General features: G+C 43.7%; 3 protein-coding genes and 6 non-coding genes across 10 annotated transcripts; 5 read left to right on the top strand and 4 right to left on the bottom strand.

The window, feature by feature from the left end:
- Positions 1 to 19,631: 19,631 nt before the first annotated feature.
- On the bottom strand, positions 19,632 to 73,814 carry MLF1 (myeloid leukemia factor 1). Of its 2 annotated transcripts, none has more exons than XM_029070586.2 (7): positions 73,692 to 73,814; positions 38,983 to 39,142; positions 29,825 to 29,911; positions 26,651 to 26,779; positions 23,042 to 23,201; positions 21,389 to 21,530; positions 19,632 to 19,759 (listed from the first exon to the last, which is right to left on the bottom strand). In XM_029070586.2, exons 1-7 carry the CDS (start codon positions 73,736 to 73,738, stop codon positions 19,654 to 19,656), a joined length of 831 nt encoding a protein of 276 aa, XP_028926419.1. In that variant the 5' UTR covers positions 73,739 to 73,814; the 3' UTR covers positions 19,632 to 19,653. The 2 variants fall into 2 exon arrangements, with proteins under 2 accessions (XP_028926419.1, XP_007658568.1); XM_007660378.4 differs by lacking the exon at positions 73,692 to 73,814 and adding an exon at positions 39,587 to 39,686.
- A 7,850-nt stretch (positions 73,815 to 81,664) lies between these two features.
- On the top strand, positions 81,665 to 81,802 carry LOC114816474. The gene has a single exon (XR_003764254.1). It is a non-coding gene; the product is annotated as a small nucleolar RNA SNORA7 (small nucleolar RNA).
- Positions 81,803 to 106,273: 24,471 nt separating this feature from the next.
- Positions 106,274 to 488,630, bottom strand: RSRC1 (arginine and serine rich coiled-coil 1). The gene is made up of 10 exons (XM_029072604.2): positions 488,499 to 488,630; positions 452,031 to 452,233; positions 450,957 to 451,082; positions 385,237 to 385,398; positions 308,624 to 308,660; positions 277,029 to 277,080; positions 173,032 to 173,100; positions 115,312 to 115,418; positions 111,378 to 111,524; positions 106,274 to 107,301 (listed from the first exon to the last, which is right to left on the bottom strand). The coding sequence occupies exons 2-10, from the start codon at positions 452,222 to 452,224 to the stop codon at positions 107,209 to 107,211; spliced, it is 987 nt and encodes a 328-aa protein (XP_028928437.1). The 5' UTR covers positions 452,225 to 452,233; positions 488,499 to 488,630; the 3' UTR covers positions 106,274 to 107,208.
- Positions 186,160 to 186,297, top strand: LOC114817828. The gene has a single exon (XR_003765684.1). It is a non-coding gene; the product is annotated as a small nucleolar RNA SNORA7 (small nucleolar RNA).
- On the top strand, positions 236,648 to 236,785 carry LOC114815899. The gene has a single exon (XR_003763697.1). It is a non-coding gene; the product is annotated as a small nucleolar RNA SNORA7 (small nucleolar RNA).
- On the bottom strand, positions 250,164 to 250,301 carry LOC114816267. Its single transcript, XR_003764031.1, has one exon. It is a non-coding gene; the product is annotated as a small nucleolar RNA SNORA7 (small nucleolar RNA).
- LOC114815680 lies at positions 374,663 to 374,800 on the bottom strand. The gene has a single exon (XR_003763483.1). It is a non-coding gene; the product is annotated as a small nucleolar RNA SNORA7 (small nucleolar RNA).
- Positions 429,357 to 429,494, top strand: LOC114816476. The gene has a single exon (XR_003764257.1). It is a non-coding gene; the product is annotated as a small nucleolar RNA SNORA7 (small nucleolar RNA).
- A 4,121-nt stretch (positions 488,631 to 492,751) lies between the features above and the next one.
- On the top strand, positions 492,752 to 503,906 carry SHOX2 (short stature homeobox 2). Its single transcript, XM_029070946.1, has 5 exons — positions 492,752 to 493,271; positions 496,359 to 496,567; positions 498,957 to 499,014; positions 499,332 to 499,420; positions 503,610 to 503,906. Exons 1-5 carry the CDS (start codon positions 492,755 to 492,757, stop codon positions 503,901 to 503,903), a joined length of 1,167 nt encoding a protein of 388 aa, XP_028926779.1. The 5' UTR covers positions 492,752 to 492,754; the 3' UTR covers positions 503,904 to 503,906.
- Positions 503,907 to 507,718: the final 3,812 nt, after the last annotated feature.

The following is a 507,718-nucleotide window of genomic DNA, read 5'->3' as shown; positions in this document are numbered from 1 at the left end:
TCATTCATTCATTCCATCGTCTTTATCGGTTCATTCATTCATTCAGGGTCGCATTTAGCCATTCATTCCTCCATGGAGGATCATTCATTCATTCATTCCATCGTCTTTATCCGTTCATTCATTCATTCATTCAGGGTCGCATTTAGCCATTCATTCCTCCATGGAGGATCATTCATTCATTCATTCCATCGTCTTTATCGGTTCATTCATTCATTCAGGGTCGCATTTAGCCATTCATTCCTCCATGGAGGATCATTCATTCATTCAGTCATTCCATCGTCTTTATCGGTTCATTCATTCGTTCAGGGTCGTATTTAGCCATTCATTCATTCCTCCATGGAAGATCATTCATTCATTCAATCGTCTTTATCGGTTCATTCCTTCATTCCTTCAGGGTCGCATTTAGCCATTCATTCATTCCTTCATGGAGGATGATTCATTCGTTCAATCGTATTTATTGGCTCGTTCATTCGTTCATTCGTGGTCGTATTTAGTCATTCATTCATTCATGGATGGTGATTCATTCATTTGTTCAATCGTATTTATTGGTCATTCATTTATTCATTCATTCATGGTCATATTTAGTCATTCATTCATTCGTTCAATCATATTTATTGGTTCGTTCATTTATTCATTCATTCACGGTCGTATTTAGGCATTCATTCATTCATGGATGATCATTCATTCATTCGTTCAATCGTATTTATTGGTTCATTCATTTATTCATTCATTCATGGTCGTATTTAGTCATTCACTTATTCCTTCATGGATGATCATTCATTCATTCATTCATTCAATCGTATTTATTGGTTCATTCATTCAATCGTATTTATCGGTTCATTCATTCATCCATTCATTGTCGTATTTAGTCATTCATTCACTCATTCATTCAGTCATTCATTCATTCGTTCGTTCAGTCATATTTATTGGTTCGTTCATTCATTCATGGTCTTATTGATTGATTCATTTATGCATGGATGATGATTCATTCATTCAATTGTATTTATTTCTCTTGATTCTATTTATTTCTCTTGATTCTATTTATTTCTATTTATTGCCATTGTTCTTGTCTGCCCATCTCCCCCGATTAGACTGTAAGCCCGTCAAAGGGCAGGGACTGTCTCTATCTGGTACCGATTTGTCCACTCCAAGCGCTTAGTACAGTGCTCTGCACATAGTAGGCGCTCAATAAATACTATTGAATGAAGGAATGAATTTATTGCTTCATTCATTCATTCACGGTTGTATTTGTTCATTCATGGATGATGATTCATTCATTCAATTGTATTTATTGATTCATTCATTTATGGATGATGATGATGATTCATTCATGCATTCAATCACATTTATTGGTTCATTCATTCACGGTCATTGAATTGATTGAATTGAATCACATTTATTGATTCATTCATTCAATCGTATTTATCGAATGCTTACGATGCACAGAGCACTGGATCAGGTGCTTGGAATGTACCATTGATGATGATGACAATGGTTCATTCATTCATTCAATAGTATTTATTGAGTGCTTACTATGTGCAGAGCACTGGACTAAGCGCTTGAAATGGACAAATAGGTACCAGATAGAGACAGTCCCTGCCGTTTGACAGGCTTACAGTCTAATCGGGGGAGACGGACAGATGAGAACAATGGCAATAAATAGAGTCGAGGGGAAGAACATCTCGTAAAAACAATGGCAACTAAATAGAATCGAGGCAATGTACAATTCATTAACAAAATGAATAGGGTAATGAAAATATATACAGTCGAGCGGACGAGTACAGTGCTGAGGGGATGGGAAGGGAGAGGTGGAGGAGCAGAGGGAAAAGGGGAAAAAGAGGGTTTAGCTGCGGAGAGGTAAAGGGGAGGTGGCAGAAGGAGTAGAGGGAGAAGAGGAGCTCAGTCTGGGAAGGCCTCTTGGAGGAGGTGAGTTTTAAGTAGGGTTTTGAAGAGGGGAAGAGAATCAGTTTGGCGGAGGTGAGGAGGGAGGGCGTTCCGGGACCGCGGGAGGACGTGGCCCGGGGGTCGACGGCGGGATAGGCGAGACCGAGGGACGGTGAGGAGGTGGGCGGCAGAGGAGCGGAGCGTGCGGGGTGGGCGGTAGAAAGAGAGAAGGGAGGAGAGGTAGGAAGGGGCAAGGTGATGGAGAGCCTCGAAGCCTAGAGTGAGGAGTTTTTGTTTGGAGCGGAGGTCGATAGGCAACCACTGGAGGTGTTTAAGAAGGGGAGTGACATGCCCAGATCATTTCTGCAGGAAGATGAGCCGGGCAGCGGAGTGAAGAATAGACCGGAGCGGGGCGAGAGAGGAGGAAGGGAGGTCAGAGAGAAGGCTGACACAGTAGTCTAGCCGGGATATAACGAGAGCCCGTAACAGTAAGGTAGCCGTTTGGGTGGAGAGGAAAGGGCGGATCTTGGCGATATTGTAGAGGTGAAACCGGCAGGTCTCGGTAACGGATAGGATGCGTGGGGTGAACGAGAGAGACGAGTCAAGGATGACACCAAGATCGCGGGCCCGAGAGACGGGAAGGATGGTCGTGCCATCCACGGTGATAGAGAAGTCGGGGAGAGGACCGGGTTTGGGGGGGAAGATGAGGAGCTCAGTCTTGCTCATGTTGAGTTTTAGGTGGCGGGCCGACATCCAGGTGGAGACGTCCCGGAGGCGGGAGGAGATGCGAGCCTGAAGGGAGGGGGAGAGGACGGGGCGGAGATGTAGATCCGCGTGTCATCTGCGTAGAGATGGTAGTCAAAGCCGTGAGAGCGGATGAGTTCACCGAGGGAGTGAGTGTAAATGGAGAACAGAAGAGGGCCAAGAACTGACCCTTGAGGAACTCCAACAGTTAAAGGATGGGATGGGGAGGAGGCTCCAGCAAAGGAGACCGAGAATGACCGGCCAGAGAGGTAAGAGGAGAACCGGGAGAGGACAGAGTCCGTGAAGCCAAGGTGAGATAAGGTATGGAGGAGGAGGGGATGGTCGACAGTGTCAAAGGCAGCAGAGAGGTCAAGGAGGATCAGAATGGAGTAGGAGCCATTGGATTTGGCAAGAAGGAGGTCACGGGTGACCTTAGAGAGAGCAGTCTCGGTAGAGTGGAGGGGACGGAAGCCAGATTGGAGGGGGTCTAGGAGAGAATGGGAGTTAAGGAATTCTAGGCATCGATTGTAGACGACTCGTTCTAGGATTTTGGAAAGGAAGGGTAGTAGGGAGATAGGACGATAACTGGAGGGGGAAGTGGGGTCAAGAGCGGGTTTTTTTAGGATGGGGGAGACGTGGGCATGTTTGAAGGCAGAGGGGAAGGAGCCCTTGGAGACTGAGTGGTTAATAAGCGCTTCCTCTGAGCTGACTGGGGGAGATACAGGGTCATCAGGTTGTCCCCCCCGTGGAGCTCACAGTCGTGGCTTAGTGGAAAGAGTCCAGGCTTGGGGGGTCATGGGTTCTAATCCCAGCTCCGCCAATTGTCCGCTGTGTGACTTTGGGCAAGTCACTTCACTTCTCTGTGCCTCAGTTACCCCATCTGTAAAATGAGGATGAAGACCGTGAGCCCCACGTGGGACAACCTGATCACCTTGTATCTCCCCCAGTGCTTTGAACGGTGCTCAGCACATAGTAAGCGCTTAACAAATACCATCGTTATTATTATTATTCGTCCCCATTTTATATATGAAGTAACCGAGGCGCGGAGAAGTGGCTTGCCCAAAGTCAGACAGCTGACAAGAGGTGGAGTTGGGATTAGAACCCATGACCTGTGTGACTCCCAAGCTACGCTGCTCCCCTTCATCCATTCATTCATCCAATTTATCCATTCATTCATTCAATCGATCATATTTATCAAGTGCCTGCTGAGTGCACAGCGCTTGGGAGAGTACAGTACTAAGCCCACAAATTCCCTGCCCACAATGAGCTGACAGTCTAGAGGTGGGGAGACAGGCATCGATACAAATAAATAAATTACAGATAGGGACGTGAGTACTGTGGGGTTGGGAGGGGGACAAGAGAGACAAGAAAGGGCTGGGCGGTGAAGAAGAGGAGGCAGCAGGCGGACACAGACCATCTGAGGAGTTTGGAGAGGAGTGGGTTGAGGGAGATGGGGCGATGGCTGGGTGGTGCACCGGGCCCCACGGAGAGGTTTTGGGTGCGATGAGTAGGTTTGAAGAGGAAGGAGCCCTCAGAGGGTGAAAATGTCCTTCCTCCCTTGAGAACGGGCACCTCACAAAACTCTACATGAATATCAGTCGGTCAATCGTATTTCATAATAATAATGATGGCATTTGTTAAACGCTTACTATGCTCAAAGCATTGTTCTAAGCTCTGGCGGGGGATACGAGGTGATCAGCTTGTCTCCCCTGGGGCTCACAGTCTTCATCTCCAATTTACAGATGGAGAAAAGTGAAGCGAGTTGCCCAAAGTCACCCAGCTGCCAAGCGGTGGAGCCGGGATGAGAACGAACCCTTTCTAATTTGTCTAATTTTTGTCGATAACACCTTGTATCTACCCCAGCGCTTAGAACAGTGCTTAGCACATAGTAAATGCTTAACAAATACCAACATTATTATTATTAGTATGCGCTTAACAAATACCAACATTATTATTATTACCCCCCACCTCTAATTACTCCCCGATTAGACTGTAAGCCCGTCAGTGGGGAGAGACTGTATCTGTTGCCGATTTGTACGTTCCAAGCGCTTAGTACAGTGCTCTGCACATAGTAAGCGCTCAATAAATACTATTAAATGAATGAATAAATGAATGAACCCATTACCTCCAACTCCCAAGCCCGGGCTTTTCCCACTGAGTCACACTGCTTCTACTGACTGCTCAGAGAAGCAGCATGGCTCAGTGGGAAGAGCCCGGGCTTGGGAGTCAGAAGTCATGGGTTCGTATCCCAGCTCTGCCACTTGTCAGCTGTATGACTGTGGGCAAGTCACTTAACTTCTCTGTGCCTCAGTGACCTCATCTGTAAAATGGGGATGAAGACTGTGAGCCTCTTGTGGGACAACCTGATTACCCCGTATCTACCCCAGCGCTTAGAACAGCGCTCTGCACATAGTAAGCGCTTAACAAATACCAACATTATTATTATCCTTCCTTCCTTCCTTCCTTCCTTCCTTCCTTCCTTCCTTCCTTCCTTCCTTCCTTCCTTCCTTCCTTCCTTCCTTCCTTCCTTCCTTCCTTCCTTCCTTCCTTCCTTCCTTCCTTCCTTCCTTCCTTCCTTCCTTCCTTCCTTCCTTCCTTCCTCTTTATTGAGCAGTTACTGTGTGCAGAGCACTGTTCTAAATGCTTGGGAAAGTACCCTATTACAATAAGCAGAGAGATTCCCTGCCCACCATGAGCTCACAGTCTAGAATTGGGGAGACAGACATCGATACAAATAAAGAAATTGCAGAGAGGGACATAGGTACTGTGGACTTGGGAGGGGGGAAGAATAAAGGGAGCAAGTCAGGATGACATAGAAGGGAGTGGGAGAAGAGGAAAAGAGGGCTCAATCAGGGAAGGCCTCCCGGAGGAGATGGGCCTTCAATAAGGCTTTGAAAAGGGCGAAAACAATTGTCTGTCGTATTTGAGAAGGGAGGGCGCACCAGGCCAGAGGCAGGACATGGCCGAGGGTTCGGCAGCGGGGTCGAGGCACGGTGAGAAGTTTAAGATCAGAGGAGCGAAGTGTGTGGTCCCTGTCCCACTTGGGACTCATGGTATTAATCCTCATTTTACAGATGAAGTAACCGAGGCACAGAGAAGTGAAGTGATTTGCCCAAGGTCACACAGCAGGTGGAAAAGCAGGAAGAGAACCCAGGCCCCCTATGCAGAGCACTGTAATAGGCATTCGAGCGCTGTACTGAGTACTTGGGAGAGTACAAGACAACGGAATGGGTAGACCCATTCCCTGCCCACGAGTTTACACTTCAGAGGGGAAGATGGACATTAATATAAATTAATAAATTGCGGATATATACTTAAGGGCTGTAGGGCTGAGGCTGGGGTGAATAAAGGGTGCAAATCCAAGAGCATGGGCGAGGCAGAAGAGAGTGGGAGAAGAGGAAATGAGAATTTGGGAAGGCCTCATGGAGGAGATGAATCAATCAATCAATGGTATCTATTAAGCCCTTACTACGTGCGGAGCGCTGTTGTAAGTGCTTGGGAGAGTATAATACCACAGAATTAGCCTAAATGTTCCCTGCCCGTAATGAGTTTACAGGAAATGTGCTTTTAATAAGGCTTTGAAGGTGAGGAGTGGTTGTCTATTATCACACTGTGTGTTCAGCACAGTATGTGAACCTGTACCTACTTTTTTCCAGTATTCATTCTTTCATTCAGTAGTATTTACTGAGCGCTTCCTATGTGCAGAGCACTGCACTAAGTGCTTGGAATGGACAATTCGGCAACAGATAGAGACAATCCCTGCCCAATGACGGGCTCACGGTCTAATCGGGGGAGACAGACGGACAGAAACAAGACAACTTAATCACGATAAATAGAATCAAGGGGATGGACACCTCATTAACAAAATAAATAGGGTATTCAAATATATATCCAAATGAGCACAGTGCTGAGGGGAGGAGGAGGGAGAGGGGGAGAAGCAGCAGAGGGAAAGGGGGCTTAGCTGAGGGGAGGGGAAGGGGGGAAGGGCGAGGGAGGAGAGGGAGCAGAGGGGAAAGGGGAAGCTCAGTCTGGGAAGGCCTCTTGGAGGAGGTGAGCTCTTCACGAGAGGCATTCAGCAGCCACCCTACCAACAACTAAGTGCTGTAGAAAGATTTCTTTATTTTAATGCCTGTCTCCCCCTCTAGACTTTAAGGTCACTGTGGGCAGGGAATGTGTCTTTTTCTTGTTCTACTGTACTCTCCTAAGTGCTGAGAGACGTGCTTGGCCTCTCAGCTGCCTCCGACGCTATGGACTCCCCGCATCTCCTGGAGACGTTATCCGACCTTGGCTTCGCTGACTGTCCCCTCCGGGTTCTCCTCTTATCTCTCCGGCCGTTCGTTCCCCGTCTCCTTGGCGGACTTCTCCTCTGTCTCCCAGCCCCTAACTGTGTGGGGCCCTCAAGGGTCTCCTTCTGTTCTCCATCTACACCCACTCCCTTGGAGAACTCATTCACTCCCACGGCTTCAACTCCCACCTCTATGCAGGTGATCCCCAAATCCACATCTCCAGTCCTGATCTCTCACCCTCTCTCCAGTCTCCTATCTCCTCCTGCCTTCGAGACCTCTACTTAGATGTCCTACTGAGAGCTCACCTCCTCCAAGAGGCCTTCCCTGACTGAGCTTCCCCTTTTCCCTCTGCTCCCTCTGCTGCCTCTCTGCCCCCCCTTCACCTCCCCTCAGCTAAGCCCCCTTTCCCCCCCTTTCCCTCTGCTCCTCCCCCTCCCCTCAGCACTGTGCTCGTGTGTATATGTTTTTATCACCCTATTTATTTTGGTAATGAGGTGTCCATCCCCTTGATTCTATTTATCGGGATGATGTTGTCCTGTTTCTGTCCGTCTGTCTCCCCCGATTAGACTGTAAACCCGTCATCGGGCAGGGACGGTCTCTATCTGTTGCCGAATTGTACATTCCAAGCACCTAGTACAGTGCTCTGCACATAGTAAGCGCTCAGTAAATACTATTGAATGAATGAACGAATGTCCTCCTGTCATTTCAACCTCGAGACGTCTAAACCAGAACTCCTCATCTCCCACCCGATCCACGTCCTCTCCCTGACTTTCCCATCGCCGTAGACAGCACCACCATCCTTCCTGTCCCACAAGCCCGTAACCCCGGCTTTATCCTTGACCCCTCTCTCCTTCAGCCCATCGCTGAATCTCGTCGGTCCCACCTTCACAACATCGCTAAAATCCGCCCTTTCCGCTCCATCCAAACTGCTATCGCGTTCATAGGATCCCTCATGCTATCCCGCCTGGATTACTGCATCAGCCTCCTGGTTGACCTCCCAGCCTCCTGTCTCTCCCCACTCCGGTTCATACTTGGTTCGGCTGCCCGGGTCATTTTTCCACAGAAACGTTCCGAACACGGCACCTCACGCCTCAGAAAACTCCAGTGGCTGCCCATCCACCTCCGCAGCAGATAAAACCTCCTTACCGTTGGCTTTAGAGCACTCCGCCGCCTTGCCCCCTCCTACCTCACCTCGTTTTGCTCCTTCTATAACCCAAGCCACACGCTTCACTCCTCTTGTGCTAACCTTCTCGCCGTGCCTCCTTCTCGCCTCTCTCACCGCCGACCCCTAGCCTCCATCCCGCCTCTGGCCTGAAACGCCCTCCCTCTTAAAATCCACAATTACTCTCCCTCCCTTCGAAGCCTTAATAATAATAATGTTGGTATTTGTTAAGCGCTTACTATGTGCAGAGCACTGTCCTAAGCGCTGGGGTGGATACAGGGTCATCGGGTTGTGCCACGTGAGGCTCACAGTCTTCATCCCCATTTTCCAGATGAGGGAACTGAGGCCCAGAGAAGTGAAGCGACGTGACTTGCCCACAGTCACCCAGCTGACAGGTGGCGGAGCCGGGATTCGAACTCATGACCTCTGACTCCCAGGCCCGGGCTCTTTCCACTGAGCCACGCTGCTTCTTATTGAAGGCCCACCTCCTCCAAGAAGCCTTCCCAGACTAAGCCCGCCCTTTCCACTTTTCCCACTCCCTTCTGCATCACCCTGACCTGCTCCCTTTGTTCTGGAGAAGCAGCCTGGTTCAGTGGAAAGAGCCCGGGCTTGGGAGTCAGAAGTCATGGGTTCGAATGCCGGCTCCGCCACCTGGCAGCTGTGTGACTGTGGGCAAGCCACTTCACTTCTCTGTGCCTCAGTTACCTCATCTGTAAAATGGGGATTACGACTGTGAGCCCCACGTGGGACTTCCTGATGACCCTGTATGTACCCCGGTGCTTAGAACAGTGCTCTGCATATAGTAAGCGCATAACAAATACCAACATTATTAGAGAAGCAGCGTGACTCAGTGGAAAGAGCCCGGGCTTGGGAGTCAGAGGTCACGGGTTCGAATCCAGGCTCTGCCATTTGTCAGCTGTGTGACTGTGGGCAAGCCACTTAACCTCTCTGGGCCTCAGTTCCCTCATCTGTAAAATGGGGATGAAGACTGTGAGCCCCACGTGGGACAACCTGATGACCCTGTATCTACCCCGGCGCTTAGAACAGTGCTCTGCACATAGTAAGCACTTAACAAATACCAACAGTATTATTATTTGAGTGATTTGTACATTCCAAGCGCTTAGTCCAGTGCTCTGCTCATAGTAAGCGCTCAATAAATACTATTGAATGAGTTGTTATTATTCTTCCCCTCTCCCAGCTCCACAGTACCTATGTCCCTCTCTGGAATTTCTCTATTTTTAACGATGTCTGTCTCCCCACCTCTAGACTGTGAGCTCACGGTGGGCAGGGAATCTGTCTGCTTACTGTTATAGGGTGCTCCCCCAAGCATTTAGAACAGTGCTCTGCACGCAGTATCTGCTCAATAAATACAATTGGATGAATGACTGAATGAATAAATGAATGAGGAGTAAGCGCTCAGTAAACACGATTGACTGACTGATATAATAGTAAACACGATTGACTGACTGAACTCATGACCTCTGACTGCCAAGCCCGGGCTCTTTTCCACTGAGCCATGTACACTCCCAATACCCTGATATACGTACTCGGAGTACAATACGTACGCTGATATACAGGTAGAGTTTTGTGGGGTGCCCGTTCTCAAGGGAGGAAGGACATTTTCACCCTCTGAGGGCTCCTTCCTCTTCAAACCTACTCATCGCACCCAAAACCTCTCCGTGGGGCCCGGTGCACCACCCAGCCATCGCCCCATCTCCCTCAACCCACTCCTCTCCAAACTCCTCAGATGGTCTGTGTCCGCCTGCTGCCTCCTCTTCTTCACCGCCCAGCCCTTTCTTGTCTCTCTGCCGTCCGGCCGGTCTGGCTCTCTTCACGCTGGCCTGGCTCTCCCTCTCCCTTCAAAATCGACAGACCACAAGCTTGAGTGCTTGAGAAGCAGCGTGGCTCGGTGGAAAGAGTCCGGGCTTCGGAATCAGAGGTCATGGGTTCGACTCCCGGCTCTGCCATTTGTCGGCTGTGGGACTTCGGGCGAGTCCCTGAACTTCTCTGTGCGTCAGTTGCCTCATCTGTAAAATGGGGATTAGGAAGAGCCCCACGTGGGACAACCTGATAACCCTGTATCTATCCCAGTGTTTAGAACAGTGCTCGACACATTGTAAGCGCTTAATAAATATCACTATTAGTATCGCAATCTTGGCACTAGCTCGCTGTGGGTAGGGAACGTGTCTACCAACTGTTATATAATATTCTCCCAGACGCTTAGTCCAGTGCTTTACACACATTAAGCTCCTCACGGTCCCCCGATCTCGCCTGTCCCGCCGTCGATCCCTGGCCCACGTCCTCCCGCTGTCCAGGAATGCCCTCCCTCCTCACCTCCGCCAAACTAACTCTCTTCCCCTCTTCAAAACCCTACTGAGAGCTCACCTCCTCCGGGAGGCCTTCCCAGACTGAGCCCTCCCGTTCCCTCTGCCCCTCATCGCCCCTTCTCCCTCCCTCTGCTCTACCCCCTTCCCCTCCCCACAGCACTGTGCCTATTTTTATAGATTATTTATTACTCTATTTTGGTAATGATATGTATAAATCTCTGATTCTATTTATCTTGATGATATTGACATCAGACTAGCCGTTTTGTTTTGTTTTGTTGTCTGTCTCCCCCGTTTAGACCGTGAGCCCGTTGTTGGGCAGGGATCGTCTCTCTCTGTTGCCAAATTGTACATTCTAAGCGCTTAGCACAGTGCTCTGTACATAGTAAGCACTCAATAAATACAATTGAATGAATTTATTTATTTTGATGGTATTGATGACTACTCGTTTTGTTTTCTGTCTCCCCCTTTTAGACCGTGAGCTCGTTGTTGGGCAGGGATCGTCTCTATCTGTTGCCAAATTGTACATTCTAAGCACTTAGTACAGTGCTCTGCACCCAGTAAGCACTCAATAAATACGATTGAATGAAGGAATGAATGAATAATAATAATAATAATGTTGGTATTTGTTAAGCACTTACTATGTGCAGAGCACTATTCTAAGCGCTGGGGTAGATACAGGGTAATCAGGTTGTCCCACGAGAGGCTCACAGTCTTAATCCCCATTTTACAGATGAGGTCACTGAGGCACAGAGAAGTGCAGTGACTTGCCCACAGTCACCCAGCTGCCAAGTGGCAGAGCTGGGATTCGAACCCATGACCTCTGACTCCCAAGCCCGGGCTCTTGAATAAATAGGATCGACTGACTCCTTTCAACCTGTCAATTCAGCCTTTCAATTCCGTCTGGCCCCAAATTCTGTCGGTGGTTCCTCCTCAACATTTCCAGCACCAGCCCCTTCTCGGCACCCAAATGGGCTCCCTGCCGGTGCGGGTACCGAGCGTATCCCGACGCCTGCTGCATCAGCCTCTTCGCTTCCCTCCCTGGTTTTGGGTTGCTATTCCCCGTCACCTGAATCGTTTTTTCTATCACATCCTTCTCCGTGACTCTCCACTCTTCAGAAACCTCAAATAATTACCCAGTCCTCCTCAGGTACAGTAACAATAACAACAGTGGGGTTTGTTAAGCGCTTACTTTGTGTCAAACACTCTGCTAAGCGCCGGGGGTGAGTTGAAGAGAAGCAGCGTGGCTCAGTGGAAAGAGCCCGGGCTTGGGAGTCAGAAGTCATGAGTTCGAATCCCTGCTCTGCCACTTGGCAGCTGGGTGACTGTGGGCAAGTCACTTCACTTCTCTGGGCCTCAGTTACCTCATCTGGAAAATGGGGATTAACTGTGAGCCTCACGTGGGACGACCTGATGACCTTGTATCTACCCGGGGCTTAGAACAGTGCTCGGCACATAGTAAGCGCTTAACAGATACCAACATTAGTATTATTATTACAGATCAATTCGGTCGGATACAGTCCCTGTATTGCACGGGACTCGCAGTCTAAGTAGGAGAGAGAACGACCTAAATCCCTATTTTCCGATTGAAGAAGAGAGGAAGTGAAGTGACCTGCCAAGGTCACATAGCAAGCAATGAGCAGAGTGGGATTAGAACCCAGGTCCGCCTGACTCCCAGACCTGAGCTCTTTCCACCGGGCCGCTCCGCACCCAGTAAGCGCTCAATAAATACGATTGAACGAATGGCCACCCTGCTTCTCCAATCGGAAGGCCAGTGGGGCTGGCAGTCCTGCCCCCATCTCCTCTCCGGGCTTCCTCCGACCCCCAAGCCGTGCCCACCTGCCCCAGAGACAAGCAGCCTTCCGGGGAAAGAGAAGGGGTGGCCAGCTGGTGGCCCGGGTCCCCCGAGGGGACTAACGTCCGAGCGGCGGAGCCGTGCCTGCAGATAAGAGGCGGCAGGGGCTGGGGGAAGGTGCCACCTTGACCCAACCCAGCCCAACGTGGGCACTGCCCCCCCGCCGCTGACTGACCCCGCCACCGTGGAACACCAGCGGGGGACTTTTCTTATACTGGCGGCTGTTCCCGGTCATTTCTGGCTTAGACTCATTCGTTTATTCGATTGCATTTATTAAGAGTTTACTGTGTGCAGAGCACCGTACTGAGCGCTCGGGAAAGCCCAAGCCAACTCTAAACAGTGACAATCTCTGCCCACAACGAGTGACCGACCCTCTTTATTTCGCCCAAGTGGACTTGTCCACTGAGAACGCTTAGTCCCAACCAGGCATCCGAGTGAGAGCTCAGACTAAACTCACGGTGGCTCCACTAGGGAAGTGAACCCTCCCTGCCAAAGACATTCGTCCATTCACTGATTCATTCAATCGTATTCGTCGAGCGCTTACTGTGTGCAGAGCACTGGACCGAGCACTTGGAATGTACAATTTGGCAACAGAGAGAGACCGTCCCTGCCCCACGGTGGGCTCACGGTCTAAAAGGGGGAGACAGGCAGCAAAACAAAACATGCGGCAATACCATCAAAATAGATACATACAATCTATTATCTATACAATCTATTCAACTAGACCGGAAGCCCGTCAAAGGGCAGAGACTGTCTCTATCTGTTACCGATTTGTACATTCCAAGCGCTTAGTACAGTGCTCTGCACATAGGAAGCGCTCAATCAATACTACTGAATGAATACAATCATAGATATATATATATACATCATTAAATAGAGTAATAAATAATATATACAAATATACACAAGTGCTGTGGGGAGGGGAAGGGGGTAAAGCAGTGGGGAGGCAGTAGGGGTGATGAGGAGGAGGGGCAGAGGGAAAGGGAAGGATCAGCCTGGGAAGGCCTCCTGGAGGAGGTGAGCTCTCAGTAGGGCTTTGAAGAGGGGAAGAGAGTTGGTTTGGCGGAGGTGAGGAGGGAGGGCGTTCCGGGACAGCGGGAGGACGTGGGCCAGGGCTCGGTGGCGGGACGGGTGAGAACGAGGGACCGTGAGGAAGTGAGTGGCAGAGAAGCGGAGTGTACGGGGTGGGCTGGAGAAGGAGAGAAGGGAGGTGAGGTAGGAGGGGGCAAGGGGATGGAGAGCTTTGAAGCCAAGAGTGAGGAGTTTTTGCTTCAGGCGAAGGTTGATGGGCAACCACTGGAGATTTTTGAGGAGAGGAGTGACATGCCCAGAGCGTTTCTGTAGAAAGATAATCCGGGCAGCAGAGTGAAGTGTAGACTGAAGCGGGGAGGGAGAGATGGGAGGTTGGAAGATCAGAAAGGAGGCTGATGCAGTAATCCAGTCAGGATAGGATGAGAGCTTGTACCAGCAAGATAGCAGTTTGGGTGCAGAGGAAGGGGCGGATCTCGGCGATACTGTACAGGTGAGACCGGTAGGCGTTGGTGACGGAACGGACGTGTGGGGTGAAGGAGAGAGCCGAGGCAAGGATGACACCGAGGTTGCGGGCTTGAGAGACGGGAAGGCTGGTAGTGCCTTCCTCAGGGACAGGATGGTAGTTCCCTCCACAGTGACGGGGAAGTCAGGGAAAGGACGGGGTTTGGGAGGAAAGATAAGGAGCTCAGTCTTGGACATGTTGAGTTTTAGGCGGTGGGCGGACATCCAGGTAGAGACGTCCCGGAGGCAGGAGGAGATACGAGCCTGAAGGGAGGGAGAGAGGACAGGGGAGGAGATGTAGATCTGTGTGTCATCTGCGTAGAGATGATAGTCGAAGCCGCGGGAGAGAATGAGTTCACCGAGGGAGTGAGTGTAGATGGACAACAGAAGTGGGCCAAGAACTGACCCTTGAGGAACCCCAACAGTTAGAGGATGGGAGGGGGAGGAGGAGCCCGCGGAGGAGACCGAGAATGACCGGCCAGAGAGATGAGAGGAGAACCGGGAGAGGACGGAGCCCGTGAAGCCGAGGTTGGATAATGTGTTGAGGAGGAGGGGACGGTCGACAGTGTCATAGTGTCACAGCTGAGAGGTCGAGGAAGATGAGGATAGAGTAGGAGCCGTTGGATTTGGCAAGAAGGAGGTCGTGGGTGACCTTCGAGAGGGTAGTTTCGGTGGAGTGGAGGGGACAGAGGGTCCAGGAGAGGGTTGGAGTTGAGGAATTCAAGGCAGCGAGTGTAGACAGCTACTCCACCACAGCTCTAGAGACCCCCTAAACAATAACAATAATAATAATAATGATGGTATTTGTTAAGCGCTTTCTATGTGCCAAGCACTATTCAAAACCCTGGGGTAGATACAAGGTAATCAGGTTGTCTCACGTGGGGCTCACGGTCTTCATCCCCATTTTACAGATGAGGGAACCGAGGCAGAGAGAAGTTAAGCGGCTTGCCCACAGTCACACAGCAGAGGCGGCATTAGAATCCACGACCTCTGCCTCCCAAGCCTGCGCTCTTTCCACTAAGCCACGCTGCTCTTACTCACCTCTGCCTCCTCGAGTCTTCGGGTCCCAGCGAGTTCAAGTGGCTGCCTTGAAGAAAAGTGGCTGGCAGAGTGATTTTGATCGATTACTGACACTTCCTCACCGACAGAAACGGGAATTTGACTGCGGTGAAGAGAATGGCGATAACAGAGACATGCAAACATTCCTGTAGTGCGACGCTAAGCTGGACGTGGGAGGTCTGAGAAGATACGATTGTAAGGCCAGGATCTCATACTTGGGTACTGCTGTGTGACCTTGGGCAAGTCACTTCACTTCTCTGGGCCTCAGTTCCCTCATCTGTAAAATGGGGATTAAGACTGAGCCCCATGTGGGACAGGGACTGTGTCCACCCCAATCATCTTCTATCTACCCCACTGCTTTGAACAGGGCCTGACACACAGTAGGGCTTAATAAATACCATTGCCCAATTGTCCATTCCAAGCGCTTAGTACAGTGCTCTGCACATAGTAAGCACTCAATAAATATTACTGAATGAATGAGACAGATAAATGTTCTCCCCATTTTCAAAGTCTCGTTAAAATAACCTCTTCCAAGAAGCCTTCCCTGACTCACCTCTCATTTGTCCTTCCTTCTGCATCATCGCCCTTACTATAATTATAATTATGGTATTTGTTAAGCAGCATGGCTTAGTGGAAAGAGCACGGGCTTGGGAGTCAGAGGATGTGGGTTCCAATCCTGACTCTGCCATTTGTCTGCTGGGTGTCCTTGGGCGAGTTACCTAACTTCTCTGTGCCCCAGTTACCTCATCTCTAAAATCTAAAATCAGAGAAGCAGCACGGCTCAGTGGAAAGAGCCCGGGCTTGGGAGTCAGAGGTCATGGGTTCGTATCCCGGATCTGCCACTTGGCAGCTGGGTGACTGTGGGCGAGTCACTTCACTTCTCTGTGCCTCAGTTCCCTCATCTGCCTAATGGGGATGAAGACTGTGAGCCTCACGTGGGACAACCTGATTACCCTGTATCTACCCCAGCGCTTAGAACAGTGCTCTGCACATAGTAAGCGCTTAACAAATACCAACATTATTATTATTATTAAAATGGGGATGAAGACTGTGAGCCCCACGTGGGACAACCTAATTACCTTGTATCTACCCCAGTGCTTCCAACAGTGCTTGGCACATATTAAGCATTTAACAAATATCATTATCATTATTAAGGACCTACAGTGTTTTGGGCACTATTTGAAGCGGTGGGGTAGATACAAGACAATTGGGGTGGACACAGTCCCTGTCCCACATGGGGCTCAGTCTTATTCCCCATTTTACAGATGAGGGAACTGAGGCCCAGAGAAGTGAAGTGACTTGCCCAAGGTCACCCAGCAGACAAGTGGCAGAACCGGGATTAGAACCCATGACCTTCTGACTCCCAGGCCCGGGCTCTAGTCACTAGGCCATGTTTGCATTTGGGTACATACCCCTATAAGTATTTGATACCCCAAAACTTATCCGGCAGCATCTGTGCACACATCTTTGTATTCTGCCGCTTCCCACTTGTCTCCCCCACTCAAATGTAAGTTTTTTGATTTAAGGGATTGTGCCTACTAATGCCCGAGTGCTTACTACAGTGCTGCGTGCAATGGAGATGCTCAGTAAATATCTTTAATGGAAAGATTACTAATAATGTTGGTATTTGTTAAGCGCTTACTACGTGCAGAGCCCTGTTCTAAGCACTGGGGAAGATACAGGGTGATCAGGTTGTCCCACGTGAGGCTCACGGTCTTAACCCCCATTTTACAGATGAGGGAAATGAGGCACAGAGAAGTTAAGGGACTTGCCCACAGTCACACAGCTGACAGGTGGCAGAGCCGGGATTCAAACCCATGACATCCGACTCCCAAGCCCGGGCTCTTTCCACTGAGCCGCGCTGCTTCTCTAAAATAGATTATTTTCCTCTAAAGGGAGACGGAGCCAGTTTTAAAGGTCAGGCAAGATGGGAACCTCCCCAGTAGAACCTGCATTGACAGTCAAATATGAAGCTTTTGCCTCTAAGCTCCCCTTAATACGGCAGCACTTTGAAATACACGTTTTAAGTATATATTTTGATGCGCAACAACGGGTTCCCAGCAGCACATACGCAAGACAGGCAAAATATGGGAAAGGATGGGAAGGAAGGACTGACAACGGGAGAGTTTTCAGCAGGAGAGACTTGCCTTTCAGACTGTCCAGTCGGCAAGAGGCTTGAGCAAAGCCAGATCGTTAAGCAACGAAGCACGTTTCGATGACTGAGTTGTACAAAGGTGTTCTCTGTAACTGAGCGCTATTAAAGAACTTTTAGACTCCCAGCATGGAAGTATTTCAACAAGACATAACCTCTGCAGTGACATTAAAATAGCTGTCGTTTCTGTTTTCTGACATCACTTTAAAGTGGCAAATAATGTCAAAAGTGAAATAAGATGTTTTAATAGAAACATGCAATTTTACAAAACAGTATGTCGTTTTCTAGTTCTTACGCTTCGGATTTTAATTACGGTTAAATGGGGAAATATTTAATTACCAAAGTTTAGGAATATTCAGTACTCCCAATATATGAACTCTGATGAAAGATGATATAGGAATGATGAAAGATGTCTAGAGAATAGATCATATTTATTACCAAAGACACGGTTACAGAGGTCTAACGCGTACGTGTAACAGGTCTACGTCATGTCACAGAGAACTTTTCTCTATTTACTTTGTTTCATTTAAAGGATGACAGCACAGAATCAGAAGTCAGCAATTATGAATGCAACAGGAGACCTAATATATTGGAAAAAAAAAAAGTCCTGCAGTACCTGCTGGATGATTTTCATTTTGGCGAAATAAGCGCGATGAACATCTGCTTAGCTATAGACTAAGATGTGTTAAACCAAGGCCAAGGGACACTGCAGATGTAAACTTTAATAACTACTAATACAGAGCTTTCGATTACGGTGGCATTTCTGGCAATTATACAAGATGATAGATTTTATTTACTTCCTGTAAAAAATGCTTCAGTATGTTGAGTTGGTCAAGAAGATGTATTAGCTAAGTTGCTGCCTTCTCAAATTAGTTCAAGAGAACCTGCACAAATTATAGTATATAACATCTGTTCTCTGCAGGCCGTTCCAAGTATATTCCTTTCAAGAATGTTAATATTTGAAACGATGAACACACGCTTCTGTGGAAATACGGTGTGAGATATAATCATCCGCAAATACTTGGCTTAATAATTGAAAGCCCGACTATATCTGAGAAGCCAGGCATGGAAGTTAATCAGTTTTAGTAGCAACCTGCAGTTCCTGCAAAAAAATGCCAGCTGTGTGACTTTGGGCAAGTCACTTAACTTCTCAGTGCCTCAGTTACCTCATCTGTAAAATGGGGATTGATTGTGAGCCCCACGTGGGACAACCTGATCACCTTGTATCCCCCAGCGCTTAGAACAGGGCTCTGCACATAGTAAGCGCTTAACAAATACCAAGATCATTATTATTATTATTCTAGTATGTTGAGTCGGTCGAGAAGAAGTACTAGCAGAGCTGTTTTCTCAAATCAGTTCAAGATCCCCGCACAAATTATTATATCCTCTGCCCTACATTATTCCTTTCGAGTAGTTTGACATTTGAAATTATGAACATACACTTATCATGTGAAAATACAGTATAAGATACTATCATCTGCAAATACCTGGCATCATAGAAAGCCAGAATATATGTAAGGAGCCGGGTACGAAAGTTAATTGATTTTAGCAACAAATCTGCAGACAGTTTTTCCTAACCTGAAAACCAACGCCGGCCTTAACTTTACGAACTTGAACTAGGTTCTGTCACGTGTCTTTATCTTTTGGAAGGCAGAAACATTTTCTACGTTAATAAATAAGGCTTAGTGATCCAAAACATATGAAATGCCCCGGATCTTTTCAAGAATAAAACGAATGTATGTGTAGGCTCTGCTCGAAGTTCGAGATGGCAGAATTACCGAGGCATAGAAGAGAATAACAATTCAGTGCTTTGCAGAGTAAACGTGTACCTCCTGCCCGCTACCTAACAGCCAACTCAACACATTTAGTTTTCCAGCATCACCAGGGGAAATGAGACACCTAATTGAAGGCCTGATGTTGGGGCTAGGGAAGCTTGCTGTTGGACATCTGATGTAGGAAGATAAAATGAATGGATTTCCAACAGAAACTGTCTAGAAATACACTCAGTTAAATGGATCGTGTTCCCGAGATGGATTGGTGTTGCTCAAAAATCAACATCTTGACTATTACCTCTACCTTCTTCCCCCAATTTATCGTTTCAAAACAACCACAAATTTCAGATGCATGCTGTAATATTAAAGTGTAGTCTCAGATACAAACACGCTGGGTGCCTAACACACTCTCTTCTCCGACAAACGAGAGCTTCATTAATACCACTCCAATAACTATATGTCGGCTACCAAAATGTTAATCGTGTTATTTATTCTTTTAAATGAACGGATAATTGAATTTCAAGCCTTATAAACGGCTACTAATCACGCTGAATCTGTTCTGCTTTTTCTGAATAACATACTAAGAAAGAACTTGGAAAGCAGATGTCATACTTCAGCTTCAAATCTGTCTGGGGTCTTCAGTAATCTGTGATGAGTAAAAGTGCTTTTTGGCTGTTTGACAATTTTCTCTCAATCCTGAAACCCAGATAATCCATTCTTAAAGTGACTACCGAGAAGTCTGAGTTACCAGAAAACATTCAGACGTCCAACTTGAGAAGGCGCAACAGCGAAAATAAAGATTGGTCTTATACACAAAATCCAGCACCATGACTTTTTCCGTTACAGCAGCCAAACAGAAATTCAGATCACACTTGAGGAAGTTTATTTTTTGCTGGACTTTACAGGTGACCCTTTTATGTTGAGCTGCTCCACAAAAACCTTAGGTCTTCTAGGGCCTTCGATAGATGATTTCTGGCCGAGCTTCGCCCTGAAGGAAGAGATAAGTCATCTTAATTTCTTAAAATATATAAGGCACAATGTCTGTCTCCCCCTCTAGACTGTAAGCTCACTGTGAGCGGGGAATGTGTCCACCAACTCTGGAGTATTGTATTACCCCCAGCACTCAGTACCGTGCTATGATGATGATGATTATGGCACTGGTTAAGCACTTACCATGTGCTACGCACTGTTCTAAGCGCTGAGGTAGATATAAGGTAATCAGGGCGTTCCACGTGGGGCTCACGGTCTTCATCCCCATTTTACAGATGAGGTAACTGAGGCACCGAGAAGCTCAATGGCTTGCTCGAGGTCACACAGCAGACAGGTGGAGGAGCCGGGGCTAGAAAACTGACTACCAAAACTACGTTCTTGCCACTAGGCCATGCTGCTTCTCTTTACACAGTAGACACTCAATAAATACCACTGATGATAACGATTCCCCCAGACCACATTTAAAATCGAACGACTCTTTAAATACTTTATGAATGTGTTGGGAGACTGTGATTAATGAGAGCTCTATGCGAGACAGGGACCGTGTCCAACCTGATTAATCTGTATCTACCCCAGTGCCCGGTACAAAGTAAGCGCTAGCAAGTACCATTAAAAAAACAAAGTAGCCGAAGCAGATTCCTTGTCCACAAGACGCTAACAATCGAGAGGAGACAGACATTACGATAAATTACAGAAAGGGGAGGTAACAGTACATAGGTGCTGGAGCAAGTGTGGGCGCCTTTCACTCGTTCATTCATGTTTATGGAGCGCTTAATGTGTGCAAAGTACTGTACTAAACTCTTGGGAAAGTGCCCTTCAACAATAAACACAGACATTCCCTGCCCACAACAAGCTCACAGTCCAGTGGGGGAGATAGACATTAATATAAATACCTACAGTTTAGGAGGTTCAGACAGTGTGTAGATAACACAGGAGGGAGGGAAAATAAGGCAGAGGTCAGGGAAGATTTGCTGGAGGATTTGTGATTTTAGAGGGGCTCTGGAGGTGGGGAGAGTGGTGGTCTATTGGATGTGAAGGGGGAGGATGTGGGCAAGCGGTCCGCAGAGATAGACGGGAATGAGGCACAGGTGACACCCGTTCCACAGTTACCCAGGTTTTGGACCCCTTCCCCACAACAAAAGGGCAGCTGCCGCTGAGGAGGAGAAAACACGCTTTCTGATTCAAATAACAATAATACTGGTATTTGTTAAGCGTTTACTATGTGCAGAGCACCGTTCTAAGCGCTGGGGTAGATACAGGGTCATCAGGTTGTCCTACGTGAGGCTCACAGTCTTCATCCCCATTTGACAGACGAGGTAACCGAGGCCCAGAGAGGTTAAGTGACTTGCCCACAGTCCCACAGCTGACAAGTGGTGGAGGTGGGATTCGAACCCATGACTTCTGACTCCCAAGCCCGGGCTCTTTCCATTGAGCCACGCTGCTTCTCATGCAAAACCACCTGAACGTCAGAATCCACTTTCCAATTGAGACACATTCACCAACTCGCTAAAAAACAGGATGAAATCGATCTGGACAGTCACCCAAGTCAAAGTGGTACGCAGACCAACTATGCATTTTTACCAGGAAAAAAAAGAAACCACCAAACTACTGCAGAAATCATGTTCACCTTCTATCTGAATCGTCTTTTCTTCCTGCAGAACCATGATGTACGCTTTTGTGCTTTGGAGTGACTAGATTGTTTCTGATTCCAGCTGGCTTAAATTTAAGGATCTCCTTTTGCCATTCTTCATCGAAAGTGTGAGCATCAGCTGCAAAATAAAGGGGAAAACATATGCTGAAAAATTACCACTCTAATCTAGAGAAGCTGCGTGGCTCAGTGGAAAGAGCCCGGGCTTGGGAGTCAGAGGTCATGGGTTTGATTCCCGGCTCTGCCACTTGTCAGCTGTGTGACTGTGGGCAAGTCACTTCACTTCTCTGTGCTTCAGTTACCTCATCTGTAAAATGGGTTTTAAGACTGTGAGCCTCACGTGGAAAACCTGATTACCCTATAAATCTACCCCAGCGCTTAGAACAGTGCTCTGCACAAAGTAAGCACTTTACAAATACCAACATTATTATTATTATTGCTATTAATCTCTACAACAGTTCTAAAAATAAAATATATCGATGTGGGAATTTTTGACACTGGACCTATGCTATATTTTTCTTCGATAAAGTTTCTTTTAACATTCAATTTTCTGATAATCTGCAGAAACCTAAATATGCTATCCAAATGAACAGCAAATGGTGCCTCCATTTTACTTTGTATTTTATTTACTAAGATGTCTATTAGAAGCTTACTTTGTAATCGAGGCATCTTAAACTCCCAACTATTTTAATTCATTCTTATGCATTTCCAAAGAAGGTTCAGGAACTTAACTCTATCTTGACTGACATTTGAAAGGTTTCCAAGTTCGTTATGGCATTTTTTTTTTTTGGTAAGCTCTAATGTCAGTTATAGCATACTCAGTGTTGTTTTTAATGGTATTTATTAAACACTTATTATGTCAGGCCCTGTACTAAGCACAAGGATAGATGCAAGATCAGTAGGTTGGCAACAGTCCCTGTTTCGTCTTTTTTAAAGTATATTATTAAGTATATTTTCAGTCTTAAACCCCATTTTACAGATAAGGTAACTGAGGATCAGAGAAGTGAAGTGACTTACCCAAGGTCACACAGCAGACAAGTGACCGAGCCAGAATTAGAACCCAGAACCTTCTGACTCCCAGGCTTGAGCTCTAGCCACTAAACCACGTCGCTTCTCTCGTCCATTTCCCTTGGAAAAAAAAGCGCAGAAGTATCTTGTATCTATCCCAATGCTTACTACAGTGCTTGGCACACAGCGCTTAAATACTACATTATTATTATTTCTGGAAATGAGTCATGGAGTTTAAAGCTCTCATCATTAATCTCAAAAAACCCCACCCAACGGTATATTAAATGTCCCAGTCTCCGAAGGAAAGCTGAATAATTTGGGGAGAAACCTATGTTTCAACTCGCCCAAAATATAACTCCCTTTATAGAGAAAACTTTTGCCAAAAGCCTAAAGGATTTTCATTCCACAGGGCAGAGTCAGCAAGGATAGAGTGCTAAAAGTGTGACGATAGTCAGATGCATCACAAAAGTTCAAACTCAAAATTTTTTATCTTGGCCCAGTACTCCAACTCAACATAGCAACGAACACGTGAAGATAAAAAGCCGCTGGCGTCAAACGGATTTCTCCGTAAAGAACTTTCAGAGCTCTAGCACGAGAAGCAGAATACTACTGCTTCCAACTTACATTCATCCAAATTGATGAATTCTTGATTTACTTCTTGCTCTCCCGTTTTGTTGTTCTTCGATTTTTTAATGACGTGAGCGCGATCGTGTATATGATGACCAACGGCCATTTTCTCCAATCCACTGTCAGAATCCTTCATCGCCTTCCTCGTCTCTTTAATCTGCGTTATTAAGAAAGTGATCACTGTATTCCAACTGAAGATAAATTTCCCCCTTCCCTCAGCATTGTGCTCGTCTGCTCAATCGTATATATTTTTTATTACCTTATTTATTTTGTTAATGAGATGTACATCACCTTGATTCTAATTATTGCTATTGTTTAAATGAGATGTACATCCCCTTGAATCTATTTATTGCAATTGTTTTTGTCTGTCCGTCCCCCCCGATTAGACTGTAAGCCCGTCAATAGGCAGGGACTGTATCTGTTGCCGATTTGTACGTTCCAAATGCTTAGTACAGTGCTCCTGCACATAGTAAGCGCTTAATAAATACTACTGAATGAATGAATAGATGAATTTCAAAAAAGAAAACCCAGGATAGATGTCTAAGTCACTTCTCTCCAATCCCCACCCTTCTGTTTAAATGGTAAGCTCACTGTGGGTAGGGAACGCATCTATCTGTTACATTATACTCTCCCAAATGCTCAGTACAGTGCTCTGAGCACAGTAAGTGCTCAATAAATTTGACTGACCTGTCAGTAGTACCGCATTCTCCCCGGGCTAATGCTCATGATTATCTCTAACTTCCCCTCTCTCTCATTTTCTAGCTCCATCTATCACACCGAGATTGGCCATTTTTTCCTCCAATAGTGTACATGGCAAAGTTTTTCTCAGGCCCAATTTCCTAAAGCAATTAAACGGGAACAGCGTGGCTCAGCGGAAAGAGCCCGGGCTTGGGAGTCGGTCATGGGTTCGAATCCCGGCTCCGTCGCGTGCCAGCTGTGTGACTTTGGGCAAGTCACTTACTTCTCTGGGCCTCAGTTACCTCATCTGTAAAATGGGGATTAAAAACCGTGAGCCCCAAGTGGGACAACCTGTTCACCTTGTATCCCCCCAGCGCTTAGAACAGTGCTTTGCACATAGTAAGCACTTAACAAATTCCACCATTATTACTGTTATTATTAGCTCGGCGATGCCACCGGCCCGCTGCGTGATCGTAGGCAAGCCATGAAGCTCTTTGTGCTTCGGCTTCCTAATCTGTAAATTACAGATAATAATTCCATTTTTCCCTCGTTCACAGGATGCTGGGAGGATAATGATATCAATGGGTGAGAATAATAATAATAATAATTGTGGTATTTGTTAAGCACTTACTATGTGCCAGGCACTGTACTAAGCGCTGGGGTGGATACAAGCAAATTGGGAACGTTTTAGGGGAAAAAGGCTACACGAGTCTAAGATCTTGTTACTGCAACAACTATCAGTTCCAGTCTTCCAGTTCCCATTCAATGCACTGACGAGCTAAGCCAAGGTCAGCAAAGTCATTCAATAGTATTGATTGAGCGCTTAGTATGTGCAGAACACTGTACTAAGCGTTTGGAATGTACAAATCGGTAACAGATAGAGACAGTCCCTGCCTTTTGACGGGCTTACGGTCTAATTGGGGGAGACAGGCAGACAAGAACAATAGCAATAAATAGAATCAAGGGGATAAACATATCATTAAAACAACTGCAATAAACAGAATCAAGGGGATGTACATCTCATCCTCGAAGGTCTAAGGTAACGTCGAATCGCTCTTCAAATCCTGACCGGCAGAGCTTTCCAAGCTCTCTACCAGTTGGCGCCTCTAAATCTGACTGATGTTGTCTCCCAATCTACCCCAACTCTGCCCAAGCTAATTTCCAACTGCCCTTGACAGTGATTTCTCTCATCATTCATTTCATTCAATAGTATTTATTGAGCGCTTACTATGTGCAGAGCACTGGAATAAGCGCTTGGAATGGACAATTCGGCAACAGATAGAGACAATCCCTGCCCAATGACGGGCTCACAGTCTAAACGACTGCATCATCATGCTTTCCACCCTCCCAATTTGGAATGGCCACCTTATTCTGTTTGCCAAATCACCACCTCTTATTGCCTCTCTACCATTTATGGATGCTCCTCTGAGTGAATTTTTCATTTCTTTGGTCTATTCCAGTGGACTGCAAATAACTTGGGGAAGGGAATCGATCTTAAATTTTCCCTAGAATTCTCATCAGCATTTAGTATAGTTAAAAAAAAAATTAGGAGCGTGGTTTAGTGGAAAGAGCCTGGGCTTGGGAGTCAGAGGACGCGGGTTCTAATCCCGGCTCCGTCACTTGTCTGCTGTGTGACCTTGGGCAAGTCACAACTTCTCTGTGCCTCAGTTACCTCATCTGCAAATATGGGGATTAAAAAAAATGTGAGTCCCACGTGGGACAATCTGACTATCCTGTAATAATAAATAATAATAATAATGTTGGTATTTGTTAAGTGCTTACTATGTGCAGAGCACTGTTCTAAGCGTTGGGGTAGATACAGGGTAATCAGCTTGTCCCACATGGGGCTCACAATCTTAAGCCCCATTTTACAGATGAGGTAACTGAGGCACAGAGGAGTTAAGTGACTTGCCCAGAGTCACACAGCTGACAAGTGGTAGAGCCGGGATTCGAACTCCAGCGCTTAGAACAGTGCTCTGCACAAGGTAAGCGCTTAACAAATACCATAATTATTATTATTATGACGATGATTACTAAACACATGTGCTTACTGCACTTCCTGTTGACTACACTGCCTGAAAGAAACATTCTACAACTAGCACAGAAGCATACGGAAGTACAATTTGGCTCTAAGGAGGCGTGGAAATACAAAACTTCTCAAATGCAGAGAATATATTTTGTCAAGTTGCATCCAGAGAAGTCAAAGACCAATCTAATTATACCTCATACAACTTTCAACACTCTCCTTGACAAAGGACCAGATAAGTTCGGTTGGCATTCGCTTCATGAAAGGGCTACTAATTATTTGGCTGTCATGTTGACTGGCTTGAAACCCTCAACTGCCACCTATCTCTGTGTTCAGAGGTATATTATTAGAATCTTTTAGATAACCAAGCGCCGGCTTCAGCTCTGATGCGATAATGCCTTACACCGCTTGCGTATAAGCTTTCATGAACCTTCTGGAGAGTTCAAATTCAAATTTCAGGGCTGAATTAGCTCTAACAGCTGCAAGGAAGCCAATGAAAGGGCATCTTTAGCTGTAGCATTATGTAAGCACTTAAGTCAAGTACTTTGAGCATGAAACTCAAAATAGATATTTTACAACCTGAAACCGGCTTTCAGATAGGTCACAGTATCATCTTACCTGTGTCGATAAGGTGAGACGGGATCACGTTAACGCAATTTCACGTGGGGGGGGGGGGGATCTTTCGATTCAAAGTTCTATCGCGAGCTACGCTTTTGTGGTTTGAAGAAGTGTTTAGATGATAAGCATGGCCAAAATATAAAGTGTCATAATATATATATATAACCACATATATACAATATAAATGTATATATGCACATACAAAGATATACATATATATATAAAAGCAGCATTGAAAGCTAACATCTTTCTTAAAATACCGATAATATTTGGAAAATACTTACTCCTCCTGGAGCTCTGCGAGTCTGAGTCGAAGCTTGGAAAACCTTAGGCGGTTCATCTCCCACTTTGGAATAGGTCATTATCGAGGAAGAACTAAACGAATGCCCGTCTGAATTGAACGACAGCTGACCCTAGAGACAATTACACTCGAGGTGAGGAGGTTACGTACACTTTGAAGACGACCAGGATATAACGGAGGGAGGAATCCGGTGGACTGCCTGATGAGAAACTATGCTGCATGGCTCAAGAGAAGCAGCGTGGCTCAGTGGAAAGAGGGCAGGCTTGGGAGTCAGAGGTCATGGGTTTGAATCCCGGCTCTGCCACTTGGCAGCTGTGTGACCTTAGGCAAGTCACTTAACTTCTCTGGACCTCAGTTTGCTCATCTGTAAAATGGGGATGAAGACTGTGAGCCCCACGTGGGATGACCTGATGACCTCTGGGATGACCTCTGCACATAGTAAGCGCTTAACAAATACCGATATTATTATCAATATACCAGGCCACTAAGATTATCAATAAATTCCTGGAACACAGCTCACCGGCAGAACCAACGCTCACAGCCGCGCAACTTTGCTGTGCTGGAGAGGGGAGCAGAGAGGAAGATGGCAGCACGATCCCGGGGGTTTCTGTATGGTGAACTCAAAGGGGGCCCTGTGCCGTCACGGAGGGCAAAATAAACAATCGAAGATATAGGAGCAGCAGCGTGGCTTAGGGGACCTCAGTTACCTCATTTATAAAATGGGGGTGAAGAGCGTGAGCCCCATTTGGGACAGGGACTGTGTCCAACCTGATTAACTTGAAGCTAGAGCGCTCAGAACAGTGCTTGCTACATAGTAGGTGTTTGACAAGATTAATAATAATGTTGGTATATGTTAAGCGCTATGTGCAGAGCACTGTTCTAAGCGCTGGGGTAGACATAGGGGAATCAGGTTGTCCCACGTGAGGCTCACAGTCTTAATCCCCATTTTACAGATGAGGTCACTGAGGTACAGAGAAGTGGAGTGACTTGCCCACAGTCACACAGCTGTCAAGTGGCAGAGCCACTTTCGAACCCATGACCTCGGACTCCCAAGCCCGGGCTCTTTCCACTGAGCCACGTTGCTTCTCTGCAAAAGATTACAGCTATTGCCTGATTTCTCTAACACCCCGAGGGACAGGGACCTAAGGCCGGGCTGCCTCTCCGACTCGATCGACGGCTCGATATCGGAGCCATTCCAATCATCCAATCAATAAGTGGTATTTAGTGAGAGATCGCTGCGTGCGGAGCACTGGATACAAGCACTGCAGCTTGTATCTACCCCAGCACTTAGAACAGTGCTTGGCATATAGTAAGCGCTTAACAAGTACCATAGGGTGAAGCCAGTGTCAGACAACGTGACGTGACAGTGACCTCCTGAGACTGTAAATGGACAGAACTGGCCGCTGGGCATTGCATTCATTCATTAATCGTATTTACTGAGCGCTTACTGTGTGCAGAGCACGGTTCTAAGCCCTTGGAAAATACAATTCACCAATAAATAGTGACAATCCCTAGCCGACAACGGGCTCACGGTCTAGAAGGGGGGAGACAGACATCAAAACAAATAAACGGGCATCAATAGCATCAATATAAATAAATAGAAGTGTAGATATATACACATCCTTAATAAAATAAATCGAATAATCAATATACGTATACATAAGTGCTGGGGGGCGGGGAAGGAGGTAGAGCAGAGGGAGGGAGTCGGGGCGATGGGGAGGGGAGGAGGAGCAGAGGAAAAGGGGGGCTTAGTATGGGAAGGCCTCCTGGAGGAGGTGAGCTTTCAGGAGGGGATAGCATGGGCTTCGTGAAGACAGGCAGGCTCAGAATCAAACACAGGGACTGAAGGGAAGAAATGGAACTAGCAGAGCGAGGAACAGTCGATGTCATTCGCACAACGTGAGAGGGAGTTTTCTTTTCAGCCCAGAGCTCACGGGTACTTATGAGCTGACCTTTTTGTAGAATCTCTTTCAAAAACTTGAGGACAGTTGTGGTAAGACTATTTACTATTTATCTACTGTACTAAGCGCTAAGAGAAAACACACAGACGGGAATTAAACATGGTCCCTGTCCCTTGTGGGGCTCACAATCTAAACGGACAGATTTTATATTTGCTGATATTTATGTGCAAGCATACATTAAGCATTTAGTACAGTGCTTTGCGCTCAGTAAGCACTCAATAAATTTGTCAATGAATAATGTGCACATAAATACATGCATATATATAGCATTCACCCAATTGGGAACTTTATACAAAAACAACATGCAATCAAGCACACTGTTTTCAAGGATAATACAATTACACAACTTAAGCTGAAGGGTTGCACCATCATGCTTTCAGGAAAAAAAATTTTTTGAGTTCTTGACTGGATAAATCTAGTTCTTTCACTGAAGGAACAAAGTGATTCCTATACTGATATGTTTATATTTTTAAAAATATACAATTATTGCTCTAAATTATTCATTTACCTATAATTTTAAATCTGAACATTAAAAAAACACTAAATTTGATTCAAAATTATTAGTGTCTGGAGGCCAGGTGAATAATTTAGCTCTGGGTTTTCTTCCTTTCCTTCCTCTCCTCTCTCTCCTTCTACAGCATCTTTGAGCTTGGATTTTACTTTCAGGGAGCTGAACAATTCATTCTCCTTTAAAATATCCAAAATTGACTACTGAAAGCTTTCAAGGGTAGGAGTTTTTTCTTTGCCCAATCTATCACTGGTAATATGGAGCCCTTCCTGTGTGCAGAGCACTGTAATAAGCACTTGGGAGAGTACAATACAGAGCTGCTTGACGAGGTTCCTGCCCAAATAGAGCAGTCAGGAGGAGCTTGCATGTCTTGTTGAAATGTAAAGTGGCAAAGACCTCTGGCTCGTTATGGCCGGGGAATACGTCTGCTTATTCTCGGACTGTACTCTCCCAAGTACTTAAAACAGTGCTCTGCACATAGTAAACGCTCAGTAAATACATACCACTGATTGATTGATCCATATTATGGGTCCCAACGTCAGGATTCGAACCCATGACCTCTGACTCCCAAGCCCGGGCTCTTTCCACTGAGCCACACTGCTTCTCGTGGCTGTACCGACTGCCGACTGAGGCTGTTCGATTATTCTTTTCACTGAAGTACTTTAGAAAGATTTTGGAAAATACTTACAAAATTTCTTTGCAATTCCTGCATACTGTTCCGCATATTTGACATCATTCTGCCCACTGCTTGAAAAGGATCCTGAATGTCTGTACTCTATGGGATAGTAAGGAAATTATGAACTAATAAGCAGACATACATAGATCGATTTTAGGCAAAACTGAAAGACATTCCAAATTTATAAAAAAAGGATCACATGCACATTTTTCAACCATGCAGGTATAGCATATACCTGAAGACCACTGGCACACACAAAGTACAATCTGCTCATCTTTTCTGACTAAAAAAGGAAACACATGACATTTGAGAATATCTATTGGCAAAACTTCACCTTTATTTTTTTGGTTTTGTTTGAAAAAATTTTTTAAACATGGGGTGATTCATAGATTATTAAACCTTATTCTGTTTTGAGTGGCTCCAGTGGCCAAAATACTGTTACTTTCTCTAATATTTGTAGAGGTATTTGGAGGACCAAACCCAAGAACGATGCCCAGCAACTACAGTCTCACCACAGTGAACCAATAACCAATCAATAAATCATATTTATGAGCACATAGTAATGCTCTGCTCATTCATTCAATAGTATTTATTGAGCATTTACCATGTGCACAGCACTGTACTAAGCCCTTGGAATGTATGTATCAGTAACAGATAGAGACCATCCCTGCCCAATTACGGGCTCACAGTCTAATCGGGGAAGAGAGATGGACAAAAACAAGACAACATGATCACGATAAATAGAATCAAGGGGATGGACACCTCATTAACAAAATAAATAGAGTAATAAAGCTATATACAAATGAGCACAGTGCTGAGGGGATGGGAAGAGAGAGGGTAGGAGCAGAGGGAAAGGGGGCTTAGCTGAGGGGAGGTGAAGGGGAAGAAGGGGAGGGAGCAGAGGGCAGAGGGGGAGCAGAGGGAGCAGAGGGAAAGGGGGAAGCTCAGTCTGGGAAGGCCTCTTGGAGGAGGTGAGCTCTCAGTAGGGCTTTGAAGAGGGGAAGGGAGTTTGTTTGGCAGAGAGGAGGAGGGAGGGCATTCCAGGACAATACGATAGAGTTGGCAGACATAATCCCTGCCCACAGAGAATTTACTGTCTAGAGGGGGAGACGGATAATTCAAAGGGGAAATGGCAGAAAAGAGGAAAAATTATGTAAGTGCTGTGGGGCTGGGAGTGAGGCGAGTATTTCAAGTGCCTAAGGGGTACAGATCCAACCAGGCCCAGAGGCGGTGCGGGGGGGAAATGAGGGCTTAGGAAGGGAAGGCCTCTGGGAGGCGATACAATTTTTGAAGGGCTCCGAAAGGAAGGGAGAGGAGAGATCTGTCGGATATGAAGGGGGAGGGCGTTCCAGGCCAGAGGTAGGACATGGGCAAGAGGTTGGCAGCGAGAGTAACCTTACTATGTGCAGAGCATCGTTCTAAGCGCTGGGGTAGATACAGGGTCATCAGATTGTCCCACGTGGGGCTCACAATTTTTTTTATCCCCATTTTTCCAGATGAGGTAACTGAGGCACAGAGAAGTTAAGTGACTTGCCCAGGGTCACAAAGCAGACAAGTGGCGGAGCCGGGATTAGAACCCATGACTTCTGACTCTAAAGCCCGGACTCTCTCCACTGAGTCACGCTGCTTATCTTAAGTGTACTAAGTAGATGAGACTGAGGGCTAAGCATAATGTGTGAGCTGCCTGACAGGGCTCCTGGAAATTTGTGACAATTGATTTAGATGGGAATTGGGTTAACTGGCTAAAAGGAACTACTCCTTTACGTCCCAAGGATTAAGAGTTCCGTGAATCGATCATGCCAGTGGTTCTACATCGATTAATGGACATCCTATTTCAACTTCTACCACTTAAGAAGACGACGCACTTCAGTTGAAAGTGAACAGTATTTTTAGTACGGCAGAAATACATGGAAGCCCTGAATCTTGCAGGGTGACAATATAGTAAGATCTTCCAATCAGATTCTCCTTTTGGAAGTTCAAGCAAGATTATTTACCCGGGAAAAGTTTACTTTCAAACTTAAACTTTGAAATTAAGGAATAGAAATATAAGAGTTAAAAATTGACATGCCAACAGCATAATGCAGTTCTTCTGGGTATATTTTAGTTGAGCTATAAAAACATGTATTTGTGGAAAGAAAGAAAATTCTACCTGCCGGTCACGGTAAATACTTTATAAAAAACGCATTCATACTAATATCTCTCTGCCCCTCTAGACTGTAAATTTGATATGCGCAAGGAACGTGTAGGCTAATTCTGTGTACTCTCCCAAGCGCTTAGTAGAGTGCTCTGCAGAGTAAGTGCTCAATAAATACAATTTATTGATTACAAAAAAACTGCAAAATATCATAATTCTTAGCCTAAAATACAGACTGCCTGCACTGGATTCATATATCTCCCCCTATCCCGTGCTTAGTATGTTTTCCATACATATACAGTTCAGAATCTTGTTCAAATTTTTCACATAATACATCTTGTATGAAAAGTTACAATATTTTATCAATCTAATCTAAAAAAAAAAAGTTGGGAAGGTACCCAATTTGTGGAAAAGAGCTGGGGAAGAAAGAAGCTATTCGTATTCCTCTTTCTCTCTTCACTGTCCCACTACTCTTCCAAAAAACAAACAAAAAAACCACCTTTTAATTAGAAAATTGGCAAAATCCCAAACCACGCTATTAGAGATACCTGAGCCCTGCCACTAAACAAACTAATACAATTATTATTAAGTGGAGAAGCCAAGATTAGAACCCAGGTGCTTCTGACTCCCAGGTCCGTGTTCTAACCACTAATCCAAGTTGCTTCTGTGCTGTATTATTGACGCTCTTGCCCTGGCAGTCACGTTCCCACTGGATTACGGAGTGCAGCGAGTGTGTGAGCGGGCAGCGCCGCAGTGGATTGTGAATGCCCACCACCACCACCATTATCGATATTTACTGAGCCCTCACTGTGTGCACAGCACCGTACTAAGCACTTGGGAGAGTACAATACAACATACCACTCACTCATTCTCTGCTTCTTTACTGGAAACAATGGATTCTCTAAAACCAGACACGGTGTTTCTGTCTAGGCTTTAACTTTAAATATAGCACAGCAGAGCAGAGCTGTATGACAAAGGACAGGAATATATTTGGTGCTGATTCCGAATTCCTGAATTAGTAACTTCCAACAGAGATGCTTCATCCACCTTACAATCGGCAAAAGGTATCGTTTTTTGGCTCTAGGTGCCTCACATTTCACTTAAAAAAATTGCCTCAAGTGGTGAGAAAACTTTACGAGACCCCTTCACGTTAACAGTGCTTCCGACGTGTCAGTGATGCAGGTTTAAAATAAATAATTGTGAATTTCCCAGTAGCTAAGTTAGGAGAAGCAGCGTGGCTCAGTGGAAAGAGCCTGGGCTTGGGAGTCAGAGGTCATGGGTTCGAATCCCAGCTGTGTGACTTTGGGCAAGTCACTTCACTTCTCTGGGCCTCAGTTACCTCATCTGTAAAATGGGGATTAAGACTGAGAGCCCCATGTGGGACAACCTGATCACCTTGTAACCTCCTGCGCTTAGAACAGTGCTTTGCACATAGTAAGCGCTTAACAAATACCATCATCATTATTATTATTATTATACCTCAGTTCTACCCCAGTAGCTAAGTTATACCTGGTTCAAATCCTGGTTCAGCCACTTGTCAGCTCTGTGAGGCAAAATGGGTATTAAGACTGTGAGCCCCACGTGGGACAACCTGGGCACCTTGTATCCTCCCCAGTGCTTAGAACAGTGCTTTGCACATAGGAAGCGCTTAACAAATGCCATAACTATTATACCTTCCTCAGGAACTGCACGCGTAGTCTTCATTCCTCTAAGTCAAACTGAAGGCAGAACTGCAGCTGGAATCCCACTGGCCCATCGGTGGGGCTGGACCAAATAACTCCAAACTCCAGAGGAAACTCTGCACGGCCTCATTAGTGGCCAACCAAGAGAGCAACTAGAGCTTTTCAACCTCTTGTACTACGTGAAAATGTTTTCCCCCCCCTCTTTTTTTACATCAGATGTTATTTAGGACCCGTAGGTCCCGACTTTACATTTTGAGTGTGGGACTAGGGATTTTAGGAAGAATGGAGATTAGCAGAGGACAGGCAAGGGCTAGCGGGTAATAAAGTCACGTCCTCCCGCTGTCCGGGAACGCCCTCCCTCCTCACTTCCGCCAAACAAATTCTCTTCCCCTCTTCAAAGCCCTACTGAGAGCTCACCTCCTCCAAGAGGCCTTCCCAGACTGAGCTTCCCCTTTTCCCTCTGCTCCCTCTGCTGCCCCTCTACCCCCCACCTTCACCTCCCCTCAGATATACCCCTTTTCCCCCCTCTTTCCCTCTGCTCCTTCCCCTCTCCCTTCCTCTCGCCCCAGCACTGTGCTCATCCACTCATTTGTATATATTTTTATTACCCTATTTATTTTGTTAATGAGATGTCCATCCCCTTGATTCTATTTATTGCTATCGTTTTTGTCTGTCCGTCTCCCCCGATTAGACTGTAAGCCCATCAATGGGCAGGGACTGTCTCTATCTGTTGCCGACTTGTACATTCCAAGCGCTTAGTACAGTGCTCTGCACATAGTAAGTGTTCAGTGAATACTGTTGAATGAATGAATTTTGGTTCTCTCCAGTCCTAAGTGGAACATCTCAGGTCTTGTCGGAGGCCTGAGGTGAGCGAGGCCGAGAGCCTAGCTCAAAAAGAAAACTGTGGGCCGATCTCCTTCGTCACCCCCAAGTGTTGACCTCGAGCACTGGAGAGAAGATGCTGTGTATTTTTCATTTTGAATCAAATGAGAAATTATGAGTCTTCAAAGAATTATAATGATAATAATAATGTTGGTATTTGTTAAGTGCTTACTATGCGCAGAGCACTGTTCTAAGCGCTGGGGTAGATACAGGGTAATCAGGTTGTCCCATGTGAGGCTCAGTCTTAATCCCCATTTTACAGATGAGGTAACTGAGGCACAGAGAAGTTAAGTGACTTGCCCGCAGTCACACAGATGACAAGTGGCAGAGCCAGGATTCGAACCCATGACCTCTGACTCCCAAGCCGGGGCTCTTTCCACTGAGCCACGCTGCTTCTCATCCTTTTAAGATGCCATTCTTGAATTCATCTAAATATCTAAGGGTTAGTACCATGTAGCCTGAACGTATCTTACACTTAATTTTTTATTTATTCTTTCCATCTTCGATCATTTGCATTTTAAGTTACAGAATTACAATTTTACTGAACACCGAACCATCTTTTTCCGTTGATTACATATACACGGGATGGAATGGAGAACTGTTAAGTCTAGAAGCTGTGTGGCCTAGCAGAAAGAGCATGGGTCTAGGAGTTGGAAGGACCTGGGTTCTAATTCCAGTTCTGCCACTCACCTGCTGTGTGACCTTGGGCCAGTCACTTATCCTCGCTGTGCCTCAGTTGTCTCATCTGCAAAACGGGGACTCAGTACCCATTCTCCTACTTAGACTGTGAACCCCATGTGGAACCTGATAATCTTGTTTCTACTTCAGTGCTTACTATGACTCTTGGCATTTACAGCTTAAAAAATATCACAATTATTACGATTCTTGTTCTCAGAATCAACAAAATCTACAAGCCCAAAGCAGACATTTAACTGTAGTAAAACAAGGGTAACTATTTCCATAAAATAGACAATCCAGTAGCATTCTTAATCTTTTTCTTCTGGGACCTGAGTCTTTTCTAATTCTATGCACGTCGCTATTATAATTTCTTGATGTCTTTACACCAAAAGATTTAAGTGTGTGGCTGGAGAAGGTCCCAGATTTAGAACTTCAACTATGGCATAACATTTCCCTTGATGAAATACATTATTGAAAGTTGACAGGAGTACAAAGGGAACCTACACAATGTGTAATGAACTTGATTCTTCCATATAATGCAGGGTTGTTCAGATTCAGGTAGACTACGTTGTGTGAAGGCAAACGGTTTCAAATTTAAATGCATTTATAACACCTGTGCCCCAAGCAATCTCACACACAGCTGAACGTAAAAACCCTTCAAAATACAAGTTCAATACTTCCCTAACATATTCTCCAGTTGAAATTTTAAAGCAAACAGGGTCTTTCTGCATCCAATTAGATTAGTGACAAAGAAACCAAATCCAGTTTACAGTAAAAGGACAAAATGCATTATATAAAGAGTGCTCATGTCATGATACTAACCACACCACGAAAAGTCCCGAAAGGTAAAAGGGAATGACTCATTGCCTGGAAAAAAATATTCATTATTTTAATCAATTAACCAATATCATTTTTCGAGCATCTCCTGGGTGCAAAGTAAGAGTGGTTATAATATCCATTTAATTATAATTGGGAGGTTACACTTCATTCATTCAATCATATTTATTGAGCACTTACTATGGGAGAGTACGATACAACAATAAATAGACATTCCCTGCCCACACGAGCTTATAGTATTGAAAGGGGGAGGGGGAGAGTGACAGACATCAATACAAATAAATAAATTACAGATATGTGCCTAAGTGGTTTGGGGCTGGGCGGGGAGAAGAACCAAAGGAGCAAGTCAGGGTGACGCAGAAGGGAGTGGAAGAAAAGGAAAGGAGGGGTTTTAGTCTGGAAAGTCTTCTTGGGGGAGATGGGCCTTCAATAAGGCTTTGTAGCATGGCACAGAGGGAAAGAGCATTGGACAGGAATCCATAAGACTTGGATTCGGGTCCTGGCTCTATCGCTGCCCGCCATGGCCTTGGGAGAGCAGGGTGCCCCTTTTTTCCTCATCTGTAAAATCAGGATAAAACATCAGCTCTTCTTCATTCTTGGATTATGAGCCTTACAGAGGGGGAGGGGCAGAGTCTGATCTGGTCATTTTAAGACTACCCCAGTATTAGCACATTTTAAGTGCTTGATGGAAGGACAATAACAATAATAATGCCCTAGAAAGCCTTAATATTAATCATAGTAAGAAATGCATCACACTACAACAGAACAGGGTGAAATTACTTGAATCAAAACGAAATATGTACCTATACATGCATTTTCTGCAAAGAGGAAAGCTACCCAATTAATTTGCTCTAATTGAGGTCTATAACTGTGGCATTTGTTAAGCGCTTACTATGTGCCGGGCCCTGTACTAAGCACTGAGGTGGATACAAGCAAATCGGGTTGGACACAGTCCCTGTCCCGCATGGGGTTTACAGTCTTAATCCCCATTTTACAGATAAGGTAATTGAGGCACAGAGAAGTGAAGTGACATGCCCAAGGCCACGCGGCAGACAAGCAGAGGAGCCGGGATTAGAACCCATAACCTTCTGATTCCCAGGCCCGTGCTCCATCCACCACGCCAGGCTGCTCCCAGTTTTATTTCAAAGTGAGATGCAAATTCCACATCAAAATTAATTAACACACAAGATACACGATTTCAATGCCATCCTCTTCCCTCCTACTTTTAGATGTTCCTTATCTGGTATAAATCAGTCAAAAATATTTAATTTTTTTTAGAATGCTTATTCTCAGAGTGTAAACTGAAACTTCTAAATTTCAAAGAGTCGTGAAATTTTAGGGTAAGAGAATGAAAACAAACTTAGCACCTGGCAGAAGTGTCAACGCATCATTTTGACCAGAGGACAGAAGCGGGGTAGGATTTTTAAAGTGGGAGGAGGGGAGAGGGCTGGTGGGGAACAGGCTGCGAATGTAATAGTAATAAGAATAAAAGTAATAATAATAATTGTGGTATTTCTTAAGCGCTTACTGTACTTGGGTTGGACATAGTCCCTGTCCCATAGAGGGCTCAAAGTCTTAACCCCGATTTGACAGATGAGGCAACTGAGGCCCAGAGAAGTGAAGTGACTCGCCCAGGGTCACCGAGCTGGGATTAGAACCTAAATCCTTCTGACTGCCTGGGCCATGCTCTATCCAGTAGGCCACACTCCTTCATTTCAGTCCTGATTGGAAACTTTTCAGCCATCGTATTTACTGAGCATTTACGGTGTGCAGAGTACTGAATTAAGTGCTTGGGAGAGTACAATATAGCAGAGCAGACCGCAGATGAGCAAGTCTAGGAGTCCAGCTCCAACAGCTTAAGCGGGGGGGCCCTCGGGGTGGTAATAATAATAATTACGGTATTTGTTAAGCGCTTACTAGGTGCCAACCACCATCCTTGGCATCTGACATGTTTTATGTTACCTAACCCAAGCATTTTGTAAACTTCGGTCTTTACACCTATATTCTATAATTATAAGAATATTAAACATCTGCTAATTTGAACTGATTAGTCTCAGCTTCAGATATTTCACTGCGGTTTCCAAAGTTTGAAATACATCTGAATTTCCCATGAAGAGGAAAACGTTTTATTCCACAGATTACTGACTGACCACACTACCCAGAATATTATTTCTCTATCCATCCAAGACGACCGGCTTTCTCCCTCCTGAAATTTGGGTTCTCTCCTAACGCTACCTTTCCGGTTTTTATTTTTATGTGGTGTATTTGTCCATGAACTGACCACTAGATAACTGTGTGACTGTGGGCAAGTCACTTCATTCATTCATTCATTCAATAGTATTTATTGAGCGCTTACTATGTGCAGAGCACTGTACTAAGCGCTTGGAATGTACAAATCGGTAACAGATAGAGACAGTCCCTGCCCTTTGACGGGCTTATGGTCTAATCGGGGGAGACGGACAGACAAGAACAATAGCAATAAATAGAATCAAGGGGATGAACATCTCATTAACTTCTCTGTGCCTCAGTTCCCTCATCTGTAAAATGGGGATTAAGACTGTGAGCCTCATGTGGGACAAACTGATTACCCTGTATCTACCTCAGCGCTTAGAACAGTGCTCTGCACATAGTAAGCACTTAAATACCAGACAAAAATACCAACATTATTATTATTATTGTCTTAGTCTTTTGTTTCATCTCTCTTTACGCGTGCATTTCCAGTCCTTCCTCCCCACCTTATATCGTTCGACTGTCAGCTCATAATCGAGAGGAGGAGACAGCTAGATATAAACTATCTCACGCATAAATAGGAGGATTTTTATCATGAAGTCGTTCAAGTATATCGCTGTGAAGCAGTCATAAGCGAAGACGTAAAACATCTCTGCAGTTTTAGGTAATGTCGGAGTCACACATCATAAAAACCGTACCGTTAATAACGTTTAAGATTAAGAACCTACCCTTTGATTTCCATGCAAGGCAACCTCAGAATTATCACGTCCTTTCTGATTTCGAGTTCTTCCTCTATCGGCAAGACTGAGCAGTGAGTCACGTCCAAAAGGGTCGGAAAAACTTCTCATCATCTGGCGCATGTGTTCGTGATGAGTAGAGAAAGGTTCCCTGACAAAACAAAATATTAATTAGCACCGTTAAGGACTCCAAAAAGGAAATTGGATTTTAAACAACATAGATAGATTTTGTGCTCTTTACAGGGAAGTTTATACAAAGAATGTACAAAGTATGGTGTGAAAGTGGTTCTTCTTTCTTGGCAAATCCTTTCAACTTAAAAATTCCTCATCTACAAACCATCTGAGGAGAGTCGGTGACGTTCCTCTTCACCATCCAAAAGGCAGGGAATTTTTTCCCGTACCAGGGGTCCCCCAAAAAGCCACGTTCCACAAGAACCAACAAGCATTTTGAGAACGATATAAGGTATAGGCGGATATATATATTTAGTGGGCAGATTGAACTTTCTGCAAACTGGCTACGCACCCGTCCAGGGGAAGAGGAAAGGCAAGAGCGGGTTTCCCCTCAGACCACCCTGCTGCCTCCCCGGAAACCCACCCTGGCTTCCAGAGCGGCATCCCGGAGCCTCCGTCCCACGTTCCGTGCACCCCTCACGCCCGGTGGCAGGCTGTGCTCTCCACAAAACCTCGGGGAGACTGACGGCGATGACTGCCGAAACCGTTACTGGGGCTGGGGCTCGAAGCTGGGAGGAGCCTGAAATTCTGTTCCTCTAGTCTAGCCTCTGTACCTTCCTCATTCTTGTTTGTATCCTTGTCATTTTGGGCTTTTATTACTGCATCGCTCTTTATGTGTCTGTTGCCAGTCCTTCATTCATTCAATCGTACTTATTGAGCACTTACTGTGTGCAGAGCACTCTACTAAGCGCTTGGAAAGATAGAGACAATCCCTATCCAATGACGGGCTCACAGTCTAAAAGGGGGAAGATGGACAACAAAACAAGTAGATAGGCATCACTATCATCAAAATAGATAAATTTTGAGAAGCGGCGTGGCTCAGTGGAAAGAGCATGGGCTTGGGAGTCAGAGGTCGTGGGTTCTAATTCCGGCTCCGCCGCTTGCCAGCTGTGTGACTTTGGGCAAGTCACTTCACTTCTCTGTGCCTCAGTTATTCATTCATTCATTCAATAGTATTGAGCGCTTACTATGTGCAGAGCACTGTACTAAGTGCTTGGAATGTACAAATCAGCAGCAGATAGAGACAATCCCTGTCCACTGACGGGCTTACAGTCTAATCGGGGGAGACAGACAAAAACAACAGCAATAAACAGAATCAAGGGGATGGACATCTCATTAAAACAACAGCAATAAATAGAATCAAGGTGATGTGCATCTCATTAACAAAATAAATAGGGTAATAAAAAATATATACAATCTCATCTGGAAAATGGGGATTAAGATTGTGAGCCCCACGTGGGACAACCTGATTACCTTGTATCTACCCAGCGCTTAGAACAGTGCTTGGCACATAGTAAGCACTTAAATACCAAAATTATTATAAATAGAATTATATATATACACATCGTTAATAAAATACTGTAAAAAATATACACAAGTGCTGTGGGGCAGGGAAGTGGGTCGAGCGGGGGGGGCGGGGAGGAGTGATGGGGAGGGGAGGAGGAGCCTTCAGTCTGGGAAGGCCTGCTGGAGGAGGTGAGCTCTCAGTAGGGCTTTGAAGAGGGGAAGAGAGTTAGTTTGGCGGAGGTGAGGAGGGAGGGCGTTCTGCGACCGCGGGAGGACGTGGGCCAAGGGTCGTCGGCGGGATAGGCGGGAAAGGGGGACCGTGAGGAGGTGAGCGGCAGAGGAGCGGAGCGTGCAGGGTGGGCTGGAGGAGAAAAGGGTGGTGAGGTAGGAGAGGACGAGGTGATGGAGAACCCCGAAGCCAACAGCGAGGAGCTTTTGCTTGATAATGAGGTTGACAGGCAACCACTGGAGATTTTTGAGGAGAGGGGGGTGACATGCCCAAGCGTTTCTGCAGGAAGATGATCTGGGCAGCAGAGCGAAGTATAGACTGAAGCGGGGAGAGACAGGAGGATGGGAGATCCGAGAGGAGGCTGATGCAGTAATCTAGTCCCTTCAGCCCATTATATTCTTAGCTTGTGAGAACCCCTTAAGAGCCGTGAACCGTTCCTAATTTCCACCTGCAACAGTCTTATTGTCGTATTGTACTCTCCCAAGCGCTTAACACGGTGCTCGGCATACAGTAAGTGCTCAATAAATATGATTGAATAAATGAATAAGTTCTGTACACGGCAGGCATTCAATAAATACTATTACCACTACAATCGAGGCTCAAAACAACCACTAGGAAAGTGGTTACGGCAAATGGCGTGATACGGAAAATATTTCTGCCAGCCAGCAGGTTCTAGATGCCCATAAAATCGAATAGGCACAAAACAGAGGTTAAAAATGGCACTAGATCACTTAGCTATCACGGATGTGACATTCAGAGTAAAAAAAAATGCGGCCCCTTCCTCGTTTCATTGATTCGGGGGAAATCTGTCCTTTCTTTCTTTCCCCGACCATGACGACCTCCCACGAGAGCTTTCTCTCCAATGAGGAGAAACCCTCTAGAAAATTCCGTGGATCCAGCATCGATCTCCATGACGAGTCATCCTTCATCAGGCTGAGCACTGGCGTTTGTAACTTTTATTTACCCCACCCTCAGTCCCACAGCGATTATGTATATTTCCACAGTTTTTTTAAAAAAATATCGCTATCTACCTTCCCCTCTAGACTGTAAACTCACTGTGGGCAGGGAACGTGTCTACCAAGTCTGTTATACTGCACTCTGCCAAACGCTCAGAACAGTGCGCTGCACACAGTAAGCGCTCAATAAGTGACTGACTGATTGAGCAGCCTTGCCCAGTGCCGTGAGACTGACCCCACAGCAGTCAGCAGAGCTGCTACAGGGGATACCCTTCTTCTTGGGCAGTGACTGTCCAAAATAATAATAACGAAAAATAACAATAATAATAAGCGCTTATGTGCCAGGTACTGTCCTGAGTGCTGGACTGGATACAATCGGAGCGAGTTGGACACAGTCCCCGTCCCACGGTGGGGCTCAATTTCAATCCCCATTTTACAGATGAGGTAACCGTGGCACATAGAAGTGTAATGATTTGCCCAAGCTCACAGAGCAGACAAGTGGCAGAGCCGGGATTAGAACCCATGACCTTCTGACTCCCAAGCCCGTGTTCTATTAGGAGTCAGAGGTCATGGGTTCTAATTCCGGTTCTGCCGCTTGCCAGCTGTGTGACTTTGGGCAAGTCACACAACTTCTCTGGGCCTCAGTTCCCTCATCTGGAAAATGGGGATGAAGACTGTGAGCCCCACGTGGGACAACCTGATCATCTTGTATACCCCAGCGATTAAAACGGTGCTTTGCACATAGTAAGTGCTTAACAAAAGCCATCATCATCATTATCATTATTCGCTGCGCCCTGCTTGCCCCAGTCGCAAGAACTGCAAGAGACAGGAGGGATAAAAGGTGACAAAGACTCTCTGAGGTCATATTCAACCGTGGCTTAGGACATGGGGGAGGGTAATAATAATAATGATGTAGGTATCTGTTAAGCGCTTACTATGTGCAGAGCACTGTTCTAAGCGCTGGGGTAGATACAGGATAATCAGGTTGTCCCACGCGAGGCTCACAGTCTTAATCCCCATTTTACAGATGAGGTAACTAAGGCCCCGAGAAGTGAAGTGAGCTGCCCACGGTCACACAGCTGACAAGTGGCGGAGCCGGGATTTGAACCCATGACCTCCGACTCCCAAGCCTGGGCTCTTTCCACTGAGCCGCGCTGCTTCCCATTGCTGTACCTACCGTCGACTGAGGCGGTACTGGCTGCTGACGACCACAGACTGCGCCTTCAGGCTCAGCGGAAAGAGCCCAGGCTTGGGAGCCGATGGTCATGGGTTCGAATCCCAGCTCCACTTGTCAGCTGTGTGACTGTGGGCAAGTCACTTAACTTCTCTGGGCCTCAGTTCCCTCATCTGTCAAATGGGGATGAAGACTGTGAGCTTCACGTGGAACAACCTGATTATCCTGTATCTCCCCCAGCGCTTAGAACAGTGCTCTGCACATAGTAAGCGCTTAACAAATACCAACATTATAACTATTTCACAGGACGGGCCGCTCACCTGAGCACGGGTGGGCCAGGCGCGAGAGTGGGGATGATTCAACATAAGCCATCACTCCGGCAAGAAGAACGCAAGCGTGTGCTGGTGATGGCTCTATCTTTCCCTTCTCCTTCCAACCCCGGACTAACATCTTGGGAAACCTGGGCAGTCCCCATCTGACCTCTCCCGGAGGAAAACGCCATCGTTCACCCGCACGTTAGGTGTCCGGCAAGGTTCACCCTACCACGGCGAGGGGCCAGAAACCCCGTTCTTTCATCGGCACGCTGTAAAAGACATTCCCTCTCCAGGCCAAACACGCTCATCTTTACCATCGCTCCACTTACTGCGAGCGGAGCCCGGCGGTCGGCATTTGGGAGGGTGAAATACGAGAGTCGGTAGACGCAATCCCTGCCCTCCAGGAGTCAGCGGGAGAGACCAACGATAAAATGAGTTCCGGGTAAGGGAAGAGGTAGAGTACGGGGACACGCACCCAAGTGCGGTGGGGAGGGGGAGGAGCCAACAGGAGATGGAGAAGGGAAAATGGGTGGGGGGAGATGCGAGGTTGAAGAGGGGCCAGGGACCTGCCTCAACCACTCAATGGTACTTACGGAGCACTGACCACGTGCAGAGCTCTGCGCTAAGCATCTGGGAGAGCACAGTACAGCAGAATTAGCAGAGACCTTCCTTGCCCGTAACGAGCTTCCCAGCCTTTATAGGAGGCTGGGAAGACGGCGGCATTTGTAACCGTGTTACTGCCCCTGGCCTAGAGCGGTGAAGTCCATTTCTACCGTCGATATTTTTACCGTTGACTTTCAACCGCTTCCTTGCGCTTGCCTCATATCCTTTCGTTTGACGCATCTCTTCTCCCCGACTTGAGATGGTAGGGCCCTCGTGGGCGGTGGATCATGTCCTAATTTGATTTTTTTTAGATTTGTTATCCCACTTAGTTCTCTGTCAAATCAATGTTTGTAATAAATAAATTGTTTTTTAAATGTGGACCATTTGAGATCTCCCAGCTGTTCGCCGTACCATTAGGTACTAAAAGAAGCACAGGCCGCTAAAGGACCGTCATCCTCCCTTGGGATCAATGGCCTTAACAGCAATTTGGAACTCCTCTAAGATATGGCAGAACAAATTTCCTCATTCGACTCGTAAACGCGGAAGTCAGTTTTAACACGAGGTAATAACGGCGATCCAGGATAGATGTGTATTTTCTACCTACAGAATTGGATTGAATTACATCGAGAACTAATGGGATGATTTAAATTAGATTTCTTTGAGACTCAGAAACACGATAACATCTCAGCCATGGAACTGCACAAAATGTATTTTTAGCAGTACTGTCTCGGAGTTCCAGGAACCACGCTCGATTCACCTACCCCGAATTCCGTGTGGTGGTCTGATTTTTAAAAACATATATTAGGCACTCTAATTTGCAGTCTCTATCAGATTTGTTACATTTTGATCGAATTTTCAATTGCAACATACAATAATCAAAAACTAAAAAAGGGCATTTTTAGAACGAAATAAGGGATAACTGGCAAAAACGATACACGACCAAAGTTCTCGTAATTTTTTTTAAATCTTGCACAAGAAACCCTAATTCTTCACAAAAATAAAAATCAAGACAATAGACAGAGCGATTTTATTGTGCTGAGAACAGAGTTGAAGATTTATCCTCACCACTCCGAGTATCTCTGACATAATTCCCCTGTGAGGCATGTTTTCGCTTTGCTTTTGTATCGAACACAATGGCAGAATTGGGGGAGTGCTTTTTGATAATGTGCAGCTGCCTGGAGAGAACACAGTGTGATGTTGTTAGAATGACCGTGTACCAGGATTCATTCATTCATATTTATTGAACGCTTACTATGTGCAGAACACTGTACTAAGCGCTTGGAATGTACAATTCGGCAAAAGAGACAATCCCTGTCCAACAAAGGGCTCACAGTCTAAACGGGGGAGACAGAAAACAAAACTAGTAGTCTGGTGTCAATATCATCAAGATAAATAGAATCATATATATATATATATACACACATCATTAACAAAATAAATAGAGTAATACATAATATATACAAATAAGCACAAGTGCTGTGGGGAGGGGAAGGGGGAAGAGCAGAGGGAGGGAGTAGGGGAAATGGGGAGGGGAGGAGGAGCGGAGGAAAAGGGAGGGCTCAGTCTGGGAAGGCCTCTTGGAGGTGAGCTCTCAGTAGGGCTTTGAAGAGGGGAAGAGAGTGAGTTTGGCGGAGGTGAGGAGGGAGGGCGTTCCGGGACAGCGGGAGGACGTGGGCCGGGGGTCGACGGCGGGACAGGCGAGAACGGGGGACGGTGAGGAGGTGGGCGGCAGAGGAGCGGAGCCTGCGGGGTGGGCAGTGGAAAGAAAAAAGGGAGTTGAGGTAGGTGGGGGCAAGGGGATGGAGAGCTCTGAAGCTAAGAGTGAGGAGTCTTTGTTTCGTCCGAAGGTTGATAGGCAACCACTGGAGGTTTCTGAGGAGGGGAGTAACATGCCCAGAGGATGCGGGGGTCAGTGAAGATATGAGTACTAGAGAGTTTTCCTTAATGCAGGGTTCTCGAAGAAAGCAACCTCCATACCGTAGCTCCAGCAATCAATCGACGGCATTTACTGAGCGCTTACTATGCGCAGAGGACCGTGTACATGCTTGGGAGGAATACCACAGAATTATCAGACACGATCCCTGCCCATAACGAGTTTAGCGTCTAGAGGGGTAGACAGACGTTAATACGAATAAGAAATTTGGAATATATAATGTAAAGGGAAGTAAATTAGTGCTGTGGGGTTGGGGGTGGGGCAAATGTCGAATGTCTAAAGGTCACAGATCCAGGTGCGAGCCAGGGAAAAGAGGGCTTAATCGGGGAAGGCCTTTTGGATAAGATGTGACCTTCCTGAGGCTTTGAAGGTGGAGAGAGTGGTGGGCTGGTGGATATGGAAGGGACGGAGTTCCAGGCTACGGGAAGGATGTGGGAAGGGGATCGGCGGCAAGCTAGACGAGATCGAGGCACAGCGCGTAAGCTGGCGCTAGAGGAGTGGACTGTGCAGGCCGCAGTCGACTGGCGAGGCGAGGTGGGACGGGGCGAACCGACCGAGTGTTTTCAAGCCAACGGTGAGGAGTTGGTTTGACACGGAGGTGGACGGGCGGCCTCTGGAAGTTCTTGAAGAGTGGGGAGATATGGAGCGAACGTTTTTGTTGATGAAAGGCTGAACTACTGCAAATTCTCTTTTTCAAGTCCCAGATTTTCCAGGACTATTTCCAGAGTTGCAATCATCGTTCTTCCAAGTAAAAATTGGGAAGTATTCCTTCATACAGGGGCTCCGCTGATAATAATAATGTTGGTATTTGTAGAGAAGCAGCGTGGCTCAGTGGAAAGAGCACGGGCTTTGGAGTCAGAGGTCATGGGTTCGAATCCCAGCTCTGCCACTTGTCAGCTGTGTGACTCTGGGAAAGTCACTTCACTTCTCTGTGCCTCAGTTACCTCATCTGTAAAATGGGGATGAAGACGGTGAGCCCCACGTGGGACAACCTGATTCCCCTGTGTCTACCCCAGTGCTTAGAACAGTGCTCTGCACATAGTAAATGCTCAACAAATACCAACATTATTATTATTATTATTGTTAAGCGCTTACTATGTGCAGAGCACTGTTCTAAGCGCTGGGGTAGATACAGGATAATTAGGTTGTCCCACGTGAGGCTCACAGTCTTAATCCCCATTTTACAGATGAGGTAATTGAGGCACAGAGAAGTCAAGTGACTTGCCCGCAGTCACACAGCTGACAAGTGGCAGAGCCGGGATCAGAACCCATGACCTCTGACTCCCAAGCCCAGGCTCTTTCCACTGAGCCACACTGCTTCTCTGCCTCGTTCGCAAGTAAGCAGTATTACGTATCATCTGGTGAGCTCCACGTGGGACAGGAACTTTGGATGATCTGCTTATGCTTAGTGATAATTACGGTACTCATTAAGTGCTTACTATGTGCCAAGCACTGTTCTAAGCACTGGGGTAGAAACAAGGTAATCAGGTTGTCCCACGCGGGGATCACAGTCTTAATCCCCATTTTACAGATGAGGTCAATGAGGCACAGAGAAGTTAAACGGCTTGCCCAAGTTCACACAGCAGAAAGGGGTGGAGCCAGGATTAGAACCCACATCCTCTGACTCCCAAGCCCGTGCTCCTTCCACTGAGCCACAATGCTTCTCATACATCCTTGGTTCATAGTAACACTTAATAAATGTCACAATCATCATCACTATGTATTTTTTTTTCCAAAGGTTAAGCACAGTAACAGTAATAATAACAATTGTAGTATTTGTTAAGTGCTTACTGCGTGCCAAGCACTGAATTAAGTGCTGGACTATTCATTCATTCACTCATTCAATCGTATTTAATTGAGATCTTACTGTGTGTGAAACACTGTACTAAGAGCTTGGGAAAGTACAATACAACAACAACCAGACACAGTCCCTACCCTTAACAAGCTCACAAGACAGTCAAATCACATGCAGTCCCCGTCCCCCATGGGGCTCACAGTCCATCTAGGAGGGAGAACAAGTATTGAATCCCTACTTTACAGATGAAGAAACTGAGGCACAGGAAAGAGAAGTGACCTGTCAAGGTCACACAGCAGGCAGGAGGCAGAGTTGGGATGAGAACCCAGGTCCTCTGACTCCCAGGCCCGGGCTCTTTCCACTAGACTACGCAATTTCCCAAATTATGATAACGAATCCCTTTCTAATGCCTCCCCAGAGACAGAGGGCTGGACTAGATGATCTCGTAAAGTCCCTTCCAGTTCTGGCATTCTACACGGGACCTAGTATCAGATTTCCGAGGACTACTCATTACCAACAAGGTTACTTTAAGAATTACTGAGTTTTGAACATTTCTAAGCTTGTCTCTAAATGCCGGTCCTCTTCCCACCATGTCTGAGAATTCCTTACTCCGTATTCACCCGGCACTTAGGGGAGCGATCCAGGATAAATATCTGTCTCTATCTGTTGCCGAATTGTCCATTCCAAGCGCTTAATACAGTGCTCTGCACATAGTAAGCGCTCAATAAATACTATTGAATGAATAAATAAATATGGATCCGTCGATCAAGCAATCAATCGAGCGCTTACTGTGTGCGAAGGACTGAACTAAGTGTTTGGGGAAAGTACGATAGAGTTGGCAGACACAATCACAACCCACAAGAGGCTTACGGTCTATAGGGCGAAAGCGATATTAAAATAATAATAATAATGTTGGTATTTGTTAAGCGATTACTATGTGCAGAGCACTGTTCTAAGCGCTGGGGTAGATACAGGGTAATCAGGTTGTCCCACATGAGGCTCACAGTCTTAACCCCCATTTTACAGAAAAGGGAACTGAGGCACAGAGAAGTTAAGGGACTTGCCCGCAGTCACACAGCTGACAGGTGGCAGATCCGGGATTCGAACCCATGACCTCTGACTCCCAAGCCCGGGCTCTTCCACTGAGCCGCGCTGCTTCTCTAAAATAGATTAGGGATGGGGGAAATGGTAGACTATATCTATCTGTAGTGATGCCTGTCTCCCCCCATCTAGACTGTAGACTCATTGTAGGCAGGGAAAGTCACTGTTTATTGTTGTACTGCACTCTCCCAAGCGCTTAGTACAGTGCTCTGCACACAGTAAGTGCTCAGTAAATACGACCGAATGAATAAATGTAGTGCTATGTGAACAGGTAATGCAGAGGGGAAGGTCGACAGGGGAAATGAGGGCTAAGAGAGGGAAGACCTCTTAGAAGAAATGCAATTTTAGGAGAGTTTTGAAGGTGGAGAGAGTGGTGGACTCTTATATATGAAGAGGGAGTGAGTGGGCAAAGATTTAATGCGAGATAGAGGGGAGAGCTAATGGAGGGCCTTAGAGTTGTGATGGCAAAGAGTTCTTGCTTGATGTGGAGGTTTTGCGAACTGAGAGTGCTCAATAAATCCCATTGTTATTATTACATTATTATTATATTATTATTATATTATTATAATATTATTATAATATTATATTATATATATTATATAGAAATAAATTTAGGCAGTTAGTGTCCAAGTCTGAAGAGGCAAAACAGAGAATCTCTACTTTCGCTCAGTCAAGTATTTATTAATATGCAATATAAAAGCAGAAAGCACATTGGACTCAAGTTGGGGAAATGGGCACCGGTTTTAATTATACTGTTAAATTTTACCGAGGCAGTGAATTCTGATTTAACCAATGAAATACCTACGTAGCTGGTTTAATTCACGCCAGCGTGCTTTGAAATAATTTTCCATCATCAAGAACAGTTCCCAATCTGTCCCGCTCACATGACACCAGATTTGGCCTGAGCCCAAAAGAGATAAACACCCTTAAGGCAAGTGTTTTGGCAAACACTTGTACACAGAGTGGAGTAGAAAGGATACGCACACCAACTGGAGCAGATTTCCAGAGCTTTAATCTATCACTTATTCAACTACAGGACTTTTCCCATAGCACTTCCAAATATTTACTTTATATTCACATTCTCTTTTTTTCAAAAAAGCCATCTCCCAGGCAAGAATAGCCTTAAGAAAACAGCAGGCCCACACGAACACCTGTGCTGAGGCCACATGTATTCGGTGAAAATGTTTAAGATGTTATTTCCCCTGTCGCTAATAATAATGACGATGGCATCTGTTAAGCGCTTACTAAGTGCGAAGCACTGTTCTAAGCGCTGGGGTAGATACAGGGGAATCAGGTTGTCCCACGTGGGGCTCACAGTCTTCATCACCATTTTACAGATGAGGGAACTGAAGCCCAGAGAAGTTAAGTGAGTTGCCCGCAGTCACACAGCTGACAAGCGGCAGAGCCGGGATTCGAACCCATGACCTCCGACTCCCAAGCCCGGGCTCTCTCCACTGAGCCACCCTGCTTCTCTATCACGCTAGGTGATGAATCTTCGGAATCTGCTGTTAGAAGGGTCACTATTAAAGTTGACGACTTTCGGGACAATTAAACACAGCACTTGGAAGTGAGAAAGCCTGTCTTAAGGGACCAGTTCCTTAACTGGAACATCTTACGGTGAAATTGCTAGTAAATATAGGCATGTAATCTGAAGAAAGTCACAAAGTCCAAAAACAATTGGTAATACCTCAATATAAGGCTTTTCTGTGCTATTAATTATTATTTGTTAACCACTTACTCTGTGTCAAGCACCGTTCTAAGCACTGACGAAGAGACAAGCTAATCAGGTCAGGCACAGTTCCCGTCCTCACAATCTAAGTAGGAGGGGAAACGGTTGTTGAATCCCCCTGAGGGAACTGAGGCCCAGAAGAGTGAAGTGACTTGCCCAAGGTCACACAGCAGCCACGTGGCAGAGCTGGGATTAGAACCCGGCTCCTCTGACTCCTAGGCCCCATGTAATTTAATTTTTTATGCCAGGATTCATTAGCGGGAGAGGATTTTGCAACGGGGCTTTGGGCAAGGTGTTCGCTGTTCGGATGATAGAGGAAGCCGGGCTCCACCAACTCACCCAGCTGCGGTTCAAAGAGATTCAGTGCTGTAATCCATTCGGTCGCACTGACTGCGCGCTTACGGTGTGCAGGGCACATCGTGACCTCCGAGCAAATCTCAAATAATGCAGCCCGGGGAGATCTGCCGGGAAGCAGCAGGGATATATAGCTTGGCAGGCAGCAATCAGGCGTCTCTCTGAGAGAGTCAGGTGCTGCGAGCGGCCAACACGGAAAGAACTTCAGTCTGGCGGTTAAATTAGGTGTGCTGAAGTGTCTGAATTCCGGAGAGTATCTCATCAACACTTGCACAGATCATTCGTGGGGTACATTTGCTTAAATTCATCATCTTTCGTTAGTAGCACGTAAGCCGCATTGCTATTTGTTCATATAAGTTTACTATATTGCTTTTTATAAAACAATATTATTCTTTATGCATATGACGCTATCAACTACATCTATATCATCACCAGTGATATTTACCGAGTGCTTACTGCATGCAGAACACTGTACTGAGCTCTCGGGAGTGTACGATACAACAGAGTCGGTAGACACGTTCCCCGATTCTATTTATTGCTATTGTTTTTGTCTGTCTGTCTCTCCCGATCAGATTGTAAGCCCGTCAAAGGGCAGGGACTGTCTCTATCTGTTACCGATTTGTTCATTCCAAGCACTTAGTACAGTGCTCTGCACATAGTAAGCGCTCAATAAATACTATTGAATGAATGAATACCGTGTCGACTTTTTGGCTCCCCAAAATACATTGAGGCACTTTATAATACTTCCTCTAGGAATTTATAGTTTGTTTAGCATTCTAAACACTGTTTTCATGGAACCAATTAAGGGCACTGACCGGAGCTTTTCAGTAGTTTGAAATATTTCAACACAATTCTCGCTGTACTTTCTCCTTCAAAAGATAAAACAAAAAGACAACCCCCAAAACCAAGGTCTTCACCATTTCAAAACAGTACTGGAAATGTGCTTAGAATGCCTCTGCTTTAGAAGCAGCGTGGCTCAGTGGAAAGAGCCCGGGCTTGGGAGTCAGAGGTTCGAATCCCAGCTCTGTCACTTTGCCATCTGTGTGACCGTGGGCAAGTCACTTATCTTCTCTGGGCCTCAGTTACCTCATCTGTAAAATGGGGATGAAGACTGTGAGCCTCACGTGGGACAACCTGATGACCCTGTATCTACCCCAGCACTTAGAACAGTGCTCTGCACATTGTAAGCTCTTAACAAATACCAACATTATTATTATTATTTTTCACATAACATAAAGTTTTATTAAACTTGAGACCAACGAGGAGACATTTTGCAAACACTGACCCCCTCCAGGGCAAGCCTCTCTGAAAGACACTCAATGTGAATGCCTGAAATTTGACTGTTGGAACCAAATACATTTCTAAATGTTACTGGGAAATGTTTGGTTTTTCTAAAATCCAGAAGATATCACCTCTTCAAGTTGGGGTCACTAGCATAAAAGCCTAGGGAGATGTGGCCTCAAAAAAACATGACAGGTAGGCTGCTGACCGGCTCCACAAATTCCACATCAAATAGTAAAACATTAAAAATTATTCTTTTGGCTCCCGCAATGATCCAGTAAGTTACTGCCTTTGTGAAGACTGATTGGGTCACTTCCTTCTATCTAAGTTGGGGGCTGTAAGCAAATCAACCAAATATATTCACTGACACAGTTCATTCATTCATTCCATCGTATTTATTGAGCACAGCTCTGTACTAAGCGCTTGGGAGAGTACAATATAACAGACACATTCCTTCATTCATCATTCAATAGTATTAAGCGCTTACTATGTGCAGAGCACTGTACTAAGTGCTTGGAATGTACAGTTCGGCAACAGATAGAGACAATCCCTGCCCATTGACGGGCTCACAATCTAACCGTGGGAGAGTCCCAACATTCCCTGCCCACAACGAGCTTACAATCTAGACGGCGGAGGCGGATATTAATGCAAGAAAATCATTTACAGATCAGTATATAAGTGCTGGGGGGTTGGGAGGCGGGAAGAACACAGGGAGCGTCTGAGCGATGCAGAAGGGAGTGAGAGAAGAGGAAAGGAGAAGGGGGCTTAGTCAGGAAAGGCCTCCTGGAGGAGACATGGTAAGGGAGAGTAACTATATGTCAGATTTGAGGAGGGAGGGCGTTCCGAGCCAGAGGCAGGATGTGTGTGTGTTTTTGTGCGGTTGGGGGGCAAAGGGAGGGATCGGGGGCGGCAAGATAGGTGAGACTGAGGCACAGTGAGCAGGTTGGTATTAGACGAGCGAAGTGCGCGGGCTGGGTTGCAACAGGACAGTAGCGAGGTGAGGCAGGAGGGGGCAAGGAGATGGAGTGCTCTAAAACCAATGCGGAGGAGTTTTTGTTTGATGCAGAGGCAGATGGGCAACCAATGGAATTTTTTTGGGGAGAAGTGACGTGACACGTCCCTAACGTTTCTGTAGCAAAATGATCCAGGCAGCACAGTGAAGTACGGTTCGGGCACCCAGTACGGAGCAAAACAGAATTAGCAGATATGACCTCTGCCCTTAAGGAGCTTACAGAATCTTACAGGGAAGACAGACACAAAAATAAATTACAGAAGACTAAAGAACTGCTGTAGAGGGATGCGAGCACGTAGGTGACAACGAAGCACCGACGGAAAGTAGTGGGGGAAACAGGGCGGGGAGATGAGACAGGGAAGACTTCCTGGAGGAGATGTAATTTCAGAAGGGCCTTGAGGGTGGGGAGTGCAGTGACCTGTTGGAGGTGGAGGAGGAGGGAATTCCAGGCAGAAGGGTGGGCACGAGAAGGAGTCGACAGCAAGAATAACGAGGATGGGGCACAGTGAGTAAATTGGCTTTAGAGGAGAAGAGCACGTGATCTGGGATGTAGTGGGAGAGGAACAAGGGGCTAAGTGTCTTAATCAATCATTGGTACTTATTAAGTGCTCACCGTGTGTGGAGCACTGTAGTGATCACCTGGGAAAGTACAACGTAATAGAGTTGGCCCAGGAGAAGACAGACTTTAAATTACAGATAGGGGAAATTGTAGGATATAAGGATATGTACATTAGCGCTGTAGGGCCGGGGGGGTTTAAGGGTTACATAGCCAACTGCGGAGTTCATGGTGTTGTTGGGCAGGGATTGTCTCTCTCCGTCGCCGAATTGTACTTTCCGAGCGCTTAATACAGTGCTCTGCACACAGTAAGCGCTCAATAAATACGGTCGAAGTGAATGAATGAATGAGGAGGGCAGATAGGCCCTCCTATCCTATTGTTTAGACAGACAATCCTCCTATTCTTTAGACTGTGAGCCCGTCATTGGGCAGGGATTGTCTCTATCTGTTGCCGAACTGAACATTCCAAGCGCTTAGTACAGTGCTCTGCACATAGTAAGCGCTCAATAAATACTATTGAATGAATGAATAGGCGAAATGAGGGTTCAGTCAGGGAAAGCCTCTTGGAAGAGAGATGATTGATTGATAACTCTATTATCCCGTACTCTCCCAAGCGTTTAGTTTGGTGGTATGCACTCGAAAGATACCACTGATTAATTGATGATTTTAGGACGGCACTGAAGGTGGGGAGTGTGGTAGCCTGTCCCTTGGGAAGGAGTTCCAGGACTGAAGAAAGATTTAAGCAAGGGGTCGGCAGGGGACAGATGAGAGAGAGGGCAGGTTCGCATTAGAGGAGCAGAGTGTGCTGGTGGGGTGGTAGAAATGATAACAATAATTATGGCATTTGTTAAGCGCTTACTATGTGCCAAGCACTGTTCTAAGAGCTGGGGTAGAGACAAGGTATTCAGGTTGCCCCACGTGGGGCTCACGGTCTTAATCCCCATTTTTACAAATGAGGGCACCGAGGTCCAGAGCGGTTAAGTGATTCACCCAAGGTCACCCAGCAGACGAGTGGCGGAGGTGAGAATAGAACCCACGTCCCGTGACTCCCAAACCCAGGCTCTTTCCACTAAGCCACGCCGCTCCTGTTTTCGGTAGAGAGCAAGGGAGGAGGAGTCAGAGGAAGGAGCCACAGTCCCTTTCACGACTCCGGTTGTTTTTTTGCTGTACCTTCAGACCTTTGGTGGTTAAGCACCAACACCGTCCTCAAACCAGAACCCGTCTGCTCTGGGAAGGAGGGAGGGTATGAGTAAGAAATCGGTGGAAGGAAAGATAAAAATGGGACACGGTAAATAGGTCGGCCTGGAAGGAATCAAGTACGTGAGCTGGGATGTGGTGGGAGAGGAGAGTTGATTCAGTGCTGAAAAGATGGTAGAGTCTTTGCCTGACTAAGCCCTCACTTCCTCTCCTCTCAACTCCTTTCTGCGTTACCCTTTCACTTGGATTTGCTCCCTTTATTCACCCCCCTCGTGGCCCCACAGCACTTATGCGTATATCCATAATTTATTTATAGTAACGTCTGTCTCCCCCTGGAGACTGTAAGCTCACTGGGGGCAAGTCTACCAGCAGTTTTACAGTGTACTCTCCCAAACCTTCAGTACAGTGTTCTGCACACGGTAATCAATAAATACAATTGATTGATTCGGTAGACACAGAGCGTACTGGTTTTGAGTGAAGGTGTTTGTACATAGAGGGTGAATTTTAAGACTTTAAGTACCTAGTTTCCCCCCCAAAAATTATAAAAATTAAAAAAAAAAAGGAAAACTCCTGACCTAACAAAAATTTCACCTCTGCATATCCAGAGAGCACAAAGCAAAACTGACTTCACACTATTTTTAAATATGTGTCTTTTGATCAGAGAGCTGTATGGATGCTTTTCCACATAACTTTATTTTAAGCTTTTCAAGGGACTCTGTCTCCCCACTCCAAAAAATCTTCCCGATTAATCTCTAATATTGCCACTTGATATTTCTCCAACTGGCATGTCAGCCCTTCCTTGCTATTTAAGCCAATCAAAGCACTTGTAAATACCCCTCGGCATAAGCAGCATAGTTTAGTGGAAAGAGCCCGGGCTTGGGAGTCAGAGGACTTGGATTCTAATCCCGGCTCTGCCACTCGTCTGCTGGGTGACCTCGGGCAAGTCACTTAACTTCTCTGAGCCTCAGTTACCTCATCTGTAAAATGGGGATTGAGACTGTGAACCCTATGTGGGACAACCTGATTACCTTGTATCTACCCCAGTGCCTAGAACAGTGCTTGGCACATAGTAAACGCTTAAACAGATACCATAAGAATAATAATGATCTTATATACTCTATTACTTATCCATTCACTCTTCCTACTACACCCCAGCTCTCACTCGTTCCTCTCCAGCCTACCTGCTCACTGTGCCTCGTTCTTTACCCCTGAGACAATTTTCTCGACCCCTCTCCCGTGGTTGGAATTCCCCTTCAAATCTGCCAGGCCAAACGCTTCCCATCTTCAAGGATCTCCTGAAGTCATGTCTCCCTACGCAACCCTTTCTCTTCTATCTGTAAATTATTTTCTGTTTAACTCCCTTGACAAACTGTATGCTCCTTAGGGGCAGGGATCATAATAATAATAATAATGTTGGTATTTGTTAAGCGCTTACTACATGCAGCTGGGGTAGATACAGGGTCATCAGGTTGTCCCATGTGAGGCTCGCAGTCTTCATCCCCATTTTACAGATGGGGTAACTGAGGCACAGAGAAGTGACTTGCCCACAGTCACACAGCTGCCAAGTGGCAGAGCCGGGATTCAAACCCATGACCTCTTGACTCCCAAGCCAGGGCTCTTTCCACTGAGCCATGCTGCTTCTCTAATCATGTCTAGCAACTGTACTGTTCTCTCCCAAATGCCTCCGCTTACGGTCAGCGCTCAGCGCACACCATTGATCGAAGAATTTTAACGCTATTGTACACTCGTATTTGCCTAAGATAGTGTTCTGCATCCCACATATGTTCAACGAATAACAATGTTTGTATTTGTTAAGAGCTTACTATGTGCAGAGCACCGTTCTAAACGTTGGGGTAGATACAGGATCATCAGGTTGTCCCACGTGAGGCTCACAATCTAAATGCCCATTTAACAGATGAGGGAACTGAGGCACAGAGAAGTTAAGTGACTTGCCCACGGTCACCAGCTGACAAGTGGCTGAGGTGGGATTCGAACCCATGACCTCTGACTCCCAAGCATGTGCTCTTTCCACTGAGCCACGCTGCTTCTCCACATGCTACTGAGGCAATCATTTTCAGCGCTCAGCGCACACCATTGATCGAAGAATTTTAACGCTATTGTACACTCGTATTTGCCTAAGATAGTGTTCTGCATCCCACATATGTTCAACGAATAACAATGTTTGTATTTGTTAAGAGCTTACTATGTGCAGAGCACCGTTCTAAACGTTGGGGTAGATACAGGATCATCAGGTTGTCCCACGTGAGGCTCACAGTCTTAATCCCCATTTTACAGATGAGGAAACTGAGGCACAGAGAAGTGAAGTGACTTGCCCACAGTCACACAGCTGACAAGTGGCAGAGCTGGGATTCGAACCCATGACTTCTGTCTCCCAAGCCCGGGCTCTTTCCACTGAGCCACACGAAAGCCTTCCCCTATTCCAAAAGGTAAACGATTTTCCCACTGCTCTGGCTCGGTAAGAAAGTTCCTTCCAATTCCGGGAGCTAACACTGGAATTTTAAAACACTATTTGGAAATTGCTTATACCTAGAAGATATCAATCTGGGAAATTCAAATAGTTCTTCCGAAACTATTTTACGTTCACTAAATTAGGCTGGAAAAAAAAAAAAAGCACCTGGCATGTTATGAATAAGGCCCCACTCGCCGTTATCCTCTTTTTAATTACATTTAACATTGTCCAATGTGAACATACCAAACCTAGTAAGAAGTGATACTTTTGAGTGGCATTAACATTGGCCGCTTATAGGGAAGCAAACTAAGACCGAGTACTGACTAGAAAAACTTTGGCTCGGACACCTGTCTAAACTGTTCAGGAGGTTATTCAGCTGGGTACTGGAAAGAGTTCAATTAGAGCCATCCCAGAACAGCTGCTTAGAGAGGAGACTTTTCTGATACTTTTGTTCCAAGCGCTAATCCCGTTTCACCGGAGCCAAAAACGCCCGACTGAAGCTATTTTTACTCTAAATATTTTGGAAATTAAATCTAATCCTTGGCTCAGACAGTGAGACACTACTTTGTGTAAGAAGCAATTAAATGACTTCTTAGCTTTCTCTCCTTATATTTTCCCCCTCGTTATATAGATACTCCTCCATCTGTTAACTGTGGCATACTGCCCATTCTAAAAGTGATGGAGTGCTGACTCTTGAAAGTTGGGCCTGCACAAGGAAAGTGTATCGGGGTCGGGGGGCGGTTCATATTCATTAGAGAAGCAGCGTGGCTCAGTGGAAAGAGCCCGGGCTTGGGAGTCAGAGGTCATGGGTTTGAATTCCCGCTCTGACACTTGTCAGCTGTGTGACTGTGGGCAACTCACTTCACTTCTCTGGGCCTCAGTGACCTCATCTGTAAAAGGGGGATTAAGACTGTGAGCCTCACATGGGACAACCTGATTACCCTGTATCTATCCCAGCGCTTAGAACAGTGCTCTGCACATAAATCCTTTAACTGTTGGAGTTCCTCAAGGGTCAGTTCTTGGCCCTCTTCTGTTCTCCATTTACACTCACTCCCTCGGTGAACTCATCCGCTCTCACGGCTTTGACTACCATCTCTACGCAGATGACACGCAGATCTACATCTCCGCCCCTGTCCTCTCCCCCTCCCTTCAGGCTCGCATCTCCTCCTGCCTCCGGGACGTCTCCACCTGGATGTCGGCCCGCCACCTAAAACTCAACATGAGCGAGACTGAGCTCCTCATCTTCCCTCCCAAGCCCGGTCCGCTCCCAGACTTCTCCATCACCGTGGATGGCACGACCATCCTTCCCGTCCCGCAGGCCCGCAATCTCGGTGTCATCCTTGACTCGTCCCTCTCGTTCACCCCACGCATCCTATCCGTTACCGAGACCTGCCGGTTTCACCTCTACAATATCGCCAAGATCCGCCCTTTCCTCTCCACCCAAACGGCTACCTTACTATTACGGGCTCTCGTTATATCCCGGCTAGACTACTGTGTCAGCCTTCTCTCTGACCTCCCTTCCTCCTCTCTCGCCCCGCTCCGGTCTATTCTTCACTCCGCCGCCCGGCTCATCTTCCTGCAGAAACGATCTGGGCATGTCACTCCCCTTCTTAAACAACTCCAGTGGTTGCCTATCGACCTCCGCTCCAAACAAAAACTCCTCACTCTAGGCTTCAAGGCTCTCCATCACCTCGCCCCTTCCTACCTCTCCTCCCTTCTCTCTTTCTACCGCCCACCCCGCACGCTCCGCTCCTCTGCCGCCCACCTCCTCGCCGTCCCTCGGTCTCGCCTATCCCACCGTCGACCCCTGGGTCACATCCTCCCGCGGTCCTGGAACGCCCTCCCTCCTCACCTCCGCCAAACTGATTCTCTTTCCCTCTTCAAAACCTTACTTAAAAATCACCTCCTCCAAGAGGCCTTCCCAGACTGAGCTCCTCTTCCCCCTCTACTCCCTCTGCCATCCCCCCTTTACCTCTCCGCAGCTAAAGCCTCATTTTCCCCTTTTCCCTCTGCTCCTCCACCTCTCCCTTCCCATCCCCACAGCACTGTACCCGTCCGCTCAACTGTATATATTTTCGTTACCCTATTTATTTTGTTAATGAATTGTACATCGCCTTGATTCTATTTAGTTGCCATTGTTTTTACGAGATGTTCTTCCCCTTGACGCTGTTTAGTGCCATCGTTCTTGTCTGTCCGTCTCCCCCGATTAGACTGTAAGCCCGTCAAACGGCAGGGACTGTCTCTATCTGTTGCCGACCTGTTCATCCCAAGCGCTTAGTCCAGTGCTCTGCACATAGTAAGCGCTCAATAAATACTATTGAATGAATGAAAATACCAACATTATTATTTTGACAACCTTTCTCCTGTCTGAAACAGGGCAGAACGTGCGATATACCAGCTGGCCGCCGGCTAACGGAGGTCCCCCACCTGTCAGATTGCCTGGAAGACCTCGGGACTGCCCCTAATAGCAATAATAATTATTATTCTGGTACTTAAGTGCTTACTCTGTGCCATGCACTGTTCTAAGCACTGGGGTAGATCCAAGTTAATCAGGTTGGACAGAGTCCCGGTCCCACAGGGGGCTCACAGTCTCTGAGGTATCTGAGGTCCAGAGAAGTGAGGTGACTTGTCCAAGCGGCAGAAAAGTGGCAGAGCTGGGATTAGGACCCATGACCTTCTGATTCCGAGGCCCGTGATTTATCCACTATGTCACGCTGGAAACGCTATCAAAGATTCTGCTCAGGATGCCAGTGGTCTAGAGAGTTCTGGTCAAAGCCCCAGATCGGAGGTCCCACTGAATGGCTGGGGTAGTCTGAGGGACCCAGAAGAGTGAGCCCCCTGCCCATTTTTTTACTTGCTTTACAAGACACCCCCACCACATTAAATGCAATGAAATGTGAAGGAAATCACCTGCTTGCCATCACTACCCTTGTTTTAATGGCATTTGTTAAGTGCTTACTATGTGCCAGGCCCTGTACTAAGCGCTGGGGTAGATACAAGTTAATAAGGTTGGACAGAGTCCATATCCTATATGAGGCTCACAGTCTCAATCCCCGTTTTAGCAGCAGCGTGCCTTGGCGGAAAGAGCATGGGCTTGGAAGTCGGAGGTCATGGGTTCTATGCCCGCCTCTGTCGCTTGTCAGCTGTGTGACTCTGGGCAAGCCACTTAACTTCTCTGTGCCCCAATGACTTCATCTGTGAAATGGGGATGAAGACTGTGAGCCCCATGGGGGACAACCTCATTACCTTGTATGCACTCCTGTGCTTAGAATAGTGCTTGGCACATAGTTAGCGTTTAGCAAATACCATCATTATCACTTATTTTTATTTTACAGATGAGTTAACTGACGCCCAGAGAAGTGAAGTGACTTGCCCAAGATCACACAGCAGACAAGTGGCAGAATTGGGATTAGACATTTTCACCTTCCAACTCCCAGGCCCGTGCTCTATCATTCATTCATTCATTCAATAGTATTTATTGAGCACTTACTATGTGCAGAGCACTGTACTAAGCGCTTGGGATGAACAAGTCGGCAACAGATAGAGACAGTCCCTGCCGTTTGACGGGCTTACAGTCTAATCGGGGGAGACGGACAGACAAGAACAATGGCACTAAACCACTATGCCATGCTCCTCTGTTCCCCCCACCCCCCGGATTAGGATTAATAGCCTCATTTATAGTAATAATACTTTGAGTTACCTGCTCACCACCATTCGAGGTCGGATTGAAAACATGCTACATGCCCCTACAAACCTAAGACTTGTTTTCAAGCAGGCTATTGAGGTGGTAGGGCAGAAAGGGAAAGAGGGTCTTTTGCATGTGTTTATTAATTATAAAAGTCTGATTTTTCAAAAATCTATATTGTGGCTCTATGCAGAAAAAAGGGGCATATACATATAGCCCTATCAAAGAAAAATCATTGAATTTCCACATCTCGGCTCGTGTGTTAAATACAGGGTTTAGATATGAAGAAGGGGTACAGGGAAGCAGCATTGCCTAGTGGATAGAGCCGGGCCCGGGAGTCAGAAGGACCGTGGTTCTAATCCCAGCTCTGCTACTTGTCTGCTATATGAACTTTAGGCAAAGTCATTCAACTTGTCTGCACCACAGTTACCTCATCTGTGAGCCCAATGTGGAACTTGGACTGTGTCCAATCTGATTAGCTTGTATCTACCCCAGTGCTTAGTACAGTGTCTGGTGCACAGTAAGCGCTTAACAAATAACCCAATAAAGGAATATTGTTTTTTTTAAATAAAATTTCTAGGAAGGTGCTGGACAGTCGGTGGAATTTAGGGCTTTTCAGCCTGAGGCAGGTAATACTTCCTAAGGAAAGTCCAGCTGTACAGAAGTGTTTTGAGAAACATGATCTAAAAGAGCACTAGGACAACCAGGCTTTTTTTTCCCCCATAAACCCTATTTAAAAAAATAAATCACACTTGTTAGCACCTTTTGGTAAAGGGGCTCTGTCTGCTTCTGAGCAGCCTATAGTCCACACATGACACACTATTTTTGTCTTGTCCAGAGAGTTTGGCTCGCGCTCCTCACCAATCACGAAGCTCACATAAAGGACGGAGTAAGAGCCCAAGCAAACAGCTTTCCACAGATGGTTTGGTGAATTACTAATGAATTCTTCGAGCCAAAAACCTCCTCTTGGGTGATTTATGAACCATTCCAAACTACAATCTTCTGAAACATCTTGCTTGAAAAAACCCTTGAATACTTTCCTCACACGCTGTCTGCTTTTTCCCCCAAAAAACATTGTTCCCCTCTTCTAGGTATTTGTATATATTCTAATCTATGTTCCCTGCTTGTTTCATTTTTGTTTCACCGTCTCTCTCCTTGGAAGCTATGAACCATTCCAAACATAATCTTCTGAAACACCTTGCTCAAAAAAACTTGAAAACTATTCTCACACGCTGTCTGCTTTCCCCCCCCAAAAACAGTGTTCCCCTCTTCTAAGTATTTGCATATATTCTAACCTATTTATGTTGTTCCCTGTTTATTTCGTTTTTGTTTCACCTTCTCTGTGTCTGTCACCAACCCTAATGCTTACCTTTGATTGTGAACCCCTTTGAAAGCCAAGGATCTTGTCTACTTCTAATCAATCAGTATTTATTGAATGCTTAATGTGTGCAGGGCACTGTGCTAAGTGCTTGGAAGAGTTCAATAGAACAGAGTTGGAAGACACGTAACCTGAGCACAACGAGCTTAGGGTCCAGAGGGGGAGACAGACGTTAATATAATGAATTACAGATACATAAATTACAGATATATAAAAAAATGATAGATATAATCTGATTGTTTTTTAACCAGCATTCAGTACAGTGTTTTGCACATAGTAAATACTCTTCTACTACCACTACAGGTTAGAAGTATGGTGGACCCACAGTTCATCATACTGGGGAGAGGTGGGGGAGGGGGAGAATTACTGTCCATATGCAAATACATATTTAGAAAAGACTTAACTGCAGTCACTGAGAAGTAACACAGCCTAGTGGAAAGAGCATGAGAGTTAGAGGAGTAGGGTTTTAATCCTGGCACTGCCACTTTTCTGTGTGACCTTGGGCAAGTCACCAATTCTAGGTCTCAGCTGCCTCATCTGTAAATGGGATTAAATCCTACTCCCTCCTGCTTAAACTGTGAGCCCATGTGGCACGGGGACCGTATCCAACCTGCCTTGTATCTACTCCAGTCAACTGCATTTATTGAGCACTTTCTATGTGCAGAGTACTGTACTAAGCACTGGGGAGACACTATAACAATATAACAGACACATCCCCTGCCCACGATGAGTTTACAATCTAGAGCGGGAGACGTGCACTAATAAAAATAAAATTACAGATACGTTCATAAGTACTGTAAGCCCATCAAAGGGCAGGGACTGTCTCTATCTGTTACCGATTTGTACATTCCAAGCGCTTAGTACAATGCTCTGCACATAGTAAGCGCACAATAAATACTATTGAATGAATACTGTGGGGCTGGGAAGGGGGATGAATAAAGGGAGCAAGTCAAGGCGGTACATAAGAGAATGGGAGTGCTTCAATGCTTTGTACAGTGCTTAGCACATAGTAAGTGCTTAACAAGTACCATAATTATTGTAAGTCACTCCTGCAATATGGAACTCAAACTCCTGTGTGGTCATACAAAAAAAAGGCAAGAGTGCACAATGTGAGATCATATCTGCCCTGTTTAATTTGCCTTGACGACGATAGTATTTGTTCATTCATTCAATAGTATTTATTGAGCGCTTTCTATGTGCAGAGCACTGTACTAAGCGCTTGGAATGTACAAATTGGCAACAGATAGAGACAGTCCCTGCCCCCTGAGGGGCTTACAGTCTAATCGGGGGAAATGGACAGACAAAAACAATACCAGTAAATAGAATCAAGGGGATGTACATCTCATTAAAACAATAGCAATAAATAGAATCAAGGGGATGTACATCTCATTAAAACAATAGCAATAAATAGAATCAAGGTGATGTACAGCTCATTAACAAAATAAATAGGGTAACAGAAAATATATACAATTGAGTGGGAGAGCACAGTGCTGAGGGGAGGGGAAGGGAGAGGGGGAGGAGCAGAGGGAAAGTGGGGAAAGGAGGTTTAGCTGAGGGGCGGTGGGCGGAGCGTAGAGGGAGAGCAGAGGGAAAAGGAAGCTTTAAGTTAATGACTTACTCTGTTTCAAGCGCTGTCCTAAGCACTGGGGTAGTTACAAGTTAATCAGTTTGGACACAGTCCCTGTCTCACACGGGATTCACAGTCTAAGTAGGAGGGAGAAAATGTGGAGATGGTAACGCAAAACCCTAGCTGGCCTCATAAACCCTTAAGTTAACTTGAAAAACGCCGTCCACCAGGCTTCTTCCTAGGCATTTCTATCCCCATTTTGAAGCCCTAGGATGAATGGAAGTCCTCTCCGTCTTCACCCTCCACCTCCATGGAGATTAATAATAATTCATTCAATAGTATTTATTGAGCGCTTACTATGTGCAGAGCACTGTACTAAGCGCTTGGGATGAACAAGTCAGCAACAGATAATAATAATAATGTTGGTATTTGTTAAGCGCTTACTATGTGCAGAGCACTGTTCTAAGCGCTGGGGCAGATACAGGGTAATCAGTCTGTCCCACGTGAGGCTCACAGATAATCCCCATTTTACAGATGAGGTAACTGAGGCACAGAGAAGTTAAGTGACTTGCCCACAGTCACACAGCTGACAAGTGGCAGAGCCGGGAGTCGAACCCATCACCTCTGATTCCGAAGCCCACGCTCTTTTCACTGAGCCACACTGCTTCTCCAACAGTGGGCATAAGAAGAGGAAGAGGTAGTTATATTTATTGAGCGCTTTCTGTGTGCAGATCACTGTACTGAGAGCTGGGGAGAGCACAACAGAATAGACACATTCCCTGCCCACAAGGCAGTGGCCCACAACGAGGAGTTTGTGTAGTGCACGTGATAACGAGAAAGAATTTTGGCTCTTGAAAATCTTGGCATCCAAGTTAGTGCTTTAAAATACAAACTTCAGAGCCCCTTATGTCGCCTGACTTCTCAAAAATACAAACTTCAGAGCCCCTTATGTCGCCTGACTTCTCAAACAAGAGTATTTCTGGGACAATTTCAAGGGGAGCAGAAGTCAATACTTCTTGGGGTAGACAATCTTGAGGGCCCATTCATTCAAAAGTATTTATTGAGCACTTACTATGTGCAGAGCACTGTACTAAGCACTTGGAATGTACAAATCAGCAACAGATAGAGACAGTCCCTGTCCACAACTCTTTTCTCCATCATAAGAGCCTTGCTTACTTTGGTCTAGCTAAATCTACTGATGGTAATAATAATAATGTTTGTATTTGTTAAGCGCTTACTATGTGCAGAGCATTGTTCTAAGCGCTGGGGTAGATACAGGGTAATCAGGTTGTCCCATGTGAGGCTCACAGTCTTCATCCCCATTTTAGAGATGAGGGAACTGAGGCCCAGTGAAATGACCCATAGTCATACAGCTGACAAGTGGCAGAGCCGGCATTCGAACCCATGACCCCTGACTCCCAAGCCCGTGTTCTTTCCACTGAGCCATGCCGCAGCTGCCTCACAGCAGCAGGGTCTGCTGAAAAGTGACATTTACTAAAACGTGATCCCAGATTAGGAATTCTAGTGTAAGAGCATCAACACTTTGTTAAGTGGGGGTAGAGAAGGGTTTTTTTTTCCCTCTATGCAGCAGGAGAGATTTTGCTTGACTAGAAGGAAGGGCTTCTTCAGTGAGTTTGATAAAATCAATCAATCAATGGCAGTTATTGAGCACTTACTATGTGCCAAGTACTGCACAAAAAACTTGGGAGAGTCATGATACAAGAGAATCCCTGCCCAGAATGAGCTTGCAACACTGAAATAGGCTGATTCATTCATTCAATAGTATTTACTGAGCACTTACTATGTGCAGAGCACTGTACTAAGCGCTTGGAATGTACAAATCAGCAACAGATAAAGGTTGTGGAGCCTCCATCCCTGTAGATCTTTGTGAAAAGATCTGACCTCACCATTCAAAACAGATGGCTGTCTTTCACCTGCTTGGACTAAGTGGGGCCGGGATCAGATGAGATCTCAAAGCCTCTTTTATTATAATAATCGCCAACATTTATTGAGCCCCTGCTTTGAAAAAAAAACAACTCCCCTAAATGCCTAGAGCCCGGGCTTGGGAGTCAGAGATCATGGGTTCTAATCCCGACTCCGCCACTTGTCAGCTGTGTGACTTTGGGCAAATCACTTCATTTCTCTGGGCCTCAGTTACCTCATCTGTAAAATGAGGATTGAGACTCTAAGTCCCATGTGGGACAGGGTGCAACCTGATTGTTTGTATCCACCCCAGCGCTTAGTACAGTGCCTGGCACATAGTTAAGCGCTTAACAAATACCATTATTATTATTATATTTACTAATAATAATGGTATTTAAGCACCTACTCTATGTCAAGCACTGTAATAGGCCCTAGGGTCGATGCAAAATAATCAGGTCGGACAAAGTCCCTGTCTCTCATGGGGCTCCAAAGACTACTGAACCCCCACTTTACAGATGAGGAAACTGAGGCACAAGAGCAATCAGTTTTTTGTCCAAAGCCACAGAGCAGGCAACTTGACTGGCAGACCTGGGATTACAACTCTGGCCCTCTACCTCCCAGGCCCATGCTCTTTCTTCTAGGCCACGCTGCTTTCCTGTAGTATTTTTTGAGCGGCTGTGCCCAGAGGACTGTACTATGCGCTGGAAAAAAAATACATGAATGAGAAGATAGTTCCTAACCTCCAAGGAGTTCGCGATCTAAGAAAAAGATGGGAAGGTCAGCGATGGACACATAAATTAAAATGAAATTAGAAAATCCTATAAGATAACATAAAAACCATAATTAAGAGCTGCATATTATATTATGGCTACGGGGACAATTTCAGTTAAATCTGTACCCTTGCCAGTCATCCCAACCTCAGCATTTATGGTACACATCTGTAATTTATTTCTATTAATGTTGGTCTCCCCCTCTAGACTGTAAGCTCTTTGCGGGCAGGGGATGTGTCTACCGACTCTGTTGTACTCTCCCCAAGTGCTTAATACAGTGCTCTACATAGAGTAAGCGCTCAGTAAATACCACTGACATTGATTTCATGTGCCTTGCCGCTCATATAAGATTGCTTAGAGTCCAGCATCCACACCAGCCTTAGGCAAGTCACTTAACTTCTCTGTGCCTCAGTTACCTCTTCTGTAAAATGGGGATGACGACTAGGAGCCTTCTGTGGGCCATGAACTATGTCCAATCTGACCAGCTTGTATCTACCCCAGCGCTCAGTCCGGCACATAGAAAGCACTTCAGGAACGAAAAAAAAACCCAAAAAACCAGTCATAGCCTCACAAAAGTCTTAATAGTTAGGAAGGCATTTTTTTATCCTCACTCTGCCCTCTGGTAAGAAGGCAGGATGGGAGAGTCGGTGGCAAAAGTAGATGGTAACTGGGTCATGTCTTCTGGACCATGGGCTCTGAGGTTGGGAAAGCAGCTGGGCTCTAGCTGTCACTTCATCCTCACCTAACACATATGAAAGAAAAGACACAATACCTGCTCTGGAGTAGTTTACAATGTAATGGGCTTCATCATCCTCTAATTCTCCTACAGTAACCATTACCAACAAACCTCTTTTGAATGACCAAGATGAGAAATGTGTAAGAAAAAGACCCTCAGAAGATGTTCTGTCAGAGAAGTTCCTCAGAGGAAAACAGTTTAGTTATACCGCATGGAAGATTTGAAAGTTCAAAAGGCCAGAGCGTAAACACTGTGCATAGTACTTTAATGGGGCAATTTGTGTTCCTTTGCTGCTCTGAGTGGGCTATTCAGTCACAGAGGACAAGGCAGCCTGTCCAGCAATTTCAAAAAACCTAACTCAAGTTTGTAAAATCAGTGCTTGTCTTCTCCTAGCCGGGAGCTCATTTTCAACTCGGGCAGATTGCTGAGACGCCCAAGTAGGATTCCAATATGGTTAAAGAATGGAGACGGCACACACGTCAAACTTGGCTCTCACTGAGCGTGAGGAGATGGAAGTGACACCCTGTGAGTATTATCAGCAGGGGCACCGTGACCGAAGACCAGCCACCGAACACATACGGTGGCCAAACGAGAGAGCAGTTGCCCGGTTACAAAGGCAGCTAGGAAAAGATTTACGAGTGCAAACAGGAGCCGACAAGACTTTTGCCACCCTGCTACGAGTTCTTTAATCTCCTATATACTGATAAAAGACAATATCTATCCCCCAATGACTTGCCTGATTAGGATCCCACATCTGAAGCTCAGAAGAGCTTCCCTATCACACACAATTCTACACGGCAGCGGAGACATCTTCACTGAGGTACAAAGTAAGACTAGGATTCCTGCTACTGAAAGTGACTTCAAACCACTGAAACCCCGAGAGCCTGAACAAGCCATTCTTTAATACAATAAAGGTCAGCTGACATAAGAGATTTTACCTGATGGTGACCGTAATTCTTTTCCGACCTCTCCCTGCTGTACCAATAAATACCACGTGTATTTATGGAGCGCTTGCAGAGTATTGTACTGCGAAAGTACAGTGTAATAGAGTCTAGAGAGGAGCTTTCTTCTGAAATGAAGGCATTCCTGAGGAAAAGGAATTTGCTTTCAAAAAAGAGATGACACTATATAAGAACAAGAACAAACTTTGTGGTCATTGTTTTCCTGACTTTCCCTAATCCAAGGTCTCAAAGCATAGCCAAAGAAGCAGCTCTAAAGTGTTCATATAATACAATGAGATTAGATCGTTGTGCTTTTTTGCTACTTAGAGGTGAGTTTATTAGCTATTCCTGCTAAACCAGTGAGGACAAGTAATAACTTCCCAAACTCGGTTTTATGACAAACTTTTCTGGGGTTATCACAGTAAATGACTAAGTAGCTACCTATCTATTTTTGGTTTCATACTCAGGCAAATTATGCAAGTTGTAAATGATCATTATATCCTTCCTACTTAATAACCTACTAAAGCGTCATAGACAAATGCTAATTCTTTTTACTTATCCAAGTAACTCGTGTGTTCTGGCTCTCTTCAGCACTGCCCACCAAAAGTGATCAAATAAAGAGAGGTGAAAATTATTTGTGAAAACAGTTGAGGTACTTCAAAAGAAAATCTCATTAAAAGTCATGAATGATATCTAAAATATTTTAATTGAGAAAACTCCATAACAGCCCTAAGAACTCCAACAGCTTTTCTGCTCCTTGTGGGTAAGGGAATGTGTCTTTTGTTTCGTTCCTATCGAACTTTCCCAAGCACTTAGTTTAGTGTATTCTAATCAATGGGCACTCAGTTATTACCACAGTTAACACAAGTTATAACGTTAAAACAATCTGATAATACGCCATCCTAGCTCAGTAAATTCCTCCAAGGCAAGAGTCCATAGAACTATAATCTACATTTACTGAAGCTGTGCAAATTTTGAAATAAATGGTTTGTCTTTTTTCATTAGAACACCACCAAATGCATAAGCTTAGTTCAGTGCTCTGCAGACAGTAAGCGCTCAATAAATACTATTGAAGCACTTAATAATTACTAATGAATGAATGTATACACACAAGGAAGTCACACAGGTGAAGATAGACTCTAGACCATAAGCTCGTTGTGGCCAGGGAACACGGCTACCAACTCTGCTGTACTGTCCTCTCCCGAGCGCTCAGTACAGTGCTCGGCCCACAGTAAGCGCTCAATAAATGCCATTGATGATGGCGATGGGAAAGGCAGGCAGAGGAAGCCAGTGCAGAGAATGAGAGGATCAACACAAGAATTAGTATTTACTGAGCATTTACTGGGTGCAGAGATGGCCCTAAGCCTTTGACGCAGGTCCAGAATATGCACACACAGACATTCACAAACACAAAAGAAAATTTAGGAAGGGAGATGAAAGTGTCAACAAATCAAGTCAACCCATACAGTACAACAGCATAAAGGAATGAGGAAATCAAGACATTAAATGCCAAACTTTAACTATGCCAATAATCTATTCATTTTCCAAAGGTCATTAATTAAATCATATTTACTGAGCACTTACTGTGTGCAGAGCACTGTATTAAGCGCTTGAAAAGTACAATTCAGTAACAATGAGAGACAATCCCTGCCCACAACGGGCTTTCGGTCTCTGATGCACTACAAAGCTTAAAAAGCCTGTATTCTTGACAAGTTTGATTACCTTAAACTCTCTTCATTTTACAAATTTTACACACTGCAGCCCAAGAAAGTTTTTATAAAAGATTTAGAGAGAAGTGACATGTAGTAGTAGTGACAGTATTTATTAAGTCTCTGCTCAGAGCACTGTACTAAGGAGTTGCTCCGGCCCCCAGACTGTAAGCCTGATGTGGGCAGGGATTGTCTCTATAGCTGAATAGTACTTTCCAAGCGCTTAGTACAGTGCTCTGCACACAGTAAGCACTCAATAAATACAATCAATGAATCAGTACCCAGTGGGAATTTGACCTGGCCTTTGTCCCTCAGGGGGCTCACAATCTCCAGGTCTCCCATTTCCTACTCTGTTAGTAGACTAAAATGGTCAGGAATCATAGAGAGAAAAAAAAATGAGAAAATTTCACAACTCTAGGACAGATCAGAATAATTTGATTTCTGAGGTGCAGAAATGTTTTTCGGCAGCCATGTTTCTAAAGATACCAACTGCAGAGTTATTCCATTAAGACAGTGCTAGGTCCAGAGGGGCAGGGAAGGGAAACTACAAAATGACTTTTTCCTCACCTCAGTAACCACTTATAAAATAGGCTCACTGTGACTAGACTGGCTTTCTTTCAAAGCGAGCAACCAAAAGAAAGGAAACGAACGCTGAGTATTGCAGCACGTAGGCATTTGAAGGAGGGGGTCAATTAAGAGAGGGCACAAGAACTCTTAAAAGCTTCTGTAAACTTAACAACGTGCTTCCTAATTTAAAGGCACCTCTACTACCCAAGCTGTCTGAGAGAGGAATAAAATGACGTTGCTCTATATGGGCTTCCATCCCAAAAATCATCTTTTCCTGAGTTGCCCACGGCTGGGCTACGCTAAAATGTGCATCAAGGGGACGGGGCTAAGGCGCTTGATTCCCAGACTTCCCCAACAAGCGGCGTGACCTGATGGATAGTGCATGGCCTGGGGGTCTAAAGGACCTGGGTTCTAATCCCGACTCCGCCGCTTGTCTGCTGTGTGACCTTGGGCAGGTCACTCCACTTCTCGGCACCTCATTACCTCATCTGCAGGTGGGGATTACAAGTGTGAGTCCCATGTGGGACATGCACTGTATCCAACTTGATTATCTTTTATCTACCCTGAAGTTGATTCACCTTCCCTGGAAAGCAGCGGCACGGGAAAGAATCAATGGCAAGTGATCAAATGTTGACCGAAGGTGACCAGCAGAGACATAAGCTTTTACTGCGTGGAAGAATGGTAAACCACTTCTATATTTTTTTATCAAGTAAACTCTATGGGAAAAGAACCATAAAGTCGCTTTGAACTGGAGGCGACTTGATGGCATGGAAGACTCCAGCGTTTAGCACAGTGCCTGGCACATAGTAAGCGTGTAAACAAATGCCATCAAAAAAGCCCCCCCAAAACGCCTTCCGCAGTGGCTACCCTAGTCCAGGATCGTGTAAACTCGTTAGGGGGAGGGAAGGTGACTGCTCATTCTGTTGGACGCTACTCTCCCAAGTGCTTAGTAATAATAATAATAATAATAATGATGGTATTTGTGAAGTGCTTACTATGTGCCAGGCACTGTACTAAGCGCTGAGGTGGTGTGGGTAAGGATTGTCTCTCTCTGTTGCTGAATTGTCAGTCTCCCCCTCTCCAGACTGTGAACTCGTTGGGGGCAGGGAATGTCACCGTTTATTGTTGTAGGGTACTTTCCCAAGCGCTTAGAACAGTGTTCTGCACCCGGTGCTTAATAAACGCCACTGAGCTGGGAAGGGATAGTCTCTACTGCTGTATTGTACTTTCCAAGAGCTTAGTCCAGTGCTCTGCACACAATAAGCACCTAATAAATACGACTGAGTTGGGCAGGGATGGTCTCTATTGCTGCACTGTACTTTCCAAGAGCTTAGTCCAGTGCTCTGCACAGAGTAAGCGCCTAATAAAGATGACTGAGTTGGGCAGGGAGGTCTCTGTTGCTGTACTATACTGTCCAAGCACTCAGTACAGTGTTCTGCACACAGTAAGCGCTTAATAAATACGACCAAGTTCATTCATTCATTCAATGGTATTTATTGAGCGCTTACTATGTGCAGAGCACTGGACCAAGCGCTTGGAATGGACAATTGGGCAACAGATAGAGACAATCCCTGCCCAACGACGGGCTCACTGTCTCAACGGGGGAGACAGACGGACACAAACAAGACATCATACTCACGATCAATAGAATCAAGGGGATGTACAACTCATTAACAAAATAAATAAGGCAATAAAAATAAATACGACGTAGGGCAGGGATGGTGTCTGTTGCTGTTTTATCCTTTCCAAGTGCTCAGTACAGTGCTCTGCACACAGTAAGCACCTAATAAATATGAATGAGTTGGGCAGAGATGATCTCTGTTGCTGTACTATACTTTCCAAGCGCTCGGTCCAGTGCTCTGCACACAGTAAGCGCTCAATAAATAGTATTGAAGCAGCGTGGCTCAGTGGAAAGAGCCCGGGTTGGGGAGGCAGAAGTCATGGGTTCGAATGACTTGTCACTTGTCAGCTGTGGGACTGTGGGCAAGACACTTCACTTTTCTGTGCCTCAATTCCCTCATCTGTAAAACGGGGATGAAGGCTGTGCGCCTCACGTGGGACAACCTGATAATAATAATAATAACGTTGGTATTTGTTAAGCACTTATTACGTGCAGGGCACTGTTCTAAGGCCTGGAGGAGATAGAGTTGCATGATGACCCTGATGACCCTGTATCTCCCCCAGCGCTTGGAAGAGTGCTCTGCACCTAGTAAGCGCTTAACAAATACCAACATTATTATTATTAAATACGATTGAATGGATGAATGGATGGAGTGAATGAATGAATGAATGGAGTGAGTTTTGTTAATGAGATGTACATCACCTTGATTCTATTTATCGCTATTGTTTAAATGAGGTGTTTCATCCCCTCGATTCCTTTTATTGCTATTGTTTTTGTCAGTCCGTCTCCCCCGATTAGACCGTAAGCCCGTCAAAGGGCAGGGACTATCTCTATCTGTTGCCGATTTGTCCATTCCAAGCACTTGGTCCAGTGCTCTGCACATAGTAAGCGCTCAATAAACACTATTGAATGAATGAATTGAATGAATGGATGAATGGAGTGAATGAACAGATGAATGGCGTGAATGAATGAATGAATGGAGTGAGTTTTGCTAATGAGATGTACATCCCCTTGATTCTATTTATTTGCTATTGTTTTAATGAGATGTTCCTCCCCTTGATTCTATTTATTGCTACTGTTCTTGTCTGCCTGTCTCCCCCGATTAGACTGTAAGCCCGTCAAAGGGCAGGGACTGCCTCTATCTGGTGCTGATTTGTACAGTCCAAGCGCTTAGCCCAGTGCTCTGCACATAGTAAGCGCTCAGTAAATACTATTGAATGAAAGAATTGAATGAATGAATGAATGAATGGAGTGAGTTTTGCTAATGAGATGTACATCCCCTTGATTCTATTTATTTGCTATTGCTTTAATGGGCTGTTCTTCCCCTTGACTCTATTTATGGCCATTGTTCTTGTCTGTCTTCCCCGGTTAGACTGCAAGCCCGTCAAAGGGCAGGGACTGTGTCTATCTGTGGCCGACTTGTTCACTCCAAGCGCTTAGTCCAGTGCTCTGCACATAGTAAGCGCTCAATCAATACTATTGAATGAATGGATGAATGCATGGAGTGGACGAATGAATGAATTTTCGGGCTGTCGCGTCCCGCGTCCCTCCCGCCCTGGCGGGCGTCGCCCCGGCACTCACGAGAAGAAGGGGTCATCGTCAAAGCCGCTGCCGAGGGCCTGGAACATGGTGTCCGTCCTCCGCGGGGCCGGGGCCGGGGCCGCCGCCGCCCACACCAACCGCCGCCCACACCAACCGCCGCGCGCGAGGCCGGCAGGGAGGGCGGGAGGGCGGGCGCGCGGGCGGGCCACGTGCCGCGCCGGCGCCTTCCCATTGGCCGGCGGCGGCGCGCGGGGGCCCCGCCCCTCCGCGCGCGGGGCGGTCGCCAGGCAACGGGCCGCGCGCCCGCCGCCGCCGCCATGGCGACCGCGGTCGACGCTCCTTCGGCCCTCCCCCGCGGGCGCTGCACTGGCCTAAGCGCTGGGGACCTAAGCGCTCGGGAGGGGGCTCCACCCCTTCCCCGCACCACTGTGCTCATTTCATTTGCATAGAGTTGAGAAGCCGCGTGGCGCAGGGGAAAGAGCACGGGCTGGGGAGGCAGGGCTCATGAGTTCGAATCCCAGCTCTGCCACTTGGCAGTCACGTCACTTCGCTGGGCCTCAGTTCCCTCATCTGGAAAATGGGGATGAAGACTGGGAGCCCCACCTGGGACAACCTGGTTCCCCTGTGCTTACCCCAGCGCTTAGAACAGTGCTCGGCACAGAGTAAGCGCTTAACAAATACCAACATTATTATTAGAGTTTATTACCCTATATTTGCTCATTTGTATATTTTTTATCACCCTATTTTTGTCCATTTGCATCTATTTTTATTACCCTATTTTGCCCATTGGTATATAATAATTATAATGTTGGTATTTGTTAAGCGCTTACTATGTGCCGAGCACTGTTCTAAGCGCTGGGGGAGATAGAGAAGCAGCGTGGCTCAGTGGAAAGAGCCCGGGCTTGGGAGTCAGAGGTCATGGGTTTGAATCCCGGCTCTGCCACTTGTCAGCTGGGTGACTGGGGGCAAGTCACTTCACTTCTCTGGGCCTCAGTTCCCTCATCTGTAAAATGGGGATGAAGACTGGGAGCCCCACGTGGGACAACCTGATTCCCCTGTGTCTACCCCAGCGCTTAGAACAGTGCTCGGCACAGAGTAAGCGCTTAACAAATACCAACATTATTATTATAATTATTACAGTGACCGGCCCCCCCCCCCCCCCCGCTGTCAAATGGGGATGGAGACTGTGAGCCCCACGTGGGACAACCTGATGACCTTGTATCCCCCCCCAGCGCTTAGAACAGTGCTTTGCACATAGTAAGCGCTTAACCAATGCTATAATAATAATATCGTTGGTATTTGTTAAGCGCTTACTATGCGCCGAGCACCGTTCTAAGCGTTGGGGGAGATACAGGGTCCTCGAGTTGTCCCACGTGAGGCTCACAGTCTTCATCCCCATTTGACAGATGAGGTAACTGAGATGCGGAGAAGCAAGTGACTTGCCCAAAGTCACACAGCTGACAGGTGGTGGAGTTGCGATTAGAACCCATGACCTCTGACTCCTAAACCCATGCTCTTTCGCATCATTGTTATTAGTATTAGAACAATAAATACATTCCCTGCCCACAACGAGTTCACAATCTAGAGGGGGAGACAGGCATTAAAATTAAAAAAGCCCTCCTCAGATCAGGCAGACAATTGCTCTCCCCCACCTCAAAGCAATTATAATTATGGAAGGCGCACCTCCTCCAAGAAGGCTTCCCTGACTAAGCCCTCCTCTTCTCCCCCTCCTTCTGCGTCACCCTGACTTGCTCCCTTCGTGCATCCCCCTTACTAGCCCCACCGCACTTTTGTATATGTCTGCAGTTTTAATCATTTATGAATATTAATATCTGTCCTCTAGACTGTGAGCTCATTGTGGGCAGGGAATGTGTCTGTTTATTGTTAAACTGTACATTGTTACATTGAGAAGCAGCATAATAATAATATTGGCATTTGTTAAGCGCTTACTCTGTGCAGAGCACTGTTCTAAGCGTTGGGGGAGATACAGGGGAATCAGGTCGTCCCACGAGAGACTCACAGTTAATCCCCATTTTACAGATGAGGTCACTGAGGCCCAGAGAAGTAAAGTGACTTGCCCACAGCCACACAGCTGACAAGTGGCAGAGCCGGGAGTCGAACCCATCACCTCTGACTCCCAAGCCCGGGCTCTTTCCACTGAGCCACGCTGCTTCCCTGCAGTGTGACGGAGCATGGCGGAGTGACTAGAGCGCAGGCCTGGGAGTCGGAAGGTCATGGGTTCTAATCCAGGCTCTGCCACTTGTCTGCTGTGTGACCTCGGGCAAGTCGCTTCTCTGGGCCTCAGTTCACCTCATCTGGAAAATGGGGATTATTATTTTGGTATCTGTTAAGTGCTATTTGCCAAGCACTGTTCTTAGCTCTGAGGTAGATATAAGGTAATCGGACTGTCCCTCACGGGGCTCACAGTCTTAATCCCCATTTTTCCGATGAGGTGACTGAGGCACAGAGAAGTTAAGTGGCTTGCCCCAACTGCGAGCCCCATGCGGGACAGGGACTGTGTCCAATTCTATTTCCTTGTATCCACCCCAGCGCTGAGTATAGTGCCTGGCAGAGAGAAAGTGCTTAACAAATACCCTAATTATTATTATTGTACCCTCCCAAGTGCTTAGTACAGTGCTTTGCCCACAGTAAGTGCTCAATAATTATGACTGAATGAATGAATAAAGAAAGAAATTACTGGGTACAAGATGTGCAACTGTAAACCCAAGGCAGATAGAGAAGCCACGCACTCTAAGCTGTCACGGTCGAAGGTTAAGAGGAGGACCGAGTCCACCCTTCTCCTTCCTTCACCTTTGCCCGATTTCCTGCCAAATCCCGTTTACTGCCCTGTCTCTCGGGATTGGCACTGCATTAGCATGGCAGGGGGCAAGCCACTCTGTATTCCTCACGAAAATCCCTGGGGATCTTGCCGGAGGAATGATACTCCGCTAATGTAAAATATGCAGGATCAGATTTGGAGGGACTGGTTATATTTAGGGCCTGTAATTTAATCTCCAGCATTTCTTCTCCTAAACCTTTGCCGCATCCCTCAACCTGCTTTTCCTATTTAAGATTGACACAGTTTAACCTATGGCACAGCTCCCCTAAAAGATCCACTCACGTTATATTCATTCATTCGATCCCATTTATTAAGCGCTCACCGTGTGCCGAGCACTGCGCTAAAAGCTTGGAAAGAACAATCGGAAAACAGATAGAGACAATCCCTACCCAACAACGGGCTCGCATTCTATAGCCCTAATTTATGTTTGTGCCTAACTCCCTTCTGGGAGGGACGTTTCATGGGTGAAGCCTTAGCTAGAGGTTTCCTGGCCTTGGGTAAGGGGGGATGGTTCAAAGCAGTTTGATTTTCTCTTGCCAGGAGACCCAAAGATTAATTATTAGAAGAAGATAGGGTCCTATACTTCAAAAAAACTGCCCGTAAAATCAACATAAAATTTAAAATCTCCTAGTCAGCAAGTCTAAACAAAATTTCTACCCAATTAAAACTCCTTACAAGCATCCCCACTTTTTAGCAGTTTGCTTCCGCCGTCTTAGATTAGGCTAAAATCCCTCCTAGGGAAATAAAACAAATGTGACTCCTCTTTATAAAAAGGGGGAATTCTTTCTCAGATCCCACTTCTCTTCACGTGAACGTTTTGACTATTCTAGTATTGACATAATCTCTGTCTTCTTGTCCGAATGTATATTTCAAACCACAATTTGTAGCATAGTAAGAATGCTGGAAGAAGCAGCCGTGTTAGTAATGATAGTAGACGAATAATAGTAATAATAATAATGGGGGTATTTGTTAAGCACTTACTGTGTGCAAAGCACTGTTCTAAGCGCTGGGGGGATACTAGGTGATCAGGTGGTCCCACGTGGGGCTCACAGTTTTAATCCCCATTTTCCAGATGAGGTAACCGAGGACCAGAGAAGTGAAGTGATTTGCCCAAAGTCATACAGCTGGTGAGCGGCGGAGCCGATATTAGAACCCACAACCTCGGACTCTCAAGGCCGGGCTCTTTCCACTGAGCCACGCTGCTTCTCTTCAGTACTTACAGAGCACTGTGCTAAAAGCTGGGAAAGAAATACATGGATGAGGCAGACAAGATTTCTGGCCCCCAAAGGGCTTACAATCTCAGAATAAGGCAGTAGGGGACACTTTGATGACAGACTTGTATGGAAAGCAACGGGCAGGGACTGTCTCTATCTGTTGCCGAGTTGTACGTTCCAAGCGCTTAGTACAGTGCTCTGCACATAGTAAGCAGCGTGGCTCAGTGGAAAGAGCCTGGGCTTCGGAGTCAGAGGTCATGAGTTCGACTCCCGGCTCTGCCACTTGTCAGCTGTGTGACTGTGGGCGAGTCACTTCACTTCTCTGGGCCTCAGTTACCTCATCTGTAAAATGGTTATTAACTGTGAGCCTCACTGGGATGACCTGATCACCCTGTATCTACCCCAGCGTTTAAAACAGTGCTCTGCACATAGTAAGCGCTTACAGATACCAACATTATTATTAAGCGCTCAATAAATACTATTGAATGAATGAAAGGCCATACTAATAATAATAAAAAAGAAAACAACAAACAAGAAAGGCGCATGAGATTGTAACTCTCCACTCAACTGTAATCTCCTTGCGGACAAGGATCGTGTCTAATATTACCGTTGCAGTCTTCCCAACTCCTTGGAACAGTGCTCTGCACAATAAGTACTCAATGAATGCCACTGATTGATAGGAGCAGCAGGATTTCAGACCGCTCACAGCTCCGACCAAGAGCCGCAGAAGTCACAGCTGCGGTTACGGTGGTGACCTTCTCATTATTCCGAAATTTGACAAGGCCTCACACTGCCTCTGGACCAGTCCTTCCCCAACAAACCAGACATTTACAGCACTGGGGACGTTTACAGCAAAAGTGGAATCAGGAAACCAGAGGGTTAGAAACTGAAGACTACGAAACAGAGGATGATCTGGATGTCCACGGAATGTAGACGTGTTTGCCTGTGTGGCTGGGATCTCCCATTCAGTGGCTGTCATCTTCAGATACGAAGGAAAAGTTATAATACCTGGCGTGGTTCAAATATAGAGAATCATTGCTACACAAAATTTTGTTCTACCTACATCTTTTTCAACTGTATTAAAAATAATCAATGTTTCTGGATTGATGGTATCTTAAGGGAAGCGGCATTGCCTAATGGGTAGCGCACGATCCTGGGAGTCAGAAGGACCTGGGATCTAATCCCAGCTCCAACACTTGTCAGCTGTGTGACCTTAGGCAAGTCACTTAACTTCACTGAGCCTCAATCACCTCATCTCTAAAATGGGGATAAGAGTGTGAGTCCCTTGTGGGGCAGGGCAGTCCCGATTAGCTTGTATCTACCCCACTGCTTAGAACAGTGCTTGATGTATAATAAGCACTTAACAAATTCCATCATCGTCATCATATTATTACTAGCAAATAAGTTATGTGAAAAATAGAAGTTCCAATGCAAGTAAAGCTCACCATCTTGGCTTCAAAGCTGTCCATCACTTTGCCCCCTCCTACCTCACCTCCCTTCTCTCCTTCTACAGTCCACCTCGTATGCTCCGCTCCTCTACCGCTCACCTCCTCACGGTCCCCCGTTCCTGCCTATCCCGCCGTCGAGCCCTGGCCCACGTCCTACCTCTGGCCTGAAATGCCCTCTGTCCTCACATCCTCCAAACTAGCACTTCAAAGCCCTACTGAGAGCTCACCTCCTCCAAGAGGCCTTCCCAGACTGAGCCCCCCCTTTTCCTCTGCTCCTCCTCCTCCTCTCCCCATCGCCCCGACTCCCTCCCTCTGCTCTATTCCCTTCCCTGGCCCAGAGCACTTGTGTATATATGTACGCATTTATTATTCTGTTTATTTTGTTAATGATGTGATATATTTATAACTCCATTTATACTGATGCTATGAAGCCTGTCTACTTGTTTTCTTTTGTTTTGTGGTCTGTCTCCCCCCTTGTAGACTGTGAGCCCATTGTTGGGTAGGGTTTATCTCTATTTGTTACCAAATTGTACTTTCCAAGCGCTTAGTACAGTGCTCTGCACACAGTAAGCACTCAATAAAGATGATTGAATGAATGAAGTATGATTTTGATTATTTGGTTATTTGACTGAAGGCCATACCAAATTTACTATGTGGCTGCATGTGAGAACCTCTGTAATATAATGTCCTCTTCTCTTCATTACACATTTAAAATATATACTTTAATTTTTTTCAAGGAGAACAAAGAAAACTGGATGAGCAAGAGACCATAAGTAATTATCTAAATTTAAAATGTAATAACTGCAAATTTGGGTTTTACCCTTTCTATGTGAGTGTCCACAGAATCAAGGTTCTGTAATAATAATGATGAGTGATGCCTATCTACTTGTTTTGTTTAGTTTTCTGTCTTCCCCTTCTAGACTGTGAGCCCGTTGTTGGGTAGAGATTGTCTCTATCTGTTGCCACATTGTCCTTTCCAAGCGCTTAGTACAGTGCTCTGTACACAGTAAGCGACCAATAAATAACTGACTGAATGAATGATAACGAGCTTATTTTTTAAAATTCTTAGCAATGCGCACAGTGTGCAAGTTGAGTTTGGGTGTTTTGGCTATGAAGATAATCAGTCAACAAGATGAGGAAGACTGGCAAAACAACTGTTTTGGAAAACATTAAGAAAGAAAATTTTTCATCCTCCTTTAAAAACAAACTTCTGTTTTTTATGTTTGAGGTCGATAGCATTTTCTTTCAACCTAGAAGAATGTTTTTTATTTGTAAAAGTGAGAAAGGGCAGTGGCAGTGATGAAGACTGCCTTAGTATTTTTCCTAATCCTATTGATGCTGGAACTTTGAAGGAACAAGGCGGAGAGGAGAAAATCTGGGCTCTCTTGGAGCTTGAGTCCCTCAAACTGGCAGTCGGGAAAGGAAACTCTGCCCTCCCGGACCACACACTGACTTTTAAACTAGTGATTTAGGAGGGTGGGATTACAGAGATGATTTACTTGGCACTGGTTTCCCTCCCCTTGGCTTTGACTCTCTTCACAGAAGTCTGGAAGTTTGAGAGAGAGAGAGCCAGGGACCTGCAGGAAAGAGAAGGCAGCAGTGAAATTCTGGAAGGCAGAGCGAAGACTTCATTTGCATCCGTCCTATTATTCCTGGACCCAGGGACATAATTGATTGAGGTATGGAATTTAGAAGCAGATTAGAGTCAAAGGCTTATTCATGTAGATATAATTAACCCGAGAAGCTTACTGCCACAGAGGATACGACCGAGGTGACCCGTACAATCGAGAGCCGAATTGGGTGGAGGCCGTAGAACTTCAGAGAAGCAGCGTGGCGTAGTGGATCGAGCACAGACCTGGCAGTCAGAAGGTCATGAGTTCTAATTCCTGCTCCACCACTTGTCGGCTCTGTGGCGTAGGGCAAGTCCCTTCACTTCTCCGTGCCTCAGTTACCTGATCTGTAAAACGGGGATCGAGACTGTGAGCCTCATCCAGGATATGGACCGTGTCCAGCCTTATCATCTTGTATCTACCCCAGTGCTTAGTACAGTGCCTGGCACATAGTAAACACTTAAGAAATACCATTAAAACAAGGGTAGTGATGTCAAGCAGTCGATTTCCTTCTCATTTAATTGCATTTAACGTGGTGGGGGTGTCTTATGAAGCAACTAAAAGAATGGGCAGGGGGCTCACTCTTCTGGGTCCCTCAGAGTATCCCTGCCATTCAGTGGGACCTCCGATCTGGGGCTTTGACCAGAACTCTCTAGACCACTGGCATCCCGAGCAGAATCTTTGATAGCGTTTCCAGCGTGGCTAGTGGATAAATCACAGGCCGGGGAGTCAGTAGGTCTTGGGTCCTAATCCCAGCTCTGCCACTTTTCTGCCGCTTGGGCAAGTCACCTCACTTCTCTGGGCCTCAGATACCTCATCTGGAAAATGGGGATTGAGACTGTGAGCCCCACGTGGGACAGGGACTATGTCCAACCTGATTAGCTTGGATCTACCCCAGCGCTACCTCTCAGGGTCAAACCTAGAGAGTTTCCAGTACTCTACCGGTCTCGACTATGGGAGGGAAAGTCAAGCAGAGGCCTATCCATTCCAATCCTAGCTCGGTCAGTGGCCAGCGAGTGGAAGGCTATCTGCTACGAGTCAATGTTGCCCTGTGCTGGGCAGCAGAGGCATGGGAGAGAGTCGAGGGAGGAGACTCAGGTTTACCGTGTGGAAGGAGGCGACGGTGAACCGCTGCTGTATTTTTACCAAGGAAACCCTCTGGATCCGCTACCGGAACGACTGCAGTTGGAGGTGGGACGTCCTGGGAGAGACGCGTCAATGGCGTCGCTAGGGGTGGGACACGACTCGACCGCATAAGACAATAACGACCCCAGTGCTTAGGACAGTGCCTGGCACATAGTAAGTGCTTAACAAGTACCGCAATTATTATTATTGTTGAGAAATCAGTTCAGATCCCAAGCACCAGGAGCGCAATTGAGGTCACACAGAATGATCCCCAAGAACGGCCCCACTTCCATCTCCGCGGGACTGGAAATAGGCCATTTTCCAGGAAGGGATCTCTGCTCTAGCTCTCCCTCCTATCCTGTTCCAACAGAGCTTAGGTCTGCTGATCATTAGGGAATCGTCCAACAATCCTCTTTTTTTAAACTGTGCTTTTCTGATGAGGACATCACCTCACGGTGAACATTAAATATAGATCCGGGTTGTTTTAATTGGCACTTTCTTCCGTGTTTTTAAGTTCTGTGCTTGTACCCTGGGGTGATTTAAGAGCACATGTTATTGACACTGCAGCAGCCACTTGTTTGGTTTCCAAAGGAAATTCAAGAAAACTAAACTTAAATCCAAGATCGTCGGCCTGAACTGTAAGAGATATTACTTGTGTTCTTAGCAGACCTCTGACAGCTGAGAAGTTACGGGAAGTTGCTGACAGTCCTTAGCTTTGAACCCTGGAGACCAGGACAAGTCTTCATCTCTGTAGTAGGAAGCACGAGGAGTTTGTAACCCCGGCACATCGTGCGGGACGAAAACATCCGTAGGTTCAAGAGGGGTGTGGATAAAGTCACGGACTAGAGGACTCTGATGGGTTGTCTCGTCTTACCTTACACTGTCGAGCCATCTCTGACCCATAGCGACACCATGGACCCATCTCTCCCAGAACTCCCCACCTCCACCTGCAATCGTTCTGGTAATGTATCCATAGAGTTTTCTTGGTAAAAATGCAGAAGTGGTTTACCATCGCCTCCTTCCATGCAGTGAACGTGGATCTCCGCACTCAACTCTCTCCCATACCGCTGCTGCCCGGCACAGATTCATTCATTCATTCAATAGTATTTATTGAGCGCTTACTATGTGCAGAGCACTGTACTAAGCACTTGGGATGAACAAGTCGGCAACAGATAGAGACAGTCCCTGCCGTTTGACGGGCTTACAGTCTAATCGGGGGAGACGGACAGACAAGAACAATGGCAATAAACAGAGTCAAGGGGAAGAACATCTCGAAAAACAATGGCAACTAAATAGAATCGAGGCGATGTACAATTCATTAACAAAATAAATAGTGTAACGAAAATATATACAGTTGAGCGGACGAGTACAGTGCTGTGGGGATGGGAAGGGAGAGGTGGAGGAGCAGAGGGAAAAGGGGAAAAAGAGGGTTAAGCTGCGGAGAGGTAAAGGGGGGATGGCAGAGGGAGTAGAGGGAGAAGAGGAGCTCAGTCTGGGAACGCCTCTTGGAGGAGGTGAGTTTTAAGTAGGGTTTTGAAGAGGGAAAGAGAATCAGTTTGGCGGAGGTGAGGAGGGAGGGCGTTCCGGGACCGCGGGAGGACGTGACCCGGGGGTCGACGGCGGGATGGGCGAGACCGAGGGACGGTGAGGAGGTGGGCGGCGGAGGAGCGGAGCGTGCGGGGTGGGCGGTAGAAAGAGAGAAGGGAGGAGAGGTAGGAAGGGGCAAGGTGATGGAGAGCCTTGAAGCCTAGAGTGAGGAGTTTTTGTTTGGAGCGGAGGTTGATAGGCAACCACTGGAGTTGTTTAAGAAGGGGAGTGACATGCCCAGATCGTTTCTGCAGGAAGATGAGCCGGGCGGCAGAGTGAAGAATAGACTGGAGTGGGGTGAGAGAGGAGGAAGGGAGGTCAGAGAGAAGGCTGACACAGTAGTCTAGCCGGGATATAACAAGAGCCCGTAACAGTAAGGTAGCCGTTTGGGTGGAGAGGAAAGGGCGGATCTTGGCGATACTGTAGAGGTGAAACCGGCAGGTCTCGGTAACGGATAGGATGCGTGGGGTGAACGAGAGAGACGAGTCAAGGATGACACCGAGATCGCGGGCCCGAGAGACGGGAAGGATGGTCGTGCCATCCACGGTGATAGAGAAGTCTGGGAGAGGACCGGGTTTGGGAGGGAAGATGAGGAGCTCAGTTTCGCTCATGTTGAGTTTTAGGTGGCGGGCCGACATCCAGGTGGAGACGTCCCGGAGGCGGGAAGAGATGAGAGCCTGAAGGGAGGGGGAGAGGACAGGGGAGGAGATGTAGATCTGCGTGTCATCTGTGTAGAGATGGTAGTCAAAGCCGTGAGACCGAATGAGTTCACCGAGGGAGTGAGTGTAAATGGAGAACAGAAGAGGGCCAAGAACTGACCCTTGAGGAACTCCAACAGTTAAAGGATGGGAGGGGGAGGAGGCTCCAGCGAAGGAGACCGAGAATGACCGGCCAGAGAGGTGAGAGGAGAACCGGGAGAGGACGGAGTCCGAGAAGCCAAGGTGAGATAAGGTATGGAGGAAGAGGGGACGGTCGACAGTGTCAAAGGCAGCAGAGAGGTCAAGGAGGATCAGAATGGAGTAGGAGCCATTGGATTTGGCAAGAAGGAGGTCACGGGTGACCTTAGAGAGAGCAGTCTCGGTAGAGTGGAGGGGACGGAAGCCAGATTGGAGGGGGTCTAGGAGAGAATGGGAGTTAAGGAATTCTAAGCATCGATTGTAGACGACTCGTTCTAGGATTTTGGAAAGGAAGGGTAGTAGGGAGATAGGGCGATAACTGAAGGGGGAAGTGGGGTCAAGAGCGGGTTTTTTTAGGATGGGGGAGACGTGGGCATGTTTGAAGGCAGAGTGGAAGGAGCCCTTGGAGATTGAGTGGTTAAAAATAGAAGTTAAGGAAGGTAGGAGGGCAGGGGCGATGGTTTTAAGAAGGTGAGAGGGAATGGGGTCCGAGGCGCAGGTGGAGGGGGTGGCACTTGCGAGGAGGGAGGAGATCTCCTCTGAGGATACTGCAGGGAAGGATGGGAAAGTAGGGGAGGGGGTTGGTGGGGGGGAGGGGAGAGGCGGAGGGGTGACTTTGGGGAGCTCAGACCTGATCGTGTTGATTTTCGTGAGGAAATAGGTGGCCAGATCATGGGGGGGTGAGAGATGGGGGAGGGGGAGGAACAGGGGGCCTAAGGAGAGAGTTAAAGGTCCGGAACGATCGGCGGGGGTGACGGGCATGGGTGTCGATGAGGGAGGAGAAGTTTTGACTTGTAGCAGAGATTGTCTTCCACTGGCTAGCCACTGCCCAAGCTAGGAATGGAAAGGACAGGCCTCTGCTTGACTCTCCCTCCCCTAGTCGAGACCGGTAGAGGACTGGAAACTCTTCGGGTGAGACCCTGAGATGGGGTCTTTTGGGTTACTTATAGGGAAATTAGAGATATAGAGGGAAGAGTTAGGAATGTTAAGCATTAGCCAGTAGGCTGGATATCAAGGAAGGAAGCCAATACCTTCTATCTCATTTATCTCATCGCTGCCCCTTTGCCCATATCCTTCCTTTGGCCTGGAACTCCCCCCGTCCCTACTTCATATATGACAGACCACCTTCAAAGTCTTACTAAAATCGCATACTCGAAGCAGTCGTCCATGACTAAGCCCTGCTTTCTCCTACTCTCAAAACACTCTTCAAGCACATGATATTCATGCCACCCTCAGTCCCACAGCATTTATGTACATATCTGTAATTTATTTTCATGTCTGTCTCCCTTTGTAGACTGTAAGTTCCTAGTGCGTAGGCAAAGTATCTACCAACTCTGTTGTATTCTTCCAAGTGCCTAGTACAGTCATTGTAATTATTGAGCGCTTATTTTATGCAGAGTTCTGTACTAGTACAAGAGAACAGTATAACAGAGTTGATAGACATGTTCCCTTCCCTCAAGAAGCTTTCGGTCTCTGCCCATAGCAAGCATTCGCTAAATTCCATCGATTGATCGACTGATTGATGACACTGTACACTTTCTTCAAGGACCTGGGAGAGCGAAGACATAACTCAGGTTAGAACCATCCCACGCTACCCCAATCCGGGGATACCCCCCTTTTCCTCATCTCCCACTCCCTTCTGGGTCATCCTGACTGGCTCTCTTTGCACTTTCTCCCTTTCCCCCACACCCACAGCACTTATATATATATATCTGTAATTTTATTTATTTATATTGATGTCTATTTGTATCGTTGTCTGTCTCTCCCCCCTTCAGAGTGTACGCTTGTTGTAGGCAGGGATCGTCACCCTTTATTGCTGTATTGTACTTTCCCAAGCACTGAGTACAGTGTTCTGCACATAGTAAGCACTCAATAAATATAATCGAGTGAATGAATAGATTGGATACCTTGTTCTAGATTAAAAACATGTCACAATACAATTTGCGTTGTTTGATGCTTTTACGGGACTCACTGTTCTGGCAGAGAAGTGCCTGTAAATAAATCCCTCCTTGTCCTCATCTGGGCTACAATTAAATAATCAATAATCAATGAATCTTGGAGGAAGCTTGGCCCAGGGTTTGTGTCATATTCCCAAAGCCCTGAATAACAATAATAATAATAATTACAGTGTTTGTTAATTGCTCACTATCTGCCAAGCACTGTACTAAGTGCTGGGGTAGGTACAATCAAATGGGGTTGGACACAGTCCCTATCCCATATGGGGCTCACAGTCTCACTCCCCATTTTCCAGATGAGGTAACTGAGGCATGGAGAAGTAAAATGACTTGCCTAAGGTCACAGAACAGAAAAGTGGTGGAGCAGGGATTAGAACCCATGACCTTCTGCCTCCCAGTCCCATGCTCTGTCCACTGCACCTGTCCCCTGAGCAGATACCAAAGAAGTTGTTGAACTGATGAGGCAAGGATTTAAGAATAGAAAGTTTTCGAACTTCAAGTATCACTAGAAAACACCAAAATAGTTGAAGTTACAGAGTCTCCACCACTGTAAGGGGAATACCATGAAAGAATAGCGAGGCGGGCTCTTAATGTGAGCCTGTCATTGAGCAGGGATTGTCTCTATCTGTTGCCGAATTGTAATAATAATAATGTTTGTATTTGTTAAGCGCTTACTATGTGCAGAGCACTGTTCTAAGCGCTTGGATAGATACAGGGGAATCAGGTTGTCCCACGTGAGGCTCACAGTCTTAATCCCTATTTTACAGATGAGGTAACTGAGGCACAGAGAAGTGAAGTGACTTGCCCACAGTCACACAACTGACAAGTGGCGAAGCCGGGACTCGAACCCATGACCTCTGACTCCCAAGCCTGTGCTCTTTCCACTGAGCCATGATAATTATGATTCTGGTATGGATCCTAATTTATAATATGCAAGTCTAGGAGAAAACATACCCCATGATACAACCATAGTTTCAAGGAAAATAGCCCTGATACATTGTGGGTATTCCTGTCTTGGACTGAAAGGACTCCCGGTCTGATCATAGATGGCACTGCTTGCTCGTTCCAGGTCTCTGCAGTGCTTGGCACAGAGTAAGCGCTTAACAAATACCATTATTATTATTATTATTAATGTAACTGATTGCCCTGCACACAGTAAGCACTCAATAAACACAATTGAATGAATGATTGAACTAAGAGACTTGGTGACTTGGTGAATTTCCGGACTAGTAGCTCAGAAAACTGTCTTCTCCTAGTTCTCAAGCCTCCTGAAATGTCTCGTTCCTCTTCATCCTTGAATGTCAAATGAAAAATTGCTACTCTGGGTCTGATTCATTAATAGCGTTATTAGTTTTATCTTCTCCTGGACTGAGAGAGTACTAGTTCAACCAGAAGCAGTGTGGCCTAGTGGAATGCACAAAGGCCCAGGAGTCAGAGGACCCGCGTTCTAATGTCTCTCTGTCACTTTTTGATGGTTTTTTAATGGTTTCTGTTAAGCACTCTGAGCTCTAATCTCAGCTCTGCCACTTTTTGTTGGTTTTTTGTAATAATAATAATACTAATAATGTTGGTAGTTGTTGAGCGCTTACTATGTGCAGAGAACTGTTCTAAGGGCTGGGTAGATACAGGGTAATCAGGTTGTCCCACGTGGGGCTCACAGTCTTCATCCCCATTTTACAGATGAGGTAACTAAGGCACAGAGAAGTGAAGTGACTTGCTCACAGTCACACAGCTGACAAGTGGCAGGGGCGGTATTCAAACTCGTGACCCCCAACTCCCAAGCCCGGGCTCTTTCCACTGAGCCACGCTATGAGCACTCTGCATTCTAATCTAAGCTTTGCCAATTTTTGTTGTTTTTTTATGGTTTTTGCTGAGCACTCTGAATTCTAATCTCAGCTCTGCCACTTTTTATTATTCTTTTTTTATGGTTTTTGTTAGGCACTTACTATGTGCCAGGCACTATAGATAAAAGCTAATCAAGTTGAACACAGTCCACATCCCACGTGGGGCTCACGGTCTTAATCCCCATTTTACAGATGAGATAACAGAGGCACAGAGAAGTGAAGTGACTTTCCCAAGATCACTCAGCAGACAAGTGGTGGAGTCAGAATCTTCTGACTCCCAGGCCCGTGCTCTATCCATTATGCCATGCTGCTTTTTACTTGCCTGTTATGTGGCTTTGGGCAAATCATTTAACTTCTCTGTTCCTCAGTTTCCTCCTATGGAAAATGGAGATTCGATACCTGTTCTTCTTCCCTCTTGTACTCTGCGCCCCATGTTGGGTGGGGACTGTGTACAACCTCATTAGCTTGTATCTGCCCCAGTACTTAGTACAGTGCTTGGTACATGGTAAACTCTTCATAAATATCACAGTTTTTTTATCCCATTCCCGATATTGAATAATAATAACGTTGGTATTTGTTAAGCGCTTACTATGTGCCGAGCACTGTTCTAAGCGCTGGGGTAGATACAGGGTAATCAGGTTGTCCCACGTGAGACTCCCTATTTTACAGATGAGGCAACTGAGGCTTGGAGAAGTCAAGTGACTTGCCCAAAGTCACACAGCTGACAGGTGGCGAAGCTGGGATTCGAACCCATGACTTCTGAATCCTAAGCCCGTGCTCTTTCCACTGAGCCACGCTGCTTCTCTAAATCCTTCATTCCTTTCCTTGTCCCTTTTATTCAATTGCACGGAGGTTAGCCTGGCCTTGTGGAAAGAGCTCGGGCCTGGGAGTCAGAGGCCATGAGTTCTAATTCCGGTTCTGTCACATGTCTGCTATGTGACCTTGGGCAAGTCACTCAACTTCTCTGTTACTCAGTTACCTCATCTGTAAAATGGGGATCAAGACCGTGAGCTCCATGTGGTCTATGGATTGAGTCCAACCTGATTACCTTGTAACTGCCCCAGTTTTTAGAACAGTCCGTGGCATATAGAAAGCATTTAACCAATATCACAATTATTACTATTATTATTATTGTTATAAAGTAGCAGCATGGCTTAGTGGAAAGAACCTTGGGAGTCAGAGGTCATGGGTTCTAATCCCGGCTCTGCCACTTGTCTGCTGTGTGACTTAGGGTAAGTTACTTAACTTCTCTGTGCCTCAGCTACCTCATCTGTAAAATGGGGATTAAAAGACTATGAGCCCCATGTGGGACAACCTGATTGCCTTGTATCTACCCCAGTGCTTAGAACAGTGCTTGGCACATAGTAAGCGCTTAACAAATACCATCATTATTAAACTATGAGCAATGGAGGGTTAGTGCTCTATAAGGGCAAAATGTTATCATTGTACAAAGGAAGTAGAATCTAACCTGGAGAAGAAAGAGTTTAATCTTAGTACTGGAGATTCATTCATTCATTCAATAGTATTTATTGAGTGCTTACTATGTGCAGAGCACTGTATTAAGCGTTTGGAATGTACAAATCGGTAACAGATAGAGACAGTCCCTGCCCTTTGATGGGCTTACAGTCTAATTGGGGGAGACAGACAGACAAAAACAATAGCAATAAATAGAATCGAGACAATAGCAATAAACCCGGAAATCAAGACAACGGGTCCACTCCGTGGCGCAAATGTCATCTATTGTCAAGTACAGTCAATCCAAGTTTCTTTTCTTATTTTTTAATGGTATTTGTTAAGCACTTAGTATGTGTCAGGCACTGTGTTAAGCACTGGAGCATATATAAGCTAATCGGGTTATACACGGTCCATGTCCCACCTGGGGGCTCACAGCCTTAATCCCCAATTCACAGTTGATATAACTGAGACATAGAGAAGTGACTTGCCCAAGGTCACACAGCACGCAAGTGGCGGAGTCAGAATTAGAACACAGGTCCTTCTGACTCCCAGGCCCGTGCTCTATATTTTGAAGAATCTGAAGATGCTATTCAAAGTTCTGAGTAACCAATAAGGATCTGGTGATCTGCTTTTTTAATGGTATTTGTGAAGCACTTACTGTGTGCCAGGCACCAGAGTAAGGTCTGGGATAGACACAAGCTAATCAGGTTGGACACAGTCCCTGTCCCACATTCCCTGTCCCACATGGGGCTCACGGTCATTCATTCATTCATTCATTCATTCAATAGTATTTATTGAGCGCTTACTATGTGCAGAGCACTGTACTAAGCGCTTGGAATGAACAAGTCGGCAACAGATAGAGACAGTCCCTGCCCTTTGACGGGCTTACGGCCTAATCGGGGGAGACGGACGGACGAGAACGATGGCAATGAATAGAGTCAAGGGGAAGAACATCTCGTAAAAACAACGGCAACTAAATAGAATCAAGGCGATGTACAATTCATTAACAAAATGAATAGGGTAATGAAAATATATACAGTTGAGCGGACGAGTACAGTGCTGAGGGGATGGGAAGGGAGAGGGGGAGGAGCAGAGGGAGATGGGGGGAAAAGAGGGTTAAGCTGCGGAGAGGTGAAGGGGGGGCGGTAGAGGGAGTAGAGGGAGAAGAGGAGCTCAGTCTGGGAAGGCCTCTTGGAGGAGGTGAGTTTTCAGTAGGGTTTTGAAGAGGGGAAGAGAATCAGTTTGGCGGAGGTGAAGAGGGAGGGCATTCCGGGACCGCGGGAGGACCTGGCCCAGGGGTCGACGGCGGGATAGGCGAGACCGAGGGACGGTGAGGAGGTGGGCGGCGGAGGAGCGGAGCCTGCGGGGTGGGCGGTAGAAAGAGAGAAGGGAGGAGAGGTAGGAAGGGGCAAGGTGATGGAGAGCCTAGAAGCCTAGAGTGAGGAGTTTTTGTTTGGAGCGGAGGTTGACAGGCAACCACTGGAGGTGTTTAAGAAGGGGAGTGACATGCCCAGATCGTTTCTGCAAGAAGATGAGCCAGGCAGCGGAGTGAAGAATAGACCGGAGCGGGGCGAGAGAGGAGGAAGGGAGGTCAGAGAGAAGGCTGACACAGTAGTCTAGCTGGGATATGACGAGAGCCCATAGCAGTAAGGTAGCCGTTTGGGTGGAGATGAAAGGGCGGATCTTGGCGATATTGTAAAGGTGAGACCGGCAGGTCTCGGTAACAGATAGGATGTGTGGGGTGAACGAGAGAGACGAGTCAAGGATGACACCGAGATCGCGGGCCCGAGAGACGGGAAGGATGGTCGTGCCATCCACGGTGATAGGGAAGTCTGGGAGAGGACCGGGTTTGGGAGGGAAGATGAGGAGCTCAGTCTTAATCTCCATATTACAGATGAGGTAACTAAGGCACAGAAAAGTAGTATGACTTGCCCAAGATCACACAGTAGTAAAGTGACAGAGTCCTAATTAGAACCCAGGTCTTCTGACTCCCAGGTCTGTGCTCTATCCATTAGGCCACACCCTGCTTCTTCCCGGAGGAAAACTTCCTAGGGCATCTACACAAAAACTTTCTAAAGTGAAATTTCTGAACCAGAGAGGACCAGAACCAACAGATGAGGTTAAGGTTAGACCTCAATTCTTAACTCTAGCGGTGTTATAACACAGTGAAGAGACCAGATAATTTCTCCAGACTGTAATTTTTACCCCTTTCATTTGGTCTCATCCAAACCATAGTATCTCACTGATGGTTTAAGAGCTACTCATAAACTAGTCTTCCCTAAGACTGTACAACTTTCTAAGACAGACTTATAAGAATACAAAACCTGTATATTACCAGTGGTTTTGAGTGATCAAGTGGGGCCCATTATTCAAAAGCAAGTAATTACTTGCTTCTCCCTACAAGATGGAACCTGAAGGTTTCTACCCGCTTATTTCCAGACCATCATGTACAGCTCCTTGAAACGATGAAGAATCTTAAACTTTAGAGGTAGTATTGTCAGAAAAATGATAAAGAAGGGGACTGATGTCATTTCGGTTTGGGTCGTAAGATAATACTAATAATAATTATGGCATTTGTTAAGAACTTACTACGTGCCAGGCACTGTAGCAAGCGCGAGGGTGGTTACAAGCAAATCGGATTGGACGCAGTCCCTGTCCCACGTGGGGCTCACAATCTCAATCTCCGTTTTACAGATGAGGTAACTGAGGCACAGATAAATGATGTAGCTTGCCCAAGGCCACACAGACAAGTGGCAGTCGGGATTAGAACCCATGACCTGACTCCCAAGCCCGTGCTCTATCCACTAAGCTATGCTGCTCCTCCTGGGGGGAAAGGGGTTTTATATGAGAAAACACTTATTATGAGAATCGTTCTAACATAAAATAGCAGCGCGTCGCTTCAGAGTGATGTCTCTAATTGCTCAGACCTTTTTATGTTATGTGTCTGCATGAGTTATAGCTTTATTGTGCAGATAAAAAGACTTCTACGAGAAATCACCCAATGCTATATAAGGACTGTCAGACTGGAGGGCATCTCAAATGAGATTAATGATATCTGCCTTAATATAAGAAAATTTAGCATAACTGAGATTATGGATTCGGCAGAACCCTGCCAACTCTCATTCATTTGGAGTAAATATTATTTTTAATTAAAGTTTTAAGGTAGGCTATTCCTGGACTAATGAGATCAACAGTGATTTCCCCAAGGAATTAATTTATCTTCTTAACTCTTAGTCATTTGGGTGAGACGACTATTTCAATCTTATTCAGAGTTAGTCGCTTGGGTGAAAAAATATTTGCTAAGAACTAAAAGAGGTGTTTTGGCATCTCATTGACACTTATCTTGATCTTTTCTCTTGATTTCTGCAGTATTGATTTCAAATTGCAGGTGAAACACTGGGTTTTTTTCCTTTTTGCTTTTCTTCACAACTAGGTGTGTTCGATTCATTTCTATGAGTCTTGATCATATAAGAGGTCATTTGCAATGGGTCAGAAGGCAGAAGATTTAAATTTTGTCAGGTTGAATTTGGAAACTGCCACAGTGATCTGATTCTCGGTTTAATTTTGGGTGGAAATCAGAACTTTATAACCGACTGTGAATACCGAATCACTTTTATGTCTCCCGCAAAACAAGTTTCAGAATTCAGACTGAAAATCAGAAACGGGAGCCTGGCTTTAAACTAGGTACTCGTGTTTTCCTTAAGCAATTTTCAGTAGAATGAATTTCCTTATTACCGGATTAAGAGGCACAGTAGGTAGTTATTAACACTTAATTCGGGGTGAGTTAAGCAGTGCAAACATCTATTATGGGAGGCCACCAACTGGTCTCAAGTGGAATACGTGACTAATAGACCGAAAAGCCCTCGTGGTTCGGTGTGTCCAGTGGCAGGGCAGTTTCGGGTGAGAGCGGTCTCAGAGGGCCGCCCCGGGGGTGGGGGAAGGTGCCCGTCTGAGTATGAGCGGGGACCGGGGATGGCAGTGCCTTGGACCCAGAACGAAGTGACTTGGCGATACAATAGAGTCGAAGGGGATGAGGTGGCCCACTTTCCTCCCTCAGCCAGCTGGATATTTGAAGCCACACTTCAGTGTCAGAGTCTGCACAAGCTAAACCTGATTTTGGTTTAAAAGTGTTTTTCAGAAAGCACATATGTCTTAATGATAATAATAATAATTATGGTACTTGTTAAGCGCTCACTATATGCTTAGCACTCTTCTAAAAGCTGGGGTAGATACAAGCTAATCGGGTTGGACACGGTCCCCGTCTCATATGGGGCTCACGCTGTTATCCCTATTTTCCAGATGAGGTCACTGAGGCCCAGTGAAGTGAAGTGACTTGCCCAAGGTCGCACAGCAGACACGTGGCAGAGCCGGGATTAGGACGCAGGTCCTTCCGACGCCCTGGCCTGTGCTCTATCCAGTTAGCCACACCGCTTCTCTAAGGTCTTAATTATCCCGATGCAGCCGTCCTTCTGATTAACCCAGGGGTTGGCCCGATCGCCAGTTCCCAAGCAGTGTGGTCTAGTGGATGGAACGTGGGTCTGGGCACCAGAAGGACGTAGGTTCTAATCCCAGCTCCGCCACTTGTCTACTGTGTGACCTTGGGTAAGTCCCTTCCTTTCTCTTGGGCCTCAGTTACCTCATCTGTAAAATGGGGAAGTTAGCCCCACGCGGGACAGGGACCGTGTCCATCCTGATTACCCGGGATCTATCCCAGCGCTTAGTACTGTGCCTGGCACATAGTAAGGGCTTGACAAATATCCCAGATCATAAAAATAAAAATATACCAACCAGGAGAGTTGATGTCCTTCCTTCCAAGGTGTCATGCCATCAGAACCCCTGAAAGGTTCCCACGGCAGGCACGGTAAAAGCCGTACAACGGCAGGAGCAGCAAGAGGCTGTAGAAGGAGGATGTGGAATTTCCTCTCCTGGGGCCTCACATACATCAAGCAAAGGTATTTTCCGTTAAGAGGTTACTCTGTGCCAGGCACTCAACTAAACTCGGGGTTAGACACGATTAATCAGGTTGGACACGGTCCCTGTCACACATGGGGCTCCCGCTCTTATCCCCATTTTCCAGATGAGGTAGTTGAGGTCCAGAGAATAATAATAATAATAATTGTGGTATTTGTTAAGAGCCTGTCAGGCTCTGTACTATGTGCTGGGTGGATACAATCAAATCAGGTTGGACACGGTCCCTGTCCCACGTGGGGCTCCCGTTCTTATCCCCGTTTTCCAGAAGAGGTAACTGAGGCCCAGAGAAGTGAAGCGATTTGCTCCAGGTCATACAGAAGACAGTGTGCAAAGCACTGTGCTAAGCACTTGGGAGAGTAGAGTACAACAGAGTTGGTAGACCCGTTCCCTGCCCATAAAGAGGACAAGGTATCTTCCTATGGGGGTTGGCTGGAAGAGGAGGAGGGGGGCAGAGTTAAATTCCACATGGAGGATTTGGGTTCTGACTGTTCAAGAGGTCCAGTCCCAGCTGGTTCTCCATTTATTATTCATTTGCATTCAATCTGGACTGCGAGGGAAAGGGATGAGCGCTTAATGTTTACAAGGGAAAGGGGGGAAGGTGTCCTCTCCTCAGCTGTCCTGGAGCAGGAGGTTTGAGGAGAGAATTCAAAAAGCAGAGTTGAACTTTTCCTTCCTTGCCCTTCTGCAGTTTCAAGGCCTGAATCGGTAGGTCAGAGCCCTGGGAACATAATAATAATAATAATAATAATGATGGTATTTGTTTACTATGTGCCAAGCACTGTCCTAAGTGCTAGGGTAGATACCGGTGTCCCACGGGGGGCTCACACTTTTAATCCCCATTTTACAGATGAGGAACCTGAGGCACAGAAAAGTTAAGTGCCTGGCCCAAGGTCACACAGCGGACAAGTGGTGGAGTTGGAATTAAAACCCACGACCTCTGACTCCCAAGTCCTTGCTCTTTCGACTAAACCACGTTGCTTCTCACCCCACCCCACCCTGTCCCACCCCTTGTCTGCCTGGCTGGGTCTTCCTCTCCTCCAAAGCAAACCCATGCAGCTCTCTGAGAATAACTCGATTCTCAGAAAGAACATTGGCCTGGGAGTCAGAGGAATTGGGTTCTAATCCTGACTTTGCCACATGTGCTGCTGTGTGACCTTGGGCAAGTCACTTCATTTCTCTGGGCCTCAGTTAACCTTATCTGTAAAATGGGGATTCAGGTGTTCTCCCTCCTACTTAGACTGTGAACCCCATATGGGAAAGGAATTGTGTTTAGCCTGATTAACTTTACCTACCCCAGCATTTGGAACTGTCCTTGGCACATAGTAAGTACTTATTATTATTAGTAGTAATGATAATAATAAGTATAATACAATACCACAGAGTTGGTAGAACTGTTCCCTGCCCACAAGGACCTCACAGTTTAGAAGGGAGGGACAGACATTAAAATAAATTGAGGATATGTGCAAAAGTGTTGTGGGGCTGAGGTTGGGATGTATATCAAGTGCTTAAAGGGTACAGATCCAAGTATATAATAATAATAATAATAATAATAACAATGTTGGAATTTGTTAAGCTCTTACTATGTGCAGAGCACTGTTCTAAGTGCTGGGGTAGATCCAGGGTAATCAGGTTGTCCCACGTGAGGCTCACAGTCTTAATCCCCATTTGACAGATGACGTAACTGAGGCACAGAGAAGTTTAGTGTCTTACCCACAGTCACACAGCTGACAAGTGGCAGAGCTGGGATGTGAACCTATGACTTCTGACTCCCAAGCCTATGCTCTTTCCACTGAGCCACTCTGCTTCTCATATGTGGGCGGGGAACGGGTCTACCAACCCTGTTATACTGTATTCTCCCAAATGCTTAGTACAGAGCTCTGCACGCAGTAAATGCTCAATAAATATGATGGATTGATTGTATAGGTGATGCAGAAGGGAGACAGAGTAGAGGAAATGAGGGCTAAGGCAGGGAAGGCCTCTTGGAGATGTGATTTTACTAAGGCTTTGGAGGAGGGGAGAGAGGCCGTTCGCCTTATATAATAATAATGATGGTATTTGTTGAGCGCTTACTATGTGCGAAGCACTGTTCTGATGAAGGGGGAGGGAGTTCCAGGGTAGAGGGAGGACAAGGGCAGGGCGTCAGGGACGAGATGGATGAGATCCTGACCCGACTCTCCAGAGACCCCAGGGATCTCGGTGGTAAGCCAGGGCTAGGGGAGCGAGTCCAAAGTGTCTAGAACTGTAATTGCTGACAGAAAACCATAGAAGGTTTTCAAGGTTACAGCCCCACGGGGTGGTGTTTTGCATATGGGACAATGATCTAGTGTGTGACTTCAGCGGCCCCTCAGGTGGGAGGGCTTGTCTGGTTGTCCCTTTCCTGTGGGAAGCCCAGATTGCATGCAGCCACACTTCTCCTAAGAGCCGCTCAGACTTCTAGCGGGGATGGATGGCTTCGCAAGATCATTCGGTTGAGCTTAGTAACTGTGAGACAGACTCTGTGCTCCCATATCCCACAGAGGCAGGATGCAGGGCACCACAATCAATCAATCTATAGTATTTATTGAGCACTTACTATGTGCAGGACCCTGGGAGGGAGAGTACGATACAGCAGAATTAACAGAAAGGTCCCTTGCCCTTAACAAGCCTACAGATAATAATGTTGGCATTTGTTAAGCGCTTACTATGTGCAGAGAACTGTTCTAAGCGCCGGGGTAGATACAGGGTTGTCCCATGTGAGGCTCACAGTCTTAATCCCCATTTTACAGATGAGGTAACTGAGACACAGAGAAGTTAAGTGACTTGCCCCCAGTCACACAGCTGACAAGTGGCAGAGCCGGGATTCAAATCCATGACCTCTGACTCCCAAGCCCGGGCTCTTTCCACTGAACCATGCTGTTGTAACTTCATGGATCCTTGCAGGTATTTCCTCATTTCCTTCCTAATTCCTCTCCAAACTCCTTTGAGCAAGTAGTGTACACCCACTGCCTCCAATTCCTTTCCAATTCTCACCTCGAACCTCTCTGGTTTCAACTCTCTTCGTTCCATGGAAAGTAATAATGTTGGTATTTGTTAAGCGCTTACTATGGGCAGAGCACTGTTCTAAGCGCTGGGGGGGGATACAGGGTAATCAGGTTGCCCCACGTGTGGCTCCCCATTTTAATCCCCATTTTACAGATGAGGGAACTGAGGCACTGAGAGGTTAAGTGACTTACCCACAGTCACACAGCTGACGCGTGGCAGAGTCGGAATTCGAACCCATGACTTAAATCTCTTGGGCGGAACAAGCCAAATTGTGTGTCTCAAGTTGCAGTTTAATTTGGTGATGTGCTAATTCTTTGATGTTTATTCTTTCCCTTTTTCTTCCCCTAAACTCTGCCTAGGTTTGATTTTACACATAAGAGACAATCTGGTGGCGCTGGCCAGTTTGGGAAAGTAATAGGGATGTTAGAACCTCTGGAACCTGAGAACTACACTCAGCTGGAGTTTGTGGACAAGACTTTTGGGACAAATATTCCAAAGCAGTTTGTGCCTGCAATAGAAAAGGTGAAGTATTTACTTGAATTTTGCTTTATTACAACAGTTGAGCAGTTGTCCTCTTCCTTTACCGTCACCGAAAGATCGCTTAATTCACGTGTGGCACTGTTCTAAGCGCTGGGGTAGACTCAAGGGAATCAGGTTGTCCCACGTAGGGCTCACAGTCTTAATCCCCATTTTACAGATGAGGTAACTGAGCCACAGAGAAGTTAAGTGACTTGTCCACAGTCACCTAGCTGACAAGTGGCAGAGCCGGGATTCAAACCCGTGACCTCTGACTCCCAAGGTTCTTTCCACTGAGCCACGCTGCTTCTCGGTCACTGGTGATCTTCCTTTTGCCGAACCCAATGGCCTCTATCCTAATCCCCCTCGACCTCTCAGCTGCCTTCAACATTGTGGACCAACCTCTTCTCCCGGAAACATTATCCAACCTTGGCTTCGCTGACACTCTCCTCTCCGGTCTCTCCTCCTGTATCTCTGGCTTTTCCTTCGCGGTCTCTTTCACGGGCTCCTCCTCTGTTTCCCACCCCCTACCTGTGGGAATTTCACAAGATGCAGTCTTGGATCTCCATCAATTCTCCATCTACACTCCCTCTCTTGAAGAACTCAGTCACTTCTGTGGCTTCAAATGCCATCTCTGTGCGGATGATTCCCAAGTCTTGTACATTCCAAGCGCTTAGTACAGTGCTCTTAGTACAGTGACTTATTCGGTCAGTAAGTGCTACCGAATGATTGAATGAATAAATACTATTGAATGAATGAATGAAGTCTACATAAGTGCTCTGAGGCTGAGGATGGGGAAAACACCAAGTTCTATATTCTCCCAACCACTTAGTACAGTGCTCTGCACATAGCAAGGGCTCAATAAATACCACTGATTGATTGATTGACCTAAGGGATGCCATGCAAAAGCATAGTGGATAGAGCACGGGCCTGGGAGTCAGAAGGTCGCGGGTTCTAATCCCAGCTCGGCCATGAGCAAATAATAATGATAATTATGGCATTTGTTAAGTGCTTAGTAAGTGCCAAGCACTATTCTAAATGCTGGGCTAGATACAAGGTAATCAGGTTGTCCCACGTGGCGCTCACACTTTTAATCCCTTTTACAGAGGAGGTAACCGAGGCACAGAGAAGTTACGTGACTTGCCCAAGGCCACACAGCAGACGTGGCGAAACCAGGATTAGAGCCCTCTGACTCCCAAGTCCGTGCTCTTTCCACTAAGCTACGCAGCTTCTCCGTGCCTCAGTTACTTCATCTGTAAAACGGAGATTGAGATGGTGAGCTTCACGTGGGACAGGGATTGTGTCCACCTCAATTTGCTTGTATCCACCCCAGTGCTTAGTACAGTGCCTGGCACATAGTAAGCACTTAAATACCATTATTATTATTATTATTTTTATTAAAAAGGAAGGTGAATAGGGGACATGAAGGTTTAGTCAGGGAAGGCCTTTTGGAAATGTGATTTTTAGGAGGACCTTGAAGATGGGGAGAATGAGGGGGGTCTTCCAGATAGGAAAAGGAGGGAGTTCTACGTTACAGGGTGGACATGGCAGAGGGTCAGTGTTGAGACAAGTTTGAGATGCAGAGGTCGGCGTTACAGGAGTGAGCTAAGCAGGCTGGACTGGAGAACAGATCAGTGAAGTCAGATAGGAGGGGGAAAGCTGATTGAGTGCTTTAAAGCCGATGGTAAGGAATTTCTTTTTGATTTGGTGGTGAATGGGCTATCAATTATTTAAAAACACTATAAAGTATTAGTCCTGGTACAAACTTTCAGAGCTTTCCTCTATTTTTCTTTTCAGATTGCATTTTGTAATTTTTTTTTAATTAGAAGAGGTTTTACAATCTTACTGTTTACCTTCTCAGTTCCTGCTCTGGCTGCCCTACCCTTAGTGAGCTATCTGTTCTCTGTCAGATAAGGTTTGGCTTTCATTCATTCATTCAATCATATTTACTGAGCGCTTACTGTGTGCAGAGCACTGTACTAAGCCCTCGGAAAGCTTCACCAGTGCTTTTCTGCCATCTGTAGCCATGAACCTATGGCCGTCTTGTTATAATATTAAGTGATCGAGGGTTGTTTAGTTTGGTGAAAAGAAGGATAAGAAGCGACTTAAACTGTCCTCAACTCTGATGAACTTTTATGTGGTCACTGACCAATTGTTCTCTGTCTCCACGGTATCAAAAAGAAAGGAAAAAAACCCAAGCAAGAAATGCATGGACCTAGGAGTCAGAAGGATCTGGGTTCTAGTCCTGACTCCACCATTTGTCTATGGTTTTATCTTGAGCAAGTCACTTAACTTCTCTGAGCCTTTTGTCTTGTTATATGCCAAGTTGTTTCCGACCCATAGTGACACCACGGACGCATCTCTCCCAGAACGCCCCGCTCTCCATCGGCAATCGTTCTGGTAGTGGATCCATAGGGTTTTCTTGGTAAAAATATGGAAGCGGTTTACCATTGCTGCCTTCCGCGCAGTAAACTCGAGTCTCCGCCCTCGACTCTCTCCGGTGCAGCTGCTGCCCAGCACGGGTGAGTTTTGCCTTACACTTGCTAGCCACTTCCCGAACTAGGAATGGAATGGACAGGCCTCTGCTTGACTCTCCCTTCTGTAGCCAAGACTGATAGAGCGCCACAAACTCTCCAGGTGCAACCCTGAGTGGGGTACGTGTCTGTTACCTCATTTATAAAATGGAGATTGATAAATATAAAATGGGAATTAAAACAATTATTCTCCCCCCTTCAAAGTCTTATTGAAGGCACATCTCCTCCAAGAGAAAGCCCCCTTTACTCTTCTCCCACTCCCTTCTGCGTCGCCCTGACTCGCTCCCTTTAATCATTCCCCCCAACTCAGCCTCACAGCACTTATGTATCTATCTGTAATTAATTTATTTATATTAATGTCTGTCTCCCCCTCTAGACTGCTAAGCTTACTGTGGGCAGGAGATAAACCCGTTCATTGCTATATTGAACTCTCCCAAGTACTTAGTACAGTCCTTTGCACAAACCCGATTGAATCAATGAATGAATGACTGTCAGCTCTATATGGGACATGGACTGTGTGCAATCTGATTAGATCGTACCTACCCCAGAGCTTATTTCAGTGCCTGGCACAGAGTAAGAATTTAACAAATGCTATAAAAAGAAAAAGTTGTAGCCATCAGGAAGATTTTCTTACTTTTTTTGCTAAGCACTTATTTTCTACCAAGCACTGTATGACGTGCTAGGGTAGATAGAAGATAATCACGTGAGACACAGTCCCTGTATCAAATGAGGCTCATAGTCTAAGGGGAAGGGAGAACAGGAATTTAATCTCCATTTTACAGATGAGAAAACCGAGGCACAGAGAAGTTCAGTGACTTATCCAAGGTCACACATCAGGCAGGCGAGTTACAGAATGAGAAAGAGTACCCTTCGAAGCGTGACTCAGTGGAAAGAGCACGGGTTTGGGAGTCAGAGGTCGTGGGTTCTAATCCCGGTTCCGCCACTTGTCAGTTGTGTGACTCCGGGCAAGTCGCTTTACTTCTCTGGGCCTCGGTTCCCTCGTCTGTAAAATGGGGACTAAGACTGTGAGCCCCACTGGAACAACCTGATCACTTTGTATCCCCCCCAGTGCTTAGAACAGTGCTTTGCACATAGTAAGCGCTTAACAAATACCGTTATAAGACTGTGAGCCTCACGTGGGACAACCTGATGACCCTGTACCTACCTCAGTGCTTAGAACAGTGCTCTGCACATAGTAAGCGCTTAACAAACACCAACATCATTATTAATATGTACCTTTGCTTGATTGATTAAGCAGAAGCAGCAGCATGGCCTAGTGGAAAGAGCAGGGGCGTAGAAGTAAGAAGGACCTGGGTTCCAATGCCGACTCCACCACCTGTCTGCTGTGTAGCCTTGGCAAGTCACTGAGTCCTCACTCTTGGCTTCAGAGCTGTCCATCACCTCGGCCCCTCCTACCTCACCTCGCTTCTCTCCTTCTACAGTCGAGTCCGCACCCTTCGGTCCTCTGGTGCCACTAACCTTCTCGCTGTGCCTTCATCTCGCCTGTCTTGCTGTCGGCCCCTCGCCCATGTGCTGCCTCTGGCCTGGAACCCCCTCCCTCCTCAGATCTGCCAGAAAATTACTCTCCCCCTATCAAAACCTTACTGAAGGCACATCTCCTCCATGAGGCCTTCCCAGACTAAGCCCTACTTTTCCTCATCTTCCACTCCCTTCCACGCCACCCTGATTTGCTCCCTTTAGTTCCCCCCCCCATCCCCACCCCACGGCGCTTACGTAGCTGTGTGACTGTGGGCAAGTCACTTAACTACTCTGTGCCTCAGTGACCTCATCTGTAAAATGGGGATTGACTGTGAGCCTCACGTGGGACAACCTGATTACCCTGTACCTACCTCAGCGCTTAGAACAGTGCTCGGCACATAGTATTCATTCAATAGTATTTATTGAGCGCTTCCTATGTGCAGAGCACTGTACTAAGCGCTTGGAATGTACAAATCGGTAACGGATAGAGACAGTCCCCGCCCTTTGGCGGGCTTACGGTCTAATCGGGGGAGACGGACAGACGAGAACAATAGCAATAAATAGAATCAAGGGGATGAACATGTCATTAAGACATAGTAAGCTCTTAACAAATACCAACATTATTATATCTGTAATTTTATTTATTTATATTGATGTCTGTCCCCTCCCTTCTAGACTGTGAGCTTGTTTGGGCAGGTATTATCTCCTTTGTTGCTATATTGTACTTTCCAAGCGCTTAGTACACTGCTCTGCACGCACTAAGCGCTCAATAAATACAATTGAATACATTGAACGAATAAATGAATGAATCTCTGTGCCTCAGTTACCTCATCTGTAAGATGGGAATTAATACCGTGGGGCATGAACTGAGTCCAACCTGATAGCTTGTATCTATCCCAGTGCTTAGTAATAATAATAATGATGTTGGTATTTGTTAAGCACTTACTATGTGCCGAGCACTGTTTTAAGCGCTGGGGGAGATACAGGGTCATCAGGTTGTCCCATGGGAGGCTCACAGTTAATCCCCATTTTCCAGATGAGGGAACTGAGGCACAGAGAAGTGAAGTGACTTGCCCACAGTCACACAGTACAAGAGTCTGGCACATAGTAAGCACTTAGATACCATTAAAAAAATAATAGCAGGACTCAGGCAACAGCAACAGATGCCACAGTGGAGAGGGGGCAGGAGGAATCCCGGGGGCCTCATGGTCACCGCCAACAATGTGACCACAGCGGGACTGCTACCATTTGGAGAAGCAGGGTGGCTCAGTGGAAAGAGCCCGGGCTTGGGAGTCAGAGGTCACGGGTTCGAATCCCGGCTCCTCCACTTGTCTGCTGTGTGACTTTGGGCATGTCGCTGAACTTCTCTGTGCCTCAGTTACCTCATCTGTAAAATGGGGATGTAGACCGTGAGCCCCACATGGGACAACCTGATTACTTTGTATCTACTTCAGCGCTTAGAACACGTGGCACAGAGTAAGCGCTTAACAAATACCCTCATTATTATTATTATTCTCTGTGCCTCAGTTCCCTCATCTGCAAAAATGGGGATTCAATACTAGCTTCTCTCTCCAACTTAGACTGTGAGCCCCATGAGGGATCTGAATAACTTGTATTTACCCCAGTGCTTTGTTCAGTGCTTGGCACATAGCAGGAGCTTAACAAATACCACTATGATTACTAGTAATATTAGTCTGGCTGGCTATTCCGAATGAATGGCTGCCACCTAACCCGCTCTCCGGCCCCGATCTGCGGATCCCGGGATGTAGAGGCTGCCCTCCCCGCCCCCACTCTGCCACCATAAAAACTTGCTTTTTCTGCCGTTAGAAGAACCTGCAAGGATGAAGTGTCTTCTATGAGAGGACGGGATGCCAGGCCAGAGGCCGCTATCGCTGGGGACTCTGGGATGGGTTGTGTAGGCCGTAGCTGTTTACCTTCTGGGGCTCCATTTCCTGCAGGCCCCCGGGGAGGGAGGGAGGCCTATCCCGACGAGCCGACGAGGCCCAAAGCCTACCTGGGAAGGTCGTCTGCCCTGGACAGTCTGTCCACTCACTGGCCTGAGGCGGGGGCCAGGTCAAGCGACTTTTCGTGACTTCTCCCATCTCTGATTTCTTGGTGTCTCAATATTAATTTGAACAATTACATAAGTGATGGGCTTAGAAGGGTCTTAAGCAACGCCCCCCCCCCCCCCATCCCCTTCTTGCTCTCTGAGGGAACCAGAGCTCGACAGGACTCTGAATTGTCCCTAGTGCCTGGATTCTCTGGACAGGGAAGGAGCAATTGAGCCTGAAATGGACCTTTTCCAAAGTGGATACTCTGGGAACACCTCAGCTGTTAACGAAACCTATAGCTGGGAGTCCCTGATGTCTTGGAAACAGTATGCCCTAATACTAATAATAACTGTGGTATTTGTTAAGCACTTACTATGTGCCAGACACTGTACTAAGCGCTGGTATGGGCACAGTCCCTGTCCCACATGGGGCTCACAGTCTTAATCCCCCCTTTTACAGATGAGGTAATTGAGGCACAGAAGAGTGAAGTGACCTACTCAAGGTCACCCGCAGACAAGGGGCAGAGCCAGGGTGAGAATCCAGGCCTTTCTGATCCCCAGCCCCGTCTTCTATGCACTAAGCCACGCTGCTTCGATGGAAAGAGCCCAGCCCTGCCATTTAGCAAATACCATTAAAAAAAAAATGGAAAAGATCCCGCCTCCCACCCCCAACGACGGCTTACCAAATTGGTTAGGAGACAGTGGCGTGAGTGGTCTTGAGGTTTCAGAAATATTGTCTTCTGGGGTCACAAATGGCATCTGTTCTCTCTTCTAGCCATCTGGCAGCGTGTGCTACTGGGCACACAGAGTCCAAGTGAGAGTGGATGCAGGGGGATAATGTAAACCTCTGTGGGGGAGACATACTTTTACTTCTTCCTAATCAGCGATGCCTCAGCCATGCTCACGTCAATGGCACGACTGTAATTTCACAGATGAAATATGCAAATAGGCCGGACTCTCACTCATGGGGGCAGTCTCACCGTCAGTGAATCAATGGATGGTATTTATTGAGCACTTATTATGTGCAGATCACTGAACTAGCGCTTGAAAAAAGTACAGTGCGATACCATGTAAATTAAGAATCGAAGCAATGAAAAGATAACCCTAAAACTCTAATAATATCTTCAAGTATCTACCGAATTCTCAGGGACCCCAAATTGTCTTTCAAAAGGACCCATGTTTCAGCTAGGAATTGCTTTTGTTAGGATGTGTTTGAGTAAACTACCTGAAATCTGAGCTCAGCGTGGCTTAGTGGAAAGACCCCGGGCTTGGGAGTCAGAGGTCATGGGTTCTAATCCTGGCCCTGCCACTTCTCAGCTGTGTGGCCTTGGGCAAGTCACTTAGCTTCTCTGTGCCTCGGTTACCTCATCTGTAAAATGGGGATTATGACCGTGAGCCCCATGGGGGACGAACTGATCACCTTGTGCTAGAACAGTGCTTGGCACACAGTAAGCGCTTAACAGATACCATAATTATTATTATCAGTCTAAGGATATCAGAGCTTTTAAACTCATTTTAGGAACCACATGAAGTCTTTTGAAAGTATGTCACTTTCATTAATTAAAGGAACAAGATCTCCTGTGAATGGAATCAGTTTTCCTCTAGACTTGAGGCTCTTTGTGGGCAGGAAAAGTGGTTGCTGTACTGTACTCTACAGAACGCTTAGTAGAGTGCTTTGCATGCACTTATAATAATAATAATAATGGTATCTGTTAAGCGCTTACTATGTGCAAGCACTGTTCTAAGTGCTGGGATAGATACAGAGTAATCAGGTTGTCCCATGTGGGGCTCACAGTCTTAATCTCCATTTTAGAGATGAGGGAACTGAGGCACAGAGAAATTAAGTGACTCACCTAAGGTCACACAGCAGACAAGCGGCAGAGTTGGGATTAGAACCCGTGTCCTTTGACTTCCAAGCCCGTGCTCTTTCCACTAAGCCACACTGCTTCTCTAGCCACTAACCACTCAATAAGTACCATCGATTGATTTTCAGAATCACCGCTTCCCATATCTCATTCAAAATGGAGAAAACATTCAAACCACTTACTTCCTGATGTAAGATAAAAATCAGCCATAGTTTGTATTTAGATAGAATTACAGGTTTATTCAAACCTTGGTACATGATTACAATAGCAACGGAATTTCATTAATTTTATGATTACATTTCCCAATAGCAAAGAATCTCGCTTTTAAACCTGGACCGTGCTACATGAAGCTCTACATTAACACACGGTAGTTTCTATTTCTTTTTCATGGACATTTTCCATCGAAATTGGCATGCTGTTTGTAGAGGAAATAGGGAGAGACTAGATAACAAGCTGAATGTCTAATGAGAAACAAAGATTTCACCTTCGTTGTTTAAAACTAGCTCAGGTTGGTAATGATAATGGTTGCTCTGCTCCAAAGATCCCCATCCAGCCTGTAACATTGGTCATTATTCAACTCCTAGGGATGAGAACATACCACGGTGACAGAAAATCTCATTGCTCTGACCACCGGAGAGAATGGGCAGAGAGAATGAATTGCCCTACCAGGGAGAAATGTCCTCTTTTATTCCTTCCAAGGGACGAACCCTCTGGTTCTTGGCAAAGAGGCAGTGATAGAGCTGTACGCAAATTGCTGCCCGTTGTGCAGTGACCTGTGTGATTTCTGAAAGAATTAGCTGGCATCCTCTGACGATTTTCTATAATGCTATTTAGCAGTGTCCAAATGCTTTCTGCCCATTTGATACCACATTATTTGGATTAAGCCTTTGCTCTTTTTATGACAGTTTCGCTATTTTACTACCATCTCAAAATTTCCTCTTAACTTGCCAACAATCCACAATATTCATGATTACGAGAATGGAAAGGTGACCCGGAACAGGTGAGAGTATATATTTATCGAGTCGCGTCCCTTTTTTAGATTCCCACCTTTCCAATAGGAATAGTTATCCCAGATATTCAAAAATGGTAAAAATCTGAACGCGTGGAATGCTCCACATCTTTGTCGATCAGGTCCGACGTGCGTTACTCAAGCCACGGGACTGCCCATCAGTCTTTCTTGCCGGAGAGCAATTAATCTCTTGAACCACTTTTCTTCTGCTTCGGCCTTTTCAATAAATAGCTGTGAGGAAAAAAGGAGATACATTGTTTTAATTGTCTGTCATTGCCTAGGATCTCAACTTAAATAATGTAGATCACGTTTTTACAGTTCACATTTCAACACAGCGGGCTGAAGCCACTTTACTCTTGGCGTGCGTTTCCTATTCACAAGATGTATTGGGCGGAAAGAGTTTTTAAATGGAGGGAGGCCGATACTATTCTCATTTTCAGGCAAGAGAGCTAAATTCAGAGAGCTTAAGTAACCAGATCCATCATCGAGTTGCGGGGGCAAAACCAAGAGTAGAACTCACCGCTCCTGATGTCTCACTAGCCCGTAACCTCGGCATTATTCTCTACTCACCTCTCTCACTCAATCCACATATTCAATCTGTCACCAAATTCTGTTGGTTTCACCTTCATGACATCACTAAAATCCACCCTTTCCTCTCCACCCAAACAGCTAATCGGATGACACAAGCACTTATCGTATCTCACCTTGACCTCTACATCAGCCTCCTCATTGACCTCCCTGCCTCTCTCCCCACTTTAGTCCCCACTCGATAATCTCAAGAGATCTCCCATCTCCTCTCAATATCTATTCCCTCCACCTGAGCCTCTAAACCCATACCTTTGCAAAAGACTTTTCAAAAAACTTGCCTTCTCCTTCCTTAATAATAATAATAATGTTGGTATTTGTTAAGCGCTTACTATGTGCAGAGCACTGTTCTAAGCACTGGGGTAGATACAGGGGAATCAGGTTGTCCCATGTGGGGTTCACAGTCTTAATCCCCATTTTACAGATGAGGTAACTGAGGCACCGAGAAGTTAAGTGACTTGCCCACAGTCACACAGCTGACAAGTGGCCGAGCCGGGATTCGAACCCATGAACTCTGACTCCAAAGCCCGTGCTCTTCCACTGAGCCACGCTGCTTCCTTCCCTTCCTGTCTGCCATCTTCAACCGTTCACTCTCCAAAGGTTAATTCCCCATTGCTTTCAAACATGCCCATGTCCCCACAATCCTACAGCTTCCTCGGCCCTACAGCTCCCTCCAATTATTGCCCCGTCTCCCTCCTACTCTTTCTCCCCAGACTCCTTGAGCAAGTTGTCTACGTTCATTACTTACATTTCCTCTCCTCCAATTCTCTCCCGCCTCCCGCCAATCCGTACTCTACCCTCTTTACTCGACCAAAACTGCCCTCTTCTAAGGTCAGCGATGGCTTCCCTCGTGCCAAATGCAACAGCTTTTACTCTATCCTAATCCTCCTCCCCCTTCTCCTTGAAATGTTATCTAACCTCATAACTTATATCTCAGTGGCTTCCTTGACACTGTGCTCTCCTGGTCTCTCTGGACACTCAGTCTCCTTCCCAGACTCCTCCTCTGCCTCTTGCCCTCTAAAAGTGGGAGTCCCTCAAGGGTCAATGCTGGGCCACCTATTTTCTATTTCCACCCACTCTCCTGGAGAACTCACTCCTTCGCTCACTCATTCACTCCTAGGACTTCAACTACCATCTCCATGAGGTTGATTCCCCAATCTTCCTCTCCAGACCTGACCTGTCTCCTTCTCTGCAGTCTCATATTTTCTCCTGCCTTCAGGGCCTCTCTACTTGGATATCCATCAACACCTCAAAATTAACATGTCCAAAACTGAACCCACCATCTCTTGGCCCAAGACAGGTCCTCGCCATGCCATTCCCATTGCTGTAGACAACACTGCTATCCTCCCTGGCTCACAAGCCCGTAACCTAGGTATTATCCTTGACTCATTTCTCTGTCTCTCCTTTTGGTAGGTGTTAATTCAACCTATATATTCACTCTGTCGCCAAACCCTTTGGCTTTCAGTTCTATCTTCACCATATTGCTAAAATCCACCCTTTCCTCTCCATCCAAACTGGTACCGCACCGATCCTAGCACTTATATCCTGCCTTGACTACTGCATCGGTCTCCTTGCTGACCTCCTTGCCTTCTGTCTATCCTCTGTCCAGTCCATACTTCACTCTCCTGCCTGGATCATTTTACTAAAAAAAATTCAGTCCATGTCTCCCCTGTCCTCAAGAGCCTTCAGCAGTTGCCTAACCATTCATTCATTCATTCATTCATTCATTCATTCATATTTATTGAGTGCTTACTTTGTGCATAGCACTGTACTAAGCGCTTGGAAACTACAATTTGGTAACAGATAGAGACAATCCCTACCCAACAACGGGCTCTGCATTACACAGGAACTCCTTACCATAGGCTTTAAAACACTCAATCAGCTTGCCCCTTTCTTCCTTAACTCATCGATTTCCTATTCATTCATTCATTCATTCAATTGCATTTGTTGAGTGCTTACTTTGTGCACAGCACTGCACTAAGCACTTGGAATGTACAATTCGGCAACAGACAGAGACAATCCCTGCCCAACAACAGGCTCACAGTCTAAAAGAGGGAGGCAGACAGCAAAACGAAACAAGTAGACCGGCATCAGTACCATTAAAATAGATAAATAGAATCTTAGATATACACATTATTAATAAAATAGAGTAATAAATAATATATACAAATATACACAAGTGCTGTGGGGCGGGGATGGGGGTAGAGCAGAGGGAGGGAGTAGGGGTGATGGGGAGGGGAGGAGGGACAGAGGGAAAGGGATGGCTCAGTCTGGGAATACCTCCTGGAGGAGATGAGCTCTCACGACTATCACCCAGGTTGTACACTTTGCTCCTCTAATGCCAATTTACTCACAGTACCTTGATCTCATCTATCTCACCACCACCGATGCTTGCCCACATCTTCATTCTGGCCTGGAACTCCTTCCCCCAAATTGTGCTAAAATCACATCTTCTCCAAGACACTTTCCCCAGATAAGCCTCCATTTCCTATACTCCCTCTCTTTTCTGCATCACCTATGCATTTGGAGGCACATTCCTTTAAGTACTTCATTCATTTATTCAATCGTATTTATTGAGCGCTTACTGTGTGCGGAGCACTGTACTAAGCGCTTGGAAAGTACAATTCGGCAACAAATAGAGACAATCCCTACCCAACAATGGGCACTTGATGTTCACCCCACCCTCAGCCCCTCAGGACTTATGTACAAAGCCATAATTTATTTTAATGTCTGTTTCCCCTTCTAGACTGTAAGCTCCCTGTGGACAAGCAATTTATTAACTAAACTAACCAAACCAAACTAACCAAACTAACTCTCTTCCCCTCTTCAAAGCCCTACTGAGAGCTCACCTCCTCCAGAAGGCCTTCCCAGACTGAGCCCTTCCTTTCCCTCCGGCCTCCCTCCCTTCACTTCCCCCGCACCCTCTGCTCTTCCCCCTTCCCCTCCCCTCAGCACTGTGCTCATTTGAATATATTATTTATTACCCTATTTATTTTGTTAATGAGGTGTATATCTCCTTGATTCTATTTATCTTGATAATGTTATCTTGTTTTTGTTTTGTTCTGTTTTGCTTTGGTGTCTGTCTCCCCCATTTAGAATGTGAGCCCTTCATGGGGCCGGGATTTTCTCTATCTGTTGCCGAATTGTACATTCCAAGTGCTTAGTACAGTGCTCTGCACATAGTAAGTGCTCAATAAATCCTACTGAATGAATGAATGAATGAATGAACCAATTCTCTCATATTGTTCTCTCCCAAGTGCTTCGTGCAGTTCTCTGCACACAGTAAGGGCTTAATAAATATCATTGATTATTGATTTATGGATTGACTTTGGTATGTCCTCAGCCTTGGGTGTGCCGCTATCTCCCAAGAAGTTAGGCTAAATATGGAAATACACACCTGGAAGGAAATCAATTAATCAATGCTATTTATTGACTGCTTACTCTGTGTCAAGCATTGAACTAAGTGTTCAGAAGAGTACGATATATTAGAGTTGGTAGATACAATCCTTGCCTACAAGGAGCTTATAGTCTAACAGGGGAGACAACATATTAAAATAAATTACAGATGGGGAAAATGTTATAGTGTATGAGTCTAGGCCTCAGTGGGTATTTTAGCAAGCAATTATTGCATCAGTTTGAAACATCAGACTTAAGCTAAAAGGACAATGATTTAAAACCATTTTAAATGATGCATCTGGACCGACTGGGAACGTTATTCTTACATTTGGATGTGCGAGAGAATTATCATCTTGATACTTGATTGAAGTAGGAATGGAGCTAACGTCTACTTCTTTCTCACTGCTGGACAGATCAGCAATCACCGCTCCCAAAGTCGGGGATTCCGTCTTTCCTTCTGCAGATTCGGCTGACTAAAAACCAATAGAACAACAAAAGTCAGGTGGGATGCAGGAACTCAGGTGGGACGCAGGCCTGTTGGAGTCGTGCTTAAACCAAACTCCTGATGGAGACAAACCACAGTGGGCCATCCATTTCTCTGTGCCATGATTCTCAGTCCTCTTGTAACAGGAAAACTGCATGCATTTTGGATCGTTCTTCAAATCACGTGCATGAAATTCTGAAGGCTCCAACTAAAATGTTTACTATTTTTGTGACATCAAGCCAGATTCCACCATACGGTAGAGTACAGTAAAATAAAACCTCCCTGAGTTGAAATCGGTCTGATTCAGTGAAGATTAATTCGAATCAGGCAAAGGATTAAATTGAGCAATAAGAAAAGATCAACACACTATTGGAGAAAAAGGTCAAAGGCAGAGCAGTGTGCTTTAAAAAGGCAGGCAGGAGGATTGGAGGGAATGGACAAAGATTACAAATCCCAAGAGGAAAAGGGGCTCTACCTCCTCAAATGTTACTGCAACACAGCGGTAAAGCCTCAACTGCCTTTTTTGTCCCCTCCCACCCCCCTTGTACCCTCCCCTTATTCTCCCAGACCAGGCTGAGTTCAGAAATTAGGAGAATGTCCTCAATTTTGTTTGTTTCTTGTTGTGGTGGGCTGGACCTCTGAGATCTACACAAAAGAGATCTGCGCGTGGTAAAGTCTTCCTCTTGGCTTAACTGCACTAGGGGTAAAAGTGAGGTTAGGACAAGACTACTTAGGGATAATATTAGAATAAGCTCTATTTCCAGCCATTTCCCTACACCAGCTCTGACAGCATGGCCAAAATACAAGGATTGCTGGCTTAATCCTGGCAGTCAATTAATCAATCAGCGGTATTTACTGAGTGCTTACTATGTGCAGTCTCGAAATTCAGTAGCTTTACATATTATCTACTAAACCTTGACTCTAGTATGCTGTGAATCCTTTCTAATCTGTGATACTGATTAAATCCCAATTTTGATCATTATCTTGTTTGAGAATCTGGTCCTGCCATAGAAGCTCTTCACAGAGCCCTAAAAGCTGGAGCTTTTATAATCCTGTTCTTAAACTGGAACATCCTAAATACCAAATGGCTGATTTGGACCCTAATTAGGGGTTATACAACTAAGTGGTCTCACTTTCAATCTCCTGAGGAAAAGGCCTTCGAGTACCATTTTATTAGGGTACGTTCTCCGCTTACTCTGATTATGTAGACCGTACAAATCTGGATTCCTATATTGACTGGTGGGGACCTACCTATATTTACCCTCCTCAGCCTCGGGAAAGGAAAAACCCAGCAGGTGGCCTGGCAGGGAAGCTGCCTGGGGAAATACAGCCAATCGATCAGCACCGAGGGGCTGTTTTTTTGCCACCCAGAGAAGCAGCATGGCTCAATGGTAAGAGCAGAGGCTTGGGAGACAGAGGTTGTGGGTTCTAATCCCGGCTCTGCCACTTGTCAGCTATGTGACCTTGGGCAAGTCCTTAACTTCTCTGAGTCTCAGTTACCTCATCTGTAAAATAGGGATGAAGACTGTGAGCCCCGCGTGGGACAATGTGATTACCTTGTGTCTACCCCGGTGCTTAGAACAGTGCTTGGCACATTGTAAGCGCTTAAAAAATACCATTATTATTATTACCTCTGGAATGGGGCCAGAAAAAGGGAAGCTTGACTGTGATAAAATAGGAGGAGATCCTGACCTCTTTCTTTTTCTGACTTTTCCCTTCTTCACCCCTCTTCTCTCAACCAGATGGATCTTTTCATGAAGCTTAAAACTACAATAATAATAAGAATTGTGGAATTTTTCAAGTGCTTACGATACACTAAGAACTGTACTAAGTGTTGAGATAAATTCAAGTCCCTGAGGCTCACAGTCTAAGTATAGGAGGGACAAAGGTATTTAATCCTTGTTTTATAGATGAGGAAACGGAGGCTCATGGAAGTTCAGTGACTTGCTGAAGGACACACAGCAGGCAAGTGGGAGAGCTAGAAACAGATGATGGAGCCACTTCTGACTCCACCCTCTTGGCCGCTTCCCTTTGTGTGCCTTGCCCAGGTATTAGAGATTCTACATTTATAATGGATGCCCTGACACCAGATGTCGGTTTGGTTTCGATGTAATATTCAGAGATCTTCAATACCTTGGATGGTGGATTAGACCCAAAAAGCGCAAACCCACTAGACTGTAAACTCCAGTGGGGAGGGAACATGTCTACCAACTCTGCTATATTCTACTCTCCAAAGTGCTCATTACAGAATTCTGCACATAATACCACTGACTGATTTACTGCTAAGAACTTGGAGGACTGAACAAAATTCAAACTGATTTAAAAGAAAATTACACGGACATACCTAGGATCAAAATGAATAGGGAGATTCTTAAGGAAGAAAAAAAAATCTACATAGAAAGGAAGTAACCACAGAGGTATAACAGCAGCAGAAAAAGAACTGGAAGGTTACTGGGGAACATGAGTCAATAAGGAAATGGTTATTATTTAAAACCGGCATAAATACTCAGTTTCTAATTGAACAGCTGATGAATGTCCTTGGGCTTGGTTGAATGGTGACAGTAGGGAGGCAACCACCAAACTACCAAACCCGCAAGCTGTAATTAATCAATCAAAGGAACTTAGCATGTACAATGTGCAGGATGTACTATTCATTCAATCGTATTTATTGAGCGCTTACTATGTGCAGAGCACATACTAAGCATTATATACTAGGCGTTATGCTTATGAATGCAAAATATTTGAAAGTGAAGGTACCCCGTTCCTAATTTTGCCAATCTGAATTCCTAAGGGCTGTAAAAATACACATTTTCTTGCTTTAAATTTGATGTAGAACACCTAAAGAACAAGTTAAACAATCTAAAATCTATACAGGATGGCTATCTACGATTCTGACAAAGGAACTGGAAACACAATCAGAACTGTGTATATTCCAAAGATTTATTTTTAATTTGAAGCATTTCTTTCACCTATAAAAAAACCGACCTGGGGGAAAATATTTCGATAGATGCTCAGAAGCTGCTCCAGTAATAAGAGAGAGTGACCTTCAAATTCAATATTTACTAAAGCATCTATCAATAGGACCTTTTACTGGAATTGAATGGGTGGAAACCACCCAGGTTAAAAGGTTAAACCACCTTTCTCAATGGTCAGAAAGGTTACTGTCCGGGCAATACCGCGGCTAAGAAATGACAGTGAGGAGCTACCACAAAAAGAACAATGTGAAAATATGCATTTTTCTTTCTAAATCACCAATTTGGTCGAAAAGTGTGCAAATATTTAAATTTAAATACCTGAAAAGACAAAACTGCACACTTTTAGGGCAATATATGAAAAAAATCTCTTGTCAGTGAAAAAGTGTTCTTGGCTTTGTGAATGAGGCCTTGAAGGCTAAGTAACAAATTTGGATTTTATTAAAAACTGTTCTTATACTGTGACCTTCTGGCATACTACAGTGTTCTCCTTTCTTTGTTCCTTTAACCTCAACATTTGGCCTCAAATTTCACTGGAAAACACTCAAGCTATCATAAAGTATGATTCTACTCACCTCACATTTTTACAGTCTTTTCTACCCACGCCCACCACCAAATTCTACTTATTATACACGAACCCTACTGCCGGCTTCCTGAAATGAACTGCTGATTCTCCTCTCTCTGTCCCTTAGAAGCACTTCTATCCAGCTCCAACACCACCGTCGGTTTCAACCACTTACACAAAATGTCTTAATACAGCATTTATTCAAGAGGATTACTCACAAAGACTTGTCAAAAACTTACCTTTTTGACTTCTTTACTCGATCTGAATGTCTGCTGAATAAAGGAGTCGCTTTCAATAGCTTCGATTTCTTTGACTCGTTTCACTTGTTCTACTAGGGTGGTTTGGTCTACAAAAGAAGGTTTAATGTCAATATATTTTAGTGTGAACTTATGATCGGCATTGTATCCGAGCGATGTTCTCTGAAAATTCTTTTCCACTTAAGGAATATGAAGTACAAAAAAAGAGAGATCCAAGCACACGACCACAAAGAAACATTCTTTTTGAGGAAACAAATGAGCAACTGCCTAATGTGAAATGGTATTCCTGATGTGCTAATTGCCTCACAGAAATCCTAAAATGATGTTGCGGTACCCACTTTCACAACAGTCCCTACTCTCTTGCATTAATCTTGTGGGAGGGTATTTTGTCTTTTAAAAGCCAGTCCTAGACCAGATGAAAAGATTTTATCTTTTATAGGTCAGGGGTAACATCATGGACTCTTCAACCCTTTTCTGTAAATGTATAATAATGACGGGGTGGTTTTTGTTTGTAGAGAGCTTTTATTTATCCAAAGGTCTTTCATATTCATTATCTCATCTCATCTGCACGGCACCCCTATGAAGCAAGGACAGACAGATTATTTTCCTCATTTTACAGATAAGAAAATTGAGGCCCAGAGAGGATAAGTGTCTTGCCCAGAGTCACGCAGCAGGACGAGGACAGAGCTGGAACTAGAACCTGAATAAGTGTCTTGCCCAGAGTCACGCAGAAGGTCGAGGACAGAGCTGGAACTAGAACCTGAAGCTTTTGACTCCCAGCCTTGGGTTCTTTCCACTAGACCATGCTGCCTCAACGGCTGAGCTAAATCACACCTCCCCCAAGAGGCCCTCCCTGATTAGGCTCTCTTTTTTTCCATTCACTCTCCCTTTCTTCTATATTATCTGATATGATCTATATCCTTAAGGACTTGATATTCACCTCACCTCACCTGCAGCCCCACCAGCACTCGTGTACATATCCCTGTTCTCTCACATTCCCCCATCAGTCATTTATTTTACTCTCGGTCTCCCCCTTTAAACTGTAAACTTTTTGAAGGCGGAAGAAATGATTACCAGGTCTACTGTACCGTTTTCTCCCAAATTCTCGACATATAGTAAGTGTTCAGTAAATACCACTGATTGCCTGACTGACTGATCATACCATTTGGAGAAGCTGGCGATTCTAGAATTCAAGGGACTGTGATGATAATACCTTGGATGGAGTTTTTTCTCAGGGAACCCATGGCAACACTTTGACGGTCAGATAAAGGCATCTGATCAGATTTAGAAGACACCCTTTATTCCCTCAGGAAAAACGGACTGACGTCTCCCTGTAAGACATGGCCTAAAGTTTATCCCATACACAGAGATAGCAGCTGATACACATAGTCTGCCCTCTCTACAAATAAGATCTTAAGAGAAGAGAGAAGCAATATGGCCTTGTGGATAGATCATGGGGTTGGGAGTCACAAAGACTTGGGTTCTAATCCCCACTCTGCCATTTGTCTGCTGTGTGACTTTGGGCAAGTCACTTCACCTTTCTGGCCCTCCTCTGTAAAATGGGGATTAAGATTGTGAGCCCCATGCAGGACTGGGACTGTGTCCACCTTAATTATCTTGTATTTACCCCAGCGCTTAGTTCACTGCGTGGCACATAGTAAACGCTTAACAAATATACCATAATAAAAAAAGTGCTCCATGACACCAATAATCTTTGGCTCCGTTTGCTTTTATTAAAAAGGCATTCTAATTTCTAATGAGAAGCAGCGTGCCCAGGTGGATAAAATGAGGATTAAGACTGTGAGTCCCATGTTGGATAGGGGCCGTGTCCAATCCAATTAACTTGTATCTACCCCAGCGCTTAGTACAATGCCTGGCACAGAGCAAACACTTAACAAATACCATAAAAAAAGTCTAGCAAGTGTCTGTAGGTTAGTACATTGACCGGTTAATTTCATCATTTCCTTGGCATGAGTTTCAAATACGGCCATAATAAAATAAATGGGTGAGTTTAAGAATTTTGTGGGGAGCGATTCTGTATAAAATACATTTCCAAAAAGTTTTTCTACACAGTAGCATACATTTAATTGGTCAAACAGAGCTAAAGATCATAATCCGGCTTTCAGAGTACTTCAATAGAGGGAGAAAAGGTAATATAAGCAATGAGTATCTTCAATTTTATACAATGATATTGAAAAGGGGCATCACGCCGGTTGTTGACAAAAGTAATAATAATGTAACTTCAAACATTCCAATTCAAAATACTGTTCTTTCTTCTCTCCAAGTAATGAAAAACTATCTAGACAATACAGTCGACTGGAACTAATCATCAACAGCATTAATAAACATTTATTATATGGCTTCTGTCCTAGATGCTACATAAGTATTAATAAAAAGGACAAAATGTTTGTCCATTAGGGGAATTATAGTGATAGTCATTTCACTGAACTCCCATTGGGTGTAATGTATTGTGCTCAGGGTTTGGGAAAACACAAGAGAAACATGAAATGCTATCTTTATCCACAAGAGTTTACATTCTAATAGGAGAGACAGTAAGAAAAATAATTACAAACAGCATAATCTCCCTTCTCTCTTTCTACTGCCCACCCCGTAGTCTCTGCTCCTCTGCCGCCCACCTCCTCACCGTCCCCCATTCTCGCCTATCCCGCCGTCGACCCCCGGGCCACGTCCTCCCGCTGTCCTGGAATGCCCTCCCTCCTCAACTTCACCAAACTAATTCTCTTCCCCTCTTCAAAGCCCTACTGAGAGCTCACCTCCTCCAAGAGGCCTTCCCAAACTGAGCTTCCCCTTTTCCCTCTGCTCCCTCTGCTGCCCCTCTGCCCCCCTTCACCTCCCGTCAGCTAAGTCCCCTTTTCCCCCCCTTCCCCTCTACTCCTCCCCCTCTCCCTTCCCCTCCCCTCAGCACTGTGCTCATCCGCTCATTTGTATATATTATTACCCTATTTATTTTGTTAATGAGATGTACATCCCCTTGATTCTATTTATTGCTATTGTTTTAATGAGATGTACATCTCCTTGATTCTATTTATTGCTATCATTTTTGTCTGTCTCCCCTATTAAATAAATAAATAAATTGTGGTATTTGTTAAGCGCTTACTATGTGCAAAGCACTGTTCTAAGCGCTGGGGGATACAAGGTGATCAGGTTGTCCCACGTGGGGCTCACAGTTTTTTTAATCCCCATTTGACAGATGAGGTAACTGAGGCACAGAGAAGTTGAGAGACTAGCCCAAGGTCACACAGCTGACTAGCGGCGGAGCCGGGATTAGAACCCATGACCTCTGACTCCCAAGCCCGCGCTCTTTCCACTGAGCCACGCTGCTTCTCTAGATTAGACTGTAAGCCTGTCAATCAGCAGGGACTGTATCTGTTGCCGATTTGTACATTCCAAGAGCTTAGTACAGTGCTCTGCACATAGTAAGTGCTCAATAAATACTATTGAATGAATGAATACTTGAAAATACACATGAATACTATTATTTATACATATGTGCGGATACATTAATACATAGATCCTGGATCTGTCTTGGTGTGATTGGTATTAATTGGAGAAAGAGCATGGCCTAGTGGAGAGAGCATGGATCTGGGAGTCAGAGGACTTGGGTTCTAATCCTGGCTCTGCCACTTGCCTTGGGCAAGTCACTCCATGCCTAGGTTTTCTCATTTCCTCATATTTTTCAAACGCTTACTGTGCTTGGAGCACTGTACCACGCGCTTGGGAGAGTACACTACAAATGAGTTGGTAGATAGGATTCCTGCCTTCAAGAAGCTTATAATCATTCTCTCCAGTTAGAGCTGATGATGCAGATAATAATAATAATAATGACGTTAGTATTTGTTAAGCGCTTACTATGTGCCGAGCACTGTTCTAAGTGCTGGGGTAGATACAGGGTAATCAGGTTGTCCCACGTGAGGCTCACAATCTTAACCCCCATTTTACATACGAGGCAACTGAGGCACAGAGAACTTAAGTGACTTGCCCACAGTCACACAGGTGACAAGATACTCCTCCTGGCTCCAGATGGTTGACTTTCACTCCTGGTGGGGTCTAACTGCTTCCAATTCTTACTTAGAACTGATTTTTTAATTCACTGTATTTATGGATTATCTGTGCTACACTCAACAGAAGCAGCGTGGCTCAGTGGAAAGAGCACGGGCTTTGGAGTCAGGGCTCATGAGTTCGAATCCCAGCTCTGCCACTTGTCGGCTGTGTGACTGTGGGCAAGTCACTTAACTTCTCTGTGCCTCAGTTCCCTCATCTGTAAAATGGGGATGAAAACTGTGAGCCCCATGTGGGACAACCTGATTCCCCTATGTCTACCCCAGCGCTTAGAACAGTGCTCGGCACATAGCGCTTAACAAATACCAACATTATTATTATTATTATCTCTCAATCTAACAGTCTCATTTATTGAGGTCCAGTGTGCGGAGCACTGAACTGAAGGCTTGGGAGAGTAGAAGAGAATTATTATGCACGGTCCTAGCCCCGAGGGAGTTTACAATTTAGCAGTGGAGACAAGCACTGAAATGAATTCCAGAAAGGCGGAAGTGATGGAGTATAAAGATATGCACCACGGGGTTTTGGTGGGGTGCGAGTATCCGAGAGATCACTTCAGAAGCACTGAAGTGGAAGTTGGGTGGGAAAGACGAAAGGTGGGGAGGAGGAGAGAGAAACCAGGGAGGGCCCCCTGGAGGAGATGCAGATTCAGAAGGACTTTGAGCGGGGAGGGATTTCTAGGAAGAAGAGAGTAACGTGAGCAAGAGGACGGTGGACAGCTAATGGGAATAATCAACTTTATTCTATGCAAATAACTGACAGGACAAAAGAACTGCCTGCAGTTTTCATTTTTACTTATTATCCAATTCTCATTAATTCCTAGCCTACCTAGTATCTCGCATTAATCGGATCCGGACCGCCTCCAGACAAGTAACAAAGTTACCGAGAGAATCCGAATCACAGAACGTTTCTAGAATTACATCAGTGACATTAACATGGTGAAAATGGACTGGAAGGAAGCATCATCCATTAGCGTAGGATACTTTTGACAAACACATTATTGGTAGATAAAATGACTTCCATATGCTGTTTGTCAGATGTCAATAGGAAGGATATGTATTTCATAGTAAAATAAAAAATAATGGAGTCAGAAAGCTAAGAGGCTACAGACAAAAAATCAATACTAACTCATTGCGCAGCAAATCCTTTTACTCTGTTCATACCGAAAACTCAAAATGAAGCAGTTTGTTTTATTAGTTATTATTGATGCTATTTTTGAAAAATATAGGCTATGCCTTTGCCTTGGGGTATTTCAGGTGATCCGAAATGAGGCCCGGGTAGCTTCTTCTGCATATTAAGGGGTGAAATACAAAACGACTAATATTGAATCGAAGTGGAGATGCTTCGTCTCGGCAGAATCTGGCCGTATTGTTCCACCGAGAGCAGCAGATGGCGATCTTCTACAACATGTCTCATCGGCAGAATCTCTACAAAAGTCCTCAACACACACTTAGAAAGCCTTATCTTCCTATCTTATCTTTGTTTGGAACATAAATATTTCATTATTTACCCCAAAATTTCAAACGCATCACACGCAGTGTAGAATTTAAGTCCTCTGACCCAGTGTTTAGCACTTTATTTCTACCCACCCCTGAAAAAGACCATTCTTTATGCTGTATATATTTTTATTACCCTATTTATTCACTCAATAGCATTTAAGAAATGCTTAAGAAATAACAACAGTATTATTATTATTATTCAGTATTCCATAGTATTTATTGAGCCCTTACTATGGGCAGAGCACTGTACTAAGCGCTTGGAATGGACAAATCGGCAACAGATAGAGACAGTCCTTGCCCATTGACGGGCTCACAGTCTAATTGGAATTAGAACTATTTGTAAATGGACAAGAGTTTACTCTGGCAGTGAACACGATATTTTGTTAATGAGGTGTACCTCCCCTTGATTCTATTTATTGCTACTGTTTTTGTCCGTCTCCCCCGATTAGACTGTAAGCCCATCAAAGGGCAGTGACTGTCTCTATCTGTTGCCGATTTGTACATTCCAAGCGCTTAGTACAGTGCTCTGCCCATAGTAAGCGCTCAATAAATACTATTGAATACTGAATAATAATAATAATAATGTTGGTATTTCTTAAGTGCTTATTATGGCCAGAGCCCTGTTCTAAGCACTGGGGTAGATACAGGGTAATCAGATTGTCCCACGTGAGGCTCACAGTCTTAATCCCCATTTTATCGATGAAGTCACTGAGGCACAGAGAAGTGAAGTGACTTGCCCACAGTCTCACCACTGACAGGTGGCAGAGCTGGGATTCGAACCCATGACCTCTGACTCCCAAGCCCAGGTTCTTTCCACTGAGCCAATAATGACGATGATGGTATTGGTTAAGCGTTTACTATTGGACCAGCACTGTACATCATTAATTTACATTTACACGAATACATGCAAAATATAAAAAAGAACATCTGATCTGTTGCCTAATTGAACTTTCCAAGTGCTTAGTACAGTGCTCTGCACACACTAAGAGTTCTATAAATACGACTGAATGAATGAATGAATGAAATCGTATTGACTAATGTCATATTGAAGAACATGGACTTGACATTTCTTTTTAAGGCACAGTTTAATAATGGACAGCTAGCAATATTTTTGTCTAAGGGATATATTTGTCTAAAAATCCTTGTGAAACATTTCAGGCTTCTTCAAGAATTGGAGAAAGTGATTAGGGACCAAAAAAATGGTTTGCTGATCTAGCTGTTTACCAGCATTTTTAAAATGCTAAATCTGTTCGTAAAGTTTATTTGGAATTTAAAAGCTATCAAAACTCTTCCTCACAACTACTAAAGTTTACTGTACAATACTCACAGCTGACTCCTTTGAAATTGCTTCTTTTACCCAAATTCTAATATGAAGACATGTTAGCATTCTTGAGAAAATTCTATATCCCAGAAATGAGTAGGGATTGTCCATTGGTGCCGAATTGTACTTTCCAAGCGCTCAGTACAGTGCTCTGCACACAGTAAGTGCTCAATAAATACAATTGAATGAATTCATCAATGGTTTAGAATAAAAATCTATACGGCTGGGTTCAGAAAGATAATCTCTTTTAATATTTTTGATGAGTTCATGCAAAAGAAAGACATATAAATTTTCTGTGATTCACTAAAGTGACTAAAAATAAAATAATGTAACTAAAAATAATTTAATTACTCAGGATTCCTAGAACAAAAACTTTATCAAAAAGAGTACAAAATGAGATGACTTTTAGACAATGGCTGGCTTATAAAGTACAGGATTTTGATTTCTGGAATCTTGAAGGATGTCTGTTTAAATTATTTAACTTAATTGTTTTGTCAGGATGATGACACTGCTATGATGATTTGTTATTGAATTGCAGCAACAGCAAACAAAGGATTTGGTGCTTATTGGTCTCAGAACTGGTTCCACCCTTTGATTTCCCATTATTGGTTATAGAGGAATATTTTCTTAACTAAAGCTTACTGATTGGCTATTAATGAGGTCAGATGGCTTTCTGACTTAACTTTAATATCGTCTTTTACTTCACTTAGATGAATTCTATAAAGGGGAGACCATGTTTTGCATTAGAAAATACTTGCCTTCTGTAGGTCCAGTTTTAATACAGCAGGTTCCATTAAATGGAAAAAAAACCTCAACAACACTTCTCTGTTGGCTCCCTCTCATGGTTTAGTGTAAAGAGCCCAAACTTGGAAGTCGGAGGACGTGGGTTCTAATCCCGCTCCGTCATTTATCAGCTGTGTGACTTTGGGCAAGTCACTTAACTTCTCTGTGCCTCAGTTACCTCATCTGTAAAATGAGGATAAAGACTGTGAGCCCCATGTGGGACAATCTGATTACCTTATATCTACCTCAGCACTTAGAAAAGTACTTAGCACATAGTAAGTGCTTAACAAATACCATTATTATTATTATCAGTTCTATTCTCCCACTACAGTCCCAATTTATGTTCTTCATTCTTCCTTAGCAAAACTCCTAATATCTCCTTTGCTCCCAATTCTTTCTTCTTCAGCAATGCTCATGCTTAAAACACGGTCAAACTTCAGGTCTGCCAAACCCACATCCCTCCCCTTCTTCAAAGCCTTCTTAAATGGTGCCCCCCCTTTTCCCCTCCCCCCGGAGACATTTCCTGATTAACCTGGTCTTCCCACGCATGCCATCCCTTGAGCCACCTAGGCATTAATGAATCTCTCTGACATATTATCCTATTTTCAGTCTAGTTTAATGTCTGCCTCCCCTTTTAGACTGAAAACCCCTTGTAGGCAGGGATTCTACTAACCCTGTTGTACCGTACTTTCCCAAGAGGTTAGGGCAGTGCTCTGCACACGATAAGAGATCAGTAAATACCACTGATTGACTGATTGATCGATACTGGTCAATTTATGGAACCGACTCCCACATTAGATTTTAAGCTCTAAAATCTTCTGAACCTTCCCCAGGCATCCACTACAGTGGTCTCTACACAGAGTAGGGACTCGACAAATACTGCCGACAGTGATTTGAATCCAATCGTAGTTGACCTTTAAATAGCTACTTGTTAGGGAAAAGGAAAATAATCTAAGAATGTAATGTAGTTTTTCTTCATGTTCCAAAACTTTTTGCATTCCATTTTGAGATGACCTATGGAGTCCAAAGGTGTACTGCCAGTTAATTATGCTGATACTACTACTACTACTAATAATGGTACCTATTAAGTGCTTATTAAGTGTCAAGCAGTATGCTAAATCACATCAGTTCGAGCCCTGGGTCCATTTGTTACGATGATCATGACTGAAGGGGAATCTTTGTGACTGTCTGGTTCTAGTTGGTTCACCAGAAGTCAGAGTAGCAACACTTTTCATTCATTTATTCATTCAATAATATTAATTGAGCGCTTACTATGTGCAGAGCACTGTACTAAGCGCTTGGAATGTACAATTAGGCAACATAAAGGAGAGTTTAATCTTAAAAAAAGGTAGATTCTGTCACATTCGTCCCACTTCCCAGATAATTTACCACTTCAACAATTTACTTTATGTAGTTTTTTGCAAGTGGGTTACTTTATCAAACAATAACTTGTATGTCAAAAACAGAAATTAATGGATGGATCGCACTATGTTGATTTTCAACATCACGAAGCCAAGGCGAATTTTTGCACATAAAAATTTTGTTTCATCCCAGTGAGGGTAGGGAAAGATTATATTTTTAATTGACACTTTCCTCAGAGAGCCATATTTATTTCATACTACAAATTAATTACCAATAATCATTACATTTTAAAAAATGAGTTTAGAACCAGAAAAGGAATGTTATATCTCTTAATTTTTGTGATACGATTCTGATTTTAACTCAGATTTCACGCATTATCTGACCTAATTTGGCCGTTTGAAATAAACAAAAAAAGTTTTCAATAAACAATGCAATATTATTTAAGTGTTGACATACAATTTCCAGCTGAACTATTTTTTTCACTTCCCCCTTCTATTAAATTCCCTTTCCCCCCAACGTCTTCCTCAAGGTAATATTCGTCCAGCTATTCAAAAAATATGGTTTCTACTTTATTCTTAGTGAGGCGATACTTACTTCACTTTTCGCCACACAAAATCTCCAGGCACCGAAACCAAAAGGCTGGAAATAATTAAAAAGAAAACACGTAGCGGCAGGTCCGTTTGAGAAGTTACGGTTGAGACACTTGGAGGGAAATGAGAGGGTTTCTTTTTGCCATTCCTGACCTGGATTTCTACTGCCCCGTAATCGTAGTCAACATTTGTAGTTTCCGAGTACTTCTCTCACCTGCCATTCCTTTTAAAGACACCGAAGAATAATGAATAGTTAAAATCTTGCGAATAAAGTGATAGGAAAAGCCCCGGTATGTTTTTTTCAGAGGCGGAGGAAAGAAATTCAGTTTGAGTTGCACCGGATTAAGAGGGCAGAATAGAGACTCCGCTGTTGCTGTTAGCTGTCCATTTTGATTCTGGAATTCTTATTGACTCTAATTAAAATTCTATAGATGGAAGAGTTGCATGTTTCTAAGGAACTAGCCAGTGAATGCTGTCTGCGAGCCATCTCCGAACACCCCATAACCACACACATCTAGCCTGTCAGGAGAGCTAATGCAGACTTTGCAGGGCACACCACATTTGTCACTGTGGCTAATATCGGAGCTACGCAGCTCTTTTTTTTCCCCAGCACACAAAAGCAAGATATGTAATTCAATGCTCAATTTACCCTTGTCTCACAGGAGATTTTTCCCCACTAATTGATAGAAATTAAGCCATTAATCAAGCCGCTAGCCATCATTCAAACCAGGGAAGATGAATACAAACTTTCATCATAACCACCTTCCCCATTTTAGTGTTCATTAGCATTAATTTTTAATGCAATTATGCTATTCTTTTACGCTGAGCTCATAAATTACTGCTCTTTTGTTGCTGGCTGGCCTTGTAAAATCCAAAGTAATGCTTTGTGCTCTGATCTTAAAGGCAATTACTGGGTCTGGGTTCTTCTAGCTTTTATATCTCCGCATCCCCAATAACCTTTATATACACTAGGCACACACATGATTATGAAGAATGTTTTATATATATATATTATATACAATACACACAACTAATATAAATGTACACATGGATTTAGATCTATGTTATAAACGGAATGAATGTAAGACATTCCATCTTAAGCATATATGATCAAAAATGTGTGCATAAAATCCCTCTCCCCTACAGTGGATACGATGGAACATCGACACGAAAAAAAATTAGTGACTAAGAAAGCATTATTTTGTGACATACGGTGGCTAAAATCTCCACTTACAATATTTCCAAGGGGTTAAGAAAAGTAAATCAATTATAATAAGCAGATAGGCTGGCTGTTCAACTTTGAAAGGCCTCAGTTCTTAATTAAATTTATGCATATTTTTCTGAAATATAGCTCCTCATAATTATACGCATATATAGTCTTACATAAATTCATACTTACATACTGCGTTGACACCCGAACAGCAATTCAGGAAAACTTTCCTTTTACGCTGCTACGTACATGGAGTGACATAGCAGCAAAAGAATAATTCCATCACGACATACTGGTTTGTGCATTTTAAGTATTCAACATTATTACATGTTAACACATATATGTATATGGCAAGTATAACTCCGGGCTTAAATATCGTGCAGCCCTTATAAAATCTACCTCGCTAACTAGCTAATGAAGGGAGAAATGTTACTATCATTTTTGGTGACAATTCCGCTAGGAAAGGACTCGAAAATATCACCCACAGGGTTCGGAAAATTAATGATGTTTGGTTTTCTATTTTTTTTTTTTTTAGAATTTACCCATGGAACAGACTGCATAAGGAGCAACGTTCGCCAATCTGGGGACTTTGCTCACGGACTGTACGTGATGGAGGGCGGATGGATTTCAGGATGGACAGATATTGGAGATGAGCATAGGGAAGGACAGCATGTAGAGCTAAAACCTGGCCTTTGTTTAAGCCTCTCATAAAATCAGGAAGATATTTTAGGTAGTGGACTCTACGCCTGATCTAGATTCGCTGATCAGTCAGTCACTTAATCAATAACATTGATTGAGTGCCTACATTAAGGAAATTATAACAGAATGAGGAGACTCGATCCCTGCCTTCGACGAACTTACAGACAGACGCAGGTCTCTCAGTTCGATTATATCCTCACGTGAAGGTATCAGGGAGCCCCTGACTGACAGCTGTTGCTTGGGGGTTGAGGCAATTCAGCATTGCTTTCCTTCCACCCACTGATCTCTGGTTCTGCTTCAGCTCCCCTGGGTTCCAGGTCTGGGGGAAACACGTTGGAACTGACGGGTCGACTTAAGGCATCTTGAAGTGAGTTCCAAGGCGAGATCGGGGATAAGTGACTATAACAAAAGTCAGTCTTGTCTACGCAGGCGGATCCCTTTTAACATGAGTTGGGCAACTCTTACAGGTAAACTGGATAGATTTCACAGACAATCCTATTCAAAAGATACATCCAGGCCCATTCAGAAGACCAAGATAAATGATTCAAACCTGCCCAGGGCTTAGCTTGTTTTGGGGTGTAGCCAAGGACCTGTAACCTTGAGGTGAGCTCCATGACCTTGAGATCAGCTCCGGCACCTCTTTCAGCAGAATTAAAAGGACAGTGGAGTGTGTGTTAGGTGGGGGTGGGCGGTGAAAGGGCAGTGAAAGGTGGGATGAGGGATAGTTCCTGACCACCTTGAGGAAATATGTCCGGAGATGGAAATCTTAGCAAGATTGGAGTTAGGAATAGTAGAGGACACCATTACAGGTGCTTCAGCTTATCAACCTTAATCATCTGCCATTGTTCCCACCTATGGGCAATACCAGTTTTCAACTCATTGCCTAGTTTCCCATTTCAAATAAGTTCTCTGGTCAAAGAATAGCCACCTAAATTGGATAAAGGATGAAGGTTCATTTGATTTTTGAAAGGTGAGTATGACATTCTCTTTATGACGATTCCTTTAACAAGAAAAAAGGGTACATATGTCTATGTCTGTTTCCTGCTAATGTGTAAGCACAATGTGGGCCAGAAACATGTCTTGGGTATCTCCCGTATTCTCCCAAGTGTTTATTACAGAGTAGCATACCACTGGGTGCCCAGTAAAAAAAGCTATTAGTAAAAACGGTAGGTTTAAGATAGGGGTTTGGAAAACTAATGAAGTTTCGTTTTCTATTCTTTTAGAATTTACTCATGGAATGAATGGATTGCACAAGAGGAAACATTTGCAAATCTGGGGACTTTGCTCAGACACTGAACATGAGGGAGGGCGGATGGATTTCAGAAAGGACGGACACTGGAAATGAGCAAAGGGAAAGAAAGCGTGTAGAGATAAAAGCTGGCCATTGTTTAAGGCTCTCATAAAATCTGAAAGTCATTTTAGGTGGTGGGTTCTATGCCCGGAATAGATTCTCTGATCAGTCAATCAAACAATCAGTAGTATTAATTGTGTACCTATGTTCATTCATTCATTCATTCATTCAATAGTATTTATTGAGCACTTACTATGTGCAGAGCACTGTACTAAGCGCTTGGAATGTACAAATCGGTAACAGATAGAGACAGTCCCTGCCCTTTGATGGGCTTACAGTCTAATCGGGGGAGACGGACAGACAAGAACAATAGCAATAAATTGAATCAAGGGGATGAACATCTCATTAAAACAATAGCAAATAAATAGAATCAAGGCGATGTACATTTCATTAACAGAATGAGTAGACCTGATCCCCACCTTCAGTGAATTTACAGTCTATTAGAGGAGATTCCAATCTAGTGGAAAAACTTAGAGTTTATCAAGTGGCTTCTTCTGGGAATAATGATGGAATATAGAACCTGGATTGGCAAACATACTGATAGAGGGAAATGGAGCTCCATAAATATTGTAAATGCTAAGTTATTTATGGCAGGTGATGGGCTTGATCAATCCAAACTAGCCAGCCTCAGATCCTATATGCTGAGCTTCCACTCTTTTAGTAATCTGGGTTGTCAAACACTTTGTCTGGCCTCAAAGATTCATGATATTTAAATTATATATTGTAAATTATTTATGAATATTAACACCTGTCTCCCTCTCTAGGCTGTAAGCTTGCTGTGGGCAGGGAACGTGTCTATCAACTCTGTTGTATTATACTCTCTCAAGGGCGTAGTACAGTGGACCCCACCTAGGCTGTGAGTTCACTGTGGGCAGGGATGTCCCTCTTTATTGCTGTATTGTACTTTCCTAAGTGCTTAGTACAGTGCTCTGCACACAGTAAGTGCTTAATACATATGACTGAATGAATGAATGGTCTGCACATTGTCAGCTGTGTGACTGTGGGCAAGTCACTTAACTTCTCCGTGTCTCAGTTCCCTCATCTGTAAAATGGGGATTAAGACTATGAGCCTCATGCGGGACAACCTGATTACCCTGTATCTACCCCAGTGCTTAGAACAGTGCTCTGCCCGTAGTAAGCGCTTAACAAATACCAACATTATTATATTATTAATAAATACCACTGATGATGATCAGCTGATATCCAATGGCTCTGCTAATTTTGTTGCATTGTACTCTCCCAAGCACTTAGTAACAGTGCTCTGCATATAGTAAGCGCTCAATAAATACAGTTGGTAATGATGATGATGATGATGATATCGCCAATGGACTGGGTATGAAGGGTAAGAACGAAACGTTCTGCACTTTATATTTTCCTAGCAAAGGGCAAGCAGCATCCTTAGGACTAGTTGCAACCAACACACGTGGTTATCTTTATAAACCAATTAGGTGTACCTTTCTAGTACTTCTCTGATAGAATGATATGTGCATAAACTCATTACTCTCCAGCTACTCACAGCATTTATTCTATTACGGGTCTACTTAATTTCCCTCTCTACGCCTTAGAATTTTTACATTATTTTTCTCTTTCAAAGCCTTCTACAAAGAAATTACCCACTAATTTCCAGCCATTATAGAAATACAAATTTATTTTTAAAACAACTGTTGGATTGAGATGTCATCAAAATTCCTCTCTGGAAAACAACCAAGATCAGGAGCCTGGGTAAAAGCGCAGATAGTTTTCATGCCTAAATATGTTTTGCACTTTCATTTCCCCCCCTTTCTCTTTTCCTCTTTTATGATTACTTTATCAGAGATACACACTATCCTGTCACTCACACCCCTCTCATTATATGTCCTTTCTATCACGTGATCTAACCCAGGGATCAGGAATCATTCTTTGCAGAAGAGCCAAAGAAACTGAGATGTGGGAACATGCCCTTCTCCCTGCCCCTCCATCCCCAACCATGATATGTGACATTAGAGAGCGCGCAGAGAAGGGAAAGAGGAAGGGAAGACAGGAAGGGAAGAGTTGGGGGAATGATGGAGTGCAAGGAGAGGAAGTCAGCAATAAGCAGCCCCCCTGACAGTCAGGGCTAAGGCCTCCAAGGGGTTGGGTATACCATCCCCCTCTTTGAGAGCAGGAAATGCTGCTCTGGGAGACCTCAGGGCCCGCACTTGCACCGCTCTGACCTGAAAATCCTCATCCAGATCCTCTCAGAGAAGGGGTTTCTGCTCCTTGTGTCATCAGTGAGAGAGAAGGGAACACCTTTAACCCGAACCCATCCCCTTCCCGGATGCTCCTTCAAGCTGAGGCAGCTTTCGGCCTTCTCGGGTCACTGCCCCATCTCCCATTTCTACCTGACAACTAACAATTTCCACCTCCCCCATCCCAGCTCTGAAAGGCTACCGAGTCAGGGACAGAGGAGGAGGAAGAAAGCCATGTTTTGGGAAAGTACATCATAATAGAATTGGTAGACGCGATCCCTATACATTTCAAGAGCCTAGTACAGTGCTCTGCCCACAGTAAGCACTCAATAAATACGATTGAATGAAAGGATGCCTACAGTCTACAGAGGCTGATCGAGCTCCTGCCCAGCCCACAGGACTGATAGGAACGTGCTTTAGCAGAAACTCCTGACCACTGGCTTTATGGATTTCAATCAGCTCTCGCCCCACTACTTTGCTCTGTTCCTCTCTCCAAATACACCCGATCACAACCTTTGTCCCTGTCATGACAATCTATTCACTGTGTCTCTTTCTCATCTCTCTCGCCATTGACATGTTGCCCCCTCTCTCCCTCCTGTCTGAACTCCCATTGCCATCACACCTGGCAGATGCTGCTCTTCACAGCTTCGAGAAGGAGCAGAGTGGCCTGGTGAACCTGGTAGTCAGAGGATCTGAGTTCTAATCCTGATTCCACCGCCTACCTGCTATGCTACCATAGGGAAGTCATTTTATTTCTCTGTGCCTCAGTTTCTTCATCGGTAAACTGGGGACTCAATATCTGTTTTCCCTTTTACTTAGACTGTGAGCCCCATATGGAACCTGATTATCTTGTATCTACCCCAGTGCATAGACCAGTGCTCGGAACACAGTGAGCCCTTAACGGATAGCACGATTATTAAGGCCCTTCTGAAATCATCTCTCTTCCAGGAGGCCTTCCCTGATTAATCTCTCATCTCCCCACCCTATTTCCCCAAAATGCACTTCAGCAACTCCATGTCACCTAAGCACTTGGGTATGTACAACCTTTGTACTGATCTTAAGCATACACATTTACTCTCTACTGCCTCCTCCTAAATGTAATTTCTTTTAGTGTTCCTCTGCACAACTAGATTATAAAATTCCTGAGGGCAGGAATCCTGTCTCTGTGAACTCTACTGTACTCTTCCCAAGCATTAGTACAGGACTCTGCTTACAGTATAAGAGCTCAGTAAATATTATTGATTGATTCAATCTGATTTACTTCCCATGGTATCTATTTCTCATCTCTAGATCTCCCTTGGACAAAATCTCATGGGATAATCTTCTGATATCACTATCTATAATTCCTTATTTGGGTAGACCAACCCATGTTTAAATTGATACCCACTCTGAAAGAGTGGGTGGTTTTTTTTACGTGTCCTGGATTAATGCTCAAAATGATGAGAATGTGAAAAAACAACTGGGGATTCAATAGAGACATTCATCTTGAGGGACGCTGTCATAGATGGTACAGTAGGAAAACATACTTAACTTTGAATTATTCTCTGATGGTTTGTAATTAGAAGTCTTTACTCTTTGGTCAATCATTCTGCCAATATTTTCCACAGAGCCCCATGCACACCCTGACAAGGTTCTTCTTTGAACAACTCACTTGGCTTTTATTAAGAATGGATTAAAGCCCTTTGAATGTTCATGCTATTTTTGAAGGCTGTGCTTTCCATATTTTTTTTTGGCATATTAGGTCAGATTGAATCATAGCTTTTCCGACTTGCACCGCTTGGATTCACCATCATGACACAAATGTACATTTGTACTGTATGTAATAGATCAACAAGGTCTCTTTCTGTAATGGGGTCACTAGGAAGTATTTTACTTCACTTTTCCTTTTTCCCTAATGTATATTTCCATTCCAATGGTTCTTGCATTTGTTTCTTACTTTTGGCAAGTTTAAAAGTAACGATATGAATAGAGATTGACCCAGGCCCAAAAGGAAACATGGGGAGTAAGGTGTGAAAGGGAACATGGCCAGTGGCAGAACAGGAAGGTTTCCTCATCCACTCTCTTCACATGTGGCACTTGCCCTCTTCATTGTTCTCAAACTAATTTCCTCACTGTACCTCATTCACATTTCCCCCTCACATCTAAATTTCCTGATTCCTTTCTAATGCCCTTCCTCATGCCTGGAATTCTCTTCCTTTACAAATATGCCTCCCCTCTCAGGGTCGCACCAGGAGAGTTTCCAGTACTCTCCCAGTCTCGGTTACGGGAGAGAGAGTCAAGCAGAGGCCTGTCCATTCCATTCCTAGCTTAGCCAGTGGCTAGCTAGTGAAAGGCAAACTCACCCTTGCTGGGCAGCAACGGCACGGGAGAGAGTCGAGGGCGGAGACACTAGTTTACAGCGTGGAAGGCGGCAATGGAAAACCGCTTCCAGATTTTTACCAAGAAAACCCTACGGGTCCACTACTGGAACGATTGCAGATGGAGAGCGGGGCGTTCTGGAGAGATGTGTCCGTGGTGTCGCTATGGGTCGGAAACGACTCGATGGCATAAGACAAGACAAATAGGGCAGACACCAGCCCTTACGATTTTTGTAGCCCTCCTCCACTGCCCCCACCTTCTAAGAGGCTTTCCCCAATTCATTTTTCTCACCCATTCAGAACTTCTGCATCAATCCTGGGCTTCTGCACTCACAACTATCCATAGCACTTCATAATAATAATGACGGTATTTGGAAAGCGCTTACTATGTGTCAAGCACTCTTCTAAGTGTTGGGGTAGATACAAGGCAAGCAGGTTGGACACAGTCCCTGCCCCACGTGGGGCTCGCAGTTTTAATCCCCATTTTACAGACGAGGTCACTGAGGCATAGAGAAGCTAAGTGACTGGCCCAAGGTCATACAGCATACAAGTGGCAAAGCACGGATTGGAACCCAGATCCTTCTGATGCCAAGGCCCATGCTCTATTTACTAGGCTATACTGCTTCCCTCTGAACTACATATTTTACTCCTATTAATGTTGGTATTTGTTAAGCGCTTACTATGTGCCGAGCACTGTTCTAAGCACTGGGGTAGACATAGGGGAATCAGGTTGTCCCACATGGGGCTCACAGTCTTAATCCCCATTTTACAGATGAGGGAACTGAGGCGCAGAGAAGTGAAGTGACTTGCCCACAGTCACACAGCCGACAAGTGGCAGAGCTGGGATTCGAACTCATGAGCCCTGACTCCAAAGCCCGTGCTCTTTCCACTGAGCCACGCTGCTTCTCAAGGCACTTTACAGTCACAGTGCTTTATTAAGGCACTTTACAGTCACATATTCATCTTCTTCCTCCTACCTGTGATTCATTTTGTGTCAGTCCCCCCACCTGATTGATCACTAGATCCTTGAGTGGGGAGACCATGGCTTCTAACTGTATCGTACTCTTCCAAGAGCTTAATAAAGAGCTCCGCACACTGCAGGTGCTCAACAAATACCATCGATCGAGTTACCTGTAGTGGGGCTTGTAACGACCTTTGCTCGATTCACTAACTGTAGTTATTTATGAAAAAAAAAATTCAAGTGACTGTATCCATTCTCCTGTCCTAACTCTGCACAGAAGGTATATAGGCTACTGCTTCTGTCCTCAAAGTTTCGAATGCAAAAAGTCTTGACTATGGATTCAAAGTTCTCGAACAGCTGCCTCAAGTAACTTTCCATTCTCTTCTCCCACCTCACCCCAACTCGTTGCTTCTTCCACTCGTCCTCTGTGGCATTACGTATGTGGACTTCAACTGTATATGGCGGGGATGCATGAGGAAGATACTTTCCCCACAGTGGAAACCTGTGATCAGCATGTTATCACTTATTTATGAAAGGTTGGTCTCCTCCCTAAAGGGACATAGAATTGTGCCTCAAATACTTATTTAAAAATTTGTCACATATATTGGGCTCTAGTTTCTCCTTTCACTGCAAGACTGTGAACAGTATATCCATTGGAACATTGGAAGTGAGAAGAGCCATGTTCCTTTCCATATTCTCCACTCAAATTTAATGGAATCCCACTTGATAATCCACAGCTAAATCCTCCTTTTCCCCCTTTCCCTCTGCTCCTCCCCCTCTCCCTTCCCATCCCCTCAGCACTGTACTCGTCCGTTCAACTGTATATATTTTAATTACCCTATTTATTTTGTTAATGAGATGTACATCGCCTTGATTCTATTTATTTGCTATTGTTTTAATGAGATGTTCATCCCCCTGATTCTATTTATTGCTATTGTTCTTGTCTTTCTGTCTCCCCCGATTAGACTGTAAGCCCGTCAAAGGGCAGGGACTGTATCTGTTACCGATTTGTACATTCCAAGTGCTTAGTCCAGTGCTCTGCACATAGTAAGCGCTCAATAAATACTACTGAATGAATGAATTAATAATAATAATAATGATGTTGATGATAGCGGTGTTTAAGTGTCTACCGTTTGCCAAACACTGTACTCGAAATACAATAAATACAATTGGCTGACTGAACGATCGATTGATTAATGCTGGGTAGAAGCAGTGTGGCTCAATGGAAAGAGCCTGGGCTTGGGAGTCAGAGGTCGTGGGTTCAAATCCCGGCTCCGCCACTTAACACCTGTGTGACTTTGGGAAAGTCGCTTCACTTCTCTGTGCCTCAGTTATCTCATCTGTAAAATGGGGATTAAGACTGTGAGCCCCATGTGGGACAACCTCATTACCTTGTATCTAACCCAGCGCTTCAGAAAGTGCTTGGCATATAGTAAGCGCTTAACAAATACCACCATTATTATTATTACCATTATTATACAGTTTGAACATAATCCCTGTCCCGCACTGGGCTCACATTCTAAGTGAAAAGGAGAGTAAGTATTGACTGCCCAATTTACAGAAGAGGAAACTGGGGCAAAGAGAAGTTAAGTGACTTGCCCAAAGTAAGAGAGCAGGCAAGTGGTGGAGTCAGAATTAGAATCCAGGTCCTCTGACTCCCAGGTCTATGCTCTTTTCATTCATTCATTCAATCAATCACATTTATTGAGCACTTACTGTGTGCAGAGCACTGTACTAAGCGCTTGGAAAGTACAATTCAGCAACAAACAGAGACAATCGCTACCCATGCTGCTTCTCAATCATTAATTCATTCATTCAATAGCATTTATTGAGCACTTACTATGAGCAGAGCACTGTATTAACCACTTGGAATGTACAATTCGGCAACAGAGACAATACTTGCCCAATAACGGGCTCACAGTCTAAAACGGGAGAGACAGACAGCAAAGCAAAACAGAACAAAACAAAATCATCAAGATAAATAGAACCATGGAGATATACACCTCATTAACAAAATAAATAGGGTAATAAATATTAGATACAAATATGCACAGTGCTGAGGGGAGGGGAAGGGGGAAAAGTCGGGGAGGAGGAGGGGAAGCAGAGGAAAAGGGGAAACTCAGTCTGGGAAGGCCTCTTGGAGGGGGTGAGCTCTCAGTAGGGCTTTGAAGAGGGGAAGAGAGTTAGTTTGGCGGAGGTGAGGAGGGAGGGCGTTCCAGGACCGCGGGAGGATATGGCCCAGGAGTCGAAGGAGGGATAGGTGAGAACAGGAGACGGTGAGGAGGTGAGCAGCAGAGGAGTGGAGCGTGCGGGGTGGGCAGTAGAAAGAGAGAAGGGAAGAGAGGTAGGAGGGGGCAAGGTGATGGAGAGCCTTGAAGCCTAGAGTGAGAAATTTTTGTTTCGTGCGGAGGTTGATAGGCAACCACTGGAGGTTTTTGAGGAGGGGAGTGACATGCTCAGAGCGCAATTACTCAGTCACTGGAATTTACTGAGAGATTACTGTGTGCAGAATGCTAAACTAAGGGCTTGAGAGAGTACCATACATCAAAGTTAATAATAATAATAACAATAATAATATAATAATAATGGTATTTGTTAAGCGCTTACTATGTGCCAAGCACTGTTTTAAGCTGCAGGGGAGCTACAAAGTAATCAGGTTGTCCCACATGGAGCTCACAGTCTTAATCCCCATTTTACAGATGAGGTCACTGACGGCACAGAGAAGTTAAGTGATTTGCCCAAGGTCAGACAGCAGACAAGTGGCAGAGCCAGGGTTAGAACGCATGTCCTCTGACTCCCAAGCCGGTAAGCCGCTGCTCTTGCCACTAGGCCATGACATGTTCCCTGCCCATAAAGAGCTTACAATCTAGAAGGGACATTGGGTAGTCTCTGTCCCATATGGGGCTCACAGATTCACGGGAGAAGGAAGGGTAGGCATTTAATTTCCATTTTCAGAAGAAGAAACTTAAGCAAAGGGAAGATAATAATACTGTAATAATAGATATGATATATATTTCTGCTTAGCATGAAAAAACAACAACAATGGAATAATAATAATTGTGGCATTTTTAAGCTCTTACTATATACCAGTTACTGAAGTAATTGCTGAGACAGAAATGATGAAAACAGGTTGGACATGGTTCCTGCCTCACACGGAGCTCACAGTGTATGAGAGAGGGAAACAGATATTTCACTGCCATTTAACAGTTAAGGAAATGGAGGCGCAGGGAGTTTAAATGACTTACCCAAGGTCACCCAGCACACAATCGGTGGAGCCAGGATTAGAACCCAGATCTCCTGACTCCCAGAACTGTGCCCTTTCCAGGAGGCCACACTGCTAGGGGATTTCTTATCAGTCAAAAACATTACTGCGCTCACTTGGTCATGATTCAATAATCACAAAACAGCTGTCCTGTAACTATATTAGCACTAAAAACAAACCTTTTAAAATAAAAGCATTGTACTATGATTCCACAATTAACTTCAAACAATTCATAAAAAAATTTTCACTGGCAGATCTGGGACTTATTCCTGGCAGATGAATGAATATATCAGATCAAAAATTACTCTTTATGGTGCTGGATATCTAATTTGCCAAGACAGACAAAAAATTGATTTCTCGGCTAAAATACGATGTCTCTCTCTTCTGTCTCATAGAACATAAATACTCACAAAATCAGTTGGTGCATTAAAACAAATGAATATTCCAGACTATCAAAAGCTTGTGGCACTAAAGCTATCACTGTAAATAAAAAAGAGCAATCTTTGGTAGAGTACAAATACCAATCCTATGATTGTTAAAAAGTCTATTAATGTAAGAAGGTAATAATAAGATTTTTACCCACTTGGATACTCGAGAGGGTACTCTAGACTGTAAGCTCATTGTGGGCAGAGACCGTGTCTACTAATAGTAATAATGTTGGTATTTGTTAAGCGCTTACTATGTGCAGAGCACTGTTCTAAGCACTGGGGTAGATACAGGGTAATCAGGTTGTCCCACATGAGGCTCAAAGTTAATCCCCATTTTACAGATGAGGTAACTGAGGCCCAGAGAAGTGAAGTGACATGTCCAAGATGACACAGCAGACATGCGGCAGAGCTGGGATTAGAACCCAGGTCCTTCTGATCCTCAGACCCATGCTCTATCCACCAGGCCACGCTGAGCCAATTGAGCTGAGCCATTTATTGACCACTTACTGTGTGCAGAGCACTGTACTAAGCAATGGGAGACTATGATATAACAGAGTTGGTACAAGTTCCTTGCCCATAATATCGCTGATTGGGTGAATGCATCCATTCTCTTTCCATGGAACAGCAGGCCAAGAAATTTTGCTTCAGAGGTCCTGAGGAAAACAAACCTCATTTTGGATATCTGGAGCAGTGGATAAATGATAAACAGTGCTTTCTCTCTGTTGCTTTAAATCTGGGGAGAAACTCTTCAGAGCCTAAGACACATAGTAAGCCCTTAAGAAATGCCATTATTATTATTATTATTATTGTTGTTATTATTATATGAGAGGCCACTCTCCAGTATCCATTTCTGTGATGAGCTTTTCCCACAGTCTTTACTACTGTTACTTTAGTAGTTTGGAAGGATCAGGTTATAACCAGCCCAAAGGATCACAAGACAGATCTCTGCACCATTAAAATAGGCTGCGGAGAGTATATAAGACCATAAATTATCTAAGAGATTATAAAACTTTTGCATAGCAATCAGATAATAGTTTTTGACTGAATTGATTATTCACTGAAAGTACTCAACGCAGCCCTGCAAATGCATCAACTGTGTAATGAGGCGCTATTAAGAGTATTGATTCCCTGATTTCAATTGATAGCTAACAGGCCAAAGTCGCACATCAATATTTGCGTAACAAATACCCAAGAGTTCATAATTTTGACAAATGAAAACCTCAAAGACTACACAGTACAAATTAATGGAAATTTGAAGACCAAACCTCAGACTTTAAATTAAACACTTAACAAGCGAATACAATAAACCTTATTACATCAATAAAGACTGTATTTTTACTTAGGGAGAGAAACAAATACCAAATATCAGTTAGCCTCTTATCCAGTTTCTTTTCCTATTACACTTCAGCTCCCATTCTTCACTCCTTCAAAGCTTATTTCCTCACTGTACCTCGTTCTCGACTCCCATCTCCGACATTGCTCTTCCTCTTGCCGGAAATATCCCTTTAAGTCTATCACACTACAGCTCTAACGATTTTCAAACCTTTGCTGAAATCCCCCCCTTTCACCAGGAGGCCCTCTTAAATTCATTTTTCCTCTTCCTAATCTCCCAACCACCACTTCAGGGTCCCAACTCCTCCACGAGGCCTTCCGCGACTAAGCCCTCTTTCTCCGACTCCCTCCTTCTGCTCTACTCCCTTCCTCGCCCCACAGCACTTGTGTGCATATGTACATATTTATTATTCTATTTATTTTATTAATGATGTATATATCGATAATTCTATTTATTTATAATGATGCTACTGATGCTTGTTTACTTGTCTTGAGGTCTGTCTCCCCCACCTTCTAGACTGTGAGCCCATTGTTGGGTAGGGTTTGCCTCTATTTGTAGCTCAGTTGTACTTTCCAAGCGCTTAGTACAGTACTCTGCACACAGTAAGTGCTCAAATAATATGACTGAATGAAGGAATGAGTAATCACCCCACCCTCAGCCCCACAGCACTTATGTACATATCCATAATTTATTTATGCACGTAAATATCTGCTTCCCCCTCTAGACTGTTAGCTCGCTGTGGGCAGGGAACATGTCTATGAACTCTGTTGTACTGTACTTTTCCAAGTACCTAGTACAGTGTTCTGCACATGATAAGCACTCAATAAATACCACTGACTGACTGATTGATTGATTAATACTATAGACCGTAACAGAGCATAACACTTCCGTATACATCAACATACTATTTTGGAATTACACATCTGCAAATCTATCTTTCCAGTCTCCTCTTCCATTTATCCATAGCTTATTTTGTCTTCCTAATAGACTGTAAGCTCTATTTTTTATGGTATCTGCTAAACACTTACTATGTGCCAGGAGTTATACTAAGCACTCAGCTAGAAGGAAGACAACCAAGTTGGGCACAGCCTCTCTCCTACAAGGGGCTCACAAGTCTTAATCTCCATTTTACAGATGGGGTATCTGAGGCACAGAGAAGTTAAGTGACTTGTCTGAGGTCACAGAGTTGACAAGTGGCAGAGCCGGAATTAGAATCCTGGTCCTTTGATGTCCAGGCCCATGCTCTTTCCACCAGGCCACGCTGCTTCTCCACGTACAGGAGAGCCCTACTGAAGATCCTCAATTCCTATTACTGCTTAATTAGTATAGAAATGTTTTTCTTCTCCCTTAATCCTTTAACTCTGGGGAACACTATTAATAACAGATGTCACAGCACAACTCTATGTGAGTCCTTCTCAGTTCCCTCTGCCTCATTTCACATATTCAGATCCCCATCAGTAGCCATCTTACAGGCAAGTCCTCCATGTAGAATCTCTAAAAGCAAGGCCAAGAGAATTCTGTTCAACACACATTCAAAATGACAAGAACTGCCGGTCTGGAAACCCTCCTAGGTATTTACCGACTGTTATCATTTGAGATGGTAATTATGGTTTATCGGTATCACCTTCTGAAACTCTGTGCTCACATGTCACGGGCAAAAATATTGCCGTTCACCAACAAGCCATAAAGCTTGCACAGGAGCAAGCAAAGTAAGTCCAAGAAGTAAACTCATTTTTCAATTATATAATTTTTCCAATTTACAAGTGAAATATGTGAGATCAGCTCTCTGTGTTTGGGCAGAGGAGTCCCTTGTGACACGAGCTTACAGCCCTACAACTAAAATAGATTCTGTTTAACTCTGAATTCAGCTCTCACCCTCATATTTATCTACCCTCTTCTCCCAGTACACCTCAGCTCTAGTGCTTTATTCCTCTCCAGCTAACCAGTTAGTAGGTTACTTTCCAAGCGCTTAGTACAGTGCTCCGCATGCAGTAAGCGCTCGATAAATACGATTAAATGAATGAATGAATTACTGTACGAATGACTGACTGCCCGTATCCCTCTGGTAACCGACTGTCTCACACCCTCCTCTTTGCCGGGATCTTCCTACACAAGCGAAAGACCACTGATCTCTCCATCTTCAAAGTCTTTCTGAATTCATACCTCAGGAGGCATTTCCTGATTAATTGCTATTCTCCTCCATCTTAGAGCTCCACTACAGCCTCTTCAATCAATTGATCAATCAATCAATCGTATTTATTGAACATTTATTATGTGCAGAGCACTGTAGTTAAGTGCTTGAAAGAGTATCATTTAACAGAGGTGGTAGACACGTTTCCTGCCCATAGCTAGCCTACAGTCTAGAAGAGAGCGTCAGAACTTTTCATTCATTCACTCAATAGTATTTATTGAGCGCTTACTATGTGCAGAGCACTGTCCTAAGCGCTTGGAATGTACAAATCGGTAAAAGATAGAGGCAGTCCCTGCCCTTTGACGGGCTTCCGGTCTAATCGGGGGAGACGGACAGACAAGAACAATGGCAATAAATAGAATCAAGGGGAACAACATCTCATTAAAACAATAGCAAATAAATAGAATCAGGGTGATGTACATCTCATTAACAAAATAAATAGGGCGATGATATATACAGTTGAGCGGACGAGTACAGTGCTGAGGGGATGGAACGGAAGAGGGGGAGGAGCAGAGGGAAAGGGGGGAGAAGAGGGTTTAGCTGCGGAGAGGTGAAGGGGGGGTAGAGGGAGCAGAGGGAAAAGGGGAGCTCAGTTTGGGAAGGCCTCTTGGAGGAGGTGAGCTTTAAGTAGGGTTTTGAAGAGGGGAAGAGAATTAGTTTGGCGGAGGTGAGGAGGGAGGGCATTCCAGGACCGCGGGAGGATGTGGCCCAGGGGTCGTCAGCAGGATAGGTGAGAACGGGGGACGGTACTACCTAAGCATGTTTGTATGCTTGGACTGTCCAAGCCTCATAGCATTTAAGTTCTTATTTTTATACTCTATTACTTGCCTTTATATATAATTTATTTAACTATCTCCCTTACTAAACTGTAAGCTTCTTGAGGTCAAGTATCATTTTTACTAACTCTATTTTACTCTCCCAAGTAAGTGCTTAGTCAAGTGCTCTGCATACAGCAAGTTATCAACATATACTTTTGAAGGAACTGTTGCCTAGTGGATACAGCAGGGGCCTGGGTGTGAGTAGGACCGGGGTTCTAATCCCAGCTCCACCACTTATCTGTTAAGTGACCTTGGGCAAGTCACTTCACTTCTGTGTGCCTCAGTTACTTCATCTGTAAAATGGGGATTAAGACTGTGAGCCCCATGTGAGACATGGACTGTGTCCAACCTGGTTAGCTTGCCCCAGTGCTTAGACAGTGCCTGGAATATAGGAAACAGTTAACAAATACTGTTAAAAAAAAAAGATGGAATTCAACTGCTTTGGGCCTGCATTCTTATTATCATTTCTGTCCTATTGTCTCTCTTCCAGGAGTGAAAAGATAGCATAAGAAATGCCTCCCACGCATCTTCCACTTTCATTCATTCATTCAATCGTATTTATTGAACACTTACTGTGTGCAGAGCACTGTACTAAATACTTGGAAAGTACAATTCAGCAATAGAGATAATCCCTGCCCACAACAGGCTTATAGTCTAGAAGGGGAGAGACAGACATCAAAACAAGTAAACAGGCATCAATAGCATCAATATAAATAAACAGAATTATAGATCTATACACATCAAAATAAGTAAACAGGCATTAACATAAATAGAATTATATATATAAACGATATATATAAATATATTTAAATAATATATACACATATGAATAATAGATATAAATATAATTATACATATATACACGCGTGTAGTGGGGTGGAGGGGTAGAGCAAAGGGAGTGAGTTGGGGTGAGGGGGACGGGAGGGGGAGCTGAGGAAAAGTGGGGCTTAGTCTGGGAAGGTCTCTTGGAAGAGGTGAGCCTTCAGTAGGGCTTTGAAGAGGAGCAGTGTGATTGTTCAGCAGATTTTAGGAGGGAGGGCATTCCAAGCCAGAGGTAGGACGCGGGCCAGGGGTCAATGGAGGGACAGGGACAGGCGAGAATGAGGCACAGTGAGAAGGTTCTTTTCAGAAGCCCAAATAGTCATTTTTTCTTTACCCCTTCTCTCTACTTCACCAGACTGCTCAAAAGCAGGAAAGGAATACTCAGAAGGCTAAAAATTTAGCAGCGTTTAAAGAAAAAAGACATTTCACAAAGAGTGTTAGCTGAGGTTTTTTGGTGAGTGTCTGGGGCCATTTGGACTGAAATGCACTTCCCTTTTGGGATGGCAATTGTGCAACTGGGTAAATCCAAGTACTTACATCCCTCCAGGAACATTGCATCAGCCCCCTCGCTGACCTCCCTGTTTCCTGTTTCTCCCCATTCCAGTTCTTACTTCATTCTGCTGCCAGACCATTTTTCTAAAATATCATTCAGTCCATATCTCCCTACTCCTCAAGAACCTCCAGCGGACGCCCATCCACCACCGTATCAGAGAAAATGCTTACCAACTGGCTTTAAAGCACTCAATCAGCTTGCCCCCTCCCACCTTACCTTGCTGATTTCCTGCCATAACCCAGCCCGCATGCTTCTCTCCCCTAATGCCAAAATACTCACTTTACCTTGATCTCATCTATCTCATCACCGACTCCTTGCCCAGGTCCGCCTCTCTGGCCCGGAACTCCCTCTGCCTTCTTATCCAACAGACCACCACTCTCCCCATCTTCAAAGTCCTATTAAAATCACATCTCCTCCAAGAGATCTTCCAGGTCTACGTCCTCATTTCTCCTACTCCCTCTTGTACACTTGGATCTGTACCCTTTATACACTTGATATTCACCTCACCCTCAGACTGTTAATAAAATGAAGCACATGACATATGTGCATTTGTGACCATCCACCCATATGATATTTTTATTTGGGATTGAGTTTTCCCAGAGATCAAATCCTTGCATATGTTAGAAGGAAGGCAGGAACATTCTTTACATACACATACATCACACTTGAATGGATCCAAGGGTCGAGACCGCATAACGTAACAGGAATCCACTTAGGAATGCCTCTACGGGGCTGAGAACGTGCGTCTGATAAGGACGACGCGTACTTGGTCCAAAATATAAAAACCAACAACTCCTAACAACTACCCCAGCTCAACTATCAGCGTAGACCCCCGATAACACTCCTTTAAAGACTTTAGATCCTAAGTTGTGGGAGTTCAATTTTACTGAATTTTCCAGTGCAAGATGCTCAAAGTTGTGAAGAGTGACCTACTGCTCAGCTGGTGATGAAGAAATTAGGGACTTAAGCCATTCTAAAAGAGGGATTTAACATGCCTCACTTCCCTTCGGTCTTTTTCCCTTAATATCCTAGCTGTGCTGAAGATAAAGGAAGGTGTGCAGTACTATAAAACTCCTGGAGTCAGGTCGAGGATATCCGAGTACAGTAAATTAACATAACATAATGCAGACTACCTTTCTGACTGTAGCTACAGACTGTCCACGATACCTACTAAGCAGGCAACATTGCGGGGGAGGTCGGGGAGAGGGCAGGATTTGGGAGCTGGAGGGAGCAGAAGCCTCTGTGATTCCTAACAGTTGTCCTAGTAATGCAGTTTCTGTTTCGAGAACCGCATGCCCCCGAAATACCGAAAGTGGAGGCGCTGAAGGCCACAGTGGCGGAGCACAGCAGCGCATCGCTGATAACCAAGCGGAGCCTCAAATTTCTGCCACAGGGACACAAGTATTCCGACAGCTGCCATGCCACATTCATTCATTCAGTAATTCAATCGTATTCATTGTGCGTTTTACTGTGTGCACTGTACTGTACTAACTGCTTGAGAGAGTGTAAGACAACAATAAACAGACACATTCCCTGCCCACAATGAGCTTACAGTCTAGGTCAGGGGAGAAAGACATCAATTCAAATAAATGAATTTCAGATATGGACACAAGTGTTGTGGGCCTGGGATGGGGGAAGAACAAAGGGAGCAAGCCAGGTTAACATTGACGGGAGTGGGAGAAGAGGAAAGGGGAGCTTAGTTTGGGAAGGCTTTTTGGAGGAGCTGTGCCTTCAATAAGACTTTGAAGGGGGGAGAGTAACTGCCTGTCGGATTTGAGGAGGGAGGGCGATCCAGGCCGGAGGCAGGACACGGGTTAGGGGGTCACAGCTGGGGAGATTGGCCACTGCTGGAGATTCTTACAATAATTCTGGTATTTGTTCAGCATTTACTACAAGCCAAGTACTTTACTACAAAATAAGCAAATCTGTCACAGTCCCTATCATACATCTTAGTCCCATTTTTATGGAGGAGTTAAGTGACCTGATCAAGGTCACACAGCAGGCAAGAGGTGGAACTGGGGAAAGACAGCTTTTATGAGACGAACCTGAATCATTTGTCCACTCTTTAAGTCCTGCCTATCAACCATCTACTGGTGAATTCACTCCTAAAAGGAAATTTCACTCCCTGGAGTTGCCAGTTTTTCTTACTTACATCACTCTATTAACTTTCTCCAATTCACTTATGGTAAATGAAAAATGTCACACATGCTTATTTCAAAGATATCTATGCACATATATAAATCCGTGCATAGATTTATATATCTATGTTGTTGCATAAATTTGCATCAGAGAAAGGGTCTTGAAATCCTATTAGTAATGTATTGACCTAGGGTAGTGGTTTTAAAAGTTATCATCAGGTTTCCTCCATTAGAATTACTCAAGTGACGTAGTCTCTAGTAGAGGAAATCCTTTAGGACACTGCTGGTCTTATCTATCTATCTTATTCATATATATGAATATAAATTCTGCTTTGGGTTCATTGGTGGATAATCAGAAAGAACTTCTAAGGGACTACTGGCACCAGAAATTCCCTCAGGTCTCATTTTCTCCAAATTAATTTTGTAGATAATACACGTTGGTGACATTGATTCTACCTTTGGTCAAAATCCACCAAAAATGTCAAGCTTTTTTCCAAAATAAATGATAGAACTGAGCTCAAAAATGTACTGGGAATTACTAGAATAATCTTTTCCCAGTACAAATGGGAACACAATATGCTTAGGATGAATATATTCTAATTCTTTTCCTTTTTTTTAAAGAATGGGATTGATATCCTCCCTGTAGTTCAAGCCTGTTATCTTGGTATTTTCATTGGCTCATCTCCCTCATTCAACTTGCATACTCCAATCTCTCACCAGATCCTGTCTGTTCTACCTCCACAACATCTCTAAAATCTGCCCCCTTCTCTCTATCCAAACTGCTACCAACCGGGTTTAAGTCCTTATTATACCCCAGATTGACCTCTAAATCAGTCTCCTCACTAACCTTCCTGTCTTTTCTCCTCACTCCAGTCCACATTTCATTCTGCTGCCTGGATCATTTTTTTTTTAAATGTTCAGTTCACATCTTCCCTCTCCTCAAAAATCTCCAATCGTTGCCCATCCATCTCTGCATCAAAAAGAAACTCCTTACTGTTGGCTTTAAGGCTCTAAATCAGCTCTTTCCCTCCTGTCTACCTGCTAATCACCCACTACAGCCCAGCTCACTTGCGTTGTTCCTCTCCGGCCAATCTCCTGACTTTATCTTGATCTCGTCTGTCTCGCCACCGACCCTTTGCTCACGTTCTCCCTCTGGGCTGGAGTTCTTCCCCCTTCATATCCAACAGACCACTGTTCTTCCTATCTTCAAAGCATTTCTAAAATCACATATCCTTCACGAAGAGTTTCCTGACTCTCCTCTCATTTTCTCTTCCTTCCTTCTTATTTAATATTAATTATTAATATTATTTAATAATAATAACTATGTGCAGAGCACTGTTCTAAGCGCTGGGGTAGATACAGGGTAATCAGATTGCCTCACGTGGAACTCACATTTTTAAATCCCCATTTTTACAGATGAGGTCACTGGGGCACAGAGAAGTTAACTGATTTGTTATTTGCATATGCATTTGGGTCTGTACTCCTTAAATACTTTGACACTCACCCCAGCCCAGCACTTATTTTCATATCCTTATATTCTGCCTCTTCCCCTATTTGTGACTTAATATTTGTCTCCCTGCACTAGACTTTAAGCTCCTTGAGGGCAGGGAGTCTGCAAACTCTTTTGTATTGTACTCTCCTCAGCACTTAGTACAGTGCTTTGCACACAGTAAGAATCAATAAATACCACCGATTAGCTCAAGAATTTTACAGTCCACTTTACGGAGATTTAAAATGTATGAATGCGCTTGCCATTTGACTAGACGTGTAGTGATAACCCAAGGAGAAAACAACCTCCTTTGGTTCTGGTATCCTCAAAAGATGCCTCAAACCTATGGATGGAAACTTCTGTAAAGGTAGTGGAGCTGTACACCCACGCACAGATAAAGCAAATGGAAAAGGCATTCTCTCTCCAGGCATAAAGTCAGGGTGGGATGTATTTAACTATCTATGGGTTGATTTATAAAATCCTATTCTCTCCCTCTGCAACATGGAGAGTTCTACAGATGAATTTCATTGTCGATGTACTGGAGATCAGTGCTATTATTTACTCAATTACAAAAAAGGATGAGCTAACAAGTTTGAGATGACAACCGGCGATGAAGCACAACCGGCGATGAAGCTTTTATGCCTTAAATTAAGTAATCCAAAATACTTTAATTAACTTTAACTAGGCATTTCATTTGAAATAATCCCCTTCCGGCATCAGGAGGCACTATTAAATCAATATAAACTTTACAAAGTATGGTAAAGAGTCTAGACTGCCTGCTAATTCTGTTGTATTCTCCCAAGTGCTTAGTACAATGTTCTGCACATACTTAAGTGCTCAATAAGTACCCCCGATCGATTGACTGAAGAGCTGAAAGTCTGATAGCTCTCAATCATGGCATAACAAAACCACTAAATAGGTGGGAAAATTTTAGCTTCCAGGATTGTTTTCAAATAGATTAGGTTACCTGAAAGTACAAGCTAGCCTGATTTTATATCCTTTCAAAGCAAGGGACATGTTATAGTATTACTAATCTAATATTCTTCCATTAAGGTGACTGCTCATTTTTATAACTATTAAATTGAAAAACAGCATTCACTGCGGAGTAGAGTTTTCTCGACAAAGTACAATTACAGCTATACTATTTGCATTTTTCCCAATCCACTCCAAGTAAATTTTTCTAAACATATGAACCCCCAACATCTGTAATGAAAGCCGAGAACCAGAAAACTGCAACTTATCTTTCCTTTGAAATCACCTTAAAACAGGAAACAAAAGTGGGAAGGCCAATTCCAACAGAGTGCACCTTTGATAAATTTAAGACATTGCAATAACTGGGTAGAATAATGAATGATCTCTAGAAAACATTATTAGAATGGTTTGCCTCAAACTGTTGAAATTACACTTGGAGAATCAGTTAGGTGCATTAAATTAGTGCATAATGCTGTTGTTAATCTTTGTCCCATTAAATTATGCAACGGTGTTTTTAATGGCTGCCAATTCTTTGCTGTATATGTTTAATCGAGATCACTCAGCAGGTCAGCAGGTCAGCGGATTAGATCACATCTCCTTCACCTCCTGAGTTCTTAGGAGAAAATTCTCTTCTCTCTCCTACATACCACAGCATCACCCCATTTCCCACATAAGGAAATAAATCTTCGACTCTGCGTGGCTGCCATATCAGTTCCCTACCATGAACTGATCAACAAGGCAGCTCTACCTTATTTGACAATCATTTATTCACTCTAAAATTTACTCCCAAATGTAACATATTACGAAACATGCCATAAAAGAATGATTCCTCGTTTCGTCTATTTTTGGTTATTTTAAATATACGTGTTTTTGTTGTCTGGGCTCAAAAAGTAATCTATTTCAATTCATCCCTAAGATTGACTTCTAGGCTCTGTCCCATGTGGCACTGAGTGATAAGGAAGAATCACCTTGATCCTTGATGTGCTAGTCAATCAATCAATCATATTTATTGAGCACTTACTGTGTGCAGAGCACTGTACTAAACCCCTGGGAGATTACGACACAACAATGTAACGGACACATTCCCTGCCCACAGTGATGTTAAGGGGGTGGTACTTCTCCTCCCTATTGAGGTTTTGTTTGTGGGTTGTCGTGGCTCAGTGGAAAGAGCCTGGGCTTGGGAGCCAGAGGTCATGGGTTCGAATTCTGGATCAGCCACTTGTCAGCAATGTGACTTGGGGAAAGTCACAACTTCTCTGTGCCTCATCTGTAAAATGTGGATTAAGACTATGAGTCTCATGTGGGACAACCTGATTACCCTGTAGCTACCCCAGCGCTTAGAACAGTGCTCTGCACACAGTAAGCACTTAACAAATACCAACATTATTATTATTATTACTATTATTATATTTGTTAAGTGTTTACTATGTGCCAGGCACTGTTCTAAGCGTTGGGGTATCTACAAGCTAATCAGGTTGGATAATGGGGCTCAGTCTTCATCTCCACCTTTCAGATGAAGTAGCGGAGGCACAGAGAAGTGATCTGCCCAGGGCCACAAAGCAGAGGAGCGGCGGAGTCGGGATTAGAACCCACGTACTCAAATGATGTGGCTTGTGGTTGGTCAGTGGCTCAAAGATGCCACCTTCGCAAAGGGTCAGAGATGAGCTTCTGGATTCAGTACTTGGAGGTATACTAGAAATGATTCCCAAGGCCAGCAGTGCCCGAGTCCCTGGTAATGTCGGCAGCAGTATGGCATAGTGGATAGAGCATGGCCCTGGGAGTCACAAGGTCAGGGGTTCCAATCCCGGCTCTGCCACACCGTCTGCTGTGTGACCTTGGGCAAAGTTGCTTCTCTTCTCTGGGCCTCAGTTACCTCATCTGTAAAAGGGGCATTGATACTGTGAGGCCTACGTGGGACGAAGACTGTGTCCAACCCAATTTCCTTAACAAGTACCACGATTATTCTTATTCTTATTATACAGCTGGCATCTCTGTTAAGCTATTTGGAGTTTAGAGCGGCTTCAAGGGCATCGCTAAGTGCTAAGCAACACTGTAAGGATCCATCCCAACCCACTCCTTTTCTTGCTCAGGCTTCCTGCTTAGGCTTCCAGAAACAGGGAAAGGCGCCCGTGACAGGATGCGCCCCTGCGTCTCTCCCGGGTCTTAGGCAGACGCGGAATACCCGCCCCAGCCCGGGACTCAATCATTCATGAAAAGGAAGCACTGTTCAACTGGCGGCTGATCAGCCGATTTAGGTTGGGCCGAGTTCAGGGCCTTCTCCGGTCCTGCCATTTAGTGACGGAGGAAGGTACGTGCTGGCTTTGTCCCTGAATTGGGAAGGTGGTGCGGCAAGCCTGAGCTGCTCCTTTTTTGTCTCTGCAGGGGGCACCTTCCTCGATTTCAGGAGAACTGTATTCATTATAACGCCTTATCAAGTTATCTATTTGATGAGTTATTTTAGCTGGGTAAAGAAATGGCTCATCGTTATTCACCCACATGTGGAGGTGAAAGAAAAACCCATCAGAATTTCAAAAGAATCTTAAATTCAGTTAAGGCTGAGGTGCCGTTTTTCTATGACAAGTTCAGCTGGAGTTACTCAGTCCTTTTCTTTCCGTTCATCCCAGATGTTATGGTTAATGTCCTCTAGTCAGTTCTGTGATAAGGAAACAGACTCACTTTCTTATATGCTATCTCCCTGCCCCCTAGAACTAAAATCCAGTTCCATTATCTATTAGGAGGTTAATGAGATAACCAATTCCTCTTCCTCTTTTACCGTCACTAATCATTCTAAAATCTGTAATGCTATATAACCAATATAGATATTCAGAAGCCACTCAACAGTCTGTTTAACATCACGGTGAAGTTGATCTTATTTCATTTGAAAGAAGACTCGAACTTGACCCTGGATCAATAGCCCAACCTATTGTATGCCACGATTTTCAGTACTGAATATTTGGCAGACTCTGCCTAAAGTAAGAAATTATGCTGAAGCAAATCCACTGAACTTACATCTCTCATTGTTATCTTTTACCTTACCCTTAATTTGTTCTGTGTTCTTTTTTCTTCTAAAACGTCAATGGAAAACATTAAACATATACACTCACAGAACACAGTTAAGAGCAGATGCTGAGATATTCTCTCTAGACTGGCAATTCAATACCAGGTGGTGGAAGCAGTCTAATGAAGCAGCACTCACTCACAAGGGACATAAAAGGTGGAGTTGGAGGGATAGGCAAACATTCTGCAAACATTTTTTATGAACATATGTTAAGAAAATATGAAAAAAATCACCATTTCTAGAAATATTTTTGGGTTAAAAATCTTGACACTTTCTGTTCAAAATTAAGGCAGGTTCAGTTCCTAGGACTTTGACCACCTGGAAAATATTCTGGAGGATCAATATTAAGACCGCTTTCCCATCTGTGGTAATAATTAAAATAATCAACTCTGCCACATATGGATTAAAATTTAAATTGAGTTTCTTTGAATATGTTGTATGCATACATTGAAACGTTCAATGATGCAAGCTAAGATTAGTGCCGTTAGACAGAACTTCAATACAATTAACTGTCCATAAAGCATGACCTGAGGCACTAACTAATGAACGAGGCAGCATTTAAATATATTTTCTTATCATTGGGTAAAGCACTCTAAGTTATTACAGCTATACAGCATGACCTCATGCAATCGAACGTTGTGGCAGCCAAGTTCACCTTTCATAACAGTTAGATCTAGGCAGGATGCTAAATTTTATTGTGAAAAGTGTTAAAACAAAATGGCATTTTCCCTTGCATAATCTAGACTCAAACTCCAGTTTACAAGTAGAGTTTAGGGTGAGACTTCTGTTACCTCGAGAGTAACCAGCAGCATTTATTGAGCGCTTACAATGAGAGAAGCAGCGTGGCACTGTTGATTAGAGCACGGGCCCGGAAATCAGAAGGTCATGGGTCCTAATCCTGGCTCCGCCACTTGTCTGCTGTGTGGCTTTGGGCAACTCACTTCACTTTTCTGGGCCTCAGTTACCTCATCTGGGAAATAGGGATCAGGACTGTGAGCCCCACGTGGGACAGGGACTGTGTCCAACCCGTTTGGCCTGTAGCTACCCCAGCGCCAAGTACAGAGCTTGGCACATAGTAAGCGCTAAATAAATACCACAATTATTATTATTAAGCACTTGGGAGAGTACAATGTGACAGAATTAGCATTTTAATTCTCTTTTTCCATAAAGTACTAAAGAATCTAGTAAGTAAAAAAAAATTGCTACTGGCACTTTGCCAGTTATGGCTTCGAGTGATAATTTGATGTACGATCAATTCTTTTATAGCATGTGTTTCCATTATAGTTCTTGGATTGAACACTATTAGGGAATTAAGTCATGTTCTTCTCTTAATGCACACTTGTTGGAGAATTACAACATGAAGTGGTGTTTTGGGCACATGGGTTAAGTCATTCAAGGTGTGAATATGATAGTGTGAGTCTTCTAAAATGTGAAGATCTTTAAAAACACAACTCCCACATCATACAAGTGATGACATTCTAACGCCAACATTTTTCTTCATAGAATTCTCTTCTATGCCTCTATTTTACACAATCCTCAGAAGATGTATCTTTCATTAGTTACTATCAGCTGAAAATATCTAAACTGTATATACTTTGTGATCCAGTAACACGTTAGATCCAAAATGATCACACGTGATAGATGAAACAGTGCAGAGAAACAGTGACAAAGTGAAACCCCCAGATTCTTCAGTCATGTTAAATGGGGATGCTGGACTTTGAATATATTAAAAATATGATTATATAAGAATGTCATTGGTAATTCAAGTAATACATAAATATGGTTAATGGGCTTACCTTACGTAAATCAACTGCATGACCAAATAAATCACTCATGAACATGTCAGATATTTCCATTTTTATTTAAGAGTTTCCTTGATCTATTTGAGAGATATGGCTAAATTATTATGTAACTTATAGTAAAAAACTGCCCAAGAATTCTGATCTTGAACAATGTCAACCCAATCAGGCTTAGGGTTGTATCCCAACAGACAAGTGTGGGAAAAACATATGTGAATTTGCTAGTAACATTTCCTCTTGCCTTCGGGACATTTCACTTGGATGTCCCATGACACCTCAAACCCAACCCATCCAAAACAGAACTCCTCATCTTCCCATCCAAACCCCATCTTCCCTGAGTCGTTCCTGTCGTTGTAGACAACGCTATCCTCCCTGCTCTACAAGCGCTGGCATTGACCTTGACTCATCTCTCTCATTCACTCCATAGATTCAATCTGTCACCAAATTCTTTGGGTTCTACCTTCACAAATCACTACGAGTAACCCTCCCTCTCCATCCAAACCGCTACTACGCTGATCACGTCCCGCCCTGACTACTGCATCAGCCTCCTCACTGACACCCTGCCCCTCTGTCTCTCCCCACTCCACTCTGTATGTTCACTTTTTTCTTTTTTAATGGCATCTGTTCTGCTCTTACTATGCATCAAGCACTGGGGTAGATAAAAAGCAGCATGGCTTAGTGGAAAGAGCATGGGCTTGGGAGTCAGAGGTTGTGGGTTCTAATCCCGGCCCCACCACTTAACAGCTGTGTGAGTTTGGGCAAGTCCCTCATCTGTAAAATGGGGATTAGGACTGTGAGCCCCATGTGGGCCAAACCTGCTTACTTTGTATCTACCCCAGAGTTTAGAACAGTGCTTGGCACATAGTAAGCGCTTAACAAATCCCATCACTATTATTATTATTATTACAAAAATAAGCAGGTTGGACATAGTCCATGTCCCACATGGGGATCACAATCTAAATCCCCATTTGACAAATGAGGTATCTGAGGCACAAAGAAGTTAACTGACTTGCCCAGGGTCACACAGCAGATTAGTGGAGGAACCACAATTAGAAGCTAGGTCCTTCTGACTCCCAGGCCCATGGTCTACCCATACTGCTGCCTAGATCACTTTTCTGCAAAAACGTTCAGTTCATGTCTCCCCACTCCTCGTGAACCTCCAGGGATCAGCCATCCACATCTATATCCAACAGAAACTAAGCATCATGGCTTAGTGGAAAGAGAGCAGGATTGGGAGTCGGAGGTCATGAGTTCTAATCCCGGCTCTGCCACTTGTCAGCCACTTGACTTTGGGCAAGTCGCTTAACTTCTCTGTGCCTCAGTTACTCTATCTGTAAAATGGGGATTAGGACTGTGAGCCCCACGTGGGACAACCTGATAACCTTGTATCTATCCCAGCACTTAGAACAGTGCTTGGCACATAGTAATCGCTTAACAAACACCATCATTAATGAATTAATTTAAAGCACTCATTCAGCTCGCCTTCTCCTACCTTGCCTCACTGATTTCCTATTACAACCCAGACCACGCACTTCACATCTCTAATGCCAACCTACTCACTGTACTTCCATCTCATCTATCTTGCTATCGTCCCCTTGACCATGCTCTCCCCACCTTCAAAGTTTTATTAAAATCACATGAGCCTGTTACTGGGCAGAGAGTGTCCCAATCTGTTGCCGAATTGTACATTCTAAGCGCTTAGTACAGTGCACATCGTAAATGCTCAATAAACACTATAGAATGAATCTACTCCAAAAATCTTTCCCTCACTAAGCCCTCACTTCCTCTACTCTCTCTCCCTTCTGCATCAATTATGAGCCTGGATCTGTACCCTTTAAGCACTTGATATTCACTTCACCCCCAGTACCACAGCACATATGTACATGTCTGTAATTTATTATATTATTCTCCTCCACTAGACTATACGTTTTTTGTGGGCAGGTAAGGATCTACCAACTCTGTTTCATTGTATTCTCCCAGGCGCTCAGCACAATATTCTGCATACCATGAGCTCAATAAATATCATTAATTGATTATTCACAAAATTCTATCCAAACCAAAAATGAAAATATGCTGTATAGAAGAACTGACTGAATATAAAATTATCACAGAAAGCCAGAGCAGGCATTTTTTTGATTTAGACATTTCACATGAGGGACTATCAGCAGCACTCTGGTACCAAAATGCTGACACATCTTAGGATATGGAAGTCATTGCAACATTTTTACCAACTCACAAGGTATGCCTGTTACATCTGGGTTTGGCCAAAGGAGTTCATCTGCAAGACTGAAACATTTACAATAGAATCAATAATCTTACTGTTGGGTTAATTTACAGACCATTTATCTTCTATAGAACTCAAGTTGTAGAGTCAAAAAGGTTAAGAATATTTCTTCAGAGGTTTTGTAGATAAGTCAATGAAGATTCAACCTACTATGATTATTTTAAACACTGAAATGCCCCCTCATTGTTCATTGTACACCTTTATACCATTTTCTTTAGGCACCACTAAATAGCTTAAATATTTCCTCAGAGACATACAGGTTTGGATGTTAAACCAAACTGGGTGTTTTAGAAAAGTCAATGAAGATTCAACCTACTGTGCTTATTTAAAACACTAAATTGTTCCCCCAGTGTTAAAAGTACACCTTTATACCATTCCCTTTCAGTGTCAATAAATAGCTCAAATGGTGGGTGATAGTCTTCAAAAGTTCTATTAAAAGAGTTCTCTAAATTTGTTTTAACTAATGGATAATATTTACAGATCAGTTCTATAAGAAAATTACGGACTCTAAGTTTTCCTTTTTCTAAATAGTAGAATATAGATTGCAAATCTAATCATTTAACAAAGTAAATGGGTTAAAAATCTTGTGGCTTCAGTTAAGAATTCTTTGGATGTTTATTACACATTTCAAACATTTAAATGATCATTTTTAGACATGATTATAATTTTGGTCTCAACTTTACATTTAGTAAGCAAGCAGCCTATTTAAGAGAATGGAAAGATTTCCCTCAGCTTCTTACTGCACAACTGACATTTTCATTTTATAATGGTATTTAATTTCTTCACCGGTAAGCACTGTAATAGCTTTCTTATTTATACTCTGCCATTCTTTCTGCTCACGTGGGATACACTCCTCAGCCTATTCAAAATGTTTTCCAAGCAGGGACCACATGACTTGTTCATATAAATGGAGCAAATTAAACTGTCTCCACATATATCCTATCACATTTGTAGCCCTGATTTCTCTCTTTAACACGTGGCCAAGACACCGTATTATCTGCCTGCAGAGGTTGACCTCAGGATATTAGATTCTGCCACATAGCTCTCTTGTACTAAACCGAGGGGAAACACTTAATCACCCTTGGCTTTTCAGGACAAAATCAACTTTAAATTTGCCATGATGAAAAATCAATAAACCAGTAATTGCTTGGCTTATCATTGCATGGAGGAACAAATTGGCAAGCGAAGCTTAGCGTCCACACAGATTTCAGTGAAACACGTGGAATTTCAGGATCACTAAGCTAGAAAAGGGAAAGGTCTCTGAGTGATAATTAAATCTACTCATGCTGATTTTCTGCCAAATTTATTTCCCTAGTGTATACAAAAATGTTTCGCGGCTCACTAGCCAGGCATAACTAATCAATTCAACACTGCACCAACACACACGAGACAAACAACCCAAATCCAAGAATGAAGGCACCAAAACAACATTCTTTAGTACAACTGTTACTGACAAGTTACTTTTAAAATTGATGGAACATGTCCATATTTCCCTTAATTTCTCAAACTAAGAAACTTTTTTCCCCTACAAATTTCTACAAACACCTTTTTAGCGTACAACAAATACAATCACTATTTCCAATTTGTTCATCTTTATCTCGCATAACTATCAGTTCAAAGAGCCCAGTGCATTAAAATAAAGCTGAAACTGATAAATCTACCATGGAGGACTTATTGTGACAAAGATTTTTTCTTTTAGAATAATCCCATCCAGCGCTGTCTGCATTAAATCAGGATTCTTTTCTACTCGTCTATCCGGCTTCTTCAAATGTGAATTGCTTAGGCCTAGAGTTGAAATTAGGCTATATTAAAAAATTCTCAAAGTATTCTAATGGCAGCTTGAGTTACCATCAAATGGAAATAACCACTATCTCCACAACTGTCCAAATCACTACCCAAACTCCGCATCATGGAAAATACTTGAAAGAAAAAAAATTACCAACCAAATTTGAAACAGTGCAAAATGCAGAGGTAAACAAATGAAGTAAATGAAAATATGGGTCTACCTTTTATAAGTTCTCTCCTTGCTTTTTTGTTACAAAAGTGATTTTGTGTGCTATTGGGACCGGGATAATTAAAACATTTAAAGCAGCACAAACCCCCTAGTCTCTAATCTGAAGCTCAGGTCAGCTGTCTGTAGATTCTAATTTGTCCTCCATTTGTATTCATGACAAGAAAACGCTGAATATTTAACAGCAAACCAGCAGGAGGGTGCATGGTGGGCTGAGAGGTCAAATAATTTGATTTCTTAGCAGATTACATGTAACATCCAACATCTAATCTCACACCTGATCTGGAAATGAAATTACAATAAAAGAAATGTTAGGACACTTCTACTAAAAAGTAGAGAAGAAATAACTTGTATTACTATGACTTGAGACACAACGATCCCATTTCTACAAATGAATGTGTGTTTTTTTTAATACCCACGAGACTATGCGTTTGACTAATAACGGTTTCGGCAACTCCCGGAAGCTAGAAATTGGTGTTGTGATGAGTCAGTATACAATTTCGGTCTTTTTTTAATGGAAATGATTATTACATTTATTTTCAGAGGCAATATTAATTATGCAATGGTTGAATCAGTTCCCTCTCCTTCCGCATCACCCTGAATCGCTCCCTTTGCTCTTCCCCCCCTCCCCGCCCCACAGCACTTAGGTATATATGTATATCTCTATAATTCTACTTATTTATATTGATGCCTGTTTACTTCTATTCATGTCTGTCTCCCTCCTTCTAGACTGTGAGCCCACTGTGGGCAGGGATTGTCTTTCTTTATTTGCCATATTTTACTTTCCAAGCGCTTAGTACAGTGCTCTGCACACAGTAGGTGCTCAGTAAATATGATTGAATGAATTTATGAATGAATAAACCTAAATACCTTATGATAGATATTGGAAAAGTCTTTGAGACTTCTTCTGGTCCATTCCCCTGCGCTCAGGCAAGACCAAATTTATATAAGTAGCTGCTGATATTGTTATTATCATTTCATAATCCAAGATTATAGTTTGGATAATTTAATGTTTACGAATATAAAAAGTACAGTAGTTATAGATTGGAAAATAATTTTCAAAGAGAAACTATAGATCCAAAGTACTGTTGAAGAATATTATGGGGATTGCTTTCAAGGCCTGGCACACAGTAAGTGCTTAACAAATACAACAATTATAAATTAAACGAGGATTAGAGACTTTTTTGCTATTTCAGTGAAAGAACACCTATCTCTTAAATTCACAAACTGCTCTATTTGCTATAAATTAATAAGCAAGAGTGGGGAAACTACAATACTTTCACGCTATTTTAATTCAACAATTTCTCCTGCTGATTCAGTTCTTTTCTACTACTACTAATGCACGACAAAGAAATTCATTCATTCAGTAGTATTTATTGAGCGCTTACTATGTGCAGAGCACTTTACTAAGCGCTTGGAATGTACAATCGGCAATAGATAGAGACAATCCCTGCCCAATAACAGGCTCACAACAAAGAAATGCAAATCCAAAGCAAACTATCCAGGTTTTACTCTGCTTCATCATTAGGAACTTAAGAATTTAAGTAACAATAGGTTGGGTCAGACCAATGCTATTTAGTCTCTTACAACAACACAAAAGACCGCCTAGAGTAGTCACACAATGGTTGCCTTCCTTGACATCCAAAAGCATGTGAAGTAAGGTAAGGTAAATAAGCTGTGAATTTATTCAATTCTTCCTTGACCCTTTTAAGACTGTAACCTCCACACACATGGATTAAAAAAGAATCAGTCTCTCAGAGAGTGAGGGTCAGGATAGGATTCTTAGGATTTTATCTAATTTAATATCATTTCTACCCTTCAAATAAATCATTTTGAAAAATTAGAGTGACCCCTGAAAAAAATCCCAATTGAAAATTTTTTTTTTAAGTTTTCTTAACATTTTCATTCCCAAGATGGACTTGCCAATTTACAAATTCATCACACTCTATCTATACTGTTGACTTCATTCTATTTAGATGGTTTGTAGGCGCATCACCGATATCTCCCCTTGCCAAGAGAATCGGCATGTAATCTGGATGGTAGACTGGAAGATTTGGTTATTTTAAAATATGCTAAAGATATTTTTTAATGGGAAGATTTTTCTGTCCCTTTCTGTTACGTAACCTATAGATGCTATAGTAATTGGCAACCAGACTATATGAAAAGCAGTTACATGCCAGTGGAGATTTTAGTGATTCATTCATTCATTCATTCAATCGCATTTATTGAGCGCTTACTGGGTGCAAAGCACTGTACTAGGAGCTTGGGAGAATACAATATATCCAAAAAACCCCCAACAGAAATAGTGATATGCTCTGAACAGTGGTTTAGAAAGATAATTTGGTCCACTGTGTACTGGACAGATGATAAGATCTTATTCAATTTTTTTGGAAAACCCACAGAGGATAGTAGCACTCTTTGCTTTAGTCTAGTTTGGTCTGCTAGACTCATTAATCACCTAAAGATTTGGTTAATAATTTTCCCGTGACTATCAATGAAATCATTCCTAATATGATTTTTAGGTGGGCTTCCAATGAAGGATTATTAGATGGGGTTGAGGCTTGCATTTTAAAGGATGATCGATATTATTATAATATTCGTTAAGCACTTATAATGTGGTAAGCACTGTTCTAAGGGATGATGATGATGATTATGGCATTTGTTAAGTGCTTGCTATGTGTCAAGCGCTGTTCTAAGCACTGGGGTAGATACATGTTAATCAAGTCAGGCACAATCCCTATACCACCTGGGACTGAGTCTAAGAAGAAGGGGGAACAGATATTGAATCCCCATTATACAGATAAAGAAACTGAGGCACATGGGGCTCACAATCTTAATTCCCATTTTACAGATGAGGTAAACTACCTTAAATCTGTTGCATGTATGCAAAAAAAGCAAACACATGAACTCAAAAAAAATTGGAAAGACTATTATTTCATTCATTCGATGGTATTTATTAAGCACTTGCTGTGTGCAGAGCATTGTGCTAAGCACTTGGGAAAGTTCAGTGCAACAATATAGAGTGACAATCCCTGCCCAAAAGAAGCTCATAGGGCTCTCAGGTTCATGTATCGAGAGTTTAGCCTGCTCCTCGGAGTTGTTTCATGGGCGCATTTGGAGCTGGATGTGCGATCGACCTCGCTTCACCCCGCCCCGATCGGGCTCTTGCGGTGCTGACATGCTTTTGAGGGGAGAGGGAGAGTCTCAGCTGCGGCGTCCATGTGGGTTATAGAGGAAACTTCAAATATTTTCATTAAAAAACCATGACATGTTTTATCCTTAACCAGTAAGAAAGGATTCTGAAGATGATCATTACTGAGAAAAAAGAAAATGCTCAATTCTAGCCTTGTGAATTTTAAAGCTTCACTTATGCACTGCAGAAATGTATTTAAATAAAAATGAAAATCATTAAAATCAAACTATACGTGGCTTGGTGGATAGAGCACAGTCCTGGGAGTCAGAAGGACCTGGGTTCTAATCCTGCTCCAACACTTGTCTGCCGGGTGACCGCGGGCAAGTCACTTTACTTCTCTGGACCTTAGTTACCTCATCTGGACAATGGGGATTAAGACTGTGAGCTCCATGTGGGATAGGCACTATGTCCAACTTGATTGATCTTGTAACTACTCTGGTGCTTAGAACAGTTTCTGGAGCATAGTAAGTGCTTAACAAATATTTTTTTTAAAAAAATTGTGGGTTGAATTTAGCAACAAATGAATGTAGAAATGTAGACTTCAGTCGTTCAACAATTTATAATGTACTTTACGAACACTGCGCTATTTCCCATTTCTTTTTCTGAAGTGATAAAGTTTCCAGAAAATCTGAAACTTAAGTTTCAGGGACCTCTGCCCTTCTAACTGCCAAGGAAGCTCCGTCAAGCAGATCCCTGTTCATATCCTTTTCAACAGGATCTTCCCAGTGTAAAAACTGTGATACTGCAATTTTTTTTTTTTTATTTACAAGAATACTGGAAGTCTTTCTTAGACTTTCAGACATTTTAAATTCAGCCCGAAAACGTTCACAAGCTGCTAAACAAGATTGTTACAAATAATTTGGCATTGTTTACAAAACCTGATCTGCAGAAGTGACATTCTCCAGGGGAAATGAATATTACATTTGAGATTATGTATTTGTTTTAAAGTTTAAAGCCTACAAAAGAGCAATTCTGCAAAAATTTCTGGACACTAAGCATTGTGAAATATTTTATGTAGGTTACATATGATCGCACTGTGTCATAAACTACCATTATTAGTTGCATATCCAATTTGTGCAAATAATGGTACAAAACACTTGGGACTTTAGAGAAATATGGTCCCCATCATTTAGAAGTTTTCAATCTACAGGGAAAAGACCATAGAAAACAATAACAGTTACATTTTAAATATTTAATGACCTATCGATAACTACAGGAACAAGAATGAGAAAAATTGCTGCTAGAGATTCTCCCTGTAGAACTGTGAACTCTACTCCACTGAAATTTTCTGTAATTTTTCCAAAGGTTCGGTTGCATTTTTGTCAATATTGCAAAGATCTTTGAAAAAATGCTTATAGTACAACTTGTTGTATTGGCATTTGTTTATAAATTAAGTGTTGTAGTTATTGCTGAGTATTTGTCTTTAGAGAGCAACATAACAAAAAGGTTAAGGTTTCGGTGTGCATTTATAGCTACGTACTAAGTGCTTAGTACAGTGCTAAGCACTTAATACAATGTTTTGCACACAGTAGGTGCTCAATAGCTATGATTGGATGAATAAACATGGAAATAGCAAGGTCTTGGGAGTCAATAGACATGGGTTCAGATCCCAGTTATGCCACTGGGAGGATTTTACAATCCTCGAGGATTTTACAATCTAAGCCAAAACACACAAAGACAGAAGTCAGAGGTCATGGGTTCTAATCCAGGCTCTACCACTTGTCAGCTGTGTGACTTTGGGCAACTCACTTAACTTCTCTGTGCCTCAGTTCCCTCTTTTGTAAAATGGGGATTAAGATTGTGAGTCCCATGTAAGACAACCTGATGATCTTGTATTTACCCCAGCTCTTAGAAGAGTGCTTGGCACATAGTAAGCGCTTAACAAATACCATCATTATTATTATAAATGGAATAATATGCAAACTTAGAAAGTGTAAGACTATAATACAAAGATAGATAAAGGAATTGCTAAAAAAGTGTGAAAACTATCATATTATAAAGGAATTGTCATCATTTCTTTGCTTCCCCAAAGAGTTTTCAATGTGTTGGCAACTTGGTCTCATCTGCGAAGGTGAAATTTGAAACTTCAAAAGCCGCAGACCATAAAAAGGAGCAAGAAAGTTGAAAGGTAAACATGAAACACTTTAGAAACAGCACACAATATTTTGAAAAACAAAGAAATAGGTTCATTTATACTCGGGGTATGTCTTACTAACCTCTTTTTGTCTTCCTGATATTAGGGACAGTGGGTATTGAAAAAATATGAAGTTGTCAATTAAGATGACATAATTCTAAATTCATAAATGCTGATCAGAACAGTTTTATATAGAAAAATATTTTTCCACTTTTTCACTATCTTCCATCTTTGGTTCTATTGGTTTAATTTTTCAGTCATGTCCAGCTATTCTGGAAAACAATCCTTTTTGAACCTCTAAAACCAAGACCTCTCTAGCTAAATACATTTTTTTCATGAAGCTTATTCCTGACTCTCCACCAGTGACAGTTTCTTCCTTAAAGTTAGACACTGAGAAAAGAGGGAAGTTTCTGGCCTACATGATAACATCGTTCTGCTTCATTACCTTCCTACTTCATATTTCTGCCCTGGATTCTTTGAGAGTTTAACCCAGTGCTGATCTCATTTTATGAGAAGCGATAATAATGTTGGTATCTGTTGAGTGCTTACTATGTGCAAAGCACTGTTCTAAGTGCTGGGGGGATACAAGGTGATCAGGTTGTCCCTCGTGGGGCTCACAGTTTTAATCCTCATTTTACAGTTGAGGTAACTGAGGCACAGAGAAATAAAGTGACTTGCCCAAGGTCACACAGCTGACAAGTGGCAGAGCCGGGTTTAGAACCCTTGACCTCTGACTCCCAAGCCCGGGCTCTTTCCACTGAGCCACTGTGGCCTAGAGCATAGAGCTTGGGTCTGGGAGTCAGTGGAGCTGAGTTTTAATCCCAGTTTCTCTTCTTGTCTGGTATTGGTATTAACAAATACTATTATTATTATTATCTGCTGTGTGACCTTGAGCAAGTCACTTAACTTCTCGAAGCCTCAATTACCTCATCTGTAAAATGGGGATTAAGACTGTGAGTCCCATTTGGGACACGAACTGTGTCCAGCTGGATTAGCTTGTATCTGCTCCAGCGTTTAGTACGGTGCCTGGCAGATAGTAAGCATTTAAAAAATGACTTTTTTTAAAAGAAGAAGAAGAAGAACAACAACAACAAAAAAACTAGAGCAAGAGCACCAAACTTTCATATTATACCAGATTAACACATGGGATTTCAATTCATAACAGCAGGTAATAATGGGGTGGGCAGAAGCAGAGTCAAGCAATCTTGCCATTCATTTATTCATTCATTCATTCAATAGTATTTACTGAACGCTTACTATGTGCAGAGCACTGTACTAAACGCTTGAAATGTACAAATCGGCATTCAACAAATCAAACAGTTGATCAGTGGTATTTATTGAGTATTAATTGTGTACTGAGCATTAAGTAGCATGGCCTACGGAAAAGGGCACAACCTCAGAGTCAGAGGGCCTTGGGTTCTAATCCTGGCTCTTCCACTTGCCTACTGTGTGACCCTGGGCAAGACACTTAACTTCCCTGTGCCTCAGTTACCTCCTTTGTAAAATGAGAATTTGTCTTTAGAGAGCAACAGAACAAAAAGGTTAAGGTTTTGGTGGGTATTTATAGCCATGACCTAAACGCTTAGTACAGTTCCGCCCCCTCCCCCCCCCCGATTTAGACTGTAAGCCCCATGTGAAGCCAGGACCGCATCCAACCTGATTACCTTGTATCTAACCCAATACTTAGAACAGTACCTGACATAGAGTAGCACTTAACAAATATTATTGTTATTATTATTGACAGACATGTTCCCTGCCCACTTTAAGTTCACATATAGTGGGGGGAGACAGACGTTAAAATAAATTATTGATAGGAGAAATGGGAGAATGGGCTGGATAAATAAAAAGTGCTTAAGGGGTATGGATCCAGGTGCATAGGTGACGCAGTAGGGAGGGGGAATAGAAGAAATAAGGTCCAACTCAGGGTCATTGAAGCTCAGTGACGGAGGGAGCCGCTGAAGAGTGTAGGTCGGTCCCTTTCATTTTTGCCCACCATTACTGGGGAAGACTGTGGAGGTAGAAAACAAAGGAGGAGAGCAGAAACCCTGGTCAGAATACAGGGGATGAGCAAGGGGATAGGGCCAAAAGAGGAGGGGTTGGGGAGGGAATTAATTTACTGGCAGCCATTGCACGTAAAAAGAAGATTAGAACCATTTTCCATTAAAGAGAGTGGATATTGTGGGAAGGAATTAAATAGTGCGCTTGGTTAGTTTATAGGTGGGAATTGCTTCTGCTTCCTGAAAATGTTTGTGATGATTGAGGAGTTTTCCACTAAAAATAAAATAAAATAAAAATAATCTAGATGAGTTGTCAATGAGCCACACTTGGTCAGATCTAATATGACAAAAAGTGCAAAAGATATATTAAAAAAAAAAAGAACTAAAATGTGAGGTCAAAAGATAGAGTGAAATTCATTGATGTTTATTTTGAGGATGTCCAGCCAACATCAGGGAAGCTCAAAGGCACTCTATTTTCAATCCAGTCTGTAGCATATTCCCAACCTCATATGCCTTTCAACTTCAACCTCAATAAATTCTTATGAATTTCACCCTCAAAATAAGGAGAAGGACCTGGGAATCAAGACGGACGCGGAATCTAATCCCAGGTCTATCACTTGTCTGCTATGTGACTTTGGGCAAGTCACTTAACCTCTCTGTACTCAGTTACCTCATCTGTAGAATGGAGATTAAGACTGAGCTCCATGTAGGACATGAACTGCATCCAGTCGGATTATCTTGCATCTACTCCAGTGCTTAGTACAGTGCCTGGAACATAGTAAGCTCTTAACAAATACCATAAACAAAAAAGCATCCTTTGAAATGAGGAAATTTAATGATTTTTGGACCCGGGTGGTACATTCAGTTGTCAAAGCACTTGTCAGGGAATTATTTTCCTATATCATTTGAACAAATAAGCCTGTTGGAATACGGTTCAGTGTGGTCAGAAGACGTTGTTGCGATCACACGTATGTGTGTGCATGTTTGTGTGTGTGTTGGGGGGGGCTGGCAGGGGGTGTCCATGTGTGTGAGATGTTAGAATGGGAAGCATTCTTTAGGGAAGCAGTGTGACTTAGTGGAAAGAGCAAGAGGACCTGGGTTCCAATCCCAGCTGTGCCACTTGTCTGCTGTGTGACCTTGGGCAAATCACCCAACTTCTCTGTGCCTCAGTTACCTCATCTGTAAAATGGGGATTAAATCTCTCTCCCTCAGACTGAGAGAATGATTCATTCATTCATTCAATAGTATTTATTGAGTGCTTACTATGTGCAGAGCACTGTACCAAGCGCTTGGAATGTACAAATTGGCAACAGATAGAGACAGTCCCTGCCCTTTGACGGGCTTACAGTCTAATCGGGGAATGATTATATACAACCTGATTAGCCTGTATCTACTCCAGTGCTTAGAACAGTGCTTGGCACATAGTAAGTGCTTAACAATTATTATTATTATTGTTCCAATTTTCCAAGAAGACAGTCCCTGAAAGACGGGAGAACTGCATATATTTTCTTATTTCTTCAATCATATTTAAAGGTAGGAAAAAGGATTAAGAATCTAGTTATGCATTTCACAGTAAAAACCAGATTAGATTGTTGTTGGGGTAACAATCTTGGGAGATCATAAATTGGAGACTTTATCGTCTGAGCTAGAAGATTGGCAATTTCACAGGAGCAAAATTACGGTGTATTTGAACATAAAAAAATTATGATATTAAAGTGGAAGAAGAGCTGAAATCTCAAAAACTCATCTTGAGATACTCAAAATTAGCTCAATTAGTCTACTAAAAATAATTTCTACATCATCTAAGACATTTTGTCCAGAGTACAACAGATTGATAAGTTATTTCGGAGCTTCCTGCTAGAGTCACCAATTTGGCATCGTTTATATCTTCAGGTGAATATATCAATTCATGTCTTGAAGCTGACTGTGTCCAAACCACTGACTAAGCATATTGGTCTTATATGAAACCACCTTAGAAGCTATTTTCTTTGAGGGAAAAGCTTTAACTCTCAGCAAGGGACTGCAATTTGACTCTGAAAGACGGGCAAGGAATGCCAAGAAATGAAAACTTTCCTCAGCTTTATCCTCCAAATAAGGTTAAGGAAGAGATAAACAGTTTTATATATAGTCTAGGGAAGTTTTCTAAATAAAGAACTAGGTTTTGACCATGTATCATCCCATAATATGTTAGATTCAAGAATTTTTATTGATAGAGATTATGGCTTACATAAAGAAGATGGAGCTCGCTTTCCACCCCCGCCATCTCTCCGCTAGATTCCCGCAGAGACAGACACTGTGGTAAGCACAGCTAGAGAACGGGCCTGAGAGTCAGAAGGACCTGGGTTCTAATCCCAGCTCCGCCACGTTTCCACTGTGTGACCTTGGGCAGCAAATCACTTCACTTCTCTGTCCCTCAGTTACCTCATCTGTAAAATGGGGTTTAAGACTGTAAGCCCCACGTGGGACAGGGACTGGGTGCAGCCTGATTAACTTGTATCTACACCTGTGCATAGAACAGTGATTGGCACATAGTAAGCGCTTAACAAGTTATCACAATTACTATTACAAGAGAAGCAGCGTGGATCAGTGGAAAGAGCACTGGGAGTCAGAGGTCATGGGTTCGAATCCCAGCGCTGCCACTTGTCAGCTGTGTGACTATGGACAAGTCACTTAACTTCTCGGTGCCTCAGTTTCCTCATCTGTAAAATGGGGATTAAGACTGTGCGCCTCACATGGGACAACCTGATGACCCCGTATCTCCCCCAGCGCTTAGAACAGTGCTCTGCACATAGTAAGCGCTTAACAAATACCAACATTATTATTATTATTATTATTACTATGTGTCAAGCACCATGCTAAGCGCTGGGGTGGGTACTAGCTAACCAGGTTGGACAGAGTTCATGTCCCACATGGGACTCACAGTCTTCATCTTCATCAGCATAATCTCTTCTACTTCAAGCCCATTTTCCCTGGTTCATTTTCCTGTGAGTAGAGGCAGCGTCATAAAAGCAGGTTATATAGCTAAAGCTAGGCCTCAGCCTTCTCTCATCCAAATGAAAGAATTATATTAATCTTTCATGGGAAGATTTATTTTCTAATTCTTTTATAAGTGATCTTCTGCCAGTCAAAATTTCCGCTCAAAATATACTCCTCTTGAAAGATCTTTAACTATATTTTATTATGGGCCCAAATAAATGCATTTCAACCATTTGAGAACTAGTGTAGCCTAGTGGATAGAGCACGGACCTGGGAGTCAGAAGGTCATGGGTTCTAATCCCCGTTCTGCCACTTGTCTGCTTTGTGACCTTGGGCAAGTCGCTTAACTTCTCTTTGCCTCGGTTCCCTCATCTGTAAAATGGGGATTAAGGCTCTGAGCCCTCTCTGGGCCAGGGATTGTGTCCGACCCGACTATCTTGTATCTACCCCAGAGTTTAGAACAGTGGCTGGCATATAGTAAGTGCTTAACAAATACCATTATCATTATTATTATTATGACTTAAACACACAAACTATGACATTAGATGGAAGCGACAAAAGGAGATGCTGTGAATCGGAGAAGATATCTGGCAATAACTTGTGAAAACCAATGGCCTTTTCGGTCAATAAAAGGCAATCAACCAAAATGAGAAGCAGCGTGGCTCAGTGGAAAGAGCCCAGGCTTAGGAGTCAGAGGTCATGGGTTCCAATACCATTCTCTTCCCCTCTTCAAATCCCTACTTAAAGCTCACCTCCTCCAAGAGGCCTTCCCAGACTGCGCTCCCCCCCTTTTCCCTCTGCTCCCTCTACCCCTCCCTTCACCTCTCCGCAGCTAAACCCTCTTCTCCCCCCTTTCCCTCTGCTCCTCCCCCTCTCCCGTCCCATCCCCTCAGCACTGTACTCGTCCGCTCGACTGTATATATCATCATCACCCTATTTATTTTGTTTAATGAGATGTACATCACCCTGATTCTATTTATGTGCTATTGTTTTAATGAGATGTTGTTCCCCTTGACTCTATTTATTGCCATTGTTCTTGTCTGTCCGTCTCCCCCCGATTAGACTGTAAGCCCATCAAAGGGCAGGGACCATCTCTATCTGTTGCTGATTTGTACATTCCAAGCGCTTAGTACAGTGCTCTGCACATAGTACGCTCTCAATAAATACTATTGAATGAATGAATAATACTGGCTCTGCCACCTGTCAGCTGTGTGACTTTGGGCAAGTCACTTAGCTTCTCGGTGCCTCAGTTACCTCATCTGTAAAATGGGGATAAGACTGTGAGCCTCACGTGGGACAACCTGATTACCCTGTATCTACCCCAGCGCTTAGAACAGTGCTCAGCACAAAGTAAGCGCCTAACAAATACCAACATTATTTATTTAAAATGGGTGAGAAATAACACCGGAAAGTAGTAATAATGGTAATTATTATAATGTTATTTGTTAAGCATTTATTATGTGCCAAGCACTGTACTAAGCACTGGGGGAGATACAAGATAATCAGGTCCCACAGGGGGTTCACATTCTAAGTAGGAGGGAGCACAGGTATTGAATTCTCATTGTTCAGATGAGGGAACTGAGGCACAGAGAAGTTAAGTGACCTGCCTAAAGGTTATCCAGCAGGTAAGTGTCAGAGTAGCAATTAGAACCCAGGTCCTCTGACTCCCAGGCCTGTGCTCTTTCCATTAGGCCATGCTGCTTCCCTAATCTAAAATGTCAATCGCTAATGTCCCATCAAGAGGCATAGGATCTGGCCCATGGATGATTTGATTATATTTTAGAGTATAGTAGGATCATGGGTCCCCTTTCTGGATGGCACCTGGAGAACTTCCAGTACTCTACCAGTCTCAGCTATGGGAGGAAGAGTCAAGCAGAAGCCTGTCCATTCCATTCCTAGCTTAGAGAAGCAGCGTGGCTCAGTAGAAAGAACCCGGGCTTGGGAGTCCGAGGTCAAGGGTTAGAATCCCAGCTCTGCCACTTGTCAACTGTGTGACTGTAGGCAAGTCACTTCACTTCTCTGTGCCTCAGTGACCTCATGTGTAAAATGGGGATTAACGGTGAGCCTCACGTGGGACAACCTGATTCCCCTGTATCTACCCCAGCGCTTAGAACAGTGCTCTGCACATAGTAAGCCCTTAACGAATACAAACATTATTATTATTATTGGGCAGTGGCTAGAGAGTGGAAGGCAATCTGCTACAAGTCAAAACTCCCTTGAGCTGGGCAGCAGCAGCGGCACGGGAGAGAGTCGAGGGCGGAGACTCAAGTTGACTATGTGGAAGAAGGCAATGGTAAACTACTTCCTTGTTTTTACCAGAACGATTGCAGATAGAGGTGGGGTGTTCTAGGAGAGATGTGTCCATGGAGTCGCTATGGGTCAGATACAACTCGACAGCATAAGACAAGACAAGGACCTTGGCTAGTTCATTTTGGGAGTAAAATCCTACAGTATTTTGGGAGATAGAGACATCTCTGGGGAGAGAATCATAGTTTCATCCCCTTCACCTCCAGGGCTGGGGAGCACGGCCCAGTGAGAAAAGCATAGGCCTGATAATTAGGACAATTGGATTCTATCAGTTAATTATTCAACAGGATTCATTTATTGAATGAGTGCAGAGCACCATACCAAGCATTTGGGAGAGTTCAAAAGATTAGCAGACAGAATCCCTGCTTTCAATGAGTTGGCAATTTAGTAGGGGAGAAAGACGCTAAATAACATACAGATAAAAAGACAAAGAAAATAGGACACATAAATTAGTGTTTAGATAAATAATTCTCATTGAACCCCTCAAAGCTCTCCATCACCTTGCCCCCTCCTACCTTATCTCCCTTCTAGCCGTCTACCTCCCTTCACTCCCTTCCTGACCCTCTACAGTCCAATTTCTTCCCATTTTGGGCCTCAGATGCTCTGTTGCGGGCAGGGAGCACGTCCACCAACTCTGTTATATCGTCCTCTGCCAAGCACTTAGTACAGTGCTCTGCATACGGCAAGCGCTCAATAAATACCACTGATTCACTGATTCATTCATCTGTAAAATCAGAAAAGATATCTGCTCTCATCTCATGCACCCTACACAGGAACTCCGCTTGACCTAATTATCACACAGTTACCCCAGCACTCAGCACAGAGCTTTGCGCTCCCTAACAAGGGCTTAAAAAATACTATAACCTTCTAGCTCTGCAGTCTAGCCAACCTTCCAGGGTGCCTTTTGGGATTTGAGAATGGAAATCTAAAGCAAGCGATCAATAGTATACAAGCAGCGTGACTCAGTGGAAAGAACACAGACATGGGAGCCAGAGATCGTGGGTTCTAATCCCGGCTCTGCCGCTTGTCAGCTGTGTGACTTTGGGCAAGTCACTTAACTTCTCTGTGCCTCAGTTACCTCATCTGTAAAATGGGGATTAAGACTGTGAGCCTCACGTGGGACAACCTGATTACCCTGTATCTATCCCAGTGCTTAGAACAGTGCTCTGCACATAGTAAGCGCTTAACTCTATGCCTCAGATACCTCATCTGTAAAATGGGGATTAAGACTGTGAATGCCATGTGGGACAACCTGATCACCTTGTATCGCCCCCTCAGTGCTTAGAACAGTGCTCTGCACATAGTAAGCGCTTAACAAATGCCATCATCATTATTATTATTACATAACGAGCACTATACTTAGGTATGTGGGTGAGTACACTAGAGTTAGAATAATAATAATAATAATGTTGGTAATTTGTTAAGCGCTTACTATGTGCAGAGCACTGTTTTAAGCGCTCAGATAGATACAGGGTAATCTGGTTGTCCCACGTGAGGCTCACAATCTTAATTCCCCATTTTCCAGATGAGGTAACTGAGGCACAGAAAAGTTAAGTGACTTGCCCACAGTCACACAGCCGACAAGTGGCAGAACAGGGATATAGAAGACATGTTTTCTGCCCTCAAGGAGCTTAAGAGCCCAGTGGGGGAAGCGAGAACCAAAATCATTTCCAAGGAAGAAGAGAAAGAACAAATGGAAATGTAGACGAATAAAGTGCTTACACAGTAGAGTAGGTAAGTCGATATGTACAGAAGTGCTATGGGTGCATAAGTTCGTAATTGACCCAGGAATGCTGAGGTGGCAGTTGGGGCATATGAGCTGGAGAGAAAAAGGACCAGGGAAGGCGTCCTGGAGGATTTCCAAAGGCTCACGTGAATGACCTTCTCTTTTACTACTGGAGGTGTTAAAGGTGACATCTTGGCTAGAGGCTTTAAACGCTATCTTACCCTATTGTCATTTACATAAACGAGGAGGTGATTTATATAAATGATATCTATCGTCTTTCACTAAAGCATCTGTTCTAACTTTCTTTTTCCTTCATTACTGTAACTGCCCATTGCTAATTATTGGAGAAGCAGCGTGGCTCAGTGGAGAGAGCCAGGCTTGGGAGTCAGAGGTCATAGGTTTGAATCCCCGCTCTGTCACTTGTTAGCTGTGTGACTGTGGGAAACTCATAGAAGCAGCGTGGCTCAGTGGAAAGAGCACAGGCTTTGGAGTCAGGGCTCATGAGTTCGAATCCCAGCTCTGCCACTTGTCGGCTGTGTGACTGTGGGCAAGTCACTTAACTTCTCTGTGCCTCAGTTCCCTCATCTGTAAAATGGGGATTAAGACTGTGAGCCCCACGTGGGACAACCTGATTCCCCTATGTCTACCCCAGCACTTAGAACAGTGCTTGGCACATAGTAAGCGCTTAACAAATACCAACATTATTATTATTAAATCAGGTTGGGTGCAGTCTCTGTCCCATATGGGACTCTCAGTCTCAATCCCCATTTTCCAGATGAGGTAACTGAGGCACAGAGAAGTTAAATGACTTGCCCCAGGTCACACAGCAGACAAGTGGCGGAGCCGGGATTAGAACCCACGACCTCTGAGGTCCAAGCCCGTGCTCTTGCCACTAGGCCATGCTAATAGGTAGCTTAACCAGAAAAGATTAATGAAGATCCTGCTCAATGTGCTACAACCTGCATGGAATAGCTAAGGGAGAAAAGCTGTGGACCTCTCATTCGCCGACAAGGACGGCTGGACCAAGAGCCGTCATGGATACTTTGGTGTATATACCGACTGAAATTCCTTGGGCTTCATGACACTCCAGTCGCATTTATTGAGAGGAATAAATGAAAACTCAAATTCTATAGGCTCAATTTTGTTGCTATTTTATGAATGCCGTACAGCGAAACTGAAGCTGAAAACAAGCTCAATCAAAAATTAAATATCTCCAATAGATCCTTAGAATTGAACTAATTCTATATTCTAAATCTGCAGCACTCTGGCGGTTGACGCTATGACCATAAGACATAGCTTGTTTTCACACTAATTTTCAAAAAAAAAAAAAAAAGGAGAAACTACATAATGACTGTAAGAAGAAAACCTATTTGAAAGTCTCTAGTTGACTACAGGCTGAATTTAAAAAACAAAACACTTACGGAATATCCTTAGCACTTCCAATTCCATCGTAAGTGTTCAATCTCAGTTCACATATGGATTGAATTCAGGAGAGAGAAAACTGTAGCCATCAAAATTTTATGTATTCAGGTCTTTGCAAATGAAGAACAATATGCTTACGGTCAGAATTAGAGACAGCAAAAAATTAATGAGTAAATCAATCAGTAACTCTTGACTTGTTTTACAGGTAAACATGACAAATAGCCCAGGCTATTTAAGAAAATGCTAGCTGGGATTCGTAATACATCTCTACGGGGGTGGGCGGCGGGGAGGATGTGGGAAACGAAAACAGATAGCATCACCGCATTAGAATTGTTAGCTACTTGGAATAAAATTAATATATCTCTATGTTACCTTCTTCCTTTTTTCTTTTCGCTTCTTCCTCACTTCTTTCTCTAGCTTTCAATGCTTCGTCTGCCTTTGCTGAAACAAAGAAAATGCACACGCATTCAATTTAAATTCATGACTCCAGTAAACTTATTGAAATAAGCAACAAGTCCATTAGATGCTTTTCTTGAGTAGCGGGCGACAGGAAATACACGAATCTAGCCAACAAACTGAAACGACATTTCAGTAACTTCTATTTTCTGGATTAGAATCGTTTAAATTATTTGAGCAAGTCTCAAAAGCCATTTCTTTCCAACAAATTAAACTGTTCCAAGACAAGCAGTGCCCAAACAACGGACATAAGGATCCAACCGTTGCTACTGTTGTTTAAGAGCTGAACCACAATGTCTAAACTTTAGAAAAAGTATTTGCATTTTAAATACGGGAAGCTGGCACTGTCTGTAATACAACATCAAATTAGGTAGGATATTATTTTTTCTTCATTGCAAATCACGGCAGCAGTACTTTATTCATGTTATGACAGCATTCTCTAAAAAGAATCATTTTCCCTCTAGAAACCTCTCCCCTTATTACTTAATTATCTACTAGTTGCTCAACTGCAGGGGTTTTCAAACACTTTACTACAGATGTTAAAGCAGATTAAAAATATACAGCACAGTAACAGGGGACTATCAATATACTCTGTAAATTAATTAAATTTCTGTTCTAGCACATCATTTATTCCAAAGCATTAATGTCTCAAAGGAGCTATTCTCCTTTATTGCCATCTCACTGCCTGATGAGTGAACTAAGTGAAAATAAGTCTCTAATAGCATTATAGTTGATGAAATATTAAGTTTTAAAAAGTAGAGCCTTGTCCAAAGAAAAAGAAAGAATTAAGTGCACAAGGCAGAAATCCTCAGTCTAGACCTGACTAAAATAATAATGAAATTGTAAATTATAGTTCGTTCCCTACACTTTTCTACTACGGCGAACAAAATCAACACATAATTTAGCAATATAAAAGATGGTTTGAGACCTGAGTTAAAGAAAATACATATCACATGATTTTACTTCAAAGCCTGATTTTATTACATCAGTGAATAAATGGTGTTATAAAGTGATAGAACCAATTACATAGACATATGTTTCCATTTACAATTTTTATCCATACTTAGACTGAATTTAAAGCAATGAAATATCAAAACTTTTCTGCCAGTCTGTATTACTGCAAGAATCTATCGAATTATATAATAAAAACAAACCACCGGCAACTCTAAAGACTTTTACTTCATTTACACTTTATTCTCCCTGGTATAAGGACAAGGATAATAGAAATTCCATTTAAATTCAATTTTGGTTATATGTGTAATTGTAGATATACCCCTTGAGTCATGTAAAATGCTCAGCTTATGTTTCTTTCAAATTATCCCGCTCAGATTCACATTCTACTCCTTACAACCGTCTTCAATATGTATTAGCAGAGCTCATTAGGTTGAAATTTAATAATGCAAACATCAGGTGGATTTCAAGAACCTCCATTAACAACACAAGATGGATTGCTTATGTATAGCTCTTGGGCCAACTGGGCACAATTTAGATTCAATAAACTACCCTGCCTAAATTTGATTTATCTATTTCACTATGCTAGTTTGTTCTTTCTTACTGATTTGTTGCTGTAAACAAGCAATTCATTGGAATACTGCTTTCTTTTTTTTAAGCAGCAAATGATTTTTAGGCTAAGTTAAATACCATTTCAAGACCTTGAACTATGGTTGCTAATAAAGATTTGCAACTTGAGGTAGATTTAAAAAAAAAAATCACTCAACCATACAGATAACAATTCCTTTCAAAAATATGAGGTCTATTTGGCTAATAAAGACTTGCAACAAGAGGTAGATTTTTTTTTAAAAAAGTCATTCAGATAACAATCCTTTTTAAAAATGTGAAGAATCTATTTTGCACAAAAGCACTTCTAACGGGTGTTAAATACACTTGCAAAAAATCCATATAAGGACACAGAATCATCGGACTGAAATTCCAAGATTATTCATTCATTTATTCAATCGTATTTATTAAGTGTTTACTGTGTGCAGAGCACGGTACTAAGCGCTTGGGTAAGTACAATACAACAAAAAAGAGTGATTATTAGGAAAGTAGTAAGAAAGACCCCTCTCAAGGGGCACCTGGAGAGTTTACGGTCCTCTATCAGTCTTGGCTACGGGAGGGAGAGTCAAGCAGAGGCCTGTCCATTCCATTCCTAGTTTGGGCAGTGGCTAGCGAGTGGAAGACCATCTGCTACAAGCCAAAACTTGCCCGTGCTGGGCAGCAGAGGCACAGGACGGAGTAGAGGGCGGAGACTCGGGTTTACTGCGTGGAAGGCGGCAATGGGTAAGCCACTTCCATACTCTTACCAAGAAAACTCCATGGATATACTACCAGAATGATTGCAGGTGGACAGCAAGGCGTTGTGGGAGAGATGCATCCGTGGTGTCGCTACGGATTGGAAACAACTCGACGGCAAAAGTCAAGAAAGAAGTCTGTGGTCAATGGTCTCCTTTCTTCGATTAGGTTGCAAAACAACGTCAGCCCCACGACCCCGTCAAACGATGGGAGACGGCATCGTTAAGGACTGCAGCGGGGAGTCAGGAATTGGTAGCCACCACGGCGGCGGAAGAGATGGCCACTGAGAGTTGAGTCTGAGTAGTCGGGGCGGAGGTGAGGAAAGAAGGGTAGGAGAGATGAAAGGTCATCTCCTTTTTGGTCTTAGCCAAAGTGACTGCTAGTTGGTTGTCTGACATTGCTCATGCAGATATAGAAGGTACATATTTCTACGGATGAAAGCCAGTCCTTTTATGATTTCATTTACCCAGTAGAACAGCCATGTAATGTAGCTTAGTGAAAGTAGTTCCTTGAGTAGAGAAAAGCATATTCTCCACAGTTATCTGTCCTATAAGGCATGCCTGTCATATTGTTATATTCAACTCTCTCAAGCGCTTAGTACAGTGTTCTTTACAGTGCAAGCCCTAAATAAGTACGATTGACTGACCGACTCGACGTTTACCAGAAGGAATAATAATATTAATAATAATAATGGCATTTGTTAAGCACTTACTATATGCAAAGCACTGTTCTAAGCTCTGGGGAGGATACAAGGTGATCAGGTTGTCCCACATGGGGCTCAAAGTCTTAATCTCCATTTTACAGATGGGGTAACTGAGGCACAGAGAAGTTAAGTGACTTGCCCAAAGTCACACAGCTGAACCCACAACCTCTGACTCCCCAAGCTTGGGCTCTTTCCTCTGAGCCACACTCCTGAAGCTGAAATGTGGACTAAATATGTATCTATTCAACCATCCTTATCTATGAAGAATGAGTTTGTATTTAATCTGTTTCTATAAAAGTGATTTAAGTTTTTACTCACTGGAACAAGGGACCCCCAGAGGCTATTTAGCAAATCCTTGTTCTTCGCAGAAATACCTTATTTAGAGACTCACAGTAATCAATGACTCTATCCCACACTGGGGTCTTGCGTCACCATAGTCTGATTTGATCTTTACATCTTTCTTTTGAAACTGAAGGGAAGCAACTGAATTTAAACTAAACAGTTGCAACTGTAAATATAAATATTTGTAGTGGAAACAATTTAATTGTACTGCATCTCATCAAAGTCATACGTAATAATAATAGCAATGATGGTATTTGTTAAGCGCTTACTATGTGCCAAGCACTGTTCTACGCACTGGAGTAGATACAAGATAATCAGGCCTACGTGGGGCTCACAGTACATACAGTGATAACTAAACATGGAGTTTGGAACTCTTTCTCATTTTCACAATTTGCACTTCAACTGGAGGGGCTAAAGTGTACTATTTTCAAAGTAAGGATGGGATTCATTCATTCAATGGTATTTATTGAGCGCTTCCTATGTGCAGAGCACTGTACTACATGCTTGGAATGTACAGTTTGGCAACAGATGGAGGCAATCCCTGCTCAACAACGGGCTCACAGTCTAAATGGGGGACATGGACAACAAACCAGAACAAAATAAAACAAGTAGTCTGGCGTCATTATTATCAAAATAAATAGAATCATAGATATGTACACGTCATTAACAAAATATACTCTTTTGACAGTATATCCCGAGTTCACCATATTACTACTGTATTTTACTCTCCCAAATGCTTAATACAGTGCTCTGCACACAGTAATCACTCAATAAATACCATCGATTGACTTCAGTAGCATAGGTAGGATTAAGGCATGCTTGTAAATTACTCTTTGGAGATGATATATTATCTCCAGTTGATTTTGAAACTGGATCTCTTGGCATGAAGAAAGTGGTGAGCATGACAATGGTCTGAGACTGACTGCTTAAAAATCCTTTAAAAATAAAGGAAATTCATTTCTTCATCATTTTATAATAATATTGGCATTTGTTAAGCACTTACTATGTGCAGAGCACTGTTCTAAGTGCTGGGGTAGATATAGGGTCATCAGGTTGTCCCACATGGGGCTCACAGTCTTAATCTCCATTTTACAGATGAGGGAACTGAGGCCCAGAGAAGTGAAGTAACTTGCCTAAGGTCACCAGCTGACAACTAGCAGAGCTGGGATTCAAACCCATGACCTCTGACTCCCAAGCCCAGGCTCTTTCCACCGAGCCATGCTGCTTCTCTATTTATACTAATTCAACCCTAAAAAAATTACAACTCTATCGACTGTGCTTTATTTTAGGAAGAATGTAAAGCTGTTTGGAAGATTTTTAGTTTTGTTTTCTGCATTTTATAATAAAAGTTTCAGAACACGGGAAGAAATTAAATTTAACTACAACTACTGCACCAATAGTTTACAAAATAGGCAGAATGCAGGGTTTTTTTATCTTACTGTGAATTTTTTGTGGTTTATATAACCACTGAAAAAAACACAGAAAATTATCTGTCCTAAGGTTTGAGAGAAACAGGAAAGCTATTTCTAAATTAGAGAAGCAGCGTGGTTCAGTGGAAAGAGCCCGGGCTTGGGAGTCAGAGGTCATGGGTTCAAATCCCGGTTCTGCCACTTTTCAGCTGTGTGACTGTGGGCAAGTCACTTCAATTCTCTGTACCTCAGTTACCGCATCTGTAAAATGGGGATTAAGACTGTGAGCCTCACGTGGAACATCCAGATTACCCTGTATCTGCCCCAGTGCTTATAACAGTGCCCTGCACATAGTAAGCGCTTAACAAATACCAACATTATTATTATTATAATTATTATTAAATTGGGATTTCTAGGCAAAGTCAATGACAGAAAAATAAAGACTAGACTCAATGATAATAATAATAATAATTGCGGTATTTGTTAAGTGCTTACTAAGTACCAAGCACAGTACTAAGTGCTAGGGTGGATTCAAGGAAATCAGGTTGGATGCAGTCCTTGTTCCATGAGGGCTTCACAGTCTTAATCCCCATTTTACAGATGAGGTAACTGAGGCACAGAGCAAGTGAAGTGACTTGCCCAAGGTCACACAGCAGACAAGTAGTGGAGCTGGGATTAAAACCCAGGTCCTTCTGACTCCCAGGCCTTGTGCTCTATCTATTAGGCCAAGCTGCTTCCCTAGATGTCTGGCTTGTCCTTGAAAGACTGGTAGAGAGAACATTACACCAATGTGAAGAAATTCCAGGTCAAATGGAAGATCAAGATCAAGGCTTTGGAACCTATAATAATAAAAATTATGGAACTTGTTAAGCACTTACTATGTGCCAGGAACTGTACTAAGCATTGGGGTGGATACAATCAATCATTCATTCATTCATTCAATAGTATTTATTGAGCGCTTATGAGGTGCAGAGCATTGTACTAAGAGCTTGGAATGTACAAATCGGCAACAGATAGAGAGAATCTCTGGCCATTGACGGGCTTACAGTCCAATCAGGGGAGACAGACGGACAAAAACAATAGCAATAAATAGAATCAAGGGGATGAACATCTCACTGAAACAATAGCAATAAATAGAATCAAGGTGATGTACATCTCTTTAACAAAATAAATAGGGTAATGAAAATATGTACAATTGAGCGAACGAGCACAGTGCTGAGGGGAGGGGAAGGGAGGGTAGAGGGGGAGCAGAGGGAGCAGAGGGAAAAGGGGAGCTCAGTCTGGAAAGGCTTCTTGGAGGAGGTGAGCTCTAAGTAGGGTTTTGAAGAGGGGAAGAGAATCAGTTTGGCGGAGGTGAGGAGGGAGGGCGTTCCAGGACAGCGGGAGGACGTGGCTCAGGGGTCGACGGCGGGATAGGCGAGAACGGGGGACGGTGAGGAGGTGGGCGGCAGAAGAGCGGAGCGTGTGGGGTGGGCAGTGGAAAGAGAGAAGGGAGGAGAGGTAGGAGGGGGCAAGGTGGCAAGGTCCAATCGGGTTGGACGCAATCCCTGTCCCACATGGGGCTCACATTCTCAATCCCCATTTTACAGATGAGGTAACTGAGGCACAGAGAAGTGAAGTGACTTGTCCAAGGTCATGCTGCAGACAAGTGGCCAAGCCAGGATTAGAGCTCATGAGCTTCTGACTCCCAGTCCCATGCTCTATCCACTGCACCATGCTGCTTCCCTGTGGCTTGTGAGGTCAATCTGGCTATTCATGATAGATGTGACCCTCCGGCCCGGGTGCCCAAAGAGTGGGCAGAGCTGGCACCCTAAGCGCAACACCATTTTCTTTTCCATCCCAGTTTTCTTCTAGACGGGCAGTAACTTGACTGCCCCACCCTTGGAAGTCAGAAGGTCAAGGGTTCTAATCCCGGCTCTGCACACTATCTGCAGTGTGACCTTGGACAATACAGCCAAGCACTGTTCTAAGTTGGGGTAGATACAAGGCAATCAGTTATCCCACGTGGGGCTCAGTCTTCATCCCCATTTAACAGATGAGGTAACTGAGGCACAGAGAGGTTAAGTGGCTTGCCCAAGGTCACACAGCACACAAGGGGCAGATCTGGGATTAGAACCCACATCCTCTGACTTTCAAGCCCAAGCTCTGTCCACTAAGCCATGCTGCTTCATTTCTCTGACTTCAGTTCCCTCATCTGTAAAATGGGGATTAAGACTGTGAGCCCTGTGTGGGACAGGGACTGTGTCCAATCCAATTATCCTCTGCACGGAAAATTTTCTATAAAAACATCCAGATCATGTCTCCCCGCTCAAGAACCTCCAGTGGTTGCCCATCCACAACTGCTTATCATATGCTTTAAAACACTCAGTCGGCTTGCCCTCTTCTATCTTACCTCTCTGAATTTTCATTTTCTGCTACAGCCTAGCCTGCACACTTTGCTCCTCTAAGTGCCAGCTTGCTCCTTGTACCTACATCTCACCTATCTTGCCACCGACCTCTTTCCCACGTCCTGACTTTGGCCTGGAACTCTTCCACCTCCATATATGAGAGACCACCGCTCTTCCCACCTTCAAAGCCTTATTGAGGTCACTTCATCTCCAAAAGACCTTTCCTGATAAAAACCCTCTTTTCCCCTACTCCCTTTCCTTTCTGCATCACCTGTGCACTTATATCTGTAACAGTAATGATAATAATAATGATGTTTATGCTATTTGTTAAGGGCTTACTACGTGCCAAGCACTAAGCGCTGGGGTAGATAGGAGGTAAACAGGTTGGACCCAGCCCCTGTCCCACGTGGGGCTCACAGTCTTAATCCCCATTTTCTAGATGGGGTAACTGAGGCACAGAGCAGTTAAGTGACTTGTCCAAGGTCACACAACAGAAAGTGGTGGAGCTGGCATTAGAACCCACATCCTCTGACTCCCAAGCCTGTGTTCTTGCCACTGGGTCATGCCGCTTCTTCTCTGTATCCTTTAAGCATTTGATACTGACCCCATCCCCAGCCCCACATAATATTGTTATTATTATTATTATTATTAGGAATGATAACAATAATAACAGTAATATTTCATTCATTCATTCAATCATATCGTTTGAGTGCTTATTGTGTGCAGAGCACTGTACTAAGTGCTTGGAAAGTACAATTCAGCAACAAAGAGACAATTCATTCATTCAATAGTATTTACTGAGCACTTACTATGTACAGAGCACTCTACTAAGTGCTTGGAATGTACAATTTGGCAACAGATAGAGACAATCCCTGCCCACAACGGGCTCACAGTCTTTTGTTAAGCGCTTACTAAGTGTCAAGTACTGTACTACGTGCTGGGGAAGATGCAAGACACTATGGTCCGACACAGAAGGAGAACAAGTATTCTATCCCCATTTTGTATATGAGGAAACTGAGGCACAGAGAAGTTAAATGACTTGCCCGTCATCACACGGCAGTAATGTCGTGGAACTGGAATTAGAAATGACTCCCAGGTCCATGTGCTTTCCACTAGGCCATACTGCTTCTCACTTGTGCATATCCACAATTTATGTATTTATATTAATATCTGTCTCTGCCTCTACACTGTAGGCTCCTTGTGAGCAGGGAATGTGTCTACCTATTCTGTTATATTGTACTCTCCCGAGCACTTACTACAGTGATCGATAATAATAATTCAGTATTTGTTAAGCACTTACTATGTGCCAAACACTGTTCTAAGCGCTGGGGTAGATACAGGGCTCACAGTCTTCGTCCCCATTTTCCAGATGAGGTAACTGAGACCCAGAGAAGTGAAGTGACTTGCCCAAAGTCACACAGCTGACAAGAGGCAGAGCCAGGATTAGAACCCACGACCTCTGACTCCCAAGCCCGGGCTCTTGCCACTGAGCCACGCTTGGAATGTACACAGTAGGCACTCGATTGAGCGCTAGTTTATTTATTACTCGGCTAAATGTAATAAAATTAGACAGGTTAGACAGGCAGCATTTTTCTCTTTTCTCCACCTCCCTTTTTTTGAAAGACAATTTTTATATGGCCCATGTAATGGCTCCAACCCTATTTTATTGTTACAAAAATTTGGCAAAAGTGGGGCAATGGTGGAAGCAGAAATGGTGTTTTCTTTTTGGACAAAAGTAGTCAATAGAATCTTTTATGCTTGTAACTTTCAATTGCGAATGATAAAACAGGGCTTGGAGTGGTTATCAATCAACTATATTTACTGAGTTCTTAATGTGTGCTCAATAAATACAAACTTACTACAGGCTTGGGAGAGAACAATACAACAGAGTTGGTAGACATGTTCCCTGACAACAAGCTTACAGTCTACAGGTTATGTGAAAACATCACAGAGATGAAATATCAGAGATGAAATAAAGGAATATTTTCACACAGTAAAGTTACGTAGTCTGTTGCGCTTTCAGGTATTTCAACGTTATGGAAGTGGTTCCAATGATTGCTTTGAAACCAAATTCCTTTTCATAAATTTTGAAATAGTTCTTCAACTGGAAGCTATTTTCCTCTCGACATCCTATTTTCTGGATTTTCTGTCAATCTACATATGCCCAAAGGACGTTTGAAATTTCTCCTTCCCTTCAAGAGTTTATAAAAAAATTAAACATTTTTAATTCCGTTAGAGGATTTTCTATGTCTTTGCTAGAAGAGCTTTGATACATCTCACTGATAAATGACGCACTTTGGATGTACAACAGATGCGCTCTTGATGTCTCTAGGTGTGAATATCTGTAGACTGTAAACTTACTGTAGGCAGGGAAGGTGCCTACCTACCTTCCCTGCCTACCTTTTGTCTTAGATCATACTCTCCCAAGCGCTTACTACAGTGCTCTACACACACAGAAAACACTTAATAAACATGACCAATTGATACCTTGTTATGGACTGATACCTTGAAGCAGCGTGGTTTAGTGGAAAGACCAGGAGTCAAAGGTCATGGGCTCTAATCCTGGCTTCACCACTCATCTGCTGTGTGACCTTGGGCAAGCCACTTCACTTCTCTGTGCCTCAGTTACCTCATCTGGAAAATGGGGATTAAGACTGTGAGCCCCACATTATTCCTTATATCTAGCCCAGTGCTTAGAACAGTGTTTGGCGCATAGTAAGCGCTTAACAAATACCTTAATTATTATTATTATTTCAGAAAGGGAGGGTGTCTGCTAATTCTGTTGCATCGTACTCTCCCAAGAGCTTAGTACAGCCCTCTGCACATAGAAAGTGCTCAATAAAAGCGCTGATTGAACGATTAAATATGATTGACTGAAAGTACGGATCCAGCACGGCTATACGTGGTATGTGACCTCTTGATTCCATTTGCTTGAAAGGACATTTCTTTCAAACCTCATGTTGGAACTTGTGAGTATTCCAAGCAGCAGTAAAGAACTTAAACAAGTCAAGTTACAATTTAAGATTAAAGAGTGAAATATATGATAACCTTTTGATGTCCAAAGTATCATGGTTTTCTGAGAATACTTCTCTCTTTTCATAAAGTCTGGCGCATAACCTGTCACTTCTATACGGACTTAAAGATTTCTTTAATGGAAATACATAAATGTTCATAAAATGAATAGAGGAAAATAAAAAGTGATTTTCAATTCAAAAATATTTCTGGAATATAATTCTGTGTTCGAGGCAGTTACATTGCCCAGTATCTGGATAGATAAATGATGTAGATTTCCTCTAACGTTCTTAAGATTATAGAAAATAAAAATGAGATCATTCCATTCTCATTCTTTGACTTACTCCAACTCTTTAAGCCCACAATTCCAAGGAAGTTGTTATTACGTACAACATGAGAAAGACCATATTTAATTATAAAAGTGCTAGGGCTACCCTCTTCAAAAGATATATTTACTCAAAACTCCACAGAAATATTTTGCATCACTCAATATTTTTCTTTTTTTGCAACAGACCTCAAATTTTGAAAACAGATCATACTATGCCTTACAGCAATGCAGTGCAGAAGGCTCAAAATCACCTTTCTTATTACACAGACCGAATGACTGTGACCCTGAAATTCAAGTCAAACAAAGCACGTCCAATAAATGTCAGAATATGGCAAAATGAACAACGGATTAACATCCGCTACCAGAGTTATTCCATAGTTCCAATCATCTGTGATTTTTTTATATATAACAGTAAAGCTATTCCAGTTATTCGGAGCCAAGATTGCTTTCCAACATCATGTTTCGTACAAGTTTATGAAAACCAAATAATGAAAACCCTTGATTCTTATTGACAACCAGGTGAATCACACCTGTTAACTTTTAAAAGAAGGAAAACACTGAATGAACATATAGAGAGAGAAAATTACATTATATCTGGGACTGAAAGCAAATGTCAATAGTAACTGTATTTTCTTACTCCAACCTTTCAACATACAGGCCAAGGTTAATTTACAATCAAATGTCACCCACACATCCCCAAGATTTGCACTTTGTTTGAAACTGCAATAATGGAAGAACACAAACTATGATGTAGATTTGGGTTTAATCAGAAAAATGGCTCCTGATCATTTCTTTCTAATACAATTATCATTCGAAATTACACTCAGCAAGCAAATAAATTTGGAAACAGGCTATAGTTACCGTGTTAATGACTACATTCTAATGGACTGTATTCATATCATAGTCTATTTAATGACTATTCGGCATCTCCACGCTAATTGATTACATTTTCTTTCAGAGATAAATGATCTTCAAATATTTAAATACTTGAGGCTTTTTTTGTAGCCTGAATTTGAGACAGTCACTTAAGTCAGAATCAAAAGCTTTTTAAAATCCACATAAAATATTTTCAAGTGGTTTCTTAAACAGTGCTAAAGACTTCAAGAACCTGCTTCCTCATACTGGTGAACGTCTGGTATACAATTAGAAAATAACTAGTTACTAAAGAGGGTTGCTACAAGATGTGTTAATTCAAGCCTGGGATCATGTGATAAAATGGGCCCTTTTCCAGACTCGACTATGATGAGTCGATCAATCGATGGCATTTAGTAAGCACTTCCTGTGTGTAGAGCACTGTGCTAAGTGCTTGGGAGAATATGGCAAAATAGAGTTGATAGATATGTTCTCTGCCCATGAGGAGCGAACAGTATGGAGGTGGAGATAGATATTAAAAGAAATTCAGGGTATATACAAAAGTACTGTTGGGCTGACCTGCTCAGGGTCACACATGGAGAGTTTCCAGTACTCTACCAGTCTCGACTATGGGAGGGAGAGTCAAGCAGAGGCCTGTCCATTCCATTCCTAGCTTGGCCAGCTTGAGGCATTATGCTACAAGTCAAAACCCACATGTGCTGGGCAGCAGCCAGGGGAGACAGTCGAGGGTGGATAATCAAGTTCACTGCACGGAAGGAGGCGATGGTAAACCACTTCTGCATATTTCCCAAGAAAACTCTTCGGATCCACTACCAGAAGGATTGCAGAGAGAGGCGGGGTGCTCCGGGAGAGATGTGTCCATGGCGTCGCTATGGGTCGTTTAGACTGTGAGCCCGTTATTGGGCTTGTCTCTATCTGTTGCCGAATTGCACATTCCAAGCGCTTAGTACAGTGCTCTGCACATAGTAAGCGCTTAATAAATATTATTGAATGAATGAATGAATGAATGGGTCAATGACTAGACAGGCTGTTGGGCTGAGGATGGGGTGGATATCAAGTGTTTAAAGGGGACAGATCCGAGTTCATAGATGACATAGAAAGGCGACTGGGCAGGGGAAATAAGGGTTTAGTGGAGGTAGGCTTCCAGGAGGGAATGTGATTTTTAAAAAGTTTTGAAGGTGAGGAAAGTGGCGGTCTGCCATATTTGAAAGAGGAAGGAGTTCAAGGACATAGGGAATGTGGGCAAGGGGTCGGCAGTGTGAGTTCATTGTGGGCAGGGAATGGTTCTGTTTATTATATTGTACTCTCTCAAGTACTTAGTACAAGGCTCTGCCCACAGAAAACACTCAATAATACGACTGAATGAATGAATGAATGAATGAGATAGATATGATCGAGGTTCATGGAAGCAGCGTGGCCTAGTGGATAGAGAATGGGCTTGGAAGTCAGAAGGATCTGGTTTCTAATCCTGGCTCTGCCACTTGTCTGCTGTGTGACCTTGGGCAAGTCACTTCACTTCTCTGTGCCTTGGTTACCTCATCTATAAAATGGGGATTAAGACTATGAACCCCATGTGGGACAGGGACTGTGTCCAACCTGATTAGCTTGGATTTACCACAGTGTGTTATTAAGTGCTTAACAAATACCATCGTCATTATTATTATTATTATTGTTATTATTGTTCAGTACGTTGGTGTTACCCTCTCAGGGTCACACCTAGAGAGTTGCCAGTACTCTATCAGTCTCGACTATGGGAGGGAGAGTCAAGCAGAGGCCTACCCATTCCATTCCTAGCTTGGCCAGTGGCTAGCCAGTGGAAGGCAATCTGCTACCGGTCAAAACGCCCCTATGCTGGGCAGCAGCGGCAGGGGAGAGAGTCAAGGGCAAAGACTCAAGTTTACTGCCAGAAGTGGGCAATGATAAACTGATTCCATATTTTTTCCAAGAATATTCTATGGGTACACTACCAGAACAATTGCAAATGGAGGTGGGGCATTCTGAGAGAGATGTGTCCATGGTGTCGCCGTGGGTCGGAGACGATTCGACAGCATAAGGCAAGACAAGACGAGGTTGCTGTTAGACGACCAAAGTGTATGGGCTTCTGGGTTGTAGAGAGAAATCAACGAGGTACACTAGGAGGGGAAGAACCGATTCAATGTGTTAAAACTAATGGTAAAGAATTTCTGCTTTGAAATGGAGTTGGATGGGCAAGCACTGGAGGCTCTTGAGGCGTGGGTCATATGGAGTGAACAGCTGTTTAGAAAAATGATCCAGGCAGGAGAGTCAAATAAGGACTGGAGTGAGGAAAGACGGGATGCGGGGAGGTCAGTGAGGAGGCTGATACAGCAGTCAAAGCGGGACACGTGCTTGGATCAGTGTGATAGCAGATTGGATGGACGGGAAAGGGCAGATTTTAGAGATGCTACGAAAGTAGAGCGGGCGGGATTTGGTGACAGATACGTGGGTTGAATTACACAGATGAGTCGAGGATGACGCCAAGGCTATGGGCTTGTGAAACAGGGAGGGTAGTGGTGTCATCTACAGTAACGGAAAGACATAGAGGACAAGGTTTGGATGGAAAGACGAGAAGTTCTGTTTTGGATGTGTTAAATTTCAGGTGTCGATAATAACGGGACATCCAAGAAGAGATGTCCTGAAGGCAAGAGGAAATGTGAGATGGCAGAGGGTTGAACGGTAGATTTGGAAATAGTGTAGAGGTGGTAGTTGAAGCCATGCAGGGAAATGAGTTCTCCAAGGGTATGGGTGTGGATGGAGAATAAAAAGGGAACCAGGACTGAGCCTTGAAGGACTCCCAGAGGAGGAGCCTGTGGGGGAAAGTGAGAAAGAGCGGTCAGAGACAGGAGAAGAACTAAGAGAGGACAGGGTCAGTGAAGCCAACTGTCAGTGTTTCCAAGAGAAGGCAGCTGAGAGGTTGAGGAGTTTGGGGATGGAGTAGAGGCTGTGGGATTTGGCAACAAGGAAGGCATCGGCGACCTTGCAGAGGGCAGTTTCCAGTCCTGCCTGGCCCCATTAATTCGACTGACATTATGGTAATTCACCCAATAGAATGCAAGCTGTAAATAATTTTTGAAATGAAATGCGGGTTTTGTTGGATGGCACATCTAATGCCACGGAAGTGTGGCCTGGTTCGGGATGACTTTTGAGACTTCCACTGTCTAGCCCAGAAAATCCGGTTCCAGAATGCAACTGTTAATTTTGTTCTTCTGGGCGAGCTGCAAACTGGACTGCTGGATGACCTTTTATCAGTCTATTAAGGAAGAGATATGTTCTGTTCTCTCCAATGATGGGAGAATTACACAATAGCACATACACAATGGCTTGAGGTAAAAGAGATAAGGAAAAGAAAAATCAGTGTCCCTTAGTAATCACAGCCATGATCTATGCCAACTGTCTGCAACTAAAGCAGTCCCCAATAGCAAGAACGGAATACTGAAGGGTTGAGGATCAAGGAAATTATGAAAGCTGAACTTATTTGGTCAGTAATTAATATGGCTATATAATGGTCTTTCTTTTCTAAACACTCCCAGCACAGTTTTTGAATTTCCTTTAGAAGTGTCTTTATTGAAAAGTGCACAATAACATTTCCATCTATTTTTATAGGGGAAAATGTGTGGAGGGAGGAAATTTATGCATTCAAAAACTGGTCTTTGACATATGAAAAATTCCACAAGCCCTCTTTTAGATGATAAAATGAAACCATAATATTCTTCTGAGGTTTTTTTCCCATTTCATAACCTTTGCAACAAATGCTGTAACCAGAATGCTGAAACAGAGTAACAAATCACTCAATACTTCCAATAATGATGACTCAGTATAGACAATGAAAAATATCTAAATTGCATATATCTTAATTTTACACATCCCATCAATAATTTTGCTTGGTATTAAATGACTTTTCTCTAAAATGCAATAATTTTCCAGCAAGAGAAGCAGCACGGCCTAGCGGACTGAGTGCGGGCCTGGGAGTCACAAGGACCTGGGTTCTAATTCTGGCTTCGCCGATTGTCTATTAATTCATTCATTCAATAGTATTTATTGAGCGCTTACTATGTGCAGAGCACTGTACTAAGCGCTTGGAATGAACAAGTCGGCAACAGATAGAGACAGTCCCTGCCCTTTGACGGGCTTACGGTCTAATCGGGGGAGACGGACAGACAAGAACGATGGCAATAAATAGAGTCGAGGGGAAGAACATCTCGTAAAAACAATGGCAACTAAATAGAATCGAGGCGATGTACATTTCATTAACAAAATAAATAGGGAAATTAAAATATATACAGTTGAGCAGATGAGTACAGTGCTGAGGAGATGGGAAGGGAGAGGGGGAGGAGCAGAGGGAGTTGGGGGGAAAAGAGGGTTAAGCTGCGGAGAGGTGAAGGGGGGGCGGTAGAGGGAGTAGAGGGAGAAGAGGAGCTCAGTCTGGGAAGGCCTCTTGGAGGAGGTGAGTTTTAAGTAGGGTTTTGAAGAGGGGAAGAGAATCAGTTTGGCGGAGGTGAGGAGGGAGGGCGTTCCGGGACCGTGGGAGGACGTGGCCCGGGGGTCGACGGCAGGATAGGCGAGACCGAGGGACGGTGAGGAGGTGGGCGGCGGAGGAGCGGAGCGTGCGGGGTGGGCGGTAGAAAGAGAGAAGGGAGGAGAGGTAGGAAGGGGCAAGGGGATGGAGAGCCTTGAAGCCTAGAGTGAGGAGTTTTTGTTTGGAGCGGAGGTCGATAGGCAACCACTGGAGGTGTTTAAGAAGGGGAGTGACATGCCCAGATCGTTTCTGCAGGAAGATGAGCCGGGCAGTGGAGTGAAGAATAGACTGGAGCTGGGCGAGAGAGGAGGAAGGGAGATCAGAGAGAAGGCTGACACAGTAGTCTAGCCAGGATATAACAAGAGCCTGTAGCAGTAAGGTAGCCGTGTCTACTGTGTGACCTTGGGCAAGCCACCTACCTTCTCTGTGTCTCAGGTACCTCATCTGTAAAATGAGGATTAAGTCTGTGACCCTCATGGGGGACATGGACTGTGTTCAATCTGACTGTCTTGTATCTACCCAAGTGCTCTCAGTACAGTGCCTGGCACTTATTTAGCATTTAATAAATACTACAAAAAAATTGGGAAGCAACTTGGACTAGTGGGAAGAGCACAGGTCTGGGAATCAGAGGCCCTGGGTTCTAATACCCTTGCCAGATGTGTGACCTTGGTCAAGTCATTTAATTTTCTGTGCCTCAGCTTCTTCATTCGCAAATTGGGATTAAATGTCCCTTCTCCTTTCTATTTTTTTTTGGTTGTTTTTTGTTGGTATTTGTTAAGCACTTACTATGTACAGAGCACTGTTCTAAGCACTGGGGTAGATACAGGGTTATCAGGTTGTCCCACATGAGGCTCACAGTCTGCATCCCCATTTTCCAGATGAGGTCACTGAGGCACAGAGAAGTGAAGTGACTTGCCCACAGTCACACAGCTGACAAGTGGCAGAGCTGGGATTCGAACCCATGACCTCTGACTCCCAAGCCTGGGCTCTTTCCACTCAGCCGCGCTGCTTCTCTATTTACTCTGTGAGTCCCATATGATTATCTTATATCTACCATAGTGCTCAGTTTAGTACTTGACACACAGTGAGCATTTAGTACCACAAATTCTAATAATAATAATTGCTTTGTATATTTTGATAAAACTTTATTTCAAAAATATGCTTTAAACATTAATTTAGTTGGCAGTATAGTCAGCCAACATACTTAGCTAAGGCATATTTTGAAAGAAGTGTTTCGAAAACCCTGCCTGCATATTTCATGAGAAATATTTCACAACCAACCAGTAAATGTTATAAACACTTTCTAAACAGTATCATTAACAAAAGTTCAGCATAGTAAGTTTAAGAATATATCAAATTATGATGTATTTTATTTTCCCAAGCTTAGTATGGTGCTCTGCACATAGTAAAGCGCTCCGTAACTACCAATGATTGAGTGATCAAGTTTAGTGATTAATAATGACCTCACAGAAACTTCTCCACTGATGTTCCTGGAGATCTCTTTCCAAAGACACACAAACCTCTGGAAAGGAATACTAATTTCAGAGTTGGGGGGGCAACCAATCAGTGGTATTTATTGAGCACATACCGTGTGCAGAGCACTGCACCGCACTGCTTGGGAATGTACAATATAATAAAGTGGACAGATGTGAATAAGCAGGTAAGAGGCAGAAGGAAATCATTACAACGGACACTTGGGCGAGCCGTTTAGTACGTGTGAATTAGATTTGTTGCATCCGATCAACCCTAGATCCTAACAGATCCCGTAACTCTCCCCCTCTACATTGTGACCTCATTATGGGCAGGGACTGTATTCGTTTTTTGTTACACTGTACTCTCCCAAATGCTTAGTACAGTGCTCCGCACACAGCAAGCACTCCATAAATAATAATGTTGGTATTTGTTAAGCACTTACTATGTGCCAAGCACTGTGCTAAGCGCTGGGATAGATACAAGGTTATCAGATTGTCCCATGTGGGGCTCACAGTCTTCATCCCCTTTTTACAGCTGAGGGAACTGAGGCCCAGAGAAGTAAAGTGACTTGCCCAAAGTCACACAGCTGACAAGTGGCGGAGTCAGGATTAGATACCACAACCTCTGACTCTCAAGCCCGGGCTCTTGTCACTGAGCCAATGTGACTGAATGAATGAATGAACGAATATTACAAGATGCCCAGATAATCTTTCATTTCACATCCTTCCCATGCCTGAAGAAAAAAAATCAAGCAATAATCAATAATATTTATTGGGCGCTTGCTTTACATGCAAGGCACAGTACTAACTGCTTGAAAGAAAAGAGTTGCCAGTTCAAAACACTCACCAAATAACATCTCCTAAGAAAAGCCTTCCCAGACTAAGCCATTTATTTTCCCTAACCACACTCTCCTCTTTTTTTTACTGGCACTTATGTGCTCACTATGCGCCAAGCACAGTATTGAGAAGGGTGGACACAATCCCTGTCTCACATGAGACTCTCAGTCTAAGCAGGAGGCAGTAGGATATACTCCCCATTTTACAGATGAGGTAACTGAGGCACAGAGAAGTTAAGTGACTTGTCCAAGGTCACACGGCAGGTAAGTGACGGACGCGGGATTAGAATTCAGGCCTTCTGATTATTGGGTCCCTACTCTTTCCACTAAGTCACGCTACTTCTCTGCCCTTCTCTACTGCACCACTGGCTTCACGCGGAGAATAAGTGAGCTTGATCAGGCCAAAATCAAGGAGAGGGAACCAAAATGGGGGCAGCAGAGCCCAGGTCGGTCTCTTTCAATCACATGGGTTCAGAAATGGCACATAATAATATTGGTATTTGTTAAGCGCTTACTATGTGCAGAGCACTGTTCTAAGCACTGGGGGAGATACAGGGTAATCAGGTCATCCCACGTGAGGCTCACAGTAAATCCCCATTTTACAGATGAGGGAACTGAGGCACAGAGAAGTTAAGTGACTTGCCCACAGTCACACAGCTGACAAGTGGCAGAGCCGGAATTCGAACCCATGACCGTCAAAGGGCAGGGACTGTCTCTATCAGTTACCGATTTGTACATTCCAAGCACTTAGTACAGTGCTCTGCACATAGTAAGTGTTCAATAAATACTATTGAATATTGTATCTCCATTTTGCAGATGAGAAAATGGAGGTGCAGAGGAGTGAAATGACTTTCTCAAGGTCACACAGAAGAGATATGGTGGAGCTGGGATCAGAAGTCCGATCCTCTCTTCTCATACCCATGCTCATAATAATAATAATAATAATGTGGGTATTTGTTAAGCGTTTACTATGTGCAGAGCACTGTTCTAAGCGGTGGGGCAGATACAAGGGAATCGGGTTGTCCCACGTGGGGCTCACAGTCTTAATCCCCATTCTACAGATGAGGTAACTGAGGCACAGAGAAGTTAAGTGACTTGCCCACAGTCACACAGCTGACAAGTGGCAGAGTCGGGATTTGAACCCATGACCTCTGACTCCAAAGCCCGTACCCTTTCCACTGAGCCACGCTGCTGCTCATGCGCCTGCTCTTTTCATTAGGCCATGCAGCTTCCCTAAACACGAATAATAATGGCCATAAACTTTAATATTGCCGATAGCGATGTAATAAAAATACACACTACTCCGAATCAACTAAGATACCTTTACTATCAGACGAATGAACTTTCCTGCTCTCTAAATTGCTCATTCACTTTTCCCAGAAGGTTATGCCAAAGGAAAGAAACACATGTACCACAGTGAAATCGGGAGAACATTCCTGAACATTGTGATTGAATCTCAGTGGTGGAGGGAGGCAGCAAGAAGGTGAGATACTCATTTCATACTCTCAGAGGGAATCAGAGGTCATGGGTTCAAATCCCAGCTCTGCTACTTGTCAGCTGTGTGACTTTGGGCAAGTCATTTCACTTCTCTGGGTCTCAGTGACCTCATCTGGAAAATGGGGGATGAAGACTGTGAGCCCTACATGGGACCCCCTGATTACCCTGTAACTACCCCAGCGCTTAGAACAGTGCTCTGCACATAGTAAGCGCTTAACAAATACCAACATTATTATTGTGTGTGGATGTAGCTCAGTGGAAAGAGCACTCATTTCCTACACTCTTTGCGACGGGAGCACTACAGGTGGTGCGTAAAGGGCGCAGCATGACGCGAGCGTCACCGCGGACAAGCAGAAGCTCACGTGATTTAAAGATCAATCGATCAATAAATCGTATTTTATCAAAAGCTTACTGGGTGCAGAGCGCTGTACCAAATGCTTGGGGGAGTATGGCAGATTGCAGTCTAGAAGGGGAGACAGGCATTACTCTAAATAAATAAATTGCAGATATATAGATGTGTTGAAGGACCGAGGGAGGGGGTGAATAAAGGGTGCAGATCCTAACGTAAGGGCGATGCAGAATGGAGCAGGGGAAGAAAAGGCAACATTCCGGCTGATTCACAGCCACAGAATATGTGGTCAAAACTCAAAATGGCACAATCTGGTAGACAAAATGGGTAATAATGTTGGTATCTGTTAAGCGCTTACTATGTGCTGAGCACTGTTCTAAGCGCTGGGGTAGACACAGGGGAATCAGGTTGTCCCACGTGGGGCTCCCAGTCTTAATCCCCATTTTACAGATGAGGTAACTGAGACACCGAGAAGTCAAGTGACTTGCCCAAAGTCACAGAGCTGACATGTGGCCGAGCAGGGATTCGAACCCATGACCTGACTCCAAAGCCCGTGCTCTTTCCACTGAGCCACGTTGCTTCTCACTGAGCAAGAGCCTGGGCTTGGGAGTCAGAGGTCATGGGTTCTAATCCCAGCTCCACCGCTTGTCAGCTGTGTTACCTTGGGCAAGTCACTTACCTTCTCTGTACCTCTGTTACCTCATCTGTAAAATGGGGAGGAAGACTATGAGCCCTGTGTGGGACAACCTGATTACCTTGTATCTACCCCAGTGCTTAGAACAGTGCTTACATAGTAAGCATTTAAAAAATACCAACATTATTATTATTATTATTAGAAAAATCCTGGTAGTACAAAGCTGCATGGGATTTAGTTGTTGTCGTAAAGAGAAGCAGTGTGGCTTAGTGGAAGAAGCACGGATTTGTGAGTCAGAGGTCGTGGATTCTAATCCCAGATCCACTACCTGTCTGCTGTGTGACCTTGGGCAAGCCACTTAACTTCTCTGTGCCTCCGTTACCTCATCTAGAAAATGGGGATTAAGATTGTGAGCCCCACGTGCGTCAACCTGATTACCTTGTATCCACTCCAGTGCTTAGAACACTGCTTGGCACATAGTAAGCACTTAACAAATACTATTATTATTACTATTATTATAAATGTCTTCGTGTGCCTTTTCTGAGAATTTCATATGAAGAAAATTACAAAAAACCAACAGGAAAGCAGTTATGATATCTGAGTTGGAAGGCAAGGCAATTATCATCCACCCCACCGATTTCAACTTTTTTCTTTTCTATCATCTTTATTATCACTAGAGTTGTAAAAATAAAAGCGACTGATAGAACTTAAAATTTATTTGGTAAAACTATGGTTTCATTGGAGGCTTATGTAGAGAAGCATTGTGGCTCAGTGGCAAGAGCCCGGGCTTGGGAGTCAGAGCTCATGGGTTCGAATCCCGGCTCTGCCACTTGGCAGCTGTGTGACTGTGGGCGAGTCACTTCACTTCTCTGTGCCTCGGTTCCCTCATCTGTAAAATGGGGATTAAAACTGTGAGCCTCCCGTGGGACAACCTGATTACCCTGTATCTACCCCAGCGCTTAGAACAGTGCTCTGCACGTAGTTCATTCATTCACTCAACAGTATTTATTGAGCTCTTACTATGTGCAGAGCACTGTACTATGCGCTTGGAAGGGACAAATTCGGCAACAGATAGAGACGATCCCTGCCCAGTGACGGGTAAGCGCTTAACACATACCAACATTATTATTAAGATGAAATGATCAAAAATGTATTAACACTGAAAAGCAGTCAGTAAAGTTAGAAGGCCTGTGGTTCATTTTGCTCCTTTCCATATTTTTAGGAATGCAACTACAGAGCATTGCAGACGAGAGGATGCCTGACCCCAAAATGTCATTCTCAGCAGCAGAATTTCACTAGGTGGCGCAACAAGAATAATTTATTTTCACCCTGCGGATGCCATTTCTGTCTCCTGGAATGTAACAACTGGAATTACATACGATCAGGAGACATAACTTAAATATTAAGATGAGCCAGGACTTGCCGATTCATCCTGAATGATTTCATCGAGAAAATTATTACTGAATTCTAACGACTCCTTTACTAGCACGGATGCCTTTATTAGCATTATAAGTGTATCATCAATCAATAAATGGAATTTACTGAGTGCTTTCTGTGTGCAGAGCACCGTACTGAACACTTGTGCATATATGTACATAGTTAGAATTCTATTTATTTATATTAAAGATGTGCCTATTTCTGTAATTCTATTTATTTATATTGATGCCGTCGATGCCTGTTTACTTGTTTTGATGCCTGTCCTCCTCCTTTTAACTGTTAGCCTGTTGTGGGCAGGGACTATCTCTATCTGTTGCTGAACTGTACTCTCCAAGCACGTAATACAGTGCTCTGCACACAGTAAGCGCTCAATAAATACGACTGAAAGAATGAATAAATACGACTGAATGAATGAATGAACGCTTGAGAGAGTAGAGAGTACAATACTTAAAGAATTGTGTTGTCCACTAAAACAGGGTCAATGTTGGGAACAACCCAAAATGATTCTTACTTGATTAAATGCACTGAATCCCAAAATATGGAAGGGATATTACTTTCAGAAGTGAACGTATATTTGCACGAGTTCTACAACAGGAAAGAAAATGCTATACAAGTACTCATCTCTGAAATACACTCAGACATCATTGAAATATTAACCTATCTCACTTACGGAATACCTACAATTTCTCTTTTAAGTTTGGTTTACATTTCTATCCCAGTTCTATTATAGCCAGACAACACATATTAACGACTGATGCACAGTCAAATTTCAACAGAGAAGCTAAATTAAGAGCAAAGGATGCTTTTTTTTCAAATGGTATTTAAGTGCCTGCTATATGTCCAGCACTGCTCTAAGCACTGGGTAGAAACAAGTCGATCAATTATTTCAGTCATTAGTATTTATTGAGCATGTATAGATGATTATTTTAAATACATTATAATTAATATCAATAGCCCCAAATCATCTCTATAAGAGGTGCGTCAATATGCCCTCAATACAAACTATAAAATAAACTATATGAAGAATATACGCTATCATATACTAGCTCTAGACTGTACGCCTGTTGTGGGCAGGGGCTGTCTCTCTTTATTGCCGAACTGTACTTTCCAAGTGCTTAGTACAGTGCTCTGCACAAACTAAGCACTCAGTAAATATGACTGACTGAATGAATATTCTATAATATATAAACAGTATAACATCAAATGTTCAAAATATACTACTGATTGATAAACTGGAAAGACAGCGTGGCTCAGTGGAAAGAGCCCGGGCTTGGGAGTCAGAGGTCATGGGTTCTCATCCCGGCTCTGCCACTTGTCAGCTGTGTGATTGTGGGCAAGTCACTGTGCTTCAGGTACCTCATCTGCAAAATGGGGATTAACTGTGAGCCTCACGTGGGGCAACCCGATTAACCTGTATCTACCCCAGCGCTTAGAACAGTGCTCCGCACATAGTAAGCACTTAACAAATACCAACATTATTATTATTATTATAACATTCCTCTACATGCATCTCATTTTCCTGTTTCTAAATGGATTTCAATAAATCACTAAGCAAAGACAAAGGAATTACGGTTCTGTTCCGATGGACTGGTGGCACTTAGACATGCTTCCTTTCAGCTATTATTACTGATTTCTTTATCACCCTGCCTTGGTTAATCAGTGCTTACTGTATGCAGGGCACTGTACAAAGCGCTTGGGAGAGTACAATATCACAGAGTTCACAGACATGTTCCCTGTCCACGATGAGCATACTTAGGGCCTAGAGGGTGCTACAAGTTCTCTTTCCCCCTCTCCAATCATTCGCTTTTGCCTCCTGGCCACCTACGACGGCCTGCTCTGGCTCCAAATTTTCAACCTAGCCTGTTCCGCACTGGGCCCAGCCTGCCCTGAAAGAATGGGAGCTCATTTCTCGGCACCGAGGGAGCTGGGTAGGTGTGAACATCCAGAGGGATTCTGGTCCTCTAAGCAATAGGTTTAAGCCATTCAGGCCTAGGCTGATTCTGATCCTTTCCTCTCCTTCCCAAATGCAACCAAGCACTTACCCTATCCCGCCTTAATTACCCTAATCAGCCTCCTTGCTGACCTCCCTGGCTCCCGTGTCTCCCCACTCCAATCCACCTTTCACTCTGTTGCCTGGATCTTTTTTCTAAAGAAACATTCGGTCCACATTTCCCCACTCCTCAAGAACCTCCAGTGGTTGCCCAGCCACCTCTGCATCAAACAGAAACTTTTTACCGATAGCTTTAAAGCACTCAGTCAGCACGCCTCCTCCTATCTGACCGTGCCTATTTCCTACTACAACCTCTCACGCTGTCTTCGCTCCTCTAACGCCAACCTCCTCGAGGTCGACTTGACCTGACTGACCAGAATAGGATCTAAGGAAACTTTTTCCAATACAAAAGTCAATATTTGTCCCACACCTGATATGAATATCGGGGAATCGTACGGGATGATACACAGCGCCCAGAATACAAATTTTTTCACGTCCAATTGCCAACGGGCTCACTCTAAAAGCTACAGAACGCGGGACCGATGCACACCACCGCAGTACAGCCTACGGTGTTTCACGAACAGCACCAAAACAGAATCTGTATTAATGAAAATCTATCTTCACCTCTAAAAACCTTCACAGAATCTTCCACTTTGCAAAACGCTACATCCGATCCTAAATAAAATCGGATTAAATATTAAACAAACTTCTCAGGAAACGGAAAGCGTGGATGCACTTGTCAGCGCTGGGTGAAAATTAACATTCCAAGCAGAGATCTATAAGGAAAACCAGTCCACTGAAAAGGGACAATGGATGTGGGGAAGCAAAGGTAAAAATTGACAGATAAAATCAGTAACGGCAATCGGGGAGAATCTCCCCAAAGACCATCTACGTCCCGGTTACTGCCTACTGTATTAAGACTGCCTTTCTCATCACTTAATGCTTATTTTCATCACTTTGCTTAAAATATTGATAATCAATTAGGGCTACGTCTGTTTTGCCACAGAATCTGTGTCACAGTCTATCAGACTGTCAGGGCCAATTCAATCCTCATTCAAAGTTAATTTTTTCTTCATAAATCTGCCTTTGGAGGAGTCATTAGGGGCAGAACATAGCCTGAGGTGCAATCACCTATTCTCTTTCATTAGTGGCAGGCAGAGAAGGTGAGGGAGATTATTAGAACTTTGGAATGATCACAAAGCAGCGTGCTGCCTGTCAGATCCCCCCAACATTTAATTCATCTAGCCAACTCACCAGCACTCTTTGCCAACAGTTTTAAATGGACATTATTCATGAACATCTGTGACATGCTGAATATTCTGAACTCGGGATGATGAAAAAGCAATGGCCCTTTTGACTTTAAAATTAATTCTATGGTCAAAACAATTAAGAATATAACAAACATGCTTTGTGATGTTATTTTTAGTCATCTAAGAAACAGATCAATTTACCAAAGCTAATAATTCACAAATGAACATCTATTGGAATCAACACATAGACACGAACGCGTTCGCTTTTATGCCATAAAAGAAAAACAATTCCTTGCATTGGGAAAAATGGGATTTTGGTGCCGGGGACATTTTTTAAGAAGGAAACGATCAGCTATCTGCAGGATGTAGTTTGTTGATATCATGCAAAATGAATGGTATTTAGAATTTAAAATGATGCCATATTGAATTATGGAGAACTCCAGCGAAGATGGACAGTCCACAATAAAGGACGGGAAGAGATTTCCCAAATCAAATATACTTTTACGATGTTTACTTTGGTTATAAATGGTTCGGGTTCTATTTTATTGGGCAATTCTGTTGCTCTGAACGGGGCATGGAAGGACAACTGGCAGGGAGAGCTTTCAAGAATGTCAATGAGATGTACGTTACATGTGAAACGATCCAAGAAAAAGCAAATTTTAAATAATGTTGAGATTTTATTTATTTATTTAACAGTCAAATTAATAACATTAAATTGGTGATGCTCATGTCAGAAAGTACCCCACTAAAACTCTATACAATTTCCACCGCTTTAGGGGCATACGACTCTGAATATACTGATTTTTCTCTTAGGAAATCAATATTCCTCAACTACAAACATTTATGGGTTAAAAAAAAAAAGAAAACGATTTTGTGGATGTAGCTGTATCACTCATTTTAACACTTGTTCAACACCCACAAAGTGTTGATATCAGGAATAAAATTCTAATTTCAAATAGCATAATGGTGATAGTCCTGGAAATCCTTAAACAAACTAGGGTTCAGTGCCACTACTGGTTTAGGAAAGACTTCTAGCTGACAAAAAGATGGTACGGTGGGTGGGTGAGGAAAAAACAAGTAAAGAGGGCAAAAATGATCACAATAGCATCTTTCATGATACAGCATTTTAACTTGAAAATTCCAAAAGAATGGGCTGTAAAGTCTTCCTGGGCATATGAAAATTATACTAAAATTCATCTTATTTTGTACTCCTAATTATGGTCTTTGGGGAAATCTTTCAAATGACCAGTGTTCTAAACTGTCTTACCCTATCACTTAAATAAGGAAAGGAATTGCTCCAACCTTAAATATTTGTTGCGTGTATTTCATCAAGTCAAATCTAAGTGTCTGCTGAAGCTCTCTGTTACAATCTGGATGGGAGAGGGGACAAAGACCATTTTAAAAGCACACTTTCTCAAATGTTTATTTTAATTTCTGGGAAAAAAAAGAAAAAAAAAAGAAACTCGAGGAGAAATACCACGTTGAAGCAAGCTGTACGAAGGCAGTAGGATATATAAACCTGACACGAACTTCACTACTTGGTGGTTTTCTCACCCAGGAAAGTTCTGGGCTTTTACGTATACATTTTGGAAAGCCTATTGGGATTTGCAAAGCAATCAATCAGTAAAATCAATGGTATTTATTGAGCGCTTACTATGTGTAGAGCACTGTTCTAAGCACTTGTATAATACAACGGAAGTAGCAGATACGTTCCCTGTCCACAGTGAGTTTACAGTTTAATAATAATGTTGGTATTTGCTAAGCGCTTACTATGTGCAGAGCACTGTTCTAAGCGCTGGGGTAGACACAGGGGAATCAGGTTGTCCCACGTGGGGCTCACAGTCTTAATCCCCATTTTACAGATGAGGGAACTGAGGCACAGAGAAGTTAAGTGACTTGCCCACAGTCACACAGCTGACAAGTGGCAGAGCTGGGATTCGAACTCATGAGCCCTGACTCCAAAGCCCGTGCTCTTTCCACTGCGCCACGCTGCTTCTAATTTACAGTCAATTTACAGTTTAATTTACAGTCACCACAACTTGTGATTTGTGAAGTTATGATACCCCCTGTCATTTTTCCAATAGTATTTGTTAAGCATTTACTATGTGCCAGGCACTGCACTAAACACTGGGTAGATTCAAGACAATCAGGCTGGGCCCAATTCATGTCAATCAATCATTCAACGGTGGTGAGTGCTTACGGAGCGTGGCTCACTGGAAAAAGCCCAGGCTTGGGAGACAGAGGTCAAGGGTTCGAATCCCGGCTCTGCCGCTTGTCAGCTGTGTGACTGTGGGCAAGTCACCTAACTTCTCTGTGCCCCAGTTACCTCAGCTGTAAAATGGGGATGAAGACTGTGAGCCTCATGTGGGACAACCTGGTTACCCTGTATCTACCCCAGCGCTTAGAACAGTGCTCTGCACATAGTAAGTGCTTTACAAATACCAACATTATTATTACTATGTGCAGAGAACTGTACTAAGTGCTTGGGAGAGAACAACGTTACAGAGATGGTAAACACATTCCCTGCCCACAGGCTTACAACCAAGAGTCGGGGGACAGATTGATATAAATAAATTATGGCTACGTACATAAGTGCTGTGGAGCTGAAGGAGGGGTGAATAATCCCACAAATCCAAGTGTTTGGATGATGTAGAAGGGAGAGGAATCAGGGGATATGAGGGACTAGTTAGGGAGAGCTTTTAATAATGCTTTGAAGGAGGGGAGAGTGATGGATATGTCAGATATGAAGGGGGAGGGAGTTCCAGGCCAGAGCAAGATGTGGGCGAAGGGTCCTTGGCGACACAGATGAGACTGAGGTACCGTGAGCAGGTTGGCATAAGACGAGGGAAGTGAACATGCTGGATTTTGGGAGGAAATCAGCAAGGTAAAATAGGAAGGGGCAAGGGATCGATTGCTTTAAAGTCAACGGCAAGGCGTGTCTCTTGGATGCGGAGGTGGATAGGCAGTCCCTGGAGGTCTTTGAGGAGTGAGATGTGCCTTCAATAAGGTTTTGAAGGGGGGGATGTCCCAGAGAAGTAGTACTGAATCCCCATCTCACGGATGAAACTAAGGCACAGAGAAGTTAAGTGACATTCAAGTCATACAGCAGACAAGGGGCAGAGCTGGGATTAGAAACCAGACAACTACTTTCTCTGGATGCACAAATCGCCTTCTCCACTAAACAAATTCCCTCTTTCCCCCGTCCCTCCAAAAATCTCAAAAAACAAACCTGGGCCTGTGGATCACCTTCTCAGTATACTTCTCTGGCTCCTGTTCATATTCCCTGTACAAGAGTCTCATAGTCTAAGGGAGAGGGAGATCAAGTATTTAATTTGTATGTTTATAAGGAGGAGACTGAGGCATGGAGAAATGAAGACATGCCCAAGGCCACCCAGCAGGCAGGTGGTAGAGCCACATTTAGAACCCAGGTCTCCTGACCCCCAGTCTTGCACTATTGCCAGATGCCACCATGGTCGTGATCAACGACTTGAACCACTACTTTTCTCCCGTCACTTTCTAGTCTATGATAACAATCCTTATGGTCTGTGGTTCTTTGACTTCCAGACCACAATGGCAGACCAAAGGACTGGTCTAAATTGATTGAGTTGCATAAAAGGAGTGAGATTTGGGAAAGCAAATTAGAGGTCACAGCAAGGATGACAACTTCTCATTTCAGAAATGAGGGGTGAAACTAGGGATGGAGATTTGAGGGGGCAGGGCAAGAAGGAAAAGAGGGACGAATTGAAGAAGAGGAAAGAGAAAAGGAAACGAGAGCTTTTTATGGTATTTCTTTAGTGCTCACCAGGTGTCAAGCACTGTTCAGTGTGCTGGGATTGACACAAGTTCATCAGATCAAATACATTATTCATCCACGCTGCTTCTCCTCCTTCACCACCGACATCCTGCTGGTCCTCCCTGGGCACTGGGACTGGGGAAGCCCTGTGAGGAGGAGTCCCCAGTCTTGCCCTCACCCGATCAGCTCAGGCAGCCTGGGGTACCCAGCGGGCCCGGGATGGAGGATAATAATAATAATATTGGTATTTGTTGAGTGCTTACAGTGTGCCAAGCACCGTTCTAAGTGCTGGGGTAGATGCAAGGTAATCAGGCTGTCCCATGTGGGGCTCACAGTCTTAATCCCCATTTTCCAGATGAGGGAACTGAGGCGGAGAGAAATGAAGTGACTTGTCCATGATGACAGAGCAGGTAGTGGCAGAGCCAGATTAGAACCCACGCCCTCTGACTCCCAAGCCCTGGCTCTTTCCACTAAGATGGAGGGCTACGATTCCAAAGCCACAAAGGTGGGCGGCGCTACCTCACGGGCTTCTTTGGGTGGGGATGGCGGCAGCCGTGGTGGAGGCCGGCAGATCCTTTCCCAGCAGAAGCACTTGTGGGGTCGGAGGGGTGTTGTTGCCCACCAACAACACCAGCAATTGTTGATGAATTGTACTTTCTAAGCGCTTAGTACAGTGCCCTGCACACAGTAAGCACTCAACAAATACGACTGAATGAATGACTGGGTGAGCACCGCCACTGCAGCGGGTCCGGACCTCAGAATCCGGCCCCGTCTCCGATGGATTCTCCAGGGCTGCCGGGGAGAATTAGATGAGGACAGGGCAGGCGGATGGAGGACTCTCCCTCATTGGGCTTCAGCAAGAGCACCTGCACGTGCCCAGCATTGGTGTTTGCTACGGGTCAGGAAAGGGGCAGCACGGTTTTCGTAGAGAAGCAGCGTGGCTCAGTGGATAGAGTCAGAAGGCCATGGGTTCTAATCCTGCCTCTGCCACATGTCGGCTCTGGGACCTTGGGCAAGTCACATTACTTCTCTGGGCCTCCGTCAGAGAATGTGGATTAAGAGTGTGAGCCCTATGTGGGACAGGGACTGACTATCTTGAATCTACTCAGCGCTTAGAACAGTGCTTAGCATGGCAAATAGTAAGCACTTAACAAATACTATTATTATTACCTTCTTCTTGCTGGCAGGGGCAAGAAGTGGAGCTATTGAAGACTCTCTGAGGACAGGGATTGAGTCTACCAACTTCACTGTAATAATAATTAATAATAATTATGGTATTTGTTAAGCGCTTACTATATGCAAAGCACCGTTCTAAGCGCTGGGATTGATACAAGGTGATCAGGTTGTCCCACGTGGGGCTCACGGCCTTAATCCCCATTTTACAGATGAGGTAACTGAGGCAGAGAGAAGTTAAGTGACTTGCCCAAACTCACACAGCTGATAAGTCCATCGCCCCTCAATTAAGTGCCCTTTCCTGCCCATTTCCCTCTGCTCCTCCCCCCTCCCTTCCTCTCCCCTCAGCACTGTGCTCATTGGCTCATTTGGATATATTTTTATTACCCTATTTATTTTGTTAATGAGATGTACTTCGCCTTGATTCTATTTATTGCTATTATTTTTGTCTGTCTGTCTCCCCCAATAAGACTGTAAGCCCGTCAATGGGCAGGGATTGTCTCTATCTATTGCCGAATTGTACATTCCAAGCGCTTAGTACAGTGTTCTGCACATAGTAACCGCTCAATAAATACTGTTGAATGAATAAGTGGCGGAGCCGGGATTAGAACCCATGACCTCTGATTCCCAAGCCCGGGCTCTCAGCCATGCTGTATTGTACTCTTTCAATGGACAGGGACTGTGTCCAACCTGATTTGCTTGAATTCATCCCAGAGTTTAGTATAGTCCCTGGCACATAGTAAGTACTCAACAAATACCATAATTACTACTGCAATGGTTTTCACACAGTAAGCGCTCAATAGCATGGCCTAGTGGATAGAGCACTGGAGTCAGAAGGACCCGAGTTCTATCCCCAGTTCTGCCCTGTGTCCGCTGTGTGATCTCGGGCAAGTCATTTCATTTTTATGGGGATTAAGACAGTGAGCCCCCCGGGGGAATTCTGAGAAGCAGCGTGGCTCAGGCGAAAGAGCACGGGCTTAGGAGTCAGAGGTCATGGGTTCTAATTCTGCCTCAACAGCTGTCAGCTGTGTGACCTTGGGCAAGTTACAACTCGGCACCTCCGTTACCTCATCTGTAAAATGGGGATTAAGACTGTGAGCCTCATGTGGGACAACCTGATTACCCTGTATCTACCCCAGGGCTTAGAACAGTGCTCAGCACATAGTAAGCGCTTAACAAATACCAACATTATTAAAATGGAGATTAAGACTATGAGCCTCACGTGGGACAACCTGATTACCCTGTATCTACCCCAGTGCTTAGAACAGTGCTTGGCACATAGTAAGCACTTAACAAATACCAACATTATTATTATTATACCTACCCCAGCACTTAGTACAGTGCCTGGCACATATGAGTGCTTAACAAATACCATTAAAAAATAAATGAATAAATACCATGGATTGATTGATCCTTTTCTATTCCTATCCTTGGTCCCTACCATTAATTTGTCACCCCATGGCAGGAAGCCCAGGGGCCAGCGAGGTGGTCCCAGGGTGACCAGTATTCCCGCTGCCGCCATAGACCACTGTGAGAGAAGTTTCCTCCCGTCAGTAGGGTGGGATGGACAGAAACTACAAAGATCCACGTGGCCTGGAGCCATTATAAACTTGGGGGTTCTGGGGACAGAGGAGTCACCCCATGTACAGAGAAGCCCCCCTGCAGCTGCTACAGATCACTAAAAAGTAGCTTAAGACCTTCTAGATCACCAGGGACGTCAGGACAGTGTAAACTGGACTCTCGTTGAGGCATTATGGGATACTCCCTTCAAGGTTAACATTTGTTTTTCACTGCTCTTTTTAATGGTATTTGTTCAGCGCTCACTACGTACCAGCGAAGCAGCGTGGCTCAATGGAAAGAACACGGGCTTGCTAGTCAGAGGTCATGGGTCCTAACCCTGGTTCTGCCACTTATCAGCTGTGTGACTTTGGGCAAGTCACCTAACTTCTCTCTGCCTCAGTCCCCTCCGTAAAATGGGCATTAAGACTGTGAGCCCCATGTGGGACAATCTGATTACCTTGTATCCCCCCAGTGCTTAGAACAGTGCTTGGCACATATGAAGTGTTAAACGAATACAAATATTATTATTGTTACCAGGCAGTGCACTAAATGCTGGGGTAGATGCAAGCTGATCAGTTTGGACATAGTCCAAGCCCCACATGGGGCTCACAATCTTAATCCCCATTGTACAGATGAGTTAACCGAGGCCCAGAGAAGTTAAGTGAATTGCCAAAATTGCACAGCAGACATGAGGAGGAGCCAGGACTAGAACCCAGGTCCTCTGATTCCCAGGCCCATACTCCTTCCAAGCAAACAATCAATCAGTAGCATTTGCTGAGTGCTTACTATGTGCAGCATACTAAGCACCTGGGAGAGCAAAATGCTGCTTCTCACTGTCACTCTCTCCCCACTTCAGATTGTGAGCCCTGCAATCAGTTAGGGTGCACACATTAAGCACTTTTCCTTGTTCTTAGCACATAGTAGGTGCTTAAAAAATTCTGTTACTACCTCTTCTAGTGATTCTGCAGATCCATTTTTTCACCGTGGAATTCAACTAAAGAAGTAAACTAGCCTGGGATAAACGTTTTGAATGTTTAGTGCTTGTTGAGAGATCAGGAGGAAGGGCTTGCCATTAATTATCATTTAATGTTCTTGCTAAACAAAATTTTTTATTTGCCAAGGCTCAGAAGAAAAGTCCATGCATCTTTATGATAGCTGGGAGACTTTAGTTAAATATGTTTCCTAACAAATAATATTTTAATCAAAGATACAATGTAAAAAGAATGCAAGAGAAGAAGCAATGGAGATTAATTCACCAGTTGAAACTGTCAACTGCAGACCCAAGTGTTTTGTTTTGTTTTGATGGTATTTAAGTGTTTCCTAAATTCATTCATTCAATAGTATTTATTGAGTGCTTACTATGTGCAGAGCACTGTACTAAGTGCTTGGAATATACAAATCGGCAACAGATATAGTCTCTGCCCTTTGATGGACTTACAGTCTAATCACGGGAGACAGGCAGACAAGAACAAACTACATGTCAGGCATGGTACTAAATGTTGGGGTAATCAGATTGGACACAGTGCAGGTCCCACATTAGGCTTACAGTCTTAACCTCCATTTTATAAATGAAAGAATTGAGGCACAGAGAAGTTAAGTGACTTGCCCAAAACACAGCAGACAAGTGGCAGAGCCTGGATTAGAACCCAGTTCTTCTCTTTCCAGAGAGCTACGCTGCTTCCCGTTTCCCTTGATGAAGACATAAAGAGGCTGAGAGGAAGATTTGAAATTGCACACCTTTCACCAAAGACTGACTGTGACTCAAGGGAAGCATACTGACATTGTGAACACAAATGAAATGTATTGCTTAGAATGTTTTTATTCTGTTGGACTATTTTTGCTTCCAAAGTAGTTATAACTGCTTCATCCAATTTGAAAAATAGCACGATCTTCCTTCTTTTTAAAGTCGGCTATTTGACCGCCGTTTGACAGCGTTGTCTTCCGAACAGTGACTCAAACCTCTGTTTGTTGAAGGGCTAAAGAGCTGATATTCCCTTCTGTGTTGTATGCACAGAAAAAGTTGTTCCTTACTGTGCTAAAGGGTTTCTCTAAATAGAACAGATGCTGAGGACTTCTCATACTATTTTTCATTAGACTGAATCCCGCCACTGACTGAGTAGTTCAGGATTTTTTCAGAGAGATGATATCTTACTTGAAAGATGAAGTCCCCACTGACTATTCCAGATTTTCAAATTTCCATTTTCATCATCATCATCAGCAGCATCATCATTAATAGAATTTACTGAACATCTACGGTGTGCAAAGTACTGTAATATATATCTGTAAGGAGCAGATTAAAAGAGTTACAAGACATGATTTCAGTCCTCAAGGGGCTTACAGTCTAGATGCCTAAATAAAGATGGGGGAGTTTTAAGGTGTATGAGGCATGAGCAAAAATGCTTAGGGGCAGAAGTGATTTAAGGATTAAGGTGGGAGAGGATATAGGGAAGATTAGAGATTACTGGGGAAGGCCTCTGGAGAAGATACGAACTCAAGAAGGCTTTAAGAATTGTGAGAGCTATGGCCTATTTGGTAAGAAGAGTGGGGAGAACAGGTAGACAGCGGGGCAGGGTGTGAGGAAGAGATCCAAACTACCCTCCCTTGATGGCCCTCCCATTCTCAATACCATCTTCTCTATCACCCTCACCCTCTCTCTCTCTCTCTCCTAATCTCAATTCACTCGCTCCCCTAGCCCTTGGTGGATCTCTTACCACTAACCCACAGCCCTGGATCACCAGCACGGTCCACCTGTTTCGCTCTCGTGCTCAAGCCGCAGAGCGCTGCTGGAGGAAATCTAAACATCAGTCCGACTTTGTCCACTTCAAGTTTATCCTTGCATGCTTTAACTCTGCCCTCTCCTCTGACTGGTAAAATGATTTCTCCACCCTTACTGACACCCATGGTCATCGCCCTCACCAGTTGTTCCAGACATTTAATTCCTTCCTGAAGCTCCCTGACCCCCAACCTGCCCCGTTCATTGCCCCCGATGACCTGGTCACCTACTTCATTAAGAAAATTGATACCATCAGGTGTGAGCTCCCTAAAATCACCCTTGCCCCTCCTCAGTCCCTCTCCCTCCCAGCCCCCTCAAGTCTCCCATCCTTCCCTGCAGTATCTCCAGAGGAGATCTCCTGCCTCCTCTCAAAAGCCACCCCCTCCACCTGCACATCCGACCCCATTCCTTCGTAGAACTCTTGCCCCCTTCCTTCTTCCCTCCCAGTAGCCATCTTCAACTGTTCGCTCTCCACTGGTTTCTTCCCCACTGCTTTCAAACATTCCCATGAAGAGACCAGTGGTGGGTTGAGAGAAGAACAAGGCACGGTGAATACGTTACCTTGAAAGGAATGAAAATAATGATAATGTTGGTATTTGCTAAGCGCTTACTATGTGCAGAGCACTGTTCTAAGCACTGGGGTAGATACAGGGTCATCAGGTTGTCCCAAGTGAGCCTCACAGTCTTAATCCCCATTTTACAGATGAGGGAACTGAGGCGCAGAGAAGTGACTTGCCCACAGTCACACAGCTGACAAGTGGCAGACCTGGGGCCAATTGGGAAAGAAGAGTGGATAAGTAGGAAGGCGACAGTTGATTAGGCAAGTTTCTACTTGATACAGAGAGGAATGGACAACTATTGGTGGTTTTGGCAGAGCGGGGAAATGTGTGCAGAACAGTGTTTTAGAAAATTGAATTGGGCAGCGGAGTGAAGTATGGACTGGATAGGGGAAAGTCTGGGGGCTGGGTTCAAGGAAGAGGCTGATATGGTGGTCAATCTGCTGCCTGATGATCATTTGGATAAAAAGACAGGGAACGGATTCTGAAAACATGTGGTGGAAAAATCGGCAATATTTAGCCACAGACTATCAATCAATCCATCGATCGATCAATGGCTTTATTCAGTGCTTACTATGTGCAGAGTGCTGTACTAAGTGCTTCAAAGTAATAATAATAATAATAATGTTGGTATTTGTTAAGTGCTTACTATGTGCCAAGCACTGTTCTAAGCGCTGGGGTAGATACAGGTTAATCAGGTTGTCCTACATGGGGCTCACAGTTTTAATCCCCATTTTACAGATGAGGGAACTGAGGCACTGAGAAGTTAAGTGACTTGCCCCAAGTCACACAGCTGACAGGTGGCGGAGCCGGGATTGGAACCCATGACCTCTGACTCCTTAGCCCGGGCTCGTTCCACAGAACTGATAGACACGTCTGCACTCCATAACAAGCTTATGGACTGTTAACCTCCATGGTTGTCCATTCCTCTCCGCATCAAGTAGAAACTCCTAATCATTGGTCTAATCAACTGTCTCCTTTCTACTTATCCACTCTTAGGCTCCAGTTTGCTACATTCATTCCTTTTCAAGGTAACGTATGTTCCCAGAACAGAACGAGCATACAGTCTACAGGAGGGCAGGCATTAATATAAATAAATAATTTATAATATAGAATTCAAAGATAATAATAATGATGGCATTTGTTAAGTGCTTACTATGTGCAAAGCACCGTTCTAAGCCCGGGGGGGGGGGGGGGGGGGCACAAGTTATTCAGGTTGTCCCACGTGGGACTCACAGTCTTCATCCCCCTTTTCCAGATGAGGTAACTGAGGCCCAGAGAAGTTAAGTGACTTGCCCAAAGTCACACAGCTGACAAGTGGCGGAGCTGGGATTAGAACCCATGACCTCTGACTCCCAAGCCTGTGGTCCTTCCATTGAACCACACTGCTTCCTCTATGTACATAAGTGCTTTGGGGTACTAGATGTACAGGTTTAAAGAGATAGGGGAGTCAAGGAGTCAAGTATGATGGCAAGCTTCTTAAGTCACTAACACTTAATGAATGCAAAAACTCTTTTTTTAGTAAGAGCTATGCCTTCACACCTGTGTTCCTTCAATAGTTATCTTTCCTAACACTTCACCCTCTTCGCAAAGAACATGGGCTTGGGAATCAGAAAGACGTGGGTTCTAATCCTGGCTCCGCCACTTGTCTGCTATGTGACCTTGGTAAGGCAATTCACTTCTCTGTGCCTTAGTTACTTCATCTGTAAAATGGGGATTAAGACTTTGAGCCCCATGTGGGACAATCTGAGTACTTTGAATGTACCCCCGGGCTTAGAACAGTGCTTGGCACGTATTAAGCGTTTAACAAATACCACAATTATCTCTGAAGCAGATCACGAACTCCTTTAAAAGGCTATCCTTTCTACCAGTGTTCTCCCCGTCTTCTACCTGGAAACACGCTCTGCTGCCATCCGCAGTTCTCAATGCTCTCTTACCTCTCCCCCTCTGTCTTTTAATGTCTTTATACTGGCCCATGTCTATTGTACACTGAAAAAAAAAGCTCTCACTAGCCCTTCATGACCTTGAGCTCCCTCCCTCTCTGGTCCAAAAGAAGTCATCTGTGTTTTCCAACTTGTACCTTCCAACTTTTCCTAACCCCACTAAGATCTGGATTTTGCCCACTAAATTACTCTCTGGAGTAGCTCCTAAACAGGCACCTATTAACCAACCACTAGAAATTCTAGGGACTTTTTTTTAATGGTATTTGTTAAGTGCTTATTATGTGCCAGACAGTATTCTAAGCGCTGGGGCAGATACAAGCTAATTAGGTCAGAGACAGTTCCTATTCCATATGGGGTTCACAGTCTTAATCCCCATTTTACAGATGAGATAACTGAGGCAGAGGGAAGTGAAGTGACCTGCTCAAGGTCCGCCAGCAGACAAATGGTGGACCGGGATTAGAATCCAGGTTCTCCTGACTCCCGGGGCCGTGATCTATCCACAAGGCCAGGCTGCTTCTTGGTCTTCCCATCACTCTCCTCATCACTTTTCCCACTGTTCCTGGCCGTGGAAGATAGCAAAGACATGAGAGAATGCTGGGAAATATCCGGGATGGCTTTGGGATTCCCTGGGCCCCTTTTTTGCTTTTGCAATAATGTGCTGGAGGGTCTTTGTTCCCCAAACCTGCATAATAACTGAAATTAGTGAACCCTCAAGAATACTTTAGGAATTTAAATTGCTCATCCATGTGCATTTATTTATAATATGTATTGTTAGAGTTTTAAAGAAAACATGAGCGGGAAAGGAAGAAGACATGCTATGCATCCTTAAGTTCTGATCCGTAAAATGTGAGGCCAAATGGTAAAAATTACATTTTGCACCTGAATTTGAAGAAGCATAATTGTGTGTTTTAGTCATCCACAGGCAAATAACTGCCACACTGGTAAATTCATTCCAATCTTGATTTAATTTTTTCTATTATAGACCATTACCTGTTTGCTTTTTATACCCCCAATCCTTGATTTGACTAGATCACTGTTTTTCTGACAATACAAACCTCTATGGGCTTTCCACGGAGTCAAAAGAAAGACCCTGTGCCCAGGACTGTGTGCACGGCACCCGAACGGGTGACAACTGCAGCATGTTTTCCTCAATGCAAGGTTTGGCACCAACACAACCCTCGCGTTATAGGAGAAGTGGGTGTATTCTGCATTTGTGGCCATTTTGGGTGCTACTGGTTTCTCTACTGGAAAGGTTAAAGCATGCCCATTTTAGCAGAGTTGGATACAATTTAGGGTCTTTGCATTTCACATTAATGTCATTTTGTGGAAGGAATGCTTTTTTAAAATTTAAAGGGACTCCCAAGCAGCTTCAGTAATTTAATAATAATAATAATAATGTTGGTATTTGTTAAGCACTTACTAGGGGCAGAGCACTGTCCTAAGCGCTGGGGGACATACAGGGTAATCAGGTTGTTCCTCGTGAGGCTCACAGTCAATCTCCATTTTACAGATGAGGTCACTGAGGCAGGCACACAGAAATGAAGTGACTTGATCCAGTTCAAACTGCATACTGCAAATTATGGACACTAAATTGGTGGCATCATTGTTGAAAAATTAAAATATATTTGGAATCACAGCAGATGTACTAAAATAACAACTGAAGTTTCGATTAGCGGTTTCTGACAATTCAATCTGACAGCTTGTCAGCCAAGTAAAAATTCTGTGCTAAGAAAATATTTAAGATGTGTCTTTAAGAGGTGTCTTTCATGTACTCTTTAAAAAAAAAGTTCACCTGAATAGGTGACAGCTTTTATGTCACATAACCAAGCAGAAAATGACCAAATATTTAGAAATAGAAACAAAACAAGAAGATTTTTCAAAAATTTGAATCACTTAAAAACATCTAGGCTTTTCCACATTGCACGGTACCTGCCTAGCAGTGTTAGTTTACATTCCATCAGACATTTCATACCAGAAATTTAAAATACAACTACAAAACTTCAACGGGTATCAATCCTATCGAATACCTCAAACTATAGAGATGAGAATTCTATGTATTATCAGTTATACCAGCTTTGAAAGGCAAAGGAAAGAAATCAGAGATGGCTGTTTCTGGAAGAAATGGCCAAAACCTTTTCTTTCTTGCCATTTCAAGAACATCAACAACGGAGATTTCTCTCCTAAACTGTAGTATCGGCATCAAGCGCTTAGTACAGTGCTCTGCACATAGTAAGCACTCAGTAAATACTATTGAATGAATCACTTTTGAACCATATCCTAATCTTGAAGTGACAATAATGATTATTATTATCTCCAAGATCCACCCTTTACAAGTCTGGAAGCGGGGAAGAAGGGGAAATGGTCAAAGTCTGGGAAAATGATTATGTTTTCCACAGCCATTTCCTGTGCTTGACACCCTCCAATCTGGCTTCCATCTCCTTCATTCCATCGAAACTTCCCTCTTAAAGGTCACCAATGACCTCCTTATTGCCCAATTCTATCCTCTACTGCATCATAATCTTCCTCGACTATTCAGCTGCCTTCGACAGTATGGACAACCTCCTTCGCCTGGAAACATTATCCTTGGCTTCACTGATACTGTCTTCTCCTGGTTCTCCTCCTATCTCTCTGGCCTCTCATTCTTAGCCTCCTTTGCAGGCTCCTCCTCTGCCACCCACCTCCAGTGTGAGTCCCTCAAGGATCACTTCTGGGTCCCTTGGTATTCTCCATTTACACCCATTCCCTTGAAGAATTCATTTGTTTTTAGGGCTTCAACTATCCTCTCTATGCAGATGATTCCAAATCTACCTCTCCAGCCCTGACCTTTCTCCTTCTCTGCAGTTTCATATTTTCTCCTGACTTCAGGCCTTCTCTACTTGGATATCCCACCGACTCCTCAGACTTAATAGAACACCTCATTTTCCCACCGAAACCCTGTCTTTCCCCTGACTTTCCATCACTGTAGGCAGCAAGGCCATCCTGTCCCACAGGCCCTTAACTCATTCAATCGTATTTATTGCGTGCCTACTGCGTATTTATTGCGTATTTATTGCGTGGGAAGCACTGTATTACTGTATTAAGCGCTTGGGAGAGTACACTATAACAACACACAGACACATTCCTGCCCACAGAGAGCTCACAGTCGAGAGGGGGAGACAGACATTTATATAACTAAATAGATAAATTAATTAATTGATAAGCCCTTAACCATGGCACTATCCTCAACTCATCTCTCTCTTTCAATTCACATATTCAATTTGTCACCAAATCCTGTAGGTTCTACCTTCATAGTAGGTTCTACCTTCACAGCATCACTAAAATTTGCCTTTTCCTCTGCATCCAAACTGCTCATATGCTAATCCAAGCACCTATCCTATTCTGCCTTGACTACTCCATCAGCCTCCTTGCTGACCTCATCTCCTGTCTCTCCCCATTCCAGGTCATTTTTCATTCCGCTGAGCAGATCATTTTTCTACAAAATTGTTCAGTCCACGTTACCCCACTCTTCAAGACCTCCAACACTCTTCAAGAACCTGCAGTGGCTGCACATCTATTTGCACATTCATTCTTTCATTCGTTCAAACATATTTACTGAGCGCTTACTTTGCGCAGAGCACTGTACTAAGTGCTTGGAAAGTACAATTCGGCAACAAATAGAGACAATCCCTGCCCAACAGGCTCACAGTCTAGAAGGGGAGAGACAGACAAAAAAAACAAAACAAAGCAAGTGGACAGGCATCAATTGCATCAATGTAAATAAATAGCATTATAGGTATAGATGCTTCATTAATAAAATAAATAGAATAATAAATATGTACAAATATACACAAGTGCTGTGGGGCGGGGAGGGCTGTAGAGCAGAGGGAGGGAGTAGAGGTGATGGGGAGTAGAGGAGGAGCAGAGGAAAAGGGATTCCCCGGTGGCATAAACCCTCTGGCAATTTCCAGCAGCTATGGATGTATTTATACCTACACAAGTGAAGTGACTTCCCTGAGGTCACACAGCAGATGTGTGGCAGAGCCGGGATTAGAACCCATGACCTTCTGACTCCCAGGTCTGTGCTAAATCCATTACGCCATGCTGCTTCTCAAAATCAAATTAAAATCACATATCGTCTATGAGGTCTTCCCCAATCAAGCCCTTATTTCCCTTCCCTCTCCCTTCCGCGTCACCTATGCGCTTGGATCTGTGACCTCTAAGCACTTGATATTCATCCCAGCCTCAGCCCCACAGCACTTATGTTCATATTGTAATTTATTTTTCTTAATGTCTGTCTCCCCCTCTAGACCGTAAGCTCCTTGAAGGCAGGGAATGTGTCTACCACCTGTTATACTGTACTCTCTCAAGGGCTTAACACGAGTCGAGGGCTCAGAAAGCACTCAATAAATGCCACTCTTCGATGGATTGACTTGTCCAAGGTCACCCAGAAGGCAAGTGGCGGAACTGGGGTTAGAATCCAGGTCTCCTTCCAATAGCACACCCTGCTGAGCAGACATTCAGTGGAACTTTCAAATCATAATAAAACAGTATCTAATCATGGTTCGGCATTAAGAATAGTGGAGCCCGATTTAACCAGTCCCCAATGCTTTCTTTAGTAATAAGTTAGGCTTTCAGGAGTACAATCAATTGTTTTAGATCACAAAGTGACCATTTAATTCATTGGTCACTAAATGGATCTCTAGACTTAATGCATCAAAGCCCAATTTATTATCAAGGAATAACTATAAAACCTGGGGGAAACTGGGTTCAAATCTATGCTATATTTGCATAATCTGAAGAATCTAGTAAAAATAACAGAGAAACAAACTAATTACAACAGTTTCAAAAGGCACTGAATACCAACCAAAACCTTGTCATTCCAGAAGCATAAATGAAAGTATTCTCTCTAGAGATGAGGAAGAATAAATATTCTCATCTCTAAAAATTTTATTACAGATGATGCCATTGAATTTAAAATTATGTGAATGAATTACATTACATAAAAAGCATCGGTAAACCAAAAGAGCAAAACATTCTTAGGAAACAGCTCTCTTCCACGCTCAGCATGAACAATACCTTCCGACTTAGCATTCCCATTTTAGAAATGGACCCTGCCAACAAAAACATTTTGTGTATTAGCAAGTCAGGAATTGTGGCTAAGAGTATTGGACAGGAGAGGAAGGAACAGAATTTCTGAAAGAATGAATTCAAAATGAAGAGGAAAAATTAAAATCAGGTTAGCTATTTGTAAGGAAGGCACTGAGCAAGGTGAAGGAATCTCTGGAAGCATTTAATGGAAGGCATCAATGAATCAATCGATCAATACTATTTATTGAGCTTGCTCTGTGCAGAGGACTTTAATATCTGCTTGGGATAGTACAACAGAGTTAGGTAAACATGATCCTGACTTTAAGATCTTTATAGTCTAGTGAGGGAGACAGACGCTAAAAAGAAATGACGGGAAGGAATTAATTCTAAGGATATGTTCCTAACCCCTGAGAGGAGTAGGGTGGCTGGAGGACTTAGGTCCTTAGGAGGTAAGAAAGAGCTCAAATGCAACAGGGAGGGAAATAAATTGAGGAGATTCATCGTATTTATCGAGCACTTACTGTGTGCAGAGCACTGTACTAAGTGATTGGGGAGATGGGCAACTAATCAGAGAAGGCTCTTTGGAGAAGATGTGGTTTAAGTAGGGTTTTGATGATGGGGAGAAAAGTGTTTCCTGGAGGTGAAGGGGAGGAAGTTCCTGACAGGAGGTAGGATACATTCATTCATTCATTCATTCATTCATTCATTCATTCAATCGTATTTATTGAGCCCTTACTGAGTGCAGAGCACCATACTAAGTGCTTGGGAGAGTACAATGTAACAATCAAAAGACACATTCCTTGCCCACATGAGCTTACAGTCTAGAGAGGGAGACAGACATTAAGATGAATACATAAATTATTCATTCATTCATTCAATAGTATTTATTGAGCAGCTTACTATGTGCAGAGCACTGTACTAAGGACTTGGAATGCACAAATCGGTAATAGATAGAGACAGTCCCTGCCCTTTGACGGGCTTACAGTCTAATCGGGGGAGATGGACAGACAAGAACAATGGCAATAAATAGAATCAAGGGGAAGAACATCTCATTAAAACAATAGCAAATTATAGATATGTACATAAGTGCCATGGGGCTGGGAGGGGGGGATGACTAAAGGGAGCAAGTCAGGACGACACTGAAGACGGTGGGAGAAGAGGAAAGGAGGGCTTAGTCAGGGAAGGCCTCTTGGAGGAGCCGTGCCTTCGATAAGGCTTTGAAGGGGGGGTGAGTAACTGCCTGCCAGGTTTGAGGAGGGAGGGCATTCCAGGGCAGAAGCAGGATGTGGCTGAGGGGTCGACAGTGAGATAGATAATAATAGTAATGATAATGGTATTTAAGCGCTTACTATGTGCCAAGCACCGTTCTAAGCGCTGGGGTAGATACAAGGTAATCAGGTTGTCCTGGGCTCACAGTCTTAATCCCCATTTTACAGACGAGGTCACTGAGGCACAGAGTAGATAAGTGACTTGCCCAAAGTCACACAGCTGACAAGTGGCGGAGCCGGGATTAGAACCCGCGATCTCTGACTCCCAAGGCGGTGCTCTTGCCACTAAGCCACGATCAAGGTACGACGAGAAGGTTAGCAGGAGAGGAACGAAGCGTGCAGCCTGGGTTGTAGCAGGAGAGTAGCGAGGTGAGGTAGGAGGGGGTGAGGATGTGAGCAAGAAGCAATCGGTTGGCATGAAGGGAGTGAAGGGTGTGGACTGAACTACAGTAGAGGAGGGAGGCTGAGGTGTGGAAAGAGCTGACTGAGCAAATGATGATGATTAAAGCAAATGATGATATGCATATTCATTCATTCATTCAATCGTATTTATTGAGCGCTTAGTGCATGCAGAGCACTGTACTAAGTGCTTGGGAGAGTACAATACAAGAGTGAACACATATATTCCCTACCCACGCTGAGCTTACTGTTTAGAGTGGGGGAGACAGATATTAATGTGAATAAATGACAGACATGCACATAAGTTCTGTGGGGCTGGGATGGGGGGAAGAGCAAAGGGAGTAAGTCAGGGCGACGCAGAAGGGAGTGGGGAAGAGGAAAGAAGGGTTTAGTCTGGGAAGGCCTCCTGGAGGAGATGTGCCTTCAAATGGCTTTGGGGAAGGGGGGTGAGTAACTGTCCGTTTGATTCGAGGAGGAAGGGAGTTCCAGGCCAGCGACAGGATGTGGGCTAGGTATTGGCGATGAGAGAGGTGAGATTGAGGCCCAGTGAGAAGGTTGGCACTGGAGGAAAGAAGCATGTGGGCTAGATTGCAGAAGGAGAGAAGTGAGGTGAGGTAGGAGGGGACAAGACGGTGAGGTGCTTTAAAGCCAATGGTGAGGAGTTCTTGTTTGATACGGAGGTGGATGGGCAATCACTGGAGTTTTTTGAGGAGCAGGGTGACATTCATTCAATAGTATTTATTGAGCGCTATGTGCAGAGCACTGTACTAAGTGCTTGGAATGTACAAATGTGATATGTCCCCAGACTGAGCCCCTCCGATGTTTGGCATGGTGAAAGCAGAGACAAGGCAGACTCACTCCTGCCTCACTTCTCCAGAGGGGCTGGACGCAGAGGGGACTTCTGGCTGCCCATGGGACCATTCACACCAATGGAAGACTGGGTTCGGCCACAAGCCTACTTTTGTTTTAAAGGGGTTTAATGATCGAGCCGAGTCTAACGGGAGGTGTCAAGAAGAATATCCCTTTCTTAAGTGGAACAGTCAGTCAGTCGTATTTACTGAGTGCTTACTGCCCTTGTTGAGCTGGTGACGTCTCTATTTGTTGCCGAATTATGCTTTCCAAGCACTTAGTACAGTGCTCTGCACACAGTAAGTGCTCAATAAATACGATTGAATGAAAGAAAGTGTGCAGAGCTTGGGAGAGTACAATATAAGAATAAAACAGTCTCTGCCCACAGCGAGCTTACAGTCTAGAGGACGAGTTTACAGTCTTAAACTATTCTTGAGATCTTCACAAACAAGTAAACAATATGAATAAACCTAGAATGAAAGGCAAATAATAATCGGAGTATGGAATGAAATACATTCTATGATTTACGGTCTGACAGACACTAGACCAATGATAAATTTTCAGTCTAGCTGGGTAACAGATATAGTTGGGAATCCCTGCAATAATTATCGATTTTTAACCATTACAAAGGCCAGAAAGGCATTCTATAGATTATTTAGAAAACAGAGTTTTCCTCAGGGAATGTACTACCTAATAAGCTCCATTTATTCCATCGCAGAAGAAATTTACTCTTTTTCTAGAGAATTATAGATATTAGAACATTTACAACTCATTTGGCTAACATTATCAAATACCAGATAATAATGACGATAATAATAACAACATGGTGTATGTGGTCAGTCAATCATAATTATTGAGCACTTACTCTGTGCAGAGAATACTGTATATTAAGCGCTTGGGAGAGTACAACACAACAATATAACATTCCCTGCCCACAAGTTTACAGTCTAAAGGACTGCTTACTGATTGACAAACTCTGTTTGTCAAGTGCTGAGGCAGATTCAAGATAATCAGGTTGGCCACAGTCCCTGTCCCATCCAGGGCTCACAGGCTAAGAGGGAGGGAGAACACATATTGAACCCCCCACAAATGAGAAAGCTAAGGCACAGAAGTTACTGCCTTATCCAAAGTCACAGGGCAGGCAAGTGGCAGGTCTGGGATTAGAACTCAGGTCCCCTGTCTCCCAGGCCCCTGCTCTTTCCACTAGATGTATGCTTCTGATGCATGTTTCTCAAATTTCTCACCTTCTCTCCCAAATTATTCTTGCTACTAACTTTTCTGTCTTGGCAATTAAACCCCATCCTTCCTGTTCCAGAAGCTTGCACTTTCGGTATTATACTGAACTTCCTGCTGGTTCTTCCAGTTCGTATCTCAGTGGAAAGAGCCCGGGCTTGGGAGTCAGAGGTCATAGGTTCGAATCCCAGCTCTGCTATTTGTCAGCTGTGTGACTGTGGGCAAGTCACTTCATTCATTCATTCATTCATTCAATAGTATTTATTGAGCGCTTACTATGTGCAGAGCACTGTACTAAGCGCTTGGGATGAACAAGTCGGCAACAGATAGAGACATTCCCTGCCGTTTGACGGGCTTACAGTCTAATCGGGGGAGACAGACAGACAAGAACAATGGCACTAAACAGCGTCAAGGGGAAGAACATCTCGTAAAAACAATGGCAACTAAATAGAATCAAGGCGATGTACAATTCATTAACAAAATAAATAGGGTAACGAAAATATATACAGTTGAGCGGACGAGTACAGTGCTGTGGGGATGGGAAGGGAGAGGTGGAGGAGCAGAGGGAAAAGGGGAAAATGAGGCTTTAGCTGCGGAGAGGTAAAGGGGGGATGGCAGAGGGAGTAGAGGGGGAAGAGGAGCTCAGTCTGGGAAGGCCTCTTGGAGGAGGTGATTTTTAAGTAAGGTTTTGAAGAGGGAAAGAGAATCAGTTTGGCGGAGGTGAGGAGGGAGGGCGTTCCAGGACCGCGGGAGGACGTGACCCGGGGGTCGACGGCGGGATAGGCGAGACCGAGGGACGGCGAGGAGGTGGGCGGCAGAGGAGCGGAGCGTGCGGGGTGGGCGGTAGAAAGAGAGAAGGGAGGAGAGGTAGGAAGGGGCAAGGTGATGGAGAGCCTTGAAGCCTAGAGTGAGGAGTTTTTGTTTGGAGCGGAGGTCGATAGGCAACCACTGGAGTTGTTTAAGAAGGGGAGTGACAGGCCCAGATCGTTTCTGCAGGAAGATGAGCCGGGCAGCGGAGTGAAGAATAGACCGGAGCGGGGCGAGAGAGGAGGAAGGGAGGTCAGAGAGAAGGCTGACACAGTAGTCTAGCCGGGATATAACGAGAGCCCGCAATAGTAAGGTAGCCGTTTGGGTGGAGAGGAAAGGGCGGATCTTGGCGATATTGTAGAGGTGAAACCGGCAGGTCTTGGTAACGGATAGGATGTGTGGGGTGAACGAGAGGGACGAGTCAAGGATGACACCGAGATTGCGGGCCTGCGGGACGGGAAGGATGGTCGTGCCATCCACGGTGATGGAGAAGTCTGGGAGCGGACCGGGCTTGGGAGGGAAGATGAGGAGCTCAGTCTTGCTCATGTTGAGTTTTAGGTGGCGGGCCGACATCCAGGTGGAGACGTCCCGGAGGCAGGAGGAGATGCGAGCCTGAAGGGAGGGGGAGAGGACAGGGGCGGAGATGTAGATCTGCGTGTCATCTGCGTAGAGATGGTAGTCAAAGCCGTGAGAGCGGATGAGTTCACCGAGGGAGTGAGTGTAAATGGAGAACAGAAGAGGGCCAAGAACTGACCCTTGAGGAACTCCAACAGTTAAAGGATGGGAGGGGGAGGAGGCTCCAGCGTAGGAAACCGAGAATGATCGGCCAGAGAGGTAAGAGGAGAACCAGGAGAGGACAGAGTCCGTGAAGCCAAGGTGAGATAAGGTATGGAGGAGGAGGGGATGGTCGACAGTGTCAAAGGCAGCAGAGAGGTCAAGGAGGATCAGAATGGAGTAGGAGCCATTGGATTTGGCAAGAAGGAGGTCATGGGTGACCTTAGAGAGAGCAGTCTCGGTAGAGTGGAGGGGACGGAAGCCAGATTGGAGGGGGTCTAGGAGAGAATGGGAGTTAAGGAATTCTAGGCATCGATTGTAGACGACTCGTTCTAAGATTTTGGAAAGGAAGGGTAGTAGGGAGATAGGACGATAACTGGAGGGGGAAGTGGGGTCAAGAGCGGGTTTTTTTAGGATGGGGGAGACGTGGGCATGTTTGAAGGCAGAGGGGAAGGAGCCCTTGGAGATCGAGTGGTTAAAAATAGAAGTTAAGGAAGGGAGGAGGGCAGGGGCGATGGTTTTAAGAAGGTGAGAGGGAATGGGGTCCGAGGCGCACTTCACTTTTCTGGGCCTCAGTTCCCTCGTCTGTAAAATGGGGATTAAGACTGTGAGCCCCATGGGGGGACAACCTGATGACCCTATATCTACCCCAGTGCTTAGAACAGTGCTCTGCACATAGTAAGCGCTTAACAAATACCAACATTATTATTATACTCATTCTCCTGTCAAGTCCTGTTGGTTCTTGCAACACAATCTCTCCCTCTATCTGCACCCAGTCAATCAATGGAATTGAGTGCTTACTATGTGTAGAGCATTGTACACCTTCACTGTACACTGTACACTTAATATACCTTCAGCTCTGGTCATAGCCTGACTAGACTATTGTATCGGCTCCCTCACTGATCTCTTTGCCTCCAGCTTCTCCTCTCTCCAATTTATACTTCATTTTGCTCCAAGGATCACCTTCCAAAAAGTATCACTTGGCACGCATCTCTCTGCTCCCCCAAACCCTCCATTGGCTCCCCGAGTCCCTCCGAATCAAGAAAAATCACATCACAGCTGGCTTCAAGGCTCTCCGCCGACTTACCCCGTGTTATATACCTACTCTTTCATCTACTACTCTCCAACCCAACTCTCTTTGTTCCTTTCAAACTAACCTGCTAACTATAACGCACTGTTATCCCTCCCGTCCCCCTGCCTTTGAACTCCCTCACCTCACTTCCGAATCTGTTAGACAAAAGCTCTCCCCAAATTTAAAACCTTTCTGAAACCTCACTTTCTCCAACGTGACTTCTCCAATTAATTTCTGGCGTCCCAAGTCATATGAACCCATGCATCATCTCTAGCACTTGTTTTATTCAAATATACATTCAATTATCTATTTTAATTACTTTGTAAATACTTTATGTCTGTCTCTCCCATTAGACTATAAGCTCCATGTGCTTAGTATAATGTGCACCGCAGCCTTAGTGGATACTTAGTAAATATAATTACTACCTACTACTTACTAATACTATCACATATATAGTATCAGGGAAAGAACCTATAATTAAGCCTGAGCATTCCAGGAATGCTTTTGAATATCTTTTTAGTTTTGGGAACTTAACAGTAGAGCTTTAAACTTCCCATCCTGTGATGCTCTTGGAAAATTTGCTATTTTCATTCTCAACTGAAAACTGTCAAAGACCTTTTGATTTGGCCTGATTTAAAAAATATCCCAGAACTATTTCACATTGCTAAAACATAATGTTATGGCTGATATTTGGATAGTCTTCAAAATAATGAAAAATCTGTTTTAGATCATCACTTACTTTTCGTATTTTTAGTGCAGAGTTGGAAGATGTAGTACCTGGCACACAGTAAGAGCTTACAAATACCACAATTATTATTACTGTTATACATATGGGATTTCCTTGGTTGTTTTTTTTCCCCAAACATCTCCTCTTATTTTTGGAAGTCTCTGTTAGGATGAGGGTGTAGAATTTTTGCCCTATATTTGAGAGGTACAGATTCCAGAAATGTACGGAAGGTGGAGCCTCAAAATTGAAATCTGGCAACTTCATTTTAGCATTTCATCCTAACTTGAAGAACGGCACTAATCAAAGCCAAAAAGCTGAATTAACAAGATCAAATTGAAATGATCTCTTGCAAAACTTCAAAATTTTACCTCCTAAAATTTAATTTTAATCTGTTGAATCTGATAATCCTTGCAAATGTAGGCATCCATTGGCAATCTCATTAAATATTGAAGCTTAATAATAATAATACTGATTATGGTATTTATTAAGCGCTTACTATGTGTGAGGCACTGTACTAAACATTTGGGACGACATGAGCAAATTGGGTTGGACATAATCCCTGTCCAACGTGGGGCTCACAATTTCAATCCCTATTTTACCAACGAGGTAACTGAGGCACAGAGAAGTAAAGTGACTTGCCCAAGGTCACACAGACTAGGCAGATAAGTATAATGCCATAACATCCTAACATATGGATGGACGAACAGAAATGTACAGACACACAAACATAGCAGGACAAAGAGACATATCCGTGTGCAGTCGAATGAAAATGGAGTCACCGCGAGGGTGACAAGGAGAACAATGGAGGGAAAGGGAATTGTGATTTCAAGAGGTAAGGAGATGGGAATTTATGAGCAAAGCGAGTGGGGAGAGGAAGTGAATTATGAAGGGGAGGGAAGGAATGGACACAGGAGGAAGGTGAGGGAGACTCATGAAGGGGTGGAAAGAAGAGTCCTTGGTATATCCATATTGCCCACTGGTGACCAAAGTGGGGTTTCCTGAAGATGGGGCCCCAGTGGGGTGTCACCAGAATTTAGTGCAAATGTAATACAGTGCTTTGCTCACAGTATGTGGTCAAATACGAATGAACTGTTCTTCCACCAATTAAATAATAATATAATGATAATGATGATAATAATATTAGTGTTTGTTAGGCTTAAGTAACTTCACCAACCTTTTACCTCAGTTTCTTCAACTGTCAAATGGGGATTAAATGCCCTTTCTCCTCCACCATTAGACTGTGAGTCCCATGTGGGACAGGGACTATGAACAACCTAATTATATTGGAACTACCCTAGCACTTAGTACAGTGCTTGGCACACAGTAAGTGCTCAATGAATTCCACAATTATTATGAAGCTGTTGTAACCTCATTGTGGGAAACTGGGGTATAGCATGTGCTATATAGGTGCCCATCTCCACCCCGGGCTGCAGATATCCCCACCTAATGCTTCCTGGAAGTTGTCATGAGCCAATGATAACAGTCAGGCATTGTAAGTGTGGCTCAGTGGAAAGAGCCCGGGCTTGGGAGTCAGAGGTCATGTGTTCGAATTCCAGCTCTGCCACTTGTCAGCTCTGTGACTGTGGGCACGTCACTTCACTTCTCTGTGCCTCAGGGACCTCATCTGTAAAATGGGGATTAACTGTCAATCACCTGTGGGACAACCTGATTTCCCTGTATCTACCCCAGCAAGTAGAACAGTGCTCGGCATATAGTAAGCACTTAATAAATACCAACCAACATTGTCGAGAAGCAGCGTGGCTTAGTGGATAGATCCCGGACCTGGGTCAGAAGGACTTGGATTCTAATTTTGGCTCTGCCATTTGTCTGCTGTGTGGTCTTGGCAAGTCACTTAACTTTTCTGTGTCTCAGTTAACACATCTGTAAAATGGGGATTAAGAGTGGGATCCCAAATTCGAAGATGGCTGTGACCAAACATTATTTTGTATCTACCTCAGCACTTAGAACAATGCCTGGCACATAGTAAGCACTTAGCAGATACCATAAAAAATGCCCCAGGCAATGGTTATAAATATGTATAGCCAAATGAACTTTCCACTTCTGTTCTGAAGCTTCCCTCTGTCCTTGAATTCCTGTTATCATTAGTAGTATTAACGATAAGCAACAGTGTTAATAATGACACTCATCAAGTACTTATTATGCACTATGTGTTGGGCTAGATACAATGTTATGAGATTGAACAGAATCCTTATTTCATCTCGGTCTCACAATCTAACACCCCCATTTACAGCTGAGGAAACTGAGGCCTAATTGGTTGAGACTTGCCTCGAGTCACCCAGTAGGCCAATAATGGTGCCGGAACTTAAACCTGGGTCTTCTGAGTCTCTGCCCTTTGCTCTTTCCATGAGGCCTGGCTACCGATTGTAATTTTAATAGGGACATTTTGAATGGTCCATATCTTTTCTCTCACCTCCTTCAACAAGAGGTGGTAGTGGGCAGGCAGATAATTCATAAGGGAGACAGAAAGCAGTCGGGCCAATACGTGATGTTTAAAAACATGTTATTTTATTTTCTTAGAGCATTCGGTCAGGAGTTATTAATCCATAACATCCTCATGGGATTGGAAATCTCAACTTCTAAGCTTCTTGCTATTTTCCTGGATAGAGCCTTGCAATCCCCTTAAAGATGTGCTATTATTTTTTTTTTAAAATCACTAAGGCTATTTCTTTTATAGATCTATTACCTATGGCAGTATGGTTTGTTCTGTTAAATATAGGACTTCACATCTAATGACAGAAGCAGCACGGTGTAGTGGCTAGAGCAGGGGCCTGGGAATCAGAAGGTCGTGGGTTCTAACCCCGGCTCTGCCACTTGCCTTCTGAGTGACCTTGGGCAAGTCATTTCACTTCTCTGGGCCTCAGTTACCTCATCAGTAAAATGGGATTTGAGACTGTGAGCCCCACTTGGGACAGGGACTATGTCCAACCCAATTTGCTGTATCCATCTCAGTGCTTAGTACATTCATTCATTCAATAGTATTTATTGAGTGCTTACTATGTGCAGAGCACTGTACTAAACACTTGGAATGTACAATTAGTACAGTGTCTGGCACATAGTAGCAAATACCACAATTATTATCACCTCTGTCCATCTGGTCTTTACACTGTAATAAAGATAAAACTAATAATCAGAGTCAAAATATATAACTTGTCTTAGTACTGCAATTTTTCAAATCTTAAGGAAAATAATAATAATAATAATGATGGCATTTGTTAAGCGCTTACTATGTGACAAGCACTGTTCTAAGCACTGGGGTAGATACAAGGTATTTTGTCCCACGTGGGACTCACAGTCTTAATCCCCATTTTACAGATGAGGTTACTGAGGCACAGAGAAATTAAGTGACTTGCCCAAAGTCACACAGCTGACAAGTGTTGGAGCCAGGATTAGAACCCACGACCTCTGACTCCCAAGCCTGTGCTCTTTTCACTATGCCACGCTGCTTCAAAAAAAATAGCAGGTGTAAAAGGACACTGAGACTTTAAAAATGCCTAAAATGCTGATCACAACCCTGGCTTTCCCCTTTTCCTTCTGTTTCCCTTTTCTAAGGCATTATTTCCTGACATGACAGTTATGCAAGTGGTTTATGTTACTTACTTCCCATTCCACTCACTCAATTTTGGGCTCGCTATGCGAATGATGAGGCAGCAACAGAATGGAAAGAGAAAAAAAAAAGGAAGACTGTATAGGGTGAAGCTGCAGATTGAGTAGGGACGGTCTCTTTTGGCGTATTGTACTTTTCAAGTGCTTAGCATAGTGCTCTGCACAGAGGAAGAGCTCAATAAATACGATTGAATAAATACAATTGAATAACTACCTGCCACTTCGATTTGACCAACCTAGTAACTTCTAAAGAAGCAGACACACGTCCGTAAACTTTTAAGGTTGTCTATCTCACCGGGGTGATGAAACATATTTTTTGGCTATTGCTTTATGAAGTTATATTTCTAGATTGTTCCTGAAAGTCTTGAGAGGTTCATTTCAAATTTCTATCGTTATTTCTATGAAAAGGGGTTTGATTTTAATCGCTCGCAAAAACGACAAATCAATAAGAAGCAGGACAGGATCAGTTTGAGGCTGCGATAAAGATAGGTGATAAAATGCTACTGGTTAAACAGGATCCACGGAGAACAGGTCAGCTCAAGGTCCCAGGTAAACATCTTGCTTGTGTCCTAAAGCCCTGTTTCTTGCACGCCTCAAAAGTCTCAGCTGGGTCCGCTTACTCTAGTCTAAACACCAGGCCGCTGCACCCTATCGATCTCCTTTAAATCTCCCGAATAATAAATTTCAAGACAACACAGCGCAAGCTGACTAAAGCCCTTTAATTACATCACTGCTGAAAGGAAATCATTGATCAATGGCATTATGGGAAAATAAACTGCCCCCCAAACCAGATCAAAGTCAATGAAATAGCTGACTAGCTGCCCCATTTGGGACTTTCGCTAGATTAGTGCTCATGGACGAGCCAAAGAAACTATACTAACACATGCTGCTTACTGTCTTTTTGAAGCTCTCCCTGGCAGGTGTCACGCTCTGAGCATGGTTTTTGATTGTTCTAATTAAATATAATATTATCAACAGATCTTCATATTGATCCTTGAAACCCCCTCTAAATGGAAAATTAAAAGTCTCAGGAGAGGGCATCAGAGGGGAACTGGGTAGTTTGAATGATTTCAATCTTCTATCAATTTTCTCAACATTATATCTTGCTCTAGAATTATCAATAGCGAAGTGCGAGCCGCTGCTGGGGTTTCTGAAAAATATCGAAACGACTTGATTTTTCACATTTTCTTTCATTTGAGTCAAGCTGAGTACTTTAAAGCTTCACTTCATATAGATCCATATGTATAAATATGGATCTATATGATATTATGCTAAATATATTTAAGATACCAGCATAATAAAATAAATAAGATATTTTAATACACATTTTTGGTCAGTTTTCCACACAGAACAGATTACAATGCACTTAAATTTGGATATAGTGACACATAAACATATGTATGAATTTCTTTATACTATGCCAATTAAAAATCATCAACGCCATCTGATTTTTGTATATTTGTCTGTGCATACGATCACGCCATATTTACATTATAGCAAGGCAGTTTTACTCTCAATAGTGAAAACGAGGGAAAAAAAAAAGAATCTTCAAATAAATTGTTTATACCCAAAGTTTGAGATTCACATTTAGTCCATCAGAGGAAAAAATATTATGATTTCTACCAGTTTCTCATTTTTCCTCTCAGTAAGTATAGCATGCTTAGTAAAAAGCTCTCCACATTGTTCGAATTGTAATTCCAAAATCTGATTTTAAAATGAATTTTTTATCATATTTACCAAAAGACAGCAGTTCATATATGCTTTGATTCCTAGTGAAGTATTTATCCATTTAACATAAACAACATCAAATATGCATACAGCCAATACATCCATTCAAAAAAAATAGCTTTTATAAGAAAATTAAATGAAGGGATGGTCAAAAAAACTTTGGAAACATTCTTCAAAATTAAAAGATTAAAAACCACTAAGATCTGAAATCTCAGACACAATGACTCATTCATGGGTATTACTTTATCTGGCAGAGGTATGAAATGTTCTAATAGCCATGTCTTCTCCCTATTCTACGTCTCTTCTTATTCATTCCCTATTCCCTCAGGTGGTTCTCATTGCTAATGCCCAAATGGCATCAACCTGTTGTTTAGCACATCTATGAAAAGGCTAGCCTGCTGGCTAATTTACCAAGGGATTAGAGCCCTGAAACCATTTCAATCTGCTACTTTGTTTCGATGTAAAAGCTCTTCTTGTGACAGTAAATCTCCCACGCAAAACTGAGAGTCTCCTTTAAAGACAAGGAAATTCAATTCGCGAAACATTTAAAATATAACTTAGGTGCCAAATCTGTTTGATGAAGTTGAATATTGATATGGAAATCATATTCTAGTCCACCATAAACTTCGTAAAATACAGAGAGGGGAAGGTATTTGCTCTTACATACTTATCAGTCTATAAAATCACAAACATTATAGCATCGCCTTAGTGTTTTAGACTAGTTATCATATTGGATGGTATAATTATTACTGTTCATTTACCATGCATTTTGTTAGCATATTTCATCCAAGAATCAAAAAATCCCCAATGAAAACGTAACAAAGATTTACAGTCCGGTGGCATGGATATTACTGGCATTTTAGAGAAGCGCCAAGACCCAAAAGGTGCAGGGTGACTTCTCAAGCCACATAAGCCCAGACGACAACTAATTTTTACAGGTATCATCTATTACTTTTATACAAGGAAGATTAGATCTATATTTTTAGGACCTTTAAGTCTACGGAAAGTATGCTTTGCAATTTCTTTGGCTACACTCAATATTTATGGCAAGGACACAACTAGGAGAGTTTTGGCTGTTAAAAGTCCCAAAGTCCGGATTTAGCCACAATACTGTTCAATTTGTTCCTCAAAAAGGAACCTAGTTATTATTCAAAGTATCCAGCTCATGGTAGACATTGTCATCCAGTTTGTGGTGAACAACAGAAGCAGATTTGAATGTATCAGAATTGGATAACAATTCTACAACTGGCATTGCTGAAAACCAGGCAGGAGAATATGTCCAACCACATCCAAACACATTTCAATTACACCAGCTCAGTAATTCAATATTATTTCTCATCCCTGAAATTAAATTACACTTCATAAACTGAGGTATTTCAATTTTGATTTTGCATTTTTCCCAGTGTGCTATTTTCTCTGCTCCTTATAAAATCAATTCCTAACTTGCGGTTTTTAAAATATTACCTATAATTGTTTGCCACAACCCAAAGAGAAAGAAAAATGCACAACTGCAAATTAATGGCTTAATATGAAACTGAAATTATACTTTATAGTCCATAACAGGTCCTTAGAGTAGATGATTCTTAATTTAGAAAAAGACAAAAGTACTATAATTTTCCTACTCCTTTAATAACCTTACTAGTGTCCCTCATACCTCTTCATACCTGATGCCTCTATGCCAACAGCACAGATTTCCTGGAATGAAAAACAATGCTAGTGATGGATATGTCACTGCCAAAAAGCTTGAGAAAATGAATGTGCTCTAAGTTAGTATCCGTGCGATATTCAAATTCAAAACACCTCACATAAGGACACGACATTCAAGGTCCCATTTCAATCACACTTTTATTATAGTGACAAATATGAAATTCTGATTGCCAATAAAAATTCTGAATCAGGTGTATTTTCGTGTAAAATTCATGGCCTTGAAAGATATTCTGACTGCTGTCACCCCCAAGGACTATTATGGATTTGACTTAAAAAGAAAATGTCTAGGGCTTGATTTAGCAATGCGTTTTATAATTTTTCCACATTTTAGACTAAGAAAACTTAATTATTTTTCTTAGCTGACACATACTGATACATTTATTGAAATTTGAGAAATCTTCAAATATTTGATCATGACATTTTTAAAAATACTCTGTAATATTTCCTCTCTGCCATAATTACTGTGAAATTATTTTTGCAAAGCCAATTGTGCTGTTAGGTGTACTCAGATTGGCTTTAATTAGCGGGTTTTTGAATAACCACTTAGATACTATAGTACGCACATCAAGCACTTCTACAGTGCTCTGTGTTTATAGTAGGCATTCAATAAATACCACTGATCGATTGATCTCTGGATGTGTAAATTTACGTGATCAAATTCTAATCTTCTATTTTTGAATAGCCCAATTTCCTCAAGTAACTAGTTTTCCTCTGTTGCATAGAGATTGACGCACACCGGGTAACTCTGCAGATGCTTTTCCCCTTCATTAGCTACATATTATTTCTAAAGAATTATTATTATTACATTAGTTAAGTCCTTACTTGGTGTCAAATACTCTTCTATGCATTTGGGTAGATACAAGTTGATCAGGTTGGACACAGTCCCTGTCCCACTTGGGGCTCATATTCCAAGTAGGAGGGAGAACGAGTACTTGAACCACATTTTACAGTTGAGGAAACTGAGGCAAGAGAAGTGAAACGACCTGTCCAAGGTCACACAGCAAGTAACTGGCAGAGCCGGTATAAGAGGGAAGTATGCCTTTAAGGTGTTAAAGTGTTTTAACACGAAATTGTAAGTATCCAACAAATCCTTTAATCTTCATTTTAAAATGTAATTAAGACTTTTTTATTCAATAAACCTTCATCATTCATTTTGGTTTTAATACTCCTCTCCCTTTCCCACATCCACTAGAAGCCGGTCTGCTTGTGTTGTCATTAAAAAAGGAAGGAAGACATTAGACACGAAGCTTCAACAAACTATTATTACACGCTTTTCCAGTCCATTAAAGAAAGTAATTTAATCAGTTTGTATTTTCTCAGGGAAATCTCATTCAGAGAAATTTTATTGCCAGCAATCTAAATAGTAAATACTTATTATCCTCTCAAAATGAGTTTTGGCTTGCCAAGGGCAAACCCATTTCTGTTATTGTATAGCTCTGTCAGAGAAACAAGAAGTTAAAAAGGTTATAAAGATACCATTAACGTCATGGCACTGTCTTGTCAAGGCTCAAAAGTGCTTAGTAATTGAGGGTTTTATTCAAATATATTAGCACCCACATAAATGGCCCAGTTAATATGCTGCTGTAGGCTTTATTTTGTTGCAACCTAGCATAATCACCTACAAACAGCTGAATACTGTAAATGTATCTGCTGGAGAACACAGTTCATTTTATCATCTGTTTCTAGCCCGCGTCTTTGAAGAAAATGTCAATAATACCCAGCTTAAGGCATATACTAGAACCAGCCAATAGGAAGACTAAAATAAGGAATAAATGGTAACTAATTGGCCAAGGCAGTACGTGCCTTTTATAAAACCACAAATAACAAAAGGCAGTTTTTTCTCAGTTTTCCTCTTGAAAACAAGGATCTAATGAAAACACTATAGATTAGTTTTAAAAAAAAAATCGGTACACTAACAAAATATACATGATTCTCATCAATGCAGAAAACAGCAGGTAGATTACAGTCCAAGGTGGTTGTGAAATACATGACAGAAATATAAGTTTCTACCGCCAAGGAGGTTACGGTCAAGCTTCATTCCAATACCCAGAAGACTGAACTGTACTTAGAGTTGAAGGAGCAAATTTTCTACATTTCTAGCCCAGTGGAAATAGGACAGGCCTGGGAGTCAGAGGACCTGGTAGAGAAGCAACATGGCTCAGTGGAAAGAGCCCTGGCTTGGGTGTCAGAGGTCATGAGTTCGAATCCCAGCTCAGCCACTCGTCAGCTGTTCGACTGTGGGCAAGTCACTTCACTTCTCTGTGCCTCAGTTACCTCATCTGTCAAATGGGGATTAACTGTGAGCCTCACGTGGGACAACCTGATGACCCTGTATCTACCCCAGTGCTTAGAACACTGCTCTGCACATAGTAAGCACTTAACAAATATCAAGATTATTATTATCATTATTAATCCCGGCTCTGCCACGTCTTTGTTGGGTGACCTTGGGCAAGTCATTTAACTTCTCTGGGCCTCAGTTTCCTCATCTGAAAATGGGGATGAAATCCTACTCCCTCTTACCTAGACTGTGAGCCCTATGTGGGACAGGGACTGTTTTCAACTTGATTATCTTGTATCTACCCCAATACTTAGTAGAATACTTAGAAACATAGCAAGCGCTTAAGAAATACCACAGTAATTATTATTATTACCACGGCAGTCTTTATTACCATTCAAAACATCTGTACCACATTGGCTATTGTGCAACATTTACATCATTTAGTAACTCCTCACTTAAAAGAACTTGGGCTCTCTCCTCTCTTCGCTCATAAAAGTCTCTCACCTCAAAAACCTCCAGTGATGACCCATTCACCTTCACATCAAATGGAAACTCCTGAGAATTGGTTCTCCCCTCCTCGTCCCTATCCACCCTCTTCTCCTCCTACATCCCAGTTCTTCCTTTCATCCCTCCCTAGCTGTCCTTCACACAACGCCTCACTTTCAACCCTCCGATCCAAGGGTCCAGGCTCATTCAGTCATTCGGTCAGTCGTATCTGAATCATATCCATTCAGTCGTTTTCGATCGTGCTCAGGACTGCTTTCCTCTTTAGACTCCCTCCCCTTTCAAATCTGCCAGACCATGGTTCTCTCCATCTCCAGACATCTTCTGAAATCCCGCCCATGGAGGAAATTTCCTCCAATTCATTTGTCTTCTCCCCAGCTTACACTCTCCCTACCACTCTATCGTTTGCAATGCTTAAGCACTTGTGTACTCACTCTATTTCCCGCTGTACTTTTGTCTATATGTGTTACTAAGTCCAATATTTGAGTACTTCTTCCTCCTAAATGGAAATTATTGTTACCGTTTTTTCCCCAGCTAGACCCTAAGCTCTTTCTTCTTCTTCCCATCTAGTCCATTGGCAGACTGTTGAACGGTGTGGCCGGACAATGGTAGGCTTCACAGCCTCAACTACGAGTCTACAGAGCTGTAGCGCTGAAAGCAGAGTGGAGTTGCCCAATCTTTTCTACAGCTGTGAGACTTGACCATCCACAGGTGCCATATCCGAATCATTGAGCGATTACACCAGCGTCCCTTACGGGCCCTACTCAATATCAAAATGGCAAGACAGGATAACATTACTACTACAGCATGGCCTAGTGGCAAGAGCACAGGCTTGGGAGTCAGAGGACGTGGGTTCTAATCCCGGCTCCTCCACTTGTCTGCTGTGTGACCTTGGGCAAGTCACTTCACTTCTCTGGGCCCCAGCTATCTCATCTGTAAAATGGGGATTTAGATTATGAGCCCCATTTGAGGCAGGGACGGTGTCCAAACCCATTTTCTTGTATCCACCTCTGTGCTTAGAACAGCGCTTGGCACATAGTAAGCACTTAACAAATACCATAATCATTATCATTATTATTATTATATGATAAAGTAATGGAACGTATTCAGGCTACTAGCCTCGAAGCTATGTTCACCTTCACACACTCAAATGATTCTCAAATGGCTGTTGTCTGGAGAGCTTAGATTGGGAAACAAAGCAGGGAGGGTAAAGGAAGTCTTTTAAGAACACCACGAAACAAAGCCTCAGACAATTGCTGCATTCCAGCTGTAAACCAGGAGACAACTGCTAAGAATAGAGTTGCATGGCACACTTTTCAGTCACATGCATTCACAGGTGAATTTCACCATCGGTTCAGGCCTGCCTCTCTGGACTCTCCCCGCTTCAAATCTGCCAGACCACGGTTCTCTCCCTCTTCAAAACTCTTCTGTAATCCTGAATATAACTGAATTATCTATCTATTTATCGATTGATTGATCGATCGATCGTTCGATCTATATCTAGATATATATCTAGATAGAGAGAGAGAGATATTGATAGATATCTATCGTTGTCCTTTGTATTTGATGTGTACATACACATATTTGTAAGTGTATGTGTATATGCTTACACACATTTATATAATACCTTCTGAAGGCTTTAGTAAAGTATTCTGCATTCATTCATTCATTCAATGCATTTATTGAGCGCTTACTGTGTGCAGAACACTGTACAAGTGTTTAGAAAGTACAATTCAGCAACAGAGACAATCTCTGCCCACAACGGGTTCACAGTCTAGAAGGCCAAACTGCTACTTCGCTGAGCCGAGCTGACTACTGCATCGGCCTTCCGGTTGACCTCCCTGCCTCCTGTCTCTCTCCTCTCCAGTACATGCTTCACTCTGCTGCCTGGATCATTATTCTAAAAAAAAAAACGCTCAGTCCACGTCTCCTCATGCCTCAAAAGTTTCCAATCATTGTCCATCTTAAAATTCAGTACAACTGTCATAACTGTAAGCTCAATGTGGGCAGGGATAGTAAGTACTCAACAAATACCACTGATTGACCTAATGGTAAACTTAAGAAATCCCATTACTGGCTCAGACCAATGATCTTTAATGTCCAATAATCTCTTCCTGGCAGTGGAAGGGCCCGGAACTAAGCCTTTAGGAGAGTACAGTACAAAAATGTGGTTAGGCCCAATGTCTGCCCACAGAGAGCTTTCAGTCTACAGGAGGACACTCATTAAAATGAATTGCAGATAGGGGAAATGGCAGAATATAAGGATATGTACATCCGTGCTGTGGGGCTGGGTGTTGGGGTGAATATCAAGAGCTTACAGGGTGCATTGGATGTTATCGGTTCTTCGTCTGTGAACTGATCTAAAGTCCTCAGAAACTACTATTTCTTGCCTGCCCAATGAATTCCATATGCTTACCGGTGCTGGGTGAAGAAGCGCTTCTTTTATTCTGTTTGAACCCTCAGTCGCAATTAGTCGTCTCAACCTTTTTCTTAAGGATTAACGACGAAGCACATGCTAAATCAATTAATGGGAAAGTTTGGCTATGAAATGTATTCAGTGAAAGCATGCTTTGCTTCGTGAAGTCCTTTCCTTGAAGAATAGGACATATAAGCCAATTATTTAGTCCAAGTTAAGAGTGCATATATCTAGTTAAAAACTGGGAGGCCAGAATTTGTGCAGGGAATACGTGTTAAGAGTCACTAAGTTGCGTACGGATTATAAATATCTTTTCTGTTTGTCTCCGTCCGTAGACGGAATGTATACTTCTTGTGGGCAGGCAACAAGTCACTCCATTTTTCTGTACATTCCACACACGTATGAGAGTGCAGAGGGGGTTCGATAAATGTTGTTCTATTATTACTACTCCTACTGAATGATATTAGTACTGTTGTGGTTAGGTTAAATTTACATTATCTGTATTGGCAAACAGTAATAATAATAATGTTGGTATTTGTTAAGCGCTTACTATGTGCCGAGCACTGTTCTAAGCGCTGGGGTAGACATAGGGGAATCAGGTTGTCCCACGTGGGGCTCACAGTCTTAATCCCCATTTTACAGATGAGGGAACTGAGGCACAGAGAAGTTAAGTGACTTGCCCACAGTCACACAGCCGACAAGTGGCACAGCTGGGATTCGAACTCATGAGCCCTGACTCCAAAGTCCGTGCTCTTTCCACTGAGCCACGCTGCTTCAGAGTGAGTACTAACTGCCAGTTGTACAGGGTGTACAAAGACTGTAACTTTCCAACAGTATTTTGTTTCTTTGGGATTTGCTAAGCGCTTATTATGTGCCAGAAACTGTAGGAAGCACTGGGGTGGACACAAGCTAATCAGGTTAGACACAGTTCATATCTCACATTCATTCATTCATATTTACTGAGCGCTTACTGTGTCCGGAGCACTGTACTAAGTGGTTGGGAAGTATAATTCAGCAAAAATAGAGACAATCCCTGCCCACAATGGGCTCACAGCCTAGAAAGGGGGAGACAGACATCAAAACAAGTAAACAGGCATCGGTAACATCATTATAAAGAAATAGTACTGTAGATAATAAATCATTAATAAAAATAGATAGAATTATAATGATAAATATGCACACATATACACAAGTCCTGGGGGGCTGGAGGGGCTTGGGCAAAGGGAACAAGTTGGGGCAAAGGGGAGGGGAGGGGGAGTAGAGGAAAAGGGGGGATTAGTTGGGGCTCACAGTCTCAAAACCCATTTTACAAATGCAGTAACAGGCACAGAGAAGTTAAGTGATTTGCTCAAGGTCAGACAGCAGACAAAAAGCAGAGCTGGAATTAAAACTCAGGTTCTTCTGACTCCCAGGCCACGCTGCTTCACTCTCTCCATCCTCAGAATTCACCAAACAAAAATTCTAACACTTTCCCCCTTCTGCCACACTCCTCATCTTACAAATTTGCTCTCTCATTCTGCTGCACCTCACTGCTTGTTTCTCATTCTGCCCAAGCAAACTGCTTGACTATTCCTCAATCCTCCATCCACTTGCTTATCATTCACGCTTTCCCATTTTTGGAAGATTTTCAAGATTTTCAACCATCCCTCCCCTTCCTCTGAGTCCACCTAAAAAGGCACTTCCTCCAGAATCCATTCCCTAATTCCACCCCCATTTTCCTATCATGCTATCCCAGTAGCCCATTCAGCATTCACATATTTACTGGTCTACGTATCTGCACAGATCGATTGCACTTGGGTTTATCATTTGTACTGTCTTTACACTCATTCAGCCACCATTCTTTTAGCAATTTATACCCTGCTCTCATCGTAAGTCTGAAAGGTTTTTGAGGGCAGGCATGACCTTTACCTTTTTTGGACATACTCATCCTACTTGTCCCTCTCAGGACCTCACCTGGAGAGTTCCCAGTACTCTACCAGTCTTGGCTATGGGAGGGAGAGTCAAGCAGAGGCCTACCCATTCCATTCCTAGCTTGGGCAGTGGCTAGCAAGTGGAAGGCAATCTGCTACAAGGCAAAACTCCCCTGTGCTGGGCAGCGGCACGGGAGAGAATCGAGGGCGGAGACTCAAGTTGACTGCGTGGAAGGCGGCAGTGGTAAACCCCTTCCAGATTTTTACCAAAAAAAAAACTGTATGGATCCACTACCAGAACGATTGCAGATGGAGGTGGGGTGGTCTGGGAGAGATGTGTTCATGGCGTCGCTATGGCTCCAAGACCATCTGACGGCTTAAGACATGTCAAGACATCCTATTTATCACTGAATGAATACAGCTGATGACGTTGAATTCAGCCAATGCTGTTCTTGCCAAGGGAAGCATTGTGACCTTGTGGAAAGAGCGAGAGCCTGGGAGTCAGAGGACATGGGTTCTAATCCCAGCTCTTGCCACTTGTCTGCTGTGTGATCTTGGGCAAGTCACTTCACTTCTTTGTGCCTCAGTTCCCTCATCTGCAAAATGGAGATTCCACACCTGTTCTTCCACCTACTTCGACTGTGATGTGGGAATTAATAATAATATTGGTATTTGTTAAGCGCTTACTATGTGCCGGGCACCGTTCTAAGCGCTGGGGTAGACACAGGGGAATCAGGTAGTCCCACGTGGGGCTCACAGTCTTAATCCCCATTTTACAGATGAAGTAACTGAGGCACCGAGAAGTAAAGTGACTTGCCCAAAGTCACACAGCTGTCAAGTGGCCGAGCTGGGATTCGAACCCATGACATCTGACTCCAAAGCCCGTGCTCTTTCCACTGAGCCACGATGATGATGTATCTATTGCAGCACGTAGTACAGTGTTTTGCACATAGTAAGCACTTAACAAATACCACAATTATTAACATTATTATTATTATTTTTTATTAATATTTTAAGGCCCCTCTCAGGATCATACCTGGAGAGTTTCTAGTACACTACCAGTCTTGGCTACCGGAGGGAGTGTCAAAGAGAGGCATAATCATTCCATTCCTAGCTTGGGTAGTGGCTAGCGAGTGGAAGACAACCTGCTAAAAGTCAAAACTCACCCATGCTGGGCAGCAGCAGCATGAGAGAGCGTCGAGGGCAGAGACCCAAGTTTACTGTGCAGAAGAAGGCAGTGGTAAACTTATTGTGCATTTTTACCAAGAAAATCTTTGGATCCACCACCAGAACGTCGCAGATGGAGGTGGGGCGTTCTAGGAGAGATATGTCCATGGAATTGCTATGAGTCGGAAATGACTCCGCAGCATGAGACAAGATTATTAAGGCTCCATCCAAGTCATGAAAATATCCAAGCTCTCCATATCCTAATCAGGGCCATATACTGTTATTAAACTTGGAAAAGAACACTGAATTACCGGAGAGTAGGTTATTTCTGTTTTAAAAAGTAAATCTCCTCATTTTATATGAAGCATAATGAGATTTATTTCATAACTGAAATATTAAATGTAGTACACAGAATGAATATTAAAATCTGCTAAGGAAAAGCAGATGTTAAGATTGATCAATGTAAGGCAGTCATGAAAAAGAGGAGAAACTACAATAAATTATGCTGCAGACATGAACTCTCTTTTACCATCCCCACCTGCCACCCTGGATATCTTATTTTCATACTAACTCTCTTGAGCTCCCACCACCAGCATATTGAGTATTTAACTACAAACATGATCAGAATATGTTCAGTCTGGGGCATGTGAATGTAATCCAGACATGGAAATAATTTTAGATTTTCACTTCCTCTTTCTCCTGACCATTTCTTCCCAAATTTCAGGCTATATCCTATTCTGCTTTGCTTAAACCTCCTCTGAGAAGTGAGTAAAGGGGAAGAAGTGCTCTAGTGGAAAGAGCAAGGGCTCAGGACTGAGAAGACTCGAGTTCTAATTCCAGCTCTGCTACTTGACCGCCGTGTGACCTTGGCCAGGTAATTCAACTTCTCTGTGCTTCAGTTTCTTTGTCTGTAAAATGGGAACTAAATAACTGGTCTCATTCCCCTTAGACTGTGAGTCCCATGGGGGACAGCATTATCATGTATCTAACCTAGGGTGCTTAACGAATATGCAATAATAAAAATAAAATAGTAATAGTAATAATAATAAAGACTAGGTAGCTTCACCATCAGAGGGTGGAGCTAATATCTCAGTGCTTGAAAGCTTGGTGTAGATGCTGTGTGATATAGGGAAGAGACTTGTCTATACCCTGTGTTAGAAGTGAGAGTATTTCTTGAGCATCTGTTGGATGCAGAGATATAGACAGACACTTGGTAAGTACCAAATAGAGAAGTGACATCTTTTCTGTCCATAGAATGACTTTCTAGCCTTCAAAAATCACTTGATACCATCTTTAAATCTGACTCTGGCAAATACCAAGTATATAGTTGGCCTGAGAAGTCCATCAAGATCTCAAAATGTCTCCACAGTGGCTCCACAAGTTAGAGGGGTCCAGTCTGATTCACTCTCCATAACCGATAGTAAAAAACCGGGATGTCGAACGGGACCAGTCCTATTGAATTTATTCTAGAGATCTACACACCCACAATTTACCTGATTCAACCTGAGGTTCTCCACAGCAAAGATTACAGGTTGGGCAACTGGAATTTCTAAAGGCTTACCAAAATAAAAAAAAACAGAATAAAGTAAGATGCAGATTAAGAGGTCCTGGGTAGAAACTTGAAAGGCTCAATTTGTTCAATCTTATCTGCATCACAAATGCAGATCTGGGTGGGAAGTAATCCTTTCTTGGAAGGCCTGGGTCAGGATGTCCTCAGAGCCTGCAAATCCCATCGGGAATGGGTGCGAAATACAGTATCTATGGAGGTATCTAATTTATTCTAGTCCGCATGCTGAAGAAAGCATCAAAAAATCCTGACCCTGTTATAATATGGTTTTGATGCTCTCAAAACTCTTCTGATTTAGCAGGGTCCTATAATTGATGCACAGCCTAGACATGGTCACTTGTTCACCCAACGGACTGTAAACATGGGGATTTCTGACTAGACAAAGTTGTGGCAGTCCCAAATATCAGCAGGTTCTAGGGCAGATGGGATAAAAGCATGGATAAGAGGTTCACAAAGGGTGACTAGAAGGAAAGTTTAGGATGTTGAGGGAGAAATTCAAGATGTTATCACACTCAAGAAAGGTTTTGCTGGAACAACAGCTATTTAAGTCTATGGTGTGGGTTATTGGAAGGAAAAATTGGGGATGTAAGATGCTTTACTCCTAAACATTTGATGAGTGCCAAAGAGGGCCACCATTACCCAATTTTCACCATGCATTGTTTTCGCTGCTGGAGACAGGTTGGTATGATCCCCTAATAGCATTCTTAGGTTCTTATGATAACTCACAGTTACTAGTTACCCTAGAAGTTACCCTAGAAGCAAACATGAAAACTTGCAGATGACTGGGAAATGCTTGGCAGGCTCACCCAAGAGATAAAGAATGATGCTGACCAGAAGAAAACAGTCAGTCAATTGTATTTACTGAGGGCTTACTGTGTGCAGGGCCCTGTACTGAGCACTCGGGAGAGTATAATATAACAATATAACAAACACATTCCCTGCCCACAATGAGATGACGTACTAGCCTGCACTGCTAAACCCTACGCACTAACAAAGATCTTCATCAGCAGCCAACAAAGCATTCTGACTTGAAATTTCTACTTAGGTCCTACACTGTCCACTAAGGGAAGATTTGTGTTGTCTTGTCTTATGCCGTCGAGCCTTCTCCGACCCATAGCGACACCATGGACCCATCTCTCCCAGAACACCCTATGTCCATCAACAATCACTCTGGTAGAGTTTTCTTGGCAAAAATATGGAAGCGGTTTACCACTGCCTCCTTCCGCGCAGTAAACTTGAGTCTCCGCCTTCAACTCTGTCCCGTCCCACTGCTGCCCAGCTTGGGTGAGTCTTGAGTTGTAGTAGATGACCTTCCACTTGCCAGCCACTGGCCAAGCTAGGAATGGAATGGGTATGCCATTCTAATTGAATCGAATGGGTCGATTAGACTGTAAGCCCGTCTAAGGGCAGGGACTGTCCCTATCTGTTGCCGATTTGTACATTCCGAGAGCTTAGTACAGTGCTCTGCACATAGTAAGCGCTCAATAAATACTATTGAATGAATGAATGCCTCTGCTTGACTCTCCCTCCTGTAATCGAGACTGGTAGAGTACTGGGAACTCTCCAGGTGTGACCCTGAGAGGGGAAGGGACGATAGACCGGAAAATAAAGAGATCACTATGAAGGCCAACATTCCTACTGGAGGGTGGAGGGAGTGATCAAAAAGAGGCTATCGGCAATATGTCATCATGTTTCTGTCCAAATGAACCATCCGTAGACTGTAATAATAATAATAATAATAATAATGATAATGGTAATAATGATGACATTTGTAAAGCACTTGCTATGTGTCAAGCACTGTTCTAAGGCTTGGGGCAGATACAAGGTAATCAGGTTGTCCCATATGGGGCTCAGTTTTAATCCCCATGTTATAGATGAGGTAACTGAGGCGCAGAGAAATTGAATGACTTGCCCAAAGTCACACAGCTGATAAGTGGTGGAGGCGGAATTAAAACCCATGACCCGGGTTCTTTCCATTAAACCATGCTGCTTCTGTAAGCTCCTCATGGGCAGGGATTGTGTCTATATAGACTGTACTTTCCCGAGTGCTTTATACAGAGCTCTGCACACAGTAAGCACTCAATATATACCAGCGATTGATTTGTAGAGCTGTAGCTCTGTCCTAAATTCTACAGGGCTGTGACAGTTGGACCATCTGTGAACATCACATCATTTTGTCAAAGTCTCCAATGTGTCCTTATCAATATCAAGTGACAAAATAGGATTGCAAACAAAAAAAACAATCCACAAACATCAAAGCTCTTCTTGCCTCATCATCAGCATCATTATCAATGGTATTTATTGAGCACTTATTATGTACAGAGCACTGTACTAAGCATTTGGGAGAGTACAAAACAACAGAGTTGGCAGACACATTCCCTGTCTTCACTGAACTTACAAGCCTAGAGGTCAAAACAGATTTGCTGGGTAAGCTCTGAGAGAGAGGATGAAGATGAAGAAAGGATTCTCAAACAGCAGCAATATGGTGAACCGCAAAAGAGTAGATGGGTGGTACTTCAGGCAAATATTGAAAATAATAATAATTCATAATTATGGTACTTGTTAGCGCTTACTATGTGCCAAGCACTTTTCTGGGTGCTGGGGTAGATTCAAGTTAATCAGGTGGGAAATAGTCCCTATCCCTTATGGGACACACAGATTTCACAGATGAAGTAACTGAGGTCCTAAGAGGTTAAGTGACTTGCCCAAGGTCGCACAGCAGACATGAGGAGGAGATGGGATTAGAACTCAGGTCCTTCTGACTCCCGGGGCCGTGCTCTATCCACTAAGCCACACTGCTTCTCTCGAGCGACATATGCATCAGATAGACCAGCTGGCATCTGTGATCAGTAAGCGGCAGGTTCTTTTTGAGAGGATTAGGGGGCCAAGAGAAAAACAAAGGGAATTAGCACTTGACACCGCAAACCAGAAACCGATCAGTACATGAACAGGGGATTGGTGAGCATAGGCAAATTTTACAATCAGTTGTACTGCCTTTGTCTTCAATATTCCAAGAAGGCAACAAAAGCAATATTTTTCTGGTGTATTTTCCCAAGGACTTGCAATAGTGATTCATATTCAGTAGTTGCTCAAATAATCCTATTGATCGATTGGTGACTGATTGATCAGAAAGACCACTGAAGCACTTACAACTCTGACCACATTCTGCATCCATGAAGACTGGATTTTTGGCACTGTTGTGTTCGTAGCTCTCGCGCTCTTTTCATTTTTGCTTCTGCCTCACACCTTTCGCAAAGCTTCTGCTCAAAAGGAAACACTCAATAATAATAATAATAATGATGATGATGGCATTTGTTAAGTGCTTACTATGAACAAAGCACTGTTCTAAGGGCTGGGGGGGGGGATACAAAGTGATCAGGTTGTCCCATGTGGGGATCACAGTCTTAATCCCCACTTTACAGATGAGGTAACTGAGGCACAGAGAAGTTAAGTGACTTGCCCGAAGTCACACAGTTGACAAGCGGCAGAGCCGGGATTAGAACCCCTGACCTCTGACTCCCAAGCCTGGGCTCTTTCCACTGAGCTACGCTGCTTCTCTTAATAACAGAATACCATAAAAATACCATAATAAACATCATGGTATTTGTTTAACGCTATGTGCCGAGCACTCTCCTGAGCATTGGGGTAGATACGAGGTAATCAGGTTGGACAACTCCATGTCCCACATGGGGCTCAAAGTCTTAATCCCCATTTTACAGATGAGGTAACTGAGGCACAGAGAAGTGAAGTGACTTGCTCAAGGTCACACAGCAGACAAGTGGTTGAGCCGGCATTAGAACCCCCGTCCTCTGACTCCCAAACCTGTGCTCTTGCCACTACGCCTCGCTGCTTCTCTTTTCTTGATTGCAGGATCCGAGTCTTTCCTGTACAAACAATGCAAAGCTTCCTACGTCTCCTTGCTTTTAGGTTAGCTATTTCAGCTTTAAATACACCATCCATTTGGGTATCCTACCATCACCCATTTTTCTCCCGGGCTCTCGGCGAAGCTATTCACTCAATAACATTTATTGAGCGCTTACTATGTGCAGAGCACTGTACTAAGCGCTTGGAATGTACAAATCGGCAACAGATAGAGACGGTCCCTGCCCTTTGACGGGCTTAGAGTCTAATCGGGGAGACAGACAGACAAGAACGATGGCAGTAAACAGAGTCAAGGGGAAGAACATCTCATTAAAACAACAGCAAATAAATAGAATCAGGGTGATGTGCATCTCATTAAACAAAATAAATAGGGTGATGAAGATATATACAGTTGAGAGGACGAGTACAGTGCTGAGGGGGTGGGACGGGAGAGGGGGAGGAGCAGAGGGAAAGGGGGGAGAAGAGGGTTTAGCTGTAGAGAGGTGAAGGGGGGGTAGAGGGAGCAGAGGGAAAAGGGGAGCTCAGTCTGGGAAGGCCTCTTGGAGGAGGCGAGCTTTAAGTGAAGACCGACAGTTTTAGGGCTTTCTCAGTGGCGATCTTGTTTCGTTACCTGAGGCTCCTCATGGGCCTTTAAGTGGCAATGATGGAACTGGTCAAGGATTCGGACTTGGCATCAGATCTATGACCTTGGAGAACTGCACTCTGGCCTGAAGCCTAAGAGTGAGTACACCGCAACCGTACGTTGTCGGACAATCCGTGCTAGTCACAGACCGAGGAGCAGAATGAGAAGCAGCATGGCCTCGTGGCAAGAGCACAGCCTTGGGAGTCGGAGGAGGAGGGTTCTAAACCTGGCTCTGCCATTTCTCTATTGTATGACCTTAGGTAAGTCACTTCACTTCCCTGGGCCTCAGTGACCTCATCTGTAAAATGGAGATTAAGACTGTGAGCCCCACGTGGGACAACCTGATTATCCTGTATCTACTGCAACACTTAGAACAGTGCTTCACATATAGTAAGCGCTTAACAAATATGGTAATTATTATTATTATTATTAGTTTCTTGATTGATTTTTCATTTTCTCATTCATGGTTTTATCATTGGCCAATCAATGCATCGATCTATTGTATTTATTGAGCACTGTGTGCAGAGTACTATGCTAACCGCTTGAGAGAGTACAGTGAACTGTAAGAGACTGCCATGATAGTGTTTAGCTCTCTGTTACCAATGAAGATGATAATAACAATAATAATGATAACTAGCACAATAATTGGGGTATTTGCTAAGTGCTTGCTATGTGCCAAGCACTGGGGAAGATACAAGATAACTGGGTCAAATCTAGGCCATGTCCCACATGGGGCTCACACTCTAAGGGAGCACAGGTATTCAATCGCCATCATTATTGTTAATAATAATGATAATAATATTATTTGTTTAGCACTTATTATGTGCCAGGTACTGTACTAACCGCTGGGGTGGATACAAGCAAATCAGGTTGGACACAGTCCCTGTCCCACATGGGTCTGACGATCTCCATCCCCATTTTACAGGAGAGGTAACTGAGGCACAGAGAAGTGAAGTGACTTGCCCAAGTTCACACATCGGACAGGTGGTGGAGCCGGGATTAGAACCTGTGGCCTTCTGACTCCCCGGCCCGTGCTCTGGCCCCTACGCCATGCTGCCTCTCCATTGTGCAGATGAGGAAAGTGCGGTACACAGAAGTCAAATGATTTGCCGAAGGTCACAGAGCAGTCAGGTGGCAGAGTTAGGATTCAAACCCTGATCCTCTTATTCCAGGACTGCACTCTTTCTACTAGGTCACGCTGAGATCTTCTCTGGAGACCTCTGGCTGAATGTAGTAGGGCTTCGTGGCCTAGGGGAAAGAGCCCGGGCTTGGGAGTCAGAGGTCACGGGTTCAAATCCCGGCTCAGCCACTTGTCAGCTGTGTGACTTTGGGCAAGTCACTTATCTTCTCGGTGCCTCAGTTACCTCATCTGTAAAATGGGGATTAAGACTGGGAGCCCCACGTGGGACAACCTGATTCCCCTGTGTCTACCCCAGCACTTAGAACAGTGCTCGGCACAAAGTAAGTGCTTAACAAATACCAACATTATTATTATTATTATTCCCTGCTGTAGGCTGGATCCATTACTTCGGCTTTCTACATCCTGTTAGTTCTCAGAACCTGGATTATTCAACAAAGTGGACGATAATCGTGGTTCAGAGGAAAGAGCCCGGGCTTGGGAGTCAGAGGTCACGGGTTCAAATCCTGACTCAGCCACCTGTCAGCTGTGTGACTTTGGGCAATTTATTTCACTTCTCCTGGCCTCATTTACCCCATCTGTAAAATGGGGATGAAGACTGGGAGCCCCACGTGGGACAACCTGATCATCTTGTATCCTCCCCAGAGCTTAGAACAGTGCTTTACACATAGTAAGCACTTAACAAATGCCATCATTATTATTATACTACTTCTTATGTATTTTTGGATATTCATTCATTCAATAGTATTTATTGAGCGCTTACTATGTGCAGAGCACTGTACTAAGCACTTGGAATGTACAAATCGGTATGGGCCTCTAGGGTAAAGTAATCCACAGAAGAGCAACTGTTGAGTCTCTAGGTCTCCGGATGAGACTTGTAGCCTGTTGAGTTGAAAGAAATTCCTGGAAGAGCAAAAGGTTGGCCTACCATCTGTGTCTTGATCCCTTGTCGAATTTGTTCCCTATTACTCTATCTAGGATGAATCTCACCGGACAAGGCACACTATGCCTTCCTACTTCACCGGTGATGGGAAATGGATTAGACAGAGCTGTGCCGGCTGTGACGCGAGCAGCCACGTTGTCGTGAGGCAGTCTTAAAATTTTAATGACCTTCTCAGGGCGGCCGGATCTCCTGAGCAATTTCCAAAGCCTGGCTCCGCTGCTGGTAATTAATGTCTCTGTACGATTTTTGAAAAGCATGGTGGTGGTGTTCCCTGCCCTTCTCCCACATCTGACGTAATAATAATAACGATAATAATAATAAAAATAATGGTATTTGTTAAGCGCTTACTAGCTGACAAGCACCGTTCTAAGCGCTGTATGACATCCACCAGGGCATGCTGCTTCTCTGATGATAATGGTGAATATTGATGATAAAAATTAGGTTTAGACCGTGAGTCCATCATTGGGCAGGGATTGGCTCTATCTGTTGCCGAATTGTACATTCCAAGCGCTTACTACAGTGCTCTGCACCTAGTAAGCGCTCAATAAATATTATTGAATGAATGAATGAATGAACAGGTCCACTGTGTCATTCTCTGTCACACTGTGACCAGTCATTTATTTATATTAATGTCTGCCTCTCTCTCTAGACCGTAAGCTCGCTGTGGGCAGGGAATATGTCTACCAACTCTTCTGTATTGTTCTAGCGTACACTCCCAATCGCTTAGACTGCAGGCTCCTTGATGGCCGGGTGTGACGATAAATTCCACCGGTCCCACACGTGGGAGAGGGAGGAGGTAGCCAAGAGAGTCACTCTTGGGTTCCCCTCCCTAAAGTGTCAAGTGAACCGATCAGTAGGGAAGAGCTAGAGGGACCAAGTTGAAGGGAAGAGAACCTTGTCCAGCTTGGAGAGGAAGAGAAAGCAGGACACGGGGAGACCTTGTGCTTCTTAAGAGAAGCAGCGTGACTCAGTGGAAAGAGCCCGGGCTTGGGAGTCAGAGGTCATGGGTTCAGATCCCGGCTCAGCTATGGGGATGGGAGGCAGGATGAATGAAGGGAGCGGGAGAAGAGGAAAAGAGGACTTAGTCAGGGAAGGCTTCTCAGAGGAGGTGCGCCTTCAATAAGAATAATAATAATGATGGCATTTGATAAGTGCTTACTATGTGCAAAGCACTGTTCTAAGTGTTGGGGAGGATACAAGGTGATCAGGTTGTCCCACGTGGGGCTTGCAGTCTTAATCCCCGTTTTACAAACGAGGTACCTGAGGCCCAGAGAAGTGAAGTGATTTGCCCAAGGCCACCCAGCAGACAAGTGGCTGAGCTGGGATTAGAATTCATGACCTTCTGACTCCCAAGCCCGTGCTCTATCCACTACACCATGCTGCTTCTGACTGAATATTGAAAAGACCCAAGATCTTAGTGTTTAACTGTGGTGGGAGCTGGGGTGCGGGAGACATGAGGAGACAGAGGAGACGCAACAAAAACTCCTCACTATTGGCTTCAAAGCTCTCCATCACCTTGCCCCTTCCTACCTCACCTTCCTTCTCTCCTACAAACCAGGCTGCACACTCTGCTCTTCTGGCGCTAACCATCTCGCTGGGCCTCGAACTCGACTGTCTCGCCGCCGACTCCTGGCCCATGCCCTACTTCTGGCCTGCAATGCCATCCCTCCTCAAATATCTCTGACAATCACTCTTCCACCCTTCAAAGCCCTACTGAAGGTGCATCTCCTCCAAGAGGCCTTCCCAGACTAAGCCCCACTTTTCCTCATCTCCTCCCTCTCCCACATCACTGTGACTCGCTCCCTTTGCTTTTCTCTCCTCTTCCCGCCCCACAGCACTTAGGTATATATCTGTAATTTTCTTCATTATTATTACTGATGCCTGTTTGCTTGTATTGATGACTGTCTTCCCTGCTCTAGACTGTGAGCTTGTTACAGGCAGGGATTGTCTCTCTTTATTGCTACATTGTACTTTTCAAGGGCTTAGTACAGTGCTCTGCACACAGTAAGCGCTCAATAAATACAATTGAATGAATGAATGAATGAACACGAGTCCTGGACAGCTGCAGACATGACCGCTTTGTTCGCAGGCTTTCGGCAGCTGGCCCTGGGACGGAGTCTACTCCCAAGTCGCCTCTATGCCTCAGAGAGACACCTTCAGCCAGGTGCAGGGACCCTCTTGGATGCCCCAAATCTGCAGAAGAATGAGAAATCTTGAGGGTTTTACGACCCAGCGGAAGCTGACTCGGGTTCGGGCCCTTCTGCGGTGATTCCAGGGGCTCTTTGGTCTACGATTTAGGGCTGAAAACTCCCATTAGTGTCATAGCTCCTAATTCTATTGAACTCTCTCAAGTATTTAGAATAGTGCTTTATACACAGGATGTGCTCCATAAATACTAATGACGGGTGGATAGACTGACTAGGAAAAGGGAGGAGTAAGGCGAGGAAAAGGGAGCAAAAAACAAGAGAGGGGAAAGAGAAAGGAGGGAAAAGGAAGGGAAAGTAGTAAAGCGAAAAAGGAGAGGGTAACGAAGTGAGAGAGACATAACAGAGGCAGATTATAAGGCAATAGAAAAGGGGAACACCATTAAACTTTCCTCTCACAACTCAAGGCTAAGAATTAGCAGTCAACACACCTAATAAACCAAAACATTTCTAGGCTGCAGGGCACCTGTCCAACTCAGAGAGAATGTCTTCTGCAGAAATCTTCCACAAGAGGGATGACTGTGACCAAACGGGAATCAGAGATTCCCGATAAAGTAATCCCATGGATTATTATTGAAATCTTCACCCAAATACACATGTGCACAAGTCAAACTCTCTCTAGGAAAGCCAGGGAAATGGCTATGTTAGATTGCCCATCTGGAAGATGAAATGAGTATGAGAGACTAGTAGAGAAACTACAAAAAAATGGAGACTAAAATTTAATAAATTAGTTTCTAATTTTAATTTTAATAAAATTTAATAAATTAGTAATCATAATATTACTACGACTAGTAGGTATGATTACTATAACTATTATTATTTATTGAGCACCCTCTGGGAGCATTGTATTCTACTGAGCCTAGTTTGGGATGTAGTGATCAAGCAAGTGGCATATTCCTGCCCACAGGGAACTTTCAATCGATTAAGGGAGGTATGTCAGCATTTATGAGGATTTTGCATGCATTCAAATCTTAAGCAATTAGGTTTTCAATATCTCCTTTCAGTAGGTGGTTCTTTTCAATGCTTGTTACTCCCATTCTAGACTTGTTTCTTTCCACTGGATCATGCTGTCTTCCTACTAGAAGGGTGAGAACCAGAAAAGTTGGTTTTTAACCCAGAGGACAGAACTAAAATCTATCCTGAGAAGCAGTGTTGCCTAGTGGATAGAGCACGGGCCTGGGAGTCAGAAGGACCTGGGTTCTAATCCCGGCTCTGTCAATTATCTCCTGTGTGACCTTGGGGGCAAATCACTTCACATCTTTGTGCCCCAGGTACCTCATCTGTAAAATGGGGATTAAGACTGTGAGCCTCACGTGGTACATGGATGATTAACTTGTACCAACCCCAGCACTTTACACAGTGCCTGAGACATAGCGATTAACAAATACCACAATTATTGCCTAAATACTTCTCAGGCTCTATAGAAGAGTAGCCCAAACTCTTTTAGTTCCACATCTTTAAAATTAAACCCCAAAGAGATCATTATTGTAATAATTATGACTTTTATTAAGTGCTTATAGTGTACCAAGCACTGTGTAAAGTGCTGGGGGAAACAACAGGTAGATTTGACTTAGTTCCCACACAAGTTTCTCAAACTAGAGGTAGGGAAAGCAGGTATCTTTTTCCCATTTTATGGAAGAGGACACTGAGGTTTAGTCAGGTTAAATGACTCGGTAAGGTGATAGAGTAGCCGGACAAGTACCTACCTAAAACAGGGCAAAATACATGTTACTTCAAATACATCTACTATTACTACAGAGCTAAGAATCCTTTTCAAGAAGGGTCACTGCCTCCTCGTCTCCACCATGTAACCCTATTTTTGTCTTCTGCTGAACCCATGGGCACATCTCTCCCACAACGCCCCAATTCCACCTGCAATCATTCCAGTAGTGGATCCGTAGAGTCTTCTTGGTAAAAATACAGAAGCGGTTTACCACTGCCTCTTTCCACGTAATAAACCTGAGTCTCAGCCCTCGACTCTCTCCCAGGCAGCTGCTGCCCAGCACGGGTGAGTTTTGACTTGTAGCAGATGGCCTTCCGCTCGCTAGCCACTGGCCAAGTTAGGAATGGAATGGGTAGGCCTCTGCTTGACTCTTCCTCCCATAGGCGAGACTGGTAGAGTACTGGAAACTCTCCAGGGGAGACCCTGAGAGGGGATGTGACCCTATACCTAATTTGAAAGAACCTAGGATTCCTGCTGCCCAACCCTATGCTCATTCCATAACTACTTTGTTGCTGTTCATATGTAATTAAGCTAGCAAGATGCAAATTATACGCATAATACTGAGTTCTGCATTTAATAACTTCCATTTTCCAACCATTACTGATTCCCATGACCATACTGTTTTAGGGTAGATTAGAAAGTGTGTGGAATTAGCGGATTTACTGCATGCCCTAGATAGAATCCAATAATTTGACCGAGACCCTGATATGCATGTCTCATCCTGCTAAACAAATGTAGACAATTTCAAATATTACTTAGTTCAATAATTTGTAACAGTTCAAAAAAGAGGTGGAAAGGTATGAGGGGTATAAATACTAGAAGGATTGGGTATAAAGACATACCAATCTTTCCCGCCAGAGTTTTTTTTTTAAATGCTTTTCAAAGCAGAGAATGCAATATCATAAAATTTATCCATTCTACACCTCATAATCATCTCTAAATCTAATGGGACACAAATGCATTTCATCAGAGATGAAATCTTCAGTGACTGCTAAAATGAAAATCAAAAAAATTATTACAGTCTAGTAGTTTGGCTTGCAGCGAGCATTAATCAGAAATCATAATAAATCCACATGCTTCTTTAGACAGCACATTAGTCAAACAGTTTTGTATGATAACGACGTTGACTAATGGGCTCTGAGTTAGAAGGGTCAATCATAAACTCATCAAATGCTTCATTTAATTTCTTAATTTGGACAAACACAATTTGTTTTGGGGAAAGATATCAGGTGTTTGTGAATGAATAATGGCTATGCAACCAAACTCCATTAATCAGCTCATGATTACAAATGACTCAGAGATTGTTTATTCTAATTTCATTCATTTGGGTCAACAAAGAAAACATGAGCAAATAAAACCATTCGGGGAAAAATGGCACACATTTCTCCACAGTTAATAAGGTAATGATAAATATTCTTTCAATAGCTGTAGCACAAGGATTTTAAAACTCGGGTGGGAACGATTTCATTTTTGAAAGAAATATAGTAAGAATGTATAAGCATAAAACAAATTCGGATACTCCTATTGTAAGGCATATCTGTGATACTTAAGAATTTACTATTCTGTATTAATCACTGGGGCAAATACAAGCTAATTAGGTTGACACAGTTCCTGTCTCATGTGGGGCTCACAGCCCGTTAAATTGTAAACTCCTCCAGGGCATGATCAATCATTCAATCAATCATATTTACTGAGCACTTACGGTGTCTACTAGGTGCTTGGGAAAGCAGCTCGTTGTGGGCAGGGAACATGTCTATAAATTCTGTTACACTCTACTCTCTCAAGTGCTTAGTACAGTAGTCTGCACACAGTAAATACTCAATAAGTATGATTTACTTATTGATTGATGGCAATACAACAGAGCTGGTAGACATATTCCCCATCCACAAATAAGTTTACGGTCTTGGGGGGGGACAGAGATTAACATAAACTGGGTTATATACATAAGTACTATGGGGTTGAGGATGGGTGAATATTAAATACTCCCCCTGTAATCTTTATCTGTGCTTTTGGGAATCATTCAGAATTCAGTACTACTAAAAGCAAGTGTTATTGCATTTGAGAGAGGGAATGAAAACAGGGGTTGGAAATGCAGGTTTAGGAAGCGAGATCTGGCTTATCTAGATACAAACATGGTTCTTGAGCAAAGCCAGTCTGTGGCAGCCATCACTCTGTAGACTCAGTACCACGAAGGCAGGGCCATCAGCTTCAATTTCCAAACATTCTGGGCAGGAAATAGCTGGGCTACCCTGAGCCACTGAGTCAGAGAGGAACTGAGGGGGAGCCTAGATGGTGGCCCCATTCCTTTTATTCTCTCAGTAGGACAGGTGGCCCTGCCTGGCCCGGGAACCAGTGAGACGACCTCTTCCCCGCTAGTAAGATGGCAGAGCAAGCTGGACCTGTCCTCACCCTGCCCCGAGCCCACATGGGGGTGCCCCCCGTGGGCCAGAACCCATCGCAGTAAGTGACCAATGGTGGCCCAAGACGGGGTAGCCTATAGGTGCTGGGCAGCGGGGAAGGGCAACCCTAAATTTGACACTGCACAAACTGATCGCCATTCCCACAGCCCCAAAGAAGCCGAAGATTCGGCTCCCATGCGTGCTGGGTTAAAATGGCTGAGGTGAGTGGTGGCGGAGATGCGGAGGGAATGAGGAGCACTTAATTATTTAATGTTGCACCTGCCACCGCTGCCAGATCCCAACAGGTGACTATGTCGGGGCGTGACAGGATGGGGGCTGGCAGTAGGAATGGTGTAATTCCTCCGTCTTCTCTGGCGAGGAGAAAGAGCCAGTTAATTCCAAGCCGTTCATTCTTTCAATCATATTTATTGACTGCTTACTGTGTGCAGAGCCCTATACTAAGCGCTTGGGTTGCTTTACTCCCTCCCCAACCTATATACAAGCAAAATAATTTCTGATTTGTTTGAGATTTTCAGGCCCTTTTCTGCCTACAAACCTATTCTGATTGCCCAATGTCCTCCCTCTCCCAGTCTTCAAAGATAACACTATTTCCACTCCAGCTTAAGGCAAACAATTGTGTACCTCTACATTCTGAATTATCCTCTCTGGGTCGCACCTGGAGAGTTTCCAGTATTCTACTGTCTGGGCTATGGGAGGAAGAGTCAAGCAGAGACATATCCATTCCATTCCTAGCTTGGGCAGGGGCTAGCGAGTGGAAGGCAATCCGCTACAAGTCAAGACTCCCCTGTGCTGGGCAGCTGCGGCATGGGAGAGAGTTGAGGGCAGAGACTTAAGTTTACCGTGTGGAAGGAGGCAACCGTCAACCACTTCCGTATCTTTACCAGGAAAACTCTCTGGATCCACTACCAGAATGACTGCAGATGAAAATGTGGCATGCTGGGAGAGATGCGCCCATGGTGTTGTTTATGGGTTGGAGACAACTCGACAGTATGACAAGACAGTATTCTGAATTAAGACTAACAACTAACACCTCTAATCATGGTGCTTTGCAATTATGCCATTCACCCTGCCCCCTTCCCAAATAATAATGTTGGTGTTTGTTAAGCGCTTACTATGTGCAGAGCACTGTTCTAAGCACTGGGGTAGATACAAGGTAGTCAGGTTGTCCCACGTGAGGCTCACAGTTAATCCCCATTTTACAGATGAGGGAACTGAGGCACCGAGAAGTGAAGTGACTTGCCCACAGTCACACAGCTGACAAGTGGCCGAGCTGGGATTCGAACCCATGACCTCTGACTCCAAAGCCCTTGCTCCTTCCACTGAGCCATGCTGCTTCTCAAGGAGCAGGGGGCAGGGTGATTGAGGGGCCCCTCTCAAGGTAGGAGGGGCCAGGGTGATTGAGGGCTTTAAAACCAATGGTGAGAAACTCCTCTTTGATGCGTAGATGGATGGGCAACCACTGGAGTTTCTTGAGGAGTCAGGAAACATGTCGAGCATTTTTATAGAAAAATGATCCGGGCAGCAGAGTAAAGAATGAACTGGAGAGGGGAGAGGCGGGAGGCAGAGAGGTCCGCAAGGAGGGTGATACAGAAATCAAGTCCGGTTAGGATAAGTGACTGGATTAACGTGGTAGTAGTTTGGATGGAGAGGAAAATGTGGATTTTAGTGATGGTGTCAGGGTTGAACTGACAAAATTTAATGATGGATGCAATATGTGGGTTAAATGAGAGAGAACAGTCACGGATAACTCCAAGTTTACTGGCTCGGGAAGCGGGAGGATGGTGGTGCCATCTACAGTGATGGAAATTAATAATAACAATAATGTTGGTATTTGTTAAGCGCTTACTATGTGCAGAGCACTGTTCTAAGCGCCGGGGTAGACACAGGGGAATCAGGTTGACCCACATGGGGCTCACGGTCTTAATCCCATTTTACAGATGAGGGAACTGAGGCACAGAGAAGTTAAGTGACTTGCCCACAGTCACATAGCTGACAAGTGGCAGAGCCAGAATTCGAACCCATGACCGTTGACTCCAAAGCCCAGGCTCTTTCCACTGAGCCATGCTGCTTCTCAGGGGAAGGGCAGGGTTTGGGTGGGACGATAAAATATTCTGTTTAAGACATATTAAATTTGAAGTGATGGGAGGATGTCCACGTAGACGTGTCCTGAAGACAGGAGGAAATGTGAGAAAGGGAAAATGGTACTGTTCTCTACGGTGATGGGAAAATCAAAAGGAGGAGAGGGTGTGGGTGGAAAGAAAAGGAGTTCTGTTTTGGACATGTACAGTCTGAGGTGTCGGTGGGATGTCCAAGTAGATATGTCCCGAAGGCAGAAGGAAATGCTAAGGTTCTCAGAAGACTAAAGATTTAACTAAGATATAAAGATTTAACTGAGATTAAAGACTTCCTTCAATCCCTAAAGGAAAATGCAGAAATTGCAAAATTGCATGGTTTTTTTGGTTCATACCTGGACTAAAATGTTTAATTGGGAATTTAGAAAATTGCGACAGGTACCAAATACAAACTCCAAATACCCCAGTAAAGTTTGCTAGATAAAGAAGATAGAAAACTATCTTCTTTATCTCGCAAAACTTAGGTAACTGTAAATTTGACATTAATATAAGATCACCTACAAGCCTGCAAGATACATCTGCACATAATTAGCTCTCATATTTGCATCAAAATCATTTACACCATATGCTGCAACATTAGTGAAATCTCATTAGTTAACACAAGCCTGAGCTACTTTCATGTGTCACTGGCATAGAAAACAAATCTTAAGAGTAAAATATTACAAGAAAATGAAAGATATGAACTATTTGGAAATAATTCTGGAAGTAATAAGCATTTACAAATACAAGGCTTCTATGGACATGGGAAATGGGAGTTTCCTGATGCAGTTTGGTCTGTGAAAGAGTGGCGAGAGGGATTTTTGGAAGGCTCTCCTCCCAGAAAAGGATTCCCCTTCAACTCTACAACAGGGTATTGGAGCTTCATGATAAACTTATTCTGAGCTTCCTTTCGCCTAATGACTAATATAAAGAAACAGGAAACCTAGTGGTTAAAGCATGGGCCTTGGAGCTAGAAGGATCTGGTTTCTAATTCCAGCTCTGCCACTTGTCTGCTGTGTGATCTTAGGCAAGTCACTTAACTTGCCTGTGCTTCAGTTCCTTCATCTGTAAAATAGAGATTAAGACTGAGCTCTATATGCAACAGGGACCGTGTCCAACCCGATTATATTCTATATATCTCCCAGTGATTAGAACAGTGCCTGGCACACAGTAACCGTTTAATCTATTATATATGACTCTGTACAAAAGTTTTCCAAAGAAATTCTAATGGCACTTCTTAGTAAAACATAAAGGAAGAATTTGGACACTAGACAATTTAAAGAAAATACATACATTTTCAATTGTGATCACTTTAATTACTGTAAAGCCATTTCTACAAAAGCTAGCAGAGTTTGATCCAAACCACAGTTCATAATGTACCGTATTTGTGGAAATGCTATTGTACCGGTAAACTACCTCTTCCGGTTTGCTAGTAATGCTCCAAAGGGTGATAAGTGTCTGGGGGTTATTTTAGGTCTTTAACTCGGGATTCGAGTTGTATCCTGACCTTGAAGACAAAGATTTTTTAAAAAACACTCCATCGTATTCACTTTTCGGATTTAAATGGCTGAAATGAAAGTAGCAGTGTTGTTACAAGATCAGACTATAATAGCGGTGATGGTATTTGTTAAACCCTTACTATGAGCCAAGCACCGCTCTAAGCGCAGGGGTAGATACAAGATGATCAGGTTGTCCCAAATCGCACTCACAGTCTTAACCCCCATTTTACAGATGAGGTAACTGAGGCACAGAGAAGTTAAGTGACTTGCCCAAGATCACACAGCAAACAAATCCACGAACTACCACTTCAGCACATCTGTAACCAGCTTCTCATTCTGATCCAATATAGCATGGTTCTATCAATGTTATTAATAAAACAAATGCTGGATTATGGAAACAAAGCATGTACTAATAAGTAGATGACTAACTTTTACCCTGAAATACATGATATTTACCATCAGTTCCACCACATAGCTTGGTTTCAATACCATTTTGGCTAGAACATGAGGAGGGAATTACAGAGCATTTTTCCAACATGATAGGCAATGTTGGGTTTGGCATGTCGCATTATCCAAGGATTGCGTGTGTGTTTGAAGTGCAGACAATGATGAGTTTTGCAATGTGAGTTTTCCTTACCATGAGGTTCACAACACATCCCAGGCATTAGAGGGAAATCGACTGTGCCCTTTATGCATTTCCCATTTGACCTTTACTTTTTATCTCTTTGTCAGTTGTCATGGGTAAACCCCTTCAAACAATGACTTTCTGGTTCCTGGGTTAGTCCTGATTTCCTAATTTCAATCTGGACTTCCTTTTTCATTCTTTTCCATTGTTTCTTATTTTGGGAGATACCCCTCCCAGCCTTGTTTACCAAAGGTTTCATTCAAATCTTGCTAGGACTCCTGTCTTTTGTATTTATTCCAGAAGTCCCGGGTAAGGGGTGTTCTTAATTTGGCTTCTTATTCTGGGGGTTTCAACAAGAAATACCTCGTCTCAGAATCAGTGTCTATCACCCTGTCAGATACCAATGTGATTTGCACTGCCAAGTAAATATTCAAGATACTGATAGTTCTCCTCCTGGTTTGCATCTCAAGCCAGCTGACAGCCCAACTAAAGCTAATAGGACAAATCTTTTGAATTTGCTGATGAAAAAGTCATCTGGAATTTGAATCAAAAACCTTTCGAATTCTAACAATCTAACTTCGTGAGGGTTTTTAAAAAATGGTACTTGCTAAGTGTTTATTATGTCTACCACCACCTTGCCCTTACCTCCACTTTCCAGAACTCTATGGATGTTTTTTGCACAGTTATCTCTTTATCTAGCCCTACATTGATCCTCAGAGACTTTGACATTCATATGGATGTTGCAGATGACCTCCCATCTCTACTCGCTGTTCAGTCTTTAACCTCACCAACTCTGAAATCCCACTCTGGACTCAAAGTTTTGTCACATGTCTTCTCTCCCACACACACCCTGCCCACCAAGCTGTCCTGTTCACCGCAGAGATTTCTAATTTCTTGACCCCCCTCCAAATATCCCAGGCCATCATGCTCATTTTGGTCTTCCTACCCAACCTCAAATTCACACCCTCAACTGCATCCTCTCAATTAAACTAAACTCTCTCATTCCCCTGCCTCTCTGTTGATCTCACGCCACCAACCCACAGCCCCGGATCACATCCACAATTTGCTTCCTCTGCTTACAGGATTGCATAGTGGAGAGATGCTAGCATAAATCCAGGCATGAGATGGCTCATCCATCTTGAATTCATCCTCTCCCTGTTATAACTCTATCTTTTTCTTTGCCCAGCAATGCTGTTTCTCACATACTGACTTATGTCCACTGTTTCTGACTTTCAATTCTCTCCTTAAACTCTCTGTACCCACTCCTCCACATCTTTTCCGATTGCCCCAGGCAGCTATTTCAACAGAAAAATGGAAATGATTGGGATTGAACTCTCTAAATTCTCCCCCTCACCTACTCATTTCCACCCTTTAATGCCCCCCATCCACTCTCTCATCCTTCTCTGCCATTTCTCAAGAGATATCCTGCTTCCTTTCAAAACTACCCCTTCCACCTGCAATTCTGACCCCGTCCCTCTGCAACTTATTAAAATACTTGCTTCCTCCCTTATTCCCTCCCTAAGCATCATCTTCAATTGCCCACTTTCCAATGACTTCTTCCCCTCTGCTTTCCAACATCAGCAAATATGCCCTATCTTAAAAAAACTCTCTTGACTCTAGAGCACCCTCCAGTTATCACCCATCTTCCTCCTACCAGGGCTCTGGAAAGTCCTAGAATTGTTTTTTTTTACAACTGCTTCCTTCCCGTCCTCTCCTCCAACTCTCAGTGGTATTCACTGAGAGCTTTCTATATGCACAATACTCTACCAAGTGCTTGGGAGAATACAAACAATTGACTAGGTAGACACAATCCTTGTTCTCAAAGAGCTTACATTTGTCAGAGGAGACAGATAACAAAATAAATTACAAGTAGGGTAAGCAACAAAATATAAGGATACATATATAACTGAGTGGGGTTTAGAGTGAGTACCTAAGTGCTTAGGGAGTATGGATTCAAATGCATAGGAAAAGTGAAGGACAATAAGATGGATAGATGAGTGGTTAGGCCGCGAGGGCCACCAGGAGGAGAGGAAGCCATAACAGAGTTTTGATGATGGGGAGGCTGTTGGACTATTTAAGGGGGTGGGAGTTATGTGTCAAGGACTGTACTGGGGTAGGTACAATCAAATCAGAAATAGTTTCTGCCCCACGTGGGGTAACCAGTATAACAGAGAGGGAGAACAATCGCTCCCTCACCCGCCACCACCCTATTTTAAAAGATGAGCAAACTGAATTAAGTGACTTGTTAAGGTCACTCAGCAGGCAAGTGGGTGGTGCTGGGATAGGAACCTTGGTCTTCTGACTTCCAGCCCTATGCTCTTTCCACTAGGCTGCATTGCTCAGCATAATCATAATCATAATGATAATGTTACTTGTTAAGCGCTTACCATGTGTCACTCATTGTACTAAGGGATGGGGTGGATACGAGCAAATCGGCTTGGACACAGTCCCTGTCCCACGTGGGGCTCACAGTCTCAATCCCCACTTACAGATGAGGTCCTTCTGACTCCCAGATCTGTGCTCTTTCCACTAGGCCACGCTGATTCATTCATTCAATCATATTTATTGAGTGCTTACTGTGTGCAGGGCACTGTACTAAGCACTTGGAAAGTACAATTCGGCAACAGATAGAGACAATCCCTACCCAACAACGGGCTCCCAGTCTAGAAAGGGGGAGACAGACAACAAAACAAAACAAATAGGCTTCAATAGCATCAAAATAAATAAATAGAATTATAGACATATGCACATCATTAATAAAATAAATAGAATTATAAATATGTACAAATACACACAAGTGCAGTGGGGTGGGGAGGGGGGTAGAGCAGAGGGAGGGAGTAGGGGCGATGGGGAGTGGAGGATGAGTAGAGGAAAAGGGATTCCCCGGTGGCATAAACCCTCTGGCAATTTCCAGCAGCTGTGGATGTATTTATACCCATCCTGGGCACATTTACGTATCTGCTCTTCAGTAGTACATTCAGTTCATACTCTGTTAGTAAATATTTACACGTCTGTTTAACCCCATTAGACTATAAGCTCCCTGTCGGCAGAGATCATGTCACTTTACCATTTAGTAATTTCTAAGCACTTAGTGCTGGGCAAAATGCCCAGAGGGCACTCAGCAAATAACAGTATTACTACCACTGCCTTATGGATCTGCTGAATGCAGAACACCTTTGCCCTGAAAGACAGTGAGGATATGGATCCCAGACTTCTCTATCACCGTGGATGGCATGACCATCCTTCCCGTCCCGCAGGCCCGCAATCTCGCTGTCATCCTTGACTCGTCCCTCTCGTTCACCCCACACATCCTATCCGTTACCAAGACCTGCCGGTTTCACCTCTACAATATCGCCAAGATCCGCCCTTTCCTCTCCACCCAAACGGCTACCTTACTATTACGGGCTCTCATTATATCCCGGCTAGACTACTGTGTCAGCCTTCTCTCTGACCTCCCTTCCTCCTCTCTCGCCCCGCTCCGGTCTATTCTTCACTCCGCTGCCCGGCTCATCTTCCTGCAGAAACGATCTGGGCATGTCACTCCCCTTCTTAAACAACTCCAGTGGTTGCCTATCGACCTCCGCTCCAAACAAAAACTCCTCACTCTAGGCTTCGAGGCTCTCCATCACCTTGCCCCTTCCTACCTCTCCTCCCTTCTCTCTTTCTACCGCCCACCCCGCACGCTCCGCTCCTCTGCCGCCCACCTCCTCACCTTCCCTCGGTCTCGCCTATCCCACCGTCGACCCCCGGGTCATGTCCTCCCGCAGTCCCGGAACGCCCTCCCTCCTCACCTCCGCCAAACTGATTCTCTTTCCCTCTTCAAAACCTTACTTAAAAATCACCTCCTCCAAGAGGCCTTCCCAGACTGAGCTCCTCTTCCCCCTCTACTCCCTCTGCCATCCCCCCTTTATCTCTCCGCAGCTAAAGCCTCATTTTCCCCTTTTCCCTCTGCTCCTCCACCTCTCCCTTCCCATCCCCACAGCACTGTACTTGTCCGCTCGACTGTATATATTTTCGTTACCCTATTTATTTTGTTAATGAATTGTACATCGCCTTGATTCTATTTAGTTGCCATTGTTTTTACGAGATGTTCTTCCCCTTGACGCTGTTTAGTGCCATTGTTCTTGTCTGTCCGTCTCCCCCGATTAGACTGTAAGCCTGTCAAACGGCAGGGACTGTCTCTATCTGTTGCCGACTTGTTCATCCCAAGCGCTTAGTACAGTGCTCTGCACATAGTAAGCGCTCAATAAATACTATTGAATGAATGAATGAATGAATGAATGGATGCTAGTGATTTTCACTTTTACCAACTAATAAAGACCTTTAAGCTCAGTACATTGTTTTTAGCATTGAGAAGCAGCACGGCATAGTGGATAGAACACAGGCCTGGGAGTCAGAAGGTCATGGGTTCTAATTCCGCTTCCACCATGCATCTGCTGTGTGACCTTAGGCAAATCACTTTACTTCTCTGCATTTCAGTTACCTTATCTTTAAAATGGGGAATTAGACTTTGAGCACCAAGTGGGACTGGGAGTGTGTCCAACCTGATTAGCTTGTAATAATACTAATAATAATATTAGTATTTGTTGAGTGCTTACTATGTGCAGAGCACTGTTCTAAGCGCTGGGGTAGATACAGGGTAATCATGTTGTCCCATTTGAGGCTTACAGTCTTAATCCCCATTTTACAGATGAGGGAACCGAGGCACAGAGAAGTTGAGTGACTTGCCCACAGTCACACAGCTGACAAACCCGGGCTCTTTCCACTGAGCCACGCTGCTTCTCTGTATCTACCCCACTGCTTAGAACAGTGCTTGACACAGAGTAATGGCTTAACATATAGCATCATCATCATCATCAGGGGACTGGACATTACTTGGGCAAAGCTAGGCAGAAGAGGTGGATTTTTGGAGATTTGAACCCATAATAATAATGATAATCATAGTATTCGTTAAGTGCTTACTATGTGCCAAGCACTGTTCTAAGTCCTGGGGAAGATGATGACCTAGTATAAGTTAATGACCTAGGTTAATGTCCTTTTACAAGTTAATCAAGTTAACCTATCCTCTGCCTCTATGCCCCCTCCATCAAACACTCCTTTATCATAGAATTTATTTCTTCAAAATGGCATCAGCTCAACACCAGAACTGTCAGAGAAGAGGCTTTCTTAATATTAATAATAATAATGATATTTGTTAAGCACTTACTACATGCCAAGCACTGTTCTAAGCACCGGGGTAGATACAAGGTAATCAGGTTGTCTCACATGGGGCTCACAGTCTAAATCCCCAATTTACTGATGAGGTAACTGAGGCACTGAGAAGTTAGGTGATTTGTCCAGTTCACCCAGCAGACAAGTGGCAGAGCTGGGATTAGAACCCACATCCTCTGACTCCCAAGCCCATCACTCTCTTCTCTGGATTCTTCACCATCCACTGGGGTTTACATGTCACCTCCAGGACTTGAATCGGGCTCTCAACTGCTCGAGTTTACACTGGGTCATTTTGATGGCTATGATTCTTTGCCACCTCCATGTTCAAAGCTGTCACCAGGATCATTTGGACCTACCATGTGGCTCTTTGCTACCATGGAATTTAGACCCTAAAATGGCAGAAAACAGCAGGAACCATAATACTCCCAGAAAAGACATTGCCCATCACAATGGAAGAGATTGTCACAGACCGAAATGGCATGAAAGAATGCTTTGATCGTCATGAGAGTAGACACATACAAGGACAACAATAGTCTTGAAACACTCTTGGAGTTTGGTTCTGTTTATATATATACATATATATATGTATAAATATATATATATATACACATATATTTATTTATCCATGACACTAGTTCTAAACCCAAAGTGAGCAGGGTGGTCAAGGTTCAAAACTGAAATTTATTTCTATCCCTGAAAGAGAGAAAAACAGTTATCCAACTTAAAAGTTATCTTTATAGAGGCCAAGAGGCTTTTCACATAAACTTCAATTCCACAGTAAAATTAAAATTCAAAATAAGATGTACTGAGACAAGAGATCCTTTACACAGTACACTGTTATCAGTTGCAGACTATTAACTGCCAATTTAAGCACTACACAATGGTTTGCGTTAACCTACTACATTAGAACAATTCTTTTAAGGCTCGTTTGAATTTATTTGCATCGTCACACTCTTATTCCCTTCTATCGTAATAGAAAGCACTAAAAAATTAGTCTTATAAAATAATTTTAATTGATTGATTGCCTCTTTCTTTCGCTCAACAGCCCCTAAGACAATGTTTGAAAAAGAAAGTTAAAGCATTAGGTTCTCTAGTGAAAGATTAGCCCATTTTAAAATGACTAAAAAAGTATTTTTACTTTATTTTGGGTGTTTCTGAACATCTGATGTACTTTTACATTTGTATACATCAGGGCAAGAGATAGGGAAGGAAATAAAGTTCACTACTAAAAAAGTTTTTAAAAATTATTTTAGAAAAAGAAAGGCAAGAGTTTGAATTGTAATGAATGATCCTATTAGTTCCACTAGACTAAAATCATACAGTCGTCGTATGTGGTCTTTTCAGCCACATCTGTCATGAGCTATTTTGGAAATAGAGAATGAAGAATATTGACCAATCGTTCAACAGCTAAGACTATGGAGCGCGCTTATGATTTGCTTTTCCTTAGAAGACAGCTAAATTCATAGGAAGATATATGATAGCTCTTTGCAAAACATATTGAAAATTTTGCATTTCTGCATTAATCTTAGTGTAAACCAAATGAACAGAAAAGCACAACGCGTGATAGTAAATGTTCTCAAAACAACTAGTAACACAGCGAGAATGAAAATGTTTTTAAGCTATGCTGCCAAACAAGAAGTTATTCCATTTGACAAAATATTTTAAATAATCGTACTCTAAAACTCCCAAATCCAATTGTCCTTTCTTAAATTCCTTTCGAACTTGGTTTTCAATGCAATTCTAGATAGAAACACAGACATGTGAAACGGTAACTTGGTCAACACAGTTCCTATGAAAACTCAGATTCCCCTCTAGTAATTTCCCTTACAGGAAGAGGAATTTTCATTGAAACGCTATAGAAAACTAAGGCTCCCAGAATAAATATTCAATCGAATCAAAATATCAATACTGGACTTAACTCTGGAGACAGGGCTGGGAGGCCACTCATTAACTTTTAATGGCACAAACATCTCACACTTGCAGAAATGTCATCAACCGCAAAAAGCGGCATTCGGAGGCACTACTTCATCAACTAAATGGCTGCAACTTTTCTAAGCGCTCCCGAAAAGGACGAGGCCCCATTTGATATACAGACGCGCCCCAAGTCCTCAAACCTCAGTCACTCGTCTTTATTTCGGTAATGAAGTCTGGGAAAGAAATCACAGACACCCAAGTGGTTTGGCAACTGTAAGTGACAGAAGCCCCACTAAATCCTCTGTTTACACTAGGGATTAGCTGAGTAGATTGTGAGTAGAAAACTGAGCTGTCCATGGTCAAGGGAACCTGCTTGCTGTCAGCCTCGGGGCACTGGGACAAAACATGGTCCTGGTAGGAAGTGACCCATAAACATATTCCTCCGAAAGATTTATACAAAGCCAGGCTGCCTCATAGAAACTCCATATGACCATTAACTGGGCCGCAAGGCCTGCCAGGAGGCCTAATTACAGGTCTACAGAGCCTAATAACAAAAGCTGAAGAGCTTTAGCCTAGGGATGATCTGCTTTATACTGACTTGAGAGAGTCCATATACAGCAACAAAAAGAAAGAGGTTTAGCTTTAAAATTCTCCCTAGAGACTCAGCATTGTAACTAAGTCTGGAAAGCCCACATGCAACATACTTCAGATAGGCTTAAACATAACACCCTCTCAAAATTAACATTCAACTACTGCCTGCTTAACATCTGCTCAAATGGGGCAAGTTGCTGGGATATTGTCCGACTAGAGTAAAAAGCCTCGAAGGGTAAGCAAGCGGGATTCAAATGCCGATTTATGGACCTTGTTTCCGTGAATGATTTGCAGATTTTATAAATATGAGATTTTCCTTTTAATAATATTGTCGAGTTCTTAAGCAGTTCAGTTATTTGCCCTGTTTGGTCAAGGACAAAGGCAGAGATCAATCATATTGTTCCAGACTGAATGAGAATTGTGCATTAACATTAATGGCATGATTTACCACTAAAATTATTCACTTTTTATTTGTCGCTCCCCAAAGGTCGAAAAGTTCAACCGCGGCACGGTAAGTTGAGCTTTACCTCGCTCAGGAAAATCAATTAAAATGGAAAACATTAAAGAAAAACTTTTATTTGTAGTTTGTAGACTCCTCATACCCCACCTTCTCCTTCTAGTGCATAAAAAGATCTGATTTCTAAATCTGAGCCTTGGTACATGATTAGGGTTGATTTCAGGGCAGAGGTAATTGTAAAGAAAGCACATGGACCTCTGAGGAATGGAAATTTCATATTTCTATGGATGTTTACTCCAATTTGCACTGCTGTTAATGGGTTTCTGAGATTGAGCATTATATACTGTTTTTATTTGATTGTTCCAAGAACAGTGGGGCTTGCATAAAATGACACACTCTATTTCTCTTTCCGGAATGATGGAACAACAATACTTTTATTTTCACCCAAGGTCTTGGCAAATACTAAGGCGAGATGTAATTATTTCTCTGTGAATAAGTTAAAATGCTTCAGTTTAATATTCACTTTTGTATTGTAGCTATCCCAACAGGCTCCAGGAGCACACAGGAGGAATTAAAAATAAATGGCTGAAAGTCTTCAAAACTCTTTCCCATTCTAAGAGTCTAAGAAAAAATAATATCCTACTGATATCTAAAGAGCTTTTTGTTCAGAATTCCTGAGCCGCTGATGAAGTAGCCTTCTAAAATGTAAGAGATTTAATGTTTTATTAAGATGGGTCCTCAACACTGCACATGGACTGGTGCGTAAAGAGAAATGGCTCCCCTGACCAGAAGCAGGAGCCATTTGAAACATGGAAGATCGGAGAGTTAACAATAGAGCTATGTCTACACTGAGGTGTCTAATGACAGCAGTAGTCAATACAAATTCAAGTTTAACGTACTGTCAGAAGAATGTGACTAGAAAGATAGAAACTGAAATTACCTTGAAATTACCTCAATACCTTGGGCATTAGCAGATCTCACAACACACCGAGAAAAGCGGGACTTGGAATGGATCCTGAAGATTTTAGTAATACTGAGTAGTAACAAGATGAAATGGAGGCAGGGAACTCTGCTGTATTCATTCATTCCAGAGTATTTATTAAGCACTTACTGTGTGCAGAGCGCTGTGCTAAGCGCTTGGGAAAGTACAATACAACAATAAACAGTGACGTTCCCTGCCTGCAACGAGCTCACAGGGTGGATGGGGGGAGACAGACATCAATAAAAATAAATAAAATTACAGATATAGTCATAAGTGCTGTAGGGCTGGTGCGGGGGCTGTGGGAGAGCAAAGGGAGCGACTCAGGGCAACGCGGAAGGGAGTGGGAGATGAGGAAAAGTGGGGCTTAGTCTGGGAAGTGCTTAGGACAGTGCTCTGCATAGAGTAAGTGCTCAGTAAAGGCCACTGATGATGAAGGAGCCAGATTTTATTATTCTTAAACATTTATGAAACAGTGAAGCAATTTACTACATATTTTTCACAAAAACTAGATGAAATAGGTCAATATTATTAACTTTTTTTAATTCATAAGGAAACCAAGAAGAACGGGGTAAAGGGATTTAAACATATGGAGCAAATCAGCAGCAGAGGTTGGAATTCAGAAGTTACTCTCTGTCGAACAATCCAAAAGCCTTCCCAGTCCCACAGCCTTTAAAGAGCAGATTTAGATATGATTTTGTTCAACAACCAAAAGGTTCTTATAATAAAATTCTGCTAGAGGAATAAAGATTGAGACTTCCAAGGCACAAACATTTAGGCCTATCAAAGTATGGTGATGACTAAGATTAAAAAGGTTCTAAGAATTCTGCTCCACATATTTGGAATAATCAATAAATTACTGCCGTTCCCCTCCATCCCCTGCAGAACATCATTTCCAATTGCTTATTTACGATCTACATTACATTTTGCCAGCTTCCTCCTGAGCTCCACGGAATGTTCTTACCCGAGCCCGATGCCGATAAATTATATTAAATCCTTCTCTTGCGACCCTAACAGCCTCGTGAAAATGGTACCGATATTTCCACCCCCCCTGCACCCATCCTTCGCTTGATCTCTTGGTACCCAAGGCTTTCTGTTTCCTTCTCTCCAGGCATGCATTCAGGGTCAAATGGCATTGGTTTAATGCTGCTCTGGGTCCCTTTATGGTTTCCACTGAACATTGCTTATGTGTGTTAACATGAACCACCTAAACAGGGTTGGCCCAAAGGACTTGCTGAAGGTCTTGTTTCCACTACACTGTTCTAAAACTGGCTTGAACACAGAAAGACTCCAGCACAGTGGGAGTATGGAAACTTCCTGACCTTCCCCGTTCTCGATTATCTTTTGGGGATTATCAATTCCATTCTAATGGATGACTAATCTGGCCCTGCTCTGGACTACCAACACCCTTAACCCAGTTCTGGGTATATTCGCTTCTGGAAAATGCTGGCTAATATCCTTCTAGCCGAATCCAATGGCCTTTACCCCACCCTAATCATCCTCGACCGCCTTTGATATTTTTGACGAACCCCTTCTCCTAGAAACATTATCTAACCTCGGCTTCGCTCATACTGTTCTCTCCTGGTTCTCCTCCTATCTCTCTGGCAGCTCATTCTCAGTCTCCTTCGTGGGGCCCTTCTCTGTCTGCTAATTATGCGAGTCCCTGATGCTCATTTCTAAGTCTACCTCTTCATCTGCTTTCTTGGAGAACTCATTGGCTCCCATGGCTTCAACCACCATCTCTATGCGGACGATCCCAAAACCATATCCCCAGCCCTAATCTCTCTCCTCTCTGCAGTCTCATATTTCCTCCTGTCTTCAGGACATCTCTACTTGGATGGTCCACTGATATGTCAAATTTAACTGTCCGAAACAGAAAACATCATCTTCCTACCCAAACCCTGACCTCCCCGTGATTTTCCCATCACTGTAGACTGTACCACCATCCTCCCATAACCTTGCATTATCCTTGACTCATATTGCTCAATCAACCCATATGTTCTATCTGTCACCAATTCCTGTCAGTTCTTCCTTCACAACATCTCTAAAATCTGCCCTTTCCTCTCCATCCATACTTCTAATTTACTAATCTAAACACTTTGCAATCTGGACTACTGAATCAGCCTCCTCTCTAACCTCTCTGTCTTCTGTCTCTTCCCGTTTCGATCTATACTTTACTCTGCTGCCCCAATCATTTGTTGTTTTCTTTTAAAAAAAAAACAACATTCAGTTCAAATCTCCCCACTCCTCAATAACATCCAGTATTTGCCCATCTGCATCAAACAGAAACTCCTGAGCATCGGCTTTAAAGCACTCAATCAGCTTGGCTCCTCCTACACGACCTCACCCATCTCTGACTACAGCCCAGCCCACACACTTTGCTCCTCTAGTGCCAGCTTGTTCAGTGTGCCCTGATTCATTTATCTTGCCGTAAACCCATTTCCCACATCTTCCCTTCCCCCTCCATATTCATTCATCCATTCGATCAAATTTATTGCGTACTTACTGTGAGCAAAGCACTTTATTATATATGCCAGACCACCACTATTCCCCCCTTCTAAGCCTATTAAAATCACGTCTCCTCCAAGAGATCTTCCCTAAGCCCTCTTTTTCCCGACCCCCTCTCCCTCCTGTGTCATCTACGCACTTGGATTTGGACCCTTTAGCCACTTGATATTCATACTATGCTCCGCCCCACAGTACTTATGTACATACTCATAGCTTATTTATTTATATTATTGTCTGCCTTCCCCTCTAGACTGGACATTCACTGAGGGCAGGAAATGGGCCTACAAACTCTGTTGTATTTTACTCTCCCAAGCACTTAGTACTCTGTACATAGAAAGTGCTCAATAAATACCATTTATCGATCAATTAACAGGCTCACTCAGATTCAGCTAACCGATCACTTTAGAACCCTTTCCAAAAGGGTAGTCAGAAGCCAGCAGTGTTCCATCTTGGGAAACTGCAGGGGAAAACACTGAAATAACCAATACACAGAATACTCTAGAAAATAAAAAAAAGAAAGAAAAAAAAACCAAGGCGGGTTCAGGATCATAATCAGATACTCATCAGCTCTCTCCATTTACTTATCTTCTCTTTTCTCCCACTGCAACCTAGCTCACAGTCTACACCTCTCAAGCCAATCTACTCGCTGTGGCTCGCTCTCACATCTATTTCCAGGATCTATCTCTCATACCCTCAAAGCTGCCTGAAACTGCCTCAGCCTTCACATCCACTGACCACTATTCTCAAAGCCTTTGGGAATCACATCTCCTCAATGAGGCCTCTCATATCCCCATCCAACATTCTGCCCAACTGCCACTTCAGCACTTCCTAGCTATCTCCCCCCATTCAAAGCCCTACTGAGAGAGCTCACCTCCTCCAGGAGACCTTCCCAGACCGAGCCCCCCTTTTCTTCTGCTCTTCCTCCCTTCCCCATCGCCCCGATTCCCTCCCTCTGCTCTACCTCCTCCCCCCGCCCCCTACAGCACTTGTGCATATTTGTACATATTTATTATTCTATTTATTTTATTGATGATGTGTATATATCTATAATTCTATTTCTCTATTTTGATGCCTGCCTACTTGTTTTATCTTGTTGTCTGTCTTCTCCCCCCTTCTAGAGTGTGAGCCCGTTGTTGGGTAGGGATTGTCTCTATCTGTTACCGAATTGTACTTTCCAAGTGTTTAGTACAATGCTCTACACATAGTAAGCTCTCAATAAATGCGACTGAACTTCCACCTCACCTAAGCATACTGAATTCACCCCCAACCCTGCATGGAAAACAACACTTATGTATATACCATTATAGTATTATTGTTATTGTTAATGATTTTGTTGAGCACTTACTATGTGTTAAGCACTGTTTTAAGTGATGGGGGTAAATATAAATTAATTAGGTCAGATACAATATGTACAACATGCAGTTCACAGTCTACAATGGGGGGAGAACAGGAACTGAATCCCCATTTTACAGGTGAAAAAACTGAGGCTCAGAGAAGTTAAGTGATTTACTCAAGGGCAGGCACTGGAGAACAGGATTAGAAACCAGATCCTCTGAATGTCAGGTCCATGTTTCTCCTCATGATGGTACCCTATTACTTCCTCCTACTTGTAATTTCTTTTAGTGTATGTCCCCCCTGCTAGATTTTAGCTCACTGAAGGCAGCAATTATGTCTAATAGTATTAGCATTACACCTACTTAATACCCATTTGGCACCCAGTAGTGTTGTAGGAATTAGGATAGTACAGAGTAACAAAATGACCCATTTCCTGTCCACAAGCATCTTACACTCTTAATAGGGGTGGGAACATAAAAATAATTACAACTAGAGAGGTAAAAAAAATCAATTAAGCACAGGATTTGGGGAATAATTCAGAGAAAGTTTGCTGGAGGAGATGGGATTTTCAACACTTCAGTGTTCATTGCTCACTCTCAAGTGTTCAGTACAGCACTCTGTACTGCATTGGTGCTCATTAAATACTACTGATCGATTGGCCTCTAGGAATCATCTATATCTCTAGCTCTGATCACTCTCTTTCTCTGCTGTCTCGCATTTTCTCCTGCCTTCAGGACATCTCTACTTGGGTGTCCTGCCTATACCTCAAACTTGATATGTCCAAAATGGAACTCCTTATTTTCCTAACCAAGCCCTGTCCTTCCCCTGACTTACCCATCACTGTAGATCGCACCACCATCCTCTCTGTCTCATAAACTCATAATCTTAGCATTATCCTCCACTCGTCTCTCTCATTCAACTCATATATTCAACTAGTCACCAAATCCTGTTGATTCTACCTTCGCAACGGCACTAAAATGTTGTGTCCTCTCCTTCCAAACTGCTACTATGCCGATCAAATCCTGTTGATTCTACCTTCACAATGGCACTAAAATGCTGTTTCCTCTCCATCCAAACTGCTACCATGCCGATCCAAGCACTTATCCTATTCCGCCTTGACTACTGCATCAGCCTCCTCGCTGATCCCTGTGCCTCCTGTCTCTCCACACTCCCGTCCATACTTCATTCTGCTGCCCAGATTATTTTTCTAGAACAAATTCAGGCTACATCTTCCCATTACTCAAGAACCTCCAATGGCTACCCATATTCCTCCATATCAAATAGAAATTCCTTACCATTTGCTTTAAAGTACTCAGTCACCTTGGCCCCTCCTATCCTACCTTGTTGACTTTCTACTATATCTCAGCATGCTTATTTCACTTCTCTAGTGCCAGCCTACTACACTTGGAATGTACAAATCGGTAACAGAGAAAGTCCCTGCCCTTTGATAGGCTTACAGTCTAATCGGGGGAGACGGACAGACAAGAACAATAGCAATAAATAGAATCAAGGGGATGAACATCTCATTAAAATAATAGCAAATAAATAGAATCAAGGCGATGTACATTTCATTAACAAAATCAATAGGGTAATGAAAACATATACAGTTGAGCAGACAAGTTCAGTGCTGAGGGGATGGGAAAGGAGAGGGGGAAGAGCAGAGGGAAATGGGGGGAAAAGAGGGTTTAGCTGCAGAGAGGTGAAGGGGGGTGGTAAAGGGAGTAGAGGGAGAAGGGGAGCTCAGTCTGGGAAAGCCTCTTGGAGGAGGTGAGCTGTAAGTAGGGTTTTGAAGAGTGGAAGAGAATTAGTTTGGCAGAGGTGAGGAGGGAGGGCATTCCCGGACCGCGGGAGGGCGTGGCCCAGGGGTCGACGGCGGGACAGGCGAGAACGGGGGATGCTGAGGAGGTGGACGGCAGAGGAGCGGAGGCTTTCCCAACTAAGCCTTCAGCCCCTCTACTCCCTCTCAGTTTTGCATCAGCCTTGCAATGGAATTTGCACCTTTTACTCACCCCACTTCTCAGCATTTATGTACATATCTGTAATTTATTTTAGTATTTGTCTCACCTCTAGACTATAAGCTCCTTGTGGGCGGGGAATGTGTCCATCAATTCTGTTATATTGAATTTTCCCAAGCACTCAGTACAGCGCTCTCAACACAGTAAGAGTATGATTGATTGATAGATGAATGTAACTGTAAAAGGGAGGGCTTGGTAACTTTGAAAGTTTTGTCAACTCTAGTCTCACAAATTGATACACATAGAACCAGTCACTTTAGAAAAGGTAGATGTGAAGGTCTTTCTTCAGCAAAAAGAAGCGAGGAAGACTGTAAGTTCCTCTCTTAGACTGTAAGCTCCTTGTGGGCAGAGACTATGTCTACTCACTCTATTATATAATACTCTCCAAAAGTATTCTGCACACAGTAAGCATTCAGTAAGTATGACTGATTGACTGATCGAGGAAGAGGTTTGTCAAGCCTGAGGAGAATCTAGTCAGCAATGAACTAGAAGTCCTATTGACCCCTTTCCAGTTTGATCTGACAGTTTTAGAATTCCATGGATTAAAAATACTTTCCCAAGCTTGAATAACAGAGATAGACTCAGTTGGAAATGGGAAGGGCACATCTCTAGTGATGTGAAGAATTATCCCCAAAGATGATTGAATAATAATTATAATTGATAATAATTATGGTGTTTATTCAGCATTTAGTACGTTCCAGGTACTGTACTAAGCATTAGGGTAGACACAAGACAATTGGGTTGGACACAGTCCTGTCCCACACGGCGTTCACAGTCTTAATCCCCATTTTACAGATGAGGGGACATAGGCACAGAGAAGTTAAGTGACTTGCCCAAGGTCACACAGCAGACAAGCGACAGAGCTAGAATTAGAACCCATTACCTTCCGACTCCCAGGCTCATGCTCTACCCACCGGGCTATGATGCTTCTCAAAGAGATTGAAAGAGGGCTTCATGGCTACTGAGCTCCTAAGCCTCTCTCATGAATTCCAAGGCCTAAGGACCTACTAGAGATAGCAACTTGAACAGCAGAGGGTGCTCTGGACATGCCTAAATTCAAACATTCAATGACTGACATCCCTGGAATCCCCGTCAGCTCATTCATATATTTGTTATGCTCTATTCTAGGCTAGAGCCATGGTAAAGCCATGAATATGTTCTAAAACATTTCGGCTTAATATATAGGAGAGTTCCATTAAGGTACTTTTGATGGATTCTGGAGTGTTTCTCTGAGGATTCTTAGAAAAGTACTGAAGGACTATATATTAGTCGAGACTGTACAATGAGAGCAGTGAAGAGTTTGCAGAAATGTACAAAAAAGGAGTGCGACTTTAATGCCTCATTGCTTTCCTTTTGCACAACTACAAATTAGTAAGGAATGCCAACACGTCACACAATACCAAAACATCCAGAGGATTTTCGTCATTTATGTACCACCGTTTCTATTGAGTTCTACCATTATCTTGAATGACACAAAGCTACCCCTTGGGAGAGGAGCAATTTATGTTTGCAAACGAGTATGACGGGTAATAAGATTTAGAAAGTTTTACAAGGTTAGAAGTTTTACTTCTCTACAGCGTGGGAAAAAGAGCAGAAAAACATGTACTTGTGCAGCTGTGAAAATACCATCACATCAGCCCTGAATTTTAATAAACTCCACTTGATTGGATAAAGGTAAGATTGTGGGAATGAATGTAATTTTGGTCTAGCTGGATTTCAGTTATTAGTGGTCCAAGGATGAAAAGCATAGTTCGCATCACGCCACGCACACCCCAACCCAATCCTTCTCAGCAGTATCTTGAGGAGCGATCTCCTAGCTTCTCTGAAAATCTACCTTTTACCCGGAACTACGATCCCATCCTTTTGTGCCTTATTAAAACACATGCCACTTCCTTTTTTCCCCTGACTGCCATCACTAGGTTCAAACATGCCCATGACAACCTTTTTCATCAACTACAATGGACTCTACTTCATCCTAACCCTCTCGACTGCTTTTGACACTGAGGACCATCACCTTCTGGAAACAATCCACCACCTTCTAGAAACAATATCTAACCGTGGCTTTATTGATTGTCCTCCCCTGCTTCTCCTCCTATCTCTTTGCCGCCCCTTCAATCAACTGATCAATCAAGGGTTTTATTAAGTGCTTGCTCAGGGAGGAGTAAAATGAGCTTGGGAGAGTACATTACAACAGAGTTGGTAGCTACATTCCCTGCCCAAAACAAGCGTACAGTCTAGAGCGGGAGACAGACATTAATATAAATAAATTGGTTACGGATATGTACGTAAGGGCTGTGGGGCTGGGGGTGGGGCGAATAAAAGGTGTAAATGCCAGGGTGACGCAGAAAGGAGAGGCAGAAGAGGAATGGCTCGAATGATTGCCCATCCATCTGTGCATCAAACAGAAACTCTTTCCCATTGCTTTAAGGTATCAGTCTGCTCTCCCCCTCCTACCTAACCTCCCTTATTCATCTTCCACTACAACCCAACCCACACACTTTTTTTAAATAAATGGTGTTTATTGAGCACTTACTCTGTGCAGGGCACTGTACTAAGCGCTTGGGAGAGTACAAAAATAACAGAGTTGGTAGGCACATTCCCTGTCCACAGTGATCTTACAGTCTAGTGGGGGCCTACAGTCTGTGCTATGTCACCGTGGGCAAGCCATTTAACTTTTCTGTGCCTCAGTATCTTCTGTACATTGGGGATTATATACCTATTCTCTCTCCTACTGAGACTGTTCAGCCTCTGAGGAATAGGGACAGGATGCGATCTGACTGTGTATCTACCCCAGCCCTTAATAGAATGCTTGGCACATGGTAAATGCTTTTAACAATTTTTTTTACAACATTCATTAAGCGATTACTCCGTGCTCCTTGTCAGCCACTGTATAAGTGCTGGGGTAAATGCAAGCTAATCAAACTGAACATTGTCCGTGTCCCATGTGGGGAACACAGTCTCAATCCCCATTTTGCAGATGAAATAACTGAGGCTCTGATTCTGTTTCTCTGATTCCATCTATGCCAATCCCCACTCTACAATAAGCATAAATCTATTCTCCTTATGCTACGTGAGGAGGATTTAGCACTCAATCTACGTCAGCAAAATTGACATTGAATACGAGGGGGTGGGGAGAAATATGGAAGGCAATTAGACACATTCCTGAAACATCAGAGGAAAAGGCAAACTATCTAACCTATGGCTAATACACCTTTCCTTATCCATGCTACCAGGTAAAATTCAAATGCTGAAAAACTCTACTTCATGCTTTTTCAAGTTCATAAATAATGCTCTGATAATGTAGTAATGAAAATTAGGTACGCTAAGGAATGATTGTCATAATAGACAAAACTTTTTGCCTATATCATGCATTTTAACTAATACCTAGGCCTAGGACCTGTATCTGGTAATTAACTTTCAGCATCCTGTGGAATTAACAGAGCCCACTATCCAAATGTAAAATCTGTTAAATTTAAAAATGTCACAAATGTATTGAGTGATTTGTATCTCTCAATATCCCCCCAAATAAAACCTAAAATAATACAAAACAGATAGAACTTTTAATATATTTTAAATGTTTGGAATGAAAAAATGAGGAATGATAGCCATAAGCAGTATAAACAAATTATAGCCTTTGAGATCCATGATGTCATGTCTGTTTTATAATTATATGCTTCAAAGGCATACTAAAAGATATGAAGAACTATGCAGATATTTGAAATAATGACGATTTAATGGATTTACTTGTGATACTACTCATTCATAGCTTAATATCAATATTTTCTTGATGTATATACACATTTTCCTTCAGAATCAGTATTCAAAACTCAAATGACTAAAACATTAATCTTATTTTCAAAAAGAAATGCTGAATGAAAACGTGAACTAAAGAAATTTATATGAATTACTCAAAATACAAGAAAATGGCTAACAGAATTAGATAAAACCACAGGATTAAAGAATACTATTTCATTTTGTATATAGTAAAGGTAATGAATGTGTTCTCTGGAGACGAGAAGGTTGGATTCTAACTTTGCCTTTATGTAAGTTTACAATATATTGGCATAATGTTACAATGTCAGAATTAGCTCTGACCCAATATTAAGTTTGGAATAAAATTCATGAGCTAAGTATATTCCTCAAGGAAAATACTGTAAGAAAGTCCAATGCCCCTCAAAGAGTTAAAATATATAATTTACTTGCTGCTTCCACCAACTTTTACCTTAGAGAAAATAGATACTTTTGTTATAATAATGAGTTCATTCATTCCATCATTCATTCATTTCAATAGTATTCAATAGCATTCAATCGTATTACTTGAGTGCTTACTATGTGCAGAGCACTGTAATAAGCGCTTGGAAGAGTACAACAGAAGAGTAAACAGTTTCATTCCTTGCCCACAACAACCTTAGAGTCTAGAGTAGGGGAGAAAGACAGCAATGCAAATAAATAAAATTACATATATGTGCATACGTGTTTTGGGTCTGGGAGGGGGAAGAGAAAAGGGAGTAAGTGAGGCTGAGACAGAAGGGAGTCGGAGATGAGGAAAAGGGGGGCTTTGTCTGGGAAGGTCTAATTAATAATAATGGTATTTATTATGCACTTACTATGTGCCAGGCACTGTACTGAGCTCTGGGATGGATACAAGCAAATCGGGTGGGACACAGTCCCTGTCCCATGTGGGGCTCACAGTCTCAATCTCCATTTTACAGATGAGGGAACTGAGGTCCAGAGATGTGAAGTGACCTGCCCAAGGTCACACAGCAAAAAAGTGGCAGAGCCGGGATTAGAACTCATGACCTTCTGACTTCAAGTCCTGTGGTCTATCCCCTGCGCCATGCTTAAATAGCATTTATTAGAGCACTATTTAAGAAAAAGCAATAGATTTCTGCAATGGTAAAACTGCACACTGGAAATTACTATGAACACACGGCAGAACCGTGGGGGATAAAGTCAGTCTGCTGGGGTGGGGAGGGGTGTGCGTGGTGGGGCAGGGGGTGCTGTTATTCTTGGGCTCTTAGGTTGCTTTGTCTTGTTGAATTTAATCTTTCCTTGTTGGCCCATCTCCAACCTTCCAAACCCCACTTTTAGACTGGGGTTCCCATGAAAGCCGGAGATTGAGCCTTATTTCTCTTTTATTCATCCCCAGTGCTTAGTGCAATGTTTTGCACAAAGTAGGCACTCAATACATCCAAAAGAATGAATAAATGACATCTAAGAGGAAGAGGTCCTAAACAAAATAATTTCATTTTCATAAGCAATTGGAGGGGATTTAAAGTCAATATTCTCAAAGAGGGGGGAAAAAAGATTTCATTTTCCTGCAATTACAGCCATCGGGGAACAAAAACAGAATTCCTCCCTAAACACCACCTTTTAAAAACATAAAAGCTAAAGGAAAATAATTATTGCATCAAATCTGTCCAGTAAGGGATGGTGGAGAACAGAAACTGTTTTTATTTTCTCATTTATTACATTGTTATTTTATAAAGACTTACCCGCAGCTTCAAGAACCATCTGAAACCTGGCTTTGGCCTGCTCAGCTGGGGTCTGCAAAGCAAACAAAAATAATGACAACATTATAGGAAATAACAAAGAGAACTGTGTGAAATACACAAAAAAGAATACTTCTGTGCACCATTACTTCCCTTTGCCTTTTTGCATTATCATTAATAACCATTTCTCTCATTTTAGAAATTTTCACATTAACACATATGTATATGTGCCTGTACGTATACACGCACACACATATAAATACATAAACACACTCACACACACACACATATATAGTGTTACTTAAGTCCCTACTATGTGCCGAATACTGTGCAAAGCGCTGGGGTCGATTCAACATAATCAGGGGAGATATAGTTCCTGTCCCAAACTGGGCTCACAGTCTAATAGGGAGAAAGACTAAGTATTTTAACTTGATTTTACAGATGAGGCAGACATAATTTATGTGGCTTGCCCAAGGTCACACAGCTGGCAAGTTGCGGAAGCAAGAGAAGAATCCTGGTCTTACTCCCAGCCCTGAGCTCTTTCCACTAGGCTATGCTGCATATGAGATTGAAGCACATTTCATTCTGTATTAATAACTTATGATTATTATCCAGGATTATAGATAGAAAAGGGTGAAAATTATTTTTTAAACGGATCTGCCTATAAAAAGAAGATCAGACATTTAAATCTTTGGCTGAAAAACTTAACACTCTTCTTTTTTCCAGCCTGCCCTTCAGATGGGATAGATGACAAGAATTGCAGTATTTTTTAAGCACTTCTCAGTGCCAGCTACCTCCTAAACACTGGAGTAGATACAAGATAATCGGGTTGGACACAATCCCTGTCCCACATAAAGCTCACCGTCTTAATCCCCATTTTACGGATGAGGTAACTGAAGAACAGAGAAGTTAAGTGACTTGCCCAAAGTCATATAGCAGACGATTAACAGGGCCGGTATTAGAACCCAGGTCCTCTGACTCCAAAGACCTGTGCTGTTTCCACTAGGTCATGGTGCTTCTCTGTGCTCATATTAAAACTCTTATATCTATTAATCAATGGTATTTATTGAGTGATTAGAATGGGCAGAGCACTGTACTAAGCACTTGGAAGAGTACAATACAACAGAACTGGAAGATTCATTCATTCATTCACTGAATCATACTTATTAAGTGTTTACTGTGTGCAGAGTTTACTTACTTTACTAAGTGCTTAGGAGAGTACAATATAACAACAAATGGGAACATTCCCTCCCCACAACAAGCTCACAGTCTGGAGGGGAATTCATTCATTCATTCAATAGTATTTATTGAGCGCTTACTATGTGCAGAGCACTGTACTAAGCGCTTGGGATGAACAAGTCGGCAACAGATAGAGACAGTCCCTGCCGTTTGACGGGCTTACAGTCTAATCGGGGGAGACGGACAGACAAGAACAATGGCAATAAACAGCGTCAAGGGGAAGAACATCTTGTAAAAACAATGGCAACTAAATAGAATCAAGGCGATGTACAATTCATTAACAAAATAAAATGGGTAACGAAAATATATACAGTTGAGTGGACGAGTACAGTGCTGTGGGGATGGGAAGGGAGAGGTGGAGGAGCAGAGGGAAAAGGGGAAAATGAGGCTTTAGCTGCGGAGAGGTAAAGGGGGGATGGCAGAGGGAGTAGAGGGGGAAGAGGAGCTCAGTCTGGGAACGCCTCTTGGAGGAGGTGATTTTTAAGTAGGGTTTTGAAGAGGGAAAGAGAATCAGTTTGGCGGAGGTGAGGAGGGAGGGCGTTCCAGGACCGCGGGAGGACGTGACCCAGGGGTCGACGGCGGGATAGGCGAGACCGAGGGACGGTGAGGAGGTGGGCGGCAGAGGAGCGGAGCGTGCGAGGTGGGCGGTAGAAAGAGAGAAGGGAGGAGAGGTAGGAAGGGGCAAGGTGATAGAAAGCCTTGAAGCCTAGAGTGAGGAGTTTTTGTTTGGAGCGGAGGTCGATAGGCAACCACTGGAGTTGTTTAAGAAGGGGAGTGACAGGCCCAGATCGTTTCTGCAGGAAGATGAGCCGGGCAGCAGAGTGAAGAATAGACCGGAGCGGGGCGAGAGAGGAGGAAGGGAGGTCAGAGAGAAGGCTGACACAGTAGTCTAGCCGGGATATAACGAGAGCCCGTAGCAGTAAGGTAGCCGTTTGGGTGGAGAGGAAAGGGCGGATCTTGGCGATATTGTAGAGGTGAAACCGGCAGGTCTCGGTAACGGATAGGATGTGTGGGGTGAACGAGAGGGACGAGTCAAGGATGACACCGAGATTGCAGGCCTGAGAGACGGGAAGGATGGTCGTGCCATCCACGGTGATAGAGAAGTCTGGGAGAGGACCGGGTTTGGGAGGGAAGATGAGGAGCTCAGTCTTGCTCACGTTGAGTTTTAGGTGGCGGGCCGACATCCAGGTGGAGACGTCCCGGAGGCGGGAGGAGATGCGAGCCTGAAGGGAGGGGGAGAGGACAGGGGCGGAGATGTAGATCTACGTGTCATCTGCGTAGAGATGGTAGTCAAAGCCGTAAGACGAACATTAATATACATAAATAAATACATAAAAAATTACAGAATTATACATATGCCCAGTGGGGCTGGGAAGGAGGATGAATGAAGGGAGCAAGTTAGGATGACGTAGAAAGGAGTGGGAGGAGAGGAGGGTTTAGACAAGGAAGGCTTCTTGGAGGAGATGTGCCTTCGATAAAGTTTTGAAATGGGGGAGAGCAATTATCTGTCTGATATGAGGAGGGAGGGCGATACAGGCCAGAGGCAGGATGTGGGCGAGAGGTAGGTGGAGAGACAGGAGACAACGACGTACAATGAGGAGGTTAGAATTAGAGGAACGAAGTGTGCGGGCTGCGATGAACTGGGAGAATAGCGAGATGAGGTAGGAGAGGACAAGGTGATTGAGTGCTTTAAAGCCAATGGCGAGGAGTTTTTGTTTGATGTGGAGGTGGATGGGCAACTATTGTAGCTTCTTGAGGAGTGGGGAAACATTGTCTGGACGTTTTTGAAGGAAATTGATCCGGGCAGCAGAGTGGAGTATTTAGTGCCTGGAGTGGGAAGAGATGGGAGGCGGGGAGGTCAGCAAGGAGGCAGATACAGTAATCAAGGCAGGATAGAACAAATGCTTGGATTAACGTGATAGCAGTTTGGATGGAGAGGAAGGGGTGGATTTTAGCGATGCCGTGACGGTAGAACCGACAGGATTTAGTGATGGTTTGAATGTGTGGGTTGAATGACAGAGAGAAGTCAAGGATAACCACAAGGTTATGGCTTGTGAGACAGGAACGATGGTGGTGCCATCAACAGTGATGGGAAACTCATGGGGAGTGGCGGGGCCGGGATTAGAACGCATGTCCCCTGACTCCTAAGCCTTCTTTCCACTGAACCATGTTGCTATTTGTTGCTGAACTGTACTTCCCAAGAGATCTGTACAATGCCCTGCACACAGTAAGCGCTCAATAAAGATGACTGAATGAACAATTGAATACTGTAATTATTTTTATTATTATTATTACACTGAAATAAGGATATAAGGTTTAGGACAGGGTGAGGGTATTTTATATGATCCCAAGATGCCACGGGCAGTGAGAATACACTAGAAGTGGGCTCCTTGGAAATGTTGTGGATAAAGTAATATGTAGGAATAACACCGTTAGCAGTGTTAAGAAACCATAAGAGCTTGGTAGCACTGGAGATGTACAGCCCAGAGAGGAGGAGATGGTCAGTCTTTACCTAAAATATTGCAAAGGCTTGAGATAAAACTCGATTACAGACTGACCGGAAAAGGAAGTTTCTAGAGATGTGAATGGAAAATACGTAGATTTTCTAACTGATTGGGTATGCGGAGTGAAAAAGAGCAATAAAAAGAGAATTTCTCCAAAGTGACTTTGGAAGTCAGTGATACTGCTGTACTGCCCCCTGTGACCGGGAAGCCAGGCAAAGGGGAGAGTGGTAGAGGTGGGGAAAGAGTTGTAGTTTGTTGAAAAAAAGGGGAAGCCAAAAAGAAATGTGAGTTTTTGGAAAAATAAAATTGAATTGAAAACAAGACCCAAAAAGGTAAAAATCCTTGGGTAGCATACTTTGTTGAGGTTGAAAAATTTTTGCATTACATGACAATACATTGATATTATATTCAGTAGCAAACAGTTTTAGGTATATGATCCCTCTGAAAATTGAGCAGAGAATATCAACGAGGTTCCTTCGACAAATCAATTTTGGTACTGTAGCACCAGAAGGACAAGGTGAATTGTCTGCATAATTTTAAGAAAAGGAAGCCCTTTACACTCTTCACAAGACTGGCAGAAGCTGACATTGTAGTTTATCCCTGTTGCCATTCCTTTCCAAACTCTTCTGGTGGGCTGTCGAGATCCGGTGCCTTCTCTCTAACTGATCCACAATGGTCAGACCCTGTCCTCTTCCACCTAGAAGCAGCATGGCTCAGTGGAAAGAGCCCAGGCTTGGGAGGCAGAGGTCATGCCCGTCAAAGGGCAGGTACTGTTTCTATCTGTTACCGATTTGTACATTCCAAGCACTTAGTACAGTGCTCTGCACATAGTAAGCGCTCAATAAATACTACGAATGAATGAATGAATCCCAGCTCTGCCACTTGTCAGCTGCGTGACTGTGGGCAAGTCACTTATCTTCTCTGTGCCTCAGTTACCTCATCTGTAAAATGGGGATTAAGACTGTGAGCCTCACATGGGACAACCTGATTACCCTGTACCTACCCCAGTGCTTTGAACAGTGCTCTGCACATAGTAAGCGCTTAACAAATACCAACATTATTATTCCCTCCTAGCTGAAATGCTTTACTCTTCCAAGCGCTTAGTCAGTAGCATTTACTGAGCACTTACTGTGTGCAGAACACTGTACCAAGCGCTTGGGAGAATGCAATATAACAATAAACGGACACATTCCCTGCCCACAAGGAGCTTACAGTCTAGAGGGGGAGACAGACTTTAGTATAAATGTATAGTATAAATGATTAGACTGTAAGCCCGTCAAACGGCAGGGACTGTCTCTATCTGTTGCCGACTTGTTCATTCCAAGCACTTAGTACCGTGCTCTGCACATAGTAAGCGCTCAATAAATACTATTGAATGAATATAAATGAAGAAATGACAGATATATACATAAGTGCTGTGGGGCTGGAATGGGGGATGAATAAAGGGAGCGAGTCAGGGTGACAGAGAAGGGAGTGGGAGAAGAGGAAAGTGGGCTTGGTTAGGGAAGACCTCTTGAAGATGTGCCTTAAAGACTGTCAGCTCGCTGTGAGCAGGAATTTGTCTGTTTGTTGTTATACTGTACTCTCCCAACTACTCAGTACAGTGTTTTGTGCACAGTAAGCACTCTATAAATACAATTTCATGAATGAATATGGCTTTGAAGCGGGGGAGATTAATTGTCTGCTGTGTGACCTTGGGCAAATCACTTAACTTCGCCATACCTCAGTTACCTCACCTGAAAAATAATAATGACAATTAATAACCATTATGGTACTTGCTAAGCGTTTACTATGTGCCAAGCAGTGGGGTAGATACAAAATAATCGGGTTGGACACAGTCCCTGTCCCACATGGGATTCACAGTCTTCAGCCCCGTTTTACAGATGAGGTAACTGAGGTTTAAAATGGGAATTAAGATTGTGAGGAACACCTGGGACACCTGATTACTTTAAATCTATCCTGGATCTTAGTACAGTACCTGGCACATAATAAGCACTTAACAAAAACACACACACACAAAAGAATTGGAGTTGGAAGAATCAGGAACAAAAACTGAGAAGCTGCAGCCAGCGAAATGGAGTTATTGTGAGGGTGAAATGGAGGTCTGAAAGTCAGTCAGTCAATCATACTTACTGAGTGCTCTCTGCTGCTCAATAAGTGCTCAATAAATTCATTCATTCAATAGTATTTATTGAGCGCTTACTATGTGCAGAGCACTGTACTAAGCGCTTGGAATGTACAAATCGGTAACAGATAGAGACAGTCCCTGCCCTTTGACGGGCTTACAGTCTAATCGGGGGAGACAGACAAGAACAATAGCAGTAAATTGAATCAAGGGGATGAACATCTCATTAAAACAATAGCAAATCACTGACTGATTGATTGTGTCTAAAAAGCAAAATGGACAACCAACTGCCTCTCAATTCTTTACCTATTTTAGGAAAGTGGTCTCCCCTCATTTTCCTGAATAAAGGGCCACGGAGAGGGCCTGCATTTTAGAAGGCTTTGGAAGCTCAACTTCCTGTCTAATCTATTTGCATCGTTTATGCAGTGTATTGAGAAGAAGCATGTCCAAAAGGATAGTGCAAGGATCTGAATCCTAATCCCGGCTCCACCATTTGCCTTCTGTGTGACCTTGGGCAAGTCACTTCACTTCACATCCTATCCGTTACCAAGACCTGCCGGTTTCACCTCTACAATATCGCCAAGATCCGCCCTTTCCTCTCCACCCAAACGGCTACCTTACTATTACGGGCTCTCGTTATATCCTGGCTAGACTACTGTGTCAGCCTTCTCTCTGACCTCCCTTCCTCCTCTCTCGCCCCGCTCCGGTCTATTCTTCACTCCGCTGCCCGGCTCATCTTCCTGCAGAAATGATCTGGGCATGTCACTCCCCTTCTTAAACAACTCCAGTGGTTGCCTATCGACCTCCGCTCCAAACAAAAACTCCTCACTCTAGGCTTCAAGGCTCTCCATCACCTTGCCCCTTCCTACCTCTCCTCCCTTCTCTCTTTCTACCGCCCACCCCGCACGCTCCGCTCCTCTGCCGCCCACCTCCTCACCGTCCCTCGGTCTCGCCTATCCCGCCGTCGACCCCTGGGTCACGTCCTCCCGCGGTCCTGGAACGCCCTCCCTCCTCACCTCCGCCATACTGATTCTCTTTCCCTCTTCAAAACCTTACTTAAAAATCACCTCCTCCAAGAGGCGTTCCCAGACTGAGCTCCTCTTCCCCCTCTACTCCCTCTGCCATCCCCCCTTTACCTCTCCGCAGCTAAAGCCTCATTTTCCCCTTTTCCCTCTGCTCCTCCACCTCTCCCTTCCCATCCCCACAGCACTGTACTTGTCCGCTCAACTGTATATATTTTCGTTACCCTATTTATTTTGTTAATGAATTGTACATCGCCTTGATTCTATTTAGTTGCCATTGTTTTTACGAGATGTTCTTCCCCTTGACGCTGTTTAGTGCCATTGTTCTTGTCTGTCCGTCTCCCCCCATTAGACTGTAAGCCCGTCAAACGGCAGGGACTGTCTCTATCTGTTGCCGACTTGTTCATCCCAAGCGCTTAGTACAGTGCTCTGCACATAGTAAGCGCTCAATAAATACTATTGAATGAATTCTCTGTACCTCAGTTACCTCATCTGTGCAATGGGGATTAGGACTTCGAGCCCCATGTGGGACATGGACAGTGTCCAATCTGATTACTTTGTATTCACCCAGCACTTAGAACAGCTCCTGGCACATAGTAAGTGCTTAACAAATATAAAAACAAAAATTGTGTTCATTTGCTTTTTGGCCTCTTGCAGAGGGCAAGCAAGCACCTTTCAGTTCCGCTAAATGCTTCACTCTCTAAGTCAAGGTTATAAAGAGAGAGACGTGGCACTAAATTACTTGTCCTTCCTGCTTGTGTGTAAACTCATTCTGTAATTTTGTTTGCTTCCCATCACTGTTTACCAACTCTTATGTGTATTGATTCAACTGATAAGGAACACAGGATATCATGGGGGATGGAAATGAACATATTTACAAATAGTCATCTTTGTTGGATGGCTAGTGGTAAGTTAGGCATAGTATTAAATTAAGGGCATTAACATATTTTGAAATAATCAGAAAAAAGTAAATATATAAACTCAAATCTTGGGGCAGGCCCAAGCAGTCAAGCTTCCATTTCAATCAATCAATTGTATTTAGTGAGTACTTACTGTGGGCAGAGCACTGTACTAAGCATTTGGGAGAGTACAATACGGTAGGGTTGGTAGACATAATTCCTGTCCCAGCTAAGGGACTGCTGAGAAGTAGCGAAAGGAAGAAGGAAAACCTCCCAGATGGGTAATATTTCCCAGACATAATAGGAAGTGTGAATCACTCAAACTCTGGGGTCCCAGAGTTAGAAAACTCTTTCTCTCACTGGATTCACTCTCTGTCTGCTTTGCTGTGCAACAGTAAGCTTGCTATGTGCTATTTTTGAGTATCCCCTTTTAGAATTTTGTATATATATTGAAGAAATGTTGTCGACTTCAGCAATTCATATGTAAATGTGAGAAAATGTTTACTTATAGAGGATTAGGTATTTCAACAAAGATGCTCTGGTTGTAATTTGGATTTGGTTTCAGTTTTTCCCTTATGTACTCTTTATGTACTTTGAAATTAAAATGGTTTTGTGCCTCAGTTTTGCATATTATTATTAATAATAGCAATAATATGACAATGGGCTCAAAGTCCCAAAAGTCACCACCTTCTCACAAACCATCGGACTCGAAAAGTCCTCTAAACTGTAAGCTTGCTGTGGGCAGGGAATGTTTCTGTTTACTGTTGTATTGTACTCTCCCAAGAGCTTAGAACAGTGCTCTGCTGATAGTAAGAGCTCAGGAACTATGTATGAATGATGAATGAGACAGTTAACATCCTCAGATTTCCTGCCCCACCAAAAATGTCTACTGCTGTAAACTGAAAGTTTCCAATCACCCATGTCTCTGAAGTGAATTCTAATGCAACATGTTTTTTTTTTTTCCAGTAATACCTTCCCGAGTTGAAAATTCTATGCTATTTAAGGTAACAATAAAATGCTGTATTAAAGGGAATCACAAACAAATGAGTAGATGAAAGGCAAGGTAAAATCATTTTAATCCCATTTCACAAATAAAGAAGCTGAGAGAGGGAATTGAAGAGGGCTGCCCAAGGTTACATGGCAAGCTGATGACCAAGACTAGAAACTGTATCACCTGATAGAGAAGCAGCGTGGCTTAGTGGAAAGAGCCTGGGCTTGGGAGCCAGAAGTCATGGGTTCTAATCCCGTCTCGGCCACTTGTCAGCTGTGTGACTTTGGGCAAGTCACTTAACTTCTCTGTGCCTCAGTTCCCTCATCTGTAAAATGGGGATGAGGACTGTGAGCCCCACGTGGGACAACCTGACGACCCTGTACCTATCCCAGTGCTCAGAACAGTGGTTGGCACATAGTAAGTGCTTAACAAATAGCATCATCAGCATCAGCTGACTCCCAGGCCCATGCTCTTTCCACCAAGGTTTGCTGCTCTCAGAACATTTCAATCAACAGTAGGATCTTTTCCCAATAAGAACATATATCTACTTACAACGATAATGCCCTACAGATCTGTGTGACTGTGGGAAACTCACTTAACTTCTCTGTGCCTCAGTTACCTCATTTGTAAAATGGGGATTAACTGTGAGCCTCATGTGGGACAACCTGATTACCCTGTATCTACCCCTGCACTTAGAACAATGCTCTGCACATAGTAAGCGCTTAACAAATACCATTATTATTATCTTCCTGCTTTCTGTCTCTACAAGCCAACATTCAAAACTTTCTGGAGAACATTATTTTCAAGACCCCAAAGTTCCCTATCTACTGGTTTCAAGTCTCCCCATCAATTGGCTCCTTCCCGACTTATCCCTCTCACCTCCCACTACGGGCAGCTGTGGGCTTATCCAGCCAACCAAGCCTTCACAATGAACTCTTCCTCTTTCAACCTGTTTAAAATGCCTTTCTTCTGACCGGAAATGCCCTCTTCGCTTTTCTAATGAACCCACCTAAAAACATTCCCCGAATACAACCACCAGATTAAGAAGAAACAATGGGGCCCTCACTCTCAATATGCCCTGTGTTTGCAGGGCCATGGGGAGTTTAAGCTAACAATTGTGATTGCAATATTTAAGTGCTTACTATGTGCTGAGCACTGGTAGATAGAAGATTCAAGAAAATCAGATCGGACCCAGGACCTGTCACACATGGGGCTCCCAGGGTAAGAAGGAGGCACTTATTTTACAGATGAGGAAACCAGGCCAGAGAAATTCAGACCTTGGACAAGTCAATTCACTTCTGTGTGCCTCAGTATCCTCAAGTGCAAAATGAGGATTCGGTACCTGATCTCCATACTATTTAGACTGTGAGCTCCACGTGACACAGGGGCTGTGGCCAACCCGATTAACTTTTATCTATCCTGGAGCTTAAAAAAGTGCATGATGCATAGTAAGTGCTCAACAAATATGAAAAGGAACAGAAGCACAGAAAATTTAAGTAACTTGCCCAATGTCACACAGCAGGCAAGTGGCAGAGCCGGAATTAGAACCCAGGATCTTCTGGCTCCAGGTCCGTGCTTTATCCACTAGACCGTGTTACTTCTCTAACCTAATCTGATCTAACCCAGTCATGTTTTTAGGGTTGTTTTCCACCACCTCCCTCCACCCACCCCTGAATAGGCCTAAGACATGACCAAAATTGAAATCTGGATAGAAATGGCAGAGTCATTTGGTTGTGAAGGTACAACTCCTCCAAGTGGCCTTCCCTGACTAAGCCCTCATTTCCTCCTCTCCCACTCTCTTCTGGTTGTCTTCTCAAGTGGATCTGCACCCTTTATCCACCCCCCTTCAGCCCCACGCACCTGCCTAGTCATATTTTATTTATGTTAATGTCTGTCTCCCCATTAGACTGTAAGCTCACTGTGGGCAGGGAGCATATATATCGACTTTGTTATATTGCACTTTCCCAAGCACTTAGTACAGTGCGCTGCATATAGTAAGTGCTCAATAAATATAACCGATTGATTCCCAGCTATTCAGCACAATGAAGAGAGCACAGAAATCAAGAAGGGAATTTGGGATCAGTAAGCCAGGCGGTGACTCGATGATATTTATTCAGTGTCTACTGGGTGGAAAGTGCTATTCTAGGAGCTAGGAAGGAGTACGAGAAAAAAAATCAGATGATAATAATAATTTTGGTATTTGTTAAGGGCTTACTATGTGCCAAGCACTGTTCTAAGTGCTGGGGTAGATACAGGGTAATCAGGTTGTCCCACGTGGGGCTCACAGTCTTAATCCCCATTTTACAGATTAGGTAACTGAGGCACAGAGAAGTGAAGTGACTTGCCCAGAGTTATACAGCAGACAGGTGGCGGAGCCGCGATTCGATCCCATGTCCTCTGACTTGGTTCACTCTGCCCAGTGAGTGACCTGACACAAGGAGCCAAGCAATCCTGAACAAATATTTTTAAAGGGAAAACAGCCTCTTTGAGAGTTTTGCCTTTTTTCATATATGAGCAAAATATGCCCAGTTCTGCTAAAAGGTGTGCGTTGAGAGGGCCAGGGGAGGTTGCAGTCTCACCTAGCTGGTATTAAGGAAAACACGGTACTCACAGTGTACAGCACATGTGCACAAGCAGTTTCTTCCAACATTACAGCATTGTAGGACTAATGTTACTTAACTTCCCAGTAACAAGACACATACTGAAACCATGCAATTTGGCAATAATGGGTGTACTCAGTTCTTCATTTGTACACTCGAAGGCATGAAATTTGTCCACTAGCTCTGTGATATTGTACTCTCCCAGGAACTTAGTTAAAGCCCTGCACACAGTAAGCACTCAATGAATACCATTTATTTACTCATCAGCGTATTCGAAAAACAATGAAAATGAAAATATGATACTATATATGACATATCATTTATGATATATCTCAAATATATTTATACGATAGATGGTATTATTTGAAAAATATCAATTATGAGTGAAATTTGGAATTAACTTTAGGGATACCTTACTTTCAAATGGGAAATGACTATCACGTTTCTTTTTACGTCTAACTGGCATTATTTTTTGCCTATTAAAATAGAACATATACTCGCTGAAGTTCTGGATTAAGTCTCCGCATCGAGTGATTCGTACAACTCTTCACTGTCTTGAACTAGAGCTTCAATCATAGTTACTTAAATAGAATTACACAGGTTTTCCCCACAAAAACACTTAGTACGCTAAGTAACGGTTTTGTAAAACACTATAAATACTTCCCCCGAATATGCATATGTTAAATAACTTGCTTTATCTTCACATTTGATAGATGACAGGATGACATTTCTTAAAACTGCTTCCTCCTCTCCTAACACATGAGTGACAACTCCTAAGTGCCATATCTTTCACATTCCTTGGATGGATAGCATACGTAATCTCAACATGTTCATTTGCAATGTCTTTCCCAAACCTGTTGCCCTACAAAACTTCACAACAAAACATTCATTGTCATAATGTAAGATCAGGGTAACTGGAGGGGCCCAGATGAATCACGCACATATTGATAAAGACCACTCCCAACCTTTACTCTCCTCTTCTCCCACTCCCTTCTGCCTCATCCTGACTTGCTCCCTTTATTCATCCCTCCTCCCATCCCTTCAGCACTTACGTACATAATCTGTAATGTATTTATTTATATTGATGTCCGCATCCCCCTCTAGACTGCAAGCTCGTTGTGGGCAGGGAATGTACCTGTTTGTTGTTGTTTATTGCTGTACTGTACTCTCCCCAGTGCTTAGTAGAGTGCTCAGGAGTGCTCAGCCAAGATGACTTCACTCTTGTTAACATGGCATCTCAATTTCAGTAGTCTACATAGGGTTATCTATAACTACATTATTAAAGGTTATTTTACAATTTTCTTTTCACTAACTGAAATCTACTTTATTCTTACAAACTGGACGTGTTGCATTTAACCTGTTTACTCAGTCGTCTTACTGTTTTCACATTGAACAAGCAAATACATTCCACAGAAAATGATTTTTCTGACTTTCTGGTCGTTATTACGATTGCAAATTTATTTTGTCTTTATCAAGACACTTAGAGGCTGCAAATAAAGTAAAACTAATTATTTCGTGTCTAAAAAATAAACATTAAAAAGTGTAAGCATGTCCTTAGCGTCATCTATTTCAGGTTATTTTAAAACTAAGCCTCTTATTGTTTCTCCTCAAAAATGAGGAATTGCAGTGCAATTCTAAAAATTTTCCAACAAGTTCTAGTAACCCTTGTTCCCACTGATACAGCGGTTTATGATCAAGTACTCGGTAATAATAAATCATCCGTGCAAACGTCGGTTAAGACATTCAGTACTGCATTTGTTGTTTACAATCCAGAGAATTTGATACCTATGTAACGAGAAAATATTTCTATATTTTCAGAATATAGCTGATTAAATTGAGGCAGCTCTTTTACTACAGATTAAACCTTTGTGTTTCCATTTAAGCAAATTGAAAATCTGAGTATTATGATGTGCAATTTTAAAACATGGAATTAGAGGAAAACAATTAGAGCTCTCCTAATTCATTAAAAGAAGATCTAAATTACTAATAAAAATAATGAGAAAATACATAGGAATAAAAAAAAGTATTAATAAATGCCAGTTTGTGGAGCATGGGTGATGTCTGTCTACTTCTTTTGTTGTCTGTCTCCCCTCTTCTAGACTGTGAGCCTGTTGTTGGGTAGGGATTCTCTCTGTTGCTGAAGTGTACTTTCCAAATGCTAGTACAGTGCTCTGCACAAGGTAAACACTCATTAAATGAGATTGAATGAATGAATGACTGGGACTCTGTCCAACTCAATTTGCTTGTACCCATCCCAGTGCTTAGTACAGTGCCTGGCACACAGTAAGCGCTTAACAAGTACCACGATTATTATTACTATTATTATCACTCGAGCTAGGACATGCTGCTGTTGCAAATCTGTGCCAGTAGATAGCGATGCCGGGGCTTCCACATCTTGGCAGATGGGATGTACCAGACCCGCTGACACCCCAATTTGCCCAAGCAGGATAAGGTGGGCAGAAAGACCTTCTCTGTAGGCTGGCTACAGGGAATTGAAGTGACTTGCCCAAGATCACATAACGGACAAGTGACAGAGCCGGGATTAGAACCCACGTCTTCTGACTCTCAAGCCCGTGTTCTTGCACTAAACCATGCTGCTTCCCAATGGGGTAGGTGGCTTTGGAAGTCACTGCCAGAGGTCACCATCAGGGATGTATCAGTCAGTCAATCATATTGGGCACTTACTGTGTGCAGAACACTGTCCTAAGCACTAAGGAGACCACAATTATAACAATATAACAAGACACATTCTTGTCCCCTTAGGGAGCTCACAGTCTAGAGGGGAGACATTAATATAAATAACTAAATTACAGATATGTACATAAGTGCTGTGGGGTTGGGAGGGGGGATGAATAAAGGGAACAAGTCAGGGTGATTCAGTAGGGAGCTGGTTTAGTCAGGGAAGGCCTCTTGGAGGAGATGTGCCTTTAATAAGGCTTTGAAGATGGGAAGATTCATTGTATGTCAGATATGAGGAGAGAGGGTGTTCCATGCCAGAGGCAGGATGTGGGCAAGACGTCAGTGGCGAGATAGACGAGATGGAAGCCAGCTATGGGTCCTGACAGGCCTGGCCCCTCACTTGAGGTGGCCCATGTGGGGTCGGGCGCTGAAGCCACCACTCACAGCTGGGAGCAGCGGCCCAAAGATGAGCTTCCTGGGATAGCAAGCACAAACCTTTACAATATCGCCAAGATCCGCCCTTTCCTCTCCATCCAAATGGCTATCTTACTGGTACAGGCTCTCATCATATCCCAACTGGATTATTGTGTCAGCCTTCTCTCTGATCTCCCTTCCTCCTGTCTCTCCCCGCTCCAATCTATTCTTCATTCCACTGTCTGGATCATTTTCCTGCAGAAACGCTTTGGGCATGTCACTCCCCTCCTTAAAATCCTCCAGTGGTTGTCTATCAACCTCCGCACGAAACAAAAACTTCTCACTCTGGGCTTCAAGGCTCTCCAGCACCTTGCCCCCTCCTCCCTCACCTCCCTTTTCTCTTTCTACTGCCCACCCCGCATGCTCCGCTCCTCTGTCGCTCACCTCACCTTCTCCCGTTCTCGCCTATCCCGCCGTCGACCCCTGGGTCACATCCTCCCGCTGTCCTGGAATGTCCTCCCTCCTCACCTCTGCCAACCTAACTCTCTTCCCCTCTTCAAAGCTCTACTGAGAGCTCATCTCCTCCAAGAGGTCTTCCCAGACTGACCTTCCCCTTTTCCCTCTGCTCCCTCTCTGCTCCCCCTTCACCTCCCTTCAGCTAAGCCCCCTTCCCCCCTTTCCCTCTGCTCCTCCCCCTCTTCCTTCCCCTCCCCTCAGCACTGTGCTCATTTGTATATATTTTTATTACCCTATTTATTTTGTTAATGAGGTGTACATCCCCTTGATTCTATTTATCGTGATTAAGTTGTCTTGTTTTTGTCCATCTGTCTTCCCTGATTAGACTGTAAGCCCATCAATGGGCAGGGATTGTCTCTATCTGTTGCTGCATTGTTCATTCACTCTGCACACAGTATAAGCGCTTAATAAATACTATTGAATTGAATTGAATTGAAAAGGTACCTTCCCTTCTTCCTTTCCACCTTTGCTTTTTGTTTCTTTCTCTCCCTTTCCTCATCTCTTCTCATCCCCTTTCTCTTTTGTTCCAGGAGAAGCCTGGGCCATTTGGTTCCCTCCTGGCAAAGTTGGTTACGGAGGTATTTTCCTTCTCCCATTAGTGTCCTAGGACAGCTCGCGGCTTTCGCTACGAAAGAGAATTGTCTCTGAAAGACAAAACTATTTGAGGCCATGTTCCAAATTAACCTGGGGCTCAAAATGACACAGCATCACTGGTCTGACATGGTAAAGTAGCAGTAATAGAGAAGCAGCATGGCTTAGTGGATGGAGCACGGGCCTGGAATTCGGAAAGTCAGGGGTTCTAATCCTCTATTTGACTCTATTTGACTCTATTTATTGCCATTGTTCTTGTCTGTCTGTCTCCCCCGATTAGACTGTAAGCCCGTCAAACGGCAGGGACTGTCTCTATCTGTTGCCGACTTGTTCATCCCAAGCGCTTAGTACAGTGCTCTGCACATAGTAAGCGCTCAATAAATACTATTGAATGAATGAATGAATCCTGGCTCCGCCATTGTCTACTCTGCCACCTTAGGCAAGTCACTTCACTTCTCTGTGCCTCAGTTACCACATCTGCAAAATGGAGATCGAGACTGTCAGCCCCACGTGGGAAAGGGACTGTGTCCAACCCAGTTTGCTTGTATCTAGCCCAGCGCATAGTATTGTGCCTGGAATATAGTAAGCGCTTAATAAATACCATAAATATTATTATTACAATAGAAACAGCAGTACTTAACTTAGACTGTAAACTTATATGGGATGGACTATGTCTAATCTGATTAACTTGCACATAGAACAGTGTTAGAACCATAATGCTTTAACAAATACTATTATTATCATTGCTATTATTACTGTTATTATTAGTAGTAGTAGAAGCAATAATAATAGCATTTATTGAGTGCCCACTAGATACTATGCCTGATACCCTGTGGATTTTGGGGAGTCTTTTAAATTTTTTCCAATTTGAACAGTTTCAGCTGTGCAGATCACTCATCTCCATAGTTTTGTTTAGCTTATTCTGCCATGGTTAAGAAGATTTATGATTTTAATGTGGACCACCTATGGGCACGACTGGGTCTTTTAGGGTTATGAGCACGCGGTGCTCATGAGCAGGTCAGGCATCCTAGGTTTCTGCACAAAACTCAAAAGACGACCCTGAGTAAAAGTGTTCTACGCATGGCTACACTGGTAAGAATGAAAACGCTCCTTTCATCCTTGGCTGAAGTTAAGAATAGCTGATCTATTTTTGACAAGCTTTCCACCGTAATATCCAGAGTAAAATGCCTTCTCATTCACACCTTCCTTAAGTAAAAAGTACTTGATGCCTGATTTATCAATAACCCTTAAGCTCTTGAGTGATCACATCAACAGCCACTTCCCTACGTTTATTCAGATCCTGAAAGTTTCCTGTACAAACAAGGAGAAAGAATGCATGAGCTGCAAAGAACAAGACAGTTCTCCCACCATTTTCAAATTTTAAATAGCATTCCTGGAACAATTTTGAAGCCCAAAAGGTCAAATATTTGATTGGGGGAAAGTACGCTAAGTAGACATCCATGGTTATAAACTGCGAGCGATAGAATGATTTCTCAAAGGTGACTTCGACCCCGTTAATTCATAGAGTTCAGATGACAGGTCATCTATGGGTAAAGATGAGAGCAGTGCACACTGTCAAGGAATGCAATGTGGTGTTTCTGAAAACACAAGGTTCTGGTGGAAAAAGGGGGGAAGGGGTAGACGTATCTGAGGAAAGCCGGTAACATAGAAAACCTGCAAGGGAGGGAAGAATCAATCTTATCTTGTCTTGTGCTGTCGAGTCTTTTCACGAATCACAGCGACTCCATGGACACATCGCTCCCAGAACGCCCCCCTCTCCAACTGCAATCCTTCTGGTAGCGTATCCGTAATTTTCTTGGTAAAAATACGGAAGAGGTTCACCATTGCCTTCTTCCGCACAGTCAACTTGAGTCTCCACCCTGGACTCTCTCCCGTGCCGCCGCCACTGCCCAGCACAGGAGAGTTTTGACTTGTAGCAGACTGCCTTCCACTGGCTAGCCACTTGCCTTCCACTTGGTAGCCACTGGCCAAGCTAGGAATGGAATGGGTATGCCTCTGCTTGACTCTCCCTCTCGTCGCTAAGACTGGTAGAGTGGTAGACACTCTCCAGGTGTGATCTTCCCCTTTCAGAATCAACCCTCCTTCTCACATCTCTCCCCAGGATATGTCGCTTTCACCACTTCTGTTCCTCCCTGTCTAATGTGCATCAAAGGTTTTACTGTTAGCCTGGCTGAGTTCAATCTTTAGTTTTCAGAAGGGTACTACTCGGGGCCACCTCCATCGATATGTGGGTTGTGACACCACAAGGGTATTTATGGCATTTTTTAAGCACTCATTAGATGTCAGGCCCTACACTAAGCACTGTGGCAAAATCAAGCTAATCAGGATGGACACAGACTGTGCCCACATGGGATTCACAGTCATAATCCTCACTTGAGAGATGAGGAAATGAGATACTGAGAAGTTAAGTGACTTACCTAAGGTCACACCAGAGTCAACCAATTCTACATGAAATGAATATGGGCAAGAAAGAGAAAAAAGATGTGAAAGGAACTAAAGTTATATATACTAAGCAATTATCACTTTTAAATTGAAAAGTTTGTACTAATCCCACTGCATTAACAACTGCTTTTAAGGTACAAAAATGAGATATAAATTGAATCAAGAAAGTAGAGGGACCAAAAAAAGCCCAAAACAACAGATATTTCCAGTAATGAGGCATTGCTTTCTGCTTTGGAAATAAAGATTTTCCAATAGGCGAACTGGTGAATAAGGGAAAGATCCTGATAGCAATAACAATAATAATAATGATGGCATTTGTTAAGCGTTTACTATGTGCCACGCACTGTTCTAAGCACTGGGATAGATACAAGGTTAGCAGGTTGTCCGACATGGGGCTCACGGTCTTAATCCCCATTTTATAGTTGAGGTAACTGAGGCACAAAGAAGTTAAGTGACTTGCCTAAAGTCACACAGCTGACAAGCAGAGGAACCGGGATTAAAACCCACCACCTGTGACTCCCAAGCCCAGGCTATTTCCACTAAGCCACGTAATAACGGCAAGGAGAGCCCATTTTGACAAGAAGCTAACTGAATCCTGCATACAGTGGACTCTTTGGACAAATACCTCTGTGTTTTCAAATCTTTTTCCACACAAGTTGGAAGAGTAAGAAGAATACTGTGAATACCAACGGAATACAGGCCCAATGCAAGTAAATGAAGTGTAGGAAAACTTGGTAAAAAAAACCCCCAAAATGATCTGGAGACTGGTCTAGTCGAAGAGCACGGAACCGAGAGATAGTTTAGAAGTCCCACGTTCAAGTTCTCATTTTTTCACTGGCCTACTGCATGACCATGCGCTTATTTAACGTCTCGGGGCCTCAGTGGTCCCTCATCTGTAAAATGGGGATAAAGCAGATTGGAAGCCTCACGTGAGAGAGGTACCCTGTCTGATCTTATGACCTTCTATCTGGTTAAGTGTTTATTAAGTGCTAACTACTGAATAAATGTCATAATTGACATTATTACTTATACTCTCATGCTCTGGAATATGCTACAAGAATTGTTAAATCCTTTTAACAATCCATTTATGTTGGTATCAAACGAGAATCCAAGGTAGGTGAATAAATACCATATTCATATTTTTGATCTTCTCTAAGTATTCCTAAATCAACTTTCCTCTGAATATGAACTTATGTAAATGACTAAAAACGTTGAGTATTTTAACAAATGCCTAATTTGTAGTCTTTAGATTGTAAAATGAAGTTTCTTGAAAAATATAGGAGAAATTTATTAGTCCGTTTTACAACCCTAACAATTCTATTGGAATGCAGTAGAAATAAAAGTGATATCTTCAGCATTCACAAGCTCCACAAATTGGGATTTATTAATACTGATTTTTATGCCTCTGTATTGTTGGCTCATTATTTTTATTAGTAATTTAGATCTTCTTTTAATGAATTGGGAGAGCTAACTGTTTTCCTCTAATTCCATGTTTTAAAATTGCACATCATAATATTCAGACTTTTAATTTGCTTAAAAGGAAACAAAAAGGTTTAATCTGTAGTAAAAAAGATGCCTCAATTTAATCAGCTATATTCTGAAAATATAGAAATATTTTCTCAATTCATAGATATCAAATTCTCTGGATTGTAAACAACAAATGCAGTACTGAATGTCTTAACTGATGTTTGCATGGATGATTTATTATTACCGAGTACTTGATCATAAACCACTGCATCAGTGGGAACAAGGGCTACTAGAACTTCTTGGAAAATTTTTAGAATTGCACTGCAATTCCTCATTTTTGAGGAGGAAACAATGAGAGGCTTAGTTTCAAAATAACCTAAAATAGGTGATGCTAAGGAAATGGTTAAACTTTTTAATGTTCATTTTTTAGACACTACATAATTAGTTTCACTTTATTTGCAGCCTCTAAGTGTCTTGATAAAGAACAAAATAAATTTGAAATCCTAATAATGTCCAGGAAGTCAAAAAATCCTTTTCTGTGGAACATATTTGCTTGTTCAATGTGAAAACAATAAGACGACTCAGTAAACAGGTTAATTACAATACCTCCAGCTTGTAAGAATAAAGTAGATTTCAATTACTGAAAACTAACTTGCAAAATAACTTTTAATAATTTAGTTATAGATAACCCAATCTGAAATGGAAATTGAGATGCCATGTTAGCAAGAGTGAAGTCATCTTTTGCTTTTTGAAGTTGGGAAGGTATTCAGGGTCTTCGACATTAAAAAGGAATATTTCTAAAGGTGAATCACACATTTAGCCAGGCAATGCAGTTTCAGCAAAATAAAACCCAACGTGGGGTGGAGGAGATGCATCATATAATTATTCGCTCAAATCTATCTGTGTACCCTTGCATGAAAATGCGATACTTCATAGGAACCCACAAGTGATATTTACTGATTACTTAGCGTTTTCCCAAATTTATGCTCAGTTCTGTTTTTATTATTGTTGTCTTTGTAATTTCCATCACTGAGATGCTATTCAAATAATTTATAAAATGCATTAAATACCTTCAGAAAAAATGATTACTTGTAAAACAGAAAAATGAGACAAGGCTCTCGATAATTAGAATTCCATCATCTTTATTTTTAAATGTTTCAAATATAATCTCTATGAACTTGAGCAAATGCGCTTGGAAAATATGTTTAAACTTCAAGGTTAGTAAAAGCAGTTACTTCATGAAGTCCCTTTATATATATTTTTTTCAAAATATGCACAAAACCAGAATATGAAATCAGAAATATTTTACACATCCTCATACTTCAGAGACCGCTAACAGCATTTTACTAGTCGAAAGCACTTTATCTTCATGTCTCTATAAGGCAGAGTTGGTGCATAATAATGTAATTTATATTGCCTAAATGTTATTTTGGGAGCATTGCATCATTTCTCAAACTTCATGACCTTTACAATTTTCTAAACTTTTATTTCCCTCATTATTCTGAACAGATTTCATTACATATTTTGAATGTAAACAACCCTGAATAATGATGGGTACCATTACGTATGTACAGCTCTGACAATTGTGCATGAAGCTGAGATGGAAACCCAGTGCATTAATTTACCTCTCATCTTCGGTAACTGCACTCCCATAAAAAGTTTTATACTCAACTCACATAAATCATGTAGAAGAAAAATGAGAAAATCTGGTGGCTAACTCATCTTCTACCATTCTGCGAAAATGAAATTCACTGAAATACCTATCAAAACTGCAATCATCAAGAGATAATGTCTTCTTAGGTCTATCTGCACTTTCCGATTTAATTTCCTCCATGCCCTTGACATCCAGAGATACCATTAAGATTAAGCGCATATAGTAACTGAGCAGTTTTCAGATTTTGATATATGGGGCCTAGGCACTAAATGTAATATCATCATTTGAAAATTAATGCAATATTTCTTTTGTTAGTTTTTTTTTTGGACTTGGAAAGCAGGAGGAATACTTTGGTTTCTCTCATGTAATTTCCCCATCAGAATGACATGCAATTATGAACAGATATGCACCTGGTCAGAGGTCAGTCAAATTACTACATCATTTAATGAGTAAAGAGATCACAAAATGGAGCTCACTGTTGGTGCCCAGAGACGCCTTGCAGCCTGCTACATCAAATATGATGGAATCATTAGAGTAATAAGCAGGAAAATCTGTTTGCAGATTAACCTGTGGTTTCATGCTGCTTTCATCTAATGGGGCGCTGTGGAAATCTTGTCAGCTTTTCATCAGCGACGATCAAATTACTGAAATGGCTTACGAACCACTAGCGCAATTGGAAACAACATCTATACGTGCGATGTGGGGGGGGGGTTTGTCTGATGCCAAAGAAAATAATACTTTCTATCTTACAATTTTATTTACCGTTCTTCAGCTGATCGTTCAGATCATCTCCACAACGTTGAAACATTTGTGTGCACGTTTGTCTTCTAAAAATTCCAACGTAGAATAACGGTCAACCAAAGTTAGGGATTAATACTAAAACTGTGGAAACAAAGCGGCCAAAGGTGAGAAAGGCCACCAGTCCCTGAATTCCATCCTGAAGACTCAGTTATTTAAAATGTGAATGTCTGCTCAGTGACTAGCATCTACACTGCTAGATGACAATGTATCCATTGAAAATTTAATTAATTCAAGGGGAAACTATCATATTTTAGTTGGCTAGCTTTAAAACACAAGTTTGCCAAGATGGAAAATAACAGTTTTTTTTCCCAAGAAGTGTTTATTTGCTATTATAAACCCATGGGCTATCTAGTTATAATCAAAATAAATTGGTAGAAGTCTTGTGTGGGCAAGTCCAGAACTGATCTGTGGTAAATCCACTTTATCTAGCCTTTAATCACGAGTTTGTATTATTCCCTCAGGTAGCAGTTAATGTTTACAATTTGGAACGCTTCAATAAAATCATATTCAATCTGCGAAAGATCTAGTTGTTACCAATATTACTCTAGTTACTATTCTATGGAAGTCAGAGTAAAATGTTTTAACTATTCTCATAAATTGCCCAGCAGTATTTACCTCTCCCAACAGCCAGCATCAGACCTTGGGCTAATTGCTTTAATTTTTCTGTGACTCAGTTTCCTCACTTGTAGATTGGGAATTATATAGCCGGCCTCTCCCTCCCTTGCAAGACTATGTGAGTCAGTTTTTGGGGTGGCAGTAAGGTAGAATGCTTCCTTCAGTATGATCAGGAAATGCAGTTTTACCACTGGAAAAATTATTTCCTTCTAAACCAGTTGACTTCATACTATACTGTATAATTCCCTCAAGAGTAAAAATGAAGATGAATAACCAGGAGTGTGAATGATGGGATCCTGCAACCTAAGTAATTAATTGTAGCTCCCAAAATTATTTCTCATGAGGGAACACAGCTAATCATTTGGCTATCGGAGGGCACAGAAGTCAGCACTGGAGCTCATTGTGGGCAGGGATTCTCTCTCTTCATTGCTGTATTGTACTTTCCCAAGTGCTTAGTACAGTGCTCTGCACACAGTAAATATGTCTGACTGAATGAAGGATCACAAGTCAACACACTATCCTCTCTGTTTTTTAAGCCCTTATCTTTGGCATTATCCTTGACTCCTCCCTCTCTTTCAATCCCCTCATTCAATCTGTCACCAAGATCCTGTTCTTCCTCAAGAACATTTCCAGGATCCACCCACTCTCCACTTAAAGGGCCACCATGGCGGTCCAGGCCCTCGGTCCCAATCTCTTCCCTCTCGGTCCATACTTCCTCACTGCTGCCAGGGTGATATTCCGAAATGTCTTCACGCACACTTTCTCCTCCCTACACAAAAACCTCCACTGGCTACTCATTCCTCTGCACACCAAGCTCAACTGGGGGCAGGTGGTAGACCACTACCCTCACCTCCAAAGCCCTTCTCAAATCACATTTCCTCCAGGATGCCCTCTTTTTTTTTAAAAAAAAAAGTGGTATTTGTTAAATGCTTAGCACCATCCTAAGCACTGAGGTCGACAGAGGTTAATCAGGTCAGTCAGAGTCCCTCTCTCTCAAGGGGCTCACATTCTAAATAGGTAGAAGTAAAGATACCAGGTGGGATGGGGAAGGAGAGATAAACACAATTTTACAGAGATTCAATAGATGAAAAGAGGTAGAAATGTTATACATTCAGCATGGCCTAGTGCCAAGAGCACTGGCATGGGAGTCAGAGGACATGGGTTTTAATCTCAGTTCTGCCACTTGATTCCTGTGTGACCTTGGGCAAGCCACTTAACCTCTCTGTGCCTCAGTTACATCATCTGTAAAATGGGGATTGAGACTTTGACCCCCACATGGGACAACCTGAGATACCTTGTATCTACCCCAGTGGCTAGAACAGTGCTTGGCACATAGTAAGCGCTTAACAAATACTATAATTATTATTATTACAAATGCTTGGGATACCCTTCATAATAATAGTAATAATGTTGGTATTTGTTAAGTGCTTACTATGTGCAGAGCACTGTTCTAAGCGCTGGGGGAGATACAGGGTAATCAGGTCATCCCACGTGAGGCTCACTGTTAATCCCCATTTTACAGATGAGGTAAGTGAGGCACAGAGAAGTTAAGTGACTTGCCCACAGTCACACAGCTGACAAGTGGCAGAGCCGGGAGTCGAACCCATGACCGCTGACTCCAAAGCATGCATCATATACATGGTTCTTCAGCTTGACCTGAACTCACACTTTATAGTCTCACCTACGAAAAATGGTGTCTGGAAGATTATTAAATTACTGATCAGTAAGGACTCTGCCCCAATATGACCACGACTGGAGTTCAGGTCAGAAAACAGTCTTGATGCTTCAAATGACTTATCTTCTATCCAGGAAGACAAGAAAAGCCAAAGTGGGGTAAAAGAGGTGTGCCTAGTCTTTACTGGAATTTTCATGTTGTTGGTATTTTCTCAATTTATTGAATGAATCTCTCCAAACACTCTTTGAAAAATTGACCTCTATAATTAAATAGACATGACGTGGCTTAATGGAAAGAACTCGGGTTTGGAAGTCAGAAATCATGGGTTCTAATCCCGCCTCCGCCACCTGTCTGCTGTGTGACTTTGGGCAAGGCACTTAACTTCTCTGTGCCTCAGTTACCTCATCTGTAAAATGGGGATTAAGACTGTGAGCCCCACCTGGGACAAACTGATAATCTTGTATCTCCCTCAATGCTTAGAACAATGCTTGGCACATAGTAAGCACTTAACAAATACCATTACTATTATTATTATTATTATTATTGTTGACTTAGTTAACACCACGACCATTTGGCTCTTGCCAGAATTATAGCGGTAGTTTTACTTGCAAAACTATGCACAAAGGTTTGGAAGCCAACTGGGAAGAGCTTTTATCAGCACCTGTTGGTGGTTATCGATTAGCATGTAAGAACAATGGAGCTGCCTACATTTCTGGCAGACAGCAACTGTATTCTTAAACCACTGATGGGCTAAACAAGCTATTAATGACAGGTTGCTTTTCAACACTTAAAATGGTCAGACTGTGTTGCTTGACCACAAGGACAAGCAGGTCATCACTCTGAAACGTTATACAATATGTGAAGTATAAATGGGACCTGTGGGGTGGCATGGCTCCACAGTTCTTTGCCATTCAATTATTAATAGAAAGTAAATTCTGGGTAAGTGTAAACACAAGTTCACCCATTTGCATTCAGCAGGATTTACATCATTCAGTTAACTCTGTGTCTCAAGGCAACACTGGTTCTGAGGATTTGCAAAAAAGATCAGTTTCCGGACTGATTAAAATCAGTTACTGACATGTTTATGTTTTCATTAAGTTGCTGAGTAAATAAGTTCTTTAGCAAATGATTTCTGAATAAAAATGACCATTTTCCATCTTGAATTTCCTTTGGCCACAAATGTGTTGAAGTTTCTCTTGTTACTACAGAGTACAAATTTGGCTGGGGAGAGCATAAAAGGATTATGGATTATGGATTCATGGATTCATGGACTAAAAAATGGACTGTAACACTACAGGCCTAATATAAGCTCTAAACAGGGCATTCACTTTCTCTCTGAGGAGATGAATTAATGCTTTTGGCTCACTAGGATGATAAATTCAAATGGTCACAAAAATTACTGTCTCAGAAAGATGAACAGTTTTTACCTTTCTAAGAGAAAGATAGGGTCCAACTGTTCACCAAGCACTCCTTGACCTCTGGATTTTTTAACGTTACTTTAGGGCTTTCCAGGAACTCTTCCCATCCTGCCTATCAGGCCTCCAGATTTCTCCCGAGCTCACCCAACTCGCCTGTCTCAGCTCTGTTCCCTTGTTCATGCTGTTTGCGTTCACACTGTTTGCCCTGCTTGGAACTCCATCTCTTCCCAAATGTAATAGATCACAGCTCGTCCCATTTCAAAGTCTTCCTGTAGCCCCACCTCTTCCACCAAGTCATCATCATTATTATTATTACTATTATTAATAAGCAGTACTACATGCCAAACACTCTTCTAAGTGCTAAACTGGGTATAACATAATCAGATTGGATGCCATCCCTGTCCCACATGGGGCTCAAAATCTACGTGGTAGTAGCCTTCACCAAATAATTTCCAGTACCTCAAGGGCATACTCTTGCAATATCCTGCCTTTTTTAAAAATGGCATTTGTCATGTGCTTACTATGCTCAGGCCACTGTACTAAGCACTGGGGTAGGTACAAGCCAATAGGATTGCATGCGTCCATGTCCCACTGGAGCTCACAGTTTTAATCCCCATTTTACAGATGAGGTAACTGAGGCATAGAGAAGTGAAGTGACTTCCCCATGGTCAGCGAGCAGACAGGTGGAGGAGCTGGGATCCAGTCTCTTCTGACTTCCAGGCCCATGCTCTAAACACTAGGTTGACTATTGCATCACTATCTTCCCTTTCCGGTCCATATTTGACATTGCCATCTGGATCATTTTCTCAAATGTCATTCTGCACTTCTCACCCCTCTTCTAATAATGTTGGTATTAGTTAAGTGCCTCCCATGTGCAGAGCACTGTTCTAAGCGCTGGGATGGATACAGATTAATCAAGTTGTCCCATGTGAGGCTCACAGTTAATCCCCATTTTATTGATGAGGTAACTGAGGCACAGAGAAGTTGTGACTTGCCCACAGTCACACAGCTGACAAGTGGCAGAGCTGGGATTCGAACCCATGAACTCCAACTCCCAAGCCCGGGCTCTTTCCACTGAGCCACGCTGCTTCTCTCAAAACCTTCTAATGGTTTCCCATTCCTTTCCAACTCAAGCAAAACCTCCTGACCATTAGCTTTAAAGCACTCAACCATCTCTTTGCCTTCTTCTAAATTTCCCTTATATGGCACTCTCCCAAGTGCTTAGTACAGTGCTGTGCACTGTAAATGCTCAATAAATATGACTGAATACTAATAATAATAATGGTATTTGTTAAGCACTTACTATGTGCCAAGAACCGTTCTAAGTGCTGGGGTAGAAACAAGGTAAGCAGGTTGTCCCACGTGGGGCTCACAGTCTTAATCCCCATTTTACAGATGAGGTCACTGAGGCACAGAAGTTAAGTGGCTTGCCCAAGGTCACACAGCAGACAGGTGTCGGAACCAGGATTAGAACCCATAACCTACAACTCCCAAGCCCGGGCTCTTTCCACTAAGCCACGCTGATTGAATGAATGAATAATATAATTACAGTATTTGTTAAGTGCTTACTATGTGCCAAGCACTGTTCTAAGCACTGGGGTAATAATAATAATAATGTTGGTATTTGTTAAGTTCCTACTATGCTCTAAGTGCTGGGGTAGATACAAGGTTATCAGGTTGTCCCACAGGGGGCTCACAGTCTTCATCCCCATTTTACAGATGAGGTAACTGAGGCACAAAGAAGTGAAGTGACTTGCCCGAAGTCACACAGCAGACAATCGGCGGAGCTGGGATTAGAACCCATCACCTCTGACTCCCAAGCCTGGGCTCTTCCCACTATGCCACGCTGCTTCACGGTAGATACACGATAATCAGTATGTCCCACGTGGGGTTCACAGATGAACACCATTCAACAGATCTTAACCCCCATTTAACAGATGAGGTAACTGAGGCACAGAGAAGTTAAGTGACTTGCCCAATGAATGAATGAGGTCTTCCCAGACTAATCTCTAGTCTAGTCTAGTCTCCCCAGATCACAGTCTGGAGGGAAAAGATAAGAAATAGTATATAAATCCATTTATTTATATTAATGCCTGTCTCCCCCTCTAGGCTGTAAGCTTGTTGTCGGCAAGAAACGAGTCTATTAACTCTGCTACAGCGTACTCTCTCGAGCGCTTAGAACAGTACTCTGCCCATAGTAAGTGCTCAATAAATTTGATCAATTGATTGACCGAAGGACTGTTATATTCCCAAATTCTACATCAGCATCCTTGTACCAGCTAAGTACCTAAGTGCTTACAATCGCTAATCCCACAGCATTTATATCCATATTTATACACTCTATTATTTTTCTCTTATCTGTAATAGACTTGAGTGTCTGCTCATCTGCTAAACTACACTTGCTAAACTATAAGTATCTTTTGAGGGCAGGGATAATGGTTACTCATTCTACTGTATTCTCCAAAGCACTCTGCACACCATAGACACTCATTAAATAAGCACTCAATAAATAGTACAGACTGATTTTTATCGGTGGATCATTGATTGACCGAACAGCCTCATCTAGAATTGACGTGGTTATTTATAACCTACCTCGGCCCTTGTATATAAATGTATATTCAACTGTACATTCAATTATTAATCCTGATTAGTCTACATATAAATAATTTTATACCATCTCCTCTGTTAAAAATATTGGCTTCTTGTGGACAAAGAACCCAGCTCTTGCTTCTGTTGCTTTTTCCCAAGTGATTAGTTCAGTCTATTGACCTCATCTGAAAAATGGGGATTAAATCCTACTCCCTCTTATTTTAGACCGTGAGCCCCATATGGGACTAGGAGTCCAACCTGATTAACTTGTATCTGCTCCAGCTTTAGAAAGTACTTGGTAAATAGTAAGTACTTTTCAAGTACCATATTATAATGAAAATTATTACTGACCCAGTGGGTACGTATAAATACCATAAATACTACTGCTGCTAGAAGAAAAACTTCAGAGTCAGGTCTTTAGGTGGAAAGTGAAGAATTCTTATAAAACCTCGATTCCTGGTCAGTGATTATTGGTGAGGATTAAGAGACCAGACAATTCCACAGATGGATTGACAAATACAGTAGTCTCCATAAAGCGGGACTGTCCACCAAAATTTCTAGTCTGGTATCTTGCTTTTTGGTAGGGTGACTTTTCGTCTACAATCTCGTTTGGCTGCATTAAGTTTACATTTTCTGCTACCTTCATTAGACAGGAGAATACATGCACTTTACCTTAAATTTAACTTTAATTGCCTTCTGTACATCTCACCAGTCAGGTTTTACTCTTTTGGACTGTGTTCTCTTTCAATCTGAATTCATTTTGCAAAGAAAACTCCAGTCCCCAAATCAATGCTTCATTAAACATTTATTGCACTCCCTTTATAATAACGGCTTTTATTAAGTGCCTCCTATTCGCCATAGCATTGAGCTAAATTCTGTGGTAGATTCAGGATAATCAGATTAGACACGTCCCACTCAGGTCTCCCAGTCTAAGAGGTAGGGAAAGCAGATATATTTACCCCTTTGTATAGATGAAGAAACTAGGGTTCAGAGAAGTTATGTGACTTACCTACGGTGACCCCAAATAAGCACTTAGTTCGGTGCTCCACAGATACTAAGTGCTTGATAAATACCATCGATTGATGGATTGATAAATGGTCCACTAAATTTATAAAGAATAAGGAGGTTGTAAGAAGGAAAAGACGGAGCCAGGATTAGACAGGTGCCCTTTTCATTTTAAAATTGTACCGTGTCATTTTTTGAAGTTCACCATTTATTTTATGGGTTTTTAGACTTAAACTGATATAAAAGAGTAGCGTCTCATCTACTGCCACAAAGAACTCAAGTTGGGCCAAGAAAATCAGTCCCTGTCCCTAAGCTTACGATCCTAGTGAGTTTCCGGGGAAAGTATCGGGCTCCAAATGAAACTACAGGTCGACAACTTACTTGATTGATGTGAGAAGCGAACTCCCAACGGAGCCGATATCCAACTTCTTGACCCAGTCATTTATCATTTAACTGTATTTACTGAGTGTTTAGTGGGTGCAGAACACTGTATTAAGCGTTTGAGAGAGTGCAATACAACAATAAGCAGATACATTCCCTGCCCGCAACGAGTTTACAGTCTGGGGAGGGGCACGGGGAGACAGACATCAATACAAAGACATTTCACGGACTATGTATAACATTAAATGGCAAGACGGAATCCCAGACAACTAAGTCCTGGAAAGAAGTTTGTTTCCTAGCACTGAAGAGATGTTCTAAGGAGCGTTACCACTGGTTTTAAAGCGCTAAATCAGCTCTGACACTCACTACTTTACCTTGCTGACCTCCTACTACCACCCAACCCGCACACTTCCCTCTCTAGTGCCAAACTACGCACAATATACCTCAATCTTAGCAGTCTTGCCATTTCCACTGCTGTAATTTAATAAGCGGCAAGATCGACGAGATGGAGGTACAGTGAGAAGCATGGTTTTAGAGGAGCAAAGTGTGCACGCTGGGTTGTAGTAGGAGGTAGGTAAGTGAGGATTAGTCCCGGAGGTGAGGTAGAAGGGGATGAGCTGATTGAGTGCTTTATTAAAGCTGATGGTGAGGAGTTTCTGTTTGATAAAACTTTTAAGGAGCACTCGGTGTTTCAGAGCAGTGGTCTTTACAGAACCTGCTATATTGATGTTTTCCACAGAAGATTTACAAGAGTTAATTAGGCTTAATTATTGCTCAGCATTGCCTTTCAGGGTTATGAAGATTACTATTCACATTACTAACTACTATCAGCACTGTATAAGAACCGAGTAAAATAGTCCTTGCCTAATGGATCTGTAGACAAGATAGATTTTACACATTCTGACAAAATGCGTTACAACTACAACCAAAACCATCTACTTAAATCTTAAAGGATTTCTTTTTTCCATATATGGATTCTTCAGTGTTTAAATTCTGCAAGACTCCCTCCATCCAAATTATTACATTCCCTTAAAAAAAAATTCTCTTTAAATGTTTAGCATGTTTTTCCACTCCTAGAAACCTCTGATTCAATATTACATGATTCTGTGGGAAGTAAACATCGGTACTTCCTAGTTAAAAGGGTTATAGTGCGCTGTACGAGAGAAGTCTTGCATTTCGAAACAGAACTTATATCATATTTACAAAGGAATCTACAACATCAATTATTCAACATTTGGATTTGACCAGAAACCAGGCCATGACTTTCTAATGATCAGTTTAGATGAACTGCTTAATGTTCTAATGAAGGATTCAATACTCTTAGCTCGATGAATTCAGGACCCAGGACGATATCATATTTTTCCTCAGTTTTGAACCAGAGACAGATTTTACTATTAACTCTGCCTCGGTTTCATTCGTGGTTTGTGTATGTTTACTTAAACCAAAATTATTTTGCATCTCAATTATTATTTTATATTCCAGAAATGAATGGAGTTTAAATCGATCCATTATTCATAGAGCAAAGGCAATAGGAAAAACAAAGCTGTGCACTTCACTCAAAGACTCCAAATTACCGAAATGTACCATATTTATGCATGCAACACTTGATTGTATTTTTATAAACAGTTTGTTATTTTTCAGATCAAGATATGCCAAAAACCCAACTCCAAATAATTTTTGTTTATAATTAAGGCAATCATCAATCCAAGGATTGTCGCCCACTTTATTTCATCTCTACATCAAAAAAAAGTAATTTGAAAAAATTAAAATTCCCTTGAAACGATAAGATAAATGAAAAATGTAAGTGCCTTCACATAATAACAGTTAGCTGACCCTCTGGGAAATGGTTGACTTTCTCAATTCAAGGTATTCAAAGCTCATTCAAAAGTGTTCATTTGGAATGCAGATATCAAAGATGATGCAAATGTTGAAGAGAAAATTAGAACTTACCAGATGTTCTAATCCAGCTTTGATGTTTCCAGAGTCCCTGTAAGAGAAGAACAAAAGTTCTAAATAGTTCCTAAACCCCTGTCTACAATGATTTGTTTGGCTTAAAAAAGTCAGGAGAATGTAATTTCTCAGATACTTTTCCTTCCGTTTGTACTTCATCTTTATTCATTTTTTAAACATAAATGAATGAGGGCTGTCTTCCATTTCCTAAATACCTTCCAAGCAGAACTTGCTCTAAAATTGATATTACAGTGATAACGTGAGCAGAGCACATTTTAAAGCCAAAATTGGCAGAAGAGTTTGGATACAAAATGGAATGAGAGAATTATTACAGTGGAGCAGACCTTCCCTGATTAATTCCCCACACCCTGAGGTCCTATCAGCCCATCAGCTGCTTAACATCTTTATTTATGCCCATCTTCAGCACTTGGTATATATATGTATATCCAACTGTAGACTCAGTAATTTATTCTGATTCTATTACCTATAAATAATCCTATGTCTACCTCCCGCGTTAAACTGTAAGCTTCTTCGGGGCAGGGAATATGAATCGAACAAGCTTATGCTGCACTTCTCCAGACACTTAGGACAATGTATTGTTCATTCACGCAATTGCGTTTATTGAGTGCTTACTGTGTGCAGAACACTGTACTAAGCGCTTGGGAGAGTACAACACCACAACGGACACATTCTCTGCCCACACTGAGTTTACAATCTAGGACTTAGGTTCGCAGTAGACGCCATGGCTGCTATGGCTATGATTACTACTTCAGTTACTGAAAGTACTGCATTTCTAGATTTTCAAAGTTTTCCCAACACCCATTTTGCCACTGTCACGCCCAAAGCAGAAAAAAATGAAGCTACTGTGATTCCTTGGGGGTAAAAATCATTATAAAACATCTGCCTTCTGTAGCATCTTTCTAAGCATTTCACTGGATTTCATCCTGTGATATAAAACAAAATACTATGTTGTGGGTAAGAAAAAGTAATATACTAAACTGAGGCAAGGAAAACTAAGGCATTTTAATCTACGGAGCTAAACTAGAGAAGGACCGACAATTGATAACTTCACCAATAATACAGAATACAACTTTATTCCTCTGCTATTTCCCCAAACTACAGTAGTGATCATTTAGAAATTACAGGCATATTTAGTTAAAACTATCCCACAATATTTCCATCCCAGAATAATAATAGTAATAATGATAACAGTGGTATTTAAGTGCTTACCATGTGTCAGGCACTGTTCTAAGTGTTGGGGTAGATACAAGATAATTGGGTTGGACACAGTCCCTGTCCCTCATGGGCTCACAATCTTAATCTCCACTGTAGAGATGAAGTCACTGAGGCCCAGGGAAGTCCAAAGTCACACTGCAGACAAATGGTGGAACCAGGATTATAACTCAAGTCCTTCTGACACCCTGGCCCGTGCTCTATCCACTAGGCCATGTTCTTCCCTAATGCCACCTAGAATACTGCAACTATCTTCATACCTCCAAATTGTCCCTCCTTCCCTCTCTCTGGTACTCCCTTCGTTCAGCAGTGCATATATTTTACCCTATTTGTGTTTCTATGGTATTTATTGAGCACTTGTTACTTGCAGAACATTCTTCTGAGCACTTGGGAGAGTACAGTACAAGAGAGCTAGCAGATTTATTCTTGCCCACAACAGACCAGAGGGGGAGATGAACACTAATATAAATAACTGGAGTAGTATTTTCATTCATTCATTCAATAGTATCTATTGAGCGCTTACTATGTGCAGAGCACTATACTAAGCGCTTGGAATGTACAAATCGGAAACAGATAGAGACAGTCCCTGCCCTTTGACGGGCTTACAGTCTAATCGGGGGAGACGGACAGACAAGAACAATGGCAATAAACAGAGTCAAAGGGAAGAACATCTCATTAAAACAATAGCAAATAAATAGAATCAAGGTGATGTACATCTCATTAACAAAATAAATAGGGTAATAAAGATATATACAGTTGAGCGGACGAGTACAGTGCTGAGGGGATGGAACGGGAGAGGGGGAGGAGTCAGACATATGTCTGCTGGGTGACCTTGGGCAAGTCACTTAACTTCTCTGTGCCTCAGTTGTGGGGCTGGGGTGAATAGCAGGTGCTTGGGAGGGTACAGATCAAAATGCACAGGCAAATAGGGGAAATGAGGAGGTAGGTAGGGAAGACCTTTAAGAGGAGGTGTGATTTTAGTTGGGCTTTGAAGGTGGGGAAACAAAGTGGTTTGTTGGATATAAAGGGAGGGGGGTTTCCAAGCCAGGGTTGGGAAAGGGAATGGTTGTGATAAAAATGAGATTGGGGTACACTGAGTAGGCTGGAGTTAGAGGAGAAAAGTGAACAGGTTGGGTTACAATAATAACAGTAATAATTCTGGTATTTGTTAAGTGCTTACTATGTGCCAGTCACTGTACTAAGAACTGGGGTGGATACAAGAAAATTGGATTGGACAGATCTGCAAGATAAGCAGACTGGCCTAGTGGATAGAGAATGGGCCTGGGATTCAGAAAGACCTGAGTTCTAATCCTCGCTCTGCCCCTTGTCTGCTGTGCGACCTTGGGCAAGTTCCTTACTTTCTCTGCGCCTCAGGTCCTTCATCTGTAAAATGGGTATTGAGACTGTGAGCCCCTTGTGGGACAGGGGCTGTGTCCAACCCAATATGCTGGTATGTACCCCAACCCCAACACCTGGCTCAAAGTAAGCGCTTAACAAATGCCATTATTATTATTATTACCATATTATTATTATTATTATTACCACAAAATAGGCAGGTGAGAGCTGATTGAGTTTCAAAGTCAATGGTAAGAAGTTTCTGTTGGATGCAGAGTTGGATAGCAACTTTTTGCTTGAAACCTATACAGTGCGGAGTGGGAAGATGTGGATTGAGGATTCTTTTAGAAAAACGATCGAGCGGCAGAATGAAATATGGAGAGGAGAAAGGAGAGGCAGGAGAAAGGGGAGTCGGTGAGGAAGGTGATGGAGTAGTCAAGGCAGTTGCAATCATCAAGGCAGGAGATGATAAGAGAAGCAGTGTGGCCTAGTGGAACGGGCTTGGAAGTCAGAGGTCGCGGCTTCTAATCCAGGCTCTGCCACTTGTCAGCTGTGTGACTTTGGGCAAGTCACTTCACTTCTCTGCGCTTCGGTTACCTCACCCATAAAATGGGCCTTAAGACTGTGAGCCCCACGTGGGACAACCCGATTACCTTGTACCTACCCCAGCGCTTAGTACAGTGCTTGGCACACAGTAAGCGCTTAACGAATACCATCATCATCATCATCATCATCATCATCATAAGTGCTTGCATCACGATGCAAAATGACCAGGTTTGTATCGCAAGGTACATATGTAGTAGAATGTCACATGCTAAGGAGACTGAGCACCCCCCTTCCCTCTGCTCCTCCTCCCCTCCCCTTCCCTCCACCCTCTGCTCTTCCCCCTTCCCCTTCCCTCAGCACTATGCTTATTTGGATATATTATTTATTACCCTATTTATTTTGTTAATGAGGTGCATATCTCCATGATTCTATTCATCTTGATGATATTGTCTTGTCTTGTTTTGTCCTGTTTTGCTTTGCTGTCCGTCTCCCCCGTTTCGACTGTGAGCCCATTATTGGGCAGGAATTGTCTCTAACTGTTGCCGAATTGTACATTCCAAGCGTTTAGTTCAGTGCTCTGCACATAGTAAGTGCTCAATAAATACTATTGAATGAATAAGCACTTAAAATTTGGGGGACACCATACTTTGTGCTTTCGGGATGCACAAGGATATTGATTTAGGCTTGATTTCGGGAAGCGGTTCCCAATCAAACACTGGACGAAAGAGGACCCATAAAAAGGGGAAATTGAAATGGGGAAATTCAGCCAACGACAAGAATATGGATAGCTGCAGAGTACTGCTGAGGTCCACAGGTTCCCGACTGATTATCGGATATTTTTGGTCCCAGTGACCACAGCCTCCCCGCAGTGAGAAGCAGCATGGCGTACTGGATAGAACACAGGCCTGGGATTCGGAAGATCACGGGTTCTAATCCTGGCTCCGACATATGTCTGCTGTGTGACCTTGGGCAACTCAGTTCGCATCTCTGTGCCTCACTTACCTCATCTGTATAATGGGGATTCAGACTGTGAGCCCCACATGAGACAGGGACTGTGACCAAGCCGATCTGCTTGTATCCACCCCAGTGCTTAGTACAGGGCTTGGCACATAGTAAGCATTTAAGAAATACCATCATTATTATTACTATTATTCCAAATGAAGGCAAGGAAGATGTATTCCTCGGCCCTACTGCCCCTGGCAATGGGCAATCAATCGATCCATCAAACATCTTTACTGCTCGCTTACCATGTGCTGAGCACTGTACTAAGCGCTTGGGAGAGTACAATATAACTGAGTTGGTAGATACGTTCCCTGTCTGCAACAACCTTAGAGTCTACAACCAATTGAAGCAGCGTGGCTTAGTGGGAAGAGCATGGGCTTGGCACTCAAGAGGTCATGGGTTCTAATCACAGCTCTGTCATTTATCAGCTGTGTGACTTTGGGCAAATCACTTTACTTCTCTGTGCCTCAGTTCCCTCATCTGTAAAATGGTGATTAAGACTGTGAGCCCTACGTAGGACAATGTGATAACCTTGTATACAGCCCAGAACACTGTACTTGGCATACAGTAAGCACTTAACAAATATCATTATTATTATTATTATTGAGCACTCGAAAGGGTACATTACAAAAGAGCTCACTGCTTAGCCTAGAGGGGGTGACAGTGCAAAAGAGGCCTTTCCAGACTGAGCCCCCCTTTCCCTCTGCCCCTCCTACCCTCCCCATTGCCCCAACTCCCTCCCTCTGCTCTACCTCCTTCCCCGCCCCACGGCACTGGTGTATATTTGTACACGTTTATTATTCTATTGATTTTATTAATTATATATCTATAATTCTATTTATCTACTTTGATGCCATTGATGCCGGTCTACTTGTTTTGTTATTGGTCTCCCCTCTTCTAGACTGTGAACATGTTGTTGGGTAGGGATTGTCTCTGTTGCCAAATTGTATTTTCCAAGTGCTTAGTACAGTGCTCTGCACACAGTAAGTGCTCAGTAAATATGACTGAATGAATGAATTACAGCTGTGTACATAAGTGCTGTGGAGATGAGGTCGGGGTGAAGACCAAGTAGTTACACGTGCTTTGACTGTAGTTGATGAATGGGAAGCGGGAGATGGGGGAATGACTGAGGGGGTTCCTCTGGCTTTGGCCGAAGGGAGCACAAACTCAAGGAGGAAGAGATCTCTGTCCCTTCCACTCCCACCTCAATGGTGCTGCCTCCCTCCCCAGCTGCTATCCAAGCAGAGAATGTAGCCTGCAACTAAGCCACTGATTTCAAAGCAGGGCACAGGAAGCTTAAAGAGGGAAGGGAGGGTAAGGAAGGAACTGGCTTCTCTGGAATGACTGTATGTATTAATAATTGTGGTACTTGTTAAGCACTTACTCTGTGTCAGGCACTGTACTAAGCACTGGGGTGGATACGAGAAAATCGGGTTGGACACAGTCCCTGGCCTGCCTGGGGCTCACAGTCTTAATCGCCGTTTTATAGAGGAGGTAACTGAGGCACCGAGAAGCGAAGTGACTGTGAGCCCGTCGTTGAGACTCTGAGCCCGTTATTGGGCAGGGATTGTCTCTATCTGTTGCCGAACTGTACATTCCAAGCATTAGTACAGTGCTCTGCATATAGTAAGTAATAATGTTGGTATTTGTTAAGCGCTTACTATGTGCAGAGCACTGTTCTAAGCGCTGGGGTAGACACAGGGGAATCTGGTTGTCCCACGTGCGGCTCACAGTCTTAATCCCCATTTTACAGATGAGGTCACTGAGGCACAGAGAAGTTAAGTGACTTGCCCACAGTCACAAAGCTGACAAGTGGCAGAGCTGGGATTCAAACTCAATCCCAGTAAGTGCTCAATAAATACTACTGAATGAATGAAGTGACTTCACCAAGGCCACAATTGTAACGAGTCGTCTACAATCGCTGCTTAGAATTCCTTAACTCCCATTCTCTCCTAGACCCCCTCCAATCTGGCTTCCGTCCCCTCCACTCTACCGAGACTGCTCTCTCTAAGGTCACCCGTGACCTCCTTCTTGCCAAATCCAATGGCTCCTACTCCATTCTGATCCTCCTTGACCTCTCTGCTGCCTTTGACACTGTCGACCATCCCCTCCTCCTCCATACCTTATCTCACCTTGGCTTCACGGACTCCGTCCTCTCCCGGTTCTCCTCTCACCTCTCTGGCCGGTCATTCTCGGTCTCCTTCGCTGGCGCCTCCTCCCCCTCCCATCCTTTAACTGTTGGAGTTCCTCAAGGGTCAGTTCTCGGCCCTCTTCTGTTCTCCATTTACACTCACTCCCTCGGTGAACTCATTCGCTCTCACGGCTTTGACTACCATCTCTACGCAGATGACACGCAGATCTAAATCTCCGCCCCTGTCCTCTCCCCCTCCCTTCAGGCTCGCATCTCCTCCTGCCTCCGGGACGTCTCCACCTGGATGTCGGCCCGCCACCTAAAACTCAACGTGAGCAAGACTGAGCTCCTCATCTTCCCTCCCAAACCCGGTCCTCTCCCCGACTTCTCTATCACCGTGGATGGCACGACCATCCTTCCCATCTCTCAGGCCCGCGATCTCGGTGTCATCCTTGACTCGTCTCTCTCGTTCACCCCACGCATCCTATCCATTACCGAGACCTGCCGGTCTCACATTTACAATATCGCCGAGATCCGCCCTTTCCTCTCCACCCAAACGGCTACCTTACTGCTACGGACTCTTGTTATATCCCGGCTAGACTACTGTATCGGCCTTCTCTCTGACCTCCCTTCCTCCTCTCTCGCCCCTCTCCAGTCTATTCTTCACTCCGCTGCCCGGCTCATCTTCCTGTAGAAACGATCTGGGCCTGTCACTCCCCTTCTTAAACAACTCCAGTGGTTGTCTATCGACCTCCGCTCCAAACAAAAACTCCTCACTCTAGGCTTCAAGGCTCTCCATCACCTTGCCCCTTCCTACCTCTCCTCCCTTCTCTCTTTCTACCACCCACCCCGCAAGCTCCGCTCCTCCGCCGCCCACCTCCTCACCGTCCCTCGGTCTCGCCCATCCCGCCGTCGACCCCCGGGCCACGTCCTCCCGCGGTCCCGGAACGCCCTCCCTCCTCACCTCTGCCAAACTGATTCTCTTCCCCTCTTTAAAACCCTACTTAAAACTCACCTCCTCCAAGAGGCCTTCCCAGACTGAGCTCCTCTTCTCCCTCTACTCCCTCTACCACCCCCACCCCACCTCTCCGCAGCTAAACCCTCTTTTCCCCCTTTCCCTCTGCTCCTCCCCCTCTCCCTTCCCATCCCCTCAGCACTGTACTCGTCCGCTCAACTGTATATATTTCCGTTACCCTATTTATTTTGTTAATGAATTGTACATCGCCTTGATTCTATTTAGTTGCCGTTGTTTTTACGAGATGTTCTTCCCCTTGACTCTATTTATTGCCATCGTTCTTGTCTGTCCGTCTCCCCCGATTAGACCGTAAGCCCGTCAAACGGCAGGGACCGTCTCTATCTGTTGCCGACTTGTTCATCCCAAGCGCTTAGTACAGTGCCCTGCACATAGTAAGCGCTCAATAAATACTATTGAATGAATGAATGAATGAATGAATGGAAACTCTCCAGGTGCAACCCTGAGAGCGGCTCTATCCACTACACCACACATTTAATATCAGAGGTGGCAGAAGGACCCTGACACATCCACAGTTAAGAGTACGACGTAGCTTCGGATTTTAGGTACCAAGTTGGTTCAGAACTGGGGTATGTCTGTATTTCTATCTTCGTCTCCCCACCAGATTGGCAGACCCTTGAGGGCAGACATGGCGTTATTTAACTCCACTGTACTCTCCCCACTGATCAGTACAGTGCTCTGCCCACAGGACACACTCAAATCTTACAGGCTGACTGATTGAGGAGCAGGGAGATGTATGTAGAATGACGTTTATAAAAACGATCTGGACTGCTGAATTAAGACAGAAGTACAAAGTGGAGAGCCTTGGAAGCTGAGAGATCAGTAAGGAGAGTGATGCAGTAATTTTAATCGATTAGAATCATTTTAATCTACTGTGATGAACACTGCGACCCAGCGTGCGCTGAATGGAGGGAGCAGATCTGGGAGATGTTGGGAAGGAAAACCAACAGGATTTAGTAACAGGGGTGAATGTGACAACTGAAAGAGAATGAGGAGTTATGGATAACACAAAAGATCCCCGGGTTGTCCGCTGTGATGGCAGAGTCAGGTGGAGTAGACTTGGGAGAGAATATAAGTTCATTTTTATGAAGAACGAGAAGCAGCATGGGCCTGGCAGTCAGAAGGATCTGGGTTCTAATCCCGGCTCTGCCTCGTGTCTGCTGTGCAACCTTGGACAAATCACTTCACTCCTCTGTATCTCAGTTAACTCATCTGTAAAGTGGAGATTAAAATTGTGAGTCCCTGATGGGACAGGGGCTGCATCCAACCCAATTTGGTTGTATCCCCCATCAAGCGCTTAGAACAGGGCCTGGCACATAGTAAGCGCTTAAAAGATCCCAAATTATTACTTTTATTATTATTAGACGTATTTAATTTTGAAAAATAGAATCTTTAAAATGGATGCAAACTACATAAAGAATATAATTCATAAGAAAGAGCGCCCTGTGCATGTTTATTCTACATTGCCGAAGATCCCGAAGAACTGAATTTACTGAGAAGCAGGATCCAAGACGGTGATACAGGGAGCTTCCAGCTAATGGCAGAAAATTGTCCTCTTTAGTGGACTGTCTCCTCTGCTGTCCCTGTCATGACTTCATCAATATTTGTGCAACTCCTTTTGCCCTGTGCTGAAAGCAGACTTAATTCAATTATAGGTCTCAAAACTGATAAAATGGTCCTGAAGTGGAAAATGGGAAGAGATTATTGGCAAATGAATAAAGATTTGTATCGAACTAACACACGGGAGTACAGCAGGTCTTTTTTTAATCATTCCCTGTCTTAAGTCTTCTGGGAACCATGAGTTTCCCTTCCCCTCATGCAGCACATCGATTTCTGAATTAGACTGCAATATTAAATAATTAATATACTTGCCATGATTGATGTTTTGCATTAGTTGAATATTAGGTTATCAATCAAAATCCACTTGGTTTAATGTAATAATATTGAAAAAGTGTCAGGGACTGTTCATCCAATTTGTAGTTGAGGCAGCACAGATAGTAATATTGGTGTAACACAAGGCTCTAAAGCAGGAAATGCAGTGGTTGAAACATGTAGAAGGCAGACATTATGCAACTAACTAGGGCAAGGCTGAGGCTGTCCTAAATAAACCTTGTGGCACCTTTCAGCTTCAATCTAAAGCCTTCTGCCAGCAGAATATGCCATGCATCAATCATGTCATGGCATCTGGGGAAGAAATGCCACCCAGAAATCATTTTATCTTCTTTATATTCCTTTGGTAATGAAAACACTATTATTAATGCTGTGTTCTAAATCCAGAAACTGCTGCATATAGAGCCACCGTCTCCTTTAATGAAACTTCTAAATACAAAAAACCCTTCAAGTTGGGTTTTTTTCTAGACTGTTTTTTAATGTTAGGTTTATACCTAAGGTATAAACGTATAAACCTTATACCTAAGGTTTTTACATTGCTGCAAACTATTAAAAAATGAACTGGGATTGATAACGATCCATCGGTGGAATTTATTGAGTGCTTACTGGTTGCAGAGCATTGTCCCGAGTGCTTCCCTTCGATCGTATTCATTGAGCACGTACCGTGTGCAAAGCACTGTGCTAAGTTTTTGGGAGAGTACAATTTAACGACAAGTCACTTAACTTCTCTGTGCCTCAGTTCCCTCATCTGTAAAATGGGGATTAACTGTGAACCTCACGAGGGACAACCTGATGACCCTGTATCTCCCCCAGCGCTTAGAACAGTGCTCTGCACATAGTAAGCAATTAACAAATACCAACATTATTAAACAGACACATTGCCTGCCCATGACGAGCTTACAATCTAGGGGGAGCATAAATATGAATAAATAAATACATTGGGCTTGGAAAAGTGCGATACGACAGAACTGATAGATGCAGTCCCTGCCCACAAGGCATCTACAGTCAACAGGGGGATAAAGACGTTGAAATAAATTACAGAAAGAGGAAACAGTAGAGGCTAAGGATAGGGATATAACCGCTGTGGAACTGGCGTAGGGATCCAAGTGCTTATGGAGTATAAAGTCAAGTGCACAGTTGAGGCAGAGGGGAGGACAGATAGGGGATACCAGTCTGGCTGAAGACAATCAATATGCTAAAGAGCAGTCAGCGGGTCCAAAAACACCGAAGAGTACCATTCAAGGAACATATTTCTAGAGCCAATTATGCTATTATACTGCCTAAAATAATGACATAGTTCTAGGCTCCTTTCCAGAAGTATTACCATTTGTAAAAATATTGGCCTTAAAAGTACAACATTTATTTATTTTATTCTTTTCCCATTTTTATCTCATGCTTATGGATTTTTGCAAAGCCAAAAAAAGGTTTTGGGTTCATTTTCGCCATTCTCCTTTTATGTCAATTCTGAAGTTGTGTTTTCCTTCTGCTACGATGAATTTCCCTACTACAAGATAAATTTAAAATTTTAAAGTAGACAGTAACAGAAGACATCCCAGGCACATATGTAACTGGGGCAAAAATGCAGAAGGAAAAGGGTGAACCAAATAAGAATTACTAGATTCCTGTGACTGCAATATGCACTTTTTTCTTACTTTCAGACCCACCACGTCTTTATATTCCTCTTCCCACTTTTCCCTTTCTCTCTGTTGCTTTCTCTTCCTTCCTCGGGACTGTTTTATTCCTTTTTCTTTCACCCTTCTGTCCTTTTCCTTCCTTATTTCACAACTCTCTTCATATTCCTCCCCTCCCTTTTTCACTTCTTTCCATCACTTTATCTTTTTCTTATTCATGTATTCTTGCTCACCTCATTTTCTCCATTGAATCCATTCATTTTTCTACAATCTCGACCTTTCAAGTTTCCTCAACCAGGCACTAGCTGCTTCTGCTCTTTTTCTTGTGCTTCTAAGGCAGTGGCTGTCTTTGCTAGCCATCACCTCTGAGGGTCTCCCAAATAGGGAAAGGTTTGTTAAGTAATCATAACAATAATATTGATAATAATAATTATTATTATAATGGAGCTTGGTACGTGCTTACTCTGTGCCGGGCACTCTACTGATCAAGATAATCAGGTCAGCCACAGTCCCTGTCCCATATGGGGCTCATAGTTTACATAGGAGGGAGAAAAGGCACTGGATTGCCATTTTACAGATGGGGAAATTGGGGCACTGAGAAGTTAAGAGATTTACCAGAGATCTCATTATATTAATAATAATAACAAAAAAATAGAAAATGATGGTATTTCTTAAGCGCTTACTATGTGCCAGGCACTGCTTTAAATCCCTGTCCCACAATGGGGCTCCCAATCTCAACCCCCACTTTACAGATGAGGTAACTGAGCCTCAGAGAAGTGAAGTGACTTGCTCTAGGTCACACCGCAGACAAGTGGCAGAGCCAGGATTAGAACACATCACTTTCTGACTCCCAGGCCCACGCTCTATCCACTGGGTGGCAGAGCCAGATTAGAACCCAGGTCTACTTCCTCCCAGCCTATGCACTTTCCACTAAGTCCCATTACCTCTCATTTCTTGCTACTTCCCCAGCTCTCCAGCTCCACTGCACATTCACGACCTGTATTTCTGTCATTTGCACCCCCTTCCTCCTTCTGGTTAGAACAAGAAAGACTGAGATACAGAACACAAAATGGACGTCAAAGCTTCGCTTGAGACCCTCAACCTGCTACTCCTCTCCGGCTGCTTATCCCTCTTATCTAGGACACTCTTACTCTTCTAGCACTCTGGTAAACCTATATAAAGGAAATATTACTAGGTCATCATGAGGGAACCCAAAATTGTATATCAAAATTCTCATCGTATAGACGTGGACCAATGAATCTGAATGACTAATGAGCAAAACCCAGGTTACAACCACCCTATGATATCACCAACATGGAAGATACAACCAATGTTGTTCGATGCCTCACTTTAGGTACATGTCAGACAGACCCTGACGGTGTAGTTGACCGCTACAGGTAAGTAAACGTCTCTGTTCCCCTACTCACCCCTAAAATGAAATTAGGAGATGAGGCAGTATGGCCTATAGGAAAGAGCATGGGCCTGGGAGGCAGAGGACCTGAGTTCTAATCCTCATTCTGCCACCTGTCTGCTGTGTGACCCTGGGCGAGCCACTTACCTACTCTATACCTCAGTTACCTCATCTGTAAAATGGGGATTAACATAGTGACCCCTATTTTGGAGATGGACTGAGTCCAACCTGTGTCCAATTTAGTACAGGGCCCTAACAAATATTATTTAAAAAAAATGGAATTCACAGATGGTCTGTCATTCCCATTACTTTAATTAGGGAAACATGAGATCCTTATGTAACTATAAAGTAGAAACCAAAGGAAATAGATGGCATCTCATTAAGGTGATTTCTTTATTATGTAAACCAGTAGGGGAATTTGCACAGAGCTTTTCTTTCCTAAAGAACTTCCACAGTAGTTATCTTTGTCATCACATCACTCATCACAATGAGATAAAGAAGACCTGGTATTATCAGCATTTCTTTTTTTGTAATAGAAGAAACCTACGGGTGAAGGAAGTTAGATGGCTTGAAGTCCCGGACTCCCGATGTCGTACTCTACAGATCTTGCTACGGAATCGAGCGACTATTCAAGGGCACTGGCCTGGAAGTCAAAGGACCTGGGTTCTAATCCTGGTGGCATGTGTGCTGCGTGACTCTGGGCAAGTGACAATTTCTCCATTCCTCAGTTACCTCATCTGTAAAATAACGATTAAGCCCCAGTGGGATGGTGTCTAGCTCATACATAGTAAGCGCTTAACAAATACTATTAAAAACTTTCTAATTTCCATTTTTTCTCTACAAGGCACATATATTTCATCTCTAAACATTGGAGACTCTACTCCTCAAGACTAAGACTTACAAGCATAGGTAGTTATGTGAAAGAAAGATGGAGTGAAAAATAGGAAAGGAGGAGATGGGGACTGGAGAAAGGGACAGAAGGAGAGGGATGTAGGGAAAAGGAAAATGGGAAGAGGGATAGAAGGGACAGATAGCACTGACTGATAACTAGTTATCTTGGGGATGGGGCATGGTCAAGGAGGAAATTCCAAGTTCTTTTCTGACTGGTCCCCTCATTTCACAGGGTTGGAAAAGGCTGACTTGCCTGTCTCCATGCGTATATCACAGCTCTTTCACGTGGGGCATGTTGGCTTCAACTGGTGTTCATTTTCCTAAGGTATCTGTTAGGCACTTATCCACGTACCAGGCGCTGTACTAAATACTGGGGTCGATACAAGCTAAGGAGATTGGACAGAGTCTGTGTTCCATATGTGGCTCAGAGTCTTAATCCCCATGCTTTAGAAGAGGCACACAGAAGTTAAGTGACTTGTCCAGGCTTGTGCTCTTTTCCCGAGGCCACGCTGCTTTCCCAGCAGCGTCATCTCGGGGAAGGAGCATGGGCCTGGAAGTGAGAGAACGTGGGTTCTAATCGCAGCTCTACCAAATGTCTGCTGTGTGACTTTGGGCAAGCCACTTAATTTCTCTGTGACTAACCTTCTCTCTGCCTCAGTTACCTTATCTGCAAAATGGGGATTAAGAATGTGAGCCTCATGTGGGTCAGGGACTGTGTCCAATATGATCAACTTGTATTTACACCAGCGCAAAGAACAGTGCTTGTCACATATTATGCACTTAACAAATACCATGATTAGATGAGTCTAAGCTTCCCCAGTTGTGGTCTGCCTATCTACTTGTTTTGTTTTGTTGTCTGTCTCCCCGTTCTAGACTGTGAGCCCACTGTTGGGTATGGATTGTCTCTATCTGTTGCCGAATTGTATTTTCCAAGCGCTCAGTACAGTGCTCTGCACACAGTAAGCGCTCAATAAATACTACTGAATGAATGAATGGTTTCTGAGTGGCCGCACTCCATCTTCTATATTCCATTTTGACTCCCCTGTTTTACCACTTGGAGTTATGTAATAATGTAATAATAATGTTGGTATTTGTTAAGCGCTTACTATGTGCCGAGCACTGTTCTAAGCGCTGGGGTAGACATAGGGGAATCAGGTTGTCCCAGTGGGGCTCACAGTTTTCATCCCCATTTTACAGATGAGGGAACTGAGGCGCAGAGAAGTTAAGTGACTTGCCCACAGTCACACAGCCGACAAGTGGCAGAGCTGGGATTCGAACTCATGAGCCCTGACTCCAAAGCCCGTGCTCTTTCCACTGAGCCACGCTGCTTCTATGTCCATTTTCCTTCTCATTTCAAGCCAGCTGCAAAGGGGACCAAAATTCCGTGACAATGGTAATAGAATTTATTAAGTGCTTATTGTGGGCAGAGCACTGTTCTAAGCATTGGGAAAGAGGAGAGGTTACAAGCAGAAATGGAGCCTGTCCCTCGAGGGGCTCACAATGAAAAAAGGAGAGTGGTTTGGAAACGGACACGTCGGGAGCAATGAAACCATAAAACACTACAATAGTGTAAAAGACAAGATCAGATACACAACACACATATAAAAAAATCAAAAACCTTCAGTCAGCAGGGTGCTGAAGGTGGAGGAGCTGAATTTTAGGCTCCTTGTGATTCAGAGACCATGGCATCCCCAAAGCCTCAGCAATGGCAACCGCAGTCCCTCACTTTCCCGAAGCTACGTGAAGACTCATGCTGCAGGTGCAGTTCTCTTACCCACTGGGGTGGGAGCAAGATGGGGTCTCCTTTTATAATGCAGAGGGGAGCCAGTACCGGTTTTCAGGGAGGTGGCATGCTGGTGCACCGATCACGCCAGGGTCCTCGTGTGGTGGGGAAGGAAGGGAGTTCAATCGGCCACAGGGAAGGGGCGCTAACAGCACGCCTTGCAGTCTCTTTCCTCTTATTAGTAATTCATTATCTAGAGAATTTAATTGTTGAACTGTGGAAATGTTCTGTTACCAGTAAACCCAACCTACCAATTAAATAAAATACTAATAGATAAGAGAAGAAGCATATCCTGATCCTATTGTTGATGGATGCAAGTCAGCGCTCAGCGGGCATAGGGTGATTGAGAATGCTTTCCCGTTGATGCTTTTTCCACAGAACTTCTTGAATTTCACTCCGTGGGATAGAAGTCGGGCAGTCACTAACCTTATTTTAATCCAAAAACCTTTATTCTGGTAAACTACAAGTGTTTCCCGGATCCTAGCACCTGGGGTCGGCAAGGGAAACTGTACCTTTGTGTGTGTGTGTGTGTTGGGGGGGGGGGGGGATGTGCTGTTACCCAGAGGACAATGATGTGCTATACTATCTGCTGGAAGTTTGATATACTAGGAAAACATATTTTCATTACAACAGAAATTGAGTAGCACTTTTTATAGTATACCTCAATCATAAAAAAGGTTCTGTCTTCCTCCAAACTCAATTCAATTGTATGCAAATATAGAAATAAATTCTAATTGCCCCATCAGAAGACCAACTGCAGTATAATCATAGAACAACATTTCAAGACTCTGGAGAACCCATGCCTTTTTCCTTCATTAATTAAAGATAATTCAGAATAATTGTGCATAATCATTTCTAAAGGCGCTGACTTTTTTGACATTACAAGAGGCCACTGATTGAAATATTAAAAGATTCTCAGCTGGCTTCCACATCCAGATTCAAGAGTTCTGTGTTTTGAATCTGAAGAATAAAGGATGTTCTCCCTGAAAGGGCCCTATTAATAATAATGTTGGTATTTGTTAAATGTTTACTATGTGCCAAGCACTGTTCTAAGCACTGGGAGTAGGGGGGAATACAAGGTCATCAGGTTGTTCTATGTGGGGCTCACAGTCTTCATCCCCATTTTCCAGAAGAGGGAATTGAGGCACAGAGAAATGAAGTGACTTATCCAAGGTCACACAGCTGACAAGCGGGAGAGCCGGGATTAGATCCCATGACCTCTGACTCCCAAGCCCGGGTTCCTTCCACTGAGCCACACTGATAATGTTTCTGTAAATGCAGGCAATATAGAAACAGCACCAAAACATGGTTTGGACAGCATTTTTAAAAGACTTTCAAAAGGACTAAGCATTATATAGTTTTCTTTTTTCCTTGTTCTGGGGTTCCTGGGTTTTTTTCCTTTCCCTATATTTGGCCAATATGCTTTGACTGACCTCATGCCACCTGTGTGGCTGTCTGTATATACCACCACAAGCCCAGAGGAAGTTGCAGAATTTTCTGTCTCTCTAGACACTCCTTCTGAATCTCTTTCACCAGCTCCTCCTCTGCCTCCCACCCCTAATTGCGGTGTCCCTCAAGGATCAGTTTAGGTCCCTTCTACTTCCCATGTACACCCACTAGCTCACTCGCTCCCATAGCTTGCAATTCCATCTCAATGCACTGAGTCCCAAATCTCCCTCTTTTGCCCTGATCTCTCTCCTCCTCTGCAGACTTGCATTTCCTCCTGCCTTCAGGACACTTCTACTCAGCCGATTTGTACATTCCAAGTGCTTAGTACAGTGCTCTGCACTTAGTAAGCGTTCAATGAATACTATTGAATGAATGAATGAATGAATGATGAATATCCTCCCTAGACCTCAAACTTAACATAACCAAAACAGAAGTCCTCATTTTCCTACCCAAACCTGTGCAGACTCTCACATGACTGTAGACACCACCACCATCCTTCCTGCCTCACAAACCCATGATCTTGACATCACCCTTGACTCATCTCTATCATTCAAGACACATATTCAATCTGTCACTAAATCCTTCTGGTTCTACCTTCATGATATCACCAGAATCTGCTTCTATCTCTCCATCCAGCCTGCTACCATACAGACCCAATCACTTATTTATTCAATCGGATTTACTGAGTGCTTACTGTTGTTATTATTATTATTATTATGGTATTTGTTAAAAGCTTTCTATGTGCCTAGCACTGTTCTAAGCACTGGGGTAGATACAAGGTCATCAGGTTGTCCCACATGGGGCTCACAGTCTTCATCCCCATCTTACAGATGAGGTCACTGAGCCCCAGAGAAGTTAAGTGACTTGCCCATGGTCACACAGCAGACAAAGGGCGGAGCCAGGATTAGAACCCACAACCTCTGACTCCCAAGCCTGTGCTCTTTCCACTAAAACACTGTACTAAGCACTTGGGCAAGTACAGTACAACTTATCCTAGCCCACCTTGACTACTGCATCAGTCCCCTTGCTGACCTCCCGGCCTCCTCTCTCTCCAGCCTTTACTTCACTCCATTGCCTACATCATTTTTCTGAAATTAAAAAAAAATTCAGTTCATCTGATAATAATTGTGGTCTTTGTTATGTGCTGACCGTGTTCAGAGCTCTGTACTAATGCTTACTAGGTGCCAGGCACTGTTCTAAGCACTGGGGTAGACACAAGGCAATTGGGTTGGACTCAGTCCCTATCCACATGGGGTTCACTGTCTTAATCCCCATTTTATAGATGAGGGAACGGAGTCAGTCAATCACTCACTCGTATTTATTGAGCGTTTACTGAGGGCAGAGCACTGAACTAAAAGTCTGGGAGAATACAATGATAAACAGACACATTCTCTGCTCCCAACAAGCTTACAGTCTAGAGGGAGAGGCAGACACTAATTTAAGCACATTATATATAATTCATTTATATTAAATAAATTAACTGAGGCCCAGAGAAGTGAAGTGACTTGCCCGAGGTCAGAGAGCAGACAAGTGGCAGAGCCGGGGATTAGAACCCAAGTCCTTCTGACTCCCAGGGCCGTGCTTTGTCCATTAGACCACACTGCTTCTCTTATCTCTCCCCACTCTTCAAAGACCTCCAGCGGTGACTATCAAAGTGCTTAATATCAAAGCTGTGTGGGATCGAGAGACTGCTGACCGCTCACCAACCTTCAGTTTCCACAAAACAGCCAGGAGAAACCACAGCAACTCCCACCAACACATTCAGGGCCCTCACACCCTTCTCTTCCATGTCTATTAGCAATATTATTATTATTAGAGAAGCAGCGTGGCTCAGTGGAAAGAGCCCGGGCTTGGGAGTCAGACATCATGGGTTTGAATCCTGGTTCTGCCGCTTGCCAAGCTGTGTGACTTTGGGTGAGTCATTTCACTTCTCTGTGCCTCCATTCCCCCATCTGTAAAACGGGGATTAAAACTGTGAGCCCCACGTGGGACAACCTGATCACCTTATATCCTCCCCAGCGCTTAGAACTGTGCTTTGTACATAGGAAGCGCTTAACAAATACCAACATGATTATTATTATTATTACACTCAGATGCTTAGTACAGTGTTCTGCATACAGTGTGTTCAATAAATATGACTGGCTGACTGAATGATTGAAGCCGTACCGGCTTCTAGACATAGTGTCCTACTGATCTTCTTTCTATGTGCATACTGTTTAGTGTTTGGTTTCATCTCTCTTGCGTGTCTGTCACCGGTCCCCTCCCCCTCTATATGTTAAGACTGTGAACCCCCTGAAGGACAGGGACCATTTCTAATTCCCTCCTTTGTATTCTTTTTCAACGGTTAGTATAGTGCTCTGCATGCAGTAAGCGGTTAATAATTATTATTACAACGAGCCTTTCTACACCATCTTCTATATGTTTCTTGCTTGAATATCACTTTGTGGGATAAAAGTTAGGCAGTCACTAACCTCATTTTAATCCCAAAACCTTTACTCTTATAAACTACAAGTGTTTCCAGGATCCTAGCGCCTGGGGTCGGCAAGGGAAATTGTAACTTTTTTGTGTCTGTGTGTGTGCGTGCTGTTATATATAAAATTTCCTTCAGTCTAAATATATTCACTTTTATTCCATTCTGTGCCATCTTTATAGATATTAATCTTCCTATCAATCCTTTCTGGGGATATACGCCAAATCGACATGTCATTGACTTATATTGTGCATATTCTAAATGTTGATTCATCCACAAATTTCGATGAGCACTTAGAAACACAATGTTGTTTGTGAAAGGGGGAAATTATGCCTTGCTAATCCGCTGGAGCTCTTAGAAGGGATCAATAAACATTTTGGACGAGAGAAGCCAATGAATAAAATAGATTCGGTTTCAAAAGGTCTTTGAAAAGTTCAATCAATCAATCGATAGAAATAATAATAATTGTGGTGTGTGTTGCGATTTAATTTGTACCCTTTATTCACCCTACCGTCAGCCCCACAGTATTGATGCACATTATCCGTAATTTATTTTAACGTCTGTCTGACCCTCTTTCTGTAATCTCCATTTTTTTCATGGTTTTTGTTAAGTGCTCATTACGTGACAGACACTGTATTAGATACAACATAAGGTTGGACACAGTCCTTATCCCAGATGGGGCTCGCGGCCTTAAGCCCCATTTTACAGATGAGTGAACCGAGGCATAGAGAAATTAAGTGACTTGCCCAAAGTCACACTGCAGACAAGTAGCGGAGGTGGGACTGGAATCTAGGTCCTCTGGCTCCCCGGCACATGCTCATTCCACTAGGCCATGCTGCTCCGCTGCTTCTGCTGCTTTGTCTTGTGGACAAAGAACATGTTCACCAACTCTGTTTCACAGTACTTTCCCAACTGCTTAGTTCATTCATTCTTTCAGTCACTACTATGCACATAGTAAGTACTCAGTAAATACCGATAGATTGTTAAGAGGTTGCCAGCCAGCCTTCCCTTCGCAACAGCTCTTCAACTCACTCCTTCCTCTCCATCCATAATGCCGCTACACTGATCCAAACACTCGCCATTTCCCGCCTCGACTACCATATCGGCCTGCTCGCTGACCCCCTGCATCCCATCTCCCCCTTCTTCGGCCCATACTTCAATCTGCTGCCCAGATCACTTTTCTTAAAAGCCATTCAGTCCATATCTCCCCACTCCTCAAAAACCTCCAGTGGTTGTCCATCTACATCTGCATTAACCAGAAATTCCTTACCATTGGCTTCAAGGCACTCAATCATCTCTCTCCCTCCAATCTAACCTCAGTCATCTATTACTACAATCCAGCATGTTCACTCTGCTCCTCTAACACCAGCAAACTCTCTGAACCTCGATCTCAACTATCCCAGCACTGACCGCTTGTACGTGTTCTACCTTGAGCCTGGAATTCACTCCCTCTTCGAATCTTAAAGTTCTCCATGTGCCCCACCTTCAAAACCTTCCTAAAACCATAACTCCTCAGAGCGGGTTTCCCAGACTAAGCCCTGCTTTTTCCCTATCTGCTCTCCCCTCTGTACCGACAATGAAGTCAGCTGTGTATCCCTTTAATAATGACGTTGGCATTTGTCAAGCGCTTACTATGTGCCGAGCACTGTTCTAAGCGCTGGAGGATACAAGGTGATCAGGTTGTCCCACGTGGGGCTCACAGTCTTAATCCCCATTTTACAGATGAGGTAACTGAGGCACAGAGAAGTTAAGTGACTTGCCCAAAGTCAAACAGCTGACAAGTGGCTGAGCTAGGATTTGAACCCATGATCTCTGACTCCCCAGCCCGTGCTCTTTCCACGGAGCCACGCTGCTTCTCTAGCACTCTGATACTCACCCCAGCCCCACAGTACTTATGTAAATATTCACATATTCTACTATTACCCCTATTCCTATTTTAATGTCCTTCTCTCCCTGTACACTGTAAGTACCTTGTGGTTGGGTATCATGTCTACCAACTCTGCTGCACTATACTTTCCCAAACACTTAGAACAGTGTTTTCCACACAGTATGTGATCAGTGATTGTTGTGGGCAAGGAATGTGTTTACTAACTTTGGTATATTGTACTCTCCCAAGCGCTTAATAAGTGCTCTGCAAACAGTAAGTGCTCAATAGATACAACTGACTGACTGAATTGAATACCACTGACTGATTGCTATAATAATAGTAATAATAGTATTAGTATTTGTTAAGCACTAACTATGTGCCAGGCACTAATTCCTTTGACAAAGTTGCTTTTAAAGAATCCGGTATTTTTTGCAACTTGATGATAATAATAATGGTATTTTTTAAGCTCTATGTTCCAGGCACTGTACTAAGCACTGGGGGTATATAAACAAATTGAGTTGGAAAAAGTCCTTGTCCCAGGTGGTGCTCACAATCTCAGTCCCCATTTTTCATTAACTGAGACCCAGAGAAGTGAAGTGACTTGCCCAAAGTCACACAGCAGACAAGTGGCGGAGCCAGGATTAGAATCCATGATCTTCTGATTCCCAGGCCCGTGCTCTATCCACTACATCATGCTGCTTTTGCGGGAGGAGGTTTATGACGAGAAAGACGATTATGCTTTTGCCTTAGGACAATCAATCAATCGTATTTTTTGGTACTTACTGTGCAAAGCGTTGTACTAAGCACTTGCAAGAGTAGCGATATAACAGAGTTGGTAGGCATGTTCTCTGCCCAAAAGGAGCTTGCAGTCCAGAGCGGAAGACGGACCCCAAAATAAACTATGGATACGTGCATAAGTGCAGTGGGGGCTGAGGGAGAAGGAAGGGGTGAATATTAAGCGCTTAAAGGGTACAAATCCAAGGGTAAGGGTGACGCAGGACGAAGAGGGAGTAGGGGAAATGAGGGGCTCAGTCGGGGAAGGCCTCTTGAAGAAGGTATGATTTTAATAAGACTTTGAAAGTAGGGAGAGTGATCGTCTGTCAGATATAAAGGGGGAAGACGTTCCAGGCCACAGGCAGAACTTGGCCAAGGGGATGGCGGCGAGAAAGATGAGCTCGAGGCACAGTGAGTACTTCCCACGCTCTTAGAACAGTAGAACAGTGCTCTGCACACAGTAAGTGCTCAATAAATACAATTGAATGAATGAATGAACCCAGGTCCTCTGACTCTCAGGCCCTTGCTCTTTCGACTAGACCAGGCTGCTCTTCAATAGATGCCATCAACAGCCTAGAATGTGATAGAAAAACTGGCTCTGAGATGGTGTTCAAGGTACTGTAGCCCAGTTTCGGCGGGAAATAATGACAAAGATGCAATTATGTAATTGTTTACTGCCTGTAGACCGTTCGCTCCTTGTGGTCAGGGATCATGTCCACCAACTCCTTTATACTGTACTTCCCAAGCACCTAGGACAGTGGTCTGCACACAGTAAGGGCCAAATCAATATCATTCCTTGCCTGATTCCTTTCCGCAGATGTTCCAGGGGAAGTCCCGTCACACTCCCACTCCTGGTTATGTGAGCCACCAGAACCAACCGGCAGTAATTTAAAGCAGTGTGGTCTAGTGGAAAGAGCATGGGCCTGGGAGTCAGAGGACGTGGGTTCTAACCCCGGTTCTGCCACTTGTCTGCTGAGAGAATGAATGAATGAGTGACCTTGGGTAAGTCATTTCACTTCCTCTGTGCCTCGGTCACTTCATCTCTAAAATGGAGGTGAAGACTGCGAGCCCCATGTGGGACAAGGGCTATGTCCAACCTGATTACCTTGGATCTACCTCAGAGCTTAGAAGAGTGCTTGGCACATAGTAAGCACTTAACAAATACCACAGTCATTTTTACAATTATTATTATTAATAAAGGGGCCCAAACCTTCTTTACAACAGTCATGCTGGGGAAGAGTTTTAAATTTTGGAATTTGGATGGGTTGGAATCCGGGTGGCAATAGAAGGGGGTTACTCTCCTAGCTCATTAAGGTTGGGTCTTCACTTAGCCCCTTTTCTCTCCTAAACCCTTAAAAAAAGTCATGTGAATTATGTGGATTTGCTCCTGGTCAAGATAAAGGGAATCTGAATCCATGTTACGTTTTACGTAGATCACTGTTATGTCAATTTGAACAAGAACAAAAGCAAATCATCAAATCATAGCTGAAGTTCTCTGTTTAACATACATGGTTTAAAAAGGTATTGACAGAATAAACCATTATTATCAGTTTTAATACTAATCTAAACTTTAGTTTAACCGAAGTCAGTGCCAACATAAATCATTTGTACTTCATTAACTATTCCAAATGAATATCAACAAATCCTCTCAATTTCTGCGGGTAAAAAATCCAATATTGACCTCATGTCAGACCTCAGGATCACCCCCTTCTCCAAATAGACATCGTCTAATAGCCGATAATAATTGTCCTAATTTTCTTTTATTGAACTATCATTTTAAAATCCACCAGAAATCTTACGCAAATAGATACTCTTAAAATGCTGTAATAGTTTAAACGGAAATCTCCACTAAAATCTAAGCTCCTAGTGGATGTTTTCTAATCACTGAACTCTCCCAAGCACTTAACATAGTACTCTGCACATTTAGGTGCTCAGTAAATACCACAGATTGATTAACGTTGAAGCCGTTTGCCTGCTTCCTGGCAATTCAGACTATGTTCCATTAGAAGGAGCAAAATTGCTTCACAACTCAGAGTTTTTCATAAGTTTTCTCATATGTTACACCAGTACATAACAATTTTATGGGCCACTGGATTGAAATAAAATAACTCTTCAATTTTTTTCCAGCCTAAATTTAAAAATGCACTGGGAAATACTTTCAAAATTCTTTCAGGAATAAAATAGTGATTAAATGGGATCAGAAAATAAATGGAATATGTTTAATTTTTCTTTGCAAATTAATTTTTAAGCAAAGCACAGTACCTTTTAATGTTTACAACACTTCCATTGAAGAGGCTCTCTGGATTAGTACAGTGTTACAGGTTAATGAGGAACGGATAAAGAACTTACTGGAATTACCCTTTCCTACACCTAACCATCTGTGTTTACACAACTTCAGAATAGGGACAGATACATTAAGAATTTGGGAAAACTGCCCATTATTTTTTTATTAACATACGTTAGGTTTGAACATAAAAAACTGATTTCTTTCCTCCGGCGACTATGAGAGCTCAACGGCTACTACCATCGCATTTAGCCTTGAATTAAGTGTAAAGTTTTATTATAACGGCTACAACAATCTCGGTGCAATCCATTTTCCATTGCGAAAGCCTCTAAACCTTCTTCTTTCTCCCAATTACTACTGTTCTTTAACTGATGAAATTTAATTCTGAGAGGAACAGTACTATTCTTAAACAAATTCTCCAAAAATGTAAGATTAAAAACTTCTAAACAAAGAATAAACTCCAGGAGAAAAGATGCAGATAAAATTACTATCATAATCTTTTGTTTTTTATTTGCAAGTGTAAAACTGAAGAGAAACAAAAGCCTGAAACATAGCATCTGTCATATCAGAATATAAAAAGATGATCCTGGCACAAAATGAAAAAGCTCTAATTCATTTGCAAATCAAGCCTGCCGGTTCCATTTCAAGCTGGCGGTAACTGTCAAGAGTTAACAAGATAATCACTTTCAATCCTGCCTTCAATGGTACATTACACTGTTATTCCATTCAATAAGGCCGTTCTTTGGGGCACTAGATGAATGGTTTTCATTTCTAACTCACACAAAAAGTTGCAGGGAAAAATCCATGGGGCTTAAGAAAGAAATCCCTTTATGGGCATTTATCTGCCAGTACTTGCTTTTAGGCGAAATGAGATATTTGGATACATCAGTGTCCATTCACTTCCTCTATTCCTTCAGGCCCTGTGTCTGTTTTTAAAACATTTGGCACATGAAAAAACTTCAAAACAGTTTTACTTCCTAAAAAAATGCCAGTGTGTAAATAAGAATTTTCTATTACCATGATTTTGTGGCAACTGGGTGGTGCTCAGCATAGTAGGCTAGCAGAATCTTAAATTGAACTAATCTTCTTTACGCACGGTAAAGCACGTGAACTCTGGCAGAAACTTATCTCACTTCTGAAGTTCATTCTTTATTTTGGAGGAAATAGAAATGCTTAGAAATTGGGCTTTGCTAAGTGGGATGGGTTCTTTCAGCCAATTCATTTGAAACTGTTCTGAATACATTTCCTAGCAGTCAATCATAACTAGTGCACAGCCTCATGAAGAAACTGTAATCGGTGACACCGAGCTGAAAGAATCCTGTTTTCTCTAATTATCCAGATTGATTGCTAAAACTTCAGATAGCTATTGTATGATGTTACACAATTTTATAAACAATTGCACAAGGGGTTTTTTGCAATTACATTTTTACAAAAATACAGAACTTGAATAAAGACAACATATACTCATTTGTGAATAAAGTATCAAAAGCATACACTTATCATTTTGTTCCTAACAAAGAGAAATGGAAATCATTTCAAACCCTATTGAAATCAGATCAAATACCTGAATATGCACATCCGTATTTAATCCTTGCCTGAATCCTTGAAATTACACAGGCCTAGCCTCTTGTCTCTTTCCTTCACCCAACTCCAATTAAGCAATTTGGGATAAACACTGGTGCACAGATTTTACATTGTTATTAAAATATTAACTAATTCATTTTCCAGACAATAACATTTACTGAGTAGGCACTATTGTGTGCAGGTTGCTATACAGAGTAAGTGCTTAAAAAAATACTGATAATTAATCTTCTGCCCCCTGAGTTGAGATAAACATACTGCTAAAATCTGTTTGGGCATATTACATACTTTTCTCATGACTTTCTCCTCAAACTTTAACTAGTATTTCAAAATTTCTAGAAGAACTACTGTAGTCTTGGCAAAAACAGATATGTAGTCTCCTCTACTAGGGATGTGACCCCAAAATTGTAGTCAGAGAATGGATGATTTGATGATGAAAATTATAAGCTAATATTTGAACAACCGTACATAATATATAACAGAATAGTTGTATTGCTCTGAGTTTTTCTAACTATAAAGATCTATTTTTAGTAAGAAACCAAAATCTAGATAAAAAAATCCAATGCATTTCCCAAGTATTGTTCTCTGAGGATTTTCAAGAAAAGATGGATTGTTTCACAATTATTTTAAAACGTTTTTAAATGTCAAGCGGTCAATGGCATTTATTGACTGCATACTGTGTGCAGAGCACTGTAATAATAATAATAATGTTGGTATTTGTTAAGCTCTTACTATGTGCCGAGCACTGTTCTAAGCGCTGACGTAGACACAGGGGAATCAGGTTGTCCCACATCAGGCTCACAGTCTTAATCCCCATTTTACAGATGAGGTAACTGAGGCACCGAGAAGTTAAGTGACTTGCCCAAAGTCACACAGCTGACAAGTGGCCGAGCCGGGATTCAAGCCCATGACCTCTGACTCCAAAGCCCGTGCTCTTTCCACTGAGCCACGCTGCTTCTCACTGTACTAAGCACTTGGGAGAATACAATATAAGAGAGTTGGGTAGACACATTCTCTGTCCTCAAAAGAGCTTACAGTCTAGAAGGGGAGATTGACATTAATATAAATCAACAAATTACACATATGTACATAAGTGCTGTGTGACTGTGGGTGGGGTGACTATCAAGTGCTTAAAGTGTACAAATCCAAGTGCCAACTAGTTATCTCCAACAGTAAAAACAAACTTTCTTTATCTGAAAATATCTTTAAAAAATAAAATAAACTTCCTTTTTCCCACAGTTCATGTTTAGACCAAGGTTTTAATATATTTCTATTCATAGAAACACTGAGATATAAATCACAACACTAAGGAAACGACTCCACGGCACTTGATAATAATAATAAGGCTCCTGCCATCAAGTTTGTTTTGATTTGAGGTTCTGTTTTTCAGTATTTTAGCAACAATCTAAGAGGTGGCAATTCATTCCTGAATTAAAAGACCTTTTGAATCAGTAAATCGTGATGGAAATTTACACTCGATTCTGTTTCTGTACCTAACTTTAACAATAATTCCGGAGGTTCCTTTGCGGATTTTTGAATACATAATCACTCAATCAGTGTCTGGAATGGTAGGAGGAGGAGGAGGAGGAGGATTTGAGTGTGGCTCAGTGGAAAGAGCCCAGACTTGGGAGTCAGATGTCATGGGTTCTACTCCAGGCTCTGCCACTTATCAGCTGTGTGACTTGGGGCAAATCACTTAACTTCTCTGTGCCTCAGTTCCCTCATCTGTAAAATGGGGATTAAGACTGTGAACCCCATATTCATTCATTCATTCATTCAATAGTATTTATTGAGTGCTTACTATGTGCAGAGCACTGTACTAAGCGCTTGGAATGTACAAATCGGCAACAGATAGAGACAGTCCCTGCCCTTTGACGGGCGCACAGTCTAATTGGGGGAGACAGACAGACAAGAACAAGGGCAATAAATAATGTCCATATGGGACAACCTTATTACCTTGTACCTTGTACCTACCCCAGCTCTTAGAACAGTGTTTGGCACAAAGTAAGCGCTTGACAAATACCATCATTATAATTATTATGGTTTTTGTTACGTGCTTACCAAGTGCCAGGCACTCTACTAAGCACTGGGGCAGATACAAGCAAACTGGGCCGGACATAGTCCTTGTCCCACATGTGGCTCATAGTCTTAATCCCCATTTTACAGATGAGGTTTTTCCCTCTGCTCCTTCTACCCACCCTTCACCTCTCCACAGCTAAACCCTCTTCTCCCCCCTTTCCCTCTCCTCCTCCCCCTCTCCCGTCCCACCCCCTCAGCCCTGTACTCATCCGCTCGACTGTATATATCTTTATCACCCTATTTATTTTGTTTAATGAGATGTACATCACCCTGATTCTATTTATTTGCTATTGTTTTAATGAGATGTTGTTCCCCTTGACTCTATTTATTGCCATTGTTCTTGTCTGTCCGTCTCCCCCCGATTAGACTGTAAGCCCATCAAAGGGCAGGGACCATCTCTATCTGTTGCTGATTTGTACATTCCAAGCGCTTAGTACAGTGCTCTGCACATAGTAAGCGCTCAATAAATACTACTGAATGAATGAATGAGGTAACTGAGGCACAGAGAAGAGACTTGTCCAAGATCTCAGAGCAGACAAGCAGTGGAATCAACATTAGAACCCAGATCCTTCTGATTCCCAAGCCTGTCCTCTATCCACTAGGCCATGCTGCTTAGGAGTAGTAGTAGTAGGAGGAGTAATACTAATAATAATTATGGTATTTCTTAAGTGTTTAACTATGTGCTAGGCACTGCACTAATAACAAAAGGATTTGTTTAATCCCCAATAGGTAAAATGCACTAAAATAAGCACCTGGGAAGGTCAACAGAAGCAAGACACTTGCTTCCCATCCAAAATATCTGTCCCCTATAACGGGGGAAGCAGACATATAAACAACTTGAATAATCAGATTAAAGGATCGACTGTGCAATTGATTTCATATATATGTATACGTTAATTGATATATACATTTACATATATATATAAAATCAATTGTACAGTCGATCCTTTAATCTGATTATTCAAGTTGTAACTGTTCAGAGGAAGGGCAAATGTAACTACGAAAGTGTTAGAAGTGGTGCTAGGATTTGAGATCTGGAAATGAGTCAAGTGTTATGGGAGGCGGTGGGATTTTCGAAAGGAATAGCACATAGGAAGAGCTGAAGTCTGATTTTCTTGGGCGGAGGGTGGCGGGAGGGGTAGGATTTGGGGATTTTGTGGGGGATGAGGAGGGTTGCTGCGCACCTGGGAAATAAATACTATTGACAGACTGATTGAAACAGTGCAAGTGAGTAGGTTAAGGCCAGAGAGTCAAGAGCAAGAAATACGATTGACTGACTGATGCACAATGTACACTTGGAAGGTTAGTTCAGGAGGAAAGAAGAGGAGAGAAAAGAGGGTGGAACATGGCCCGGTGAAAAGTGCAGAGGCCTGGAAGCCAGAGGACCTGGGTTCTAATCCTGCTCCACCACTTGCCTGCTGTTTGACCCTGGGCAAGTCACCTAACTTCTTTGTGCCTGAGTTTGCTCATCTGTAAAATGGGGATTCAACATCTGGTCTCCCTCCTACTTAAACACTGAACCCCATTTGGAACTAATTATCTTGTATCAACTCCAGTGCTTGATAATTAACCAATTATCGTATTTATTGAGCACTTACTGTGTGCAGGGCACTGCGTTAAGCATTTCAGAGAGTACAACACAACACAACAGAAACATTCCCTCACCACAACGAACTTACAGGGGGAAACAAGCAGGAATTCATTCATTCAATCATATTTATTGAGTGCTTCCTATGTGCAGAGCACTGTACTAAGCTCTTGGAATGTACAATTCGGCAACAGGTAGGGACAATCCCTGCCCACCAAGCAGCACGGTCTAGTGGTCTAGTAGACGGGCTTGGGAGTTGGAAGGATCTGGGTACTAATCCTGCCTCTGCCACTTGTCTGCTGTGTGACCTTGGGCAAGTCACTTAACTTCTCTGGGCCTCAGTTACCTCATCTGAAAATGGGGATTAAGACTGTGAGCCCCAGGTGGGACCTGATTACCTTGTATCAACCCCAGCACTTAGAACAGTGCTCGGCACATAGTAAGCTCTTAACAAATACCATCATCATTATTATTATTCTCCCCCGTTTAGATAGGAATGTGAGCAGAAAGATGAGACAGGCATCAAAATCCAGAAGTAATGCAGAGGTGGGGACAGGCGGATGATAGATAACAGGGACTGCAAGAAGCAGCTGGCTTCATCAAGAGAAGCAGTGCTTAGAACAGTGTTTGGCACATAGTAAGTGCTTAACAAATACAGGATTTTTATTTATCGAAATTATGACATTTACCTTAGTAGTATTTATAATAATAATAACAATGGCATTTGTTTAGCAATTACTATGTGTCAAGCACTGTTCTAAGCACTGGGGTTGATACATAATTGTCGATTAGACTGTAAGCCCGTCAATGGGCAGGGACTGTCTCTATCTGTTGCCGATTTGCACATTCCAAGCGCTTAGTAAAGTGCTCTGTACATAGTAAGCACTCAATAAATACTACTGAATGAATGAATGTATAATTGTGTCTATCAGTAACGCTCACACGGTCTATTTGGAAATGTCCTCTAATTGCAGGATGTAGTGAGAACGGGGGACCCTTGTTCTTTTACATATTTATCTATTTACTTATTTATATTAATGCCTGTCTCCCTCTCTAGACTGTGAGCTTGCTGTGGGCAGGAATGTGTCTGTTTATTGCTACACTGTACTCTCCCAAGTGCTTAGTACAGTGCCTTGCACAAGGTAAGTGCTCAATAAATACGATCGAGTGAATGAAGGAGTTCTCCTAGTTTCTGCGTCTCAAACGACTTTGCCCATTAGCTCTGTGGGGGGTTATAAATGGAAAAGCAGAGCAGTGAGAAAGCCCGGTCTCCTTTTTAGCATAAGCCACAGACCTGGAAACATCCAGGAGGTGTTGTTCCGGGTGAATGGATAGGAGGCAAAAGTCTGGTACTAATAGTTTATGGGAGCTTACAGGAGCTGACACTCCTGACACCTGTCTCCAAAAATGCATTATATTGTCCAGGAAATTTATGTTTCTGGTGACCCCTAGCAATTACCACCTTGATGCTTGGCAGCTCAAATGGTCTGTTTTCATATGAGATAATTTTCAATTACAGAAAATCCAATTTGAACAAGCTCTGACAGGAAATTCCTACTTCTGTAGTTTTACAGGGAGATTCTTCTATGATCCTTGAAAACAGATTGCAAGGAACAACAATACTTTTCTTGCTGACGAATGTGGGTTTCATTATCTTACATTTCAAATGCATTTAAAGGGAAAAAAAAATTCAATTTCTCATTTCCTAATGATATAAAAAAGTTATTTTAGCAAAAAACAGCTATTTTGGCCTCAGAATATCAGGCAAATATTGGCATGTTTCAAAAACCCTTTTGTTCAATTTCTTCAGTAAAGCAAGATAAACATTATCTACTATTAAGTCCAACTGAAGTTTATGGTTTATAGCATTTTGCAAAGTATTTATTTTTTCAGAGTTCCTTCAGAGATAGTTATCATCCTTGGGTGTCAGGCAATCCTGGTTCTTTCATATAGTGAACTGTTCAAAAAACCTAAGATTTATTTCTTCAACACACTTAGAGGTATGATTAAAGGGAACGTTTTCTTCATCAAATTGGTAGCAACGAAGCTCATACTAATAGCCAAATTGCTCTGGAATGGCCAGCATCTCACAAACATCACAAAACTGCATTCAAAACATCACTGCTGTTCCCTTGGTATATCACACGAAAAAGAAACAAAACATTTACCTATCAAATTCACCATCTGAAATGGAGGTTGTAATTTTTGAACAAGCCCTCCAGAATTTTGAGATACAAAGATTTTCCTTTACATCAGACTTTTTGTGCTTATGGAAAACTACAATCTATTGTCTATTTATTGCTATTGTTCTTGTCTGTCCGTCTCCCCCGATTAGACTGTAAGCCTGTCAAACGGCAGGGACTGTCTCTATCTGTTGCCGACTTGTTCATTCCAAGCGCTTAGTACAGTGCTCTGCACATAGTAAGGGTTCAATAAATACTATTGATTGATTGATTGATTGAAAGGGCAGGGACTGTCTCTATCTGTTACCGATTTGTACACCCCAAGAGCTTAGTACAGTGCTATGCACATAGTTAGCGCTCAATAAATACTATTGAATGAATGAATGAATACAGTCTACTCTTGCTGTATTTTTCTGTATCTGCGTTCATCTGTCAACTCATTTCCTGGTCATATCTTATTACCTTGTATCTAACCCAGCAAGTGCCAAATAAATACCACAATTATAATGCACCCTCCTCAGCCATCTTAGTATCTGTGTGGCTATGTGGGGGTTTCTTCATTTGGCTACGTGTATGAAACTACTACTCTACCCATCTTCAAAGCCCTATTTAAACTGCCTCTCCTCCAGAAAACTGTCCCCGACTATAGGGAAGCAGCACGGCGTATTGGATAGACCACGGGCCTGGGAGTCAGAGGTCATGGGCTCTAACCCCAGCTCTGCCATTTGCTGTGTGATCTTGAGCAAGTCACTTTACTTCTCTCAGTTACCTCATCAGTGGTGATTGAGACTGTGAGACCCATGTGGGCCAGGAACTGTGTCCCACCTGACTTCTTTGTATCTACCCTAGTGCTTAATACAGTGCCGGGCACATAGTAAGTGCTTAACAAATACCATACTTATTATTATTATTATATTCTCGCAAATCCTCATGCTATTTTCCCTCCTCACTAGCCATGCAGTTGGGTCCACACCCCTCAGCACTACAGTACCCCAACCCCTAGAGTATTGAGGTACATATATTTATACTCAGTTGTTCCCCCTTCCTGTAATCTATTTTAATGTTGGTCTCCCTGTGGTGATCACTCCAACTAGGCCCCACACTCTTGAGAAGAGAGAGTCACTCTGTGATGCCTCTCCCTGAGATGAGCTATGTGCCTGTGGGCAAGTCATTTAACTTCTCTTGCCTCAGTTACCTCATCTGTAAAATGGGGATTAAATGTGAGCCTCACGTGGGACAACCTGATTACCCTGGATCTACCCCAGCACTTGGAACAGTGCTCTGCACATAGTAAGCGCTTAATAAATACCAACATTATTATTATTATAAGTTTAATAAATACCTTTGAGGTAGGATATGTAGCTGAGCGAATCAGAGGGAAGGAAGTACAAGTGGGGCCTGGAGTCGGAGAGGACCTCCCCTCAACTCTCTTGAGGCCAGAGGTCTGGAGTTGTGTGTCTAGGAGAGGAGGCCCCAGGGAAGGTTCATCCTCCTTACCCTGGACAGATCCGGAGAAGCGGCATGGCCTAGTGGATAAAGCACGGGCCTGGGAATCACAAGGACCTGGGTTCTAATCCCAGCTCTGCCGTTTGTCTTCCGTGTGTTATTGGACTAGTTACTTTACTTCTCTGAGCCTCAGCTACCTCATCTGTAAAATGGGGATTGAGACTATGAGCCCTGTGTGGGACAAGAACTGCGAATAACCGGCTGGCATGCTGACTGCACCCAGCAGAAATCCAGATCTTAGCCAGCTAAAGTGGGTGGCAGAGATGACCATGGTTACTGAGACTCTGCCCTGGAATCACCTGCTGGCAGTGTTTCAGCACAGTGTTGGCATTTTGTAAGTGGATTTAGGTCATAAATTATTTTAGGGATTTAGCAATGTTCATTCATTCAATCATATTTATTGAGCACTTACTCTCTGCAGAGCACTGTTCTAAGCACTTGGAAAGTACATCCCTGTGCATTAACTCCCTTGCTGAACCCACCGCCCCAGTGGGACATGACTGGCAAGAGGAGCAGCGCTACGCAAACCTTTACCACAGTTCTTTATTCCTCACGCAGGTTCTCTGTCACAGAGTCTTCGTGACTCAAACGAGGTTCATCCGGTATTTAAAAATTTTATATGGTATTTGTTAAGCGTTTACTCTACTAAGTGCTCGGGTAATACACGCTAAACAGGTTGGGGACAGCCAATGCCCCACATGGGGCTTACAGCCTTAATCCCCATTTTATAGATGAGGTAAACTGCACTCCAGAGAAGTGACATGACTGTCCAGGTCACATGGCAGGCAAATGGGCGGAGCCTGGATTAGAACCCATGACCTTCTGACTCCCAGGACTATGCTCTACCCACTAGGCCATGCTGCTTCTTGTTACAGCCTCCATCCTCTCACTTGGGGTGGGTAGTACAGGGAAGGAGTGAAGAAGGGAAGAAGGAAGAGAGAAAAGTAGGGGCAAAGGAGGGCACATATAATGCACTCAATCAATGAATCTCCCCTCGCAGGGTCACATCTGGAGAGTTCCCAGTACTTTACCAGTCTCAGCTACAGAAGAGAAAGTCAAGCAGAGCCTACCCATTCCATTCCTAGCTTGGCCAGTGGCTAGGGAGGGGAAGGCAATCTGCTACAAGTCAAAACTCACCCATGCTGGGCAGCAGAGGCATGAGGGAGAGTCGAGGGCGGAGACTCAGGAAGAAGGTAATAGTAAACAACTTCCATATTTTTACCATAAAAACTCTATGGCTACGCTACCAGAACGACTGCAGGTGGAGATGGGGCGTTCTGGGAGATATGTGTCCATGGAGTCGCTATGGGTCGGAGATGACTGGACAGAATAAGACGAGAAAAGACACTCAATAAATCAATAATATTTATAGAGAAAACAAGTGATTTTCAAGATAGAGCGTAGAGGGAAAGGGCAACAGGAACCTTGGGAAAAGTAGACCACCCTGGAAAATAGGCAAGGGGAGTTCTTGTTGGGAATAAGGAGACCTTATTCTTTACTGCAAGTCCTGGCCCTGAGATCAATCAATGATATTTACTGAGCACTTACTGTGTGCAGAACATGGTACTAAGCACTTGGGAGAGTACAACACAACAGATTCGCTTGACACATTCCCTGACAATAAAATACATTATGGATATGTACAAAAGCTCCATGGAGCTGAGGCTGGGCCAAATATCACATGCTTAAAGGTTTAAGATGCAAATGGGAAGGAGACGGGCCAGAGAGAGGAGTAGGGGAAATCAGGGCTTAGTCAGGGAAGGCCTCGTGGAGATGAGATTTCACTAACGTCATGAAGGTGGGAAAAGTCATACATTATGAGGTTGCGGGGAGGGGTTCCCGATCAGAGGGAGGACATGAGAAAGGGGCTGGAAATGAGACAGGCGATATCGAGATAGAGTGATTAGGCTGGCCTTAGAGGAGCGAAATGTGCAGGCTGGGTTGCGGTAGGAAATCAACAGTGAGTCCTGAGGCCTACGGAAAGGAATTTAGAATTTCTCCTTGATGAAAAGGTGGGTGGGCAACTATTGGAAGTTCTTGTGGAGTAGAGACATGAAGTTAGTATTTTGTTTTTATGATCCAGGTAGCAGAGTGTAGTAGGAACTGGAGTAGGGAGAGATAAGAGGCAGGGAAGCCAGCAAGGAGGCTGATGCAGGAGTCACGGCTAATAGCATAACTGCTTGAATCTGGGCAGTAGCAGTATGGATGGAGGGGAGAAGTTCTCCTGATTCCCTGATCTGTGCTCTTTCCACCAACCCAGGAATAACATGAATAATGTGGGTTTCTGTATTCCCAGCTGGTCTCACTTTCTGGTATTTTCTTAATAGGCTGTCATTTGTTCTTCCACAATAGGCCCAGAAAGCTACGCAAAGTAATAGCAGAGGTTTTTATTTTCATATTTTTCCATTTTTAGGCTTTACTTCCATATTTGGATTCTTAAACATTTTAAATGTGCACTTCTGAAAGGCATCAGTCCACCCACCCACCCTAAATATTTAAACCCCAAGTACCGAGCTCTCTAGTAGTATATTTCTACTTTAAGATGAATTTACTTTGAGAAACAAGTTAATTCCAGAATTGAAAAAGTATACCCCAAAGGGTGAACCTATTGTTTCATTCCTCGGAAACTGTACATTGGTCCTTGTAACTTTTAGCAGCCTTGGTCCATTTGCTAGGCCACTGGGCCTTGACTGAAAATCAACCACAGAGTTTCTGTGTCTTGAAACAAAGACATAACAGTCAACTCCCAAGACAAAAATAATTGCTGCTGCAATTCAAGCTATTAAATCAAAGATCATGTAACCCAGAAAAAACATCCAATTTAAATGCCTGAACTAGTCAAAAGAAGCCATAAAAAGGTATATATGAGATTATAAAATTTCTAGTTTAACAAAAATTGGGACAACACATCACATTTTTAAAAGTTAATACACGAGGACGTGGGTGCTATCCTGGCTGGGCCATATTCCTGATGTGTGACTTTGGGTCAGTCACAACTTCTCTGTGCCTCGATTTCCTCTTGAAATGAGGATAAAATACTCATTCTCCCTCCCTCGCCCATTTGGGGCAGGGAATGTGTCCAATATCCTTACCTTATATCTCCCCCAGCACACTGAACAGTGCTTAGAACATATTAAGTGTTTAACAAATGCCACTAATATCACTATTATGATATTCAAAAGTTCCAATACTTTGGACCAAGAAAAAAATGCATGCAGTAAAGAGCCAAGTCCTAAAAGGAATCAAAGGAATACAGCTTGGCCCCTTCTGCAGTCACTGAACAAAGTTTGGTGGATGCCGGCAGGAGCAGGTGAAGAATACAGCAGCAGGGAATACACAGGGAAAAATAAAATTGTTTCTGGTGCTGAAAAATTTTTCAGAAAAAAAAAAGCAGCGAGGGAAAGAAATAAAATATGCAAAAAGGGAAAGGAAAAGCACAGCAGGGCCTGCATATGGGCTCTAGACCATGTTTAGGGGTGGTTGTTTTTAAGTATTCTTTGGGTGCTGATACAATGTCAAGGTAGATTTCTGCCCACTGTCCACTTCCTGGTCCTCAGGTAAGAATAATAATAATATTTGTTAAGCACTTACTATGTGCCAAGTACTGTACTAAGCACTGGGGCAGACACAAGCTAATCAGGTTGGATGCAGTTCCTGTTTCACGTGGATCTCACTGTGTGAGAAGAAGGGAGAACAGGCATTTCGCCCCATGAAGGAACTGAAGCACGGCAAATTAAAAGGCTTGCCCAAGGTCATATTGAAGGCAAGAAGCAGAGCCAGGATTAAAAGCCTGGTCCTCTGACTCCCAGGTCCTAGTCTTTCCACTTGGCCACACACTGCTCCTTCAGTGTACCTGCTCTTCCTGGCAAAACTGGACTCTCCAGTGATAATTCTACTGGTTATTAGTTATTGAAATCTGAAAAGGATGGAGGGCTGGAAGGCAGCCTGTTAGGACCATCTCAAGGCTTCTTCTATTCTGTCGGACCTCCATTTCCACAGGAAGTCCACAGGCCTCTCCCAAGATTCCCCTGGTGGCAATTAATCCAGGAAAGAAGACTTGTTCAATCTCGAGTGCAATCAGTCAATCAGTACTACTTATGGAGTACTTATTGGGTGAAGTGCACTCTACTAAGCACTTGGGAGAGTACAAAATAGATATTATTTAGACTGTGAGCCCGTTGTCGGGCAGGGATTGTCTCTATCTCTTGCCCAATTGTACACTCCAAGTGCTTAGAACCGTGCTCTGCACATAGCAAGCGCTCAATAAATACAACTGAATGAATATTATATATTATAGTCATATAAGTAGACATAAATATAAGTATATAGAACATAATAGGTTAAGTTAGATTATAAATTACTTATTTACTCATATTAATGTCTATCTCCCCACCAAGAATGTGAGCTCATTACGGGCAGGGAATGTGTCTGCTAATCCTGTTGTATTGTACTCTCCCAAGCGCATAGTCCAGTGTCCTGAACACGGTAAGTGTTCAATAAATATGACTGACTGCTTGATTAAAAGAGCCACAATGGGGTGGGGTGAGTGGGAATGGGAGAAAGAGAGGAAGGAGAACTGGGGTAAGAAGGGGATTTACAGGCTTTAGTAAAGAGCACATTGGCCTTGTGGGTAGCATATGATCCTGGGAGTCAGAAGGATCTGCGTGAGGGATGACAAGAACAGAAACATAAGACTGAGGTTTCTCTGGTGACAGCCGGGGATGAAACCTAAGAAGTCTATGTGGGAGGCCAGAAAGTAAAATAAGTTTTTCTGATGAGCATCTCTCCATTCATTCATTCACTCATATTTATTAAACCTTGTGCAGAGCACTGTACTAAGTGCTTGGGAGAGTATGACACGACAATTAACGGTGACATTCCCTGCCCACAACGAGCTCACAGTCCAGGGGAGAAGCAGACACCAATACAATTAAATAAAATTACAGATATATACGTATGTGCTGTGGGGCAGGGAGGCTGTTGGGGCGGGGGGTGACGCAAGAGCAAACGAAGCAAGTCAGGGTGACGCAGAAGGGATGGGGAAGATGAGGAAAAGTGGGGCTTAGTCTCTCCAAACTTGGCCATCTGACCCTGTGGCTCATTCTTTATTGGATTTTCCCATGGCACTCTCTATGTGCTGTATTCCCATAATCTGATTGAAAACCCAAAGAGAGGGCACCCACTTCCTACAACCCATCAGTTGACTTTCTTTCGGCACATACATGGAAAGGAACAGACAGGAAAGCATGGTTTCACTAATCAAGAACCAAAGTGAAGACTTCTTACAGGGTCAGTTATTAGATGTTGTCTATGGGAGCAAGCAAGAAGCATTTTGGATGCTTTAATGATTTATTTTGAGTAACACAAAAGTGAGCAGTTTCCTTTCCAAGGTAATGATAGTGAACTACATAACTAGAACCTTTAGTGCCAGTCTGCATGGAAGCTTGGAAATCACAAAGTCGGGCTGAGCTTAGGGAGCTGGGACCACCATTCATTCAATCATTCAGTCCTATTTACTGAGCGCTCACTGTGTGCAGAGCACTGTACTAAGCACTTGGGAGAGTTCAATACAACAATAAACAGTCCCATTCCCTGCCCACAGAGAGCTTTACAGCCTAGCGGACATGCTTACAGTCACTAATCTGTTGACGTTCGAACTGCTAAAATGATCAATCAATCAATCATATTTATGGAGTCCTTACTGTGTGGAAAGCACTGTGCTAAGCACTCGAAAGAGAGTTGGTAGATGCGTTCCCTACCCCCAGGAAACACAGTCTAAGGAGATGATGTTGGCACTCTTAATATTAGGTCAGCCCAGTATTAGCAATTTGGCCAGATTATATTTGTAGGACTCTTCTTTCCCCAAAATACACTTGACGTGTAGACAGATGCAGTGTACTCAAGCTTAATTTGTGTCAAATACAGCATTAAACATGTTTACCTTCAAGAACCTTATGGGCTCGTTTGGCCCTGAGGGAGAGGACATTCCAAACAAAAGAGCCCAGCAGATACTCTAAAATGTAGCAACTGGCCTGTCTTTAAGATAACGCTACAAAATATAACCAAATCTGACTAACCAGATTTTGAAATATAGACAGCAAAACTGATCCTTGAGCTGAAGGCTTGAAGCAGTTATCCCAACCTCACCGAGTCGAGATTTTAGTAACCCTGATCAGTTACCAAGTGGAAGTTATATTTCATTTCTGAGAGTCAGTTAAACCCTTAATTCTCCTGGTAAAACCCAGAATCTTCATCTAAAAAAACCTCTTTCCAATTAGCAAACAAGACACAACTTAATATATGCTATAAGCATGGGTCTTCTTTGAATAGCTGGGCCCTTCAACTGCATCAGCTGCAATAGAAGCCATTGAGCCATGGCCAATATAAGCAAATTTGAATAATCAATATGACAACCTTATTTTTCTAACGCAAACAGGATTGCTACAGTAAGGTGTCTCACTGCCACATCACAGTCATGGCCTCTTTTAACCCCTAATTAGATTTGGGCGATTATCCCTGCTCTTCCTTACAAGTGTACAGCTTGGATAAGGGATGACAAAAGCTATCTGCCACTTACTCAGCCTCTGCAGACTGCAGGTTATCCAGGGAGATAGAGGGTAAGATCAGCAAACAATTGTTATTCATATCATCATCTACAGTTTGAAGATAGTCAGTTTCCATACGTGCTGAATGATAATAGCCCACAGCATTAGGTGAACCCAGGCTGCTTAAGAGCATCGGGGTTACACAGATGGAAATTCAAGGTGATAGGGAATTATGTCTAAATCAGATTGATCGTCCTCAAAAAGCGAGTGATCGGGCCACGATTTGCTGTTCTTCTAGACGTAAGGTATCGAGCTCTCCGTAGATTTCATCACTGACCTGACACTGAGATCTTCATACTGACTGATTTCTAGAGTGCGTAAGTTACCTAAACTTGAATATCCACTGCCCTTAAAAAGAGATGATGATGAGAATTCTAGTTTGCAAATATAAAATTAAAACGTGTAGTTTCCATCATACCGTACTTGTTCCTCTGCTAATGAACACAATTAGGTTAACATTAGTACTGCATTAAACAAACATCATCAGTTTGAAGAATTTCCCCAAAGCTATTATGTTTATCATATCAAGCAGATACTTCACGAGGTGGAGTTAATTATTCGTTGATGTAAAAATTTAATCCAAGGTTTTACATAAAACTTCTATTATTAACGATTTTAAATAATAAATTTGAGAGTATTCAATATTCCTGCAGCTTTCCTGTGTTTATAAACAACATTCCCTGCTCATAGCCAGAGTTCATTTTCATTCTAGTCGTCAAAGCACAAAAAGAACTACTTTCCATAAATCATGTGTAATAGATGTTCTACATAATAGATTGGTGAATATTTTCCTACTTCAATACAGCCCGAAAAGTAAGAAAATCCTATTTCTAAAGAATCTCACAAATATCAGAACAAAATGAAGAACCGGTCCATAATCAAAATCCAATACAGTGCTTGGCACGCAGTAAGCGCTCAATAAACACGATCGAAATAGAAACTCCTTAACATCAGCTTTAATGAGTAATTGAGTAACCAGCTCTTCTAATTCACCCTTTCTTCTGCGTCCCCTATGCACTGGGGTCTCTAGCCCATAAACACTTGACCCACCCCCATCTCAACAGCACTGATGTACATATCCTCAATGCTTAGAACAGTGCTTGGCACATAGCACTTAAAAAAATACCATTATTATTATTATACTCTGCCAACTCCCCCATCTGTAATTTATTTTAATATCTGTCTTCCCCTCCGTCAGCTCCCTGTGAGAAAGTATCGTGTCTACCGACTTAATAATAATAACAATGATGGTATTTGTTAAGCGCTTACTATGTGCCAAACACTGTTCTAAGCGCTAGGGTAGATACTCGGTTATCAGGTTGTCCCACGTGGGGCTTACAGCCTTAATCCCTTCAGCAGCATGGCTCAGTGGACAGAGCACGAGCTTGGGAGTCATAGGTCATGGGTTCTAATCATGACTCGGCCACTTATCAGTTGTGTGACTTTGGGCAAGTCCACTTCTCTGAAGTGAAATTACCTCATCTGAAAAATGGGGATTAAAACGGTGAGCCCCACGTGGGACAACCTGATTATCTTGTATCTACCCAGTGCATAGAACCCTGCTTGCCACATAGTAAGCACTTAACAAATACCAAATTGTTATTATTATTATTATTGTTATTATTGAGAACTCAACAAAATTCAATCGATTGATTGAAACTTCCTGTTCTTGAGCCTAAATATCATTTCTTATGACGACTGCCTTGCTCAACCATCAAAGCTCCTCGATTTTCAACCTCATCCCACTGTTCGTGCGTCGTTCTCCATTAGCCATTTTCCACACTCGAGAAAACTACGTAGTCAAACCTGGTTCCTCATCAAGCAGCCTCCGGCTAGCTGTGGGAGCCTAATGGTGCTTTTCCTCCTCACCGGGACTCTCAGCTATATATATGCATTCTCATGGGTTTAACTGCTATCTGTATGCATTTGAAAAACACATCTACCTGTCCATCCCAATCTAGTCTCACAAATCACCGAGTCTGCTTGACATTTTAAACACTTTACCCTCTCCGTAGCTCAATTTAAATGTGGAGCCACAATATTTGTCTCAATTGTCCCCCTGAGCCTGGCTGGCCAATTTTTGGGGTCACCTGGGCAACTGCTTGAACCCCCTCCCTCCTGTTCTCCATAAAGTGGACCCCAAACATAAATTGTGAGACTATATTGGCCTATTTCCGTGATGCAGTCAGTTTCAGATGTGGGCGAGGAATTTAGGAATACCTGAATAGGTCCATACTAACACATCTTACTCACCCTCTAAACTCCCAAAACTATAACCTCCTGGGCTTCCAAACCCATCTATCTCCCTGGCAACTGCTGTCCTATCAACAATCTTCCAAGAAAGAAACCTCTCACTGTTACCGTTCATCCCTAGGTGCCAACTCCATATGGGTAATTGTTTCCACTGCCCCCATTTCAATAATAGACTGTAAGCCTGCAAGCTCCTTCTAGACTGTAAACTCACTGTGCGAAAGGAATGTGTCTACCTGTGTATTATACTGTACTCCCCCAAACACTGAGTATAGTGTCCTGCACACAGTAAGAGCTCAACAAATATTATTGATGGATTTATTGATTATTATTACTGCTACTAAGCTTATTCAATCTCTTTTGCTCTCTCTCGCTCTCTTTCCATATTCAATCCATCACTAAATCCTATCGGTTCCAGCTTCACATCTTGCTAAAATCCTCACTCATGCTATCCCGCCTGGATTACTGCATCAGCCTCCTTGCTGATCTCCCAGCCTCCTGTCTCTCTCCACTCCAGGCTATACACCACTCTGCTGCCCAGATAATATTTCTACAAAAACCGTTCAGGACGTGTCACCCCATTCCTCAAAAATCTCCAGTGGTTGCCCATCCACCTCCACATCAAACAAAAACTCCTCTCCATTGGCTTTAAAGCATGCCATCACCTTGCCCCATCCTACCATACTTTGCAACTCTCCCACTACAGCCCAACCCATACCTTTTGCTCCTCTAATTCTAACCTTCTCACTGTGCTTCAGTCTCACTTATCTCACCACTGGCCCCTCACTGATGTCCTGCTTCTGGCCTGGACCACCCTCCTTCGTCAAATCTGACAGACACTCTCCCCCACTTCAAAGACTTATTGAAGGCACACTTCTCTCAAGAGGCCTTCCCTAAGACCGCATTTCCTCTTCTCTCACTCTCTTCTGAGTCGCCCTGACTTCCCCCCTCCCAGCCCCACAGCACTTATGTACATGTCCGTCATTTACTTAATGATTGCCTCCCCTCATCTAGACTGTAAGCTCATTTTGGGCAGGGAATGTGTCTGTTTATTGTAGTGTACTCTCCCAAATGCTTAGTATACGGTGCTCTGCACACAGTAAACGCTCAATAAATATGATAGAATGAGTAGATGAATGAATACTACATAAAACACAATCAGATCAGACACAGTCTCTGCCCCTCATGTAACTCACAGTCTGAGGGTGGAAAACAGGAATTTAAATCCCGACTACAGATGAGGAAACTGAGGCACAGAGAAGTTAAGTGACTTGCCCAAGGTCACACAGGAGGCAAGCGATGAAGCAGAGATTCGAAATTGGGATCCCAGATTCCCAAACCTGTGTTCTTTCCAGTGGACCACACTGCTTCTCACTGAAGTGACAAGTCCCAGGCTGCTCAGTTCCAAGAGCCTGACTTCTGCCCCACTGATGCATCATGATGTAGTGTATAGATTCAGGGCCTTGGGGGTGAGAAAAGGCCCTGGGTTCTAATCCTGGCTCCACCACTTGTCTGCTGTGTGACCTTGGGCAAGTCACTTCATTTCTTGGGGCATTAGTTACCTCATCTGGAAAATGGGGATTGAGACTGTGAGCCCCACGGGGGACAGAGACTGTGTCCAACCTGATTTGTTTGTAATAATAATAACAATAATAATGATGGTATTTGTTAAGCACTTACTATGTGCCAACCATTGTTCTAAGCACTGGGGTAGATACAAGGTTATCAGGTTGTTCCAAGTGACACTCACAGTCTTTAATCCCCATTGTACAGATGAGGTGACTGAGGCACAGAGAAGTTAAGTGACTTGCCCAAAGTCACACAGCTGACAAGTGGTGGAGCTGGGATTAGAACCCATGACCTCTGATGCCCGATCCTGTGCTCTTTCCACTAAGGCAGCACTTAGTACAGTGCTTACCATTCATTATTCATTCAATAGTATTTATTGAACACTTACTATGTGCAGAGCACTGTACTAAGCACGTGGAATGTACAAATCGGTAACAGACAGAGAACAGTCCCTGCCCTTTGATGGGCTTACAGCACTTATCAGATACCATTATTATTATTATTATCATCATTTCTGCTCTTCGGTATCTTGTGGGGGGGGGGGGGGCAGAGAAAGTCCAAACTGTTGCCTCCGATACTTTTGTATTTAGACTACGGCTCTACACTTCGGCCATCAATGAAGATGATGCCTTTTGAGAGTACAGCCTGAGTTCACCATACTACTACTGTATTTTACGCTCCCAACTGCTTAATACAGTGCTCTGCACATAGTAATAGCTGAATTCATTCATTCAATCACATTCATTCAATCACTTGGAAAGTGCAATTCGGCAACAGATAGTGACAATCCCTACCCAACAACGGGCTCACAGTCAAGAAGGGGGAGACAGACAACAAAACAAAACAAGTAGACAGGCATCAATAGCATCAAAATAGATGAATAGAATTACAGATACATACACATCATTTATAAAATAGAGTAATAGATATGTACAAATATGCACAAGTGCTGTGGGGAGGGGAAAGGGGTAGAGCAGAGGGAGGGAGTAGAGGTGATGGGAGTCGGGGAGGAGGACCAGAGGAAAAAGGGGGGGCGGGCCTCAGTCTGGGAAGGCTTCCTGGAGGAGGTGAGCTCTCAGTAGGGCTTTGAAGAAGGGAAGAGAGCTAGTTTGGAGGATGTGAGGAGGGAGGGCATTCCAGGACAGCGATAAGATGTGGGCCAGGAGTCGACAGCGGGACAGACAAGAATAAGGCAAAACAGTGAGGAGTTTAGTAGCAGAGAAGCGGAGTGTGCTTAGGAGGAGGCAAGGTAATGGAGAGCTTTGAAGCCAATAAATACCATCGATTAACTGACCAATCTCTTCTCATGCTACAAAAATCCTATTATTGTCAAAAAACCCGCCTTCACCATCCCATCCTTCATGATTTTGAAAACAATTGGAGAAAATAGAACCAAACACTCTGGAGCTAAGCTTCTTGACTAAGAAGTAGCGTGGCTTAGTAAGAAAGCCACTCAGTGGAAAGAGCCCGGGCTTGGGAGTCAGAGGATGTGGGTTCTAATCCCAGCTCCACCACTTATAAATTGTGTGACTTTGGGCAAGTCATTTAACTTGTCTGTGCCTTAGTTGCCTCATCTGTAAAATGGGGATTAAGATTGTGAGCTCAATGTGGGACAACCTGATTACCATGTAATACCCCAGCGCTCAGAACAAGGCTTGGAACATAGTAAGCGCTTAACAAATACCATTATTATTATTATTATAACTGTCAAATGAATAGGCAGAGTTCAGGACACAGAATGCTGAAGAAAGAACAAAAACAAGGTCTATAAACAGCACATCATTTTTCTCCTTGTCTATCTCTTTTATTCCTTCTCCATGGGCATGTGTGTTTGTGACTGTGAGGTTTTAAAAAAGGGTATATAAGGATGCTAAAAAGAATTGCCTATAGAAAGAGAGATATAACCTTCAGAGTGGCTTCCAGAGGTAGGAGATAAGTGACCGACACACAGAAGTGATGGGAGAGGTGAAACGATAAATGGATGCTCATGTCATAGGCAAACATTTTGGTGATTGTACTTTAAAAAAAAAATGAAGTTTCTCCTTCTGTGAAGCCTGCCTCCTTCCCTCACCGTCTACCCTTTCTCTCCCTGTTGGCGCTCCAACTGATGTCTTATGCAGCTCGTGTGCAATGAACCAGGTGAGTCGTCATCAATTGATGAGAAGCCGCGTGACCTAATGGAAAAAGTTCGGGCTTCACAGTCAGAAGACCTGGATTCTAATCCCAGATCTGCCATGTGGCTGCTGTGTGACCTTGGGCAAATGAATTAATTTAACTGTTTCAGTTTCCTCCCCTGTAAAAAACCTGTTTTTTTGTGTTTGTTTTTTTTTTAAATAAATGGTATTTTGTTAAGTATTTACTACGTGCCAGGCACTGTACTAAGCGCTGGGATAGGTACAAACTAATCAGGTTAGACACGTCTATGTTCCACATGGGGGTCTTAATCACCATTTTACCGGTGAGGTAACTGAGGCGCGGAGAAGTGAAGTGATTTACCCGAGGTCACTAAGCAGACAAAGGGCAGAGCCGGGATTAGAACCCAGGTCCTTCTGACTCCCAGACGCCACTAGGCCACGCTATTTGTCCTCCTACTTGGACAGTGAACCCTATGTGGTTGACCTGATTATCTTCTGTAGGGCCCAGGGCTTGACGCATGAGAAACGCTTTACAAATAGCATAATTATTATTACTGTATTCATCATCTGTCACTTAAGAGAGGAAAACCTCCACCAGTTGGCTCACACTACTTCCCCACCTGAAATACCATTACACACACACACACTGAATCTGACAAAACACAGCCCTCCCTTGTTCAAATCCCTCCAAAAATTCCCCCTGTTCCCAAAAATAAATCGATCCCCACCCCCCAAGTTGTTTCAATGCAATAGCCACCTTGAGCAAACAAGAATTTATTCATTACCATCTTCAGCATTTGTGTCTATGTATTCAATTGTGCATTAAATTATTGTAATAACCATATAAGATTGTTATTTAATTATGTTCTGTTAAATAATGATACTATTATGGTTATGATAATATTATATTAATAACCAGAATAGTAGTATTTGTTAACTGCTTACTTTGTGCCAGGCACTGTACTAAGCGCTGGGGTGGATACAAGCAAATGGAATTATACATAGTCACTGTCCCATGTGGGGATGACAGTTTCAACCCTATTTTACAGAGGGTTGTAACTGAGGCACAGAGAAGAAAATGGACTTGCCCAAAATCACACAGCAGACAAGTGGGGGAGCCGGGATTAGAACGCAAGCCCTCCTGACTCCCAGCCCCGTGTTCTACCCACTATGTCATGCTGCTTCTCAAGTTATCAGTGATATGCTGTTATATTACTTATAATGTACAACTAATCTTAGTTATATCAGTTATTAGTTTTATTAGTCTGATCAATTTGTAAGTATTTTTACTCCTCTCTCCCATTTGAGTGTGAGCTCCTGGTTATATTATTTATAATGTACAAGTAATCTTAGTTATATAATATTAGTTATTACTTTTATTAGTCTGATCGATTTGTAAGTATTTTTACCCCTCTCTCCCATTTGAGTATGAGCTCCCTGTGGGGAGAGAATGGGCCACATGTTTGTTTTCTGTTCTACTTCAGGGCAGTGCATCCAATGGGAACTCATACCATTCCTTCTACGTCGGAGTCAAGATTGATTCAGAATTCAAGCATTTCTACCTTCACCTCATTGTGCAACCTTCATTTTTGAGTTTTTTCTCCTCAGAAGTGCCTGCTCTTTAGGGAAGGCTGCTGCAGCTGCCCTTTACATGAGGAAGGCAAATTCTTTACAGTTGTCAGTCACAACTGCTAGGCCTTTAGCCTTAAACCACACCAGGCTCTTTACTTAAAAGAGGCAAGGGGAAGGCAACTGTAGTGACAGCCACTGACCCCGCACAATGGTACCTTGCCCCGTCCTACCTCACCTCCCTTCTCTCTTTCTACTGCCCACCGCGTACACTCCGCTCCTCTGCCGCTCACCACCTCACTGTCCCGTTTGCACCTATCCCACCATTGACCCCTGGTCCACGTCCTCCCGCCGTCCTGGAATGCCCTCCCTCCTCACATCCGCCAAACTAGCTCTCTTCCCCTCTTCAAAGGCCCTACTGAGAGCTCACCTCCGCCAGGAGGCCTTCCCAGACTGAGGCCCCCTTTCCCTCTGCTCCTCTTCCCCTCCTCTTCCCCCCCACCCTCTGCTCTTCCCCCTTCCCCTCCCCTCAGCACTGTGCTCATTTGTATATATCATTTATTACCCTATTTATTTTGTTAATGAGGTGTATATCTCCATGATTCTATTTATTTTGATGATGTTGTCTTATTTTTGTTTTGTTCTGTTTTGCTCTGCTGTCTCCCCCGTTTAGACTGTGAGCCTGTCATTGGGCAGGATGGTCTCTATCTGTTGCCGAATTGTACCTTCCAAGCACTCAGTACAGTGCTCTGCACATAGGAAGTGCTCAATAAATACTCCTGAATGAATTAATAATGATAATAATAATTGTTGTGATATTTGCCAAGGTCTTTCTATGTGCCAAACACTGTACTAAGCACTGGGGTATATACAAGATTATCAGATTGTTCATTCATTTGTTCAGTTGTATTTGTGGAGTGCTTACCGTATGCAGAGCTCTTTACTAAACGTTTAGGAGAGGAAACAGACATATTCCCTGCCCACAAAGAAGCTTAGAATCTAGAGGACACAGTCCCTGTCTCACAGCGATCTCCCACGCTAAGGACACAAAGTGCTCCCTCAGCCACAAGTTGCCACGATTAGACTGTATCTACCCCAGCGCTCAGAACAGTGCTTGACACATAGTAAGCACTGAAAAAATACCATCACTTTTTAAAATTATTATTTTACTATATGGTGTCAAGCACTGAACTAAAAAGCGCTAGGATAGGTACAAGATAATCAAGTTGGACACAATATCTTCAGCTCACAGTTAAAAAGGAGGGAGTAGGATTTAATCCCCTTTTTACAAATGAGGAAACTGAGGCAAGAAAAGTTTAATAACTCGTCCAAGATCATATCCAGCAGACAAGAGAAGCAGCGTGGCTCAGTGGAAAGAGCCTGGGTTTCGGAGTCAGAGGTCATGGGTTCGACTCCCAGCTCTGCCACTTGTCAGCTGTGTGACTGTGGGAAAGTCACTTAACTTCTCTGTGCCTCAGTTACCTCATCTGTAAATGGGGATTAACTGTGAGCCTCACGTGGGATGACCTGATTACCCTGTATCTATTCCAATGTTTAGAACAGTGCTCTGCACATAGTAAGCGCTTAACAAATGCCAACATTATTATTATTATTATTACAAGTGTCAAAGTCAGGATAAGAATCCAGGTCCTCTGACTCCTAGGCCCGTGCTTCTTACTTTTTTAAATTTTGCTGTGTTTTTTAATGGTATTTGTTAAGTGCTTACTAAGTGCCAGGCACTGTTCAAACAGCTGGGGTAGATACAAGCTAATCAGATCGGACGCAGTCCATGTCTCACATGGGGCTCACAAAATCTTGATCCCCATTTTCTATTAATAATAATAATAATTGTGGTATTTGTTTAGCGCTTACTATGTGCCAGGCACTGTACTAAGCACTGGGGTGGATACAGTCCCTGTCACATATGGGGCTCACAGTCCCAATATCCATTTTAAAGATGAGGTAACTGAGACCCAGAGAGTGAAATGACTTGCTCAAGGTCACACAGCAGCTAAGTGACAGAGTCAAATTAGAACTCATGATGTTCTGACACCCAGGCCTATGCTTAGAACTCATGATGTTCTGACACCCAGGCCTATGCTCTATCCATTATAATAATAATAATGTTGGTATTTGTTAAGCGCTTACTATGTGCAGAGCACTGTTCTAAGCACTGTGGGAGATACAGGGTGATTGGGTTGTACCACATGAGGCTCACAGTCTTAACCCTATTTTACAGATGAGGTCACTGAGGCACAGAGAAATTAAGTGACTTGCCCACAGTCACACAGCTGACAATGCCATGCTGCTTCTCTAATGAGGTAACTGAGACAGAGAAATTAAAGTGATTTGTCCAAGGTCATACAACAGACAAGTGGCAGTTCCTCTAACTCGCAGGTCTGTGCTCTTTCCACTAGGCCATGCTGCTTCCCTAGAAATAAAAATTAACAGTTTCAATCACCTTTCTATTTTATAGTTATAACCAAATCGGTGGAAAAATTGAAAAAAAATATGAAGAAAAAAGCCAATGACATTTAAATCTAAAGATGAACATTGCTTTCTTTTGAACAGTCTTTTATTTCAAATAGTTTGCATTTTGGGTACAGCTTTAGTCTTTCACTGTAGTAATTTCAAGTAAGCACAATACAGGGGTGTAAACCACGAAATAACGACTCATATTCAACACTAGTCAGTTATGTGTAGTTCTGGCTATACAATTTGAGAAAATAGAGAATTACTCACGGAATTGATGGGGAACCTAAAGATAACTAAAGAACAGGAAAACTGAACCTAAGAAGAGGGTAAAGGAACTGGGATTACTCCAGTTCAAAGAGTAGAAAGGGCTCTTTATTAATGAAAGGTGGCCATCGGTTCCCAATCTCTGCTACGGAAAGAACAAGAGGAAGTTATGGCCTAAGGGATCAATCAATCAGTCAATCAATCGTATTAATAAAGTAGGTACTGTGTGCATAGCATTGTACTAAGCTTTTGGGAGAGTACAATACTTCAGAGTAGGTAGAAACATTCCATTCCCTGCCCACGATGAACTTACAGTCTAGAGGGGGAGACAGACATTAATATAAATAAATTATGGATATGTACATAAATGCTGTGGGGGTGGGGCTGAGGGAGAGGTGAATAAAGGGTGCAAATCCAATGCAAGAGTGACACAGAAGGGAGTGGGAGAAAAGGAAATGAGGGCTTGGTCAGAGGAAGGCCTCTCGGAGGAGATGTACCTTCAATCAGGCTTTGCTGGTGGGGACAATATAGAGTGATCACAGTTAGATGCAACTGACTGTGAGAACTGTGCCATGCCAACACCATCAGTATTTAGTGACCATCTACTAGGCAAATTTACTTGGAAAGTGGAAGCATACGATAGATGGGTCCTTGTCTGTAAATAACTTTTTTTTTTAATGGTATTTGTTAAGTGCTATGTTCCAGGAACTGTATTAAGTGTTTGCAATCAGAGAAGCTACACTCGGGAGGCAATAAAATTCTCTTCGACATCATCATCAGAAAAATGGCAGGATTTGTTAAGCACATACTCTGCTTCCAGCACTGAAGAAAGTATAAAATGGTTAACTGTGTGGGCCAGCCCTTCCTGGAAGAGGAAGTTGGATCATATAACATATTAAGGGCCTGTTTCACGCCTATATCCTACTTAGGTAATTTCTATATTAAATTAATCTACAGAAACATTTTGTACATATGTATGGTTTATAGAGGAAACTGTACTTCAACAGAACTCTAGAATTTACTGAGTACCTGGTTCGCTAATGAATCAACTGATGGTATTTATTAAGCACCTACTTGGTGCAGAGCACTGTTCTAAGTCCTTGGGAGAGTACAATATAGAGTTGCTACACCCATTCCCCACCCACTTGGGGCTTACGGTCTAGAGGGTGACAGAAATTAACATATATAAATTATGGATATGTACAGAAGTATTGTGGGGCTGAATGTGGGTAAAATATCAAGTGCTTAAAGGTTACAGATTCATTCATTCATTCATTCATTTGTATTTATTGAGTGCTTTCTGTGTCTATTTATTGCTACTGTTTTTGTCTGTCTCCCCCGATTAGATTGTAAGCCCGTCAATGGGCAGGGATTGTCTCTATCTGTTGTCTAACTGTACATTCCAAGCGTTTAGTACAGTGCTCTGCACAGACTGTAAGCCCGTCAAATGGCAGGGACTGTCTCTATCTGTTGCCGACTTGTTCATCCCAAGCGCTTAGTACAGTACTCTGCACATAGTAAGCGCTCAATAAATACTATTGAATGAATGAATAGTAAGCACTCAATAAATACTATTGAATGAATGAATGAATGCAGAGCCCTATACTAAGTGCTTGGGAAAGTACAATACAACAATAAACAGTAACATTCTCTGACCACAATGAGCTTACAGTCTATTCATTCATTCATTCATTCAATAGTATTTATTCAGTGCTTACTATGTGCAGAGCACTGTACTATGCACTTGGAATGTACAAATCGGTAACAGATAGAGACAGTCCCTGACCTTTGACGGGCTTACAGTCTAATCGGGGGAGACAGACAGACAAGAACAATAGCAATAAATAGGATCAAGGGGATGAACATCTCATTAAAACAAGAGCAAATAAATAGAATCGAGGTGATGTACACCTCATTAACAAAATAAATAGGGTAATGAAAATATATACAGTTGAATGGATGAGTACAGTGCTGAGGGGACGGGACGGGGGAGGAGCAGAGGGAAAGGGGGGAAAAGAGGGCTTAGCTGAGCAGAGGTGAAGGGGGGGTAGAGGGAGCAGAGGGAAAAGGGGAGCTCAGTCTGGGAAGGCCTCATGGAGGAGGTGAGCTTTAAGTAGGGTTTAGAAGAGGGGAAGAGAATTAGTTTGGCGGAGGTGAGGAGGGAGGGCATTCCAGGTCTACGGGAGGACGTGGCCCAGGGGTCGACGGCGGGATAGGCGAGAATGGGGGACGGTAAGGAGGTGGGCGGCAGAGGAGCGGAGCGTGCAGGGTGGGCAGTGGAAAGAGATAAGGGAGGAGAGTCTAGAGCGGGGGGAGACAGTCATCAATACAAATAAATAAAATTACCGATATGTACACAGGTGCTGTGGGGCTAAGAGGGGGGAAGAGCAAAGGGAGCCAGTCAGGGTGACGCAGAAGGGAGTGGGAGACAAGGAAAGGGGGAGGCCTTGGCTAGGAAGGCCTCTTGGAGGAGATGTGTCTTCAATAAGGCTTTGAAGTGAAGTGAAATTCATTGTCTGTTGGATTTGAGGAGGAGGGCATACCAGGCCAGAGACAGGATGTAAGCCGGAGTCAGTGGTGAGACAGAAGAGACCGAGGCACAGTGAGAAGGTTAGTACTAGAGGAGCGAGGTGTGCGAGTTGGGTTGTAGAAGAAGCAAGGTGAGGTAGGAGGGGGCAAGGTGATGGACTGCTATAAATCAATGGTGAGGAGTTTTTGTTTGATGCAGAGGTGGATGGGCAACCATTAGAGATTTTTGAGGAGCGGGATGACATGTCCAAGTGAACAGACGGTGCCGAAGGAGAAGGAGGGACTTGGGGAAAAGAGGATTTAATTGGGGGAGGTCTCTTAGAGAAGATGTGACTATAAAAAGGCTTTGAACGTGGGGAGAGTGGTGATCTGGTGTACAGAAAGGGGACTCCAGGCCAGAGGGAGAATGTGAGAAAGGGAGTGGAGGAGAGATCGGGGCATGGTGAGGAAGCTGGTGCCAGGTACACCAACTGTGCAGGCTGGTTTGTAGCAGGAGATCAGTGAGGTGCCAAACGCTGTACTAAGCTCTGGGGTAGATATAAAATAGTCAAGTCCCACATGGGGTTCACAGTATGAGTAGGAAGAAAAACAGGTATTGAATCCACAGTTTGCAAATGAGGGAGCTGAGACTCCGAGAAGTTAAGTGACTTGCCCAAAGTCAAACAAGTGGCAGAAACGGGATTAGAACGCAGGTCCTCAGACTCTTTCCACTAGGATGCACTGCACTTCTGATTGAGTGTTTTAAAGCTGATGATAAGGAGATTCTGTTTGATGCGGAAGTGGATGAGCAATCACTGGAGGTTCTTAAGGAGTGGGGCAACATAGACTGAAGGTTTTTTGTTTTTTTTTAAGAAAAATGATCTGGGCATCAGAGTAATAATAATAATAATTTTGGTATTTGTTAAGCGCTTACTATGTGCCAAGCACTGTTCTAAGCGCTGGGGTAGACAGAGGGGAATCAGGATGTCCCACATGGGGCTCACAGTCAATCCCCATTTTCCAGATGAGGTAACTGAGGCACAGAGAAGTGAAGTGACTTGCCCACAGTCACACAAGTGTGGACTGGAATGGAGAGACAGGAGGCAGGGAGGTCAGCGAGGAAGCAGATGCAATAATCGAGGCAACACAGGATAAGTGCATGGATAGGATAAGCAGAGTAGCAGTTTGGATGGAGAGGAAATGGAAGATTTTAGCAATGCTGTGACGGTAGACAGGATTTGGTGACAAACTGAATATATGGTTTGTATGACAAAGATGAATCAAGGATATGGGGAGAATATAAAAGAAGCCAAGACAGTGTCCCTGCCTGCAGTTGGCTTGCAATCTAACTTTTTCTTTGGTATTTGGGAAGCAAACCAAAACCTCCCTTGGAGCTTTCATGGATTTTTCAACAAGGGTATAAACTACGGCTTGATCGCTTTTAAGATTATGCAGATATATGTAAAATCTATATTTGTGTATGAGCAGTGCAGCTTTTATCGTCCCCAAAATGAAGTTTTCCAAGACATTAGCATAAGATAGGAAGTGAATCTGACAAGTATAGCCTAGTGGCCTGGGAGTCAGAAGGACCAGGGCTCTAATCCTGGCTACACCATTTGTCTGCTGGGTGACTTTGGGCAAGTTCCCTAACCTCTCTGTGCCTCAGTTATCTCATCTGTAAAATGGGAATTAGGACTGTGAGCCCCATGAGGGACAGGGACTGTTCCCAACCTGACTGTATCTACTGCAGCACTTACTACAGTGCCTGGCATACAGTAAGCACTTAAATATCATTAAAAAAAAGATCTCAGCTTTTAGAAGAGAAAGAAAAAATATGCTCTAAAATGAAAAAGTTTCAAACATAGAAACTTGAAAAAATCCATTCTTAGTTTGGTTTTTGAAATGGGCTTGGCCAAATTCTCCGAGAGTATTAAGCATCAAAATCAGGTGGAGGTATTTCAATGAAGTCTAAAAAATGTTCAGGCTCTTGACCCTTGATTCTTCTATCTGTGTTGTGCGGCCACTACTCAACTGGATCAGCCTCTATCTGGAGGTATATAATCCAAACCAAAATGTACAAGGGGACAGATTGCTGTTATTTTGTGGCCATTCACTACAATTTCTTACTCTTCTCTAATATTTCTCTGTACTACTATGATTCTGTTACAGAAAGATGTCGCACTAAATATTAGACCCACTGAATTGTACTCTCCTAATAAATAATAATAATAATGACATTTGTTAAGTGCTTACTATGTGCACAGCACTGTTCTAAGCGCTGGGGGTGGATACAAGGTAATCAGGTTGTCCCACATGAGGCTTATAGTCTTAATCCCTAGGACTCAGTTAGGTAACTGAGGCCCAGAGAAGCAAAGTGATTTGCTATTGTATCTTGTCTGTCCATCTCCCCCGACTAGATTGTAAGCCCGTCAAAGGGCAGGGACTGTCTCTATCTGTTACCGATTTGTACATTCCAAGTACTTAGTACAGTGCTCTGCACATAGTAAGCGCTCAATAAATACTATTGAATGAATGAATGACAAGTGGTGGAGCCTGGATTAGAACCCATGACCTCTGACTCCCAAGTCCAGACTCTTTCCACCGAGCCATGCTGCTTCTCCATAATAATGATGGCATTTGATAAGTGCTTACTATGTGCCAAGCACTGTTCTAAGCACTGGGCGGGGGGAGTACAAGGTAATCAGGTTGTCCCACTTGGGGCTTACAATCTTAATCCCCATTTTACAGATGAAGTAACTGAGGCACAGAGAGGTTAAGTGACTTGCCCAAGGTCACACAGCTAAGTGGCAGAGGCAGGATTAGAACCCATGACCTCTGACTCCCAAACCCGTGCTCTTTCCACTGAGCCACGCTGCTTCTCAAATACCATTGATGATAAGCACAGTAATAATCACAAGTGGCGTGGCCTTGTGAAAAAAGCCCGGACTTGGGATTCAGAGGACCTGGGTTCTAATTCCGACTCTAACTCTTGGCTGCTATATGACCTTGGACAAGCCACTTTGCTTCTCTGTGCCTCAGCTTCCTCCACTGCAAAATGGGGATTCAGTACCTGTTCACCCTCCTACGTAGACTGTGAGCCCCACATGGAACAGGGACTGTGTCCAACCTGATTTACTTGTGTTTATTTACAGTGCTCAGAACAGTGCTTGACCCAAAGTAAGTGCTTAACAAATACCATTAAAAAAAAAACCTTTAACTGGTTTAATCACGATTATATGACTATTGAAAAGTATTTCTCAGATCATATTTGGAAATAGCATTTTGACTCTGGATTCTGAGAATGTATTACGTACGCACTTGGGGATTCACAGTCCATCCCCAAGCATTGTAGCATTTATGTACATACTTCTTTTTAATTCTACTGCCTCCCCTAACCTCTACATGTGATCTACTGAGAAGCAGCATGGCTCAGTGGAAAGAGCATGGGTTTGGGAGTTAGAGGTCATGGGTTCAAATTCAGGCTCAGCCGCTTTTCAGCTGTGTGACTTTGGGCAAGTCACTTAACTTCTCTGTGCCTCAGTTACCACATCTGTAAATGGGGATTAAGACTGTGAGCCCCATGTGGGACAACCTGATCACCTTGTATTCTCCCCAGTGCTTAGAACAGTGCTTTGCACATAGTAAGCGCTTAACAAATGCCATTATTATTATCTATTTTAATATCACTCTTCCCCACTAAATTGTAAACCCTTTCAAGGTAGGGATCGGAACAACTGATTCTCTAAAGTGTTTAGTACAGTTTTCTGACATAGCAGATGTTCAATAATACTATAGATTCATTAGATCCATCAGGATGATATGGATGTTAGAAGAAAATTGTAAAATCCATCATTATTTAGGTTAACATTTCAGCAATTTGGGGTTACAAAAATGTTCAGTATTTTGATTAATTAAATGAATGTATGACCTACCACAGGAAAGGACTACTTATATGGAAGATAGGTAACAAAGAGGTTGAAGATAGCTATAAAGAGGCATGACGAAGGCAAAGAGAAGTCATACACATCCCAACACAAAAACATTTGCCAATACCTATGAGAAAAAAGAAAAAAGAAACTTTCTCTACTGAAGATATTTTACCAAATGAAACAGAATTCTATTTCAAAATACATGCTGACCACAAATAAGAAGAAAATAACAACATATCATACAGCTCCTTGTGGGCAGGGACTATATCTGCCAACTTTCTTGTAGTTCTCTCCCAAGTGCTTAGTACAGTGCTTTGAACACAGTAAAACACTCAATAAATACCATTGATGGATTTACAACTGTCAATCTATTAACCTGGAAATTCTGCTCACTAAGTATCTCAAGCAAAAGTCCCGGATGCGGTGTGTGTGAAAAGTGAATGCCGGCCAAATACTTAAAATGGGCCGAACGAAAGCAAAGGAGACAGTGGAGACAATGAAGTGCAATACAATGAGATGGGATCATGGCTCAAAGTGGGAGATTACTGTGGTTGGAAGACCACGGGAGACTGCACTGAAAGAGTGTTGATTTTCGAGCCAATTTCAAGAGAACCATAAAACTGGAGGCAAAAATGAAAGCATCAGGTTCCACAGACGACAAAAGTTGAACTTTAAGAGCACAGTGCCACTAGGACCTTTGAGTTTTCCAACCATACACAGGCACTCTTACCTTCATCACCAGTGAACTTAACTTCAGATCCGAAGGCCACAAAACTCGTTCATTAAATGAAAGGATTAGGCTGGTAAAGAGGAATTTTAACACACAACAAATTTCAACTGAATCTAGTCGATTCCATAGTTTATCTAACTCTGCGATGAACGCTTCCCATTACCAAGATGTATGATTATCTTATACCCGTGGGTCAAAAATATATGGCAGTCTAAAGTAAAATGAGTCTATGGGTGTGATGCTCTGTGAGAAGCAGCGTGGCTTAGTGGAAAGAGCCCGGGCTTGGGAGTCAGAAGTAGTGGATTCTAAACCCGGCTCTGCCTTTTGGACATATCATTTAACTTCTCTGGGCCTCAATTACCTCATCTGTTAAATGGGGATTAAGACTGTGAGCCCATCTGGGACAACCTGATAACCTCATATCTCCCTCAGTCCTTAAAACAGTGCTTGGCACACGTAGCGAAGTAGTTTGGCTCAGTGGAAACAGCATGGGTTTGGGAGTCAGAGGTCATGGGTTCAAATTCAGGCTCAGCCGCTTTTCAGCTGTGTGACTTTGGGCAAGTCACTTAACTTCTCTGTGCCTCAGTTACCTCATCTGTGAAATGGGGATTAAAACTGGGAACCCACGTGGGACAACCTGATTAACTTGTATCCTCTCCAGCGCTTAGAACAGTGCTTTGCACATAGCAAATGCTTAACAAATGCCATCATTATTTCTATTATTATTACTTGACACTTGTGAAATACAGAAAAGAAGTGGTGCATTTCTTGTCCTCAAGAAGCTTAAATTTTTAAATGGGGGAAACAAACCTAAAAATATTTACAACTACAGGGGTCAAAATAATCTCCCCTTCTAGACTGTAAGCTCGTGGTGGGCAGGGATCACGTCTACCAACTCTGTTACAATGTACCCACCCAAGCGCTTACTGCAGCGCTCTGCATATATAACTATATGCAATAAATACAACTGACTGATCAAATATACATGAGTGCTATGGAGGATATAAAAAATCACAGGGAAAAAAATCATTCAAATAATTCATTTAGAATCACTTTTCAACAAAAAGCCCATTTTATTTTATGAACCCCAGAATTTTTATCACCAGCTGAATTAGAAATTGGAATACTAATAGCATTAGAAGCCAGACACCGTGCTTCTTATAGCTATAATGTAGGATCTAATAGATGACAGATTCATTTTTTATCCCTGCATGTAACCAAACCCAGAAACTTACAATATCGCTTGCCAAACTTATTCAAGAATATTTTGCAACCCAAATGCAATAAACTGTATTAATGGACCCAGTTTATTTTATAATAAAGTCCCATGCTTTCTTCCTGTCTTTCACTCTAGTTCAAATGCCTGTTTACCGTAGCATTTTTCTGTATTCCTTTAGAGTTGTCTGTAACAGTGGAACATTTAAAGATTAAAAGACTACTACAAACATTTTCCTTTTTACCAAGAAAATGTTTTCCTCTCTCTACTGTAATCAAAGGAATTAGATACTTCACAGTACTGAATAATTTCAAGGTTTCAGGAAATAAAAATAATCTCAGATATGGGGTCGCCTATGGGAAATATAGCATTTAATACTTTAATGTTGCATTTGTTTAATCCTAAAACTCAAAGATACTTCTTTGGAAGTGACTGGTAAAGACTGCTGCTTTAATTGCGTGACAGCAACCACAGAGTACATGTGTAGGTGATTACTGTATCTCTGCAGTTCAGTATCTGTAGGGTTTCTCAATGCCACCCTAACAACTTAAACCTAGTAAAGAGATTACAGCTCACACTAACTGGATTTGCACAGCTCCGTATCATTCTGTTTGGATTCCTCATCCACAGATTAGGAGGAACAGATAAACAATAGCTTTTGATTTTAATCCAAGATGCCACGGTTAAAAATTGCAGTGGCCTTGAGTCCGAGAACCATCACCACCACCGACAAAAAACCTTTATTTAATGAACTGCTCACAAAATGACATCCAAATAAGAGTCAATTATATTTCCATTGGAAAAAAAAAAAACCACGATGCTGGCATTTAATCTAAAGAAGTGCATCCACAAAGATGACTAGCTTTTTAAACTTGACGCAAGTCACAAAGGTACCGGACAAACGGGATGAAAAGAATGTCATGGATTTTGTCAGCGATTTAAAGTGGCTAACGATATCTGACATGCTCACTAACTCAATAATGTTAGGGAGCATAAGAACAAGAGCGCCATCGGGATCGCTGTTGATTTACCTGCTGCCCAGTGTTTCCAACGGAATTGTATTTCTGGAACCAGGGGAAAATGGGAAAGTTGTTGTTTCTCTAGGAATCCCACTGCTTAGTACTTTGTCTGGCATATTGCGGACCATCCCCTTCTCCGGGAAACGTTATCGAACCTTGGCTTCACTGTCTCTGTCCTCTCCTGGTTCTCTCCGGTGGTTCATTCTCAGTCTCCTTTATGGGCTCCTCCTCTGCATCCCACCCCTAACTATGGAGTCCCTCAAGGTTCAGTTCTGGGTCCCCTTCTATTCTCCATCTACACCCACTCCCTCGGAGACCTCATTCACTCCAGGGGCTTCAACCTACCAGCTCTTTGTAGATGACACCCGAATGTACATCGCCAGCCCGAATCTCTCCACCTCTGTCTTCTCGCATCTCTTCCTGCCTTCAAGGCATCTCTACTTGGATGTCTTCACCTCACCTCAAACTTAACATATCCAAAACAGAGCTCCATCTCTTTCCACCCTTACCCTGTCCTCCCCCTGATTTTCCCAACACTATAGATGGCACCACCCTCCTTCCTGTCTCACAAGGTCGTAACCTTGGGATTAACCTTCACTCCTCTCTCTCAATCAATCCATCACTAAATCCTGTCGGTCCCACCTTCACAGCATAGCTAAAATCTGCCCTTTTTCTCTCCTTCCAAACTGCTCCCACATTAACACAATCACTCATCCCTAGGGATGCATCAGCCTCCTTGCTGACCTACCAGCCTCCTGTCTCTGCCCACTATAGTCCGTACTTCCCGCTGCTTCACAGATCATTTTTCTACAGAGACGTTCAGGAGATATCACCCATTCCTCAGAAACCTCCAGTGGTTGCCTATCCACCTCCATATCAAACAAAAACTCCTAACCATTGACTTTAAAGAGCTCCATCACCTTGCCCCCTCCTACCTCACCTCTCTCCTTCTACAACCCAGCCCGCACACTTTGCTTCTCTAGTGCTAACCTTCTCACTGTGTCTCAATCTAACCTGTCTCGCTGCCGACCCCAGCCCACAACCGGCCTCTGGCCTGGACCGCCCTTCCTCCTCAAATCTGACAATTACTCGAAGCCTTATTGAAGGCCCATCTCCTCCAAGAGGCCTTCCCAGATTATGCCCCACCTTTCCTCATCTCCCACTCCCTTCTACGTCACCCTGATTTGCTCCCTTTGCTCTTCCCCCGTTCCAGCCTCACAGACTTTATGTACATATCTGTAATTTTATTTATTTATACTGTCTTTCTCCCTCCCCACCCCCCACAGACTGTAAGCTCACTGTGGGCAGGGAATGTTTCCATTTACTGTTGCATTGTACTCTTCCAAGAGCACGCATAAGAGCTCAGAAAATACAACTGAATATAGTAAGCACTTAACAAATACATTTTAAAAAGCTGGCAATATTATCAAAATAGTAGTAATTAGCAGAAGGAAGCATTCTGCATGCACTTCATGAGAAGCAGCGAGGTCTAGTATAAAGAGCACAGGCCAGGGAGTCGGAGGACCTCGATTCTAATCCCGGCTCCACCACCTGCCCGTTGTGTGATCTTGGGCAAGTCACAACTTTTTTTTTTTAGTAGTATGACACATTGTTAAACGCTTACTATGTGTCAGGCATTCTACTAAGCACGAGGATAAGTACAAGCTAATCATTTTACAGATGAGGTAACTGAGGCGCAGAGAGGTGAAATGACTTGCCCAAAGCAGAGATGTGGAGGAGCTGGGATCAGAACCCAGATCTTTCTGAATCCCAGGCCCTAGCTTTTCCCACTAAACCACGCTGACTTCTCTGCGCCCCAGTTTCCTCATCTGTAAAATCAGGATTAACTCTCTGTTCTCTGCAGAGACTATGAGCCCCATGTGAGACAGAGACTCTGCCTGATCTGATTATCTTTCATCTGATCCAAAACTTAAACTTCTTGACATAGCCTAAATAAACAATAATAACAATTATTATTATTTATTATCATCATCCTCAGCATCTTCCCACGGCAGGTAATATCAAGCAATCAATTGATGGCATTTACTGAGCACCTACTGTGTACAGGTCAATGTACCATGGGTTTGGAAGACTATGACGGAGCTGGAAGGCTCATTCCCTGCCCCGCAAGGAGCTTACAGTTTAGAAAAAGAGAAAGGCTTTATCTCAGGAATTTACATAGGCCGAGTGTCCATAGCTTCATGTAGAAATGAGAGACAAGAGGTATTTAATTAATAGTGGGAAGATTGGTATTTTAGAAGGTGGATCCTAAACCACACAGCTTAAGATCGAGGAGGGCAGACAACACAATGTTCCTCTAAGGAAACTTTGACGCCACTGTTGGCAACAAAATAGTGGGCTAGAGGGACCGTGGCTTCTATTCTTTTGACAAAAGTAAATTCTCCTAAATTACCATATTTGAGAGTTTCTTAATGGAAGTCAAAAAGTAGAGAAGGATTTTTCTCTCTGTGGAGTAACTTAAAGCAAGAGGAACTTTTGTTGGACACGGAATTTTCAAGTCAATGTGATAAAACATAAGAATATATACCAAGGGAAACTGCAGAGTCTCTATCCCTGGGGTTCTTTAAGGAACAGTCAACCATTTTTTTCTACTGTTTAGCCAGTCTCTGACTGGAGGTGAGGGGGCCAGATCAGATGATCTCTGGTGGCACCTTCTAGGGCTGGGATTCTGGGATTCTTAATTATGTATGTAGGTTTTTCTTACGAGCATTCAAGTGACTTTTCCAGTGACTCTCTAAAAATTATAAGGCACATAACATTTCAATAAAGCATCTCAAAAATTCCAAGTGGAATAACGACATCTTCGACCATGGCAAACGTTAGCCAATTTTTTTCCAGGACTTTCAGGGAAAGAACTTTCGAGATGCTGCATTTTTGCAAACATCCTGTCTCCCTTATCTGCATAAAGCTAAGAATTTGCCTTATGAAATGGAAAAGTTTCGGATGAGAAAAAAAGACTTGCAGAGAAAACAACATATATGCCCTTTCCCGATCATAACATGCATTAATCTTTAGCCACAGTTACTACATTTACTTTCCATGCACGTGTTTACTTTCCATGCACGTGTTTCTTAATCAACCGATCAATCACTGCACACTCACTGTGGGCAGGGCACCGTACTAAACATTTGGGAGAGTCAATATAACAAAGTTGGCAGACATGTTTCCTGCCCACATGGAGTTTACAGTTTAGAGGGTGAGATGGACATTAAAATAAATTGTGGATAGGACAGAGGTGCTGTTGAGGCTAGGGTGGGGTGAAAAAAGGGCACAAAACCAAATACAAGGGTGATGCAGAAGGGAGGGGAAGTAGGGGAAGGCCTCTTGGAGGAGATGTAATTTTAATAGGGCTTTGACGGTGGGGAAAGTGATCTCTTGTCAGATATGAAGGGAGAAGGAGTTCCAGGCCAGAGGGAGGACGTGGGCAAGGGGTCAGTTGCAAGAAAGACAAGATTGAGGTACACTTAGTAGGTTGGTGTCGGAGGAGTTAAATGAACATGTTGGGTTGGATTAGGAAATCAGAAAGGTAAGATTAGAGGGGGTAACATGATTGTGTGCTTTAAAGTTGAAGGAAGGGAGTTTCGCTTTGATAGGGAAGTGGATGGGACACCACTGTAGCCTCCTGAGATGTGGACTGAACTTTTTTTAGTAAAATGATCCCGGCGGGACAGTGAATTATCGATCGGAGTGAGGAGAGGCGGGGGCAGAGAGGTCGGCAAGGAGGCTGATGTAGGAGTCAAGGTGGGACAGGAGAAATGCTTGGCTCGGCACAATAGCAGTTTGGATGGAGGTGAAAGGGTTGATTTTAGCAAGGCTCTGAAGGTAGAACTGACAGGATTCAGAGACAGACTGAATGAGAGAGATGAATGGAGGAAAATTCCAAAGCTTGGATCTTGTGAGTCAAGGAGGATGGTGGTGCTGCCTACAACGGTGGAAAAGTCAGGGAGAGGACAGAGTTTGGAGGGGAAGATGAGGAGTGTGTTAAATTGAACATGTTAAGTTGGAGGAGTCAGAGGGATCTCCAAGTAGAGATGTCTTGAAGGCAGGAGGAAATGTGAAACTGCAGAGAAGGATAGAGGACAAACTGGACATGTACATTTGCAAGCCATCTGCATAGAGATGGTAGCTGGAAATCATGAGAGCAAATTAGTTCTTCAAGGGAGTAGGTGTAAATGGAGAATAGAAAGAGACCCAGACCTGAGCCTCGAGGGGTGGGAGGCAAAGGAGAAGTCTGGGCAAAAGACTGAGAATTAGCAGCCACAGAGATAGGAGGAGAACCCGGAGAGGACGGTCTCAGTGAAGCCACGGTTTGAAAATGTTTCTTGGAGGAGGCGGTTCACAGTGTCAAAGGCAGCTGAGAGGTGGTGGAGGTAGAGAAGCCGCATGGCCTAATGGATAGAGCATGGGCCTGGAGTCAGAAGGACCTGGGTTCTCATCCCGGCTCCATCTCTTATCTGCTGTGAGACTCTGGGCAAGTCATTTCACTTCTAGGGCCTCAGTTCCCTTATCTTTAAAATGGGGATTAGGGCAGTGAGCCCTACTTGGGGCAGGGACTGTGTCCAACCTGATTGCCTTGTATCTACCCCAGAGCTTAGAACAGTGCTTGACACACAGTAAGCACTTATCAAACACCATTATTATTATTATTACTGATCAGCAGCATGGTGTGGGGGATGGAGTGATTGTACCTTCCAAGTGCTTAGTACAGTGCTCTGCTCACAGTAAGCGCTCAATAAATACGACTGAATGAATAGAGCATGGGCCTGGTAAGTAAGCGCTTAAAAAGTACTATTATTATTATTATTATTACCCACCCCAGAGCTTAGAACAGTGCCTGGCACATAATAAGTGCTCAATAAATGCCATAAAATAAAAAAGAGGATTAGAATGGAATAAAGGAGGTTAGATTTGGCAAAATGTATCTATATGAGGGGAACTGATTTTAGAGTCTAATTTTTGTGAGATAAGTATCAATGGGCCAACCTATGCAGAAATCAAAATTAAGTATGTCTAGGCACACAAGAAAAAGTTGCTTTCAATAACCCAAGCCATTTTTAAATTAAGTTCAATGCCTCTACTTCTCCAAAAGCAAAAAGAGATTTCAGTCCTTACCACTGCCCACCCATTGTTCTACAATCCTTTCTAGATTGTGTGCACATAAATACTGCCCAGTTTTTAACCACCATTTCATATGTCCCTTATTGCTATCATGATTTTCTCAAATCGAGCAATGATATTCACTGAATGCATAAATCAGCTTGCTGTCTACAAATCATTAGCGGCTACGCTACACCACTTGAGGTTCGCATCACATCTAAAATGATTCTCAGAAGGACTTTATGCGGGTGGGTACAGTACAAAGTAAAGCAATTGAAATAATCAGGAAAATTAAAAAGCATCCCTGTGAGGATAGAAATGAAAGGTTTTGGAGGGTCAACCTGAAAGTTGCAGGATGAGTGTTGTGGGGGACGGTTGGGGGGAACTGAAATCTCCAGAATCATGCATGGGGAAAACAGAGTGGCAAGAGAACTGTTCACCGCACCCCACAATCCAAGAATAAAAATAATAATAATGTTGGTATTTGTTAAGCACTTACTATGTATGGAGCACTGTTCTAAGCGCTGGGGTAGATACAGGGTAATCAGGTTGACCCACGTGGGGCTCACAGTCTTAATCCCACTTTTACAGATGAGGGAACTGAGGCCCAGAAAAGTTAAGTGACTTGCACAAAGTCACACAGCTGACAAATGGCTGAGTCAGCATTTGAACCCATGACCTCTGACTACTAAACCCGAGCTCTTTCCACTGAGCCATGCTGCTTAAGGAATAAACAACATGGTAGACTTTTTCTCTTAGAGGTTTAGCCATAAAACAATTGATCGATCATATTTATTAATAATAATTACAATAATAATGATGGCATTTGTTATGCGCTTACTGTGTGCCAGGCACTGTTCCAAGCGCTGGGATGGATATGACCAAATCAGGCTGGACACAGTCCCTGTCCCACCTGAGGCGCGTGGTCTCAATCCCCATTTTACAGATTAAGTAGCTGAGACCCAGAGAAGTAAAGTGACTTATCCAAGGTCACACAATAGACATGTGCTGGAGCTGGCATTAGAACCCATGACCTTCTGACTCCCAGGCCTGTGCTCTTGCCCAAGGTCACACGGCAGAAAAGTGGCAGAGCTGGGATTAGAACCCATGACCTTCTGACTCCCAGGCCTGGGGTCCATTCACTAGGCCATGCTCCTTCTCAAGTGCTCTTTATTGAGCACTTACTGTACTAAGCGCTTAGAAAAATACGCAGAGTCAGTAGACATGTTGCCTGCCCTCCATTTATGCAGAAGTCCCTCTCACTGGCTTTAATGTTGGTATTTGTTAAGCGCTTACTATGTGCAAAGCACTGTTCTAAGCGCTGGGGTACTACAAGGTAATTAGCGTGTCCCACGTAGGGCTCACAGTCTTCATCCCCATTTTACAGATGAAGTAACTGAGGCACAGAGAAGTGAAGTGACTTGCCCACAGTCACCCAGCTGACAAGTGGCGGAGCCGGGATTCGAACCCATGAGCTCTGACTCCCAAGCCCAGGATCTTTCCGCTGAGCCACGCTGCGGCTTTAAGGCACTCTATTACTGTTCTCCTTCCTCCTTATGCCCTTTCTGATCCCACTATTCCCCAGCTCAAACTCTTCATTCCTCTCCAGCTAATCTAATCTGTATGACCCATTCTCATCCCTCCCACTGTTGACCACTTGCCTTGCATATGACCTTCCTCCTACCTGGACCTCCCTCACCTCTCAAATCAGACAGACCACCCATCTCCCCATCTTCCTCCTGGAATCCCTTCTCTTCTTGTCTTGTCTTATGCTGTTGAGTCGTCTCCGACCCGTAGCGACGCCATGGTCACATCTCTCCCAGAACACTCCGCTTCCATCAGCAATCGTTTCCGCAGTGTATCCATAGAGTTTTCTTGGTAAAAATCCGGAAGCGGTTTATCGTTGCTTCCTTCCGCGCAGTAAACTCGAGTCTCTGCCCTCGACTCTCTCCCGTGCCGCTGCTGCCCAGCACGGGGGAGTTTTGCCTTGTAGCAGATTGCCTTCCACTCGCTAGCCACTGGCCAAGCTAGGAATAGAATGGTTAGGCCTCTGTTTGACTCTCCCTCCCACAGCCAAGACTGGTAGAGTACTGGAAACACTTCAGATGCGACCCTGAGAGGCACTTCTCTTCTAAGAAGGCCTTATTATCCCTCCGTCCTAGTTTCCCAAATGCCACCTCAACACTTTTGTGCCACTTGAACATTTGTGAGCTAGGGAACATATATTGTATGCACCTTTACTTATTAGAAGTCCAATATTGGTCATTATTATGACAGAATGACCCGTCCAAACACACACACACACACACACACACACACACACACAAACACACACCTGCCAAACTTTCAAATGATAAGGGATTTCCAAAACCATTTAACCTCTTTTCGCGTTCCCCTAAAAATACATAAGGGAGAGGCTGGAGACTGTAAGCTAAATGTCGGCAGGGAACACGCCTACTGTCTCTGTTGTGTTGTACTCTCCCAAGGGCTTAGTACAGTGCTCTACGCACAGTAAGTGCTCAGTAAGTATCACTGACTGAGTACAAAAATACTAGTGAGGCTCTTCTTTAGTTTGGTGTGCTTGAGAAACGAGATTTTGAACTTTTAACACTACTAAGAATGAGATATGCCAGTTTTCTTGAACACCAAACAGATTCTGAGACAGGAATTTTTTGGGAGATGTGAGTTACAATGTATGGAGTTAAAAGCAGAAGATAAGGACAATAATTTTAATATTTTACCCAATTTAACCTGATTTCTACCGCAAATATTTTTTTTTTTACTTTCAGTAAACCTGCCCCAAGTTACATTTTTGTATACTGCTATGTTTTCCTTTACACTTCTCTTTCACAGAGATTTAAAATGATGAATAAATTCAGCCAAACTTTTCCACTCTAGACAAATCCATGTAAAGCATCTGTGATGAGTTGACAATATCTTCATGGTCATCAATAGATATATGTATTTTGGATATGATGTCTGAAAGGTCTGGTCATTTTTAAATGCTTCATAAATATTTTAAAAAGGAAATTACCTTTTTCCCTATTAGGAAGAAGTCTGGAGTTTCCTTGGGTTACTGGCAACCATTATCAGATTTTGCTTACCCCGTGTGAGAATGTCAACATTCCTCTCACACCAATAAAGGACTTTTTTTTTCAAAGTAAAGATTTGGATGTTACGTTTTGGTTGCTGCTGGAATCTGATGACTTCCTTCATTTAGGGTGTCTTGGCAGTGTTTCGTATCCCAATAGGAAGCTATCATTTGAAGTATTCATTCAGCCATTTGGATCATTTTCTCGTGCTGAGGAGAATAATATCATCTCTCAATTTCAACCTGCGCGTTCGGTCTGTCACCAAATCCCGTCAGTCCCACCTTCATAACGTCTCTAGAATCCGCCCCGTCTTCTCCATCCAACCTGCTGCCACACTGATCCAAGCACTTATCATATCCTGCCTCGATTACTACATCAGCCTCCTCACTGACCTCCCTGCCTCCTGTCTCTCCCATCTCCAGTCCAGGCTTCATTCTGCTGCCCAGATCATTTTTCTGAAAAACCACTGAGCCCAAGTCTCCCCAGTCCTCAAAAAACTCTAATGGCTGTCCACCCATCTAAGCATACAGACACTCCTCACTATCGGTTTTAAGGCACCTGATCAATATTCTCCCTCCTGCCTAACACAGTTAATCTCCTACTACAACCCAGCCCACAAACTTCTTGACTCTCTCAATGCCAAACCTTTGTCCACATTCTCCTTGGAATTCAATCAATTGTATTTATTGAGCGCTTTCTGTGTGTAAAGAACTGTACTAAGCGCTTGGAATGTACAATTCGGCAACAGATAGAGACGATCCCCGCCCGACAACGGGCTCACAGTCTAAAAGGGGGAGACAGACAGCAAAACAAAACAAGTAGACAGGCATCGATACCATCAAAATAGATAAAGAGAATCATAGATATATACACATCATTAATAAAGTAGAGTAATAAATAATAATGCCCTCCCCCTCTCATCCAACAGTCCACTACTCTCGACATCTTCAAAGTTCTATTAAAATCATATCTTCTCCAGCTAGGGGCCCTTCCCTAACCCCTCATTTCCCCAACATATTCATCCACCCTTCTGCACTGTCTGTGCTCTTGGTTAAGCACTTTGATACTCATCCCACCCCCAACCCCAGAGCACTTATGTACAAATCCTTATATTCGGTCATTTTGTGTATCTGCAATTTACTTTAATGTCTGTCGCCCCCCTGACTGTAAGCTACTTGAGGATAGGGATTGTATCCACCAACTCTGTTGTACTATACTTCCCAAATGCTTAGAACAGTGCTTAGCACCCAGTAAGCTCTCAATAAATACCACTGATGAACTGAAACACTTGTCAGGCTGAGAGTGGCAGGAAAATGATAGCATCACCAAGAGGGGCTTAGAGAAACAGCATGTCCAGCAGTGTGGCTCAGTGGAAAGAGCCTGGGCCTCGGAGTCAGAGGTCATGGGTTCGACTCCCGGCTCTGCCACTTGTCAGCTGTGTGACTGTGGGCAAGTCACTTAACTTCTCTGTGCCTCGGTTACCTCATCTGTAAAATGGGGGTTAAGACTGTGAGCCTTACATGGGACAACCTGATTACCCTGTATCTCACCCAGCACTTAGAACAGTACTCTGTATATAGTAAGCGCTTAACAAATACCAACATTATTAAAAGAGCCCGAGGCCTGGAAGTCTGAGGATTAGAATCCAGGGTCTGCCACTTGAATGCTATGTGACTTTGGGCAAGTCACTTCACGTCTCCGTGCCTCAGTTCCCTCATTTGCAAAATGGGGATTTAATATCTGTCGTTCCTCCTACTTAGTGAGTCCCATGTGAGACACGATTACCTATAATCTACTCCAGCACTTAGTACAGTGTTTGGCACGTAGTAAATGTTTAACAAGTACCACTATTATTATTATTACTACTAATAATAAATAATAAATTAAGACATCAGGCAATGGCTAACTGTGATCATTAAAACTGACTCAATATAAATTACTTAAGAGGTTGAAGAATTGATTGCAACAAATAATGCATCAACAACATCTTGGCACACATCACGTCTTCGACGAAACACAAACTTATCAAAACCTACATCAACGCATGCAACTTAAGGGATATGCATGACGAGTGGTGAGAGGCTAAAGATGAGAAGAGATTCCAAGCTATGCAGACTACCCCAACACCAATAAAAATAATAGTTGCTGTATTTTTTTAAGCACACTCTGCATCAGGCACTGTACACTACATGCCGGGCAAAGCGCAGTGTAAGCAAATAGGACGCAGTTCCTGTCCCACTAAGGGCTCACGGGCTGAGGGTGAAGAACAGGTGTTTTAGGCCCATTTTGACAGATGAGGAGATTAAGGCACGGACAAATTACATGACTTGCCCTGGGTCACACAGTAGGCAAGGAGTGGAGCTGGGATTGGAAGCCAGGTCTCCTGAACTCCAGGCCTGTGCTCTTTTCGACCAGAACATGCCTCTTCTCACCAAGGATTTCAAAGTACCATTAGAGATGCTGTAGATATGTTGCTACAATATCTCAGTACCTGACCGGAGGCAATTGATCAATCAGTCGTTTCACTGAATGTTTACTTAAGTAAGTGCTTGGGAAGATGCGAGGAAGGGATCTGGCAAAATTGGCTCAACAATTCAATATTCTTTTGGACACACTTTCTGCTATCAAAGATATGGCTCTGAAAAATATGAAAACATGAAAAGACCTAGCAATCTGAAAAGTCACCAGGCCTGTCGGAACTAAACCAGGTGATACATATTCTGACACTGGAGTATGGAGCATTCTCCCCTGTACTCCTGACCAAAGCAGAGAAGTGGTGTGGTCTACAGTAAACAGCATGGGCCTGGGAGTCACAGCACCTGTATTCTAGAAGCAGCATGACTTAGTGGCAAGAGTATGGGCTTGGGAGTCAGAGGACGTGGGTTCTAATCCTGGCTCTGCTGTGTGACCCTGGGCAAGCCACTTCACTTCTCTGTGCCTCAGTTCCCTCACTGTAAAATGGGGATTAAGACAGTGTGCACCACGTGGAACAGCCTCGTTCTCTTGTATCTATCCCAGCACTTAGAAGACAGTGCTTGACACATAGGAAGTGCTCATAAAAATGCCATAATTAGCTCTGTCAATTGCTTGCTGTGTGATCTTGGGCAAAATCACTTAACTTCTCTTTGCCTCAGTTTCCTCAATGCTAAAATGGGGACTCAATACAGGTTTTCCCTCCTACTTAGACTGTGAGCCCTATGCAGGTCAGGGACTGTGCCAGGCCTAATTAACTTGTACCTATCCCATTGCTTAGAACAATGTTTGACACATACGAGGCGCTTAACAAATACCGTTTAAAAAAAAAGTGGGAAGGAGGTAACAGGCTAAGTTCACTTCTCTCTGAAAAGGAGAGTGCTTTCTTATCACGTTCCTGAGACTCCTGAGGATAAAGAAATCAACTATTTATTTCAAAGATGGGATTTTCAGAAGGAAACCTGGTATCGCTAGTAATACTGTCTATATTGAAATAAATTAACTTATTTCAGCCACGAGTAGAATTTGATGCCTTCTCTCTTCCGATGACCCAAAAGAGTCCATGTATTTCTGCAGGGTGAGCATTTAGAATAGACTTAGCATAAGTGAATGAAAAGAACTTAAATAACAAAGATCTGTTGAGAATAGTACACTTTGTTTACCTTTTAAAGCCAGGTAAATAATGCTTCAGAGTTTCGTTCCATGCAACTACCCTGACTTCTGTTAAAGGTATACTTCCTTCCAATCAAACATTTACCCTTCGCCACTGGTGAAAGGCAACAAGATCTCTTTACAACATCTCGTCTTTTTCAATAAATTTTGCATGAAAACATGTTACCCGAGCACAAAGTTGCCTGCTGTCACACTGGAAGTATGATAAATGTTTAATGAAAACAACACCACACAGCTTGGTGTCAGACAACAGCTATCACACAGACCTGCTTTGATCTAAACAGACACTTAAAAGGAGTTCTGAGTCTGCTTTGCACCACAGAACTCTATAACCTATATGCAAATGACAAAATTAGCATACATGACTTCCTGCTGCATAAAGAAATAAGAGGTAATAAAAAATACGACAAGACTCCATGAGAATGTGACTGCCGTCAAAACCCAAGTCCCCAAATTCACCGTTTACTTACAGCATTTTTGCCAAACACTAGTTAACAACAAGCAGTGACTGTATTAAAATTTCCAACGGAAGCCTTTGGAGAATCAATCAATGAATCAGTGGTATCTAGTGAGCGGTCCGAGCACTGTATTGAGCACCTGGGAGAGTACCAAACAAAGAGCTAGTAGATACAGTCTCTGCCCTCAGCGAGCTTATAGTCTAGAGGGGGAACCAGGATTAAAACCAAACACGGAAACTTGATAAGTGGCTTGACTTACTCTAACTGAAAATAAAGCACGTAGCCCAGATGTCAAAAGTCTTACACAATCACTTCAAAACTTAAATCTTTGACTGGCTTTTAATTGGCCAAAAAATTTCAAAATTAATTTTATCATATAAATACTGAGAGTTTAGTTTCTAACTATGCAAAATAGCAAGCAAAAGGCCCTGCTTCTCAGTTGAGTGATTACAAAACAGGTGACGTTGGCCAATCTTTTGCTTTACCAATCCTATAGAAAAAGTAGTTAAAGAACAGACCATAATTTAAAAATATGTTAATCACACACATTCACTTACATAATCCTAATTGAAAGTCCTTGATCAACATTTTCTTTAACTCATAACTATTCAGTAGAAGGAAATCCCAATTTTTAAACATGTAAGATTTTACATATTAACAAAACCCAGTAAATTGCTGGGAAATAATCAATGACATGAACACTGTACTACTTGGATTCTTAAATGGTTTACCATATGCAAATAAATTTTGTTAAATTGAATATTTAAATAAATGTCACAGATAGAAAGAATGGTTAGTATATTCACATGTAACAATAGCAGGAGCTGATATGCAGAAATGCCTACTGTAAAAAAGAATATTTTAAGTATACAATAGAGGAAAACCATTCCTAACTAATCTTTAATAGAAGCCTAGAAAACCCAATTTACAGCTGTCAGCTCCACCTTATAGACTGTGATCAAAGTATTTTCACAAAAGATCTGAGTGTAAACTCTCCCAGAAGATCCAGATGGTATACTGTATTCATAATCACCAAACCAAGTCTCATTCTAAATTTATGACAAGTCTCATGCCACTCAAATCTGGCCCTAAATTACAATTATTTATTTATTCATTTTTTTAAAGAAAATGAAATGCCTCCAGTCGCCACAGTGACTCCCCTAATGTTTACATAAAGAGAAGATCTAACTCACACCCCCAAAAGTTATAATTATGATGATATTTGTTAAGCACTTATTAAGTGTCAAGCACTGTTCTAAGCTCTGGGGTAGAAACAAGCTAATCAGGTTGGACTGTCCTACATGGGGCTCACAGTCTTAACCCCCATTTTACAGATGAGGTAACTGAGGCACAGAGATGCTAAGTGACTTGCCCAAGGCCACACAGCTGACAAGTGGTGGAGCCGGGATTAGAACCCATGACCTTCTGACTCCCAGGCCCGTGCTCTATCCATGAAGATACTGACTACTGTCAAGCGCCAGATGAGAAACGCATGGAATCCTATTCTAAAAGGAAAACTGCAGTGGCTATGTATGAAAATTGATTTGGGATGAATCTATACAAAAGTAGGCATTTCAATCAATCAATCGTACTTATTGAGCGCTTCCTGTTCATTCATTCCAGGAGACCTTCCCAGACTTTCAAGAGACCTTCCCAGAACAAGCCCACCTTTTCCTCTGTTCCTCCTCCCCTCCCCATCACCCTGACTCCCTTCCTCTGCTCTCCCCCTCTCCCGGCCCCAAAGCACTTGTGTATATATGTACATATTTATTATTCTATTTATTTTATTAATGAGTATATATCTACAATTCTATTTATTTATATTGATGCTATTGATGCCTGTGTACTTGTTTTTGCTTTGTTTTCTTGTTTGTCTTCACCCTTCTGGACTGTGAGCCCATTGTTGGGTAGGGATTGTCTCTACTTGTTGCCAAATTGTACTTTCCAAGTACTTAGTACAGTGCTCTACACATAGTATGTGCTGAATAAATACGAATGAATGAAATTCACTGATTGAGTCATTCAATCACTCATTCAATAGCATGCATTGAGTGCTTACTGTGTATGAAAGACTGTTTAACAATATAACAGACAAGTTCACTGCCCAAAATGCCAAAGTGTGATTCCAGTGGAAACCTAGGTTTCATCACAATCTTGAAGTAGGGAAAATTCTGCTCAGATTTTGCCATTAAGAGTGAAGGTTTCAGACCAAAAAGAACCACATAAGGTATCTGCAGAAAAATCCTACAGGAATCTAGGAATCTAGACAAGTAGCTGGCTGACAAGAGTAGGGGCAGCACGGCATGGAGGATACAGCACAGGACTGGGAGTTGGAAGTTCATGAGTTCTAATCCCGGCTCTGCCACTTATCTGCTGTGTGACCTTGGTCAAGTCACTTCTCTTCTCTGTGTCTTAGTTACCTCATCTGTAAAATGGGGATTGAGACTGTGAGCCCCACGTTGGACAGGGACTATGTCCAACCCGCCTTGCTTGTACCCGCTCCAATGCTTAGTACAATGCTTGGCAGATAGTAAGTGCTTAACAAATACCAGAATTATTATTATTATTATTGTTAGGGGGTAACTTTATAATGTCAAAGAACCCAAAGAGCTAGATTGAAAAATGAAAAAACTTGAACAGAAACTGTCTAGAATCCGTCTTGAAATGAAAATCTTCTACACCAATATATGAATAACAAGTTCTGCCAAGAAAGAGCTGTTCTAATCAAGTAAAATACTTTGAAGTCAGCAGTTATGCACACCTACAGCATTAGCTAAAACTTGGAAACACTGTATGATGGTGAATGCTTCCCTAGAAGAAAAGCAGTTTAGGCTAACTATGCCAGAATATCCCTAATCCTAGCCTTAACCTCACTGCTGAACCATCGGCTGTTGTTGAAAAGCAAAAACTATTTCATTTCACCATTTTTCATTCTCTGATATAGACTGCTGAATGCCGACTGATATGGCTTATTGTCCTCTACTGTTAATCCACCAATCGCTAATAATTATTGAAGACATTCTGTGCAGAGCACTGTACTAGACACTTGGGAGAATACAAGAAAGCTAGTAAAGATCCCTGCCCTCAAGGGACTATTATTATCAGTTTTTACTAAGCACTTACTTTATGAGAGTACTATACTTAGGAGAATACTGTAGGTTTAGTAGACATGATTCCTACCGTCAAAATGCTTTTGATCAATCAATCAATAGTATTTATTGATCACTATGTACTAACCGCTTAATTCAATCTAGTGGCAATGACAGACGCTAAAATAAATCCTAAGTAGAAATGTTAGTGCATATTAAAATCTTCTTATGTGTCAAGCACTGTGCTAAGCCTCGTGTAAATAAAAGATAATCAGTTCAGACCCAAAGGGCTCATAATATACAAGGGAGGGAAGTGCAGGTATTTAATCCCCATTCTGCGGATGAGGAAATTGAGGCACAAAGAAGTTAGGTGACTTCTTTGAGGTCATGAAGCAAACAAGGGGTGGAGTTGGGATTAAAATCCCAGTCTCCTATTTGCTTACCGCTATACCTCACTGTTCTCGACGTGATATAGGGGTGTATTTTGAGTTAGCAATTGAGACTACGAAACAAGGCGGACAAGGGCTAACTGCTGACTGTTTAGCTCAACTTCTACACTGAGCAATACACTTCAGAACAGCTCAGGGCAAACTCAGAGGCGAGCTGGGCAGCAATTGAGAGAAGCCAGAGCAGAGATAAGAATGTGTTCCTGGATATTCTTTCCCTGCTGAGCTGAGCAGGGCTAAGACCAGGAGAAAAAAGTAAAAAAAAAAAAAGAGAACCTTAATTAATTGCTTAGTGCCTTCTCCCCTGGTCTGGGGAATCCCCTACTCACTCCAGGATCTATGTGCAAACAAAGTGGCCTCTTAGACATTAAAACACAACCAGGAAGATATAATTTCCTGTACCTATTCCAGCACTTGGAACACAGTAAGTCCTTAACAAATTCCACCACTACTTAACCCCTTTTTTAAATCTTCCTGCTGGATTAAAAGGTTTCAAAGCCTGAAATTCGTAGTCATTAAAACGCGCCCAAACAGGTGGAATGTCTTGTACCTACCCCAGCACTTAGTAGTAATAATAATAATAACTGTGGGATTTGTTAAGCACTTACTGTGTACCAGGCACTGTACTACACGCTGGGGTGGATACAAGCAAATCAGGTTGGATGCAGTTCCTGTCCCAAGTGGGGCTCAGTCTCAATCCCCATTTTCCAGTTTAGGTAACCAAGGCACAGAGAAGTGAAGTGACTTGCCCAAGCCCACACAGCTGACAAATGGTGGAGCCGGCATTAGGACCCATGACTTTCTGACTTCCAGGCCAGTGCTCCAGTACAGTGCTTGGAAAGTAGTGTTTTTAAAATACCACAACTATTTAACCCCTTTTTAAAACAATCCTGCAGGATTAAAAGGTTTCAAAGTCTGAAATTTGTATGGGCTGGGTTTTGAGAAGCAACAGTAGGAAGTTCCCCCGATTAGACTGTAAGCCCGTCAAACGGCAGGGACTGTCTCTATCTGTTGCCGACTTGTTCATTCCAAGCGCTTAGTACAGTGCTCTGCACATAGTAAGCGCTCAATAAATACTATTGAAGTTCTTCTCCCAGAGACTCGATCAGATACTATATTAATATACTGAACATTTTAGGAAGGCCTTCAGCTTTTTTCTTACTTTCCACAGCTTTTTTACTGGAAAGTAGGATTAACCTTTCTAAAAAATCAAACAACAAAAGAAGAGATAATTAAAAATGAACTCTTCCTTAACATATTTCAGTCAATTGCAGCCAACAATATAAAAAGACAATCCCAGTGTGACAATGCAATGTCCCTTAAATCATCACTGTGGACCAACATTTAATGGCAAGGAGAAAAGTGAGCAGGTAGATGTTAAAAAAAAAAGTGACAGGCTTCCTTTGTTTTCCTGCTTTTTTCCTTCTCCTACAGCAGCGTGGCTTAGTGGAAAGAGTAGAGGCGTGGGAGTCAGAGGTCATGGGTTTTAATCCCGGCTCTGCCATTCATCAGCTGATTGACTTTGGGCAAGTCACCTAACTTCTCTGTGCCTCAGTAACCTCATCTGCAAAATGGGGGCTAAGTGTGTGAGCCCCACGTGGGACAACCTGATAACTTGCATCTACCCCAGCGCTTAAAACAGTGGTTGGCACAGAGTAAGTGCTTAGCAAATACCATTATTCTAGTGCTTAGAACAGTGCTTGGCACATAGTAAGTGCTTAACAAATACCATCATCATTACACAGGTTCCAGACTCTGAATCCCTCAGAGAGCTGCTCTGGGCTTGAGGCCTTCCAGTTGGCATTTGCTGAGATTTTGTTTTCACTCACCCACGCTTCAAGTTGTATAATTCCTTTTCTTTCCCCTTTTCACGTTTTTCTTTATCTCGGCCTTTACGCCTTTCTCGTTCACGAGATGGGCTGCGGGTTTTCCTGTGACCAGATCTTTCACTGCTCCGACTATGAGAACGCGGGTGAGGCCGAGACCGTGACCTGTTGGAAAACATTCGATATAACATACCGTTAGTACAATTTTCTGCTACAGTCAGTCATGCTATTATATTTAATCTGGTACATTTACTCTTCAAGGTTAGTGAAAAGGAAGAGCAAAACGACTGTCAAACATCTCATAGATGACGAAATGGTGTTAAATGAGCATCTGAACTAATGAAGTGTTTGTACAAAAATCACGAAAGAGTTCATAAAAGCAAAATTAAATTAAGATATCTTAAAATACAAATTCTGCTTTACCTCAATGCATCATGGAGAAACAGCGTATTTTAGTGGAAAGATCCCGGGGTTGGGAGTCAGAGGTCACGGGTTCTAATTCCGATTCTGCCAAATGTCAGCTATGTGACTTTGGGCAAATCACTTAAGTTCTCTGGGCCTCAGTTCCTTCATCTGTAAAATGGGGATGAAGTCTGTGAGCCCTACATGGGACACCCTAATTACCTTGTTCTACCCCAGTGCTTAGAACAGTGCTTTGCACATAGTAGGCACTTAACAAATGCCATCATCATCATCATCATCGTTCATATTACTGTCATTTTCCTCTGATTTCTCTATTGCCCTTTTCATGATAACTGTGCAAGGGAAATCTGTAGGCCCTTTGTAATCTATCAAAATTGGAAAAAATTAACCTCAAGGACATAGCATACCTTAGGAGAAACCTAAGGTTATAATTAAATAAAATCGTGTCTCCAAATAGGCCACAATTAATCAATGGTGATAAAATGCTACAGTGACTTGTGGACATGGACACGATCTATTCCACTGTACTCTGCCCACAACTTAGTTCAGTGTTCAGCCCACAGTAAGAACTCAACAAATATTACTAATAACAGTGGCAGGAGGGTCACACCTGGAGAGCTTCCAGTACTCTACCGGTCTCAACTATGGGAGGGAGAGTCAAGCAGAGGCCTGTCTAAACCACTCTGTTCCTAGCTCGGGCAGTGGCTAGTCAGTGAAAGGCAATCTGCTACAGTTCAAAACTCCCCCGTGCTGGGCAGCATCGGCACGGGAGGGAGTCGAGGGTGGAGACTCGAGTTTACTGTGCGGAAGGAAGCAACAGTAAACCGCTTTCAGATTTTTACCAAGAAAACTCTATGGATACACTGCCGGAACGATTGCTGATGGAGGCTGGGTGTTCTGGGAGAGATGTGACCATGGTGCCGCTATGGGTCGGAGATGACTTGACAGCATAAGACAAGTGGTATTTTCTGAGTGCCTACTGAGTAAGCTCATTGTAGGCAAGGAATGTGACTGTTTACTGTTGTATTGTACTCTCCCAAGCGCCTAGTACAGTGTTCTGCACACAGTAAGCACTCAATAACTGCTAATGAATGAGTGAATGAATGAATACACTGCATAGTACTAAACCCTTGGGAAAGTCTTGTCTTATGCTGTCGAGTCGTCTCCGTAGCAAAACCATGGACACAGCTCTCCCAGAACAATAATGCTGGTATTTGTTAAGCGCTTACTATGTGCAGAGCACCGTTCTAAGCGCTGGGGTAGATACAGGGTAATCAGGTCGTCCCACGTGAGGCTCACAGTTAATCCCCATTTTACTGATGAGGTAACTGAGGCACAGAGAAGTTAAGTGACTTGCCCACAGTCACACAGCTGACAAGTGGCAGAGCCGGGAGTCGAACCCATGACGTCTGACTCCGAAGCCCAGGCTCTTTCCACTGAGCCATGCTGCTTCCCCCGCCCTGCCTCCATCTGTACGCCCCGCCTCCATCTGCAATCGTTCTAGTAGTGGATCCAGAGAGTTTTTTTCGTCAAAATCTGGAAGCGGTTTACCGTTGCCTCCTTCCGCGCAGTCAACTTGAGTCTCCACCCTCGACTCTCTCCCGGGCTGCCGCTGCCCAGCATAGGTGAATTTTGACCTGTAGCAAATTGCCTTCCACTGGCTAGCCACTGCCTAAGCTAGAAATGGGATGGACAGGCCTCTGCTTGACTCTCCTTCCCATAATCGAGACTGATAGAGTACTGGAAACTCTCCAGATGTGACCTTAAGAGGAGCTTGAGATAGTACAACTGACAAAAAAGGACATGTTCCCTGACCACAATGAGCTTACACCCTAAATGGAGGTAGACAAAAATATTTATTAACAAAAATAAATAACTGACTGTGGAGTTGTTAATACTAATATATGCTAATGCAGATCCACGTCCTCCGGCAGTCCTGGAATGTCCTCCCTCCTCACCTCCGCCAAACTAATTCTCTTCCCCTCTTCAAAACCCTACTTAAAGCTCACCTCTTCCAAGAGGCCTTCCCAGACTGAGCTCCCCTTTTCCCTCTGCTCTCCCTCTACCCCCCCTTCACCTCTCCTCAGCTAAGCCCCCTTTTCCCCCCTTTCCCTCTGCTCTTCCCCCCTCCCTTCCCCTCCCCTCAGCACTGTACTCATCCACTCAACTGTATATATCTTCATTACCCTATTTATTTTGTTAATGAGATGTACATCACCTCGATTCTATTTATTTGCTATTGTTTTAATGAGATGTTCATCCCTTTGATTCTATTTATTGCTATTGCTTTTGTCTGTCCGTCTCCCCCGATTAGACTGTAAGCCCGTTGAAGGGCAGGGACTGTCTATCTGTTACCGATTTGTACATTCCAAGCACTTAGTACAGTGCTCTGCACATAGTAAGAGCTCAATAAATACTATTGAATGAATGAATAAAGACAATGTTAGACCAATATTACAATACAGAATTTAGGTCACAGGCTATTTTTTTATTTTTCCTACTAAACTCTGGGATGAATCTTCACTAGCTTTGTTTCCCCATCTTGACCAAGAGCCAAAGGTGGTAACAAACCAGTTTTTGAAACAAAATAAGGAAGGGCACTGAAGAAAGTTACTAAGAAAGTCTTAGCTAGGCCCAAATTTGATGATTTAAAGTAGGCCAAGAAAGCACATGTAAGTCAAGAAAGCAATGAGAAGCAGCGTGGCTTAGTGAAAGGAGCATGGCCTTGGGAGTCAGAGGATGTGGGTTCTAATCCCAGCTCTGCCACTTGTCAGATGTGTGACCTTCGGCAAGGCACTTAACTTCTCTGTACCTCGGCTCCCTCATCTGTAAAATGGGGATTAAGACTGTGAGCCCCACATGGGACAATCTGATTACCTTGTATCTACCCCAGTGCTTAGTACAGTGCTCAGCACATAGTAAGCACTTATCAAATACCACAATTATTGTTGTCTGCTGTGTGACCATGGGCAAGCCATTCGAGTTCTCTGTGCCTCAGTTCCCTCATCTGTAAAACGCGGCTTAAGACTGTGAGCCCCTCGTGGGACAACCTGATTGCCTTGTATCCACCTCTGCGCTTAGAGCAGTGCTTGGCAAATAGTAAGCGCTTAACAAATACCATAAAAATAATAATAATAAAACACATACAGTCAGGCCGTTCGACAAAGGCCCAAACTTTGACAAGGAGCAGGATGGCCTGCCCAGGCACTCAGTTATCTTAAAAGAATTTGATTGAGCTGTATCCCTAAACTGCAGGGCCCATCCTTTGTCTCCTGTCTGCGCCGACTTAAGTGAGGAGGAAGATGTGACCCTGAGCTAGATGGCTCTGACCTGCATGACTTCCATGACCTGAATGCACATATCCGGCTACCATTACCTAATGCGGAAAGGATTCTATCCAAACAGACAAGGAGATCGGATCAGGATCCTAACGATATGAAGAAATCATTTTATCTCTTTCTGTAGAAACGGGTATTTATGACCAAATCAAAGAAGGCTCTCTGCAAATATGGAGATATAGGGCAAGTAAGCAATTCATAAAAAATGTGACACTCCAGAAAATGAAATAGGAGAGAAAGGAACAGCATGATAATGCATTTTACCAGAAAATGACTGTAATATCTAGGCAAAAATAACAGATTTAAGGACTTATAAAATGAACTAGAACTTTCGGGAAATGAATTTGCTAATTTGTCCAAAGGCAAGTAGACAAGAGAGTTTCAATTTTGGCCTAATAAACCACCGAGATTGATTTCTGCAACTGGCCACATATCTATGACACAGTTAAATTTCTAAATAAAATAGTCACACATCAAGATAAACCCTTCAACCAATACCCTGTAATGATAATAATAATAAAAATTATGGTTTTTGTTAAGTACTTACTATGCGCCAAGCACTGTTCTAAGAGCTGGGGTAGATACAGGGTAATCAGGTTGTCTCTCATGGGGCTCACACTGTACTAAGCACTGGGGTGGATACAAACAAATTGGATTGGACACATCCCTGTCCCACGTGGTGCTCACAATCTCAATCCCCATTTTCCAGATGAGGTAACTGAGGCACATAGAAGTTAAGTGACTTGACCAAGGTCACACAGCAGACAAGTGGCGGAGTCATCATTAGAACCCACGTTCTCTGACTCCCGAGCCCATGTTCCTTCCACTACACCACGCTGCTTCTCTTCAACAAAACGCAACAAGCCTACTAGTTATTCAAGAGATGATGATGACGATGGTATTTGTTAAGTGCTTACTATGTGTCAGGCACTGTGCTAAGCGCTGGGATACGTACAGAGAAACAGTGCGGCCTAGTGTAAAGAGCATGGTGTAGTGGATAAAGGAGGGGCTTGGGAGTCAGAAGGTCATGGGCTCTAGTGACCTTGGGCAAATCACTTCACTTCTCTGGGCCTCAGGTCCCTCAACTGTAAAATGGGGATTGAGACTGTGAGCCCCATGTGGGACAGGGACTGTGTCCAACCCGATTTGTTTGTATCCACCCCAGCGCTTTCTACAGTGCCAGGCACATAATAAGTGCTTGAATATCATTATTATTATTATTATTTATTATACAGAGCATGGCCTGGGAGTCAGAGAAACTGGGCTGTAATCCCAGCTCTGCCACTTGTCTGTATGACCTTGGGCAAGTTATTTATCTTCTCTTTGCCTCAGTTTCCTAATCTGTAAAATGGAGACTTGATACCTGTTGTGCCTCCTACTTAGACTGTGAGTCATTCATTCATTCATTCAATAGTATTTATTGAGCGCTTACTATGTGCAGAGCACTGTACTAAGCGCTTGGAATGGACAAATCGGCAACAGATAGAGACAGTCTCTGCCCACTGAAGGGCTTACAGTCTAATCGGGGGAGACAGGCAGACAAAAAACAATAGCAATAAATAGACTCGAGGGGATGTACATCTCATTAACAAAATAAATAGGGTAATAAAAATATATACAAATGAGCAGATGAGCACAGTGCTGAGGGGAGGGGAAGGGAGAGGGGGAGGAGCAGAGGGAAAGGGGGAGAAAGGGGGCTTAGCTGAGGGGAGGTGAAGGGGGGCGGGTAGAGAGGCAGCAGAGGGAGCAGAGAGAAAAGGGGAAGCTCAGTCTGGGAAGGCCTCTTGGAGGAGGTGAGCTCCCGTAGGACAGGGACTGCATCTGGACTGATTACCCTGGCTCTTCCCAAGTCCCTAGAACAGTGCTTGACACGTAGTGAGCACTTAAAAAATACTATAATTAATATCACTATTATTATTATAAGGTAATCTGAGTGGTCACAGTCCCTGTCCCACATGGGACTCACATAGAGACTGCTAAATTTCATGAATAAACAATTCATTCATTTTTATTCATTCAATCATATTTATTGAGTGCTTACTGTGGGCACAGCACTGAACTAAGCATTAGGAAAGTACAACTCAGCAACAAAGAGAGACAATCCCTGCCCACAACAGGCTCACAGTCTAGAAGGGGGGAGACAGACATCAAAACAAGTAAACAGGCACAATAGCATCACCGATGTAACAGTTAATCTAAAATTTCATTAAGAACGAAATTAACATCTGCACAGTTTCAATATATATAAATTAGAGGTTAAAACTATGGTGTTATACAATGCTTACTTAAATTAAGTTGACTCTCAGCAGTAAATTAGGACCATATCCATTCACACTCAAAGAGCTTTTTAGAGTACTAAAGTTAAAGAAACATTTCATTCTGAACATATCTGACGTAAATAAAGACATCAAACAACCAATCGATTGACGGCATTTATCGAGCACACGCTGTGTGCGAAGCCCTGTGTTAAGCACTCCGGAGAGTGCAATACAACAGAGTGGGTAGACATGTTACCCGCCCGCAACAACCGTACAGTCCAGAGGGAGTTAACTCTGCCCACTATTTTTGCAAAAATTTGTGGCGATTTGCAAAACTCTGTTAAAGAGTCAGTGAGCGCTCAATAAATGTCACCAGTGAAAATACCACCAATTGAGCGGTGGAGCCATTCCATTTAAAATCATCCTTGTATTCTACCTAAATCTTCCCATCGTTTCTGTTGAAAAGCCAGGTCTCCCAATTTTTAAATGAAGGCATTACTTCTACAAGAGGGGGAAAAGGCCAAGATGAAGTATGACATGCCAGCAAAAAGGGTGGGGAGGGGGAATGAAGGGAAAAAGCCATATGACCCACCCATTATGCCAAAGGTTAAGTCATTTAGTCAAGTTCAAAGATCTTCAAAGGCTTCTTAGATCCAGATAAGCCCATATGTTACCAAAATTCTGTGAAAAAGCTATTACTTTCCAATCTGCTTCGCATGTCTATGTTACAGAACACACAGATGCTTGGCATCACTCATCAGTCTCCCTAAATTCTCACACCAGATAATCAAGGTTCGCCAATAACTTTCCTATCTAAAATCCTACAAAATGCCTTTATTCCATCAATGCTTAGTTGGCTTGTAAAACTGAAAGTATCCATAAAAGTCCATTCAGTTACTGCACGATAAGTGTTAATTTGCTAATTTCTTCACAGGTAATCAATTAAAATGTAAAATATTGGATAAAATTAGTTGCACTAAATTTAACAGCTGCTCCATAAGCATAATTAGCTTCCCATGGACCATATGCATTCTGAACAGAGACGGAGTTGAAACAAATAGGCCGATTTTAAAACAAGTTGGGGAAAAATCTGAATTTAATTAGCAGGTGGGCACTACAACTGCATAATGTTTTTATACATTTATATTTATGAAGTGACAGAAGATCTAAAGGCCCTTTAAAATGGCGTTTATTGTTTGAATAGGAACTGTTTTGCTGCATGCTAAAGTGATTTAAATCCTTATAGCTTTACTTTGAAAAAATCATAAATGGTGAAAGAAAACATGTGGAAAACTGTAAAACTAGAAAGAATTTGCGACAAAAAACAGATACACATACCATAACAAAAAGGAAACTACACTTAATTAAATGTACACTACATCTGGACTATCCGCCTAATAAAATGTGAAACTATTAATTTTCATTGTTCTAAAGGAAATGAGGTCAGTGTCGTTTAATATTTCCCCCAATTACACTGGGTTAATACATTGGACTTCATTTTCTGGGTAGAATCTAATCTAAAAATGTACTTGAAACTGTCCTTAAATTATACTTTAAATATGAAAACAGCATCGAAAGGCCATACTTGCCTCAAAAATCTAATCAAAATCACAACACAATAAATGGTATTTTAAAAAAAGAGGAACTGGGCAACAGAATTGAATTCTTCAGTGATTGGCAGCTACCTACTTTATATATTGAAACCTTATGAGGTTGGATCAAGTTCTTAACTGACACCTATAAAAACTCTGCTTATTTTAATTGTTAACGATCTCTGAAAGCCTGTTAGCTCAAAACCCAAAAAATTACTAGAAGAAAAATGCAAGGAATGAAAATTGTTAATAGGGAGCAAGAACTCTCTATACTTTGTACTTAAGCAATAATTATATTATTCATTAACTGTTTTGTTACATAAAAATACAACTGTAGTGGTTACTAGCCATAAAATTTACTAGCCAATCTTCTGAAATACTCATCATTGATCAAGGAAACCTTTCATAAAGGAACAATCTTAGGGAATTTTTAGTTAACTGAATGATCAATTCAACATGTTCTATAATAAGAATATTTCTCTCTATATATATATAAAGATAGATATGAATACACATATAAAGTATACATATACTTGTGTGTGTGTGTGTGTGTGTGTGTGTGTGTGTGGGTGTGGGTGTGGGTATTCCTATCCTGCAAAATAAAAAAGTATTTACCAATTGCTTACAGGTAAACTAAACACATTCAGAGTAGTTGAAAAACTCTCTAGCAAAATAAATTGCTTTTCTATTTAAAAAACAGACATGAAACTTCAAAATGTCATGGAGTAAAGCTCATATAAAAATACAAATTTAAATTATTTAACCCTTACAATAGATTAGGTTGGTCCCTATTTTCCTTACAATAAGAAAACTGTCAACTTAATGGACTTTGAAAGAATAACAACTTTGAATAGTTTTAAAATTAAAAACAAATATTAGTTTCAGAGAAACTTTCCCCCCAGAAATGTTTTTAAAATAGAAAAGGAGTTGATAGTAAAGTCGAATCCCCCAAAATTTAAATTTCTTTTTAGTTTTCCACATTTTACTACTTCCTATTAATAAGCATCTGTGTGGTCCAAATATGCTAGGCAGTTCACAATAAAGGAGATTTACTGACTTCTAGAATTGATATCATCTAAATTACAACTGAATGAATGAATTAGTTCCAATACCATAACAAGGGAAAGGAAACAAAGAGAATAATTCAAAATTCAAAGGGAACACCTATCCCTAAAAATTAAGAGGTGGAATGGGGGTTGGGAAAAAACTTCTCAAAATTACCTGTTTCTCAAAAATGCATTTCCCATTCTTAGTCAACAATTATGGAACTTGTTAAGCATTTACTACATGCCAAGCACTGTTCTATGCACTGGGGTAGATACAAGTTAATTGGGTTGGACACAGTCCCTGTTCCACATGGAGCTCATACTCTTATTCCCATTTTACAGATGAGGGATCTGAGGCACAGAGAAGTGAAGTGACTTAATGGTAATAATAATAATTATGGTATTTATTAAGTGCTTACTATGTCCCAAGCACTGTTCCAAGTGCTGGGGTAGATAAAAGGTAATCAGGATGTCCCACGTGGGGCTCACAGTCTTAATCCCCATTTTACAGATGAGGTAACTGAGGCACAGAGAAGTTAAGTGAATTGCCCAAGGTCACACAGCAGACAAGTGGTGAAACCAGGATTAGAACCCAGGTCCTTCTGACATTGAGACCTATCCTTTATCCACTGAGCCACATTGCTTCAATCAATCATTCTTGGTCAATCAATGACTAAGAGTCCCATGTGGGACATGGACTGTGTCCAAGCTGTCTAGCTTGTATCTACCCCACCACTTAGTACAGTGCCTGGCACATAATAAGCACTTAACAAATACCATAAAATAATAGTATGTACTGAATACCTATTGTATGCAAAACACTGTACTAAGCGCTTGAGAGAATGCAAAAGAACTTACACTGAAAAAAAAATAGTGGCTACTGAATACGGGGTAGATGTATCTTAAAATGTACAATACTAATGCAAGAAGCTGAAGAACAAATTCTATTTTCAAGAGATTACTTTGACAGGAAGATAAAATTACATAAATGAAATAAGGAACGACATGGCTCAATTTCAGTATCCAGGTACAGAACTGAATAGTAGTGAACAGTAGTGAAGAGGACACAGAAAGACATAATGAACTTGATTTTTTTCCATTTTTTTAGAGGAGTGGAAATTCAATTCTGTGATATTGCCTAGATAAAGGTATTATAAACCCAACTACAGCCACATTCCAGTTTACCCACTTTTGCCTAGCCCAGAATGAAGGACGGATTTGTCATTCATTCATTCAATCGTATTTACTGAGCGCTTACCGTATGGAAATTACTGTACTAAGTGCTTGAGAGAGTACAATATTAACAATACAAAAGATGCATTCTCTGCCCACAAGAACTTATGGTCTAAAGAGGAGACAGATACTAATATAAATCAATATATAAAATGTCCCTGTGCTACCTCTAGGCATGAAGCTGTACCACTTAGTTTAAAAAACACAAAAACAGAAAAAGTTCTTCACAGGTGAATGTCCGTCCCTTACTCCTAACCAGATTTGTTTTCGTAATCGAGCAATGGCATTCATTGAGCTCTGGGTGCAGAGCACCGTAATAAAGACTTGGGAGAGTACAGCAGAGTTGGTAGACGTATTCCCTACCTCCTGGGAGCTCAAGGGGGAGATGCTAAAATTAATTATGGATAAGTACATAAGTGCTATGGGACTGAGGGTTGGTTGAATATCAAGTGCTTAAGAGAACAGGGCTTTGGGAGGAAGATGAGGAGTTCTGCTTTGGACATATTAAGATTGAGGTGTTGGCAGGACATTCAAATAGAAAAGTCCTGAAGACAGGAGGAAATACGAAACTGCAGAGAAGCCACAGACTGTAAATCCCATATGAGACAGGGACTCTGTCCAACATAATTAACTTGTATCTGCTCTAGTTCTAAGATTAGTGTTTGACACATAGTAAGTGCTTAACAAATACCATTTTTTAAAAAAAGAGGAGAGCAGTCAAGGCTGGAGAGGTAAATTTGGGAATCATCTGTATAAAGGCAGCGGTTCAACCCTCGCTTGGCCCCACGGCTCCCTCCAGGTCCTCTCCATTCCTCTCCAAACTTCTTGAGCGGGTTGTCTACACCCACCGCCTCCACTTCCTCTCCTCAACCCCCTCCAATCTGGTTCCCACCCGCTTCGTTCCACAGAAACTGCCTTTCTTCTCACCAAATCTGATGACCCCTATTCCACCCTAATCCCCCTCGACCCTTCAGCCACCTCTGACAGTGTGGACCGCCCGCTTCTTGAAACATGATCCGACCTTGGCTTCACTGACTCTGTCTTCTGGTTCTCCCTCTGTCTCTCTCAACTCTCCTTCTTAGTCTCTTTCACAGGCTCCTTCTCTGCCTCCCACCCTGTAACAGTAGGAGTCCCTCAAGGCTCAGTTCTGGAGCCCCTTCTATTCTCCATCTATACCTACTCCCTTGGAGAACTCACTCTCCCGTGGTCTGCACCGACGACCAGGCTGCTGCTAGACTCTTTCATTCATTCACTAGTATTTATTGAGCGCTTACTATGTGCAGAGCACTGTACTAAGTGCTTGGAATGTACAAATCGGCAACAGATAGAGACAAACCCTGCCCATTGCGGGCTTACAGTCTAATCGGGAGAGACAGATGGACAAAAACAAGACAACGACAAACAGAATCAAGGGGACGTACACCTCATTAATAAAATAAATAGGCTATCAAAAATATAAACAAATGAGCAACTGACTGCATTCCAGGACTTTGTTGTTGGAAATCTTGTCCTGCTCTGAGTATGGTTCCGAGATGGAACTGGTGAAACTGTTCTAGATGTCTTCTGTACTGGGGCCAGGTAATAATAATTATTATGATGATGATGATATGAGAAGTATGGCATGATGGCATGAGAAGCAGCATGGCTTAGTGGAAAGAACACAGGCTCGGGAGTCAGAGATCGTGGGCCAATTCTGCCACATGTCTGCTGTGTGACCATGGGCAAGTCACTTCACTTTCCTGTGCCTCAGTTCCCTCATCTGTAAAATGGGGATTAAGACTGTGAGCTCCACGTGGGACAACCTGATTGCCTCGTATCTACTCCAGAGCTAGAAAAGTGTTTGGCACATAGTAAGCGCTTAACAGATACCATCATTATTATTATTCTTCTTCTTATTATTATTACTTGCTAAGCTCTACTATGTGCCAAGCACTGTTCTAAGAGCTGGCATAGATACAAGTTAAACCAGTTGGGCACAGTCCCTGTCCCACACAGGGCTCACACTCAAGCCCCATTTTACAGATGAGACAACTGAGGCCCAAAGAAGTAAAGTGACTTGCCTAAGGTCACACAGCAGACATGCAGCATAGATGGGATTAGAACCCAGGAAATAATATAATGATGGCATTTGTTAAGCACTTACTATGTGCAAAGCACTGTTCTAAGCGCTGGGGAGGATACAAAGTAATCAGGTTGCCCCATGTGGGGCTCACAGTCTTAATGCCCAATTTACAGATGAGGTAACTGAGGCACTGAGAAGTTAAGTGACTTGCCCAAAGTCACACAGCTGACAAGCGGCAGAGTCGGGATTTGAACCCATGATCTCTGATTCCCAAACCCGTGCTCTTTCCACTGGGCCACACTGAGATCCTCCTGACTCCGAGGCCTGTGGTCTATCCACTAAGCCATGCTGCTTTTCAGGTCTCAAGTCTCACAGCCATAGAGGAGAAGAGAGAGGACAACAGCCTTATGGACATTCTACTTGGTCTGACATTTGAGGGCGGCCAGCACACTCTTTTCAGCAGTCTGCCATGAAACATGATAGCCCCGTCAATCGCTTTCTATATCCAAATCTACCAATACCCTAAAGGGGGAGCAAATTGCCTAAGCAAATGAATTTCATAACATTTTTAAATTCTTTGTTGTTGATGGAAACTTTTGGTTCTTTCATTCATTCATTCAATCGCATTTATTCATTCATTCACTCAATCAAGCGTATTTATTGCGCGCTTACTATGTGCAGAGCACTGTACTAAGCCCTTGGAAAGTACAATGCAGTAATGAAGAGAGACAATCCCTGCCCACAATGGGTTTACACTCTCGGGGAGGGGAGACAGACATAATAATAATAATGTTGGTATTTGTTGAGCGCTTACTAAGTACAGAGCACTGTTCTAAGCGCTGGGGTAGATTTACAGGGTAATCAGGTTGTCTCACATGAGGCTCACAGTCTTTATCCCCATTTTACAGATGAGGTCACTGAGGCACAGAGAAGTTAAGTGGCTTGCCCACAGTCACAAAGCTGACAAGTGGCAGAGCTGGGATTTGAACCCATGACCTCTGGCTCCCAAGCCTGTGCTCTTTCCACTGAGCCACACTGCACCAAAACAAGTAAACAGGCATCAATATAAACAGAATTATAGATATATACATATATACATAAGTGCTGTGGGGTCGGGAGAGGGGGAGAAGAGCAAAGGGAGTGAGTTGAGATGACACAGAAGGGAAGGGCAGCTGAGGAAGCGGGGGTTTAGTCTGGGAAGGCCTCTTGGAGGAGGTGCACCTTCAGAAGGGCTTAGAAGCGGGTAAGAATGATTGTTTGGCAGATTTGAGGAGGGAGGGCATTCCAGGCCAGAGGTAAGATGTGGGTCAGGTGGCGGCGAGACAGGCTGGATAGAAGCACAGTGAGAAGGTTAGCACCAGAGGAGCAGAGTGTGCAGGCTGGGATGTAGAAGGAGGGAAGGGAGGTGAGGTAGGAGGGGGCAAGGCGATGGAGAGCTTTGAAGCCAACAGTGAGGAGTTTTTGTTTGATATGGAGGTTGATAGGCAACCACTGGAGATTTTTGAGGAGGGGGGTGACACGCCCTGATTGTTTCTGTAGAAAGATAATCCGGGCTGGGACTTCTCAGGTGTGAGCCTACTTAACTAACATTTTCTTCAGTGTTATTATTTGTCGATAGCACTGGGCTGGACACACACACACACACACGTTGTTCCCCAAACATAAATACATAAATACATACCCAACATGTGCATAAACACACAAGTAAAGTCTTCACCATTAAGCTGAATCATTAAATTTTATCACAACTAAACATTCTGTCAATACTGTTTGTGTAATAAAGTGGATTTCTGTTCTGAATCACTTTCATCACTCTCTGGAAACAGAGGACTCTAGGACATTAATTTTGACGAGCTCTTTCCAATGAGAGCTAATTATAAAAAGTGTTTATAGTAAACTAAGTTTACCTTTCACCTAAAGACAAAAGTTGTATTTTCTTTTCAAAAGGCCAGGTATATAGTCAAATTCTAAACCTGATACAGTTAGTTACCCACTTTTTGAGAGTTTGGTCATCTGGGAGGCCAAAAAAGTACACTCGTAAACGTAGGTATGGATGTCAAAACTGAACTACTTACTTTTAAAAAAATCCATAGAATTTATAAACAGAACAGGCTTAGGTATAGGATGCTATCTGAATTTAGAAAAGAAAGCAAAAGACTATTCCCCAAAGAAAATCTGACCATACCAATATAGTTTTAAAGCTTAAAAACCCACTTATTTGGAAAAATGCATCATTATTATTATTATTACTATCATTAAATGTATTAAGTGCTTACTATGTAATAATAATAATGTTGGTATTTGTTAAGCGCTTACTATGTGCCGAGCACTGTTCTAAGCGCTGGGGTAGACACAGGGGAATCAGGTTGTCCCACGTGGCGCTCACAGTCTTCATCCCCATTTTACAGATGAGGGAACTGAGGCACAGAGAAGCTAAGTGACTTGCCCACAGTCACACAGCCGACAAGTGGCCGAGCTGGGATTCGAACTCATGAGCCCTGACTCCAAAGCCCGTGCTCTTTCCACTGAGCCACGCTGCTTCTCATAGCTTCTACTATGTGCTAAGTGAAGCCAAGTGGTTGAAGCATGGCATGGCCTGGGAGTCAGGGGACTCCTCTAGACTGTAAGCCCTTTGTGGGCAGGGATTGTCTTTCTTTATTGTTGTATTGTACTTTTCAAGTGCTTAGTACAGTGCTCTGAATATAGTGAGTGCTCAATAAATGACTGAATGAATTAATTGATTTTCAAAAAAGCACTGCCCTACATGCTGGGGAAAATCAAGTTAAACAGAGCATAAATTGCCTTTTACACATGTATTTATTCTAAGAGAACAAGGATTTTATTCCTATTTTAAATATGAGGAAACTGAAGCACAGGTTGGCTTAGTAAACTGCACACAAGAAGTTGGGGGCAAAGCCAAGCCACTCTACTCATAAAGGGGTTAGGGATTGAGGAGACTATGAAATTAAACACTCGGAATTCAAAGATTTCAGGGGTGCTTTTCTGGCTCTTATCCAGTAAAGAAAAGTCATTTTACACTTTATAAATGCTATACTTAAATTACTGAATTATACAGTAATTATAATAATAGTAATAATAATAATCCTGTGAGGAAAGCTGACACGTGATAGAGAAATACAGTATCTTTTTTTAAAAAATATTTAAATGCTTACTATGTGCCAGGCACTGTACTAGGCATTGGATTAGATACAAACTAATCAGACTGCACACAGTCCCTGTCCCACACGGCGCTCACAGTCTTAATCCCCATTTTACATATGCGGTAACTGAGGCACGAAAAAGTAAAATGATTTGCCCATGGTCACACAATTGGCAGAGCCGAGATTAAAACTAGGGTCCTCTGAGGCCCAGGCCCATGCTCTTTCCACTAGGCCTCACTGTTCTTTCCTGACAAAAGCTAAATGAAACAATGTAAGTCATCCCAGGTCCATGTGAGCCCAAGATGGCTTGACAGAGCTCTCCCCATTCTTCTTGAAGACAGTGAGGAGAGCTGCATATTTGAAATCCCGTGGCATTTCCTCATGATTCCATATATGGAATCATATAGCGAGGAAGCACTTCAGCAGACATCTAAACAGAAGATCAAATCCCTGGTTAATAGAGCTCCGATGAATTCCCTTCAGAACTGGGAGCGTGGTTCTAACAGCAGTGTGGTCTTTATGAAGAGTTTGCATGAAATGATAGCATTCATTAAGCATTTACTATAATAATAATGGTATTTGTTAAGTGCTTGCTATGTGCCAAGCACAGTTCTAAACATTGAGATAGATACAATGTTATTCATTCAATCATATTTATTGATCACTTTACTTTGTGCAGAGCACTGTACTAAGTGCTTGGGAAGTACAATTTGGCAACAGATAGAGATAATTCCTACCCAACAATGGGGCTCACAGTCTAGAAGGGGGAGACAGACAACAAAACAAAACAAGTAGACAGGCATCACTACCACTAAAATAGATAAGTAGAACCGTAGATAAAGGCACATCATTAATAAAATAAATAGAGCAATAAATATGTATAAATAGATACAAGTGCTGAGGGGAGGGGAAGGTGGTAGAGAGGAGGGAGGGAGTAGGGGCAATGGGGAAGGGAGGAAGAGCAGAGGGGAAGGGAGGGCTCGGTCTGGGAAGGCTTTCTGGAGGAGGTGAGCTCTCAGAAGGGCTTTGAAGAAGGGAAGACAGTTAGTTTGGCTGATGTGAGGAGGGAGAGCATTCCAGGCCAGAGGAAGGATGTGGGCCAGGGTCGACGGAGGGACAGGCGGGAATGAAGCACAGTGAGGAGCTCAGCAGCAGAGGAGCGGAGTGTATGGGCTGGGCTGGAGAAAGAGAGAAGAGAGGTGAGGTAGGAGGGGGCAAGGTGTTGGAGAGCTTTGAAGCCAAGAGTGAGGAGCTTTTGCTTCACACAATGGTTGATAGGCAACCACTGGAGACTTTTGAGGAGGGGAGTGACATGCCCAGAGCGTTTCTGCAAAAAGATAATCCGGGCAGTGGAGTGAAGTATAGATTGAAGCGGAAGAGACAGAAAGATGGGAGATCAGAAAGGAGGCTGCTGCAGTAATCCAGTTGGGATATTACAAGAGATTGTACCAGCAAGATAGCAGTTTGGGTGTAGAGGAAGGGGCGGATCTTGGTGATGCTGTGAAGGTGAGACCAGCAGGTGTTGGTGATGGATTGGACGTGTGGGGTGAATGAGAGAGCAGAGTCGAGGATGACACCAAGTTGCGGGCTTGAGAGACATGAAGGATGGTAGTGCCGTCCACAGGGACAGAAAATACAGGGAGAGGACAGGGTTTAGGAGGGAAGATAAGGAGCTCAGTCTTGGACATGTTGAGCTTTAGGTGGCAGGCAGACATCCAGGTGGTGACGTCATGGAGGCAGGAGGAGATACGAGCCTGGAGGGAGGGGGAGAGATCAGGGGAGAAGATGTAGATTTGGGTGTCATCTGCATAGAGATGATAGTTGAAGCCGTGGGAGTGAATGAGTTCACTGAGGGAGTGAGTATAGATGGAGAACAGAAGGGGACCAAGAACTGACCCTTGAGGAACCCCTACAGTTAGGGGAAGGGAGGGGGGAGGAGGAGCCCGCGAAGGAGACAGAGAATGAACAGCCAGAGAGATAAGAGAAGAACCAGGAGAGGAAGGAGTCCGTGAAGTCAAGGTTGGATAATGTGTTGAGGAGGAGGGGATGGTCGACAGTGGCAAAGGCAGTTGAGAGGTGGAGGAGGATTAGTCCAACATGGGGCTCACAGTCTTAATCCCCATTTTACAGATGAGGTAACTAAGGCACAGAGAAGTTAAGTGACTTGCCCCAAGTCACCAGCTGGCAAGTGGCGAGGTCAGGATTAGAACCCATGACCTCTGACCCCCAAGCCCGGGCTCTTTCTGCTAAACCACGCTGCTTCTCTTGGACCAGGTGCTGAGGTACACAGAGATAATTCCCTCACCACTTTCCCTATCCCACCCAGGACTCAGGGTCTAAGAGGGATCTTGAAGAGATGCATTATCCCCATTACACAGATGAGGAAATTGAGGCACAGAGACATTAAGTGTTCTGCCCAAAGATGCACAGCAGGGACTAGAATCCATATCTCCCAATTCACAGTTCTGTACTCTCTCCATTAGACCACGCTACCACCCACATCATACTTTCATCCCTTCAAAAATCGGCAAGCACTTTTTTTTTTCTTCTGAAAGGTTGAAACTGTAGCAAGGAGATTGAAGGGATGGAGAGGAGGGGAAGATAAAGGCAAGGAAGAGGTGAAAAGAAAAAGGGAGAGAGACGTGGAGAAGGTGGAAAGGAGAAAGAAAGAAAAGTGGTAGGAGAACATAATTGCATGGGAGATTTAAATGCAAAGGTGAATAATAATGTCCGAACACAGAAAATGATAATCGGACCCCTTGGCATAGGAAAACTAGCAGCCTGCTTCTACTCAGTATATGAACCCACACATCAGCTAGCTATCATCTAGACTAGCTCTGGCTTCCTAAAGATGAGACCATAATGAATGCACCTTAGGTCTAAATACGGCACATCCTAGGCCTATATAGGACTATATTGCCATCATCCACCAGTGCGAATTGAATGTTGTCCAGATTACTACAGCCATGCGACTAAAAAGTGGCAACCCCATCGTACCTTCCCTCCTTAAATCCACTTCTCCACCTAGCTTTTCCTTTCCACTCCACAACTACAAACAATTGTCTTGGGACTCTGTGAGCAGCATGGCCTAGAGGAAAGAACATGGGTCTCAGAGGCTGAGGACCTGAGTTCTAATCCAGCTCCACCACTTGCCTGCTGTGTGAACTTGGGGAAATTATTTACTCTGTTTCCTCACCTGCAGAACAGGGGTTCAATATCTCTTCTCCCTCCTACTTAGAATGAGAGCCCTGACCTATCTGACCTGTCCTATCCAGGACAGGAGTGTGTCCAACCTGACTGTCTTGTACCTAACCGCAGTACTTAGTTTAGTGCTTGGCACTTTATAAGTTCTTAACAGACACCATCATCGTCATCTGTAAATCGAACATCAAATATCTAGTCTCCCTCCCACTTAGACTGCGAGACCCATCCAAGACAGAGACTGTGTCCACCCTGATTATCTTGTAGCTACCGTAGCGTCTAGTACAGTGCTTAGCATATGCCAAGAGCTTAACAAATATCACAATTATTAATAATTATGATACTTAAGTGCATACTATGTAGCAAGCACTGTTCTAAAAGTTGGAACAGATGCACGTTAGTCAGGTTGGACATAGTCCGTATCCCACATATGGCTCACATGCTTAATCCCCATTTTACAAATGAGGTAACTGAGACCCCGAGAAGTGAAGTGACTTGCCCAAGTTCACACAGCAGACATGTGGTGGAGCGGGGATTAGAACCCATGACCTTCTTACTCCCAGGCCCATACGCAAAGCCACGCTGCTTCTCAATTATTATTAACCCAAGTGTTTAGCAGAGTGCTCTGCACATAGTAACTGCTCAAGAACTACTACTGATTGAGCCAAACCATCGCAAATATCCAATCTCCTCAAACATAAACAAAGCTAGAGTGCACTCAGTGACAACACCTCAGCAGTCCCACTGGAACTAAGAAACTCAGCATGTAAAGTGGATGGTTCTCAGAAACAATGTCAGTCAGCCAATCAATCACATTTATTAAGCATTTAGCGTGTGCAGAGAACTGCACTAAGCACTTGGGAGTGTACAGTGCAGAGAGCAGCGTAGCGTGTAGAGTAGAGAAGAGCGTGTTGAGAAGCAGTGTGGCTCAGTGGAAAGAGCCAGGGCTTGGGAGTCAGAGGTCATGGGTTCGAATCCTGGCTCTGCCACTTGTCAGCTGTGTGACTGTGGGCAAATCACTTCATTTCTCTGGGTCTCAGTTCCCTCATCTGTAAAATGGGGATTAACTGTGAGCCTCATGTGGGACAACCTGATTACCCTGTATCTACCCCAGCGCTTAGAATAGTGCTCTGCACATAGTAAGCACTTAACAAGTACCAACATTATTATTACAGTGTAACAGACACATTCCCTACCCACAGCTAGCTTACTGTCTAGAGAGCAAGAAGACAGACATCAATATAAATAAATGAATAAATTATGGATAATTACATAAGTGGAGTGGGGCTAGGGGAGGGGTTGAATAAAGGGAACAAGTCAGGGTGACACAGAAGGGAGTGGGAGAAAAGGAAAAGAGGGCTTAGTCAGGGAAGGCCTCTTGGAGACATACCTTCAATAAGACGTTGAAGAGGGGGAGAGTAATTGCCTGTCGGATATGAAGAGGGAGGGTGTTCCAGGCCAGATGTGGGACATGGGTGAAAGGCCGGCAGTGAGATAGATGAAAAGTGAACCTTAATGCATGTCCCCAGATAGGGGGTGGAAGGCAGAGGAGGAGCCCACAAAAGGGCCTGAGAATGAGCAACCAGGAGAGGACAATGCCAGTGAAGTCGAGGTTGGATAATGTTTTCAGGAGAAGTGGCTGATCGACAGTGTCAATGGCAGCTGAAAGGTTGAGGAGAATTAGTATGGATTAGAGGCAGTTGGATTTGGCAAGAAGGAGATCATGTGGGACCTTTGAAAGGATGGTTTCAGTGGAGTGAAAGGGACAGAAGCCAGATTGGAGAGAGTCAAGCAGAGAATTGGAGGAGAAGAACTTTAGAAAGCAGGTTTAGGAAACTCACTGTCTACCCAATAATCATCAAGAGACAACATCAAAATTGATTTTATAATACCAAAGTTCATTTGGTCCCAATATCCAAAATGCAGGTAAATTAAGCTCCTCCCTTGACAAACCCATTGTGTTCAGGGTTTGGAAGACTTGGTCCTAAACATTCAATATATCGAATTCCCTCTTAAACATTTGGTAAGTACTGAATTCAGGCTAAAGACAGTGTAATAATAATAATAATAATGTTGGTATTTGTTAAGCGCTTACTATGTGCAGAGCACTGTTCTAAGCGCTGGGGTAGACACAAGGGAATCAGGTTGTCCCACGTGGGGCTCACAGTTTTCATCCCCATTTTACAGATGTGGTAACTGAGGCACAGAGAAGTAATAATAATAATAATAATAATGTTGGTATTTGTTAAGCGCTTACTATGTGCCGAGCACTGTTCTAAGCGCTGGGGTAGACACAGGGGAATCAGGATGTCCCACGTGGGGCTCACAGTCTTCATCCCCATTTTACAGATGAGGTAACTGAGGCACCGAGAAGTTAAGTGACTTGCCCACAGTCACACAGCTGACCAGTGGCGGAGCCGGGATTCGGACCCATGACCTCTGACTCCAAAGCCCGGGCTCTTTCCACTGAGCCACGCTGCTTCTCACTGAGCCACGCTGCTTCTCACTGAGCCACGCTTTAGCGACAGCTGAAACTATTGGTTTATCTGAACAGCTGAGTCAGTAAAGGACCAGCTGGTTTGGGGCTACTAGAGAAATCCATGCTGCTGTTGCAGGTGCAAACATGGCTTAGTGGGAAAAGCCTGGGCTTGAAGGTCAGAGGATGTGGGTTCTAATCCCCGCTCGGCCACTCGTCAGCTATGTGGCTTTGGACAGGTCACTTAACCTCCCTGTGCCTGTTACCTCATCTGTAAAATGGGGATTAAGACTGTGAGCCCCACGTGGGACAATCTGATTACCTTGTATCTACCCCAGCGCTTAGAACAGTGCTTGGCACACAGTAAGCACTTAACAAATACCATTATTATTAATATTATTATTAGAATCACTTCTCCTTACAACTTCTCCTCTCTGCCTTTCTTTTAATCCTGTGAGCTCGTAGTGGGCAGGGAATGTGTCTGCTTGTTGTTACGCTGTACTATCCCAAGTGCTTTGCACACAGTAAGCGTTCAATAAATATGAGTGAATGAATGAATCCTCCTCTGGGCTATGGATTCTGGAGCCAAGTGCTTAGAACAGTGTTCTGCACATAGAAAGCACTCAATAAATACCACTGATTGATTGACTAATTGACTGGAGCCAGATTAGGGAGGTTGAGGGATGACATATGTTCTCCCGTAAAAGAAAGTCTAGAGATGGCCAATTAGAATCACATTACTTTCTACAACCCCTCCTGTCTTTTTTTTAATCCTCCGCGGGCTTATGGTTGCTGGAGCCAAATTACAGAGATTAGAAGAGCAGCATGGTTTAGAGGATAGAGCACAGTCCTGGGAATCAGAAGGCCAAGGTTCTAATCCTGGCGCTCACCTCCTCCAAGAGGCCTTCCCAGACTGAGCTTCCCTTTTTCCCTCTGCTCCCTCTCTACTGCCCCCTCCCCTCCCCTCAGCTAAGCCCCTTTGCCCCCCTTTCCCTCTGCTCCTTTCCCTCCCCCTCCCCCTCCCCTCAGCACTGTGCTCATTTGTATATATTTTTATTACCCTATTTATTTTGTTAATGAGATGTCCATCCCCTTGATTCTATTTATCATGATTAAGTTGTCTTGTTTTTTGTCCGTCTGTCTCCCCCGATTAGACTGTAAACCTGTCAATGGGCAGGGATTGTCTCTATCTGTTGCCGAATTGTACATTCCAAGTGCTTAGTATAGTGCTCTGCACACAGTAAGCGCTCAATAAATACTACTGAATGAATGAATGGCACTGCAACTTGTCTGCTGTGCCACCTTGGGCAACCCACTTCACTTCTCTGTTCCTCAGTTACCTCATCTGTAAAATGGGGATGAAGACCATGAGCCCTATGTGGGACAGGGGCTGTGTCCAATGTGATTTGCTTGTACCCACCCCAGCGATTAGTACAGTGCCTGGCACATAGTAAGCACTTAACAAATACCATAATAATAATAATAATTATTATTAGGGAATCACATATTTTTCTCCTGTACAAGTGAGTCTAGCGATAGCCTACAGAGGGTGCCAACTCAAGGGTGAGCAATGTAGACATTATCTCTGACAGATGGCGGGTGTGGGGGTCAGAGCCCTTAGCTTGTCCCTCTCAGAAATCTGGGCTGGCCAACCTGCCGCTCTCAATAAAAGGGGAGTTGGCAGCAAGGTGGAGCCACAACAGGGCTTAGGGCCAGGGTCTCTCCTGTTCCCGACCTGGGGGAAGGGTTTGGAATGACCATCCCAGGCCCTGCCCAGCCTTAGCCAAGAATGGGTGCTCTGGGTCCCACTCATGGACGGCAAGCAGACATCCACACGCACCCGGCCCCAGACACAAGCTGGCTCAGGATCCCTGCCAACCCCCAATCACATTGTTTCCTTTTCCCTTCCCTGAGCATATAGGAATATCTGCACACGGGTGTGTACATGTGCAGGGTCACCTCACTGGCCCCATGCGCGCGTGAGGCAGCTTGCACATCTCCATAGGCCCCATGGATATCTTTGTGCCGATCTCTCCAATCCGATATGTACCTGTGGGGATTGGGCTAACCCAAGGCTGGATTCCCATTATTATCACCCAAACCACCCAGAGTCGTGGGCTCAATTACAGATGAGCAAGAGCCCCACTGATGAGTCAGAGATTCCACGACTGGATCGCCAACTTTCATTTCAACAGAAGTAAACTGGACACGATTATGACCTTTTTTTAAGTACTTCCTTTGTATGACGTGTGGCGTAGATACAAGTTTATCAGATGAGACATAGTCCTTGACCTACATGGGACTCACAACCTATCTTATCCCCATTTTTCACAAGAGGAACTGAGGCCCAGAATGGTTAAGTGACTGGTCCAAGGTCGCCGACCAACCGGTTGACAGAGGTGGAACTAGACAGAGGTGGAACTAGAACCCAGATCTGCATAACTCCTGGTCCTCCATTCTCTCCACTGGATAGAACTCCATGAAGGCCTCCCCTCTTGGGCCTCTCCAACTCCATCCCACCACATCCTCTTTAAACTTTTTTCTGCATTTTCAGCCATCACATCTTTTTAAGTTATATCCTCAGGCTCCCTTAAGCCTCACCTAATACCCACACTCCCAGAGCTAGTACCATTCGGGAGGCCGATGCTCTAAAATAGAAAGTGATGTGTCGGAAAGCTGAAGTAGGGTGCAAATTTAGAAACACTGGAAGGGCTGTTAGTTTTACTTTCATCATTATTAAGCATTATTAAGAGGTTACTGTGTGCCAAAGTATCCTTCTGAGTACCAGAATAGATACAAGATAATCCGGTCCTTGTATCTACCCCAGTGTTTAGAGCAGTGCTTGGCACATAGTAAACGCTTAATAAATATCATCATTATTATTACAGTTCCTGTCCCATACAGGTCTCTCAATCTCAGAGGGAAATTGAGTGGGTATCTTATCCTATTTCATACATGAGGAAACTGAGTTTCAGAGATTACCTGATTTGCCCAAAGATGCAGAGCGGACCAGTGGCAGAGCTGGGATTAAAACTCAGGTCTTCGGACTCCCAAGTCCCACGCTCTCTCCATTAAGCCGCACTAGACGACTACTTCAACCTTTAATTCAAAGACTGAAGTATTTAGTCAAATACTTCCTGGATTTAGAAATGATTGATAGTTATTTTTTAGAGGTATTGTGTTTGCTTGTCCCAGACGTGAGGGCTTAGCCTCTTAAGATACCTTTCTGAGCTAAGGTTTCATAATAATTGTCAGTCACTTTGAGTATTGTTCCCCTGCAACAGGAAAATATAAAACTAAAGAATATTGCAATCAGAGCACTGTGAAGTTGGGAAATTTGATTTGCTGATTTGTTTTCTAGAAGAGTTGAATCTGCTTATCTTGAGTTTGGTTACAGGATTTGTTTGTGGTGAGTCTAGTTCCCTTCCCTAGCATCAAGCATGTCAGGAAATCAAGGAGGGGTCCGTATGTCCACATATCCATATATCTGTATATTCATTTGAGCAGGTGCTCCCAGCCCCATGGGGGGGGCAAGTCCATTATCCATATTAGTGCATGTCTATGTGCTCCTGTGAGAATGCAAATATATATGGGTGGGTGCAAACTTACGGCTATCGATCAATCAATGATATTTATTGAGCACATACTGTGTGCAGAGCACCGGAATAAGCGCTTGGGAGAGTAAAATGCAGCAGAGGTGGTAGACACGTGCCCTGCTCAGAATGAGCTAACAATCTAGAGAGGAGTCAAACATTAATATAAATAAATAAATTATCGACATGTATGCAAGTGCTATGGGAGTGAGGGTGGGGTGAATACCAAATATCAAAAGGAGGGGAGCAGGAAAGAATATCTGTACCAAAGGATATGTGATGTCCACACCCATGTGAGTTGGGTGGGTTGGAGGAGTGTGAAGTAAATGTATCTGTGGACCTAAGGATCCCTATGTTCTTGACTAGGTATCCAAGTGTCTACACATCCATACGCCCCAGAGCTATGCATCTGTGGGAGCAATGTGCACAGATTATGTGAAATTCTTTATTAAGAGTTCAAAAATGCATCTACTCTCTGATTTGGCATATATTTCAGTCAATTTGCCTACATTAGGCTTGGCCTGATTCAAATTAGATTCTGTTTAAGCTATTCCAATTTGATCCTAGATTCGAATTATGAGAAAAGTTTGGATTTATAGTGCGCTAAATGAAATAGTTGTCATTAGTTTCAACCTCTTACTAGCAGAATCAAATACAAGTTCATAAACAAATACAAGTTCATTTACATGGCTTCACTTAAATAACTACAGAATATTTCAAAGTTCAAAAGTCAACAAATATTAAGCTACTATGTCCACTACAGACAACGAAAATATTCTTTCACCCAAAAAAACTTTTTTTTCTGATGAGAAATAATTTTGACCTTTGGTCATGGCAATCCAACTATGAAGGAAAATGCCAAACTGTGTTTATTAATTTTTTTAATTTGTTAGGAAAATGAGGATTTACATGAAATTAACCACCTACAAGAATTTCATGATCCACATCACCTCTTAATTTCTATGGGGCATTTTTCTAAGTTTGTTTGGGAACTGAAAATGCATTTTTCCAAATTGCAATATAAATGGTGAAGATTAGACAGCAATCACATTCATTTCACTCATATATGGTACTCTATTTTTAATCTTTGAATTGACCCCTCTAAAACTCTTTTTTTCCTCTTCTTGAACACTATTATCTGTTTCTATTGAATGATCTAATGAGGTATAAATAACAGGTTTTTTGGATTTCTTATTTACCGAGCATCATAGTTGATTTCATAATGACTCTAGGCAAAACATAAACATTCTAAGGCTTTCCTGATTTAAACGAACAAAACTTTTCTTGCCCAGGCTATTATAAATCAAGGAAGATGAAGCTTTAGTTTAGCTAATGCTTCTTGAATGCTTGACCCAGTAGAAAAAGAGACTCATACGGTAAGCTACCAAGAGCTAAAAAGAAATATACCACATTATCGGGGACGAGTTGATTGATTTGAGAGCTTAAGTAGTTCAAGTCATTTGTTTCAAATTGATCAAACAAAAGGTTGAAATCCACAGTAATTAAGTCAATAGTTAAGAAATATGCATTGAATAAATGACATTTAAATTCAAAAATTCTTGAATAAAGAAAATGTTAGGGGCAAATCTGTACACATTCACTCCCAATAAAACTTCCAGGATTTTGCTATCATCTGCATGAATAATTTTAACCTTAAACTTAAACATTAACTAAATGATTAGAACCACATTTTTCATAACAAAAAGAGTAAAACTGACCTTTACTTTATTAGCCTACAATTTGCTTCACCACTGTTTTCTTAAGCCACACAAATGGCATATGTACCTTGACAACGTCCCACAGATGGTTATGATTATGGTTAACAGGACAGCACACTCACTGAAAACCTTCACCGACGCTTACCTAATGGGATGTCACATTAAATCTGATATAGTAAGGCAAAGTAACTACATAGCAATTAGATTGTAAGCCAAAGACACATCATTTGAAATTGACATTCAAACATTTCTATATTAATTCTAAAAAAGAACCTGAGCACCAACCTATTAACGTAAGAGTGGAGTTTTAAAACAAGTGCAGGTATTATATCGCTTTCCCTCCACCAGAGGATGTCCTTGAAAATATATATAAATATATATATAAAATATATATGGAGAGAGAGAGAGAGATATCTGTCAACATCTTAGATATAGATAACCCTAACTACAAAACTCTGGTAAACGTCAAAATTCAATTTGACTACTTCTTGCTTCCCTTCTTAATGCTTAATGACTAATTCCCTAGAGCTATCCTTAAAAGCCTAAAATGTTGTCCTTGGGTAGAAACTTTCACTCAGCAATCAATCGGGAGCAAATTAGATGATTGTGTTGAAATGTACTGCACTGTTTAAGCTAACAAATGAATGAAGAAAGGTAGTATATCGGAACATATGCCAGTACACTGAAGCTGCTAAAAAGGTCTGTTGGAAGAATATTCGGTTTCCGGTAAAGCTAATACAGCATAAGAAGGGCCGGTTGATGAAAGAATATCCAGTCATATGGAAATCCAAATATAGTGACAGAAACAATTATTTTACTAATTGCTAACGAAGCCAGTCAAGTGGCTTCAAAAAGCCAAACTTTGCTTGGACTATTCAGGTTTTGACCTCTGCGTGAGCAAATGCGTTTCAAACTGAAGCCCACCAAAATTGATTAACGGCGCCAGCCAAGGCCAACATTAGTTGAAGCTCTTTTTCCATCTATCACATGGCCCCGAGGATAGTTAAATGAACCTTAAAATGGCTACAAACAGCTCAATGACTACACAGAGGCCTGCCAATTAGAAATAATTAGGCAGTCATTTTGGTGGTGAGTCTTTTTAAGTGCATACATAATGATGCAATGATGCTTATTAGCGAGCTCATATGAGCTATGCTCAAACAGCCTGAAATAATTATGCAACTATCACAAAGCCTTGCACATCTCTGTACTTCACCTTAATGTGTTTAAAAATCCACTTCATTACCTCCAGTAATTAATCCTCCATTAATTGTAGGAAAAGCCCAGTTTACCATGCTTCATTTCTAATTATCTTATAAATAGTTATGGTTCTAATTAATGTGTTCATTAAGATGAATATCTTTCTCAAAGCCATGCTCAGAGCAAAGGTTCCGCTTTTTCTCTCAAAAAGCCTAACCAGCCATAAGGTGAGGCCATTTTAGTTGTATTTGCTTTTATTTTAGTATATTCAACCTCCTAATTGGCATTTAAAATCCAATTTGGAAGAACTTCAAGAAGCCTCTATAGAAGAAGATATGGGAAAAGAATTTTTTGAAAACTCTTTTGTAATCAATAAGCTTCAAGCTTTAACAAGGAAACTTTCTGCACATCTTTCTGATAAAAGCGGATTACGCGTTTAAGGACTATACGCAAATGAATTTAAATTCCATACAGATAGCTTCTCTGTACCCAAAATTTTAATTAAAACAGGAATCACAAAAAACTAAGAAGATAATGTTTTTTTCTAAAATGAACACCATCCAAATTGCCGTTACATATATCTCAAAATCTCAGTAAAAGATTATTCAGTAGAAAGATTAATGGTTCCGAGGCCATACTGGACAAATATTTCGTGCTGATGATGGGGTTTAACCGCAATTTCAAATAATTTTAAAGAATGACTGCAGTCTAGTAAATAATTGATTTAATTTGTGGTATATGTAAAGTACATCTATAATTCTTAAAAACCAATGTATGGTTTCAGTAAGGGACTAAATTATGTTGATGATCCAAATAAAAGGGATTACCAAGTTAGTGCTATAAAATTACATTTCATTTTTACTGAAAAAAACAATTAAAATGGTCTGTTCCATTCCCTGGAAAAATAAATTTTTGAAATCCTGAAGTGAAACGGTATAATAGAGAGAATCCGAGGATTTCTTCATCAAGTAGAAATCCCAACCTATTTAGTTAGAGAGGATAGCAGTTAACATTAAAGGTATTACTTCAAGTGATGGATGTCTCCAGGTTCTCTTTAATTTGCTCTGGCCTGTTAATCTTTTTTCCCCACTATTGTCTGTATGCATGTAAAATAAACCTACATTAATGTTTCATTTATGAAGAGAGTGCATGCCTAGTGCAAGCAGGATTGTAAAAGAGATAGAGGATGGAGATAAATCCACCTTTTAGCCTCATCTTGACAATTTGTCACCTGGGAGCAGCAACCCAATCAGTTCCTCTGCAGTGGCAAAACCTAGGAAGGGGGAGGGAAAGATTAGCTTTCTGTGTTTTTTTGCAAATTTTAAATTACTTCTCAAGGATTTTTCCCCACAGAAATCAGCCTATGGGAAAATCTCCAGGGAAAATCCCCAAGAAGCAATTTTAAATTCATCCACGACCACCTTTCCCACTGAGTTCACCACTGCCTGGGTATGATGAACTATGGGTTCCTTCTCTCCAGGCAACAAATTGTCCCAATCTCCTCTGCAAGAAAGCTTTGTTAAATCACTTGGCTGGGGATGCTCTTCTTTAAATTCAATAATTCTATTGCTGAGAAAAAAAAAAATTAAACAAGTTTTGATCAAGGGATTAGAAGTAAAGCGAGCCCCTCATTTTACGAAAGTAGATGCTTACGGACAGAGACATGGTCCTTTTGACTCAGAAACTCTTTGTCAAGTGTGTGTGTAGCTGTATTCCTAAAAATAATAATACTAATAATGGTATTTAAGCGCTTACTATGTGCCAAGCACTGTTCTAAGCACTGGGGGGAGATACAAGGTAATCGGTTGTCCCATGTGGGGCTCACCGTCTTAATCCCCATTCTACAGATGAGGTCACTGAGGCCCAGAGAAGTGAAGTGATTTGCCCAAAGTCACACAGCTGACAAATGGCAGAGTCAGAATTAGAACCCATGACCTCTGACTCCCAAATCCGGGCTCTTTCCACTGAGGTGAAATCCTCTCCATTTGTCAGAGGGGGACCTGTCCCATTGTGCGCAGGTAAAGATAGTTGATACTTTTGTTCCTAACAAAACTTGTTTCTGTGTTCTGGGCTGCTTCCTGGTATCCCAGTCTTTGCAAAATCTTTTCACAGAGAGAGCAATCCACTCCTGATTGCTCCTTGCCTTGATAGCCTGTCTGCTGCTGGGATCCGGCAACAGCTGTGGTGTTCATACAGGGCTTACTATGTGCTAAGCACTAGGATACACACAAGATATTTAGATGGAATGCAGTCCCAATCCCCCACAGTTAATTTCCATTTTACAGATGAGGAAATGGAGGCACAGAAGGTAAGTGACTTGTCCAAGGTCGTACAGCAGGCTGATGGGGTTTAACCACAATTTCAAATAATTTTAAAGGATGACTGCAGTCTAGTAAATAATTGAATTTGTGGTATATGTAAAGTACATCTACAATTTTTAAAAACCAATGTATAGTTTTAGGAAGGGACTAAATTATGTCGATGATTCAGAGCAGAGCAGAGCAGAAACTAGAGCACAGATCTCAGAGAGAAGCAGCAAGGCTTAGTGGCAAGAACCTGAGCTTGGGAGTCAGAGGTCGTAGGTTCTAATCCTGACTCCGCCACTTGTCAGCTGTGTGACCTTGGGCAAGTCGCTTCACTTCTCTGTGCCACAGTTACCTCATCTGTAAAATGGGGATTAAGGCTGTGAGACCCACGTGGGACACCCTGAGTACTCTGTCTCTATCACAGTGCTTAGAACAGTGACTGGCACATAGTAAGCCCTTACCGAATACCATCATTATGATTATTATCTCCTGACTCCCAGTCCTGTGCTCTTCGCCCTTAGACCACACTGCTTCACCACACCGGGATTACTCCTGTATTACTGAACACTGCGCTTCACAATATCTTTAAACTCTTTAGCCAGTGCTTAGTATAGTGCCTAGTGCATAGTAAGCGCCTAAGAGATACCATAATTACTATTATTTTTCCAGCTCATGTATGCCCATTTCAGTTTACCATACAGGAGCTGCTTAGAAATCCTAATCATTCTCCTCACAAGAACAGTCTAGCAAAGCTGCATCCTGGTGAGCATTGCTTCAGTGCTCCTGGAATGTCATCTTGTTCTGTCATTGGACACTGAGTACGATATGTCAGAGAAGATGGTACAAATAATAATAATAATTGTGGCATTTGTTAAGCGCCTACCATGAGCCAAGCACTGTACTAAACCACTGTACATAAAGCATTGGGATACACACAAGATAATCAGGTCTCATATGCGGCTCACATTCGAAGCAGGAAGGAGAACAGGCAATTAATCCCCATTTTGCAGATGAGGAAACGGAAGCACAGAGAAGGGACGTGCCCAAGGTCACGCAGCAAATGAATGTTGGAGCCACGATTAGACCCAGGTTCTCTGACTCCCAGGCCTGTGATCTTTCATTCATTCATTCATTCAATAGTATTTATTGAGCGCTTACTATGTGCAGAGCACTGTACTAAGCGCTTGGAATGTACAATTTGGCAACAGATCTTTCCAATAGGCTACACCATTTCTCTTGGAGACTATTCAAGAAGCAGGGTGCAGCATGGCTCAGTGGAAAGAACACAGGCTTAGGAATCAGAGGTCATGGGATCTAATCCCGGCTCTGCCAACTGTCAGCTGTGTGACTCTGGGCAAGTCACTTAACTTCTCTGTGCCTCAGTTACCTCATCTGTAAAATGGGAATTAAGACTGTGAGCCCATGTAGGACAACCTGATCATTCCCCCCAGTGCTTAGAACAGTGCTTTGCATATAGTAAGCACTTAACAAATATCATTATTATTTTGAGAGGCAGCATGGCTCAGTGGAAAGAGCCCGGGCTTGGGAGTCAGAGGTCATAGGTTCTAATTACAGCTCTGCCGCTTGTCAGCTGGGTGACTTTTAGGCAAGTCACTTAACTTCTCTGTGTCTCAGTTTCCTCATCTGGAAAACGGGGATAAAGACTGTGAGCCTCACATGGGACAACCTGATTACCTTGTATCTATCCCAGCGCTTAGAACAGTGCTTGGCATATACTAAGCGCTTAACAAATACCAACATCATTATTATCATTATTATTATTATCTTGTAGTAGATTCAGATCTTACGGTCCTATAAAATGTTAGACAAAACTTCAACTTTATAGACCTCCTTTGGAGCTGGAGCTGACTGTTGTTGCCAATCCTACGTGCTAATCTGCCAAAAATAATTCTGCCTTGATTTATCTACTTTTGTTTCTCTCCGCATTACGGGCTCATCCTCTGCTCTCACCCACTAACTACTGTGGGAATTCCTCGAAGATCAATTTTGAGTCCCCTTCTATTATAATAATGTTGGCATTTAAGCACTTACTATGTGCCAAGCACTGTTCTTATCCATTTATATCCACCTCCTTGGAGAAATCATTCGTTCCCACAGCTTCGACTACCATCTCTGTGCAGATGATCCCAAATCTACCTCTCCAGCCCTGACCTCTCTCCTCTGCAGGTTCACATTTTCTCCTGCCTTTATGACATCTCTACTCGGATGTCCCACCAGTACCTCAAGCACTCTATAGTATTTACTGAGCTCTTATTATGTGCAGAGCACTGTACTAAGCACTTGGGAGAGTACAACCAGAGATGGTAGACACATTCCCTGCCCATACCTCAAACAATATATGCAAAACAGAACTCATCATCCCATCCAAATCCTGTCCTCCAGCTGAATTTCCCATCACTGTAGATGGCACCATTATCCTCCCTGTCTCACAAGCCCGTAACCTTGGCATTATCCTCAACTCGGTACATAACTTCTCTGTGACTCAGTTACCTCACCTGTACAATGGGGATTAAGACTGTGAGCCCCACGTGGGACAACCTATTTCCTTATATCTACTACAGCGCTTAGAACAGTGCTTGGCATATAGTAAGTGCTTAACATATGCCATCATTATTATTATTCAATCTGCCACCAAATCCTGTCGGTTATACATTCACATAGGTAAAATCCACCTATCCCTGTCCATTCAAATCGCTACAAGCACCCGTCATATCCCCTCTTGGCTACTGCGTCGGCCTCCTCCCTGATCTCTCTGCATCCTGTCTCTCCCCACTCCAGTCCATACTTCACTCCGCTGCCCAGAACATTGTTCCATGTTTTCTCACTCCTCAAGAACCTCCATTGGTTGCCCATCCACCTCCGCATGAAACAGAAACTACTTACCATCAGCTTGAAAGCACTCGATCACCTTGCTGATTTCCTACTACAACCAACTCCACACCTCTAACACCAACCTACTCACTATACCTCTATCTCATCTATCTCCCCACCTACACCTTGCCCACATCGTCCCCCGGTCTGGAACTCCCTCCTCCTTCATATACGATAGAACACCATTTCCCCCCCCTTCAATGTCTTATTAAAATCTCATCTCCTCCAAGAGGTCTTCCCCAACTGAGCCTTCATTTCCCCTACCCCCTCTCTCTTCTGCGTCACCTGTATCATGGAAGTAGCATGGTCTAGTGGCAAGAGCACTTGGGAAGCAGAGGACGTGGGTTCTAATCCTGGTGCCACCGCCCGTCTGCTGTGTGACACTGGGCAAGTCACTTAACTTCTCTGTGTCTCAGTTACCTCATCTATAAAATGGGGATTGAGACTGTGATCCCCATGTGGGACAAGGACACATCCAACCTGATTACCTTGTATCCACCCCACTGCTTAGAACAGTGCTTGGCACATAGTGAGCATCTAACAAATATCATCATTACTATTATTATTTACTTGGATATGTACCTTTTATGCACTTGATATTCACTCCACTCTCAGCCCCACAACACATACGTACCCACAGTTTATTTTAATGTCTCTCCCCACTTCTAGACTGTAAGCTCTTTGTGGGTAGGGAACCCATCTACCATCTCTGTTGTTCTGTACTCTCCCAAGTGCTTAGTATAGTACTCTACACATAGTAGACGCTCAATAAATAACACTGTTTGATTGCTGAATAGTATATACTACCTTAACAGATGAATTCTGCCACAGCATTAGGTTCTACATTGCCAATAAAAATTTGCTATTGTGTTCAGCTATGATGGGCCGAATATACAAAGTGATTCACAATCATTTGCATGTCTTATGCAAGTTCCTCCATACCCAGGTCAGAAACATAACAGTTTCTGGGTGATCAATCAATCAAAATCAATCAATAGTATTTATTGGGCATTTGCTGTGTGCAGACCACTGTATTAAGTACTTGGGAGAATACAATAGTTGCTAAACATGATCCTTGCCCATGAGGAGCTTACATTAAAACATTAAAATTAATTACAATCAGGGGCAACGGCAGAGTGTACGGATATACATATAAAAGTGTGCTGTGGGGAAGGGGGGTGAGTATCAAAGTGCATAGGTGTGGCAGTACGGAGGGCACATATGGTGGGGAAAAAGGAGGGGGGCCTGAAACATCTCTCAACTTGAAATCTGCAGCAAATTGCTGCTGTATGACCTCAGGCAGGTCACTTGGCTTCTTTGTACCTCGGTTTCCTTACCTAGAAAGTGGGCACTTAATACTTGATCTCCCTCATATGTACATTGTGGACCTCCATGTGGAACGGAGGTTGTATCTGTCCTGTCTTGAACCTGACCCTGTGCTTGGTACAGAGCTTGGCAAATAGTAGACACTTAAATACCATTAATATTATTAGCATTAGCATGACCTAGTATTGATGTAAAGATGTAACGTACACACCTGAATAGGTTAATGCCTATACCATCCTGCTCCCTGACCACCTAGCCTATCCCGGACCTCCCCACAACTCCCACCCAGCCCTCAATCCACCAAAAACGTGGCTTTGCCTGGCCCAATTCACCGATATCCAGGGCCCACGGTGGCAAACAATATTTGGGCCAGGTGGTGAATTTTGGGGGATGGGCTTGGGTGGCTGATCATTAGATCCTGAGACTTTGAGCTCCACGTGGGACGGGGACTGTGTCCAACCCAATTTGCTTGCATCCACCCCAGCGCTTAGTACAGTGCCTGGAACATAGTAAGCGCTTAACAAATACCATAATTATTATCATTAAGTATGGGTACCAAATATTGTTTCTGAGCAGGTGTTCAGCCCTTAAGGATGCTGAATATTCATTCATTCAATTCATTCAATCGTATTTACTGAGGACTCAATTTATGGATTTTTTTAAACCCCTTGCTGCTGGTCCTCTCCTCCTGCTGCTGAAGTAGTTCTTGTCGTGAACGCTTGCCCTTGGTGGGGAGATTGACTTCTCTTCTACCAGTAGTTTTCTTTATCATGGAAAGCTTTCCATTACTTCACTCAATAGACCCCCTGCATCCACATTCCTGGCCACCAATCACTGCACATCTTGCAGAACATGATTATCCTCTGGACTGAACTGGGGAAACAGCATTAAAAACCAAATTTCTTTCTTCACCCTTTCTCCCTCCCTGTCATCCAAATGCACAGCCCAGATTGCCACTTTCAGTGATTGCCTTTAAAGAGATCCTTTTTTCTGGTGTCTGTAGACACTAAGGTTCTTATGGGCAGGGATCACATTTACCTCCTCTACTGTACTAAGCCCAAATGCTCAGCACAGTTCTCTGTACACGGTAGGCACTCAAAAAATATCACCGGTTGATTAATGCTTGTATTTTCAGCCAAAATTCTTCCAAGCACAAAATATTATTTGTGTTTTATAAACTGGGAAGGAAGTATAGAGGAAAATATCCAACATTTTCAGATCTGTGTCAGCCTTTTATTTTGACATTAAACCGTTCCTAAAATCCAAGGAGTACATTGACTTTTGATATCCAGGTAAAGTAAATCAATTTATAGTATTTTTTGAGCATCTAATGTGTGCCGAACACTATCCTAGCCTCTTCTGAGAGTATAAAAGAATTAGTAGCAATGATCCCTTTCCTTAAGGAGCCTGTAACCTAGTGGAGGAATCAGACATAAAAATATAGATAGGACAAAGTGATGGAGTATAAAGATATGCACATAAGTGACTCGAGGATGGGGTGGAGAAAAGAAAAAGGTAGTTGGAGAGAAATAAAAGTGGGGAGATTAGAAGTTAAATTGGGGAAGGCCTCTGCAGATTGAATTTCAGAAAGACTTTGCAGATGGAAAGAGCAGTGGTCTACTTAATGTGAAGGGGGAGAGAGTCCTCACTGTAGTCCATACTTCACTCTGCTGCCGGATCATTTTCCTAAAAATACATTCCATCCACATCTCCCCACTTCTCAAAAACCTCCAATTGTTGCCCACCCACGTCTACATCAAAGAGAAGCTCCTTACCATAGACTTTAAACAACTCAATCAGCTCTCCCCTTCCTACCTTTCCTTGCGAATTTCCTTCTTCAATCCAGCCCACAGACTTTGCTCTTCTAATGCCAATTTACTTGCTGTAACTCAATTTCATCTATCTTGTCATCGACCCCTTACCCGTATCCTCCCTCTAGCTTGGAACTCTCTCCCCACTTCATAGAAGGCAGACCACCTCTCTCCCCTCTCATCCTCTAGACCGTAAGTTAACTGTGGGCAGGGAGCGCGTCTGTCAAATCTGCTATATTGTACTCTACCGAGTCCTTAATACCATGCTCTGCACGCAGTAAGCACTCAATAAATACAACTGATGGACTGATTCAAAGCCTTTTTTAAAATCACACCTCTTCCAAGAGCCCTTCCCCAACTAAACCCATATCTCTACCTCATCGCTCTCCCTTCTGTGTCACCTATGCATGGGGATTTGAACCCTTAAGCACTTGAAATTCACCCCACCCTAAGACTCACACGCACTTATGTATATATCCATAATTTATTTATTAACCATCTGCCCTTCTAGACTATAAGCTCCTTAACAATAATAATAATAGTTATTTGGTATTTGTCAAGTGCTTACAAGCACTGGGGTAGCTACAAGCAAATTAGTTTGGACACAGTCCTTGTCCCACATGGGGCTCACAGTCTCAATCCTCATTTTACAGATGAAGTAACCCCGGCACAGAGAAGTGAAGCGACTACCCAAGGTCACACGGCAGATGAGTGGCAGAGCTGGAATTAGAACCTTTAGGGCAGGGAACATTTATACCAACTCCATTGTATTCTATTCATTCACTCATTCATTCGATCATATTTATTGAGCACTTACTGTGTGCAGAGCACTGTACTAAGTGCTTGGGGGATATAATTCAGCAAAAATTAGAGACAAACCCTGACCACAATGGGCTCAGAGTCTAATTTTCTCCTTTATACGAATTTATACTAATTATACTAATTTACACCCTCCCAAGTGCATAGTACGGTGTTCTACACACAGTAAATGCTCAATAAATACCACTGATTGACTGATTGGAGAACATATGAGCAAGAGATCAGCATCAGGAGAGACAAGAATAAGGCACTGTGAGAAGGTTGGCTTAAGAAATGAAGTGTGTGGGCCAAAATTCTCTGGTTATGGCTACTCTATCCATTGGGCAATGTGACAGCTAACCGTGGGCCACCTCAGCGAAGAGTCCACCATCCCTTAGGAAGCCACAGATACCACCAATCAGTTGGGGGGAAGAAAGAGGAAATGCCAAGATCATCCAGGCTTCTCACTTTCCCCAGCCCATATGCTGCCCCTGACTTTGTTGTGCTCTACCAAGCGTCCAGTACAATGCTCAGTACACAGCAAGTGCTCAATAAATACCACTGATTTTTTAACTGATGGTTGCACCCTCTTCAGTGTCTAAGTTTCTGGTAATTTAGTCCTGTGGGTAAAGCAGATCACTGGTAGCAGAAATTCTAAAAAGTTGGCAGCAAACAGTTGGCAGGACCTTCATTTCTCCCCTTCCTCGTTCTCAGTTGCCCATCAAAATCTGTTATGAGCCCAGGCACTCCTTGACTGATGATGTTTCTGGATTTATAGCCTGTTTTGGCTTCTACATCAATCAATCGTACTTTTTTGAGCACTTACTACGTGCAAAGCGCTATATCACTAGCGCTAACAGAGCTGGTAGACATGTTCCTTGCCCACAAGGAGCCTACAAACTAGAGGGAGGAGTTTACAGTCTAGAGGGAGTTTATATGTTAGCACCAGCCTCTGTCCCGCACCAGCTTTGTAGGTGTAGAAGCACTTAGAAGGGAAATGAAGAAACAACCTTTAAAGCCGTGAAGGTAGAGGAGAATTTAAAGAAGGCTAGCGGGGCAGTGAGGGAGAGGCTGGCAGCCAGGGAGTTAATAGATCCTGAGGAATCATCAGAGATCACCAGGACCCCAACTGTAAATGGGATATGCTGTAATAACAACAATAATAATAATAATGGTATTTGTTAAGTGCTTACTCTGTGCCAAGCACCGTTCTAAGCGCTGGGGTATATACAAGGTTATCAGGTTGTCCCACGTGGGGCTTCCAGTCTTAATCCCCATTATACAGATGAGTTAACTAAGGACCAGAGAAGTGAAGTGACTTGCCCAAAGTCACACAGCTGACAAGTGGCAGAGCCGGCATTCAGACCCACGACCTCGGACTCTCAAGCCCATGCTCTTCCCACCAAGCCACGCTGCTTCCCTCCTCTCTGTACTGCCCAGAGGACAGTGGGTCGCTGGATTTGGAGGAGAAAAGGACTAAAAGTGGGTAATTTGGGTAAAAGTAGATATAATAATAAATAATGATAACTGTGGTATTTGTTAAGCGTTTACTATGTGCCAGGCATTGTACTAAGTTCTGGGGTAGATACAAGCTAATTGGATTAGACATAGTCCCTGTCCCACACAGGGCTCACAGTCTTAACCCCCATTTTACAGATGAGGCAACTGTCACAGAAAAGTTAAGTGACTTGCCCAAGGACACACAGCAGACAAGTGGTGGAGCGGCATTTTACATATGAGCTAAGTGAACCCAGGTACTTCTGACCACCAAGCCCTTACTCTATCCACTAGGCCATACTGTCCGCACTTGGTTCAGGTAAATATCCCTTATGAGAAACATTGGTTCCAACTCATAACTTTAGGTACCTTTTTTTAATAATAATAATAATGATGATGGCATTTGTTAAGCGCTTACTATGTACCAAACACTGTTCTAAGCGCTGGGAGGGATACAAGGTAATCAGGTTGTCCCACATGGGGCTCACAGTCTTCATCCCCATTTTCCAGATGAGGTAACCGAGGCACAGAGAAGTGAAGTGACTTGCCCAAAGTCACCCAGCTGACAAGTGGCGGAGCCAGGATTAGAGTCCACTCCCAAGCCTGGGATCTTTCCACTCAGCCACGCTGCTTCTCAAGAAGCTTTTTAGCAACCAGTCTCACCCCAATAGTTGGAACTTTATGTAGGATCTTCTAGTCCTAGTCCTTTAATATGCCACTCGCACTCCTCTTTCCTGCCCTCTGAAAAACAAACTAAAGAAATACAGCCCTTTAAAGTTGTTCCAAATATTTCCCACCACAATTATCTGCCATAATGATTCTTGCTATTGACAGGCAATGAGATCTTGTGCACTAGCTCTACTGTACTTCACCAAGCACTCTATAAATTCCATTGATTGATTGATTTAAAGTGGCTCCTACTTAAATGTTTTGCAATCTACCAAAGGAATTCTGAGACCTTTCGAAGACCATCTCTTATTAACCTCACCATAGAAATAGGCATTCTCCCTTTAATTCTCTGATACTAAAAAACAAAACTCAAATTCTATGAGAAGCAGCACTACGTAATGGATGGAGCTTGGGCCTGGGAGTCAGAAGGCCATGGGTTCTAATCCCGAGTCAGCCACTTGTCTGCTGTGTGACCTTGAGCAGGTCACTTCACTTTTCTATGCCTCAGTTTCCTCATCTGTAAAATGGGGATTGAGACTGTGAGCCCTACGTGGGACTGGGATTATGTCCAACGTGAATTGCTTGTATCCACCCCAGTGGTTAGTAAAGTGCCTTGGCACATTGTAAGCGCTTAACAAATACCATGATTATTATTATTATATATTCTTATACTCTACTATTTCCCCTATATATAATTTAATGTCTGTCTCCCCCCTACACTGTTAGCTCCTTGTTGACATGGATTATGGGAGCAGCGTTGCCTAGTGGATAGAGTCCAGATCTGGGAGTCAGAGGGACCTGGATTCTAATCCCAGGTCTGTCACTTGTCTGCTGTGTGACCTTGGGCAAGTCACTTAACTTCTATGTGCTTCAGTTACATCATCTGTAAAATGGGGATATGCTTCAGTTACCTCATCTGTAAAATACACACTGGGAGCCCTAAGTGGGCTAGGGACTATGTCTAACCCAATTACCTTGTATCTACCCCAGCATTTAGAACAGTGCCTGGCACATAGTAAACGCGAAACAAATACCATTATTAATATTATTACATCTGCCAACTCTATTGTATTTTTCCAAGCAATTACTCATTGCTTTGCCCAGAATAAGCACTTTTTAAATACGACTGATTTTTTCATTGATGATTGCATTCTTCAATGTATAAAGTTCTGGCTGGTATTTTAGCCCCATGAACAAAGGAGATGATGGGATTTTCCTGATTTTGTAGACAGAATTCTTGCAATGCTTTCTTCTCTATCTCTCTCTGAGAATGACAGACTTTTTCTACCATCTCAATCAAGCATAATACTCCCTCTTCTCTAGCTCATAAGGATAAGAATGCTTATGATAGTGCTTATAAATTGATTTAAACGCTTCTACAGATCGGTGCTGTCTTAATGCAACTCTGAAATAGTAGTAGTTGGAACTTATTTTAAATATGGGGATCATTTTACCCTTTATGCCTGAATGGCTAGGGGTGTTGAAGAATCTTTTTTTTTTTAAAAAAAAAAAGAGGCCTCAGGGAAGGTCAGAGAAGCAGACACAATCATTCATCTTAAAAGACTTCGGGGGACATTTTAATAACTACCTGTGGCAGGATGTGTCTCATATTCATTAAAGAATTCCCAGGGCAGATTTTGCCTTCTCATTCATACTCACAAATATACAAAATGGAGGCTTCCCATCAAATATCGTGTGAGTAGTTGCATTTAAACACCAGCTGTCCTATCATTCCATTCATTATCACAGATAGCAACAGACGAGATAAAAGCTTATAGAACTACAGTGATTAATTTTTTAAAAACTGCATTAAAGAAAGACAGTTGGTAGTTATCATTAGTACATGTTTGTTTTAGAAATGCTTAGCAGTGAATATACAACATTCAAATCTGTTCTATCCTTAATTAGTGGAATTTCCATTTTTTAAAAATCCCTCAGTTTAACCCTTCAAAGTGGAAAGAACTGATGAATCACTTCATTTCAGGATAAACGAAAGACGCTATTTAACGGTGCATGACTAATCTAGGGAAGAAAAAGAAATTTAACTTTAAGCAGACAGAGAGAATCATCTGAACAGGGTCTGACTGCATTTGCCTACTGCCACACACAAATACCTGCGATTTAACTGACAACGCTAATCCTGGATTCGGAGTGTGGCTAAGAATGAGTACTTTATTCCATACCTGAAAGAAAACATGTCAGAGGTGGGTGGAATGGAATGGTGAGAGGGGAAGGGAGTTGAGACCAGAACCAGGGAGGCAGAGAGAAGGAAGCCTTAGATGGGGGTAAATGGTATGAAGAATGGTTCTGTTTCAAATCTTCAAAAGCAGGGGAGGAGTTTAGTCGAGAAAGTGGAGGGAAATGGGACCCAAGTGGGTCACAGGAAGGGAAGTGGGTAGCGAGAGAGAGAATCCAGATACCACTCAGCTTTGCTTTCCATCCACTGTCTGCTTGTCCCGGCTTCCCACCTGCCTGTCCCAGGGGTGCCCAAGTCCTGCTCTGTGTTTCCCACTCGCATTCTGACACTCACTTTCCCCAACTGTCAAAAGGATATGCTCCACTATCAAGGGGGAAGTGGGCCACTATTGGGGGGGGTGAAGTGGGGCAGGCCAGGAAAGGGAATTCCCACACAGGTAATCTCCCAGGGGCTGTTTTCGAAAGCCGATGAGTTCTTCCCCAAACCAGCTTCCCAACCTTCCACTTTGGGGAAGACTGGAGTGGGAGAAAAGGTGAGGGCTATTAGACATCCCATTACCTCATCAAAGGGTCTGGATGGATCTGTCTGGGTGGTGAGGGGCAGAGGCGGTTATATCATCTTCCCCAGTTAATAATAATAATTGTCATATTTGTTAAGAGCTTACTGTGTGCCAGGCACTGTACTAAACACTATGATGGATATAGGCAAATCTGGTTGGACAGTCCCTGTCCCACCTGGGGCTCACCATTTCAATCTCCATTTTACAGATGAGGCAAGTGAGGCACAGAGAACTGAAGAGACTTGCCCAAGGTCACACAGCAGACAATTGGTGGAGCGGGGATTAGAAGCCTTGACTTTCTGATTCCCAGGCCCGTGCTCTATCCACTATGCCATGCTGTTCTGGGCCAAGGATGAGCAGCTTCTTCAAAATGTCACTTGAGACAGAGCAGCTGATTTTTTTCATAAATAAAGAAAATGTGGGAAGAAAGAGCTGTCCCAGAAGAGAGAAGTCCAAAACCACAGAGCACGTGTGATCTCTCAACAGGTAAACCCTAAAATTTTTGCAGGGCTGAGCCCGAGGCATTCTGACATAGAACAGTATGAATTTAAATAGATAACCCCACCAAGACAAGTAGGTTATTGGGGGGGGGGGGGGGGCGGTGTTTTTCTAAAATACTTAATCAAATATATTGCTTTTAAAACCTTAATTTCTCAACAGGGCTGAAAGTACCTTACACAAACTTTATACCATCCCTACAATGGCTCTGGAACATAGGCAGGGTGTAAAGAGTATTTTATTCACTTAGCCAAATTAAGAAACTAAGGTGCAGGGAAGTTAAATTGCCTTCTAAACAGCAAGTTAATGGCAGTTTGAGGAATACAACTAATATTAACTGTACATTAGTTTTCAGATGAAGTAGCAGGAAGTGAAGTGGCTTGCCCAGGGTCCCAAAGCGGACAAGCAATGGAACCGGGATTAGAACCCACGATCTTTTGGGTCCCAGGCCCGGGCTCGATCCACTGTGCCATGCTGCTTCTCTTGTACTCTCTTGAGCACTTAGTACTAGTGTTCTGCCCACAGTGAGCACTCAATAAATACCAATGATTGATTGATTAGATGATTCCTAGAGTAGTGCTGCCATCCCTAGTTCAGAAAGCTCCTAAAACTGTCCTAATAAATCCAGAAGGTGATTTCAAGAAGCAGAGTGGCCTAAGTGGAAAGAACACAGGCTTGGGAATCGGAGAACCTGGTGTTCTAAGCTCCACCACTTGCCTACTGTGTGATTTCTAGCAAGTCACTTAACTTCTCTGTGTCTCAGTTCCCTCACCGGCAAAATGAGAATTGAATACCTGTTGTCCCTCTTACTTAGACTGTGAGCCCCATATGGGGCCTGATTATCTTGTACCTAACTCAGTAAATGTTTGGCACATAGTACATGTTTAACAAATAAAACAATTACTATAATTATTATTATTACTGACTATAGTTCATAGCAATTACAATTTTCAGTTCAGAGATATTGTTTTCTATTTCTTAAAGTACCTGGATATGCCATAAAGATTATTTATTCATTTACTCCTGACCTACTCTGCTTAGACTACAAGATCTGATAAGATCATAGATCAAAACTGTACAATGGTATTTATCAAGCACCAACTGAAAAGCAGCGTGGCTTAGTGGAAAGAGTGTGGGCTTGGGAGTCAGAGGACTTAGGTTCTAATCCAGGCTCTGCCACTTGTCTACTGTGTGACCTTGGGCAAACCACTTAACTTCTCTGTGCCTCAGTTACTTCATCTGTGAAATGGGGATTACAACTGTGAGCCCCACATGGGACAACCCGATTACCTTGTATCTACCCCAATGCTTACAACAGTGCTCTGCACATAGTAAGCGCTTAACAAATACCATAATTATTATTATTATTGTTCTCTGTGCCTCAATCACCTCATCTGCAAAATGGGGATTAAGACTGAGCCGCATGTGAGACAACCTGATTACCTTGTATCTACCCCAGCGCTTAGAACAGTGCTTGGTACATAGTAAGCATTTAACAAGCACCATAATTATTATTATTATTATTATTATTCTCTGTGCCTCAATCACTTCAGCTGCAAAACGAGGATTAAGACTATGAGCCCCACGTGGGACAACCCGATTACCCCGTATCTACCCTGGAGCTTAGAACAGTGCTTGTCACATGTAAGCGCTTAACAAATACCATAATTATAATTATAATATGCCAGTCAAGAGTAGATAGAAATCAAAGGAATAACCAAAATAAATTAAAAAGCTAAAAACTCAATAATTTTACGCAAATTATCTCTGAATGAAAAGGTTCTGCGGGGGGGCTGCAAAGACCCTTGGGGATCACTCAGTGCCTATTCATTCAATAGTATTTATTGAGCGCTTACTATGTGCAGAGCACTGTACTAAGTGCTTGGAATGTACAATTCGGCAACAATGAAGTCTGATCAGTTTCCCATGGGGCCATACAAACCACTGCCAAGGGGTAGTGACCTGTGCTCTGGGAAAGTCAAAGAAGAGCAAAATGGATCCATGGATCTTCTTCTGTACTGTGTCGGACCCTCTCAAGCACTTAGAACAGTGCTCTGCACTCAGTTAGCACTCAATATATACAATTCATTCATGACTGGAGTGTCTCCCCTAGGAAAAATTCATGAAAGGTGTTTTTCCACAGACAAACTTAAACCTGTGCAACCTGTGTCCAACCTGAATATCTTGTATCTACCCAGCACGCAGTGCAGGGCTTGGCATATAGTAAGCGCTTTATACAATAATAATTATTATTATTACTATTATTATTCCCCTCTCAGGGTCATACCTGGAGAGTTTCCGGTACTCTACCAGTCTCGGCTACGGAACAGAGATTCAAGCAGAGGCCTAACCATTCCATTCCTAGCTTGGGCAGTGGCTAGCGAGTGGAAGGCAATCTGCTACAGGTCAACACTTCCCTGTGCTGGGCATCAGCGACAGCGAAGAGAGTTGAGGGCCAAGGTTACGGGTATGTGAGACAAGAAGGATGGAAGCAGCATGGCTCAGTGCCAAGAGCCTGGGCTTGGGAGTCAGAGGTCATGGGTTCGAATCCTGACTCTGTCACATGTCAGCTGTGTGACTCTGGGCAAGTCACTTAACTTCTCTGTGCCTCAGTGACCTCATCTGTAAAATGGGGATTAAATGTGAGCCTCACGTGGGACAACCTGATTACCCTGTATTCTCCCCCAATTACACTGTAAGCCCGTCAAACGGCAGGGACTGTCTCTATCTGTTGCCAACATGTTCATTCCAAGCGCTTAGTACAGTGCTCTGCACATAGTAAGCGCTCAATAAATACTATTGAATGAATATTTCAGTGATGGGAAAGTCGAGGGGAGGGCAGAGTTTGGGTGGGTACATAAGGAGTTCTGTTTTGGACATGTTAAGTTTGAGGAGACAGGAGGACATCCAAGTAGAGATGTCTTCAAGGCAGGAGGAAATGCGAGACCGCAGAGAGGGAGATAGATGAGGGCTGGAGATGTAGATTTGGGTATCATCCGTGATAATACCCAAATTAGAGAAGCAGCGTGGCTCATTGGAAAGAGCACGGGCTTTGGAGTCAGGGCTCATGAGTTCGAATCCCAGCTCTGCCACTTGTCAGCTGTGTGACTGTGGGCAAGTCACTTAACTTCTCTGTGCCTCAGTTCCCTCATCTGTAAAATGGGGATTAAGACTGTGAGCCCCACGTGGGACAACCTGATTCCCCTGTGTCTACCCCAGCGCTTAGAACAGTGCTCGGCACATAGTAAGCGCTTAACAAATACCAACATTATTATTATTATTAACATTATTAGAAGTGGTAGTTTGAAGCCGTGAGGGCGAATGAGTTCTCCAAGGGAGTGGGTATAGATGGAGAATAGAAGGGGACCCAGAACTGAACCTTGAGGGACTGAGAATGAATGGCCAGAGAGATAACAGGAGAGCGAGGAGAGGACAGTGTCAGTGAAGCCAAGGTTGGATACGGTTTTCAAGAGAAAGAGGTGGTCGTATGAATGTGGATGCAAATAAAATGTTGGTATTAGTTAAGTGCTTACTATGTGCCCAGCACTGCTCTAAGCGCTGGGGTAGCTACAGGGTAATCAGGTTGTCCCATCTGAGGCTCACAGTTAATCTCCATTTTACAGATGAGGTAACTGAGGCACAGAGAAATTAAGTGACTTGCCCACAGTCACACAGATGACAAGTGGCAGAGCCGGGAATCGAACCCATGACCTCTGACTCCTAAGCCCAGGCTCTTTCCACTGAGCCACGCTGCTTCCCTAACACAAAAATACACTCAAACACAGTTGTATCCCATAAGGATTGTTCGGAGACTGAAATGATTTAACATGCACACATTAAGTCAAGCAGCATGGCTCATGGAAAGAGCCCGGGCTTGGGAGTCAGAAGTCACGGGTTCTAATCCCGGCTCCACTGCTGCGTGACTTTGGGCAAGTCACTTAACTTCTCGGTGCCTCAGTGACCTCATCTGTAAAATGGGGATGAAGACTGTGAGCCCCACGTGAGCCAACCCGATCCCCTAGTATCCCCCCCAGTGCTTAGAACAGTGCTCGGCACATAGTAAGCGCTTAACAAATACCACAAAGATCCCGGGCTTGGGAGTCAAAGGTCATGGGTTCTAACCTCGGCTCTGTCACTTGCCAGTTGTGTGACTTTGGGCAAGGCACTTCACTTCTCTGTGCCTCATCTGTAAAATGGAAATTAAGACTGTGAGCCCCACGTGGGACAACCTGATCACTTTGTATTCCCCCACCCCCAGAGCTTAGAATAGTGCTTTGCACACAGTAAGCGCTCAACAAAATCTATTATTAGAATGGTAAGCAGCGTGGCTCAGTGGAAAGGGCACGGGTTTAGGAGTCAGAGGTCATGGGTTCTAATCCCGGCTCTGCCACCTGTCAGTTGTGTGACTTTGGGCAAGTCACTTAACTTCTCGGTGTCTCAGTTACCGCATCTGTAAAATGGGGATGAAGACTGTGAGCCTCACGTGGGACAACCTGATGATCCTGTATCTCCCCCAGCGCTTAGAATAGTGCTTGGCACATAGTAAGCGCTTAACAAATACCAACATTATTATTATTATTATTATTTCTAAGAGCTCAATAAATACGATTGAATGAATTGTTTTGGTCAATATCATGGATACAGATTATAATTGTTCAAGTAATAATATCAATGGTATTTGTTAAATGCTTAGTCTGTGCCAAGACCATATTATGTGTTGGAGTAGATTTAGAGAATCAGGTCAGACACATGGCCTATCCCACATGGGACGTACAGTCTAAGTGGGAGGGAGAACAAGTACAGAGTCTCTATTTTATAGATGAGGAAACTGAGCACAGAAGAGTTGTAGACTTGTCTCTGGTCAAACAGCAGGCAAGTGGCAGAGCCAGGATTAAAACTCAGATATGAGAAGCAGCATGACCTAGTGGCAGGAGCCCAGGCTTGGGAGTCAGAGGTCATGGGTTCTAATCCCGTCTCTGCCACTTGCCTGCTGTGTGACCTAGGGCAAGTCACTTAGCTTCTTTGTGCCTCAGTTACCTCAACTGTAAAATGGGGATTGAGCCTGTGAGCCCCACATGGGACAATCTGATCACCTTATATCTACCCCAGCACTTAGAACAGTGCTTGGCACATAGTAAATGCTTAACAAATACCTTAATCATTATTATTATTATTATCCTCTGACTCCCAAGCCCATGCTGTTTCCCTTAGGCCTTGCTGTTTCTCCCATTATCACTTCAGACAACACTGACACAAGGCCTACACGAGCAATTCTTCCGATGATTCGGATCAAAAAATACAACTATTCATTCATTCAATTCATTTGATCGTATTTATTAAGCGCTTACTGTGTGCAGAGCACTGTACTAAGCACTTGGAAAGTACAATTCAGCAACAAATAGAGACAATCCCTGCCCAACAACGGGCTCACAGTCTAGAAGTCGAGAACTAGTCCTTAATCGTTGAAAAACAACACGAGAAAGTGAGTTTTCTTTAGGCTGAAATTCCTCAAGAACTGCTTTAATAATACTCTTCACTTGGAATACGCAAACATAGACCACGATGGGCCGTGTTACAGACACGGTCACACACTGGGACAGATTTGGGAAAGCAGACTGCAAAGTCCTAAACTCAGTGGTGCTTTCATCTGGTCATGCCTGTTCTGTTTCCAAGCATTTTCTCACCATATGGTCACATTATGTCAAAAATGCTGAATTTGAAATCAATCAATGGCACTTATTGAACGTTCTTAAGAAAAAGGATTGTGCACTCGCTCTCTCTCTCTCACACACATGTACACACACACATATTTTCCTAAAAAGGTCCATTGGGCAGACAAATAATGAAAGCTAATACTGGAGGACTGAAAGAGATTCAACACCAATAGTGGATCAGGACAGTCTCAGGACGGATGGTTGGAAAGTTAATTCGTAAACAGAGGAAGCAATAGTTGAAGAGTATTTTTAAAAACTGGAAGTATTTACATCAACAGAACCTGGGGACTCAGGGAATGGGTGAGTCTATTGCAGAATGATTAGTTAGTAGTTTTGAGAACAGAAGAAAAGATATGAAAAGGGTAAATGCTGTGGCCAAAGTGAGGTGGGGAATTCTGGTAAATGCAGAACCGTCCTCACAAACCAGTGGCAGCCCATTCACCTGCGCATCAAACACAAACTCCTTTATGATGGGATTTAAGGCATCAGCAGTCCCCAACCTCACCTCGTTGATCACCTAATACTACCCGACACATACACTCCGCTCCGCTAACATCAACTAACTCCCTGTATTTCAATCTCATCTATCCCACCACCGATCCCTTGCCCACATCCTCCTTTGGACCGAGAACACCCTCCCCTTCATATCAACTCTACCACTCTCCCCACCATCAAATCCTCTGAAAATCACATCTTCTCCAAGAGGTCTTGCCAGATTTAGCCCTATCCACCCCCCGCCCCCGCAAAGACTATCAACTTGGCTTTTGAAGTTGAGCATTTTGATACTCACCCATCTCCACAATCCATATATAAATAATAATGTTGGTATTTGTTAAGCGCTTACTATGTGCAGAGCACTGTTCTAAGTGCGGGGGTAGATACGGGGTAATCAGGTTGTCCCACGTGAGGCTCACAGTTAATCCCCATTTTACAGATGAGATAACTGAGGCACAGAGAAGTTAAGTGACTTGCCCACAGTCACACAGCTGACAAGTGGCAGAGTCGGGATTCAAACACATGACCTCTGACTCCCATGCCCGGGCACTTTACACTGAGCCACACTATTTTCCCTCTCCCTAATCTATTTTACTGTCTGCCTCCCCTTGTAGACTGTAAGCTCCTGCTGGGCAGGGATTGAATCTACCAACTGTGTTTTATTGTCTTTTCCCAGGCTCATAATACAGTGCTCTGCACACAGCAATCGCTCAATAAATATCACTGATTGACTGATTATCACCTTAACACTGATCGATACCTAGTAAGATGGACTTCTATCTATTGTGTGCGTAACCGTATAAAGTGCTAGGTGGAGTACATTAGATTTAGCAGACGTGATCCCTGTCCTCCAAGAGATTGTAATATAGTGTGAAGATAAAAAACTAAAGTAAATGAGAGAGGATAAATCAGTTACGTATATGATACATTACCCCTCTCAGGGTTGCACCTGTGGAGTTTCCAGTCCTCTACCAGTCGCGGCTATGGGTGGGAGAGTCAAGCAGAGGCTACGCACTCTATTCCTAGCTCAGGCAGTGGCTAGGAGTGGAAGGCAATCTGCTACAAGTCAAAACTCACTCGTGCTGGGCAGCAGCAGCATAGGAGAGAGTCGAAGGCAGAGACTCGATTTTACTGAGCGGAAGGCGGCAATGGTAAATCACTTCCTTATTTTTACCAAGAAAGCTCTATGGATACACCACCAGAACGAATCCAGGTAGAGAACGGGGTGTTCTGGGAGAGATGTGTCCATGGTGTGTCTATGGGTTGGAAACGACTCGACAGCATAAGACAAGATGATCCACGAACATTAAATGCTGCATGAGGTGGTAAGTGCTTAAGTGGCACAAAAGGGCTGATGAAGTAGTAGGGATATACAAAATGGAGAGATTAGGAATTAATTGGGGAAGACCTCTTGGAGGAAATGCTCCTCCAAGAGAAGAAGCGTGGCTCAGTGGAAAGAATTCATGGGTTCTAATCCCGGCTGTGCTGCTTGCCAGCTGTGTGACTCTGGGCAAGTCACCTAACTTCTCTGTGCCTCAGATACCTCATCCATAAAATGGGGATTATTCATTCATTCAATAGTATTTATTAAGCGCTTACTATGTGCAGAGCACTGTACTAAACGCTTGGAATGAACAAGTCGGCAACAGATAGAGACAGTCCCTGCCCTTTGACGGGCTTACAGTCTAATCGGGGGAGACGGACAGACAAGAACAATGGCAATAAATAGAGTCAAGGGGAAGAACATCTCGTAGAAACAATGGCAACTAAATAGAATCAAGGTGATGTACATTTCATTAACAAAATAAATAGGGTAATGAAACTATATACAGTTGAGCAGATGAGTACAGTGCTGAGGGGATGGGAAGGGAGAGGGGGAGGAGCAGAGGGAAATGGGGGGAAAAGAGGGTTAAGCTGCGGAGAGGTGAAGGGGGGGCAGTAGAGGGAGAAGGGGAGCTCAGTCTGGGAAGGCCTCTTGTAGGAGGTGAGTTTTAAGTAGGATTTTGAAGAGGGGAAGAGAATCAGTTTGGCGGAGGTGAGGAGGGAGGGCGTTCCGGGACCGTGGGAGGACGTGGCCCAGGGGTCGACGGCGGGACGGGCGAGACCGGGGAACGGTGAGGAGGTGGGCGGCAGAGGAGCGGAGCATGCGGGGTGGGCGGTAGAAAGAGAGAAGGGAGGAGAGGTAGGAAGGGGCAAGGTGATGGAGAGCCTTGAAGCCTAGAGTGAGGAGTTTTTGTTTGGAGCAGAGGTCGATAGGCAACCACTGGAGGTGTTTAAGAAGGGAAGTGACATGCCCAGATCATTTCTGCAGGAAGATGAGCCGGGCAGCGGAGTGAAGAATAGACCGGAGCGGGGCGAGAGAGGAGGAAGGGAGGTCAGAGAGAAGGCTGACACAGTAGTCTAGCCGGGATATAACGAGAGCCCGTAATAGTAAGGTAGCCGTTTGGGTGGAGAGGAAAGGGCGGATCTTGGCGATATTGTAGAGGTGAAACCGGCAGGTCTTGGTAACGGATAGGATGTGCGGGGTGAATGAGAGAGACGAGTCAGGGATGACACCGAGATTGCGGGCCCGAGAGACGGGAAGGATGGTCGTGCCATCCACGGTGATAGGGAAGTCTGGGAGAGGACCGGGCTTGGGAAGGAAGATGAGGAGCTCAGTCTTGCTCATGATTAAAACTGTGAGCCCCACATGGGACAATCTGGTCACCCTGTATCCCCCAGTGCTTAGAACAGTGCTTTGCACATAGTAAGCACTTTACAAATACCACCATCATTACTACTACTTTAATGCTGTTTCAAAGATGTAATTTTCAGCAGATGGCGAGACGGGTGGTCTGACGGATGTGAAGGGAGCTCCACGCAAGAGGCAGGCTGTGAGCAAGAGGACTGTCATAAGAGAGATGAGAATTCATTCAATGATATTTATTGAGCGCTTACTGTGTACAGAGCACTGTACTAAGGGTTTGGAATGAACAGTTCACCAAGAGATAGAGACCATCCCTGCCCAACAACGGGCTCACAGTCTAAATGGGGGAGATAGACAGCAAAACAAAATAAATAGTCAGGCATCAATACCATCAAAATAAATGGAATCATAGATGTCTACACATCATTAATAAAATAAATAAAGAAATAATATATACAAATATACACAAGAGCTGAGGGGAGGGGTAGGGGGTAGAGCAGAGGGAGGGAGTAGGGGAAATGGGGAGGGGAGGAGGGGCAGAGGGAAAATGAGAATGAGGCACAGTGAGTAGTTAGCTTGTAATACAAAGCATGCAAGCCAATGTGGGGTGGGTAAGAGAGAAGTAGTGTGGCCTGGAGGGCAGAGCATGGGCCTGGGAATCAGAGGGACTTGGGTTCTAATCCTGACTCCACCACTGGTTTGCTGGGTGATCTTGGAAAAGTAACTTCACTTTTCTGGGCCTCAGGTACCTTGACCCACATACAGAACAGGGACTGTGTCCAACCTAACAAATTTGTATTCTAGCCCAGTGCTTAGTACAGTGCCTGGCATGTAGTAAGCACTAAGGAAATACCACAATTATTATTATTATTGTTATTATTATAAGAGTGGATAAGTAAGAGAGTGAGCTGGTAAGCACCTTAAATTTAGCCAAATATCGGGACTTTCTGCTGGATTGGAGTAGGGAGTACATTTTTTAAAATGGATTCAGGTAGCAGAGTTAAGTATGGACTGGACAAACTGAGGCAAGAAAATCAGGCAGAAGGGCTGATGTGGTAGTAAAACCAAGATACAAGTGCCTGGAGTAGTGTGGTGGCTGTTTGGATTGAGAGGAAGGGTAAGATCGTGGAACAAATTATCCAACAATTAATTTTACAAACCTAAAGAGAAGCATGAGATGCAACCTGACACTGGAATTATCAAAACTAATTTGGGATGAAGACTCATTTCCATAATTGAAAATTGGGTGGGCCTCAAAAGACCGGCATAAAAACCCATTTAGGAAGGCAACCTCTGTCCAGATAACTGGATGATTACTGACCAATGTTTCTGGTTAATTAAAATTGTCAGAATTATTATCCCTGAGCAGGGACAATAACTTCATTGGGGTAATGGATGCCCACAAGGGATTGGCATCAAGGAGACCAAAGTCATTAGCTTTACCCAATAGCTTTTTGGGCAAATCCTGTACCTACTAATGTTAAGCACTCTACTTAGCTCTTGGGAAAGAACGGTATCACAACCTAATATAGACAGACAAAAATGATTTCGATAGTGAAAGCCACAAGAAGAGCAAGTAGAAGCAAAATGCAGTACAAAAACATCAGCCTGCCACATAGTAAGTGCTTAACAAATACCAACATCCCTTATTATTATCAGGAGTGTAATATCCCCATGAGGGACACGGTCTGTGTCCACCCTAATAAGCACATATCTACCCCGGCACTTAGTACAATGCCTGGCACATACTATTGGAAAGAGCACAGACTGGGGAGCCAGAGGACGTGCGTTCTAATCCAGGCTCCTCTACTTGTCTACTGTGTGACCTTGGGCAAACTACTTAACTTCCCTGTGCCTCAGTCACCTCATCTGCAAAATGGAGATTAAGACTGTGAGCTCCACGTGGGACAATCTGATTACCTTGTATCTTCCCCAGCGCTTAGAACAGTGCATGGCACATAGTAAGCACTTAAATACCATAATTATTATTATTATTATTAACAAATACTATTTTAAAAAGCTGACCTAGTAAATGAAAGTACAAAGAATGTACAAATAAAAGTAGACATATGAACACAGATGAGTAGACAAACATACAAAGAGGCTGAGGATAAGATTAAAATATTTACCAAGGGTTAATAGTAATCAAATACCATTTAGCTGTTGTGAAACAATCAGGGAAGGCTTCCTGGAGAAGGCCGGCTTTTAGAGGGGCTTTAAAGATGGGGAGGGCTGTGAGCCCTCTATGCTGTGAGCTCCATGTGGACAGGATTCAAGTCTACCAATTCTATTGCACAGTACTTTCTCAAGTGCTTAGTGCTCTACACATAGTAAGCGCTTAACAAATACCAACATTATTATTATTACACTTATCCAGAGTAAGCACTCAATAAATACTATTGATTGATTGACAGGAGGATAGATGAGCTGGGAGTCGGAAGTGGAAGAGGGAACTTGGAAGAAGTGAAGAGTATAGGTAGGGTGGCAGAGGATGAAAAAGCCAACATGAAGTTGGAGAATACTGGTGGACATTTTTGAGACCAGTGGTAAGAAGCTTTTGCTTGTAACGGAGGGAGATGGGTAACCGCTCATGCTTTCTGAAGAGAGAAGAGGAAAGATGTATGCTGGGTCAAGATGATTCATGCAACAACAATAATCGAAGGATCGAAGGTGGGGAGTGGCCAGAGGCAGGGAGAATGAGCAAAGAGAGTAATGCAGAAGCCCTGGTCATTATCCAGGGTGGTGGAAGTTGGAATGGAGAGTGGGCCAGATCTGGGAAATGTTGTGAAGGAAGAATCAGTACGATTAAGCACTGGATGTAATAATAATGATAATTATGGTTTTTGTTAAGTGCTTACTATGTGCCAAGCACTGTTCTAAGCGCTGGGAGTAGATACAAGGTAGTCAGGTTGTCCCATGTGAGGGTCACAGTTTAATCTCCGTTTTCCAGATGAGGGAACTGAGGCACAGAGAAGTTAAGTGGCTTGCCCAAGGTCACACTGCAGACAAGTGGAGGAGCCGGGCACACTTCACATATGCACCACATCACACTTCCGCAGCCACATCACACTTCCGCAGCCACATCACACTTCCACAGCCGTTCCAACTGGGCCACTGACCTTTCCTAGGAAACACTGAATGACGATACTAGATGACAGAGAGAAAAGCTCAACACATCACACCTTCACTGGGCAAGAGGATAGTAAAATACTCAAACCACCACTATATGGTGAGCTGAAACGTGTAACTGTAAACATACCAACAACAACAAAAAAAAAAACAGAAGGGAGGAGAAAATATTTTAAAGATATGCTGAAGTAAAATCACATAGCCTACACAATTGCGAGAGAGCAGCAAAGCATAGCCTAGACTGGCACTCAGCAATTAAAAATCGTGTGACTGTCTTTGAACAAGACTTTAGACAACTGAGACACACAAAAAAGGGAGAAATTAAAATAGCTCAGGCATCGAGAGTAGCAGCTGCAACAGACTTGACATGAAGATTCTGCTGAAGGAAGTATTGATCATCTATCAGTCTTAACAGTCACATTTGCACATAGTGACAGAATTACACTATCATTAACATCATCTTTGAAACTGGGAAATTATACAGGGCTTTCTGCAATTAAAATTGTCACTGTCTATATGTTCCACGTTATTATCATCATTACTGTAATCAATTTATGTGGTTATACTATGAGCTATACCCACTGAGGCAAATATAAGATGATTAGATCGGCCATAGTTCTTCTCCTACATGAGGTCTACCATTACAGAATATAACACACTAAAAAACTACAAGACAGACTTAACATACAACTTAAAATCTGAGCAGCTAAACAGATAGTTTAGGGGAAAAATATATTCCTTGATTAAGAAGCAGATCAAAGGTGAGTTGGCATCGTCTAATTTTCTTGATCACTCAAGTTTTAAGCATATGTTCGCAATAGAAACCACATTAGCTTCAGTGGATTACACCACCGACTGGACAATTTCTATTTTGATTCACTTGGAAGGATTAGCAGACTTTTAACACCACAGACCTCAAAACCTTAAACTCAAAATATAAAAGAATAAACAGCCACATTTTAGAGCAATTGTATTACTGTCTTTACAGGAAGAATTCTGACTATAGAAATCAGTCAGCTGGCTTAAACTATGGGGCCCAGAATTATAGATCTCCGTTGGTCTTCATTTTAATACGTGTGAGGCCAATTTCCCAAGTGAGAAATTTGATAACTGATACTAGAAGCTATCCTTTCTAGCAACACTTATTCAACTGTGTATTTCATTCCTGTAAATAAAATAATCTTATGTATATCTCCCTCATGAGAATATAAGATACGTGTGGGAGGGCAAAGTGATCTGTTTTCTACCTCCCGTGCATCTAGTACAGCACATTTTACTCAGTGGGCAGGCAGTAAATACTACACTACTACTTACTTGGACACTCACACAGGAAAATAAGACAATTATTTTTGCACAACCTGCTCATCAGCTTCCATGCTACTTGGTCTAAACCGAGTAACAGGTAGGGGCTGTGGAGGATTCTTCTCCTAGATGACTATGAGATATAAAAGAGCCTTTTTTCCTCATCTTCCACTCCCTTCTGCATCACCCTGACTTGCTCCCTTTCCTCTTCCTCCCCCTCCCAGCCCCACGGCACTTATCTATATATCTGTCATTTTATTTATTTGTATTGATTCTCCCCCTCTAGAATGTGAGATCGTTGTGGAAAGGGGCTGTCACTCTTTATTGTTGAACTGTACTTTCCTAAATAGTTAGTGCACATGGTAAGTGCTTAATAAATACGACTGAATGAATGAATGAATGATTCAAGGCAGTCTTACATCCATTAGAGTTCTACCAAGCACCACTTTCTCTAGGCAAGCCAACCAAAATGAAGCTGCCAAAGTCTGGAGAGCAGCAGGACGCCCAAATAATGTTGGTATTTGTTAAGCGCTTACTATGTGCAGAGCACTGTTCTAAGCGCTGGGGTAAACACAGGGGAATCAGGTTGTCCCATGTGGGGCTCACAGTCTTAATCCCCATTTTACAGATGAGGGAACTGAGGCCCAGAGAAGTTAAGTGACTTGCCCACAGTCACACAGCTGACAAGTGGCAGAGCTGGGATTCGAACTCATGAGCCCTGACTCCAAAGCCCATGCTCTTTCCACTGCGCCACGACTGGACACAGTGTGTAACCAGTTTGGGACAGGCCCTTTAAAAAAATGGGGCAGACCAAGAAGCAAGAGGCACAAGCTACATCTCTTGACTTTAGTGTGGCCTAGTGGATAGCGCATAGTTCTAATCTCATTTACTGTGTGACCTTGGGCAAATCACCTCACTTCTCTATGCCACAGTTCCCTCATCTGTAAAATGGGGATTAAGACTGTGAACTCCATGAGGGACATGAACTCATATCTACCTCAGACTAAGACTAAGACTCAGACTAAGGTACAGCGCCTGGCACATAGCAAGCGCTTACCAAATATCATGAGAAAAAGAACCCAAAAAACCAAACCCTCTAGGATACATAGTATCTGTGATCAAAGCAGAAGAAGCAGGCTCCATAACGGTGGGATCAGAGAAGATACTGGATTAAGCCACCTGCACACGACCAGAAACGGTGAACACGAATGGGGTGTACAACAATCAATCCTGCTCATGGGCTGACAGATGTGCATATTAACGAATTATATATGATGATTATATTAACAACAATAATAGATTAATTTCTGCATTCTTGCTAACAGCATGGGTTGGCCCACCGGAGAACTAGGGAAAACCATAAAAACCATAAAACCATAAAAACCTACTCTGTAGAAAGCAGTGGGGCTTGAGTGTTTTTTTCATTTTAAAAAACTCTGTCATGAAAACAGTCTGAGCAAATACTCCAAAATCAGTCACAACAAGGTCCTGAGCAAGGATTTTCCAGCCCGTCAAAGCAAGCACGTTATGCTTATTAATGTATGGTTTTAAAACCAAAGAAGAACAACCACCATAACAAACTCAAGGCTCTGAAAGTCACTCCACCTTCTGGTCTCATTGGCTGTCACTTTACCAGTTGTCAGAGTTTGAAGCTTTAAAATGCATCTTTAGTATCATCCAGAAGTTTTCATATTGAATCTTATGGAAACCTGAGGTGACCTCAGGATGTCACTTGACACTCCAGAAAAATAAAAGATGACAAATTAATATTCACAGACCTACTCTACACAAATGAAGAAGTGAAATGGTCAAATTGAAAATGTTCTCTTTTATCATGTTTAATGAAAATTTTTACATTTCCATCTGAGTTGTTATAAAAAAGAACTCACATAGATGGGGCATGTTTTGAGTCCTTGCAAGAAGGACACTATGCAAATAGTGAACATCTTTGTTACTCTTCCCCTAAAAGAACTGAAACCACACAATTAAATGATCAGACTTCCGAAGAATCCATTATCCATTCGATGTCACTGACAGAACTCTCCAACCAAAGGAGTAAAAGCAAGTTCTCCCTAGTTATGCAGAAGAACGCAATAAGTCAGTTTGATCAAAAGCCTCCCACTAAGCTTCCTGGTAGCAAACACACTTCACTGGGAATCTAAAAAAAAATTCACTTATTCGATCTTGATCTTTATGGAAGAACTTACCTATCATTGGCCATTTAAATTATTGCACTGGAAGATGTTGAAAATCATTAAATAATGTCAGTTTTGATTTAAAATTTGGGCTAAGTCTAAGCTACTTGACAAGGAAGCCAAATGCAGTCCTAGACCACAAAACACTAAATGCTACAATTCTATAAACTCATAAATAAATTGACCATCCATTACAACATAAGAGAAGCTTAAAAATTAAATTAGGAGTCCAAATGTTTAGGAAAAGTCAATTTGGTAATTAACGTGAGGAGAAAAATAACCATTCAGGATATTTTAACCTACATTTGGAGTTTTCAGCGATCACCTAAAATATTCTATTCACATACATTTTACATAATTTCAGCTCTAGTATTCTAGCAAAGTATTCTGCTCTAATAGGAACTGTCCTAATCTTCACCTAGCAATTTTTTCAAGCTGATATTATTATTCTCATTTCCTTGAATAATATCCATACTCCAGGGCCATTTTCCTTCTCATATTCAATATCATGCATGCTCGTATCAAGATTCCTTTCTTCATATCCTGTCACAGTATCAATCACTGCCTCCTGTCCACTCAATCCACTTTTGATTTATCAGCCGCCGTCTTTCTGGACTCCATAACTCGACCCAAACCATTTTAACAAGACATTGACAAATAGCACCCAGTATCACATCAACCTGTTCCACTTAGTAAACTAAGAAACAGTAACTGTGACATCTCTGCATAAGTATTCCATTCTATTCCCCAGACTGATGTATATTAATGAGGAGATGGTATTTGAAATGCTTCTTCCACATCAGCATCTAATATGATCAAATTAGGAAATGGGATGATTTATTAAATTTTGTAGAGCTGAAATATTCCTTTATATCGCTCTATGTGTGGTTTCAGAAAGTGAGCTGTTGCTTTCAATTTTTCTGCTGAAGACGTGCCTGCATTTCACAGACGAATTATTGTCTTTAAAAAGATTGCAAGAGGACGAAATGTTATTAAGCAAATGCTCAGTAAAACAAACTAAATCGGTTTTAAAATTCCTAATTTAATGTAAATCTTGGTTGTTTCACTGAAATTCAGTTTGTGATCTTATTAAGTCATATTTGCATCATACTGTCTTGCTGTAGGACAGTTTTAAATTTATAGCATTACCAGGCAGCCTCACTTCTTGACTTTTAAGGTATGTCCTAAATAAAATAAATATATATATGCACAGTTTCTTATCTCCTGGGACAAAAGAAAACACAGTCTGTCAGTGAAAAAGTAGATGGAATCAAAACATTTAAAGAGAGAGAAATGAACCACATCTGCCAAATGTGTAATTTTCTTTTAAATAGAAGGTAAACATTCTATTCCCCCTTGTTTCCCCCCCCACAGTGTTGCCTAACTTTCAGCACAAGATAACCTCTTGGGCCACATCAATTTTTAAATATGATTTAAACAGCAGCATTTTATCCCATATTTTTTATAGGACTACAACTTTCAATTATGACTATATCAAAATCAAATGCCCCCAAATAAGAAACAAGTGAGGATTAAATATAAGAGCAGAGTTTTTTTCATCCGCTTATCCTTCCCAATCTATTCATATCCCACCACCCTCTGCTACCCTTCCTTTTTAGAAACCAAATTGTATTTTGTAAAACTAGATCCCCACAAAGCTAGAGATCCAGGTTCAAGTCTCTAGGTCACACTCATAAATTCTCTTGGAGAGCCATCCTCTTATTTCCTATTGTTCAAAAAGTCACGTCTACTGGCAAACGAACAAAATCAACTGAGTCTGGAAAGCACTCGATAAAATTCTGTGTTCAGAAAAGTTATGGCAAGGAAAGACCGCTACTGTATATGGATAGAATAGTATTAGTAAGGATGGTACTGAAGTGCTTACTATGTTCCAAGCACTGTTCTAAGCACTGGGGTAGATACAAGGTTACTAGGTTGGCCCACGTGGGGCTCACAGTCTTAATCCCCATTTTACAGATGAGGTAATTGAGGAGAAGTTAAATGACTTGCCCAAGGTGACACAACTGACAAATGGAGTCGGGATTGGAGCCCACGACCTTCTGACTCCCAAGCCCGTGTTCTTTCCACTAAGCCATGTTGCCTCTCTAACCAGAGAACCAGAGAGGTGGGGAGGAGTGGTGTGGATAGGGAAGAAAAATTAAAATCATTAGGAAGAGTGCTGATCCTGAGAATCAGGCGTTCACTGTTACGGTTCTGTGATCTTATCCAGCTTCATTAGCCTTGTGAATGGCCTTGTAATGTAGGATAATAATTCTGAGTTGAAAAAGGATTCACCACAAATAAAAGGCTTTTTTAAAATGAAAAACCAAATTACATTGTCTTCGGGGTAGTGACTGGGGAGAAATAATACCAAAAAAAAACCTCAGTACTATATTTCTCCTCCCACGCTATAGTCTGCCAAACAGCAACACACAGTAACATGAAGGTTTATCCCTTCCTTGCCCTGAATCGGTCTTAACAACCCAGTGGACTTTGTGAAACCGGATTACTTCTTTCCCAACTGACTTGTTTAGTAACAGAACCAAACTTCTCTAAGTTTACTGTACTGAAAAGGAAACGAAGCACTCTCTGAAAATAGTCCCTGGGAAAATACGGATTTTTAAAGGAATAATTCAAGGGAGAGGCAAACAAGTGCAGGTCAAGTTAAACACTCTGTGGTAGGCCGAAAAGGTATCTGACAATTTTCCTTTTTTTTTCTCTCTAGATTGTTGTCATCTTTTCTAAAAATGAGGATGGATAATCTCATGGGGAGAGAGATAGGCACCTACTGCGGAAGGAAGAGAAAGAAAGATAAGAAATAGGCAGAGAAAAGCAACTTAGGGTAACAAAGTGATTCCACTGAAGGTAATAAAACACTCTCATGATGCTTGTAACCTTCCAGGAGTCCAGAAGGAAGGGAGGTCAAATTTCCAACCAAGGGCTAAAACAGTTCCCTTGCAAGCCAACAGCCAAGGAGAGAGCATTCTCCTTAATCCAAGCAACTGCATTATTGATTTTAATTGTGTTAGGATTCAGATCACTGCTAGAATGGGAATCAAAATAAAAACTAAATTATACAAGAAACATCTGTTTTCAAACATTACTTCCCACTTTAATGAACTCTATCATTTACTTACAAGACTATTGAATAACTAATGCATAAATACAATACTACCACTTTGTTTCACTTTATACTGGGGGTGCAAGCTGAAAAAAGATAGCATCAAGTACAAAGGAAAAGGTGAAGGGGAGGTGGTGACAGAGGAAAGGCTCTTTCAGGCCTTAAAGACATACGCGTACTTAATCCAGCTTTCTTTTCCTTCCCCCTAAAAGTAATCGATCAATGGACTATATTTACTGAGTACATAATGTATGCAAAGCACTGTACTAAGTGCTTGGGAGAGTACAATGTAACAGAGACTGTAGACACATTCCCAAATCAACCTAAAACACCAGACACTCTTTTTTAATTTTAGGATGTGTCCCTGGTACTAACAGAACTACAAAAGCACAGGGCCAACATTCCCGATACAAGGAATTTGGGGGGCAGGGAGAGGGGGAGGGGAGGGAGTGGGGAAGGGCGACGGGAAGATGAGCAGAATTTGGATGGAGGTACACATCTAAATTCCCTGTCTCCCTATAAAACCGAGGCAGCTTTAGGCACCTTTCTTTCCCAGTTCCTAGAGTATGTTGTCATGCATATTTCTGCTCACGTCACGCGCATCTAACTGCGCAACTGTAAATCAGGATCCTTGATTTATGACTGTCTTGTAGTTAACAAACCAGGCGACTGATAATTTGCCTAAAAAGAAGCCATGTGAAGGAAGGGAGCAGGGTAGTCACTACTTATAGACTAATAATCAACTGAGAAAAAACTCCCAATGAGACTCTCTCCCCCGTTCCATAAACAGAGAGGGAAGTCTGCCTTAAAGAGCTCACTTACCTAAATCTATGATAATCTCATGCCATACTCACAAAAGCCTTCGGCTTCTCTATTTCTTGAATCAGAGGCAAATATGCCCCTACCTAATGAATAAAGATTCATGGCAGTCGGCCCAGAGATTCAATAACAGCACAAAGAATTCATGTGGGAATGTCTGGTTCATGAGTGAGTTTGGCACTTCAAATCCCACAACCACTGGACACCAGCTGCACTCAATAGGTCTTTGGGACATGGTTGTAGCACATTGTATTATTCCAAGTCCAGGATAGGCAAGAAAAGAAAAGTGAACCTATTCAATCCACAGGAAGTGGTCAGTGTTGGTAACTGATTCATAGGGGAAATGAAAAAAAAATTACAGAGATGAAAATGAAATAAGACATGGGCATATCAATGCCTAAAGTTACAAAACAGAGAGGAGAAAAGAGTAAAACATAAAAATGATAATAGGATTCCCAGCATTAGATAGTAAGAGGTTTCCATTCCTTGATAAATTCAGTTTGTATATTGCAACACACTGGACCATACAAGAGGCTACAGTCTATTCAAAATCCCTTTCATTAAAAGAAATCACTGGAATACTTTTTTGGGCTGATTTAAAAATTATTTGGAGACCAAAATTGAAGTTAGCTTGAGGAAAACAGACTGTACAATTGAAAGAAGCCATCAAGAATTTACACACACCAGCCTCTTTACTAAAACCAATTACACGATGTAATGCACACTACAAACAGAAGCAACTTTACGGAATAAACTAAATGAAACTGGTTGAGAGGTACCCATTTTTCAATGACTTTACCTTCCCTTTCTAAATCTGGCACAAAAAAACAGTTATTGCAGGCAATAAATTGGTGTACAAGGATGTAGGCAGCATTACCTTCAATATACAATCCAAGTCCCCACAACAAATCATTCCATCTGATAATGCAGATTCTGGTTTTTGAGACTGAGGAGTGGTTTCCTACTAAACTACATCTTTTTTGTCACTTAGAAGTCAGGGTAGTTGGATTATTAATGCATCCCAACAACTTTTACCCCACTGGCACTTTAAGAAAGCTTATCTGTATCTTGGATTATCAGTCGATCAACTGAATTTATTTAGTACATATTGAGTGCAGAGCACCATATTAAGCACTTGGGAGAGTACAATCTAAGACTTTGCCCACCAAATAGAGAAGCAGCAAGGCCTAATGGCAAGAGCCAGGGCTTGGGAGTCAGAGGACGTCGGTACTAATCCTGGCTCTGCCACTTGTATGCTTTGTGACCTTGGGCAAGTCACCTCACTTCTCTGTGTTTCAGTTACCTCATCTGTAAAATGGGAATTGAGACTGTGAGCCCCACATGGGACAACCTGATTACCTTGTATTTACTACAGTGTTTAAAATAGTGCTTGGCACATAGTAAGCACTTAACAGATACCAACATTATTATTTAATTTTGGGACATTTCATCTTCATTCCTTCAAACCTAGAGGTGACTGAAAATGACCAGCACAATTGTAAATTGGTCTTGCGTGCCCTAAGCATCCTACTTCCTAGCCTGCTGATCTCTTAGGAAAGCTCAGAGCCCCAAATATTAGGCAGGGTGAGTAGCTAGTTGAATATTTAGGAATCAGAAAATGACGACGAGTACATGACAGCATTTGGGAGAGTACAGTAGAGTGAGTACATGTAATCCCTGCCTCGTGGGCCTGGAATATCCCACCTCAACCTGAGTATGGTCTGGATTTGTATCTTCATTATTATACCATTATTATTATTCATATTATTATTATTAAATATCCCAGGTTCTCAGACTGGATTCTAAAAGCTGGTCCGGGGGATTCAAAAAGAGAGCAGTAGCAAGGGCTATTTGAAAGATCCTAGTCCTGGGAGACGGGAGATAGGTGTTTAAATCCCAGATCCACCGATGGCCTGCCGGACGGGTGACCTTGCACCACTGATATTTGTTCAGCACTTTCTATTTGCCGAGGACTGTTCTAAGCACTGGGCTGGATACATGTTAATCAGGTCAGAAGACACATTCCCTGCCCCTCATGGGACTCAAAGCCTAAGTAGGAGGGAGACCAGGTATTGAATCCCCACTTTACAAAAGAGGAAACTGAAGCACAGAAAAGTTAGGTGAGTTGCCCAAGGTCACCTAGCAGACAAGTGGCTGAGCAGGGATTTAGAACCCAGGCCCTCTGACTCCCGGGCCCGTGCTCATTCCAGTAGATCAGGCTGCTTCCAGAGTCACTTAACCCCTCCATCGTTAGTTATCTGAGGGTTTGCAGAAGGAGAAAGAAAACAGTTCAAGCCTATAGCCCAAGCATACACAACCAACTTTGGTATCCTTGAATACTTGCGCCCTCATTTTCTGACTCCTAGATACTCACCTAGCTACCCGCCCTGCCTAATATTTGGGGCTCTGAGCTTTCCTAAGAGATCAGCAAGCTGGGAAGTAGGATTCTTGGGCTGGTCATTTTCAGTCACCTCTAGGATGGAAGGCGTGAGGATGGAATGTCCCAAATTGACCATCCAGGCAGGTAATGAAACATCCAGGAAACTCCCTAACTTTGCCAACTCCTTGTAGTCAAAATCTAAAGCCTTATAAGTCTTTCTACAAGTCCAGCAGAAGAGGATGAGGCTCTCTCTCTCTCTCCCCTGCTAGGTTGTAAGCTCCTGAGGGTAGGGATCAAGCCTACCAGCTACACTCTCCTCTCCCACGTGTTCTGCACTAACGATGACCATTACTTCAGGAGTAAACTCCAGACCATACTCAAGTTGAGGTGGGATATTCCAGGCCCACCAGGCAGGGATTGCATGTACTCACTCTACTTATTCTCCAAATGCTTAAAACCCACCTAAGGTAGGCCCTACACGACCTCTTCAATTCTCACTGCCCTCATGTCTCATTGTCACTTAGTAGGTACCCTGATATAATCAATAATGTTTACTGAGGTTTCCTCTGTGCAGAACACCTCAAGCCCTGGATCCAAGCCATGTGGTGGCAGTGAAACCCACATGGTGGGTCCTAGAAACCACACGAGGAACAGTGGCCTCTGATGATAGTGACGGATGACAACTGCAGGGACAGACTGTTGGCCCGGCAACCAATGATGGGGAAGGTAATGGGGAAGGATGAGAAAAGCATCTCTGCTAGTAACCTCCTCACTGGGCCTCGTTCTCTCCTGCCCACCGCCGACCCCTGGCCTACGTCCTACCTCTGGCCCGGAACGCCCTCCCTCCTCACCTCCGCCAAACTAACTCTCTTCCCTTCTTCAGAGCCCTACTGAGAGCTCATCTCCTCCAGGAGGCCTTCCCAGACTGAGCTCCCCTTTTCTTCTGCTCCTCCTCCCCTCCCCATCGCCCCGACTCTCTCCCTCTGCTCTACCCCCCTCCCCATCCCATAGCACTTGTATATATATGCACATATTTATTATTCTATTTATTTTACTAATGCTGTGTATATATCTATAATTCTATTTATTTATATTGATGCTATTGATGCCTATCTACTTGTTTTGCTTCGGTTTCTTGTCTGTCTCCCCCGTTCTAGACTGTGAGCCCATTGTTGGGTATGAATTGTCTCTGTTTTGCCAAATTGTACTCTCCAAGTGCTTAATACAGTGCTCTGCATACAGGCAGCGCTCAATCATCATTAGCTGCTAAGACTATTAACATTATCATTAGCTCCACATGTGTTAATACTATTAGTATTGTTTTTGTCCGTCTGTCTCCCCTGATTATACAGTAAGCCCATCAGTGGGCAGGGACTGTCTCTATCTGTTGCCGATTTGTACATTCCAAGTGCTTAGTACAGTGCTCTGCACATAGTAAGTGCTCAATAAATACTACTGAATGAATGAATGATTGAATAAATACGAATGAATGAATGAATGAATGAATGAATGAATGAATGCACCTATGGTGGAATGATCTGCTGGTGATGTCTTTTCTACACTATACCTCCTTGAGAAAGTCAACAACCGAAATGCTTACTACAGTACTGGGCAGACAGTAAGTATTCAATAAATACTACTGATTGACTGGATTTCATTAGCCACTTCCCTCTGAACAGCTCAAAGCACGCCCATGTATACCGGGTTCAACTGACCCAATGTCTCAGTTGCTGGTTGAGAAGGACGTTGTAAGTTTTGGAGAAATGCTCCTTCTTTTGGCTCGTTATGGGCAGAATATGCTAATTCTGTTGTATTGTTCTCTCCCAAGTGTTTAGTACAATGCTCTACACATCGTAAGCGCTCAATAAATGCCATTGTTTGATTGATTTTGATGGATTCAACTCAGGCCAAAATGTGGAATTTGCAATGGTGGGAGAGAGTCTGAAACAGAATTCTACCTTTGAAACACTGTTTGTTTTCTTTCATTAAACGGGATAACTCAATAGTTTAAGGAAAACATAACGATACCTCCTCGCTCTGCTTTTGGACCTTGATCTCTGTGATCGGTAGGATCTCCCCCGACCCCTTGAATGGCTTCGGCTGCGCTTTCTTCTGGACCCATAAGAAGAGCTGCTGCTGGAGCGGTGTCTGCGTCTGAAATGTTTAATACAGATTACAAGTGACTATCGAAACAGAATAATTAACCATTTCCTAGCAAATTGTTTATGCCCAGATGTCAATATCTTTCAGATTCTAAATGTCTATTTAAGGAAAAGAGGTTTCATTCACTCATTCATATGTACTGAATGCTTACTGTGTGCAAAGCACTGTACTTAGCACTTGGGAGAGTACAGTATAACAACAAACCGACAGATTCCTACCAACAATGAGGTCACAGTCTAGAGAGGGAGACAGACTTTAATATATAAATAAATAAATACATACATACATACATACATACGTACATACATAAATAAATAAATAATTCACAGATATAATGAATAAATTACAGGTACAGGTTTATTCTCATCTCTCCCCCCTTGAAATGTGTTCATTCATTCATTCATTCAGTCATATGTACTGAGCACTTACTGTGTGCAAAGCACTCTACTAAGGACTTGGGAGAGTACAGTATAACAACAAATGGATAGATTCCTGCCCACAATGATCTCACAGTCTAGAAGGGGAGACAGACATTAATATAAATAAATAAATAAATTACAGCTATAATAAATAAATTACAGGTACAGGTTTCTTCTCATCTCTCTCACCCTGAAATGTGTTCATTCATTCATTCAGTCAATCATTTTTACTAAGCACTTACTGTGTACAAAGCACTGTACTAAGCATTTGGGAGAGTACGATCCAACAACAGACACATTCCCAGTTCTCAATGAGTCGGCAGTCCAGAGGGAACCTACTTGCTAGTTCCACGTCTAACGTGATTTACCAAGGCACCGTACACTTCATTAAAAGGCACTAAAAATTTTACAGTTTTGAAAACCCAAATCCAGAAAAATTTCAAGAACAGAAAAGCAAGTTGCAGTTTGCAAAAAGGATAGATTTTCCTCCTTGCTGAGAAGCGTAAGTAGTCCAGCTCACCTTTTGTCGTAAGAATGTGAACGAGACTGAAGATCTCTCGACCACGATCTCGACTTTGACCTTGACTTCCTGCCCGACTTCTTATGGATGAACGTTCTATTGTCTGAAGAACTGCTTGACGATGAACGTCGACGATGCTTCTTTTTTCTCCTACTTCGACTTTCTTCTTCCGTGTCTGATGAACGACGACCCATGTTTATATGCTGAAGTTGAACAGAAACAACAGCTAATGGTTCCAACTTCTTTGATGTGCAAGAAGTAGCTTTTGGAATGGATGGATTAATTAAATTTAAACGATTAAGCCACAGTGTTCCCAGGAAAATGAAATTATTACCACCGCAAATATGTGTCAAGCACTCAAAATATGTACTGCATTAGTATATGGGGTTGGTTCAAGGAAAATGATTCAAACCCAGTTCCTGGTCCACAGGAGGCAGTTCACAGTCAGTCAGTCATACTTACTGAGTGCTTACTGTGTTCAGAACACTGTATTAAGCACTTGGAAGAGGACAATCTAACAATATCGCAGACATATTCCCTGCCCACAATGCGCTCACAGTCTAGATAGGAAAAAACAGACTGAAAATAGTTCAAACGAATCAAACCATCAAGGAAAACAGGTTAAAAATCCAACAGTTGGAGAGTATTAAAGGAAAAAAAAATGACAGTTATCTGCCATTTGTAAGGAAAAGACCTCTGATCCCTTACTGCTCTAGGGAAATCAGTCCTCTGTGAAAACATATAATAATTATCATATTTATTGGGTGTTTATTGTGTGTGTGCAAAGGACTGTAATAAGTGTTTGGGAGAGTACAATATAACATCAGACACATTTCCTGTCCACAATGAGCTCACAGATTGGTGACCTGCCCTCAATCATCTACTGTGCCAGGCAGAGTGGGTCAGGCAGAGGAGGGTCATCCCAGTCTTCTGAATTCCCTGGTGCCGTGGGCTGCATGGCCCCATACTTTTACTCAGCGTGGCTCAGTGGAAAGAGCCCGGGCTTGGGAGTCAGAGGTCATGGGTTCGAATGCCGGCTCTGCCATTTGTCAGCTGTGTGACTGTGGGCAAGTCACTTCACTTCTCGGTGCCTCAGTTACCTCATCTGGAAAATGGGGATTCACTGTGAGCCTCATGTGGGACAACCTGATGACCCTGTATCTACCCCAGCGCTTAGAACAGTGCTCTGCACATAGTAAGCGCTTAACAAATACCAACATTATTATTATTATTATTATTACCCACACTCTACACCTCTGGGCAGGGAGAGAAAGAGGGGTTTACTAGCAACGGTGGCCAAAATAAGAGACCAAGACACAAAATTGTAATAATAATAATAATAACTGTGGGATTCTAAGCATTTGCTATGTGCCAAGCACTGCACTAATTGCTGACTGATAGTCCAGATTTTCAGATTTTAATTTGTCTCTGTGCCTCAATTACCTCATCTCTAAAATAGGGATTAAGAAAGACTGTGAGTCTATGTGGGACATGGTCTGTGTCCAACCCGATTTGCTTGTATCCAACCCAGTGCTCAGTAACAGTATCTGGCACCCAGTAAGAGCTTAAATACCACAATATTATCATTTTTGTCATTAGCTACTACAGGACAGGACTAGACATTGTTTAGAGGCCAGAACCCCTTTGAGCTTTCTATTTTCTGAAGAGATTCAATAATACTGTATTAAAATGTGCACTTACATAGTTTCTCAGGATCCACACTTACTTTGAGCCTCATACCAATTAGCCATTTTCCAGCTAGTCGGCATGTACACTGTGTGTTCAAATAAGAGGTCATTCTTTCATTCCTCAAAGTGTTCTCCTCAAAGCCCCAGGTTTTGCAAAGCCTACTCCATTCCCTTCTCCACCAGATGTTCTCTGTACTAGAGAAGCAGCGTGGCTCAGTGGAAAGAGCACGGGCTTTGGAGTCAGAGGTCATGGGTTCGAATCCCGGCTCAGCCACTTGTCAGCTGTGTGACTTTGGGCAAGTCACTTAACTTCTCGGTGCCTCAGTTCCCCTCATCTGTAAAATGGGGATTAAGACTGTGAGCCCCACGTGGGACAACCTCATTCCCTTGTGTCTACCCCAGTGCTTAGAACAGTGCTCGGCACATAGTAAGCGCTTAACAAATACCAACATTATTATTATTATTATTCCTCCCCCAATCAATCGATGTATTTATGGAGTGATCACTGTGTGCAGAGTACTGTACTAAGCACTTGGGAAAATACAATATAATAGAGTTGATAGACACGATCCCCGTCTTCAAGCTCTTAAGCCCTCTCTTCTTCAAGGAACCTAATTTCCTACAACCCCAAATTGCCTCCCCTTCACTCCCAGAGCTAAATTCTCCCTCCCCAAGGGCCTCCCTTCAAAGTCTTCCTCCCTGAGGTCCCCTGAAGAGAAGCAACATGGTCTAGTGGAAATAGCTCAGGATTAGGAGTCAGAGGATCTGGGGACTAATCCCAGCTCTGCCACTTGCCTGCTGTGTGACCTTGGGCAAATCACTTCCTTTTCTCTGCCTCAATTTCCTCATCTGCAAAATGGAGATTCAATACCTGTTCTTCCTCCTACTTACACTGTGAGTCCCATGTGGGACAGGGACTTGTGTCTAACCAGATTAATTTGCATCCAATCTAGCACTTAGAACAGTGCTTGCAAATAGCATGCACTGGCATATAGCATGCACTTAACAAATACCATAATAATGATAATTATTATTATTCCTCAACCTCTAGAATATAAATCCCATGAGGGCTATCATGTATGGCTAAATATACATATGTATGGCTGTGTGACCATTTATATATCACGGCAATATTAACGATGATAATAATAACTCCACTCCCTTCTCCACCAGATGTCCTTTCTACTCAGAATATTCCTACCCCAATCAATCAATCGGCTAATACGTTCTACACGCTAAGGTAGATCATCAGATCAGACACAGCGCATCTGAGATTGTGCGTGAAAATTTATTGGACCCTTTTGAAGATCACATAATTCCACTAATACATTTATAAAAGCGGGTCAGAGATAGACAAAATTCAGTGAAAAACTCACAGTTGTTTAATGCAACTTTGGAAACAAGGTTAGGAAAATCAGAACCTCCAAGAGGCTTGCTCATGTGAACAAACCTTCAGGTTTAAAGATCGATATGAGTGAAATCAAACAATGCCAAAAGAACAATTCCTCAGTTTTAGATTCTTAAGAAAACTAACACATTTATTTTTGAGGACATCCCGGCTCTACCATTTGTCTGCTGTGTGACTTTGGGCAAATCACTTCACTTCCCTGGGCCTCAGTTACCTCATCTGTAAAATGGGGATTGAAACTGTGAGCCCCACATGGGACCGGGACTGTTTCCAACTCGATTTGCTTGTATCCACCCCAGCCTGGCACGTAGTAAGCTGTTAACAAATACCACAGTTGTTATTTTAAAAGAAGTTGGGTAAACCTACTTTTTATTTTAAAGTATCATTGTTCCCAATCCAGCAGACCCCAGCAATGACTGACAGTTTTCCCTACATTCAAAGCCCTCCTAAAATGTCACCTCTTTTGATTAATTTCATTATAAGATATACTGTTTAAACCCATCAGCAAACTCTTATTCTAAAGTCACTTTAACTTCTCTGTGCCTCAGTTCTCCTATTCCTCCTCCTACTTAGACAGTGAGCCCTAGGCAGGACAGAGACTATGTCCAACCTGTTCCCTTACGTCTACCCTAAGAAAAGCAGTGTGGCTCAGTGGAAAGGCCCTGGGCTTGGGAGTCACAGGTCATGGGTTCTAATCCCGGCTCCGCCACTTGTCAGCTGTGTGACTTTGGGCAAGCCACTTCACTTCTCTGTGCCTCAGTTACCTCATCTATGAAATGGGGATTAAGACTGTGAGCCCAACGTGCAGCAACCTAATGACCCTGTATCTACCCTGGTGCTTAGAACAGTGCTTGGCACCTAGTAAGCGCTTCACAAATACCATTACTACCTCAATGCTTAGAAAAGCTTTTGACACACACAAAGCACTTAACAAATATCATAAAAAGTTATAACAGTTATGAGCTTATCTATGCCCATCCTCCACGTTTACAAGAAAATATTTACTCAATTCTATATTCTGACTACTCTACTTGTGAATATTTTTAGGTCTGTCTTCCTCATTACAGTACAAGCCTCTTTTGGACAGTGACTTTCTCTGTATAGTACAGGGCATCATTCCAACTAGGCATTTAATAAGTAACTCCACTGTTATTACCACCAAAATGCGATGTTTTCCTTCTTCCCTTTAACCAATGCTGTCAACTCTACAAAGATCTGAGAGACTCTTCTTCCAAAAGGTAATCCAGCACATATAAGATTTGAATTTTATTTTTCTCAATATGACACTTTTCCTTCCTGGAAAACCAGTCACCATCTACAAAGGGATAAGAATGCTGCCTCTAGTAAACTTCTTTCTTAGAAAGCTGCTTTTCAAACTGATGCCAATTTCTGGTGATTTGAACTCTGAAGGGCACAAATAAAATCAGTGGTTACCTAGAAAAGCAAACTGGTTACATGAAACATACCCCAAATATAATTTTGTGCTTATATTTCCACACTTCAGATGTCATTAAAATAAGCCAGTCTTCCCCTGCCTCTTAGGTGGAAATACTACATGGTACGCAAGTTGAAAAAAAAAAAAGATTCTAACCAAGATTTACAACTGAACTACTAGTTTTCTGTAAAGCACTAAAAGGCATGTTTGGCCCCACAAGTATTCATAAAGATTTATTATGTGAAACTGTGCACTAAAATATTTATGCAAAGAGCTTTTATAGAAATAAAAACTTGGAGAAAATAAGCACTAAGGCAACTATGAGGTCATTTTGTAGGTCAAATCAGTGCACCAAGATTAGGTTTGAATCACTCCAACCATAAAATTAACCCATCCATTTGGAAAATAAAAAACAGAAATGCCAATTTTAAAGAAGGCCTATGATCAAGAATGCAACGCACACTATAAGTCCTATGAAAAGGGTGGTTAAAGCATTTTGGTATCATTAAAATATTCCCTCAAAAAAAAAAAAGGAAGCAATGAAAAAATTCTACCCATAACATAAATCTAACCCAGCACTTAGGGCAGTGCTTGACAGAGTAAGCACTTAATACGATAATAATACAGTAATAATAATTACAACCTCACCATATAATGATAGATTAAAACCTGAGCGCCCGCCTGCTATCCCTCCTCGACTCTGCCGACCTCCTCCTCCACCATACCGCGCCCACTCACCGACTCGGTCACACCCTCGATCTCGTCATCTCCTACCGCCGCACTATCTCCTCCCTCACCGACTCTGAAATCCCTCTCTCTGACCATAACCTTCTCACCTGCCTCATCTCTCACACTCCCTCCCCCTGCAAATCTTCGCTACTGCCCCACAGAGACCTCCGCTCTCTCGATCTCATCCGTCTTTCCAATAGCATCTCTCCTCACCTTGCCGCCCTGTCCTCTCTTCCCACTCTCGACGAGCGGGTCTCCGCTCTCAACTCCACCCTCTCTACTCATCTCGACTCTCTCGCCCCCCTTTCCCTCCGCCGCTCTCACTCCACTAACCCACAGCCCCGGATCACCTCCTCCGTCCGCCTCCTACGCTCCTATGCTCGAGCTGCTGAGCGCTGCTGGCGAAAGTCCAAGCACCGAGCCGACCTCACACACTTCAAATTTATCCTTTCCTGCCTTAACTCTGCCCTCTCCTCCGCCAGGCAAAGCTTCTTCTCCTCCCTCATCGACACCCATGCCCGTCACCCCCGCCGATTGTTCCGGACCTTTAACTCTCTCCTTAGGCCCCCTGTTCCTCCCCCTCCCCCATCTCTCACCCCTAATGATCTGGCCACCTATTTCCTCACGAAAATCAACACGATCAGGTCTGAGCTCCCCAAAGTCACCCCTCCGCCTCTCCCCTCCCCCCCAACAACCCCCTCCCCTACTTTCCCATCCTTCCCTGCAGTATCCTCAGAGGAGATCTAATAATAATAATAATGTTGGTATTTGTTAAGCGCTTACTATGTGCCGAGCACTGTTCTAAGCGCTGGGGTAGACACAGGGGAATCAGGTCGTCCCACGTGGGGCTCACAGTCTTAATCCCCATTTTACAGATGAGGGAACTGAGGCACAGAGAAGTGAAGTGACTTGCCCACAGTCACACAGCCGACAAGTGGCAGAGCTGGGATTCGAACTCATGAGCCCTGACTCCAAAGCCCGTGCTCTTTCCACTGAGCCACGCTGCTTCCTCCCTCCTCGCAAGTGCCACCCCCTCCACCTGCGCCTCGGACCCCATTCCCTCTCACCTTCTTAAAACCATCGCCCCTGCCCTCCTACCTTCCTTAACTTCTATTTTTAACCACTCAATCTCCAAGGGCTCCTTCCCCTCTGCCTTCAAACATGCCCACGTCTCCCCCATCCTAAAAAAACCCGCTCTTGACCCCACTTCCCCTTCCAGTTATCGTCCTATCTCCCTACTACCCTTCCTTTCCAAAATCCTAGAACGAGTCGTCTACAATCGATGCCTGGAATTCCTTAACTCCCATTCTCTCCTAGACCCCCTCCAATCTGGCTTCCGTCCCCTCCGCTCTACCGAGACTGCTCTCTCTAAGGTCACCCGTGACCTCCTTCTTGCCAAATCCAATGGCTCCTACTCCATACTAATCCTCCTTGACCTCTCTGCTGCCTTTGACACTGTCGACCATCCCCTCCTCCTCCATACCTTATCTCACCTTGGCTTCACGGACTCTGTCCTCTCCTGGTTCTCCTCTTACCTCTCTGGCCGATCATTCTCGGTCTCCTTCACTGGAGCGTCCTCCCCCTCCCATCCTTTAACTGTTGGAGTTCCTCAAGGGTCAGTTCTTGGCCCTCTTCTGTTCTCCATTTACACTCACTCCCTCGGTGAACTCATCCGCTCTCACGGCTTTGACTACCATCTCTACGCAGATGACAGGCAGATCTACATCTCCGCCCCTGTCCTCTCCCCCTCCCTTCAGGCTCGCATCTCCTCCTGCCTCCGGGACGTCTCCACCTGGATGTTGGCCCGCCACCTAAAACTCAACGTGAGCAAGACTGAGCTCCTCATCTTCCCTCCCAAGCCCGGTCCGCTCCCAGACTTCTCCGTCACCGTGGATGGCACGACCATCCTTCCCGTCCCGCAGGCCCGCAATCTCGGTGTCATCCTTGACTCGTCCCTCTCGTTCACCCCACACATCCTATCCGTTACCAAGACCTGCCGGTTTCACCTCTACAATATCGCCAAGATCCGCCCTTTCCTCTCCACCCAAACGGCTACCTTACTATTACGGGCTCTCGTTATATCCCGGCTAGACTACTGTGTCGGCCTTCTCTCTGACCTCCCTTCCTCCTCTCTCGCCCCGCTCCGGTCTATTCTTCACTCCGCTGCCCGGCTCATCTTCCTGCAGAAACGATCTGGGCATGTCACTCCCCTTTTTAAACAACTCCAGTGGTTGCCTATCGACCTCCGCTCCAAACAAAAACTCCTCACTCTAGGCTTCAAGGCTCTCCATCACCTTGCCCCTTCCTACCTCTCCTCCCTTCTCTCTTTCTACCGCCCACCCCGCACGCTCCGGTCCTCTGCCGCCCACCTCCTCACCGTCCCTCGGTCTCGCCCATCCCACCGTCGACCCCTGGGTCACGTCCTCCCGCGGTCCTGGAACGCCCTCCCTCCTCACCTCCGCCAAACTGATTCTCTTTCCCTCTTCAAAACCCTACTTAAAAATCACCTCCTCCAAGAGGCGTTCCCAGACTGAGCTCCTCTTCCCCCTCTACTCCCTCTGCCATCCCCCCTTTACCTCTCCGCAGCTAAAGCCTCATTTTCCCCTTTTCCCTCTGCTCCTCCACCTCTCCCTTCCCATTCCCACAGCACTGTACTCGTCCGCTCAACTGTATATATTTTCGTTACCCTATTTATTTTGTTAATGAATTGCACATCGCCTTGATTCTATTTAGTTGCCATTGTTTTTACGAGATGTTCTTCCCCTTGACGCTGTTTATTGCCATCGTTCTTGTCTGTCCGTCTCCCCCGATTAGACTGTAAGCCCGTCAAACGGCAGGGACCGTCTCTATCTGTTGCCGACTTGTTCATCCCAAGCGCTTAGTACAGTGCTCTGCACATAGTAAGCGCTCAATAAATACTATTGAATGATTCCATGTCAGTCTGGTGGTTAACTGCTTCTCTCCTCAAAGTGACTGCCACTTGGATTGCCACCTGGACAAAGTGAGTGCTACTCTGCCAATCTGACAAATTTCACAGGTCTTGGGTTCCCTGTCATCCATTCAATCAATCGTATTTATTGAGCACGTATTGTGTGCAGAGCACTGTACTGAGCGCTTGGAATGTACAATGTGGCAACAGATAGAGACAATCCCTGCCCAACAACAGGCTCAGAGTCTACATACTGCCCCCTTGACTCACTTGCGTTTCCCCAGGCCTTGCCGTACTTCCCTCAATTTTCTTTCGACAACAATTAATTTTTCTGCAGCTCTAACACCCCTGGCTCCCCCAGCTCCTTGGCTCTCCGAGGGCCAGAAGGCTACAAAGCCAGAGGGCCCGGCATGGCCTGGGACTAATGCCCACCTACCCGCTCTACCTCCATCTAGTCTATCTCACCATGGACCCCTCATCCACATCCTACCGCTGGCCTGGAATTCCCTCCTTTTTCATATCTAACCAACGATCACTCCCCCCAACTTCAACCCCTTATTAAAGGACATCTCTTCCAAGAGGCCTTCCCCAAATTAAGCCCTCATTTCCTTTTCTCCACTCCCTTCTGCCTCACCCTTGTACTTAGATTTGCACTCTTTACTCACCCCTCCCCAGCCCCACAGCATTTATGTAAATATCTGTAATTTATTTATTTATATTACTCTGTCTCCCCTTCTAGACTGTACACTCCTTGTGGGTAGGGAATGTGTCCATTCATTCAATCTTATTCATGAAGCATTTGCTGTGTGTAAAATACTGTACTAAGAGCTTGGGAAAGTACAATACAGCAATAAAGAGTAACAATTACCTGCTCACAATGAGCTCACAGTTTGGGGTGGCGGGGGAAGACAGACAGCAATACAAATAAACAGACATCAATATGAATAAAAGTACAAATATATACGTAAGTGTTATGGGGTGCAGAAAGCGGGGAAAGAGCAAAGTGTCAGTCTAGCAAGTCAGTGTGACGCAGAGGAAGTGGAAGATGAGGAAAAATGGGGCTTAGTCTGGGAAGGCCTCTTGGAGGAGATATGCCTTCATTAAAGCTTTGAAGGTGAGGAGAGATATTGGTGAGTTTGAGGAGGAAGGGCATTCCAGGCCAGAGGTAGGACGTGGGACAGGGGTTGGTGGTGAGACAGGCGAGATTACGGGACAGTGAGAAGATTAACACCAGAGGAGCGAAGTGTGTGGGCTAGGTTGTAGAAGGAGAGAAGCGAGGTGAGGTAGGAGGGTGCAAGGTAATGGAGAGCTTGAAGCCAATGCTGAGGAGTTTTTGTTTGATACGGAGGGGATGGGCAACCACTGGAGATTTCTGAGGAGCAGGGTTACGTGTCCTGAACGCTTCTGTAGAAAAATGATCTGGGCAGCTTAGTGAAGTGTGGACTTTAGTGGGCAGAAGGCTGGGAGGTCAGCAAGGAGACAGATTTCGGACATCAAAATTCTAGCTCAGTTCACATGCAAGCAAATGCACTCTACTTTAGAAAAATGTACAAAAATACTGCTTTGGTAAGCAGAATAAAACCAGATCAAAATAATAATAATAATAATTGTGGTATCCAAGTGGTATCCAAGAAGCAGCGTGGCGCAGTGGAAAGAGCACGGGCTTTGGAGTCAGGGCTCATGAGTTCGAATCCCAGCTCTGCCACTTGTCAGCTGTGTGACTGTGGGCAAGTCACTTAACTTCTCTGTGCCTCAGTTCCCTCATCTGTAAAATGGGGATTAAGACTGTGAGCCCCACGTGGGACAACCTGATTCCCCTGTGTCTACCCCAGTGCTTAGAACAGTGCTCTGCACATAGTAAGCGCTTAACAAATACCAACATCAAGTGCTTACTATGTGCCAGGCAGTGTACTAAGCCCTAGAGTGGATACAACCAAATCGGGTTGGACACAGTCTCTGTCCCACAGAGAGCTCACAGTCTTAATCCCCATCTTACAGATAAGCTAATTAGGCACAGAGAAGTGAATCGACTTGCCCAAGTGTCCACCAACTCTGTTGCACTGTTCTTTGCCCAGTGCTTAGAAGAGTACTCTGCACATAGTAAGCTCTCAGTAAATTCGACTAATTGAGCAATTAATTGATTGAGGCCACACTCATGTTCCCAGATGGTGGTGCTTTGCCCTGATTTCAGTTCATCTAAAATAGAAATTTGGAAAACAGCCTGTTGTTGGGTAGGGATTGTCTCTGCTGCCGAATTGTACTTTCCAAGCACTTAGTACAGTGCTCTGCACACAGTAAGAGCTTAATAAATACAATTGAATGAATGAATTGCTGAGGCTAGGGCAAGTTAACACCTTATAAACCAAGTCCACAGCTAGACTGCTAACATCACTTTTCTGTGCCTCAGTTACCTCATCTATAAAATGGGGATGAAGACTGTGAGCCCCACGTGGGACAACCTAATAACCTTGTATCTACTCCAGTGCTTAGAACAGTGCTTGGCACATAGTAAGCACTTAACAAATACCATCGGCATTAACAAAATTCTCAACTAGATTTTTAACACCCAATTCACTGACTAGGTGGCTTGCCAAATAGCATCTTAGTACTGCAAACCACTATGCATCTATAATGTATGTGTGTGCATATATATATACATATATATACATATATATGTGTGTGTGTTTATGTGTATATATTTTATAGCTGTCCTTCACATTCAAAGAAGACACCACTAAAGGTGAAGTTGGCTTATGGCGGGGGGGGGGGGGGGCCTGCAAAGACTAATGAGGGATCCTCAGTCCGGGGCACTTTTGACACACAAAATGGTGCTGCTGTTGTGCTTAATGTTTGAGAGGCCAGGTGCTATTTTCTCCTTTGTCTCATTGACTCTGTTTCGACGTGAAGCTTTTGCTCAAAGAAAGTCAGTCCCCCCTCCCTTTTTGATGGCAGTCCACCATACAGGTCTGTCCACAGCAATAATAATAATCATCATCGTATTTGTTAAGCGCTTACTATGTGCCAGGCACTGTACTAAGCACAGCAGCATTGATGGAGACTTTGTCTTTTGGGACAAGAGACTGTCTCCAACCTGATTTGCTTGTATTCACCCTAGTGCTTAGTACAGTGCCTGGCAGATAGTAAGGGCTTAACAAATACCATTATTATTATTATTATTAAGCAGCAGGTTGGGATCCTGTTTTGGCTCATTCTTCTCATAGCCCACCAGGCATAGTTGTGTTAAAATAAGCACAGCTGTGCTATTAGACTTGACTACATTCCAGATCTTCACTGGTTGTGATCTAGACTTCAATGATACATACTGAGCCCTGACAGTGTGCACAGCACTATGCTAAACGATTGGGAGAAAACAATCTAAGAGGGTTGACAGACACGATCCCTGCTCCCAAGAAGTTTACAGTTTTCAGGGGGAGACGGGCATTAAGACAAATTACAGGTGGATAAAATAGTAGAATATAAGGATATGCAAATAAGTACTGTGGGGCTGGTGTGAATACCAAAGTGTTTAAGGGATGTAGATCCAGTGCATGGGTGACCATTCATTAAGTCATATTTATTGAGCATTTTCTGTGTGCAAAGCACTGTACTAAGCACTTGGAGAGTACAATTTGGCAACAGATAGAGACAATCCCTACCCAATAACAAGCTGTTTTCCAAATTTCTATTTTAGATGAACTGAAATCAGGGCAAAGCACCACCATCTGGGAGCATGAGTGTGGCCCCAATCAGTGAATTGCTCAATCAGTCGAATTTATTGAGAGCTTACTATGTGCTGAGTACTATTCTAAGCTCTGGGGAAAGAACAGTGCAACAGAGTTGGCAGACAGGTTCCCTGAACGAATCAACCGTTTCTACGCTAGAGCGAGTCTCCTTGGGAAGAACAGAATGCCAAAGTGACAGTTTCCTTGCTCACAAGGAGCTAACGCTCTCATGTGGAAGATAAAGAGAGGGCATAAAGGGGAAAATGAGGACTTGGGGGAGGCCTCTTGGAGGAGACGTGAGTTTAGTAGCCCTGTGAAGGTGGGAAGAGTAATGATCAGTCAGACGTGAAGGAAGGGGTCGGCGGCAAGACCGACAAAAATGAGGTACAGTGTGTAGGATGGGTGGAAGAAGGTAATGGTAAAACACTTCCATATTTTTACCAAGAAAACTCAATGGATACATGTCAGACCGAGGTGAAAGTAGGGCGTTCTGGATAGAGTGGGTCCAGGGCATCGCTATGAACTGGAAACGATTCCACAGCAATTGACCGACAGACTGAATAGGTTGTCGCTAGAGAAGCCAAGTGTGCAGGTGGATAGGGAAGTAAGGGAGGATGGGGAGAGCTGGCTGAATGCCTTTAAGCCAATGACAAGGCATTTCTGTCCCAAATGGAGATGGAGGGGCAACCAATGGAGGTTCTTGAAGAGTACGGAGATGTGGACAGAATACTTTTTAAAAAAAAAAAAATGATCCGGGCAGTAGAGTGAAATACGGACCAGAGGGGAGAGAGACAGGAGGTAGGGAGATCAGCGAAGAGGCTGATGCAGTAAAGACGGGATACGATAAGCGTTTGGATGAAGGTGGTAGCCATTTGGAGCTTGCCATTCGTATTGAGTCTGGCCTGTCAGTGACGTTGGTGGAATTGCTCAAGGAACCAAATGAGGGCCCTATATTTGATTGAGGTCTTCAGAGCTTCAGAAGACTTCCAGTTTAGACTGCAGCTTAACACCGCTGTGGGCAAACTGTTTGACGGTCTCCCAAAGAATATAATAACAACTGTGGCATTTGTTAAGTGCTTACAATTTCCCAGGCACTGTACTAACCACTGGGGTGGATACAAGCAAATTGGGTTAGACACAGTCCCTGTCCCACGAGGGGCTCACAGTTTCAATCCCCATTTTACAGATGAGGTAACTGAGGCCCAGAGAAGTGAAGTGACTTGCCCAAAGGTCACACAGCAGACAAGTGGCAGAGCCAGGATTAGAACCCCCGACAATCTGACTCCCAGGCTTGTGCTCTATCCACTATGCCAGGGGGCTTTCCAAACTGGTCTTCTTGATTCTGTTTTCTACCTCCTTATCGGTCACTGTATCATTGGTCAGTGTTCTACCTAGAATTTTGCACAGCTTTTAGCTCCATACTGCCAAGATGATTCTTGTCCTCTCCCAAGTGCTTAGTACAGTTCTCTGCACATGGTAAGTACTCAATAAATATGACTGATGAATTGGTCGGCTTCCCTGATGCACAGACGGGTGCATCATCTCCCGTTTCTTTAGATTTAGCCCATACCTCCTGGCTGATTCTTCAGTGAAGCGACTTAAAATTGGGTGTGGGCTCTAAGGGTTCAGTCATCTATGTACAGCAAGTCTTGTACAGAAGCAGCATGGCCTAGTGGCTAGAGCCCGGGCCTGGGAGTCAGAAGGACCTGGGTTCTAATCCTCGCTCTGCCACTTGTCTGCTGTGTGACCTTGGGTAAGTCACTTCACTTCTCTGCACCTCAGGTCACTCATCTGTAAAATGTGGATTAAGACTCAGTCTTCTGTGGGGCAGGGACTGTGTCCAACACGATTATCTATTAGCATTTAGAAGAGTGTCTGGCACATAATAGGAGCTGAATAAATACTGTGATTATTAGTATTATTACATGACTGTTCCTGGGATTTTGGATGTTGCTCTAAATCTGTTGGGATGGAAAAATTTCCCAGATGGGCAAAAGAGCCTTCCAAACACCTGCATCAAGAGTGTCTAGAACAAGTTGAACAAGACTGGTAACAATATGCACCCTGGGATTATTCCACCACCAATGGGGAATGATTTAGACAGGACACCCTTGGTTCTAAGGCGGCCTGCCATGTTGTCATGAAACAGTCTCAGATGATGATAAAATTTGCAAAGCAGCCAATTTTACATACTATTTCCAGAGACCGGATCTTGGTTTTTTTTTTAATGGTATTTGTTAAGTGCTTACCACATGCCCGGCACTGTGGCAGACACAAGTTAATCAGGTTGGACACAGTCCATGTCTCACATGGGGCTCATCATCTTAATCCCCATTTTACTGAAGAGGTAACTGAGGCACAGAGAAGCGACTTGCCCAAGATCACACGGCAGACAAGTGGTGGACCTGTGATTAGAATCCACGTCCTCTGACTTGCAGGTCCGTGCTCTTTCCACTGAGCCACATTGCCTCTCAATCGTATCAAATGCTTTGGGGAGGTCTATGAAAACTGTGTAGTCCACTTCTCAGGGCCTCAGTTCCCTCATCTATAAAATGGGGATTAAGACTGAGAGCCCCACGTGGGACAACGTGACTACCTTGTGTCTACCCCTGCGCTTAGAACAGTGCTTGGCACATAGTAAGCACTTAAATACCATCATTATTATTCATACTCTTTAGCAGCAGATCTGGGAGGCCTCTGACTAGGTTCTTGCTGGCAATGGAGGGCATTAAAACACCTCAATAATTGCAGCAATCTGATGCTTTGCCTTTCTTCTTGAAGATGCTTATGATGGTGCCAACTTCTCCTTGGTCCTTATTTCCAGGAAGACTATTTGCAAGCGCTTAAGCAAGATGTCTCAAGTGTATACCTTCAGGCCCAGGTGTTTTCCATTTTTCAGGGAAACAAGTGTACCTCCCGAGGCTTAGTAGATATATTTTATCGAACATCCTGGCAAATTTGTGTCTTAGATGATGTCTTGTTTGAAGATTTACCGTAAACACACCCTTTCTCCTTGAAATTTCAGGCTGCATTCACAAGCGGTTTGCCCAAACTCACTTCAAGGTGCCACTCACTCTGAGATGCTTCAAAACAAGTAACGGGAAAGCACCTTATAAGCATGCGAAGCAGTGTGGCCTAGTAGACAGAACATGGAGCTGGGAGTCAGAAGGACCAGGGTTCTAATCCTGACTCCACCACTTGTTCATTCATTCACGTTTTCAATAGTATTTATTGAGCGTACTAAGCGCTTGGGAGAGTACAATGCAACAACAATCGGACACATTCCCTGCCCACAACGAGTCCATATGTAGCCCTCAGACAGTCACTTCACTTCTCTGGGCTCAGTTCCCTCATCTGCAAAATGGGATTAAGACTGAGTGTCCCATATGGGACACGGACTGTGTGCAATCTGATTAGCTTGTATCTACCCCATTGCTTGGTTAAGTGCCTGGAACAAAATAAGTGCTGGCAAATACCGTTTTTTAAAAAACCCCAAAAACCCAAGAAAAAAATAGTTTAAGTAGAACACAAATTAAAGCTGGAGATCTATTTTGAGTGCCTTTCTGAGTAAATAATTCAACGAAATATACAGCCAAGTAAATCAGTTATTAAGCCAAGAAATCAATCATCTGTCTCTTGAACACTGAAATGTCCAAAACCAAAGCTCCCCAATTACTTGATCTTTCAGTTAGTAAGTTTCAGGTCCAAAATTCCTATTTTTCAACATTTTTTAAAGTCAGGTTTGCAAAAGCTGCTTGAGCAGTATCCCTCCAGACAGCAATATGACTGTCTAAAGGGACACTATTCCGGAGATTTATAGCTCCTGGCTGGAAGGAGACTCCAGAACTCACCATCCCGAAGGCTCTTCTCCAGACCCACGTGGACCACCTAGGGTACTTTGAAACATGGATTTTAGAATGAGGCTGCTACAGTGCCCTCCTATTCCGAATATGGCATTTTCGGGGACAAAGTAGGAGGGGCGACCTTTGAACCAGCCTAAAGAAAGGGACTATAGGACTTTCACCCACCAAAGTCGTTCCCAGAATGAAAAGTTTTAAAAAAAAAAAAAGAATCACTGTTTAGTGGGCCAAAGAGTTGGTATTTATTATCGACACTAAAACTAAAGAGAGACAACATGGGTAAAAGGGCTTGAAATTTTACCTGGAGGTCCCTGGAAATCCAAACATAAAAATATATGAAATTAACCAACTTCAGACCAATTTCCTACAGTGTCCTCCAGACTGTAGGTTCACTGTGGGCAGGGAATCTGTCTACCAACTCTGTTGTATTGTAGTCTACCAAGTGCTTGAATAATGATGATAATAAGAATGCATAATAATAATAATAGTTGTGGTATTTTTTAAGCACTTACTATGTACCAAGCACTATACAAACCACTAAGGTGGATACAAGCAAATCGGGTTGGACACAGTCCCTTGTCCCACGGTCACGGTCTTAATCCGCATTTTACAGATGAGGTAACTGAGACCCAGAGAAGTGAAGTGATTTGCCCAAGGTTACACAGCCAATAAGTTGTGCCGCTAGAATAAGAACTCACGTCCTTCTGACTTCCAGGCCCCTGTTATATCCACTAGGCCACGTTGTTTCTCACACTTGTAAGATGCTTTCCTGTTGTTTCGAAGCTAGTATAAGACTACTTACACAGTAAGTGCTCAATAGTACCACTGACTGATTGATCGATATACACCTTCTCCACTCAGGCTTAGGACAGTGACCGTATACCAAATATGCATTTAAGTGGTGAGAATGAAGAACAGTGGATTTTCAAGTCTTGTAGTAAGCACGGCATCACTTGGGAGGCCCAACTGCAGCATGACACTGGAACTATTGTACTCTCCCAAGCGCTTAGTACAGTGCTCTGCCCACAGTAAGCACTTAATAAATACGAATGAATGAATGAATGAACTAGTACCGTGAAGCCAAAGCCATTAACTTATCTTCCATTCCAAACCCTGTCCTCTCCCTGACTTTCCCATCCCTATGGACGGCATATCATCCTTTCCGTCTCACAGGCCCACAACCTTGGTGTCATCCTTGACTCTGCTCTCTCATTCACCCCACACATCCAATCCGTCACCAACACCTGCCGGTCTCACCTTTACAATATTGCCAAGATCGGCCCTTTCCTCTGCATCCAAACTGCTACCTTGCTGGTACAAGCTCTCATAATATCCCGACTGGATCATAGCATCAGCCTTCTCTCTGATCACCCATCCTCCTGTCTCTTCCCGCTTCAATCTATACTTCACTATGCTGCCCGGATTATCTTTCTACAGAAACGCTCTGGGCATATCACTCACCTTCTCAAAAACCTCTAGTGGTTTCCTATCAACCTTTGCATGAAGCAAACACTCCTCACTCTTGGCTTCAGAGTTCTCCATCACCTTGCCTCCACCTACCTCAACTCCCTTCTCTCCTTCTCCAGCCCACCCCATATACTCCACTCTGCCACTAACCTCCTCACTGTGCCCCGTATTCGCCTGTCCCGCCGTCGATCCCTGGCCCACGTCCTATCATTGACCTGGAATGCCCTCCCTCCTCACATCCACCAAGCTAACTCTCTTCTCCTCTTCAAAGCCCTACTGAGAGCTCACCTCTTCCAAGAGCCTTCCCAGACTGAGCCCTCCCTTTCCCTCTGCCCCTCCTCCCTTCCCCATTTCCGTCTACTCCCTCCCTCTGCTCCACCCCCTTCCCCTTCCCACAGCACTTATGTATATTTGTGTAATTAATTAATCTATTTTATTAATATGTGTATATATCTATGATTCTATTTATCTATTTTGATGGCACTGATGCCTGACTACTTGTTTTGTTTTGCTGTCCATCTCCCCCTTTTAGACTGTGAGCCCATTGTTGGGCAGGGATTGCCTCTGTTGCTGAAATGTACATTCCAAGTGCTTAGTACAGTGCTCTGCACACAGTAAGTGCTCAATAAATATGATTGAATGAATAAATCAACTTCATCCCCAGAGCTTCATAATCTCCACAGGCAATGTATGCTACTCATAAGAGCATAACCAGAATATTCTCTCTCCAATACCATTTGAGGATACTTGGAATAAATGCACCTAAGAGAAGCACCGTATATAGCACCGTGGAGGGAGCACGGGCCTGGATGTCGGAAGGATCTGGGTTCTAATCCGGCCTCTGAACCAAGTGCTTGCTGTGTAGCCCTGGGCAAGTCACAACTGCTCTGGGCCTCAGTTTCTTCAACTGTAAAAAGGGGGGACTGTTCTCCCTCCTACTTAGACTGTGGGCTCCATGCAAGACAGGGACTGTGTCTGACCTCACTGACTTATACCTACCACAGTGCTTAGAACAGTGTTCGATACATAGTTAGCACTTAGGGAATACCATTTTTTTAAAAAAAGTGCTGAATGCCCTCCAGACATCCACCGGGTTTCCAGATGCGCTATCTAACACCTCTTAATTTTACTCTTTATGCTCTAAAGCTTTATGGATTACTGGTCCATCCGTTTGCAGAAACTCATTTTTAACCTAATATTTTCTAATAGATATTTATTAAGTGCTTACTGTGTGCACAGCACTGTGCTAAGTGTTTCGGAGACCACAAATCCCTTTGATAATGCATTCCAAAGGTTTACTACCACTGGGTGATGATTTGCTTTCCATTGTTTCTTTTCATTGTTCCCTCCTCAAGTTTCAGTAGGTTCCCCCTTTTCTTGGGGCTGGAGGATTTGGTGAGCAAAATTCCATGTTCACTCCGTCCATATCCTTCAGGATTTTGTAAGTTTTAACCGTGTCCCTTCTCGGCTCATGTCTTTCATGCTGATTGGCGGATTAAAAAGGGATTATTTTAGGATTCTCCGATCAATTAATAAATAGCACTTAATAGGGCCAACCATTCCTGTAGACTGTAAGCTCGTTGTGGCCAGGGAACTTGTTTGCCAACTCTATTGCACTGCACTCTCTCATTGAGCGTTCAATAAATACCACGGATTGTACAAAGCACTCGGGAGAAGTCTACAGTCTAGTCAGGGAGCTGGTATTAAAATAAAATACAGGTAAGGGGAAGCAACCGAGTTTAAAAATTTGGACATATGCTCCCGGGGGGGGGGGGGAGCTTAGGGATTGCATACCCTAGTGTGTAAGTGACACAGAAGAGCTGCAGTGGGAGCACGGAGTGGGAATTGAGAGCTAACTGAGGAATGTACCAACGCTTAGTACAGTGCTCTGCACACAGTAATAAATACACTTAATAAATATGACTAAATGAATGTATGCCTCTTCGAGGAGAGGTGATTTCTACAAGAGCTTTGAATATGGGCTGAGTAGTGAGGCAATTTATTCATTCAGTTGTATTTATTGAGTGCTTCCTGTGTGCAGAGCACTGTACTAAACACTTAGCTAAGAATGAGTACATGTGAAGGGGAAGGGGGATCCAGGCAGGAGAGAGGCATCAGCAGGAGGTCAACAGTGACAAAAGAGGGAATAAGGCCCGGGCCATCTAGAATGTAAGATCCTAGGGGACAGGGATTGTGTCAACCACCTCTGGTGTACTGTCTTCCCCCAAGCACTTGATACAATGCTCTGCACACAGTAAACAACAGAAAAAAGTCTAATGACTGATCATTATTATTATTATGGTATTTGTTAAGCACTTACTATGTGCCGAGTATTGTTCTAAGTGCTGGGATAGATATAATCAGGTTGCCCCAGATGGGGCTCACAGTTTTAATCCCCATTTTACAGATGAGGGAACTGAGTCACAGAGAATAATAATAATAATAATGACGATGGTATTTAAGTAAGTGGCTTGCCCAAGGTCACACAGCAGACAAGCCACAGAGCCAGGATTAGAACCCAGGTCCTCTGACTCCCAAGCCCGGGCTCTTTCCGCTAAGCCATGCTGCTTAGTAGGAGGGAGAAAGATGACTGAGTGCCTTAAAGTTATAGAGCTCTGCTTGATGCGGAGAGGAGACAATAAGCGCTGGAGGGTTTTGAGGAATGGTGAGATGCATGCAAAATGATGGTTTAGGAAAATGATCTAGGCAGCAGAGTGAAGTACTGACTGGAGAGGGGAGAGGCTGGAGGCAAGCGGGTAAGAGAGGATGTTAATGAAGTAGTTAAATTGGGATATGAATAATAATAATTATGGTATTTATTAAGCACTTACTACATGTTGGGTACCGTACTAAGTGCTTGGGTGGATACAAGTAAATCAGGTTGCACACAGTCCCTGTCCCATGTGGGGCTCATAGTCTCAATCCCCATTTTACAGATGAGGTAACTGAGGCCCAGAGAAGTGAATTGACTTGTCCAAGGTCATATAGCAGACAAGTGGCGGAGCCAGGATTAGAACCCATGACCTTCTGACTCCCAGGCCTATGTTCTATCCACTACACCATGTTGCTTCTGGATCTGCGTTATTGTGGTTTGGATGGATAGGAAGGGGAAAATTCTGGAGATATTGCAAAGAAAGAACCGATAAGACTTGGTGATTAAATACATGGGTTGAAAGAAAGGAGTCAAGGATAACAGCAAGGTCATGGGCTTGCAAGACAGGGAGGTCCACGGTTTTGTCAACAGTGAAGGGAAAGTTAGGAGGAGGAGAGGATTTAGGAGGGAAGGCAAGGAGTTCGGTTTTCAACATGCTGAGCTTAAAGTGCCAATGGGACATCCCTATAGAGATGTCCTGGATGCAAGAGGAGATGTATGACTGAAGAGAAGGAGAAATGTTGGCACCATGAGGTAGATTTGGGAGTCACCCACAGAAAGGAGGAGAATGACACTACGAGACCAGATTAGCTTGTGAGATCAACCTGAAACTAGAAAATGCCCCATAACTGAGCCTTGGGGACATCCATAGTTAGGGGATGGAAGATGAAGGACGAGCTGATGAACAAAAGAAAAACAAAAAACAAGGAGAGGTGGTGGGAGAGACCAAGGAGCAGCCAGAGAGGTTTGGAGGCTGAGAAGATGACGTTTTCTAAGAAACCAAGGAGAGACAGTGTTTCCAGAAAGGGGTGGTCCACAGTGTCAAGAGCTGTCAAGAGGTTGAGGAGAACAGGGTCAGAGTACAGACCACTAGATTCGGAGAGGAGCAGATGCTTGGTGACCTTGCCGATAGTTTCAGAGGGCTGGAGGAGATGGAAGCCGGATTACAGACAGTCGAGGAGGGAGATGGGGGAGAGGGAATGGGAGCAGCTGCGTAAACAACCAATTCAAGGAGTTCGGACAGGGAGAGTAGTCAGTCCGTCATATTTATTGAACAATTACTATGTGCAGAGCCCTGGACTAAGTGCTTGGGAGAAAGCAATATATCAATAACACATTCTGTGCCCATGACGAGCTTCCAGTCTAGAGTAGGAGGGACATGGGGCACTAGCTGGATGGTGCGGAGGGATCAAAAGTGGGTTATTTTAGAAAAATAATAACAATAATAATGGTATTTGTTTAGTGCTTAATATGTGCCAAACACTGCTCTAAGCACTGAGGTAGAAACAAGATAATCAGGTTGTCCCACTTGGGGCTCACAGGCTTCATCCCCATTTTACAGATGAGGTAACTGAGGGACAGAGAAGTGAAGTGACTTGCCCAAAGTCACACAGCTGACAAGTGGAAGAGGAGGGTTCTCTGACTCCCAAGCCTGTGCTCTTTCCACTAAGCCACGCTGCTTAGAAGAGGAGACATGTAAGCAACAGGCAAGGAAAAGGCATTGGAGAGATGGTAAGAATAATAATTCTGATATGTGTTAAGTGCTTACAATGTGCCAGGCACAGTAATAAGCGCTGGGGTGGATACAAGCAGATCAGGTTGGACACAGCCCCCCTCCCACGTGGGACTCACAGTCTCAATTCCCATTTTACAGATGACTTAACTGAGGCCCAGTGAAGTGACTTGCCCAAGGTCACACAGCAGACACAAGGTAGAGCCGGGAATAAACCCCATGACCTTTTGACTCCCAGGCCCGGGCTCAATCCACTACGCCATGCTGCTAGTCAGGGAGAAGAGTGGAAATAAGAGTTTTTACAAAGTGTGATCAGATGAGATCAGAGGCACAGGTGTAGGGGGTGGATTTCAAAAACAGGTGGAAGATCTCCTCTTGAGAGAGGGCCAGGATGGAAGCGAGTAAATGTTAGCATTAGAGGGAACTGGGGAAATGATGGGAAGATTTTGAGGAATTCACAACTGATGGGTTTCAATCTTATCCATGAAGTACTAATATCTGAGATATTCTTTAAGCATTTACTACGTGCGAACCACTGTACTAAATGCTGGGATAGACACAAGAGAATTGGGTTGGATACAGTCCCTGTCCCACAAGGGACGAAGCCTACGGTAGAGGAAGAAAATGCATCTAACCCCCACTTTACAGATGAGGAAATGGAGGCACAGAGAAGTTAAGTGACTTGCCCAAGGTCACAGAGCAGATGAGCGGCGGAGCTTGTATTAGAACTCAGGCCCTTCTGACTCCCAGGCCCAGGCTCTTTCCACTAAGCCACAAAAGTCATCCGGACAAGAGAAGGGGGAAGGTGGGAGCACTGGGAGTTTAAGGTGGGAGAATCATCTCATTTGCCTCTCCTTTGAATCTTCTTCCATTCAGTTACATCCTAAAATATGGCAACCAAAATTTGGAGTGGGATGGGGATAGATGGACATGTGAATAATGATAATAATAATGATAATGTTGGTATTTGTTAAGAGCTTACTATGTACAGAGCACTGTTCTAAGCGCTGGGGTAGATACAAGGTAATCAGGTTGTCCCACATGGGGCTCACAGTCTTCATCCCCATTTTACAGATGAGGTAACTGAGGCACAGAGATGTTAAGTGACTTGCCCACAGTCACACAGCTGACAAGTGGCAGAGCCGGGATTCGAAGCCATTACCTCTGATTCCCAAGACCGGGCTCTTTCCACTGAGCCACGCTGCTTCCCTACAAGCTTCCCCGTGAAGCAGCACGGTCTGGTGGATCAGTCAGTGCCTCAGTTTCTAGTCTTCCCTGTTCCCTCCACCAATCCATCTCTCTCCCAGCCCTCCAGTAACGCCAAATAACTGCAAGCCAGCAGGGTCTCCCGGCTCCAATTCTCCGTCTCCAACTGGCCCACAGCAGAATCACGTGACTAAATAAGCCCCGCATTCCCGGAGAGGAATCCACCCAGGGCCTGCTCACGGGATCGGGACCAAGTCAACTCTAATCCTGATTCACTGTCTCCCCGACCCCAGCCGATCCTCATATCCGCAGGGGAGCCCGGCCTCTCCTACCCCTCCATACCAATTCCTCCCCATTCCCTGCGTCTCCAGTCCACCTCCACAATTTCTGCCCACGGGCTATCTTAACCCAGCAGGACAAACTGTGTTTCTGAGGCTGACTTTGACTTGACACAAGAAATCACAACAATGTTGGTGATATCGTGTCCATCTGCTGTGTTGCACTTTCCCAGGCATCTAGCTCGGCACATGGCAAGCACTGGATAAATACAATTGATTGATCGGTATCAGAATGGCACATTGAACTTGCAAATAATGATAATTGTGGCACTTAAGGGCTTACTATGTGCCAGGCACTATACTAAGCGCTGGAGTGGATACAAACAAATCGGGTTGGACACGATCCCTGTCCCATGTGGGGCTCACAGTCTCAATCCCCATTCTACAGATGAGGTAACTGAGGCCCAGAGAACTGAAGTGACTTGCCCGAGGTCACACCGCAGACAAGTGGCGAATCCGGGATTAGAACCCATGACCTCCTGAGTCCCAGGCCTGGGCTCTACCCCTACACCATGCTGCAACACGTGACATGAGATTACAACGCCTCCTTGCACCACATCAGTCTGAAGAACGTTAGCACGATAAAGCCATGTATTTTACTGCATAGTGTTTTTGCCACATTTTTAGAGCTCTGGCTGGTCACGCACTGCATCAATCAGTGCTATTTACTCAATAATAATGTTATCTTTTAAATGCTTACTATGTGCCAGGCACTGTACTAAATGCTGGGGTGGATACAAGCAAATCGGGTTGAGCGCTTAATATGCGCTTTGGGAGAGTACGATACCACAGGATTAGCAGACATGTTTCCTGCCCATATTGACCTTACGGTCTATTTAAAATATAATAATAATGATGACGGTATTTGTTAAGTGCTTACTATGTGCACAGCACTGTTCTAAGCGCTCGGGAGATACAAGGTGATCAGGTTGTCCCACGTGAGGCTCACAGTCTTAATCCCCATTTTACAGATGAGGGAATTGAGGCAAAGAGAAGTGACACACAGAAGTCACACAGCTGACAAGTGGCAGAACCAGGATTTGAACCCATGCTCTCTGACTCCCCAGCCTGTGTTCTTTCCACTGAGCCACGAATTTAAAGATCTGTATATAAGTGCTGTGGGCTGGGGGCGGGGTGAATATCACACGTCCAAAGGTCACAGATCCAAGTGCCTAGGTGACCCAGAAGGGAAAGCGAGGCAGGGAAGAGGGTTTAATCCGGGAAGCCCTCTTGGGAAAGCCTTTTGGAGAAGATGTAACTTTAATAATGCTTTGAAGGTGGCATATAAGCTCAAGTAAACTCACTGCAGGCAAGCTCAAGGGCAGGGATCATGTCTACTAGAAGCAACATGGCGTAGCAGAGAGAGCCCAGGCCTGGGAGTCAGAAGGTCATGGGTTCTCATCCCCGCTCTGCCTCATGTCTGCTGTGTGACCTTAGGCAAATCACTCAACTTCTCTGGGCCTCAGTTACCTCATCTGTAAAATGGGAATTAAGACTGTGACCCCCTAAATGGGACAGAGACTGTGTCCAACCCAATTATCTTGTCTTTGCCCCAGGACTTACAACAGTGCCTAGCACATAGTAAGCACTTAAAAAATACCAGAATTCTTATCTGTTATATTGTACTCTTCCAAGCACTTAGTACAGTGCTCTGCACAGAGTAAATGTTCAATAAAGACCATTGATTATTAGAATTATCATTTTACAGATTGGGAAACCAAAACAGAGGGAGGTTACATGACTTGCCCCAAATCCAACAGTGAGACAGTAATGGAGTTAGGACCCTGTCCTAGTTGAAAGAGCCCTTTCAGGAATTCCACGATTTCAGATCTTGAATTTTTTCCCTTTCTGCATCATCCTCAACCTTTTCTGATCCCTTGCATAGCCAGAGATTGAGGAGAAGACGGTAGTAGCTATACTGAGACTCAATTCTGACATAAACAAATAGATTTACTAGAGAGCTGAGACATAGTAATAAGAATAATAACATATTTATTAAGATAATCAGGTTGGGCACAGTGCCCTTGAAGTTGACAAAGGAAATCACAATGCGGACCCTTTGGATTAGAGTCTTTGAAAACTCTAAACTGATGTCAGTTCTACAATTTTTTTCCAGCTGCTGGAAATTATACAAGAGTACAATTTGGAAGACACTGACAGCCGAAATCTTCTTGACACATAGGGTCACCTAGCCAGAGAGAATAAATGTTGCCAATTAGCAAAAACAATTTATAAACTTTTTTTGACTTCACTCGTTAATCTTTCCCAAAAGAATACGAAGTACCTGACTATCAATCAACTAAGGTAGCAAAAGGACAGTCACAATGTGAAAAAACTGAAGAGAGATAAAGGAAGAAATAATTTAACAGGAAGGACACCTCACATTTTGGATAGAATGGCAATGGGAAATTGGGAAACATTCTCCAAAAACCAGAGTTGCCCTGGATACTGTGCGTCTGCCTCTATAATGCAGAAAAAATAGCTGTGTACATATGCGCAGTGTTCCTCAAGGCCCGTGCTCTAACCACCGAAGTTTGCTTAGAACAGTGCTTGGCACATAGTAAGCGCTTAACAAATACCATCATTATTATTATTATTATTAACACAGGGTTCTTGAACATAATCCTCATGGTAAGGGAGAATTGACTGGACTAAAAGTTTATCAGAGAAAGAAATTAAAGGACTGTGACAAACAGGCTGACAGGCAAAGAAAAAAATGTAAGATCGTAAGCTCCTTGAGGGCAGTGAATGTGTGTTTTCCTTCTCTTTCTACCCTCCCAAAATTTACTAGAGTATGCCGCCTTCAAACGCCAACTCCCTCTCTCTTAGAAGGGAGTCCTGTGTGGGCCAGGTACCGTCTGCATCCTCGTCTACAACCCCCTCCTCCATTAAAGGCGCTGCAGCTGTCCAAGAACCAGCCCGGTGCTATCACCCTATCTCCCTACTACCCATCCTTTCCAAAATCCTAGAACGAGTCGTCTACAATCGATGCTTAGAATTCCTTAACTCCCATTCTCTCCTAGACCCCCTCCGATCTGGCTTCCGTCCCCTCCACTCTACCGAGACTGCTCTCTCTAAGGTCACCCGTGACCTCCTTCTTGCCAAATCCAATGGCTCCTACTCCATTCTGATCCTCCTTGACCTCTCTGCTGCCTTTGACACTGTCGACCATCCCCTCCTCCTCCATACCTTATCTCACCTTGGCTTCACGGACTCTGTCCTCTCCCGGTTCTCCTCTTACCTCTCTGGCAGGTCATTCTCGGTCTCCTTCGCCGGCGCCTCCTCCCCCTCCCATCCTTTAACTGTTGGAGTTCCTCAAGGGTCAGTTCTCGGCCCTCTTCTGTTCTCCATTTACATTCACTCCCTCGGTGAACTCATTCGCTCTCACGGCTTTGACTACCATCTCTACGCAGATGACACACGGATCTACATCTCCACCCGTCCTCTCCCCGTCCCTTCAGGCTCGCATCTCCTCCCGCCTCCGGGACGTCTCCACCTGGATGTCGGCCCGCCACCTAAAACTCAACATGAGCAAGACTGAGCTCCTCATCTTCCCTCCCAAACCCGGTCCTCTCCCAGACTTCTCTATCACCGTGGATGGCACGACCATCCTTCCCGTCTCTCGGGCCCGCGATCTCGGTGTCATCCTTGACTCGTCTCTCTCGTTCACCCCACGCATCCTATCCGTTACCGAGACCTGCCGGTTTCACCTCTACAATATCGCCAAGATCCGCCCTTTCCTCTCCACCCAAACGGCTACCTTACTGCTACGGGCTCTCGTTATATCCCGGCTAGACTACTGTGTCGGCCTTCTCTCTGACCTCCCTTCCTCCTCTCTCGCCCCGCTCCAGTCTATTCTTCACTCCGCTGCCCGGCTCATCTTCCTGCAGAAACGATCTGGGCATGTCACTCCCCTTCTTAAACAACTCCAGTGGTTGCCTATCGACCTCCGCTCCAAACAAAACTCCTCACTCTAGGCTTCAAGGCTCTCCATCACCTCGCCCCTTCCTACCTCTCCTCCCTTCTCTCTTTCTCTCGCCCAACCCGCACGCTCTGCTCCTCTGCCGCCCACCTCCTCACCGTCCCTCGGACTCGCCTATCCCGCCGTCGACCCCGGGTCACGTCCTCCCGCGGTCCCGGAACGCCCTCCCTCCTCACCTCCGCCAAACTGATTCTCTTCCCCTCTTCAAAACCCTACTTAAAACTCACCTCCTCCAAGAGGCGTTCCCAGACTGAGCTCCTCTTCTCCCTCTACTCCCTCTGCCACCCCCCCTTTACCTCTCCACAGCTAAACCCTCTTTTTCCCCTTTTCCCTCTGCTCCTCCATCTCTCCCTTCCCATCCCCACAGTACTGTACTCATCCGCTCAACTGTATATATTTCCATTACCCTATTTATTTTGTTAATGAATTGTACATCGCCTCGATTCTATTTAGTTGCCATTGTTTTTACGAGATGTTCTTCCCCTCGACTCTATTTATTGCCATTGTTCTCGTCTGTCCGTCTCCCCCGATTAGACTGTAAGCCCATCAAACGGCAGGGACTGTCTCCATCTGTTGCCGACTTGTTCATCCCAAGCGCTTAGTATAGTGCTCTGCACATAGTAAGCGCTCAATAAATACTATTGAATGAATAAATGAATGGCAAACTTTCACCCTTAAAACTGTACATATATCTATAATTTTCTTTATTCTATTGATGCCTGTTTACTTGTTTTGACGCCTGCCTTCCCCCTTCTAGACTGTAAGCCCGGTGTGGGCCGGGATTGCCTCTATTGCTGAATTGTACTTTCCAAGCGCTTAGAACAGTGCTCCACACACAGTAAGCGCTCCATAAATACAACTGAATGAATGCATGTTTAATATGATCATCTTGTATCTATCTTCCCCAGCATTTAATACACAGTAAAATACCCAGCCGGCACACTTTGCTCCTCTAATGCTAAGCTTCTCACCGTGCCTCGATCTCGCCTATCTCACTGCCGACCCCTCACCCATCTCCCGCCTACATCCTGAAACGCCCTTCCTCCTCATATCCGACAGACAATTACACTCCTCGCCTTCAAAGCCTTATTGAAGGCACATCTCCTCCAAGAGGCCCTCCCTGACTAAGCCCTCCTTTCCTCTTCTCCCATTCCCTTCTGTGTCGCCCTGACTTGCTCCCTTTATCCATCCCCCTGTCCCAGCCCCACGGCACTGATGTACATATCTGTCATTTATTTATTTATGGGTCTAGAGGGGGCTAGAGACATTAATGTAAATAAATTATGGGTAGGTTCATAAATGCCATGGGGCTGAGGAAGGGGTGAATAAATTGTATAAATTCAAGTGCAAAGGTGATGCAGAAGAGAGTGGGAGAAGAGGAAAGATGGGCTTAGTTGGAGAAAACCTCTTGGAGGAGATGTGAAAGTAATAAGGCTTTGAAAGAGGGGACAGTGATCGTCTGTCAGATACTAAGAGGGAGGGAATTCCAGGCCAGAGACAAGACATGGGTGAGGTGTCAGTGACGAGATAGACGAGACTAAGGCACAGTGAGTGGGTTGACATTAGGGGAACTAAGTGTGAGGGTCGGGCACGGTAGGAAATCAATCAGGGAGGTAGGACAGAAGGGGGCAATTGATGCTTTAAATCATTGCTTTTCCTTCATGTATCTCATTTATGGTTTTCATGCCTCTCTCATCAATGGAAACTGGGACAGGAAGGGGCATCCAATGTGTGGTGAGCCCACAACAAGCTGCCTTATTAGTGATTGTTTGTGAGCCCGTGAACAAGAAGAAGAAGAGACTGGTGAAGGCTCTACCTGAGACAGGTATTGTGGGCCTGTGGGGATGGAGCATGGAGGGAAGTGTGGCTTTCTTTCCCTGCTCTACTCGGTAACGGGCCTGGACTTATCAATGACTGCCATGTAGAGCCACAGCTTAGCCACACCTAAGGCAGATAAAAGGTGCTCGCTTTGAATTGTGAAAGGGCCCACAGAGGCATGCAAAGAAGTAAGAGGCTCAGTGGAAAAAGTCTGAGCTTGGGAGTCAGAGGTCATGGGTTTAAATCCCGGCTCGGCCGCTTGTCAGCTGTGTGGCTTTGGACAAATCACTTAATTTCTCTGTGCCTCAGTTACCTCATTTGTCAGATGGGGATTAAGACTGAGCTCCACGTGGGATAAGTTGCTCACCTTGTATTCTCCCCAGCATTGAGTACAGAGCTTTGCACATAGTAAGTGCTTAACAAATGCCATCATTATTATTAGTTTTAGAGGAAGCACACTGAGAGCCGCAGAAGAGCAGCACTCGGAAGCAGCAGAAGGCAGCAGCACTTGAAAGCAGAAAGAAGAAGCATTGGCAGAACGGGCTCCTTTGACTACAGACTGGACCCTTGGTGGAGAGGAGTGAGAGTGTGTTTGTGTGTGTGTGTGTGTGTGTATGAGACTTCCTTGAACCCCGGTAAAACTAAGTAAAAAACTTTCCACAGTAATTGATGATCAGAGGTGTGGTTTGACTCCTACTACGTGTCACCAAGGCTACCCCGGTCCAGGAAGGTCCTGGTCAGAACGAACCGGGGGCTCGCGACACAGTGGTGATTCAGTTCATCTCCCTAAGTCATATCAGTAGGAGGCCTCAAAAACCAAGGGCTCTCTCTGGTCTTTGTACCCCAACTCCCTATAACTACTGGATATTTAGGCCATAGTTACTCCGCAGTCTTTGTTCAAAACTACACACCTTCTAGTACCTAATGTTTATTGACCGTAAGGTGCACTACAGTTTTTCAAAGCACGATGTGACAATCTTAAACAAACCAAGCCTCCTCAGCTAGCAGAGTACAACTCAACTTCTAGCAGCTGGGTGTGAAGACGTAAGAGATCAATCAATAGGATGTATTGAGCACTGTACAAACACTGTACTAACCACTTGAGAGATCATTATTATTATAATAATTTCCCCACAAATTGAGAGGACATATTTATACACAAGTGACACCCAGGGCAGGGAGAGAGAGAGAGAGAGAGTGTGTGTTTGAGTTTTTCATGTTATTTAAGTGCTTACCATGTGCCAGGCACTGTTCTAAGCGCTGGGGCAAATACAAAGTAATCAGGATGGACACAGTCCAAGTCCCTCATGGGGCTCACTGCCTTCATCCCCATTTTACAGATGAGATAAATGGCACAGAGAAGTTAACTGACTTGCCCAAGATCACACAGCAAACAAGTGGCAGAGCTGGGATTAGAACCTAGGTCCCTTAGGCTCCCAAATCTGTGCTCTATCCACTAGGCAGCACTGCTTCCATGTAGTTGCCCTTCGTATTCTAAGACGACACCACCGAGGGTGAAGTTCACCTAGGAGTGTGTTTGTGGCTGAAAAGGCCAATTTGGGACTCACAATTCTGGCCACATTGGGCACGCAAAAAAAGATGTCCCTTCTTGTGCTTGATATTTGCAGCTTCTGGGCATTCTCTTTAACCTTCTTGTCTCTCTTTCCATGCAAAGCTTTTGCTCCAAACTTTTGTTCAGAGGCTATAATCCATGGCCTTATTCCGTTTAGGACAATTAAGATCGGACTTGGGGCAGCAAAGTTCCAGAAGCATGGTTTTTCACATCCTATTTAGGCAGAATTGATCCACATACACACATAATCAAACCTGAGCTTGTAGGGTGTGGCACTACAAAAATGCTCAATTACATCTATTATAAAATTGTTGGCTTTCAGAGTCAAGAGTGGAAGGAAAAGACGGACAGATGCAGAGTGACGAAAAAATGTGAAGACATATAAAAATTGGACTTATTTTGCCAAGCTACAGCTTTACTGACAGCTCGAAAACCTACGGTCCTAACCAGTTGTCTTGATTTCCCTGTATTTTGAAGAGGGAAAATTTAGTTCTGTTGGGCAAAGGCACTGTCACCCAAGTTTAACCCTTCTAACCCAGTATATTACGGTAGTAGTTAAGCACTTACTATGTGCCAAGCGCTGGGATTGGTACAAGTTAATCAGGTTGGATGCAGTTCCTGCCCCATATGGGGCTCACACTCTTAATCTCCGATTTACAGATGAGGTAACTGAGGCCTAGAGAAGTTAAGTGATTTGGCCAAGGTCACACAACAGACAAGTGGCAGAGCCGGGATTGGAACCCAGGTCCTTCTGACTCCCAGATCCGGCTCTATCCACTAAACCATGTTGCTGTTCTACTTTTCCATGCACAGGCATTTATACTTGTATATTTACAAACTGTATACAACCCGACTAGCTTCTATCTACCCCTGTGCTTAATACAGTGCCTAGCACAGGGTAAGCACTTAAAAATTACCATACCAAAAAAAAAAAGGTTGACTTCCCCAGGATCACATTTCAGACCAGTGGTGGAGCCAGGATTATAATAATAATAATAACGTTTTATTAAATAATAAATAAATAAAATAATAATAATAAATATATAAAATAAAATAATAAATAAAATAAAATAATTAATAATAAAAATAATAGCGTTTTTATTAAGCGCTTACTATGGGCCAGGCACTGTCCTAATCGCTGGGGAGGATACAAGCAGATTGGGTTGGACATTGTCCCTGTCGCACGTGGGGTTCATAGTCTCGACTCCCATTTAACAGATGAGGGAATTGAGGCCCACCGAAGTGAACTGACTTGCCCAAGATCACACAGCAGACAAAGTGGTGGAGCCGGGATTCCATGAATGCCCCTTTTCCTCTGCTCTTCCTCCCCTCCCCATCGCCCCGACTCGCTCCCTTTGCTCTACACCCCCACCCCCCCGCCCACAGCACTTGCATATATATGTACCTACCTATAATTCTATTTATATGAATAGATGTTTACCTCTTTTGATATGTATATACCTATAATCTCACTCTAGGCTTCAAAGCTCTCCACTGTCCCCTCCTACCTCTCCTCCCTTCTCTCTTTCCACTGCCCACCCCGCACGCTCCGCTCCTCTGCCGCCTTACCTCCTCGCCGTCCCCCGTTCTCGCCTATCCCGCCGTGGACCCCTGGGCCACGTCCTCCCGCTGTCCTGGAATGCCCTCCCTCCTCACCTCCACCAAACTCTCTTCCCCTCTTCATGGCCCTACTGAGAGGTCACCTCCTCCAACAGGCCTTCCCAGACTGAGCTTCCCCTTTTCCCTCTGCTCCCTCTGCTGCCCCTCTACCCCCAACACCTTCACCTCCCCTCAGCTAAGCCCCCTTTCCCCCCCTTTCCCTCTGCTCCCTCTCCCTTCCCTTCTCCCTTCCCCTCCCCTCAGCACTGTGCTCGCTCACTCAATTGGATATATTTTTTATTACCTTATTTACTTTGTTAAGATGTACATCACCTTGATTCTATTTATTGCTATTGTTTTAATGAGATGTTCATCCCCTTGAGTCTATTTATTACTATTGTTTTTGTCCGTCTGCCTCCCCCGATTAGACTGTGAGCCCGTCAATGGGCAGGGACTGTCTCTATCTGTTGCCGATTTGTACATTCCAAGCGCTTAGTACAGTGGTCTGCACATAGCAAGCGCTCAATAAATACTATTGAATGAATGAATTGTATATATCTATCATTCCATTTATTTATGTGGATGCTATTGATGCCTGTTTCCTTGTTTTGCTGTCTGTCTCCCCCTTCTAGACTGAGAGCCTGTTGCAGGCAGAGATTGTCTCTATTGCTGAATTGTATTTTCCAAGCGCTCAGTACAGTGCTCTGCACACAGCAGGCTCTCAATAAATACATTTGAATGAACGAACCCATGACCTTCTGACTCCCAGGCCCGTGCTCTATCCACTACGCCAGGCTGCTTCAAAGGGCACTTTGAGAGGGTACAGAAGCAACAAAAGTCCACCTTCGTCCCCACCTCGGCCGAAAATAAAAATGACCAATGTTTTCAGTGAGCATTTATGGAGGCGGAAACTTGCAGCTTTTTGTCTCGAAGCGACGAAAGCCCCAGGCCCACGCCCAGAGCCTCTGACCAACCATCTTGGTGCCCGGGTGAAAATGCACCCCATTCCCACAGAGAAGCAGCATGGCTCAGTGGAAGAGCCCGGGCTTGGGAGTCAGAGGTCGTGAGTTCTAATCCCCCCTCTGCCACTTGCAGCTATGTGACTTTGGGGAAGTCATTTAACTTCTCTGCGCCTCAGTTACCTCACCTGTAAAATGGGGATGAAGGCTGTGAACCCCACATGGGACAACCTGATGACCTTGTATCTATCCCAGTGCTTAGAACAGAGCTTGGCAAATACTAAGTGCTTAACAAGTACCGTAATTATTATTATTATTCTGACATGGGACTCTCGGCGTGGCAACAGCAGAGAAGCAGCATGGATCAGTGGAAAGAGCCCGGGCTCAGGAGTCAGAGGTCGTGAGTTCTAATCCCATTTCTGCCGCTTGGCAGCTGTGTGACTTTCAGCAGGTCACTTAACTTCTCTGTGCCTCAGTTCCCCCATCTGTAAAATGGGGATGAAGACTGTGAGCCCCACATGGAACAACCTAATTACATTGTATCCACCCCCCACACTGCTTAGAACAGTGCTTGCCACATAGTAAGCACTTAACAAATATTATTATTATTATTATTATTATCCCCAACCTCCCTCTCCAGCCCGCGGAGGGTGGGAGGCCACCTCCGCGTCCTCCCCAGGCCAGGCATGAGCAGGGAACCTCAGTTGCATTTATTCATTCATTCAATCGTATTTACTGAGCCCTTACTCTGTGCAGAGCACTGTACTAAGCGCTTCAAAAGTACAATTCGGCAACAGATAGAGAAATCCCGGCTCAGCTGCTTATCAGCTGTGTGACCTTGGGCAAATCACTTCACTTGACCCCCCCATGACCCTCTCCCCCCGGCTTCCCCGCTTCCTCTCCCCTCAGCACTGTGCTCATTTGTATATATCATTTATTTCCCTATTTATTTTGATAAGGTGTCCATCCCCTTCATTCTATTGATCTTGATGATGATGTTTTTGTTTCGTTCTGTTCTGCTCTGCTGTTTGTCTCCCCGGCTTAGACTGTGAACTCATCATTGGGCAGGGATGGTCTCTATCTGTTGCCCAATCGTCCATTCCAAGCGCTTGGTTCAATGCTCTGCACATAGTAAGCGCTCAGTCAATACTATTGAATGAATGAAATTTGTTTTTGTTTTGTTCTGTTTTGCTCTGCTGTCTCCTCCGCTTAGACTGTGAGCCCGTCACTGGGCAGGGATGGCCTCTGTTGCCCAATTGTCCATTCCAAGCGCTTAGTCCAGTGCTCTGCACATAGTAAGTGCTCAATCATTCATTCATTAGTATTTATTGAGCACTTACTATGTGCAGAGCACTGGACTAAGCACTTGGAATGTACAACTGGGCAACAGATAGAGACAATCCCTGACCAATAACGGGCTCACAGTCTGTACTATTGAATGAATGGTCTTGTTTTTGTTTTTGTTCTGTTTTGCTCTGCTGTCTGTCTCCCCCGTTGAGATTGTGAGCCCGTCATTGGGCAGGGATGGCCTCTACCTGTTGCCTAATCGTCCGTTCCAAGCGCTCAGTCCAGCGCTCTGCACATAGTATGCGCTCAATCCATACTATTGAATTGTCTTGGATTTTTGTTCTGCTTTGCTCTGCTGTCTGTCTCCCCCGCTGAGACTGTGAGCCCGTCCACGGGCTGGGCTGGCCTCTATCTGTTGCCTTATCATCCATTTCCAGCGCTCAGTCCAGTGCTGTGCACATACTAAGCGCTCCATCCATACTACTGAATGAATGAGTGGTCTTGTTTTTGTTCTGTTTCGCTCTGCTGCGGGTCTACCCATTTTAGACTGTGTGAGCCCGTCATTGGGCAGGGATGGTCTCTGTTGCGGAACTGTCCATTGCAAGCGCTCAGTCCAGTGCCGTGCACATAGTAAGAGCTCCATCCCTACTATTGAATGAATGAGTGGTCTTGTTTTAGGGAAAGCAGCGTGGCTCAGTGGAAAAAGCCTTGGCTTCGGAGTCAGAGGTCATGGGTTCGATTCCCATATCCGCCACTTGTCAGCTGACTCGCCCACAGTCACTTCACTTCTCTGTGCCTCAGTTACCTCATCTGTAAAATGGGGATGAGGACTGTGAGCCTCACGTGGGACAACCTCATTACCCTGTATCTACCCCGGCGCTTAGAACAGTGCTCTGCACATAGTAAGCGCTTAACAAATACCAACAGTAAGGTTTTGTTCTGTTTCGCTCTGCTGCGGGTCTCCCCGGCTTAGACTGTGAGCCCATCATTGGGCACGGATGGTCTCTGTTGCAGAACTGTCTATTGCAAGTGCTCAGTCCAGTGCCGTGCACACAGTAAGCGCTCCATCCCTACTACTGAATGAATGAGTGGTCTTGTTTTTGTTCTGTTTCGCTCTGCTGCGGGTCTCCCCGGCTTAGACTGTGAGCCCATCATTGGGCACGGATGGTCTCTGTTGCAGAACTGTCTATTGCAAGTGCTCAGTCCAGTGCCGTGCACACAGTAAGCGCTCCATCCATACTACTGAATGAATGAGTGGTCTTGTTTTTGTTCTGTTTCGCTCTGCTGCGGGTCTCCCCGGCTTAGACTGTGAGCCCATCATTGGGCACGGATGGTCTCTGTTGCAGAACTGTCTATTGCAAGTGCTCAGTCCAGTGCCGTGCACACAGTAAGCGCTCCATCCATACTGCTGAATGAATGAGTGGTCTTGTTTTTGTTCTGTTTCGCTCTGCTGCGGGTGTCCCCGGCTTAAACAGTGAGCCCGTCATTGGGCAGGGATGGTCTCTGTTGCAGAACTGTCCATTGCAAGCACTCAGTCCAGTGCTGTGCACATAGTAAGAGCTCCATCCCTACTACTGAATGAATGAGTGGTCTTGTTTTTGTTCTGTTTCGCTCTGCTACGGGTCTCCCCGGCTTAGACTGTGAGCCCATCATTGGGCAGGGATGGTCTCTGTTGCAGAACTGTCCATTGCAAGCGCTCAGTCCAGTGCTGTGCACATAGTATGAGCTCCATCCCTACTACTACTGAATGAATGAGTGGTCTCGTTTTTGTTCTGTTTTGCTCTGCTGCGAGTCTCCCCGGCTTAGACTGTGAGCCCATCATTGGGCACGGATGGTCTCTGTTGCAGAACTGTCCATTGCAAGCGCTCAGTCCAGTGCCGTGCACATAGTAAGCGCTCCATCCACACTAAGGGAGAAGCAGGAGAGAAGCGCAGTCCTGCAGGGGCCCAGAGGCCCGATGGCGCATGCGCAGATCGGCGCCGCGCCATGTGCCGCCCCCCCCCCCGCCCTCCTCCGCCGCCGCCGCCGCCGCTCGGCCCGGCCTCCCTCCCCGACCCCGCCGCGCCTCGGATTCGCAAATTACCTGAATCCCGAACCCAGGACCTGCCCCCTCGATGAGATGGAGCCTCCGTCCCCCCTCCAAGGGTGCTGGGGAGGAGGCTCCGGCGGCGCCTGCCGTTTGAGCTCAGCCACTTCCGGGTTCGGCAGCCAGGCAGGACTAGGAGAGGGGCCGAGCGAATCGAGGGGGGGGGACTGCCGAGGGCATCGATCGCCGCCGCTCCCGCCGCCCTCAAGGCGGTTGGCCCCCGAGGCGGGGACGCGCGCGCGCCCCCGAGGAGGGGGGAGGGGAAGGGCCGGGGGCGCGCATCCCGGCGCGTCACCATAAGGACGGTCGTCGTCACGGTCAGCAATAAATAAAGAAATTTGCACGGCGGGAAGTTGTTTTAAAGTCGCGGACACGTGGTCAGAATTGATCGTTCCCTTCTTTAGGGGCAGGAAAAAAGGGGCGATATGATCAATCATCGTCGCCTGTCTCTGTCGAGTCCTCGAAGATTAAATCGCAATGATTTATTTGCAAATCGCATCCACAGGCTCCGCTCCCCTCCCGTGGAGGCGATGCAAATCCACGCGCGGGCTGCAAATTAGGGGCCTCCGCCAGAGCCAGCGGGGCGGCCGTGGGAAGGACTGGCTGGGAGCGGGGGGCAGGAGGAGGGGGTCTAAACGTACAGTTTTCTCGTCCAGGTCAACGGTGTTCAAAGAGCTCCGTGTTTTCTGACATTCATACCATTTTTTTCCTCGCGTGAAAATTCACTTCCCTTTTTTTTCCCACGAGGTGCAGCTGGACCGAAATTGTCGTTCTTATGCTGGCTTTCGAGGGGGGCTTCCCGATGGTGGGGGCTGATTCCCCACCGCCAGATGCATGAAATGCAATTTTCCAAAGAAAACTGGGAGAAAACACGGAGATCGTGCGAAATTGGCCGATCCGTCACGACCACGGTTTATAAGGGCCATTCGTTTAAAAATCACTTGCCACCCATCTACCTCAAATACTGGGGGAAGTGATTCCAACTCGGTTGGTTGCAGTGAGCAGATGTGCAGATTTACCAACTGAGCTGACAGCATGCTACTCCTCTGGAAATGTTCTCCTCGGAGCAAATAAGGATACCTTAGCCTGGCGTCGATATCCATATAGGTAGGAAATAAAGTTACCGAAAGGGGAAAGTAGAGGAAAAGTGACAACGTGAGAAGTTCACCCCACTTTCCAGCCCCCCACAGACAACAGTGGTAGCGATAGTAGACGGATAAAAAGAGTCTGACTGTATATTTGCAGAGGAGATCAAGCCCTTAGGTGTACAGAAGAGGAAAAGTAGGGGAAAAGTGACCAAATGAGATCATCCTTTTTCACCTCTCTCTCTCACCCGTTCTCCCTCCCCTCACATTAAGTCAATAGGGATAATAATAGTGTAAGAGTAAACTAGTCTAAGTATATGTTTGTAGAGCAGAAACAAACCCGGAGGTATTAAAAGAGTTGTAAGACGTTTTTAAGTCAAACATAGCGGAGTTTTAATGACTGCACACACACAGAAGCACACACATGCACCAAGGTATCGCCCTTGACATAAGAATAATGTACAAATCCACTTATCCTCATTACGTGTAAAAGAGTTAATTTTTTTTGTATATATAAATCACTTGTGAATTGCCGGTCCAAGTTGAGTGTTTCCCAACGGTTTTTGGAAAGACTGGACAGAACCCCCAATTTATTGCTGTGGATTATGCTTTAGCTGCAAAGAACCGAGGTCGGACACTGCTCCTTCCCAATTCGGCGCTCAGCTCTCCTTCCGATGACAGGCCCGTTTGGGATTTCTCGTTAATATTCCTTGGGGACGGAATTTTTCCAGGCCCCTTCACTTCACCGGTCCCCGGTTCAACAGTCCTATAAAAAGAATCTTCAAACTGACATTAAAAGAAGGATGATCGTTTCCTGAATAACCGGACCCACCCAGTGTTTCGGCGGGACCCAAATTGCCATTTCCCAAGACGAAGCCCGAGTAGAAAGAAACAGGGCTCTAAATGAACAAACCTTGGGGAGCTGGTGCGTTGAACTAATTAAATTTCAGTCTAAACACCTGGTGGGTGATTGCTAAAATCCGCCAAATCGGAACTCTCCAAAAGCAGCAAGATCCTTACGAAACCCGTAAGGATACTACGGGAAAGACTTCTTTAAAGGTGGAAAGTTGTCTTTCAAGAGGTCAGAGGAAGAATCGATACGCGAGCAAGGGCTAAGCAATTTTGAATAATTTATTAGGGCCCTCCTGAAGGTGTGAATGGCTGAAACCTTAATAGTCTGTCAAGAAGATATTTTCATTGAATTTAAGCAACAAAAGAAAATCAACATAAGGGAGCACATGCTCTGCTCTTCCTTGGTTCAACACACCAGAAAGTTTTAAGGAATTGGGTTGCCTTTCTCAGAGGGACTTTTACCCCATTTTGGGCTGGGCGGAACTTCGACGATATGACTTTCTTCTTTTCAGTCCATTCCTCAGCGCGAACTCATCAAATTACATCGTACTCTGTGTTCCCTTTGCACTATCGGGAACGACCACCTTCGTTCAGACGTCGTAACATTCTCAAATAAGAAAAAACGGTTTGTGGAAAATATGCACAATAGATGGGGAGCAAACGGTCGGTAGAACACATTGGGGATCGGTCAGAGTTACTTTGACAGTGGCATTTTAACATGTACGAATCTATTCTGTGCCTAAACGACTCACGCACAGCGATGCGATGAAAATGTTCTTAAGGGGGAAAAAAAATAATCGGTTTGGAGAAGTGCGGACCGCCACAAAATTCCTGCAAATTGCCGGAAAGAATCGGCTTGCCAAGAACGTAATTCGGGCTGTTTCGACTGAGAACTTGACTTTTCCACGCTGTGAAGGAATGCAACCCTCGCCGAAACAAAAGGCAGATAAAAGAGCGCGTGGAGGGAAAAATCATCATCATCATCATTATTTGGGGGGTGGGGGGCGACCTCCGAAGAGGCAGGGCGAGCGTCCTTTCTTCCTATCCCGGGGCTCAGAGACCCCTCTAAAGGTGACAGGTCGGAAAACAGCTGCTTAGGAAGCAATTGGCTTTATTCCCCCCACCCCCCGGTAAATCCCAATCCGGAGTAGCCCTGTTATTTATTTTATTATTTTTTTTTTTGGAAGGGGTAGCGGCGGGTTGAACTCCTCCAAAGAGGGAGGACGGGTTGGTCCTTTTTCCTGGGCGAGCAGGGCCGGGCCGGGCCCAGGAAAGCCGGGCGAGCAGCCCTGCCACCCTTCCTAGCCAAGGGCCTGGCAGCTTCGCTTTGGCCCCTCCCCTGCAGAGCCTGCCCGTCTCCCCTGGGTTGAACTAAGTCAGGGCCCGAGCGCTAGATCCACGCCTAATTAAATTAATTAGGGATTCTTGTCAATCCTGGATTAATGGCCGATAGCAAACCCGGCCGCGGTGATCTGAAAACCTGGAGGACCAGTGATGTTCTCCCAGCCACCCACCCACCCACACTCTCCCCTCCCTCTCCCCTCCCCTCCCTCCTCCTCCTCCTCCTCCCTACCACCTCCCTCTCTCCTCTCTCTCTCTCCCCCACCCCTTCCTTGGTAGTGGCTCTCCTGATACACGAGAAGGGGTTTCATTCAGAGTTGCAAGGGGAGGTAATTTGCTCAGAACAAGGGGCCGGCTTTGCAAAGTATAAATAGTGCGACTTCAATAGCAACATCACTATCAGATCTGAACTCTTAGCAGGAAGGATTGTCAAAGATCTTAACATTTAACAAGATCTCTCCAGTTGGGAAACATCAGCTCCCATTTGACTCTAGCCTGCCCCCTCTCCCCCTCTTCTTCTTCTTCTTCCTCTCCTCCTCCTCCTCCTCTTCATCCTCCACCTCCTCTTCTCTTTCCTTCTCCTCCTCTTCTTCCTTCTCCCTTTCTCCCTCCGCCTCTTTCTCCTCCTCCTCTTCTTTTTCCTTCTCCTCCTCTTCTTCCTTCTCCCTTTCTCCCTCCGCCTCTTTCTCCTCCTCCTCCTCCTCCTCCTCCTCCTCCTCCTCCTCCTCTTCTTTTTCCTTCCCCTCCTCTTCATCCTTCTCCCTTTCTCCCTCCGCCTCTTTCTCCTCCTCCTCCTCCTCTTCTTTTCCCTTCTCCTCCTCTTCCTTTCCTTCCTCCTCCTCTTCCTCCTCTCCGTCCACCTCCTCCTTCCTTTCCTCTTTTCCTTTCCCCCCTCCCCTCCCCTCTCCATCTCCCCCTCCTCCCCTTTGGCCTCCCCACCCCACCCCCCACCCCCACCTCCCCCTGCTCCCGTTGATGTGTTATCACTGGGGGGTTTGGAGCAGTAAAAAAAAGAAGAAGAAAAAAGAGAGCGAGGAGAGCGAGGCGAGAGAGGGAGGGACAGGGGGAGAAAAAGAGAAAGGGGGAGAGAGAGAGGCCGGCTACTCGGCGGAGATGGAAGAACTTACGGCGTTTGTGTCCAAGTCTTTTGATCAGAAAGTGAAGGAGAAGAAGGAGGTGATCACGTACAGGGAAGTCCTGGAGAGCGGACCTGTCCGAGGAGGCTGCAGCGAGCCCAGCCGGGAGGACGGGAGCAGCCCGGCCTCCAGACCTGCCGGAGGACCAGGACCAGCCCCAGCTCCAGCTCCAGCTCCAGGAGGAGGAGGAGGAGGAGGAGGAGGAGGAGGAGGAGGAGGAGGTGGTGGTGGTGGAGGAGGAGGAGGAGGAGGAGGAGGAGGTGCCGCCGGAGGAGGAGGGCGGTCTCCCGTCCGGGAACTGGACATGGGCGCAGTGGACAGAGCCAGGGACCCGGCCAGTCCCAAGCTCACCCAAGGTAACCCCCAGAACCGCCCCACCGGGGAATCCCCCCCGGGAAAGCCATCCCCGGACCCCCCCCCCCCCCACAGGGACCCCGTGGTCAGCTAGGGATCGTCCCGCTTTATTGCCGGATTGTACTTTCCAAGCGCTTAGTACGGCGCTCTGCCCACAGTAAGCGCTCAGTAAATACGAGGGAAGGAATGAATGAAGGCTGGGCTGGGAGGCAGGGGGGAGGGGGCACACCCCCCCCCCCATCCCCGGTCGAAAAGTCGGGGTTGGGGGGGCGGGGGTCGTGGCCTTTGCCTCTTCGGCTGGCTGACTGTCTTTGGGGAGGGGGATCGTGTCGATTTTCGATGCCTTCGCAGAGGTCGCATTTCTGAGCCTCCGCAGGCGATGGGAAAGTTCCAAGGGCAGACAGGAGGATGAGCATCCCCCTCCCACTAACAGGGTCCCTGCCCCTCCTTGGGATTGACACTCCCGGGATTAGTTTGGGGGGCTCGGGGGGAGGGGGAAAAGAAAGGAAGGGGGGCTTCATCTCGTCCAGACACTTGCTTTTCTTTTCTCTCCCCTCATCCTCTCCCTTCATCAACCTTCATTCTGCTGACTGCCCTTATGCACCCCTCCGGCTGAAGGCCTTTTCAGTCTACCGAGCAAAAGAACTTTTGTTTTGTTTTTTACACCCTGGTTTTGTTAGCAGAACGTGTAAACTCGACCCAGCCGGGCCGTGTAAACCATCGGCCTTAACAGAGCGTGCCGGGTTTCTTTCATGACTTTTCTAGTTGGCAGTCCATATAGATTCTGGGATTAGCCAAATCACCTTCGGAACCGGAAAACTGTTAGCGTCCAGAGAAAGTGATTCAGTTACGTGGGCCGACTCACTTAACAATCCAAAGGATTCAATAATAACATTAATCTGTGTCTTCACGTATACTATTAATGTGAGTCTTGCCATGTTTTTCCAATTAAGAAAATATGTAGCGTGCAGAGATGTCGAGAATCGGATTTGGGGGCAAACGATTGACTTGTTTCGAAATGATCTCTGTTCTTGTTTGAGACGAAGTAGAGGAGTTTTCCATCAGGAGCTTGCGTTAAATGTATTAATCTATCGATTGTCCGTAGAAGATATTTTCATTCAGTCTGGCCGACACGACAAGGATAAAAAAACGTTCGTGTCTTCCCGTCGGATTCTGTGGCGAATGTCTTCCATTAATATTTATCAAAATAGGGAACGAGTTTTTCCCTGTAAAATGGGTCTCGCTGGGGTGTTTCTTATGATTTTTTCTCCGTGAAAAGAAAGGAAAGACCACTTCAGATTGGCTCTACTCAAAGCATCACGGCGTATTTGCTAAAAGCCTGGGTTAGACCGTAGCAAGTGATGGGTTTTCATTTCCCAGACCGATTCGAGCTTCTCGAATTATAGCGTATTATATTGTCGTAGTAATTACGGACCTCAGATTCAACCTATCTGCTTCCTAACTCCAGGTGCATTTGAGCATTTGAATTGTAAACACGGCCGCAGTCGTCGAGACCGTTTAGTTGGTGCAAATAACGATTTCTCTAAAATCGGAACTCTTCTGCACCCATGCTCCGGAAACGAATGGACTAACAAACGCTGAGAGTGATCCAGGGGTTTTAAAGACCTGCAAAACCCCACATTTCCCCTCTACAGATGAAATCTCCAAGCGCCGGAGCAGGGGTAGGCGAATCTACGGGGGCTGTTTATACAGATTCAGTCACCTAACCTTCCTGATCGTTTAGGAGCTACAGTTGCTTCCCTCTCTAGTGAAGCTTGACGTGAAAAATCACGCAGGGAGCTCGGAATGATAATCACCCAAAGTGCCTTTTAAGAAGAGAAAGGAAAGCACCAGCGATGTATCTATCCTGATATATAGATCCTGCTAGACATATCTATATGTATATCGATATACGTAGATATCCCTGACAGACAATTGTCTTTTTTGTTATCCATCAGAGGTGGCGAATGCTTGAAAAGGTAGCGAGCGGCCAATAGAAATACAGGATGGCAAATTTACCGCTTAAACCTGTTGCTACATCTGTATGTAGGCGCACTTAAAACGTATCTGAAATCGTCCGGGCTTTAAACGGAGGCGAAGGTTAAGCCGCTGGCCATTTGGGCTTTTGTGCAGCTGGGTCGGGATGTGGTACCAGTGGCAAAGCAAACATGGCGTGTGCGAGCTTCTGTTCGAGGCCCCCGGAGAGGATGCCGAGGCCAATCTTGTCCTCATAAAAAGAGAAGTTAGCAAAGACCTCATCCGGAGCTGGAGGGAAAGGCCATCCGGGCCGGAGCATCTTCGGGTGCCCTTTGCGAAGGCCTCGGGGCGCAGTTCCCTGAGTTTCTAACCCGTTCTCGACTGCCCCGAATTATTCGCAAATAAGACAGCAAGTTTGCGAGAAGCCGTGACTGTAGGACGGCAGGAGCCGATGCCGTGTCCGCAGGTTTAAAATCCATCAGCCGGCCAACCAGCCAACGGCGGCCCAAACCCCAGCCCAGACGCTCAAACCTTGAACTCAGGACGGAGAGTTAGGAGATCTAGGAGGAATCGAGGGCCTGATTTCCCCCAGAACTACCCAGGGGTGGGAGACAGAAACCAGAGCCACGTTTGAGAAAGGTCCAAGTAGGGTGTGTGACCCTGGGTTTGTTCGTTTGTTTTTCTGTTGCTTTGTTTTGGGGGGGGGGGTTCTTTTTGTGGTGGTGTTGTTTTCTTCGGCTAAGGTGTACTTTCTTTTAGTCGTTTTGGTGAAGCTGGTGGTTCAGGGCTAACTCATCTTGCAGTTTTCTGGGAGCACGAATCTCTCTCTCTCTCTCTCTCACCGGCGGGAAGGGGACCCTTCTCAGTCCAGAGACTGAGCATTTCTCAGATAACGGACGATGATCCCTCTCTTCCCCTTTTCCGCGAGGCCAAGGGGGCTTTCTTTCCCCTCCACGACGGCAGCAGGCCCAACCCCGCCTGCCCTTGCCCGGATCCTGTGGCGAGCCTTTAAAAACCGATCTATCTTGTCTTGTCCGTGTGTCTGTGCGTGTCTGTGTCTGTGTGTGTGTGTGTCTGTGTATCCTCCTGTCCCCACCATCCCGCCACTTCAGTCTCCCCGGAGCTGAAGGACCGGAAGGACGATGCCAAAGTGATGGAGGACGAAGGGCAGACGAAAATCAAACAGAGGCGAAGCCGGACCAATTTCACGCTGGAGCAGCTCAACGAGCTGGAGAGGCTCTTTGACGAGACCCACTATCCGGACGCCTTCATGAGGGAAGAGCTGAGCCAGAGACTCGGCCTGTCCGAGGCCCGAGTGCAGGTACTTTTGCAAAGGCTGCGAGGGAAAGGAGGCCTGGATCCTGCAAACACAGCTTGCCTGAGCGTGTGTGTGTGTGTGCGTGTCTTGGGCAGGGGCTAAGGACGAAGGAAGTTGCGTACACATGTTACCCCCCCCCCCTCCCGTCCCTCCCCAGCTCAATGGGGAAAGATCTCATCCCTTTTTATTAGAGTCGAATCGGGTTTTCGTCCCGCAGCCTTCTCTTCTTTAACACGAATTTTATAGCAAAATAAATTAGTGTTAGGCTTACTCCCAAGGTCTCAGTAAACACCCCCCCCGCCCCCGCCCCAATCTGGTTTTAATGAGGTTTAACTCCTCATGACCCTTTTATAAGCATTTGAAGCTGGCTACTCTTGGGTCGCTGGAAGAATTGCTAGGGATCCTATGCTGTGGCGAGCTGGATTTCATCTAGGGTCTGCTCTCGGCTCAGGATTTATCAAGCGGATATGCCAATTCGGTTTATAGACAAACGAACCGTAAACTAAATTAGTAACTGCTAAGTGTAGATATTTACGGTCCCTTGTTAGCGGTCGATAGCAGACCGTGTGAAACAGATGAAGAATGAATACATATTCCGATTCCGCTGTCTTGGTCGACTTGACCTAGGCGAGTACTTTTAAAGGCTCTGCCTGTGTAGAAACTTGCTAAAAAATAAATAAATCTACCGCCACGGTTCCCGCTGTCACTCCTACAGCCTGGGACAACATAAAACCACACGTAATTAAATTGTGAATTAAGAGATGCTACTCTCTCTTTTTGACATTCTCTGGGAGGTGCGAGAGCAGGTCGCAGACGATCTCCATTTGGAGGGGAGGGAGGGAAAGAGGAGGGGGGGGTGGAAATCCTCTAGTTTTCCAAACTAGAATGAATTCAAATGTTTCAGATTGCGTTTCCGCTCAAATAATAAAATGAAAGAAAATGATAGTCATTATTTGTTTGAACACATGGAGTAGGTTTAGGCCTCAAAACATCTGCAGCTGTTACAGACTCTTGCTGTAACAGATACTCTCTCAATCTTTCTGCATGGAGACCACCATCTGCACCAAACTATGCACACAATTCTTATGGGGTTTCCCCTGACTCTTGTAATAGGATAAGGACATAAACAGCAGTCACATTGAACTGCAAAAGTATTAATAGGCAGCCTTTGTCACCATAGCAGAACCTCCCCCTTTTCAATCTTTTCTTTTCCACTGCCCTATCCAGCTGATTTAAAAATAATAACAATAAAAAATGGTCAATTTCAAATGCCTTTGGAAAACATGTAAAGGAAATACTAGAGAAGGGGAAGCTCCACGAAGAGCCTCACACTAGCATATAATCCACACTCCCATTATACCAAATTTCAGGGTGAAATAATAACTTTGGGAGATTTGCATAGATTAAATACTTTCTTTTTCAGTCATCCTGGAAAACCACTCTGCGGCAGTATTTTACTTCCAATCTGCACTAATTTGTAAATTGAACCAGTGGACTGTTATGGTAGGTGGGAGTTGGAAAGTGAGGGTGAGGATTCCGAAGATTGATTTGGAGGGATGATTAAAAAAAATGACATCTAGGTTACCTCTTAAGGTCAGAAAATATGTAATATCTGAAATGGTGCTCTTCTCCCCTTCCACCCCCCCACAACTCCCCCTCCCCCCATAGACCTCCACACTGAAATTTGAGCTGTCTTCTCTCCAAGGAAGAAAACTTTATTGTGACCCTTTATATTTTCCATAGTTGGATTGAAGTTTATGTCTCCTGGTCTGAAGTCTATCAACCTCATTTACACCCATTTTCTATAGAACCAATTAGATTATCATAATAATGAGACAATTATTCAATGCCTGTGTTACCCGGTGCTGCTAAGGAGCAGAGCAATTCTGAACTTCTTTGTAGTGAAGCTTTTATGATAGCAATTCCCCTCCCTCTCGCCCCCCCCCCTCAAAATGAACCTTTAAATGCTTTGGTGTTTGGTTTTTCGCGGAGATAAAGCTAATTAATGTTTCCGAGACTTAATGAGCATATTCTTTTCAGGTCTTAACTCTGCAAACATTTAACACCCTATCGCAAGTTAGTATCAGTTATCCTAAGGGTCTTCTGGGAATCCTAATGTGGAAAGATGAAACCGGGGCTAAGAGTAATTCATCAAGAAGAAAATTTAGCTTGCAAATGACCATGAATTATAGATCTCAATATTAACAGCTCTTTTTAATTTTTATTTTGGCAAATTGAGGCTGTGCCCTTTAAGTGTGGGGGGGGGGGGGGAGGAATGCCAGGCCAGATTTGATGTCCTCGTATACAACGTGGATGTTCGTTTCCTCAGTAGTTCAATCTTCAGCTACCTTATTTTGTATTTTAACTTTTAGGTTTTTGTAACTTTCCCTAGGTTTGGTTTCAGAATAGAAGAGCTAAATGTAGGAAGCAAGAAAACCAACTTCATAAAGGTAAGATGACCAGAAAAGAACGTTTGCTAATATTCTATACGGAAGAGCCAGTTCGGAACAAAAGTCCTTAAAGCTGAACACGGGTGGAGTTCACTCACATTTCTAAATGGATTCTATGCCATGCTCGAAAGGACAAAGAGAAGGCATTGGTTGAAGTTTAGATACAGATTCTATTTACTTTATATCCAAAGAGTGAGCTTAAAAGGTGGGATTTCTGAGTTTAAGGGGGATTTCTGGGGACGATTTAGAAAGAAGAAAGGAAGAGTAAGGATGCTTTGGAGGGGGGAAAAAAACCATGATTTTTCCGATTATTTCAGGAGTCCTTATAGGGGCGGCTAGCCAGTTCGAAGCGTGTAGAGTTGCGCCCTATGTCAACGTAGGAGCTCTGAGGATGCCATTTCAACAGGCGAGTACAAACCGAAACCCACTTCTAACTGTAATATGGATGAGGAATACTGCTCCAACCGTTCTGGGATAACAATCGTTTCTCCCACAGATCCAGGAATAGTTGTCAGTGTGTCTAGTATTGATGTTAAGATGATACAAAAGACCCACTAAGCTTTAAAAAGCAATACACTGTCAAGATCTGCGCGCACAATTCTTCGGGAGCTCCGCAGGGGACTGAGGGCAGAAGTGGCCCTTTAAAAATGCGCTAAAGATTGCACTTGGGAAGTGAGAGAGAGCGAGAGAGAGAGAAAAAAACCCCTTTCGATTAAGTCTGTCAGTTCCAATGTAGAGGCTGGTCGAAAGGCATTTCCACAGGGTCTCTTTTTAAAACTTCCAAGATATTCTCCAATTTGCAGTTCTGCATGGCAGCGAAGGCACTCCAATCCAAGCCGATTTTTTCCAATTTTGCTTTTTTTTTTTTTTTTAAATGGGTCTCCCCAGCTCAGCCTCTCTCTCACTTTATCCTCCTCAAACAGCAGAGCAATCCAACCACTCCTTTCCGGGATGCCTAGACTTCACCTTCCCCCTCCTCATCAATAATGGAACCTTTAAGAACATATCTAAAAAGGGCCGCCCGCGGCAACGATTTAATCGAGGGAAATTCCCGGGCTCTGAACTTCCCCCTTCCCCAAATCCGAAAGGTCAATCACTGCTCGGCCAGGGATTATTCGCGGGTACCTCTCCGAGCCTCGATTTTCTGCGGTCGTCGATAGCGCGATGTCATAGGTATCGTTCACATCGTTCACTTGGGTTCCAATTAAGAGACCCGCCCGCGGCTCTTCTTTCAAAACCCTTAACGATTCTACCCTCGCCCCTCATCCTGGTCAGAATTCCTTTCCAGGGAGTCTGACTTCAGGACCTGAATCGGGAAGAGGGAAAAGAGGAAGAGAAGGAGACAACCCTGGGGGGATTTTTTTTTTTCCAATATTGATAGGGAGGGCCGATCTCTGAAGGCCAACACCTCTCCCCCATCCCGGTAAACGCATATTTTTAGGTGTTCGTCTAAAAGCAGACACAGGCACTGACACACTCTCTAAGTGGCATCGAATAGCCTTGGTTTTTTGGAGTTTTGTTTTGTTTGTGCTTTGTGTCGGGCCTTTGGGAAATCTATACGTCCGATTTGGAGTGAGACTTGGAAGGGGTGGGACTTTTTCTCAGACTTTGGTGCTTGTTTGCGCGTTTAGATCAGTAAGTGTAATTTTGACCCTCTCCTTCTCCCGGCAAACCTCCCCACTAATTCGGATCCCCAGGAGCCGAATCCGAGAGAGACAGGCAGTGAGAGGAGACACCCCCAGGTTGCCCGACACCGGAGACAGACGTGGGGTCCCCGACACACAAGCAGCCACACCGTCTCAGGGCCTCTCTCTCTCTCTCAATACAGACACACACAGACACACCACACTCCCCCCCATCGGCACACAAGCAGGCACAGTCAGAGCAGTGTCAGGGTCTCTCTCACAAACACAGACACACACACACACACCAGCACACAAGCAGACACAGTCTCAGCAGTCTCAGGGTCTCTCTCTCTCTCACAAACACAGACACACACACACAGAGACACACCACACAGACCCATCAGCACACAAGCAGGCACAGTCTCAGCAGTCTCAGGGTCTCTCTCTTTCTCACAAACACAGAGACACAGACACACAGACACAACGATCGGCACACAAGCAGGCAAAGTCTCAGCAGTCTCAGGGTCTCTCTCGTCCACAAACGCGGATGCACAGACACAAACACACAATACACATATACACACACACACCGACCGGCACACAATCAGGTACAGCCTCAGGTCTCTCTCTCTCTCACAAATGCAGATACACATACATAGACCCACCACACACCCATCAGCACACAAGCAGGCACAGTCTCAGCAGTCTCAGGGTCTCTCTCAAAAACACAGACACAGACACACACTCACACACACATAACCATCAGCACACAAGCTGGCAAAGTCTCAGCAGCCTAAAGGTCTCCATCTCCCAGAAACTCAGATGCACAGACACACACAGAGACACACGCACACCCACATAACGGTCAGCACACAGGCAGGCACGGTCTCAGGGTCTCTCGCTCACAAACACAGATACACAGATACACAGACACACACACAGATCAGCACATAAGCAGTCACAGTCTCAGGTTCTCTCTCTCTCACAAACACACACAAACACGCTGCACGCACCCCGATCAGTACACAAGCAGGCCCAGTCTCAGGGTCTCTCTCTCACCGGCAGGGCTCCACACACATACACACACACACACAGACCCACAACAGACGGGTCAGAGACCCAAACGGGAGAGGCAGCAGTAGGGATTCCAGCGAGCCATTCATTCAGTCGTATTTATTGAGCGCCTACTGTGTGCAGAGCACTGTACTAAGCGCTTGGGAAGTACGATTCGGCCACAGATAGAGGCAAACCCTCCCCAACAACGAGCTCACAGTCTAGAAAGGGGGACACAGACAACAAAACAAGTAGACGGGCATCACTATCATCAGAATAGATAAATGGAACCATAGGTAAATGCACATCATTAATACAATGAATAGAGCAATAAATATAGGTAAATATATTCATTCATTCAATCGTATTTATTGAGCATTTACTATGTGCAGAGCACTGTACTAAGCGCTTGGAAAGTACAATTAGGCAACAGAGAGAGACAATCTCTGCCCCACAACGGGCTCACAGTCTAGAAGGGCGGGAGGGGCACAGACGACAAAACAAGTAGACGGGCATCACTGCCGTTAAAATAGATAACTAGAACCACAGGTAAACGCACATCCTTAATAAAATAAATAGAGCAATAAATAGACACCAGGGCTGTGGGGAGGGTAAGGGGGTAGAGCAGAGGGAGGGATGGGGAGGGGAGGAGGAGCAGAGGGAAAGGAGGTCCGAGCAATAAACAGACACAAGGGAACAAGGAGAGAGACATCACTACCATCAGAATAGATAAATGAAACCATAGGTAAATGCACATCCTTAATAAAGTAAATAGAGCAAAAATATGTACAAACAGTCACCGGGGCTGTGGGGAGGGGAAGGGGGTAGAGCAGAGGGAGTGATGGGGGGAGGGGGAGGGAGAGCAGAGGGAAAGGAGACCCGAGCAATAAATAGACACCAGGGAACAAGTAGAGAGGGCTCACTACCGTCAGAAGAAAGAAATAGAACCATAGGTAAATGCACATCCTTAATAAAATAAATAAAGCAATAAGTAGACACCGGTGCTGTGGGGAAGGGGGTAGAGCAGAGGGATGGGGAGGGGAGGAGGAGCACAGGGAAAGGAGACCCGAGCGATAAATAGACACCAGGGAACAAGGAGAGAGGCATCACTACCCTCAGAATAAATGAAACCATAGGTAAATGCACATCCTTAATACAAGAAATAGAGCGATAAGTAGAGACCGGGGCTGTGAAGGGAGGGGAAGGGGGGGGGAGAGTCGAGGGAGGGATGGGGAGGAGGAGCAGAGGGAGAGGTGGTCCGAGCGATAAATAGACACCAGGGAACAAGGAGAGAGGCATCACCACCACCAGAATAGAGCAATGAAACCATAGGTAAAGGCACATCCTTAATACAAGAACCAGAGAAATAAGTGGAGAGCGGAGCTGTGGGGAGGGGAAGGGGTAGAGCCGAGGGAGGGGTGGGGAGGAGGAGCAGAGGGAAAGGAGGTCCGGGCGATAAATAGACTTCAGGGAACAAGGAGAGAGGCATCACTACCCTCAGAATAAACGAAACCATAGGTAAAGGCACATCCTTAATACAAGAACCAGAGAAATAAGCGGAGAGCGGAGCCGTGGGGAGGGGAAGGGGTAGAGCCGAGGGAGGGGTGGGGAGGAGGAGCAGAGGGAAAGGAGGTCCGGGCGATAAATAGACTTCAGGGAACAAGGAGAGAGGCATCACTACCCTCAGAATAGAGCAATGAAACCATAGGTAAAGGCACATCCTTAATACAAGAACCAGAGACATAAGCGGAGACGGGCGCCGCGGGGAGGGGAAGCGGGGAGAGCCGAGGGAGGGATGGGGGGAGCGGGAGGAGGCGCAGAGGGAGGAGAGGAGGCCCCGCGTGAGTGAGCGTGCGGTGGAGGCTTGGAGTGCGGGCGGTGTTAACGCGGTGTTTCTATTCTCGTTGTCGCCTTTAGGATAGTCATTGCAACGTGACGCCCTTGTCCTTTCAGGTTCAGGCGCAGCTGCAGCTGGACAGCGCCGTGGCTCACGCTCACCACCACCTGCACCCGCACCTGGCGGCCCACGCGCCCTACATGATGTTCCCGGCGCCGCCGTTCGGCCTGCCCCTCGCCACCCTGGCCGCCGAGTCCGCCTCCGCCGCCTCCGTCGTGGCCGCCGCCGCCGCCGCCAAGACCACCAGCAAGAACTCCAGCATCGCCGACCTCAGACTCAAAGCCAAAAAGCACGCGGCCGCCCTGGGCCTGTGACTGCCCCCCAGCCCGCCTCCCCTCCTGCCCCCTGCCCGCCCTTCCTCCTCCCCCGCAGCTCCCCCCCCCCCCCCCCCGCCGTCTCCTCGCCCCCCGGCCCGGAGGGGGAGGTGGAAGGAGGGGCCTGAGAGGGGGGTCAGAGGTCGAGGGAGGATGGGGCCCTCCATCCCGAGCAGCGGGGTCCCTCCTCGCATCCCCTCGAGGGGCCCGGCGTCTTCGGGTCCGGCCTTCCCGTCCCTCGAGGGGCCCGGCTTCGTCTGGCCCGCCCCTCCCCTCGAGCTGAGGACCGGAGGCCTGGGAGGATGGAGGGGGACCGAAGGGGGGGGCCGGGGAGGGGGTCGGAGGTCAAAGGAGGAGGGGCAAAAGAAAGGACCACCCCCCCCCCCCTTAGGAGGGGGTCCCTCCTTGGATCCCCTCGAGGAGCCCGACATCTTCTGGTCCGCCCTTCCCTTCGAGCTAAGGACCTGGGTGGATGGGGGGGGGGGGCACAGGATGGGCCGGGAAGGAGGTCAAAGGTCAAAGGAGGAGGGGCAAAAGAAAGGACCCCGCCCCCCTTCGGAGGGGGTCCCTCCATCCCGAGGATCGGGGTCTCTCCTTGGATCCCCTCGAGGGGCCCAGCATCTCCTGGTCCTCCCCTCCCTTCGAGCTAAGGACCGGAGGCCTGGGAGGATGGACGGGGGGGGGGGTGTCACAAGATGGGCCAGAGAGGGGGTCAAAGGTCAAAGGAGGATGGGCAAAAGAAAGGACCCCCCCCTTCGGAGGGGGTCCCTCCATCCCGAGCGCCGGGGTCCCTCCTTGGATCCCCTCGAGAGACCCAGCATCTTCTGGTCCTCCCCACCCTTCGAGCTAAGGACCGGAGGCCGGGCAGGATGGAGGGGTGGGGGTGGGGGGGGGTCAAAGGTTGGGCCAGAGAGGGGGCTCAGAGGAGGGTGGCCAAAAGAAGGGACGCTTCGGACTTTGGACAGAGCGACCGCGAAGGACGGACGCCTTGAAAATAGAAATGAAAGGAATCCTAAAGACGGGAGACTCTAAAAGAGAGCTACTGTGCGAAGCGCTATTCAAACGAAGCCGACCGACGCCGACCAAACGAAGGAGCATCGACGACGACAAAAACGCCAAGTCTTTTTTTTATGTTAAGACGTACGAAAGAACGATACCGAAGGAAATCGAGACGATGGCGGGGCGGGGAACCAACTTTTAAGTTCTTTTTCCCTTTTTTTTTTTTTTTTTTAGTAGAGAGAGGAAGAAAAGAGGAAGGAAGATATAGACTTATTTCAAGAATTAAGATGAAAAAGAACGCAGCTGGGAGGTTCACAGGTTTTGAAACTGACCTTTTTCTGCGAAGTTCACTTTCATACAAGAAATTTGATAAGAGAGGCGGGCCTCCTTTTACGTTGAATCAGATACTTTGAGTTTCAAACCACCACGACTGGAAGAGTGAGGGGAAGAAGCTGGAAGGAAAAAGGAGAGAATAATAACCTAGATGTTAATACTAACGTTACTATAGACCATTACTTCTCTGCGAAATCCTAATGGGGAAATTGCCGGGATGCTGACGGCAGAATTCCGGTTTGCATGTTACTTGTATCCCATTGATGGTGTCTCCCGCCCTCAAAGCCCCCTTCATTTTGACTCGCTTGCACTCCACCTTCATCTTTACTAGGGAAAACAAACAAACAGACAAACAAAAAAAGCCTTTGACCGGACATTGATTTCCTCCCCCTTTTCATCCTGAAGTCTGAGAGAGATTAAAAAAAATAATAATCGGAAAGAAAAAGCAATCCACATCCTGATCGCACTTAAATCTGCGTTGGGGCTGTTTGGGCCACTGATTGTCTCTGAGGGAAGGAGAAGAGGGGCAGAATTTATTTGGGCAGGAAAGAGAAAGAATATTTTTTCTCTCTCTCGCTGGTTCCGCAGAGCCCTGTAGGACAGCTGTCTTTCATTTCCTCGCTTCATCCCTGCAAGTCCAACACTTGGTACTAGGTACATGTAAAATATGTTGATACACACGACAAAGTTTATTTTGGCTAAAATTTGTGAAATGATAGTTGACTGTCAACATTGCATTTTATCTCACAAAAGTGTATCGAATTCACCTAACCTTGTGACTTTTGTTAGTTTAAATCGCAGAGGTTATTTAAAAAGGGGTAACCTGAAGTAGCAATGTGTATCCCACCAGACCTCTGGGATTTTAGTGATTTTTTTCTTTTAATTTTCGAGAAAGAGGAAAAGCTCTTCTAAATGAACTTTGGTATGCGGATGGGCTTTGTAATTATTTGTTCTCCATGAAAACAAAATTATTTATATTTACCATATTTTTTCTAGTGTATTAAGTTATTTTAAACAAAAAAAAAATGCTGTTATTTCATGACGTGTGTTGTCGGTACAATATGTTTCGATTGACCTTTGTTAAACCTTTTTAATAAGTGCCAAGTTATGAATTGAAGACACTTTGCAATCAATTGAATGAACACAGTAAAGTTTCAGTTGACGGGTTTGCGTCACCTCTGGTCCTGTTCCTATTAAATCATCTCGTGACAAATTCACTCCCCCTCCCTCTAAGATAGAGATATCCCTGTCTTTATCTGTATTTCTGGATCCTGCGTGATTCTGCTCAAGATACACCGTGACCCAAGCAGGATCACGCAGGGCTGGAAACCTTTCTCATTAGCGCTGGAGTCCTTTCTGCAGAAACCCCGGCTAGATGAGGTCACTGTGCAATTTGATTTCTTCAATGTCCCTGAATTATAAATTACAACTCCACTTAATAATCAATAAAGGGACAGTGCTAAAAACCGGGAGAAGCCGCGGCGATGGGCTCAGACTTCTCCTAGGAGGAATTTCCAAGGTTTTCCAATTGGAGGGGAATGGCGAGGCCTCGCTTGTAGGTGATCGAAGTTTTATGCGGAGAATCTCGTGGGGAAAGCGGGTTTTTGGGTGCGGTGCACCACGCAGTGACCCAACTTTGATTTTCTCTGTACACCCCATGTGACAATCTTTCCTATGCGTTTGTGCAGCTATTTTTTTTTCCTTTCGCCAAGATCCGGAGTGCTGATTTTTACTGGGGACTATGGGGACCAGGTCTACAATAGAAAATCATCGCTAGAATTCAGACCCAAAACGCAGATATTCGCCAAAACTGGGAAATAGGGGGCTTGGCTCGAATTTTCAGGGTAATTGCTTCTATGCTCCACTCGCTGTGAATAGGCACGAACCCGAGAGTGTGATCCAGCGTCGACAAGATTACCACTTCTTCCGCCGAGAGTGTTCTGCCCTGGGAATATTAGTCTTCCTCTTAATGTGCAAGAGAAGAACTTTATCTAGAAAACACCAATTTAATCCAGTAGTAAGTAGGTTTGTTGCTTTGGACCGTAGCTGTTCCTTAATTAAGCCAATCATCGCTAAGAAACTGCAAATGCCGAGCACAAATCCTTCACTCCTTCCTTTCTTGGAAGTTTATTTTTTTTTCTTTAATACCTGTTAGGCTGGGGGAAAGTGTGTGTGTCTGTGTATGTGTGTGTGTGAGAGAGAGAGAGAGACCTCAGGCCTGACCTCCCCAAGCAAATTAAAAGCCAGTGCGTAATTTGGGCACTCATTATCCGGATAATTTTGCTAGTGTAGTCCTATCTTTAATATTCAGCTATTTCCAGCCTCTGAGGACTTTGGGGCATGAAAGCAGGTTTCCTGTTCCCTTTATGGTACAAAAAATTGACATGTAACCGTCAGTTTCTCTCATTAGAGAATCAGGGATCCAGGGTAGGGGAAGTCATCCACGAAAATACTTTTGCATCTGATTTTTGCAAACTCCAATC

Source organism: Ornithorhynchus anatinus, chromosome 1, assembly GCF_004115215.2.
Source record: "Ornithorhynchus anatinus isolate Pmale09 chromosome 1, mOrnAna1.pri.v4, whole genome shotgun sequence".
Taxonomy (NCBI): Eukaryota; Metazoa; Chordata; class Mammalia; order Monotremata; family Ornithorhynchidae; genus Ornithorhynchus; species Ornithorhynchus anatinus.
This window is presented reverse-complemented; position numbering and strand designations above follow the sequence as displayed.

Excerpts from the sequence above, each read along its gene's own strand:
- MLF1 (XM_029070586.2), bottom strand. The coding sequence starts at position 73,738 with ATGTTCCAGGCCCTCGGCAGCGGCTTTGACGATGACCCCTTCTTCTC. Across the intron at positions 23,202-26,650 it reads CTCGCAGAGCTCCAGGAGGA|ATTAAAGAGACGAGGAAGGC; the intron begins GTAAGTATTTTC and ends TTAATAACGCAG. Across the intron at positions 19,760-21,388 it reads AAAGACGATTCAGATAGAAG|GGCGAAGCTCGGCCAGAAAT; the intron begins GTGAACATGATT and ends CTCTTCCTTCAG.
- RSRC1 (XM_029072604.2), bottom strand. The coding sequence starts at position 452,224 with ATGGGTCGTCGTTCATCAGACACGGAAGAAGAAAGTCGAAGTAGGAGA. Across the intron at positions 451,083-452,030 it reads TCACATTCTTACGACAAAAG|ACGCAGACACCGCTCCAGCA; the intron begins GTGAGCTGGACT and ends TAAACATTTCAG. Across the intron at positions 111,525-115,311 it reads CGAGTAAAGAAGTCAAAAAG|TCAGCCGAATCTGCAGAAGG; the intron begins GTAAGTTTTTGA and ends ATTGGTTTTTAG.
- SHOX2 (XM_029070946.1), top strand. The coding sequence starts at position 492,755 with ATGTGTTATCACTGGGGGGTTTGGAGCAGTAAAAAAAAGAAGAAGAAA. Across the intron at positions 496,568-498,956 it reads TGTCCGAGGCCCGAGTGCAG|GTTTGGTTTCAGAATAGAAG; the intron begins GTACTTTTGCAA and ends AACTTTCCCTAG. Across the intron at positions 499,421-503,609 it reads TGAGGATGCCATTTCAACAG|GATAGTCATTGCAACGTGAC; the intron begins GCGAGTACAAAC and ends TGTCGCCTTTAG.